We start from the raw sequence: 516,174 nt of genomic DNA on the forward strand, positions 1-516,174 counted from the left end.
AAAAAAGTTTTTTTTAATCCGAACGACAATATTTCTATTGTTAATTGTTTAAGCCTCAAAGACGTTCGAAAACTGATTTTTTATCGATGGTCACGTAACTCAAAAATAATTTATACCTAAACTGTAGAAGATAGAAATATGGTGTTGCAGACTTTTTTATAGGAAATTTAATTCTCTACAACTTTGCCTTTTACACTTTCTATGTACCTTTAACCGTATTTCCAGCGTTTTGATAAATATGCGACGGTGAGCAAAAAATTACCGCTTAGAATTATCAATTTGCGTTCCATTTTATATTTTTGCAAACGCTGCAAATACGGTTAAAGATACCAAAAAACTGTAAAAAACAAAGTTGTGGAAAATCAAATTTTCTACAAAAAAGTCCGCGACACCATATGTCTATCTTTAACGGTTTATGTATAAATTAATTCTTTAATACTTGACCACCGGCAAAATGAAGCAAATTCGTCGCTTGAGCGTTTTTAAACGACTTTGGGGCCTAAATGATTAAAGATAAGGATATGACCTAGCAGACTTTTTTGTAGCAAATTTAATTCTCTACAACTTTTTTTCTAACATTTTTCTTGTATTTGGAACCGTTCTCTCAGCGTTTTGAAAAATATGGGGCAGAGAGCAAATTGGTAATAGTTTAAAATTTTTTAAAATATAGTTTACAATAATTTTTTACATTATTCTTATGTCTTACAATCAAGAAATTAATGCTTTATCTGCCAGTATTTTTTTTGTTTGCTATGTGTTAACCGTTATACAAATAAAACCATTTTTTTAATTTATTTTCGGAAAACTTAGACGATAATGAAACAGCTGCGCTCTCTGGCGACATTAATGGAACTATCTAGGAAGGGAACGTTTCATTTGTACGTTATTTTATACCCTAACCTTTAGATATCCGTATTAAGATGGAATCAGCTCTCTTTCTAATTTTTTTTAACCCAAAGATTATAAAACAATTTACCTGAAATATATTCTTGACTTTGTACTGCCCGAAAAAATGGTATAAACATTAAATATTATTTTAGAAATTAATAACACGTTAGTTTTACTTAATCCTAATACATAATAACACAGAATGCTTACATAATTCGGACAAAAATAAATTTTACATTTTTGGAACAAATTCTTTTTTTTACACAAATTGAAGTGTGAATTACCAACTTTTTGTCACTTTTAATTTGCCCACTATAATACAGATGAGTGATTTTTAAATAGACTATTAGTTGAAAGTAAAAAAATAAAATATTTGCAGTTTGTTTTCAAGTCTTAGAAAATGTAGTAGTAAAAATGGTGGATGCGCCGGGCGAAAACTGTCCCTAAACTGGAACAAGTATCTCACGCTGTTCGAAACGTGGTCGTAGCATAGACAACTAAAAATACACCTCAGCGTGGCGGTTCCATACTGTCGATAACCGTTTAAACCTCTCCAGTCACTCGCATTTCTCGTATTTTTTCTCGGAATTGAATCGTTTGGCCTAATAATTAGGCGTAATAAATAAACTGGGTCAAAGACCCTCGTGGCTGGTCAAAAAAGCCACTTCAACCTTTGGAGAAAGTTTTGGAGCACGACTGGGCGTTTCCATCGTCACGAAGTGTGATAAATAACCGAATATTTTCGGGCCCTGTTGTACCGAAGACAATATTGAATTATGCAAGAAAATGTTAATTTTACAGTTAGCTAATGTAATATAATAGTAAAGTTCATGTGTATCACCGAACCCGAAGATAAGCGAGGACGCGAAGATGAAAGTTGCCTCAAGGTTACATCCTATTTACCTTGGAACGTCTTCACTTTCGTTTTCATGAAAACTGCTCCGAAAATGTGGGAAAATCGCGTGGCATTTCAGGCGGTTAATTATTGCAATTTGCGAAAAGAGTTCACTCATTAGTGCTTCGTTTATGATTTTGCTGCCGCAAATCGATAAATACCAACAGCTATGCTCCTATTATCCATGGCTCAATTAAGGCAAACGCGGGTCACGACCTATAAAGGTCGTCTGCTGCGGATTCGAAAATTTTTAATTAGACTATTACACAGCTTGGGAAAATTTCCAGGTTTGCTGAATTTATTAAACATTAAGTAGCGCCCGCTGGGCCACAGAAGTACAATGTACTTTCATCCACTAGCTTATTTTTGAACGAACGAATTTATTCGAAAAATTCAAAGGACATGGCCATTGAGAACGAGTTCATTCATAAAATCCGCACCAGATTTCGACACAAATGAATGTAGGTCAACAAGATCATCTTATTTGTGACGAAGTTATTTATACCTGTCAGCGATAAATTTTTGGGAATTTTGTAACTAAACTAGCACCTTAAAAACCAGTGCTAGTTCTATTTGAAATTCAAAGCTATTGGGCCGCTTTAAAAAAATTCAGCAACAAAGTAATTTTGTAGAAAAAAAATTACGTTTTTTGAACAACAAATACTTCTTGAACCAACAGTGTGATTTTTTAATGGATATTTTAGAAAATATAGAAGGCATTTAAAAAATCCAGTGCATGTTTGCTTACATTAGAAAAAACATTTTTAGGTTTATTAATTGAATTTTCAGAACAGTGTTGCATTTTTAAAGAATTTATGCAAGAACTGAGATTGCTATGTCATTCAACTGACTGAAAAAATACTTAACTGATAAAATAATGAAATTAAAAGCACTTACATATTTGCTGATTTTTTATCTATTTTCAAAGTCCTGGCAATAAAAATTGTCCATTTTCGGGGACTTTTCGTAAAAGTGGAATGTTTGCTTTGAACTTTTTAACGTGTTATTATTTTAGCAGCGTTTGCAAAGTTGCGTAATTCGGACATAGGCAACCTAAAGTGCGAGCAATTATTTATTTGTGGTACTTTCGCTAAATAAAAACGTTATTAGTGTGTATTTAAATGTTATTTCAAATAATTAATTATAGAATTGCATCGGTTTTGAACTTCGAAAATGTCAAGACTTAACGACTGCTCTTTACGTCGTTTCGTTTAATTTTTATGAACGTGACATTGAACAGCGCAATTCCTTCTTCTTTTACCAAACAGCTCATCAAGTGGCCTGTGAGCAAGATCAAGGCCAGCTCGACTTGAGCCAAAATTTGAAATTATAAGAGTTTGTGCAATCGCTAATTGTGAGTGATTTATTTGTTTATTCGAACTCGTCTTCAAAACTATTACGAGGCTACAACTCAAAAATACCAACAACTTCAGTATCAATAAATTTTTATTAGTTTCTTTGTACACAAAAAATTGCAATATTCTTAGCTAGTCTGGGTGTGGGGCTGGTAGCCGTTTTCGTCGGCGACGAACGACACTGTGTGCGTTTTTCCGTCAGGACCCTTGTAAGTGTACTCTCCACGAACCACCACTGCCTCATGGTCACTTCCTGCATTGGTCAGTTCGCCGGACTCGGAGCGCGAAATCGGATCACTGGTCTCAAAACTGCACAAAATTAAACAAAAAAAAATTTAGCCAATTTAAAACTTTACTGATGGCTAGAATAACAATACACAAAGCAAATTTCTTATTTTTAGTAAAATAATAAAAATCCAAGAATAAAATTATAGTAAGAAATAAAAACTCACTTAAATTTGTAGCCATCGACGCCGATGTTTTCGTTTTCGAAGCGCAGGATTTGGGCTTCGCCCCCTTGCTGGGGGGCGGCTGCGGCCAGGGTCAAGACACACAAAGCAATTACGACTTTCATGATTATTTAGTTTGGGTTTTGGTTTCGTTGTATTTATAGGCCAATAGTCAAAATCCCCACTGTTTGGAGCCTTCACATTTTACCTTTAGAACTTGTTAATTTTGTTTTGGAAGATTCATTTTTTGTGCAATTGCGGCGGGTTCTTCCGGTTTTATTAAGTGATAAATAAAATATAAGACACACGAGGATTCGTATTTTATCGATTTGACTCACTTTATTGTATGCTGGTAGGCGTAGACAATGTAATTTTAAGCTTAGTTTTAGTTCATATTTTAAGAAAAAAAGTAAAAAAAAAACTAAACTGTTATTCGTTAACGTAAACAAAATTTAGAAATGAAAGGTTATTTATGGCAAAATGTTAAATAAGTGTGACTAAATATAAATTATGCGACGTATTAATTAATTTCTTATAAAATATTTATTTAATTATTCAGTTTTCAAAATTGGATACTGACTCAAACATTTACAACTGTGTAAAATGTTTTTCTATGAAAATTTGTTGTTGTAAGTTGGCAACATAATTAGAAAATTGAAATTAACTATAGGGTTAATAAATAGGCTATAGCTCCTAAACGACTTTGCCTAAATCCAGATTGAATTTAGAAATGATTTGATTGTAATTATGTGTAACAATCGAAAAAAAAATAGTTATTAGAACAATATTCAAAAAGCATAGTTATAGCATAGTTTTATTAACTTTTATATGTCTTAACAACCCACTAGAAACGTTAAAAGTCCAAAAAAAGTTTATATGTTCGATTTTTTGATGTTTGATTTTTTCAATTTTCGTCGCAATTTTTGTCGATTTTGGGTACCCGGACCATTTGTTGAGCACTAGCTCCGGAACTATCAGAGATAACCCTATAAAGTTTATTATCGTTGGAAAGCTCTTTGAATTATCTATTTTTTTCAAAAAAAATTATTGTTCTCCGACTAATAGTTTTTGAGCAAATTGCAGATAAATGCAAAAATTGGTAAAATTTTAAAAAATTCATAACTAAAAAACTATTGGGAATTTGGCAATTTTTTCAATGCCAATCGATTCCCCGGATCATTTTGCATAGGTAAAGATCAAAATAGTTCCACTTTTTCAAATACTTTAGTCGTAATTGGAAAAATAAAAAAATTTAAAAAAAAGTTAACACCCCCCCCTTCAAAATGGTCAATTTTAAAAGTGTCTTAGAATCGAATAAAAATTATTCTATCTTATAGATTTTGATGTCCTCTTTACGATGAAAAAAAGAGTTTTCTCCTAGCTCGTTTAGTTTGGCCGTAATCGGCGATTGAAAATTGAAAATTTTTTTGCGAGATATCGCCTTGAGTCCTATGCCATTTTGTAGAGTTTTTTATTCCAGTTGTCCTCGATTTTTCCGTTTCTCGATAACTCTAATAGTTTCGCCGTAATTGGCGGTTGAAAATTGAAAAAAAGTGAAAATGGAAACCTTTTTTTGCGTTTTTCTCGGAAACTGTAAGACTTAGAGCAACAAACAAGAAACCATCTGATAGCGCTTAATTATCCCTATTTTTTCGATTAAACCCGGAGCCGCTCCGGGCAACGGTTCCGGCTACAGAGGCGATCAAAGTTTTTCACTAAAAAAATTCATAAAAAAAAAACTAAAATTCGTAGAGCATTGCGGTTTGTTCGATTGAATTCTACGGCTCATTTTACATATTATATCAATTTTTCACACGATTTAAAATTTTAAAATTTTTTGCCTAAATTTAGGGTAGCCATTTATCATAGTGAAAAATTTTATCCAACAAAAAATTCATAACTCAAAAACTAAAAGTCGTAGAGCAATGCGGTTTGTTCCGTTGGATTCAGCGGCTTTTTCTCTGTATTATGTCAACAATTAACGAAATCTAAAGTTATAACATTTTTTGTAAAAAATTAAGATATGTGTATCTTATAGTGAAAAATTTTATTCAACAAAAAAAAATCATAACTTGAAAACTAAAAGTCGTAGAGCATTGCGGTTTGTTCGATTGAATTCTACGGCTCATTTTACATATTATATCAATTTTTCACAAGAATAAAAATTTTAAAATTTTTTGCCTAAATTTAGGGTAGCCATTTGTCATAGTGAAAAATTTTATCCAACAAAAAAATTCATAACTCATAAACTAAAAGTCGTAGAGCAATGCGGTTTGTTCCATTGAATTCAGCGGCTCAATTTCTGTATTATACGAACTTTTCATGAGATTTAAAAATTTGATTTTTTTTGCTAAAATTTCCTGAGTAATAACACTTACCTTCAAGAAAATGAAAAAATTAATTTTTTTAAAAATTCGTTCTATCATACTTTTTCGTATTTAAATATGCCTTTACAACTCTCTAGAGTTTTTAAAAGTCCAAAAAAAGTTTATATGTTCGATTTTTTGATGTTTGATTTTTTCAATTTTCGTCGCAATTTTTGTCGATTTTGGGTACCCGGACCATTTGTTAAGCACTAGCTCCGGAACTATCAGAGATAACCCTATAAAGTTTATTATCGTTGGAAAGCTCTTTGAATTATCTATTTTTTTCAAAAAAAATTATTGTTCTCCGACTAATAGTTTTTGAGCAAATTGCAGATAAATGCAAAAATTGGTAAAATTTTAAAAAATTCATAACTAAAAAACTATTGGGAATTTGGCAATTTTTTCAATGCCAATCGATTCCCCGGATCATTTTGCATAGGTAAAGATCAAAATAGTTCCACTTTTTCAAATACATTAGTCGTAATTGGGAAAATAAAAAAATTTAAAAAAAAGTTAACACCCCCCCCTTCAAAATGGTCAATTTTAAAAGTGTCTTAGAATCGAATAAAAATTATTCTATCTTATAGATTTTGATGTCCTCTTTACGATGGAAAAAAGAGTTTTTTTCTAGCTCTTTTAGTTTGGCTGTAATCGGCGATTGAAAATTGAAAATTTTTTTGCGAGATATCGCCTTGAGTCCTATGCCATTTTGTAGAGTTTTTTATTCCGGTTGTCCTCGATTTTTCCGTTTCTCGATAACTCTAATAGTTTCGCCGTAATTGGCGGTTGAAAATTGAAAAAAAGTGAAAATGGAAACCTTTTTTTGCGTTTTTCTCGGAAACTGTAAGACTTAGAGCAACAAACAAGAAACCATCTGATAGCGCTTAATTATCCCTATTTTTTCGATTAAACCCGGAGCCGCTCCGGGCAACGGTTCCGGCTACAGAGGCGATCAAAGTTTTTCAATAAAAAAATTCATAAAAAAAAAACTAAAATTCGTAGAGCATTGCGGTTTGTTCGATTGAATTCTACGGCTTATTTTACATATTATATCAATTTTTCACACGATTTAAAATTTTGAAATTTTTTGCCTAAATTTAGGGTAGCCATTTATCATAGTGAAAAATTTTATCCAACAAAAAAATTCATAACTCAAAAACTAAAAGTCGTAGAGCAATGCGGTTTGTTCCGTTGGATTCAGCGGCTTTTTCTCTGTATTATGCCAACATTTAACGAGATCTAAAGTTATAACATTTTTTGTAAAAAATTAAGATATGTGTATCTTATAGTGAAAAATTTTATTCAACAAAAAAAAATCATAACTTGAAAACTAAAAGTCGTAGAGCATTGCGGTTTGTTCGATTGAATTCTACGGCTCATTTTACATATTATATCAATTTTTCACAAGAATTAAAATTTTAAAATTTTTTGCCTAAATTTAGGGTAGCCATTTGTCATAGTGGAAAATTTTATCCAACAAAAAAATTCATAACTCATAAACTAAAAGTCGTAGAGCAATGCGGTTTGTTCCATTGAATTCAGCGGCTCAATTTCTGTATTATACGAACTTTTCATGAGATTTAAAAATTTGATTTTTTTTGCTAAAATTTCCTCAGTAATAACACTTACCTTCAAGAAAATGAAAAAATTAATTTTTTTTAAAATTCGTTCTATCATACTTTTTCGTATTTAAATATGCCTTTACAACTCTCTAGAGTTTTTAAAAGTCCAAAAAAAGTTTATATGTTCGATTTTTTGATGTTTGATTTTTTCAATTTTCGTCGCAATTTTTGTCGATTTTGGGTACCCGGACCATTTGTTGAGCACTAGCTCCGGAACTATCAGAGATAACCCTATAAAGTTTATTATCGTTGGAAAGCTCTTTGAATTATCTATTTTTTTCAAAAAAAATTATTGTTCTCCGACTAATAGTTTTTGAGCAAATTGCAGATAAATGCAAAAATTGGTAAAATTTTAAAAAATTCATAACTAAAAAACTATTGGGAATTTGGCAATTTTTTCAATGCCAATCGATTCCCCGGATCATTTTGCATAGGTAAAGATCAAAATAGTTCCACTTTTTCAAATACTTTAGTCGTAATTGGGAAAATAAAAAAATTTAAAAAAAAGTTAACACCCCCCCCTTCAAAATGGTCAATTTTAAAAGTGTCTTAGAATCGAATAAAAATTATTCTATCTTATAGATTTTGATGTCCTCTTTACGATGGAAAAAAGAGTTTTCTCCTAGCTCGTTTAGTTTGGCCGTAATCGGCGATTGAAAATTGAAAATTTTTTTGCGAGATATCGCCTTGAGTCTTATGCCATTTTGTAGAGTTTTTTATTCCAGTTGTCCTCGATTTTTCCGTTTCTCGATAACTCTAATAGTTTCGCCGTAATTGGCGGTTGAAAATTGAAAAAAAGTGAAAATGGAAACCTTTTTTTGCGTTTTTCTCGAAAACTAAAAGACTTAGAGCAACAAACAAGAAACCATCTGATAGCGCTTAATTATCCCTATTTTTTCGATTAAACCCGGAGCCGCTCCGGGCAACGGTTCCGGCTACAGAGGCGATCAAAGTTTTTCACTAAAAAAATTCATAAAAAAAAAACTAAAATTCGTAGAGCATTGCGGTTTGTTCGATTGAATTCTACGGCTCATTTTACATATTATATCAATTTTTCACACGATTTAAAATTTTAAAATTTTTTGCCTAAATTTAGGGTAGCCATTTATCATAGTGAAAAATTTTATCCAACAAAAAAATTCATAACTCAAAAACTAAAAGTCGTAGAGCAATGCGGTTTGTTCCGTTGGATTCAGCGGCTTTTTCTCTGTATTATGCCAACATTTAACGAGATCTAAAGTTATAACATTTTTTGCAAAAAATTAAGATATGTGTATCTTATAGTGAAAAATTTTATTCAACAAAAAAAAATCATAACTTGAAAACTAAAAGTCGTAGAGCATTGCGGTTTGTTCGATTGAATTCTACGGCTCATTTTACATATTATATCAATTTTTCACACGATTTAAAATTTTAAAATTTTTTGCCTAAATTTAGGGTAGCCATTTATCATAGTGAAAAATTTTATCCAACAAAAAAATTCATAACTCAAAAACTAAAAGTCGTAGAGCAATGCGGTTTGTTCCGTTGGATTCAGCGGCTTTTTCTCTGTATTATGTCAACAATTAACGAAATCTAAAGTTATAACATTTTTTGCAAAAAATTAAGATATGTGTATCTTATAGTGAAAAATTTTATTCAACAAAAAAAAATCATAACTTGAAAACTAAAAGTCGTAGAGCATTGCGGTTTGTTCGATTGAATTCTACGGCTCATTTTACATATTATATCAATTTTTCACACGATTTAAAATTTTAAAATTTTTTGCCTAAATTTAGGGTAGCCATTTGTCATAATGGAAAATTTTATCCAACAAAAAAATTCATAACTCATAAACTAAAAGTCGTAGAGCAATGCGGTTTGTTCCATTGAATTCAGCGGCTCAATTTCTGTATTATACGAACTTTTCATGAGATTTAAAAATTTGATTTTTTTTGCTAAAATTTCCTCAGTAATAACACTTACCTTCAAGAAAATGAAAAAATTAATTTTTTTTTAAAATTCGTTCTATCATACTTTTTCGTATTTAAATATGCCTTTACAACTCTCTAGAGTTTTTAAAAGTCCAAAAAAAGTTTATATGTTCGATTTTTTGATGTTTGATTTTTTCAATTTTCGTCGCAATTTTTGTCGATTTTGGGGACCCGGACCATTTGTTGAGCACTAGCTCCGGAACTATCAGAGATAACCCTATAAAGTTTATTATCGTTGGAAAGCTCTTTGAATTATCTATTTTTTTCAAAAAAAATTATTGTTCTCCGACTAATAGTTTTTGAGCAAATTGCAGATAAATGCAAAAATTGGTAAAATTTTAAAAAATTCATAACTAAAAAACTATTGGGAATTTGGCAATTTTTTCAATGCCAATCGATTCCCCGGATCATTTTGCATAGGTAAAGATCAAAATAGTTCCACTTTTTCAAATACTTTAGTCGTAATTGGAAAAATAAAAAAATTTAAAAAAAAGTTAACACCCCCCCCTTCAAAATGGTCAATTTTAAAAGTGTCTTAGAATCAAATAAAAATTATTCTATCTTATAGATTTTGATGTCCTCTTTACGATGGAAAAAAGAGTTTTTTTCTAGCTCTTTTAGTTTGGCCGTAATCGGCGATTGAAAATTGAAAATTTTTTTGCGAGATATCGCCTTGAGTCCTATGCCATTTTGTAGAGTTTTTTATTCCGGTTGTCCTCGATTTTTCCGTTTCTCGATAACTCTAATAGTTTCGCCGTAATTGGCGGTTGAAAATTGAAAAAAAGTGAAAATGGAAACCTTTTTTTGCGTTTTTCTCGGAAACTGTAAGACTTAGAGCAACAAACAAGAAACCATCTGATAGCGCTTAATTATCCCTATTTTTTCGATTAAACCCGGAGCCGCTCCGGGCAACGGTTCCGGCTACAGAGGCGATCAAAGTTTTTCACTAAAAAAATTCATAAAAAAAAAACTAAAATTCGTAGAGCATTGCGGTTTGTTCGATTGAATTCTACGGCTCATTTTACATATTATATCAATTTTTCACACGATTTAAAATTTTAAAATTTTTTGTCTAAATTTAGGGTAGCCATTTATCATAGTGAAAAATTTTATCCAACAAAAAAATTCATAACTCAAAAACTAAAAGTCGTAGAGCAATGCGGTTTGTTCCGTTGGATTCAGCGGCTTTTTCTCTGTATTATGTCAACAATTAACGAAATCTAAAGTTATAACATTTTTTGCAAAAAATTAAGATATGTGTATCTTATAGTGAAAAATTTTATTCAACAAAAAAAAAATCATAACTTGAAAACTAAAAGTCGTAGAGCATTGCGGTTTGTTCGATTGAATTCTACGGCTCATTTTACATATTATATCAATTTTTCACAAGAATTAAAATTTTAAAATTTTTTGCCTAAATTTAGGGTAGCCATTTGTCATAGTAAAAAATTTTATCCAACAAAAAAATTCATAACTCATAAACTAAAAGTCGTAGAGCAATGCGGTTTGTTCCATTGAATTCAGCGGCTCAATTTCTGTATTATACGAACTTTTCATGAGATTTAAAAATTTGATTTTTTTTGCTAAAATTTCCTGAGTAATAACACTTACCTTCAAGAAAATGAAAAAATTAATTTTTTTAAAAATTCGTTCTATCATACTTTTTCGTATTTAAATATGCCTTTACAACTCTCTAGAGTTTTTAAAAGTCCAAAAAAAGTTTATATGTTCGATTTTTTGATGTTTGATTTTTTCAATTTTCGTCGCAATTTTTGTCGATTTTGGGTACCCGGACCATTTGTTAAGCACTAGCTCCGGAACTATCAGAGATAACCCTATAAAGTGTATTATCGTTGGAAAGCTCTTTGAATTATCTATTTTTTTCAAAAAAAATTATTGTTCTCCGACTAATAGTTTTTGAGCAAATTGCAGATAAATGCAAAAATTGGTAAAATTTTAAAAAATTCATAACTAAAAAACTATTGGGAATTTGGCAATTTTTTCAATGCCAATCGATTCCCCGGATCATTTTGCATAGGTAAAGATCAAAATAGTTCCACTTTTTCAAATACTTTAGTCGTAATTGGAAAAATAAAAAAATTTAAAAAAAAGTTAACACCCCCCCCCTTCAAAATGGTCAATTTTAAAAGTGTCTTAGAATCGAATAAAAATTATTCTATCTTATAGATTTTGATGTCCTCTTTACGATGGAAAAAAGAGTTTTTTTCTAGCTCTTTTAGTTTGGCTGTAATCGGCGATTGAAAATTGAAAATTTTTTTGCGAGATATCGCCTTGAGTTCTATGCCATTTTGTAGAGTTTTTTATTCCGGTTGTCCTCGATTTTTCCGTTTCTCGATAACTCTAATAGTTTCGCCGTAATTGGCGGTTGAAAATTGAAAAAAAGTGAAAATGGAAACCTTTTTTTGCGTTTTTCTCGAAAACTGTAAGACTTAGAGCAACAAACAAGAAACCATCTGATAGCGCTTAATTATCCCTATTTTTTCGATTAAACCCGGAGCCGCTCCGGGCAACGGTTCCGGCTACAGAGGCGATCAAAGTTTTTCACTAAAAAAATTCATAAAAAAAAAACTAAAAGTCGTAGAGCATTGCGGTTTGTTCGATTGAATTCTACGGCTCATTTTACATATTATATCAATTTTTCACACGATTTAAAATTTTAAAATTTTTTGCCTAAATTTAGGGTAGCCATTTATCATAGTGAAAAATTTTATCCAACAAAAAAATTCATAACTCAAAAACTAAAAGTCGTAGAGCAATGCGGTTTATTCCGTTGGATTCAGCGGTTTTTTCTCTGTATTATGCCAACAATTAACGAAATCTAAAGTTATAACATTTTTTGCAAAAAATTAAGATATGTGTATCTTATAGTGAAAAATTTTATTCAACAAAAAAAAATCATAACTTGAAAACTAAAAGTCGTAGAGCATTGCGGTTTGTTCGATTGAATTCTGCGGCTCATTTTACATATTATATCAATTTTTCACAAGAATTAAAATTTTAAAATTTTTTGCCTAAATTTAGGGTAGCCATTTGTCATAGTGGAAAATTTTATCCAACAAAAAAATTCATAACTCAAAAACTAAAAGTCGTAGAGCAATGCGGTTTGTTCCATTGAATTCAGCGGCTCAATTTCTGTATTATACGAACTTTTCATGAGATTTAAAAATTTGATTTTTTTTGCTAAAATTTCCTCAGTAATAACACTTACCTTCAAGAAAATGAAAAAATTAATTTTTTTTAAAATTCGTTCTATCATACTTTTTCGTATTTAAATATGGCTTTACAACTCTCTAGAGTTTTTAAAAGTCCAAAAAAAGTTTATATGTTCGATTTTTTGATGTTTGATTTTTTCAATTTTCGTCGCAATTTTTGTCGATTTTGGGTACCCGGACCATTTGTTGAGCACTAGCTCCGGAACTATCAGAGATAACCCTATAAAGTTTATTATCGTTGGAAAGCTCTTTGAATTATCTATTTTTTTCAAAAAAAATTATTGTTCTCCGACTAATAGTTTTTGAGCAAATTGCAGATAAATGCAAAAATTGGTAAAATTTTAAAAAATTCATAACTAAAAAACTATTGGGAATTTGGCAATTTTTTCAATGTCAATCGATTCCCCGGATCATTTTGCATAAGTAAAGATCAAAATAGTTCCACTTTTTCAAATACTTTAGTCGTAATTGGGAAAATAAAAAAATTTAAAAAAAAGTTAACACCCCCCCCTTCAAAATGGTCAATTTTAAAAGTGTCTTAGAATCGAATAAAAATTATTCTATCTTATAGATTTTGATGTCCTCTTTACGATGGAAAAAAGAGTTTTCTCCTAGCTCGTTTAGTTTGGCTGTAATCGGCGATTGAAAATTGAAAATTTTTTTGCGAGATATCGCCTTGAGTCCTATGCCATTTTGTAGAGTTTTTTATTCCGGTTGTCCTCGATTTTTCCGTTTCTCGATAACTCTAATAGTTTCGCCGTAATTGGCGGTTGAAAATTGAAAAAAAGTGAAAATGGAAACCTTTTTTTGCGTTTTTCTCGAAAACTAAAAGACTTAGAGAAACAAACAAAAAACCATCTGATAGCGCTTAATTTTCTCTATTTTTTCGATTAAACCCGGAGCCGCTCCGGGAAACGGTTCCGGCTACAGAGGCAATCAAAGTTTTGCACTAAAAAAATTCATTAAAAAAAAACTAAAAGTCGTAGAGCATTGCGGTTTGTTCGATTGAATTCTACGGCTCATTTTACATATTATATCAATTTTTCACAAAAATTAAGATTTTAAAATTTTTTGCCTAAATTTAGGGTAGCCATTTGTCAGTGAAAAATTTTATCCAACAAAAAAATTCATAACTCATAAACTAAAAGTCGTAGAGCAATGCGGTTTGTTCCATTGAATTCAGCGGCTCAATTTCTGTATTATACGAACTTTTCATGAGATTTAAAAATTTGATTTTTTTTTGCTAAAATTTCCTCAGTAATACACTTACCTTCAAGAAAATGAAAAAATTATTATTTTTTTAAATTCGTTCTATCATACTTTTTCGTATTTAAATATGCCTTTACAACTCTCTAGAGTTTTTAAAAGTCCAAAAAAAGTTTATATGTTCGATTTTTTGATGTTTGATTTTTTCAATTTTCGTCGCAATTTTTGTCGATTTTGGGTACCCGGAACATTTGTTGAGCACTAGCTCCGGAACTATCAGAGATAACCCCATAAAGTTTATTATCGTTGGAAAGTTCTTTGAATTATCTGTTTTTTTCAAAAAAAAATATTGTTCTCCGACTAATAGTTTTTGAGCAAACTGCAGATAAATGCAAAAATTAGTAAAATTTTAAAAAATTTATAACTAAAAAACTGTTGGGAATTTGGCAATTTTTTCGATGCCAATCGATTCCCCGGATTATTTTGTATAGGTGAGTATTAAAATAGTTTCCGTCTTATTTTTATTGTTGAAAATAATTCATTCCCAATGGCAAAAAATTGTTTTTCAATTTGTTTACTCTCCACAATTACATAGCCAGAGGATCACCAATTAAATGTAAATTTTCTCGCCATTAATCGCGGTTTTTTTTCATGACGCACGTGTCTAAATTATCTCACAAAAACACGCAAAATCAAGAGAAAAATGCAACAATTTTGCAAAATTTTATTTATTGATAGATTACTAATTGTGTCATTAACCTTTCTCCGTTGAGATTTGATGTGTCATTGTTTGGATTACGCATTTTTCGCCTCAAACTAATATTGCAACAGACGAATGACATTTACATGCACATGCAACACCTCTCGGGCATTTAGCCCATCACTGGTAGCATCCTCAAGTGGGTTAAGTACCAATAAAACACCAAGTATAGGTCAGTTATGTATTTAAGACTTGTTGGACAACAACACAAATCCAGTCCGCTTGAGCTTATTTCCGGGCAGTCTTGGCACTGGGTCTGTACCCATTTTCGTCGGCCACGAAGCTGACGGAATGGGTCTTCCCATCTGGGCCCACATAGCTGTACTCTCCCTTGACGATGATCGCCTCGTTCTCGCTCCCAGCGTTGGTCAATTCGCCGGTTTCCTGCCGTGTGATGGGATCACTAGTCTCGTAACTAAACGGGCCACAATTTTTTATTAAAATAGTTGGAAAAAAAGCGCTCAAAACCTGAATTTGTATCCGTCGACGCCAATGTTTTCGTTCTCGAATTTGAGGATCTGGGCGTCGCGTCCCTGCTGGGGGGCGGCGCTGGCGGCGGCGGCCAGGACGACAATCACACTGATAACTTTCATGGTTTGTACTGATATGGGCACAGTGGCTGTGATTTATATAGTTTGTATAAAAAGCTGCGAAAAAGCCCCGCCACTATTAGAGGAGTAGAGGCATCCTTCACATTTCACCTTTTGTTAATTTCTAAAGATTCGTTGCGTTTTTGTGCAACAGCGAAATTAGTGGCGAATGCGCGTTATGTCATGCGATGGATGGTATTAATGAGGCGACTGATAACCGGAGGTTTTTTGACGAGTAAATAGCAAGAGTTGAGCTGAGCTCTTGTCGAATTTAATTGATGGGCTTGCGAAAGACGGGAGTTGAAGCGGGTGATTAATTGGTGGCTATTTGGAATTAATCATTATTACAAAGTGGTACAAAGTCAAAATGTCAAGAGGAAAAATTGAAATAGGAGCTGATCTATTCCTTGAGCTACAATCGATAAAAATTGCTAATTTTTTGTTAAATAAAAGGCCTTCTTCTTTCTTTAAGTTCACACTTAAACTTCACACTGTACAAACTTTGTCTTCTGGCATAAATTTTTCTGAAATAAATTTAGTAAAACTTGAGTAATGAAAAAAATTATAAAGATTACCTACAATAAAAAAATTAAATCCAAAACTTTTCAATTTTGGAATCAAAATCACTTTTTTATACGATTGCTTTTAGCTTTGTTTTTGTAATTTTTTTATTTGTAATATTACCATAGGGTATCTTCATTCACTTTCGAATATTCGACATGGAATACGGTAACAAATATGCGTGATAATGCCTGTTAGTTTATTGCGGAACCAACCGTAGACTTTCAAAATATAATAAGGGTATTTTTAATAGTATATAATTTTTTCAGAGCCCACATCCTAGTATTTCTCAAAAGTTTTTTTGCTAAATAAACACCTTTATAAATAAATAAACTTCCAATTAGAGTTTTTGACAGACATACCAACAACTCTTCCTTTTAGGTAGAAATAAAGCGATCAGTATAAAATATTGAATGATCAATTGATAAATAAATAATTAATTTTTGCACAGTAAAAAATTTAAATAATACCTAGCTTGCACAGTATTTTATTACATTATTTTCAAAAATAAATCACCCCTAAAAGAATATAAAGAGTTTTTATCTAATTTGGTGCATTTTCGAGTTTTGTAAAAGAATCCTGCAAAGCAAGAGATTTTGTTGAAAAACGAAATGTTCGAGTTTGAACACGAATTAATTGCGAGATCAATCTTTATCAAAAATAAGTCAATTCCCAATTTATCCACGATTTTTGAACCCAAGTGTGATAGAAAACTTGAAATTTTCTTAGAAAACAGCCAACTTCCAGTTGGTTTGGCCGACATTTACAAAATAATCAGACGACAACTTTTTGCTCAGTTTTAATCGCTGAACGATTGGTCTGTTTTACAGCTGGGAGTGCAATCTCCCACCTCATATCCAATGACAAACGCTTCAATCGGCTTGCAATTTTTTGTGCACCAGATAAACAAGTAGGAGGTGATTTTTATATTTTCATTGGTCAATTACTTATTCCTGGGACAAATGAGTCAACAGTGAAACCAGTAATAGGGCTGGTCTTTCTCACAGAACAGGATTTTGCTTTAGGTGCGAATAAAATGGTCGATTCTGCTTAGTTTTCAAAATAATTTGTTTTTTTTTAATTTATTACACAAAAACCTAGAATCTTAGATAAGTAGAACATCCGCATAACTAATTAAAATTTACACTGTCGACTTGGAAAAATTAATAATTATAATAATAATAATTAAATAAATAAATTTTTAAGATCAAAATTAACAATTGGCAAACACTGCAATTTTGACACTTCTACAAAATTAATTTTTTTGTTCCAAATTCAAAGATGATATAAAAATTTTGTAAGATACAAAATTTGTTAACTATTAAAAAATAGTCTAATATAGCAACTGAAAAACTGTAAATACTATAGAACTGGAAATCAGAAACACTAATAAATTAAAATATTAGATTCTGCATACAAAACCAATATAATGAGAGACTGAAAAACTAAAAAACTTAAAAACTGTAATACAAAAAAACTAAAAAGCAGTAAGATTGAAATTCTGTGAAACCGCTAAGATTCTTTAAAGTATTTTTATTCAGAACCATTCGTGTTTTGGTTTTCTTAATTATTTCGAAAAGTCAACCCCTTCCCATATTTTATATACCAGATTTCCTCAAGATTTTCTCTGATTTAGGCATAATTTCCTCTGATTTTCTGTAATTTTGCCAAAAATTTTCGTTATTTGTTAAAATTATTTTACGTAATTTTCTCTGATTTTTTTCAATATTGTAGACCGATTTTCTCTACTTCTCGATTTTTTTTGATTAAGAATTTGTCAATTCAAGTTTTTCAAACAACTTGTTAAGAATCACATTAATTTCGAAGTCTCTGAAAAACCCGTTTGTTAAAAACTTCTTCTGTACACAGTATTCAGTTCGCTCCCGGATTTTTCCGAAAACGAACTAAAACTGATAAAATAGCGACCAGTCACTGAAAAATTTGTATTTTTGTGTTGATGACGTTCGATAAAAGAAAGGTATATTGAATAAAACAAGTAAGTTATGTTGTCGAACATGAAACTTTATTCCATATTATTATTACAAATTACATTTTTAGCGTAATCTACGATTATTAAAAGTTGCTGTACTACAAGATGTAATTAAAATCAGAGTCGAAAGTCCTAATCCGGTGCGTGTCCATTTCCAGATTTCCCAACCAAAAAATTTTCAAATCATGACGAAAGCTCAGCCTAAAAAAATAATTCCAACAAAATTTAATCGAAAGAGTCTCGTGTGACACTGACCACTTCCATCGTTGACAACTTGCCACTTAACTGTAGCACCAAAGACAAAGTATTTATATCATCAAATATCCTCTTCGCAAACCTGCCCCCACCTCTTATCACATTAATTATTTCCTCTAACGGACGACCAGTCGACCTTTGCAAATCCATCACACTGGTCCTCTAGCCCCGGGTGAAAGGTTATCCAAACCCACCCTGCCAAAAGGCCAAGGCCGGCGACGCAATAAAACAATACGAAATAAATAACCAATACGTGTATATTTATAAAATTCTTTGCAAATATAGTTGAATGTCAACAGTACTTATAAATAGTTGAGTTGCTGTACAAAATCCTAACTAAACTATCGTTGGTGGTGGGAAGCCGGACTCAGTTTTGCGGAATGTGCGCCCCCTGGGGCTGGAAGCCGTTCTCGTCGGCGATGTAGGTGACAGTGTAAGTGACGCCGTCAGGACCCACGTAGCTAAACTGCCCCCTTACGACCAAAGTCTCGTCCTCGCGGCCCTCGTTCTTCACCTCGCCTTGCTCGTCCGAAGACAGCCCGTTGCTCGTCTCGTAACTAGTCATTAATAGGAGATTATTTAACAAGTGGGGAAAGTGGTGTTTTACTATTGAGCGAAAACAGGTTGATTAATTAATTTTTTAACCACTTTTCTTACAAGTTGAATATGATCTTTAATGGAATTTTAGAATCTTTGACAAACAGGATCTCCAGGACCTTTCAACACTTGGGTATAATTTACATTTTGCCTTCTTTTTTTAAATTTAACGTACTAGTTTGCAATGACTGTGCGCTTGTGTCAAGATTACATTTGTTGAGTTGGGTCAAAAATGATGATATCTGTGACTTTTTCGCGCACTGAAATATTTCAAAATGCCGTTTCTTAGCAAAATGCTATTTTGCAGAATGGGAAAGCACTAGATAATTTAAATTATTTTTTCTTATTTTCAGGCGTTTTAGCATATATTATTGTTCAGCAAAAAATCAGAAGCAAAAATTTAGTCAAAAATATGCCGAAAAATTGTAAAATTAAGTCGAAGAAAATTGTATTTTTGCTTTTTTTAACAGCTTAAGAGACATTTTGTTAAAACAGAACGATAAGTTACTATCCTTTAATTTAAAAAATGCAATATTCTTTCTTTTTCAACCATTATTTAACCAGAAACGCGACTATTTTGAAGAATATCGTGCAAAATAAGTCTAGAAGTCAGCAACTTTATATGCGACTTAATATGAAAAGTGTTTTTTTTTTCATTTTAGAAGTGAGGCGAAGCCAAGATAAAAATAGATCAGAAATAAGAAAACTTAGTTTTCCTGACAAATAAAACAGAAGATTTTGCAAAATTCGGTGAGAAATTTGCTATAACAATTAAAATTTAAATGTGAAAAAATGCAATTTTTCCTAAGTCAGTTAAGATTAAAATTGTACATAAAATTTTATAAATCTTCGCAAAAATTAGCCAAAATAATTACTAAATTTAAAAATCAAAAAGTAAATTCTTTTGATTTTTGGCAAAGTTTGGTATATTTTTATTCAAAAACGCAGTTGTTTATTAAAATTTCACAAGCCGTTAAGAAAAATTTAGTGAAATTATTAAAAAAATTAAGCAATGTTTACATTTTAGACTGATTATCGAGATAACAACGCAAATTGTTTGCAAAATTTTGCTGAAACGGCCTAAAAAATCAATAAATTGTTGTATCCAAAATTATATAACTTAGTATTTTATTGTTTTATTACCACGTTTTTTTAATTCAAAAACGCATTTACTTAAAATTAACAAAAATTTTGTCAAAAATTACCAAAAAAAAAACTTAGAATCAAGTCGAAAATGGTATTATTTTTGACTGGAATTGTTTTTGAAAAAAATCCTAATAAGGATCGTTATATTTTTTGTTTTCGATTCAAACTTTCTTTCTTTTATTATTACTAAAAAATTCAAAATTTCAATAAATCGGTCGAGTTTTTCTTTTACTGTGTTTGAAAGGTAAACTGTTAAAAATTTTGCAGTTTTGTTTAAATTAGAATAACAAGTCCTCAAGTGGTAAGTTTCTCTGTTTTTATCTCTTCAGTAATTCGCCTAACTGCCTGTCTTCTTTTTTATAATATTAAAAAATAGAAAATTTTCACATTTTTTTCTTTCAAAATCTAGGCTAGTAGCAGTTTTCCAAGCTTGTCGTTAGGTCAGAATCTCTTCCTTTTTATAACATACTTTTTGCTGAAATTTTAGAAGTTCCCAAGAAATAAAAATAAAGGAGAAAAACCACAGAAAAAGCGACTCTAAATTTGCTTTCATCTAAGTTAAAGGAAAAATAGTAAAACTTTTGAACAATTCTGTGAATAAAGAAACAATTTAAGACGATAGGTATTAGTTAAAAAGTTATGTTGGTAAAATATTTTTTTTGAATTCTACATAATAAAATAACTATTTTCTTTTAAGGGTACAAAAATAGTTTATTATTAATTATATTATCCGTGCCGTATGTATAATTTTATAGCGTGAAATTTTAATATTGAATTTTAATATTTAATAAAACTGAATGTTGTAAAAATCTAACGCAAAAAATGACCGCAAAAAGGTCATTTCAGAAACTAAATTGAATAATCACTTGCAATTAACTTTTAATTTTCGAATAAAATTTAATTTACTTATCGATAAAATATTATTTCATCTAGTCTTTACTTCATGGTAAAACGATATTTTATCGTCTAGAGAAAAATAAATGAAGAATGAATTTTTTGTCGTTTTCAATTTATAGTCAATGAAAACAATAGTGCATGGAATAATTTTGTATCGTACACGACGATAAAATTCGCCATTATCTTCTCAATCGATTCAGCTAAGATAAAATAAACTTTTATCGCCTTATATAACAAATAAATATTTCTTTTAATAACAATAACCTGTATCTGTATCCGCCGACGCCGATGTTGTCGACATCCGCGCGCACAATTTGCGCGTCGGCGTCGCGTCCTTGCGGAGCGGCGAGAGCGACGGCCAAGATGGCGGCAAAGATGGCGATCTGCAAGCAAAAATTAGCACAGTGTATTACAACACAAGGGCGCAAACTGACCACTTTCATTTCGATGACTTAATTGGGGATGTACTGTGCAAGAGTGTTTTTATATAGATCTGGCCGAAAATCCCCTCTTCTGGTGTCATCCTTCACATTATTTTTTTTAACGGCCAGTTCACCTTTACGGACTAGTTTGGAGATTTTTATGCAACGTTTTTCGGACGGATGTCTCTATTTGGGTGGAATTCTCATGACTTGCCAGGAATTCAAACCGATGAATAATTAGCGAATTGTTGGACGAAGAAGCGCGGTTAACCTTTGGCGGTTTATGTAATTCGCGGTGAAATTGGGAATTAAGACGTTGGGTTCACCTTGAATTGCGTTTAATTAAATTCGTCAAATGCTCGACGTGCGTGTGAAATTATTTGTTTCCTATCTGGTGATAATTAAATAATGTTGGATTATTTGCGTCATCGCCAATTCATTTCAGATGAGATTTACTTTCATCTCTTGACGTAACGAATCAGATGATATCATATTGTCGTTTGTGAATCATTAATTAATTGTTAGTAATTTAATAATAGACGAATTCGAGCCGAGAGATGGGTTGTGACTCCTACCGTTTGAATATTCATGCAAGCTTGTGTAATACGAGTAAAGGTAAATCAACTTCAACTGGTAACATTTTTATAATCTATGCAATGTTATTAGCTCATAGTTCTCGTGGCATGTCGCAGCTTTGTGTGGTGCATAATTGAACCTATACACGGTGATCAAACGTTACGGTCGGCCCCAAGAATTTTTTTTTGATATTTGATAATTGGAAAATTTTTGACAATTCTCTAAACTCTACTTTCAAGGCTTTCAGGGCGAGACTATCATACATATTTTCATGTTGTTTAAACATTTAACCAGTTTTTCCTTTAATAGCAATTTTTTCAATAGTAACTCGTCGCCAAATGATTATTTTTTTTGTGAAAATAACAAAAAGCTATTCTTTGTTATTGGTCAAAAATTTACAATTTTAACTACAGGTGTTCTCTATTCGAGACGTAATCAAAAGCAAATTTCGTCGGTTTTTATATATTTTTTTAAACTTTTAATTTGCAAGAAAAAAAAATCATATTTTTAACTTTTCTAAGCGCTGTATTTCATCAACACTATTAGGATTGTTGGCATAAAATCAGCAAAAAAATTATAAATAGTACAGAGATGGCAAAGCTGATTCGAGTTGTTTAAAACTTAGCAGTAAATTAAAATTTAATCTATTTATAAAATTAACCCAATCTGGGTAAAATAAAAAATTGAAATAGGCTAGTTTTGGTTTAATTAAACCATCTCGTACAAAACAGAAGTTGGAAAAAATGTTAAAAAAAAAATTTTAACTTCATTAAAAATTAAAAAGTCGAAATGCTAAGGCGTAACTGAAATTAATTATTAGTGAAATTATTTAGAATTCGGGAGCTAATGCTGGATGAACCCAAACTGATCAGAATTAGATATTCAGTTGAAAGAAATGAAATAAAAAAAACAGTTTAGATAGGTATGTAGGTAGACGTTTTTTTATATAATTGATAAATTTTGCTTCTGTGTTCAACAATGTTATTTAATAAAAAAATTAAAAACAGTTAAAAGAAGTTTCATAATTTAGCGTGATAATTATTATTTTGAAAATCAATAATTTTATTGTTATTTGGCTAAGATTTGATCATTTTCTGTCCACTTATCGCATCTTCATCACCCATGCCAACATCCACTCCAGGTCTCACTTCTGCCTTCGTTTCTATTTTTTAAAATATCCTCAATTTTTAAGCGACAGCAAGAACGAGTTTTTTTTTTACAATTTTTTTTCGCCTTTGTTTCAATTTTTGGAAATATTTAGCAAGAACGAGATTTTTTTTACAATACCGAAAGTATATTTTAAATTTTATTTCGCTGAAAATGTTTTTTGAAGCAATTTTTTCATCATTCAACTCAAGGATAATGCAATTTCTCCTCAATCCGTTGTTGTTTCAAAGCGATGATTTTTTTTCTGAAAAATGTAAAACATAAGGAGTTACGAGTAATAGTTTTCAAGCTATTGGCGGATATCCGTATTCCGAGTAACCTGATTTTATGACAAACAAGAAAATTTATTTCGCCCCTGTAAAATGTTTTCACCCACGACCTATAGTTTTCTAGTTATGTAAAAACTATAAATGTCTCTCCAACTGAAACAATTTATAACTCGGGTCAATTCCGGGTATTTGCCATTTGATAACGCATGTTCCAATTTTTTATTTTTTTCTTCAAAGAAATAGAAAATTTATTGTTTGACACCCGATTATCACTGTAAAATTATTAAATAAACAACATATGATCATAATTATTTCACATCGTTACTCCGAGTAGTTTTTTCTCGGTACCAATCACCTAAACTTAATAGGAAATTATACCGAAGTAAATATTAATCAAAGATAAAATTCACTCATACTAATGCGAGAAAATTAACTGTTTCAAACCTGGGATTTTTGTTAAAAAAAAAACAACATTTTTTGTCAAATATTTTATTTCCTTCTGGAATCCAAATAGCCCGAGAGCCAGGGACTCGTACCATCATCGCCGACATTTCCACATTGGTGACCTTGTCTAGCATCTGAAAATTATTGTTATTGGTTGTAAATGTGACGGATGTTACATAAAATCGGCGAGAAAGTCCGATTAAAGCGGCCACTTCTGTTGGTCAGAAATATTCAAAAAATGGATAAATTCTCGTACAATTGAGGCGCCAGATATGTAAAACAGATCCGTTACCTTATTATTAACTTTTCAAGTTCCCATCTCCCCGCAATTACCATCATTATGCATCGCCAGGACACGATATTCAACAAATGTTAGATGATCATTGTAGGTTACATTTTTCCAACTTGCACAATACACAACGCTTCAGAAAATTTATCTTTTCGATAGATCTAATAATAGAGAGGTAGTGATGTATCGCCCGTGTTGAAACACGTCGTGGCCACATTTTGAAAACCTTTGACAAAGAGATGAAAAAAAAAGTTGCATAATTGGGATTCTAGTGAAATTATCAGTGCGATATGGTAAAATAGGAACGTAACTTTCCCTTACTAATGTCATCGCATAAAATTATAAAAGCTTGCACAACGGTGTAGTAAAACTCGTCGTTATTAAAATATCGTTTATTTACATTTTTCGTACATAAATAGAAGCGGCCAATTTTCACTTTTATAAAAACCTCCAAATGGCCGGGCTCACTAGTCTAGGGTGCTTTCGGGAGATGCGCCCCCTGGGGCTGGAAGCCGTTCTCGTCCGCTATGTAGGTCACAGTGTAGGTCACCCCGTCCAGCCCCACGAAGGAGAACTGCCCCCTGACCACGATGGCCTCGTTTTCCGTGCCGGCGTTCTGCAGCTGCCCCTGCTCCTGGGCGGAGGTGCCGTCACTGGTCTCATACCTGTCCGAAAAATTAAAATTTTTGGAAAATAAAAAAAAACACTCACAGATAGTTGTATCCGTCGATGCCGATGTTGTCGCTCTCGTACTTGGTGATGACGGCGTCTTTGGAGTCGCGCTGGGGGGCGGCGAAGGCGCACGCCGCCACAAGTGAAACGAAGAGCAATAATTTCATGATGAGTTAGTGACCACAATAGAGAACGAGATGAAGGTTTGCGCTTTTATACGAGAGTATCCCTGTACTGCCCAGACGCTATTTACCATCGCCTGCGTGTCTTCGCTGACATTTACCACCACCTTTACCATCATTATTTTGGCATTGTGATCTCAAAGTTCAGTTCGACAAAGAGGTGAAGATTGACCCAGAGTGCCGGCGGCCAGAGATGGGTCGGTTTGACGGTTTCGGAGGAATTTCGGTGATCTTTTCACCGGGGGAGATTTATGAGGAGGGCACAGCCGTGGGCACGATCAACGAGCGGATTATATGGGATTGTGGCTAATTTTTGAAAAATCTTTCTTTTGCCTCTTATTGATTTTTGATAAATTTCGAGAAGATTTAAAGAATGACCTCAACTTTCCCACGAAGCGCACGAGAAACAAATAGTTTTATCGTCGTAATACATTGGGCAATTTCCCCAAATTTCATCGAGATCGGTGACTTTGTTCGTGTATAATGTACATTCAAATAGGTTCCGTCAGCTAATTAAAAAAAGAGCCGTACTTTTGAATTTAAAGTAACCCGAATAATTATAACACAAGTCTGCAAAAAATAACCATTTTTTTCTCATTATTATGCCTAATTATTATAAATTTATTGTTTCTAATACCAAAATAAATTATGTTTAACACATTTTTTTTGTAACAGATTCGTTGATTTTACTTAAAATTGTAAATTTAATGATTTTTTTTTCATGTTTATCGATACTACGCTAAAATTTTCGGTAAAAAAATCTAAGTGAGAGTCAAAAAACATGAATTTTTGGAAAGACATATTGCTTGTTTCATATTTTTGTAAGAAGAAAAAAATTCTCGAATGTTTTTCTGGTAGTTCTCAGCTTTTTTATCTTGTCATTAACTGAAATTATTTTTGTAACTACGTAGAGTTACGATTCAAATGGATTAAAAAATTAATAAATATTGATAAATTAAAAAATATAAATTGATAGATAATAGTAAAAAAAATTGAAAGCAGATTTAAATTCAACACGTTTAAATCTTCATATTTCTATTTATTTTATTTAAAAGAAAATTTTATTGCACACCTGTGTTATTAATAACAAGGAAATTGTTTTTCGTTTCGTTTTTGTTATTAAGAATTTTTCATTTCCTCATTTTCTAAACCTTAGAAGTCTTTTAACGACTAAAAAAATAAATTTTTAGAAAATTGCAGAACAAGATATTCAAGGTGAATCTGCGAACTAATACTAATAGTCATAAAGAAATCAGCATTTCATTCATTAAGTAGGTATTACTTTATACTTTTTCATAATTTTTCTAAATTTTTTTATTATAACAATAAATATTAATTAATTAAAATTACTATTAATAATAATAGTAATATAATGTTTTATAAAAAAAGACAATTGTTGCAGCTAGCCCCAGAATTATATTTGCTTGAAGTTTTAATTTTTGTTGAATTAATATTTTTTAAGATTAAGCACCAATTTTCTTTCATATTTTTTACATCTTTTTTTTGCATTCTTGCATCGTTCTTTCCTTTAGAATAATATAAAAAATATTTTTCTTCAGCGACTTAATTAACTATTTCAATTAAAAATAATTATAGAAAAATTAAGAAAAAAATCACAGCCATATTTTCCTATAAAGTATTTACGAGTAGCAAACGCTTATTTCTGTGTGATTTATTAATTTTAGAGACACAGAAAAAATAGTCTATTTTTTTAATAAACTCACCTTGTATGTCTTGATAATACATGTCTACAGCTGATTTTATTAACTCCTTAAGAGATGTTCCAAGAGTTAAATACGCAAACATTTCATCAATTAATAAAATCGTAGATTTTTTCTGACCAAATAACTCAAAATAATTGCTTTTTGCTTGTTTGAGCAATATTCTAAAACGCTGAAAAACGGGAAAACAATGTTATTATTGACTCAATGGAACCTAACCACCTCAGAAAATTTTGCCAAAGAAATAAGTTTCTAGCTCAAAAACGCGTATACATTGATGTTGACTTTTGGCAATTTTTTTTGAGTAATTTTAGACAAAACTTCATAAAATGAATGATTAAAAAAACTTGCATATACTCTGGAGAAACGACAAAAAAACACTATTTACGAATCAGTTTTGGGCTAATTTTTGGGCATAGTGTCCACTTTTTACGAAGTAATTACTTTTCTGGGTGAAAAATATACAAACAAAATGCTAAAATAAATAAATATTTCCATATTCATCCAAATTTTGCCCGAATTGCGCCAATTTTTGGTGATTTTTTTTGTCATCTTTGGTGAAATTTTAGAAAAAACAAGTAGTTTTTAGATCTAAAACATTCTTGAATGATCAAAAAAGCGCAAAGTATGGCCATTTCCGATTCAACTTGGCGATTTTTCGTCAACTTTGTTGAAGTTGAATGAATAATTTAATAAAACGCAAAAAAAAAGAAAAGAACACACGCAAAAATTGTTTAAAAATACATACACCATTTTATTTTTGCGCAAAGTTTTAGTTATTTCTTGATGAAATTTTACTAAATTATGTCCAGAAACCCACGCAAAATGTAAACTATGTTTTTCATAGTATTACATACTCGTAGTTAGATTAACTAAAATAATTAACAAAACTAGTAGATTTTGTGAAACTGTGTTTGCTTTGTTGTACAAATTTTAAATATTTGAAATTAATTAGTGGTTTTGTAAAGAAAATTCTTTGCACACGAACAGGTTTCTTGAATGAAAATGAAATAAGTATCAGCGTTTATCTCCTAAATTATTTTCTGTCTTGTCCGAAACAAAAATATTTGTCTTGCAATGCCATAACCAGTCGTCTTAAATCTTCCTCCAAGCCGGATGGAAGACCTTCGATGGACAAATTCAAGAAGTCGGCCTTGCTTCTTTTTCTTTTTTCCCAATCGACTCCTATATTTAAACTGGATCGAAATTCCTCCATACAAAACCATGCATACATTCCTAACTCTCGCATTACTTTTCCACGTCATTGCGTGTCTGCCACCCCAAATCATCCACCAGACGCAGCACCTCACCAACGGCTACAGTTTCGAGTAAGTCCACTATTACATTATTCACACAAAAAAGGAAATAAAAATCGTAAAAATGTTAATCGATTCATCCATCAGTCAAGGTCGCTTTGAAGATGAGTCGGTTTCGAAACACTCGTGTTGAAAAAAAGGTGCGGTATTTTTTAGGTATGAGGCTGAGGATGGGTCCAAGCGACGGGAAATTGGCACGTTTACGTATCGAGAAAATGACACTCAACCGGTGCTGTTTGTGAGAGGGATGTATTCGTATTTTGTGGACGGAAGGGAGTTTATTGTGCATTATGAAGCGGGACAAAAAGGGACAAGGACTAGGGGAGACATCGTTCCGAAAAAAATTAATTACGCCCAAAGTAAAAATAAAATTGTTTAATTAATTTCGTATTAGTACAGAGTTGTAACAAATGTAGGTGTTAAGTTAATAAACGATCAGTATTTTGTTTCGCCGTTTTATTGCTTTATTCCCAAAAGCGCCAAGTAAGTATGTTACCCCAAATGCAGCTATCGCTTTATCTGGTTGCCTACCATAATAAATATTTATAAATTTATGTAGAGAATTAGATGAATAACACCGGCTTTTTTTAAAACAGTAAAAGTAGCGCCTTATTAGAGACGATTTCCCCAAAAAAATTGTGTGACACCAAATTTATTATAGTGTAATTTATTGTCAAAATAAAAATAAAATTGGGAATTGTTAATCAAAAACCACCTTTTTTATGAAATTTTGCTCAAACAGATAGAGAAATAATCTATAAAAGTCAAAAATTATATCACATTTGTCCTTTGTGGCCTTTTATTAATTTGTCTTTTGCCAAAAATTTATTTCGGATGAATTCCTTAGAACAGACAAAAAAACACATGCAAGTCATAATTGACATTATATTGGCCTTCCTGGACTAAATTAGGTCAAGACTGATATTTTTTTGGGTGACTTAAAACACACAAAAAAATTACCAAATTTAAAATTACCTAGTTCCAAAGTTATTATTTTGCGACATTTCCCTTTAATATGCGGGTAAATTGTTTCGCTAATTTTCATGAATTATTTATTTTTATAAAATAAAAAAAAATCGTTCTAAAATCAGAAAAAAAATCATAAAGTATGTAAAGTATTTCACATAAATCGACACTAAATAAATAAACTACAACAGACTATAAAATAATAAAGAAAGTGTTGAAAATGTCATTTTAGAATCGTTCGACATTTTTATCTTGTTTTATTTTATTTTAAGTTTTTTTTATTTTATTTTAATTTATGTTATGGCGTTTGTAGTGTCGTAATTGTTTAAAGCTGATGATGGCATTTTTATGCCGAAACGTTCTTAAGTTACAATATATTGTGAAATTGTGTTTTTTTTTATAAAAATTAGAACCTGATAGCCAAACGTTTCATTAATAATTTCATACAAAAGGTCCAAAAATTAATCTGGTTTTTATATTATTTTTTCCATTACTACAATCAAAACTACAACGAAAAATTTTCATTTCAGCTCGAAAATGATGTTACAGTCATCTATTTTGTTAAAAGCTTGGTTTAAAGCTAGTCTTGTGATTGAAAAACTAATATTTTTGCAAAATTTATCTAAAAGTGCAAAAATTTTGAAGATAATTACCTCAAAATTATTTTTTTCATGCATTTATTAAAACTGTGCGAAATTTCTTTCAAATAACGAAAATAATTTTTTAATGCTCTTCATATGCACTTATTAAAATTGTGCGAAAATTTTTTCAAATATCGCGATTAAAACTTGCTCAAAGACACGATGTTTCGTTGGATTAGCTCGTCTTACGAATACAAAGAAGATTTTTTTTTGTAAAATTTGCCTCAAAAAATCGAAAAAACATTGCTAGGTCATTGTTTTTGCTTTTTCAAAATGCATTTTTTTTTATTTTAAAAATTTTAAAATCAAAAACACAAATTTTGCACACATCATGATATTATTTTAGCCTTTTTTTATCTTGCTTTTGAATAAGAAAACACACTGACGTTCTCTTGATTTTTTGCAACAATTCTAGTCCGCTTCATAAGTGAAAGAGTACCATACTGAAAATTCTTCACCCTATGTTACAGCTAACTTTTATATTAGCGAAAAAATCACTTGCATAATAGTTTTAATTGTTGATCTTTTCCTTCCTGTTCTCATTCAACGACCACGCAAGTGTTGACATTTTCAATTGTTAAATTACCATTCTGTCTTAATTAGCAAAAGTGCCATAAAAGTGATGTCTATATTTTTTCCCAATTTACCCATAAAGTCACTAATCAAGAAATGAAGAAACTACCTTTTGGAAAATAATAAAGAAACTATTTTATTCGACGTGAAACGTTGCCAAACTCTGCCATTTGAAGGATGAATAAATATATATCACTGGAAATTTAGTACACAAAAAATTTGCATAAAATCTGACTCCACCTTTCGACAATTTTATGATAATTGGAGAGATTTCTGAAATCTTAATTCCCGACAGTGGGGTTAACAAATATATAAAAAGTTTCAATCACTTCCATCGCCAGTCCATCCAAAATGTATCAAAAATCAGTAAGTAACTCACACTCAAAACAACCCTAAACCCAAATTTAGCTACTTTTCAGTGCCCTCATCACACTTGGGGCCACCCTGGACGACCCCCGTCTGGCCAAAGTGCTCGACTACCAATCAGAACGCACCTCAGTGGGTCATTACTTTTTCCGGTAAACAATTTTTTGTGAAAATAAAACACAAAATAATATTTTTCCAAAGTTTCGAAAGCAGCGACGGAATAATCCGGGAAGAGGAGGGCACCCTCCTCGACGAGAACAACCCGGAGTCTCCGGTCATCGTCAAAGGCTCGTACTCGTACCCGGACCCGACCGGAAAGCTCTACACCGTGCGCTACATCGCCGACGAAAACGGCTTCCACCCGGAAGTGCCAACTCCGGTCAATTCTCCGGTTTTAATCACCGGCCCGCGCCCCCAAGTCCAGTTCATCCCGTCGACGCCGCGGCCCCGGATTCGCCCGGAAATCACGACCCCCACCCGGATCCAAATTCCGATCGAGTCCACGACCCAGAAGACCTACAGCGACCTTGACGATAATAAACTGCAGGAGTCCATAGTGGGGCTGCTGTCAAACGGACGAGGCTTTGCTGCCAACTAGCAAATTGTTGACTGATTTTGTTGTTACTTAGAGAGTTTATTTTTTAATAAAATGAGATTGATTTGATGGCTTTTGTAATATGCAGTCAATGGATGAGTGACGGGTGTGTGGGCGGCACTTGATGGGTTCCGGGGGCACGGGGGCACATTCTTGCAATTGCATTTTTTCGTAAATCGGGTTTTGCTGTGACATTACTCGAAGGAAAAGCGAATTTTCAGTAATTTATTAATCCACCATTTGTAGAAAGTAAGAATAAATTTGCAAAATTTGGACGCGAATCCGATTTTGTTTCTTCTGAATAAACAACAGCTATAAAATCGTTGTACTTCACCTTTTATCGGCAAGAATGTGGAAAAATTTATTTGCTAATGGAGGATAAACATTGTCGACTATAAATTGGTGTATTATTTCGCAACGTTTGAAGACGCTTTACAAAGGTAGTTTAGGCAAAGGTCAAGACATGTTTAAATCTCGTCAATAGCTCCTTTTTAATTTCTTTCGTTGTGAAACGGCAATTAAGTAATAATATTTATCAGATTTATATAACCTGATGAAGATGCTAAATATGGGAACAATAAATAAGAATTTTTATGTAATGTGGACGTGCTATGCAAATGGGTCATTGGTATTTTTTCGAAAATAGGTAACATAATTCATGGTAATTCGTCTTTAAGCGGTTTACAAACATTTATAATATTTGTAACAAAAGTGAAGGGAAAAATTTTCTACGCTCGTTCTCCTCAAAGGGTTAATGAGATTAAGAAAGATTAAGGTTAAATCTTCCTATGGCAAAAAATTATCTACCACGTTGCCATTCTACAAAATTAATGTGAAATACAAGAAAATTACTTTTTCTTTTTTTGCCGCGAAATAATCCCACCAATTTTCAGGAAGATACAAATAACTCTTCCCTAATAATTTGTTTTCTACTTTAAATATTTTGATACAAGGCTAATAATTAACCTCTTTCTTATAAAAACTCGCTTAGCAAAAAGTTCAAAATATGTACATTGCTTAAAACAATGTAAAAAAACATTCGAATACTGAATTTAATAAAAAAAACATTCGAATACTGAATTTAAAAAATTTCAAACTTTTACCACCTGGTACACTTTTGCAAATTTTGCAAATATGGTCTAAGATTAAAAAAAAGGGTAAAAGACAAAATTATTAACAATTGAATTTAATTCTGTGGAACTTTTTAAAAATATGAGTTTAATTTTGATTTTTTTAAACGTTCCTGCTTTTTTACAAGCACTTAGTAAATTAGCTGATTGTTGAAGGTAATTAAAAATAATTTTAATCACGAAACGCCTTTACTTTTACTCAACTGCATTAAATTTTTGGCTCAATAAAGTCAAGTTATTTTGTATTTTGTTGCGTATTCCAGCATTTAGTTTCAAAAATATATTTATAAAATAATATTTCTTGCACAATATTACAAAAAAAAAAAACAGAAAGCTATTTTTGACTGCTCCAAATTGGTATTATGTAATTTACTTTGTACCTACCTCAGTAGAAAAACATGATAATTATTAATTAGTGAATTAATCCTCAATTAATGACCAATAAATGATGAATTGAGCTTTGATATCAGAAATCAATTAAATCAATTAATCATTAATTGAGAATTAATTAATTCCCTAATTACCATGTCTTTCTACTTACCTCAAAAACTTCGTCTGAAGTTCGCTTTAGTACAAAATATTACCTATATGTGAACTATAGGAAAACATTTCTTTATTTCCTTAAGTAAGCTTTTGCCTTCGTTCGTGAAATAAAGCCTTCGACTCTCGGAAAAAAAATTTTGTTAAACAAATTACTATTTTCTTAACCTTAACTGAGTTGTTTTAATAAATTCTTAACTTACCATGCAAAATTTAAAAATCGTTATACTACCTCAGTTACCTTGAATAAAATTAAACAAAAAGAAAAATGGCTCAATTTTAAATATTTTTTAAAAATTCACCAGACTATTATTATTCATCATAAGCTTTAGGTACTCATGCTATTTTATTTAGAAAGGTTTGAAAAAACAAGTAACGTATTCCTAAAAAAACGTTTAGAACAAAATAAATAACATTACAAGTATCATAACATATCAGTTTGTTTTATTCTGTCCAATATTAAATATAAAAATTGCAAGAAAATTTCAAATGAATAGCACAGAGGAATCTTAATAAAGACCAAGTACGTCCCTTCCCCTGAGAAAATAAAAAATTGTGTGTAGTTATTTTTTAACTGTAATAAGTGCTGCTAAAAGTTCCTTAAGAACACTTGTTGAAAAGAATAAAACAAAATATTTTTCAACTTTTTTATTGCCAAGAATTGAAGAATTACAGGCAAAGTTTTACAAAAAAAATTCGAAAATTTAGGAAAAAATTGTTCAGAATTTAATTACGTACGACGCATTAAAGCAAAATTAAAATATACATGTCACATGTCATACATACTCTCAAAGTTCGTATACGAAAATTTTTTCACAACCAAGTTTTACAATAATCAAAGTGAACAATTTGGATGATTCAAGTAAAATATTTGTTTACAATCATCACTTGCGTCTGATTTCCTATCACGTTTGTAATTTCTGCGGTAAAACTCGCCGAGAAAATGATCGTAATAAAGTCAAAGGTTGCAAAAAATTGCGACCAAACCATCGAAAAAATGAGCCTAATCACACAAAAGTCCTGTTCCTTATTAGCGACCTGAACTAGATTTTCATTGATGACAGCCAAAAAAACGCATTGTTTACGCTTTCAGAGGGGGCCGACGTGGGGATGTCTTCAGCTCGCATCACTATCGCTATATAAAGAACGTCATTACGCAGGTAATTTAATCCATAATTTCTTCTCATCATCATCATCATGAAGACGGTGAGTGCTCGCACTGTGCCACTAAACCACTAATCCAACCCTCGCAAAACTAACCCCCATCACATAATTACATAACAGTGAAGCAAGTTTTACGTAACGTGTTTAGCTCATCATGTGTGCCATCCTTGGCATTGCGACAGCGCGGCCCCAAAACCCCCAAGACGCCTACATCACCCGCTACGACAACGACAACGCCGGCCTGGGCGGCTACTCCTTCGGGTAAATAACAGCACTTAAAACAGCAGTGAAAACTGCTTTTCTGCATCTGCCCTCTAACTCGAGTTATTTCGATTTAAAGTTGTCATTAAGACCAAACAATTTTTGATTTTATAAGTGAAAAAAAAGTAAAATGCAGTTCAATTTTCCAGTGTGGAGACAAGCGACGGCTTCCGGCACGACCAGACGGGGGAGATCGTGAACCCGGGGGCTGAAGACGAGTCTCTTGTCGTCAGGGGGTCGTATTCGTACGTGGGCCCCGATGGGGTCGTCTACACTGTGGAGTACATCGCCGACGAGAACGGTTATCAGCCTGCGGGCGCACACATCCCCCAGTCAGCGGGGGTGCGAAAACTGGGCATTCCGGCGGCGGCGCAAGCGTCGCTAATCGGGGGCGGTTTGGGGTGATTAGACTGAGAATAAATGCTTTGTACATAAAGCGTGTTTTATTTGATTTTCCGCGTTCCTCTGGTGTCAATTATCGCGCCAAACATCATCAAATGCGAAGTTTATTCTGATGTGTGAGGTTGTGTAACGGGTGACCTATGGCCCAGCTTTCGATTTTCAATCGGACGTTATTGGAGTCGTGTCTTATTTTTTGTGTGGACTATTACCCTCTTAAATCACGAAAGAGCGAGTTATCTAAGTGCGCTTAACTACCTTTTAAATTGTGTAATCGAAATGTGGAAAATCCGTGTTTGGGTTTAAGAAAAAAACTAATTACTGACCTTTACCTAATTCCACTTAATCATATCAGATTTATCCAAGGACGGGAGATTGCTTAGAGAATTATGCATTTAACTCTAATCTTTTTATTATAATCGGATAAATAGTTATAATAAAACAATTCTATTAATTTATTGTTAACACGAAAAGGGTCACGAGTCGGGACGGGTCAGATTTCGCTCAAGTGACACTTTTTCGAATGTTTGAAAATTTCCATCGAAATTATGATTGTGTGCGTTTTTTCTAAACTAATAACAGTAATGAGGACACCAATGCAAGAATTAGTCAATCCCGAATGCTTGTTAAATTATTATGAAAACTAATATTGCGTATGTTTTTATGTAATTAAAAGACGATTTAAATTGATTTTTCGAGAAAAAATCCAATTTTTGCTAAGTGGGCCATTATTAGAAAGTCAAATTAGCGAAATATGATCGCTACCACAAAGAGAGATTTGATGAATCAGTTGAAGTTGCAGAATATTAATTTTTAAATAATTTTTCGAAACCAAAAATTTTTATACGATTGCATTGATCTATAAGCATTGTCAGTTTGTCTTGATATAAACTATTATTAGGTACTCAAACGATGAGAAAGTAAACGTGCTCCAAGTTAAACCTACTAATTTTAATTCAACGGTATATTTTTCGTTGCAACGAAAAAAATTTCAAAAATGCACTACGATTCGCTCACACTGTATTTGTACGTCAGTTAGTAATCAGTAATCACTAATCAGTGAGGCCTCTTATGTAACTTGATTGAAAGGATGTTAAAATTTAACACAGGTTAAAATAGCAGATCTAGAAATTTTATTGGTAATTGATGTAGCAACAAGGCTTAACAGCCTTTAAATTTTAACAATTTTATTAGAAAGAGCTTCATTAGTAGTTTAATTTGAGATCGTTCGGCAAATTCTTCCTTTCTAAAGAAGCACACAGAAGCACTGAAAAAACATGTCAGTTTTTAATTTACGTTAAATTTTATGCATAGAATAGCAAATCTTTATGTACTGAACGAGTTAAATATTTTTAATTAAAACATTAAAAAAACACAAAATAATGCCCAAAGTTCAGTAAATTTGAGCAAAAAATTACATCATTATAATTTTTTTACAGATTTTTTAACACTTTGGCATGTTTTTTATCTACAAACACAAACAATTATTCTCAAAAATAAACTGGAAAATAAGTAAACAATCAGAAACGCTGTCCTTTTTTTAACTTTCATTACTTGACTCTTAATTTTTTTAATACTTTTGTTTTTATCGTAAAATAAAGAAAACATCAATTGTTAAAGAGTTTAACTTTATGAGTTGCGAGTTTTTTAGTGTGTATGCGTAAGGGAATAGGGAGTAGTGTAGTGAATAATCAAAAGAAATAAAAATCAGTGAACGCTGAATAGATTGGCAGATGATATAATAATTAAATTAATTCAGAACTTAATCCCAAATAGGAAAAGTAAATCTCGGCAGAATACAAACAACCAGAAAAAAGCGTGGCAAAAATGCTAATTCGAATCCCGGTAGAGATTTTTCTTACGTGATCAGATCGTATTTGTGTGAAACATGAAGTAACAAATAACTGCGATGTGAAAACAATAAAAATGATCTGTTGTACGATTCGAAAACTAATTCAAATAGATTGCAACAGTGTGATGTAATTTCAATGAAGAAGCTGCATTTACCGTCAAAGAAAATGTTAAACCACCAAATGTGAGAATGAGTGAGTGGTATATTATGTAAAGTGTAGTTGTAAAATCACATAATACCCATTCATCACGAAATTTTTTGTTTGTCAGCTGCGTTTATTATTTATGAAGTGCCTCATAATTACGGACTTCACTATTCGAATTGCGCGCTTTTATGATTCGAAGCAATAGGAATCGAAAAGTGAGAATTCGGACAAATGACACAACTCTAACCTCAAATTTCGCAAAAAACGAAAGATAGAAAAAAATGATTTCGGCACGTTTTTCACACAAATTCTTCAAACGAATCAACCTCAATAAATTCTACTCATCTTCTGTAACCAGTTTTTATAATTTATCGCAACTTTAACGACACAACCTATTCAAGGTTCCTAAATTTCCTCGGCGAATTTTCTCAGGAATTCAACCAACCGGTCAGATACACTTAGGCAATTACCTCGGGGCTATAGCACAATGGGTTAAACTCCAAGAAAATAACGAGGATATGATTTTAAGTATTGTAGATTTGCATTCTATCACTTTGCCACAAGACCCCAAAACCTTGTCTAAGAATATACTAGAAATGGCAGCCACGTTATTAGCTTGTGGGATAGACCCTTCCAAGGTTATTTTATTCCAACAATCGATGGTACCTGCCCACACACACCTGTCTTGGTGCTTGGGGTGCATTTGCACAATGCCTAGGTATAAAGCCGTTGAAAAAAATTCTTTCCCACTTAATTGCCACCTCTAGACTTGCACATCTACCAGCCTATAAAGAAAAGTCGGCAAACCTGAAAGACATCCCTTTGGGCCTCTTCGTTTACCCGGTTTTACAAGCGGCTGATATTTTAGCTTACAAGTAAGACAGTTGGTATAATTAGGGACAATTTTTTCATTGACTTAGGGCCACCCATGTGCCTGTTGGCGAAGACCAAGCCCAGCACATCCAACTCACCCAAGACCTAGCCAGAATGTTTAACAACCGCTTTGGGGAGACATTCCCCACCCCTCACTGTATTTTCCCCGGAAGCGACTTCGCAAGACTGCGGAGTCTCAGAGACCCCGCCAAAAAAATGTCAAAGTCGGACCCCGACCCCAAGAGCAGAATTTGTCTAATTGACCCACCTGACGAAATTGTGAAAAAAATCAAAAAATCGGTCACCGACTTCACGTCAGAGGTGACCTACGACCCGGAAAATAGGCCAGGGGTCGCAAACTTAATCAGCATTCATTCGTTCGTGACCGGAAAAACTGTATCACAGATTTGTGACGAAGCCAAAAATTTAAATACTGGACAGTAATACGGTCAATTTTTTAAGGAATTGTCTAACGATTTTTTGCAGATATAAGCTGCAAGTTGCCGATGCGGTGGTGAGTCATGTCGCCCCCATACAGAAAAAAATCAGCGATTTGTTGCATAACCAAGACTTTTTGCTACAAGTGCTTGAAAGTGGCGCTGAAAAAGCGACCGAGATATCAGAGGCAACGCTTCAGGAAGTTAAGGATAAGTTAGGGTTGCAATTTAAGCGCAAAACTGTACATAAACATAAACTGAATTTATAAAAAACTTTTGCAATCACCGATTGTATGATTACATTTTGTTCCTATTACCTAAAAGCCAGCTTCCTTGATTAACGCGCGTTTTTCGTTGCCTGTTACCACAGTTACAAAGTAAACTAGTGCCTTTTTGTTTAAAAAACACCACTAATAACAAATAACCATAGTAACTGTCTACTTGTAGTACGGTTTCCTTATGGATTTAAAAAACTGGATCATTAATTGTAGAAGCTGTGTTACATCAAAAATGAAAACAGTAAATTATACACTGAGACAGAGTAATCAAAAGTGTAATTTTTCAATTTACAGAGATAGGGTATAGAACCAAGCGTTCTGTGCCTACAATATGTACCAGTGGTGTTCCAAGTTTTGTGGTCGAAGCAACAATAAATATTTCTAGTCGAATAAAAAAGTACATAATTAATTACGCTAATTTTTATGGTATAGCTGAGACAATTTTGGATTTTTTTTAAGTTATTATATCAAAGTTTCAAATGACGGCGCAATTAATTCTCTTAGACTATCAACAAACTTGATTTTTCGTCTTATTTTAAATCAAATGTTTAAAACAATTGCGTTTTTTATATTTTTACTTTAAATTATCAAATTAGTTTTTGTCACAGTACACAATTTAGACACAAAACGTTGTGTCCATACTTTTGTAAGGGAATTTTTAGGATCTTACTTTTTTTGGTCAGACAAAAACAGATCAAAAACTTCCGCTTTAACAAATTTAATCTGACCATTCAGAATAAAATTAGTAACTTTTTTATCGAAAACAAACTCGGGTAAATTCCCGAAGTCCTCAAATGTAACTACAACATTACTTGTCCCCAATTCGTCATAATTAAATTGTTTGTAATTATCTTGTTTTAAAATTTCTATTGGTTTTTCGGAATCGGTTGTGAATTTCTCTAGCGTATCAATGGCCTTACTTTGCAACAACTGAACTAACTCATCTTTATCAATATCTTCATCTTTAATGTCGACTGACTCTTGATCATACCTATTCAAAATAACTGAACAGCTCCTAATATTCGTCAAATCAACAGTGTCCACTTTTTTCGCTTTGCGCCCCCTTTTCGGGGGGACACCTTGCACCTCTCCCTCGCTGTCTCGTTCCACCTTGGGCTCAATCAATTCATGGACCTCCTCCTCGATTTCATCCTTAGGGACCACCATGTCATAATTCCCCCTCTTCCCTTTTTTTCCCTTGACATTCTCCTGGAACTCTTCGCTCTCGTCGCTCAAATCGCTCCACTCGGAATCAGTTTCCTTATTCCGGCGGCGTTTCTTGGAAGCCCCCTTTCGCTTGATGAACTTCTTGTTGCCTTCAGGGTGGTTTGCGATCAAGGCGCTCAGCTGCGAGATGCTCAGCAAGTCCTGTTTTTTCGTCGGATCGTCTTTAGGGCCCCCTTTCTTGCTGAAGATGTCCCGCAGGGCCATGTACTGCTGCAAATGCCAGTCGAGCTGTGTCTCGAAATCTTTGATTATGAGACGCGTGTTTTCGAGACATCGTTTCGTGTTCTCCACCTCGATTTGGGAGAAGTAGGCGACGTCCTCGCAATCGCTGTCTTCCTGGACCCCGTTTTTGATGAACTCTTTGGGGATTATCGGGTGGTCCTCCAGGAACACGTCTTCCGGTTCTGTCTTTATTGCGGGGGTGTCGAGAAAGCCGTTGATAGAACTTTCTGCCATTTTTTGTTTTTTTTTTGGGAAATTATCTGCAAAAAATGACACAAATCGTAACATAACCTTACATAACAAAGCTTGTAATTTTTTCCGAGTCTGAGGTTAAGATGCTTCTAAATATTACAAATACAGGTTTTTTAAACGATTATTGTATTTATTTACCTTAAATCCAGCGTTTACATAAACTTTTTATCTTATTATTTATAAACACGACGCCATTTTCGTTTTTTGATAAATGACAGTTTTTGGTGTTTTTTAGGGTGATTTCAAATGCCAACACATGCTTTTTCGTTTAAAAAAGCGCTCCAATTTTTTTTCAAAAAAATTAATTGTATTGATAATTCACACAACTTTATTTGATGCAAAAAGTTACATTGTACTTGCAGGGGTGATAACGCATCGAGGGCCTTTGTTTGCGTTTCGTTGAGAATTTCTTCCCCAAAACGTTGCGTGGGAATCCCGCATGGTCCTTGGAGCAATTCTTTAGTCTTTGCGGTCCTCTTTGTAGCGTTATAGGTGTATTTCGACGCGTGCTACCCTCATAGTCACCCCTCGTGGTCCACCGACTGTAGCCCTAATCTCATCATAACTTATTGACATATGGTGGTCATGGTGGTAGCTATCCATGGTTTATGCCATATCTCGCCTTACCATCAAAAATTTTAAGTGATATTACAATACGAGAAATTTACATAATTAGGGAAAAAATCCAGAGTGGTTTATAGAGGCCACTCGATGCTGGATGTGATAAAAGCGGGGTTTTATATGAATTTGGAGCGCTTTTTTTGTAGCGATTTATTTCTGTTGTGACGAGACGCGTTGGTGTCTCACGTCCTGTTGTATTTTTGCACCCGACAGGCGGCTAATAAGGAAATAGGTTATTACAATTTAATTGACATGGGAGTGATCTTATGTGGCGTATTTCGGGATGTATGGAGTGTAAAAAATAAATGTTAAATCATGGTAAACTTTTATTTAAAAAATTAGAACAACTTAACGAAGGACGACTTAACGAATAAATAACATAAATATGATTTCCCAGTTACGTCATACGAGTACTCTTTTTTCTAGTTACCCTCATTAGGGCAATACATATACAGTGTGATTTTTAAACAGACCTTTTAGTAAAGAGGATTTGTATGTTAATGTGTGTTTAATAACAAATTAAAAAATTATGCATTTTTTATTTAGAATGTTCCTGATTAGTGACTAGTATCTAATTATTAATAATTACTGATTAAGTAAAAAAATAAATAAGCTGTCATTACTTATTTTTATTCCAATAAATACAATAAAAAATATGAAAATGGTATCTTTTTATTTTGTTCTCCTTTTTTTCCTAATTTATTTATAATTTCCCAAAACATTCAGTTTTAAAACGGATTAATTAGGTAAGTATAAAAGTATTTATGTTTCAAATCGACAAACATAATCAAAAATACGTACACTGACAATTTTTTCTAAAGAATAAAACTGACAAAAATAAATTTCTCCGGTCGATTTGATTTTTTTTGTTATTACGGCGAGATTATTGTTTGTTTCTAAATCAACTAATAGAATGAAAATTACAATGTTAATTTCCTCTAGAGAATTACTGCCAGTCGATATGGGTGTAGGTACTAATTCTTTGCTTTCTGGTCACAATACACTGGACAGTATTTTAAAAATTGGTTTAAATGTTTTTCTATTGTATTTTGCAAAATTATCCATTTTCAATCGTCGGATAAACATTAGATAAGTTATTCGTGGAACAATAATACGACAGTTATACAATTGTAACAATGCATTTTTCAAAATTTTCGAAAAAACATAGCGTATAATACAATGTGTTCAAAAATAAATATTTTTTTAGATTCGAGTTTTTTTTGCATTATTTTGACTAACCTGTCACTTTGACAGCATCCACAATTTAAATTAAGCGGAACATTACGTTTAAATTTTATATGTGATTTGATTTGAACCATTTCTAAACAGTGTGTACTTTAAAAAATCTTAAAACAATTTATGTGTAAAATAAAAATACTGCCTAATATACTCTTTTAATTTAAAATAAAAAAATTGAAGAAGAAAACATTACTGTTCTATTACAATATGTAGTTATCTTTATCTATTTTAAAACAATGTTATTTTATTTTTATGGTGTGTTTAATTACCCATTCTTTGCAATATGTAACGTCTCAGCAGTGTTTCATTGGGTTTTTGAATTTTTTTCCATTACATTTTACGTTAGTTCCAGTTTCTCTATCACCTAATTATTTTTTATTACTTTGAATTAGCCAAAAATTATTTAAAATTAATTAAAAAAATAAAAGAAAAAGCAGTCTAAATGAGTTTAAATACGAGACTTTTTACACAACGCACTCGCATTTATATTCACGAAGTCAGTCCTTTGTGAAATCACGGTGAAGCAATCAAACCACAATGGACTATAAAACAAATACTGCAGTTAAAATCAGCACAGTACTATCTCAAACTGTATTAAAAAATTACAAATATGCTTGTTCTGTTTGTAATAATAAACCAAAATTTTGAACTAACGTACATAGTTTAAAAAAAACACTAATTTTATTATCAAATTTTTATTACTTAAGAAGAACAATTTCAAAAACCAAAAAATAAATAAAAAAAAAATTTTCAATGACATCAAAAATTATGCGGCGAAAAAATACAAAATATATTTGCTCTTTTTTACATTTGTTCGACCCTTTTAATCGTTTTTTTAATTTCCAATTAAATTTTGGGCACTTGTGTCCAGACCGAAATTTTCCGGCGACTGTACGCTCGAATTCGATCAAGTGTGGGCATTTCCTCTCCCATAATTCCTATTATTTTTTGTTTGAACTATCCCAACGGTTGCGTGTCCCGCATGTATGACACTGTCGGTACATGTGACCCCTACGCCACCAGCAATTGAGCGAGTTAAAGTAAATTAAATCTAATGGATCCTTAATTGAGTGCAATTGACGAGATGATACAGCCTCGCAACAAGTGTCTGCAACACAAGATTCCATCGAAAATATCACACACATTTTTCCTTAATTATTTCCACTCGATTTAATTTAAACAAAACAATCGGCGAAACCAAAATCCACTTCTAACACTTGCGTCGTTTCACACAATCCTTGATGATGCGACGACGACGACGAAACTTGTTGAATCGGTTTTTGATGACGTTTGATGCACTTGCTTGTGCACTGGTTCGACTTTCGTATCACTGTATACACTAGCGTAAGGGCACCCTCCGGCCAAGACAACCCTCTCGAATAAGAGTCTCCATTGGACTGGTGAACATTTACTGTGTGAAATGTTTTAATAGCAACAATTGGACAATATTGAGTTGGATTGCATTAAGGAATCTGGGCTGTTAAACTAATATACTAATAGCTGCACTAATAGCTATTGTCGCTAATAGGCAAAAATTGGGTAAATTGATAAATTCACTTATGGGTGATTGAGGCAAATGCGTGCGCTTAACGCTTAAGCCTTACACTCTTAAAATGCACAACGAAAATGCGCGGTTTTTACAAGCACATGCACAAAAATTTAAAAAAAAATCAGTTTTTTTTGACCAAAAAATTTTTTCTTAACTTGGCCAGATTATGAAAAATTAGAACACTAAGAAGACCAAAAACTTTGTTTAGAATCCTATTTTTTTGTTCTCTGGTCTTGACAATTTTTAATTTTAAATCTGAGAATTTATAGAACCCAATTATAGAACAAGGCACAATTTATTAAAAATAAATTTGATATTAATTTGGTTTGACGCCAAAAAAATTAAGCTTATGTACAGGCGACCTTATTTTTTTGGTATAATTAAGGCGGTGTCGTACAAGATTTTGCTTTTTTCTTTTAACGTGAAAAAGCTTACGCTTTCTACTGTATGTCTGTGACTAACTACCTTTCAATTAAATTTCTGATCAAAGTGGTCTGTGATTACTTAATTAACATTAATATTAGATGATATAAGGCAGAATAATATAATATAATATAATAATAATATGCAGAACAAGGAAAAGGAAACAAAGAGAAACACTGCTTAACTTTTGGTAATGATTTTTTTATTATTACTCAAAGTTTAAAATTAACATTGGGTATGTACTTGCATACCTACATAAAAATACAAAAATCTGATCTTTTGTCAATTTTACTTGACATCCAAATAGAAATAAATAAATAAAAATAATATCCTGATTTCATAAAAAAATCAGCCAATCATGTGCGCACTATTTGACATCATAATATGACTGTTGCTGAATCAAAATCCTTTTCAGTTGTCTGTCTCTCCATCTTTTTCGTTTTTGACTGTCTCAGGTTTATTAATATTAATTATTCTAAGAATTTAAAAATATATCAAAATATTTTTGCTTTATCTCAAATTTTCACTTCTTTCTTAACAAATATTGTCAGCGCCAGCTAAAAGCAATTAATTTGACATGTCCAGAGAAATACACAAACTACAAGAAATTTTGTAATAATAGACAAAAAATCATCGTGAGCCCAAATTGTGCTATTCCGTGTCATTAAGTTCATCTTTTAAATTAAAAAAAATTAATGACCAGACCAGAAACTCATTGTTTTAGATATAGGTTGTTATTTCCTGGTAATTTACATTATGTTTGAGTAATTTAATCTAAAATTTTATAAAAACTGACCAAAAAATCGTTGATTTGAGTCAAGATTTCGACTGATTTGTTGCCTTGTTGCTTAAAAATTACTGAGTTCAAACGATTTTGTAAAAAAAGCTAGCAACAAGATCAATTATGAAATTTCAGCCAAAGTTGCGAATGATGTAATTTACTATTTTTCAGCGCCAAAGACACACCAAATCAAAAAAAATTAAGGAAAAGACCAAATTATGGTATTTTAGACGAGATAACAAGTGATTTAGTTAGTTTTTGAGCCGAGAAATTACATAGTTTAAGAGGTTTTGCCAAAATAAACCAACAAAAAATCAATTATAAAATTTCAGTCAAAATTCTGAACGATATAAGTGACCATTTTTCTGTCAGTTACTCACCAAATTAAAAAATAATAAGCGAATATATCAAATAAAATCATCGTTTTAAGTTTGAATTCCAAGCAATTTATTCAGTCACTGCAATGAAATTTTGAAAAAACTTGTAAAAAATAATCATTGTAGACGTAAATAATGTTATTTTAGTCAAGTTTTCGAGTGATTTAGTTTGCTTTTGTGCCAAAAAAGCCCGAAAAATTCATTCTTTTAACCTTTATGCTAATTATAAAATCAGCCAAAATTGCAAAGAATTATTAATTAACTTACTTTTGAGCCACAGACTCATTTCAACGCGAAAAACAAAAAAAAATCTTCGATTTAGGTCAGCAAATTTCAAGCGATTCTATCGTGTTTTAAGTTATTTTTATCAGAAAATCGTAGTTTTGAACCCAAATTATGATATTTTTGTCAATATAACAAGTGATTTAGTTGGTTTTTGAGCCGAGAAATTACATAGTTTAAGAAGTTTTACCAAAACAAGCCAACAAAAATTAATTATGAAATTTCAGTCAAAGTTCAGACTGATGTAACTGACCATTTTTCAGACAGTTACTCACCAAGTTAAAAAATCATGATGGAAAAGACCAAATAAAATGAGTTAGTTTTGTCAGAAAATCGTAGTTTTGGACCCAAATTATGACATTTTTGTCAAGATAACAAGTGATTTAGTTGGTTTTTGAATCATGAAATTACTAAAATTAAGAGATTTTGCCAAAACAAGCCAGCACAAATAATTAAGAAAATACAGCCAAAAAAGGATTCATTTAAAAATAAAGATAAAAAGTTCTCTTCATAAAATTTAATTGCAACAGGTTAAAAGTAAACTATTTCTTCCAATTTTTAACAATTTAGCACATTTTTTGAGCCAGAATCAAAAGTAATTTTAATTTAAAACCAGATAATAAACAATGTTATAAATTCAGCTTTCAGAAATGTTTACCTAAATAGATATAAAAAAAATGATTCAATAGAAACGATCTATCAAATACCTATAAGTTTAATAGATTTTCCAATAAAACAAATCTAAAAATCAATATTTCAAATCCAAATTGGACAAAAAATGAACAATAACTCCCTCTGTAAAAAACAGATTAATGTGGATAAATATCTTAAACTACCCACATTCCACATCCAAATAAATATATAAAGAAAAATTAATTTAGGAGAAAAGACACGACCAAAGTTGTTTTATTTATGTTTTTTTTCATCATTTTTTATAACAAAGATTTTAGATATAGTTAAATTTGGAGAGTTTTATAACCATTTTAGTATAAAAAAAAAAGTATAAACAAGGCACGTCTTGCAATTTTTGAACCAATCATGTGTGGCTCTTTGGAATCCTAGTCTTTTAAGCACAGTTGCTTCAAGACCCCTTTCAGTCGCGTCAAGACCATCCAGTCCTCCTGAATATCCCGAATCCTCCCGATTTTCCCACAAGCAGCCCTATCGGGCCTTGTCCACGTGACCGCATCGCCCGTATTGGTCCCTCGACTCCTCCTTCCACACCAATGGCGTTGCGACGAACCCCCGGATTGGCCGCCAAAAGCGTCCTTAATTCAGCTCGTTAAATATAAATTGGATAAAGTAATAATGTCAGAAGTCAGTTTGTCCAGAACTGTGTAGCCAATTTGGTTCATTAAGCAATTGCCAATCAAGATTAAGTGATTGTTTTGATTTTCGAGAGTTAATTGGGAAAATGGAAGGTGCCCCTTTCGACGAATCATTTGATTACAACAACCAGCCCTTGCCAAGTCTCAACTCCACGCTTTTGCAAAACAAAAACCAGGAGAATTTGAACGTGCATTCGATACAAGTGATGTTGGGGTTGCAACAGCAACACGATATGTTTGGAAACATGGGCTCGCCCATGGAATATAAAGGGTCGCCGCAGAAGTTGGATGGTTCGCCCATGCACCAGGAGCTGGGGATGTTCCAAGGGATGGAAGGCGGTGGGCAGAAGCGCAAGGAGGAGGTTTTGCTGCAGTCGCAGAGCTTGAGCTCCACGGAGATTGGGAATACGACCACCACGCAAAAGAAGAATGAGAAGAAAAAGGGGGATAACAACGGGGTCAAGAAGAAAAAGACAAGGTAGGGTGTGCTAGAATTGTCCCTTCTTTTGTATCTACTGTTAAAAATCTTTAAAAAAATGTGTTGATACTAAAGATACTAGAAATAATTTAAATTTAAAAAAGCCCTGGCATGTAAACTTAAAAATTAATAAAATAGTAAAATTGTACCTACTTATTCCCACTTGATTATTGTGGCAGATAAAACTTGGATAGCGTGTACGACAATATTTTTTATTGAAAAATATATCTCAGAAGTAATGTAAATTAAAAATCAAGTACTTGAAATTTTCCTTTAAAAAAATAAAATTTTAACTTTCCCGAAATTATTTTTTTTAAAAACACGACTAAAATTACAGAATCAAATTATTCAAGAAATTCTGCGTGAACTGAATCAGAAAAAACTAACTACAGTGTTATGTCGTCGGAAGTAACTAAAAGTGGATGAAAACTAATTAACTAAACCTCAAATAAACGGGTTAGGCTAAGCTGTTACTTAGACTACATTAAATTTTTTATTCTCTTCAAAATGTTACTCGAAAATCCCATTATTCTCGTCATAACTGCAAGTAGAAAAAATAATTCGAAAGGCCAAAAACATTTAAAAAATAAGTTATTATAATTTATTTCTATGCATACTGGAGAATAAGATATCGTATTATCATTCTGAAGTAAAAATGATTACAGATCAAAATAATAATCTACGTAATTCTGCGTTAAAACTTATTTAAAAGAAACTCACAAAATTGTATTAAAATAAAATAGTTAAAATACCTTTGATATTTTTAATAAAAAATTTGAGTTTGGTGGTTGAGAAGGAAAAAACATAAATTTGACTTCTTTTCATTTTTTATTTTTAAATAGATTAGATTTTAAAAATCAGTGGTTTGTAATTATTTATAAAAATTAAACTGACAAGAAAGGGTTTTCTAATAAAATAATAATTAAAACCATGTCAACATTTTACCAAAAACTTTTACCAACATTTGATTGCCTGAAATAAAAAAATAGAGAAACAAAGCATACGTTATAAAAAAGAGCTAAAAAACATTTTAATATCTTATGGAATGTCCAGAAAAACTTTAAAAAATTCATGGGGGTTGTTCCTTAGAACAAGAAAAAAAAATAAAAAAAAATCCCTTCGGAATTAAGATCGTTTATTTTTTCATAAACGAAAATGACTTTTTTTAGATAATCACCCTCTGAACATTAAAAAATTATTTTCGTATTTTTTCTTACTTGGTCATATAACTCTAACAGCCATAGAAACAAATTTTACGGAAAAAAATCAGTGATTAGAGCCAATAGAATAACTAGCTGAAACGAATTTTTTATTTTTAAGCTGATAATGGGCTATAATACTTCTTAAAGTTAATCGTTGAGAAAAAAAAACTACAAAATCTAACCTCTAACTGTCAGCCAAAATCTTCATGAAAATTATATAAAATAGTAAAACAATGTCATTTTAAAATAAAGGTTTTTTGACTTAAGTTTTTCATAATTTTTCAAAATATGATATTTTCGAATTAAAAAATCAACTTACATGCCTGGGAAATTCCAAAACAGTGATTTAATTAACTTAATTCCGTGTAATTTGATAAAATTTGGTAAAAAATTAGAATAACAAATTGTTATAAAACTCTTAAAAAAATTTTTGTTTGACCAAATTATTGTTTATTGACTTCATTTGGTGACTTATAAACTGATTTATAAAAAATATTTGCATTTTAGGCTAATTCAAGTAATTAGGGCTTGTAATGTAATGTTGAAAATTGTGTTAAAATTGTCAAAAACAATCATTTGCATATTTTTTAGGTAGGAAGTAGGAATAAGTACCTAAAATGTGACGTAAACACAAACAAGAGAAATTATAAGATAACACGTAAACGATATAAAATGATGCACAAAAAGATAAGCACGTAAAGACGCTAAATTGTAAACGTAAGGCCAGAACTTCATAAAAATATAAATACCGTTCAATCAACGTGATTATCGAGTAAATCTAAGAAAAAGGACGCAAACATAAACAGCGTAACATCACATAAAACGTAAACGTAAACCGTAAGATGACATTCTTCTTAAAATAAAAAATATTTGAAGCCAAATAGCTCATTTTGAGAAAGAACTAGTTCGAACTGAAAAAAAAAACTTTATTTTTTTAAAAGTCGTAATAGAAAATATTAGCAACTTTCTGTCTTTTTACAATATTTAAAAAAAAATTAATTTAAACATGCAATATTTCGTTAACAGTTAAGTGAATAGGCGTGGTATTGTATATAATTCACAATTTTTTTTAATCAAAAATTCCTTTTTTTAATTCCTGTCATTATAAGGGAAAAATTACCAAAAAATTAGGGAAGATACCTTTCTAACGTACAGTCAGGCGTGTAAAATAAATACAAAAAATTTTTTTTAATTAGAAATTCCGATTTTCATTACTTCGTTAATTTTATTATTGTAAAATAAGATAGTATAAGAGTAAAAAAGCAATATTTCGATATGTTGAAACTTTAATTAAAAAAATGAGAATTGTTGAACTGGACACGATAATATCCAAAAATCCAAAAATTTGGAATTATAAAATAATTTGTAGTATTATAGTATTATGGAACAGGCTCCTGCTTGCCTGTGCGCCCGTTTTTTTGTAATCAATTTTCCTTGGAGAAAAAATATTTAAAAAAAAACAAAAATAAAAAAAAATTCGATTTGTTATAAATAAACTCAATTTTTTTATTTAAACAATTTCGATTATGACAGATTTAGAATTACTAATTTCGCTCAATTCCTAATACCACGTAGACACAATTTCCCCTATTCACGAAAATGTTTCTTTTCAATTAGTTCCGTGAATCCGTGAATAATAAAATTCCACACCCCATCGGCCAGCAGCGTCCCAGATGACGCCCCCACGCCCTCACCTGTCTAACCACCCTTCGTTTCCAGGACCACATTCACCGCCTTCCAGCTCGAGGAGCTGGAACGTGCCTTCGAGCGCGCCCCATACCCCGACGTGTTCGCCCGCGAGGAGTTGGCCCTCAAGCTCAGCCTCAGCGAGTCGCGGGTGCAGGTCTGGTTCCAGAACCGGCGCGCCAAGTGGCGCAAACGCGAGCCCCCACGCAAGACCGGCTACATCAGCTCCAACACCCCCAGCTCCACCATCTCCACCAACTTCAACACCACCATCCCCTTCACCCAGACCAACACCCTCAACTCCTCCGCCCCCGTGGACACGTGGAGCTACCAGTCGACGTACGACCTGGGGCCGCACCTCAACCTCCTCAACTCCTCCTCCACCCCGTACTCGAACTTCGGCTCGCCGCAAAACGGCTATTCGTACGTTTTGAATTCGCACGATTCGCAGCTGTTTGGCGCGCCGATGCGCGCGCACGAGTACACGCCGCCGCTGGCCAATCAGAGCCCGCCGCTCGGGCGGGAGTACTCCATGCTTCAAACTCATTCGCCGACGGGGGACAGCGACTCGATTGGCGCCAAAATCGAATATGTGAATCACACGTTGAATGCGTCGCCGGAACGGTACGCGAACATGTCGCCGAAGTACGAGCCGAGTTACCACGAGGATGGACGAATGAAAGAGGTGAAGAATGAACACGGGAATCAGACTTATGTGACCTTGCCCCCTTTTCTGAATTAGCCAAAATTGTAAAGAGACGGTTTTTTTAGAGTTTTGTACAGATTTTTGTGTTCCTTTTTGAAATTTTGGCTAAGGCAGGATAGTTATGTTGTACCTCACGTGTGTGCCATTTTTATCCATTTCTAGACGTATTCTCGTTGTAATCTTGCCATTGAGTATTTTTATATTTACAATAAAAATGACAAACAATTTATTCGTTTTTTACGGAGAAACCTGACATCATTGTGTTTTGTTTTATTGACTTATTGTTGATTGTTTGGTTTTCTTCGAACAATACTTGTTACTGTTTTCTTAACTGAAGATAATTAAAAACCACAGATTGTGTTAAAATGCTTTTAAAGGTTGTTCAAATTTTCAGAAAAACGATATGGAAAATCCGGTTCAAATATCACAAAAATTACAATTAGAAGCATAAAAAAATAATGATGAAATAAAATCAAGACATTACACTTTGCTCCTTATCACGTCTTTTCTAAATAAAAAAGCCTCCATGACTTTGCGATTCTAATTCGAAAGTTCAGTCATTTATTTATTTTAAAAAATCCCCCTTATTGAAAATCAACTTATTTGAACAAACTACGTACCTGAAAAAATCGTAGTTTTTGGTTAAAAAAGAGCCACAGTTGAAGCAAAAAAAACATTAAAATTGTGCAAGCTGAAGCGAGTTATAAGCAAGCGAATACAAAAAATTAAGGTATTTCGACAAAATCAGTTCAAATTTTTGTTTTGTTTTGTTCATAAGCAAAGAAAAAAGTTTTTCCAAAAAAATATTTCGTAAATTTCGTTGTCAGCAAAAATAAGATAAAAATCATGAAAAATCTAAGAACTTTACCAAAAGTAGCGCAAAATACGGCATTTATTTTTATTTTTAGTCTCGTTTTTAGTTTATTTTTGAGGCTTCTTTGATTAACAAAGACTAAAACCGCCTAGAAAAAATCAATAAATTACCTTCCTAAATTAAAGTAAGATAAGTTTTCCATTTTTTTATTGTTATATTTGTCTCTTATTTGTTTTAAGCAGCATCTCCAACAAATCCTCTATCATTTTAAAGAACATTTCTCAAAGCTATCGGGGTTGCGTGGTAGGCGTTAGTTTAGGGACGCGTCAGTTTTATTTTGGGTGACTGTACATGGGTAGGGGATTCACAGGAGAACGCAGCATTGAAGTAGAGCTCACAAACACAGAAAACTCGCTGACTGTGCTATTTTCTTCACTCTGCAATCCAGAAATTCCAAAAATATGCAAATTCCCTCTGAACTTGGCTCAGCGAGTGAAAAAAACCCAGATGGTGGGAAGGCACATCTCCGCTTGCATGCCTTGATAGTTGTATGCACAAACAGTGTTGAAAGGTTTATACACAAGCATGTTTTGTTGTGATTCATCATGCGTCTCAATATAAACCTGTTCAGGTGTATTCACTGTCAGTTTGCAATAACAATTTGCTGTGAGAGGTGTGTTTAACACTTTGGAACACATCGTCGAACTGCCAGCTTATCCGAACCAAATGGTGAGTTAACAACCATCGCAACCGTAAAATTTAGCTGAGTTGGTGAACACAGTCAAGTAAACACACAATAGAGCGCAAAATGAGGCCAGAATATTAATTATTATTGAAACGTGGCTGTTATTTTGAAAAATGTTTTTCCGTGATGTGCAGCAAAATGATGTCATAGTAGTAATTTCCAAGCGCTAACTGTTTCTGTAATTAACTCGAAAAATTCCGATCTATTTTGCGTCAAATTAGACGAAAAATACGTTCAACGAGCATCCGCTTCGCAATTTATCGGCTAATCTGCGGCAACATCCGTCTAATTAACGCGAAACAAAAAAACAAACTAGAACGCCTAATTCCCAAATTTGCTTTCACATTGTTTCGCACCCACGAAAGAAAGTTGCGAAAAACAGGAGTCCCCGTTACATAAGCCCACAGGATCCAAAAGTCAGGGCGCCACCCCGTTTCCCGGAATTTCCGGACCTTGGCATGCCTAGGCCCGGTTTTCCCCCAATGAGAGTACAATTGTTAAGGCCCCACGTCACTGGTAATTCAGAGACGAGTCGAGAAAGTGTTTTCATTGTAGGTCATACTTGAACTTTCTCCGCTGCCCCAGTGTTGCTCGAGTCGTGTTTGAAAACAGTTCTGTTGTAGCAAACATGAAGATAACCTTTGCCTCGTTCCTCCTTGTCTTGCTCTCGAAATACTCGCACCAGCAATGCCTGTCCCAGGAAGACGATAACAAGTCCAGAAACCCCCTCGGGAGGGAGAGGCTCTACACAGGGCAGCAGGAGTTCTCCCTGGCCCTTCTGCAGGCCATCAACCAGTTGATGCCCCACGAGAACCTCTTTTTCTCGCCCTATTCCACCTACCATGCCCTGCTGATCGCCTATTTCCTGGCAGGCGGGCAAACCGAGAGCTACCTCAAGAAAATCCTCAGACTCGAGCCCTCGCAGGTAAATAAACTGAACGTTTGGTTTGAAGCGCGATTTATGTCCGAATTGTAGAATAAACCAGATTTTTATCAAGCGTATAAACTGGATAAGCTGCAAACACTCACGGCTAATCGCAAGAGCTCGCACCAGTTTACGAACGCTAATAAAATTTATGTAGCGGATCAGATTGATGTAAGGTCGTGTATCGAGTCATTGTTCAAAGATGAGTTGGAGAAAATTTCGTTTAAAAATGACCCACAAGCCGCCAGGAATTTGATTAATACGTGGGTGGAGGAACATACGGAGAAGATGATCAAGGATTTGCTGCCACCTGGAAGTATTGACCAAAGCAGCACGCTGGTGCTGGTCAATGCGGCGTATTTTAACGGCACGTGGGAAAATAAGTTCAATCCGAATGAAACTAGGCCTGAGATTTTTTATGTGAGTCCTTCGAAGCAGATCATGGTCGATATGATGCATGTTGAGGGGACCTTCAACCACGGTAAGGACTCGTGTCTTATTGAATGAGTATTTAAATGAAATAAAAAAACAGCAAAATAATAAAATAGACAGATTAATATCAGTTGCGACTGTATTATACCGAGATTTAAAATTCTAAAGTTTTTTGCTTAAAACTTTAATGGTTAAGGGCACTTATCTTCATAAAAATGAAGAAAAATTTTTTTTAACTCGCTCTAGCAAAGCTTTGTGGACTTTTATATACCTTTACAACCCACTCGAGTTATTAAAAGTCTAAAAAAGTCCATATGTTCGATTTTTTGATGTTTGATTTTTACAATTTTTGTTGCGATTTTGGTCGATTCCGGGTGTCCGGAACATTTATCGAGCAATAACTCCGGAACTATTAGAGATAACCCCATGAAGTGAATTATCGTTGGAAAGCTATTTTCATTATCTATCTTTTTCAAAAAAGACCTTTGTTCTCCGGCTAATTGTTTTCGAGAAAATTGCAAATAAAACCAAAAAAGGTAAAATTTAAAAAAATTCATAACTAAAAAACTGTTGGGAATTTGGCAAATTTCTCGATACCAATCGATTCCCCGGATCATTTTGCATAGGTATGGATGAAAATAGTTCTACTTTTTAGAATAGTTTAGCCGTAAATAAGAAAATAAAAAAAGTTAACAAAACGGTTCCGGCTACAGAGGCGATCAAAGTTTTTCACTAAAAAAATTCATAACTCAGAAACTAAAAGTCGTAGAGCAATGCGGTTTGTTCCATTGAATTCAGCGGCTCAATTTCTGTATTATACGAACTTTTCATGAGATTTAAAAATTTGATTTTTTTTTGCTAAAATTTCCTGAGTAATAACACTTACCTTCAAGAAAATGAAAAAATTATTTTTTTTAAATTCGTTCTATTATACTTTTTCGTATTTATATATGCCTTTACAACTCTGTAGAGTTGTTAAAAGTCCAAAAAAAGTCCATATGTTTGATTTTTTGATGTTTGATTTTTTCAATTTTTGTCGATTTTGGGTACCTGGAACATTTGTTGAGCAATAGCTCCGGAACTATCAGAGATAACTCAATAAAGTTTATTATCGTTGGAAAGCTCTTTGAATTATCTATTTTTTTCAAAAAAAAATATTTTTCTCCGACTAATAGTTTTTGAGCAAATTGCAGAAAAATGCAAAAATTGGTAAAATTTAAAAAAATTCATAACTAAAAAACTATTGGGAATTTGGCAATTTTTTCGATGCCAGTCGATTCCCCGGATCATTTTGCATAGGTGCGGATCAAAACAGTTCCACTTTTTCAAATAGTTTAGTCGTAGTTGGGAAAATAAAAAAAATTAAAAAAAAGTTAACACCCCCCCCCTTCAAAATGGTTAATTTTAAAAGTATCTCAGAATCAAATGAGACTTATTCTATCTTATAGATTTTGATGTGCTCTTTACGATGGAAAAACGAGTTTTCTCCAAGCTCTTTTAGTTTGGCCGTAATCGGCGATTGAAAATTGAAAAAATTTTTGCGAGATATTGCCTTGACTCCTATGCCATTTTGTAGAATTTTTTATTCCGGTTGTCCTCGATTTTTGCGTTTCTCGATAACTCTAATAGTTTCGCCGTAATTGGCAGTTGAAAATTGAAAAAAAGGGAAAATGGAAACCTTTTTTTGCGTTTTTCTCGGAAACTGTAAGACTTAGAGCAACGAACAAAAAACCATCTGATAGCGCTTAATTTTCTGTATTTTTTCGATTAAACCCGGAGCCGCTCCGGGCAACGGTTCCGGCTACAGAGGCGATTAAAGTTTTACATAATAAAAATTTATTAAAAAAAAACTAAAAGTCGTAGAGCAATGCGGTTTGTTCCATTGAATTCTACGGCTCATTTTACATATTATATCAATTTTTCACAAGAATTAAAAATTTAAAATTTTTTGGCTAAATTTAGGGTAGCCATTTGTCATAGTGGAAAATTTTATCCAACAAAAAAATTCATAACTCAAAAACTAAAAGTCGTAGAGCAATGCGGTTTGTTCCATTGAATTCAGCGGCTCATTTTCTGTATTATACCAACTTTCAACGAGATCTGACACTTTAAAATTTTTTGCTAAAATTTAACATAGGCAATTGCTATAGTGTAAAATTTTATTCAACAAAAAAATTCATAGGAACATGATTAATGAAACAAAAAATGAGTAAAGCATTACATTCCCTACAAAAAATCAGGGAGAGCTTTAACACGTCTGTTGTAGACGTTTCCGAGAGCTTGGAAGCGCACATTCTGGAGATGCCGTACACCGGCAACAACATCAGCATGTACATCCTTCTGCCCCCCTTCACCAAAGAAGACGCCATCGACAACACGCTGAAAAAGCTCACTTTGGAGAAGTTCCAAAGCATCGTCAACAGCGGCAGCTTGACCTCAAAGACCGTCCAAGTCTCCTTCCCCAAGTTCTCCCTCGAACACACCGTGGAGCTAGTCCCGGTAAGTTGGCCTGGAGCCCCGCCCTCGCTTACTCCACTAACATTTAGATCCTTGAATCGTTGGGTGTGGGCAATCTCTTCAAAAAAGACGCAGATTTCTCAAAACTCTCCTCTAACCCCGAGGTCTCAGTCGGTCGAGGCATCCACAAAGCAAGAATCGTAATAAACGAGCAGGGGGCTCACGCCGCCGCCGCCACCGCTTTATTCACTTGGCGCATGATGGGCGACGACGACGACAACCCCATCGAATTCAAATGCAACCGCCCTTTCGTCTTTCTTATTTACAACAAAAACACGCACACTATCCTCTTCACGGGAGTGTTCAATAGACCCGAATAGCACTTTACTAATACCCTGTACTTCTGTATATAGTCGCAATAAAGCTTTACGTAATGTTTTGGGGGTTATTCTAGGTGTTAGAGAAAATGGGGGTTGGAGATCTGTTCCAAAACGGGGCCGATTTCACCACTTTCACGAAGAGCAAAGTCGAGCTCGGCAACGCCTTGCACAAGGCGAGGATTGAGTGCAACGAGGAGGGCACCAAGGCTGCCGCCGCCACTGTGCTCTTCAGTTTCAGGTCGAGCAGACCGGCTGAACCGGCACAGTTCCACTGCAATCATCCTTTTATTTATGTTATTTACGATAAAGTCGCTAAAGCCGTTTTGTTCACCGGGGTCTTCCGGAGACCCGTCTAAGACTTTGTTTTGTTTTTGTGATTGTTATTATTTATTGTCTAAGCACTGTTCTTATCTAATATTCATTTCGGGCCGCATTACGTGAAATAAAGACTTTTTAACACTAACATCTTTTATTTCTAATTAGGGGCATCCATTTATTACGAAATTCCTCGCAATTTGAATAATTAATTGACCGTTCAATGCTAATTAATAAACGTCAGAGGTTGCGATGGCAAAAAAATTAATAATTTCGTTTTTATGATTTATCTCAAATTACGACCAAAGCAAGCATTAAAAATTACACGAATACCTCTCAGACTTATTTTAGGCGCCAAGTTATCAATTATCATTGATAATGAACAATAATAGCTATACTACAAATTTTCCTACGCTTCACTAGTGGAAACAATACATTAATAATAAAAAATTGTGCCCACGTGTTGATAAAGTAAAAATCAAAACAATGGGTAGTTTGCAATCACCTAATTAATTATCATAGCCAGTGGCGTATTTAGGTCCAGATTGCCGATTCTTTCTGACAATATTTTCTTTAAAAAAATGAACAAAACAGAAAATAAGGAAAAGTTTTTACGTACTTTTACCTTTTGCCGCATTATTTTCTTATTTCTGTCAGTTTTATGCTCCGCTTTACGTTTATACGTCTATGTGTTCTCCCAATCCCTTATTTTTGTTTACGTGTTGTTTCCTTACCTTTTCTACACTTTTTTTTATGGAAAAATTGTTACACCTGATCCGGGTTCGAACCCCCGACCTCCCCGTCGTAAGTGGCGCTTATACCACTGGGCCACGAGGCCCCAGGTACTGACCGTGTTTTGCAGATATTTTAATACACACTTTTTAAATAAATCAACATTACAAACTATATAATTACAATAATTCACCTAAAACGCAAATACATTCAGTTCAAAAGTCGGCGAATTAGCTCGAGAAAACATTTTTTTCCACTTTTTTTCAATTTAATTCTCTAATTTTTCACCAGATTGCATCAAAAGATACCGGGCGTATAAGTTGATTCTACAATTTTAAAATTGTTTTTTCCCTTTTTTGTGACTTTCAGCACGTTTTTGACCGAAAATGGACATAATTTCTTCAAAAATCACCAAATTTGTGTATTTTCTAGTCAAAAATAGTGGACGTGTGCAAATCCTACTGGATTCGCAGTGGCCATGATTTTTATTAACAATGTTTTTCGGGACTTTACTAAACAAACTCGGTTAACTAAAAATTTTTAGAGATAAATTTAATATTTTTGTTTCATTTTTTTTATAATCTAAGGATTCAACGTAAAGTTTGAAGTTATGTTTCACCTTTATTTTCATCTCTTTTTCTCTCAAAACAAAAAGTATTTTCCCTTTTATTAACATGTGCTCTTACGTTTACAATTTGCCGCCTTTACGTACTTTTACCTTTTGCCGCATTATTTTCTTATTTCTGTCAGTTTTATGCTCCTTTACGTTTATACGTCTATGTGTTTTCTCATTCTCTTATTTTTCTTTACGTGTTGTTTCACTTACCTTTTCGACATTTTTTTTCATAGAAAAATTGTTACCCTGATCCGGGTTCGAACACCCGACCTCCCCCGTCGTAAGTGGCGCTAATACCACTGGGCCACGAGGCCCCAGGCACTGATCGTGTTTTGCAGATATTTTAACGCAAACTTTTTAAATAAATCAACAATACAAACCATACAGTATGGTCCACGTTTAATAATGAGTCTGATAAACTTTTCAGGCTCATTAATAACATTAGTTGTTATTTTTTAAATTAAAACTATTTTTGCCGCCAAAAAATTCAGCCGCTGCAATATTTTCAAAATTGAATGTGGAGCTGCAAGCCTGACACCACTGCTGCGTTGCGGGTTGCCTAAACGCCGTCATTTTGTGAATAACAACATTAAAAAGTCGCATGATAAGGGTTCATTAATCATTTTATCGCCTCGCAATGACCGTTTTTTCACGGTTTGTTGCTTTAATTCCCACTTGTGGTATTTTTAATGACAATAACGTCAAAGTCCCGTCCGGAATAGTGAACTGGATCATACGATTCGACGTCAGCGGTCACGTGACGTATGGCGCCTCTTGCAGTCCGACGCGTCCGAATTTGAAAAATCAATAAAAACAGATAAATGCCGATTCCGTGTGTAAAAGTAGCGCTAAAAGTGTGAAAGAATCGCTTTGGTGCCGGAAATCGCGTCAAATTTCGCTTTGTGCGACTGTTGTAACCGGTGGTGCGATTTGACTCATGTCGCGTTGGAATCTCGCTGCTGCTACTTAAATAAGTTCACGTAGCTTCGAGAAGTTATTCCGCGTCGAAATTCGAGAGTAGAAGGTGCGAAAAATACCGGAAAAAGCTCGCGAAAGTACCGCTGTGTCAACAATCGAGTGACCTAGTGATGCTGTTTTGTCTTTGATTTTTGACGTTTGCCAAATTTTGCTACGTGTCAAAAATTTCCGCTTTTTGGCATTTTTTGTGCACAGTTCGATGTTGGGTAAGGAGGTGTCCTTGGGGACACGTTTTGCATAAGTCTGGTGCTTTTTGCATCCTTCATGGGATGAGAGAATGCGGGGAAAACCAGCCGAGGTGGGGCACTATTGAGGTTATGTTTCGTTGCAGATTTACATGAATCAGCCACACAAAATTTAATTATGTCGAGGAAACGGACCAGAAGTCGGTCGGAAGACAATGTCACCACCAACCACGTACAAAATCTGACCAACGTAAGTACGGAGTTTGCAGGTATTTTAAGGTTAGGCCGATTGTGACCCCGACTATAAATACCCCAAATTTATATTTGGAGCGGTAATCAACTAATCACTGAAATTCTTATCATCTATTGAAAGGCTTATGCGTTAGGTAACTTTCGGAGGAGTGTCCTTATCTCCCCAAAATTACTATTTCGTGATAAAAACTGTTCCATGCACGTAGGTAGCATAAACAATGTCAATTATTTATGTCGCCTCTTTAATAATGAGCGATTACACAACAGTCGCTGTAATTTACAACAATTTCGCTTGATTTGACTCATTTTTTATTTAATTATTAAATTATTCCTTGTTGGATTATTTATCTCAAACCGGAAGCGTTCCTCAATGTTATTGTAATTAAATTTGCGATTTCTATTGGTCAAAAGTGGGCAAATGATTATGATTACAATAGAATTTTCGGACCTTGACAAATCAGCTGATATGCAGCTAATGCATTATCTAACAATTTTCTCAATATCTCTGTGTGGTTTTAAATTCTAAAGTCCCACACACGCTTTGATTTTTATGTTACTCTGATAAGGAAATTTGATTGCGAAACGAGGAAAACGAGGAATTTATTCTTTCCACTTATTTACTTCATAAAGATTATCTTTTTTCCTTACCCTCGATTCGAGAGAAAATATTGAATTAAAGTTCAGCCGGTTTATCTCTGATGTGTTTTTAAAAATAAATTCCTGTAATTTGTTGTGATGAATCAATAGGGTAAAAGCTAAAAATAACACTTACTATCTGCTGGTAATAAAATTTGACTCGTTTTTGATTTGGTTTATTTCTGAAAAGGTGCTACAAATTAATCTGGCGAAATACCGGTAAAATCCTGACGATAATGCGGAAACTTGTTGACTTGCGTTATTTTCCTGAGATAGCGTTTAAATTGGATTTGTTTAGTAAATAATACGCCGAATTATTCAAACCAAAACAAGTGCGTTAGATATGAATTGTTGAATGATTTCGGTGAGGAATTCCATTTGGTTAATCGTCTCGATTTGTGAAATATGTGTCATTAAATCGCAAGGTTACTTTCACGAAATTACAGTTCGCATGTTGGAGTAGTAAAAGAATGTAGGTTACTAAGATAGTCAAAGTTACGATTTTTTAAGTGCACTTATTAGTTTGTCTATTGCTGTAGACTACAAATAACAAAATTAATTTTAAGTAATTCTGATCCATTATTAATTAAAGAAAAAAGAAACTCAAACACCTAATTAAAATATTATTTTTATTAAAAGCGCATCAATTCAGGTCTAATATCCTTCCTTTTTATTTTAATGTTAGTGTAATAAACTTTCTTAAAAATAATGAAAATAACTTTTGTAGGTCTCTCAGCCTTGAAAAAATGGCAATAGAGTGAAAGAGAAATATGTTAAAGCATTGTTTTTCGTTTAATGGTCGTTTACTTTTTGATAAACTTGATTTCAGTTCTTGTAAATAATTAAAATGATTATTTCAAAGTTATTTTTTGCTTTGTTTGAGTCACTCTAACGTAAACTTGTCGATGCAATTAGTGGAAAAATTCGAGGACCTTTAATGATTCGCACGGCCTCTAATAAATTACTTATTGTGGTTCCAGTCAACAATAAGGAAAAACGGTTTTATGATGAGCTTATCGATTCCAGAAAGTTCAATTTCATGGAAAATTAGATTTATTTCACCACCAAGGGGTAAATGAATGTATTTTTGGACACGAGGAAACGAGTTAAAATTCGCCGCATGACTTGCGTTTTCTAAAATTCTGTTGTAATTCTGAAGAAAGCTAATTAGACACGCGAACTAATTAGTTGATTTGATTTTGCGAGTTTTTCTTCAGGTGGTGTGGGCACCGTCTGTAATCGTGTTTAAAAGCTACTTAAAACAGTACGAAAACTGTAAGTACTAAGTAGCACACATCTCGTAGAGTTAGAAATTTCGCGTTTGTTTTTTCGTGCAATTTGACTGCACAGTTTTAATTTGTAGGCGTTCTGCACAGCAGCACCTTTTAGCGAAGACCCAGAACCGACAAAAATTCGCGATGAATGCGATTATAGCGTTAAAATAACACTCGAAATGGCAAAAAGTGGCAACGTCCCACGCCCTGTTCGAGTCTACGCCGATGGAGCGTTCGATCTCTTCCATCAAGGGCATGCCAAAGTGCTCATGCAGGCCAAACAGGCCTTTCCGAACGTTTATCTCATTGTTGGAGGTACGAAACGACGACAATCGCCGGCTATATTCAGCCAAATAAGCCTTTAAATCGAAATGTTGCGCTTGTGGAATATTTCATGTTTGGTCAAAAAAATTTTTTGTTTCAATGAAAGTTGATACATTTTCTAGTAAATAAAAAAAACTTCAAAATTCACTATTGTTTGTGTATTAACTTCATTTTATCTCGACTATGTAGCGGTCTGTCTTTTAAAATAAAAAAATTTGGTCATATCTCGAAAATTTTATTTTTTTTTAGTCTTCTTTTATCAAAACTCAGCCTAGTGGAACAACGTTAAAATCCGCATTCATTCATAAATTAAAAAAAAAGAAGTTTCTAGCTTCATCCAGAAGGAATATACGAGGATGTAAACTCAAATTTGGCCATTTAATTTTTTTTCAAACTGAAGGCAATTTCAAATCCAAAAACGACCTTCGGATTAATTCAGAAGAACATTTTACAAAGCAAGGTGTTTCTGATGGTTCTTACATTTAACTCGGAAACACTGTTAATTTGTATAATACCAAAAAAGTCAAGAGAACATTTTTATGTAAAATTGTATTTTTGTTTAATTTTTTTTCTAGCTCTAACCGATTTTGAGTAATCTTTAAAAACCACTTTATTATTTTATCTTTGGCTAACCGTTTTTAATACTTCACAGTAATTTATATTCACAACGTTTCGTTTTAAAAGCTTATTTAACTGGACTGTTAAGCACGCGTCCAATTTCAATTTTTTTTAGTTTCAAATGACAAAATGCTCCACGAATTAAAAGGCAGGACTGTGATGACCGAAGACGAAAGGTACAACGCTGTCAGACACTGTAGATACGTTGATGAGGTTTTGCGGGACGCCCCCTGGGAATACACCGATGAATTTCTCGAAAAAAATAAGATTGATTTCGTGGCCCATGACGATATACCGTACGAATCCGAAAATACTGACGATACATACGGGGAGTTGAAAAAACGGGGAATGTTTCTCGCGACCGAACGAACCGAAGGTGTGTCAACGTCCGATATTGTTGCAAGGATCGTCAGAGATTATGACATTTATGTGAGAAGGAATTTAGCGCGGGGGTACTCAGCTAAGGATCTGAACGTCGGTTATATTAAAGAGAAAACTCTGAAGTTGCAAAATAAGATGGACGAGTTGAAGGACAGGGGCAAGAATTTGATCGATACGATCGGGGAAAGAACCGATGATATAATAATGAAGTGGAAGGACGAGTCCAGAGAGGTTATTGATAGTTTCCTGGAGTATTTTTTCAAGAGGCCGATGCGGATTTGGAAGGAGTCCAAAGGCAAGTTTTTGCGGGCGTTGACGCCTCCGGGAACCCCCTGTTCGGGGACCGACGACGAAGACGACTCTAGTCCCCCGCGCAAGCTGCGGCGCGTGTTTTAATTGTAGCACTTTTTATACTTGATTTTTTATTGTACTTATTGTTGGTTTGTTGTATTAATTTTAATAAACGTTAAGTAATACATGGCGGGTTTTATTGGCCAAGCAATTGTTGAATTAATCCACGACTATAAGTACGGTCGTACCGTAGTCGAACCTATCGAGTGTGTGATCGAGACGGTGCCTCAATGCCAAGGAAATTAAAAAAGGTCACAAATTGTTATCGCGGTTCAGATAAATTCGAATTAGTCGGCGCGTTCTATTTATGTCGATGGAAGAATTCGGATTGTGAAATCGGATTTTTTCTATTACAGTCGATCTGTAGACCGGCACCGTTCAGCGATGAGCCGGAAGCGATACGAATCCGAGAATTGTGCGATTACTTGCAAAGGATCACCTACGAAATGGCGTACAGTGGGAAGGCGCCGAGGCCGGTGCGGGTTTACGCCGATGGAATCTACGACCTGTTTCACCAAGGACACGCCAGGCAACTTCTGCAAGCCAAAAATGTGTTCCCCAATGTCTACCTCATCGTGGGAGGTAATTATCATGTTGTTGTAAACGTGGGGTGAGAAAAAACAAGGTTGGGAACACGCTGTAGTAAAATTTGAATTTTTATCAAGCCTAGACGCGATTGGACAATTTTGGTGGCGCGATGGAATTGTCGGTTGTCTGAAGCTTTTTAAATATGCAACCAGTTATTTTTACTTTTATCTTATTTGTCTACAAAACGAATTATTTACTGACTTTTTTTCTCATTGTAATAACGTGTTTACATATTTTAAAGTTGAAGTAATTTTTTTAAGTAAAATTGAAAGAAAACTAAATAAAATCAGAGTATAAGCAAGAAGAAAATCTCAAATTAGAATGATTCGACAATTTTTGTAAAAAAAGCACTAACAAATTTTGAACAAACAAAAATATCATGAGCTAGAGACATTTAAAATTTATTAGGTATCCATTTGATTTTGGGGCTTAATTATTAATTATGTAATTAACAAGTCGGATTTAATTAAAAAATTGTTAAAATTATTGAAATTATTCAAAACGCCGTTAATATAAAATTTGTTTTTAACTTATTCGTTCATTTGTATTTTTTTATTATTCTAATTAAAAATATGTTTACTTTTTTCTTAAGTTGTTTTTTTGTTAAATATAATTTAAAAAACATGAATTACGTGTGTGAGTGTAATTAGATTTTATTAGAATTATGAGATTTTTATAAAATCTGGGTTATACCCATGGAACCATGGAAAAATTAATTGATAAAAAGAGAAATTACTTTATATGAGTAATACAATAGCGTAAATAAAGCGAAGATTACATCATTTTGTGTTGTGACTCGTGATTTTTTTTAAATAATTGTGTTTCCTGCTGAACACGCCTTAAAAGGAACAAATACTGTCGTTTTTTATTTTTTCTAGCACAAAAACGTGTTTAATAGCTCGAAAAAGACATAAATAAAACCATTTTTGACACAGATTGCCGATTTTTTGAGTTATTATTGAGGAAATTTTGCGAAATAATTGAGTTACTGGTTGAAAAACACGAATGCACGTCTGACAAAAGAAAAAATTATGTAACGTTTATATTTCATTTAGTGATTTCTAGTTCCGTTTAAATACATTCTCGTGAAACAATTCAGTTTACTTCAAAAAACGTTCGCAAAAAATTACGTATAAAAGGCAAAAATAAAACCATGTTCGAAGTATTTGATTGAAAAAGCTGGTTGGAAAAAGGCGTAAATAACATAATTTTCGATAGAATAGTGATTTTTCGATTTATTTTCGACGAAATTACAGACAATAATAATCATTTCAAAATGAAGAATGTGATTACATAACTTTCGAAAAATGGAAAATAGTGCCTTTTTTGACTAAGTTTATGACTTTTGATTCCCGATTTAGGGCTAAAACGAAATTTTATCTTCAAAACGTGCTCAGACCTTAGAAAAAGGCAGAATGTTACGATTTTTTTTCTCAACATTTCTCAAAATAAATACAATGATGGCTAAAGAACACGTTTGCTTTAACACGCCCAAAAAAAAGGAAAATTATTGTAATTATTGTAATAAGTGATTCTTGTTCCGGTTTAAATCTCGTGAAAAAAACTGAGTTTTCTAGCTCAAGAAACGTGTTAACTACTCGATAAAAAATAGTATATCCATTTTTCACCAAATATAGAGATTTCTATTACATATTTATTATTTCTTTCTAACGAAATTTTGAAAAAAATGAGTGTTTCGACACAATTTAGTAATTTTCATTTTGTACGAAAATTCTGAATGAAAAATGTATTAATAAAATAATAATAATATCATCCCAGTTTTGGGGCAAACCTAAATTTTTATCTTCAAAACGTGCTTAAACGCTCGAAAAAAATAAAAAATTACGCGATTTCCGACTCAATTTTATGATTTATGGCTTATTTTGACCAAACTTTGAATAAAAATTTAACACTTTTCTAAATAAAAGATGTACTATTGTAATAAAATGGTAGAATACTGAATAGACTTGAATAGACACAATTTATTCATTTTTCACCCGAGATTAGTGGAATTCTGCAAAGAGTGTTTTTTCAATCGACCGTAAACGCTCGTTAAAGGTTAAATTTCAAGTTATAGTTTCTGCATCCACTTATTATTCCAAAATTTACGATTACAAGTACATGGCAGCTGGAAAACCAGTTATTATTGGAACTGTGTTTTTGGTCACTTTTATCGTTAATTTTGAAATAAATTTGTATTTTGTTTGATTAGTCAGTGGTCCAAAGACCAGTTTCTAGAATGTGAAAACGATTGTATTTCAGTGTGCAACGACAAGCTGACGCACAGCCAAAAGGGGCGCACTGTGATGAACGAGGCGGAGCGCTACGAAGCGGTGCGCCACTGCCGCTACGTGGACGAAGTGGTCCGAGACGCCCCGTGGGAGGTGGACGAGGCGTACATGCTGAAGCACAAGATCGATTTCATCGCCCACGACGACCTGCCCTACGGCACCGACGACAGCAACGACATCTACGCCCCTTGGAAAGCCAAGGGAATGTTTGTAGCGACGGAGCGAACGGAAGGCGTCTCCACGTCCGACATCGTCGCTCGGATAGTCCGAGACTACGATATCTACGTGCGGAGGAACCTGGCAAGGGGCTACTCGGCCAAAGACCTCAACATTTCCTATCTTAGTGAGAAGAAGATCCGCCTCCAGAACAAGATGCACGAGTTGAAGGACAAGGGCCGGAGGGTGATCGACACGATCGGGGAGCGGAAGGACGACATGATCGCCAAGTGGGAGGAAAAGTCGCGGGAGTTTATCGAGAATTTCCTCCTACTGTTCGGGAGGGAAAGACTGACGAATATTTGGAACGAGTCCAAAGGGAAGATTATGAATGCGCTGAGCCCTCCCAGCTCGCCCCTCCCGCCGGCCTCCCCCACGAACGGGGAGTGCGACTTCGGCGAGGAGGGGATTCCCCCGAGGAAAAACGCCCGGTATGAGTCACCGGGGTCGTCTTCGTCAGCTAGGACCAAGTATCTGAATGAGGATTATAGTGACGAGGACGAGTTTTTCCCGGTGGAAAACGGGGTGAAAGAGTAATTTATTGGGTTGTTTATATTGTGCAAATTTTGTGTAAATGTACCACGATTTAAATTATATTATTATTTATTTATGTGTTATTTATTGTTTGTGTCATTTTTTGTCGTGGTGTGCGTCACCGTCCATTCAATTGCGACAAAAAATTACCATGTGGTTATTGCGACAAGTAATTATAATTAGAATCATGAGGCCCGCTTTTTTGCATTGAAAACAAACTTATGAAGTCTTTGCCAAATAATATTCACACTGTAATTTTATTTAGCTGTATTTATTTTGTACGTATATTAGCGTTGAGTATTAATTTTCAAGTGATAAGAGTAGGGTTAATATTTTCTCCACAAGTGTGATTACGACATGTATTGCAGAACTGATAACAGCTTTATTATCTGTTAATAAGTAAATGTCATAAACTAGACCTGGATGTGATCTACAAATATGATCCTATTTTTGTAGACTATTTACAAGCACCTTGTTTTGTAGTATTCTAGTGATAACAAGAAAACAACTAAGCCAAAGCTGTGTTAGAAAAATCAAAATTATGCTCTGGCATAACTTAGCACGTTTGAACATTGGTTGCGAATTTTTGTATACACCAAAGCTAAAGCAATCGAAATTGGTTTTTGTTGATACATAACTTTATGTAATGATTAATGAAGTGTATTCGCCAAGTCTGTATGTATATTTTATCAATAAAGTTTTTTGGTTACCTATTTGCCTAACTGGAAGTACCCACTTAATTCTGACCTCGACTTACACGCCACAATTACTCAAAACATGATATGCAAAAGCAGTACTTTGAGGTAAGCATTTATTCATGAGACTAAAGTTTTCACTATTTTTTTTTTGAAATTTTTAATTTGGCAAACTGAACCAAGTTTTTGGATTTGACCTTGACACAAATGCACACAATTCTAATAAGGCAATGCCTTACATATCGATTAATTAGGTTTAGAATGATTAATGCTTTTTATTAATTAAGTTATTTTGTAAGGCAAACAATGGCACCATTATCACGCGCAGTGCAAAACACAAAAATTACAATTCTCATTCCTCCTTATCACAGTAATTCGCGATAAGCAAGTATTTATCCCAGAACGTAACATATTTGTGCACAAATGTAAAAACATCATTAATTGCCATTACCACCAGCAGTGGCAATTTTTTATTTTTATTACACAATAAGGACACCCCGGCGATAAACCCAAACCGCGTCACGTGCTTTTTATCGCACAAAACTCACCGAAATAAATATTCAGACACGCCACTGTCCGGTGCACATCTTCGGCATTCCTGGCCGCGCTGTCACTCAAACCTAACCCAAAAATACGCGGCCTTGTCTCAATTTCGCACTTTTTGCTCGTAAAAAGCCGAAAAATCAATGGTGGGTGGCGGTAGTGGCATCTCCAAGAGAGATTGGCGACCTTTCGTGTACGGCGGCCTCGCATCTTGTGTTGCAGAATTCGGTAAGTCACCCAAACCTAACCTAAAAAATATGACCGATGGGCACCTTCAGGGACGTTCCCTATCGACACCTCCAAGACAAGGCTGCAGATTCAGGGCCAAACGTTGGACAAGAACCATGCCACGCTCAAGTACCGGGGCATGGTGGACTGTCTGCTGAAAATAGGGAAGCACGAGGGCTTCGCGGGGCTGTATTCTGGGTAATTCCCCGAGGTTTAAAAAAAATGAGAGGAAAATTGATGTTTTGTAGTATTTGGCCGGCGGTGCTGCGACAAGCCACTTACGGGACTATTAAGTTCGGTACTTACTACTCTCTTAAGCAGATTATTGTTGAGTATAATGGCAGGGAGAGTGTCACTGTTAATTTGTGCTGTGCTGTGATAGCGGGGGCGGTGTCGAGCGCCATCGCCACCCCTACTGATGTTATCAAAGTTCGGATGCAAGTGCAGGGGATTCAAGCCAATGTGGGCCTGATTGACTGCTTCAAGGACGTTTACACTCACGAAGGAATCTCAGGGTTGTGGAAAGTGAGTTTCCGAAATTTTCTGTTTCTGTACCTTGTATTTTAATAATTTTTTTAAGGGGGTCAGTCCCACCGCTCAAAGAGCTGCAGTGATTGCCGCAGTTGAGTTGCCAGTATACGACTTTTGCAAAAGTCGGCTAATTAACACATTCGGTGATAATATTGCAAATCATTTTGTGTAAGTGGAAATTTTTAGCTTGATTGCAATAATTACAAGAAAATGTTTCAGTTCTAGTCTTTTCGCCAGTTTAGGAAGCGCGATAGCTTCAACTCCTATAGATGTAGTGAGAGTAAGTCTTTGTCACGTTAAATGAGTTTTTGGCTAATTTTTGCCAATTTCCAGACCAGGTTAATGAACCAAAGAAAATTAAAAACAGGTGGTCTCTTACCCGCCCATATTTATACAAGCACTGCTAATTGTTTCTACCAGACATTCAAAAACGAAGGTTTTTGGGCATTTTACAAAGGATTCGTCCCAACGTTGTTTAGGATGGGGCCTTGGAATATAATCTTCTTCATAACTTACGAGCAGTTGAAGAAATTGTATTGAAACAAATCAGCATTTCTTTTAAGTATTAAGACTAAGGGCATTATTTATTTTTAACTGTACAAATGCACGCTACAAAAGTATTTCGAATAAATAATTGCAATCAGTTGTGTTTTTTATTCCCTGTCTGATGCGGAAACGCGAGGAACTTGCCGCGATGACTGAATGTGTAAAACGAAGGAATGTTGCGGAATGTCTCCCAAGACTTGTTTTCCAGCTCGGCTGAGGCTTTTATTTCCTTGAAATCGCCCGCAACGTTCATTACTCCGTACATGATAACAAAAAGGCTAATTAAAGCCTGGATTATAATCTGAAAGTTGCGCAATGTAACAATATTGTCTGAAACACGTTAATTACGTACATCAAGCGGCAAGTGCGTAAAATCCAGCTCATTTAAACGCAAATACGAACGATCTAAAAAACAGTTTGAGGTTACGTCGATTTTGTTAAAATACTCACGTTGGGCTGCCGAATACGCCGAGTGGAACAGTGATAAAAACCCAATACTTAGAACAAAACGGTGCAAAAAGGTCGCTGGCATTTTTAATTATTTAATTTTTATTGAATAAAATGGTCAAGACTTGACTAGGTTTTTTACACCTTGTTACGTTGGCACTGCTATCGTGAATTATTGATAACTTGACGTTATATTTAACATTTGGGCACGAAAAACTATCGTTTTAGTCAAAATTTTCGTATTGTAGTTGATGCATAATTCATAAATTTGATAATCGAGCCGTTTGGCACACTTTACGGCCAAAACTTTAAATTTAGCGCGTGGTCTAATCCCCCAAGTCACTCAAACGTCAAAGTGAAGAAAAACAAAGAACGCACTTAATTTGCCAAAACAGTTAAAGATCGCAGTTTAATTCAGTTGGTGCATCATGGGGGCTGTCTTAGGCCTGTGCTCAGCTGCCCAGGTATGTCTCTGCTGTTTTATGAAGTGCCCCCCTACTGATCGATTGTAGCTGGCCTGCTGCTGCGGGAGCACTGCTTGCTCCCTATGCTGCTCAGCATGTCCCTCTTGTCGCAACTCGACGTCGTCCCGGATCATGTACGCTCTGATGCTGCTCCTGGGGACTATAACCGCCTGCATTATGCTAGCCCCCGGTTTGCAGGACCTCCTGCGAAAAGTGCCGTTTTGTACAAACAGCACGAACAACTATCTCCCGAATTCCGTCTCGATTAATTGCGACCATGCCGTGGGCTATCTTGCAGTTTACCGAATTTGTTTCGTTTTAACTTGTTTCTTTGTCCTAATGGCCGTCATGATGATTCGGGTGAAGTCGTCCCGCGACCCGAGAAGTGGCATCCAGAACGGGTAAGTCCCGGGAGTTGTTTCACGGCCGGTGGTGAATCTTGGTTTTAGTTTTTGGGGGCTGAAGTATTTGCTGGTCATTGGTGGGATAATCGGGGCGTTTTTCATCCCCGAAGGGTCGTTTGGGGAGACTTGGATGTATTTTGGGATGATTGGGGGCTTTCTGTTTATTTTGATTCAGTTGATTTTGATTATTGATTTTGCGCATTCGTGGGCCGAGGCTTGGGTCGGTAATTACGAGGAGACCGAATCCAAGGGGTGGTACTTTGCCCTCCTTGCGATCACGTTCCTTAATTACGCCTTGACCATCACTGGAATCGTTCTCCTGTTTGTGTTTTTCACAAAAGTAAGTATTTCGACCACGCACTGGACACGAGAACTGTTAATTTTTCCAGTCTGATGGTTGTGACCTGAACAAATTCTTTATTTCCTTCAATTTGATTTTGTCGGTTATTGTAAGTGCGATATCGATTTTGCCGGCGGTTCAGGATAAGTTGCCACGGTCAGGTCTTCTCCAGTCGTCAGTTGTCTCGCTTTATGTAACTTATTTGACTTGGTCAGCAGTTGCAAATTCGCCAGGTAATTGAATTGTTTTTTTTATACTTGAAAAATATTTTTTTTGGGTTAGAATCTAGTTGCAATCCTGGTCTTTTGGGTATTGTGGGTGCTGGTAGTACGAAAAAAGACAATGAGATGACTTTTGATGGTGAGGGAATCGTCGGTTTGATCGTTTGGATGTGTTGCGTATTGTATTCCTCTCTACGTTCTGCCAGCCAATCGTCAAAAATTACAATGTCAGAGAATATGCTGGTTAAAGACAACGGAGCCGGTAAGTTAGGAACTAACAAAAAATTTTCTTTTTTTTTTCATAGCATTATGTAGTGCTTTGTTTTTGCTTGTACCACGAAATAAAGTAAGGTAGGGGTGACCACTTGCTCTTGTGGTCATATAATGAATATAAAAAAAAATCTATAATGTTTAAATAGGTCTGACACCTCTTACATGTTTTTATTCTTTCGAAAATATTTACAGCTTTTTTTACATATTTTAGACTACGCGCGTTCGTGTCCCGTCCGTAATCAATTATTTATAACAATTTTGAGAAAGTTTTAATTAATATGATCACCTTAACTATTACTATATTTTTAAGACAAGTCATTTTTAAAATAAAAGTTGATACAATTATGTCCCGTCCGTAATCATAGAATGGCCATAAAATTAAAGGGCACATCAAAAATAAGAATGTCGATAAATCGCTATTAAAACATGTAAACTAGTCTTGACCACACAAAAAAAAATAAAAAATGATTCACCCTGAAGTAAATTTGAATATGTCGCATGCGTAAGTGGGCAACCCTATTTTATTCCTCAACTAATACTTTTCTGATTTTTGTGCAGTTAGGGGCAGCGGCTCGGACAACCTCGTTGAAAACGAAGGTACGACATTTACGTTTGTGGCTAGTTGAGTAAAACAGACACCATAATGCTATGTTTTGTTGCCGGTTTTATGTCTTGCTTTTTTTAACTTGCTTGCTTCTTTTCTTTTTTTATTTAACTGTGGAGGTTTTTGTATTGAAGGCTATATCCCTATCGCAGGTAGAGATGACGGGGACGGGGGTGAAAAGGGCGAGAAGAAGGTGTGGGATAACGAGGAAGAATCGGTTGCTTATTCGTGGAGTTTCTTCCACATTATGTTCGCTTTAGCCACACTGTATGTCATGATGACTCTGACCAACTGGTACAAGTGAGTTTCTTTGCGGTTTCGTGAGTCCGGATTTGGATGAGTCGTGTTTTAGGCCAAACTCCAGCTTGAGTAAAGCCAACTCGGCTTCAATGTGGATCAAGATGATTTCGAGCTGGTTGTGTGTGATCTTATATGGGTGGACTCTGGTCGCTCCCATCGTCTTACGAGACCGCGAATTTAATTAATCCTTGTATTTGATGATTCTTTCTTGTGATATTAAGCGAGTTTGATTTTCTATAATTAATTACACATATTTAGCTAGTGTTGAGATCGTAGAAACTTGTATTTATGAAATATCGTATCTTTGTATAGTCTTTTTTAAATATATGTTTTGTGTTCAACCCATTATTGTACCTCCTAATTATCCCGATATCGCGCTCATTGATGTCATAGCCGAGCAAATAATTTGTAAAAACATGGTGATTCCCCAACGCTCGGTGTAAAAGCCTGCCGGTTACACAATCCGTGTCAGTTGCTTAAAAAATTTCGCCAACGATGGTTGTGTCATTGCCATTGAAATACATCGGGAACAACATGACTCTGACTCTTGCCGGAAGCAAGAGAGAGTTTTTAATTGTTGGAAACAACTGTGATATTAAAATTAAAAACAATTCGAAGGGAATTAAAATCGTTGGGAATAATTCCAAAGTTGAAGTTGCCAGTGGTGGAGGGAGCGTTATTTACGTCGGAAATAAGGGAAGTGTTTCTTTGGACGGGAGCATAGAAGAGGCTGTGGTGACGTATGTGGGGAATAACGGAACTTTATCGTCAAAAAACGGAGTTCGCAGATGTGGAAAGTTGTGATGTGAAGTGCGAACGCTATTTATTTATTTGTAAATGAATAGGTATTTTTTATTCAGACATTAATGTAACAATTAAATTAATTTGCCGCTCCGTTGTCCCCTTGAGACCCACTCCCTTCAGATTTTTCCTCCGCTGAAACCTTCGACATTTCCTCGCTGGGTGCCGACACAACCGAGCTCCGATCAGTCACTTGTGACCCTTTAACTGAACTTTGCACCGACTCCCTTTTACTCGAAACGGTCGAGACGCTCTTTTTCTGCTCAATTGAAGTGCTTTTGACGGACTCATTCGACTCTCGTTCCATGGAACCCAGCGTTGAGGACGACCTAGCAGGGAACGGTACTGGGGGCGGTACCATGCTGGTCTTGGCCGTCATCATCCCAGATGACTGTTCCATGGGTCTGAGCGTAAACAACGACCCAAAAACGATGTGTTGCACAACCGGAAACTTGCTCAAAACTTCCGCTTTGTACATTTTAATTAGGCCCCCGTTGATTTTCGTCCAGGAGGACACTCCGCTTATGCTCCAAAGCTGGTTCGAGTGCTCGGCAAAAGGGCCGCTTTTTACTGAGTTTATGTACTGGATGCAAGTGAGGAACATGAAGTCCTCTCCATACTGGTTTAAAATTTGCGGCACCAAAAAACCCGACGGTTCAATGATCGGATGGGCTAAACAAACATAGTGGAAAAAACTTGGATGGAAATTGCGTTAATCTTAATTTTTTTAACTTAAATTTGGCCCAAATTTTTCCGAAGCGTTTTGTAAACCGAGAGTTTTTTTGTTTACTTACCAAACAGCTGCGAGCTGCCCCAAATAAACGGCACAAACTGGTAGTCGTCCAGACTCCAAACGCCGTGACTTCCGGCGGGCTCCATCCGGTAGGTCTTTTGTAATTTCCGCGCCAAGTCCAAATACCGCGTAAAAATGGCACAGCCAGTGGCTGTCTTATCATGTTGTTTCAAAAACCCGATTTTATACAAACAGCACAGGAACATAATGAATGAAATTTCGTGCCCCGTCCCGTAGTCAATCCGTGTGGAATTCCCGAACGATTCCACCAAATATGAAACGATCTCGGGGACGGCGGCATTTAATTCAGTCGGGAGCACATCCTGGAGCAAGACAAGCGACTCCTGGAAAACGCCCGTCAGAATAGAAACAAACGCGAATTTGTGGACCCACATCTCGCAGTTTCTGGTACCAGGTCCTGAACGCCACGTTTCCGAACCTTTGGGGCTGTTGTACAGCGGGCGTTTCGTCGATTTTCGTGTCAAGCTTGTTCAACAACTCGATCACTTTCTGGACTTCCTCGGAGGCGTTTTCGCTCCCGCGCGAATTGCTTTTGCCTTTAACTGCCTCGTTTATGGCCAGAATGAACCCCAAAAATTCCTATGGAATGAGAGTGTTAGATGAGGTCACGCCTAGAGGGAATTGTACAAAATAGGCCTCGGATTTCTCCCAGATTTTCATATCAGCCGGTGTTTTGATCAGTTTTGTGGGGACTTCGAAGACGTGGTCGGACCCCACTGGAACAAGCCGGTGAAAAAGGGGGAAAGAACGATGGGGAAATACCTGTGGTGGCAACGGAGGCCGCCGAGCGGCCCCGCGGGGCCGCAGGCCCGATACCCACCGCGAAAGACTCGGACATAATTGTTCTATTCATTTTATTTGTTTAATAAACACAAATCATAACCTTTCAATGATAAAAATGGCACGTCAAAGTGACAACTGACAGTTCTTCTAACCTAACAAATTATATTTTTTTGAAAAGTGTTTTATACATTGTTTTTCACTGAGCCAAAAGTATGCAAGGGCCTAAACCAGTTCAATTGTCCAAGTCCATCCTGGACATGAAGTTTATGAAACGTACGAAGGAAAGGGTGCTCAAGGAGCAGGAAGATGCCGAGGGCAAAGCCATGTATTCCAATGAAATCACCGACGAAATGAAGAAAAGCGGGACCATTGTATTCACAGAAACGAGTATCTTTAACTGCCGAAATTTAATCGAAGGGCGCTTATCATTTGGTGGCATGAATCCGGAAATAGAGAAACTGATGTCTAACGATTACACTAGGAAGAAACAAGAGGTGGAAAAACGCAAAGAAACCGACGTTAGTGACGCCCAAATGGCTCAGGAATACTCCACTCTAGTTAACACAATGGCAAATAAATTCAGCGGGAAGAAAAACAGAAATAAGCGGAAGTTTATAAAGCCATCTGAAGACTTCTAGTTAACCTAGTTTCGTATTTTGATTACATTGTATAAACTTTTTTTTGAATAAATTGAAGCCTGATATCTTATTTGTGCCAATTTTGTATTTTTAGCTCGCAAATCACCCTTTTAACGGCTGGTTTTGAGCGTAATTATGCGTAAATTGCGACTCATAACAACGTTATCAGCCGATAATTTTGTGTTTACTTGGTTATCTGTTTCTGATTCATTAAAAAAATGCATAGACAAAGCAAGCACGTGCCAAAATTTGCACAAGCTTTCAAACTTCCCGCTTTAGCGCTTGCGCAGATCTGTCGTCCTTTCTTATCAAATCTGTGCTCGTGTTGAATTGGTGAGTCCAATAATCAATTTTTTCCCCAATAGTAAACAAATTTAAATATAAAGTCCACATTTTCCGAGTTCGCATTTGAGATTTTTATGCCGCGAAATCAGTACATAAACACTGACTGACGTAGTTTGAAATATCGCTGAGAGGTTATATAAGATTCTAATTTTAATTTATTCACTCTGAGAAGGTTTTTGCGAGTTCACAAGAGAATCAGTCAAGGTAATGAAGGTCGTGGCACGTTTTTCAAACCATAATTTTAAGTTTGGTAATAGTGAAATATTTCTTTGCTTGCAGGCGATTGGGGCTGTCTGAAATGCAATTATCACACGCACGGTTCCTCGCCCTACGTCTGACCATAGCACAGGTAAGAATTGTTCCCCAAATCGATTTTTTTATTTTAAATTATGTATTTTCAAAATTGCACAAAATTCGATAGTTGGCCATGATTCACACTTGTCCATTTTCAAATTACAGCCCCATTTTTTTTAATTATTAACTTTTGAAACAATTAGTGCGACTACGGCGTGTTGTATTTATTTACCAAACAACTATTTAATAAATAAATTAAAATTTGTGCTTTTTCCTGCAAATCGGGTGAAATGTCGGTTTGTCCCAGCCAACTTGTTAATCTATTTTGGCGCCCAGTTTGAACTTTTTCGAGATTATTTCATTGTGTAATTAATTGGCTGATTACGCACAACGTCTGGCTTTTTTACACTATGAATGGGCGCTCAAAGTCCGATGTGAAGAATTTACAATTGTGATAACACGAATTTTTCCCGTGTTATGAGTAATTATTCTACAAATTTTCCTGTTATGTGGTCTTGACCTATCTCGTTTATTTTAAGCGCCTTAATAAAACAGTGCGGACTTTGCCAATTTTAATTAAAAATAACCACAATACGTTCGAAATAAACAAGTCTAAATATAAAATGTGCTCTGTTGCCAGTAAAATGCGTTGCGATTTGCAATTTTATTGTTTTCAGAATGTCCCCGTTGCGCGCCGACAGACTGATAAGTTAGTATTTCCGACAGCATTTCTCTTAGCTTCCCTCGGAGTCGGAGTCTCAACTTTCAGCTTGAAGCAACTTTTGGCCAGCCCTAGACGCCGTTAAGATGAATGAAACTGCCTGATTTTTCCCTTTCTACGCAACAAATGATTGGACATAGTTTTTCGAGCATTTAAATCATGTGCAAATACCAGATGATACCAATTTACACCTTCAAAAGATACTATTTTAAATTCATTTTCACCATAAACTTGCCAGCAGTCGTGAGCTGAATGTTTTTTTATTTAATTTTTTTACATTCGTGTCGCCAACTTGTCGAAAAAAAATGGTTTTAAATTGAGATTCGTTCGTATAGGTGTGCATCTTCCATCATGTCTCAATGTTTATTGTGCAATTATTTGCATGCATAGTTTGTAGTTATGATTAGGGCGAGTCTGTGAATATAATTCTAGTAAATGTGTTAATTTGTGATTTGTTACCCTCCAAGCAGATATTACTAGACTGTTTTGCTGATAAAAATGATTTATTAAATAGATTAAAACAGTTCAATTTAATGTGAAATAATGACATTGGCCCAAGACCAAAATCACTATTCCCACAAACATGAAAAACAAACACAGATATCGGCCAGTTATTGGGATTGAGAATAGTTTAGCCCTCAACTTTAGACTGGCTGTGTACAAGAGGATCGAGTCGAGGTCGTGACGTGGAGTGTCCTGGTGGACGAAAGGCCGCGTCCGCACTTCTTGGCCGGCGTTGCGTAAAATGTCGCACTCGTTCGACAAGCGGGAAGCCTTGAAAATAGTTAGTTTTACGCTTTGTCTGCAGATAAAAACTCATTCGCAATATAAACATTGCTTTTTCCTACAAGCCATTTAATTGAATTATTTAAAATAATTCCCGAAAAAGTGAAGCAAAAATTCATAAAATTCGAATTATTACTACTGGCAAAAATTTCTCAAATAATAAATAAATTTGGTGAAAGTTCTATGCCCCCTAAATAATTTCCATAGTGTTTATCATGCAAAAAAAATTCACTGCAGTTCATTTTAGAAAAATCATTTGTGAAATGGGCATACCTGTACAAAGGGGGCCAACGCCAGCAAAAGCCACAAAATCACATTGAGGGTGCTAATCCCCCCAATGGGGACCGTCTCCTTATCGACATTATCGTAATCAAAAAACCACAAAATGCCCGAAGTGGCACACGCTAAATTAATAAACGTGAAAATGCACACCGAAGGCGCCAGTTCATTATTGACGAAACGTAACATTTTCTTAAACGTTTCAATGTGCTAAAATGGGGCGTTAAACCTGCTTTAAATTTTCATCAACTTTACTCTGATCCACTCCAAGGGTTGGACTGGTTGTTGGAGGAGTTTCTCTTGCAAACATTGCAAGTACGTGGTTAAGAGTTGCGTTTGCAGACAGTAGTTTGAAATAATGGAGGCCTGGACCACATCATGCCATAAAATACACACAACTAGCAGGATTTTGAGCCCCACTGTGACGCCCTCTGGCCTTGAAACCTGGATTAGGTGGCCGTAGGTGTCGGTTTACTTACATGTTTTCCAGCCATTTGAAATTGATAGTGCCGTTGGCCATCATGCACACGATTGTGATAAGGGATAAGGTCATCCAGATTCCAGTCAAGGTGACGAAGGTCCATAGCGTCCGCACGAGTTTCCTTTGGCTGCTTTGTCCGTTACTGGAGAGGAAAACTCGCTCCATTAAAACAGGCAATTGGTCGTCGTCTGAGTGTCTGATGACCAAAACGGCATGAACGTAGCCAATCAAATGTAAAACACTTGGGATAATAAACGAGAATAAAAGAGGGGCATGGCATATTTGTTCGTAAATTTGTTTCACGTCCTCGATCTGGACCAAGTACGGGTTGTTGACGAGCTTGTAACAGAAGCCCCTATCCCGGCGAAAGCAGGCCATATATTGCAGCAAATAGCCCAGGATTAATAAAACAATCAATTGAACGGTGTAGACAGAGTTGACGAACTGGAAACAGAAACATGACTCGAGTTGGTTGGAAATTAGGGGCCGCAAGCCCACGACGCTCAAAACTCTGAGATAGGGGTTTAAAATCTTGCTCTTGCAGTAGTTGAGCACTGCAGTAACACTGGACTGGCGGCTCTGCTCGGCAAAGGGATAGTCGCGACGTTCCTGCAAAAATGCGTAGCATTTTGCTGGCTTTATTGTCAAGTTACCAAGCTCGCCGATAGACACGATTCTTCGGCCATTTTCTGCTCATTTTCCCGCACCTCCGGACCTGTAAACACGACGGTGTGAGCCATTTTGGGGAACTTATCAGCGAGTGCGAAAAAATTACAAAAAGCATCATACGTACGAGCAAAACATATTGCACGAAAAAATCACCACTAGACGACTAGTGTTTACGTTAAATAATCGGTTGGAAAATAAGTGAGAATTAATCGCTGCGCCCGATAACCTTTTCGGTTAATAACATCTTGGTAACAGAAAATATTTTTATTTGAGAAGTTGGTTTACAGTTTTTTGCGGGAAAATGGGTTCCTGCGGCCGGGGACGGGCCGACTCAGGCGTTTGCGCTCCTGCATGTGTTTCTTGTTCTTCAAGTCGGAGACTTTGCGCTTTTTGTGGGTGGAGAACGTCATTTCGCGGCTTCCGACTGAGCCTAAGAGGCGGACCGAGGAGGTTTCGCTCTTGACTCGTTCCTCCAGGGGGGCCTTGTTAATTTTCTTCCTGAGGCTGTGTATCCCCTTGTATTCTTCGCCTTGTCTCAGTTCGAACATTTGGGGTTGTGCCTTCATTTCTTCGTAGTCTTCCTGGCGTTGTTTCAGTCTGTGCTCCCGGTTGATAATTCTATGTTGCTGTTTGATTTCTTTAGTCAAGGTTTCGTCTTCCGAACTCTCCTCTTCGTAATCGTCGGACGATTCTTCCGAACTGTTCTTGCCTTCTAGTTCTTCATCGATGGGTTCAAAATCTTCGCTCTGGATCTTCTTTAGCATTTCTTTCTTCTTTGATTTGTCCAGCCGTGACAAGACCGGGTTTAGTAACCGGAATTCATCGGCGTTTTTGTCAACTTCAAAGTCGGGGTTTTCGAAGAGGGCCTTAAACCTCGTGTCTTCAAGAAGATTGGCGTTTTCTTTCTTCTTCTTGTCTTTCACTTGGTCGTTCATTAGTTTAAGTGCGAGGTCTTTGTTGACTTTTGGTAATTTATTGACCTGGACCCGATTCACCCTTTCTTTCTCGATCGTTTCCCGAATTTTCTTTTTGCGGTATTCCTCAAACTCGAACGGATTTGCGACCGATTTGGCCTTTTTGTACAGCCTGACATCCATGAAATAGCTAACAACAAACATTTAATCATCGAATAGGACGAAAAAATCTTCCAAATACCCGTGCATGTAAGCCCTTAGCAAATTCGTCCCAATTAAATGATCCAACCCGAGATTCTCCAGCTCTTGTTTCGTAACAAATTTGTAATCATCGTAGATGTTTTCAGAGTTTGATTCCTCCAATTCCTCCGTGAGTGAGTCAAGAAAACTGGCCCAACGTGGGGCTGGGCCTAAACTAGGGATGTAATACGTCTGAATTTTTGTGTTTTCGTTGGCAATGAAAAAGAGACCGGTTTTCGGGACCACACACAAATTATTAAACTCGGTTGAGGCCTCGATTGACGTAAATAATTTCCCCTAGAAAAAATTATCAGAAAAGAAAAAAGTTAATTGAGACTAACATTATTTTTGTCCCAGATTTTCAAAACTGAACTGTCCATTGAAAAAATTAGGTCTTGCTGGTGGTGGAACTCTACGTCCTTGATAGGCAGTCCATACATGTGGTCTTTAATACAGAAGGGTTTGTTTGATCGAATATCGTAAAGTAATACTTGTCCAGTGGCTGTCCCCACCCCCATTGTGAGGGCCCCGTCAAACGCAAGGGCACTAACAGACGGGAAACCTTCCAGTCTAAAATTACAATCTATTACTTTTGTGATTTCACGGAAAAATTACTTAAGTGTGTTAAAAAAAAACATTTTATAAAACGAAATTTCAACTTGTTTAAGTGCAAAAAAATTTTTTTTATTCATTTTCGAGTTATTTCCTAAATCGTTTACATTAGTTACCTGTAAACGATCTGACCTCTGAAAAATTCAGCAATCAGATCGAATTTTTTTAGCCTGTTTACTCGATTCAGTTCGTTTTTTAAAGCACATATTCGTAAAACACACCGATCAGAAAAACAAACAAATAATTGATAATATTTTGACCAATAATAATTTTAAAATCACAACACTTGAACTTACTCTTTATTTTCGGTGACGCAGTTAAAGGCGCAGTCAAGCGTCCCCACCAAGCCCTTGCTCCTGGGGTCCCACGCCTCGACGCGGCCCTCTTGTGTGCCACAGACTAGTAAATTGTGGACGGGGTTAATTGCACACTTATTAATGGCAGAGGCAGTGCTTGTGTAAGGCGTCATGAACTGGCCCCTTTCTAAATTAAGTCTGTAAATGTCTGAACTGGCCCCCACTACGAATAGGTCGCAGCTGGGGTAGTGATAGCGCATATCGCGGCCAAATTTGGGGATCCTGAGGCGGTAATAGCGCCCATGTGCGGCATGAAATTCAATGTACCTGTCACATTGTAAAAAAACCAACTGCAATTTAGTACATAAGTGATTAAGTCATGGGCGCGATGGAACGTTACTTTGCTGTAATCGTCGCTCAAAATCTCAAACGTTACGGCTTCCGAATCGAAGCAGCGCTCGAATTTGAGCGAGAGGTTGTTAACGTCGAAGCATTTAATCCGGGGCTTGTAAATGCCAGTTGCCAGGACGTATTGTCCGTCTTTTGAGACCTTCACAGTCGTGCTAAGGCCCGGCATGTCGAAGTCCTGGATAAGCTCGATTCTTCGCCGAATGTCCACATCTTTCTTGAGCAAAGCCCGGCGTTTGCGTTCCGAAAGCCACTAAAACACCACATAGAGGGGGCCTCCAGAATTTTGCCTTACCTCTGGCAGTGACTTGCCGGCGCTCAAATTATAAATTTTCACGTTATTCGGGTCGGAAACTTGCATTTTGGTTAGTCCCTGACATGTGTTTTTGTGGGGTTATGTCAATTGTCAGTGTCAAAACTGGGCTTATGGGCATGCGTCAGTGTGACATTTGACAAGTCATCGCCATTTTTGAAATCAGTTTGAGTTTGTCAGTGGAAGGTTTTGTTGCTTTTTTGCGCAAAAATGCCGAGTCAAGAAGTCACCACGACCAAAGTTGTGGTCCACCCTTTGGTTTTGCTGAGTGTGGTCGACCACTTCAACCGCATGGGCAAGATCGGGAACCAGAAACGTGTCGTGGGGGTGCTCCTGGGGTGCTGGCGGGCCAAAGGCGTCCTCGACGTTTCCAACAGTTTTGCAGGTTACAATTCGACTTTTGGTTCCCTTTTATTGAAAATAATTTCTCTATAGTGCCGTTTGACGAGGACGATAAAGACAAGTCGGTGTGGTTTTTGGACCACGATTACTTGGAAAACATGTACGGAATGTTCAAAAAAGTCAACGCCCGGGAACGGGTCGTGGGCTGGTACCACACGGGCCCCAAACTGCACCAGAATGACATTGCCATTAATGAATTAATTAGGCGCTATTGCCCCAATTCAGTCTTGGTGATTATCGATGCCAAACCCAAGGATTTGGGGCTGCCGACGGAGGCGTACCAGGCCGTGGAGGAGGTGCACGATGATGGGTCCCCCACGAGCAAGACTTTCGAGCACGTGCCGAGCGAAATAGGGGCTGAGGAGGCCGAGGAAGTGGGCGTGGAGCACCTCCTGAGGGATATTAAAGACACCACAGTTGGCACCCTTTCACAGAGGATTACGAATCAGTTGTTGGGCTTGAAGGGGCTGCATTTGCAATTGAGGGACATACGGAACTACTTGATGCAAGTCAGTGAAGAGAAGTTGCCGATTAATCACCAAATTATTTACCAGCTGCAAGATATTTTTAACTTGTTGCCGGATATTAGTCAAGATACGTTTAATAAGGCGTTTTATGTTAAAAATAACGATCAGATGTTGGTCGTTTACTTAGCGGCGATGGTGCGCTCCATTATCGCCTTACACAACCTTATCAATAACAAACTTACGAATAAAGATGCAGAAGAAGGGAAAAAAGAAGAGAACAAAAAAGACAGTAAGGATAGTAAAGACAAGGATAAGGAAAAAGAGAAGGACGCGAAGAAAGACGAAAAGAAAAAATAAGGCGTGTCTCCAGAGTAATTTTATTTAACACAATTTATAACTAAGTTTAGCTCAGTTTGTATTAATAAATTTTTTAAAAATATTTACAAGGTTTTTTATTTGTGAACCCCCACAATTTTCCAAAACCCAAAGCTAAGACGGTCTTCTTTATTACTAAGAACTGACTGATTTTCCAATCTAATTTAATGCTCCTTAAACTGGCCCTTAGTCAGCTTTAGAAATAATCAAAAACAATAATTCTACACAAATCTAGAGAGGAATTTTGAAAAGACAGCGACCAGAATTTGAAGACTAGGAAAAATAGGTATAGAAATAAAGGGATTTTAAAAGTAGAAAAGATAGTAAAGACAAAGATAAGGAAAAAAATTATCTCCAGATTAATTTTATTTAACACAATTTATACTAAGTTTAGCTCAGTTTGTATCAATAATTTTTAAAAAAATATTTACAAGTTTTTTTATTTACAACAAATTAACGCCCACAATTAAGACCAAAACAATTTTCCAAAATCCAAATTTAAGACAGTCCCCTTTACTGCTAAGAACCGACTGACTGACGCCAACAAACGGCTCCAAGTTAGTTTTATTATAATTAGCAAAATACCAACTCGTGTCGGTCGTACTTTGCACATCCGCAATTTTCTCAATATTATCGTCTAGGGGTTGCACAATTTCGGCAAAACTCGGGTTTGATAAAAGGGGCGCGCTCCCGGAAACGTGCGGTGACGGAACTTTGGTGATTGTGGGTCTTCCGGCAGGCCTGAACTCCGGTTGTTGCCCACCCGGAGCCAAAAGCGCCGACAGGGGCGTCGCCACCTTCTTCACTTCATCTTTAGGGGTGGAAACAGTTTCGATCAATTCAGTCGTCGATAATTCGGTAGTTTCGACAACCTCCATAATTTTGGTCTCGGGAGTCGTACTCGTGATTTTTTCTACAACTTCTTCCCGGACCGGGGGCGTTTCAAGCGTCGTGGACGACACCATGGAAGTGTTGGTCGTGATTTCCTCAATTTTTGCGAAAATTTGAGTCTTTTGTTCCGTCACAATCGAGACATTGTGCATGATGGGAGGGGCTGTTGTGGTTGTGGGGGGTGGCAGTGTGGTAACATTGTCAATTTTTGGACTGGCTTCAGTGGGAAAAACGGTGCTGAAAGTTATATTCGTGGCTTGTGGTTGTTGCAAGTTGGGGTTTGGGATCGGTTTAAAGCCCCCTTCTCCCGGCAGTAGGGGGACAAAGCCCCCGGTTTGAATTTCGGGCAAATTTGGTAAGCCCAGCCCCCCACGTGCCCCACTCCGGGGTGGTTTATTCACAATTGCCATTTTCCGCTCCATTGTCATTTTATTATCGTCCATTCGGCCTGTGCCCCCTCCCAGCAAGTTTTTCAAATTGAGGGCTGGGAGTGGGACCCCGAAAAAGGTAAAACCGGAAGTGCTAGGCGAGTTCGTGACTTCTTTCGGGATGTCCGGCCGGGATTTATTTTGAGGGGCTGCGTAGAGGGTCGGGGTGTCTCCGGGGATGTAGTGGGGCGATTGGGTAACGTTTTCGACCAAATTCTGCTGGGTTTCATTGTAAGGGTAGTCGATGTATTCATCGTAAAAGTACTCGGACTCTTCAGGGGACGGTGCCAAGTGGTTTTTCTGTTCTTTCGAGATGTTTGATTTGAGGTTCATCCAAGGGGAGAAGATTTGAGAGGTTCCGAAAGTGTTGGGGGCTGTTAATAGTTCGGATTCGCATCCTGGGGCTACTAGTTCGGCGTTGCGGTCTTCGGGGAGACACTCTTGACGGGATAAACGCAGCTCCCGGAGGAGGGACCCGTCTATGCAACGGGGGCCCATCGAGGAACCCTCCTGCAACCAGGCCTGCAGCCAGAGCAGGTTGCAACCGCACGATAAGGGGTTCCCTTAAAAAACACATTTTTTATTCTCGCTATTATTGTATCAATTTATTACGAAATAAATTAATAAAAACTAAGTAAAATTTTTGTCTTATTAAAGCCACTAACCTGGTGAATAACCAGATTTGCTAAATTCTAAGAATATTTGAGAATTTTTAAACCCGCTTGGGTTCAAAAGAAAAAATTTTACAGAAAATTTCTATTTCGAAAATTTTGCTGTGAATAGTAATTACTGTGGGACAATATCCATTTTAAAATAATCAGTCAACTTGAAGGATAGTTAGAAAAAATCTACATAAAACTGAGAAGAATTTTGAAAAGACAGAGACTAGAGTCGAAAAGGAATTTGGACTGGTATAGAAAAAACAGTGTCAATGAAATAAAGTGGAGCACAGCTCGGAAAAAAATGTAAAAAAGCATACGGAGAAGAATTTGTCAAATAATTAAATTAAAGGTGGGTTATTAAAAAATATTTGGACAATAGTCCAGAGTCCACATTTTAGATTTAGAACCGCCTTTAGAAAAAAAATTAGAGAGAACTTATAAAAAAAAATCTAGATAAAAGAAGAATACAGAACAATCTCAAAGGATAATCTGGAATAACTTTTAATTAATACGTGCCAAATTGTTATTTTTGCCTTCTTTAAGCGTTTAAACTTGTTTTCTAGTTTGAGTATTTGGGTTAATAAATAAATAGAAAAATTAGAAAAGACTGTAAAAGTTTGTTCCTTACTGTAGGTAATAAACATGTTACATTGCCGGATTATTTTTTCTTTTAATCACCGAAAAATTCCTAATTCTGGCATTTCTACCGACTTTTTTTAGCAAAAAACGTCATTATCTTGCTCCAGAATTTTTTTAAAAAGTAAGCCAAGTTGCAAGATTTTGAATACTTCGAAAATGATGTTATCTATAACTTTTCCAACTTAAAGCACGTTTTTTAAATAGAATTTAGGCCTTTTTTGCTAGATTTTACTAAAATAGACAGAGAAGTTACTAAACTAATAGTCCCGTTCTATTTATTTAATTTAATTTAACTCTACTAGTGTTCGAAAAAAAATGCCAAACCTAGCCAAAAAAGAAAAAAATTGACGGAAAAGTATGTAATTTTATATAACTTTTTTAAGTCAGTAGACTAAGAGCACGGGTTTTTGTAAGTTTTTACCAAAACAAACCCAAAAACTTCTATGCAGTTACGCTCATAATTACACAATTTGTCTCTTTGTCGGACGTTTTCGCTCTGTCTTTTTTAATCTGATAACGCAGTCATTATAGAAAAATTTGTAAAAAAAGACAAGATGAAAAAGTCAAAGTTTTGTCTTTTTCGATCTTCTAAATGCGTTTTTTGATTTATGTGTTTATTTAATTTTCGCTCTTCTACTTGATTACTGCGTTCTTGAACTGGAACTCTTTATTATTTTGTTTTTTTTAAATTAAAAAATTAAAAAAAAAATTCGTGAGGGAAAAATGATAATTATAAGGACATTGTGGGTGAAAATCCATTTTTAAAATTAGTCAGCTATAATCAATTCTATACACAAAACTAAACAAGAATTGTGGAAAGACAGAGAGTAGAATCAAAATTTGTTGACAGTAGAAAAACACAGGTGTAGAAAAATTGTCAATAAAATAATTTTGAGTAGAACCCAAAAAAATTGTTAAAAAGCATTTGGATAAAATCTAAACACGGATTAATAAAATAATCTAGAGAAATGTCTATTAGAAATTTTTTTTTAAACGAAACTAGAAAAAAATTAGGAATTAATTCCTTACCGTCCAAATCGAGCACAGCGATATTACTCCTCAACTTCATCACGGCGCTCTCCGGCAGCGACACCATCTTATTATTCCTCAAATTGAGCACCCTAAGCCTGGGCATCCCATCAAAGGGCGCCCCATGCACTGCACAAATATTATTATCATTCATCCTCAACTCCACCAACCACTCCATCTTCTCCAAACTCGCGCTCCCAATCCTCGCAATATGATTACCACTCACATCCAACATCTCCAAAGACTTGAGACTCCTCAAGCCCGCATCATCCAACGCACCCAAATGGTTATGACTCAAATTCAACAAAACCAAATGCGGGACGAGATGGAACGCCTTACTATCAATAACCCGGATCTGGTTCTCCTGCAGCTCGGCCACTTGCAACCCCGGCAGCTTACTAAACGCAAAATTCGGCACCTCCCTCAACTTATTCCTACTGACTTTGAGCGTCTTCAGCAGCGGCAAGGCCCGCACTGCGTTCGGCTCGATCACTTCGATCTCGTTCCGCTCCAAATTGAGCAACCGCAAGTGCTGCAAGTTATCAAAAACGCCCATTTTCAAATCCTGGATGAAATTATTAGCCAGGCGCAGCTCACTCAAGGAGGCTAGACTGCGCAAAATCTCGGGATTGAGGAATTTGAGGCGGTTCCCGGTCAAGTCAAGCACTTGTAAATTTTTCATACCAAACAAATTCGGCGGCAGATGGACCAGGAAGTTGTTAGAAGCGTCCAAAACGTGCAGTTTTTTCGTACGATTCAGCACACCTGGGGCTACTTCGGACAATTTGTTCCTACTAACGTCCAGTTTTCTCAACCCTTGACTGTCTTTAAACAAGTCAGGTGGGAGGTAATCCAGCCGGTTGTTCCTCAAATTGAGCTCCTTCAAGTCCTCCATTTGGGAGAGGGAGTTGCGGTGGACCTGGACCAGGTTATTAGTGTCCAGGTCTAGTACTTCCAGACGGGATAATCCAGCCAAGGAGTGTTCCTCCAAATTTTGCACGGCGTTTCTCCCAATGAACAGGCGGCGCAATTGTGGGAGCGATTTGAGCGAGTTTGGAGGAATTTGAGGAACGCGATTGTGCGAAATATCCAGCATTCGTAGTGAGGGTAGGTCCAGGTCAAGGGATGGGGGTATGGGTATGTGACTAATTTCATTATGCGACATGTGGATGTATTCCAGTCCTCTTGGAAGGTTTGGCACGAACTCGACCAAATAATTGTGGCTAACATCCAGTTCGTATAAACTCAATAAGGGCCTGAACGTGGCCGGGTGCAGCGTTGCAAGGGCGTTCCGCGATAAATTGATGTGTTCAAGGGCTTGCGTTGGCATAAATGACGAAGGGTCGACGAAACTCAGCTCGTTTTGACTCAAATCAATTTTCCGCAACGACGGTAAATTCATCAGGAGTTGCGGTCCCAACTTCCTGTAGAAATTCCCGGATAGGTCCAGGCCCTTCAAAGCCGGGAGATTCCACAGTGGTCCCGGCAAAACATCCGAGAGGGAATTGTTCCGTAGCCTCAACTCCCTCAAAGCTGGCATTGCCATAAACGCCTCAGGATCAATCAAACTAATTTTATTGTAATCCAAGTGGAGGCGCTCCAGGGTTGGGTGCCCCCGTATGGCCCCGAATGGGATCGCCTCCAGGTTGTTGTAACTCAAGTCTAGGAAAATTAGTCTTGGGAGCGCGTCCAGGAGTGATCTGAGCTCCCCCACGTGGCTGATGTCGTTGTCTACGAGCCACAGCTCCTCCAAGCCACTCCCGGAGTGTTGGAGGAAGCTCTCCGGGTGCACCCGCCTGACCATGTTCCTGTTGAGGTCCAAACTCCTCAATTGAGGGACGCGGTGAAACGCCCCGTATTGTAACTCGCTGATGTGGTTATTGGACAGGTAGAGTTTTTTGAGGGAGGTGAAGTCAACGAACGCTGCTTCTGATATTTTGTCGATGTAGTTGTGGTCCAGGCGGAGGATTTCTAGCTGGGGTAGGTCCCTAGTCCCCCGACCCACCATGGCCACGTCCACGATCTTGTTCCCGACCAGCGATAGCTCCTTGAGGGTTGGTAACCGGGTAATGGCTCTGGGGTGCATCCAGTCGACCCCACAGTACGAGATATTTAAAAGGGCCAGTTTGGGCAAGTCCTGGAAAATGTTGGCTTCGAGTCGCGTCAACCTGGGGGCGTTGGTGATGTGTACGGCGTCCAGAACCGGCAAATCCTTGAAGTGTCTGGACGTCAACTCCAGGAGCGACAGTGACTCCACCTGGACGTACTTCAATTTCGGCAAATTTGCAAAAACCGGTAACCGTTTCATTAAATTAGTCTGGATGGTGACGGCCTCCAGACGCCCCAACTGTCTTAGAGAGTCGTCCGGAAGGCTCCGCAAATGCGGCTCGACCAGGAACAGCTCCATCAGCACATTCTCCAGGCCTGCCAGCCAGTCGCTCGAGACCCTCTCCAGGCCGTTGTGGCGCAGCATCAGTCTCATTATTTTCAAAGGGACGAAAGTGCGGCCGGAGAGCGAAGGGAGGTAGTTATTCTCGAGGATGAGTTCGTCGATTGGGTCGTGCATGACCTGGCCGATGGCCTTGAGGCCGTCGAGCACGCTGGGGAGGTCACTGTGCGAGCACCTGGGGCAGGGGATTAGAGAGAGAGGTGGATTTGGGGCATGTTACCATATTTGTGTTTCGGGTCCTTTGTCTTTGCATCTGCACGGCAGGATGAGCTCCTGTGGGGGGCACTTTTCCGCCGAAACAATCGTCAGGAAAAGGAGAAACCACCGTGGAAAATTCATTTCGTCACATTTTTCCCTCCTAAAAATCGGGTTTTGTATTAGGGGAAGTAGCGATTTGATCGCTCTCGATTCTGCTCTAGTGGAACGTGCAGGGACGGATTCGGATTTTAGGGGCCCTGAAAACTGTGGGTTCTCAGAGTTAGGCACTTAATTAAAGTAACGAACATTTTAACGAAAAAATTGTGGGAAATTACGAGTATAAAGATAAAATAAAATCAAAAATTTAATAGAACGCAATTCTTATTAAATACACTTTTATTGTTTTTTAGCTCAAGGGACTCGTTTATCATACTTTTTATTTTTTTATAACGTTTTTCATCCACAGACAGGTATTTATAATTGTTGAAAATAAGCTGAAACTTTATTAAATTAATTAAAAAATTATGTTAAACTTGTTTTTCCTTTATAGTTAAGTCTATTTATAACTATCTGGTTAATAAACTCCAAGTGGTATCGCAACTGGTTCTATTTTTTCTGTTTTAGTTGTATATTGGCGTTTGATTTAGCTCATTTTGAAAGAAATTTTGTCAAAAACAGTCCAAAAAAAAATGTGTTATTTCTGCTTTTTAAACCTTTAAACTTATTTTTTGATGAAGATGTTTTTTTGCCTGTTTCACTCAATAAATTTGTTAGTAAACTGAAATTTATTTATTTTGCAAAATTATTTCGAAACATGCCAAAAAAATTGCAAACTTAAATTGAAACTGATGTCATTTTGTTTTGTAACTTTCGATTTTTTTAAAGGAATTTTGCTAAAAACAGACCAATAACAAGAATTTTTGCCAAAAATAATGTTATAAGACTCTCAAACTGAAAGTCTATAAAACGGTGTTTTCTTAAAACTTGTTTTTTTTAAAGATTCGCTAAAACTGACCAAAAAATGTACTAATTGAGTTAATACTTATATAAATTTATTAATTTTTCGAGTTAAGTTTTCCCTTACATTTTATTTTTTTACTCCTACCTTCTTTTTTTAAATGTTTTAAATTATATAGTAATTGTATATTACAATAGATCTAGATATTTTCTTTTATAATTTTTAATGAAAAACTGTCAAGGTCAAATTAATAGAGTATTTTTCTTCGTAATTTATAATGTTTTGCACAAGTGTTATATGTTCTTATTTTTTATCATTTTTTTTCATTTTTCTTCCTATTTTTATGTGTATTGTTTGTAATATATTGTAATTGGAAAAACCACCTGTCCATTTATTTACTTTTTTCCACTAGGTATAGGCTTTTATTATATTATTATTATTATTATTATTATTATTATTATTATTATTATTATTATTATTATTACACCCAAAATTTTAAATTTCGTTAAAAACAACTCAAGAAAGAAAAAAATCAGTCTGAATTTGCGTAATTTTTGAATTTTTTTAGCTTTTAAACGCGTTTTCTCATTGTTGATTTCATGTTATTTTCGCTCGTTTCACTCAATTATTTTTTTTTAAACTGGAAACTCATGGATTTTGCAGCGCAGTGCTCTGAAAAATTACAAAAATAAATTGATGTTTGCTTTGGAGAGACGTTTTCGAGAGAAATTTTGAAAATCTGGTGAAAAAAATGGTTTGTTCTTTTATTGTTCCAAAATTATGCTAAAACAGATTTGTAAAAAGCAAGCAGAAAAAGTACGAAATTAGTGAGAATATGGTGTTATTTTTGACTTTTTCGAACTTATAAATGCGTTTTTTCATTAATGAATTATTATTTTCGCCTGTTTCACTCGATTAGTCGTGCTTGAACTGTAAATTCATTTTGACTTTAACTTTTGCAAACTGAGAAGCTGTACATAAGCTGATTTTTTAACTCCTAACACAGTATGAAACGGAAAATTTTAGTAAAAATAAGCCGAAAACACTTTTAGTAATGCGGTCTTTTGGCGCCCAAAGATTTTGGATTGTTAAAAACTGGAACAAATGTTCTCATTTTCTGGCAAGTGGAGTGTAAGGGTTGTCTTGCCCAATTTCGCATTGTTCAGTCGTTTAGTTCCAGCAAAGCGATCAATCAAAGCATTTGCGAAATGCGATTGCCTAAAACTGTCACAAGAGATTTTCTTGTCCTTGTAACCTTGTCGCATATGACGTGCTGGTCTCAATTACGCGAACGGTACCTAAATACGGTGTTTACGGCTTATGATTTATGTGACACGAGCCTTTTTGCATGTTTAGATTCGGAAAAACGATCTTATTTTCTCAAGAAACCCACATACATATAATGCTTCCGGTCAAAGCCAAGTCAAGCTTGAAATTTAGGCTCATCACAAACGCATTGTTTTGGTTTTGCAAGGACGTGTTAGATCATTTGGACTTTCGCGAAGAGTTTTATCCTTGAAAGAGAAAAAATTGAGATCTATATGTGAACGCTCGCAGAATAATAGGGAAAGTGCTCGGGCGGAATCACCAAGTGTGAACAATAATTAAAATTTGAAATTTTGTTAAGTGCATTGTTTATTTGAACAATCGAGAGTCACGAGCCACGGTTTAAAGACCGGCGCCAACTTTTTCATTTTTTTTTAATAAAATTGTCCCAATTTTTGGTTTTGTGCAAAAACTGAAATCATACTTTAGAGCTCGCAGACACTACAACTTTTGGTGAAACACCAAGTCACAAACTCCGCTCTCAGGCACAGCAACTAGAAACAAACTGAGCAGTTCTACATGAGACTGGAATTATTTTGAGTGGCGGCTTTACACTCCGATAATCACCTATCGTAGAAGAGTAGAAATGTGTAGAACAATCTTTTCCGCACATATAAGTACAACAGAAGCATTATTAACTTTATTCTGTGTTACAACATTCAAAACAATAATGGATTGAGATCGCAAAATAAATTAGGAGAAACTGGGATTGTATTTCGTAATTATTTTGATTGTCCATTGACAAATTCTTAAAATTTGATTTCATTAAACTTGAAAGAAAGTTTCATTCGCTTTCGACTCAATTTATTTCCGCATTTTTGTTAGAGAATCAAAAATGCAATAATATACAGAGTGAAGAGTCACTTTATTGTTAACGGAGGCTAAAAGTAATATTTTTACAGTATCTCAAAAAAAATCAAGAAATGGAATTAAAAATGAAAAAACAATTTAATAAAATAAAAAAATACTAACAACTAAACATATTGGGCTCTATCTTTTTGTTCCTGACATATTTTATAAATGGCAGTTGTTTATTATATATTTTTTTGTATAATTAGCATATGAATATGAATAAACACAAAAAATAAACAAAAAACCTCTTATAAAATAAAGCAAGAACGAAGAACTCTGTGTATTACTCTCTATAAGTTTTATAGTTTTCAGTTTTATTTTTTTTATTTAAATTTTTTTGGTTTATTTTTTTTAATTTTTATTATCTAAAATATTAAAGTGTCAGTTGTCATTTAAAAAAATAAAAATAACGTCATTACTCGAAAACAAATGACGTCAGAAATGTCATTATGGTGTCAAAATGAATTATTTAAAAAAATAAAATCTACTTGTTCGAAGATTTTTTTGAAAAATAACTTGTCTTTGATGTGAATTTGGTGCGTTATTTTTGGTTCAGTCCATTTAGGTTCAGTCTGTATTTGTTGTATTACAGGAATTAAAGAAAAAAAATATCGTCTACCAAATAATTGCTCAGCAGTGTTTTTTTTTGGACAGTTGCTGATTTATTATTCGGTGTTACTTGAGTCTTTGTTACAGAAATAGTGGAATGTTTATGCAGTCAGTAAAACATGATCCGCAGGATTATTTCAAATATAATCATTTTTAACGGGCTTTTAAAATAGGGGTTAATAAAAAATCTACTATTTTTTAAACCATTTATTCAATATCTTCCTTTAAATAATAGACCCACGAAATTTCAGGCTCGTTACAATAAATGGTCATTTTTCCCGTTATGGGATACTTGGGTGTCTCCTGGGTCCTCTGTGTTATCAAATTAACAGCAACTTTCATCGTCTTTTTCGCCACAATTATTTCACTTTTCAGTTTAACTCTGAAATCCTTCGGTTCGGCCCGAAAATAAAACATTTTCTCCACCGAAAATGGGTTTTTGAAAGTGATTGAGACAGGGTTTACGTAAGTCAAAAGATAAGGTCCTTGAGGCTTTGGGGCGCAACTTTCACCAATTAATGGATAACTGAAACAAATTGCACATCTCACGCAAAAAAATAGTTTAAAACGCACATAAAGTCCCCCAACTCGTTCGATTTCAGGAGCAATTGGCTTTGGAACTTCCCGATTTGGTTCGGTTCAAAGTTAATTACGAGACTTCGGTCATCTGCCACTTTATCCAAGGAAAAAACAGGATTATCAAACTGGAACCAATCAATTAATTATGATTTAAGTTTAAAGAAAACTGCACTTGGAAGTGGGAGCCTCTCGTTGCCACAACTTCAATCTTTTGTGTTATTTTCTGTCCCAGACAAGTCTTGAAAATTGTGGCGGGTTCAGGCACTGGAGCATGAACCGACAAAATTAAATTGTAAGAATACGTCCCTAGTTCTTTGCTCGTGGCTTCGAAAGAAGTCTGCGTTTGTTCTTCACGTACAGGTTTGTAGCTCAGTTCGAGATAATACTACAATTGTGTTTGAAAAACTACCAAAAATTTGAAAATTTGTACCACAGAGTGGGGTTCCAAAGTGACTGTTTTTTCAAACGATATGTTTTCTTTGGGGCACGTCATGTGATACACCACCGGAACATTGACCGGATTTTCCAATTTGATCAATTTACTGACCGGAATGCGGGCACAAGTCGACAGTTCGATCGAATCTAAGTGCTTGTTGGGGAGAACTTTTAGCGCGATTTCGTAGAAGAGATACTCCAGCGTGGCTTTGTTAGTGAAAGTGACTTTCAAATTTAGTTCTCCCTCATTTATTGGAGTGATGCTCCAATCGTACGGTCGTGTACCGTTCGGGGGAACGTCTATTAGGGCGTTGCCTCCAATCGAGAACAAATTCTTGGGGGTGATTCGACCAGTCATCACTGTCGAAACATGAAACTGTTGCTTGACCAGTAACCAATTGGTAACTGGAAGTTGCTCAATATGCGGCACTTTGCAGACGATTTCACGCCTTATTTGTCCCGCAGGAAGCGGGGGATTGGTTTTTCCCTTGAGATTGTAAGTCACTATTAACCCATCAGGCATTGGGAGCGAAAGTAACGCCTGAAATTTAGTTTCAAATTTTCGTAAAAACTTAAAAAATAATACGTTATGCTCGTGCAAAGTCATAGGAGAGTAGACAATTTCGCATTTATCGTCGTGTTTGGCCGGAATCCGGATGATTTCCGACGTTTTAAAACAATTATCCCCAGAAATGTTAGGCTGGATTTCCCACACTTGATTCGTCCTGAAATTTCGGATTAATTTTCACCCCAAAAAAAATCGAATTTTTACGGATTTGAAATCGCGAAACTTTTAGTATCGGAGAGCCGAACTGGGCAAGCAAATAAAATCGTAGCTTTCGGGGGCGGTAGATTGATACAAGACCCCGAAACGGCCAACTCTAGTTGCTTATCGATGTTTGAAATGTGGCAAATTAGCTGGAATTTTTTTATTGATTGTTGTGGACATTGGGCGGGTTTACCTTTGATTTGATCCAACATTTGACGGTTTTCGGTTTGAAAAAAACGCTGAAAATTAGGTTCGTGCCCGCCAGGATGAAACCCTTCTTTGGGGTAATGGAAAAGTTCTCTTCTTTTTTATCCAACAACCAGTTGAACCTACAGATTTATTATTTTTTCGTTCTGTTATGATCAAAAAAAATACTTCAAGTTGATATCGCCCGTGTTTTTCAAAACGACGTTCATCATGCGTTCAAAATTGACAACAACGTTACCAAAGGTCAGGTGTTGTCTATCTAGGGAGATTTCCGGGGCCACGGCATCGCCCCGAACTATGCAAAAGGCGTCGATGTAGCTCTGACTCCGGTAGTAAATCTACGAAATATTTTCGGAATTTTTTCAATCAGAAATGTTTGTACTTTTTCAACAAAAGGTTGGACACGTTCTTTCGGACTGAACGTAATTGTGAATTCGGTTGTTTTTTGAGGACCCAGCTTGATGTATTTTTGAGGACTAACGGTCATGTAGTCAATGCCTTGCTTTTCGATTTTTTGAGGTGTTCTACAATAAAAATCCATAACTTAACGAAACAGGTGGCACAACAATTACGTTTCCTCTGGGATTGTTTTAGCGGACTTTTTCGATTTTTTGCTACTTTTGCTACTTTTACTCTTCTTTGTTTTTTTACTTTTCTTCGATTTCTTACTCTTCTTGCTAGTTTTTGTTTTGACGCTTGCTTTCTTACTCTTCTTCGAACTTTTGGTTGATTTACTCCCTTTCTTTTTCTTGCTACCTTTACTCCCTTTTTTGCTCCCTTTCTTACTCCCCTTTTTACTCCCTTTTTTACTCCCCTTTTTACTCCCCTTTTTACTCCCTTTCTTACGTTTCTTCGCCTCCTCTTTGGGCATTTCCAGACTCTCATCCGGCGTTTCCTTGGCCGCTTTCTTGGGCAAGCGGTCCCAAAAATCAAACAAAACATTGACTGGACACTCACTCTCGTTTAAAACTCGCACCGTTTTTGTGCAAGTTTTACCAACGAGAACCGACCCAAAATCGACAAATTTATCAGTTTGGTTGATAAAAGCCAATTTCAGGGGCACAGCTTTGCCCATAATATTCACATGGGTCTTTTTACCATTCACATAGAACGGTAATTCAATATTATGGTCCCCTAATATAAGGGGATGGAAATAAATTGTGACGAGTTTTTCCTCTCTAGGACCGACTTCTCCAGACTCAAAATTTGTGGATAAATGGACCGAATGTTTGCCTTTCTCAAAACTAGAACCCACGTTTTGTGAAAATAATTACTCACAAGGGGATTGTTACGTCATGGGCCAAACATTAAGATTCAAAAATTTGAGAACGGTTTTGTAATATTTAGTTGGCGATTTTTGCAGCAAACAGGGACCAAAGTCATATTCGGTAAATGATAGTTTGAAGGGGGGTTTCCCGGCACTTCCGTTCAATTGGAGACAGTACGAGGGACCATAAGCGATCTATGATTATGACTTGAGTGTTCTTTATTTTGTAAAACTTACCCTCAAGACGATTTTATGCGGTTTCATGCTAGTTTTAATCAAAGGAATGATCGTCATTTCAGTCTTCAGTGTTTCACCAGCCGGTAGAACTTCACCGTTTGTCTCGAAAATTATATCAAAAAGACCTGCAATTTTTTGAATATGTGGCGCCCAATACCACTCAAATGCCGTTTTTCCAATGTTTATTATCGTAAAAGGAACTTTGTATTTTTGGTGGGGGATCATCTAAATTTTTCGTTAAACTCTGGCTACTTTGTAGTTGAAAACTTACAGCTCCCATATTTATAACATTGATTTTTCCCGAATTGAGATGCATTTCCTTGCCGTTCTGGTCCACGTACGAGATCGAAGCTTCGACTTCGTAAACCTGGCACGAAATACTCACCTCAAGCGGATTTTTGATCCTTTCAACAAAAACCTTAAAGTCGAAGTTGACCAAACCTTGCCTTTTTGGCTTGAGGGAAAACCTGGGACAACCCCGTCTAAGTGTTTTTTAAGGCACTATTTTACCTTATGGGGAGTTGCTCTCGGGGGGCCAGGACCCCACTCAGGGGCTCCACAACCAGGCCTTCCGTCAGCATCGAAAATTTCCCAAACTTGAACCAATATTTCTCGTTCTCGTCATTTTTCAATAGGAGACTTTTGTGTACATCGACCCCCACCAAAGTGGGGGCTAGGGCTAGGTGGTTTTGGTCGAAATAAATCCTGGGTTCGCGTGCAAACCCAACGAGGAGGAAAGTGACCCGAATGTTGTGCAGCGGAATTGCAAAAAAATAAAACTCCTCGAAAGTGCCACACTCTTGCGGGATGAAACTAAAAACCATTTCGACGGCTTTGCCTTTGGAGACGACGCCGTTCTGGGTGTGGCAGTGGAAGCAGGAGAGGTGGGGGTTGACAGCGTGGCCAAGGGTCCACGTGTAGAAGAAAGCTTCCTTGGTTGGGTTTTTCAGCAGGAATTTTCTGCAAAATTTTGGTCAGAATTTTGCAAATTTTGCAACAAAACGTGCTTTGTGCAAATAATTCCCAAACCGACCGATTCAAACTCTACAACTTTTGTGTTTTCGTCGAGGAGGTCGTTGCACATTTTTCGCCCTCGGCGTTTTTCCACCACGTAGTTGCTTTCGTCCAGTTCGAAGCAGTAAACTGGGAGGATGCTGCGAGCTTTGACTTCGATTTCGATGTCTTTGGCTTTCGGTTCTTTATTTTCGATGCAACTTTTGAGTTGGATCACGTAATCGAAGACGTCAACGGGGGCGAAAGTTACAGTAAAAGTGTGTTTTGACTCGGGTTTAATTGTGGTTTTTTCGGGGCTTATTGTGAAAGGTAAAGAGTGAAATTCGTTCCAGGAGTCACCACTTCGGTTCGATTTCAAGCTCTCACAGCTGAATAAAGTCGAAGCTGAGGAAGCGCGAGCTTTGTCTTCGTGCATGAAATGCTCTAAAGTGGGATAATAACAATATGCAGGCCCAAAAATTTGAAAAAATCCATTATTGTTCTTTAAATGTTGGAAAATTTATTATTTTTATTTACAAAAGCCGTAGATACTAAACCCCTGACTCTCCTAAAATAATTTGTCTGAACTTACAAATACAAACCTATTTTTTTTTTAAATAAACATCTTATATTTTTTTTGCGCGTTTTTTTCGCTTAATTGATTCTTTTTGACGAAAGCATGCTTTTTTAAGTTTATTGGTTTATTACATAAAGACTAAGAATCTTGGAAAAGTGGGACTTTCACCACTTTAAAAAAGAATGTTTAGACTTTAAGGGTATAATTTTTTTAACTCTCTGTAATTAAAAAAAATTAAAAAATTAAAAGGTTTGTTAAAAGTTAAGTAACTTAAAAATTTTAAATGGAACACCTTATATTTTTTATTTTTGGATCTAAAAGACCTTTAAATTGTCTGTCTAAAAACGTTAACAGTAAGTGTACTGTCTTATTGATAACTCATAAGATATTTAACTTTAAGCATTAAAAAAAATATTAACTATTGTTTCAGTGCTATATTTTTCAATTTTCAGCTAATAAAAGCTTTAATGTTAGCCTTAGGCAATTGTGGGTAATAATGTACATTGTTGCTGAAATTAACTTTTAAAGTCGTATATTTTTTTAATTATTCACTTTAAGACTTTGAAATTTTATGTTTTTAGATTACAATCTAAAAAATAGGACGTTCCAGGGTTAACTTTTTCAAGTTAATCAACTTTTAACAAGCTTCTTAATTTTTTTAAGTTCCTAATTGCACTGCGCTTAACAACTGGTACAGATTTAAGTTTGAACTTTTCTCTTTAAAGTCGTGGAATTCCTTGGAATTTCTAGGGTTCCTAGTTTTTTTGTAATATTTTTTAAGTGTGTTTTCTTAGAAAAATCAAATTTTTAAAAACTAACCAAAATCGACTTTTAATACAAGTTTAGATCAAAATTATCAGTAATAAAACGTACGTCAAAAAATGCAACAAAATTTAGAATGCTTTATTTCAAAGTTTGTACTATAGCTAATTTCTGAAACAGCCTACAGAGTAATAAATAAGAATACAGCTAAATATTTTTTTTATTAAAATGTATTTTTTTAATTTAAAGGTGTTATTTTAACAATTATTATTAACTTTTACTTATTTTTGGTCAAAGTTCAGGTGGCAGGTTAGGTAAAGACAAATTTTCAAAGCTAAGAAAATTTAATTACTTTGATATTTTTTTTAAAGTAAGAAATGCATGTTACTTTACAGAACTCAGAAAAAATGTTCTTCTGGGGTATATAAAAACATTAAATTTGATCTTCAAGCTAGCCTTGTATCTTTAGAACAAATGGAGATAAAAATTTGTTAACGATCTGAGATTATAGAATTGAAGTACTTTAAGCATACGCCAAATTTCAATAAGTTTTGATTAATATTTTTTATAATTTTTAACTTTATCTGAAAATAATTTTGGGTGATACTGAAGGCTAATATTTACGGTTTTTGTATAAAAAAATATTTTGTAATAATTTAAAAGGACTTTTTCAACTCGCTGGGACAGCTTGTACGGAAAAAAATTAGACAAACCTTTGCCAAATAAAGGCGTCGGCTGTCGTTTTGTGATCGGCGGCAGAAAATTCACCTCCGAGTCGTCAAAACTCCCCGAATTGATTCGTTTCGGAACATCATGCATCGACAAATCCCACACAAGTGTAAAAGCCACTTTACTCACATTTTCGACAACAAAATCAACCGAACTTTTCTAAAACTATCAATAAAAAATTTACCCCAACAATTTTCAAACACACATTCAGGAGAAACGTATCAGGAATTTGAATTTCATTAACATCGCATAAAAATTCAGCAAAATCTGCGACCACACTGACGAAAAGTGCAATGTTTTGGAACGAATTTGGCACAACCCTTATTTCGGGTTCTCGCTTTTCTTCAATTTTTTTGGCACTGATCGCATTGTCATCATTTGTGGCTGACACTGAACCTTCTCGGCTTTCACTGGCCGATGGTTCGCTCTTGTTGTCAAAAATGTGGTCACTTTGGACCGTTTCTGGACACCAAACTACCAAATTCTGGCGGTCGTCCCACGATAAAAGGGCCGTTTGTGGTTCCGAATATTCAATCTTGTAAACTCGGCACTCGATTCGTGACTCGTTCAATTCGACTGGATTTTTGGAAAGGAACACAGCTAGGATTTGTTTGTTGGTTTTGGGCCTGATATGGCCCACAGCTGGGGAGAAAATCACTTCGCTGAAAGTGGGGAATTCGAATTTGTAGGTAAAATAATCGGAATTGTTCCGGATCAAGAAACATGTTTTTTCGATGGTGTTAAGTGGGACGTGACCGAACTGTAGGGAGTAGCCCAGGGCTGGAATTGTTTCCAGGGACACAATCGATGAGCTCCTGGAGTAGCTCCTAAGCCCATCCAGAGTCACATCCTTATAGTACCCATCACAGAAAACATGAATCTAGAATTAGAATTAGAAATGGGAAAAAAATCGAGCTTTGTTTACAGTTTTTGTCTCAAAAGGGTTATTAACAGTGTGAATCTTAACTTCCGGTTTACAAGTCCCGACTTTCGAAGGCTCGAACTTGAGCCGAAATTTCGCCACTTGTTGGCACTCCAAATTGACCAAATTTGTGTGTCGCATCGGCGCTAAACAATAAATAAAGAACAGGCCTTTACTTATATTTTTTTAAGTATATGCCTTTAAGTAAATGTTAATAGGGTAAAGTGCACAGTTATAAAAAAAATCAAAAATTATAGTACTTCTGAATGAAAAAATAAAGCCACTAACAATACAGACACCAACAACAATACACCGTAAGAAAAATTTTCTCAGCAATACACAATTGCTTAGCCTATGCAAAAACTCCTGAGAGAAAGGAAAAGATATAAGGCCAAGGATATTATTTGTCATTTCATTGAAAATATATTGCACGATATTAGAAAAAAAAAAGAAAGACCAACAAGAGAAAACACTAATTGAAAAAGAAAATGGAAAGAGAACACGAGAGGAAACCAAACACGATTTAATATAATTATGCCAATGAAGAAGAAATAGAAGCCGAAAATAACAAAACTTACCAAGAAAAAGAGAAATAATGTAAAAAGGACTCGAATACAAAGAGGAAAAATGATAAATGATTAGAGTGATCGTGATCGAAATGATTTATATGACGTAAATTATTAATTAAGCATTAGATTACATTTGAAACTTTGTTGAAAACTAAACAAGAAATAACTTTGATTTTACTTCTAATTCCTCAACAAAAAAATTCGTAACTCAAAAACTAATAGTTTTAGAGCAAAACGGTTTGTTCCAGTGAATTTCGCGACTCATTCTACGTGTTTTACCGGATTTTTACAAAATTTAAACTTTTGATTTTTTTTTGCAAAATAGTAGATAACGTTTACTTTGAAAAATTAAAAAAAAAATTAAACTTGTTCTAATAAAGTTTTATGGACTTTTCTATGCCTTTTCGGCCCTCTCAAGTTGATAAAAGTACAATAAAGTCTATAAGTTTGACTTTTTGATTTGATTTCTTCAATTTTTGTCGATTTTCGGATGCAAATCCTGGTCCAATAACTGTAGTTCCTGTGTCTAATAACTATAATTTTTAACTCAATAAATAAAAATGCTGAAGAAACACATTAAATGCAATTCAATACCTTTCAATCTTTAGTTTAAATCACGCAATTATATACTCGTAGGTATATCTTTATTCTCACGGTGGTAATGATTTTTTGTTGAAATTTTTCCTTAACTGTCTAGTAATTCTACTTATAATAATTTTTGAAAATCTCATTTTTTCACCAAAAAATTAAACACTTACTCCCGGCCTCCCACAAGTTCAGACGAGGCAAAGTTTCCTCACCCGGAACCAAACTCAACTGGTCGTCATCATCGAAACACACTTCAACTATCGCTTTACACGAAATAACTCCAACATTTTTGAAAATCAAACTCCGGTAGCAGCTTTCGCCGACCAAAGTTGGGACGAAATTCATGGCATAAAATCCGGTTTCGTCCGGTTCCGGGTCCAAAAGCGCCACTTCCGGGACACACGCCTCACCCACCACCTCAATCACCAAACGATCGACGATGTTAAAACCGCGACTTTCGAAAGTTAGCACCGAACGGTGCTCCTAAAACCTTCCTTTCGATGTGAATTTTTTTCACCCGGACTTCTTACATCGAGCGAATTCGGGGTGAAAACAATCAAAACGTTCGCCGTCTGATACGGATCAATGGAGAACGACTCCGGAGTGACCGTAAATATGTGACCAGATTGGTTGAACCTGGCAGTAACAAGGGCTGAAACGTGGCCAATGTTCTGAATGCGGATTCTTGTGGTTTCAGTCGTGTTGACACAAACTTTGCTAAAGTAGAGCTTTTTCTCCGATTTGGAGAAAATCACCCGGTTGTCGGTCTAAAATCTGGTTTACTGGAGTCTCAAACTTTACGTTTTAGTTGGATTTTACGTTTCCGGAGAGAAGAAAATCGTCGATTTTTTCCACAACGTATTGCTCTTTGAAAATCGTGGATAAATCGTCGAAATTGATTTTGGGTTCGCACGCAATTACGTGGACTTTGAGTAACTTTCCGTGACGATCGCTGGGTGATGGTTCACTCACTGAAACCAGAATCGTTTCTTCGTATTCTCTGGCTTCGGTTGGTTTCGAGTGAACTTCAATGATTGCCTCCTCGTTCGGGTCTACAACCCCTGTGGACGAGGTCAGGGAGAAAATCCCAAATTTTAGCGTCGTTTTCTTTACTTTTTTCCTAAGAATAGGGAACTAACAAAGTAATATCACAAAAGTCGCTTACTTTTTATCTTTTTTCTTGCTAGATTTCGATTTTTTGCTAGATTTTGATTTTTTGCTCGACTTTGATTTTTTGCTAGACTTTGATTTCTTGCTTGATTTTGATTTTTTGCTAGACTTCGATTTTTTACTCGACTTTGATTTTTTACTAGACTTTGATTTCTTGCTACTTTTCTTCGACTTTGTGCTCTTGGTGCTCTTGGAACCACTTTTCGATTTTTTACCTTTTTTGCCTTTCCTCTTCTTCTTTTCGGCTTTTTCGTGCAAACTTTTGATCGTATAATTAAAATCAAACTTGCCCTTGTTCAAAATCTGAAAAGTGTGTATTCTCTCCGAACCCACCGTTTGGTACCCGAAATAAATTTCGGGGTACGGACACATGATAAATTTCGAGAGGAAAACTTTGGCTGAAACGTAAATATCGAAAGTTTTCAGAAGGACTTGATGAAATGGGTCGATGAGGGAACATTTGAACACGGCTAGTTTTTCCAAGGTCATAACTTTTTTCGGGGTAAAAATAATCTCAGCCTCAAATGGCACATTTGATAAGAGTTTGCCTTCCACAGGGTGAATCTCGAAGCATTTCCGCTCGCTTTCTTGTTCTTTATTATCGTCAATAATTTTATTAAATGCGCAGAGGATTTCGTATCGGCCTTTATTCATAATTTTGAAGTGGATTTTGTGGGACTTTCCCCCTTTTATTTCGCCATAATTAAGCTCATTGTCGTAGCTAAAGTCAAGCGCTGTGGTTTCAGCCGAAACCATTACATCAGTACAGTAAACTAAACGAGACAAATTGTCGTAAATCTACAATTGAGCGGTCGAGTTGTTGCCATTTGGTCGCAAACAAACCACTCACATTGACCTGGAAGCTGGAACAGTGGACTTCCATCTCCTTGGCTGTAAATTCAACAGTCGAGGTTCGAAACGAAAACGGGGGAATTTTCCCACCAAAATTACAAATTTTGAAATTTTCCAAAACTTTGTGACAATTCACAAAATACCAAGTCACCTCAACTGGCGTATTATTCGTGATGATTATATCCTTAGTCAAGGAAATTTCAAGCGTGACTCTTTCAAACAGCACGTGTTTTGGGTTTACATCAATTGCAATCTCGCAGCCGAAACACGACAGATTGATTTTGGCTATTTGTGGATTATTTTTAATCGACAAAACGAGGAAATCCTCGTAGATTTTTTCCTCAAGCGGTGCCGCAATCATTTCCAACTCTCTCCGGTCCTTCGGTTCGATTATATGCGAGTCAGGTTTGTGCAAAAACGCCGGAGAATCGTTTTGGATGGAAAATTGGACGTCGGCAGGAATCCGACTAACATTGTTCAGGGAGAAGAAAGTGCGCGCTTCAAATGAACTACCGAACATTTTATGATTAGATTTGAAAAAATGCAAACCTGTTGGTTGCCGCATTGGGCAGCAGGATTCCCCCAAACTCGTACGTGTTTGTACTTTTGACGAAAACGCAGTGTTGGTATTTGTTGCGTTCAGTTCGGTACTCCACCACTTTTCCGAAAAGAAAATACGGGTCGGTGTCGATCCGCGGGATGTCACAGACGGCAATACAAGTGATTGAAAATTTCACCGGCCAGCCTATGACACCGATTTCGAACGTGTGTTTGTAATTCCCGACTGATTTTGGCAGAAAACTGATACGGTATTTCCTGCTTTGGCCGGCCTGTAGTACAGCCCTGGAAGTGAAAACTTCTAAAAACAGTGTCAAAATGTGTCTGACATGCAAAAACACCTCCTTTTTCGCGGGAAGTTTCGTTCATAGTCAGCAAACTTCGGAGTCTACTTGACTTGCGTTTTTTACCGCTTAGACTACCCTTAGAGCCCCATTTTTTAGTCCCTTCACTCTCAGACCCACCGTCGCCCTTAAACAGCAATTAAGGGTTGTTTTTGCAATTATTTTTTTTACCCCGGCCGTTTCCTCATAGTCAATAATACGGAAAACTTCGGTTTTCCGCACTGACCGTACTTTGGGTTTGGGCAAAACCGACTGCATTAGGGAATTTTCCCTAAATTCGTAAATAAGCTGTTTTTCATGTGCCACCTCTTCGTTTACAGTCGTTCTCATAAAAACCGGTACGAGATCTTCAAATTTCTCATTTTGTAAAGCACGGTTTATCAACCAACAGGGAATGCCAACGTCATCACTTGGTGTTTTGCTAAGATTGCTTCGTTGTGAGCTGTCCGAAGTTAGTAAACTTCGGGCCGAATGTTTGGTTTTCTTCTTTTTGGTTTGCTTTTCCACTTTGGCGAACGGCTTGACCACGTGGCCGTTCTTCACATCCCAAAACTCCAAAGTGTGCAAAATTTCGTGTAGCGTGTTCTCGAAAGTGTCAAGCGTGGCTTTAACTTCCAGTTGTTCTTTTGTCAGCTTTCCTGAAATTGATTTTCAAATTTTTATTGTCAAGTTCTGGTCGTTACTTTTTTTGCGTTCTTTGGACGATTTGCGCGACGATTTACGCGATTTTTTGGACGAAGTTTTGCTTTTCTTCGAGGAGCGTTTGCTTTTCTTTGATTTTTTCGATGATTTGGACGATTTTTTCGTCTTGGTTGATTTACTCGAAGCTTTACTCGACCCATTCTTACTACCAGTCTTTTTTTCTTTTTCTTTGATCCGTGTCTTAGATTTTTTCTTTTTGTCTTCGTCTGTGACCAAAACTTGGCTTTGGGCTTTGAGCTTTGCCAACTTGCGTGCTTTGATCATTTCTCGTCGTTTAATTATTTCGTCTTTCCGTTGCTTTATATAATTGTGGTAAATGTCAGGATGTTCAATTTTGACTTTTTCAAATTCTTCAGGGTCCATATCGTCCAAGCTTAACATAATTTGGCTCAAAACCTTGACAAGACTCTCTTTTTTCTCCTTCGCTTTCTCATTTTCCAGCTCTAGATATTCGTTGAAAGTGCAGGAAAAAATCACGAAAAAAACCGCGTCCACATTTTTGGCCATATGTAAGACACAGTTTAAGGCCACTAAAGTTTTCCGCAAAAATTTGCTAGATAGACTTTCGAGAACTAAACCTGACGTAAATTTTGCCAAACTCTCCTCCAAAATGTGGCAAAACACTTGTTCAGAGATTTTCAACAAAGTGTCAGTAACGACTTGTTTCTTCTTTTTGCTTTTGGCACTTCCACTTTTTGAAGACTTTTTTGACGAGGATTTTTTCGATTTGCTACTTTTGCTAGTGCTCTTTTTGGAGCTTTTGGCGGTACTTTTACTACTCTTGCTCGATTTTTTGCTACTTTTACTCGATTTTTTGCTACTTTTATTTGATTTTTTGCTACTTTTGTTCGATTTTTTGCTACTTTTGCTCGACTTTTTCGAGCTTTTGCCCGAGCCTTTCTTCTTTTTTTCTTTTTTGGGTTTCTTTGGTTTCTTTCTTTTCTTACGACCTTCTAACAAAATTGAGACTTTGCGCAAAATAAAATCATAACCGTCTTCATTTAGAGGGCTTTCAAGCTCCTCATCTGTTGCAACGTCAGCGAAAGCTTCGTTGATTATTTCATTGACTTGCTTTGCAGCGTCGGTTGAATTAGAAAGAAGACCTTCAATGATAAGTCGATCGAGTGAATAGACCGGTAATTGCAACCGTTTTCCGGTCTCATGAGCCGACCTGACATAGTCTGCAAAAAAATTGTATTTTTTTTCTCAAACACAAATAAACAACAGAATAAAAATAGAATAAAATAGAATAAAATAGAATAAAATAGAATAAAATAAAATAAAATAGAGTAAAATAGAATAAAATAAAATAAAATAGAGTAAAATAGAATAAAAGTAAAATAAAAATAAAAAGTACTTGAAAGTGGAGCTCCGTGAAACACAATCAAAAATCCTTTAGCGGGAGGATCCTCGTGTTGTTTCTCCCGATCAGCGACGATTTTCGGCTCAGTGTCGTGTCTTTGGAGGCGACTTTCCCGCTTTGTTCGTTTAGACAAATCTTAAAACAGCAAGTAAAAACAAATTATGATACAATTATTAAACCTACTTGCAACCGAAGCTTCAGCTTTCGGCGTAGTTTCCCTGAAACAAATCTTTAGAAAACTAAAATTTGTTGAAAAAAATACCAAGTTTCGGACGAAGCTCGACTTCTGCTTCTCCTTCTCATCCAGTTTTTTTCTTTGGATATTTTAATTTCGGGTTCGTGTAGTAAATTGTAATTGGTGCCAAACATGGGGGGCAGAGCCTCCCCGGGGGCTCGGTAGTCGAAATAGACTTTACTCAAACCATTACTGAGGATAAAGGAGCGAACTAGGGCTTCCTCCTGGAAAATTTTTCTACACCAGAATTGGTACAAATCTAATTGACTACGGGGGACTATAAGTTAGGAGACGAAACGAAACACAAAATCGCGGGATTTTCTGAACTCAAAAAAATTGTACGGCAACTAATTCACTAATTATTTGGGAAAAAAATGAGATGACTGAAAGAAATTGCCGACTGAAATTTTTATAAGAAATACGAGAAAAAAATATTTGAAATTTACGCTTCGTCAAGATACAAAAAAAATGTTGGGAAGAAATTTGTAGAAAATGAAAGTTTCTTTAAAAAAGTCTGAAGACCATACTTTTACAGTTTATAGTTTTGGCCCTAAAAATGTTCAAAGACGCTGAAGTGACAGTTTCATTTTACCGATACCAAGTAACAGAAAGTTAATTTATACCTAAACTGTAGAAGATAGAAATATGGTGTCGCTGCCATTTTTATAGGAAATTTAATTCTCTACAACTTTATCCCTTACACTTTTTTTGTACTTTCAACCGTATTCCCAGCGTTTTAATAAATATGCGACGGTGCGCAAAGAATTAACGCTTAGAATTGTTAATTTACATTCCACCTTATATTTTTGCGAATGCTACGAATACGTTTGAAGATACAAAAAAAGTGTAAAGGACAAAGTTGTAGAGAATTAAATTTTCTACAAAAAAGTCCGCGACACCATATTTATATCTTTAACGGTTTTTGTATAAATTAACTTTTCAATACTTGACCACCGGCAAAATGAAGCAAATACGTCGCATGAGCGTCTTTGAGGGTCTTTGGGGCCTAAATGGTTGAAGATAGAAATATGGTCTTGCAGATTTTTTTGTAGGAAATTTAATTCTCTACAACTTTCTTCCTAACATTTTTCTTGCATCTGTAACCGTATTCGCAGCGTTTTGAAAAATATGGGGCAGAGTACAAATTGGTAATAGTTTGATTTTTTTTAATTTAGCTTAGGATAATTTTTTTGCATTATGTTTATGTCCTACTATTGAAAATTTATTGCTCTACCTGCTATGTGTTAACCGTTATACAAATACAACCATTTTTTCAAAAACGGTAATAGAGCTGGGCTCTCTGGCGACATTAACGGAACTACCAAGGGTGGGAACGTTTTATTTGTACGTCGTTTCAACTCCTAACCCTTAGATATCCGTAACTCTCACGTATCAAAGTCCGGAAAGAAGAATTCGACCGGAAATTTCGATGCATTTTTCACAGTCACATATTTGTGATTATCATTCGAGTAAGGAATGTTCGGGTCAAAAATAATTTTTTCGTCAAAAATTTCTAAATACGGCTCCATTCCGATCCCTTTTAACTGTACCAAAGTCTCCCTAAAATTGCCTTCAACCATAATTTTGAGTTCCGCATTTATGAATTCATCATAATGCGGTTCGAAATAAATCCGGAGATAGAATTTTTCTCCCGGTTCGAGCGAACCTCCCTGTACCAAAAGAAAGAACGAAGTTTTGGATTTTTTGATCGTTTCTTCGATAACCGCAGTCCAATTACTAGTCAAATGACCGCTAAAATTTAAAATAAGCAACCGGACTCGCCACTTAACCAACTACTAAACTTGTTAATAATATTGATGGTCTTGCGGGAACAATCCCCGCACCTAATCGACCCAAAATCAACTTCCTCGTCCGAAACTTCAACAGTTGGGGTCGCAACCAACACCGCCAACTGGATGGGAATCCGCGGCCCGTTCCTCAAATCAACGTAAATAAATTCGGTGATTTTCGTATTCAGTTCTGGATACGTCTCAACCGTTGGATGGAACGAGAAATGTATTTCTGAGACACGATTTTTCTCAATCATGTGTTTGGCAAAATGTGAGTCGAATCCGTTTTTGGCAAACGTGGCCGACGGTTGTGTCTTCAAAACTGTCCTTCCAGGACCGTAATTAACATAATTCAAAGTGTAGAGCGTCGTCGTGTTAATCTGCACACACCCCATGTCGTAAACATACGGACAAACAATAAAATTCGGAATGGGCCAGAATTTTTCGCCCGTGACCAGCTTCCCGAGGATGCTTTGCTCGTCCAAAAGCTGGTACTTGGCCCAGATCCGTTCAATGGAAAGCTCGATTTCCATGGTACAAGGGTAGAAATCATCAACGAGCGAGATTATGACCCAGCCTTCATCCTCCAGGATGTTTCTATCAGCTTGTGGTAGATAATCATCAGCGCATTCGCACTTGTGACTGGCGTTTTCCAACTCTGCGATTGCCGAATACGTGATAAAGGGCTCAATTTTGTCTAAATCCGGGCGTGGTAAAGTGAAGTAAATCTGTGGGTAAACCCCAAAGCCACAAACTGTGACACTTGCCGGCTCCAAATAGTCCACTTGGACGTTAAAACTCGTCTCAAAACGGCCAACAGAGCCCGGGAAACATTTCAAAGTGAGCGGAAAAGTCTCGCCGGGCGGTACGGTGGCACTTTCCGGTTCAATGGTCAACCAACCGGACGGTAAACTCGCCCCGGAGACGGTAAAAGTGAACTTTCCTTCCCCATCATTGACCAAACCCGCCTCGTTTTCGCCCGCTTCATAAAAGTACAATTTACCCAAATCGACGAAATTATCTTTGAGAAAATAGGAGATTTGTTTGGATTTTCCGGTCAAAACAACCGGTTCGTTTGCTCCTCCGACAATGTGACAATGCACCGTTGCGCTAACTTCGCTATTATCCTCCGGAGTGAACCGGAAATAAATTATAATAAACTCATCCGGTTCTAAGCACCCTTCGTGCGGAATGATGCTAAAAATCCGGGAGAATTTTGACTGGATTTTGGTACGTGGTAGAAACCGGAGGAACGTTTTTTTCGACTCGTCCTCCGGGAGGTCCTCTAAAAGGGAGTAAAGCATGTCCCGGAGTTTACTATCAATGAAGCACGTGTCGGTGCTTTGGTGCGACTCTTGGCTAGGTGTAATTATGGGCGGGTTGTCACTTCCGGGGAGGTGGACTCTGGAAATTTCCGGGGTTGAAGGAATGACAGTGTTTTCGAATTTCCGTTCGTAGATATCTTCAAGGAACACCCATTTGAAGATGACTGGGAGGGGGCTGGTGTTTTTTAGGACCACTGCACGGTAGGTGGAGGAGCCAAGTGGGACGCAGCCGAAATCGACGTTTCGGGGGTTGATTGAGAGGGTGGGGTAGTTGGTGACGCCACGGACGGGGATTTTATCCTAGTTTTTATATTTTTTTAAGTTGTTAAAATTGGGGTTAAATTTATTACGACTTTCGGGTGGTCTCGATAATTTATGAAGAAATAGTCGCTCCAGGACATGCAACGTTTGGGGTGGGGTGGGGGTTGAAATTCGACGAAAACTTTACGGTGGGATAAATGGTTCAATTTTAGGTATAAGTGGCCAATGGCTTTGTCATCCATAACGATGTAGAATGGGGGTGGGAGGACTAGGTCTATGTCGAGGGTTAAACCAGACTCGTTGCTGATCTGGATTTTGTCTAAAAAGTTAACAATAATCTTTGGTGTTATTATTATTTCAGTTGGAAAAGTCCATTATTGAGTTCAAATTATAGAACACTTTCGACGTAATTTTGTCGTTATTTATTTTCTCTTTAACTTTGTGTATAATAAAATTGACTGGCTTGTACTTCTGCAAAAACTTAATTTCTTGGTGCCCACACATAATGCTCGTCATAACTAGAAACTTTCTTAGAACGTAATCTTAAAACCCGAAATAAATTTCTTTTGTTAAAAATAAAAATATTTGACTCCCATTTTATTTTTCCTAAATTTTCTAAAGTCCTACAGTCGTGTTAAACCTTTCTAATTTGAAGTAAGATTTTTTAAATTTTTTAAATTAAAATCATTACATCCAATTTTTTAATTTCAGAGTTTCTTAATTTTACATCTAAATATTTGTTGTTTCTCAGGCGTCCAGTGTTTCAGCTTTTTAGTTTCTTTATAATCCCATAGTATTTTATAATATTAATTTTCCCAATTTTTTAGTTTTTTTGTGGCTCTTATATCTTACCTTATTAATGTCCTTACTATGCCGCTTCATAGTTTTTTAATTATTACTCTTTACAAAATTACAAAATTTTACTCTTACGTACTGGATTTTTTTGTATTCCAGTTTTTAAGTTTTTTAGCTTTTCAGTCTTTTGGCGTATTGATTTTTTATTCAAAATGTAATGTTTTAATTTATTATTGTTTCTCTTTGTCAGTTCTAAAGTTTCCTCAGTGTCTCAGTTTTTCAGATGCTTGGTTTTTCAGAATTTCAGGCTCCTTATTTTTTAGTTTTTTTGTGTTTATAGTTTCTCAGCCGTAGAGTTCCATTGTCAGTGTTTGCACTTTTAATTTTTGAAAATATACACACTCTAATTCTATATTTGTTGTGTAAACGTCCTACTTTTCTAGAATTCTTAGCTTTGTTTAATAAATAAAAAAAGTGTGTCTTTGTTAAAAATGATCAAATTATTTAAAAAATTAAGCAGAATCGACCATTTTATTTGCATTTAAGGCGAAATCCTGTTCTGTGAAAAAGACTGGCCCCGGACCGGTTCTGGTGTCTTATTTGTCGCAGGAATGAGTAAATGACCAATAAAAATATAAAAATCACCTCCTACTTGTTTATCTGGTGCACAAAAAATTGCAAGGCGATTGAAGCGTTTGTCATTGGGTATGGGAGGGGTATTGCACTCCCAACTGTAAAACAGACCAATCATAAGGCATTCACAAGTGAACAAAAAACTGTTGTTTGATTATTTTGTAAATGTCGGCCAAACCATCAGGAATTTCGCTGTTTTCTATGAAAACTTTTTGTTTTCTATCACATTTGGGTTCAAAAATCGTGGATAAATTGTGGAGCGATTGGTTTTGGATAAAAATTGATTCTCGTAATGAGTTCGTGTTCAAACTCAAACACTTCGCACGTTTTTCAGCAAAAACTCAACTGTTTCGCAAGATTTCCTCACAAAACTTAAAAGTGTACCAAATTAGGTCAAAAATCTTTAATCTTTTTAGTCATTAACTTGGGCTTTTGAAATTTATGAGTTTTGTTTTTATTTAGACAATTTAATAATCTTTGAGAATGAAAAACAAAATATTGGGTGTTTTTTTAACTTTTTCATGTTGAAGAAGGTTTAAGTTTAAACTGTTTGTTTTAAAGAGATGAAAGTCCCACTTTTCTACGATTCTTAGTTTTTGTGCAGTATTTAAAAAAAAATCGTATTTTTGTCAAAAAATCTAATTATTTTAAAAGCTAAGCAGAGTCGGCTAATAGAAGTTTAGACCAAAGTCATCTGTATTCAAAGCTACATCCAAAAATGCAATTTTAATGTGTTCTATTAAACAAACATAAATTTGTAACGTCGTAGCTCATTTTAGGTGATTAATTAAATTAATTAATAATTATTTAATGTCAATAATGGACTTTACTAACTCGCTGGTACAAACCTCTTAAATTGCAAATAACGCGATCCGACGTCACATCCAAACTAAAATTAAGCTCAGATTTACTGAGCACCACATTAGGATCGACAAACTTGGCAATAACATCAAACGAAAAAATGATATGTTTCTGATGCGACTTCTCGATAACAGCATGACAATAAAAATGTTCACAAACGTATCCTTGCTCCTTCCTCGACCCCGACACCTTAATCTCCACAAACTCGTTCGTCATTAAATGAAAATAATTGGGCGTGATTTTAAACCACGAACTTAAACTAATTTAGACATTACTACAAACCACCAAAAAACCAAACTTATTACAAACCCGGCCGACGAGTTTGTGCTTTGCTTCGCAATTTTCAAATCATCGCTCCTCGAAAACCACAATTTGTGCCAACGGGAACCCTCATTCCGCAACACTATAGGAAATGAGAATTTTTTGTGGGTGAGAAGCGTGCCCAAGTCCAGTTTGGGCTCCAGTTTCGGGGCGCAACTAATACTGGTGCCTTCGCCAAAAGCTGACAATTCTACAGTCATTTCTTGGCCGTTGACCACTTCGGCGATCAGTTCTTGCGTGTGTTTGCCTGGGTTTTTCAAGTGGACGGAGATTTCGAAAGTTTCTTTGCTGTTTGGACGAATCACCTTGACGTCCTCTTTCAGGCTGAAGGCATTGTGTCCGGACTGGAATTTTTATTTTAAAAATCTGTCTTGGATTTCGGTGACGTACGAAAGAGAAATTGATCATTGCCACAATTGGTGTATCGTTCACGATTTCAATTTCTTGCGTTACTTCCTCAAGCAAAGTCACTTTTCCGAAATTGAGGCTTGGGGGAATGAAGCAAATCGCTGGGCCTTGGCCGTTGCAAATGATTTTGCATAAGCTGGTCGGGCCTTTGCCAAAAATATTGAAACTAGAACCATTTTTTTGAAATTTTATAATCAAAAATAGCGAGTCAAATTAGACAATAATAAAGCGAGCGGTGGAAAAAATTCCTAGAGAGTTGAAATTTTTTTTGAAGCTTTTTTTTTGACTTGGGTAGGTCGAGGTGGGAGAAAGAGTTGAAGATGACATTTTTTGGTATTTTTGGTATATCTCAGAAACGATCACTCCTATCATTTTACCACAATTAAAGCTTATAAAATTTTTATAAGCGTGTTGTAGGGCTGGAAAGAAATATTTATTAAAAAAATTGTACTTCAAAAGAAATGTCTTGTGATTTGAAAAACTGACAATATATTGAATTTATTGGGTCCAACAGTTCATTAGAGGAGAAAAGAGGAGAGATGAGGGTCACTGAAGTCTTCAGAGTCGTCATTATATGCTGCATTTTCGTCTTTATCTCAAAAATTGAAAACTGAATAGCAGTCTTGTTCAGTAAAATATTAATAGATAGATAATTTAATATAGATTTTTTAAATAAAACTTGAGTACAACAGTTCATTCTATCAAATCTTCTGAGTCATTTGCAGAAGTATTTTTCTCCCTTATACTACTTCTATATAAATACTTACAATATACTAATGTTTAATAAATGCAGTGTAATGTAGACTCCAAACTTCAAAAGCTAGTAGCTCGCTTACACTTAGTCCTACGAAAAAATTGCATATGACAATTTTGTAGTAAATTTTATAAGCTTTAATTTTGGTAAGATTATAAAAATTGATAGGAGTGATCGTTTCCGAAATATAAACAAAAAACAAAAAATGGCACCTTTCACCCCTTTTCCCTCCTCGAACTCGCCTCCTACTTTCGGAGATTTTTGATATACAAGGTGTTCCTTTTTTATTATTACAAATTTAAACAGGTGATATTCAATTTTAAAACAAAAGTTTCCTGTATTAACATTTATCGAAAAATACCCCTGAAAGGGTTGCTTCTATTAGTGAGTTTTTCTCAATAATTCAAACACCATTACAGATAAAATTACAAAATTTGGTGCAGTTAATACTTTTTATACGTTATTCTGTATAACAGCCTGTATATCTACCCAGGTGTAACGTTTAAAAAAAAATTTCTTAGAAATTTTTTCCATCGATTTATCTAATTTGACTGGGCTAGAAGTTCGTTTGGTTACACTAAGGGAATTTCTTGTGTTCCTAGCAGGGGCGTTTGTATTTTCAGCTTGATTTTGACTTCGCCCCAAGGCGGTATGTAGTTTTTGGGCACCGTGACTTCAACAATCAACCCTTCGTCTTTCTGGAAACAGACGGTTTGGTTCTTGGTGTACAAGAAATTAATTCCGTCAACACCACCCGACTTTAGCCTGAAATGACAAGGCAAGTCACTTTTATTCTTGAGCGTTATTACCCTGTCATAGATATAATTAATAAAGCAAAACTTTATATCGACCAAAGGCGGCACACAAACAATATCGGCCACCCGACAGTCATATTTCAAAGGCACCGAAATACAATAATTCTTCGAGCCCCACATATGCACCACGAATTCAGTCTTGAGTTGTCTCCTGGTGTTTGGCAAAAGACTCAACTGGAACCTTCAGCTGAAATTCAGTTAATTTTTTCTTATTATTACTGTTCCAACGACGCTCGAGTTAGGTTCCACGACCCCATCCAGTGGCTGAAAGCGAAACTCCTGGGGGAAAAGCGGGAACAAGGACTCTTGCGAGTAGGAACCGCAATCGATGGGCGGCTGGTACCCATCACCGCTGATTTCGATGTGGTACTGGATGGGCACCGGCGATGTGTTCCGAAGCACCACTTCGAGCGACTTCCGGTACCCCAGGGCCACGACCCCGAAATCAATTTCGTCAAGGTCTAGGCTTAAAAGCGGGGCCACAACGTTGCCGCTGGAATTTGTCAATTTTTTGACCCAACTAACTTTACAAAACAATTTTTACGTCATTATGAAATGGACGGTTTCTTGCGATTCGTTAACGAGGAACTCGACTTTTTCCACGAACTTTCCCTCCTCCCCCGGCGTGAAGGAGACGGTGAAGGCGGCGTAGTGGTCCGCATTGACGTGCAGGGTGTCCGGAATGCACCTAATTCTGCCCCCGAACTCGAGTTTCTTGTCAATGTAGCTAAGGGAGCCCGGAATGTGGCCCGTGTTTGCGACGATGATTTCGTAGTCGTGGACCGAACGCAGGAAGATGTTGTTGGCGTCAAGGTGCGCCACATTCAGTCTGAATTCGGGCCCCAAGCCCGTCCCTTGCAATTTCAATTCGAGTCGTTCTTCAATTCCCGAAATCTCCAAATAGGCCACGTCTTCGAACGGCTCGCAACGACTGGGCGAGAAAATCACAGTGAATTCCACAACACCGTTCAGGCCCAGGTCGCCGCTCTGAAATATACTTTGAGCAAAGTGGGGCTAAATAAACTGGGAAAAACCGGTGGGATTATCGTAAAATTTGAACTCTGGTAGAGAAACTCCTCCTCTTGGACTTCCTCGATCTGGTCGTTCAAGATGCGGTCGTAGACCAACGCATGTCCCTCATCATCTATGATTTTCCTGCGAGTTAGGGGCACGTTTTTGAGTGTTTCGCAGTCACGGACTTGCTCAAACACGTATTTGAGTTGTGCCAAGCGCTCCTTTTCCAAATCGCAACTCTTGTATTTCTTCCATTTGAAAAAACCTAACCCGACGGCGTGGTACTCCAGTGGTACCACAACGAAGCGTTGCAGCCCCACGAAGGTGTCCTCAAAATTGATGGAATTGTTTTCAAAGACAATCGTTGACGGAACGGCGTTGCATTCGACCCCGATTTTCAACACCACATCGTCACATTTTGCCACAATCTCGCCTTTTTCCACCCCTTGAAGCTGGGTTTTTTGCTTGATTTTGACGAAAATTTTCTCGTCGGGGGCCAGACACCCCTTTCGGGGGCACACCCAGCACCCCGCGCTTGGAATCAAATTAAATGTGCCCCCCTCAAAGCCACGGTTGTGCAAGACTATGGTTTTTTCAGCCGTTACTTTTATGGGGACGTTTGGGAGGGTAATAACGTCGGGGAAATCGATCAAATGTCTCGGACGGAACGCTGAAAATTTAGTAATCGTCAATTAGGCCTTAATTATTTAGTACCGAACCGAAAATTGGAATTGTGAATTGTTCCTCTTCCGTTATAAAATTAATTTCGTGCTCGTAGTCTTTGAATTCATCAGAAACGAACGTGATTGTTAATTGGTAGGTCATGCCGGGAGCTACTTTGGTCCAGACGACTTTCGAAGGGTGCGAGAGTTTGAAATGAATGGTGGGTTCAAAGCGAATTTGCACGCATCTGGAAGACTAAATCCTGTGTTATTTTAAACTGAGTGTTACGTTTGTACTTGTTCTTTATTTTGGAGGGTTAAGTTAGCACTGTAGCTTTTCCCAAGCTGGAAATTCTGGAAGATTATTAAATCGGGGGTTGCTAGAAAGGGGCTAGATTGGGGCAAAAGCCTGTTTTTGCGGGTTTTTGAGAGACTTTCAAGGCGTTCGTCCAGACTCATTTTCATTTCGTTTAAATATTCAGACGGGAGGAACTACAAGTAGGGAATTAAGGGGGCGGTTTTGTGGCCTTGGGGACGTACTGGAGCCTCCGGTTTGTTTAAAATGAGGCGCAAAACGCGCATCAAGTTGCTACTATGGGGCTCACAAATAAGGTGTGACTCCATTTTTTGAATAAAATATTCTGACGTGTAGGACTTGTCAAATAAAACAATAAAATGGTTTTAGCGATATATTGATAATAAACTAATACACAATTATTTTTTCTTGCTTTTTTCTTTATTATTATTAGCTAAGACTTCTCCAGGAGCGGGGTAAGGTCTTTGCTGGTAGAGGACTCCAGAAGCCGTATTATCAGCCCTTGTTTTATTGCTCTCCAGGCCGTCACTCCACGTCCCTTGGGGGATGTCCGAATAAGCCGCTGGGTCCATGGGGTCTATGATATCCTCCCTTCGTTTCTTCCTCCCGTGTCTGTCCTCCTTCCTGTGCCTCCTGTCATCCCTATCCCGGTCCCTGTCCCTCCGATCCGAATGTTTATGACCCCTGTCATCATCATCCGAGTCATTATCGTCCGATCCCTTATCAGACTTGTCATTTTCCGCGGCTAGAACCCGTTTCTCGCGAAGTTTCGCCGCACTTAAGGTCTTCACTGATTTAGGGTGTCTTGGAGGCAGCCACGAAACCAAGTCATTTTCCATGTTCCAGTAGTAGTAACGCCCCCTGTAACACACATTTTTTGTCATAAATTTCCAACTTTTGGCCCACAAAACCTACAATCCCTTGTCAAAGACCTCAGTCCAACTGTTGGGCAAGGGGTATTTGAAGAGGAGTTTTTGCATGTTTCGCATGTAACGGGGGTCGGGGGTCAGAACACCCTTCCAGTGCGTCTCACACCAGTAGGTGCATTCGTGGAAAATGTTGCTTTTGTTGGGGCAGGTGGACCAACCTTTGAAGTTGCGTTTTTTCGTCTGATCGTCCGATTTTTTGCCTAAAATTTGTTAAATTGGTTGGGGGTAGGGTTTTAATAGTGGCTTACCAGCCAACAGCCCCCTTTTTGCCAAACGGGCCGCTAGAGCCGAAGGGAGAGGCATTTTAGCGATTTGTTTGGTAAATATAGCCTCAATGTTACATAACCTCAACTGTCGAGGGTGACAGCACAGGGCCGGATTCGGATTTTTTATCCTTAGCACAGTGGCGTATTTAGGTCCATTGCTGCCCCGGGCTACAATTTTTTGTTTAAAAAAAAAACAGTATTTGTTACGTCACCACACATGATAACTGGATGTTTTAAGCCCTCCTTTATTTAATATAAAGAAATAAAAAATCACCCTGTATTTATTTAAAAACTTTATGTTTGTCAAAAAACGTAGACAATTTTTATTTTCTTTTTATAATGAAAGTACTACGTTATCGCTGACTTTTTTCAAAGACATGTGTGCTACTCGGGCTTTTTTTACGATTATTCATCGTGAAAAAAAATTAAAAACAATTAAAGACTTAAGAAGTAAAAAAAATACGACGAAAACTAAAAGTTTGATCAACTGATTTACTATTATATTATTTATGATTCTAAAAATTGTTGGTCCGTACTTGGGATCTTTTAGGGAGGGGCTTGGTAAAATAAAAAACAAATGAAACTTTGATCATACTTGTATCTAGTGAACATAAATTACAAAATTAATAGTAGGACTGTCTGTAATGCAACATAATGTACATAATGTCAGCTACAAAATAAAATAGTTTTTAAAAAATAACCCTACTGTTGTTAGGATGGTTTAAATTGTTCTATGTACAGGACAGATTACGCAATAACTTAAACTAGAATGAGGTGCGATGCAAATTTCCTTCCTTACTCTACAACAGAATTGTTTGAGATCTGACATGATGGTGAACCAAGAATATTGCAGAAAGAAATCACAATTTTCCCATTAAAACTGTAATAAAATAAAATCTATGAAAACAAGAAGAGCGCTGATCAACTTCACCGCCCACAAGTCGGTAAATTGACTCTGAAGAAGGCATTAAGCTCGATGAGACTGGCCAAGATAAGAAAAATGGCGTACATCAACAAACATATCCGACCCACTCTCTTATCTAGTCGGAATTTATTTACGGCAAACACCAGGTATAGCAAGAGCAGCGACGACAAAAGGGAGATGGCGCTGTACTCAATTCCCGCCGAATTTATCCCCACCTAAAACCAATCTTGTAAAATTAATAATTAAAAACTGAACACCGACCCAATGTTTTCCTGCAATTGTCGGCATAAACGTGGCTTTGATGAACCAAGGAAGGCCCAAACAAAGCAAAATGTCGAAGGTGTTGGACCCGATCGAGTTGCTTATGCCCATCGAGCCGTGACCTTGAAATGGTAAAATTATCCCGGTGGTAAAACTGGCCTTTACTTACCCTGCTTGGCCACAATTACGCTCGAAACGGCCTCGGGAATGCTGGTTCCGGCGGCCAAAAAAGTGATTCCCATGACGGAATCTGGGATTTTTAGAGTGTCCCCTGTAAAAATAAATCATACTTTAATCCTAGTTTAATTCTTTTTGAATTTTACCGATAATTGTAATCATCCAAGCCACAACGTACGACAAGGACCCGATCCAGATAATACACATGATGAAGGTCAAAGGGAACCATTTCTTAAATCTGGGTTTCTCGCAGTCGGGAATTGTGAACAGGAATATTAGATGGATGGGCCAGGTGATGACCCATGTGAATTGGGTGAATTTGCTTCGTCCAGCCGGCCATTTCCACAAACTGTGCGGCTCGTCTTCGACCATATTCGTGGGTTCGGTCTTTTTCGCTTCTTCGGTTTCCGCTTCCGGTACTTTGAGGGAACCGTTGAGGTGCGATGGTACCACTACCACGTTCTCCGTGTTGTGATTATCGCTGATGTCTTTAATTTCTTTGTTGGGTTGGAGCGGTAAGTGGGCCTCAGCCGCCTCTGGGAACAGAAATTTAGAACCGATCTCTAACCCTAGCCTGGAGCCTAAAGTGCTGGCAAGGACACTCACCTATAGACTGGGGGGTGGAGTCGTGCGGGGGCTGTGCGGATTTGAAACCACCTAAAAGTGGTGCATTTTCGTGGAGAACTAACTTTGAAGGAGATTGCAAGGGTAAAGTGTGGTACTCACCTCTGGCACACCTTTGAATGGACTTGTCGAAATACATTATAAGGATGTAGACTGTGTAGAGCAGTACCAGGGTTAAAGCTTCGTACCATTCCACCCTTTCGTCATGAATTATACAGATGAGGATGGAAACTGTGATGCCATAAGCTAGACAGTCCCTGGTCAGGGGCCACCAGTCCAAAGGAACCACTTTTACGCCACACTATTAAAATAAATTCGAATTATTATTTTTTGGGAATTTTGTGTTATTTAATTTACCAATCCTGCGCCGATGCCACAGCACGCCGCGACGGCCAGAATGTTAAAAACGGCCGATCCGACAATGGTACCAACGCCAATGTCGCCCTCGGTGATGAAGGTACCGATGACGTTGACGAAAAGCTCAGGAGCAGAAGTCGCAGCTGCCATAAACGTCGCTCCTGCGACGTCCGCTGACATATTTAGAGCTACGATTAACTTATTTTAATAAAAATACAATATTATTGATATGGCGGTACCATGGCATATTTTTTCTACTGCCGGTACAAAAAATTTATCACAGACTACGGCCAAGGCGACGAAGAGGTAGAGGGATACGACGACATGTACAACCACGGCCCCATCTTGTCTTTCCTTTTCGGTGAAAAAATCGCGAGGAAAATCATCGATGGCGGGTGGAGTACAATTAAGTCCTGCGGAAGGAGGGCGAATTAATTTAACTTGAAGCGAGAATCGGATGAGATGGATTTGTTTTTCATAAATAAGTGGCTTTGTTTTGTATTTTTCTTGCGTTAGAGAAGCGCAGAGAAAATAAAACTTTCTCCATTTTGTTGGAGTCTCCAGGTTTTTTTTTTGATTTACGTACAAACGTAGCAATTTTGCAGGAAAGTCGGTAACGCCTGCTGACTGCGCCAATTATTATAACCGACCACAAGACGATTTTTTATTGAATTAACTTCACGCAAAACTGTAAAGAAACTACATAATTCTGTTAATATCATTGTAGTACATAAAGGATATTTCATGCCTTCCTTTTGTCACAAAAAAATGTGCTTCATTAATCAATTCTTAAAGTGATCGGAAAAGAAAAAGAAAAAAATCGGTAGCGAGTGCCATTGGTCTAAAGCTAGAGTCCTTTCCTTCTTTAGTGTTCCTTTGTCTTTGTGATTACTGTAAAAGTCTAATAGTGTTTATTATTTATAAATTATTTTTGAAGATTTACATAATATAAAAAAATTACCGGAGTTTGAAATACAGAATACAGAATGAATTAAAAGCAAGGCACAAAATTCTTGTGTCTTATATGGATTTTAAACTCTTTGTACGAATTACTGATGGCTTTTTAAAAAATTTAAAGAAAAATACACATTTTTTGATTATATTAAATTAGCGGTTCACCGTCTCCTTGCTTTAATTAAAGTGAGATTAATTAGTGGGAAGGCAGACAAGCTTATTTTTGGTATATAATGTATATATTGTCCAGAAAAAGCTTCAAAAAAGGTGGAGAAATGTCGAAAGTAAACTATATACGAAAAATAATTTTGTCTCCCTTCCCAATATTTTTTTTTATTATTTACTAGAAAAATACAAAAATGTACAATAAAAAACAGAAGACAATATTAAAAAATAAAATAAAACGAACGACATCATTTTTAAAATAATGTCAAAATGTATAATTTACAAAAATGCAGTTTTTTGGATTTTTTTTGAAAAATATTCCGTAACAAAGATATTAATTTTATGCTTTACTTTTGATATGCGAAAAAGTACTGGTAATTTGTTGAGAAGCTCGACTTTTTTTAACAAATTTTCCTTTCTTTCTCTTTAATGCATTTTCGGAAAACGATCCGAACTAACTTTTCTCTAAAACTGAACATAGATTAATCCAATTAATAATGTTAAGTGTGTGTGTGATGTTCAGTAAAATGGAAACCTCAGTATATAAATGGTTTTATTCAACCTTGTCCAATCTGATTAAGACCGAGTATTTTTTCTTAAGGTGGGGCTATTAATTTTTTTTATATTTTAACAACTAATATAAGCACAGAATTCAGGGTTTGCTATTACATACATAATTTTTTTTTACGATTGTAAATTTTTTAGATTTTCTTCAATAATCTCTTACAAAATGTAAATACTAGACTGTCCTAAAATATGGTGTACATTTGGATTTTTGTGTATTTTTTTGTCCGAATTTAGTTTTACAGTTTTAACTAATACTCGGTAAATTAAACACAATTGCGAACAAATTTAATAAAATAATTGATAAAATAATACAATGATAAAATTATTATACAAACACAATTATATTATAGCGTTAATTATTAATAAGTAATCATAGAAAACAATTTCTCATTCATTTTCAAAAGAGAACTACTATTACATAACATTAATAGGTCGCAGAAAAAATTATTATTATATCTTATGTCATTTTTAATCATAAATTATTTAAATAATGCTTTGTGTGGAAAATACGTAATAAATGTTACTGGCTAAAGCCGGTGACTTTTATGTTTTAAAAATCAAAATTAATTACCTAATTCTATTTACCAGTTTAAAACCACGTAGGAAAATAATCAACAAATAATAAATAAACAGAAACTAAATATTTGGATTTACAACATCATTTATTATCTTGGACCCAGCATCAGCATGGTGATTTTTTTGCCAAATCGACAAAAACGCCTAAAAATTACTGAGTTTATGTCCAAAAATCAAACTAAATCTAAATAATATGTCTATAAGAAAGCGAGTATGTGACTTATTTTTTTGAAAAAAAAAAATAATTTGATTTGCTTCGTGGGTTAGGTTTAACAAATGATTAGTCAATTTTGTTAAAAGTATTGAAGTGCATTCTTGGTGTCGCAGTTTTGGCGGCGTTAAAAACGGTGTTAAAATTTAATAGTTTAATGTAATATTTCAAGGTTTACGACGGTAAATTGGTCACGCAACTCGAAATGAGTGAATTTCGTGTGGAAAAAGTCCAAATCCGGCGTGGAGGTACCACCACCGGTTGTAATAATGTGTTAATTGAATTTAACTCGTGACTCCTTGAGTGCAAGTTCAACTCTATTGAGAGGTCATAACATCGCCGTAATCAGAGTATAGAAAATATCGTCTGCTTGTACAATGCCAAAAGCTAAAACTAATCTAATAAAGCGCTTAAAACTCCCCGAAACTGTTTGTAAATACCGTGTGCTGGCCGATTATCTAATTTACGTGGCAAGTTACGATATTTTTGATGTTGTAAACCGACGTAAATTGCGAGCCAACAATAGCCGGACGCTCCTATTTGTTTACCACCGAGTTCCTGCAATAATCCGGACAATAGAAAAAAACTAATACGTCATCAATAAAGCGTCCAAGCCCATTAGGAAAATCGGTCTTTGAAGGCGTTCGCTCGAGGAAACGGGGACTAATCCCTCCACTTACCCATTTCGAAGACAGGCAAACTGATGGCATTAGAGACCCAATTACACTAAACAGGACGAATCCACGGATCGTTCAAGACTCGATGAAAAGTGGAAAAGTCGCGACGTACACTCTTTGTACCGCAAAATCAATGCAAACTGCATTTGCGAAGCGATTTGGGCCAAAGTGAAAGGAAATTGTTGGGAAAATCGCGCCAAAGTCGCGTTTTTTTCAGCGAGTGTTGTAAGGAAGGTTTTGGGTCACTGGTGGCTAGTTGGACTGTTGGTGCAACACGAGAACAACTCGCGGTAAATCCCAAGCGGCGAAAAAGTTGCACAATTATGCACTTGAGCGATGACAATAATTTTTCATTGGAATTAATTGGTGGCAATTTGGTTTCAAGTCTCAGATAGATAGATATCTAGTGATTCTATGCCACAAAACGTTCGAGAAAAAATGGATTTATTTACAGACAGAGAAGAACAAAATAGACTAAAATACTAAATAAATGTGTACTTAGTCCTTGTGAGAAACTATAATATTATAAACTGTAATTATAAGCGTACAAGAGAAAGAAGAGATGTTTACGATTAAGTGAGAGTGTAAGTGATGGAGACTTTTACGATTGTCCTTGCGAAGTCAGCTTGGTTAGCGAGGCACATTGGAAACTATTAATATATGTTCAAAAAAAATTTATCCACCAAAGGAACAAAGTTTTCTGAAAACAGCAAAATCATAAGAAGAAAAAAAAATGAACTTTTTTATTACAGCAAACAGCACAGCAAGTTATTGAAGTTATATAATACTTTTAACAAAACAAAAATTGATAACTTAGTCATTTAATAAAAATACTTTTACAAATTGCCCATTTTTTTTTTCATAAATTAATTGCTAAATTAAAAATTATGTCAGGGTAAAAATGTAAAAGAGTGGTTTTAATAAAAGAAACTGATAAAGCTCTACTCTACTGTATTTTTTTTATTAAATGTCCCCCTTTACTAAAACTTAATATCCACGAAATTCCTCGTTTAAAATATTTCTGAAAAATTCCTCAACAATTCTATTCCTTAATCTTTGACAAAAAATCAGTAGATTATCAAAATCGACCATTATTAATTTTTAGACTGTCCTATACTTTTTGTTCGAAATAAATAATTTATTGTTACTGTCCTTTTTTTTCCTTTTATACAGAGTCCGGTAAAAGCATAGAACCAAACGTTTTTTGCCTAAACTATCTATTATACGAAAAAAAATCCAAGTTTGTTAAAGAATACAATTGTTCAAAAGTTCTTTTATATTTCTTTTATACAGTACTAAGTCACAAAACCACAAATACGAAATAAATCAAAGTGAAATTTTTTATCAGAACGTGATGGAAGTTAAAATAATTAATTTATCAATTATCTTCGTAACTGTCAGTAAAGATGGAATTTAATACTGTTTTTTACCAGAAATTATACATAACTTTGTACAGACTCAATTTTCAAAAAAATTGGAGTACATTTTTTTTGAAGTGCAGAAATACTATATGAAAAAAAATCCAAGTCCGTTCAAAATGTAGTAGTTTTTTTTGAAGAATATAGTTCTTTAAACTTTAATCATTTATTAAAAAAAAACAATATTGTTTGCTTTAAAAACAAAATTATGTATTATTAAATTAATTTCTATTAAATATACAAAAATTTCCATTACTCGAAAAATAAAAAGAATTCCAAAGAAAATATTTTTTGAAAAGTAATCACATTTTCAACAAACTTGAGAATATACTATTTATAATATATAACATATTACATATTATATATTATAATTATAATGTAGACACAAAATGATCGGTTCCATATTTTTGCCGAACTCTGTATAACAATTTTGATAAATTATTCTTTATGTTATGTCTAGAGTTCGGACTTTATAGCAGAAAAACGACAGAAATAAGCGCTAAAATAAGCTTAAAATTTAACCAGAATATGCATAAAACTGAAAATATTACTCTAAAATCATATCCAAAATTTTTTTCAAGAAAATTTCAGTGCTATTCAAAACAAAATGTATTTATCAAATGTTTAACAAAAACAAACCTCAATGAAAAACAAACTTATTAGTACATACATCACAAGTAATAAAAAAAAATCATGATTAAATTATCGTAATTCTATTTACTTTTAGAGTTATTAAAACATTTTTAATGACGATTTTCTCGGTAAAAAATTTTGTTTTAAATTGACATCTAATTCAAAAATATTGCTTTTTAAAACTAAATTATTAAAGTTGCATTTCAAACTCATATTACGCCAATATTTGAAAATTCATTCGTCAAATTTTTGCCTCGACGTCTTAAAACGATGAAAGTTTATTACTTTGAATAATTACAAATTTTTAAAACTATTAGTTAATATTAAACCAAAAAAACTACAAAAATTACAATAAAAATACTTGAAATACTAACTCCAGTTATTTTTGAACTTGTTTTTGATTTGGTATTAATTTTTTATGTTATACATAATTTTATTTTTTCAAAAACTGTTACCACTTTTAATTAAAGTTCTGAACCTAAGTTTCAAGTGTTTTTAGTGGTAGTTTTCCTTTGGAAAAAAAAGTTTAGTTTAACTCAGGCAGATAAAATTTTCGTAAAATGGTAATTGAAAAAACATGACTAACTATACAAAAAATAAAACGGATAGAAAAGAACTGATTTTAAATTTGGATTGTCCTTAATAAAATGAACAGGAAAATATTAGTAACAACACTAAAGGCCACAAAATCCACTTTCAGAGCTTGCTTTTCTTTTCAAAATCCTCTCACTAATAATTAAGAATGTGTTTAATTTAGCGTTAAGTCCACCCTGTTTGACTTAAAGGAGGGAAAAAAGTGAGAAATAAGTAAGTTTTCAACAAGAATTTGTGCACTGTCTGTGATTCTTCACAGTTCTTTCATCTTTCGTAAGTTCACTCGATCTCTGTTTTAACAAGTTGGATAAAAAAATCCTTTAATTCTTCATGCAATTGTGTTATATCCTTTGTTTTGTCATGCATCTAGTCGTTGGAATAAATTTGAAAGCTATATCACCACTGCTTGTTTAATTATCTCCGTTGTATCAACTTATCCGTTAATTGGTGTGTTCCTTTCCGGCTGGTTCCCGAAGTCGTGGCATGGAAATAAAAGACGCAGGCAAGCTCTTGTAAGTAGTCCGTCAATCATCCACTTAGCAGTTGGAATTTTAAACGAGTTCTAATTCAGTTCACTGTTCACGAACGCAATACCGCGCCGAAATCATCACCATTTTGGCACTGGTATCGCAAGGGTGGCGTGTGGTGGTGTCGTGGGTGGATGAAGGGTGAGTATTTACCTGATGCCAACGTTTCGAAGTCCATGTTGTTCCTGCTGCGACTCTTCACTCACTGATTTGACCCCCGCCCCTCTTATTACACTACTGCTGGTGACAATCATCTGCTCGACTGGACTCTAATATTGGGCACTTGCTAATGTCACTGCTGTTGTTGTATTGTACTCCAACTGGCTTATTGTCGATGCTCCGATTACATCGTAAACAACCGACCTATCTGCATTTACGATGATTTAAACGGAGGTTGGACCGCAAACGCTCTTCTTTCATCAATGGACATTCTTCTCCCAAACCAGCGTCCACCAAGTTTCTTCATCGACAAATTAAACGAATATAATTAAAGGAATTGATGCAATTATCAGTTATATCCTTTCAAATGCTCCCTCTGATTTTCTCCAAACGTACTCGTTTTCAAAAACTACTACTCCTGTTTCAATGGTAGTTCAGAATGTATCAACTGCTTACGAACTACTTACTGAAGTATTTTTTTCATTCCTTTTTGATTTACAGAAGAATAATCAGAAGTTTTTAAAGTTCTGAAGACAATATAACAGAACTGTGTTTCCTGTGCTACTGAAGTTTCTTACATTGCGCAATGTTTTTTCTATTTTAAAATGCAAGTTCTTTTGCAAAACTGTTATTACTTCTTAAAGTTTGGTCATACATTTCTAATCCATTCTCCTCTTACATTTTGAAATCTTTGAAAAAAAAACAATAGTGTTTCAAAAGAACACATAGAAATGATAACGTATAGATCAAATTATTGGAACGTAAATAAACTTTAGTGAGTAGAATTAAATTAGTTGCAAAATTGATAAGATTTTGTGTCTGAGGTCAAAACCTATAAACACGAAAAAATGGTCTTCAAGCTTTTCTAACCAAGATATCAAGCCATCTTCTTGATTTTATTGATTTGGAATAAAAAATATATCTCGTTCATTGAATGTTTTTTTATTCCAGATTGTCTAGATATCCGGATTAGCGAGACTCTATTACAAATAGGAAAGGAAGAATTATTAAAGTTCCAAAAAAATAAAATTTTCTTTTCTTCATTAGCGAAAATAGAGTCCATTGAGCATTAGAGTTGCTAAATGCAAATTTGAAATAGTTATAGTTTTGGAAATTTTGTTTGGTCATTTTGATCGTATTTATTAGCATTTTTTTGTTAAATAAAACGACCAAAAGTGTTAGTATTTTATGGTGTCATCACTGGAGAAAGGATTTTCAGGAAGTTAAAAACTGTATTTAGGTGTCAAAAAAGGTAAAAATCTGGTAATTTAGGATACTTTTTTATTCATTCTTAGTACATAAAAAATAAAACATAATTGTTATTGCACTAAATTTCGTTACAAAAACAAATAACACAAACTACGTTTTGTCAAAAACTTAAAATTATCCATTACACAAAAATTATGGAATTGCAAATTAAGAACAGTAAGGAAAACTAATTTAATAATAAGACAGTAAAGCAACAAAAAACTGAAAAATTTAGGAAAAGAATATGAAATCTGGAAAATTAAGAAACTTAAAAGCCGAAATACTGGGAATAAACTTAAAAACTGTGTGTTTGAAGCACTAAGAAACTATGAGACTGAAAAAGACTGAGAAGCCTGAGATCATTAAATAAATAAGAAGTTTGTTAAATATTGAAAAAGTTGGTTAAATGGAAAATAGAAAATCCAATTTTTTGTTTTTGCTTTCCAAAGATCATTAAATTGTCTAAATAAAAACATAACTCATACATTTCAAATGCCCAAGTTAATAACTAAAAAGATATAAAATTTTTTTACCTAATTTGGTACATTTTTGAGTTTTGTGAGGAAATCTTGCGAAACAATTGAGTTTTTGCTGAAAAACTTGCGAAATTTTTTGAGCTTGAAAACGAACTAATCGCAAGAATCAATTTTTTTTTTAATTTTTAAAAAGGAATTGATAAAATTATCATTTAATTCCTTTCAAAAGCTCCCTCTGATTTTCTCGAAACGTACTCGTCTTCAAAAACTACTACTCCTGTTTCAATGGTAATCCAGAATGTATCAACTGTAGTTCAGAAAACTTCACTACCAACTGCTTACTTGAAATATTTTTCTCATTCTTTTTTGATTTACAGAGGAATAGTAAGAAGTTTTTAAAATTCTGAAGACAATATAACAGAATTGTGTTCCCTGTGTTACTGAAGTCTCTTATATCGTGCATTTTTTTTTCTACTTTGAAATACAAATTCTTTTGCTAAACTGTTATTACTTTTTAAAGTTCTTTCATTTTTTTCTTTTTTCCTAATTCCTTGTACACTTTGACTTCATTTTGAAAAAAAAAAAACAAAAGTGTTTCGAAATAACACATAGAAATGATAAAGTACAGATCAAATTTTTGGAAAGTAAACAAACTTTAGTGAGCAGAATTAAGTTTGTTGCAAAATTGATAAGATTTTGTGTCTGAGACCAACACTTATAAACACAAAAAAATGGTCTTCAAGCTCTTCTAATCATAATATTAAGCCATCTAACTTCTTCTTGACTTTATCGATTTGGGAAAAAAAGTATCATCTTGTTGATTGAATTTTTTTGAGGGTCGTTTATTTCGGATTAACTAGAAAGAGTTCAAAAAAAATTCACTTTCAGTTTCTTCATTAGAGAAAATAGAGAGTATACTTTGAGCATTAGAGTTGCTAAATGCCGATTTGAAACTGTTTTCATTTGAGGGATTTTATAAAAATTGTAGTTGAAGTTTTGGAAATTTTGTTTGGTCATTTTGATCGTCTTTATTAGCATTTTTTTGTTAAATAAAACGACCAAAAGTGTTGTAGTTCATGGTGTCATCACTGGAGACAGGATTATCAGGAAGTTAAAAACTGTATTTAGGTGTGAAAAAAGGTAAAAATCTGATAATGTAGGATACTTTTTTTATTAATTCATACTACAGAAAAAATAAAACATACTTTTTATTGCAATAAATTCCGTTACAAAAACAAATAACACAAACTATGTTTAACTTTTAACTTAGAACTATTTATTACACAAAAATTATGGAACTGCAAATTAAGAACATTAAGAAATGAAAAACTGAATTTATAAGACAGAAAAGTAATGAAAATTGAAAAATTTGTGACATGAATATGAAATATGAAAAATTAGGAAATAAAAAAGCTGAAATACTTAGAATAAACTTAAAATTGTATGATTGAAACACTGAGAAACTATGAAGATGAAAGACTGGAAGCCTGAGAACATTAAAAAAATAAGAAGTTTGTTAAAATTTCAAAAATTTGAAAAAATAAAATGGAACACCCAATTTTTTGTTTGTGCTTCTCTAAGATCATTAAACAGTTTAGATAAAATCATAAGTCATAAAATTCAAATGTCCAAATTAATAACTTAAAAGATATAAAAAATTTTGACCTAATTTCTGTGTTTTGTGAGGAAATCTTGCGAAACAATTGAGTTTTTGCTGAAAACTTGCGAAATTTTTTGAGTCTAAACACGAACTAATTGCTAGAATCAATTTTTTTTTAAATAAATGATCACCAATTTATCCACGATTTTTGAACCCAAATGTAATAGAAAACTTAAAATTGTCGTAGAAAACTGCGGAATTTTCGGTGGTTTGGCCGACATTTACAAAATAATCATACAACAGTTTTTTGCTCACTTGTGAATGCCTTATGATTGGTCCGTTTTACAGTCGGGAGTCCACTCTCCCTCCCATATCCAATGACAAACGCTTCAATCGACTTGCAATTTTTTGTGCACCAGATTATCAAGTAGGAGGTGATTTTTATTGGTCAGTTACTCATTCCTGGGATAAATGAGACAGAGATCTCGCCTTAGATGTGAATAAATAGTCGATCTTAGTTTTTGGAATAATTTGATTTTTTGACGAAAACACACTTTTTTAATTTTTACGCAAAGAGAAAAGTAGGACTTTCACACAATTAAAAATTATTAATTATTAATTAAAATCCGGTCTTTATAGTCATCACGTCATCACATAGGTACCTACTGATTTTGTAGCAAAACGTGATTATAAAAAATACAACCAAACAGGGTTTCAAAAGCTTCTGCAACATTACTTTTACTGTATTAAGGAGAAGCCCCGATAAAAAACTCAAACACATCTTCCTCCACATTTTTCATTTCAGATCAGATGTCACAATTCCTCCAGTAATTAACAAACACCATTCACTTGCCTCAAACTGATTTCTGGTGTTAGTTCAAAGAATTTCACGCTTTTACACTCGATTATTACTTGTTTGTCGATTTTGTAAGCTCGCCGAGCGTCGAATTACTCATCTCCCGTTCAAAGAACACAGTAAGACCTCGCCTGATCGCGGATTCCGCCGCTAATCTCTTCATATTTATAACAAATTGAAGAAAGTGCGTTTCAATTTTAGCCTTATCTCGAGCACTATTTTTTTGTTGTGCTCTTCGCCTTCCGAGATTATTTCTGTTTTCTGTAATAAATAACTTTTCCACTATTGATAGGTTTGTAGGTATAATCTCGCCTGATAAGACTATACTCGAGTATTTATTGGATCACGACACTAATAGAGAGTTTACTTACTTTTGTCGCGTAGATCGAATCGCTTCGAATTAATCTAATCAGTGTCGTGTGTGATTTCCAAATAATAATAAAGTGTTCCATTCGAAAGGTTAACACAACCACAGCGAAAATTATTTTGTACAATTTACAGTGTCTTCACTACATTAGTTATATGATTATTTGATATTAATTTTTTGGAAAAAATATGGGCATGTTGCTTAGGACTAGAAAAGTTGCCCTAGGGCTTAAAGTGATCTGTATCGTCTCAGTGACAGCTACTTACGCCGTTCTGGGAGCTGTTTCCCGGAAGCACAGGACGGAAGAAGACTCAGAGTTTGGTAAAAATATTTTCGAATTTTTAGCAATAACATTGCAAGAATTTTGATAACAGCAGACGCTTAATTGGGCTGACCTTTGCAAAGTTATCGTTTCAGGGTCCCATCGCTCCAAATTCGCAATACCTTCGTCTAATTACTTAATTAAAAAATTAATTTCCACCTCCTGCTGTTCCGAAAGCGGCAAAAATTTTATGGCTGTTTTATGGCGCTGTTTCTGGTGACCCACGAAGATAAGGCGCTCAATTAAATACCTCCCATGAGCGTTCAAAAAATATTCTTATCAGACGTTTTAATATTTTTTCAATAAATAAAATTTTAATTTTATCATTTGTGGACGCGAGCACTCCAGATTTGTACGTGATTGCCGATAAATCGGTTGACTTTCGATTATATTGTCTAGGTGGAAAAATAGTGTCAATTATTTGTTGAAATGTTACACAATTTTGGTTTGTTGACAATGGGGCGGATACAAAACTTTGGAAAAATACCGCGTCAAGGAGAAAATAACAATCGCGAGGTTACTAAGGTTAATGGAAAGTTACAGGAACTTAAAAATAGCCAGGCGGCCGATAAGGACTCAAAGCCTAATCAAATAAATAAAAAACTGAAGAAGTGAACCATTTCAAAGTGATTGATATAAATAAAAATAAGAATTGCTACAGAACGTCTAATTCCGACTAACTATCATTTCAAAAATTCAAAGGACGAAAGCATTATTTTGTAACCAAAATGGGGTCAAGTGCTAACACATTACAAAATTTTTTGAACATCGTCGAAATATTTACTCAGTTGCCAAAACCTAATCGTATATTTTTAGTAAAACTCTTAAAAACATGAAAAAATATTGTTAACACATGCCGAAAAACGTCGAAAATTACCTTTTTTAGAATTAAAAACATACTTATTTTGGAAAATTTTCTTCTAAAATATGCCGAAACATTTTCAACCAAGATCGAAAATGATGTTATTTTTACGACAAAATCTTCATAATGTTGCTAAAAAGTTGCTTTTATTATTGTTTACCACGTTTTTCAGCAAAAAAAGGAACTCGTCTTATTTTGCAATAATCCGTCAAAAGTTCATTGCATTATATTTGAATTGGCTGGCTTTAGGCTTGTTTACATGATTTCATTAAATACCATCACCTATATCATTTATTTTTTGACATTTTTTAAAACCAAAAAACTTTCCATCTTTCCAGCTGGTTTATTTTTCATGACAGCCAGTGGGAAATGCTACTAAATATCAGTACAAAATTATATTCTCTTCCATTTAGTGAAAAAAAAAATTGTGGCATTTTCTTTAGAAATTTTGAGTTACGGTTGTAAAGCTCTCAAATTTAACTTTAAATTTTTTAACTTTGTTGACTTTTTTAATTTTTTTTAATTGCTCAGATTCGTGTTCAAAATATTTAAAAATGATAGTTTCCGATTTTTGAAGTGAAAGAGCAAATCTAAAAATTTTCAAAAAATATTCTGAAAACTGCTAAAGTATAGACAAAGTTGATGAAAAGTTCCTGAGAATAACACGGTAATCTAAAAATGCTGTAAAATTGTTTTTAGGCGCAAAAAATGCATTTTTACTTTATGGCTGAAATAATGATTAGTTCAAGGCATTTTTTTTCAAATTCTGAAATGTGCGATTGTCTGTAATCAAATTAAAAGTAATAAAACTTTCTACATTTATTTTCTAATTATATTGCTGTTGTCTTTAATTTGGAGTATTTTAATTTTTTCAGCATCAGAAACAAACTTCTTTCGCGTAGTTAAATTTGTGTTAAGGTCAAAAATGAGAAATTTATAAATCTATCTAGTTCTTAACTAACAAGAAAGTCAGTTTTTTGTAAAATTTTGTCAATTAGTTAGAAATTGTTATTATTTTGATCTCTTCCAAGTTATTTAAGCAATAAAATCAGTTTTTTGTGAAATTACATCGAAAATTACGTGGTCTTGAGCTAAAAACTTTCTTATTTTGGAAATTTTTTGATGGCAATGCGATTTTTTGACATAGTTTAGCTAGAATTGTCCAAACATTTTAAGTGAATAAAGTCGAAATAACTATTTTGACCTTGTTAGGTTTATCTTGTTTCTAATCAAGTTACTTTTTTTTGCAAAAATTTTGTCACATTAAATTTTGTTAAACTCCTTTTTAAACGTCTTTTAACTTTATCCCGAGAATAATAAATTTAATAAAATATATTACTACAACAATTGTAGTACTATACTGAATATTGAAAAATCCAGTCTTTAGACAAGAAAGAAATTATTTTACGATGTCATAGTTACAAATAATAAATGAATGGGTTTTGGAAAGGAATTAAAAATAAAGCGAACACAAAGAAATACTTTAGCAAAATTTTATTAATAAATTACTGGATATGAAGACAGATTTTTTGCTCTTAGAAAATGTGCCGACTGGCCGCCACTTGCTCGGCCTCATCCCCCCCTTCAACTGCACCCCCGCCGCCATCAACGAGTTCCCAGCCGACGGTTTCAGCCGCCTCCAGCGGCAAAACGGCTGGATCGTCCTGCACGTCCTGCTGGCCTGCTACTTATTCATCCTTCTAGCTGTCGTCTGTGACGATTATTTCGTCCCTGCCATTAAAAAATTCTGTGATAGTGAGTCCCCACTTTAACTGCGACCCTCTTTCTAATCCTCATTCCAGGCTTAAACATGCGAGAAGACGTCGCCGGAGCCACTTTCATGGCCATGGCCAGTTCTAGTCCAGAGTTATTCATCAACTGCGTCGGCACCTTCGTCACTCAGGGCGATATCGGCGTCGGTGCCATCGTGGGCTCAGCAGTATTTAATGTTCTGGCCGTTCCTGCATGTTGTGGCCTTTTTGCCAACATGGTGAGTTCTGCAGGAGATGAGGCAAAGAGTTGGGGAAATAGCGGGGAATTTTCAGGTGATTTATTTGGACTGGTGGCCGATCAGTCGCGATAGTATGATGTATGGCATTTCGGTCATTCTTCTCATTTGTTTTCTCCAAGATGGGAAAATTTATTTGTACGAAGCCTTCGCACTGATTCTAGTTTATGCTATTTATATTTTGAGTAAGTCACATTGGCAAAAAAGGAACATCTAGTGAAGGTCAATACGGACGGGCTAAAAGTATCCGAAATTACAGAAAAATCTTATTTCAAATTAATACAAAAACACAAAAATGTTGACAATCGTTCTCTTTTATTTATTATTATTTATGATATTTATTAAAATAATGGTGCAATGATGTTACCAAAATTCACCTCGAAATATACTGAAAATATTTAAAGATCGTGTTGTTTCCTGCTGAAAAAAATGTTGAAAAAAATGAAATCACTCATACGAGTTTTTTTTTGACAATTCGAAACTTTTCGGCTTACTATTAACAAAATACCTTAAAACGTTTTCGTTTCTGGTTGAACAATAAATTAAAATGTTCGGAAAAAAAATTCCAAGCGATTTCAAGTTTCGGATATGGCGCTCAATTAAGGTAGGTATCTAAATTTTGACCAACTTGCGCGATTTTTTTGAGTAATTTTTGACAAAATTTTGAAGGCTGATTGGATTCTCAAATCTAAAAATGTGCATCAACGCATGAGAAACTCCAAAATAACACTATTTTAAATTTTGCGATTTTTGACGAACGTGTTTACGTTTCCAAAAAAAAAGTCAGTAAGAGCGTTAAATTAATTTCATTTTTGACCAACTTTCTAATTACCTTCTAGGTCTGTTTAGCAAAATATCACCAAAAAACTATCAGTAAATTAATCCCAAAAACGTTCATAAACGCTCAAATAACGGAAACATGATTGCTTTGTTTTCATAATTTTTTGCAAATATTTTCCAAAAATATAAATATAATAGCGAATAATATAATTTTCGGCTCAAATTATTAATTTTTTGGTTGATTTTAGTCAAAACAATCTTTCATAATTTAATAAATTTACCTCTAATTATTCACCTTTTTGTATTTTAAAATATTTGACTTTTTGTATCGTGGATTAGTTTTTTTTTTATTTATTTAAAGCTAGACCTAAACTTTCTTTACGACGTAATTCATCTTCTCCTTCTGATTCGTTGTGCAAGTTTATACTTTTACTTCATTGAAATTTTATAAATAAATACTTTGAGTAAAAACTTTATGTCTCGAAGCTTTTATTAACTTAAAGCTCCTACTAGTCTAGCTGTAGGACGGGTTCTACTTGCTCTCAAAATTTTTGGAAAGCTACAATTATTTTTAAATAAATAATTTTAAATAAATAAATAAATAAATAAATAAAATACAATAAAATGTTCCTATGTTTTTTTCTATTCGTTGCTCTTTGTCTTGATTTTTCTGGCCTTTACCACTTTTATTTTATTTTTGTCTTTGTTTTTCTTTTTGTTTTCGTCTTTTTTTTTGACTTCTTCAACTTCCTATTCGTGTTTTAATAGTAGAGGTGATCTTATTTCACTTTCTTTTCGAGAAAAACTATTTCAAAAAAACGGTTCTGCTCTTTGTTGCTCATTTAATTGTCTTTTCTGATTTCTTTTCAAATCAATCAGTTTCTGTTATTTAATTTAAAGTTTAACTACAAGACTACGAGTTTATTTATCTCTTAAGAGATAAAGCTTTCGTTAACTTAAGGACACTTCCTATTTTCTTTCACAATTTCTGATAACTTTTTTTGGGGAAACTATTATCCACATTTTTTCTAAATAAACGGAAAAACTTTCGACTTTTAATTTTATTTCTTCTTGATCCTTTTCCTATTTTAATATTTCTCTCTGACAGGGAGAAGAAATTTTTGTCTTTGTTTTTTTTCTTGTTTTTTTTTGCTTTTACCTATTTTCTTTTTTCATCTTCCTATTTTTGTTTTTCGACTTTTTATTTTCATTTCTTTTGCTTTCTGTCCTTGTCTACTCCGCGCAAAGCTTTCATTTTTAGAGTATTCCGCTAGAATTAATAAATCACTTATTTAATTTATAACTTAATCATTATTTATTTTTTTTGCTTGTCGTTTTCTTTTGTAGAAGACTCTGAGTGTGGAATAAGTGGTGGCAGTAAACGTCAAGGCAACGAGATAAAAACAGAAGAGCATTTAAAAAACCTTCAATACTTCCTTTATTTATAACTACAGATTTGTTTAAATATAGAATTATGAAATATGCTACTGTTTACTTGTACTTAGGTACGAGAATACTTGTAAAAAAATACTTTTAGCCCACCCGTTATGACTTCCATAAATATTAAAAAGCAAGACTTTCTGCTTTATTTAAACCGTCTGTAGCATTAACCGTATTTTCCAGTAATGTTTTTCAACAGTCCTTTGATGCGATTGGCAAACTCATTAGTGAGCAAATGCCGTCGCAAGGGCCACTACGTGGAGATCATCGCCGAAACGACTCCCTTGCTGACCAGAGGGGAGGAGAAAAGCGGCGTCAGCGAAATTCTCGAGACCGAGTTCACTCTAAAAGACTGCGAAGATCTGGGTACGTCTATAAATACTTTACGATTTGTTTGTGTTTATTAAAATTCGATTGAATCGTAATGAAGGTCACTGATTAATTTTTAATCGCCTTCGTTATAAATTCCAGAGGAATCGACCAAAATCTGGGAATGGCCCAGCGACCAGTCGAGGAGAGGCCAATTCTGGTGGGTCCTGACCTGGCCCATATCCTTTCTCTTGTACCTCACCACCCCCGATTGCCGCAAGTACCCCCGGCTTTTCGTCGTCACCTTCATCATGTGCATTTTTTGGATCGGGGTCACTTCTTATATAATTTCCTGGCTGATAACAGTCATTGGTAATTTTTTTTTGTTAGTTAAACAAAGTTTTGAAATTTTTATTAGGTGATACGTTGGATATTCCCGACTCTGTGATGGGTCTCACGTTCCTTGCGGCAGGGATGAGTGTGCCTGAGGCCGTTTCCAGCGTAATAGTCACAAATCAAGGTGAAATAACGTACAATCACTTCTCCAAACTTATGAATATTTCAGGGTATGGATCGATGGGGCTGAGCAGTTCGATCGCGTCCAATACTTTCGATATTTTGCTATGTCTCGGATTGCCTTGGTTTATCAAAACGGGGTATTACCCGAAATCGCCGAAAAAACGCTACATTAAAATCAACTCGGCTGGGCTCAGCTACAGCGCGATTTCGCTACTTTCCACCCTTGTGCTGTTTTACCTTAGTGTGGCTTTTAATAAATTCAGGTGAACTCGTTCAATTTTTACATTATGTATTATTGTAATAATTTATTTCAGACTGAACTGGAAAGTGGGCCTGAGTTGTCTTCTGATGTACATTGCGTTCCTCACGCTTGCATCCCTTATCGAACTGAACACTTTCTTCCCGGTGAACTTACCCACATGTGATCGATGAGAAAACAGCGCTTTAGTATTAGCCATCGACTGATTATTCGTAGAAATGAAATATTTTACCTTTGTTTACTACTTTTTTTGAAATAAATATTTGAAAAGTTTGTTTGTTTTTTTACCCAACGAACAATAAATAAAACCGTCTTTGTGGAAAAAGAAAATGTTTTTTGCTTTGGGTTTAAATTGCAATATTTGACCCGAATTGTTGTGAAAAAGTGGACAATTTGCATGATAAAGAGAAATGCAAAAAATATAAAATGCGTTTATTTTGTATCAAGGTCAGTGATAGTGCTGCAATAACGCACAATTGACAAACTAAAATACCGTAATACAAGTTGCATATTGTTTGTTATCATTCAAAACAAAATAAAAAACTGCTTACAATAATTATTAAATTTAAGCATCTGTACTGTTTGTCACTGTAAGTAATTTATTATTAATATTTTTGGTTTAAATACGTAATAAATCTATTGTTAAATTTGCACGATTTTAAATTGACCCTAATGTTGCTTTTGATTTGGTAATTATTCTATCAACAGGTCTCGAATTTTAACTGTCGGTTACAAAAATTTCGCAAAAGTTGATTTAAAAAATTTTGGAAAACTAAATTACGAAGAATAAAAAAATCAGTGCCAAGTCAGGTTCCTCCAATATTATTGTAAAAAAAATATTAAAAATTATTTAAAAAAAATAGAACACAACAAGTTACAATGATAATAATTTATTACTCCATTTAACGAAAAAACATCAATTTTTTTAAATATAGCTGAGTGTAGGTACATATGACAAAGTTTATTATTGATTTTTGAAATAAATAATAAAAAAAATTTGAAAAAAATTTTTTGAGATATTCTGAAGACCTGGTAAATTTGATTAAACGTTCTGTTGTTTTACATCTAATACTTTTATTGATCAATTTGATCAGTTTTTGAAAAAAATATTTTGACAAATATATACGTCTTCACTGCTGGAAAAAAACAAACTGAAAACAGTAATGGTTTTTGAATATTTAAGCAAAAAAAACACATAAATTTAATTCCTTGTTAAAAGTTAACTACGCGAATGGACCAATCACATTTATTCAATTTGGTCACGTGATGAATTAATCACGCATTTAATTGCGAATTAAATTAATGACGTTCCTATAAACCGGTCCTTAAACTTTTATTATTGTAGCTTTGAATATAAATAATTAGAGGATTTTATTCATAACGTTTAGAAATCTCAACATCTACACTACACTGAGAAACATCTACAAGAAAAAAAATTGCCAAAAGAGAAAGACAGCTAATAAAAATGTCAGAACTAGTTAATGAAAAACATAAAAAAGGAATTTATTGTCTGTGTGATGGTGTTTGTCGATAAACTTGATGAAAAAACTGATTTCTATGGTTGTTTAAGTTGTTTTCGTTGATGGAATGCAAAAATTAAGTAACACAGCACCCAAAAATTAAAAAAAAAACAAAGACCATTTTACTTGTAATCAAAAATGAAAGAGCTACGAGTAGTTTTCATCCTACTTTAGTTAATTATTTCTGAGACATTCTTTATTACATATAATAATACGTATAAACATTTAAATATTACCGGAAAGATACAATTAATTAACACGTTATTTATTCGTGTAAAAAATTCCAATTCTGAAAACGTGAATAAGTAAATATTTTTTCACAAAATTTTTGATTATACCCCCGATTATAACATAATTAGACGCACTTAAGTAGAAATTGATTAAAATGTTTAGTGATTTGTTTTGTTAGTTTTTAGGTAGATATAAATTTAATTATTTAAGCAGATAACAGCTTTTCATTAATTTACAAGAGGTTTCAGAAAAATTTAATTAATTTTTCATTTTTTATGGAACAAAATCTTGAAAATCTTGAAATTTTCTTCCCACTTTTTGGAAGCAGCGACGCAATTTTTCACAACAGGCCAGGTGTTTGAATAAATTAGACAAAACACACCAAAAATATGTATTTATTTAAAAATTAACATTTTTTCATTGACACGTTGTTCGCAAATATTGGACTACGTCCCACCCAAAACCACTCAAACGTCCCGAAAACTCTTACAATATGTATGGATGTAGGTACAAAATACCTAAACATATTTTTCCTGCTATCAGCATTTGTAGCATAGCAGTTTTTCCACTTATTGGAAACTTTATTAGAATTTCTAATTACTGTCTGATAAAGAGTTAGTCATAGCATTTTCAATAATTACACAAAATAACCTTGCAAAATATAGTTTCATCGTTCTGTTATATGCTATAATATTTCCATCAGTCCGTGAGTATTTTTTCCAATTTTTGCGTTTTGATTCGTCAGACTGTAGGAATTCTTGGCCAAACAAACGATTAAATTTTTGTTCTTTCCTTTATCTGAACGATCTCGGAGTGGGGAGATTTACAATTATCAGTTATCAAATCGCAACAATAATCTTAAACGTTAGTCTAATTGTTCCTAGTGTCACAACACGATAAAAAATTCAAGTGAGCGGACCCCAAGATGCTTCTCCACTTCTCACGGTCAGTTCTTCACCCTTGCTGCTTCAACCCTTCCCACCCCTCAAAGCCCAATCCCTCACACATTATCACCGAGCTTCTTATCAACTGCCATAAATCGAGTTCGTTTCGTTGACACATGTCTGGATCGGAATTGCACTGCATTCCGTAATTTCCCCTTTATTTGCTCGGCCAATTTGAGCGTTTGCGCCAAGTGGATTAGCGAATGCGAAGGATCTCGATTGTTGTTGTGATTTTTCGTCGAAGAAAATTGAATGGAACGGTATCAAAGAGATAATAACAGCCGTGTAAACACTTTTAACTAGCACTGACCTGTATTGGTTTTAATTGGATCAATGCGATTTTGAGATGTGCTTTCAGGTCGCGCCAGGAAAAATGAGCAGTTTCGCCAATCCGCCGAAGAAAATTCATCGCAACAGTGGCAGCTGACGATAAATTCGAGTGATGAAGACTTTTATCTACGCGATAATCCTAGTATTTTGCTTAGGGATTGCGGCAACAAACGGTGAGTAAACAGCCTAAGCCCGACTTTTCGAAAAATGGAAACACGGATGTTTGCCAGTCGTAAAATGCAAAAACAATGTCTTGGAGAACTAAGCCCAAGGTCGGCTTGCCAGATTTGTGGAAAACACAGATATGTCCGCTTAGAGTGTAAATAATAAATGAGCCAGGGATGGAATTATTATTGATTCTTGTCAGAACATCGCAAGTTTTTCACCACGGCAGTTGTGCTAATTGTCCCTTTGCAGACACTCAGACGAAGAAGCGTCACAGAAGGTACATAATTTTGGCACGGCCGACAGTCAACGGCACTGAGCAATGTGCCAGCTCTTCGGAGGATTTCCCCTCAATGTTCACCGAAACTCAGGTGGAAAAAGGCGGAATTATCCTTGTCTTCTGTATCGGAATCTACTGCTTTACTCTTCTGGCGATCATCTGCGATAACTATTTTCTACCCTGTGTGGAGAAAATCTGCGAGGCACTTAATTTATCTCATGTAAGTAGTTTAATTTGGGTTAATGTCAAGATTAGATTAACAATGAATGGAATAGTTGGGCCTAATTTTGCAACAGTGTTTATTTTGTCTGATTAGAAACAAATAGCTCACGGGAGGCGTTTATTTATTCACGACAATTAATCGATTCAATTTATTCAAACAAGTTTTCTTTTTATCGGCTCGTTACTTCATAAATCATGAAATCATCTGAGCAGATAACGCGATTTGTTATCAGATATTAGAAAAATTTATAGTTTTATTTTGATATTAAAAGATCGGAGATTATTTAAAAAGTTGAATGCTTCATGACCTTTCTGAAGAATCAAGATACGTACGTAAATGGAAAGTAGATGGATCTGGAAATCAACATTATCTAAATCTAGATACGATCACGTACTCCACGTTTCTTAGATTTATTTCAAAGTCCGGAATACGCACTCATAACTTTGTAACTGCCTAAATCTGGATACCTACAAATTTAAATTCGCACAGCGGATTGGTTTCGATAAAGTTACACCTGTCCAAGGAATTGAATAGAACAACCTCAGCTAGTTCAAGACGTTTCAATTCTTGAGTGAAAATAACAGAAGACTTGCTGAATTTTCAAGGCTTTGGATAAAAAAACTACAAAGCTTTAAGTGCAAACGATTCATTAACTTGGTGTTTTGGTTTTATTTTACGCAGCGAAACGCAAAAAAATCTTTGGAAAAAGTTTTCCGAAGTAAATATTTCGTTCTGTTTTAAAGTAAGAATTCTGAAATTAAAATAATACATTTGAGACGTTTTCATTTAATTTCGTTTGATTAAATAAACGAATAATGCTGCCGACTTTTAAGCAACAATCTCCTGTCTTCCAATGATAAAAAAATAACACAGTTACTACTAAGTGACCAAGTTTAATAATGTCTACACAATCAACCTTTGGATTTTTTTATTTTTGTTTTTTTGCTAAATTTTTAGGAAAATCGATCCCCAGATCTATTCACTTTACACTAAAATTTAATTTAATTATTGAGAGTTGTGTTTAACTGACTTTTAAAACCGACCAAAAAAATTACAACCTAAGTTAGCTGTAGGGTTTCTGGTCGAGAACTCGTGGAAAATCTGGCCTTATTCGCGACCAAAAAAGTGTCTAGAAGTCAATGGAAAATTATTGGTTTTTCTCGTTTTCTGAAGACTTTGGAAATTTTATTTTTTGTTTAATTAGCAAATTTATGTTTTTTAGTAATAGATTCAACGTCAGCTAGTTCAAAATAATAGAAAGCTAGCTGAATTTTCAAGGCTTTGGATAAAAAAACTACAAAGCTTTAAGTGCAAACGATTCTTTAACTTGGTGTTTTGGTTTTATTTTACGCAGTGAAACGCAAAAAACATTTGGAAAAAGTTTTCCGAAGTAAATATTTCGTTCTGTTTTAAAGTAAGAATTCTGAAATTAAAATAATAATAAGTTTGAGACGTTTTCATTTAATTTCGTTTGATTAAATAAACGAATAATGTTGCCGACTTTCAAGCAACAATCTCCTGTCTTCCACTAATAAAAAATAACACAATTACTACTAAGTCACCAAGTTTAATACTGTGTACACAATCAACCTCTGGATTTTTTTATTTTTGTTTTTTTGCTAAATTTTTAGAAAAATCTATCTTCAGACCTATCCATTTTACACTAAAATTTAATTTAATTATTGAGAGTTGTGTTTAACTGACTTTTAAAACCGACCAAAAAAATTACAACTTGAGTTAGCTGTAGGGTTTCTGGTCGAGAACTCGTGGAAAATCTGGCCTTATTCGCGACCAAAAAAGTGTCTAGAAATCAACAGAAAATTAATGGTTTTTCTCGTTTTCTGAAAACATTGAAAATTTTATTTTTTGTTTAATTATCAAATTTATGTTTTTTAGTAATAGATTCAACGTCAGCTACTTCAAAATGTATCAATTTTTGAATGAAAATAATAGAAAACTAGCTAGAATTTTCAAGGCTTTGAATAAAAAAAAAAGAAATCTTTGTAGAGTAAACGAGTATTATTTAAACTGATGTTTTGTTGATTCTAAATTTACACAGCAAAACCTAAAAAAACATTTGAAATAAGTTTTGCAAATTAAAAATTTTGTTCAGTTTAAGAATTCTGAAAGTAAAATAATAAAAAGTTTGAGACGTTTTCAGTAAGTAAAAGTTTTAATTTGATTTCATTAAATAAACGAATTATTTGCTGACTTTGAAGCAACAATCTCCTGTCTTCGAATGAATAAAAGAGTACCACAACTACAAAGTGACCAACTCTTCAACAAATTGAAAATGAGGACATTAATAATAATAATAATAATAATAATAATAATAATAATAATAATAATAATAATTCCTGGTCAAAAATTCCTGAAAAATCTGGCCTTTTTCTCGGCCGAACAAAAGTGTAAAAAAGGGAGAAATCGGTGGAAAATATCTGGAAACTTTAGAAATTAAGTTTTTTGTTATATTAGAAATTTGTTGCATTTAGGCATTAGAAATTTCTCAAAAATTCATCGAAAATTTTCGGCAATTTTTGTTCGAGAAATTTAAAGTCAAAAAATTAAAAATTTGTATTAAAATCTGAACAAATTAGGATATGCACATAAATCAGGACGAAATTGTAAAAACCCGGTCCTGGATAAATCAGGACGATAAATTGATTATTAATTTTGGTATTTATTTTGGTTTCAATAAATTTTTAGATATCATTAGTTATTTTATTCAGTTATAATCTCGATTTTTTAATGGTAATTCATCCAAAAACATCTTTTTAATTTTTTTGTGAAATTTTTTGTTAGTCCTCCATCCCTCTTATTACATGCCATTCTGGAATATTTTTACTCGTGCACTTCGTACACTGCTTGTAAAAATATTTGTGTATTTGTCATGCACTCTGGATATAACTATTGATTAATACTGTATTATTATAAGCCAGAGCTTTGAAAAAATACAAAGAACAACAAAAATATTTGTAATAAAGAAACAAATTTTAGGTTTAGTTTGTTATATTTTATTTTTAAATTCCTCCAACTCCATCAGGATTTTTTTCACAAAAACTAATATAATAAAGATGATCAACAGCCAAGAATTTTCTGTCAACTAGACAACAAAAATTGTGATCGTAAAAATTTTTGTGAATAACATTTTTTTTCAAAGACTATCAAAATCATTTTACTCGTAACACAAAATTAGAATCTCAATCAATTACTCCAAGATTTTTGAATTATTTTACAAAAATCTTAGTTATGATTGACTAAATAATTGGATTAACAATAATTTGGTTTTTTGCTATACAGCGTACAAATTTAAAAAAATATACAAAATAATGTTCAATGTTTAAAAGATTATGAACAAAACTTTGAAACAATTATAATGTAAACGGCGCTCCTGTTTCTAAGCAGACCTCTTTTGATATTATTATTGCAAGCTGAATGCTCCGGTAAATATTTGAAATAGTTCATCATATTAGAAGTGGAGGAATTTCTCCACATACATAGTTAGGCACTTTACCTAAATAAACCATCATCAAAATTGTTGAAAACGTATTTATTTAATAAAAAAGAAATCAGATTAGATTCAGATCGCAATCAAATTGTGACCCAAAATATATTTTTAGTTTATTGTTATTTGAACAGGAAATCAATATTTCCCAACATAAATTAATTAATTGCTTAAAGTTTGATTTAATTGTGTCGACCCTTGTAAAATTTAATCACACTTTGTAATGTTATCGCGAAACAAACACTTGTTTGTCAAATTGACTCAACCATTTACCACTTATCCGCCCATAAATAATTCATCGATACTTTAGGACGTGGCAGCGGCAACCTTCATGTCCGTGGCCACCTCAACACCCGAACTATTCGTCAACATAATCGGCACTTTTATCACGGAATCGGACATCGGCATCGGCACCGTGGTCGGATCCTCCCTTTTCAATACTCTCGGAGTTGCGTCCCTTGGAAGCTTGGCCGCTTCGACTGTACTGTAACTAATCGCTGCCCAATTCCCAGTTCATGGTGATTTTTCAGCCGGTGCAACTTCACTGGTGGCCCATCAGTCGCGATGTTATCATTTACATCTTGTCGATCCTCCTGCTGGTGGGCATCACATGGGATGGGTATATTTATTGGTACGAAGGGCTGGTTCTGTTCCTCGTTTACTTTATCTACTTCACGGTGATGTTTCAAAATGTGAGGATATCGAACTTTGTGCTGCGACTGATTAAGCGGGGCAATAAAGTCAGCGATTGCGAGAAAGGGGCTGCGGCGACGCCGAGAAGGATGAGCATTGCCGTGGTCTCGTCCTATGGCTCCTATGCCGAGGAGCAGATTAATAAGTACACGGAGACGAAGAATATTGCGGAGACGGCGACTGAAGAAGGTAAATATTGGGTTCGGGGAAAGAATTACAGGACATGCTCCACAAGCTAATGAAAATAAAATAAATACAGAATAAAAAGTACCAACAGAAGTAAACTATTCAAAACAATTTTCACGTGAATGTTACGTAATTAAAATTTGTAAATATCTATTATCTATTTCGTAAAATTAACACGTATTGTTCATTATGTTTATGTACAAGCGATAATTGTCATTGTCTCGTGATTTTAAATTATTTTTAGAATCAAGTTTAGCAATGTTGATATGTTTTTAATTATTGTTTCTTCCGGATTTGATTGCTTAAATGAATGTTTTATTTCAATAATGCTATCGTCTTCTGTTTGGGGAAAAATCGTATTTTGAAATTAATAAACCGTCTTAAACAAACACCCTCCTTGGTTTAACTGCAATATTATACAAAAAATAAAATTAAAAGCTACAATTTTTGGTCTTTACGTAATTCAAATGTGTACCTAAAAATTATATTGAATAATTATAATAATAATAATAATAATAATAATAATAATAATAATAATAATAATAATAATAATAATATTAATAAAACAAGGAATAAGTTGAAAAAAAACTACATTCACAACAAAATGCTTGCAAAAATTGTGAATTGTTTTGAAAGGCTGTTTCAGAAATTCTACATGAATCCATCCTCAGACCCAGGTAGGTACTTATTCAGAAACAGCGGTCAACAATTCAACAATACATACAAAAACTTTAAAATAAGTGTAACAACATGCACTAAAAAAATAATAAATAAAATAATATAAATAAAAAAATTAAAAACAAAAAACTGCTGACAAAAACCTTTCCTTGCTGTACTGGGAGCGTCTGAAAAAAGAAAATTTGAAACTGAATTTTTAAGAAAAGTAATAAACAAAATAGTTTCTTTACAATTGGATTTTGTGTCTAAATTGAATCACAGGTCATTTTGTACCTTATTTTAAATATTTGTGATCGAGTTTAAACGGGATAAAAACTCAAGTATTTAGTTTTCTATAAAAAAAAATATGTTTAACCCGCACGAAAAAAATATTGTAACTTTCTGAGGGTTTTAGCAACAATGTCCTAAATATAAAATTGAAAAAAAAATTGTGTCATTTAAAAATAGCATTGAAAGAAAACTCATTTATTTGTCATTTTATTTTTTTATTAAAAAATGGTACATAATTTTTTATAAATTTTATGGAGTCTTGTGTATGAATAACTTATGATAGTGTAGGTAAATTAAAATAAATAAAAACTTTAAAATTATTAAGCTGTTTAAAATTTAGAACTATACTCTAAGCGAAATAAGAACTGTATGATAATTCTGACTTTTTTTAGTTTCGCTTTGAAAACTGAATCATTTCTCAATAAGTGTAAGTTTAATATTTGTACACTTTCAAAAAAGGAAACAAAAGTAAAATTTCTAATTACCCCTTAATTTCCATAACTTTTCTAAAGTCTGAAGAAGTTGCCTTTCTGTAGTTTTTTGCACAAAATTCCTTGGAAAGTTGGTTTCATTAACCCAGAGTAAGAACTAATTTGGAGCAAGTTTGCCTTTTTTACAAACAATTTGTCGCAACTTTAACAGTATTGAACATTTGATTGATTGATTTTTAATTGTAAAGGTAATAAAATCAATAAAAATGCAATTTTCTCGAAATACTTTCTGACTGAAAACCACACATTTGGTGTCAGTTGTTTAGAATAATAATAAATAAAATAAAAATAAATAAATAAATTAGAATGCAACAAATTTTTCCCACATATTGCAATCTTTACCAAAATTTAAAACCACCAATCCTGTGAAATGTTTTTTTTATATTTAATTTATTAATTGTATGTTTATTTTTCTTTTTTAATAATAAAATGAACGTTTCTTGTTTTTTTTTTTGAAATTGTGGAACCTTTTCCTTAAATGGAACTAAATAGAAAATTATTTGAATTATCAATAAGGTTACGGAATTTTAAAATTAAATATAGAATGTTTAGAAAAAGTAATTTTTTTGATATGAAATAGAGCACATTTCAAATTTCTCGGACTATTTCTTGAGTAGTAGTAAAATATCCATTTGAGTTAGAAAAGTTTGTGTGACAAGAAACTAATTGAGCCTTTTTTCACTAGATATGACTCTTCAAAAAAAACTTTGAGTTAAATTTTTGGAACTGCAGATTAAGTTTATTTGGCGAAAATAGTGGACCTTGCAATCTTAAACCTGTTGTATCTTATAAATAGAGTATAAAAAAATAACAAACTAGAAATTTAACAATAAAAATAAAAGAGGAACAATTACGACGACTAATGCAAAAAATTAAAATTAAAAAAAATATTTAAAAGTAAAAATTGTTTTTTTATTATTGTTTAGCTGACCACTCTAAACTTGTCCAACACTTTTGAGTCACCGGGTATATCAATAATCATTAATTTTGTAAAAAATACAACAAGAACTTAAAAGTATTGTAGTATTTAGTAATAAGTTTATGTTTTTTTATTTAAATTTGTCGGAAACAATTTTCCTTTTTTTGAAAAAGTGTTCGCAGGTGTTGAATTTTCCGTAAATTGTTTCAATGTTTCAGGAGTGGTGAGAAAAGCAGTTTTCACTGATTTCAGTGTCCAGGCGTTTACAATACCTTTGATTGAAAGTTAAAATATCGTGTTCACCCAAATGTTTATTATCGTTCAACTTTCATGCACTTACGAATGTGCTTATAAACAGATGGAAACACGTGCATACTGCAGAAATTAATTCAATACGTTTTACGTAAAATTGCGCAAATTCGACTAAAAGGAGTGAGAAATGAAAGGGAAAATTACATTGATTTATAGATTTCTGAAAAAAAACTGGGAAAACAAAAAATAAAGCGGTATTAACACACACGTTTTTGCCCTTTATTTGGATCAATACCACTTTAAAACCCCGCATTTAAAAATTTGGTTGCCCGCAGAAAGCTTCTCGCTGTTCCGAATGCCCAAAGGTTCCATCTGGAAAAAGGCCTTCTTCTACTACTCCTGGCCGATAAAATTCATCCTTTTCTGCACCGTCCCGGACCCTATGCGCTACCCGAAACTTTTCCCCGTCACCTTCATCCTGTGCATTTTCTGGATCGGCTCAAACTCGTACATAGTATCCTGGATGATCGCGATTATAGGTATTTATATCCGTTTGAACCGAAAATAATTTTATTACATCCTATCTCTTATTTATTACAGGCAATATGTTTAAAATACCGGATGCGGTGTTGGGTTTAACTTTCCTGGCAGCCGGCGGTTGTCTTCCCGAGGCGATTTCGATCACGATCATGTCGCGGAGAGGTGGGAAAAACAGAACTTGAGAATTACGATCGATTTTTAATTTATTACAGGTGAGGGATCAATGGGCGTGTCGAATTCGCTGGGCGCCAACACTATGAACATCCTGCTTTCGCTGGGAATGCCCTGGTTCCTGAAGACCATCGTTATGGGGACGGACGAGCAGGCGTTCATACGAATCAGTTCAGGGTCTTTAGAATTCACAATTTCGGCCTTGATTCCAGTCGCGATCATCCTCTACCTCACTTTCTACTTCAACAAATTTCAGATGTGCCGGAAAGTCGGTTTTATTCTCATCTCGGTGTACACGGTCTGTATCATTTTGGCGATTTTGGGCGAGATGGTGTTTTCCGATTCGGGAACTTGTCCGACTTCTAGCTAGGAAAACGTTGTAAATAAATTATTTTAAGTGTAACTTGTTGATTCTAATAAATTTTTATACGAAGATTTGTTGCGTTTGATTGGAGATAATTAGGTGCGAGACGGGTAATAAATTGGGTTCGTTCAGGAGTGAAACGTAAAAATCGGTAAATCCCCGATTTAACACGCGTGGACGCACAAGGTTAGTGATCAATGAAGACGTCGTAAATAACTCGAGCGGTGGTTTTTATCACTGATTTGGGAAAACAACAAATACGAAAACTTATTTCATCTCGGACACAGTGGAGATATTTCGATAACGCGTTGCGTCAGATATTTTTAAAACAGTTAAGATTTCGGAATAATAAATTCATTGGAGGAAGACGGTTTGTGTATAAAGTGGTTCGTGAGTCACTGATACACATTTTTACTGTTTTATAATAGCTGTGTGTAAATGGTGGTATTGCTGGACTAAAACCGAAAAACTAAGAATAAAGTGTCTCAAGATGGTCTATAGCAGGAGCTTAGAATTTCCACATTTTTTGTTTGGAAAAGTTGAAGCATGTTAAGCTGAAATTTGCTCTCAAAACCAGACTTTTGATCAGATCTTGTCTTATGGATTCTGGAATTCTAAAGTTCTGTTTCCGAAACCCAAACAGCCGCAAAACTGGACTAAAGGAGAATTAAAAAAATGGTTAAAATATTCCATTTTTACATTCTTTTATTGTTGCAATTTTCGCGAAACTTTTTTTACAACAAAAAAAAATTTGTATGAAACTACGACAGTCTCTACAAAGCTCGGTCTTTTAAAATTTCAAATATAACAACACTTTTCAAACATCGAATTTCAAGTGAACAATCATGCATTATTTTTTATCTCTTTCAGAAGACGAACTGCTACTTTTAATTACGTTTCGTTCGTTAACGTTGATATGCAAATTTTTATATAATTTAAATGAAGAATTAATAAAGAAAATTGTGACTTTAAACTTAAAGGAGCATTAATTTTTAAAAGTACAATTATGTTCTTAAATTAAAATGAAGAATTAAATTTGTTTATCGTTTATTACTGTAATTGTCCTGTTTTTTTATTAAACCGATTGTACAAACATTATGTGTTAAAATGAGTTTTTGAATTCTACCTACTTCCAAATAAAACTCAAATAAAATTGTTATTAGGTCTCAACTTCTCTTTAGAAATTCTAAAATATGAGTGCAGGCTTTGCAAAATGTTTGTCAAAAATTTCCTTAAGTTTTTCATTTTCTAACTGTGAAATTAAAAGTTTTCTACTAATCTTATGTAAATTTATAGACTCGTTGTTTCCGCAACAAAAACAGTGCATTTTATTAAAGAAATTCATCAGAAATCAACGTTTTTAAACCAGAAATTTAATTTTTTTGATAGAAATCCTAAAAATTTATAACAAATTTCTGTATTAATTATTTTGCACACAACCATAGATTCGTACTCAAAATCGATAATTCTGGCGTATTCCTGTTCATTATTATTAAAATTTCTCACTTTTTAACCCAGAATTTTGGTTCTAATTAAATTTGCAAAAAATAAAAAAACCTCGACAATAATGTTTAAAATCACGGATTCAAAAGCAACAAGAAACTACTACAGTTTACTTAATATTTTTTTATTGCAAAAATAAATCATTACTGTTTCTCCCCAACATTTTTCTCCTTTATTTATTTATTCATTTGACTTCTTTTCTTTAAACTTTTTCTAATTTTTCTGGTTTATTTTTAAAACAGCTATTTTTTTATTTTGCTCTTCTTCATTTCTGAAACGATTTCTTCGGCTTAGCTTTTCCTCGTCTCTTGCCTCTATCAGAACATTTCTTCTTTTTATTCATTTGGTATCATTTCCTTAAACTTGTTCTAATTTTATTGGTTTATTTTTTTAACGTCAATTTTTTTCCAATTTTCTCTTATTGATTTCTTGGACTTTGTTCTTCCTTTTTTTTGCTTTTATCAAAACATTTCTTCTTTTTATTCATTTGACATCATTTCCTTAAACTTTTTCTAATTTTATTGGTTAATTTTTTTAACGGCTATTGTTTCCAATTTTTTCTTCTTGATTTCTTTGTCTTTGCTTCTCCTCTTTTTTGTCTCCATCAAAACATTTCTTCTTTTTATTCATTTGACTTCTTTTCGTTAAACTTTTTCTATTTTTTTGGTTTATTTTTTTAACTGCTATTATTTCAGTGTTTCTCCTCTTGATTTCAGAAACAATTTCTTCCACTTTGCTCTCCCTCTTTTCTTACTTTTCTTAATCAAAACAATTTCAGCCATTACCAGTAAGACTCCTTTTTGAAGGACAGTGGAGCCGTAGTTTTATTTTTGCGTCCTTAAGTACAGACTACAGATCTTTGATTTTTGTTTTTACTTTGTGTAAAAAAACAATAATGTGTTGAAACAATAAATAAATACAGAGCATGTAATCAATAATTATTATGATTAAATATACTCATCACCAATAATTCAATAGCTGAAAGCTCCCATTTTCACCCTTTACAAAAACTAAAACATATTTTAAAATAATTTTATTGTGAATAATTTGTAAAAAAATATACAAAGGAATTAAAATGATTTTGTTTTAATAAAAAAAATCGTGTATGTAACCCCCACGTGTCCTCTTCCTTAATTACCTAATTTTCTTCGACAATAACTTCCCCCATACAACGAATAAAACTGCCTTAATTAAACAAAGCTATTCCGACGCATGTTGCCTTTATAATCAACTAATAAAACCCATACTTTATCTATCCGCTTCTTAGTATTCTCGCTAATCACGTTATAAAAGAGTGATAAAAGGTAATTCACCTCCAATTAGCTAATTTGCTAGTTTATCCGGCTTTAACGAAAAGTCTCGTAAATCGTACTCACATTAACCCAATTTCGATAATAATTCGAAACAATTTCTGAGCCAGAAAGTGCGCAAATTGCACTTATAGCCCGATTAATCTGAAATCGTCTGTCACTTGCAGTCATCGCAAAAAACCGAATTATTATGCGTCGGCTGGGAATTAATCAAATTAGGAGCTGCCACCAGCCTCAGCCTAGTTAATTAGCGAAAGCTCAGGTCTAAGATTACCACCATGACGCAAGTTGCGGCAAAAAGTGTCCATAAAGCGATCAAAGCTCGCCGAAAATCGCACTTATCACCGTTTTGTTTGCAAAACGGCCGGTTATTATGTTTATTTCAGGCGAAAATCTCGCGATAATTGCGAAAGCTCGGCCCGAAACTGAAAGTGAGCGTTTCGCGCGCAGAGCTTTCGGAAACATCACAGTTTAGATCGAAACGCGCTCCTAACATCATCCCATTGTAATCGCACGCAAATATTTGCGAGCAAATATAGTAAAAGTCGCGTTAATTGTTTTGATTAGCGGCGGCATGCATTCAAGTGACTGCACCTGAACGCGAAACAGGGATAAATCGCCGGTAAGTGATGGCCAGAGTAAATGTTGTGACTAAAAATCGTGCGATTGTGTAAATCTGGACAGTGTTCAAGTTAAATAAACCATCGACAAGGTGCGAATTTACGAGGCGACTTTCTAATCGAAGCAGCGCTTTTGTGTCTCGTAAAAGCATTGTTTACTTTTTAATCCGGTTTATAGTCGGGGTTTAATCGCAGCTGGTTTTATTTGCGTCACAAATTTTTAATCCCGCCGTTGCAACAATTTGAATTAATGTCCACCATTTATTACCAGAGTTTGGATAAGTCGTGCTAAATTTAAATAAGAATTTCATAATAAAACATCACGGCTGAAATGCAGGGTTTATGACTCTTGATTCAATTAAATAAATACCGCTTTTTATGTCGCGGATCGAACTGAGAATAACTTAAATTTCCAATTAAGCACGTCTTTGTGAAACCGTCAGAAAGTAGCAAGTTTTTCCTATTTTGCGGCACAAAAGTTTGGATTTATTATTCTCGCAAGAGCTACTTTTCACAAGTAATGCGAAAATACGGTTGACAATATCTGAGACACGTCAATAACTTTGCAAATTAAAATTCTAATTGGACACATAACACTTCATAAAAATTTTTGACGCAATACTTTTATGGCAATTTCGGCGCAAAATTGACACTCCACTTAATTGCTGGCACTAAAAGTTATCAAGGGCCGCTGAACGTCACGTTTTATTGATAACACTAGTTTACAATGTTACAACAATAGGTATGGGGGAATAATCAAGTCAACTTTGGTACTGAAGTCGGAAAAAATTCGAACGGCAAGCTTTTTAAATATTCGTTAGAAAGTATTAGTATTTGACAATTTTTGCAACATCATAAATGTTACAGAGTGCCTATTTTTTTGTACAATGTGTTTTTAAATGATTGTCATCTAGTCGCCTGTGAATTTCCCATGTAAAATCAGAGATGCTGCTGTAGAATTAATGACAGGCATTTGACATTTATTGGCAGAGCGGCACAAATTTTTTACATGTAAACCAGTTTCAAAGCTAACTAGATGAGAATCATTTAATAACACATTGTACTATCATTGAAAATTTTTGGATTTGCACCTGTCACTTAAAAATTTAGAAATTTTGAAAACATATTTGGAGAATTAAAAGTGAAAGTCTATATCTGTTCTCCAATAAACCCAAAAATTTTAAGGTTAAGTTTGGAAAACTTCAAGTACCCACCATAACTTAATTTTTTCAAACTTCATTGAGCATAGATCTTAATTAGCATTTCCTATACCTATCAGTGATAATTTTTAAGTTATATTGTTTTTTTTTGACATTGAAAAAAATTTTGTACTAACCACAGCTATCTTTGTATAGTTTGCCTTGAAAACATTTCTGATTAAACAAACGACAAAATCTGTTGACAATTGTGTTGTCCATCCTGTGAAAACTAGATAAATTAATTAAATGTTGATTTCAAAAACTTTAATTTTCGCATTTTTTCTATCGTTTCCATGGCAACCTATGAAAAAATATATAAAAAAATAAAAAGCTATAAAACATAAGTATAGGAAAGCTAATACTGATCGATGCAGAATTAAATTCTATACGGTTTCGTAAAATAAAACATGGCATTTTATTTGAAAAAATTGAGTTATGATGTTTAAAGTTCTGAAAACTTAACTTTAAACATTTGGAGTTTTTTTAGAAAACTGAAAACACCAAAGGAAAGATCCAGGCTTCCTCTTTCAAATGAGCTTGAAAATATTTTCAAATGTTAAAAAATGGCAGAGTTATCGATTTTTGAACTGGAAAGCGCAAATTCAAAAAAAAAACTCGAAATATTTCGTAAATTGCTAAATTTAGGCATAGGGAAAGCTTATAAAAACTACCTTAAAATAACTCCAGTAATCCAAAAATGCATTAAAAAATATAGCTTTCCATTTAAAATAAGAAAGTTGATGGCGACTTCCGGTATAACCGGAAGTGTCACCATCTTGAAAACATTTTCATTGAGCAGGACCTAAGAGATTATGGTTGTATACAAATTTTCACACGACTATCTCCACTAGAACTACCAATATTTTTAATGTGGGGTTGAGACGGAACGCCCTGTATGCAGTCACCGCTTGAAAATCGTGAAACTTGTGAACTAATTTAAAAGCAGGACGTGGGAAAAGCCAGTTTGTTTTTATCCATTTTCGGCCAAAGCTGAGCTTTTAATATATAGATATCATCAATCATTTTGTAAACAAGCGTGTCTATATAAAAATTCGAGTAAACTTCCATGAAAAACATGGCAATAGACTGCGGCAAATAAATTTTAAAAATGCAAAGGGAGAAACCGTATCGGCGTATGTATGCCAGACACGCAATGTGTGTAACAATTTGCATCAAGCCGCGTCAGCAATTCCAAATATCGGATTTTAATTCGATAATGAATGCAATTCAGCCGAAATGATTTTGCAAAAACAAGCCGGGCCATAAAGTTGTATTTTAATAAGGCGCGAAAATAAACAATTTCGGCTATTTTTATTCCGAATTTATTATTTTTTGATTAATTTCTTGCGCCGTAAATTATTATTAAAATAGACTGAAAGGATTGTATTTGAAATTTAAATCAGGCCTTGCTGGTAAACAGCGATAAGCCACCGGAGGGCGAACTTGACTCGAATGCATACACCCATCGGCAGGATGTTTCAAACCATTTTATTACGAATTTAAATCTTGACGGCTTTGCGGCAACAAATGAAAGTATTATCCGGCCGACACAAAGAAGGGTGAAATAAGCACACAATTTTAAAACCTATTTTTATTTCCGCCACTGCACAAAAATAACTAAGTTACTCCAAAGGCCTGGAGGTGTGTCTGCTAGAGCCGGGCGTTTCCATCTGATTCATTTTATCGAGTCTGAGGAACGATCCAGCGCTTTGTAGGAAACTTCGGGCCATACTTGGCGACCGTGAAGACGAGGACGATTCGGGCACTTCGGGTTTGGCCCGTTTTTTCGTCTTCCGGACGTCTAGTGCGAACAAAAGCTCGACTTTGAGGGCTTGCATGTACGAAATCTGCAAAAACGTGTGATTTTGGCGCAAGTTAAATGACGGCAATTACGTGTTCATCGACTGAAACGCTCCGAACGTTCCACAGAAATTCCAAAACTGCCACAATGTATGCCAGAGCTACTCCCACTCCCAAGACTATAAAGACACCACCGACGTTCTGTAGGGCCAGTTTGTTGGCGTCTTGGTCCTCAGATTCTTTCTGGAATTATTTTTCGAGATGATTTTAAACACTACGTTGCAAAAAACTCCTTTTTTTGTGATAATTTTTTTTAAATAAATCGTGAATTATACTATAACTCTAAATTAAACAACTGCGTTCTAAAACTTTAAAAATCATAAAAAAAATGTAACTTGACGTTTGTCCATGCCAAATAAATGCCAGTTTAAATTAATTTAATATAGGAAGGGTCAGTATTAGGAACTGGTTTATTGAGGCGTCATTTTCACTTTCTTTGACTGTACGTAAAGATACGATTTCAAAGGATTAAAGCGTAAATGCAATAACGAAACACACAAAAAATAGTTTTAGGAAAAAAAATATTAATAAAAACCTGAGTGATAGAACACTATACAGCGTGCTCAAAAACTGGCGCACCAACTCAATGGTGTGTGGTAGAGAAGTGGTTACATATAAAGGTAAAAATAGTAAAAAAATTCTTCGTATTAAAGTTATTGATAAATAACAAATTTTAGGTAAATGATATGTGGCAACGTTGTCTAACAGTCATGATCGCAATAGAATTTGAGCAACAATAAAAATAAATTATTTTTGAAACGGTTTCCTAGGAAATAATTCCCAGTGTTGGCACATCTACACATTGTGATTTTATGGATGACTTTTAATTTTTTTAAATTAAAAAAACTGTTAAAATCTGATAGTAAATTTAAAAATAATTATTTATCGTTTTGTTACGGAACGATTACCTGGTATGAAACATAAAAACATAAAAAAATAATAAAAACTTAAGAAGTTAACACAATAAGTTTGTAGCTCCAGATTTTTGAAAATATAACTTTAGGAATTTTTTCAACATTTTTCCCGTAATCTGCACTTGCTTCTCAATAACGTACCACTGAGTTGGTGCGCCAGTTTTTGGGCACCCTGTATTTATATTTATATTTATATTTATATTTATATTTATATTTATATTTATATTTATATTTATATTTATATATATATATTTATACTTATATTTATATTTATATTTATATTTATACAGCGTGCTCAAAAACTGGCGCACCACTGGTGTGTGGTAGAGAAGTGGTTACATATAATGGTAAAAATAGTAAAAAAAGTCATGATCGCAATAGAATTTGAGCAACAATAAAAATAAATTATTTTTGAAACGGTTTCCTAGGAAATAATTCCCAGTGTTGGCACATCTACACATTGTGATTTTTTGGATAAATTTTAATTTTTTTAAATTAAAAGAACTGCTAAAATCTGATAGTAAATTTTAAAATAATTATTCATCGTTTTGTTACGGAACGATTACCTGGTATGAAACAAAAAATATAAAAAAATAATGAAAACCAAAAAAGTTAACACAATAAGCTTGTAGCTCCAGATTTTTTAAAATATAACTTTATGAATTTTTTCAACATTTTTCCCGTAATCTGCACTTGCTTCTCAATAACGTACCACTGAGTTGGTGCGCCAGTTTTTGGGCACCCTGTATTTATATTTATATTTATATTTATATTTATATTTATATTTATATTTATATTTATATTTATATTTATATTTATATTTATATTTATATTTATATTTATATTTATATTTATATTTATATTTATACATATATTTATATTTATTTACCGGACAGAGGGGGTCTTTGCGTTCCTCCTTCCACCACTTGTCCTTCAGTCTGTTGATCTCGCCCTGTTCTTGCAATCTGAGCAAAGCTTCGTTAATGCGACTCCGGTGCGGATAATCCAAGGGCATTGCGATTCCATATCCCTTGCTGTCTAGCCAGTTCCCAACTTGTTTCAAGTCGCATTTGGTCTGGATTTGGTACTCAAGCGTTGAGGATTCCATCAGAAAGGCATAAAGTCGGTTTTTCTCGTTCTGGACTCGAGCAACTCCAGCGTCGTTACTTTGCTCAAAAACGGACGGTTTGGCTTGTTCCATGGCAGTCCACATGCGCTGATAGAGCGAATAGTTTGACTCCCTGAAAAAACCTTGCGTGGAACCACCGTCCAGAGTCCCGTATTTTATTTTAGTTTGTTTGGCTAAGTCCTCGGCACTGTTTATCTCCGATTGGCTCCGCTCGTTTGTCAAAAATGCAGCCAGGTTTGCCATGTAGGAGTTGGTCACGATTATGGTGAAAAACCACCACATTGAGGCGGCCAGTCGAGGTGCCATGCCCCTTTAAGATAAATTTAATCCGAGCTTTAATTAAAGAAAAATTAAATTTTACTTTGGGAGAATGTCACAGCCTTGGTTCATTATTGAGCCAAGAGTGAGCCAAAGACAGTTCTTCATGTCCCAGATGTTTTCAAGCTCTTCTGGTTCTTGTTCGCAGGGGTGCGGGTTTTCCCAGTCTTGGGGCGAAATCCTTAAAAAATTCTCAAAATAAACCCCAATTATTTATTTCTCTCAAATGATAAGATTTTATGTTAGAATAGTTGGTTAACACATGGGAAATAAAACAATTTTCAAGTTCGTCGAGACGTTTCGACACTTTGAGAAAATTAATTGATTAATTTAACATTTTTGAATTCGATACTCATTTATTAAAAATGTCTATAATCCAGAAAAATAAGCTGAAATTTGTGGTATTTTAATTTTTGTGTAAAATTTTATCAAAAATAAACCAATAAAATTTTGTCTTGTTATTTGTTTTCAAGCAGAAAAATCAGAAAATTAGAACGAAATTGATTTAATTTAGCTCACTTTGCTCGATTTGAACTAGAAAATAATTGTACTAAAATTTTTCAAAACAAATAAATAAATTCACTCAGTTTATTTACTAGAAAAGACCGAAAAAGCTTTAAGTCTAGCATTACACAATTTTTGTATTTTTCTCGTCTTTTGCCACATTTTTCAAACAATTATTTCACAAAATTTCGTTGAAAATAAGCCGTAAAAACATTAAAATAAATCGAAAATTCTTTTTTCGATAGTTTTGGTACATTTTTTGAAAATAAAAGTAAACGTTTTCAATTTGTTTCGTTAACAATGATTGGAAAATCTTATTTGATTTCTTTCACTCGATTTAGTGCGTTTTTGAACGAATTTTTTTCCAAAAAAAAAGCCAAAAAATGTGTTATTTTTATATTTTTCAAGAGGTGTTTGAAGATATATTCTTAGTTTCTTGTGAGAAACTAAGTGACAAATACTTAAATTTTGCCGAACAAAATATTTTTTCTCTTTTCCAAATGTTTTAACGTGGTTTATACAAGAAAATAGATTATCTTTCAAAACTTTGTAAAGAACAAATCGAAATTTCATCAAGTTGAAGTTCGAAAATTGCGATTATTCTGCGTTTTCAGAAATTTTAGATACGTTTAACTTAAAGTTTTTTAGAACAATTTCGCTACAAGTAGGTGAAAATTGATTTTTTCAACCAACTTTTAACCAGAGCATTGAACATTTTTAAACATGTTTCAGAGCTAAAAATTCTTAAGATTTCGCTAGAAATGACCGAAAAATCATACATTCAAAGCCAAAATAATTTTATTTTTGCCTTTTTGAGCATGTTTTCCAATGAAAAATGCCATTATTTCAAAAAATATTGTGTTAAAAACAAACCGAAAGCCACCCAATTATAATAAAATGGGGGTTATTTTAACCTTTTCGAGTCTTGTAGAGGTAAAAAAAAATTTTTTTGGGAAAACTGTGCCAAAAATTCGATAAGATCTAACCGAATTAGATCGAAACCATCTTATCTTTTTAGATCGAGACCGAATTATTTGGCAAGAATTTGTCAAAACACACCTAAAAATGACGAAATAAATGTAAACCAATTGATGTTAGGTTGTTTCTCAGGATTTAGCTCGTGTTTGAGCGAAATTTTATTACAATAAGCTAAAAACCATAACATTTTGTCGAAAACCAAGCTCTATTTCTAAGTAAATTTTTTTATTAAGTTTAGAGATGTCACTAAAACACACCAAAAATTACCAAATAAAATCAATTATTGCATAATTTGTGTCTTTTTTTGAGCGCTTCGCACGTTCTTCACCTAGAAATGCAAGTTTTCGCTCGTTTCATCAAAAATAAAAGTTGGTTAGTACAAGTGACAAGTTTAAAACTGCAGTTTTTCTGTTTTTTGAGTGATAAACTCACTAAAGTTTATTCTTTTAAAAAATTTCGCTAAAACTGGTTGAGAAAAAATCGCAAAAGTCAAAAAAAAATTTTATTTCGATAAATTTAGGTCGGTTTTGATCGTATTTTGTACTTGTATTTCTAAAATCATGTGAAAGCAAAATAAAATGAAATTCATGTTACGTACTTTACCTTCACCAGATTTAGTTAGTTTTTGTTTTGAGCACAGTTTTATCAAAGAAGAGTGAACAATGCCAAAAGTTTGTCAAAGAAGAAATTTTTCAAATTTTCAAACATGATTTGTCCCAAAATATAAATAATAAAAAATAATTTGTACGACTTATTGGTACATTTTTAATGAAGAGACGTAATTATTTTGCAAAAATCGTTAAAAGTAAGCCAAAAAATCCGTCGAACAACTTATTAGGACTTTATTAACAAACATCTCCCACTGGCCAATGTAGAAAAACAAACCTCGAAATGAAAAACAATACGACGGTTAAGGCAAGGTACAGGGTGGCTGAATACATCCACAATTTCAGTGAGAAAGGGTCCAAAAAGGCGTACATGTCCGCCTCTTTAGCTTCCGCTTTCCTGTACAAAATACTGATCCCCAAACGCATGAAAGGTGTGCTAAAATCAACAACTTCCCTCCGATCTGGGGTGATGGTCAGGTCACAAATGGCCAATTCGGCCCTCTGGAATTATTTTAATTAAATTATCACAACATCCGAAATTATTACTCGGTCTAAAATCTCGCGAATTAGGCCGTTCCAGGATTTGGTCGTCTTGTCATAGGCCCCTCGTTGCCCACTCTTGAGCACTTCAAACCTAAATTTGATATTGAGATCTTTGGCCAGTAAGGCTATCAAGTCCATTGAAAAACCCTCGTAGCGGTTGTTGCCTTCCAGGAGATCAGTCTCCGACTTTTGCTCCTTCACCATGAGGTAAGGTGGGCCAATTCTAGTAATAATTTTTTTGTAAAATTTGGAAAATCAGTGCAAGGTAACTACATTGAAGCAACCGTGACAATTCCTTCGCTCCATTTCCTCTCCAGTTCCTTATTCCGATCCTCCTCGCTTTTCAAAAATTGCAAAACTTCGGGGTCTGAAGGGTTCCATTTGGCCACAACGTCGTCTCGATTGCCCTCGACCACGAAAATGCTAAAATTCGTCCTACGGCCTAAATTATCGAAACTTATAGGGGCCGTTGTGCTGTATAAACCATCCGTGTCGTGAGTGTACTGGTTATACAAAAATAAATTGAGAACACAGTTGGTTAAGTGTTTTCAAATACCGCTTTAATAAATGAAGCAATGTCGAAACCAGGCGTCCATTTATCCACATTTTCACAGCTCAATTTCGTCGGCTTTACTGATTTTCCTGTGGCATGCAGGTCGGTGATACATTTTAAAAACATGTGGACGGCGTCGTGCATCAAAGCCGTCTCGGTCTATAAATAAAAATTTGAATAGTTTTCGCTCGGCTTTAAAGGTGCATTACGAGGGCGGAGATCTAGCTATTGTAAAATCTGTATTTCTTGTAGTGCTGATGAGTAAAAGAAGTAAAATTTCTACAGTTAACAAAAATTACTTTAATACAATCATTTACGAAACATGACTAAAAGTAACATTTGTTCTCCTACCGACTGCGCCAATTAGACTAAAGTTTTACAGCACGGTTCTCAAAACTCAATTCTTTGAACAAATTATGTAAAGAATTACTTGGAGTAACTATCTGGCATTGGTAGTTGATCAAAATTTTTACTATATATTGGGAAAAGTATGAAATTTCCTCATTATAGGACTATACATAGTGAATAAATATGATTTATATCTGAAAATTCTTTTAGTGCAACCAAAAATTCATCATATTTTTTTAACAGTCGTAAAAGACTGTGACTCATAAAGAATTCTCTTATTTTCTCAAAAAATATCACCACAATATAATATTTCAAAAGACTGAAAAACCTTGGTTGATGACTTTTGGAAAACCTCCAAATTACGTTAAATAAATAAAATATTTTCAAATATCATTTCATGTTATGATTTTCCTGACTTTTGCACAAAAGAAAGCTTATCAAAAAAACCTGTAATAATAAACCTTTTTAATTTTATTTCAGTAAAGTTTTTCAGAAAAGGTTAATTTCAGATATAAAATTTAAGTCATTTTGGTCTAAAATTTAAAATGACAAAATATCACAGAAAATCAAAACTTTCTTGGTAGGAAATTGTTTGAAATGCATTTTTCAAGTAAAATATTATCTGTTTTAAAACAATAAAAACGCCAACGTCGCATTTTCTCTCAAAATATGCTGTGATAAATTATTCATGCACTTCAAAAAAATAATAGTTAATGTGATTTACACTTTCAATGAGAGATCTAACCATTGATAAATATTTTTACATTTTTATCAACTTTATTTAAAAAAATAATAATAACATTAAAAAATATTAAATTTAGTTCTGAATCGGTCGTATACGATATTTTTCGAGTTAAAATTCGAGAAAAGAAAAGAATCACTTTCAAAATTATAAACAACATACAAGGTGGGCCTCTTAAAAATATTTTTTACTTTACCTATCTTAAAAATTAATAAGTAATCATACAGAAATTAATATGCATGTAATTGTTTTTAAAATGTTTCAACGATTCTTCACCATTAAAATTAATTGATAATTAATAATTAATTATTATTCACGAATCCAAAGAATGTAATTTCAAGTGTCATTCTTTAAATAAATGAAGCCTAACTGATGTTTTGAACAAACAATTCGTAAGACTAGTCCCAATATTATGTTTATTTCAATTTTTTTTGTTGAATAAATTAATAATAATTAATTAATAAATAATAATTAATAATTAAATTTTTGAAATATTTTTGAAATTTGTTTGAAACTTTTACATTTATTTTAAAAAATCTTAAAAACCAAATTGTACGGAGCGTCAAAACTACAATCTGTCTCTCTAGTAGGCAGTTGTTAAACAAAAATTTTCAATTACCATAAAAACCGATAACAAATTTGAAGAAGACAGAACCAAGATTATCAAAAGAACCTTGAACTGTAAAATAAAGTGAGTATAATATTAGTTAGGTCTTTAATAATTTTATTATTTTCTTAGAATATCTTCTCGCTACAATTTTTTTTGTCTGATTTTGTGTATAGCGATTTTCATGTTTTTTTTTTCAAAAATACATTTTTATTATTATTAAATTAGTATTTTGGACCCAAAGGAATTACTCAAAATTTCTAAAATCTGAAGTTTTCGACAAGCACTATTTAGATTTCTGCAAATGTAATCTATTTATATAACAACCAGTGCAGTAAACTATTGATAAATCGAAACTTTGGAATTACAGTAAAATTTTATTGTTTTCACGACAAAAAATTAAAGTTTTCAACTTTTGAAAGATAGGAAACGTTCACATCTTCTGAAGAAGAGTCTTATTTTAATTTTCCGCCCACGGAAAATTCCTTGTGTATGTACCTTGACGGAGTATGGATCCAAATTAACCCCAGGAATATTCATTTTCTTCACATAATTATTCCAGTTACTGATCGCGTACTGAAAATTATCACTTGCCGGATCAAAAATCCGAACCGTTGTGATGTTTGCCGTGGTATTCAAAAGTTTGAAATCCACCGTATGCGCATCCTAAACCCAAATCTAAGTCAAACAAACCAACCCTGATCGCCTAATTACCAAAGAAGTTAGAAAGTAACTAAAGTGCGGCTCTAACAACTTCAATTCTTTGGCTTGCCGCAGAATTGTGACAATATTCTCCGTTTTGCAGTCAAGTATAATTCGATACTCGCTCTTATTTTGGATTTGCTTTAACGCCGACCTGAAACCTCGTCTAAGACTAACAAGCAGTGCCAGGAATCGCCTTGCCTATAGTCAGGCCCCGGCCCCAGCTCTTTGAGCATCAAAGAGTTGTATTTGTTGCCGCCGTTGTAATCCTGCGTTTTAAGAACATCCTGGAGCGGGATTAAATTCTCCGCCGATTCGTAAAACACGACAACGCTTCTCCATTGCAGGTTCCTGACTATGGCCCCAAGTCCTTGGAAGAGTAACTTGGGGAGCGGGTACACGTTGACTAGCATGTCCGTGTAGGTGGCCGAAGGCCTCCAGGCCACTTGAACGGCGGGAATATTCAAATTGTCACTGACCGATTCAATTATTGGTGCTATTTTTGCCGAAGTGGCGCAGAAAACGCCGCCTACTTTGCCCGCTTCGGCGGTTTCGCACACTGGAATGTTTTCTCAAAAATGGAACAATTTGCCCAAAATCTTACAAAACTTGCTGTTCTCGAAACTATCGCTCGTGTTGACCACAGTGGACAAGGGGTTGAAGCGAATCGAGTTTTTCATGATGTTGAGATTGGAAATCGCCGTCTGGAAGGCGATTTCTGACAAGCCATTTTTCTCGTCGAAGAAACCGACTAGGACAACATGACTCGTTTTTTGCGCTGTTGTGGTCACTCACCCACGTCCACGGTCAGGGGCTCGTCCTGCGCCAGGGAAAGGTAGTTGTAGAAGGCGAAAAACACCCACCAGATCACATTTTGGTAGACGATTTTCATGATCTTAGGCTTTCGAGCGACTAAAGTGTCATAATTAGCGAGACGCGGTTATGCTCCTAATTCTAAAATAAAGTTGAATTGGTGCCAGTTTTCGTGGTTGGCACATATGCTGGTCAATGGAATGCTCATTTCCGCTCTTAATTAGAAAAATCGATCGAGATTTTGCAAGGAGTGGTTGAATTAATCTGGGAATATGTATGAAGAGGCGCTTAAAATACATCAAAATCGGCTGACGTCACAAAAAGCACGATATATCACTCGTGGGCATATTTATGACAATCGTATTGATTTATTCGGGAGAAAAAATTTCGCCCAGTTCCAAGTTCATCAATTTAGGGGCAGGGAGTTAGGTTACAGAATTATCACCTGGGATATTCGAGGAGGGTTAGTCTCTACAACAAAAGATGATTCTGAAAATAAATCTAACTTTAATTTTAACAAAACTTGATCGACTCTAGCACCAGATGTGAGTGAAAAACAGTGTCTATTTCTACCAGAAAATAAACTTTCAGTTCAATAAAGTTGAATAGGAACAAGTCTAAAGATTAATTACAGTGGAACCTCTATAAATCGAAGTATGAGACATTGAAGCTTACTTGACAATTATAAGATTAACAAACTAAAAAAAATCAGTTAAACTAACGAAATACATAAATACGCATAAAATAAGTAGTTCAAAATCAGCTCAAAAGTCGTTTAATTAAAGTAAAAAATACAAAACACAAAACAGAAAATTTGGCCAAAAAACATTTTAGCACTCTAATTTTTTATCAAATTTTAACAAAATAGACTTATTTAAAAGGTAAAGAAGACAATGTTTTGGAATTATTATTTTCCAAGCTTGTAAGGCGATTTTTCTGAAAAAATTAAGCCCACTAATCTCATTTTTTAAATGACATTGTTTTACCGTATTTATTCATTTTCAGATCGAAATTTTTGACGAATTTCATTATAAATCTTCTAAAAAATCAACAAATTTGTGTATTTTTTATCAAAAGTATTCAAACTATCATAGTTAAATTTGCGACATTTTTCATACAATCAAGTTCACCATTATACTATTTTTTAACTTCTCCAAAGTTCCATTGCATTTTTCCGTCAGAAACTCCTATTTTGCAAAATTCAAAATAAAAAAATACCAAATTGAGTCAATAAAGACAATTTTTGTTTTTTTTTAATAATTTCAGCACTTTTTCAGTCAATTTTGCAAAATTTTGTCCAAAATTTAGTGAATTTTGGGCCGGTTTATAGAAAGCTTCATTAAATTTTAATTCGTTGTTACAAGTTAACAACGCGAATAGACCATTAAAATTGATTCAATTTGGTCACATGATCACTTAATTGAGGATTAAAATAAAGACGCTTCTATAAAAAAAATAAAACCTCCAAAAACCTATACTTTATAGTAGACTTTACAGTCCTAAAGCATTATTGAAAATTTTAGACCATTTAGACCAAATCGAGAAAAGAGATAGAAATTTGAAAATATTTTGTTTAGCTACTCTCTAAAAAATAAAAGTTTTTTTCATCACTTCTTGTTTGGAATGAAATAGTGAAGTCATTTAGCTCTAAATTTCATCATAAACCTTCTAAAAAATCACCAAATTTGTGGATTTTTTGTCAAAAAGAATTAAAAAATATCTAAACTATCGTCAAATTTTTTTCACGCATTTTTGTACAAAAACTACTAAATTAAATTCATCTTTATACGATTTTTTAACTTTTTCAAACTTCAATCAATTGCATTTTTCCGTCAGAATCCCAACACTTTAGTTGCAGAAACAAACAGGCAGAGTTCAGACAAACTTTACAAAGTGAAGAAAAAGACATCAAGTGAATAAAGCAAAAATATAAGAAAAAAAATTAACATTACAAAGAAGTACAAAATAATCAGTAGATTCTCAAAATTTAAAATCAAAAAATACCAAATTGCGTCTTTAGTGACAATTTTCTCCCTTTTCAAGTCGTTTCAGCACTTTTTCAGCGGGAAACACCAATGTTTTGCTAATTTTTCGTCCAAATTTTAATAAATTGTTGTTCATTTTTAAGTTCACTTATTTCTCAAAATTTTGTCAATAAAAAACGTCAAAAAATCTTAATATACACTTTCCCAAAGCAACAAATTTTTGACTGTTTTAAAGATTCAAAAACAAATTCCATATTTAATGGCCCATTTTATATTAGATGATTGAATTAGAATTTTTTTTTGGAAATTTTTGACCATAAAGACTAAATCGAGGACAAAATTTTGTTCTAAAATATTGTAAAAAGAAAAAAATTTGCAAATATTTTGTATTACAACTCTCTAAAAATTTCTTTTTTCAGTTCTTTTTTGGAATGAAATATCAAGTCATTTGGCACTAAATATTTTTTTAATTTAAGAATAAACTTATGTTACACTCTTACGTTTACGTTCTTTAGTGTTTTCGACCTTAACTCTTAATGCATTATTTTCTTATTTCTGCCGGTTTTTAATTTTTTCCCGCTTTTATGTTCTTCAATTTTTGTGTTTAAACGTCTCCGGGTTTACGTTAGCATATAACTAATAATTCATTTAACTCTGACGAGGAATTGAAGTTGTTTGAAATGGTCAATTTCTTGTTTACACTTTTCGGTAATTGGTAAATTTGATATCTCGTAGGTGCCAACACTCCTTTAAAATAAACATCCGGCCTTAATGACCCGTTTCTATGAAGGCTGAAAAATCACTATTGAAGCAAATTGCTTTCCATCACGTCGATTCAACATCACTTGTAATTTTTCAGGACTTGACATGAATTTTAATCAACACGTGACAAAACGAAATAATTCAGATTTTAATTAAATTACACGGTTTTTGGCGCTTCCTTCGACATGACATGACGTTGCTTTATTATCCTCTATTTATAAACAAATCCGGGATTGGGTTTCGCTCAGAAATAATTTGATGGTGCAAGGATAATTGCATAAGGATTAAGCGCATTTGAGTAGTCTTGCAAAAAACTGTTCATTGAGTAAAATTAATAAATTGGCGTGGTTTATTTTAGGTTTTGATTTATTTATCCACTCGTTGGTAGGAAAATATTTACTCTGTGGGTTGATTCGGGAAGACAAGCCGTCGCAGTGTACTTATTTTTAATCCCGAATTTAATCTCGTAAACTTTAAACAAATTGGAGGTAAAGTAAACAATATTTCATAGTTAAGTGCTCCTGTCGTGCTGATCCTTCCATCAGCGGCCGCTCTGCACGAATCGGCGAAATTTTTTCTTGACACAATCGCATATTAAATATAACTTCCGAGATTCATGTGGAAGTTTGCCCTGAATACGTCTCCAGGATAATACATCTTGCTCATTTGTTGCAGGACTTTTCGGTCAACAATGGACGTTACAAATGGGACTAATTGTGGTGGAAAATACACCAGACCTGGTATGTTTACTTTAGCTAATGGTGTTTATAAAAGCCGACATCCGAAACCGAAATTTCTTTCGAGAAATGTCGACAATTTTCCAAAAAAAATGAACAAAATTGTGGAAACAAACGGCAATTAAAAAAATCGGGGAAGCGGAAATTATCCTTCAATTTGATCTATTCAGCTGGACGCAGGATGCGAGACGTGTTAGTTAAAAGCTCTCTTTATTAATTCGCGACGCTCCGATTGAAAATCATTATTTGCAAATCGGGAAATAAACGGCCGTAATTACCGGTTCAAACTCAATTACTGCATTTTTTAGAAAATCAAATTCATTTAGTAGAGAGATATGGAGAAGTTCATGTGCAATCGAGTCATGGGCTAAGCGAAATAAACATGGTCAGTTTACATATTAGGATTGCTTACTATATGTTTTTTTTTAATTTTGTAAACATCTCACGTAAGATTTGAACTGTCTATTTGAATGCTCGTGTTTAGATACGACTTCAAATTATTTCAAAATAAAATAGCATATCCAAAAATTGAAAAAAAATCCTAAGTATTTTAAGACGAGCTGATGAATACTTTTAGAAAAAAATTCCATGAATTGTCAAAATTTGAATTGATTTTTAATTGAACAAATAAACATTAACACCATATACATTTGACCAAAAAACTGGTAATTGCAGCCTTGAAAACGTTCTTATTTATTATTTATTAAGAGTTTCGTTTGGAGAAATTGAGTTATGGACTAAAACTTCTCCAAACATAACTTTTTGTTAGTTTTTTTTTTAAATTGTAAAACATTGAAAGAAAGATCTAAACCATCACTAAATAAGTACGATTTTAAATAATTTAAAAACGGAATATCTAGCAGTTTTCGAAGAGAAAGATGTAAATTCGAAATTTTAAAAGAAATCTAAATACATATTTTGAAGCAACCTCATGAAGATTATAATAAAATAACTCAAGTACATAAGAAGAAAAAAAACAATTTTTATTGAGTTGAAGTTGTACACAAAATTTAAAATAGAAAAATATAAAGACCATACATTTGAGCTCAAAAAACCTTGTTCCATTGAAAATGTCCTTATTTACATAACATTTGCTAAAAAATTTTGTTTGGATAAATTAAATTATAGACGTGAATTAATCCAAACGTAACGTTGAATTTTTTGATCTAAACTGTCTTTTCAGACGCTTAAATATGTTTTAAACTACTGCCAAATGAAATAGTTAGCGATTTTTGAAAAAGTTGCAAATTTCTCTCAGATGCCTTAATAAAGTTTCAAAATAAAATATATGAAAAATAAATAAAATAAAAATAAATAAATAAAGTAAATCTGAAGATTTTCAAAAAAAATCGAAACGAGCTAATGAAAACTTATAAATTATCTAACTCGAGTAATCTAATGAGTTATGGACTTTTGTTTCATCGTAATAACTAGATTTAGCTAGGATTTTTGGGAGGTTAAAAAGTAGGTGTTAAAAAAGGCTGTGAAAAAATGGAAATTAGGTATAAATTTTGGTAATTTAGAATGAATTTTTTATTAATTCGTAGAGCAGGACAAATAAAACATAATTTTTTAAGCAAAAATTTTATTACAAAAACAAACAAAACGAAATAGAAACTTAAATTTTAAAATTCTCTACTGCACAAAGAAGATGCAAAAAAGTAAATTAATCGTTGAATATAAATATAAAAAAATAAAAATTGACATTTTAAGTAATTAACTTTAACGCTGAAAAACTAAAAAGCTAAAACACAAACAGTATAAAAAACAAGGAAATTTAAATTCAGTAGAATTAAGTGAGAAACTGAGAAAACTATTTAGAAACAGAAAAAAGAAACACTAATTATTGTAAAGTAAAAGATTGAAAAGCTAAAAAACAAAAAAACAGTGAGAATGGAATTCTCTAGAATTGATTGACTGAAAGAGTGTGAAATTAAAAAACTATAAAACTGTAAAACAAAAACAATAAAAATTTGGAAAACTGAAATTATACGAGTGTAAAACCACAAAAAATTTAGAAAATGAATATAAAATATGAGGGAACTAAGAATCTAGAACTTAAAACTGGGTAATCGAACAACTAAAAAAATAAGAAACTGAAACATTAAAAGCCTAAGTAACAAAAATCTCTTGATGAAAAATTAAAAAACTAATAAATTAAAGAATCTGATTATTACTATTTTATAGTGAATACTAAAGAAATTAAAAAATACTTTATTTTAGGAAGATTAAACACAAGCAACATATAAAAAAATATTTAGAATAATGTCAATTCATGAATTTAACAATAATTATTAATATTAAAATTAAAAATATTATTAATATAATATAATTATTATATATTAAATTTAACAAAACAAACTTATTTCAAGTTTAAGGAAAGCCTTTAAGAACTGCGAGTTAATTAGGGAAGTTTTCTCATTATAACGTTTTTTAATTTTTAAAAAAACAAAGGACGCCTAAATACGACTTCAAATTATTTCAAAATAAAAGAGTTATAGGTCTAAAAAAATTATAAATCCAAAAACTTGCAAAAAAATTTAAAATCAAAAATTTCAAAACAGGATAATAAAAACTCCCTTACAATAAGGATAATTAAGTCAAGAATTCCAAAAACGCAGTTTTGTTTTTTTGCATCTTTGGACTCTCTTATTAGGTTATTGTCCGGAGATTTTCGACGAGATGCTGTGCTGGCCGGAGACCCTCGGGGGCACCACCGTGAACCAGTCCTGTCCGAAAAAAATGGGATACGACTCTCGCCGTTTCGCCTACAAAGACTGCCTCGAAAACGGCTCCTGGTTCAAGCACCCGAAATCCGGCAAAATCTGGACCAACTACACCACCTGTGTCGACCACGAGGACTTAGCTGTAAGCCCCCATCGGAACTTTTTCCATTCATAACCGCCACTCTCTTCCAGTTCCGAACTCACATAAATCACCTGTTCGTCATCGGCTATTCGATTTCATTGGCGGCGCTCGTCATCTCGCTCGCCATTTTCTTCACGTTCCGGTGAGTTTTGGACTTTCCCAAAATCTCGCTAAAAACAATGCTTCAGGACGCTGAAATGCACCCGCATCCGCATCCACATCCAGCTGTTTATCTCGTTCGCCCTCAACAACCTCATGTGGATCATCTGGTACAAAGAAGTCGTCCCTAATCCTTTCGTCACCATCCGCAATGAGGTAAGTTGGGATTAAGGCGCAAGTAAACTTGGCTTAAGCCCGGGATTTGCGAAATTAATATTCATGACTTGACAAATAGTTGGGAGGAATTTGCTGTTCGCTGAGGCGCTTTTTCAACTCTCTTGCAGCTCTGGTGTCAGGCTCTTCATCTCGTTGTACATTACTTAATGTTGGCGAATTACATGTGGATGTTCTGCGAGGGCTTGCATCTGCATCTTGCTCTAGTTGTTGTCTTTGTGAGAGATGCGGAAACGATGAAGTGGTTTTTCGCGCTGGGATGGGGCGCCCCTTTCATCATCGTCCTCATTTACAGCGTTGTGAGGATATTCATCTTAAAGGACAACTACATGTAAGCGAAATTAATTGCAACCAGGTGTTAACCCAATTGTGAGCACTAAATGCATTACTTTTAATAAAATTTGAATTCGTGGCTGAACTCACTTTTTCTTTTTTCTAATTAATTGTGAGGCACTATAAGTTCAAAAAAATATAAAAAAATCATCAAGTCAGATTTAAGGATCATATAATTGATTAAAAAATTAAAACTTTTACTCATTTTTTTTGTAAGTTTTTCTAATAGTCCAACACTAATCTCCTAACATGATTTTATCCCAGAACCTTTATTTGTCGACTTTTAGAACCTTCAGATCTGGACAAAAACGTTTGCCCTGTCAGAAAACGCCTAATTCTGGCCAAAAACATCGATTTAGCTAAGAAACGAAAAAATTTTGATAGAACAAACGGAAAAAGCTCTAGCTTAAAACAACGGTTAATGTATTAATTTAGTAGAAATCAATTTAGTTTGAATAACTTCTTGCTTACAAATAAAATAATTTTTTTTTCTGACCGGAAACATCGATTTACAGATGACTCTATTAATTGTGGAGTTATTGCTATAGATAATTATAAAAAAATGTTGAAGTATTCACACACTCACTTTTCAAACCTTGATTACGGCAAAACTATTTGAAAAAGTACAATTAGCTTAATGTAAAAATATTCAAAAAAATTTATTGGCGTCGAGAAAAGTGCAAAATTTTTAATGATTTTTTAGTTATACATTTTTGCTTTAGTTTGCAATTTTCGCGCAAAGTCGGAAAACATGGATTTTCTTGAAAAAAAAATAGACTAACAAAAAAAAACACTGTAATGTAAGTACCTCTGCATTACGAATATTTTTCCAACCAATTATCATTTTTATTTTATGTAAATATTTGAATCCAGACTTTTTTATACAGTTTCTAACAGAGTCTAATTTTTTCACAATTCTTGGAGTACTTTAAGAAAATATATATACTTTATTTACGAGTTCAATAGCTTCAACAGGTGATAGAGTTATTGTTTCTAATTTTATTATGCGCTATTTACTAAGATTTCAAAGTGAGAAAGTTAAGTAAGTCATCTGAGAAGTAAAAAAATTAAAAATGTAAAAATTGACGTGACTATAACGCAGAAAAACTTAAAAAAAAGTTCGCTCTGTTTATCAAGAAATTCTGATTTAGAAAAAAACAACTCATTTTGAATAATGACTTGCCTAAAAACACGCTAAAATACTGAAAACGGATTATTCTGTCCGGAAACATCAATTTACAGACGATTCTATTAGTTGCGGAGTTATTGATCGATGTATATCAAAAAATGTGGAAGTATTCACTCAGTCACTTTTCAAACATCAATTACGGCAAAACCATTTGAAAAAATACAACTATTTTAATTATTTTAATGCAGGGCAATAAAAAACTGTCTACAAAATCTATTGGGATTAAGAAAAGTGCAAAATTCTCAATAGTTTTTAAATTATAAATTTTATTTCAATTTTTGCTTGAGTTTGCAGTTTTCTTGCGATTTATTAATCTGAAAACAGATTTTTTTGAGAAAAAAATATTTTCTCAAAAACTACTAATTGGAGATCATTGATGTTTTTTGAGAAAAAGTGATTGAGAAATGAGTTTTCCAATAATAATGCATAATAGGGTTATTGCCTAAAACCAGTTAAAATACTTACACACTCAAATTCAAACGTTAATTGCGGCAAAACTATTTAAAAACAAAAAATTTGTTTACTGTAAACCAATGCAGAACGATCTGGGGCATCGACTGATGTTAAGAAACTTTTAACTAATTTTTGAATTTGTTTGCAATTTACTCAAAAAGTATTAATCGGAAAACAATGACATTTTGAAAAAAACAAATTCCTGTTATAATTTATTCAAGTAAGAGAGAAAATAATCTTTCGTAGAAAAAACTCAAGCATGTATAATAAAAATAATAATTCCATTATTTGTGAACTAGTGTTATCCATGCTTTGCTTTACTGATCTTCTTTGACCTTCGATTTTGAATAATAATTTTCAATTAACAAAGCTTGAAACAAATTCAACACGATTAGAAAATGAATTAATGCCGAGCTGATTTTGATTTACCCGAAAATTTTATCTGTCTGAGTTATTGTTCGTTTTTCGCTCAGTTAATTAATTGTAAACTTTTTTCCCGGAACATTATTTCCCGACAATCGAATAAACGCAGGGGATCATTTGACGGGATAATTTTTTGCCTTAATCTCCCTTCAGCCATAATAGACTGGATTTGTATTTGAAGTTTTTACTGGTTGTGAAAAACTTGGCCGATCAATCTCTCCGAGATCGCTCATTAATTATTATTGACAATCAAATATTTATTTTTTATTTTGTTTGACGACTTGCGGGAACTTTGTACAAAGTGCTGAATGCACGTCCGAAATTAGGAAACTCTCGAACACATTGTTTACGACAGATGTGACCAAACTTGGGTCTATTTCTGACCACAATGTGATCCGTTTCTTTGGCCGTGTGCACAGCTATGATTTATTAATGTGGATTCAAGAGACAATTAATTGCAACGTCTCGCTCTAATAATTGTAATAACAGTGATTCATCACAGCGCTGGAATTAATAATGGTATCATTCACCAACTCCTACAGGCGATTACGTTATTTTATCATAATTCTCCCCTTGACAATAATGTTTAGATTTACCGAAAAAAATCGCAAATAAAGTCGTTAAATGCAGAGGAAGCCATTAACGATTTGCATAACGACCTGCACAAGATTCGCCGAAACTGTTTCAGGACATGCAAATTATTAATGCCACTAAACATAAATAAGCGATCGATAAAAGCCAAAAATGTAAGTTTATGATTGCAATTTCGTGATTTATGGACATTGGACCGCGCTATCTGAAAGGAAACAACAATCAATCATGGCCTAGTTATGGCTCGAATCAACTCGCATTTAAATCTATTTTTCAGGTGCTGGATGGCCGACAGCTACTACAGCTCCTGGATCCTCACAGCCCCCGTCTGCATCTCCCTGCTTGTGTCTCTCAGTAAGTAAAAACCGCTTTGAATCAGCCGAACCCATTCATTACGAAATTAATGCTCCGATGATTGTCTTAACGGGATAATTCCTTTGATGTTCGCCCGGCGCATCCACCATTTCGCGTCAAGTTCGGGTGTGATGTATTGGCTAAAACAGGTTTAAAACTGCTACATCATGTCGTACGGTGGTCCCAATTCGCAAAAGTGATTTTCAGGCACACTTTGCAATTTTTTTCCAGTATTTCTGATCAACGTGCTGCGAGTTATTTTGACCATTATGCATCCGAATTCGGCCAATCCGGCTCCCATGGGACTGAGACGGGCTGCCAGAGCTGCACTTATTCTCATTCCGCTCTTCGGGCTCCAGCACATTCTGATACCGTTTAGACCGGATATGTACGACCCCTACGAGCATCTGTATCAGTACGTCACTGTCGTCGTTGTCACATTGCAAGTGAGTAACGATTCATAATGCGTTTGTACATTTTCGCAAAATATTTCAAAAAAATATATTAATACCAGGTAATTTAACTACACAGTTACCGAAAGTATTAATATTAATATCAAAGTGTTAAACAAGCGAAATCAACATTTTCAGTCGCCTCAAGTATCTAAAAGTTACGTTTTGTGCTAAAATTTTATCTTGCAATAAACATCCAATCATTTGTAACGCGAATTAATTAATAATTCTTACTTAAGGCTCTAGACCCTCTGGGAGCTGGCGCATACGTTTTACGTGTAAACTGTTTTCACTGTTTTTAGCCGCAAATTTAGACTTGAAGAGTTTCTTGACATTTGCAGTGTTTCTTTATAAGTAAATGTAGGTCGATGAGTCATTTTTGATTGAAATAAATGCCTAGATATTTTTTTATTAAATAAAATGTCTGTTAATGAAGTTGATACGAATTTTTGATAACGGTGCATTGTATTGAGTATTTAAAAAAACCATTTTATAGGAAATTTAAAAATACAGACTTGAGATATTTTAGATTTTTGTTAACTGTTCTTAATTGTTAGATATAAAGCAAAAATTAAATTGTAAGTAGGCAACTTTTAATGCATCCTTCTTCGAATGCGTAGCTAGCTGGAAGAAGATTTATGACGGGTTTAGGACGCACCGCTGGAGGTAACCACCATTGGGGTGACCCACAAGATAATAATTTTATTGCATTTGTTCAAAACAGAGAAATGTATCGGCACAAATAGGAATTTTAGCGATTTCTCTATTAGTGGTATAAAATTAAAGCACATGATTTCGGAATTAATTTTTTTAACAAAATAATTAGGTACCTATAGATTTGCATTACGTTTTTTTTGTAGACACTGCTATCAACGTATCTTATGAGATTTTGAAATACGAGTAATCACGCTCGCTATTTTTTTGAATACTTTTAACAATAAAATTATTCCTGTTTTAAAAAAAATATAAAAAAAGATGATTAAAACTTTGGTTGTACTTAGCTTCGTTCTGCACAGGTTTTGTGATAGAACTACTGAGCTCCCTCACCACGACAAGGTGTCAACCCACTGAGGAAGTTTTTTTTTACTTTTATTGTTCAAATTAAAAATTATAATTATTATTAAAATGCTTATCATCATATTATGTATTTATGTAAAAATCTCTAAAACTAAACTTGAAATATTATTTACAAATCCTTTTTTATTATGCTGCGTAATGGTAAATTGCGACTATGTCTTGAATCAATTATTTCTGGTAACATGCCATTCATATAAAAATTTTCAAGACAATCTATCATTCTTCCGTTCCAATATTTACTATCGTCTTTCTCAATAATACAATATTTTAAATCTGTAGAGGTGTACACTATAAAATAACAAGTTTGGCGATTAGTAATGTGGAGCTGACCTTGTACTTGATACATGTAATTATCTTTTTCTTTTAAAACTATTTTACTATCATCTTGAGAATCTATTTCTAAGTATTTAATCAATTTTTGTTCTATGGCAGTTTTAATATTTGTGTTTCTTGCGCTAAATGGACATTTAATTTCAACAATAGCATTTGAACCCACTAACCCATCTGGTGTTGCACCTAAAAATTTTTTTTCTTTATCAACAAAAAAGCCGCATGAATCTACCTTTATACCTGTGATCTGTTCAAACTTCTCCTTTGCTTTCTCTTCATTATCAATTCCCCACTGTAGTGGTTCGGGTAATTTTTTAAATTTAGATAATCCCACACGATACAAGACATCTTTTACAGCATTCGCTGTATTGGTCGTACATTTCATATTAATAATTCTTCCGAAATTACTAGCCGTTAATCTATTATTTCTTTCTTTATCCCACTGCTCATTATTACGTTGACCAATTGTTAACAAAGGAATTTTTAAAATATCGCAAGCAGCCAAATCATTCAAGAACTCATTTTTTATTTTGTCATATGTTTCTGTTGGCATGTCTATTATGTCATTAGTCGCACCATAATCCGAATCTGCACTTTGAATACGAATTTTTCTTTTATTTAATTTTGTAGCTTGAAGTTCTTTGGTTTTTAATAAGCAATTTGAAAATTTTGTGGTGTAAATGCCACTATTCCCTGATATTTTCTCCATAATTTTAAATACAAATTTGTTTTTGTTATTTACATTTACGGCTGCCGCAAAGCATCTTCCATGATAAGAACCGCGTTCTGAAAAATTTATTCTTTTAGCCCCAACAAGTTTGTTAACTACTGAATTAAATGACTCAACAGAATTATTATCGACATAGTTCGGATTCCGGTCTACCATAAAAAAAATCATTTAAACCCAGCTTTTTCAGTGAAGCTCAAATCTTCAAAGTGTTGAAAAAAAATTATGATGCCTTTTTATTTTATCATAAAATAACTTTATTTTACGTTATGCTGCTTCCTTGTATGTTTTTTTACTACACTGTCTGATAGTATTGTTCTTGGCTTCTAGTGTAATTTCCTCAAAAGTCCCTTCTTTTGAAACGTTTGAAAGGAGAAGAATAACAATGTTTTAAAACACTTGTTGTCCATGATTTAAGCTAATTAGTTGGTATTCTGTATGTCAAAGGATTTTGTCGTAATAAATACTAGAAAAATGAGTTAAACCCACTTTTAGACAAAGTTTGATTTAACTGAAAAATTTTAAAGCTGAAATTTTTAAACAAGCACGATTATTTGTTCTCTAAGTTCCTGATTAAAGGTCTTTCACTACTTTTACATTTGCAAGTTTACATAAAAAAATTCTGAAGCCCTCTTATTAGTCTTTAATTTTAAAATAACACATTTACGTTATGCTGTTCGTTGTAGTTTTCTTATAGACATTTTGTGATTTTGTTTAATTCTTTTGACTAAGATCTGCAAGTATTTTGTTTTTTTTTTCTTCTAAGATTCAGAGTTCTTTAAAAACAATTTGAAGATGTTCATGATTTCAGCAAGTATTTTAATAGATTTTGTCAAAGTAAGTTAAAAAGTTCAATTTCGAGCGATTTACCTTATTTTTCAACCAGGAACGTACTGATATTGTAAGAGTTTGTCAAAAAAAGCTTCAAAAAGTTACCGAACAAATTCTGAGTTACGTTTTCTCAGCCTATTCTGAGCGATTTAACTCTTTTTTAAATCAGAAGCTAACTCATAGTTTCAACAGATTTTGTAAAAACTCATTGATTTTGCAATTGGGCTTTATTTTAAGAAAGAAATAAAACAGATTTTTTAGAAAGTAGCCGAAAAGTTGAATTTGCAAGCTTCAGCTTGTCTTTAAATAATAAACCCACTAATTTTATAAAATTTTGTTGAAAGAATAAGTTTAAGAACTTACCAAACTTAACATTATCTTAGCTAATTTCAAGTGATTTAGCACGTTTTTTTAGTGAAAAACTCGTTGGCTTTAAGAAATTTTGTCGAAACAAGTCGAAAAGTTTAATTCTAAACCACTTAGCTTGTTTTTCAACCAGAAACCTACTGATTTTGTAAACAAACTCCAAAAAGTCACCATAAGAATTCTTAGTTACGTCGTTTTTTCATCCCTTCCTGACAAATCTAGCTCTTTTTTAACTCAGAAATTAACTAATTATTCGTCAAAACGAGTCAAAAAGTTTAATTTCGAACATTTTGAACTAATTTTGAAACATAAACTTACTGATTTTACAAGATTTTTTCGAAAATGGCGTATTAAAAAGTCATCACACTAGATCAGAATTACTTTATTTCAGCCATTTCTGACCAATTTAGCTTTATTTTGGGTAACAAACAAAACAACAAGACAAAATAAAGTTTAATTTCCACGCTTGTTTTTGAACCAGAAACTGCCTGATATTTTATTAAAGGAAGCTTAAAATTTCAGTCAATTGTGAGCGATTTAACACTAAACTCATTTACTTTAACAAATTTCGTCGAAACAAGCTTAAAAGTTTAATTTTGAGCAATTTAGCTTATTTTTCAACCAAAAATACATGGATTTTGTAGAAAAATATTTAAATCACTGTACGAGTTCTATACAAGTTATTTTAGCCAGTTCTGGTCGATTTAGCTTCATTTTGAGTAAGAAACTACCTTTTAGTAGATTTCTACAAAAATCAAAACAAGTCAAAAAGTCCAATTTTGAAGCGAATTACTTTGTTTTTGAACCAGAAACTCGGTGAATGTGTGATATTGTGTCGAAATAAATTTAAACAATCTCTACATTCTCAGTCAATTCTCAGTATTTTAGCTTTTTTTAGAGTCATAAACTCATTTAATTTACCAAATTTTGTCGCAAAATAGATTTTTTTGAGTCTTAGACCCAACAGTTTTGTTGAAATACGATGAAATAATTAAGAAAAAAACATAAACGTATATATTATTTATTTTTATTTACTTATAAAAAATTCAGTTTTCTGCGTGCTTCAGTCTTTCTGGAGCCAGAACTCGACTTATTCAAGAAAAATCGCCGACTTGCGAGTAATTCACAAAGTTATTTTGACGCGACGTTAATGTTTTTTCGCTCTCGAAAAAAAGCCGTTTTTATTCCAGGTTTATTAAGAATTTACAGAGTTTAAAATATTTGTTTTATTTCTCGCTTCGCCTTCGTAATTTATCAAAACCTGTCGTTAATTACAACTCTCCCGGGCGCCCTATTAAGACCCAAATAAACGAAAAACTGAAATTGGATTGTCCTGTCTCCTAAAAAACATCTCGCGATAACGCTCCTTGCAAACTTCGCCACTTAAACTGGCTCGAAGTCAAGTTGATTTACAACTTAATAGAAAAATATCTTTTGCAGGGTTTATGCGTATCGTGTCTGTTCTGCTTCGCCAACCAGGACGTCCATCAGGCCATTCGGGGTTTTATGCACCGTAAGGTTTACCGGACGACTCGCTGGAGCAACTACCATTACACCGGAGCCGCGGACAGCGCCGGGGTTTACGTGGTTAATGGCAGCAGCCACTGCAACAATGTGGGGCTATTATCACTGAAAAGGAAATCGACAACCACTGTCAAACTGTAAAAATGGGGGAGATTTGGGGCCGATTCCTCGGATTGAGAGGGCGGTTTTTTACGTTTATTTCAATGTGCTGTTGCATTGCTGTGGTTTATGGGCCGTTCGGCGTAAAACTTGTTTGCCTGCGCCCACGGATGCGGACGTTGCTGAAAATTTTAGTACTTGATGGAGGAAAAAGCGGCTAACGGCCGCACTCAGAATATCACGTTTTCTACTGTTCAGTATTACTTGTACATAAGTTAGTTTGTGTAATGTTAGCCACCTAAAATAATTATCCATGTACCTAGTAGGTAATAACTTTGAAAGGGAGCACATGATACGCTTACACCCTGAGTCATTGTCATTCGTGTCGTTCGACCTAAATGTAATATGAATAAAATAAAACCCTGACAAGCAAAAGTGCGTTTCAATCCAGTAATTAAAAATTCATTTTCAATTCGACTGAACCGTTTCAAACAAACGAACAAATCCCTTTTTTGCGACAGTCGTATTTGGGTTTTTTTGTGATCCGATTTTCCGAAGACGATTATTAAATTCTCTCTTTTCTGGAGATTTTACGCTCTTCAATATCAAGGGATGTCAATTTATCGGAAAAATCTGATGATTTTATCAGTTGCCGACAATTACTACGAGCTTGTTTTCCGACGGCAAATACAATCAAGTCAATCACAATAAACACGAGTCTTCTATTTTTACAAGCCAACGTATAATTTGGAAATTGCACGAAATAATGTCATTGAGGACGGAAATAAGCCATTAATTTTTATTTCGTTTAAAATAACTGAATTCTCGTTTCGCGAAATTGACTAACACATTTGTGGACATTTTTAACGGGGATGAAAGCCACAAAAACTGCAATAAAATGGGATTATTTAAATAAGATACACATCGATAAAAAATACCGAAACAGCTGCTAATATTCCGAGAAACTAGAGCGACCCAGAATAAATCAGACAATATTTCCCTGTTGAGTAAAAGTAATTTTTGGATATTACGAAGAAAATAGAAGCAAAATCTTTGATCTCGGATGTAATTTACACAAAAATAATAATTGTTATTGTCTTGGTATTTTACCAAAAAAAAAAATTGACGGTGAATCTTAAAGTATTATAAAGTAGTAATGTAACAATAATGTGGTCACTTCCGAGGAATTTATTCGATCTTAAAAAAAATGTTTAACATGATACATATTTAGAGGTTGAAGTTTTGTCAAAATTTAGACATTTTTTCAGGTTTTCAGGTCAAGTCCTAGATTGTTTTAATTTTTTTGGTTCGAGTTTATTATTCAATTTTTCACAATTTTAAATACCAAATAAAATGGACGTTTGCTACTGTAAATACTTTATATTTTCTTCTATGATGACTGATTTTTTTCAGAATTTTTATACAACTTCTTATAATTAAAATTAATTAAGTAAGTCACCGAAACAAAAACGTTTATTATTTTTCTTGACAAAAAGTGACTTTCGTAAAGGACAAATGTTGTTTGTGCACAAAATGCATAAAAAACGCAGCTAAATCTAGAAAAAAAATAAGTTTGTTCGATACAACATTTGTTTAATTTAATAAATATTTAAAAATTGAAGTTTTGTCAAAATTTGAACATTTTTTCAGGTCGAATCCTAGGCCGTTTTATTTTTTTTATTCGAGTTTATTATTCAATATTTCAGAATTTTAATATCATTTAAACACATTTTTTTTCTTAAATAATTTTTTTCTAATTTTTTTACAATTTCTTATAATTAAAATTATTTAATTAAGACAAAATGCATAAAAAAATTATCGCTAGACCCAAAAAAAAAGTTTGTTCGTTGTATCACTCAAATTCTAATTCGCTATTAATTTGACAAGTCATTCGGATTAGTTTAATTAGTAATTAATTAATTAGTTAATTTACTCGCAATTTATAGTTTGATAAGAATTAAAAATGTGAGCTACACAACAAAAATAAACTATATTTTTATTTGTTAATTTTTGAACCAACGACAAAAGTATTTTTGGACAAAACTGCATTAAGGTACCAAACGTAATAAAAAAGTATAATAGTAATAATAAAAAAACTTTTCAATGACTTATTCCTCATTAATTTTAATTGTAGAGAACTGAGGAATAAAAACAGAAAAAAATCAGAGAACTTAAGAAAATCAAGAAAAATCATTTTAAAAAATTAGAGAATATCTTGAAAAAATTAAAGGAAATCAGGGAAATCATTCTTTAAATCAGAGTAAATCTAGAGGAAATCTGGTGCACGACATTTAAACTGCGGTTTATTCCTCATACTGTATAAAAAATGAAGTATTTAAAAGAAAACACTCATCATTTCTTTGTGATTATTAATTTTCGATATTTCTACAGTAAAAATATAATACATTTGGGAGACTCTATACATGTTATTCTGTTAAAATTGTTAAAAACGAAAGCAAATAAACTGAGAAAACTACTTTTCAAAATCACGAAATATCAGAAACGAAAAACCTTCTTTTGACCAAAAATTAAAAATTCAAAAATGTAAAAATTTTACCTTGAGTCAAGTTTTTTATTTTCTAGATTTTCGATTTTTCAGGTAGGTATATTCTATTCTAAACTTAGAACTTAATTTCTCATTAGTAGCAATTTTAAATTTTTAGCAGCTTCAGCTTTTACTGCGCAAAACCCCCAATTCATTTTTTGAGTAAAATAAAGATACGGAATAAAAATACAGAAACTGTGTTGAAATTAAAAGCCAAGTCTATAATTTTTTACGGAGAAAATCCGGTTCATCGACTGCAAACCCTCGCAGTTTTCCTTCAAATAAAACACTTTGTATAATCTCGGCATAAAATAAATTTTTATGGCACACGCACCCCGCTTGCTATTTTCTCAAAACAGCAGTTTTTGCCGACAAATGCGCGTTTTCGCATGCACTCGACCATAAACGCAACCGTTTGTGGTTCCGAAGCCTTGGAATTAATTACCAACTCCAGCAATGTAATTTGGCGATTTCCCGGAATAAGAAAGCATCAATAACAATCAATAACAACAATAAAATCACGTGCTCGGATTTTTTAAGCCGAGATAATGTATGCAAATTATCGGGGTTTAGCAACACATAAATATTCAAAACGACTGAATGAATGAATGAATGAAGCAGTTTCCAAAGCGAGGCACCATGTACAAAACTCGGGTGATTTACGTCTTGTTTGCTTTGTGTCTCGTCGAGATTTTTGTAAGTAGAGTAGTTGCGAAAAGTTCAAAGTTGTGATGATGCATTTAGGCGATTGAAATGGACGACGACATGAAGGAGCTTATCAACAATTTGCACAACACGTGCACGGGGGAGACTGGGGCCACGGACGGTAAGCAACAAATAAAAACTTCTTTTGTGATAAAACTGAAAGAACGCTTTAAGACCAAATTGAAAATGCGCGAAAGGGGAATTTCGCCGAAGATGACAGTTTCAAGTGCTACTTCAAGTGCGTTTTTGACCAAATGGGTTGTGTAAGTAAACTAATTTTTTCGAACGTTTCTATAAAGTGTGACACAGATGACCGACGATGGAAAAGTGGACAGCGAGGCCGTTATTGCAGTGATGCCCCCAGAACTGGCCGACAAAATTGCCAGTACGGTCAGAGGCTGCACTGAAGGTAAATTTTCCCCTCTTGTTTCAATCACCAAACTTACTATTTTTCCCAAAACAGTTGGAGCAAATCCTTGTGAGACTGCCTGGTTAGCCAATAAATGTTACCAAAAGTCAAATCCAGACGTAAGCAAAGTTTCGTCAAACGTACGAAGTGACTAACTTATTTTTTTCAGATGTATTTCGTTCCTTAATGACAACGCGGGCTTACGACAACAAATCTAGATTTAGTTAACTTTATTGAGTGACACCATTTAGTTGTTAATAAATTGTAGTTAACTGTTACCGAATTTCTGTTTTTCCTGCCACCAAACAAACAAAATTCGCAAACTGACTTATAAATCACAATCACAAAGACAAACACTTCACAAAAGGCACAATTCGAACAATGAAAGCGTTGTTAGCCGAACTGAGCTAATTTCACGTGCAACTACTGCTTTGATTCATAGTCATTTTATGATGGTGATGATTTTTAAGCGTTAGGATTTTATTCATTAACATCATTATTGAAATTAATTGTTGAACTATGAACAAATTCATGACAAAAAATATTTGTTATTTTGATAATAAATTATCAGTTTTTGAAAGCATCATGTTTTTTTTAATAACAACCATCACTTTAGACCTTTATTAATAATTTGTTTGTGATATGGAAATAAAGGATATTCCCATAATCATTATGAGCAAGTTAATTCAGATCTAGTCATATCAGAAATTATACGAAATTTATTTAATATATTAAGAGAAATCATTTTTATTTATTATTTTTTTATTGCCTCTTTCTAATTTGAGCTTTGAAGCTTTCACTGTTGGTTACATAATCAAACTCAGATTCTGACGCTTATTCAGTGAATCTTCGTATAATACTTGAAAATACGTTCAGTTTTACGATTTCTTCCTTAAACTCGACGTCAACAGCAACATATTTTATAGAAAGAAGCTTTTTTAGAAGATGGCAGAAGAAGTAAATTTAAATGGACCATAAAATGGTGGAAAATGTGTAAAAAACAATTTTTAACTAAAAATAAATATAACAAAAAGGATAACTGCTTTTACTTTTGATTCATTTTATTTAATAATAATAATAATAATAATAATAATAATAATAATAATAATAATAATAATAATAATAATAATAACAAAAATAATAATAATAATAATATATTGTCTTTATTTGAATTGTGATGTACAGTCACCCAAAATAAAAATGCCGCGTCCATAAACGGACGCCTACCGTGCATTTTTCAATCTGCTAGGTACTTATTTACAAGATTTGATCAGAAAAAATTTCTAAAATCCACAAAACAAGTGAAAATTATTAATGTTTTGACAAAACACGCCTCAAAATTACAAAAATAAAATAAAACTTTGCGTGTTTCGCTCGATTTAGTTTGTTTTTGGGCAAAATTTCGTCGAGAATAGTTTTAAAAATTGACAAAAAAGTGGAAAAAGGAGTTATTCTTACTTTTTCAAGCTTTGTAAACACGTTTTTGAATTTATTGTCTAAATAAACTGAGCTGAAAAACCACAAAAACTAAGACTTAAGAAAAAAATAATTTTCAAATTTTAATCCCACATTAATTTATTTAATCAACCGTTTAAGCTAAATTTTGCTATCTCTCATTTTTTCTCTAATAAAGACTACTACTATGCTATTATTAATTAATTAAATTTGCAAAAAAAAAATTATTTGACCTCTTCTTAAACCGAAAAGAGAAATTAGACCAAACATAACATTTTTTTATGTTTCTTACGTTATTACGTTTTATTAGTATCAATTATTTTAAAAGATGATAAACGAAACTACTGGGGAAGCGAAGTCCAGCAATTGCTATTTAAACTAAATCCCCTTAAATAATGCTAAATAAATAAACAGAAAAGTAAATAATAAGTAGATAAATAATGAATAAATTAAATGAAATTTCCACTATCAAGCTGTAATGCGAGCGAGTTATAGGTTAAAAGTTGCACGTAAAAAACACAAAAACCCATAAAAACCTCGTTTTTCTGTTTAATTTTTTACCAACTGAACTACATACGTTGAAAAATGCAAACTTTACACCCCGTTACAAAATTATTATTATTAAATACACCCCTAAATAAAATTGTTCAAGTTATCTCCAAAGATTTATCGAGCTTCGATCCGGTGTTTACATTCTAGCGACCTTTCTTCATCAGGTAAACAGAAAAGATCCAGTCTTTGGATATCGCATTACTCGAAACATGATCAGATTATAGTAAAAAAGATGTTTTCTTTGACGAAACACTTGTATAAGCAATTTTTCCGTGTATGCAAGCGGAAAAAGACGTAAATCCGGCCTGAAAATCCTTGAAACTTGTACAACGAATCGATCCAAATAAAAAAATTTAATGTAATAATACAGTAAACAGCATTAAAAATAATTTTCTGTCCCTCCAAAATTTTTTTTTTTTTTAACCACAAACCAGACACCTACCAAAGGTTTGGTTACTTCAACAAAAAATTCTTTGTTTTAAGACACATATTTACCAAAAAAAAGCCGAAAATCGTAAAATCGATTTATTGTTAAAAATATAACCCAAATATGTAAAAATGTCAAACAAAAATTTTACGACAAAAAAAAACGCTCCTGCAATTTTTGTAGTTTTTCCGTTGGAGAAAGAAAGCCTAAAGCTAAATAAGAAAATGTTACGTCTTAATGAAAAATGATAAGGGATTTGGATTCTCCGCACGATTTGTGTGAGAAATCGTCGGTTCTCAAAAAATCTAATGCCCAGAATGCCAAAAATAATCATCCATTCCGAATTTCACCCGAAAATCAATCCTTAATCAAAAGTTTCCGCTCATAAAACGTTACAAATCAGAATTTTTAATAGTTTTAATTACTTATGTGAGAATCAAGATCATCCGAGCACTTCTCATTTTTTCAAACAATGTAATTGCTAATGAGTGCATTTCCACCTCGGGAAAATGGTAATAGCACGTTTGTCTTGTCCTTTTTAATTACAAACTGACAAGAGGAAACGAAAGGACATAAATATCCGTGGAAATCTCTGCCGCATTCAAAATGTCTCCATTGCTCTTAATATTCATTTCGTGCTTATTTCCGCGCGTTTTCGTGAGTACAATTTAGCTTATTTGCGCCCTTACTTCACTCAATCCTCAGGGCATTTCCGAGGAGATGCAAGAACTGGCCAACACCCTGCATGCCACATGCGTGGACGAGACCGGAGTGTCCGAAGGTGATAAAAAACCATCCCTTATTATAAATCACCATTATGTTTCACAGACGCGATAGAAAGTGCCCGGAAGGGGAACTTCGCCCCCGACGACAAACTCAAGTGCTATATGAAGTGTATAATGGAGCAAATGGCTTGCGTATACACAGTTGTTTAGTTTTATTTCTAATTTGAGTGAAAAATTGGTTGTAGATCGATGACGAGGGCATTATCGATGTTGAGGCCACAATTGCCGTTTTGCCGGAGGAGTATCAGGCGAAAGCCGAACCGATTGTGAGAAAATGTGGCACGAAAAGTTGGTAGAAATTTTGTTAAAAGCAATTAATTTGATTCCGGATTTCAGTCGGGGCGAACGCGTGCGATAATGCCTTTCTGACGAACAAATGCTGGTATGAGGAGGATCCGGAGGTGAGTTTGCAACTCAATTAGCATTCTGGCAGTTGCCGAATGAATTTTTGTTGCAGGATTACTTTCTAGTGTGACAGGTTGGAAAATAAAGGGCTTGCCCAGGATTCGATTTTTTATTTGTTCCAAAAAACACATGTACACATTAAAATACAATTATAAAACTAACTTAAAAAAAATACAAGACAAAGTCACGAATTTACAAATGCAAGCAAAATGTACTTTTTCGCCTAGAAGGGAAGGAGTTTCAAATAATCATTGAATCAACGTGCAGGTTTTATTTATCAGTAATAAACAGTTTAGGGTCATTAGATCAACACGTAGTCCTGAAAAAAATATATTAAAAATTGCGCCCCCTGATTTTTGACCTTTTACCGCGGGACTTGTCTCCAAGTAGCACTTGTGGGTCAACCAGGCGCTTTCGCAAGGGTTGGCCCCCACTGAAATTTCCTGTAATTTTTTCTGAAAAAAAAATCTTTTACTTACTTTTGGCCCCACAAGACCTAATCACGGGGGTTGTTTTAGCTTTCATGTCTTCAGGGAGGAGGGCTATAGTGGCTTCAACGTCCACAACACCATCGTCACTAATCTACAAAATTAATTATAACCACTGTTTTGAAAAAATAAAAACTTACACAACCAGTTTCAGTCAATAGACATTTGATGTAACATTTGAGTTTCTCGTCATCGATCATTACTTTATCCGAATTAACCTTGTTGATCAAATCTAATTAAAATAAATCGTAATTAATTTGGTTTTAATTAATTAGTTGTCACACCTTCCGAAACTCCAGTTTCTGCAACGCATGTTGAATGCAGTTGGTTTACCAGTTCTTGCATTTCTTCAGAAATGCCCTGACACCACATAATTATACGTACGGTTATAATTAATAATTACTTACGAGAACTGGGGGGGCAAAAAAATATAAAAGAAGCACGATGTAATATCTGATCATCTTCAGTTGTTACCGGTATGTGAATGAGGTTTTGCCTTTTATAGAATTGTGTTATTTAAACTTCCCGAAATAATTAATGGGTGGTTCCTTAATAAATAATTTCGGCAATTGAAACACCGTAAATTTACAAATTGCGCAAAAATCCTTGAAAGTATATGTAAATAGCAATTAATTCACTTAAAATAATTTTGGTTTTTAGGCTACGCTTCAAAAACTTGACTTCACATCTACCTAAACCTAAAGAATTAAAAATCATTAAAAATTTTTTTTTATTGTTTAAAAAAATCAAAAATCAATCACTCCTCACAGAATTACTAAAATGAGTCACGAACACAAAGTGTGTAATTGACTATGTAATTAATTATTGATGTATTGTTACTTGATTATTTTTTTGATTTGTTTGTACAAAATCACACAGAAATCAGCGTTTGTATAATTGTTTTTCTCTACAGGATGATTCAAAAGTCTTGAAACATCCCATTGTTAGTGATAAACTGATAATTGATAAGAAGAAACATCCAACTGATAAACTAGAAGCTCCTATGACGTATTTTTGCACAAAACACCATTTAAGCATCATTTAAGCAACATGATATTAGAAATTCTAGAATTCCTATTAATTAATACATATTTTGATCCATTTTAAATTTTATTATCTGAATACATAAAAAAAAACGTTACGTTGTATTTTGTCACTTTGTTAGGTGTGATAAACATTAATTTGAATAGAAAATATTATTAAAATTAACGTTTTCTTCAAATTATTGTTGAAACAGAAAGATAGTGTCAAGCAGTCATGGCCGAGCGGTTAAGGCGTCTGACTAGAAATCAGATTCCCTCTGGGAGCGTAGGTTCGAATCCTACTGACTGCGGTTCACTTGTTTTATTTTTCCACGCATTAATTATTTATTTATGAAACATTATTTACTATTCTAATTACAAATCGATTAGAATCAACCTGTCGTTGCCCACCCTGTTAAATTATAATGAATAAATCAGTCATAACCGGTTGGAAAATCGAACAAAATGCCGCAAAAGCATTTCTCATTCTGGGCCATGCTAAAATATGAAGGGAAACAGTTTTGTTTAAATACGGCCCTGCATGGTTACCGGTTTATTGTTCTCCCTAAACGAATATTACTCGAACGGTAATTATACAATTATTGCGATTTTTTTTAAATCAATAATAGGGTTTTTTGGACGACTATTGTCACGATTTCGCTGATTTCGGCCGTGGTTTTGTTGCTACTGGCTTGGATTAACTTCCAAGAGAACCCGACTTTGCTGGTCACAGACTCGACTCATTATCCGATTTGGAATTACCCATTTCCTGCAGTGACCATCTGCAGCTTTAATAAAATTTTAAAACGCCGGGCTGTGGCTTTAGCCGAAGAATTGTGAGTTCCCAACACACAATTTTAATTTATTGTTAAAAATACTGCACTAAGGGACAAAGCATACTGTATCACGACAGAGGAACTGGCAAATGATCTCCGAATCGTGTTTCAATTGATTTACAATAACAACAAAAACATCCCCCAGAGGAATTACTCCCGGCTTCAGGACATTCTAGATTACAACGAGTACCCAATTGAGGACGTGATGAAATACCTCGCTCCCAAATGCAGCGAACTCTTGCAGCGGTGCAAGTGGAAAGGCGAGGAAAAACGGTGCGAAAGCCTCTTCGAACCGATCAAAACCACCGAAGGCTACTGCTGCGCCTTCAACTACTACGCCCTCAAAAACCACACTTTCGGGGGGTGAGTCAGAACCATAAACTCAATCCCAGCCTCAACTGTACAGAGCTTTAGCTAACAAAATCCCCGCGTACCCCCGACGAGTCTCAGCTTGCGGCTACTTGACGGCCCTCGAGGTCCTGGTCAATAGCTACCCTGCCGATTACTTCGGCACCCAAATCGCCGCAATCGGGCACAGAGTGCTCATCCACAACTCGTACGTGTACCCCGACTGGGGCATCCAGAACCTCCTGACGGAGAAGGGGATCATCAACTTGATCGGGGTCACCCCCTCGAAGACATACTCCACTGAGAGCATTCGGGGGATAGATGTCTCCAAGAGGAAGTGTCTCTTCAATAATGAATCGCAGCTCCACAATTTCGTTCATTATAATTTCCAAAATTGCATAATCGAGTGCAGGATGAATCTGAGTCGGCAGTATTGTGGTTGTATCCCGTTTTATTACCAACACGAAACCGGGACCTACCCCAAAACGCGCACTTGCAATTTGAGGGACGTTCAGTGCTTGACCGACCACAGAAGTATGAATTTTTCGAAAAAAAAAAAACACAAAAAGAACACCAAAAAATTACCTAAAAAGAATAAAATAACGTCTCAGAATAACAAATTTCACGCAGACCCCTTGATAACATTGTTAACATAATCTACTCAATTTATTGAGTAGATGCGACCTGAAAACTCTGGCACTTGGGTGATGGCATTACCACCATACGCATATTTATATTTTTTATTTATTGACTAAAATACTCTAGTCTTCTTTCCATTTTAAGTTATTATTCAGCGGCTCATTTTCTGTATTAAACGAACTTTTCATGAGATTTAAAAATTTGATTTTTTTGCTAAAATTTCCTGAGTTATATATATATAACACTTACCTTCAAGAAAATGAAAAAATAATTTTTTTAAAAATTCGTTCTATCAGAGATAACCCCTTGAAGAACCCAGAATCGAATAAAACTTATCCTATCTTATAGATTTTGATGTGCTCTTTACGATGGAAAAAAGAGTTTTTTCCTAGCTCTTCTAGTTTGGCCGTAATCGGCGATTGAAAATTGAAAATTTTTTTGCGAGATATCGCCTTGAGTCCTATGCCATTTTGTAGAGTTTTTTATTCCGGTTGTCCTCGATTTTTCCGTTTCTCGATAACTCTAATACTTTCGCCGTAATTGGCGGTTGAAAATTGAAAAAAAGTGAAAATGGAAACCTTTTTTTGCGTTTTTCTCGGAAACTGTAAGACTTAGAGCAACGAACAAAAAACCATCTGATAGCGCTTAATTTTCTCTATTTTTTCGATTAAACCCGGAGCCGCTCCGGGCAACGGTTCCGGCTACAGAGGCGATCAAAGTTTTTCATTAAAAAAATTCATAAAAAAATAACTAAAAGTCGTAGAGCATTGCGGTTTGTTCGATTGAATTCTACGGCTCATTTTACATATTATGTCAATTTTTCACAAGAATTAAAATTTTAAAATTTTTTGCCCAAATTTAGGGTAGCCATTTGTCATAGTGGAAAATTTTATCCAATAAAAAAATTCATAACTCAAAAACTAAAAGTCGTAGAGCAATGCGGTTTGTTCCTTTGGATTCAGCGGCTCATTTTCTGTGTAATACAAACATTTCATGAGATTTAAAAATTTAATTTTTTTTTGCTAAAATTTCCTGAGTGATAACACTTACGTTCAAGAAAATGAAAAAAATATTTTTTTTAAAATTCGTTCTATCATATTTTTTCGGATTTATATATGCTTTTTACAACTCTTTAGAGTTGTTAATAGTCCAAAAAAAGCTTATATGTTCGATTTTTTGATGTTTGATTTTTCAATTTTTGTCGCAATTTTTGTCGATTTTGGGTACCTGGAACATTTGTTGAGCAATAGCTCCGGAACTATCAGAGACAACCCCATGAAGTTTATTATCGTTGGAAAGCTCTTTGAATTATGTATTTTTTTCAAAAAAAATTATTGTTCTCCGACTAATAGTTTTTGAGCAAATTGCAGATAAATGCAAAAATTGGTAAAATTTTAAAAAATTCATACCTAAAAAACAATTGGGAATTTGGCAATTTTTTCGATGCCAATCGATTCCCCAGATCATTTTGCATAGGTAAGAATCAAAACAGTTCCACTTTTTCAAATAGTTTAGTCGTAATTGGAAAAATAAAAAAAAATTAAAAAAAATTAACACCCCCCCCCTACAAAATGGTCAATTTTAAAAGTGTCTCAGAATCGAATAAAACTTATCCTATCTTATAGATTTTGATGTGCTCTTTACGATGGAAAAAAGAGTTTTTTCCTAGCTCTTCTAGTTTGGCCGTAATCGGCGATTAAAAATTGAAAATTTTTTTGCGAGATATCGCCTTGAGTCCTATGCCATTTTGTAAAGTTTTTTATTCCGGTTGTCCTCGATTTTTCCGTTTCTCGATAACTCTAATAGTTTCGCCGTAATTGGCGGTTAAAAATTGAAAAAAAGTGAAAATGGAAACCTTTTTTTGCGTTTTTCTCGAAAACTGTAAGACTTAGAGCAACGAACAAAAAACCATCTGATAGCGCTTAATTTTCTCTATTTTTTCGATTAAACCCAGAGCCGCTCCGGGCAACCGTTCCGGCTACAGAGGCGATCAAAGTTTTTCACTAAAAAAATTCATAAAAAAATAACTAAAAGTCGTAGAGCATTGCGGTTTGTTCGATTGAATTCTACGGCTCATTTTACATATTATATCAATTTTTCACAAGAATTAAAATTTTAAAATTTTTTGCCCAAATTTAGGGTAGCCATTTGTCATAGTGGAAAATTTTATCCAACAAAAAAATTCATAACTCAAAAACTAAAAGTCGTAGAGCAATGCGGTTTGTTCCATTGAATTCAGCGGCTCATTTTCTGTATAATACAAACATTTCATGAGATTTAAAAATTTCATTTTTTTTTGCTAAAATTTCCTGAGTGATAACACTTACGTTCAAGAAAATGAAAAAAATATTTATTTTTAAATTCGTTCTATCATACTTTTTCGGATTTATATATGCTTTTTACAACTCTCTAGAGTTGTTAAAAGTCCAAAAAAGTCCATACGTTCGATTTTTTGATGGTTGATTTTTCAAATTTTTGTCGCGATTTTGGTGGATTTTGGGTACCCGGAACATTTGTTGAGCAATAGCTCCGGAACTATCACAGATAACCGCATGAAGTTTATTATCGTTGGAAAGCTCTTTGAATTATCTATTTTTTTCAAAAAAAATAATTGTTCTCCGACTAATAGTTTTCGAGCAAATTGCAGATAAATGCAAAAATTGGTAAAATTTTAAAAAATTCATAACTAAAAAACTATTGGGAATTTGGCAATTTTTTCGATGCCAATCGATTCCCCAGATCATTTTGCATAGGTAGGAATCAAAACAGTTCCACTTTTTCAAATAGTTTAGTCGTAATTGGGAAAATAAAAAAAAATTAAAAAAAATTAACACCCCCCCCCTACAAAATGGTCAATTTTAAAAGTGTCTCAGAATCGAATAAAACTTATCCTATCTTATAGATTTTGAAGTGCTCTTTACGATGAAAAAAAGAGTTTTTTCCTAGCTCTTCTAGTTTCGCCGTAATTGGCGGTTGAAAATTGAAAAAAAGTGAAAATGGAAACCTTTTTTTGCGTTTTTCTCGGAAATTGTAAGACCTAGAGCAACAAACAAAAAACCATCTGATAGCGCTTAATTTTCTCTATTTTTTCGATTAAACCCGGAGCCGCTCCGGGCAACGGTTCCGGCTACAGAGGCGATCAAAGTTTTTCATTAAAAAAATTCATAAAAAAATAACTAAAAGTCGTAGAGCATTGCGGTTTGTTCGATTGAATTCTACGGCTCATTTTACATATTATATCAATTTTTCACAAGAATTAAAATTTTAAAATTTTTTGCCCAAATTTAGGGTAGCCATTTGTCATAGTGGAAAATTTTATCCAACAAAAAAATTCATAACTCAAAAACTAAAAGTCGTAGAGCAATGCGGTTTGTTCCATTGAATTCAGCGGCTCATTTTCTGTATAATACAAACATTTCATGAGATTTAAAAATTTCATTTTTTTTTGCTAAAATTTCCTGAGTGATAACACTTACTCAAAAAATGAAAAAATTATTTTTTTTTAAATTCGTTCTATCATACTTTTTCGTATTTATATATGCCTTTACAACTCTCTAGAGTTGTTAATAGTCCAAAAAAAGTTTATATGTTCGATTTTTTGATGTTTGATTTTTCAATTTTCGTCGCAATTTTTGTCGATTTTGGGTACCCGGAACATTTGTTGAGCAATAGCTCCGGAACTATCAGAGACAACCCCATGAAATTTATTATCGTTGGAAAGCTCTTTGAATTATCTATTTTTTTCAAAAAAAATTATTGTTCTCCGACTAATAGTTTTTGAGCAAATTGCAGATAAATGCAAAAATTGGTAAAATTTTAAAAAATTCACAACTAAAAAACTATTGGAAATTTGGCAATTTTTTCGATGCCAATCGATTCCCCAGATCATTTTGCATAGGTGAGAATCAAAACAGTTCCACTTTTTCAAATAGTTTAGTCGTAATTGGAAAAATAAAAAAAAATTAAAAAAAATTAACACCCCCCCCCTTCAAAATGGTCAATTTTAAAAGTGTCTCAGAATCGAATAAAACTTATCTTATCTTATAGATTTTGATGTGCTCTTTACGATGGAAAAAAGAGTTTTTTCCTAGCTCTTCTAGTTTGGCCGTAATCGGCGATTGAAAATTGAAAATTTTTTTGCGAGATATCGCCTTGAGTCCTATGCCATTTTGTAGAGTTTTTTATGCCGGTTGTCCTCGATTTTTCCGTTTCTCGATAACTCTAATAGTTTCGCCGTAATTGGCGGTTGAAAATTGAAAAAAAGTGAAAATGGAAACCTTTTTTTGCGTTTTTCTCGGAAATTGTAAGACCTAGAGCAACAAACAAAAAACCATCTGATAGCGCTTAATTTTCTCTATTTTTTCGATTAAACCCGGAGCCGCTCCGGGCAACGGTTCCGGCTACAGAGGCGATCAAAGTTTTTCATTAAAAAAATTCATAAAAAAATAACTAAAAGTCGTAGAGCATTGCGGTTTGTTCGATTGAATTCTACGGCTCATTTTACATATTATATCAATTTTTCACAAGAATTAAAATTTTAAAATTTTTTGCCCAAATTTAGGGTAGCCATTTGTCATAGTGGAAAATTTTATCCAACAAAAAAATTCATAACTCAAAAACTAAAAGTCGTAGAGCACTGCGGTTTGTTCCATTGAATTCAGCGGCTCATTTTCTGTATAATACAAACATTTCATGAGATTTATAAATTTAATTTTTTTTTGCTAAAATTTCCTGAGTGATAACACTTACCTTCAAGAAAATGAAAAAAATATTTTTTTTTAAATTCGTTCTATCATACTTTTTCGTATTTATATATGCCTTTACAACTCTCTAGAGTTGTTAATAGTCCAAAAAAAGCTTATATGTTCGATTTTTTGATGTTTGATTTTTCAATTTTTGTCGCAATTTTTGTCGATTTTGGGTACCCGGAACATTTGTTGAGCAATAGCTCCGGAACTATCATAGATAACCCCATGAAGTTTATTATCGTTGGAAAGCCCTTTGAATTATCTGTTTTTTTGAAAAAAAATTATTGTTCTCCGACTAATAGTTTTTGAGCAAATTGCAGATAAATGCAAAAATTGGTAAAATTTTAAAAAATTCATAACTAAAAAACTATTGGGAATTTGGCAATTTTTTCGATGCCAATCGATTCCCCAGATCATTTTGCATAGGTAAGAATCAAAACAGTTCCACTTTTTCAAATAGTTTAGTCGTAATTGGAAAAATAAAAAAAAATTAAAAAAAATTAACACCCCCCCCTACAAAATGGTCAATTTTAAAAGTGTCTCAGAATCGAATAAAACTTATCCTATTTTATAGATTTTGATGTGCTCTTTACGATGGAAAAAAGAGTTTTTTCCTAGCTCTTCTAGTTTGGCCGTAATCGGCGATTGAAAATTGAAAATTTTTTTGCGAGATATCGCCTTGAGTCCTATGCCATTTTGTAGAGTTTTTTATGCCGGTTGTCCTCGATTTTTCCGTTTCTCGATAACTCTAATAGTTTCGCCGTAATTGGCGGTTGAAAATTGAAAAAAAGTGAAAATGGAAACCTTTTTTTGCGTTTTTCTCGGAAACTGTAAGACTTAGAGCAACGAACAAAAAACCATCTGATAGCGCTTAATTTTCTCTATTTTTTCGATTAAACCCGGAGCCGCTCCGGGCAACGGTTCCGGCTACAGAGGCGATCAAAGTTTTTCATTAAAAAAATTCATAAAAAAATAACTAAAAGTCGTAGAGCATTGCGGTTTGTTCGATTGAATTCTACGGCTCATTTTACATATTATATCAATTTTTCACAAGAATTAAAATTTTAAAATTTTTTGCCCAAATTTAGGGTAGCCATTTGTCATAGTGGAAAATTTTATCCAACAAAAAAATTCATAACTCAAAAACTAAAAGTCGTAGAGCACTGCGGTTTGTTCCATTGAATTCAGCGGCTCATTTTCTGTATAATACAAACATTTCATGAGATTTATAAATTTAATTTTTTTTTGCTAAAATTTCCTGAGTGATAACACTTACCTTCAAGAAAATGAAAAAAATATTTTTTTTTAAATTCGTTCTATCATACTTTTTCGTATTTATATATGCCTTTACAACTCTCTAGAGTTGTTAATAGTCCAAAAAAAGCTTATATGTTCGATTTTTTGATGTTTGATTTTTCAATTTTTGTCGCAATTTTTGTCGATTTTGGGTACCCGGAACATTTGTTGAGCAATAGCTCCGGAACTATCATAGATAACCCCATGAAGTTTATTATCGTTGGAAAGCCCTTTGAATTATCTGTTTTTTTGAAAAAAAATTATTGTTCTCCGACTAATAGTTTTTGAGCAAATTGCAGATAAATGCAAAAATTGGTAAAATTTTAAAAAATTCATAACTAAAAAACTATTGGGAATTTGGCAATTTTTTCGATGCCAATCGATTCCCCAGATCATTTTGCATAGGTAAGAATCAAAACAGTTCCACTTTTTCAAATAGTTTAGTCGTAATTGGAAAAATAAAAAAAAATTAAAAAAAATTAACACCCCCCCCTACAAAATGGTCAATTTTAAAAGTGTCTCAGAATCGAATAAAACTTATCCTATTTTATAGATTTTGATGTGCTCTTTACGATGGAAAAAAGAGTTTTTTCCTAGCTCTTCTAGTTTGGCCGTAATCGGCGATTGAAAATTGAAAATTTTTTTGCGAGATATCGCCTTGAGTCCTATGCCATTTTGTAGAGTTTTTTATGCCGGTTGTCCTCAATTTTTCCGTTTCTCGATAACTCTAATAGTTTCGCCGTAATTGGCGGTTGAAAATTGAAAAAAAGTGAAAATGGAAACCTTTTTTTGCGTTTTTCTCGGAAACTGTAAGACTTAGAGCAACGAACAAAAAACCATCTGATAGCGCTTAATTTTCTCTATTTTTTCGATTAAACCCGGAGCCGCTCCGGGCAACGGTTCCGGCTACAGAGGCGATCAAAGTTTTTCACTAAAAAAATTCATAAAAAAATAACTAAAAGTCGTAGAGCATTGCGGTTTGTTCGATTGAATTCTACGGCTCATTTTACATATTATATCAATTTTTCACAAGAATTAAAATTTTAAAATTTTTTGCCCAAATTTAGGGTAGCCATTTGTCATAGTGGAAAATTTTATCCAACAAAAAAATTCATAACTCAGAAACTAAAAGTCGTAGAGCACTGCGGTTTGTTCCATTGAATTCAGCGGCTCATTTTCTGTATAATACAAACATTTCATGAGATTTAAAAATTTAATTTTTTTTTGCTAAAATTTCCTGAGTGATAACACTTACTCAAAAAATGAAAAAATTATTTTTTTTTAAATTCGTTCTATCATACTTTTTCGTATTTATATATGCCTTTACAACTCTCTAGAGTTGTTAATAGTCCAAAAAAAGTTTATATGTTCGATTTTTTGATGTTTGATTTTTCAATTTTCGTCGCAATTTTTGTCGATTTTGGGTACCCGGAACATTTGTTGAGCAATAGCTCCGGAACTATCAGAGACAACCCCATGAAGTTTATTATCGTTGGAAAGCTCTTTGAATTATCTATTTTTTTCAAAAAAAATTATTGTTCCCCGACTAATAGTTTTTGAGCAAATTGCAGATAAATGCAAAAATTGGTAAAATTTTAAAAAATTCATAACTAAAAAACTATTGGGAATTTGGCAATTTTTTCGATGCCAATCGATTTCCCAGATCATTTTGCATAGGTGAGAATCAAAACAGTTCCACTTTTTCAAATAGTTTAGTCGTAATTGGAAAAATAAAAAAAAATTAAAAAAAATTAACACCCCCCCCTTCAAAATGGTCAATTTTAAAAGTGTCTCAGAATCGAATAAAACTTATCTTATCTTATAGATTTTGATGTGCTCTTTACGATGGAAAAAAGAGTTTTTTCCTAGCTCTTCTAGTTTGGCCGTAATCGGCGATTGAAAATTGAAAATTTTTTTGCGAGATATCGCCTTGAGTCCTATGCCATTTTGTAGAGTTTTTTATGCCGGTTGTCCTCGATTTTTCCGTTTCTCGATAACTCTAATAGTTTCGCCGTAATTGGCGGTTGAAAATTGAAAAAAAGTGAAAATGGAAACCTTTTTTTGTGTTTTTCTCGGAAACTGTAAGACTTAGAGCAACGAACAAAAAACCATCTGATAGCGCTTAATTTTCTCTATTTTTTCGATTAAACCCGGAGCCGCTCCGGGCAACCGTTCCGGCTACAGAGGCGATCAAAGTTTTTCACTAAAAAAATTCATAAAAAAATAACTAAAAGTCGTAGAGCATTGCGGTTTGTTCGATTGAATTCTACGGCTCATTTTACATATTATATCAATTTTTCACAAGAATTAAAATTTTAAAATTTTTTGCCCAAATTTAGGGTAGCCATTTGTCATAGTGGAAAATTTTATCCAACAAAAAAATTCATAACTCAAAAACTAAAAGTCGTAGAGCAATGCGGTTTGTTCCATTGAATTCAGCGGCTCATTTTCTGTATAATACAAACATTTCATGAGATTTAAAAATTTAATTTTTTTTTGCTAAAATTTCCTGAGTGATAACACTTACTCAAAAAATGAAAAAATTATTTTTTTTTAAATTCGTTCTATCATACTTTTTCGTATTTATATATGCCTTTACAACTCTCTAGAGTTGTTAATAGTCCAAAAAAAGTTTATATGTTCGATTTTTTGATGTTTGATTTTTCAATTTTCGTCGCAATTTTTGTCGATTTTGGGTACCCGGAACATTTGTTGAGCAATAGCTCCGGAACTATCAGAGACAACCCCATGAAGTTTATTATCGTTGGAAAGCTCTTTGAATTATCTATTTTTTTCAAAAAAAATTATTGTTCTCCGACTAACAGTTTTTGAGCAAATTGCAGATAAATGCAAAAATTGGTAAAATTTTAAAAAATTCATAACTAAAAAACTATTGGGAATTTGGCAATTTTTTCGATGCCAATCGATTCCCCAGATCATTTTGCATAGGTGAGAATCAAAACAGTTCCACTTTTTCAAATAGTTTAGTCGTAATTGGAAAAATAAAAAAAAATTAAAAAAAGTTAACACCCCCCCCTACAAAATGGTCAATTTTAAAAGTGTCTCAGAATCGAATAAAACTTATCCTATTTTATAGATTTTGATGTGCTCTTTACGATGGAAAAAAGAGTTTTTTCCTAGCTCTTCTAGTTTGGCCGTAATCGGCGATTGAAAATTGAAAATTTTTTTGCGAGATATCGCCTTGAGTCCTATGCCATTTTGTAGAGTTTTTTATGCCGGTTGTCCTCGATTATTCCGTTTCTCGATAACTCTAATAGTTTCGCCGTAATTGGCGGTTGAAAATTGAAAAAAGTGAAAATGGAAACCTTTTTTTGCGTTTTTCTCGGAAATTGTAAGACCTAGAGCAACAAACAAAAAACCATCTGATAGCGCTTAATTTTCTCTATTTTTTCGATTAAACCCGGAGCCGCTCCGGGCAACGGTTCCGGCTACAGAGGCGATCAAAGTTTTTCACTAAAAAAATTCATAAAAAAATAACTAAAAGTCGTAGAGCATTGCGGTTTGTTCGATTGAATTCTACGGCTCATTTTACATATTATGTCAATTTTTCACAAGAATTAAAATTTTAAAATTTTTTGCCCAAATTTAGGGTAGCCATTTGTCATAGTGGAAAATTTTATCCAACAAAAAAATTCATAACTCAAAAACTAAAAGTCGTAGAGCAATGCGGTTTGTTCCATTGAATTCAGCGGCTCATTTTCTGTATAATACAAACATTTCATGAGATTTAAAAATTTAATTTTTTTTTGCTAAAATTTCCTGAGTGATAACACTTACTCAAGAAAATGAAAAAATTATTTTTTTTTAAATTCGTTCTATCATACTTTTTCGTATTTATATATGCCTTTATAACTCTCTAGAGTTGTTAAAAGTCCAAAAAAGTCCATACGTTCGATTTTTTGATGGTTGATTTTTCAAATTTTTGTCGCGATTTTGGTGGATTTTGGGTACCCGGAACATTTGTTGAGCAATAGCTCCGGAACTATCACAGATAACCGCATGAAGTTTATTATCGTTGGAAAGCTCTTTGAATTATCTATTTTTTTCAAAAAAAAATATTGTTCTCCGACTAATAGTTTTTGAGCAAATTGCAGATAAATGCAAAAATTGGTAAAATTTTAAAAAATTCATAACTAAAAAACTATTGGGAATTTGGCAATTTTTTCGATGCCAATCGATTCCCCAGATCATTTTGCATAGGTAAGGATCAAAACAGTTCCACTTTTTCAAATAGTTTAGTCGTAATTGGGATAATAAAAAAAATTAAAAAAAAATTAACACCCCCCCCTTCAAAATGGTCAATTTTAAAAGTGTCTTAGAATCGAATAAAAATTATCCTATCTTATAGATTTTGATGTCCTCTTTACGATGGAAAAAAGAGTTTTTTTCTAGCTCTTTTAGTTTGGCCGTAATCGGCGATTGAAAATTTAAAATTTTTTTGCGAGATATCGCCTTGAGTCCTATGCCATTTTGTAGAGTTTTTTATTCCGATTGTTCCCGATTTTTCCGTTTCTCGATAACTCTAATAGTTTCGCCGTAATTGGCGGTTGAAAATTGAAAAAAAGTGAAAATGGAAACCTTTTTTTGCGTTTTTCTCGGAAATTGTAAGATCTAGAGCAACAAACAAAAAACCATCTGATAGCGCTTAATTTTCTCTATTTTTTCGATTAAACCCGGAGCCGCTCCGGGCAACGGTTCCGGCTACAGAGGCGATCAAAGTTTTTCATTAAAAAAATTCATAAAAAAATAACTAAAAGTCGTAGAGCATTGCGGTTTGTTCGATTGAATTCTACGGCTCATTTTACATATTATATCAATTTTTCACAAGAATTAAAATTTTAAAATTTTTTGCCCAAATTTAGGGTAGCCATTTGTCATAGTGGAAAATTTTATCCAACAAAAAAATTCATAACTCAAAAACTAAAAGTCGTAGAGCAATGCGGTTTGTTCCATTGAATTCAGCGGCTCATTTTCTGTATAATACAAACATTTCATGAGATTTAAAAATTTCATTTTTTTTGCTAAAATTCCTGAGTTTACACTTACCTTCAAGAAAATAAAAAATTATTTTTTTTTAAATTCGTTGTATCATACTTTTTCGGATTTATATATGCTTTTATAACTCTCTAGAGTTGTTAAAAGTCCAAAAAAGTCCATACGTTCGATTTTTTGATGTTTGATTTTTCAAATTTTTGTCGCGATTTTGGTGGATTTTGGGTACCCGGAACATTTGTTGAGCAATAGCTCCGGAAGTATCAGAGATAACCCCATGAAGTTTATTATCGTTGGAAAGCTCTTTGAAGTATCTATTTAAAAAAAAAAATTATTGTTCTCCGACTAATAGTTTTTGAGCAAATTGCAGATAAATGCAAAAATTGGTAAAATTTTAAAAAATTCATAACTAAAAAACTATTGGGAATTTGGCAATTTTTTCGATGCCAATCGATTCCCCAGATCATTTTGCATAGGTAACGATCAAAACAGTTCCACTGTTCCACCAAGAATGGTAGATAGGTAATACCCATTCATTTTAAAGACAGCTTAAAGTGAGCTTTTTTTAACGCGAACAGTGTGAAAGCTGTGCCTTTTGCAGAGCTGCTGATGAGTTCAGTGCCGGGGTACGACTTTTCCCGCATTGGACCCGACCACAAATGGGGCACCGAGCAGCAAATTTGCCGAAAATGCCTCCCGGACTGCGATTACGTCGAATATGCGGGCGAAGCCTCGTCTGGAGTCTTCACAAGGGAGTATTCCAGCAATCAACTGAATTTATAGTAAGTGCGACACGCGCTAGCGTGCCTTTTCAATTAGAGTTTCAGCGGGGGAATAGTAATTAAGGATCAAAGCGTAGTCCGGGTTTATTTCAACGATTTGGTGGCAACGAAAAACAGGAGAGACGTTATTTTCAGCTGGCACACGCTCCTCGGTGCGTCTAAGTGCCATTTCGCGTGTCAGTTTAACTCTTTGTGTTTTCTTTTCCAGCGTTTTATGGCGGCTTGTTGGGGCTTTTCACCGGATTCAGTTTTGTTTCGGCCATAGAACTGGTTTATTTCTTCACAATACGGTTGCTTATCGATGTGAGACAAAAGAATGAGATTGCGAGGAAAAAAAAGGAGCGCTTCGTGCAGGTTAAGCCCCACAGTGACGAAATTCTCAACCCGAAACATCTACCCACGAATTATAACAGATTCAATCTGAGGCGAAGGAGCAACTCGAACTCGTAGAAATTTTTTTTTTAATTTATTATTTATATTTATTTAAAAATTCAGCAAAGAAGTCACGAACTATCAGTCCGTATTTCTAACTTAAGGCACTGTAAAAAAATTTTTTTGGCTTGCCTTGTCCTCACTGTTACATAAATACAGCAATATTCTCAAAACTTAGGCGGGCTAGGAACTGGGTATTTAGGTATCCATCTGATATAGAACGCAAAAAAAACAATAAAACGCTTTACCAACTCGTTTAGTTTCCAAAAACGTAAAAAACAATTTCTGAAACTTTCTGACATTGCTAATCAGGACAGAAAAAATAAATAAATAATACTCCAATAAAGCAAAAACGTGGCCCTCTTCAACGAAATATCAGTGCTGCCATCTATCCGTGTAGCGTCACAAAACCCCTTCTTAATGCTTATTGTTGAGGTGTTTTTTCAAATTGCCCTTCCAGGCCGTGCTGAAACTACAGTGGGGGCACTTGTAGGGCAATTCGCCCCCCGTGTGTGTAAAAGTATGCGCCTCAAGCCCTCTCCTATCGGTAAAACTAGCCTCGCACAAATTACACTTATAGCACCTAGTTGCGTGTCCACACTCATCATCATCACACTCTGTGCATTTTTCGGGCAAATGTCTCGTCTCCTTATGCTGTTTTAAATACGACTTGGTCAAATAGCCTTTGCCACACTCGTCACACTTATGTGGAAGCTCTTTTCCCGTATGTGTGATCATGTGTAACTTTAACTGGTATTTTTCCGCAAACGGTTTGTTGCAGATTTGGCACAAATGTGGCGATTTGCCCTTGTGAGTGAATAAGTGTCGGTCCAAGGCCCGTTTACGCAAAGTGGTGTAGGTGCAAAAATCACACTTGTATTCTTTCACGCTCAACATGTTTTTGTCGTGTTTTTGTTTGTGGGTGTTAAGTAAGTCTAATCTGTAGGCTTTGTATTCGCATAAGTCGCACGTGTAGCTGCGTTTTAACGAACTGTTATCGCTTTTAGATCTGCAAACAAGTGGCATAATACGAAAATAATTTATGGTGTGTGTATAAAGTTTACTTTTTTGTACCACTTGAATGACTCCTCTTACGTGATTTTCCTAACTCTGGGTTTTCCGGTTTTATCACTGTGTTGTTTAGGTAACTGCCTTGTAATTGCAAATGCCACATAAGAAATAAAAAATATGTTATACAAACCTGCTGTCTTGCACCGAAGTTAAATAACCTTCCGGTACTTTAAAATCGCCCAAGTCCTTGCTTCCCGCCAGATTGTGCGTTATAATGTTTCTCAAACTAATTTTTTTGCCCAGTTTAATGTCGTACTGTTGCAAGTAATCGTAAATGCGTTCCTCTGTCTTCAAGCAAGTGTCTTTGAAAAGGTAAGCCCGTCTCAAGGAGTCGGAACATTGAACGCACATCACTACTTCACCCTCGAATAAGTCCAGGTCCTAGAATTCGTTCTGTGGTCGATTTTTGTACCAAAAGCCACAAATAACCTACCATTTCGGGCATAAATAACTCCAACATGTCTTTGATCGTCATTTGATTTGTCTCGACCAAATTGTAAATCTGGACACAATTCGTGGAGGAAAGATTGGTTTTGAGGCAAGTTCTACAAATTAACTGCTCCATTTTATTAACTCTGGCAATTGAAAAAAAAACTCGGGAGAACTGTGCACAAGAACGAATTTGAAATCAAATGACACTCATGTTAACGCAACCGAATGTGCATACGGTGCGTAATCAAAATTGTAATACCAGTGTCTTGTATTACGTAAGCGCGTAAATAAAGTACATTTTTATTTGATAATTAACTGTTTTTTGTTGCAATTTTGTTTCAATTTTAATTTTACCGCTTGGAGCACTATTAATTGAATGGGGAAATTCTTCTTTCTGGGTTTGTGATCGTGTTTTGGACGCACACTGCGAAAATGGCGGACGTTTCTGTTTTGGAAAGTGGGATTGATATTTCCAAATTAAAGGTAAATAATGAATCCCAAATAGTTTTAATAAATTCCTTTAATCCCTATCTATAATCTTGTTACACCGTCTTGTTGTTTTTTGTAATTTACACATTTACGTTTGTGGTTATGTTTTTGTGTACACTTGCAGGTTCCAGATTTGAAACGGGAACTCAAAAGCCGGGGCTTGAACACGTCCGGGAACAAAACTGACTTGATCGAGCGACTACAATCGGCTCTCAAAGCCAACGAGAGGACCAGTAACGAGTCAGTTGACGATCTTGACGAAGACTTGCTTAACGTAATGGGGTCACAAGTGTTTACTTTTTCGGTTTGTGACTTTGGTTTTGTAGGAAGACGACGATGACGTACATTTAGAGACCACGGAATCCGTGATAAGTGATATCGACACTGCCCTGAACGACTCTCTCGCGCCCAAAGGGCAAAAACGCAAATCGGACGAAAACGGTACAAAACAGGAGAAAACGGCTCCGAAAAAAGTCGTTCTCAACCGCAACACGCCACTCATTGAGAACACGCGAATTTCCACTGAGAGTAAGGAAGGCTCGGTCAAGTCTAACGGCTCAACTGAGGAAAAACGGGTAGTCAAACTATCGGGCCTTTCAGCGAAAGAAGTGAGTTGTTTGGTCGCGTTTTTCACAAATTAGCTATTTTTTGTAGCGACTGGAAATGCGGGCGAAAAAGTTCGATGTGTCTCTGAGCAATGAGGCGAAAAAAGTTGCAAGGGCTGAACGATTCGGGACCGCAAATCCAACAAATTCGGCACAAACTAAAGTGGCACGTTGATTATTGATTGATTAATTGTATTGTTTTATTAATTTATAATTTCAGAACACGAGTATCGACGTGCTTAAGCAAAGGGCGGAGAGGTTTGGAGGGTCCGTCTCTACAGCCATGGTGAGCTTGGACCAACAGCAGAGGCTGGAAAAGCGGAAGGAGAGATTCGGGATTGTTACGCCAGAGGACAAGGCCAAACAGCGTCTCGAAAGATTTAAACAGCCTGTGAAATAAACGTTTTAATTTGTATTATAGAATTTTCTTTGATTTACTGTATTTACTTTTTAATAAATTTTTCATCCACAAGTGTTTGTTTGTCTTAAACCCAAGTCAGGGAATCGAAACAAAATAATAAAAAAATTTACCGAGTTCGCTATTTTTCAAACAATTTATTTTTAATAAAATAAATAAATATCTGTGAAGTCAATTTTTCACCGAACTATAATATTTAACAATTATTGCGTAATTTTTACACAAAACAAACTCACATAAGCATCGTTTGTTTAGAAGTATATATTAAAAAAAATAGACCACGCTCCACTTCTCTAGTGTTTCCAATAAACGTACGAACTTATCAATTCCACTTATTGCATCCACAACAAACCGATAAGACACCAAATAACCTTTCACCCCCAAACAGCCTCCAGTAGCTTCTAAACTTTGTTCAGAGTAACAAACAAACCAAAATGTTACCCAAGTCTTCAATATTTTTATTATTTTGTATTAAAATTTACGTTTCTGGCCAAGGTGAGTCAAAAAAACGCACTTTGGCTCTAATATTTGTCCCAAGCAATTGGCACAGAATGCACTACTCCGGACCAAAAACCCGGATCTTGCACCAACATTGACGACTGTCCCTTCCTTCTCAATCTTCTCATGAACCACAACTCAAACAACACGGTTCGAACTTACCTAAGGGCTGCCGTTTGCGAATATTCGGGGCGCAACCCTGTGGTGTGTTGCCCCAAACAGGCCACAAGTACAAATACATCATCAAAATTACCCAAAAGTCCAGCCTGTGGCTTTAGCAACAACACGATCCCGAGAGTGGTCAATGGAGTGCCAGCAAAACTGGGTAAATAGGGAACGCGGTTCAAGGTTGATTTAAAAATAAATCAAAAAATAAGTGTGATAAGGAGTGAACACTTCGGCGAATTGTTCTAGGGGAATTTCCCTGGATTGTCGCGCTGGGGTACAGGAACTCAAAGAACCCGGACATGCCCAAGTGGCTGTGTGGGGGCTCCCTGATCACTAAAAAACACGTCCTGACGGCCGCGCACTGCGTACACAATCGGAGAGATTTGTAAAATCTTAATTTCAGTTTGAATACTTGAATAATTTACTAATCGTATTTAGATATATTGCTCGTTTGGGCGACCTGGACTTATACTCAGACGATGATGGGGCTACCCCTTCAACTATAGTTCTGGCTAAAGCGAAAATTCACCCCGATTACAACCCCGCCAGATTTACCAACGACATTGCAATTCTCACATTAAAAGAAACAGTGAATAATCGTAAGCCATTGAAAAAATTCTGCTTTATTTTTATTGTGTTTATTTAACCAGCTACCGTATGGCCCGTTTGTTTGCCAACCATCGACCCGTACCGCTCCATGTCTTACCTCAACTTTCAACCGACTTTGGCCGGCTGGGGCTCCATTTCATTTAGTACGTTTTTTTTTATATTTACTAATTTTTAGTATTATTTTTAGATGGCCCTTCCAGCTCAACGTTGCAACAAATTTTCGTCCCCGTGTTAAATCAGCAACAATGCGAACGGGCCTTTTCCAGAGTCGCCACAATCGATAATAAAATTATTTGTGCTGGTTCTTTGAACGGTGATAAAGACGCCTGTGGTGGAGATTCTGGGGGGCCCCTAATGAACGAAATCAACGAAGGGTCAAATTTTCGCATTTACCAAATTGGCATTGTTTCGTACGGCTTCCGGTGCGCCGAACCCGGCTATCCGGGGGTTTACACAAGAGTCACGGCTTTCGTGGACTGGATTGAGAAGAATTTAGATTAAGTTGTAATTGTATTGATTGTGGAAATAAAAAATGAACTGAAATAATTATCGTTTATTACTCAAGTCGCAACTCAAGTACTCCTTTATGAGTCAAACAAAAAAAATCATTCGAATTAAAATTCGCGCTTTGGTAATAAAACGAAAAACTCTTCTAGTCATCTCTTTCTCTCGCGATCTCCGTCCTTTTCTATTGACAACTGACAACACGGTAGGTTTTGTAGAAACTTAATTCAACAATATCTCAATATATTTAAGCAATTTTTGTCCATCCGGGGCTTCAATCCCCCAAAAACCACCCCCTTGTCCACCCTGCACAATCCCTTATCAACATTTTAGCGTATTTTGTCCCCGTTACTGAGGTTATGTGAATGGTAACATGTCTTATTTTTCAGTCTGAACCGCGATGGGGCGTGTAATTCGTGCACAGCGTAAAGGTGCGGGTTCCGTCTTTAAGTCCCACACCAACCGGCGGAAGGGGGCTCCTAAACTGCGCTATTTGGACTTCTCTGAACGTCATGGTTACATCAAGGGAGTCGTTAAAGACATTATCCACGACCCGGGTCGTGGAGCCCCCTTAGCTGTTGTACATTTCAGGGACCCTTACAAGTTCCAGACTAGAAAAGAGTTGTTCATTGCGCCTGAAGGCATGTACACGGGACAGTTTGTGTATTGTGGAAAGAAAGCAAACCTCCAAATTGGTGAGTGTTGGTTGACTGTCTTATTGGTTTTGTGGGTTCAAGTGATGATTTCTAGTCTAGTCTGATTAAGATGTGACGATTTATTTACTAGAGGCTCTTTCTGAGTGTTTATTTGTTTTAAAGTTAACTTTATTTTGGGTTTTGGTTTTTTGAGTTACTGTTTTTAGGTAATGTTCTGCCAATTGGATCAATGCCTGAAGGTACTATTGTTTGTAATCTTGAAGAGAAGACAGGCGATCGTGGCCGTTTGGCCCGCGCTTCTGGTAATTACGCCACTGTTATTGCCCACAATCACGATACGAAGAAAACAAGGGTAAAACTACCCTCAGGGGCTAAGAAAGTCGTTCCGTCAAACAACAGGGCCATGGTTGGTTAGTATCAAAAAGTTTAACTATTTTTTTTAATGTCGTGATGATTTCTATTATCCATGACTCATGATTACCACATAGAGGCTCTTTCTGACGACTGTTCTTATTAATTTTTTCAGTTATTCAAAATAACTGTTCAGTTTTACAAAATAATCATTTCAGGAATCGTTGCCGGTGGTGGCCGTATCGACAAGCCCATCTTGAAGGCAGGTCGCGCTTATCACAAATACAAGGTCAAGCGTAACTGCTGGCCTAAAGTACGTGGTGTTGCCATGAACCCAGTTGAGCATCCCCACGGTGGTGGTAATCACCAGCACATTGGTAAAGCTTCAACCGTCAAGAGAGGAACATCAGCTGGTCGTAAAGTCGGTCTTATTGCTGCTCGCAGGACGGGTCTTATCAGGGGAGGCAAAGTCGAGTCCAAGAAGGACGATTAGATTAAGTGACAGCCCCCCGTATGTTTCATATTTGATTGTATTGACATTTTGTGGAATATATGGATGGCTGAGAGGTTTTTTACTTCATTTCGTCTGTTTTTTTGCCCTTCCTCCCTTGTCCCTTATAATTTGAACGTAGAAATTCAAAAATAAGCAAGGTATCAAACACAAATCAAGACAAAAAAAGTTCCTAACATGTATTTTTAAGCGCACTTGCAGCGTCTTGAAAAATACAGAACGAAATGCAAATTTTAATTCTAAGACCAAGACGGTATAACGCTCGAAGTACTATATTTTTGGGTTCCGAAAATCGTGCGAGTTTGTATTGTCTCGTCTCCTAAGCCATAGTCCTCCGTAGTAACAATTCAGCAAAAATTAATCTCAACTCCCTCCTGAGCCCCGTTCAGAGTGGGCCAATAGAAAGGGTCTCGCTTGACGTTCCGTCTGTCAGTTCGGATTTTGGCGCGAACGTCATTGTGGAAATTAATCGTGTCGTCTCTTTTCGTGCGAGCCGTTTGGCATTTGCAGACGTCAAGTCCGCTCATTTTCGGCGTTTGTGAAGCGTGTCTTTTTGTTCGAAATTGTAAAAATCGTCGTTGCTTTTCATTAGAAAGTCTTTGTTGAGCGAGCATCCGCCATCAGGATCCGAGACCGGGCTTGCGCAGCAGTGTCGTGCGGAATCGCGAATGAACGCCTCTTGTGAATCTGCCAAAGACGCTTTTCATAAGTTTTAGATTAGAGGTTTTTGAAGCTAAAAACTTCTACCACTCGTCTTGATTAGTAGTAATATGAGTAATGCACCCAACCAAAATGGATCAGGTCTAGAGCAGCAGGTAAGTGGGCAGTACTAGGTTATAAGCGGCCGTTTACCACGTTTCTATGACCCGGAAGCCTTTGACAATGGAGGTCGTGTAGACTTCCACTATCGATCGGCGAGCGGCGGTCTCGGACCTGGTGACTCGTCGAGTCCGCGGCTTTTCCCAACGAATCGATCAATTTTAAGACTAACAATTTTCTCCCTTTGGTCTAGTTTGCTGGTCTGGACTTGCAGAGTCGCGCACCCAGCGGCCGTTACGTGCCCCCGCACTTGCGTAACAAACAGAGTTCAGCCGAAAGTAGCTACGATAGAGATAGAGGCGAATCCAGAGGCGGAAGCGGAAGAAGCAACTACAGCAGTAGAGGCGGCGGAAGAGATAACCGCGCAGGAGACTACTCCAGCTTCAACACTAGGCTAGTATTACGCATTAACATAACCTAGAAACGGGCGCAACAGCCAGAAAACGGACCTTTTTATACAGTTATGACCCCGTTTTCGCCGCAATCCTTTCATTTTTCGCTAATCCGTAACCTAAGAATTTGTAACGTGATCGCCAGGTCTAGTTGGCGGGCTGTCACGTGGCCAGAGTTGCCCGCAATTTTTAAATTTCACATTCTTTCCTTCGAAAATTTCCTAAATGTCAGAACACTGACTTGAGTCATGGCACATCCATAAATGTTTTGATTAAACGGTTTTTTTCAGTGATAAGTTCTTACGATGAATGAAGCAATAAATGCGAATTTTGCGCTATGAATTATTTGTTTAGTCTACAAAAATTCTAAGAAATTGTTTACGTTTTGATGTGGCCTTAATAGACAATAAATGGCTTGATTAATTATTTAACGTCATTGATAATGCTACGGCGTAATTAATAAAATCTTGAACAATTTGCTATGAATTACTGTCCTATCAAAAATGTATGACACGAATTCATTTGAATTGGCAGAAGAGTAGGCTATGATAGTGTGTACTTCTCATTTCAGTTGTTCGTAGAAAATGGCGATCACGCATTGGCGTTTTTTGAAATAAAATAGAGCACAAATTGATAGTTTCTGTATTATCATCTGAGAGTCGATAATTTTTTCTGAAATATTTTTTTTAACTAAATTGAAATTACTCTTACAGTATGAAATTTATTTTGTATTATAATTTTGAGCTAGTTTTACGAAATTATTTTACGTACTGTCTGCTGCAACCACTTCTTTATATTTTTGTAGAACAACTAAAATCATGTTGTACATTATGTAATATGCAAATGTTTTCAGAATGAAAGGTTTTTTGCGATCTAACGGCCGGATTTTAGTAGTAATTAGTATTAGTATTGAAACAAATAAGTTTCTATTTTCGAAACGAGGTGACGAAATAGGCCAATTACGAGTAGCTATTATCGATTACTTTTTTTTATGAGTGAAGTGGGCGACATTACCGAAACTCAATTCAGCATTTATCGATTTGTATCAAAATACCCAAGCTATTTACGTCTCATCAATTGTTATTACATTATTTTATTCTGTTTGACCCATCAGTTTTACCAATATTTATATTACTTTCTCTATTCGAAAATATGTGTGTTTGCTCACTTTCGCATTCGAAAATGTCACATAAAAATTATGCAAACACGTAAAAAATTCACCCATTGCGTCACTTAAAAATACCCCTGGAATTATTTTAACGCGCTCCGTTTCATTTATGCACGTAATTACGTTATTATTCATGAGTGTTGCTAAAGAGAAAAACCCCGTAGTCACGCAATCTTAAATTTACCACCACTCTTGAGCGGTAGTACAGCAAATTTTCGAATTGAATTAATCTTCAAAACATTGTTTGAGCCTTTTTTCACAAAATTAAGCTCTTCAAAGTTTTTTGACTTTAATTACCAGAAACGACAGCTTCTTGCAACATTAAACAGATACTTGTTGAAAAAATCTTGATCACAAAATATTTAACACAAACTTGCAAAAAGCACAGTCTGAGTCAATTATTTTGAAATTTTCTTGTTAACTATCATGGAACCACTCGACTCCATGCAGTTTTGCTTGGAAGAGGTTCGGGTTAAGGAGGTTTGACTGTATTACAGTTTCGTGGTGTTATTTTTCCAGGAATCGCCGTGACAATTTCCAGAATGGCGAGACCTTTGAGCGAGAGGAGTGGGGTCGAGGTGGCGGCGGCGGCGGCGGCGGTCGCCAACAGGAGCGGGAGCGTGACTTGCCCCGTAATGATCGGTGGCAGGAACCAGAGAAGCCTCGCGAAGGAGGCGGCGGTCGTTGGAGCGACAACCGCAACGAGAATCGCGGAGGCGGTGGTGGAGGCGGCGGCGGAGGCGGTCGTTGGAACGACAACCGAGACCGTCACAACGAGAACGATTGGACCGTTCCGATGCCGAGAGACGAACGTCTCGAACAGGAGCTCTTCGGCACGGGCAATACGGGCATCAACTTCAGCAAGTATGAAGATATACCTGTTGAAGCAACCGGGGACAAAGTCCCGCGCCACATTACATCTGTAAGTTGCCACACATTGTGGTGTTTAGTTTCGTTTTGTAATTGTTGCGTTGTTGGACAGTTTGAGGAAGTACAGTTGACTGAGATCATACGGAACAACATAAACTTAGCACGTTATGATACTCCGACTCCAGTACAAAAATACGCAATTCCGATAATTGTGGGCAAGCGAGATGTGATGGCTTGCGCCCAGACTGGGTCTGGGAAGACTGCAGCGTTTCTAGTGCCGATTTTGAACCAAATGTACGAACATGGACCCCCGAATATTACTCACGGACGCAGCAGAAGGAAGCAGTACCCCCTTGGGCTGGTATTGGCACCGACAAGAGAACTCGCCACCCAGATCTACGACGAGAGCAAGAAGTTCGCCTACAGGTCGCGCGTACGCCCCTGCGTTGTGTAAGTCGATAAAACAGTTTTCTTCATTTAAATTAGGTTAGGTTTATCTTTATTTAAAAAAACATGATTTTATCGTGCTATTTGTTGTAAAGATTGATAGTTTGGTTGTTTTGAGCCACCAATACGCACTTTTCTTCGAAACTGAAAAAAATTAACCAAAAATTTCGTTGTGTTTGACTTGGCATTGGTTGTTCCAGTTATGGGGGCGCTCATATTGGCGACCAGATGCGCGATTTGGACCGCGGCTGCCACCTCCTGGTGGCCACCCCCGGCCGCCTCCTCGACATGATCGACCGCGGCCGCATCGGCCTTGACTACTGTCGTTACTTGGTCCTTGACGAAGCCGATCGTATGCTCGACATGGGTTTCGAGTTGCAAATTCGTCGAATCGTCGAGAAAGAAACGATGCCGAAGACCGGCGAGCGTCAAACCCTCATGTTTTCGGCGACTTTCCCCTCGCCAATTCAAATGCTCGCACGCGATTTTCTCGACAATTACATTTTCCTTGCTGTGGGTCGTGTCGGCTCCACCTCCGAGAACATCACCCAGAAGGTGGTTTGGGTCGAAGAGCACGACAAGCGATCGTTCCTCCTTGATCTTCTCAATGCGGCCGAAATGAGCCAACCGTCGGCCGAAAGCTTGACTCTTGTTTTCGTTGAAACGAAAAAAGGGGCCGACTCTTTGGAGGAGTTCCTCCACTTTGAGGGTTATCCCGTGACGTCGATTCACGGCGATCGGAGTCAAAGAGAGCGTGAGGATGCTTTGAGGCAATTCCGTTCGGGGAATACCCCGATTTTGGTGGCAACAGCCGTGGCGGCGAGAGGGTTGGATATCCCCCATGTCAAACATGTTATCAATTTTGATTTGCCTTCGGATATCGAAGAGTACGTTCATAGAATTGGGCGTACGGGAAGAATGGGTAATTTGGGCTTGGCAACGTCGTTCTTCAATGATAGAAACAGGAATTTGGCGAGTGGTTTATTGGATTTGTTGATTGAGGCCAAGCAGGAGTACCCGAGTTGGTTGGAGGGCGTAGCAGCCGACGGGCGAATGCCCAGTTCGGGACGCAGAGGCGGGAAGAGCCGGTATGGAGGTGGGGGAGGAAGCAGTTTTGGGGGAAGAGATTATAGGCAACAGTCCGGGGGGATGTCCCGAAATCAGAGATCTGGAGGCGGTGGAGGATATGGAAATAACGGGTTCGGAAACAATGGAGGTGCGTAAACAATTAAAAAGTTACATTGTTTTTATTTGAATTTTTATCTTGTTATATTATTTAAAAAAAAAAACGGTTTGAAATGTTATTTTGTAATTTTGTTTCAGGTGGCCACTACGGCGGCCTCGACCGCGGCGGCAATTTCGGCGGTAACTACAACTCGAACTCGAACTCCAACAGTCGCGACGACTGGTGGGAGAATTAGACGAAGTAAATCAAGTTTTTTCTTTCAAATAGACTCCTTTCATTACAATAGCGATTTCCTCCCCCAACCCCGACCATCCAGGCCTTCACAACTGATTTCTCCAAGCCGCGCGTGTGTAATTAATTAGCAGGGCATTACACGAAGTTTCCCACTTGTTTTATTTCTTTTCTCTTGTATTATTTCAAATTCGAATCGCCGTTACTCAGCCTGGATCGATGTAATAATCCACCTCACCGACACACATTATATTGCATAAATCGATTAATTACCGTAGATAATTCTAGTTACAGCTAGAGATTTAAGAAACAAAAAACATTTCCGCAATTATAGTTTGTACTCTGGCATAAGCGAGTGTGTGGTTTTGTTTTTCTGTGTGCAAATGGGTGTGTAAATTTTGCTATCCCAGTTACGATAGCATAAACTGCGACTTTAAGTATTGATGAGCCAAAAATTCGTTTCACTTATTTATTCAAACGAACTAACTCGACTAAGGCGTTCTAGTCTGCGCGACATGACCGAATTGGGGGGTTCACGGCTCAAAATAGCGTTGCAGTTACAGCTATTTGAGGCGCTAAGAGTATTCTTCTTGTGACTGTGATATTTACCGATCGTTTTAATGATACGTAGTTTTATGGTTGGCACAACTGATTTGTCAGCAGTCGCACCGACAATGCGAATAAATCTTAGCGTATGAACAATAACTTATTAAATAATTAATAGTACTAGGACTAAAAGGTTTGACTTGTTAGAGTGGGCACATGTTTCGTGCCTCCATACCTAACCTGTTTTTTTTCTCTCAAATTTCGGTTTCAGCTTGCACTCCCTGTGATACGGTTAGAAAATCGGTGCCTATTCTAACAGAATGTGATGCACATTCTTATTGTTGAACTGTTTTTAACGTGAGGAGCTGTGACTGCAACTGTGCGTCACTTTCGGAACACTCACTGTCTTGAGTGGCTCGGAAGTTTGTTATTAGTTGGTAATTTTAACACGAAGAAAGGGATGGCAAAATGCTCCGTTACTCTCATCTCATGTGTGTCGAGAGTATTTATAACTTATTTTAATGCATTTACAAGTTGTTCTGGTAGAAAGTGCCGTTTGGCATTATTGATGATAAATAAAAGATATTTCAAACTCCAATTGCCGTTTCATTTCCCCCAACCAAGGATAAGCCTTATCGAGGCTTTTATAATTAAAATAAATAAGTGTAGTCAGTTCTACTTAGCAACCCAATGACTTAATACACCTTTCAGGTGAGTTATTTTCGCAAAAAATCGCACAATGGGCGTTTAAGGCACAAAATGCCGATTTTCACGGTGGAGGTAATAAGGATGCGTCGGCCTTGCCCGCCTCTCCCCTACGAACAAGGCGGGGGTTCCCCGCGGACCGATAATTAAGATTCAATTAAGTTTTTATCTGTCGGTCTCGGATAAATTTACGACCGCAGGAGCGGCCGCCATTTTCTAAAAAGAGCAGGGAATGTCGGGTTCGGATTGGTTGATGAGACATTTCGGGCGTGCATGTTTCATGTAAATTTATGTCTGAGAAGAGTGCTAACAGCGAGTTTTAATCAGATTGGCTTTATTTCAAGCAATTTGCATCTGGCGAGGCTAATTAAGACGTTAAATGTTAAGTTGTAAAATAACAGTTGGGAAAAAAGCCCGATTTACGAGACGGGTTTATAGAAATCGGAGACTTGACGAAATTTATGCGCTTTATATTTAATTATGGGAATTAAATGCTAATAAGGCGCATAATGAGGCGTTTTACCTCTCAGTGGCTCAAAAATTTCGACTGAAGCCGAAAAAAATCGGCTTTGTTCTCCTTGCCTTGAGATGGAATCGTTGAAATTGGAATTGTTAATTGTGAAGAGCATAGTTCCCGGGCTGGCAAGGACAGGGAAAAAATTTATTTGCTGTGTAAACGTAAAAATGTGGAAAACAAATTCTTGCTTAATTGTGGGTAAATTAAAGTGGGAATTTATTAATAGAACTTTATCGCGCGTTATAACATGTGTGTTTACATTTCTGCGTTTTAATGAAGAGTTCATCAGCATATTGTTTATGCAGGTAACAAATGACGTTAAAAGGGTAAATTGTAATTAATGCCGGCAGTCATAACACTCTATCTTCCTTATTTATTAATGAAATTTAATGGGGATTTTATCGTATAAAATAGCTGTAAAACATGGTGATTATAACTAAACCGAGTAGTTCCAAGCCGTTTTTGACAGGATATTAATGAAAGGTCACATATTTCAGATAGTTTTCAGTATAATTTATTTTCTAAATGGTGCCTATTAGGTACTAGTTTGAAATTAAAATTTCGAAAAATTGCATTTTACATTGAAGGTGATAAGATATCCGAGAATATTATTTTTATCAAACATTACCTAAATAAGCAGCACTTATTGCAGGGGGAAAAATAAATTTACAAGGAATTATGATTTCTAAACTGTTGCAATTGCATACAACGAAGGCCGAACGTATTAAAATGTAGATTAAAATGTAAAATTGTAATTTTTAGTTGTTTTGCTCTAGTCAACAAATTAAAAATAATAATTTTAAAAAAGGTGCAGAAGGCCGTATTACGTCAAATGGTTGTTATCTAAAGGATAAATTGTGTATAATTTTTTTGAAAGATTTTTCTAAATTTTTGGTGTAAACTCGAGAATAAAGTTATAAGAAAAAGAACATTTACTTACATACTAACCCCCTTTTCAATTTTTCGTAAAAAATTTGGACAAATCCTCTTTGACGAGTTCTTGATAAACTAGTGCAAACTTATTGCGAAAATTTATTCTAATTAAATATTACCGTTTTAAACTTTATTATTTGACTTTTCAGCTTGTTTAATTAAATATAATAATCACCGTTTGCATATAAATGTTAAAGAACTAATAAAGCCTACTCTAATTATAAATTGAAATGATCACATCGTAAAAAATTGTAGTACACTAAAGTTAATTTTTTCTCGAGGTTATTTAGTATAATTACCTTTGAGAAGTTGAAAAAAAATTAATTCTTTTCCCATCTTTTTCATTCAAGTATGATTGAGAGAATGTATCATCCCAGATGTTCTAAAAAGCACTGAACTGACGTTTACTTCGATTTATTGGTTTGTACCAAAGTAATTTTCTGTAAAGAAAGAAAGTAGTCTAGGAGAAAAATTGATATACCTACCTACCTAAGTCTTAAGTTATACAGTTGAATATTTGTTGATATATTTCTACTTTTGTAATGGGCAATTAAGTTTTAAAAGAGAAGATATTCGAATTAAAAACTTGAAAAAATGTTAAAAAATACCTATTAGAGTTGATTATTTTATTTAGGTAAGAAAAAATGCAAATCTATACCTAATAAAGGTTTTTCTAGAAGATATTGTGTTTTTTAAATAATTACCGTTTGTTCCAATGTATTGTGACTAAACTAAGAATTAAGAAGTCATTTTTAATGACTTGAAAAAGTGCCGTTTTTTTTAGTAAATTACATATTAAAAAAAATTGGTGGTTTAACATTTATTATTACTAGTCTCACAAATCAAAAAATTATATTTTCCTGCATTTGAAATGGAACACATAATGGGAATTTAACAACTAACAATTTTTATTTTTGTTAAAAAGAAGAAACAAACAAATGACCAATTCCCAAGGATTTCTAATTCCAGAACATCAGGAAAACTGGAATAAATCGCATTCTAATTATAAGAAAATGTCAATTGTTTAGATTCACTTACAAGTTAATCGGACCTTCAAAAAAATAATTCTCGTAACGTCAGCATGATATAAACAAACCTCTTGTATAGCTAAACTTTTCACAAAATCACAAAACCTAATTCAAAATTTATTCAACACACAATTGATGTTTAATTCGATGATAAGAATAAATATAACATTTTTACCACTAAGCGAAATACAAAAAGAAATAGAAAAATTGTGAATATTTCGACTACAAATTTTTTTTAAATTACTGTTTTTTAGACAATTCCGATCGAATTAGATAGTTTTTGAGCCAAATATTTACTTATTTCAGGACATTTTACTGTGTTACTGTGTCCTAGGCTGTTGTATCGTACTTATAAAGTGTAAATCAAAATTATATTTTGTTTAGATTCAGCATTAGTTGGTATATCGATAATAATTGATTTTAACCCTATTTTTCAAATACTTGAGCAGTTAACCATAAATTCTTTCAGAACATTTTTATTCCGATTAAAATGCAATTAATTTAAAATTTTAAAGAAATTTTTCGCATCCTAATATGAATTCTTGAATGCTGCTTGAAATGGACATATTATTATTTGTTGTTCTGAAACAAAATATTAATTTGCTTCAAGAAAATCGGCGTTATTTTGATTTAGGGAATTTCTTGCATAATATTCAATAAAAAAATGTTGTAGTAAAACAATTGGTTATATTTTCGACTCTCGTCGGTCCACAAATGAGAAGTTTCATACTGTGGATGCATAATTACTGTTTCAAATTGACAACCATTTTTTTTAAATAGGCTTGTTTTACATTCAAACTAAAATACAGATTTGGATTGTTGGTGTTTTCCTGACGAGACGAGATTTTTCTAAAAGACATTTTTAGTCTATTTTCTTTTATATAACTATAATTTTATTAAAAAAATGTTTGCAATAGGTAAATATTTACTCATATTTAGTGGGACAATGTGCTTCAACAGTCTTTGATTCAGGTTTAGCTCTTTGCTAGAAATTAATTGTTAAATCGTTCGTATTTTGCTCGGTATTTTGCTTTACTATTTTGAAAAAATTAGCCCAGAATTCAACAGAAAGACGCTTGAATTAATTGAAATTGCAATGAATGTCGAGTATATAAAGAGGCATGAAGTGTTTAAAGACGAAGATTTGCAAATAAACTTTATTAGGAATTATTTTACGATTTTACTAAAGAATTATCGAGATCAGAACAATCCAAAAATTTACGTGAAAGAATGTGAAACTAAGTTATCTCCAGTTTTCGAAGATATTAAAAAAGTTGACAACTATTACGCATTTAAACCTTTACAAAAAAAATCCCAATTTTTCAACGCCTTTTTTCAAGAGATTAAATTTAAAAGCTTTTATAATTATATCTAAGAGAAAATAAATATTATTAAAATAATAATGAATTGACAAAAAAATGTGTGTTATTCTCTTTATCGTCCTCAATCTATTTGAAATTTGAAAGCTAATTCTTCCTACCAAGGGATGTATTTTTTCCTGAAGAAAATAGGCTGTTCTCCGGTATCATACATGAGTGATTTTTTCGACGGCTTCCTCAGAAAATATCGTTTTCCACCTTCAATATTTTATGAAAATATGTTATTTTCGTCCAATGGAGGAACATGAGTAAGGATAATACTTTCCTCCCGATGACGAAAATAAAGTACTTTCTTGGGATATTTGGAGGACGAAAATCGATATTTTCCGGTGAGGCCTTCGAAAAAAGTATTATCACCTTCTTTACTCTTTAGGAAAAGTAGATAAGCTGAAAGGACGAGTGTAGAAGGACTTTGAAGGATCTTCAGTTGTTTCAAGAAATATACTCGTTACTCGTTATTTGTTGTTATTATCTATTATTTCGTAGTATTATTTATGTAACAAACCAACCAAAATTACAGCACACTATACAGGGTGATTCACTTTTTCGGCTCATTTCTCAACTTCCTGTCATAAATGAGTTCCATGATGGTACAACCTAAAGTCTAAATAACCAATTTTCCCGAGGTGTCGCTAAGTAAATTGACCAAATTGAACAAACTAACCAAGCAGAAAACCCACTTTGGTAACAATCCCTTTACACGCACATCTCGTCCAACCCTCGTGCCCTGCGGTCCCGGCATCGGGGCCCATCACCATCCATATCGCCGGCTCCATGCTCGTTAGCTGTACATATTTACGAGACGTTTAACATTCATGTGTATAGACAGTAACAAGAGGGATAATTAATGAATGCAAGGCCGCGCTCCGCCTATGGGTTGTCCCATATGGATACCGTCCCATCTCGTACCTCGCAACACCCGACCACAGTAACTTCCCCGCTTTATTGACTGACGGTGTAGCTCGGTGGAGCTGCACGTTTCGACACCTGCTACTCTAATACATAAACTAAAGTGATAATTACACACGACGAGACGGACAAATTATACGCTGTGTTCCGAAAATAAACGGCACGCGTGTGTGCGCCGCAGTGATGATAAATGCACGGGTGATGTGAAAGTGGACCATGGGAGGACGCTTCCCACCGCCGGACGCATGGGGCTGTAAGTCGACAAGGAAACTAAACTCACAAAACACTAGTTTTCACACTGTATTATTGCCGATTTCAAAAATTAACTGAAAAAACCGAAAATACCAATGCCATGTGAGTTTCCTTGATGGTTGACTCACACCTGTATCTAATCTCAACTGTTAGCACACATGTTTCCGAAACACACTGTATTAGTCAAAGGTGTCTATAATTTTGAATTTTGAAATTGAATAGATTTGTAGGAATTATATTTAATTCCAATATGTTCGCTAGCCTTTACAAAAGAATCACACTGTATAAAATGCATTAACATCTAATCGTCGAAAGGACGACTGCGTCAAAAATTGGAAAAAAGACAGTGAGTAACAATTAACTTCTGATTGTTACATAAATTTTCATTAACATTAAAAAAATCTAAGTTAACTTAAGAGTTAACTTTAACCAGAAATTTATATTTAACTCGCCATTAAAATAACGGGGCTTTAGACGTTAATTTAATCCTGAATTAAATTTAATTCTCAATTAAATGCCTGATCACGTGACCAAATTGGACCAATCAGATGCTTTCATTCATGAAATTATGTTTTAAGTTAAATTAAATTTTAATTCAGTCTTTTATAGACCGGCCCTAAGTCTATTTTAAATATTCTTTTGTAAATTAAACAATTAAGACATCATGTACAGCTTTATAAGTATACAGGGTAATTCATATAAAATATCGAACCTTACAAAAATAAAAAATATTTTATTAACGAGTACATGTAGAATGTATTTTTTCTTGGATTTACTTTTCCATAACGCGTGACATTTTTAAGTGAATTAAATAAATTTAAAAAAAATATTTGAATGTTATTCAACAGTTGTAGGATGAAATATTGTATCATAGTACAGTGCGACCAAAAATCCTTTAGATCAACTCTTGCTGTGGAATTTAGATTGACAGATTTTTATTGTCTTTGATAGATTATTCTTTTATTCTGTTGAAGTGTCAAACGCGCTACTTGCGATTTTCTCCAACGTTCAGAAAAGTTCACAGCAAGAGTTGATCTAAAGACTTTTAGAACGTACAGTAGTAAAATAATTAAATTAAATTAAACTGACTGATAAATTAGGTAAATAAATTATGATATGCAAAATATGGTAATTGAAGTACTCATTACCTACTATTTATTGATTAAAAAACAAAGAAATATATTTTTATTATAAATTTGCTTTATTAGTCTTATTATGTTAAAAGTCTATTAAAAGTTTAAAAAACTAATAATCGCACAGAATTCAGCGTTTGCTATCAAATTCTTTGTATTTTTCTCTAGACCTATGTAGTTTTCCAATTTTTTTCTACAATTTCTCATAAATAAAATTAATTAATTAATGAATTGGTTTTTGAGATATAATAAAAAAGTAGACTCACTCTGTAGATACAGAGTGAATAAAAAATAACACATCAAATCTAAAAAAAAATCTCGAACAGGTTTATTTTATTTTTTTAATGGTACCTTTTGACATTATAGTGACATTTATGACAACCAACATTTTTGTTCACAGTTATTTTCTGGTAATAAAAAAATACAATGAAAAAAATTGATAAGTAATTAAACATTATATGGGCTTTATATATATTTTTTGATTTATTTTATAAGCTGCAATTATTTTTTTTATATTTTTTTCGTATAATTAGCGTCTAAATACTTGATATGACAAGACCTACCTATACACAAAAAACAAACAAAAAATAACTATTCCTTATAAAATAAAGCAAAAACAAAAAGATAAAGCTCTTTATGTAATATTCTCAAAAACTTTTCTTTTTTTTGAATTTTTTGACTTTTTTTTTAATTCTTTCAAACCTACCAAAAAGATCATTCAATAAAAAATGTCAGTAATTAAAAAAAATAAAAGTAACGTCAATTACTCAGAAACGAATGACATTAGGAATGTCATTTTGATGTCAGTTGAAAAAATTAAATCAATGTGTTTGAGGACTTTTGTGAAAAATGACTCATAACAAAGATTTAAATTTTGTGCGTTACTTGGTAAATACTTGGTTTATTGTTTAATTAAAATGTGTACAGCGCTGAAATTAAAATGCGGTGATTTTCTGAAAAGTCGGAATTAAAAAATCTCGCTTTTAAGCTAGACAATAGAGCCATAATTTAATTTCCCCTGAAAATTTTCTTTTAAAAAAAGTTGGATTTAGGGCAGCATTTAAATAATGAGATGCCCTTGTCTTTGCACTCGCTTGACTGTCCAATAACACCGGCTGAAAATTCTAAGACATGTAAAGCCTGTTTGGAAACAAATTAGATTTTAAATGAGTCGAAATTATCCAAATATCTGTAATAAATAAGCGCAAACTCGCAATAAAAGTCAAATTGTGGAAACATTCGGTAATTATTCACCCTGTAAATAAAATTTATAGATTATAAAATAAGACAGTGTGTACAATCGCAGCGACTTACATAATGTCTGAAAAAAATATGTACACAATCAAATATATATCTGAAAATTATGTAAATCGCGTCATGAATATAAATAGTGTGGAGCCTGCCTTTTCTCGAAAATATTTTCCAAAATTGAATCTTTTAATTAAATCTTTATTTATTTGTTTATGTAATAAAGCGCGGATTAATTAAAACGTCCCCGGTGACAGTTTTATCGCCCCTAACCTTGAACATTTCGAAAATCCGTCCATCCACTGGCTGATAACTCAATCGGCCTAGACAGTTAGGCTCGTAAAATAAATCAAAAAAGTCTGCGTTCGTTTAACATTTATTACACTCGGTACAGTTTAGCATAAATACATAATGATTAAGTGTACGCGTTTATTTAAATTTCGCAAGCTATATATTATAATAGCGTCGAGCGCGATAAGGGCACTACTTACGGCCTATCGCGGGGTAATTATGTTTAATTAGAGCTGTTACACTGTTTGTTTTGATAATTTTTTCGAACCGACTGCCTCTAAGTACACGGGCATAGCGAACACTTTGCCGGGCTCGTCGTTAGAAATGCAATTATTAAAACAAGTGCACATGCTTAGAATAATGCATTATGCATCGAGGCAACAAAGTACGTGGAAAAAATCAACACTAAAATTTAATGAGCTGGAATAAAAGTTTCATTTAGTGCCGGGGTAATAAACGGCTTCCTTAATTAGATGGCAAAAAGACAGTAATTTAATTAGAAATGCTTCCGCCACGATCGACGATAATCTCACTTTGGACGTTTTTCCGAAAGCAATATTGGATTTGCATCTATTTCCAACAAACTTTTTTCGAATAATTAATTAATTAATTGGAAATACCTACATACACTTTTTTCTGCTCTAAATTATTATACAGACTGAACCAAAAGTAACGCACAAAATACATATCTTTGTTGTGTCATTTTCAAAAAAAACAGGTCGATTTTATTTGACGTCATAGTGATATTTATAATGTCATTCGTTTTTAAGTTGTGACGCTATTTTAATTTTTTTAATGACAACTAACATTTTTATTCACTGTTTTAGATAGTACACACCTTTATCTTTCAGGTAATAATAAAAAATAAATAAAAATAAAATTAAATATTAAGAAAATAAATTAAGTTAAATAATAAAAAAATTGACAATTAAACATAATGGGCTTTATCTTTTTGTTTTTGATTTATTCTATAAACGGCAATTGTTTTTTGTTTTTTTTTGTATAATTAACACTCAATATGACATCTAAACACAAAAATCCTTATAAAATAAAGCAAGGACGAAAAGCTCTTTGTGTAATACACTCATTAACTTTTATACATTTTTTATTTTATTTTATTTTTTAATTTGTTTCTACTTATCAAAAAGATAAAAATGTGGACTATCTAAAAGACTAATCAAAAATGTCAGTTGTCATTAAAAAAGAATAAAAGTGACGTCAATGCTCAAAAACGAATGACGTTAGAAATGTCATTATGGTGTCAAAATGCCCAAAAAAATAAAATCTACTAGTTCGGGAATTTTTTTGGAAAAATGATTCATAACAAAGATATGAATTTACTTTTGGTTCAGTCTCTTTTGGAAAATGCACATTTCTGGAGCACACTGTATAAAGAATTAATTAATTAATTCAACTACTTGTTTGTTATTTAGCAAATAAGCGATTAATAATTTCGGCAATTAACGGGCCGTGACATCAAAATATTTAGCTTATTAATTACTCTTCATTAACAGGCTTGTTCGTTAACTAAATTAATAACAATAATTAATTATTATACAAATAAAAATCATGTCAGTCACGTCGTTAATTAATAAAAAAAATGAATTCTCTAGACCACACAAAATCTTTTTTTTTTTCAAATAATTCTTTTAGAGCAAAGTAAAAAACTGGACAAGCGAGCATTATTGCGAACATCCTGTATAATTTAAGAAAAACTGAAAATAAACGTACTTACGTATTTGCAGGAAATTAATTAAAACATTTCAAAATTCATACTTACACAAAAATTATTTTTAAGTGTTTATTTATTTTCAAGGTGTTTCAGAAATGAGTTACAACACAAACATGTGTTTTTTTAAAGGGACTCCATATACAGGGTGTTTTCAGAATTAAGCATAAGCTCTTTGATAACAATTAAAGTATGGAAGTAGAAAAAAAATAAATGGAACACTGTGTATTATTATCTCCCAGTTTTAAAAATTGCAAAAATTAATGTTAGTAGGCACTGGTGTAACAAATGAGTCCGATTTCAGCTGTCACTTGATCCAAATAAGCGTGTTAATTAATTACATTTCTCACTCGAGTGGTTGAATTTTTCTACACAAGTCTTTAATCCATCACCAGCTTCTTAAAACGTCCCCAATTAATTAAAATAATCAACCGACAAAAATACCTACTCAGCAAATTACATCAAATAACGATAATTGTGTTAGACTGGGAGATAAGGCAGCTCGACAGCTCCCGAAATCACTCATTTTCCACCTGGAAACTAAAAAAGTGTATAATTAGCGTATCGCAAATATGCAAATGTCCTTTAGTCCCCGTATGATTACAATTTCAAATTTTTGTTTAATTACGTTAATCTTATCGTAAATTGCGAAAAAATTCGTCTGCTTCGAAAATAGGTTTATGACATAACTTTTTACTTTCCAGGTAACTAATAAATGCACCGAGACCTCTTATCAAAGGAAGCCATTTCGACTGCACTCGTATTTTTTATCTAGTGACTCATGGATAGTGAGTGTGTCGAAATGGACCTAAGCACGAGGCAGAGAGACCCCCAGGATAACGCCAAGATGAGGGTCGCCAAGTCGGTCTTCTCCATCAGGAGTCTAGTTGACCTCGGCGACGCTGCCGACGCCCCCGACGACGACGCCCCAAAAGGTAATCTCCCTCAGTGCTGCCAACTCATTCTTAATGTTGAAACTATTGAGCAAAACCTTATTCGCAAGTACCATGCCTTTAATTTAATCTCGAATAAAAAAACATCTTCGGGTTCTTTTTTAACCAATTATACCTACCTTAGAATAAATATAATGGATTATCGTCTATCAGATAATTACTATATAATCCAAAAACTTATTATTGTAGGCTCTGCCCAAGGCTCTATCATTAAACAAACGATTTGAAAAATTAAAATTTTCTTGCTTTTGCTTTGTCTATGTTCTACAGAACCGAATCGAGGATGAAGCAAATAAGCCCGGAAAAGGGCGCCCAATTGATGAATAATAAAATAATACTTTAATAATGTTGAAGAAACAAACTTAAAAATAAATCTTAAAAATTTGTAATTTGTTACAATTATAGCAACAGGCAATATGATGTAATGCAAGTAATGCATTTTCTTTTCAAAATGACAATTTATGAAGTAGATAATTTTGAAAATTACAAAAAGAGAAATTGCTTTATGATTAGGTAACCGTTATTATGTAAATACAGGGTGAATAAAAATTATAAAACCATAATTGTTTTTTATTAAACTTATCTGTACAATTTTATTTGTACATACTTTTAGTCCTTACAGTAGTTAACATAACTATTACTATTATTAAAAAAAAATGTTTAAGTTGATTTACTGTAAAAAAATAAAGTAAGTAATTGTATAACTCAAAATCCAAAATTATCTTGCCAAAAACTAAGTTCTTGACTCAATTATTAATTCAATTATTAAGTAAATTAGTAAGTTAATGCAACTGAGTTTAGTGATTTTTTTGTCCGATTTTAGAGAAATCATATTTCTTAATTTGATAATAAATAATAAATAAATAATAAAAAATAAATCAACATTATAAGAAACACAGGTTTATTAAGATGTTTACAAAAATTTTAAACCCAAATCTTAAAATAAAAACCGTAAAGAAAAACCTAGTTTTTTTGGGTTACACCGCGTTAATTTGGAAATTCTTGTTTTGTCGACGTTTCGCCCGTTCTTGTAAGGGACATCTTCAGGACAATGGAAAAAAAAAAGATGAAAAAAAGGAAGGAAATATGGCACATTAACGTGTTAACCACGCCAGAGATGGAACCAAATAATGGTTTTAACTAGGAAAAAAACACGTTTATTCTAAAAGTATTTTTATTTTTCAAAAAAATTACACTTCTTGTTACACAGCAAAACTTTTGAAATAATAATTTAGTAATTCTAATATTAATGTTATGTAAATATCATTGTTTTTTTTTTGCACAAAATGAAAAGTTATCTTAGAAATCTTCCTCAGTGATCAAAAGAGTTAAAAATCAAATAGAACCTATTTGGAACAATAACGCCTGAATTTTGTGACAGATTTGTTAAAAATGTGCCGTCATTAAAACCAAAAGATGTCACAAATTATAAAAATTGTTTAAACAATCAATTGTCAAATATTAGTCCTGTTTTTTTAAATTTTATTTTAAATATCTAATGCTTTAAAGTAGTTTTCAAATAGGTCATAAGTCACAAAACAATCGTATTTCGTCAAATTATACTTGTTTTTTTAAATAAAGATTCACTAGGTTGACTAGTGCCTTAAACATCGGGATCATTAAAAAAGATGTTTTTTCATATTTTTTACTTGTAGCACCTTAAAATTTTAGTGTTAATTTTAAAATAAATTTTGGGCACCAGTTTGAATGAGAAATAGTTTTTAGATGCCTTTTGCCGAAAAAAGTGCATAACGAGGCAACTGTTTGACATCCTGTTTATGAATTTTGCCCGCTAACGGTGCAAGCCCCAGTTTCGAGCATGACAGCGTTTTGATCCGGCGCTTTTTGCAATCAAGTGTGCGCTGCTTGATAGTGTCGCAATTTCACGGCCAACTCCGGCAGGACCGTCTTGCGTATAATTTTGCCATTTATTACGTTAACGTAATTGAATTCGTTTAGTACTGATTGTAACAAGAGTTGGTCGAAGTTTTGATGAAATTAATGTTCACAATTAGACTAGACACGCATTTCAGTCACGAGAAACAGCTATTCTCCAGTTGGTTATACTCACAATGTTCGGTAAACATAATAAACTTAACTAACTACCTCTGTTCCCATTAGATATGCATTTCAAACGCGAATAAAACTTTATTGGTGAGTTGGCTTGCTACATAACTGCGATCGATTCTGGTTTCAATCACGATTAACAAATTACCAGACTGGCGGACTTTCATTTTCCGTTAGCTTGTGGGACTGACACGAACGGCTGATGCTCCGCGCAGAAATGCACCACTCTCCCTTACTTGCACGTTTAATTATTTCGAAAATTACTTTGTTGCCTTTTTAGCATTCTAATTGCGGGCTAATTGTGGTTTTATGATTATTTTATTTTCCAACCGATAGATAGGTATTGACGTAACGAAGGCGAAATTAATTTTATCGTCTTGCCCTTGCACGAATACGAAATAAATCCATTTGATTAAAATAAATTTTTATTAATTGCCGCTCGCCTAATTGCATTGTAAATTCCACAATTTAGCATTTTAATGAACAGGATTACATGAATCAGCGTTCTGCGCGTAATTAATTACGATTTTTCTAAAGGGCAAGCCCGGATTTTCCCCGTGAGAACACGTTTTGCCAACACTTCCAATTCGTTTCGAAACGGAAAAACTAATCATCTTCAATCCGACAATTAATTAATTTGAATAAACCGTGAGCATGCAATTTACTGACGGTAACTGTTCTTGGCATTTTTATTGAAAAAACCACAAACGGTTAAGACCGGATCTAGCTTTTTCCCGCGCTTGAGTATCATAAATTTATGACCGGACTCTAATTAATTGCTAATTACTTATTAATTAGGATAATGTGGCGTGAACAAATTCGGGCAAAGTTAACCCAATTTGTGACCTCAGCACAACAAGCGCTCGACGATAATGTGTTTTAGAATTATTGCAATTATTACCTGCGACATTTATGCATTCGTTATTTCGATAAGAAATAATTTTCAAACACATATTTATTGCTAAATTGAAAGCTGCATAAGCAGATAACGTCCATTGCACAATAGACGCACATATTGTATGCAATTATATTATTTTTAGTATTCCGCGTGACATAAATATTGATAATAAATTTGCTTCTTTTTATTTACTTTAAATAGGCATAGAGAGTGGTTTATCGTGGTTTGGTGGCCGATAGAGGGCGCTTTTCCCGAACCTCACTCCTGTGACTTAGCAACAACGTGTAATTATCTGTTTAGATTTTGTTATTTTTTATCAAGACCTCCTACGCTCTCGCACTGGGTGCGTGTCAGGCGCAAAGCAAGATGGCGTCCCTTTGTTGTCCCTCGCCGACTGCGATCGTAAACTAATTGACGTAATGCCTGAAGCAACGTTCCTTATTCTTGATTAGAATTTACGATCGGCGTTTAATGCGTATACTTCGAATTAAGTTTATTATGATTTTAATATCGAGTGGGCCATGCTAATTCCTTCATCTCGCTTAATTAGGTTTATGCGCGAGTTAATTACGATTTATGCGTTTCGGTTTCCGCGATCTTTTCGTCGTTTGAAAAACGTTTTAATTAGGCGTTTTATTGATCTCCTGTTGGCGAGGGAGCTTGTTCGAAGGCGTGAGCCATACAAAGTACACAAAGCGCCAACTAACAAGCTGTTATATTGCTTTATTGTTGGATTCCTCGTTTTATTTTACAAGTTGGTTACTTTAATTGGCCGTATAAAGTCATTATGGGATGATTAACATTGATTAGGCCTTTGTTAAAAATTATTTGATGAGCGCGCCAATATTTTATGCGCCGGGGTTTGATGACGAGAGCTTTTATTGGATTTAAGGTCGATGAAACGCTCAGGGAAAAGCCACAGACTGAACTCTGATCCCATACTAATTAAAGAATTAATAGCGAAATGTTTGAAAAAGCATCTTCCTACACAGCATCATAATAGGGTGAAGTCGGGAGAGATGGGTCAACTTAATTAAATTGCTTAACTATCTACAATGTGTTTCATGCAATTTTACAAGCCGTGTGTCTGTAAAATTCAAAATTAAAACATATTTAGCTTTACGTCATTTTTTTGCTAAAATTTCCTGAGTAATACACTTATCTTCAAGAAAGTGAAAAAATTATTTTTTTTTAAAACTCGTTCTATCATAGTTTTTCGGGCTTATATATGCCTTTACAACCCTCTAGAGTTGTTAAAAGTCCAAAAAAAGTTCATTTGTTCGATTTTTTGATGTTTGATTTTTCCAATTTTTGCCGCGATTTTGGTCGATTCCGGGTGTACGGAACATTTATCGAGCAATAACTCCGGAACTATTAGAGATAACCCCATGAAGTGTATTATCGTTGGAAAGCTCTTTGAATTATCTATCTTTTTCAAAAAAAATTATTGTTTTCCGACTAATAGTTTTTGAGCAAATTGCAGATAAATGCAAAAATTGGTAAAATTTTAAAAAATTCATAACTAAAAAACTATTGGGAATTTGGCAATTTTTTCGATGCCAATCGATTCCCCGGATCACTTTGCATAGGTGAGGATCAAAACAGTTCCACTTTTTCGAATAGTTTAGTCGTAATTGGGAAAATAAAAAAAATTAAAAAAAAGTTAACACCCCCCCCTTCAAAATGGTCAATTTTAAAAGTGTCTCAGAATCGAATAAAACTTATCCCATTTTATAGATTTTGATGTGCTCTTTACGATGGAAAAAAGAGTTTTCTCCTAGCTCTTTTAGTTTGGCCGTAATCGGCGATTGAAAATTGAAAAATTTTTTGCGAGATATCGCCTTGAGTCCTACGCCATTTTGTAGAATTTTTTTCTCCGGTTGTCCTCGATTTTTCCGTTTCTCGATAACTCTAATAGTTTCGCCGTAATTGGCGGTTGAAAATTGAAAAAAAGTGAAAATGGAAACATTTTTTTGCGTTTTTCTCGGAAACTGTAAGACTTAGAGCAACAAACGAAAAACCATCTGATAGCGCTTAATTTTCTCTATTTTTTCGATTAAACCCGGACCCGCTCCGGGCAACGGTTCCGGCTACAGAGGCGATCAAAGTTTTTCACTAAAAAAATTCATTAAAAAAAAACTAAAAGTCGTAGAGCATTGTGGTTTGTTCGATTGAATTCTATGGCTCATTTTACATACTATATCAATTTTTCACAAGAATTAAATTTTTGCCCAAATTTAGGGTAGCCATTTGTCATAGTGGAAAATTTTATCCAACAAAAAAATTCATAACTCAAAAACTAAAAGTCGTAGAGCAATGCGGTTTGTTCCATTGAATTCAGCGGCTCATTTTCTGTATTATACGAACTTTTCACGAGATTTAAAAATTTGATTTTTTTTGCTTAAATTTCCTGAGTACACTTAACTTCAGGAAAATGAAAAAATTATTTTTTTTTAAATTCGTTCTATCCTACTTTTTCGTACTTATATATGCCTTTACAATTCTTTAGAGTTGTTAAAAGTCCAAAAAGAGTTCATATGTTCGATTTTTTGATGTTTGATTTTTTAAATTTTTGTCGCAATTTTTGTCGATTTTGGGTACCCGGAACATTTGTTGAGCAATAGCTCTGGAACTTAGAGAGATAACCCCATGAAGTGTATTATCGTTGGAAAGCTCTTTTAATTATCTATCTTTTTTAAAAAAGACTTTTGTTTTCCGACTAATAGTTTTCGAGAAAATTGCGAATAAATGCAAAAATAAGTATAATTTTAAAAAATTTATAACTAAAAAACTATTGGGAATTTGGCAGTTTTGTCGATGCCAATCGATTGCCCGGATCATTTTGCATAGGTATGGGTTAAAACTGTTTCACTTTATCGAATAGTATCGCCCTAATTGAGAAAATAATAGAAACTAAAAAATTTGTCTAAACATAGGTAAATATTGCATGCGACGCCAGTCGATGTTCTGGATCATTTTACATCGGTTTACATTAAAATATGTTTTGAAATAGTTTTGCCGTAACTGACAAAAGAAAAAAAAAGCAAAATTTTTGAACATAAAAATCGATTTCCTCCGTCCGAAGCCACGTTTGGCTAATTGTTTCGATTTTCCGCACATGTGTCTTAATCACATTTTTTAATCGGCTTCAATTTGCATGGAAACTGTAGTCGATTTCCCCCTTGCACGCAAAACAGCTGTAAAATGATACTATTTGTGAAACAATAAATTACGTTAAATATAAAACAATTAAATTCAACGTCGACCTAATAAAACACAGAAAACACTTAAATGAAAAAAATTACCATCGACATTTGTTAGATACCGACACAGGAAATAATAAAGAATAAACATACATGGCGCTAATTAATTTCGCTACCATCATCCGACCGTTGGGCAAATGAAGCGATCACTTTTTGTACTTTTACGTTGAGACAGACCCTTAGGAAGGCGATTTCAAGACCGCTAGCGAAATTGGCTTTGAAAACAGTTTTTTGCCCGTTGTTTGTAGAGTGTGATTAATCTATCCTGAAATTATTTCATCAGGCGTAAACGGCCCCCAATTAATTATTCCCTGTATTGGTAATAGAAAACGGCGGCTTTTTGCTATTTACAATTTCATGGTCCTAATCGGGTCGAGATGATCAGGCACATCCGAAGATTAGAACTAGAAGCGGGCGCAGGTGCAATTTTGCGAAAATTCGGAAGTCGTAACGAAGTGTTGAAAATTTCGGAAATGAACGCCGGCCGGACGGCTGGCGGAGAGGTCGTTGCAAGTCCGAAAAACCGTGTTGATTTAGTTCATTGATTTGTCGCGTTAAAAATTGATTGTTTTAGCGGTGAAATTCGATTTGCTTCAAATGTAACGAGGCATTGTCAATGAGTACTTAAGTAAATAATGCGGGAAAAAAGTCCAGAAGCCGGTTCATGGTTGGCTTTGATCGGTAATGAACTTGTGGCGATGCCAGGCGGAACGCTGTCGAGAAAAACTCTTTAATTAGAGAAGGTTTTGTCAAAAAGTTATGCTACGATGAATTCGTATTGTGTTTCCATTATTGCTTTTAAATGCTGAAATGTGCCAGTTGTTCCGTGTAATGTCACATTACGTTTAATTGATATTTTGCATCGGAAATTATTCATCTCGATACATCCACCTTCATTTCACAATTCAATTCGCAAAGTGGTTTTTTATAACGACAGACAAAGGAAAGCCACTCAGCAGCACGGCTCAAGAATTTCTCATTTATTCAACCGATATTGCCATATTTTCAACGCATTTGTGCTAAAAATAGCCTCAAGTGTAACAGTTCGAAAAAATTGGTTTTCATAAAACCATTACACCGAATAGCCAGTATCCGGGTTGTTCTTCGTTAAAACAATTCAACTTTTATATTAAAGTTTAAATAAAAAGATTAAGAAAAATTAACATATTTTGTACATTTCTTTTACTTTTACTCCTCCTATACTCTGAAAGTTTTTGCTTCAGAGTTATTAGCTAATAACAATGTTAGTAAAATATACAAAAAAAGTTTTTGGTTGATGATATTTTCTTTTTGACATAGAGTCTTAATTTAAAAAATTCTATTTAAAATCAGTCTTAAGTAGGGACAAGAATTTAAAAAAAAAACGTTTATTTGAAATTCGCTCTAGCAATTTTTTAGCACTTTTCTATGTCTTTAGAATTCTCTTGAGTTGGTAAAGTACAAGAAAATGTCAATTGGTCCGATTTTAAAAGGTTTGATTTCCTGAGTAATACACTTACCTTCAAGAAAGTGAAAAAATTTTTTTTTTTAAATTCGTTCTATCATACTTTTTCGTATTTATATATGCCTTTACAACTCTCTAGAGTTGTTAAAAGTCCAAAAAGAGTTCATATGTTCGATTTTTTTATGTTTGATTTTTTCAATTTTCGTCGCAATTTTTGTCGATTTTGGGTACCCGGAACATTTGTTGAGCAATAGCTCCGGAACTATCAGAGATAACCCCATGAAGTTTATTATCGTTGGAAAGCTCTTTGAATTATCTATTTTTTTCGAAAAAAATTATTGTTCTCTGACTAATAGTTTGTGAGCAAATTGCAGATAAATGCAAAAATTTGTAAAATTTTAAAAAATTCATAACTAAAAAACTATTAGGAATTTGGCAATTTTTCCGACGCCAATCGATTCCCCGGATCATTTTGCATAGGTGTGGATCAAAACAGTTCCTCTTTTTCAAATAGTTTAGTCGTAATTGGGAAAATAAAAAAAATTAAAAAAAAGTTCAAAATGGTCAATTTTAAAAGTGTCTCAGAATCAAATAAAACTTATCCTATCCTATAGATTTTGATGTGCTCTTTACGATGGAAAAAAGAGTTTTTTCCTAGCTCTTTTAGTTTGGCCGTAATCGGCGATTGAAAATTGAAAAATTTTTTGCGAGATATCGTCTTGAGTTCTATGCCTTTTTGTAGAGTTTTTTATTCCGGTTGTCCTCGATTTTTCCGTTTCTCGATAACTCTAATGGTTTCGCCGTAATTGGCGGTTGAAAATTGAAAAAAAGTGAAAATGGAAAACTTTTTTTGCGTTTTTCTCGGAAACTGTAAGACTTAGAGCAACGAACAAAAAATCATCTGATAGCGTATAATTTTCTCTATTTTTTTGATTAAACCCGGAGCCGCTCCGGGCAACGGTTCCGGCTGCAGAGGCGATCAAAGTTTTTCACTAAAAAAATTCATAAAAAAAAACCTAAAAGTCGTAGAGCATTGCGGTTTGTTCGATTGAATTCTACGGCTCATTTTACATATTATATCAATTTTTCACAAGAATTAAAAATTTAAAATTTTTTGCCTAAATTTAGGGTACCCATTTGTCATAGTGGAAAATTTTATTCAACAAAAAAATTCATAACTCAAAAACTAAAAGTCGTAGAGCAATGCGGTTTGTTCTATTGAATTCAGCGGCTCATTTTCTGTGTTATACCAACTTTTAACGAGATTTAAAATTTTAAAGTTTTTAGCTAAAAATTAAGATAGGCATTTTCTATAGTGGAAAATGTTATTCGACAAAAAAATTCATAACACAAAAACTAAAAGTCGTAGAGCAATGCGGTTTGTTCTATTGAATTCAGCGGCTCATTTTCTGTGTTATACCAACTTTTAACGAGATTTAAAATTTTAAAGTTTTTAGCTAAAAATTAAGATAGGCATTTTCTATAGTGGAAAATGTTATTCGACAAAAAAATTCATAACACAAAAACTAAAAGTCGTAGAGCAATGCGGTTTGTTCCATTGAATTCAGCGGCTCATTTTCTGTATTGTACGAACTTTTCACGAGATTTAAAAATTTGATTTTTTTTCTTAAAATTTCCTGAGTAATAACACACCTTCAAGAAATTGAAAAAATTATTTTTTTTTAACTTCGTTCTATCATATTTTTTCGTATTTATATCTTCCTTTACAACTCTCTAGAGTTGTTAAAAGTCTAAAAAAAGTCCATACGTTCGATTTTTTGATGTTTGATTTTTCCAATATTTTTCCCGATTTTGGTCGATTTTGGGTACCTGGAACATTTGTTGAGCAATAGCTCCGGAACTATCAGAGAAAACCCCATGAAGTTTATTATTGTTGGAAAGCTCTTTGAATTATCTATTTTTTTCAAAAAAAAATATTGTTCTCCGACTAATAGTTTTTGAGCAAATTGCAGATAAATGCAAAAATTGGTTAAATTTTAAAAAATTTATAACTAAAAAACTATTGCGAATTTGGCAATTTTTTCGATGCCAATCGATTCCCCGGATCATTTTGCATAAGTGGGGATCAAAACAGTTCCACTTTTTTAAATAGTTTAGTCGTAATTGGGAAAATAAAAAAAATTTAAAAAAAGTGTCTAAAAATCGATCATGTATTTATGAGTTCCGGATCTTATCTAAATGATGAAAATGAAACGAAACGGAACTTAAGAAAGGGCATTATAGTACCTAGATATAGTTTTTGATTTGTTTGTGCGACCTTATTCAATTAGGCCCGCACAAAACCCAGTCGAAAGGTGGGACCCATTACAAAATCAATTTATTCCATCTCTGATGTGTATTCCTCTCCCCATAATAACCTCTCGTCAAGTGCTAGTTAAATTTGTTGAACGTCTAAAGAAATGGACGCAACGTGACCATCGAGATCGACTTTTGATTGGCTAAACTGTGCGTAATGAGCGGTTCTATCCGGCCACACTATACATTAGCCTAATCTCCTCTAATATACCTTAAGTGCGGCGTTTATCTAACTCCGAATCCCGTCTCGAATTAAAAACCATTTTTCGTTTCGACAAATTGCCGGGATCGGATTCTTCGAGACTCGATTATGTGTATATGAAAACGCAGGTGGGAATCATGGCGCCCACACTCACATCATTTCTTTTTTCTACCACGGCTATTAACTCAATCACATCACGAACAAATTTATTTCGACTCTCATCCAGAAGGTAAACACGGACACATATGGCTCGAAATTGCGCGAGCCGGCCCTGACTCATGCAATCACAGCTATAATCTTCACGTACATTACTTGTGAATTTCGTGATTGCTTCCCACAATTGTTGATCACCTTTGCCACCGACTCGGAAAAATTGCGGGGGAAAATGAGTGAGTACGGGCCTGGTAATTAATTTTTCGATTGTCGAAAAGCCTAATTGAAATATGGGTACGAAGGCGCCACGGGTCCTGATTTGAAATGCAAATTTATTCAGAGGTAACCATTTGTTATTTGGGCGCTTTGCCCGAAAAAAGCTTTATTGAGACATGCTCGTGTGTGGTGGAAAAGCTCTTAGTGGCATCGAATCGAGTCCTAGTTGTAATAAGATTACGATAGTCGCGTGCCTCCTTATCAGTCCAGTCTGGCCACCACAAAGATACGTCTATTAGTGTGAGTGGGATGGCAACGTCATTTTTACAACCGAACAAAGGGATAAAACTTCTGATTTATGTCTTACATTAACATAAAATGATTTTTTCGGAGAGATCGGCTCCGGCCAATCACGCGCTAATCAGTTATTTGCTTTTCGGGTTTTATGCTTTTAAAATTTTATTGCTTTATTTTGTTTAGATAAATTCATAATTTAATCCGTTTTTGGAGACGGCCAGGTGGTTTTGCGGGTTCGCTTGATTTATGGCGATGGACCTTAATTAAGAATATGGATGGTTATTATTAAAAGCACTCGGATTTGGGAGTGTTGAAATATTTTTTGATAAGAGTTTGGATTCATCTCTCTAAACCCTAAGTAGGTACAGTTTTTTTTAAAGATATAGGTATTATTGAAATTACTTATTTGGTAAATTAATAAAAATTAGTAAATTCCCCCATAAAGTGGTGAAAGTTCAACTTTTCTGATTACGGACGGGACACAAATGCGCCTAGTAAAAATTGAGCCTAAATAAATAAAAAAAGTCTGTGAATACTTTTACTATTTACTCAGCACATTATGAAAACTGGTAATATAAAGAAAGTGTATGACAAAAATAATAAATAGTGACATGTACAGACGGGACATAAAAAATTATCAATTTTATCAGATCAAGAAAGTGACTTATATATGTTTTTATAGAATTCTAGAGTTGTTAAAAGCCCAAAAAAAATTTATATGTTCGATTTTTTGATGTTTGTTTTTCCAATTTTTGTCGCGATTTTGGTCGATTTCGCGTGTCCGGAACATTTATCGAGCAATAACTCCGGAACTATTAGAGATAACCTCATGAAGTGTATTATCGTTGGAAAGCTCTTTGAATTATCTATTTTTCTCAAAAAAAAATTATTGTTCTCCGACTAATAGTTTTTGAGCAAATTGCAGATAAATGCAAAAATTGGTAAAATTTTTAAAAATTCATAACTAAAAAACTATTAGGAATTTGGCAATTTTTTCGATGCTAGTCGATTCTCCGGATCATTTTGCATAGGTAAGTATCAAAACAGTTCCACTTTTTCGAAAATTTTAGTCGTAATTGGGAAAATTAAAAAAATTAAAAAAAAGTTAACACCCCCCCCTATAAAATGGTCAATTTTAAAAGTGTCTCAGAATCGAATAAAATTTATCCTATCTTATATATTTTGATGTGCTCTTTACGATGGAAAAAAGAGTTTTCTTCTAGCTCTTTTAGTTTGGCCGTAATCGGCGATTGAAAATTTAAAAATTTTTTGCGAGATATCGCTTTGAGTCCTATGCCATTTTGTAGAGTTTTTTATTCCGGTTGTCCTCGATTTTTCCGTTTCTCGATAACTCTAATAGTTTCGCCGTAATTGGCGGTTGAAAATTGAAAAAAAATGAAAATGGAAACCGTTTTTTGCGTTTTTCTCGGAAACTGTAAGACTTAGAGCAACGAACAAAAAACCATCTGATAGCGCTTAATTTTCTCTATTTTTGCGATTAAACCCGGAGCCGCTCCGGGCAACGGTTCCGGCTACAGCGGCGATCAACGTTTTTCACTAAAAAAATTCATAAAAAAATAACTAAAAGTCGTAGAGCATTGCGGTTTGTTCGATTGAATTCTACGGCTCGTTTTACATATTATATCAATTTTTCACAAGAATTAAAAATTCAAAATTTTTTGCCTAAATTTAGGGTAGCCATTTGTCATGGTGGAAAATTTTATCCAACAAAAAAATTCATAACTCAAAAACTAAAAGTCGTTGCGCAATGCGGTTTGTTCCCTTGGATTCAGCGATTCATTTTCTGTATTATACGAACTTTTCATGAGATTTAAAAATTTTATTTTTTTTTGCTAAAATTTCTAGAGTAATAACACTTACCTTCAAGAAAGTGAAAAAATTATTTTTTTTAAACTCGTTCTATCATAATTTTTCGGACTTATATATGCTTTTCCAACCCTGTAGAGTTGTTAAAAGTTCAAAAAAAGTCCATATATGTTCAATTTTTTGATGTTGGATTTTTTCAATTTTCGTCGCAATTTTTGTCGATTTTGGGTACCCGGAACAATTGTTGAGCAATATCTCCGGAACTATCAGAGATAACCCCATGAAGTGGAAAGCTCTTTATATTATCTATCTTTTTCAAAAAAAATCATTGTTCTCCGACTAATAGTTTTCGAGAAAATTGCAAATAAAAGCAAAAATATGTAAAATTTTAAAAAATTCATAACTAAAAAACTGTTGGGAATTTGGCAAATTTTTTGATGCCAATCAATTCCCCAGATCATTTTGCATAACCAAGGATTAAAATAGTTGCACTTTTTCGAATCGTTGTGCCGTAATTGAAACAATAAAAAAGTGAAAAATTTACAACGGTTCAGAGGCATTTTAAAATTTTTCTCAATAAAAAACCAAATGTCCTAGAGCAAAACGAATTGTTTCAGTGAATTTTGCGGTTCATTCTGCATTTTGTATCAGCTTTTCACAAGATTGCAAACAAAAGCCAAAAATAGTTTAAATGAAAAAAAAATCGTAACTTAAGAATATTTAGTTTTTTTCAAATATTTTTTTTAAAAAGCGTTTATGTTTCAACAACTTGAAGAGCTTTTCTGGTGGTAAAGTTCTGTTCAGTTCTTAATAACACAACGGTTTTCCGAGCTATATTTTACGTTAACTCCTCAGCGATTGGAAATTAATGAATTCTTCAAGCTTGGAAATCCGACATGATAAATTAAGGAGTTAATAAAAAATGTAAAACATTAGAAAAACAATTAAGCGCCGAAGTGAAACCCACTCAAGGCAGCACATTAGGCGTTCTAAGGCTCGGCTGAAAGAGCAATTAAAGCGATCCGAACATCCATAAAATCTCGGTTTGACACGTCGTAATAAGATTAGAAAAATTTTGACGTCGTGTAAATTTCCCCCAAAACCGCGGCCAAACTCCCGTTCGCTCGTAAAATCCTCGAGTTATCGTCATAGAAAAATTGAAAACTAAGCCGCCGTAAAAGCCCCATAAAAATCATCATCAGCTGTCATTAAATGATTAGGCTAGAGAGCGTCGATAAGATAGCGCCCTCGCGACTCCTAAATCAAATTAGCAGGAATTTATGTTAATTCCTGCGGTTCGGCTAATGCACAAATCACGATAAAGGAACACGAACCGTCAATAAAAATATTAAAGTCCCGATTATAATTAAGCGAAATGTGTCGAGTAACGGACGCTCCATCAAAGACACATCTAGGCTTTTTAGCGACGAGTTGATGAGGCTTTGTGCGATTATACTTCCTCGCCGACCGTTTTTAATGGGGGAATAATCGTGGGAGAACGGATTTGTGCTCGTTTATAGTGCTTTTTAATCGGATCTAAATCAAATGTTTGCATGTCGAAGGGAAATCCAACGGAACTATACCATCGAAAAAGCGAAATCGACGACGGACGGGGAAAGAAGACTCGATGCCGCGTTTAAGTACCTCGGAAAATGGGAAATATAATAAAATTAACAATGTCTGCCGGGATTGCATGCCGCACGCTACACGCGCTTGCTTAAAACTTAATAAAATTTGTACTTCGGACGAGGGCTGCATCGATCTAACGGCTCAAACACAAATGCAAATGCAAATTTTAAACCAAAAAAACTGGAAATATTTTGAGAAAATCGCAAATTTTGAAAAAAAATGTATTTGCACTTTTTTACTCAACGAGCCAAAGCGAGTGGCTTCTATTTATATTGTCTCATGCAGAATTCTAATTTGCTTTCATACGTTTTACATTTTCCTAGTCACGTTTTTTCAAAAAAAATATACCTACAGGGTACCATTTGAAAATAATAAGGTCACATGACAGTCATCATTTTGACAAATGTTATATACAGGATGTTTCACAGACTTTACGAGGCTTGCGTCTAATGTTCGCACCCAAATGTACAAAAATGCACATTTAATTATTTGATTTTTGGAAACACATGACAGTAGTCGTCATTGATTGTCTTAAATTTTTGTTTTTTTTTTTTTCGAAACAATTATCATATGTTTGATCAAGAGACGGCATGAATATGATTCTAATCTATTTATCTAACACTAACTTAAGTAAAAACGTTGTAATTTTTCGAAGGGGTGAACAGAGAAAACTATTCAATTTTTCAAAATTTGTAATCGAGTTCGTACTGGAATATGTATTGTTGGTGGCATTTTACCCTGTATACCCTGTATACTTACAGGAAATGGCTTAGCAATATTTCGTATGTGAATTTGCCATGATCAGACGAGTTAAAAACCCTTATATCATTTTTCTAAAAAGTGCGTACTTTCTTCAGAAATTTTTAGTAACCCACCTGTTGAGAGCCACTGTGTGGCTTATGGAAGTTTATGAGTAGTTATTTTTTTCCTTAAATAAAATAGAGATGGTAGCGTATGGACGATTTTAGAATTTTTCAAAATCGTGGCTAACATGTTCCTTTGTGAGGGAGGTTCGAATCCCGATCCAGGCGAAAAAGTTTTTGTGTTTTTTTTCGTAAAATTTAATAACAAAACACAAATGTTAATAGAAGAATAACTTAGTGGACCAAGAAGTGAATTTTCTTCTGCTGTTTTGGCAATTATATTAAAATTTACGCTAATTTTTGTAATTCTAGTTCAGCGGTTCTCAAAATTTCCTAACACACTGTATATACCGAGGTATACATTATTTTCGGCAAAAAAATTATTGGTGACTAAAAAAATCTGGATCAATCGGAGTTGTTGGCACAACGTTGCAACAATGTGTGGTTCGAATGCCGGCAATAACCCCATAGATCTTCATTTGTATCGTTGTGTTTCTTTCGTTGTTTTTACGACGCTTATTAATATTAAATTTTATTACGTAAGGTTTTATAAAATGTGCGTTCTGACGTTTCAATCTGGATTCATATTCAGTCACTTGCTGTTTTATCTTTCTTATTTCACCCATCTTATGTGAAACGAGCCGTATTTAACGATATCTGCCGGCACTAACGCCATGTTTACTTATATGGGCTCCCGCGGCTTCAAATATTTTATAACTCCGAGACGTGCTCACTTTATGTCAATCTTTTAGCCATTATCGATGTGAAATTGTTGCTATATATGCTAAGGACGTTTTCTATAAATATGTGCTCGATCGTAACGCATTGATCGGAATTATTATTTTCATAGTTTTCTTGACCTCGAAATGTCCCTAATGCAATTTTCGATTACTACTTATTTGACGTTTTACCAATTTCGCCGCGACTTGCTGAGAGCAATTATAATTAGACCCATCGCTCGGTCTATTTACATGAATTTTATTAAATGAGCGGCTGTTAGGACGATGGGAATTTCGTATAATGGCACTCAAACGATGCGAAAGCTCTTTTCAATTTAATCTCGCAAAAATGTACCACATTCATTATGCGCTAACTGCTCATTTCAAGGATCCGACAAAATCTAGTTAAAAAATCAACTAAATATGAATTAACAAGATTAAGAGGAAATAGTTTGAACAGATACTGAAGTTAAAAAAACAATAACACAGAACAAAAATAGAATAATTGTGGCACTCCTTCGTCGTGCTCCAAAACCATTCGTGCACCATATGGCGTCTTATAAAACTTGTGTAATAATATACAATTTTGTTCTGCTAACAATAATAGAACAAATTTTTGATGCCCATTTTTTGCATGTATCTTGTGTTAAAAAATGTGAAAATTTTAAAAATAAAGTTTTGCTTTTGTGGAATTATTGTTGGCTGCGGTTATTTCTCTCGCTTATTGTGAACTACATTCCATGGGGTATGTATTTATTAAAATTCTCTCGCTTTTCTCGGAACTGTTTGCATTCCTCTCCTCTTTGTTTCCCTCTATTCCCAAAATCCATTCGCTCCGCGCTAATCCATTTCACGTATCGGCCATCAATAACAGAAATCTAATATGTAAACAGGTTGTGCACACATCTTAAGTGCCAGCAAGCGTCCAAACCGAGCCACAATCTCATCAACCCACTTCTCTCGCATTAGTTTCATTGCCCGACTGTAAAAATGACACAGGTCGGTAGTTAGTGGTTTTTTCCCCAAACCGCATTGCGCACGCGTTACTTGGAATATTTCTTCTTATTACTGGCTATATTGATTGAACACGAAGAAATTACGCCGTGGTATGGATAACGTTTATTGTTTTTCTTGTTGCGTTTTTGTGATGATCGTCGATATCCTCGGTTGCGGTCGATGCTTTTTCATTTGAACGCGATGCATATGATTTATCTTTCAAATTACCTGCACGGGCTCCACTGGTCTGCCTAATTATCCTTTCATCCTCTCATGCACCAGCTTGGTCAACGGGAAAAAAAACGCTAGTTTTTCTCGCGTTGCGATTTTGCGACCGTCCTGACTGACTGACACCCACACCGGATGTTCGAATGGCTTTTAATCGGGGACCCAACCGCAAGCATCCAGCCGGTGTCGTGCGGTAATTAAAGACCACCCCGTGATGCTGGAATTGGTGTGTTCCTGTTGTCGTTGCGTTGAGTTTTTGATTGATTATTTCGCGCTCAATATGGTAGTCAGTGGACGGTTGCTGCTTGTCGGCAATTTCCAGTTTGATTGATAAATAATGATTGATTGTGGGCGATGGGAATAGCGATCCTTGACGGATGGGCTTGCTGGGTAATGCGATGATTAACAAGAGCTAAGAGGCGGAATGTGGTGGCGTTACGAAGCAGTTATTAGACGAAGGAGATGATTGTTCCAAAGTTGGAACTATTTAGAATCTACACATTTTAAGCAAAATGCTTTATTCCAAACATAATTTTTGATTCATACAGGACCGTGTTTTAGTTTTTATTTTATTTTAGTAGGTGCAGAAAATGTAACTCTGCAACGATCTGTATTAACATTCCCTATACTGTGGTAGTTTTCAAGTTATGTTGGTTTTCTCTGTCAACATCTTGCTTTCCTTTCCGATAACTTTGACTTTTTACGTTTCCATCTCTAGTAGCACTGTTTTACTGAGTTATCTTTCGGTTATATAACGTTTTATAACCGCAATACACAAATCTAACCATTGGTTATGTTAGACTCAGCTTATATAACCGTTCCCTAACCATGGTTATGTTTAGCGTCTATAACCATGATTATATTACGATTAGATAACCGTTATGTTTCTTAAGCAAAATGGCCCAACCTAGATTCAGGTTATATATCAGTGTTTTAACCATGGTTATGTCTAGCGTAACAGCTAAGGTTATGTGACGGTTATATAACTGCTATGTGTGTAATGCAATATAGCGTATTCTAGATTCAGTTTATATATCGGTGATCTAAGCATTGTTATTATTGTTATTATTGCAGTTATATTTATAATAACAATTACAAAACAAAATAAGTGATCTAAGAAATTTTTGGTTATATGGTGGAAAATTACTAGTTTGTTTGTCGTAAAATGCATTCAACAGTGTGTTTTGCTTTTTCTTTACTTCTACGTGTTGCAAACACGTAAATCGTCATCTATATTTATTGTTTATCATGTAAGTAGAGTACAATTTAAATTTATATTTCATTGAAAGCTTTCCTAAATGTATTTTAGTTTTGACCACAAAAAATGAATTTGTCAAAACCAAAGCAAATTATTCTAAGAATGAATGTTCTCTCACTTTTTACCTGTCGACCCTTTAATCCTTCAATGTTAAGCTGGGTTCGAAGAATTTGTCTAAAGTTGAGAAAACAATGAAGAAAACAATAAACAATACGTTTTTGAAAGTAGTAATACTTTAGTTCCTGATAACTGTAATTCGTTTACAGTTTGACAAACTAACAACTCTTGTTCTTTGGAGGAAAGAGATAACACTGACTACGTTAGAAGTTTTGCCCTAAGATGGCATTTCACTTTTCCTATTACTCTTACAGCATCTTCGGTCTTAACATAAGTAGTTCTATGTTAGTTCTGGTCAGCGAACATTTTCTTGTAGAAGTCATTCCTACAAGATCTTTTGGAATTTTTTAACAAAACACTGAACAATATTTGTTGTCCATCCAAACAGGCTGGATAGAAGCACTAATTTATTTATTCTATATATTTATAATTTTAATTTGTATATTAAAATATACTATGAGTTTATTTAAATAAACTTTAGGCAAAAGTTATATAAGGGCAATATAACTAAGCGAAATGTAAAGGAAATTACATAATCAAAATATAACCACGCGTAGATAAAGGTTAGATAAAGACACATATCCCCAATATAACCGAGATATAAGAGGAGTTATATAACCACAACATAACCGCCCGTAGATAACGGTTAGATAAAGTGGTTAGCTAACGGTAAGCTTATAAAAGCGTCACATTTGGGAATTCTCGGTTATATTGGAAGGTTTTATCTCGGTTATAAAAGTATGCTACTAGGGATGGCAACCAATACGAAAAGTGCTGTAGCTAATGAATTTTTCAATGTCAACAAAAAGTTTGTATAACTTGAAAACTTGAAAACTTGAAAAATTTGTTTGCTATTTTTTTTCTTAAAAATATGAAAACAGCAAAGAAAAGATCTAAACTTTTTTTTTTACAGAGGATTTCAAAATTTTCACTTTTGATATTTTAAATAAAAAACTACGATTTAATTGAAATTTGGTTTACTTGAGTTATTCCAAGAGAGCTTTTTCACTCTACCCAATAAGCGAATGAATGTAGACAGTAGGTAGGTAAAACTATTTGAACTTATTGAACTCGTATTTTGGTATTTGAAAAAGAATAAAGGTTAGATTTTTACTAATGCGTTGTTTTGTGATAAAAAATCAGTAAAAACCGTCCGTTTGCCTCAATAAAATAATAATCAAGTAAAATAAAAAAAAACAAATAAACGTAGTAAACGTAGAAAAATTTGTATAATAATTTTTTGCTGGAAATCGTTATTTGGGCATCATTTAGTATTTTTATATTTGTTGATAATAATATTCTTAAATAATTAATTTTAATTACGAGTACAAGGACGGGAAGAAAAATTCGTAAAAAATACACATACCCAGAGAAAGACACTAACTATTTAAGAGCAAACGCAGTATCAACTGATAAGTGTAATTAGTACTTTTAGCTGTAATTTGTAATAAAAGTTTAGAAATAAACCACATTTAATTCACCCTGTCTTTTTCTTGCGACAAATTATGACATCGGTTTCTAATTATGTAATTAGGAAAAGTAAGATCCTTTGGTGTAATATTAACATTGTAATAACTTCTAAAGACGTAGGGGTTGGTATTGCCAGAGTTGATTAAAATACGTTTTTTTTATAATTTTAGTGCACTGTAGTTTATCCTGTTACTAAACCATTCGCAAAAGAACTGAATTATATATTATTTCAATTATTCTCAATTCATGCAGCACTCTTTACGCTCGTGCTGTAAAAAATTACTCATGTAGAAAATTGCATATTTCTCGAACCCTACCAAGTTTTTATATTTAAAAAGTTCCGTTTTATACACTTTATAAGCCCGGTGAAAAAGCGGCGTCATTTACATCATTCCTATCTTCCTAATGAAGCCACAAGGCCCAAAATTTATGCCTTTGTCGTGGATTTTTCATGTTGGAAGCACCGGTGGCGCACTCCTTATTTAATTACTCAACTCGTGGTAACAAACCCTCGGTGGCAGTTAGTAAACGAGCGATTTTCGTGTCGACCGTGGTCCGATAAGATCTAGCGGCCGGTCTTCATCCACTGTACTAACAAACGACCGCGCCATGTTACAACACAATCTAATAGCTCTTATATTAACATCATTAGCTTTCATTGTCGACGAAAATCCGCATTACTGGCAAACAACAAGCCTTAATGAAATTTTACGGCCAATTAACATATCAGAATTGTGGGAAAGAACCGACTCGGGCTGCAAACAATCAATTTTTCCGAATTTGAATTCTCGGTAAACAAAAGTCTCGATTCGTTCCATTGACTCAAGAATATGTATTTTTCACGGGCCATTGTGGATTTCGGCGAAGAATAGTAGCGGTGGAAAAAAGGTAAAGTCATGCTAATGCTATTAGGTCCCTTATTACTTCATAATGCCACTATGCATAGCCACATTGTCTATGGACAAAGGCGGCCACGGGGTGGGGAATTATTAGGCTTTTGTGGCACAACAATGAAACGAGACTTATATTTCGACGTTTCACAATTCCCGAGCTGTATTTACATTAGATGTGGAGCTAATTCGATAGTTAATCATAATCGGGTCGGATTTGGGAAAATAATTCAGGGTTAATGGTACGATTTAATCGACGATGTTTCCACAAATGGAGCGATTCGTATCTCTCGTTACGGACGTTTTAGCTTCATTATTAATGGAAATTCGTAATGAGATGATGAAATTTTATTTTTTACGCTACATTACGTCTCATTATTTGCTTTATCGACTTTTATATCGCATTACAAAAGTTTTATTATGATTATACCCTCACAGGAAATTAAATAATAATTAGCGACCTGAGGGACGCCCTGTAGAAAGACATATAACTCATATGTTACTGCATGACCAAAAATCTGGGGGAAAAAATTAGACGCTAGGTGATAACATATTGACATAATTTTAAAATTTGCATGATAATTTTATAATACAGGGTGACCCAGGGGAGCGTAATCGATCTATAACTTTTTTATTATTTAAAATATTGCGATTCTGTTTTTATTATCTTATACAGGGTGCTCAAAAACTGGCGCACCAACTCAGTGGTACGTTATTGAGAAGCAAGTGAACCAAAGTTATATTTTTTAAATGGAACACCCCATATATTTTTGCATATTTGGAATCTACGCAAAAAAATAATGTAACTTTATATGAACAATTATGGGTCTATCTCTTTTCGTTACGGAATTATTCAACTTTTCGTTATAGAAAAGACCAATTTTTGAAAAATCGCTGCAAAGTCGCCTATGAATATTTTCCGGAAAATTTGCAACAGAAAAACTCAGAATATTTTGTAGTTTTAGGAAATCGCCGACTTTTACCTGAAACACGGAAATAATATACAGGATGTGTCAAAACGCAAAAAGTTGAATAACCCATTTTTTTCAAATAGAACACTATGTATTTCTTTACACGTGTCTATAGCATTTTTTATAAGCTTTTTAATGATATGCGGTTTGTATAGCAAATTTACAATATTTCTTAGTGTTCAAAAAAAAAAAGATTTTTTATTTATTTTATTATTAATTCTTGATGAGTGAAATTCATTTTTATATTAGGTAATAATTAGATTACTTGTGTAATTAGTCACATTAATACATGTCAAAAAATTAATTACCATTTGACAATCAGATTATAGGCTAACAAATTTCTTGTAATAAAATATATTTTTTTGAAAAATTTCGAAAAATATTTTAAATTTCCTATGCAAGTTCTATACCGTTAGAAAGCTTATCAAAAATGCTATCGACACAATTAATAAAATACAGGGTGTTCCATTTGTAAAAAATGAGTATTCAACTTTTTCCGTTTTGGCACACCCTGTATATTAACTGCGTGCTTTAACTAAAAGTTGTCTATTTACTAAAACTACAAAGTATTCTAAATTTTTCTGTTCCAAATTAATTGAAAAATATTCATAAGCGAGTTTGCAGTAATTTTTAAAAATCGGTCTTTTTTATAACGAAAAGTTGAATAATTCTGTAACGAAAACAGATAGACGCATAATAGTTTATATAAACTTACAGTATTTTTTGGCGTAGATTCCAATTACGTAAAAATATATAGGGTGTTTCATTTAAAAAAATATAACTTTGCTTCACCACTCTGTACACAACACCCTGTGCATAATAAAAATATTTTTAGTTTGTGGACTTTAAGTCGGTCAATTGGGTAATAAAAAAAGAATGGTAATATTCAAAGAGCAAGAAAGTTATAGACCGAGTACACACCGCTGGGTCACCCTGTATATAGGGTGTTTAGTGAAGTTGTTGGCTCTTTTCTGGATGCCGTCGACAAGCGTCATGGTTGCCTTGTCCGGGTGAACGTTCGCCATCTTTCTTTGTTCTTGTTTAATTACTCACATTTGAGAGGATAATTAGTCGTGTTCTTCCGCACGTGAGAAATCACCATAATTCTGTTTAAATCGTCGCTTTGTTGTAATTTAAATAATGACTCGGAGCAAATTAGGTAAAATTTTTTCCCGGAGCGTGAAATCGCCGAAATTTGGCCATCATGTATGGCGGCTGTTAATAGGAAGAGTCAACTGGATTTTTTGGGCCCGAGTCCATCTCCTAATCCATGACTAATTCGTCTGTAATTCTGTTTATAAAACCGATTTTTAATGTGAAATGAAGCGGACAGTACGTGCTACCAACATCCGCTTTTTTCCCCAAAAGAAATCTATTTAATTCAATAGTGGACCGAGAAAAAGACAAAGTATTAACCGTTTGCGGGGGCAAAAAGTAAATTGACTAAAACAGCCAACGGAGGAAATTTCATTACCGAAAAAACTAATTAAGAAAGGCGTTTAACAAAATAACGACTTTATTTGCGCCAACAGGACCGGGGTTTTTACGTCCGCGTTCAGAGAAAAGCAAAACGACCGAAACTTTTTCCGAGATTAGATCGAGCCTCTGGACCAGAAATGTAAATCAGGATAATTGCTTTTTCGAATATAGATTCAATTTAATTCCCTCGATAATGAGATTTGGAGAAAATAAATAACTTATTATCTTTGTAAATATGGGCTAATGGACGCTGGGATGGGCTGGAACGGTAGCAGTTTGAAGAGAGTTTGTTTTCATTTGGCTCCCACTGAGAGGCTTTTCAAATGGAAATTGTTGCGTCGAATTCTGGCCATGGGTACAAAGGACTTTCATCAGCTTCTGATTCTGTTAGACAAACACCGTGAAATTTTTTAATTAAAAAGACATGAGACCGCTTATCGATTCTAAAAACCACTCCGAAAGATTTTAATTGCCTTCCAAATTAATTACTGCTTGGTAACAATTAGAAATCAAGAAATTGTCTGCAGTTTCTAATAATAAAGGCGCTCCAAATTGAATTATTAAAAAATGCTTATACTTCTTAAAACTAGTTGCAACAAGAAAATGTAGAACAATTAGTAGAACAAATAAGATTCCGTGTATTTTGTTTTTTTTTATAAGTTTAACTTTCATTTTTTGGTGCTGTCAACTTAATTCCACAATCATAGCCCACTTTGTTTCAATATTTAAGTTAGATAAAAGTACACATGAATTATTCAGAAAATTTTATCAATAAATAAATACCAAGTGATTATTTGAATTAAAAACTACAAACCTGACTAAGTTTAATTAATGCAAACATAATTTCTCAAAGTCAGATTATAAACAATTTAGAAGAATAGAAATTTTTTAGGAGATAAGTTCCAACACTATTTTCTAATCAACTTGTAATTTTCTTCGTATTTTTGATAATATTTCTCTAAATATTCATGTCTGGTTAACCAAACAGCCCAAAAATCGCACAGAAGGCAAGAACTGTATGATTTCTGGCATGGTTTGGTGATTTTTTTGGCTCAATTTGATAAAATCTTTTGATAAAACTGAGTTTTTAGCTCAGAAAGGCACAGATAACGCACTTTTCAAACTAATTTTGGCTTATTTTTGACAAATTTTTACAAGAAATTGCATTGCTGTACAAGAATAGCTCGAAAAATGCAAAAAGTAATATCGTTTTTTTACCATGTATTGAGTTTTTTGGTTTTTAACTAATCTCACAAAAAACTTGTTTAGAGTTTTGACATTCGAAGTGGCAAAATTAACATCATTTTTAACCAAATTGCGAGATTTTTTGGAAATTCTACTAAATCATTGCCAAAACATATTATTAAAGAAGCAAGCAAAAATTGCGGCTTTTTAGATATAGTTCAGTAATTTTCCATTCACACTTTTGTGGATATCTTACAGAAAACTGAGTTGTTAGATAAGATAACGTAGTATATTTAGTGCAAGAAGTCAACAGAAATCATGGAATAATACATTACAAGAATAAGATATTTTATTTATTTATCAGAAAATAAATAAACCTTATAAATCGGCAGGAATAACACTATTTCTAACACAACTGGAAGGAAGTTTTCTATTTCTACAATATTTCTCAAAATATTTTATTTCTGGTTAAACAAACAGAGTACAAATGGCACAGAAGGCAAGGACATTGTGATTTTTGACACGATTTGGTGATTTTTTGGCACAGTTTAATAAACGCATATTTTTTTAACATAATTTTGGTTAATTTTTGACATAAAAAATGCTGTGCAAATATAGCTCGAAGAATGCAAAAAGTTTTCTTAATTAATTTCACAAAAAATTGCTTAGAGCTTAGACACTGAAAAAGTCAAAAATAACATAATTTTTAAACAAATTTTGAGATTTTACGACTTATTTTTGAGGAGATTTCACAAAGTAATTCTAAAACATTAGGGAAGCAAGCAAAAATTGTGTTTTTTTATCTTGTTCGGTAATTTTTCGGTCAAATTTTATCTAGATCTTACAAAAATATGAGTTGTTAATTTAGGAACGTGCATAACTGCATACACCTTTAAAAAAGCAAAAATAACATTAATTTTTAAATAATTTGGTGATTTTTTGGATTATTTTAAACTAAATTTTATGAAATAATTAAAATGAAAGACTCTCTGAAAAGGTATGAAAATATTTATAAGTACCCACGTTAGGCTTGTACATATTTCTATAAATCAACATGTGGGTGCAACGAAAAAATTATAAAATACCTGGTTTCTGAAAAGAAATAAAGAATTTTTGGAATATTAAATAAAAAAGCCAGCTTCAGTCACTTCCTTGTCCTGGAACAAACCGTTGAAATGAGCTTTTTGTTATATTTTACCATAATTTAAAAATTTAACTGGTGGTGTCAGTTCCTCATTATCCCTGTTACCATTTATTATTTTTTCCAAAAGACCCATTCTGCATTATTGTGCCTCAAAGAAAGAATTAATTTCACATTTAAACCCATTTTTCCATTCATTACTCATTGTAGCGGCCGATAAAAAGCCGCTACAATGCAAAATGAATCATCCAATTACGAAAAAAATCCGTTTAGTAAAAACTGTCCCATTTTCGAGCCCAATTACTCGCCCCGCCCATCCATCAACCCCTAATTACCCTAATCGCTTTGTTAATTCCTAAAACAAACCCATCAACCGTCATAAATTCCCCCAATCAAGCAACCCATAAAAATTCCAGCCGCTCAATAATTTCAAAGCAATTAGAAAACGTACACAAATAATTAGCTACCAACCATATTAGTATTTTCATAATCAAGCGTTTCCATTATTTTAATCATGACACTTCGCCCCGCCTCTCGCTCCCGATTGGCCACAGGCCCCCAACATGACTCGGCCTCGGCCTCCCATTGGCCACGCTTGATTAAAACACTCAGGTTAGGTTCCCTGCACCAAAGAGAGAACAGTTGCTTGCAGGTAGTAGGCTTAGAGACACTGTATGTTTCGTGTGGCAATTGTTTGAGTTTTTTGTTTTTATTTTTCGGTTGTTTTTTCGCATTGTTACAACGGCCCTGGGTGAGTACGATTTTGGCCCAATTGAACGCACGCCACTGGAGTTTGATCGATCGGGGGTGGGGGGTGCTTAATCAAGCGAGAAAATAAAAATCAAGCTGGCGGTGCGCCTACTACGACCGCGCTAATATTTTTTGAAAAAAATTAATAAAAAATAATCGCAGGGAGGGAATAAGTGAGTTTTGTTTGCCGTCGGATCTTGGCTCGCTCACAAAATAAAACAAAGGAGCGGTAATTCCGGCAATGTCGACTTGATTCATGTTTTAATTAAAGGAGGCCGTGGTATTTTCGCCGTTCGAGTCGCGAGAATTCGTTTTTTCGACTTTAGTTGGAATGAAATTGTCATTTCCATTCTTGGGATTGTTGGGGCTTTTTTCTGGGTGTATTGTTCATCGTACAATTTAATTTTATTATTTCCAGTCGTAAATTGATTCGTTTAATTGCGCGGAGTAAAAACTTAATTAAGTAAACTTTGTTTATGATTATGATGCGTGTTTATTGCACAGTTAAATACACAAAGTTGGTAATTAAACTTTGAATTGAGTTGCTGATGGGGTTTTGTAGGGGGTCACAAAGTTCAAATGCTCAAATAAATCTTTCTCTTTATTCGGGACTTCCTCGGGTCTAATTAATGTTTGTTTTACTTACCCACATGATGGGGATATTTCATAAATTTAAGTTTATGATAAATGACATGTGATGACACGTGTGTGATAAAAGTAATAAGTTTTACAACCATTTCTATATTTAGATAACTGGCGTTTAGCATAAAATTTGAATTGAAAATTATGTGGATTAATTAATTGTGACAATGAACTATAAAACCGTTAGTGTACTGGATTTTCACTTTCGTCCATCATGCGAATTCATTTTCCAGTGTCACATTTGGAAAAATGTGACAAATATACAACAGTATACACTTACAATTCATTAAATACGTATTTAATTCGAATTTTATTCTTAATTTTTAAACTCACTATTTCTAAGACTAAACATTTTCTAGAGACTTTTGACTTTATTTCGAAAGTGGTAATTCCAATTTTTGTGCTAGCTGGAAGTTAAAATATTCACTGTAGATGGATTCTCCCTGTGGTCGAAATTTCCCGGGCCTACCCTAAGTAAAAGAATAATATTTTTAAATGTACATAGATATCTACTCTAAAAAGATTTTTGCTTAGACTTTTTTGAGATAATTAAAAAACTATTTTTTGATTAGATAGATTTATTATTGGTTCTTTTAAAAAAAGACCTTATGTATGGTCTAAGATCTGTCTATTTCTCAACTATTTTGAATCCAAGGAATTAAAAAATTCCGAGATGTACTCTACAGATTTTAATAAAATTTTTACTGTGTACCTTACTTCATAAGCAGACAGTAATTTTTAGAACTAGAAGTTTTAGTAATTTTTTTTTCCAAAAAAAACTGCCACTTTGTCAGAAAATAAGAAAAATCCGTCCGCTTTTTTAACTGTTGACCTTTCCTTAGATATTTTTTTTATTTTTCAGACAATGCTGATATTATGGGTAATGGTTTTAAAAAGAAAGTATACCATGTAAAAAGTAGGTATAGGTAAACATTACTTCATTTGAAAAAAGTTTTAAAAAGCCCAACAAATGAAAATCAGGACTATATGGAGGAATAAGTTCCAGATTCTTGAAGTTTATTTTTTGGAAAATTTTAAACATTTAGGGAGCGTTAAGATAAGTGAATTTTCTGATTTCATTTATTTCATTCAGTTTAGGACTTCAGCTTATTCTGTGGCCGAAAACTAACTTAGCTAGGTATAACAATTTTTTTTGAGAAAGTTAATGTTTCTTCGACAACCTTTTGTGGAATTAAACACTCGGAGTACTTTATAACTATTAAAATCTAATTATTTTAGTATTAGATAATTCTAAAAAACTTTTGACTTTGCCTCCGCTTGTTAATAAAGACAAATACAATAAAAATTGTAGACAATACAAAAAATTTACGAATTTAATTCACTTCATCTACCAAGGGAATTTGATTTTATAAACAGAGTAAATTTTAACGCATTTTTCTTTGACCTTAACTTCTTTTAAGTTTTGGTGGTTTGTTTTACTTAATAAACCGAAATTCAAAATATTATGCATGTGAGACTGGTGTTCCTTGGTCCATGAAATATCCTTTTTCTAAATTATTGCCAGAATGTTGTGCAAAAATGGGTAATTTGTAAATGTCAGCTTTTTATTGAATTATGTTTTTGTTATGCATACAGATAGTTATCAACTAAATTACATAGAAAATTATATTCTATTCATGTCCAACTGAGATACACTTTATGTTATTGTTTTTTAAGAAGGTCAAGGGGAAAAGTATTAAATCAAATTAGACATTTTATTGTCATTTGGTTTTATGGATAATAAAAACCCCACAACTATTAATATGAAAATTTATCGTTTATTTTTAGAACCGCTCTGTCAAAACTGTTAATAAAGATTCATAAATTCAGAAAATTGAATCGAATTTCTAAGCCTTTCCACGCTTGTCGGATAAGTGTCGCCTTTCTACCCTCACACCTTTATCCCCGTCAAATTATTTTGATAAAACTCTCGTATTTTCTGAATGGATGGAACCCAATAGGATTAAGTCTTTGCCCGACTCCGACCAAAAAAACCGAAACGTTTCAATTATTCCGTCTTGCGAAGTGGATTTTCACGGCAAGTTGCGTGCACCGGAAGCCCCGGAAAAGCTCCATCCGGTGGACACCCCGATCATCGATCATCAGTCATCGCCCGAAATCTCTATAACGGCTCGCCGAGTCAAGCAGGCTTCGATTTCCGGGAATCACGGCTGCCTCGACTCCTAATGTTATTTATGGGTTATATTAAGGCCGTTTTAAGATAGCAGTGCCATTAAAATTTTTCACTTTCTGCGATTGGCCTCGTGACGTTCCGAGAACGCCGCCGATTATCTTTTGTTTCTTCTCTTCTCCATGTGTGTGTGTATTTTTTCCGGTCGTGTCCTTGTGTTATGATCTAACGCTCTTGTTTTATTGTCGGTTAATGGAAGCCTGGTGTTATCAAAGTGGCTATGACTTGGCTAATTGTTTTTTTGGATAAAGGACTAGAGGAGCGACTGACGGGCGACCGACGCGCCACAGGTGATAACAAGGAAGTGCTTCGAACACATTCTTACGACGTGACGTCACGCATTTGTCGTGCTCACGCCGGAATTCCGACAAGCAGGCCATTAGAAAATTAGAAGGAAAAAAACAACGATAGAGCTTCTGGGTAGCGCGATGGACAAGACGAGCTATTAAAATTGTAAAAAAACAACTCTGAGTGATTTTTTCACAGGAGACTTCAACGCGACACCAAGCGACGAACCCACTTTTTAATTCCAAATCTCTAAGTAGGGAAATTATTATTGATACAATTGACAAGGAGTCACATAATCATGATAATGCATATTTCTGGTGTTTCGTTGTGTTTTTGTGCCGATTTCGGGCAAAATTGTTGGAGACTTCAACGCCAGGCGACGAACCCAGGAGTGAAAAGGTCGCTCTAATTCGTCTATTGGTGAATTTGAGGCGTTCGGCGCCGCTGGCGCAATTAGTCCCCGTTCCCTGATAAAGCTCCATTAGCGTTGTCCGGCGTAGATTAGCTTAAGTGGAGGTCTGGTCGTTCCGGGCCCGAATTATCCCGATACGGATCTGCGTGGCTTGAATTCGGGGAATCGTCAGAAATTTCATTTCTTGAATAATTAAAAGTTAATTTCACGGTGTGGTTGAGGTCGTGACAGGCGAAGAGCAAGCAGTTTGTTCAATTAAATCATTAAGTAAATGGGAATTTTCACGGTGCGCACAAGGACGAAAATTCGGAAGTAATTTGCCTAATTTCCCATTGTTCGCGTTGACATTTGACATTAGTGGAGTCGAGCGTGTGTGAATGACGTTTCGACGCCCACTGGGAGCTTTTCGAAAGTGCTCGCAATGCGTTTTCGAAAGGAGCCGGTTTCGTAATTAATCGGAGTGACTGGAACAAGCCTTACACATTAACAACTTGTTAAAGGAGATAAGGACGCGAGGCTCCGGGGGCGGCATTCCTGTGAGCTGTTACAACCAGTTAATGCGACGCGGGAATACCGAGAAAATTGCACCGAAACTGCCTTTCAAAACAAGGGCTTATAACACACACAAAAAAAAAACATTTTTTCAGAAACTGTTAACTCTGAGCAAGATTCTTGTACCTTTGGCTGAAAAATCATTCCACTTTCTGAGCTTTTTAATACCTGAAAGTATGTGTAAAATACAAACTAAAACATTTTTGAGACATCAACAGGCAAAAAACTCAGATATGTATAAACCCAAAAATCCCAGTTTTGTGACTTTAACATTTAAAAATTTAGTTTCTGCTGCTTTTAGGCTTTCTGAGTCTATTAAAGAATGCTTTACATTTCAAGAACGACTTATTTCAAGTTAGCAAATGTATATTTAAAACTCAAAAAGATTCGTTGAGTTAAAATTTCGTGGCTCCTGGCGGTCACTTTTTTTACTTTTTGAACACACTTTACATAGAAACACCAGTGGCACTTGAAAAAAATTAAAAAATTACGTCTTACTTATTAATCTTATTACACTTTATAACTTTGGAATCACTTTCACCTGAATATTAACGAATTTTTCACGGTTTTTTGTATTTAATTGAAAGTAAATTTTAATTGCAGTAGTCAAAGTTGAATTTTAAATTAAATGTAATCAGTTTAATTCCAAGTACATATTTCAATTTTTAGGGCACTATCAGTTATTTAAACATTTAAAAAAATAATTGCTCCTAGAAATAACTTACAGAAATAGAAGACAACCTTTCGGGAATACGTAAAAAATTGTGCCATAAGAATACAATGTCTAAAGAACATTTTTAAGAGAAGTTAACTGTAAAACTGAGAATTTTTTCCACTAAAAAATTATTCTGCAAAAATAATATAAAAAGAAAAGCCTGATAGATTAAAAGAAGCTTGAATATGTTTTTTGACTTTTCGGGCTAAAAAAAATATTAATTTTTTTATTCTCTTTCCTGAAAAACATCAGGATACTAAAAATAAATAATAAATAAAATAAATAAAAATAATAAATAACTGTTTTTTAAACATATATTAATGAGATAAAATGAAAACTTTTGGAGATTTCAACAGTAAATCAAACACTGTAACTCAAGTGTCCTGAAATCTGAAAAACAATTGTGGAACTCTTCAAAAATCAATTACACTCAAATGAACTACTTTTCAGATGCCTCGACAAGATTTATTTGTGGGTGGCGCCCAACTCTCTAAAATTGCCCAACATATTAGAAATCCAATTCTTCCGCGAAGCTTTTACCCTGAAACGTGTATTTTGTGAGGTGTTATCAAATTTAGTGGAAATGTCAAATGGTTGTTTTATTGACATTTCAGGTCCACGTGTTTTTAATTAGCGAAAATTCTGCACAAGTTTGCAAATTTCAACCTCAAACTAGATAATAGAACAAGATTTTAATATAACAATAATTTTTCTTGTCAGCATTTGCATGTTTCTGTCAATAGATCAAATTGATTTGTGTTGTTGGAGGAAATTAATGATTCAATTATGAATGCTAATGCCCGGCCTAATGGGAAATTCAGCCCACAACTAAAAGAAACCTTCGTTTCTCCTGCATGTCAGCTTTGTATCAACAAATTGCGTTTGTTTCAATTAAAGTAATTAATAAATTAATTAATATTTTTAATTAAGGTAATGGACATCACATTCCGGATTTTCCACGCCGTATAAATAAGTTTGTAATTAAATTTGATTAGTTGTAATGACGCGGCTTTGCGTAATATGGTCGGAAAAAAATGTTTTTTAAACAATTTAACATTATTATTATTGCATTAGCGTTGTATTTATTTCGGTCAGTCGGATTGCAGTTCCGACAATAAAAGCGCAATCAGCGCTTCTCGGAAAAGCTCGCTGACCGCAAAATCTCTAAGAAATCGTCACAAAGCGCTTAATTGCCGTATTAATCGAAGACATGTTTTATCTCGTGTTTAAATTAACCTCGCGTTAATTTGCATCTATAATGTTAAAGGTAAATTAATTTGACGGCATTAATGTAAATGAGAAGTTGCGCCTTCGGCCACGACAACGTAACGAGATTTCATATGGTTTTACACAATGGATTGAATTTAATTGAATCGGTCGGCTTTTTACGCTCAACGAGAATTAAATCGCTCAGCCGAGACCGAGTCTATCGGACGGTTTTAATATTTATGTTGTGTCTTCTTTCGCTGCGAGAAACTACATCAGGAAGAGCTTTTTTATGCCTACACAGGAAACCGTTCTAGGCTAAATCACTGTCACGAGTTCGGGTTTTGCGGTCCAACGAGTAAATTATTCAATGCTCGGCTTCCCACTACGACAATTTTCTCTCTGCTGAACTGACACGATAACAAACTTGCGAAACGCTGCAATTTTCGGAGACTTCAACGCCGGGCCAAGCGACGAACCCACAAAAATACATCAAGTGGCGTCTTTATTTGACATCTAAACATACAAAAAATCGCAACATTTACCTGAACACTGCTTTGATATTTCTGCAAATTGTAATTAAACATGACAGCCCTGACAATTTTTTTGAAGAGACCAATAATTAAATAATTATGTTTCTAATATGTACTATCATTAATATTCCCATTGAATATAACCTACAGTGATTTTTAAATTTGTAAGGTTAGCTAAAAGTTGACTTTCAGAACCAAATAAACAAAAAGAAATGATTCCAGTTTAATATAGCGTTAACTTCCGAGCAACACAAGATAATTTTCTTGTAGAAATAAACTCTCCTAAACTTTTTTCAGGGTTAGGCTTTTTTCTGAATCTTTCTTTGAATGTTTTTAGTAAAAATTCAAGAGATTGCAACAAATGGGAACCCATAATCACATAATTTAAAAAATATTTACCAAAAAAACGCAAAATTTTGGGAGACTTTAACACCGGAGCAAGCGACAAACCCACAAAAAATACATCAAGTAGCTCTTAATTTACCAGCAAAATTTAACAAAAAATGGCAATTTTTGCTACTTCTTACAAAAACAAGACCCTCGTAAACTTATTTTAGAATTATGGGCTTTTTTCTGAAATTTATTTTGAATGTTTTCAGTAAAAATTCGAAAGACTTTAACAAGCGACGAACCCCATATATTATGCCTAATTAAAAAAATACTAAAAAAGAGTAAAAAGCACTGAGAACACGTAGAGTTTACAAGTTTGTGTTAAGTTCTTTTATTAGCTGAAATTTTGGAGATTTCAACAAAAAGAAGTAATAAAGAACGAACTCTCAAAACCTAAAATCGCTTAAAAATAAAAAAATATTTATAGTTATCTAGTACACTGTTGAAAGCTCCAAAGCCTATCTATATTTATATTTCAATTTTTGTATCAAAGGCGTCTTATTAAGTTTGGTTTTGGTGAAAATAGTGGAGACTTCAACAACAAGCGACGAACCCAAGACATGTAACCACCTGCTTTATAAGGCTTATTTTGGTTTGGCGAAAACTGTGTGAAAACAATTATAGTTTCCCGGTGTTTGTTGATCAAACAAGTGACGTTCGTTGCAATTACATTAATTTAAATAATTATCATTTGCTACATAAATTGGCGACTTTGGTATTGTAATAACAGGTAGCTAATTACTAATTAACAATTTTTATTTATTGGGCAATTAAGGCTAATCAAATTTAATGACGATTCACTTAAAAACGGAACAAAAAGCAAAAATCGATTAAAAGTCTAACAAGTTTGGTGATTTCGATGCGAGGTAAAGTGCGGTTGGTGTTCATTTGTCACTTGTCATATTATCAAATTATCTGTCGTAAATTACGTCCCCGAGATTACGTCTAGGATTAATACGTCAAAGGCCACTTTGTTTTATCTCTTACTCATAGGAAAATTTCAATAAAAATAGCCATGGTATGCTAACGGTCGCGCTAACTGTAATTATCTGTCATTATTTAATAATTTAATTAAGTTTTTTTGGTTCACTGTGTACTCCAGACCAGTTAATTAACTCTCTCGGAAGTGTCGATTTTTCGTATTGTCGGGCATTAATTAGAAATAAATGGAGCAAAACCGAGTAACAGTGTGTTAGGGGGGAATTTAGAAGAACCGCCGCCTAGCTTGTAAATCATGTAAACGATTAGCGTCCTAGTGTAATTACATTAACGTCTTGTGTTTTTCTTTGGCGTCCGTTATAGATTTTTATAGCACTCTAAATTGACAGAAAAACAAGAATCCCGCAGTGTCGGCCCAACATTTCGCCGGGCATTATTTAGTCGGATGCGTGATCGTAGAAGGCAGGTGTCAGATAAACTAGTCCGGCTTGATCAACTTTTTAAAGCACAGATCTCTTCATAAAATACGACTTTAATTTAACTTAAACGGGGTTTGTGCATAATTCAACTTTTATGACCGGAATATATGAAGGGTTTATTGCGGGCCTTGCATGACTCGCCGTAATTCCGAATTAGGCGATAAATTTTAATTAATTTTATCGATTGATGCGTGCTGTTTTTCGCCAAAAGAATACTCGGTTAATTGACGCGAGAATTACGTGCCATTACTGACGCACTTCCTCGGAACGCTGATAGCGTAATTACACTAATTAAAAAGCCTACTGCTTACCCGCATTGACGATTCCACCACCGTTCGGGTTACGCGCCTACTGACCCCAAGGCATTCAAGTCTCCAACTATTTCACGCAAAACGCAAAGCAAACGGCAAAAAAAAACAGAAAAATCCATCATACAGACATGTTACAAACGTTTTAGCTCTTAGTTATTTACCAGAACACTAGGAAATCTGGAGACTTCAACGATAAGCGACGAACCCAGAATGATTCAACTTTGAATATTTATGAAACTTAACATTTTTTAACTATTTTATGGGCTAGTTGCAGGTTACTAGGTTGCGAATATTTAGTATTTTTACTTTTATGTGCTTTGCGTCGGCTAATTTTGTAAAAAATCTGGGGACTTCAAGAACAAGCGACGAACCCAATTTTTTTTTTTTTGAATATTATGAAACAGAAGACTCTCTAGCTATGTCCGTAGGCCGATTACAAGTCACAAAGCTGTGTGTGATATGATTTTGAGTTTTTTGTGCATTGTTTTGGCTGATTTTGTAAAAAATCTGGAGACTTTAACGACAAGCGACGAACCTGAAATAATTCAATTCTGAATATTATGAAGCAGAAAACTTTTTAGCCATTATCATAGGCTGGTAGCAGGTTACTAGGTTGCATGTGTTAACTATTTTTACTTTGAAGTGCTTTGTGTCGGTTGATTGCGTGAAAATTTGGAGACTTCAACAACAAGCGACGAACCCAAATTTTTACAACTACACGTATTTATTTAATATTGCAAGGTCTCGCTGACTAAGTTCAAAAATAGATATGTGATCCGACCAGTCAAAAACTCTACCCATTGAAGTGTTTTTATTTCGTGAAAAAAGCTCAAACATTGTGTGCCATACTCAATTAACACTGTTAACAGCACCTAAGAGATGTTCCAAGACTTATGAATCAACTTCTAAACTGTTTGTTTATTAATATGTTGACGTAATATTAGCAAATCTGACATTTGTGCGCTTTGTGGTCATTGATTTTATTAAAACAGCTGGAGACTTCAACAACAGGCGACGAACCCAAAAATTTTCAAATTCGATTATTATGAAGTAAAACACCTCCTGGTCATTTATTAAAAATAATTTGCACGTTTCTAACGTGTGTGAAACGTACATTTCGTAATTTTGTTTTTTGTGTGCCTTGTGTTGGGTTTAGTAAAAAAACAAAAACTTGGCGGCAAGCGACGAACCCACAATTCCTGAAATTCCTCAATTTTCGCGTAATTGGAGTTTATTGCGCCGTACCGCCTACTTGATCTTTATAGTCAATTAATTCCGTTAACATTCGTCCGTAATGAACTCATAAAACTGGTTCACTTATTGAGATGTGACAACAGTGCGCATTCGGAGTAAATAAACTAATTGTCGAATGCCTGTCCGCATCAAGTTTTTCATCGACATTGTGCGCATTATTCCGGGTATCAAGTCGTCCTTTTGTCCGTTGGTTGGTTCTTTGTAAAAAAGTTAATTACATAAATAGGCATAATCCCGCTCTAATCCCACCGGTTTTAATCCTGTTGCAGAACCTGTCGCGTCCGATAGGAACCCCGAAGTGATGGGAGTCTCTGAAGAGGTCACGCCGAACGCCGGAGTCGAGCCGCGGCCTCCGGGCCCGGACAACAGCGACGGCAGCGACCCGGAGCCCGACGAGTTCGCCCCCAAGAGGAAGCAGCGCCGCTACAGGACCACCTTCACCAGCTACCAGCTGGAGGAGCTGGAAAAAGCCTTCTCAAGGACGCACTACCCGGACGTGTTCACCAGGTGAGCGGGAAATGAAGAAATTAGATCGCGTGTTTGGTAATTTCCCCGAAATTAACTAACGGTAATTGGGGTAATCGGCGGTGGGCATCGCGCACGAAATCGATTATTTACCATTTAATGGGAATCCCATGGTCGGACGGAAACGCTCGCTTGGGAGCAGTCCGACCGGAACAGCGGACAGGTGCTTAGGGTTAGTGGCTTCAGGGCGACGATTTATCGATGTTGAGAGAATGAAAACGTCGCCGAAGAGATAAGCTCGGGTGTCCGTCGCGGGCGGCATTCCTAAATGTCTGCAATTTGTCGATACAAATAAAGGTACGGCCGAGGACATTCCGGACGGGTAGTGGAGACGTAAAAAATCATCTGCTCTATTGGAAGCGATCCACGCAACGGTTGATGGGTTTTTTTGGGCCCTCATTAGTGATACTTTATAAATTCTGAACAATTCATCAAAAAACTGCCACTATTTTTATTATCAATGTCTCTATTGTTGCAGAGAGGAACTTGCTATGAAGATAGGGCTAACAGAAGCAAGAATACAGGTAAACATTTTATTTTATCTCCTTATTATTTGATCGGTAATACATTTTAACATTGTTTTTTCGAAAATCGTGGGTTCGTCGCTTACTGTTTAAGTCTCCAACATTTACACACAAACACTTTGTAAACGTTGTTTTTAGAGCACGTAATGTAATAAATGTTATCTACAGTTTATAGTTTTTAAAGCTTTACATTTAAATAGGACTTGGGAAAACGTTTTCATGCAGAAATCTTGGAGACTTCAACAACAAGCGACGAACCCTCAATCCGCCTAAATCATTGTTTGGCGGCATAAATAACTTTTGTAAATGCAAAAACGCTTAAATTTAGATAAAAACGGTGTTTGTTTTGTTTTTTGAACAATTAATAGGCCATAAAACTTTTATGTGTGTCAGATTTTCTAAAAACATTAAAGTTTACAACACTAAACTTTATTGTCTAATAAACAATCAGCAAGTAGGCGGTTATTAAATGTATTAATTTTAAAAGGAAACGGCAAAAAATTAATCGTACTTATAGTGTGTCACTCCAAATTATAAAATTCCTTGCATATAAATCACTCAAGCGTTCTGATTGATTTTTTCCCTCAAAAAAATCGCTTAAATACAGTTACTTTCATTCAATTACGAACAGTTATTATAAATATTCATCGACCATGACCTTGACCACCACAACAATCCTGCAACAAAGTGGGCATTGTCGCAGCCAAAACGCCCGGAAAAGAAATTGCTAGAAATCGAATTCCTAGAAACGCAAGCTTTTAATTTAATCATCGTCGTCCATAAATCTTAATGGAGTTGCAATTTCCGACCATCGTCCAACATTGTTGATTTAAGTTAATTTAATTTCCTTTTCGAGTCGTGCTTTCCGATCAATTATCGTAATTATGGTCGTAATTGAGCGGCGGTCGCTTTTTGCAAAAATGAGCGTGTTATTATAAATTTACATGACCTTAGTTTAATTATTCGAATTATTTTTCGTTGTGTAACGAGGTGGTGCCGCTCTTCGCACTCGGAGATCGCCGCGCGATGAAAAAAATCTAATTGCTTTGTTTATCGTTTCAACGTTTTTTGTACTGTTATTTAATTAAATATGAGTAATCGAATTAAGTAAATTGCCGCGAACCGTTAAAGCTAACTTCTGGTTTGAAATTATTTACATGGAATAATCTGCATTCAATCAATCTGGATTGGTTGCATGCTGCATGTATTAATTGGGTAATTAAGTCGGGAATTTTAATCAAAATTATTTATAGGGTCATTAAAACGCGTCTCTCTCCGCGGACGACTGTGGGAATGCCTTTTTGCAATGCGTTTGAAATCGATGCGAATTTACACTAATTTTCACTAATTTTTCCAAACTTAAATTTCAATATTTTCTTATATCATCTTTTACTATATTTTTTTCTTTACTGTTTTTTATTTTTTTTTGTACTGTTTTTGTATATTTCTTTTTTATCTGTTTTTTTTTCGTTTTTGTGATATTTTTTCAATCAATTAACACTTTTTATTCAAGTCTTGACTTGGTTCAAAGAGATACAATGGTTAAGAGTGATGTATACAGGGTGTCCAATCCTGACTTTTAAATCATTGAAAAATTATTTTTTTACTTTTCACGTTTCGACTTTCAATGTTCAAAGTAAATATCTTTTGAGTAATCGTAAGAGAGACTTAACTGTTAATGTTTTTAGAGAGCTAATTTAAAGATCTTTTAGGTGCAAAAATAAAAAATGGGGTGTTCCATTTAAAAATTTTATATTATTTAACTTGCAACAAACCTATTCATTTTTTTATCTTTTTGATCGCAGTAGGCTAAAATATATTCTTTAAGTTTGAACTTTTTTCTTGAAAGTTATGAAAGTTCTACTTTTCTAGGATTTTTGATTTTTATGGAATAATTAAAAAAGCGTGTTTTTATAAAATACTTTTATTTCAATCAAAAAAAAAAACTATACAAACCCGATTAATAATAATTTAGCTTTAAATTATCAGTGTTAAAAGCTGCATCCAAAATTACAAAAAATACAGAGTGTTCTATTTTAAAAAAATCGTAGAGGGAGAAACTTGAGGAAGGGAATATACAGTCAATGCGCAGGTCTGAAGCTGTTTCAACAAAACAAAGTAATGTCACGTAATAGTGTTAATTATTAGCATTAACGGTTAGTATTTTTAATGAAGTGTATTTTGACAATGGTCAACTGCAAACTTTGCAAGTGCCCCCAAAATAAAAATATGTTGACTACACCACTGGTTTGAAATTTCAAGTGGGGAAGAAAGCACCTTGAAAATGGTCTCCACAAGTTTCTCCCTCCATGAAAAAAATATCATTTTGTATTGTAGCTAATTTCGGAATCACCCTGTATACTCGAAAATAATCTTGGATCAAGGGATTTTGGATCAAGTATCTATGGCTGCTGTAAAAAAAGATAAATTTTCTAACATTCAATGGTGAATAATGGACTTTGTCAAATCGTTGGGACACCCTGTACATTAAAATAAAAATGTTTCTTAACCAAACTATGTTGATTTTCTCAAGTTTTATTGCAGTATTTATTTACAAGGCGTGATTAAAGCATAAATCATTTTTCCTGTCAGAGTAAATTAATCAAGTTATAAATATAAAAAATCTTGAAATTAATTGGTCTAAAAATGTGTAAATTGTACAAATTACAACCTAATTGACCTTTAGTTGCGAGTGTTATGACGAAACAGCCTTTCCTTGGGAGGTGTGAATTACCTAATTTTTGGCCATAAAGCTAATAAAAACTGGCATTTTATGGCATGTTTGAGGAACTAGTTAATTGACCGGAAATTCGGGAATCGATTGATGTTCTGAGGTGGCTGGTGTGTTAATGATGTTACTTGCGATGAATCACAGAAATTTGCACACAATGAAGTCGTCCGCACGTCAAAAACAATGAATCGTACTAAGTTATAACCTTCAGAAAGCAAGCACAATTCTTGTGAAATAGAGACATGTAATTTATTTAATTAAGCCTAATCGCTCAAGTCCGTGACTGTAGTACACTCGGTGTCCGAAAAAAGTCGACAAAAAATCCGGCTGAAATGAGTCGCTTCCTCCGGTACTGTGTCATTTCGACGCAACAGGTGTCCGGCCCTCTCGCTCCCTCCCATCAGCCTAATAATACCTTCATCCTTGCCCAATTCCCATAAACAATGAGAAAAGGCACCAACTTATCATTAGCATTCGGCGAAAAAACAACCACCCGCGATTGAATTCTCGCTCGTTTTGTGTGCGTGCGAGCGAGATGAACTAATGAGAAATAATTGCGCCCGAGCGAGGGAAATAAATGGATATCAATTACTCGGGCGTTTAGGTACGCAATTGTCTTCCGTAAATCGAATTAGCGGCATTGAATGAGATTTGGGAGAAAAACGAGGCAATTACGAGAAGACGATATCATTAGCGCAGGTAGCTATTGTTGACTTTTTTCCAATTTATCGGCGTGCTGCGATCTTTGTCAGTTTTATAAATGTACAATGGCCGAGCGTGAAATCCGGCAATCGCTTGAAAATAAGCTGTTCCATAACTCATTATAAATTTGTTTTGTTGAATTTCGTTCGCTGCGAAGCGAGTCACGCACCGGCGGACTTCAGCACAAGAAAAAACACATTTTACGCCGGAGGTGTGACAGAAACCTACTTTTCGGGAGACGAGCCCGAGAAATTGCACAAATGGCCGATTCCGACCAAAAAATTAATGGTTTCCAACAATTTTCTTCGAAAATTTGATTCAATAAGCCAAGACCAAACAATTTTAATTTGAAGCAGGGGTGGGGAAGAAGCTTTCAAAATTTATAGAGAAATAGTAAATTCCTCACTAAAAACATTCAGAACGCACAAACTAAAAGCACTAGAATTTCCACCAGTGAATTCTGCGGTTCATTTTACGTATTATTAATTTAGATTTTTGAATTTTTTTGGATAAAATTTGAGTAGCCATTCATAGAGAAATACAAATTTTTTTACTAATTCATAATTTGAAAACTTAAGACTTTAGAGAAAAATGGTTTATTCAGGGATTATAATGTCTCATTTTACCTATTATATCACTGGAACAAACTATTTTTTTCTAAATCCTTTAGTCTTTAAATTATGATTTTTTTTAATTACAGAATTTAATTTTTTCCCTAATATAAGGGTAGCCATTTAAATAAAGTAATACTAAATTTTTCACTAAAAAAATTATAACTCAAAAACTAATAGTCCTAGAGAAAAATGGTTTGTCCCCCCGGTGAACTCTACGGCTCATTTTACGTATTATAGCAGTTTTTGACAAAAAAATTAAATTCTGAAAATTTTTGTCTAAAATTGGGCTAGCCATTAATAGAGAATTGCTAAATTCTTCACTAAAAAAATCATAACTCGAAAACTAAAAGCCCTAGGGGAAAACGGTTTGTTTGAGTGAATTTTTGAGCTTATTTTAGGTTTTATACTGCTTAGTTTTTCACCCACATTAAAATTTTTAAATTTATTGCATAAAAATTAGTAATTAGTTGCACAACCCTATCGTACTTTTGAAAGTTTACTCGATTAAAAATGATAATAATGAGCTCAAATCCGTTTTTGTGAATTTTTTCAAAAACTGTAAGAGATACTAGATGTAGAAGATGTTGATAAAAGTTTCCATTGAAAAAAAGAGGGTCATTCTAATTGAAAATCTGTGATATAATCATTTTTGATCATCATTTTCTAAAAATCATAGTGGCCTTACAATTTGACAGTTGACAATTTTGAAAATTTTATGAGACTTTTCGAATCCTTGGTTATGTAATGCAAAAAAAACTATTTACTAATTGGTTCAAAAGCTGTGATGATTTGAATAAAAATTTCATAGAAACTATTTTTTCATTCGAACACACTGTATCAGCCAAATTTTAAAGCCGACAATAGTACTTATTATTAGTATGTATAGTACAAAGAAGAAGTAAACACGCTCATGGTGTTACAATGTACAAATATCACAATAAGAGGGTTGTAACACGTATTTTTTCTACAATTTTTTATATGGAAAATTTGTATTTTTTATTAAATTCCTATCGGGATTGTCTAGTAATTTTAAGTTAAATAAATTATGTTGTAGTGGCTGATCAAAAAATTTTTACAGATTCATAAGTTTTTTCCCTTTGTAGCAAGTTTTTTTCTATTTTTTAAAATGATAAGAATTCGCGATATTACCAGGACCGGGAAATTGTTCTCCGAAAAATAAAAACAGGACCATCAGGCTAGTCAGAGCTGGTAACATAATAACGTCATAAAAAATTACAAAAACAGTGCTATAAAATTATACTAAATTTATTTCAACCCTCTCAAAAAAAACTTACAGGGGCACTAATTAACAACAGATGGGAAGTAAAGGAATTATAATTTTTTTAGTTATAAAATACCGTAGCAGCAATAACCTTTTAGTATTTATTTCTTCAACAGCTTTAATTTCGCTTTACTAAGGTTGCGGAAAAGAATTGGATTAATTAGTCGTTTTAGAAATGAAATAAATTCGACTGTCACTCCGTCCACTAATTGTTTCGCTTTCTCCCCCGCGTTTAATTAAAACCCAATACCAATTACTTTTTTCCCCACTAATTATTTTTGGATTTTTTCACAAAATTCGTGTTCCGGCTTGAATTTAAATAACGTTTTTCCATCTCGATCCCAATTCCGTATCGAATAATCGTCAATCGAGTGATTTTTAACGCAATGAACTTGAAATTTGGCCTGACTTTCAATAAGAAACGTTCCATTGGCTGCCCCACGATGTCTTTAAATTAACTTAAATTAAGTTGTTACATAAACGTGAGATTCTCATTTTCAAGGTTTCCGGAATCGATTTTCCGGAAAAAACCGCCTCTTTTTCTCTCTAATCTTTTTGTTGTTTTATCACCGACTTCAAAGGAACGGTTTTAATTAAATCTCAATAATTATGCACTTATTATCCTCATTAATTCCAATAAAATAAATCTTGCGCTTTTAAAAATACCAACACACGGATAATTTCCAACTTCCCATTAGAAATTGAGGCAATTAACACGTACACGTATACAGAGTGAGGCCGAAACAGGGGTCGCGAAAACCCAGCCGCACCGTGCAATTAATTACGTTTTACGGCGCAATAAAATTAATTAGTAATAAAAGCTCAATTATGGAACAAAGTATTTATCGACTATTAAGTTTAATGAGCGTTTGTTGACATCCCTGTAATGCGAGTGAAGAGCAGGGGCGGGTCCGGGGACCACCAACCGGGCCCGAAATTAGCTCAATGCCGTCCTGCTGTTCCGCCACCCGTCGCTCCTATTACCACAAACTAACATATTGTTTCAAAAACCGGCGGGCCCTTTGTGTCTGAACTAATCAATTTTTTTTAATTGAATTTAATCCAAGCCAAGTGCACGCATAAATCTCGCATTTATGCAATCGCTGCAGCCGTAATTGAATTAGTCATTTCCGTTGCGTATCTAAGGCCCGCTTCACACGTTTTACAAGTCACCGGTGCTTAATTACGTCTCGTCGATTTATTCTCTTTAACTACTGGTTATTCCCCGGTATGACAGCTAATAAAACCGATCCGCATTGTCGGGTTATAATTAGTTATTAAAGGCCATTACGGCCGAAAACAAGGCGAAAAAAGAACGCGCGAGACACCGATTCTACAAATCACGCTCTAAATAAGATGATGCTCGGGAGATAAAAGTATAATGCCCTGGCCGATCGACCAATCACAATAACGTTGCGTAGCCGGCAGCCAATTAATCGATATCGATGGATCGTTGCTATCGTTGACTGGATTCGATTAAGATGACTTATACAACGAGAAATGTGCATTGTCACGCTCTCGGCGTTAACCAGTAGTACTACCTGTAATTACCAGAGGATTACCTGACGAGAAACAACCCAACTTTTTCAACCCACAGACACTCTGGGCAGAAATACGAACTTGGATCATTTAGATTTCTAGGCTGTTATTTTCCCTCTTTGTCTGGTAAACGTGTGTTGCTATTCACGCATCTCTGTCTAACACATCACAGGAGAAACCTTTTCTCTTATTATTATTTGTGAATCGTCAAATCGAAAAATAGGCTTTCAAATGCGTAAGTGTCGGTCAAAAACCACATTTTTTTGGTTTCTTGATGATCTCTTATTGTTCATTAAAACAAAGTACAAAGTAATTTTTTTTAACTTTTGATACAAGGTGATTTTTTAAAAATAAACTACCCAAAATACGTCAGAAAATAATTTTTTGTAATACTTTTGTAATAATTTTCTGAGATATTCAGGGTGGCTCGTTTTTAAAAAACCACCCTGTATAGCTAAAATTTTGTGTTCGGTCCAAGTCGATCATTATGTTATAAATTTTGACAATAAACTGTCAATTTTTTGTTAAAATTTTCAAAAGTTTACTCAATACAAAATTAAAATAATGAAGCTAAAATCTGTTTTTTTACGATTATTTCAAAAACTTAAAAGATAGATAAGAAGATGCTGATAATAAGGGCCATAAAAATCGATGTTCTTTTTACTGCCTTTCAAAAACCAGGTCACTCCATTCGAAAAATCTGTGATATAATCATTTTTTGCTCAGGTCAGGTCAGGTCAAATTTTCAAAAAATCATAGTGGCCATGCAAACTGACAGTACACAATTTTAAAAATTTTAGAAGTTTCTTCAAACTTTTGGCTATACATTGCAAAAAAAAATTATTGACTTATCATAAAGGGTTCAAAAGCTGTGGTGATTTGAATAAAACTCCTACAAATAAAAATTTGACAAAAAAAATGACATACGTCAAAAACTATGTCAGATAAGTACTAACAACTAGAGTACATCTTTCTCAGTTTCTCAAAAAAGCTAATTCAAAAAAGAAAAAAAAAGGTGGTTACTATTCGATATTTCAAAGTTGTACAAAGCTCAGCCATTTTAAAAATAATTTAGTTAAACCCAAAATGGTCGATATTAAAGCTATACTCACTATAGACTAATACTACATGGTGTTGAGAAAAAATAAGGTTACAAAAGTATGGACACTGTCCAAGAGTTAACCCGAAAAAAACTGGTTAAATCCTTCCAATTTTTTGATCAAGTTGACCGTCAAATTAACCCGGGTTAAAGCAATACGTAGCGAAAAATAAAAAGTAACCACAGTTTTTTGTTTAACCCTTTATTATTTATTAATTCTAGAACACCCAATTTTTATAAGTTAACAAAACATGTATGAAAACCATAATTTCTAGGATATAAAATAACCAACGCTTTAGCTAGTTTTTCACTTTAGTAATCAGCATAAACTAAATTAGGCAAAAGAATGAAACCAAGCGTTTTTTGCCAAAGCTACATATTTATTAAAAAAAATCAATTACAAATTAAAATTAATTAAAAAAAATAAAAAAAATAATTATTCCAATAACACATTACGTTTTAAAAAAATTAAAAGAAGTGAGCAATAACCTGAAAACTGAGAATAAACCGAAAAAAGCAAGCGCCATAACTGAAATTAAAAATAACATACTGAGTAAATTACTATCAGACACATTGGTAAGAACCTAATTGACTAATCAAAATTTTCTTTAGACTGAAAAATAGTGGCGGTATAAATTTTTAGAGGACTGTTTTCTCAAACCTAAAATTCGGCGTTATTTTTTTCTATTTTTTTGTATACCTGACTACCTGAGAAACATAATAATTTCAGAACCGAACGATTTTCTTGACAAAACAACGACTGGAGTAGTTGCAAGTATTAATTTTGTGTAATAATAACAAAACCCTGTACAATTTTCTGTTAATTGATTAAGGAGGAATAAACACATTTTGATTCAGACGGATAAAGTGGGTGAAATAAGGCGGCCTTCCGTGCGGTTTTCCGGAAAGGCGGGCGATAAACATCCGTCCAGAGCAGTAAATCGTTAAAATATCTCATTTATAACTCTATAACGCTACATAATAAATTGCGCAAGCCGGACTTTAATGGTACTAATTAAGCCCGTGCATTTTTAGCGTATCGCATACGACTAGAAATCGCCGTACAATATAACGCGGTAATTACATTATCATTATTATTGCTCTCCGTTTGATTCAAATGTAAATTTGACCCGGAAAAAGCAATAAAAGCGCGTTTTTTCCCGGACTGCTTCTAGGTGTTCCAGTAATCCAGTAGCCGTTTCCGGGCAAATGTGATCAAATTAAAAGCTCGTTAGCCCTCAGCGACATCATCGGAAAAAAGTCCTACTTAACGCCAGCCGCTCGTTATATTTATTTTATCGAAGGTGGGTGTTGTAAAAACAGCAGGTCGAGAATCTCACGCACGCTATGCGTTCTTGGAAAAGCGTCTTGGATTGGCCGTTGACATGCCACACTTATCGACTGAGCCAAGAGGAAAATTTTTGTCGAAAAAATTCAGAAATCGCTGGGTGAACAACCGCTCCTTAATTAATGCTGAAATTGAGGGAGCGGCCCGTAATGGACAGTATGAGGTCTTGTAATTGCTGTGGTCGCTCATTCATGAACAATTCGCCTAGCTAATAATTTAATAATAAATAATAACACGTTATAAAGAGCCCGCATAAACACTTTACGCTCCACCTGGACGTTTTAATCAGTCGTTTCCTTCCAATTACGAAAAGTCGGCAGGAAAATGGGCAGGAGAGGTCAGGCCTTCTGCGGGTTGGGGTTATTTACATTTTTCACTTCATATTAATATTAAATTCAAACACTTAATTTTTACTTTTTGTGTTTTAGGCGCGTTAATGTTTCGATTTTTATTAATTTAATTTAATTTCCCACTAAACAGGCTTTGATAAGCTCTCAAAGACATTAAAATTTTGGAGACTAAAATTACAGGTTAAGCGACGAACCCACATGTTATTTCTGATCAAAGTGGCCTATGACATTGAATTTTATATTTTTTTTGTAATTAAAAATAAAGCTTTCGTTTTAAAATAACAAAAACAAAAATCTATATAAAGAAATAAAAAATATCAAAAAAAATAATAATGACAAAAAAGAAAAGAAAAGAAAGAGAAAAAAATACACTTTAAAAAACGTTTTTGCTTGAATGAGTATTTGCCATTAATTGCAACAAATAAGATATCAGAACCATGTCAAATAAAAATAATGCAATTACCGATAAAGTAAACAACCATTATAAAGTAACAAATATTGCAATAAATTTCTTTAACATGATGTTTCATTACCTGACCGGTTTTATTTTTAAATAAAGTTGTCATTAACATTTATTGGTTGTAATTGTTTTATCAAAATAATTAGTATTTTTCTAAATAAGTATCACTAATTAAAATAATTACCAAGTCCCTATAAATCAAAGTCGACTGTTCACTGTCCACTCGAATTAACTTTTTCCGATAATAATTACCAACCATAATCAACAAAACTCCTAAAACACAGGGGCGGAACCAAATAACACCCACTCAAAAAAATCTTTATTCAGAATTAAATTTGGATTAAGCGAATATCCAGTTAAATGAACGACAAAAAATTAGTTTAAGTGAACATTTCTTGTATTTATTATGCTTGTCTATGCTTTTATAATTAGTGATAGTAAATTTTACACCATTTTTCATTATAGATATGAAGAGATATGAATTTATAAGAAACATAGAAAGTGGCATAAAAAACAGAGAAACGCAGAAAAATTACAGACAAGTTCAAATATGATAGAACATATTAAACAAAAGTAAGAATGACATCACAAGTCAAAAACGAATTACATAATAAATTTCCCTATAATGTCAAAATGTAACATAAAAAAAATTTTTTTGAAAAATATGGGGGATGGTTTTTTGTTCAATTTTTTTAATAAAGTCAAAACTTCTAAATAACTGGACCCTTGATTTACCTTAGACTTAAGGTAAAAATTGAAAGAGCAGTCATTTTTTAACAATTTAAAGATATGTATTTGTGCGTTACTTTTGGTCCCCCTGTAGTTCACATAATCCAACTTAACTAATTATTTTTTCCAGGTCTGGTTCCAGAACCGACGGGCCAAATGGCGCAAGCAGGAGAAAGTGGGCCCTCAGGGCCACCCCTACAACCCCTACTTATCCCCTGGCGGCGGGGGCCCTGCCCCCTCGGTGGTCGCCCCCTCCCTGCCCAACCCCTTCAACCTGCCCTTTGGGCTCCGGAAGCCCTTCGACTCGCTCAGCTTCCGGTACCCCCCACACGTGCTCCCTAGCTATCTTCCGTCGCCCCCCGGCTACCACCGCGGGGGGCCCGCCCTGCTGCCCCCCTCGGTGAGTCTCTACCCCTCTGCCAGCTCCTTCCAAACCCTTCTGGCGAACATTTCGGCGGCGCAGAGGCCCAAACTGCCGGCGCAGGAGTTCACCACTTCGCCCCCCTTGTCTCCGGGGGGCTCGGCAGTGACTCCCCCTGATGTGGACCGCCGGAGCTCCAGCATCGCCTCCTTGAGGCTCAAAGCTCGCGAGCACGAGTTGAGACTGGAAATGTTGAGGCAAAACGGCGATTTGATAAGTTGAGAGGGTGCAATAGTGATACACGAAGCCATTTTGTTGTTTTGAGTATTAGAAAAGCCGGCCTACTTGATACGTACTTTTGTAAATAAATTATCATTTTGTTGCAGATTGTAATAATCGTAGTGTAAGTTTTTTTCTATTTTTAAGTAGATAGTATTTATTGAAATTTAATTGTGAGATGACGTAACGAATCCGTCCTAATGTATCATGTACGTACTTAAAAAAATCAATAAAAATGTTTTATAAGAGCCTTTTATTTTTTTGACTGAGCAAATAAGCGGGAATAAATTTTAATTAACAATTTCGCAGTGTATGCAATAATTCATGGTGTTATAACATTTTCTCATTACCACCATGTTATTATATTAATACAAGATAAGAATAATTAAAATCATAAATGCTTGTAATTATAGTTGGTGCTCGCTTCGTTATGTTGGTGAGCCTGATCTTCATTTGATAACAGGATATTAATTGAGAGCACTATTTTATGGGAGCAGGAACGCCTCTGCATTCCAGGGGCGTAGCCGAGAAAAACTGCCCAAGGCCTGATGGCTCACACTTTCATCAAATTTTAACATTTATTAAAAACTTAATCATTTTTTTCCAACCAACAAAAACACAAATAGTGGAATGAGGATTAATTTGAGAAAAAAAAAAGTCAAAATTAGGATTTTTTGTAATTTTATTTTTTTAATAACAACCGACATTTTTGTTAATAATAAAAAATTACCTAATTTAGAAATTGGAAAATAAAATAAAATAAAAATTGACAGTTAAACATAATGGGCTTTATATTATCCATAAATTTATTTGTTTTATAATTAGCTTTAAAAACACTTATTATATGACAACTAAACACAAAAAAATAAACAAAAAGCAATTATCCTTTACAAAATAAAGCAAGTACGAAAGATAAAGCTCTTTGTGTAATACCCTCAACAACTTTTATAAGTTTTTTATTTTATTTTTTTAATTTTTTTTTACTTTTTCGATTTTTTTAATACTTACTAGAAACATAAAAATGTGTACTATCTATAACACTAGTCAAAAATGTCACTGACATTTAAAATAAATTAAAATAAAATAAAAATACTGCAAAAAAAGATGACTGCAGGAAATCAGATATTTAAGGCTTTTTCACTTTTTAATTTAAATGTGTTAAATTAATAAAAAAGTAGATACACTTTTCTGGAAAATGCTTATAAAAAATACAAAAGATTAAATAAAAACAACCACTTCAATTAATAAAATAGAACAAGAACAGAAAACTAAAGCTCAATTCTCAATTATTTTTTTATTTTTTTTTATTTTATTTCGTTTATTTTTTTTGTTTTTTTATATCTACTGATCAGAAAAAAAAGAATGGATATATCTAGTGTCAAAAACAGTCAACAAAAATTGTCTAATTTTTTATTTATATATTGTTATATTATTACATAGCATTGTTATTATTACATGACCCATACCAAAGATATAAATAAATTTTGTGGGTTACTTTTCGTTTAAACAGTTTATTTAACTGTAGCTATATAGCTCTACTATCCTACTATCGTTAATATGGTTTTGAAGTCATCATCAATGGTTAACTATTGTTAACGAAAAAAGTCAAATAAAAAAATAGGTTTATCTAAAATGGAATAACAATAATAAATGTAAGAACAAGGAAAAGAAAACTATGAAATGAAACATATCATTTATTGCATTTATTAATTTCAAATTCGTGGAGACTTTAACGTCGGATCAAGAAACGAACCCAAATAGCTTGACTGTTGTTTGCACGATTCTTGTCAAAATAGCCAAAAAACTTAACTGTTTCTTTAATTAGTGGGCAAGCTCTTTTACACTTAGTGTTCTCCCAGCAAAGGCCACATTTCAAAACCCCTCTCACTTGCCACAAACCCAATCGTGCATAATACCAGCCTTGCCCGTCAAAAATCCCATCAATCCCCAAAAGCCCGCACCTAATTACGCAACTGCGGTCGCCTTTAATTACTTTCGACAAGGCTTTTCGTAATTCAATTAAATCCCCAATACTTCATCTTGAGCGTCCTTGAAGGGCGCGACTGTTCCGCTCGACAAAACTCCTGCTCTCGGCTAAATTATAAATAATCTAATTACGATCTATGATCACAAAGTGGCGGTTTAGTAATCAGAAACTCAGACGGTAGCGGTACATATAACTTGTACACTTAAATTGTGTTTTAATAAAATTTCGTGTGGTTTTTTGGACACGTCGGAGACGGACGTCTCTGTCACGGTTGGGGCAAACGGAGACGGTAGTCGTGACGTGACGGTAATTACAGTATGCATGTAATTTAATTTCATCAGGGTCGGACTGGGAGGGGCCCACTGACAGTCTGATTATAGGGCAGGGCCGGACTGCTCCGGGCACATCGCCCCTCTCTCTCTTCCTTAACAATAATTGTAATGATAATAATTCGGAAAAATCAGAGTCGAGGTGGATTGGGTCCGTGGGGCCACCTTTTTTGTACACCTGTTAACTAGATCCTAATACGTTTCTCATTATTTATTAAATTAAAAATATCCATCACCGGCAACTCGATTATTCCATGATTAATTTAGTCCGTGGGCCTGTTCTGATGAGTTCAGGTTTTAAACGGGCATTAATTTTAATTAGATAATTGCTTAAAGGCGATCCCGGAGCACCAGGTACATGTTCGCTTCTGACAGCCAGTGAAATATAGTAGGCTGCGAGCTTTAGCTCATCTAAATGCTGATCGCCGCGTCCTTATCTTGTGAATTTTAGTACCGCCGAAAAAAATACAAGACGCGAAGTGCGGAGACGTAGAGTGACATGCCAGCTGGGTGGCCTAGAAATTTTTATTTTATCGGTATGTGTCGATATGTAATAACTTTGGCCGACAAAGTTATTTGGGTAATTTGATTACATGATTGTTTAGAAATGACCAAGCAAAATTTCTGATTTAATGGACAAGGTAGAAAAGAGAGGAAAAAATTTTGGAGCGAAATGTGTTATGACGTGGCCGGCTTGTTGACAAGGTTCTTTCTTTGTTCGGGGATTTTTAGAAATAAGCAATTAGAGGAGCCGTTTCGAAAATAATTAATTGGGTTTTGATTGGCTGAAAATGGAAGATTTCGCTTTATTTCAAGGAAAACCACACTCTTATTCTTACTGAAAAGAAGCGATCACAAACATGCACTTCAAAAAAATTCAAGAAATTATAAAATAGTGTTTATTATTTAGATAATTAGCTAAAAAAAAAGAAAAACACTAAACACAAAAAAAAAGAAATAGCAATGTTTAGTAAAAACGAGATCCAGTTAGAGAAGGTTAACAAAAGTAACAATAAGTAAAAAAAACACGAATAAAAATTAATAACTATTAAGGCCTGTTATTTCAATAGTTAGTTAACTTTAGGTTAACTAACTCTTAGTCAACTTAAACTTTTATAGTTAAATAATGACGAGTATTTCAATTACTACCTTAGGTCTGAGCTAGAAAAAGTTAACACAAGAAACAGGTTATTTCAAAGTTTCAAGTTTTTTGACTTTAATCTGAAGGTTATATTTAACTAGAAATTAACTCGACATTGAAATAATGAGCCTCAGAAACTACACTGACTTAGAAATAAAGTAGAAGGCGAATTATAAAGCAGCCAAAATAATAAATCGCAAAAAACTTAATTAAGAGTAACAGGTTTTGTAAAAAATAAAAAGACAAAGTGAAACCACTAATAGTGTTGTAGGTACTACAAAAAACATCAAATAAATCTGCACCCCTATAATTATTACATTACTTTAGTAACTGCAAAGAAAAAACAATATAATTAGAAAAGGAATAAGTAAACAAAATAAGACAAAAATGGATGAAAGGACTAAAGAATGAAACTCAGAAAGATGGAGTTAAAAGTTTATTGCAATGAATATAACCGGGACGTTCTTGCATTATCAAAAAACTCAAATAATAATGTAGAAAATTTCTAGGTAATTATTATTAAACGTGTATTATCCCATATGACTGTAAAAACTGCAAATGTTTAAAACTCGTTCTAGCAAAATTTTATAGACTTTTCTATAACTTTACAGTCCAGTCGTGTTGTTCAAAAACAAAAAGTCAAAAGGTTTGTTTTCTTTAAATTTGATTTTTCAATTTTTGCGAGATTTTTGTCAATTTTTGGTACTTGGAACATTTATCGAGCAATAACTCCGAAACTATTAGAGATAACCCTATGAAGTTTATTATCGTTGGAAAGCTCTTTTCCTTATCTGTCTTTTCCAAAAAAGATCATTGTTCTCCGACTAATAGTTTTCGAGAAAATTACAGATAAAAGCAAAAATTGGTAAAATTTTAAAAAATTCATAACTAAAAAACTATTGTGAATTTGGCAATTTTCTCAACGCCAGTCGATTCTCCGATTTTACAAACGTTAGAGCTTAAATAGTATCAGTTTTTTGAATAATTTTGCCATAATTGCAAAAAAAAATTGAAAAATTTGTCAACCAATTTTTGTAGGATTTATGTCGATTTTCGGTAGGTACCCAGAACGTTTATCGAGCAATAACTCCGGAGATTTTAGAGATAACCCTATGAAGTTTATTATCGTTGAAAAGGTCTTTTCACTATCTGTCTTTTCCAAAAAAGATCATTTTTCTCCGACTAATGGTTTTCGAAAAAATTGCAGATAAACGCAAAAATAGGTAAATTTTAAAAAAATTTATAACTAAAAAACTTTTGTAAATTTGACGATTTTCTCAACACCAGTTGATTTTACGGATTATTTTACAAAGGTTAGAGTCAAAATAGTTTCACTTTTTCGAATAATTTTGCCATAATTGAGAAAAAAAAATAAAAAATTTGTCAATTTCCAATTTTTGCAGAATTTATGTCGATTTTCGGTAGGTACCCAGAACGTTTATCGAACAATAACTTCGGAGCTTTTATAGATAACTCTATAAAGTTTATTATTGTTGGAAAACTCTTTTCATTATCTGTTTTTTTTCCAAAAAAAAATCATTGTTCTCCAACTAATGGTTTTCGAGAAAATGATAGATGAAAGCAAAGAATAGGTAAAATTTTTTAAAATTTAAAACCAAAAACTATTGCGAATTTGGCGATTTTCTCAACGCCAATCGATTCTCCCAATCATGTTGCAAACGTTAAATTCTAAATAGTTTCACTTTTTCGAATAGTTTTGCCATAATTGAGAAAAAAAAATTGAAAAATTTGAAACATTGAAATTTTAGAATTTCTTGCCTAAAATTTTACTTAGTAATTACACTCAAGGTCTTGGTTCAACTCGCTTTTTTAATTCCGCGTATTTTTGTGAAAATTTGTTCACAAACTAGCCACAAAATTGGAAAAATTTTTGAACAATCTACAATCCTCTCTACACGAATAATGAGTGCGAAAAAAAAAAGAAAAATATATAAAGTAGATTGTAAAATACTTAGGAAGAGAGAAAGAAAAAAATAATATAGTCAGAGGCAGAGAACTTAAAAATTAGACAATAAATCTGGAAATATAGAGCGGGTAAAGCCGGAAATCAAAGTCAAAGTCTTTATAGGTAATTTTTTATTATTATTTTTTTTTTAATTTACAAAGTAATAACGATAAAAGCCAATAAACTAAACTGAAATTTCATCCAGCTTGAGCATGAACGTTCGTTGCTAGTTAGGTACAGTTGATTTAATTTTTTTTATTTAATTTTCGAATTCGATTTTATGATTTCCTTGTCAAAGATGATGTATACTCCCGGATTGTTTTCAGCGAAGCAGCCACTGTGTAATTTGCAAACGCCGATCATTTACATCCTTAACCCAATTAGCCTCTGATATATGCCCAGTTTTTTTTCTCCTCTCTCGTCTCCACACGATGATTATGCCATTTAAAGGTTAATTACTTTCTAAATGGACTCTCCTCTTTCGCCAACATTAATTACCAGCTTTTGTCTGATCATCCTACCACCATTTTTGGACACTCACAAATTACAAAATTTCATTCGAATCAAGCAACCAGGGTGGCATTCACAATTAATTTTAATCTAGGCGTATATTGTTGGACACGATTGATGGAAGAATTAACACCTGACGGCTTTCCAACCGATTGGCATAATTGCCGCACTATTCGTAAATAATTCGAAAAAAGCCACAGAATGCCGTCGTATTTCCGTAATGGTAAAACAAGTTTGGTAATTGTGAGCCTCAATATGGCCGGATCGGCATTACAGGTGATATGATTAACGCGAACTCGCTGAATATCTGTGATGGATTCCGCTCCATATCTAATTAAATCAACTCAAATAAGACCAGCACAATAAATAATTGCATTTTTTGTGTGCACGTTCGTTTGTCGGCACTTGGGTGCTTTTGGGTCAAAACCCCGCATTCCCGGCGATAATTTATGCGAAATCGGTTTTTCGAAAGTTCGTCTCCCGGCGCGCGTTGCCGTTTGCGTGCCCAGCACGGCGAAGAGCACGACCATTTAAAAGCATTGGACAGTGAACAGCAGGTATCGTGCTAGTCCCGATGTTTTACACCTACAGAACAATAAAATCCACTTCAATAAAACTGGCAGAGTGACGATATAATAGCCCCGCATGACATAACCTACATAGGCCCAGGACCAAGGAAGATCCTCTAATTAAGTGCTACGAGCTCTGCCAATATTTATAGACACGGCGTAATTGAAAATGCCCCGAGTTGTACAAACGAATTGGCGATAATGGCGCCGGGAGGGGAAATCACAGTTCGATAATGGCCGCGGGAGAGGAAATCATAAAAACCTATTTAATTTCCATAAGATATTCGCCCGGCGCCAGTTTCTAATAAACAATGCACTATATCTTCGTTTTGGGGCCCGGTTAGCTATAAATTCATTCCGATCATTACATTTACTGTCGACATTAAAACAAATTTGTAAACAGTCAGGCCGGTAAATAACATCCAATAACCGGCGGGCAGGGTGGCTTATTAGCATAGCTGGCGTGGGTTGGCCGTGGTGGGGGTGTTTCCCCTCCGGGCGCCATCACACGCGCCCTCTAGTTTTTATACCGGTCGTATAAAAGCGAATTTGTCGTAAATAACGGGTCACAATAGCCGTGCGGTGGAAACAAAGCGGGATGTCGTGCTGGGCCCTCCTCAAAATTTAATTTTGTTTATGCTTTCATAACAATAAAATGCGGGGTTGTGTGACAGCTATGGGTTTTTATCGCCGGATTCGGCGTTTAAGGGTTTTTTTCGTCGTGTCGTGTGTTTGTTTAATGAAATTGGAGTCGGAATTTATCGACTGCGCGAGATTTCGCTCTAGTCGTGGGGAAATAAATCTGGCGATGATGGTTAATTTATTGCTAGCTTCGAATAGGAAATTTAATTAAAAAGTCGGATGGGCGATCAATAGGATTCCTAATAAGCGAGCTATGGGAGGATCGAGGAGGCTAGGAATGGAGGCTGTCTCGGCTAGTTAGTGGGGTTTCATTAGCGGCTGATAAATGGAGCCGCCGGAATTAGTGCAATTGTTCGATGGTTGGCTGTTGTTTTCCAGACAAATGACCGAAGGAGCCTTTCATGGGAGAGAATCGCTGCCAATCGTGATGTATGGAAGCACTGAGTCAATGCCACAAATTAGATTTGTTGGTTTCGGTAATTAGGCTTTTGTTGGGAAAGCTTCTGTGAAAAAAATTCGAGAAAAGTCGAGCAAACAACAAAGCTTTTTTCAAATGAAATGATTGATGGGGCTGGCTACAGGTGCAGCCGGTTTAAAATGCAACGATTTGAAAATGAGCTATTATAAGAGACAGATGATACGGTGTGTATAATTTAATTTAAAAATTTGAAATGGTAACATAATTGTGAGACAAGACAAGTATGTGTGCCTTCCCCTCCCGTCACCATTATCCGAATTAATGGCCCCGAGAGGGGAAATCATCAGTCAATTCCCACTTCCGCCAGGAAAATCCGCCGACTTCTAGATAAACGAATCAACTTGACAGTTCTATTTATTAACAGTTTAAACTAACACCATTAACTTGCTCTTGATCAAATTAAATCAAGTCTCCATTACCGCCTAAATTTTTTGTGAAATAAAATAAGGTTCAGTCCTTATCATACAAATCTGAGCAACTATTTAAAACTGTGTGATTTTCTCTTTTGCTGTCGGTTTTGTATCTTATTATAACTAACGCTTTGTTTGATCCTGTAACGGAAACGTTATTCTTAAGATATTTCCATCACCAGAAGCAATCGCCGTAAGTATTTATTTTTTAAATTCCGATCAAAGGAAATCCGTAAATTCGTGTAAAACAGAGTTTAATATTTTTTTATTTTTATACAAAATTCGCTACAGGACTACACACTAAAAATTATAAAAGAGATTTTTTTTTCATTTTTTTTTCAATTTTCAATAACTTCTTATTGCATTGAGAAGATATGACAAAACAAAAAAAATAATTAGATCACTAACTAGTAATTGTCGGTTTATCATTTTTTTGCAGTCATAGACTCTTTTGATAAGCTTTGTGTTCTGTAAAACCAAGAAAATCACTGACACTTTTTGAAAAAATTAAGTTTGGTTTGTAGTGATTTTGAGAAAACGAAATATTAAGCCGTCTTCAAAATATTTAAGATTAAAAAAAATGGATTTGCACCTTTTACTTCATGGATTAGTAATTCTGATACTTTTAGAATTCCTTGAAATCGTATTTGGACAATCAAAAAAGGAAATTTGTATTTTTTCTTCAGTGTGTTCAAAACTTGAAACAAAAAGTTTACTAACTCCAAAATCTTAACATTATTATTGGGCAAGTGTTACAAGCTATAAGTCATTTTTTTCAACTAGAATGCCTCAATTTTTCTTTTATTAGGTTTAATTCAACAGAAATGTTATAAAAAATGTTAATACAGATCAATGCAGAATTGAATTCTCTACCATTTAGTGAAATAAAAATTGTGGCCTTTAATTTAAAAATTTTCAGATATGAGCGTTTGAACTTCTGCGAACTTAATCTTAAAAATTTGGGGTTTGTTAACTTTTTTAGAAATTTGGAAACACTAAACTAAAAATCTAAACCTTCTCTTTTAAATAAGCCAAAAATTATAAGCAAAAAAAATAGCAAAGTTATTAATTTTTGAAGTCAGAGATACAATTCAAAAAATTTTCAAAAAACCCTAAATACTTCGACAACCACTAAATTAAGGTAAAGGAAAAGCTGATAAAACTGTCTTAATAAGTATTGCCTTTTTGTTAACTTTATTCAAAAACATTTTTCTGTATTGTGTACTACTCAGGATTTTCCTACCGTTTTTCCATACCTAACAAACCTTAGCCTTAGGATTTTTGTGATCTAGAAAGAAAGCCCTGGAAAAAAATTGTTGATGCCTTGAGGGGAGGCATTGCATAAGTTGCAACATTTTTCTAATTTGAATTTTTATTAGATCCTTTGGCTGGCTTTTACGACAGTTCCATCTAGTGGCCGTTGTAAATCATAGGAAGCGAAGGTACTAAATCACGCGTTGGCGGTTTGTTTACCCTTTTAGACAAGTTTATAGGTTGCGTATGAATTATAGCACGTCTGCCTCAACTTTGTTATATTTTTATTGCAACAAAGTAAATATTTTTAGCTTTAATTAAAACAAATTAAGCGGGCCTGCGGCTGTTTCTATGATTGTAATTAGCGGGGAAAACTGGCAAAAAGCGGTACAAAGGATAATTTATCGTAATTAATTTTATTTATCGGCTCGCGAACTTGCTCTTTTTGGAACACCTGTATAATGATGTCGGTGAGGGTAATGCGGCTCGCAGCGGGTGTCCATAGGGCACAATTAGGACCGATCGGGCAATTAACCGGCCGGAATGAATAATGGCGCACCCTTGACTGAGTAAGCCGCCTCCTCCGGTACCTTATTAAGGCGAATTATGTGAGAATAACACAAGGATAAACAATGTTACATTTCGCCGATAAATGTAGAAGCACTTAGCCGTAATCTTAATGCTGATGGCCGCTGAATGCAAATTTTTTGCGTCTAGGAAAATCGCGCAATTAGCGAGCACCCGAAAAAATTCGCTCGAATAAATATCGCGCGTGACAGGGCGAGAGTGCCAATAAAAGTGTCACGATTTTGCCACATAATCATTCTGTGTATTAGTTTATTCATTCGAGTCGCTGTTCCGCCCAACTGCTGGGGAGCAAGCGGCCGTTTCATTAATATATTGTCATATTATTGAAAAGACCCATACGTTTGCGTTATGAATGGCTAATGTTGGATAATGACAATCCATAAAATGTCCCCGGCTTGATCAACGGCTCTTAAAATCGCATTGGTAATGACTTTATTATTTAAATCATTAAATCTTAATTCGCTTGCAGGAATTACAAATTCACAACGTAATTAACAAAACAAACTCTGATTATTTATCACCGAACACACCCTGCAACCCAAATACCGCGATTTCCTTCGAAAAAGTGGAACATTACAAGAAACAATTAAAAAAAAATAAAAATTACTCTTTTTTTACCTATTATCTAAATTAACCAATAAATGTTTTTTTTTTTTGAAGAAATGTCGTAGGCACTTTGTATGCCTCAAAAAATAATTTACAGGAAAGTTATAATAAAGGAAATAAATCCGGCCTCTGTTTATTGTACTCGTAGAAGTGATACGCCACTGATATTTTGCGGAAATATTGGCTTCCCCTCCCGGCGCCATAAAGCCCACCCCCACCTTCGCTAGCTGAATGGCCTCGCGAGGGGAAGCATTAATTATCCCGCGCTTAATTTCGTCGCGAGCAAAACAACGCCGACTCCAAACAATAAAATTTAACATCTCCTATAAAGAATGTTCAGTGTCGGGTTGTGCGGCGGCGCGTCTTAACATATTCAAATTTAAAACAATTTGTTGTAGAATTTCATAAATTTTTATGGAGACGAGTTATGTCCCTACTTACCATTAGGTGCAATAACAGGACGTTATAACCTCGCACGAATGAACATTACGAAAACAATTTCAATAAATTAGCGAAATTAAATAGAAATATTTCAGTTATTTTTATCGGCCGGTGGGCGGGAATTAATTCACCACAAACGAGAAATTATCACGTTTATCGCAAGCTTGCGGTCGCCCGTAAATCACATTATTTAATGTGATTGATACTGAGGGTGTTTGGGCCGAAACGTCGCGCTCGGCGCAGTTATTAATTTCGAGTTTTGTATGCGCTGTCAGAGCGATGGCTCTAGTAATTTAACGCTTGTTGAATCTGTACAAATTGAAATTTATAACATTAATTAAAGTCATTAATAATTCCATACATATTACTTAAAACACATCAGCCTGGCTTAAGTGGATTAAGAATCGCCCGGAGACATTTCCGCCGTTACTAAAATGCAAATTTCTCGCATAATTCGCTGCAAAAATAATATTCTAATCCTTCGGCCCTCAGCGACATCTGTCGGAGGAGCGCCGCCCGCGCGCGATGGGGGCACGGACTACGAAATATGCACGAGCGTTACTTTGGCATTTTAATAGACAGATACCTATTTAAGACTTTAATTAATGTTGTTACATGATAAACTAAACATCGGTGGGCGTGGCGGGCCGTGATTGAGCTGGGAAAAACAATTCCCGGGATATAAGACGCCCGTGGGCCCGTTCTAACGTCATATTAATTAAGCGCGTATGCATTTTTGATTAATTTTCGGGGCCAGGGACGGGCTGGCCGATGAACAGCGACACTTTTGAGCTTTTTCATTATTGGGAAAGCCGGAGGCGATGCGTTCCGTGATTCTTCCGGTGGACTGATGGCGTGTCATTCATCATGAGAGATGCTGGGTGCCGGCTAATTGGCTCGGTTTAGTTGCGTCATGTGCAATTATCTAGGGTGGTCTTGCTTTGAGTAATTTACTCAAAAATTCAAATATGTTGATTTTAATTAACGGAAGGAGAGGTTTTGCCCGGATTTCAACGGAAAATTCTCTAATTGCAGGCGATCGCAAAGAGAATGTTTTAATTGAAACTGTAAAAGCACAGCAGGTTTTACCTCCAAATTTTCTTATTTTCATCAAAGTTTAAAAAATTGCTTCTACCTACTACACACCTGAAGCAGTTGTGAGAGAAGAAAATCAAAATTTGTGCTAAATTATCTACTGTACTGTTACTTCAAAAACTGGTTTACGTATTTAAACGAAATTAAATAACGAAATTTGAACTCATGTTTGCATTTCTTTCTTTAGGGAAATTATTTTGATATTTTTATCTTTATTTCTTGTTATTTATGTTTCACTTACCTACTTTATTTTATTTTAAACACTTTGCGTTTTGACAAGAAATAAGGCTCAAGGCTCAAGGAAGAACTAAATCGCTCAAAATTGACAGAATTTGTTGAGCTTTTTCGACAGAAGCTCGCAAAATAAGTGAGTTTTTGTTTCAAAATACAAGCTAAAAATTGTTTAAAATATATCGTGATTTACTCATTGTTTGGCAAATTTTCGGTACAGAAATCTTTAGAAATTGGAAAACATTAAAAAAAAATACTTTAGGGCTCAGCTGGCTCGAAGTCTGCAATCTTTTTTTCTTTAATTAATAAATAAACTAATAAATTATTTTTTGAAATAGAGGTATAGGTGTGTTTCTGACTCAAGGAAGAAAATCTCGTAAAATAAGTGAGTTTTTGTTTCCAAAACGAGCTCAAAATGGTTTGAAATAACGTAATTTACACTGTGGAAAAATCTTTTCAAATAGGAAGAAAACATCAAAAAAATAATAAAAAATATTTTGAGTCGAAAGCTTTTAAGCAAAAAATAAAAAGCTAATTGCTGCTGTTAGACAAAAGGTTGAAAACTTAGCTCGTCTGCAGCCCATTTTTTTTTAATATTAAAAAATAGATTAGTGAGTTTACGAACTTGAAATAACATAATTTAAATCTAAGTGGGCTATTTTTACAGATTTTTTAAGAAAATTTATTAAAATAGGTAGGTAAGTTTTTGGTTCAAAAAAGAACTAAATCACTCAAAATTGGCTGAAGTATACATAGTTTGATAATTTTTTGAGCTTGTTTTGAAAAAAACTCGCAAAGCTCAAAATTGTTTGAAATATCGTAATTTACCTACTCGTTATTTAGCCGAAAAATCTTCGAAAACATCGAAAAAACACATACAAAACGCTTTAAGACAAAAAGTTTTAAACAAATAAGAAGCTAATTGATGCTGTTGCTAATTGTTACAGAAAAGTTGAGAACTCAGCTAGCTCTAAGTCTGTAGGATTTTTTTTCTATAGGAAAATTAAATAGTAAAAATGAATGTAGTCTACTTATGAACTATCAACTAAGTCGCTTGAAATTAGTTTTAATAACAATTTAAATCCAATTAAGCAATTATTATTGATTTTTTAAGAAAGTTTCTTAAAACTAGTGAGTTTTTGGTTTAAAAAAACGCCCTAAATTCACCCGGAAATGGTAAAAAATTGCCTAAATGTCGCTGGTTAACTAATAATAGCTTGTGATGCATCTTTCTAGTTTAATTTTTTGAAGCAAAAGCATTTTAAATTTAAATCCAATTAAGCGATTATTATTGATTTTTTACGAAAGTTTTTTAAAACAAGTGAGTTTTTGGTTTAAAAAAACGCCCTAAATTCACCTGGAAATGGTAAAAAATTGCCTCAATGTCGCTGGTTAACTTAATAATAGCTTGTGCTGCATCTTTCTAGTTTAATTTTTTTAAGCAAAAGCGTTTTTTGCCCGCTTTTGAGAAGAAAATTGGCCAGAATCGAAATTCCTTTGAGCCTTTTCCGTGCAAACAATCCCGATCATAACAACGTTACCGTCATCTTGCGAGCCACAAACAGTCGTTGTACGTCTGACAAGCATTAAATCGCAAGATTCCTCAAGAAATGACTCTTTTAAAGCGAAAACTCGTTAATAAAGATTGAATGGATTGAAAAGAAGACGCGTTTTGTGTAAAGGATAAATTAGACGCGTTATAGTGTTAAATTAGGATATCCACATATGGCTTAAACTTTCTCTATAGATTATTGTAGTGGCTTGAGTTACGACTAGAATTATCAACATAATGAAATCTAAGCATGACTATAGCAGCTCCTGCAACCACAATACGCCTCAAGGAGCCTGACAGTCGAATTACAATAAAAAGTCAATTATTTTCGATTAGTAGCAATTGTAATTATGTATCTAATTACAAATACTAGCGTCCGCTAGTAGAAGGGAGCGGCAAATTGGCATGAACTGGTGTCAACCGCTTGGCTGAGATGGTGGCAGAAGGTACAATTTGGTAATTATGATTGGAAATTGCATTGTAGCTGCCGGCTGGGTTTGACAGTGATTCTCGTATTATGAGAATCATTATGGATGATTACCAGTTTACACACTTTTAGCTACGATCCATTTACGCCGCAGAGCGAAAAACTTTGCTATCTTAATTAAAATATTCAAATTGCACGTTCCTGCATTACCGATTAAGTCGGACGTGTCGGCGCGGGAAATTCGAATGGCGGTAGTTGTGTCCAATTAGCCAAATGACCGGGTACGGTGTAGAAGATGGTAAAGTGCTCATTAAAATCTCCTAAATGAATATTACCAAACTGCAAAAACACGGCAAAATTGGGCCTATTTTCATAATTGCAATGCCAATATTCATTATACAGTTCTTGCAACTGCCATTATGCTATTACCGCAAATTGTTCCAGTCGAGTTTTTAAGGTGGCACAATGTAATGTTTAGCGATTTTTTCGAAATTGCGACGTCGGTTAGTTTTTCTCATTAGCGATATGAAATTTTGTTCAATTACGTTTAAGCCAGAACGCGGCGGTTTTTCGAATGAGCGCACTTTTTTCCAGGCTGCCGTTCGATGAGATAGAGATGTTGATGCCTCAGCACGGCCGTAATTGACCTTAAATTGCTTTAATGGACGTCGTTTAAGACGATATGGTGTGTTTTACGGGACGCTTTTAATGGCGAAAATTCCTTTTTTTCAGGGAAGTTCGTACGGTATAGCACATTACGCGTACCTTAATTCGCACGAAACAATCAAAAACTACGTGTCTAATGCTCGAAAAATCACACAATGACCATTCGGAGCCGGCGAATTCATTACACGGACGTGTAATTGACGCGTAATTTCGACATTAGCCTCGATTACGGCTTCGCGAAATTTACTACCAGATAGAAACCGCAATATTTAACACCTGTCACTCTCGCACGCTGGCGCAGAAAAAAATAATTACAGACGCGCTGTACCTCAAATTTTAATGCAAAAATACCAAAGTTAAGATGAATAGATAACCAAACTACACACGACTCTAAAAAAATGCGCAAATGTTCGAAATTTTAGTAAAAAAATCCCCCTCTTCTTATGAAAATACGGGGTGACTCAAGAGTGCATAATCGGTCTATAACTTTTTTTATACTTGAAATATTGCCATGGCGTTCTAATTATCCGATAGATCGATTAAAGTCAACAAACGAAAAATAATTTTATCATACACAGAGTGTTGTATACGTGCTGGTAAACCAGTTATATTTTTTAAATAGAACACCCTAGATATTTTTGCTTATGGAACTATCTCTCTTCGCTTCAGAGTTATTCAACTTTTCGTTATAAAAAAAACAATTTTTGAAAAATCACAGCAAAGCCGCCTATGCAAACCCTATACCATTAGAAAGCTTATGCAAAATACTATCGATACGTCTAAAAAATTCATGGTGTTCCATTTGAAAAAAAAATGAGTTATTTAACTTTTTGTGTTTTGGCACACTCTGTACATTATCTACGTGTTTCACGTAAAAGTCGACTATTTGCTAAAACTGCAAGGTATTCTGAGTTTTTCTGTGGCAAATTCGTCGGAAAATGTTCATTAGCGACTTCGTAGTGATTATTCAAAAATTGGTCTTTTTTATAACAAAAAGTTGAATAATTCCGAAACGAAAAAAGATAGACTTGAAATAATTTATACAAAGTTACATTATTTTTTTGTGTAGAATCTAATTATGTAAAAATATATAAAATGTGCCATTAAAAAAATAATAAACTTTCCTTCACCACTCTGTATACAACACCCTGAGTAATCAAAATATTTTTAGTTTGTGTACTTTAAGTCGATCTATTGTAGAATAAAAACAGCATAGCAATATTTTAAGTAGCAAAAAATTTATAGACCGATTACACACCCCGAGGACACCCTGTATAGGCATACTTAGCTATCGACAAAACATCTAAGTAAAATTAAAAATAAAAGCCTAAATATTTTCAGTACTGATTCTGATATTAGATATTTCTGTTCCATTTCATTAATATTTTTCTAAATGTCCTCACAAATACAATACGTTCAAAAAGTCTTTAGATCAACTCTTGCTGTGAAATTTTGAACGTATGTTAATTTCTTAGGATTACTACATACGAAAATGTGAAAGTAGCGCGTTTGACACTTCAATAGAATAAAACTATAATCTAGCAAAGACAATAAAAATCTGTCAATCTAAATTCCACAGCACTAGTTGATCTAAAGACTTTTTGAACGCACTGTATCTCAAAATAATAATTATATAGATTAGAATTTTACGAAACGACTTTCTTAGTTTTGACGAAAATAAGAAAAAAAACTAATCTTAAACGTGATGGTTTCTTAAAATAGTAAGATTTCCAAAAAAGACAAGGAAAATGAGAAAAAAAAATTTCCAAGTAATTCAACGATTAATAAAAAACATAAGAATAATTGGGCACCCACCTTCTATAATCTTGATGACTTTTTTATTTTGTTTTTTTTTTCTAATAGTCATTTGGGCCATAAGTTCAAGGTAAAAGTAATAATTTATTAACGAAAAATACACATTTATATAATACATACATACCATCTGGTATCTGATCAATATAACAGAAAATGTATGCAGAGGCTCTACCTGAATTGGTCACAACTGTATAAAAATAATTTTGAAATTGTAATTATATAATAAACCGTTTATGTAAAGATTTTTTTTAAAACATGCTCTTAGAAATAATCTAGTTTTATAAAAAATAAGCGCCACATCAATTGTCTTGGAAAAAAACATAACTAAACTTGAGCTGATGTACCTAATAAACTCCACCACACGAAATAAATTGCTAGAAAAAGCGTAATTCTTGAAAAAAATTCTATACAGTTATTAAATCTTCTTACAGCGCTTCCCATAGTTATCTCATTTGTTTAATTATGATGATTTCCTGGCTTTAACTCCATACTTTCTAATCCTTACCAAACAAGCTGAAATTACTTTCCACAATAACCCTTGTAAAGGTAAATAAAAATTAATTAAAAATTCCCCTCGCCAAACCGGCCAGTGCGATCGCAATCGCCCAAGAATTCCGGCCTAATCCCTCACCCTATCCATAAATTAAATTAAGTCAATTAAAACCAAAAATTCGTAATCCCGCATTTATCGGACAGGTGTAACCATATTAAGCGGATTAAACCATTAATCCTTCCGTCACAAACAAACATTTTTGTAAAACAAGTCCCAATTTAACAGTTTGAAGACTTCATCGGCCTCTAATTGCCTCCGAATGACACAGCAGCCACATGCTGACCCGAGAGCCCTAGTGGCGCCACGAAGACTTTTTTCCCTTTCCATAGAAAAATGTGCAGGGCATGTAATTAACCTCTCTTGTTTGAACACCTTATCTCTACCTTTGACCCCCACAAGCGCTCAAATACAAGCGACAAGAGCCCAAGTCACTTCCAACATGGACACACAAAAGATACAACTGGTGAGCAAAAAGTCGCTTTTTAACCGAATTTTATTCCTCTTTCTAGTTGAGATCGTATTCGAGGATTACGATCATCTCGACGTCGTATAACGACGGCTTTTCTTCCGCCTCCGGGCTTGAGAAATTCCTCCCCAGGACCTCGACCCCCGATCCCGACAAGTACTTCCTGGTGGACAACAAGGACTGCTTCGACTCGTACGAAATCTTCAGACATGTCCTTGAAAATCCGCCCAAGAAGGTGAGAGTGCGGGGAATGAAAAACGTCCCGTTTGACTTCATTTCCGGGCATTTGGTCGACTTCAACAATTCGAGGAGAATCGCGACGTTTCACCGGAAACTGAAAACGTTTTTCAGGAAGTGTTTCAAGATTTTGGCGCGGAAAAAGTGCGACTATGCGTGCCCTATGACGTGCGAGTGCCAGAAAATCAAGAGCTTTCTCAACAAAACCCAGGCTCTTGACGATGATTCACTCGAGGATTGACCATAGAAATTAATTTCGTTTTAATTGTGTTTGTGAAAAAATTCCGTATCTGCGATCTTAATGTGCGCCCAAATTTACATAAAACGTGTAATTCGACTTAAATAAATTCGATTTATCTTTACATCTTCATCCGTATTTGCACATGGTTTAATTTAATTATGTCGGAGAAAAAACGCGAGATTTTATCGCTTTAAACATAACATTGCCATGAAATGTCTAATTTTAAAGAGATTGTTCACTGATTGTGCATAATGACCATTGTTTGAAAAAGTTGAGACGTCATTAGCGATATCAGGGCTTCAATATTTATTCGTAAAATAAATATTTAACTGTGATTACTCGTCTTTTCCGACCCTCGACCCGAAATTTTAAGGTTTCTTCAACTTTCTCTCCAGAAAAACAACCCCCTCCCTATTCCAGAAAAGAAAGTTGATAAATTGCCTCCCTAACTCCAAGAGTTCATTTATCGCAAGTCAGCCAAAATGGCCCTCCAGAGAAGTTCTTCCCCAATCAGAACCTCCACACAATTTTCGAATTGTGACCCTGACTGTGACGAGTACAAAACTTTTGTGGAGAATCACCAAAATCCCAAAAACCTGGACAAAGTTATGAAAATTCGAGGAGGAAACAGAAGAGCCCTTCGAGGAGTTATCGCAGGAAATCTCCAGTCATTGTATGACTGCTTCAATTCGAGACGAAACTTTGTTGTTGGAGTATCTTTTGCAACACCAAACACGCATTGACTGTATAATTGTTTGTAATTGTTGCAATAATAAAATGTTTATTATGTTTTTTCGAGTTTTATTTATTCTGATTCAAATAAAATGCTTTCCCCAAAAGAAACTTAAAAAACGATAAATTGGAGAAAAATTCATTCGTGAATTTGTTTTGCTTGTGCCAAGCTTTTGCTTGTGTCTGTCTATATTTTAAATGGATTTTTCCGAAGATTTTTTTTGTTTATTACGGATTACAGAAATTTTGCCACAAATGTTGAAAACGGTTAAAATAATGAGGTGCCTTTTGATGGGATTATGACCGAGAATTTTAAGCTAGATTATCCCAAAACTTATTTTTACTGTTTCATAAGTGAAATAGTATCAAAAATTTCTATGGAAAATTATTCAAAAGATAAGAAATTCTGCCCTCTCAGTAACTACCCCCTGTTGTGTGTCCCAACTTTCACTTAATAATCCAACCCCCGGCAAGGGTAGGGATGGGACAAGGGGTAAATAAAACAACTCTTAACTTCACTTTCACTTTATTGTCAAATTAACAACAATGTAAGTACAACGTCCCGGTTTTTTTGCATTGTAACTCATATCTTTTTTAATTGTTATAGAATTTTCACCACCATGTCGTTCCCGAGAACTTCGTCTCCAGTCCCCGAGGAGGAAAGGATCACAGTTTCATCGTCTTGTGAATGTTACAGCAGGTATCACAAATTCGTGATAAATCTGCACTCTTCACCCAATTGGAGAAAAATTCGCATTCGTGGCACTAGACGAGAATTCAAAGAAATCATCAGTGGACATTTAATTCCAAACAACCCAAATTTGGAACGCTTTGACGCTTTCGTTAACGGACTTATTGCCAGATTTGAACAAGCGGAGTTGAAGAACACAAATTCCTTCGAGGGGGTTACGCAATTTTAATTTTTTTGACTGCTTATGCCTTTTATTTTATTACGCAAAGTTGTACAGGTTGTAAATAAAAGTCGTTTTATGAGAAATGGTATTTTTATTGATAGTTAATCTGTACACAATATATTATTTGGTGGACGTATTAGTAATGTCCATATCAGAGCCTCCATCGTCGTCCGGGGGCAAAATATTACTACAGGTTCCATCCATTGGAACAGTGTCTGAACCCAAGCTTTCGGTTAGTAGTCTTTTTACAGCGATTTCTTTCAACAAGGCCTTCGCAACTTCTTTCGCCTGAAAAATTAAATAGGTGAATTACAGGCGCCCCCATAAATAAAGAGTTTTGTGAAATCTTTACGATAATTGTGATAGCGATCTTCAAAATTCGGCGCCACGTGTTACAATGGCGCCAACAAACACAAAAATCCCTATACCGACACCATTTAGTAAAATATGCAGGTTTAACATAAAAATACAAACATGAGTGTCATGGATTTTCATAAAATATGCTACAAAACAACGTTTCCTAACTAGAAGAAGGTCAGCAAAACATTAAAATTCGGAAAATTCAGAATAGAAGGGTTAAAATGACAGGGATTTTTGTTTTTTCGTACGCCAGTGTGGCGATACTTGACACTTCGCCGCGTTCAGAAAATTTCAATTTCATTGCAAAAACCGCTAAAAAGGTAAGAAAAAGGTAAGAAAAACGTTAAAAACCTTCTCATTCTCCAGGCACTTGTTGGCGTAAATCTTTGCTTGGTCCAAATCTCCCCTCTTTAAAAAATAATTCGCTAGATATTGGAGAGCGCTGTAGAACTCAGTTTGGTCTTCATTGAACCGTCCCTTGTTCTCATCGTCACGCAAGCAAAACTCTGTAAACGCGGCAGCGGCGTTATCTTCGTCTTTTAATTTATCGTAAAGCCTTAAATTAGCAATTTGCGATTTATTAATAATTAATTTCCTACAACTGTTACTTTGCGAGTTTGATCAAAGCTTGGCCTTCAATGTCCCCAACTTTGCACGCCTTGTAGTAACACTTGAGGGCATTTTCGGTCTTTTCTAACTTTTCGTAGGTCTCGCCAAGGGCGATAATCATGCGACTGTCGTTGGGTTTTAATTGTTGGGCTTGCTTGTAATAGTAGAGGCAATAGAAGTACATTTTGAGGATCTCGTAGGTTTGGCCGAGGCCGTACCAAGCCCGGTAATCCCGATTATTAATTTCTGTAATTAAATGTTTTAAAAATTTAAATTGAGGTGTAAGAAATCACCAATTGCGTGTCTGTAGCTCTGAATCGCCGCATTTGTGTTTTTCATTTCCATGTACTCGTGCCCCATTAGCGTCCACGCTGACAAAAACTGGGGATTGAGCTTCAAAGCCCTGCGAAAGTACAGTACAGCCTTGGCATGATCTGACCTCAGACTGTAGTAATTCCCTGTAAAAAAATCGTAACTACACTAAAATTTTTTTACAGGATTTGTACCAATCACGCAACACGTCTCCACCCTGTACTTGTCAATCAGCACCACCTTGTGCGCCAAATCGGCCAACTCAGTCTTCATTTCTTGCACGTACAAAAGATTCGAGTAAGTATCCAAATTATCTAGTCTGTAAGGATCCACACTTAAAATCTCCTTAAACAAGTCAATCGCGTGGAATAGTTCTGCAACAATGTCGGAATATTTAAAAGACCTGGAACTGTACCAGGAACAAAAAAACCCGCCTGCTGTACCCCAACCCCCGGCCAAGAAATTCCAGCCAAAACCTGACCCAATTTTACTCAAACTGCACCCTGACCCCCACCCCCTATCCGCCGAAGAGCAGGTTTTTTTCGTTAAATTGACAGAGGGGGCTTTCGGGTTCAACGAGCACGTCCGCAACGAAACCTTGCAAACTTTAGCGCGCGACTTCCACGTCAAATTTCTAGCCCCTTATCTTAGCCAGTTTATAAATGATGCGATTTGTGTGAATATCGCCTTCCCCGACTTGTCTCTTTTGATTTATTCGGTGCGAGTGGTCAAAAGCCTGATGGCCAACCCCCACGTTAACATTAAGGAGCACCTCCATTTGCTGCTCCCGGCCGTCATTTCCTGTGTCGTTTCGCGGAAAATTAGCAAATACAGCTATGACAACCACTGGACTTTGAGGGACTTTTCGGCGCAAGTTGTGGCAACTATTTGTTGCACGCACAGTAACAGCATCAACCAGATGAAAACGCGCGTGATTAAGGTTTACTTGCGGGCGGTGCAAGACCCCCGGAAGCCCCTCACTACGGTGTATGGGGGCCTCAAAGGCCTGAGTTGTTTCGGGGAGGAGACAGTCAGGACTTGCCTTGTGCCCCTTATCCCGGTTTTGAGCCGTCGCGTTTGCATGGTTTTGGAAAAAACGGTTTACTTGGGGGACCCCAGTCACGAGACGAAGCAAATCAAGCGAATCACTGACTTGGTTCTGGCGGTTGTGGGGCCCGTTTTGCTCCAATGCAAAAACGTGAATGACGGGGGAGTGTCTTACGTTAAGGAGTTTGGCTATTTGGGGTACACGTTGTACAACCATGTCAAGCATTTGGAGAAAATCGAAGCCGAGCGAAAGAACCATTTCAATGTTTACCTCCTTTGTCGATAATTGTTATTATTACCTCGCCGGTTGTGGTGGCCGATTGCGATCTGGGCCATTAGATAGGTGCTGTTTTTGAGCCCTTGTGAGTACAGTTCGAAATAAATTTGTAAAGCTTCGTCGTTGTTCAGTTGCTCGAGGTATGCGTGTGCCAGGAAGAAGTGTTTCATCCAGTGGTCGGGAAGCTGGACTGAGAAAATCTTGCTTTTGTCGGGAATTATTTTACCGAGTTCGTACCAAGAGCACCACAAGAGGGGCTCCAGATTCACCGACTTGACAAAAACGGTGATTGCCAACGAAATCATGTCCAGTTGCTTCAGAATAATCCCGTACAAGTACAAGCAGAACCCGTCCAATTTATTCTCGTAATAGTCGCTTTTTAATTCCCGACATAATTCGGTCAAGTCGCCGTTTTCCGAGGGATCGGGTGGACAATTCGTGTCGGTCATACTGTCTAATTTTTTCTTCTGAATTGAGAAATACCGGGCGTAGAGGTACAAAAAACGTGTCTTGGGTTTGGTGCACTTTTTCAGGAAATGGGCACACCGGTCGTACTCTTTCAAGTCAAAGTAGCTCTTCGCCATGAAATATGCTTCCAATTCGCCCTCGCAATCATCTTTAAACTGAACATTTTCCTCGGGAGTGGATTTTATGTACGCTAGGGAGTAGTGAAGTTCGGATAACCACTTTGCACTGTGATTTAGACCCCGTTGTGAGCATGCAACAATCCCGTGCAGCAAGTCTTGCTTGATTTGGGGCAAATCTAGCTTGATTTCATCCATCTATCGCGAAAAAACACTTTACACAAATTAAAAATTCAAATTTTCGAGGTTAGGTGAGGTTAGGTCAGTTAGATCCGCTTGACTTCGATTCACAATGCGCATGCGTACTAATATCGGTGAAGTTAGCACCAAAAATGATAAACATTACAGTCGACCAGACAATTGCTGCGCGCATGGAGCTAGCACCATTTTCCCACCATTCCGTTTTCTACAGCCAAGTTCACTCCAGGAAAATTATCAAAATAATCGTAAATCATTATAAAAATATCAATAAGCTGTTGCGCTGTTTTGCATATCACATTTGTGGAACATCTCCTGACCATTCATTTAATTTCTTCATTTTTTATTCTCATATTCAAGCAATGCAAACTGATTTTTTTTCACCCCCTTTATACACTGCAATTTCCTTTATTTTTGCAGGAAATTAAGCCCTTTGATAGGGTCTTCGACTGTAACAAAATCATGTTCGGACAAACACGCCTTGGGACCTTAACGAATTTTTTTAATTTTTATAAAATTTCTCGATTTTGCAAACTGCGTTAAAAAATTCGTATTTAAGGATTGCTCTAATTAGTCGCATTAATAACAAATTTGTCCAGCAAGAACCACGTGGAGGTTTAGAGCATTCTTGCCAGGAAAAAAGGAAATAAGGATGAGGTAAACAATGATTATTGGAAAATCAAAGGGAATAAAGGAATTATTGGGTTCTGAAATAAAAAAAATACAACACAAATATTATACAATAGCTTCTGCGTTGACTACTGTTTGTAGCAAGGCATTAAAAATAAATTAGAAACAAAACCAGTAAAAAATCTTTATTTGCATAAAAGTTACAACAAGCGACTTTTATCAATATTACACAAAATAAAGAATTTAATTTAATTCAAATCAAATTCAATACCTCAGTAAATAAATGCACCTACCTTCATATCGCTTCCACGTTGGCTACCGTTTGTAGCATTAAAAAAAAATAATAAAAATGAAACCAAAAATAAATGTTTATTTGCATTAAATTTTGAGCAAGCCACTTTCATTCATTGAAATTAAAGGCAAAATTATTACGTGGCAATAAATTGTTTGAGTGTTTGATTTTATTTTAGTTACTGTATTCAAAATGAGTCACTCAAACTATGACTTTTCAACACCGTATTTAGAGCCGGTGTACACAACATTTTAATCGCAATTAAATTTTAACGAATTATTGGTTTGTGAAATAAATAAATAAATACGACACAACAATAAAATGGACGTACCTGTGTTTCGCTTCCACGTTGGCTACCGTTTGTAGCATAAAAAATAATAATAATAAAAAAGAAACCAAAAAAAATGTTTCTTTGCATTAAATTTAGAGCAAGCCACTTTCATTCATTGAAATTAAAGAGAAAATTATTACGTGGCAATAAATTGTTTGAGTGTTTGATTTTGTTTATAGTTACTGTATTTAAAATGAGTCACTCAAACTATGACTTTTCAACACCGTATTTAGAGCCGGTGTACACAACATTTTAATCGCAATTAAATTTTAACGAATTATTGGTTTGTGAAATAAATAAATAAATACGACACAACAATAAAATGGACGTACCTGTGTTTCGCTTCCACGTTGGCTACCGTTTGTAGCATAAAAAATAATAATAATAAAAAAGAAACCAAAAAAAAAATGTTTCTTTGCATTAAATTTAGAGCAAGCCACTTTCATTCATTGAAATTAAAGAGAAAATTATTACGTGGCAATAAATTGTTTGAGTGTTTGATTTTATTTTAGTTACTGTATTTAAAATGAGTCACTCAAACTATGACTTTTCAACACCGTATTTAGAGCCGGTGTACACAACATTTTAATCGCAATTAAATTTTAACGAATTATTGGTTTGTGAAATAAATAAATAAATACGACACAACAATAAAATGGACGTACCTGTGTTTCGCTTCCACGTTGGCTACCGTTTGTAGCATAAAAAATAATAATAATAAAAAAGAAACCAAAAAAAAATGTTTCTTTGCATTAAATTTAGAGCAAGCCACTTTCATTCATTGAAATTAAAGAGAAAATTATTACGTGGCAATAAATTGTTTGAGTGTTTGATTTTGTTTATAGTTACTGTATTTAAAATGAGTCACTCAAACTATGACTTTTCAACACCGTATTTAGAGCCGGTGTACACAACATTTTAATCGCAATTAAATTTTAACGAATTATTGGTTTGTGAAATAAATAAATAAATACGACACAACAATAAAATGGACGTACCTGTGTTTCGCTTCCACGTTGGCTACCGTTTGTAGCATAAAATAATAATAATAAAAATGAAACCAAAAAAAAAATGTTTCTTTGCATTAAATTTAGAGCAAGCCACTTTCATTCATTGAAATTAAAGAGAAAATTATTACGTGGCAATAAATTGTTTGAGTGTTTGATTTTGTTTATAGTTACTGTATTTAAAATGAGTCACTCAAACTATGACTTTTCAACACCGTATTTAGAGCCGGTGTACACAACATTTTAATCGCAATTAAATTTTAACGAATTATTGGTTTGTGAAATAAATAAATAAATACGACACAACAATAAAATGGACGTACCTGTGTTTCGCTTCCACGTTGGCTACCGTTTGTAGCATAAAATAATAATAATAAAAATGAAACCAAAAAAAAAATGTTTCTTTGCATTAAATTTAGAGCAAGCCACTTTCATTCATTGAAATTAAAGAGAAAATTATTACGTGGCAATAAATTGTTTGAGTGTTTGATTTTGTTTATAGTTACTGTATTTAAAATGAGTCACTCAAACTATGACTTTTCAACACCGTATTTAGAGCCGGTGTACACAACATTTTAATCGCAATTAAATTTTAACGAATTATTGGTTTGTGAAATAAATAAATAAATACGACACAACAATAAAATGGACGTACCTGTGTTTCGCTTCCACGTTGGCTACCGTTTGTAGCATAAAAAATAATAATAATAATAAAAAAGAAACCAAAAAAAAATGTTTCTTTGCATTAAATTTAGAGCAAGCCACTTTCATTCATTGAAATTAAAGAGAAAATTATTACGTGGCAATAAATTGTTTGAGTGTTTGATTTTGTTTATAGTTACTGTATTTAAAATGAGTCACTCAAACTATGACTTTTCAACACCGTATTTAGAGCCGGTGTACACAACATTTTAATCGCAATTAAATTTTAACGAATTATTGGTTTGTGAAATAAATAAATAAATACGACACAACAATAAAATGGACGTACCTGTGTTTCGCTTCCACGTTGGCTACCGTTTGTAGCATAAAAAATAATAATAATAATAAAAAAGAAACCAAAAAAAAATGTTTCTTTGCATTAAATTTAGAGCAAGCCACTTTCATTCATTGAAATTAAAGAGAAAATTATTACGTGGCAATAAATTGTTTGAGTGTTTGATTTTGTTTATAGTTACTGTATTTAAAATGAGTCACTCAAACTATGACTTTTCAACACCGTATTTAGAGCCGGTGTACACAACATTTTAATCGCAATTAAATTTTAACGAATTATTGGTTTGTGAAATAAATAAATAAATACGACACAACAATAAAATGGACGTACCTGTGTTTCGCTTCCACGTTGGCTACCGTTTGTAGCATAAAAAATAATAATAATAAAAAAGAAACTAAAAAAAAATGTTTCTTTGCATTAAATTTAGAGCAAGCCACTTTCATTCATTGAAATTAAAGAGAAAATTATTACGTGGCAATAAATTGTTTGAGTGTTTGATTTTGTTTATAGTTACTGTATTTAAAATGAGTCACTCAAACCATGACTTTTCAACACCGCATTTAAAGATTTTAATTGCAATTAAATTTTATGAAATTATTGGTTTGTGAAATAAATAAATACGACACAGCAATAAAATACACCTACCTTCATATCGCTTCCACGTTGGCTACCGTTTGTAGCATTAAAAAAAATTAAAAACAACACCAATGAAAAAATCTTTATTTGCATGAAAATTACAAGCGACATAATTTTACGGCTGTAAAAAACAATCAACAATGTTATATTTAAGGATTGCTCTAATTGGTCAAATTAGTCAATAACTAATTAAAAATTAAAAATTAGTCAATAACTAATTTGTCCAGCAAGAACCACGTGGAGGTTTAGAGCATTCTTGCCAGGAAAAAAGGATATAAGGATGAGGTAAACAATGATTATTTGAAAATGAAGGGAATAAAGGAATTATTGGTTTGTGAAATGAAAAAAATGTACACAAAAATCAAACCTTTTTCACTTGTCGTTAAATAAATGCTCTTACCTTTTGTACTGCATCTGCTACCATTTGTAGCAAAACCTAAAAAATAAATTAAAAACACAACCAACAAAAAAATTAATTTGTAGGAAAGTTACAACAAGCATCTTTAATAAATATTATACAGAATAAAGGATACACAATACGGTATAATATATGGCACACAAGCTATTAAATTCAACACATCACAAGATAAAACGCAAAAAAATGCACCTACCTTCATATGGCTTCTGCGTTGGCTACTGTTTGTAGCAAGACATTTAAAAAATTAAAACAACACCAATAAAAATCTTTATTTGCATGAAAGTTACAACAAGCAACGTTTGTCAATATTAAACAAAATAAAAAATACACAATACGTTTCAATATGTGGCAATTCAAATTCAAATCAAATTCAATACCTCAGTAAATAAATGCACCTACCTTCATATCGCTTCCACGTTGGCTACCGTTTGTAGCATAAAAAATAATAATAATAAAAAAGAAACCAAAAAAAAATGTTTCTTTGCATTAAATTTAGAGCAAGCCACTTTCATTCATTGAAATTAAAGAGAAAATTATTACGTGGCAATAAATTGTTTGAGTGTTTGATTTTATTTTAGTTACTGTATTTAAAATGAGTCACTCAAACCATGACTTTTCAACACCGTATTTAGAGCCGGTGTACACAACATTTTAATCGCAATTAAATTTTAACGAATTATTGGTTTGTGAAATAAATAAATAAATAAATACGACACAACAATAAAATGGACGTACCTGTGTTTCGCTTCCACGTTGGCTACCGTTTGTAGCATAAAAAATAATAATAATAAAAAAGAAACCAAAAAAAAATGTTTCTTTGCATTAAATTTAGAGCAAGCCACTTTCATTCATTGAAATTAAAGAGAAAATTATTACGTGGCAATAAATTGTTTGAGTGTTTGATTTTGTTTATAGTTACTGTATTTAAAATGAGTCACTCAAACCATGACTTTTCAACACCGTATTTAGAGCCGGTGTACACAACATTTTAATCGCAATTAAATTTTAACGAATTATTGGTTTGTGAAATAAATAAATAAATACGACACAACAATAAAATGGACGTACCTGTGTTTCGCTTCCACGTTGGCTACCGTTTGTAGCATAAAAAATAATAATAATAAAAAAGAAACTAAAAAAAATGTTTCTTTGCATTAAATTTAGAGCAAGCCACTTTCATTCATTGAAATTAAAGAGAAAATTATTACGTGGCAATAAATTGTTTGAGTGTTTGATTTTGTTTATAGTTACTGTATTTAAAATGAGTCACTCAAACTATGACTTTTCAACACCGTATTTAGAGCCGGTGTACACAACATTTTAATCGCAATTAAATTTTAACGAATTATTGGTTTGTGAAATAAATAAATAAATACGACACAACAATAAAATGGACGTACCTGTGTTTCGCTTCCACGTTGGCTACCGTTTGTAGCATAAAAAATAATAATAATAAAAAAGAAACCAAAAAAAAATGTTTCTTTGCATTAAATTTAGAGCAAGGCACTTTCATTCATTGAAATTAAAGAGAAAGTTATTACGTGGCAATAAATTGTTTGAGTGTTTGATTTTGTTTATAGTTACTGTATTTAAAATGAGTCACTCAAACCATGACTTTTCAACACCGTATTTAGAGCCGGTGTACACAACATTTTAATCGCAATTAAATTTTAACGAATTATTGGTTTGTGAAATAAATAAATAAATAAATACGACACAACAATAAAATGGACGTACCTGTGTTTCGCTTCCACGTTGGCTACCGTTTGTAGCATAAAAAATAATAATAATAATAAAAAAGAAACCAAAAAAAAATGTTTCTTTGCATTAAATTTAGAGCAAGCCACTTTCATTCATTGAAATTAAAGAGAAAATTATTACGTGGCAATAAATTGTTTGAGTGTTTGATTTTGTTTATAGTTACTGTATTTAAAATGAGTCACTCAAACCATGACTTTTCAACACCGTATTTAGAGCCGGTGTACACAACATTTTAATCGCAATTAAATTTTAACGAATTATTGGTTTGTGAAATAAATAAATAAATAAATAAATACGACACAACAATAAAATGGACGTACCTGTGTTTCGCTTCCACGTTGGCTACCGTTTGTAGCATAAAAAATAATAATAATAATAAAAAAGAAACCAAAAAAAAATGTTTCTTTGCATTAAATTTAGAGCAAGCCACTTTCATTCATTGAAATTAAAGAGAAAATTATTACGTGGCAATAAATTGTTTGAGTGTTTGATTTTGTTTATAGTTACTGTATTTAAAATGAGTCACTCAAACTATGACTTTTCAACACCGTATTTAGAGCCGGTGTACACAACATTTTAATCGCAATTAAATTTTAACGAATTATTGGTTTGTGAAATAAATAAATAAATACGACACAACAATAAAATGGACGTACCTGTGTTTCGCTTCCACGTTGGCTACCGTTTGTAGCATAAAAAATAATAATAATAAAAAAGAAACTAAAAAAAATGTTTCTTTGCATTAAATTTAGAGCAAGCCACTTTCATTCATTGAAATTAAAGAGAAAATTATTACGTGGCAATAAATTGTTTGAGTGTTTGATTTTGTTTATAGTTACTGTATTTAAAATGAGTCACTCAAACTATGACTTTTCAACACCGTATTTAGAGCCGGTGTACACAACATTTTAATCGCAATTAAATTTTAACGAATTATTGGTTTGTGAAATAAATAAATAAATAAATAAATAAATACGACACAACAATAAAATGGACGTACCTGTGTTTCGCTTCCACGTTGGCTACCGTTTGTAGCATAAAAAATAATAATAATAATAAAAAAGAAACCAAAAAAAAATGTTTCTTTGCATTAAATTTAGAGCAAGCCACTTTCATTCATTGAAATTAAAGAGAAAATTATTACGTGGCAATAAATTGTTTGAGTGTTTGATTTTGTTTATAGTTACTGTATTTAAAATGAGTCACTCAAACCATGACTTTTCAACACCGTATTTAGAGCCGGTGTACACAACATTTTAATCGCAATTAAATTTTAACGAATTATTGGTTTGTGAAATAAATAAATAAATAAATAAATACGACACAACAATAAAATGGACGTACCTGTGTTTCGCTTCCACGTTGGCTACCGTTTGTAGCATAAAAAATAATAATAATAATAAAAAAGAAACCAAAAAAAAATGTTTCTTTGCATTAAATTTAGAGCAAGCCACTTTCATTCATTGAAATTAAAGAGAAAATTATTACGTGGCAATAAATTGTTTGAGTGTTTGATTTTGTTTATAGTTACTGTATTTAAAATGAGTCACTCAAACTATGACTTTTCAACACCGTATTTAGAGCCGGTGTACACAACATTTTAATCGCAATTAAATTTTAACGAATTATTGGTTTGTGAAATAAATAAATAAATAAATAAATAAATACGACACAACAATAAAATGGACGTACCTGTGTTTCGCTTCCACGTTGGCTACCGTTTGTAGCATAAAAAATAATAATAATAATAATAAAAAAGAAACCAAAAAAAAATGTTTCTTTGCATTAAATTTAGAGCAAGCCACTTTCATTCATTGAAATTAAAGAGAAAATTATTACGTGGCAATAAATTGTTTGAGTGTTTGATTTTGTTTATAGTTACTGTATTTAAAATGAGTCACTCAAACTATGACTTTTCAACACCGTATTTAGAGCCGGTGTACACAACATTTTAATCGCAATTAAATTTTAACGAATTATTGGTTTGTGAAATAAATAAATAAATACGACACAACAATAAAATGGACGTACCTGTGTTTCGCTTCCACGTTGGCTACCGTTTGTAGCATAAAAAATAATAATAATAAAAAAGAAACTAAAAAAAATGTTTCTTTGCATTAAATTTAGAGCAAGCCACTTTCATTCATTGAAATTAAAGAGAAAATTATTACGTGGCAATAAATTGTTTGAGTGTTTGATTTTGTTTATAGTTACTGTATTTAAAATGAGTCACTCAAACTATGACTTTTCAACACCGTATTTAGAGCCGGTGTACACAACATTTTAATCGCAATTAAATTTTAACGAATTATTGGTTTGTGAAATAAATAAATAAATAAATAAATAAATACGACACAACAATAAAATGGACGTACCTGTGTTTCGCTTCCACGTTGGCTACCGTTTGTAGCATAAAAAATAATAATAATAATAAAAAAGAAACCAAAAAAAAATGTTTCTTTGCATTAAATTTAGAGCAAGCCACTTTCATTCATTGAAATTAAAGAGAAAATTATTACGTGGCAATAAATTGTTTGAGTGTTTGATTTTGTTTATAGTTACTGTATTTAAAATGAGTCACTCAAACCATGACTTTTCAACACCGTATTTAGAGCCGGTGTACACAACATTTTAATCGCAATTAAATTTTAACGAATTATTGGTTTGTGAAATAAATAAATAAATAAATAAATACGACACAACAATAAAATGGACGTACCTGTGTTTCGCTTCCACGTTGGCTACCGTTTGTAGCATAAAAAATAATAATAATAATAAAAAAGAAACCAAAAAAAAATGTTTCTTTGCATTAAATTTAGAGCAAGCCACTTTCATTCATTGAAATTAAAGAGAAAATTATTACGTGGCAATAAATTGTTTGAGTGTTTGATTTTGTTTATAGTTACTGTATTTAAAATGAGTCACTCAAACTATGACTTTTCAACACCGTATTTAGAGCCGGTGTACACAACATTTTAATCGCAATTAAATTTTAACGAATTATTGGTTTGTGAAATAAATAAATAAATAAATACGACACAACAATAAAATGGACGTACCTGTGTTTCGCTTCCACGTTGGCTACCGTTTGTAGCATAAAAAATAATAATAATAAAAAAGAAACCAAAAAAAAAATGTTTCTTTGCATTAAATTTAGAGCAAGCCACTTTCATTCATTGAAATTAAAGAGAAAATTATTACGTGGCAATAAATTGTTTGAGTGTTTGATTTTATTTTAGTTACTGTATTTAAAATGAGTCACTCAAACCATGACTTTTCAACACCGTATTTAGAGCCGGTGTACACAACATTTTAATCGCAATTAAATTTTAACGAATTATTGGTTTGTGAAATAAATAAATAAATACGACACAACAATAAAATGGACGTACCTGTGTTTCGCTTCCACGTTGGCTACCGTTTGTAGCATAAAAAATAATAATAATAAAAAAGAAACCAAAAAAAAATGTTTCTTTGCATTAAATTTAGAGCAAGCCACTTTCATTCATTGAAATTAAAGAGAAAATTATTACGTGGCAATAAATTGTTTGAGTGTTTGATTTTGTTTATAGTTACTGTATTTAAAATGAGTCACTCAAACCATGACTTTTCAACACCGCATTTAAAGATTTTAATTGCAATTAAATTTTATGAAATTATTGGTTTGTGAAATAAATAAATACGACACAGCAATAAAATACACCTACCTTCATATCGCTTCCACGTTGGCTACCGTTTGTAGCATTAAAAAAAATTAAAAACAACACCAATGAAAAAATCTTTATTTGCATGAAAATTACAAGCGACATAATTTTACGGCTGTAAAAAACAATCAACAATGTTATATTTAAGGATTGCTCTAATTGGTCAAATTAGTCAATAACTAATTAAAAATTAAAAATTAGTCAATAACTAATTTGTCCAGCAAGAACCACGTGGAGGTTTAGAGCATTCTTGCCAGGAAAAAAGGATATAAGGATGAGGTAAACAATGATTATTTGAAAATGAAGGGAATAAAGGAATTATTGGTTTGTGAAATGAAAAAAATGTACACAAAAATCAAACCTTTTTCACTTGTCGTTAAATAAATGCTCTTACCTTTTGTACTGCATCTGCTACCATTTGTAGCAAAACCTAAAAAATAAATTAAAAACACAACCAACAAAAAAATTAATTTGTAGGAAAGTTACAACAAGCATCTTTAATAAATATTATACAGAATAAAGGATACACAATACGGTATAATATATGGCACACAAGCTATTAAATTCAACACATCACAAGATAAAACGCAAAAAAATGCACCTACCTTCATATGGCTTCTGCGTTGGCTACTGTTTGTAGCAAGACATTTAAAAAATTAAAACAACACCAATAAAAATCTTTATTTGCATGAAAGTTACAACAAGCAACGTTTGTCAATATTAAACAAAATAAAAAATACACAATACGTTTCAATATGTGGCAATTCAAATTCAAATCAAATTCAATACCTCAGTAAATAAATGCACCTACCTTCATATCGCTTCCACGTTGGCTACCGTTTGTAGCATAAAAAATAATAATAATAAAAAAGAAACCAAAAAAAAATGTTTCTTTGCATTAAATTTAGAGCAAGCCACTTTCATTCATTGAAATTAAAGAGAAAATTATTACGTGGCAATAAATTGTTTGAGTGTTTGATTTTGTTTATAGTTACTGTATTTAAAATGAGTCACTCAAACTATGACTTTTCAACACCGTATTTAGAGCCGGTGTACACAACATTTTAATCGCAATTAAATTTTAACGAATTATTGGTTTGTGAAATAAATAAATAAATAAATAAATACGACACAACAATAAAATGGACGTACCTGTGTTTCGCTTCCACGTTGGCTACCGTTTGTAGCATAAAAAATAATAATAATAATAAAAAAGAAACCAAAAAAAAATGTTTCTTTGCATTAAATTTAGAGCAAGCCACTTTCATTCATTGAAATTAAAGAGAAAATTATTACGTGGCAATAAATTGTTTGAGTGTTTGATTTTGTTTATAGTTACTGTATTTAAAATGAGTCACTCAAACCATGACTTTTCAACACCGTATTTAGAGCCGGTGTACACAACATTTTAATCGCAATTAAATTTTAACGAATTATTGGTTTGTGAAATAAATAAATAAATAAATAAATACGACACAACAATAAAATGGACGTACCTGTGTTTCGCTTCCACGTTGGCTACCGTTTGTAGCATAAAAAATAATAATAATAAAAAAGAAACTAAAAAAAAATGTTTCTTTGCATTAAATTTAGAGCAAGCCACTTTCATTCATTGAAATTAAAGAGAAAATTATTACGTGGCAATAAATTGTTTGAGTGTTTGATTTTATTTTAGTTACTGTATTTAAAATGAGTCACTCAAACCATGACTTTTCAACACCGTATTTAGAGCCGGTGTACACAACATTTTAATCGCAATTAAATTTTAACGAATTATTGGTTTGTGAAATAAATAAATAAATAAATAAATAAATACGACACAACAATAAAATGGACGTACCTGTGTTTCGCTTCCACGTTGGCTACCGTTTGTAGCATAAAAAATAATAATAATAAAAAAGAAACTAAAAAAAAATGTTTCTTTGCATTAAATTTAGAGCAAGCCACTTTCATTCATTGAAATTAAAGAGAAAATTATTACGTGGCAATAAATTGTTTGAGTGTTTGATTTTGTTTATAGTTACTGTATTTAAAATGAGTCACTCAAACCATGACTTTTCAACACCGTATTTAGAGCCGGTGTACACAACATTTTAATCGCAATTAAATTTTAACGAATTATTGGTTTGTGAAATAAATAAATAAATAAATAAATACGACACAACAATAAAATGGACGTACCTGTGTTTCGCTTCCACGTTGGCTACCGTTTGTAGCATAAAAAATAATAATAATAAAAAAGAAACTAAAAAAAAATGTTTCTTTGCATTAAATTTAGAGCAAGCCACTTTCATTCATTGAAATTAAAGAGAAAATTATTACGTGGCAATAAATTGTTTGAGTGTTTGATTTTATTTTAGTTACTGTATTTAAAATGAGTCACTCAAACCATGACTTTTCAACACCGTATTTAGAGCCGGTGTACACAACATTTTAATCGCAATTAAATTTTAACGAATTATTGGTTTGTGAAATAAATAAATAAATAAATAAATAAATACGACACAACAATAAAATGGACGTACCTGTGTTTCGCTTCCACGTTGGCTACCGTTTGTAGCATAAAAAATAATAATAATAATAAAAAAGAAACCAAAAAAAAATGTTTCTTTGCATTAAATTTAGAGCAAGCCACTTTCATTCATTGAAATTAAAGAGAAAATTATTACGTGGCAATAAATTGTTTGAGTGTTTGATTTTGTTTATAGTTACTGTATTTAAAATGAGTCACTCAAACTATGACTTTTCAACACCGTATTTAGAGCCGGTGTACACAACATTTTAATCGCAATTAAATTTTAACGAATTATTGGTTTGTGAAATAAATAAATAAATACGACACAACAATAAAATGGACGTACCTGTGTTTCGCTTCCACGTTGGCTACCGTTTGTAGCATAAAAAATAATAATAATAAAAAAGAAACTAAAAAAAAATGTTTCTTTGCATTAAATTTAGAGCAAGCCACTTTCATTCATTGAAATTAAAGAGAAAATTATTACGTGGCAATAAATTGTTTGAGTGTTTGATTTTATTTTAGTTACTGTATTTAAAATGAGTCACTCAAACCATGACTTTTCAACACCGTATTTAGAGCCGGTGTACACAACATTTTAATCGCAATTAAATTTTAACGAATTATTGGTTTGTGAAATAAATAAATAAATAAATAAATACGACACAACAATAAAATGGACGTACCTGTGTTTCGCTTCCACGTTGGCTACCGTTTGTAGCATAAAAAATAATAATAATAATAAAAAAGAAACCAAAAAAAAATGTTTCTTTGCATTAAATTTAGAGCAAGCCACTTTCATTCATTGAAATTAAAGAGAAAATTATTACGTGGCAATAAATTGTTTGAGTGTTTGATTTTGTTTATAGTTACTGTATTTAAAATGAGTCACTCAAACTATGACTTTTCAACACCGTATTTAGAGCCGGTGTACACAACATTTTAATCGCAATTAAATTTTAACGAATTATTGGTTTGTGAAATAAATAAATAAATACGACACAACAATAAAATGGACGTACCTGTGTTTCGCTTCCACGTTGGCTACCGTTTGTAGCATAAAAAATAATAATAATAATAAAAAAGAAACCAAAAAAAAATGTTTCTTTGCATTAAATTTAGAGCAAGCCACTTTCATTCATTGAAATTAAAGAGAAAATTATTACGTGGCAATAAATTGTTTGAGTGTTTGATTTTGTTTATAGTTACTGTATTTAAAATGAGTCACTCAAACTATGACTTTTCAACACCGTATTTAGAGCCGGTGTACACAACATTTTAATCGCAATTAAATTTTAACGAATTATTGGTTTGTGAAATAAATAAATAAATACGACACAACAATAAAATGGACGTACCTGTGTTTCGCTTCCACGTTGGCTACCGTTTGTAGCATAAAATAATAATAATAAAAATGAAACCAAAAAAAAAATGTTTCTTTGCATTAAATTTAGAGCAAGCCACTTTCATTCATTGAAATTAAAGAGAAAATTATTACGTGGCAATAAATTGTTTGAGTGTTTGATTTTATTTTAGTTACTGTATTTAAAATGAGTCACTCAAACCATGACTTTTCAACACCGTATTTAGAGCCGGTGTACACAACATTTTAATCGCAATTAAATTTTAACGAATTATTGGTTTGTGAAATAAATAAATAAATAAATACGACACAACAATAAAATGGACGTACCTGTGTTTCGCTTCCACGTTGGCTACCGTTTGTAGCATAAAATAATAATAATAAAAATGAAACTAAAAAAAAATGTTTCTTTGCATTAAATTTAGAGCAAGCCACTTTCATTCATTGAAATTAAAGAGAAAATTATTACGTGGCAATAAATTGTTTGAGTGTTTGATTTTATTTTAGTTACTGTATTTAAAATGAGTCACTCAAACCATGACTTTTCAACACCGTATTTAGAGCCGGTGTACACAACATTTTAATCGCAATTAAATTTTAACGAATTATTGGTTTGTGAAATAAATAAATAAATACGACACAACAATAAAATGGACGTACCTGTGTTTCGCTTCCACGTTGGCTACCGTTTGTAGCATAAAAAATAATAATAATAATAAAAAAGAAACCAAAAAAAAATGTTTCTTTGCATTAAATTTAGAGCAAGCCACTTTCATTCATTGAAATTAAAGAGAAAATTATTACGTGGCAATAAATTGTTTGAGTGTTTGATTTTATTTTAGTTACTGTATTTAAAATGAGTCACTCAAACCATGACTTTTCAACACCGTATTTAGAGCCGGTGTACACAACATTTTAATCGCAATTAAATTTTAACGAATTATTGGTTTGTGAAATAAATAAATAAATAAATAAATAAATACGACACAACAATAAAATGGACGTACCTGTGTTTCGCTTCCACGTTGGCTACCGTTTGTAGCATAAAAAATAATAATAATAAAAAAGAAACCAAAAAAAAAATGTTTCTTTGCATTAAATTTAGAGCAAGCCACTTTCATTCATTGAAATTAAAGAGAAAATTATTACGTGGCAATAAATTGTTTGAGTGTTTGATTTTGTTTATAGTTACTGTATTTAAAATGAGTCACTCAAACTATGACTTTTCAACACCGTATTTAGAGCCGGTGTACACAACATTTTAATCGCAATTAAATTTTAACGAATTATTGGTTTGTGAAATAAATAAATAAATACGACACAACAATAAAATGGACGTACCTGTGTTTCGCTTCCACGTTGGCTACCGTTTGTAGCATAAAAAATAATAATAATAAAAAAGAAACCAAAAAAAAATGTTTCTTTGCATTAAATTTAGAGCAAGCCACTTTCATTCATTGAAATTAAAGAGAAAATTATTACGTGGCAATAAATTGTTTGAGTGTTTGATTTTATTTTAGTTACTGTATTTAAAATGAGTCACTCAAACCATGACTTTTCAACACCGTATTTAGAGCCGGTGTACACAACATTTTAATCGCAATTAAATTTTAACGAATTATTGGTTTGTGAAATAAATAAATAAATAAATAAATACGACACAACAATAAAATGGACGTACCTGTGTTTCGCTTCCACGTTGGCTACCGTTTGTAGCATAAAATAATAATAATAAAAATTAAACCAAAAAAAAAATGTTTCTTTGCATTAAATTTAGAGCAAGCCACTTTCATTCATTGAAATTAAAGAGAAAATTATTACGTGGCAATAAATTGTTTGAGTGTTTGATTTTATTTTAGTTACTGTATTTAAAATGAGTCACTCAAACCATGACTTTTCAACACCGTATTTAGAGCCGGTGTACACAACATTTTAATCGCAATTAAATTTTAACGAATTATTGGTTTGTGAAATAAATAAATAAATAAATAAATACGACACAACAATAAAATGGACGTACCTGTGTTTCGCTTCCACGTTGGCTACCGTTTGTAGCATAAAATAATAATAATAAAAATTAAACCAAAAAAAAATGTTTCTTTGCATTAAATTTAGAGCAAGCCACTTTCATTCATTGAAATTAAAGAGAAAATTATTACGTGGCAATAAATTGTTTGAGTGTTTGATTTTATTTTAGTTACTGTATTTAAAATGAGTCACTCAAACCATGACTTTTCAACACCGTATTTAGAGCCGGTGTACACAACATTTTAATCGCAATTAAATTTTAACGAATTATTGGTTTGTGAAATAAATAAATAAATAAATACGACACAACAATAAAATGGACGTACCTGTGTTTCGCTTCCACGTTGGCTACCGTTTGTAGCATAAAAAATAATAATAATAAAAAAGAAACCAAAAAAAAATGTTTCTTTGCATTAAATTTAGAGCAAGCCACTTTCATTCATTGAAATTAAAGAGAAAATTATTACGTGGCAATAAATTGTTTGAGTGTTTGATTTTGTTTATAGTTACTGTATTTAAAATGAGTCACTCAAACCATGACTTTTCAACACCGCATTTAAAGATTTTAATTGCAATTAAATTTTATGAAATTATTGGTTTGTGAAATAAATAAATACGACACAGCAATAAAATACACCTACCTTCATATCGCTTCCACGTTGGCTACCGTTTGTAGCATTAAAAAAAATTAAAAACAACACCAATGAAAAAATCTTTATTTGCATGAAAATTACAAGCGACATAATTTTACGGCTGTAAAAAACAATCAACAATGTTATATTTAAGGATTGCTCTAATTGGTCAAATTAGTCAATAACTAATTAAAAATTAAAAATTAGTCAATAACTAATTTGTCCAGCAAGAACCACGTGGAGGTTTAGAGCATTCTTGCCAGGAAAAAAGGATATAAGGATGAGGTAAACAATGATTATTTGAAAATGAAGGGAATAAAGGAATTATTGGTTTGTGAAATGAAAAAAATGTACACAAAAATCAAACCTTTTTCACTTGTCGTTAAATAAATGCTCTTACCTTTTGTACTGCATCTGCTACCATTTGTAGCAAAACCTAAAAAATAAATTAAAAACACAACCAACAAAAAAATTAATTTGTAGGAAAGTTACAACAAGCATCTTTAATAAATATTATACAGAATAAAGGATACACAATACGGTATAATATATGGCACACAAGCTATTAAATTCAACACATCACAAGATAAAACGCAAAAAAATGCACCTACCTTCATATGGCTTCTGCGTTGGCTACTGTTTGTAGCAAGACATTTAAAAAATTAAAACAACACCAATAAAAATCTTTATTTGCATGAAAGTTACAACAAGCAACGTTTGTCAATATTAAACAAAATAAAAAATACACAATACGTTTCAATATGTGGCAATTCAAATTCAAATCAAATTCAATACCTCAGTAAATAAATGCACCTACCTTCATATCGCTTCCACGTTGGCTACCGTTTGTAGCATAAAAAATAATAATAATAAAAAAGAAACCAAAAAAAAATGTTTCTTTGCATTAAATTTAGAGCAAGCCACTTTCATTCATTGAAATTAAAGAGAAAATTATTACGTGGCAATAAATTATTTGAGTGTTTGATTTTGTTTATAGTTACTGTATTTAAAATGAGTCACTCAAACTATGACTTTTCAACACCGTATTTAGAGCCGGTGTACACAACATTTTAATCGCAATTAAATTTTAACGAATTATTGGTTTGTGAAATAAATAAATAAATACGACACAACAATAAAATGGACGTACCTGTGTTTCGCTTCCACGTTGGCTACCGTTTGTAGCATAAAAAATAATAATAATAATAAAAAAGAAACCAAAAAAAAATGTTTCTTTGCATTAAATTTAGAGCAAGCCACTTTCATTCATTGAAATTAAAGAGAAAATTATTACGTGGCAATAAATTGTTTGAGTGTTTGATTTTATTTTAGTTACTGTATTTAAAATGAGTCACTCAAACCATGACTTTTCAACACCGTATTTAGAGCCGGTGTACACAACATTTTAATCGCAATTAAATTTTAACGAATTATTGGTTTGTGAAATAAATAAATAAATACGACACAACAATAAAATGGACGTACCTGTGTTTCGCTTCCACGTTGGCTACCGTTTGTAGCATAAAAAATAATAATAATAAAAAAGAAACCAAAAAAAAATGTTTCTTTGCATTAAATTTAGAGCAAGCCACTTTCATTCATTGAAATTAAAGAGAAAATTATTACGTGGCAATAAATTGTTTGAGTGTTTGATTTTATTTTAGTTACTGTATTTAAAATGAGTCACTCAAACCATGACTTTTCAACACCGTATTTAGAGCCGGTGTACACAACATTTTAATCGCAATTAAATTTTAACGAATTATTGGTTTGTGAAATAAATAAATAAATACGACACAACAATAAAATGGACGTACCTGTGTTTCGCTTCCACGTTGGCTACCGTTTGTAGCATAAAAAATAATAATAATAAAAAAGAAACCAAAAAAAAATGTTTCTTTGCATTAAATTTAGAGCAAGCCACTTTCATTCATTGAAATTAAAGAGAAAATTATTACGTGGCAATAAATTGTTTGAGTGTTTGATTTTATTTTAGTTACTGTATTTAAAATGAGTCACTCAAACCATGACTTTTCAACACCGTATTTAGAGCCGGTGTACACAACATTTTAATCGCAATTAAATTTTAACGAATTATTGGTTTGTGAAATAAATAAATAAATACGACACAACAATAAAATGGACGTACCTGTGTTTCGCTTCCACGTTGGCTACCGTTTGTAGCATAAAAAATAATAATAATAAAAAAGAAACCAAAAAAAAATGTTTCTTTGCATTAAATTTAGAGCAAGCCACTTTCATTCATTGAAATTAAAGAGAAAATTATTACGTGGCAATAAATTGTTTGAGTGTTTGATTTTATTTTAGTTACTGTATTTAAAATGAGTCACTCAAACCATGACTTTTCAACACCGTATTTAGAGCCGGTGTACACAACATTTTAATCGCAATTAAATTTTAACGAATTATTGGTTTGTGAAATAAATAAATAAATAAATACGACACAACAATAAAATGGACGTACCTGTGTTTCGCTTCCACGTTGGCTACCGTTTGTAGCATAAAATAATAATAATAAAAATGAAACTAAAAAAAAATGTTTCTTTGCATTAAATTTAGAGCAAGCCACTTTCATTCATTGAAATTAAAGAGAAAATTATTACGTGGCAATAAATTGTTTGAGTGTTTGATTTTATTTTAGTTACTGTATTTAAAATGAGTCACTCAAACCATGACTTTTCAACACCGTATTTAGAGCCGGTGTACACAACATTTTAATCGCAATTAAATTTTAACGAATTATTGGTTTGTGAAATAAATAAATAAATACGACACAACAATAAAATGGACGTACCTGTGTTTCGCTTCCACGTTGGCTACCGTTTGTAGCATAAAAAATAATAATAATAAAAAAGAAACCAAAAAAAAATGTTTCTTTGCATTAAATTTAGAGCAAGCCACTTTCATTCATTGAAATTAAAGAGAAAATTATTACGTGGCAATAAATTGTTTGAGTGTTTGATTTTATTTTAGTTACTGTATTTAAAATGAGTCACTCAAACCATGACTTTTCAACACCGTATTTAGAGCCGGTGTACACAACATTTTAATCGCAATTAAATTTTAACGAATTATTGGTTTGTGAAATAAATAAATAAATACGACACAACAATAAAATGGACGTACCTGTGTTTCGCTTCCACGTTGGCTACCGTTTGTAGCATAAAAAATAATAATAATAAAAAAGAAACCAAAAAAAAATGTTTCTTTGCATTAAATTTAGAGCAAGCCACTTTCATTCATTGAAATTAAAGAGAAAATTATTACGTGGCAATAAATTGTTTGAGTGTTTGATTTTATTTTAGTTACTGTATTTAAAATGAGTCACTCAAACCATGACTTTTCAACACCGTATTTAGAGCCGGTGTACACAACATTTTAATCGCAATTAAATTTTAACGAATTATTGGTTTGTGAAATAAATAAATAAATAAATACGACACAACAATAAAATGGACGTACCTGTGTTTCGCTTCCACGTTGGCTACCGTTTGTAGCATAAAATAATAATAATAAAAATGAAACTAAAAAAAAATGTTTCTTTGCATTAAATTTAGAGCAAGCCACTTTCATTCATTGAAATTAAAGAGAAAATTATTACGTGGCAATAAATTGTTTGAGTGTTTGATTTTATTTTAGTTACTGTATTTAAAATGAGTCACTCAAACCATGACTTTTCAACACCGTATTTAGAGCCGGTGTACACAACATTTTAATCGCAATTAAATTTTAACGAATTATTGGTTTGTGAAATAAATAAATAAATAAATAAATAAATACGACACAACAATAAAATGGACGTACCTGTGTTTCGCTTCCACGTTGGCTACCGTTTGTAGCATAAAAAATAATAATAATAATAAAAAAGAAACCAAAAAAAAATGTTTCTTTGCATTAAATTTAGAGCAAGCCACTTTCATTCATTGAAATTAAAGAGAAAATTATTACGTGGCAATAAATTGTTTGAGTGTTTGATTTTATTTTAGTTACTGTATTTAAAATGAGTCACTCAAACCATGACTTTTCAACACCGTATTTAGAGCCGGTGTACACAACATTTTAATCGCAATTAAATTTTAACGAATTATTGGTTTGTGAAATAAATAAATAAATACGACACAACAATAAAATGGACGTACCTGTGTTTCGCTTCCACGTTGGCTACCGTTTGTAGCATAAAAAATAATAATAATAAAAAAGAAACCAAAAAAAAATGTTTCTTTGCATTAAATTTAGAGCAAGCCACTTTCATTCATTGAAATTAAAGAGAAAATTATTACGTGGCAATAAATTGTTTGAGTGTTTGATTTTATTTTAGTTACTGTATTTAAAATGAGTCACTCAAACCATGACTTTTCAACACCGTATTTAGAGCCGGTGTACACAACATTTTAATCGCAATTAAATTTTAACGAATTATTGGTTTGTGAAATAAATAAATAAATACGACACAACAATAAAATGGACGTACCTGTGTTTCGCTTCCACGTTGGCTACCGTTTGTAGCATAAAAAATAATAATAATAATAAAAAAGAAACCAAAAAAAAATGTTTCTTTGCATTAAATTTAGAGCAAGCCACTTTCATTCATTGAAATTAAAGAGAAAATTATTACGTGGCAATAAATTGTTTGAGTGTTTGATTTTATTTTAGTTACTGTATTTAAAATGAGTCACTCAAACCATGACTTTTCAACACCGTATTTAGAGCCGGTGTACACAACATTTTAATCGCAATTAAATTTTAACGAATTATTGGTTTGTGAAATAAATAAATAAATACGACACAACAATAAAATGGACGTACCTGTGTTTCGCTTCCACGTTGGCTACCGTTTGTAGCATAAAAAATAATAATAATAAAAAAGAAACCAAAAAAAAATGTTTCTTTGCATTAAATTTAGAGCAAGCCACTTTCATTCATTGAAATTAAAGAGAAAATTATTACGTGGCAATAAATTGTTTGAGTGTTTGATTTTGTTTATAGTTACTGTATTTAAAATGAGTCACTCAAACCATGACTTTTCAACACCGCATTTAAAGATTTTAATTGCAATTAAATTTTATGAAATTATTGGTTTGTGAAATAAATAAATACGACACAGCAATAAAATACACCTACCTTCATATCGCTTCCACGTTGGCTACCGTTTGTAGCATTAAAAAAAATTAAAAACAACACCAATGAAAAAATCTTTATTTGCATGAAAATTACAAGCGACATAATTTTACGGCTGTAAAAAACAATCAACAATGTTATATTTAAGGATTGCTCTAATTGGTCAAATTAGTCAATAACTAATTAAAAATTAAAAATTAGTCAATAACTAATTTGTCCAGCAAGAACCACGTGGAGGTTTAGAGCATTCTTGCCAGGAAAAAAGGATATAAGGATGAGGTAAACAATGATTATTTGAAAATGAAGGGAATAAAGGAATTATTGGTTTGTGAAATGAAAAAAATGTACACAAAAATCAAACCTTTTTCACTTGTCGTTAAATAAATGCTCTTACCTTTTGTACTGCATCTGCTACCATTTGTAGCAAAACCTAAAAAATAAATTAAAAACACAACCAACAAAAAAATTAATTTGTAGGAAAGTTACAACAAGCATCTTTAATAAATATTATACAGAATAAAGGATACACAATACGGTATAATATATGGCACACAAGCTATTAAATTCAACACATCACAAGATAAAACGCAAAAAAATGCACCTACCTTCATATGGCTTCTGCGTTGGCTACTGTTTGTAGCAAGACATTTAAAAAATTAAAACAACACCAATAAAAATCTTTATTTGCATGAAAGTTACAACAAGCAACGTTTGTCAATATTAAACAAAATAAAAAATACACAATACGTTTCAATATGTGGCAATTCAAATTCAAATCAAATTCAATACCTCAGTAAATAAATGCACCTACCTTCATATCGCTTCCACGTTGGCTACCGTTTGTAGCATAAAAAATAATAATAATAAAAAAGAAACCAAAAAAAAATGTTTCTTTGCATTAAATTTAGAGCAAGCCACTTTCATTCATTGAAATTAAAGAGAAAATTATTACGTGGCAATAAATTGTTTGAGTGTTTGATTTTATTTTAGTTACTGTATTTAAAATGAGTCACTCAAACCATGACTTTTCAACACCGTATTTAGAGCCGGTGTACACAACATTTTAATCGCAATTAAATTTTAACGAATTATTGGTTTGTGAAATAAATAAATAAATACGACACAACAATAAAATGGACGTACCTGTGTTTCGCTTCCACGTTGGCTACCGTTTGTAGCATAAAAAATAATAATAATAAAAAAGAAACCAAAAAAAAAATGTTTCTTTGCATTAAATTTAGAGCAAGCCACTTTCATTCATTGAAATTAAAGAGAAAATTATTACGTGGCAATAAATTGTTTGAGTGTTTGATTTTGTTTATAGTTACTGTATTTAAAATGAGTCACTCAAACTATGACTTTTCAACACCGTATTTAGAGCCGGTGTACACAACATTTTAATCGCAATTAAATTTTAACGAATTATTGGTTTGTGAAATAAATAAATAAATACGACACAACAATAAAATGGACGTACCTGTGTTTCGCTTCCACGTTGGCTACCGTTTGTAGCATAAAAAATAATAATAATAAAAAAGAAACCAAAAAAAAAATGTTTCTTTGCATTAAATTTAGAGCAAGCCACTTTCATTCATTGAAATTAAAGAGAAAATTATTACGTGGCAATAAATTGTTTGAGTGTTTGATTTTGTTTATAGTTACTGTATTTAAAATGAGTCACTCAAACTATGACTTTTCAACACCGTATTTAGAGCCGGTGTACACAACATTTTAATCGCAATTAAATTTTAACGAATTATTGGTTTGTGAAATAAACAAATAAATAAATACGACACAACAATAAAATGGACGTACCTGTGTTTCGCTTCCACGTTGGCTACCGTTTGTAGCATAAAAAATAATAATAATAAAAAAGAAACCAAAAAAAAAATGTTTCTTTGCATTAAATTTAGAGCAAGCCACTTTCATTCATTGAAATTAAAGAGAAAATTATTACGTGGCAATAAATTGTTTGAGTGTTTGATTTTGTTTATAGTTACTGTATTTAAAATGAGTCACTCAAACTATGACTTTTCAACACCGTATTTAGAGCCGGTGTACACAACATTTTAATCGCAATTAAATTTTAACGAATTATTGGTTTGTGAAATAAACAAATAAATAAATACGACACAACAATAAAATGGACGTACCTGTGTTTCGCTTCCACGTTGGCTACCGTTTGTAGCATAAAAAATAATAATAATAAAAAAGAAACCAAAAAAAAAATGTTTCTTTGCATTAAATTTAGAGCAAGCCACTTTCATTCATTGAAATTAAAGAGAAAATTATTACGTGGCAATAAATTGTTTGAGTGTTTGATTTTGTTTATAGTTACTGTATTTAAAATGAGTCACTCAAACTATGACTTTTCAACACCGTATTTAGAGCCGGTGTACACAACATTTTAATCGCAATTAAATTTTAACGAATTATTGGTTTGTGAAATAAATAAATAAATACGACACAACAATAAAATGGACGTACCTGTGTTTCGCTTCCACGTTGGCTACCGTTTGTAGCATAAAAAATAATAATAATAAAAAAGAAACCAAAAAAAAAATGTTTCTTTGCATTAAATTTAGAGCAAGCCACTTTCATTCATTGAAATTAAAGAGAAAATTATTACGTGGCAATAAATTGTTTGAGTGTTTGATTTTGTTTATAGTTACTGTATTTAAAATGAGTCACTCAAACTATGACTTTTCAACACCGTATTTAGAGCCGGTGTACACAACATTTTAATCGCAATTAAATTTTAACGAATTATTGGTTTGTGAAATAAACAAATAAATAAATACGACACAACAATAAAATGGACGTACCTGTGTTTCGCTTCCACGTTGGCTACCGTTTGTAGCATAAAAAATAATAATAATAAAAAAGAAACCAAAAAAAAAATGTTTCTTTGCATTAAATTTAGAGCAAGCCACTTTCATTCATTGAAATTAAAGAGAAAATTATTACGTGGCAATAAATTGTTTGAGTGTTTGATTTTATTTTAGTTACTGTATTTAAAATGAGTCACTCAAACCATGACTTTTCAACACCGTATTTAGAGCCGGTGTACACAACATTTTAATCGCAATTAAATTTTAACGAATTATTGGTTTGTGAAATAAATAAATAAATACGACACAACAATAAAATGGACGTACCTGTGTTTCGCTTCCACGTTGGCTACCGTTTGTAGCATAAAAAATAATAATAATAAAAAAGAAACCAAAAAAAAATGTTTCTTTGCATTAAATTTAGAGCAAGCCACTTTCATTCATTGAAATTAAAGAGAAAATTATTACGTGGCAATAAATTGTTTGAGTGTTTGATTTTGTTTATAGTTACTGTATTTAAAATGAGTCACTCAAACCATGACTTTTCAACACCGCATTTAAAGATTTTAATTGCAATTAAATTTTATGAAATTATTGGTTTGTGAAATAAATAAATACGACACAGCAATAAAATACACCTACCTTCATATCGCTTCCACGTTGGCTACCGTTTGTAGCATTAAAAAAAATTAAAAACAACACCAATGAAAAAATCTTTATTTGCATGAAAATTACAAGCGACATAATTTTACGGCTGTAAAAAACAATCAACAATGTTATATTTAAGGATTGCTCTAATTGGTCAAATTAGTCAATAACTAATTAAAAATTAAAAATTAGTCAATAACTAATTTGTCCAGCAAGAACCACGTGGAGGTTTAGAGCATTCTTGCCAGGAAAAAAGGATATAAGGATGAGGTAAACAATGATTATTTGAAAATGAAGGGAATAAAGGAATTATTGGTTTGTGAAATGAAAAAAATGTAGACAAAAATCAAACCTTTTTCACTTGTCGTTAAATAAATGCTCTTACCTTTTGTACTGCATCTGCTACCATTTGTAGCAAAACCTAAAAAATAAATTAAAAACACAACCAACAAAAAAATTAATTTGTAGGAAAGTTACAACAAGCATCTTTAATAAATATTATACAGAATAAAGGATACACAATACGGTATAATATATGGCACACAAGCTATTAAATTCAACACATCACAAGATAAAACGCAAAAAAATGCACCTACCTTCATATGGCTTCTGCGTTGGCTACTGTTTGTAGCAAGACATTTAAAAAATTAAAACAACACCAATAAAAATCTTTATTTGCATGAAAGTTACAACAAGCAACGTTTGTCAATATTAAACAAAATAAAAAATACACAATACGTTTCAATATGTGGCAATTCAAATTCAAATCAAATTCAATTCCTCAGTAAATAAATGCACCTACCTTCATATCGCTTCCACGTTGGCTACCGTTTGTAGCATAAAAAATAATAATAATAAAAAAGAAACCAAAAAAAAATGTTTCTTTGCATTAAATTTAGAGCAAGCCACTTTCATTCATTGAAATTAAAGAGAAAATTATTACGTGGCAATAAATTGTTTGAGTGTTTGATTTTATTTTAGTTACTGTATTTAAAATGAGTCACTCAAACCATGACTTTTCAACACCGTATTTAGAGCCGGTGTACACAACATTTTAATCGCAATTAAATTTTAACGAATTATTGGTTTGTGAAATAAATAAATAAATAAATAAATACGACACAACAATAAAATGGACGTACCTGTGTTTCGCTTCCACGTTGGCTACCGTTTGTAGCATAAAATAATAATAATAAAAATTAAACCAAAAAAAAAATGTTTCTTTGCATTAAATTTAGAGCAAGCCACTTTCATTCATTGAAATTAAAGAGAAAATTATTACGTGGCAATAAATTGTTTGAGTGTTTGATTTTATTTTAGTTACTGTATTTAAAATGAGTCACTCAAACCATGACTTTTCAACACCGTATTTAGAGCCGGTGTACACAACATTTTAATCGCAATTAAATTTTAACGAATTATTGGTTTGTGAAATAAATAAATAAATAAATAAATACGACACAACAATAAAATGGACGTACCTGTGTTTCGCTTCCACGTTGGCTACCGTTTGTAGCATAAAAAATAATAATAATAAAAAAGAAACCAAAAAAAAATGTTTCTTTGCATTAAATTTAGAGCAAGCCACTTTCATTCATTGAAATTAAAGAGAAAATTATTACGTGGCAATAAATTGTTTGAGTGTTTGATTTTATTTTAGTTACTGTATTTAAAATGAGTCACTCAAACCATGACTTTTCAACACCGTATTTAGAGCCGGTGTACACAACATTTTAATCGCAATTAAATTTTAACGAATTATTGGTTTGTGAAATAAATAAATAAATAAATAAATACGACACAACAATAAAATGGACGTACCTGTGTTTCGCTTCCACGTTGGCTACCGTTTGTAGCATAAAATAATAATAATAAAAATTAAACCAAAAAAAAAATGTTTCTTTGCATTAAATTTAGAGCAAGCCACTTTCATTCATTGAAATTAAAGAGAAAATTATTACGTGGCAATAAATTGTTTGAGTGTTTGATTTTATTTTAGTTACTGTATTTAAAATGAGTCACTCAAACCATGACTTTTCAACACCGTATTTAGAGCCGGTGTACACAACATTTTAATCGCAATTAAATTTTAACGAATTATTGGTTTGTGAAATAAATAAATAAATACGACACAACAATAAAATGGACGTACCTATGTTTCGCTTCCACGTTGGCTACCGTTTGTAGCATAAAAAATAATAATAATAAAAAAGAAACCAAAAAAAATGTTTCTTTGCATTAAATTTAGAGCAAGCCACTTTCATTCATTGAAATTAAAGAGAAAATTATTACGTGGCAATAAATTGTTTGAGTGTTTGATTTTATTTTAGTTACTGTATTTAAAATGAGTCACTCAAACCATGACTTTTCAACACCGTATTTAGAGCCGGTGTACACAACATTTTAATCGCAATTAAATTTTAACGAATTATTGGTTTGTGAAATAAATAAATAAATAAATAAATACGACACAACAATAAAATGGACGTACCTGTGTTTCGCTTCCACGTTGGCTACCGTTTGTAGCATAAAAAATAATAATAATAAAAAAGAAACCAAAAAAAAATGTTTCTTTGCATTAAATTTAGAGCAAGCCACTTTCATTCATTGAAATTAAAGAGAAAATTATTACGTGGCAATAAATTGTTTGAGTGTTTGATTTTATTTTAGTTACTGTATTTAAAATGAGTCACTCAAACCATGACTTTTCAACACCGTATTTAGAGCCGGTGTACACAACATTTTAATCGCAATTAAATTTTAACGAATTATTGGTTTGTGAAATAAATAAATAAATACGACACAACAATAAAATGGACGTACCTGTGTTTCGCTTCCACGTTGGCTACCGTTTGTAGCATAAAATAATAATAATAAAAATTAAACCAAAAAAAAAATGTTTCTTTGCATTAAATTTAGAGCAAGCCACTTTCATTCATTGAAATTAAAGAGAAAATTATTACGTGGCAATAAATTGTTTGAGTGTTTGATTTTATTTTAGTTACTGTATTTAAAATGAGTCACTCAAACCATGACTTTTCAACACCGTATTTAGAGCCGGTGTACACAACATTTTAATCGCAATTAAATTTTAACGAATTATTGGTTTGTGAAATAAATAAATAAATAAATAAATACGACACAACAATAAAATGGACGTACCTGTGTTTCGCTTCCACGTTGGCTACCGTTTGTAGCATAAAATAATAATAATAAAAATTAAACCAAAAAAAAAATGTTTCTTTGCATTAAATTTAGAGCAAGCCACTTTCATTCATTGAAATTAAAGAGAAAATTATTACGTGGCAATAAATTGTTTGAGTGTTTGATTTTATTTTAGTTACTGTATTTAAAATGAGTCACTCAAACCATGACTTTTCAACACCGTATTTAGAGCCGGTGTACACAACATTTTAATCGCAATTAAATTTTAACGAATTATTGGTTTGTGAAATAAATAAATAAATAAATAAATACGACACAACAATAAAATGGACGTACCTGTGTTTCGCTTCCACGTTGGCTACCGTTTGTAGCATAAAATAATAATAATAAAAATTAAACCAAAAAAAAAATGTTTCTTTGCATTAAATTTAGAGCAAGCCACTTTCATTCATTGAAATTAAAGAGAAAATTATTACGTGGCAATAAATTGTTTGAGTGTTTGATTTTATTTTAGTTACTGTATTTAAAATGAGTCACTCAAACCATGACTTTTCAACACCGTATTTAGAGCCGGTGTACACAACATTTTAATCGCAATTAAATTTTAACGAATTATTGGTTTGTGAAATAAATAAATAAATAAATAAATAAATACGACACAACAATAAAATGGACGTACCTGTGTTTCGCTTCCACGTTGGCTACCGTTTGTAGCATAAAATAATAATAATAAAAATGAAACCAAAAAAAAAATGTTTCTTTGCATTAAATTTAGAGCAAGCCACTTTCATTCATTGAAATTAAAGAGAAAATTATTACGTGGCAATAAATTGTTTGAGTGTTTGATTTTGTTTATAGTTACTGTATTTAAAATGAGTCACTCAAACTATCACTTTTCAACACCGCATTTAAAGATTTTAATTGCAATTAAATTTTATGAAATTATTGGTTTGTGAAATAAATAAATACGACACAGCAATAAAATACACCTACCTTCATATCGCTTCCACGTTGGCTACCGTTTGTAGCATTAAAAAAAATTAAAAACAACACCAATGAAAAAATCTTTATTTGCATGAAAATTACAAGCGACATAATTTTACGGCTGTAAAAAACAATCAACAATGTTATATTTAAGGATTGCTCTAATTGGTCAAATTAGTCAATAACTAATTAAAAATTAAAAATTAGTCAATAACTAATTTGTCCAGCAAGAACCACGTGGAGGTTTAGAGCATTCTTGCCAGGAAAAAAGGATATAAGGATGAGGTAAACAATGATTATTTGAAAATGAAGGGAATAAAGGAATTATTGGTTTGTGAAATGAAAAAAATGTACACAAAAATCAAACCTTTTTCACTTGTCGTTAAATAAATGCTCTTACCTTTTGTACTGCATCTGCTACCATTTGTAGCAAAACCTAAAAAATAAATTAAAAACACAACCAACAAAAAAATTAATTTGTAGGAAAGTTACAACAAGCATCTTTAATAAATATTATACAGAATAAAGGATACACAATACGGTATAATATATGGCACACAAGCTATTAAATTCAACACATCACAAGATAAAACGCAAAAAAATGCACCTACCTTCATATGGCTTCTGCGTTGGCTACTGTTTGTAGCAAGACATTTAAAAAATTAAAACAACACCAATAAAAATCTTTATTTGCATGAAAGTTACAACAAGCAACGTTTGTCAATATTAAACAAAATAAAAAATACACAATACGTTTCAATATGTGGCAATTCAAATTCAAATCAAATTCAATACCTCAGTAAATAAATGCACCTACCTTCATATCGCTTCCACGTTGGCTACCGTTTGTAGCATAAAAAATAATAATAATAAAAAAGAAACCAAAAAAAAATGTTTCTTTGCATTAAATTTAGAGCAAGCCACTTTCATTCATTGAAATTAAAGAGAAAATTATTACGTGGCAATAAATTGTTTGAGTGTTTGATTTTGTTTATAGTTACTGTATTTAAAATGAGTCACTCAAACTATGACTTTTCAACACCGTATTTAGAGCCGGTGTACACAACATTTTAATCGCAATTAAATTTTAACGAATTATTGGTTTGTGAAATAAATAAATAAATACGACACAACAATAAAATGGACGTACCTGTGTTTCGCTTCCACGTTGGCTACCGTTTGTAGCATAAAAAATAATAATAATAATAAAAAAGAAACCAAAAAAAAATGTTTCTTTGCATTAAATTTAGAGCAAGCCACTTTCATTCATTGAAATTAAAGAGAAAATTATTACGTGGCAATAAATTGTTTGAGTGTTTGATTTTGTTTATAGTTACTGTATTTAAAATGAGTCACTCAAACTATGACTTTTCAACACCGTATTTAGAGCCGGTGTACACAACATTTTAATCGCAATTAAATTTTAACGAATTATTGGTTTGTGAAATAAATAAATAAATACGACACAACAATAAAATGGACGTACCTGTGTTTCGCTTCCACGTTGGCTACCGTTTGTAGCATAAAATAATAATAATAAAAATGAAACCAAAAAAAAAATGTTTCTTTGCATTAAATTTAGAGCAAGCCACTTTCATTCATTGAAATTAAAGAGAAAATTATTACGTGGCAATAAATTGTTTGAGTGTTTGATTTTATTTTAGTTACTGTATTTAAAATGAGTCACTCAAACCATGACTTTTCAACACCGTATTTAGAGCCGGTGTACACAACATTTTAATCGCAATTAAATTTTAACGAATTATTGGTTTGTGAAATAAATAAATAAATAAATACGACACAACAATAAAATGGACGTACCTGTGTTTCGCTTCCACGTTGGCTACCGTTTGTAGCATAAAATAATAATAATAAAAATGAAACTAAAAAAAAATGTTTCTTTGCATTAAATTTAGAGCAAGCCACTTTCATTCATTGAAATTAAAGAGAAAATTATTACGTGGCAATAAATTGTTTGAGTGTTTGATTTTATTTTAGTTACTGTATTTAAAATGAGTCACTCAAACCATGACTTTTCAACACCGTATTTAGAGCCGGTGTACACAACATTTTAATCGCAATTAAATTTTAACGAATTATTGGTTTGTGAAATAAATAAATAAATACGACACAACAATAAAATGGACGTACCTGTGTTTCGCTTCCACGTTGGCTACCGTTTGTAGCATAAAAAATAATAATAATAATAAAAAAGAAACCAAAAAAAAATGTTTCTTTGCATTAAATTTAGAGCAAGCCACTTTCATTCATTGAAATTAAAGAGAAAATTATTACGTGGCAATAAATTGTTTGAGTGTTTGATTTTATTTTAGTTACTGTATTTAAAATGAGTCACTCAAACCATGACTTTTCAACACCGTATTTAGAGCCGGTGTACACAACATTTTAATCGCAATTAAATTTTAACGAATTATTGGTTTGTGAAATAAATAAATAAATACGACACAACAATAAAATGGACGTACCTGTGTTTCGCTTCCACGTTGGCTACCGTTTGTAGCATAAAAAATAATAATAATAATAAAAAAGAAACCAAAAAAAAATGTTTCTTTGCATTAAATTTAGAGCAAGCCACTTTCATTCATTGAAATTAAAGAGAAAATTATTACGTGGCAATAAATTGTTTGAGTGTTTGATTTTGTTTATAGTTACTGTATTTAAAATGAGTCACTCAAACTATGACTTTTCAACACCGTATTTAGAGCCGGTGTACACAACATTTTAATCGCAATTAAATTTTAACGAATTATTGGTTTGTGAAATAAATAAATAAATACGACACAACAATAAAATGGACGTACCTGTGTTTCGCTTCCACGTTGGCTACCGTTTGTAGCATAAAAAATAATAATAATAAAAAAGAAACCAAAAAAAAAATGTTTCTTTGCATTAAATTTAGAGCAAGCCACTTTCATTCATTGAAATTAAAGAGAAAATTATTACGTGGCAATAAATTGTTTGAGTGTTTGATTTTGTTTATAGTTACTGTATTTAAAATGAGTCACTCAAACTATGACTTTTCAACACCGTATTTAGAGCCGGTGTACACAACATTTTAATCGCAATTAAATTTTAACGAATTATTGGTTTGTGAAATAAATAAATAAATACGACACAACAATAAAATGGACGTACCTGTGTTTCGCTTCCACGTTGGCTACCGTTTGTAGCATAAAAAATAATAATAATAATAAAAAAGAAACTAAAAAAAATGTTTCTTTGCATTAAATTTAGAGCAAGCCACTTTCATTCATTGAAATTAAAGAGAAAATTATTACGTGGCAATAAATTGTTTGAGTGTTTGATTTTGTTTATAGTTACTGTATTTAAAATGAGTCACTCAAACTATGACTTTTCAACACCGTATTTAGAGCCGGTGTACACAACATTTTAATCGCAATTAAATTTTAACGAATTATTGGTTTGTGAAATAAATAAATAAATACGACACAACAATAAAATGGACGTACCTGTGTTTCGCTTCCACGTTGGCTACCGTTTGTAGCATAAAAAATAATAATAATAATAAAAAAGAAACCAAAAAAAAATGTTTCTTTGCATTAAATTTAGAGCAAGCCACTTTCATTCATTGAAATTAAAGAGAAAATTATTACGTGGCAATAAATTGTTTGAGTGTTTGATTTTGTTTATAGTTACTGTATTTAAAATGAGTCACTCAAACTATGACTTTTCAACACCGTATTTAGAGCCGGTGTACACAACATTTTAATCGCAATTAAATTTTAACGAATTATTGGTTTGTGAAATAAATAAATAAATACGACACAACAATAAAATGGACGTACCTGTGTTTCGCTTCCACGTTGGCTACCGTTTGTAGCATAAAAAATAATAATAATAAAAAAGAAACTAAAAAAAAATGTTTCTTTGCATTAAATTTAGAGCAAGCCACTTTCATTCATTGAAATTAAAGAGAAAATTATTACGTGGCAATAAATTGTTTGAGTGTTTGATTTTGTTTATAGTTACTGTATTTAAAATGAGTCACTCAAACCATGACTTTTCAACACCGCATTTAAAGATTTTAATTGCAATTAAATTTTATGAAATTATTGGTTTGTGAAATAAATAAATACGACACAGCAATAAAATACACCTACCTTCATATCGCTTCCACGTTGGCTACCGTTTGTAGCATTAAAAAAAATTAAAAACAACACCAATGAAAAAATCTTTATTTGCATGAAAATTACAAGCGACATAATTTTACGGCTGTAAAAAACAATCAACAATGTTATATTTAAGGATTGCTCTAATTGGTCAAATTAGTCAATAACTAATTAAAAATTAAAAATTAGTCAATAACTAATTTGTCCAGCAAGAACCACGTGGAGGTTTAGAGCATTCTTGCCAGGAAAAAAGGATATAAGGATGAGGTAAACAATGATTATTTGAAAATGAAGGGAATAAAGGAATTATTGGTTTGTGAAATGAAAAAAATGTACACAAAAATCAAACCTTTTTCACTTGTCGTTAAATAAATGCTCTTACCTTTTGTACTGCATCTGCTACCATTTGTAGCAAAACCTAAAAAATAAATTAAAAACACAACCAACAAAAAAATTAATTTGTAGGAAAGTTACAACAAGCATCTTTAATAAATATTATACAGAATAAAGGATACACAATACGGTATAATATATGGCACACAAGCTATTAAATTCAACACATCACAAGATAAAACGCAAAAAAATGCACCTACCTTCATATGGCTTCTGCGTTGGCTACTGTTTGTAGCAAGACATTTAAAAAATTAAAACAACACCAATAAAAATCTTTATTTGCATGAAAGTTACAACAAGCAACGTTTGTCAATATTAAACAAAATAAAAAATACACAATACGTTTCAATATGTGGCAATTCAAATTCAAATCAAATTCAATACCTCAGTAAATAAATGCACCTACCTTCATATCGCTTCCACGTTGGCTACCGTTTGTAGCATAAAAAATAATAATAATAAAAAAGAAACCAAAAAAAAATGTTTCTTTGCATTAAATTTAGAGCAAGCCACTTTCATTCATTGAAATTAAAGAGAAAATTATTACGTGGCAATAAATTGTTTGAGTGTTTGATTTTATTTTAGTTACTGTATTTAAAATGAGTCACTCAAACCATGACTTTTCAACACCGTATTTAGAGCCGGTGTACACAACATTTTAATCGCAATTAAATTTTAACGAATTATTGGTTTGTGAAATAAATAAATAAATACGACACAACAATAAAATGGACGTACCTGTGTTTCGCTTCCACGTTGGCTACCGTTTGTAGCATAAAATAATAATAATAAAAATTAAACCAAAAAAAAAATGTTTCTTTGCATTAAATTTAGAGCAAGCCACTTTCATTCATTGAAATTAAAGAGAAAATTATTACGTGGCAATAAATTGTTTGAGTGTTTGATTTTATTTTAGTTACTGTATTTAAAATGAGTCACTCAAACCATGACTTTTCAACACCGTATTTAGAGCCGGTGTACACAACATTTTAATCGCAATTAAATTTTAACGAATTATTGGTTTGTGAAATAAATAAATAAATAAATAAATACGACACAACAATAAAATGGACGTACCTGTGTTTCGCTTCCACGTTGGCTACCGTTTGTAGCATAAAAAATAATAATAATAAAAAAGAAACCAAAAAAAAATGTTTCTTTGCATTAAATTTAGAGCAAGCCATTTTCATTCATTGAAATTAAAGAGAAAATTATTACGTGGCAATAAATTGTTTGAGTGTTTGATTTTATTTTAGTTACTGTATTTAAAATGAGTCACTCAAACCATGACTTTTCAACACCGTATTTAGAGCCGGTGTACACAACATTTTAATCGCAATTAAATTTTAACGAATTATTGGTTTGTGAAATAAATAAATAAATAAATAAATACGACACAACAATAAAATGGACGTACCTGTGTTTCGCTTCCACGTTGGCTACCGTTTGTAGCATAAAAAATAATAATAATAATAAAAAAGAAACCAAAAAAAAATGTTTCTTTGCATTAAATTTAGAGCAAGCCACTTTCATTCATTGAAATTAAAGAGAAAAATTATTACGTGGCAATAAATTGTTTGAGTGTTTGATTTTGTTTATAGTTACTGTATTTAAAATGAGTCACTCAAACTATGACTTTTCAACACCGTATTTAGAGCCGGTGTACACAACATTTTAATCGCAATTAAATTTTAACGAATTATTGGTTTGTGAAATAAATAAATAAATAAATAAATAAATACGACACAACAATAAAATGGACGTACCTGTGTTTCGCTTCCACGTTGGCTACCGTTTGTAGCATAAAAAATAATAATAATAATAAAAAAGAAACCAAAAAAAAATGTTTCTTTGCATTAAATTTAGAGCAAGCCACTTTCATTCATTGAAATTAAAGAGAAAAATTATTACGTGGCAATAAATTGTTTGAGTGTTTGATTTTGTTTATAGTTACTGTATTTAAAATGAGTCACTCAAACTATGACTTTTCAACACCGTATTTAGAGCCGGTGTACACAACATTTTAATCGCAATTAAATTTTAACGAATTATTGGTTTGTGAAATAAATAAATAAATACGACACAACAATAAAATGGACGTACCTGTGTTTCGCTTCCACGTTGGCTACCGTTTGTAGCATAAAAAATAATAATAATAATAAAAAAGAAACCAAAAAAAAATGTTTCTTTGCATTAAATTTAGAGCAAGCCACTTTCATTCATTGAAATTAAAGAGAAAAATTATTACGTGGCAATAAATTGTTTGAGTGTTTGATTTTGTTTATAGTTACTGTATTTAAAATGAGTCACTCAAACTATGACTTTTCAACACCGTATTTAGAGCCGGTGTACACAACATTTTAATCGCAATTAAATTTTAACGAATTATTGGTTTGTGAAATAAATAAATAAATACGACACAACAATAAAATGGACGTACCTGTGTTTCGCTTCCACGTTGGCTACCGTTTGTAGCATAAAATAATAATAATAAAAATGAAACTAAAAAAAAATGTTTCTTTGCATTAAATTTAGAGCAAGCCACTTTCATTCATTGAAATTAAAGAGAAAATTATTACGTGGCAATAAATTGTTTGAGTGTTTGATTTTATTTTAGTTACTGTATTTAAAATGAGTCACTCAAACCATGACTTTTCAACACCGTATTTAGAGCCGGTGTACACAACATTTTAATCGCAATTAAATTTTAACGAATTATTGGTTTGTGAAATAAATAAATAAATAAATAAATAAATACGACACAACAATAAAATGGACGTACCTGTGTTTCGCTTCCACGTTGGCTACCGTTTGTAGCATAAAAAATAATAATAATAATAAAAAAGAAACCAAAAAAAAATGTTTCTTTGCATTAAATTTAGAGCAAGCCACTTTCATTCATTGAAATTAAAGAGAAAATTATTACGTGGCAATAAATTGTTTGAGTGTTTGATTTTATTTTAGTTACTGTATTTAAAATGAGTCACTCAAACCATGACTTTTCAACACCGTATTTAGAGCCGGTGTACACAACATTTTAATCGCAATTAAATTTTAACGAATTATTGGTTTGTGAAATAAATAAATAAATACGACACAACAATAAAATGGACGTACCTGTGTTTCGCTTCCACGTTGGCTACCGTTTGTAGCATAAAAAATAATAATAATAAAAAAGAAACCAAAAAAAAATGTTTCTTTGCATTAAATTTAGAGCAAGCCATTTTCATTCATTGAAATTAAAGAGAAAATTATTACGTGGCAATAAATTGTTTGAGTGTTTGATTTTATTTTAGTTACTGTATTTAAAATGAGTCACTCAAACCATGACTTTTCAACACCGTATTTAGAGCCGGTGTACACAACATTTTAATCGCAATTAAATTTTAACGAATTATTGGTTTGTGAAATAAATAAATAAATAAATAAATACGACACAACAATAAAATGGACGTACCTGTGTTTCGCTTCCACGTTGGCTACCGTTTGTAGCATAAAAAATAATAATAATAATAAAAAAGAAACCAAAAAAAAATGTTTCTTTGCATTAAATTTAGAGCAAGCCACTTTCATTCATTGAAATTAAAGAGAAAAATTATTACGTGGCAATAAATTGTTTGAGTGTTTGATTTTGTTTATAGTTACTGTATTTAAAATGAGTCACTCAAACTATGACTTTTCAACACCGTATTTAGAGCCGGTGTACACAACATTTTAATCGCAATTAAATTTTAACGAATTATTGGTTTGTGAAATAAATAAATAAATACGACACAACAATAAAATGGACGTACCTGTGTTTCGCTTCCACGTTGGCTACCGTTTGTAGCATAAAAAATAATAATAATAATAAAAAAGAAACCAAAAAAAAATGTTTCTTTGCATTAAATTTAGAGCAAGCCACTTTCATTCATTGAAATTAAAGAGAAAAATTATTACGTGGCAATAAATTGTTTGAGTGTTTGATTTTGTTTATAGTTACTGTATTTAAAATGAGTCACTCAAACTATGACTTTTCAACACCGTATTTAGAGCCGGTGTACACAACATTTTAATCGCAATTAAATTTTAACGAATTATTGGTTTGTGAAATAAATAAATAAATACGACACAACAATAAAATGGACGTACCTGTGTTTCGCTTCCACGTTGGCTACCGTTTGTAGCATAAAATAATAATAATAAAAATTAAACCAAAAAAAAATGTTTCTTTGCATTAAATTTAGAGCAAGCCACTTTCATTCATTGAAATTAAAGAGAAAAATTATTACGTGGCAATAAATTGTTTGAGTGTTTGATTTTGTTTATAGTTACTGTATTTAAAATGAGTCACTCAAACTATGACTTTTCAACACCGTATTTAGAGCCGGTGTACACAACATTTTAATCGCAATTAAATTTTAACGAATTATTGGTTTGTGAAATAAATAAATAAATACGACACAACAATAAAATGGACGTACCTGTGTTTCGCTTCCACGTTGGCTACCGTTTGTAGCATAAAATAATAATAATAAAAATTAAACCAAAAAAAAATGTTTCTTTGCATTAAATTTAGAGCAAGCCACTTTCATTCATTGAAATTAAAGAGAAAATTATTACGTGGCAATAAATTGTTTGAGTGTTTGATTTTATTTTAGTTACTGTATTTAAAATGAGTCACTCAAACCATGACTTTTCAACACCGTATTTAGAGCCGGTGTACACAACATTTTAATCGCAATTAAATTTTAACGAATTATTGGTTTGTGAAATAAATAAATAAATAAATAAATACGACACAACAATAAAATGGACGTACCTGTGTTTCGCTTCCACGTTGGCTACCGTTTGTAGCATAAAAAATAATAATAATAATAAAAAAGAAACCAAAAAAAAATGTTTCTTTGCATTAAATTTAGAGCAAGCCACTTTCATTCATTGAAATTAAAGAGAAAAATTATTACGTGGCAATAAATTGTTTGAGTGTTTGATTTTGTTTATAGTTACTGTATTTAAAATGAGTCACTCAAACTATGACTTTTCAACACCGTATTTAGAGCCGGTGTACACAACATTTTAATCGCAATTAAATTTTAACGAATTATTGGTTTGTGAAATAAATAAATAAATAAATAAATAAATACGACACAACAATAAAATGGACGTACCTGTGTTTCGCTTCCACGTTGGCTACCGTTTGTAGCATAAAAAATAATAATAATAATAAAAAAGAAACCAAAAAAAAATGTTTCTTTGCATTAAATTTAGAGCAAGCCACTTTCATTCATTGAAATTAAAGAGAAAAATTATTACGTGGCAATAAATTGTTTGAGTGTTTGATTTTGTTTATAGTTACTGTATTTAAAATGAGTCACTCAAACTATGACTTTTCAACACCGTATTTAGAGCCGGTGTACACAACATTTTAATCGCAATTAAATTTTAACGAATTATTGGTTTGTGAAATAAATAAATAAATACGACACAACAATAAAATGGACGTACCTGTGTTTCGCTTCCACGTTGGCTACCGTTTGTAGCATAAAAAATAATAATAATAATAAAAAAGAAACCAAAAAAAAATGTTTCTTTGCATTAAATTTAGAGCAAGCCACTTTCATTCATTGAAATTAAAGAGAAAAATTATTACGTGGCAATAAATTGTTTGAGTGTTTGATTTTGTTTATAGTTACTGTATTTAAAATGAGTCACTCAAACTATGACTTTTCAACACCGTATTTAGAGCCGGTGTACACAACATTTTAATCGCAATTAAATTTTAACGAATTATTGGTTTGTGAAATAAATAAATAAATACGACACAACAATAAAATGGACGTACCTGTGTTTCGCTTCCACGTTGGCTACCGTTTGTAGCATAAAAAATAATAATAATAATAAAAAAGAAACCAAAAAAAAATGTTTCTTTGCATTAAATTTAGAGCAAGCCACTTTCATTCATTGAAATTAAAGAGAAAAATTATTACGTGGCAATAAATTGTTTGAGTGTTTGATTTTGTTTATAGTTACTGTATTTAAAATGAGTCACTCAAACCATGACTTTTCAACACCGCATTTAAAGATTTTAATTGCAATTAAATTTTATGAAATTATTGGTTTGTGAAATAAATAAATACGACACAGCAATAAAATACACCTACCTTCATATCGCTTCCACGTTGGCTACCGTTTGTAGCATTAAAAAAAATTAAAAACAACACCAATGAAAAAATCTTTATTTGCATGAAAATTACAAGCGACATAATTTTACGGCTGTAAAAAACAATCAACAATGTTATATTTAAGGATTGCTCTAATTGGTCAAATTAGTCAATAACTAATTAAAAATTAAAAATTAGTCAATAACTAATTTGTCCAGCAAGAACCACGTGGAGGTTTAGAGCATTCTTGCCAGGAAAAAAGGATATAAGGATGAGGTAAACAATGATTATTTGAAAATGAAGGGAATAAAGGAATTATTGGTTTGTGAAATGAAAAAAATGTACACAAAAATCAAACCTTTTTCACTTGTCGTTAAATAAATGCTCTTACCTTTTGTACTGCATCTGCTACCATTTGTAGCAAAACCTAAAAAATAAATTAAAAACACAACCAACAAAAAAATTAATTTGTAGGAAAGTTACAACAAGCATCTTTAATAAATATTATACAGAATAAAGGATACACAATACGGTATAATATATGGCACACAAGCTATTAAATTCAACACATCACAAGATAAAACGCAAAAAAATGCACCTACCTTCATATGGCTTCTGCGTTGGCTACTGTTTGTAGCAAGACATTTAAAAAATTAAAACAACACCAATAAAAATCTTTATTTGCATGAAAGTTACAACAAGCAACGTTTGTCAATATTAAACAAAATAAAAAATACACAATACGTTTCAATATGTGGCAATTCAAATTCAAATCAAATTCAATACCTCAGTAAATAAATGCACCTACCTTCATATCGCTTCCACGTTGGCTACCGTTTGTAGCATAAAAAATAATAATAATAAAAAAGAAACCAAAAAAAAATGTTTCTTTGCATTAAATTTAGAGCAAGCCACTTTCATTCATTGAAATTAAAGAGAAAATTATTACGTGGCAATAAATTGTTTGAGTGTTTGATTTTATTTTAGTTACTGTATTTAAAATGAGTCACTCAAACCATGACTTTTCAACACCGTATTTAGAGCCGGTGTACACAACATTTTAATCGCAATTAAATTTTAACGAATTATTGGTTTGTGAAATAAATAAATAAATACGACACAACAATAAAATGGACGTACCTGTGTTTCGCTTCCACGTTGGCTACCGTTTGTAGCATAAAAAATAATAATAATAAAAAAGAAACCAAAAAAAAATGTTTCTTTGCATTAAATTTAGAGCAAGCCATTTTCATTCATTGAAATTAAAGAGAAAATTATTACGTGGCAATAAATTGTTTGAGTGTTTGATTTTATTTTAGTTACTGTATTTAAAATGAGTCACTCAAACCATGACTTTTCAACACCGTATTTAGAGCCGGTGTACACAACATTTTAATCGCAATTAAATTTTAACGAATTATTGGTTTGTGAAATAAATAAATAAATAAATAAATACGACACAACAATAAAATGGACGTACCTGTGTTTCGCTTCCACGTTGGCTACCGTTTGTAGCATAAAAAATAATAATAATAATAAAAAAGAAACCAAAAAAAAATGTTTCTTTGCATTAAATTTAGAGCAAGCCACTTTCATTCATTGAAATTAAAGAGAAAAATTATTACGTGGCAATAAATTGTTTGAGTGTTTGATTTTGTTTATAGTTACTGTATTTAAAATGAGTCACTCAAACTATGACTTTTCAACACCGTATTTAGAGCCGGTGTACACAACATTTTAATCGCAATTAAATTTTAACGAATTATTGGTTTGTGAAATAAATAAATAAATAAATAAATAAATACGACACAACAATAAAATGGACGTACCTGTGTTTCGCTTCCACGTTGGCTACCGTTTGTAGCATAAAAAATAATAATAATAATAAAAAAGAAACCAAAAAAAAATGTTTCTTTGCATTAAATTTAGAGCAAGCCACTTTCATTCATTGAAATTAAAGAGAAAAATTATTACGTGGCAATAAATTGTTTGAGTGTTTGATTTTGTTTATAGTTACTGTATTTAAAATGAGTCACTCAAACTATGACTTTTCAACACCGTATTTAGAGCCGGTGTACACAACATTTTAATCGCAATTAAATTTTAACGAATTATTGGTTTGTGAAATAAATAAATAAATACGACACAACAATAAAATGGACGTACCTGTGTTTCGCTTCCACGTTGGCTACCGTTTGTAGCATAAAAAATAATAATAATAATAAAAAAGAAACCAAAAAAAAATGTTTCTTTGCATTAAATTTAGAGCAAGCCACTTTCATTCATTGAAATTAAAGAGAAAAATTATTACGTGGCAATAAATTGTTTGAGTGTTTGATTTTGTTTATAGTTACTGTATTTAAAATGAGTCACTCAAACTATGACTTTTCAACACCGTATTTAGAGCCGGTGTACACAACATTTTAATCGCAATTAAATTTTAACGAATTATTGGTTTGTGAAATAAATAAATAAATACGACACAACAATAAAATGGACGTACCTGTGTTTCGCTTCCACGTTGGCTACCGTTTGTAGCATAAAAAATAATAATAATAATAAAAAAGAAACCAAAAAAAAATGTTTCTTTGCATTAAATTTAGAGCAAGCCACTTTCATTCATTGAAATTAAAGAGAAAAATTATTACGTGGCAATAAATTGTTTGAGTGTTTGATTTTGTTTATAGTTACTGTATTTAAAATGAGTCACTCAAACCATGACTTTTCAACACCGCATTTAAAGATTTTAATTGCAATTAAATTTTATGAAATTATTGGTTTGTGAAATAAATAAATACGACACAGCAATAAAATACACCTACCTTCATATCGCTTCCACGTTGGCTACCGTTTGTAGCATTAAAAAAAATTAAAAACAACACCAATGAAAAAATCTTTATTTGCATGAAAATTACAAGCGACATAATTTTACGGCTGTAAAAAACAATCAACAATGTTATATTTAAGGATTGCTCTAATTGGTCAAATTAGTCAATAACTAATTAAAAATTAAAAATTAGTCAATAACTAATTTGTCCAGCAAGAACCACGTGGAGGTTTAGAGCATTCTTGCCAGGAAAAAAGGATATAAGGATGAGGTAAACAATGATTATTTGAAAATGAAGGGAATAAAGGAATTATTGGTTTGTGAAATGAAAAAAATGTACACAAAAATCAAACCTTTTTCACTTGTCGTTAAATAAATGCTCTTACCTTTTGTACTGCATCTGCTACCATTTGTAGCAAAACCTAAAAAATAAATTAAAAACACAACCAACAAAAAAATTAATTTGTAGGAAAGTTACAACAAGCATCTTTAATAAATATTATACAGAATAAAGGATACACAATACGGTATAATATATGGCACACAAGCTATTAAATTCAACACATCACAAGATAAAACGCAAAAAAATGCACCTACCTTCATATGGCTTCTGCGTTGGCTACTGTTTGTAGCAAGACATTTAAAAAATTAAAACAACACCAATAAAAATCTTTATTTGCATGAAAGTTACAACAAGCAACGTTTGTCAATATTAAACAAAATAAAAAATACACAATACGTTTCAATATGTGGCAATTCAAATTCAAATCAAATTCAATACCTCAGTAAATAAATGCACCTACCTTCATATCGCTTCCACGTTGGCTACCGTTTGTAGCATAAAAAATAATAATAATAAAAAAGAAACCAAAAAAAAATGTTTCTTTGCATTAAATTTAGAGCAAGCCACTTTCATTCATTGAAATTAAAGAGAAAATTATTACGTGGCAATAAATTGTTTGAGTGTTTGATTTTATTTTAGTTACTGTATTTAAAATGAGTCACTCAAACCATGACTTTTCAACACCGTATTTAGAGCCGGTGTACACAACATTTTAATCGCAATTAAATTTTAACGAATTATTGGTTTGTGAAATAAATAAATAAATACGACACAACAATAAAATGGACGTACCTGTGTTTCGCTTCCACGTTGGCTACCGTTTGTAGCATAAAATAATAATAATAAAAATTAAACCAAAAAAAAAATGTTTCTTTGCATTAAATTTAGAGCAAGCCACTTTCATTCATTGAAATTAAAGAGAAAATTATTACGTGGCAATAAATTGTTTGAGTGTTTGATTTTATTTTAGTTACTGTATTTAAAATGAGTCACTCAAACCATGACTTTTCAACACCGTATTTAGAGCCGGTGTACACAACATTTTAATCGCAATTAAATTTTAACGAATTATTGGTTTGTGAAATAAATAAATAAATACGACACAACAATAAAATGGACGTACCTGTGTTTCGCTTCCACGTTGGCTACCGTTTGTAGCATAAAATAATAATAATAAAAATTAAACCAAAAAAAAAATGTTTCTTTGCATTAAATTTAGAGCAAGCCACTTTCATTCATTGAAATTAAAGAGAAAATTATTACGTGGCAATAAATTGTTTGAGTGTTTGATTTTATTTTAGTTACTGTATTTAAAATGAGTCACTCAAACCATGACTTTTCAACACCGTATTTAGAGCCGGTGTACACAACATTTTAATCGCAATTAAATTTTAACGAATTATTGGTTTGTGAAATAAATAAATAAATAAATAAATGCGACACAACAATAAAATGGACGTACCTGTGTTTCGCTTCCACGTTGGCTACCGTTTGTAGCATAAAAAATAATAATAATAAAAAAGAAACCAAAAAAAAATGTTTCTTTGCATTAAATTTAGAGCAAGCCATTTTCATTCATTGAAATTAAAGAGAAAATTATTACGTGGCAATAAATTGTTTGAGTGTTTGATTTTATTTTAGTTACTGTATTTAAAATGAGTCACTCAAACCATGACTTTTCAACACCGTATTTAGAGCCGGTGTACACAACATTTTAATCGCAATTAAATTTTAACGAATTATTGGTTTGTGAAATAAATAAATAAATACGACACAACAATAAAATGGACGTACCTGTGTTTCGCTTCCACGTTGGCTACCGTTTGTAGCATAAAATAATAATAATAAAAATTAAACCAAAAAAAAAATGTTTCTTTGCATTAAATTTAGAGCAAGCCACTTTCATTCATTGAAATTAAAGAGAAAATTATTACGTGGCAATAAATTGTTTGAGTGTTTGATTTTATTTTAGTTACTGTATTTAAAATGAGTCACTCAAACCATGACTTTTCAACACCGTATTTAGAGCCGGTGTACACAACATTTTAATCGCAATTAAATTTTAACGAATTATTGGTTTGTGAAATAAATAAATAAATAAATAAATACGACACAACAATAAAATGGACGTACCTGTGTTTCGCTTCCACGTTGGCTACCGTTTGTAGCATAAAAAATAATAATAATAAAAAAGAAACCAAAAAAAAATGTTTCTTTGCATTAAATTTAGAGCAAGCCACTTTCATTCATTGAAATTAAAGAGAAAATTATTACGTGGCAATAAATTGTTTGAGTGTTTGATTTTATTTTAGTTACTGTATTTAAAATGAGTCACTCAAACCATGACTTTTCAACACCGTATTTAGAGCCGGTGTACACAACATTTCGCAATTAAATTTTAACGAATTATTGGTTTGTGAAATAAATAAATAAATACGACACAACAATAAAATGGACGTACCTGTGTTTCGCTTCCACGTTGGCTACCGTTTGTAGCATAAAATAATAATAATAAAAATTAAACCAAAAAAAAAATGTTTCTTTGCATTAAATTTAGAGCAAGCCACTTTCATTCATTGAAATTAAAGAGAAAATTATTACGTGGCAATAAATTGTTTGAGTGTTTGATTTTATTTTAGTTACTGTATTTAAAATGAGTCACTCAAACCATGACTTTTCAACACCGTATTTAGAGCCGGTGTACACAACATTTTAATCGCAATTAAATTTTAACGAATTATTGGTTTGTGAAATAAATAAATAAATACGACACAACAATAAAATGGACGTACCTGTGTTTCGCTTCCACGTTGGCTACCGTTTGTAGCATAAAATAATAATAATAAAAATTAAACCAAAAAAAAAATGTTTCTTTGCATTAAATTTAGAGCAAGCCACTTTCATTCATTGAAATTAAAGAGAAAATTATTACGTGGCAATAAATTGTTTGAGTGTTTGATTTTATTTTAGTTACTGTATTTAAAATGAGTCACTCAAACCATGACTTTTCAACACCGTATTTAGAGCCGGTGTACACAACATTTTAATCGCAATTAAATTTTAACGAATTATTGGTTTGTGAAATAAATAAATAAATAAATAAATACGACACAACAATAAAATGGACGTACCTGTGTTTCGCTTCCACGTTGGCTACCGTTTGTAGCATAAAAAATAATAATAATAAAAAAGAAACCAAAAAAAAATGTTTCTTTGCATTAAATTTAGAGCAAGCCATTTTCATTCATTGAAATTAAAGAGAAAATTATTACGTGGCAATAAATTGTTTGAGTGTTTGATTTTATTTTAGTTACTGTATTTAAAATGAGTCACTCAAACCATGACTTTTCAACACCGTATTTAGAGCCGGTGTACACAACATTTTAATCGCAATTAAATATTAACGAATTATTGGTTTGTGAAATAAATAAATAAATACGACACAACAATAAAATGGACGTACCTGTGTTTCGCTTCCACGTTGGCTACCGTTTGTAGCATAAAATAATAATAATAAAAATTAAACCAAAAAAAAAATGTTTCTTTGCATTAAATTTAGAGCAAGCCATTTTCATTCATTGAAATTAAAGAGAAAATTATTACGTGGCAATAAATTGTTTGAGTGTTTGATTTTATTTTAGTTACTGTATTTAAAATGAGTCACTCAAACCATGACTTTTCAACACCGTATTTAGAGCCGGTGTACACAACATTTTAATCGCAATTAAATTTTAACGAATTATTGGTTTGTGAAATAAATAAATAAATACGACACAACAATAAAATGGACGTACCTGTGTTTCGCTTCCACGTTGGCTACCGTTTGTAGCATAAAATAATAATAATAAAAATTAAACCAAAAAAAAAATGTTTCTTTGCATTAAATTTAGAGCAAGCCACTTTCATTCATTGAAATTAAAGAGAAAATTATTACGTGGCAATAAATTGTTTGAGTGTTTGATTTTATTTTAGTTACTGTATTTAAAATGAGTCACTCAAACCATGACTTTTCAACACCGTATTTAGAGCCGGTGTACACAACATTTTAATCGCAATTAAATTTTAACGAATTATTGGTTTGTGAAATAAATAAATAAATAAATAAATACGACACAACAATAAAATGGACGTACCTGTGTTTCGCTTCCACGTTGGCTACCGTTTGTAGCATAAAAAATAATAATAATAAAAAAGAAACCAAAAAAAAATGTTTCTTTGCATTAAATTTAGAGCAAGCCACTTTCATTCATTGAAATTAAAGAGAAAATTATTACGTGGCAATAAATTGTTTGAGTGTTTGATTTTATTTTAGTTACTGTATTTAAAATGAGTCACTCAAACCATGACTTTTCAACACCGTATTTAGAGCCGGTGTACACAACATTTCGCAATTAAATTTTAACGAATTATTGGTTTGTGAAATAAATAAATAAATACGACACAACAATAAAATGGACGTACCTGTGTTTCGCTTCCACGTTGGCTACCGTTTGTAGCATAAAATAATAATAATAAAAATTAAACCAAAAAAAAAATGTTTCTTTGCATTAAATTTAGAGCAAGCCACTTTCATTCATTGAAATTAAAGAGAAAATTATTACGTGGCAATAAATTGTTTGAGTGTTTGATTTTATTTTAGTTACTGTATTTAAAATGAGTCACTCAAACCATGACTTTTCAACACCGTATTTAGAGCCGGTGTACACAACATTTTAATCGCAATTAAATTTTAACGAATTATTGGTTTGTGAAATAAATAAATAAATACGACACAACAATAAAATGGACGTACCTGTGTTTCGCTTCCACGTTGGCTACCGTTTGTAGCATAAAATAATAATAATAAAAATTAAACCAAAAAAAAATGTTTCTTTGCATTAAATTTAGAGCAAGCCACTTTCATTCATTGAAATTAAAGAGAAAATTATTACGTGGCAATAAATTGTTTGAGTGTTTGATTTTATTTTAGTTACTGTATTTAAAATGAGTCACTCAAACCATGACTTTTCAACACCGTATTTAGAGCCGGTGTACACAACATTTTAATCGCAATTAAATTTTAACGAATTATTGGTTTGTGAAATAAATAAATAAATACGACACAACAATAAAATGGACGTACCTGTGTTTCGCTTCCACGTTGGCTACCGTTTGTAGCATAAAATAATAATAATAAAAATTAAACCAAAAAAAAAATGTTTCTTTGCATTAAATTTAGAGCAAGCCACTTTCATTCATTGAAATTAAAGAGAAAATTATTACGTGGCAATAAATTGTTTGAGTGTTTGATTTTATTTTAGTTACTGTATTTAAAATGAGTCACTCAAACCATGACTTTTCAACACCGTATTTAGAGCCGGTGTACACAACATTTTAATCGCAATTAAATTTTAACGAATTATTGGTTTGTGAAATAAATAAATAAATAAATAAATACGACACAACAATAAAATGGACGTACCTGTGTTTCGCTTCCACGTTGGCTACCGTTTGTAGCATAAAATAATAATAATAAAAATTAAACCAAAAAAAAATGTTTCTTTGCATTAAATTTAGAGCAAGCCACTTTCATTCATTGAAATTAAAGAGAAAATTATTACGTGGCAATAAATTGTTTGAGTGTTTGATTTTATTTTAGTTACTGTATTTAAAATGAGTCACTCAAACCATGACTTTTCAACACCGTATTTAGAGCCGGTGTACACAACATTTTAATCGCAATTAAATTTTAACGAATTATTGGTTTGTGAAATAAATAAATAAATAAATAAATAAATACGACACAACAATAAAATGGACGTACCTGTGTTTCGCTTCCACGTTGGCTACCGTTTGTAGCATAAAATAATAATAATAAAAATGAAACCAAAAAAAAAATGTTTCTTTGCATTAAATTTAGAGCAAGCCACTTTCATTCATTGAAATTAAAGAGAAAATTATTACGTGGCAATAAATTGTTTGAGTGTTTGATTTTGTTTATAGTTACTGTATTTAAAATGAGTCACTCAAACTATGACTTTTCAACACCGTATTTAGAGCCGGTGTACACAACATTTTAATCGCAATTAAATTTTAACGAATTATTGGTTTGTGAAATAAATAAATAAATAAATACGACACAACAATAAAATGGACGTACCTGTGTTTCGCTTCCACGTTGGCTACCGTTTGTAGCATAAAAAATAATAATAATAAAAAAGAAACCAAAAAAAAATGTTTCTTTGCATTAAATTTAGAGCAAGCCACTTTCATTCATTGAAATTAAAGAGAAAATTATTACGTGGCAATAAATTGTTTGAGTGTTTGATTTTGTTTATAGTTACTGTATTTAAAATGAGTCACTCAAACTATCACTTTTCAACACCGCATTTAAAGATTTTAATTGCAATTAAATTTTATGAAATTATTGGTTTGTGAAATAAATAAATACGACACAGCAATAAAATACACCTACCTTCATATCGCTTCCACGTTGACTACCGTTTGTAGCATTAAAAAAAATTAAAAACAACACCAATGAAAAAATCTTTATTTGCATGAAAATTACAAGCGACATAATTTTACGGCTGTAAAAAACAATCAACAATGTTATATTTAAGGATTGCTCTAATTGGTCAAATTAGTCAATAACTAATTAAAAATTAAAAATTAGTCAATAACTAATTTGTCCAGCAAGAACCACGTGGAGGTTTAGAGCATTCTTGCCAGGAAAAAAGGATATAAGGATGAGGTAAACAATGATTATTTGAAAATGAAGGGAATAAAGGAATTATTGGTTTGTGAAATGAAAAAAATGTACACAAAAATCAAACCTTTTTCACTTGTCGTTAAATAAATGCTCTTACCTTTTGTACTGCATCTGCTACCATTTGTAGCAAAACCTAAAAAATAAATTAAAAACACAACCAACAAAAAAATTAATTTGTAGGAAAGTTACAACAAGCATCTTTAATAAATATTATACAGAATAAAGGATACACAATACGGTATAATATATGGCACACAAGCTATTAAATTCAACACATCACAAGATAAAACGCAAAAAAATGCACCTACCTTCATATGGCTTCTGCGTTGGCTACTGTTTGTAGCAAGACATTTAAAAAATTAAAACAACACCAATAAAAATCTTTATTTGCATGAAAGTTACAACAAGCAACGTTTGTCAATATTAAACAAAATAAAAAATACACAATACGTTTCAATATGTGGCAATTCAAATTCAAATCAAATTCAATACCTCAGTAAATAAATGCACCTACCTTCATATCGCTTCCACGTTGGCTACCGTTTGTAGTATAAAAAATAATAATAATAAAAAAGAAACCAAAAAAAAATGTTTCTTTGCATTAAATTTAGAGCAAGCCACTTTCATTCATTGAAATTAAAGAGAAAATTATTACGTGGCAATAAATTGTTTGAGTGTTTGATTTTGTTTATAGTTACTGTATTTAAAATGAGTCACTCAAACTATGACTTTTCAACTCCGTATTTAGAGCCGGTGTACACAACATTTTAATCGCAATTGAATTTTAACGAATTATTGGTTTGTGAAATAAATAAATAAATACGACACAACAATAAAATGGACGTACCTGTGTTTCGCTTCCACGTTGGCTACCGTTTGTAGCATAAAAAAATAATAAAAATGAAACCAAAAATAAATGTTTATTTGCATTAAATTTTGAGCAAGCCACTTTCATTCATTGAAATTAAAGACAAAATTATTACGTGGCAATAAATTATTTGAGTGTTTTATTTTATTTGCAGTTACTGAATTTAAAATGTGTCACTCAAACTATGACTTTTCAACACCGCATTTAAAAAATTAAAACGCACTTCTGCTACCGTTTGTAGCAAGACAATGAAAATAAATTAACCGCAAATGAAAAAAAAAAATGCACTGACCTTTGTCTTCTGTTCCGATGCCATCTTCTTCTTAAACGGACCTACTGCAATAAAAGAAACAATGAAATTAGAACAATGTGCCCTTAAATTACTAATTGGAAATATCACAAATTTGATTTAATTTTCTAAAAATAAATCATTGCAAACTTACCCTTTAATCCGGATTGTTTCCTCCTTAAGTCCATTCCATTGGCACTAACACACCGCGATCACCAAATTTAAAATTTAAACCGAATAATTTAGATTTGTTTGAGCACACGTCCGTTCGCGGCAACGGCAAGTAACCAACTGAATAAATTAACCGAAACGGCACAATACACAATAATTTAAATAAACCGCCTCACCTCGCTTCGCCTCGCCTCCTGCTCCCGCTCCCGATCTGACCCGTGCCGCTGCTCGCTGTCGACTGAAGCGCTCTCGCCTACTGCGTCGCACACCTAACCTCGGGACACGTCACGGATGTGACGTCATTTGACGTGTAAAACAGTTCATCACCAGAAACATACAAACACATAATTTATCAAATTTAGAAACATTCATACACAGAATTATTCAAAATAGAACAGTATTAACCTAGAAAAATTAATTATGACAAATTTATTTGTCTATAAACGTCTAAAATTATAAAAGTTTCGCAAAAATGCTTTTATTTAAACAGAAACTGGCAATGTGAAATTTTCATGCGAAAATTAGTGGTACCGCATTGCGTATAGCCACAAATTGTTTGTTTGGTTTGTTTTGTTGAAAATTCGGTATGTTCGAAAAATAGGGTTATGTTGATACCTGGAAATGTCAAAATTTACGTTTTTATAAATTGTGTCTCTATTTCTGCCCTTTCAGGGCGTTATGATAGGATATTTAGGGCCGAAATCTCTACCTTTATTATGTACTATTGCCAGATAGAGACAAAAGTTTAGAAAGTAGGGTTAAGGTTATTATGCTCTCTTCTGAAGTGTTAAATTTTAACTTGAATGGATTTTGTGTGCTTTTCTGCACTTTTAGAGCGTTATTAATTATTATTGAATATGTTTAAGGGCAGATAAATCTACCTTGAGTCAACGACATAAACTTCAGTGAAATTTATTGAAAAATGAACTTATCGTGTCAAACTTTTCATGAAAAAGGGTGTTTAATCCTTTATAAAGGGCGTGTTAACGTGTGTTGTTAAGTTTACCACGTAATAAATCATAAGGTATAACTTTTCTATAAAAGCATTTTGCAAAATTCTTATTCATTATTTTCCTCATTTCCTTTGTGCAAACAAGCCGGTTATGTGAAATTTTGGTGCGAAAATTAGTGGTATCGCCACAAATTGTGTTAGTTTTAAGTCTCCATAAAATTCGGTTGTAAAAGTAGGGTTATGTTATCAGCTGAAACGTAAAAATTTTAACATTTATGGATTTTGTGTCCGTTTCTGCTCTTTTAGAGTGTTATTAACTATTATTGAATATGTTATGGGTAGATAAATCTACCTTTGAGTCAACGACATAAACTTTAGTGTGATTTATTGAAATGTATATAGGGCAAAAATGAACTTTTCGTGTTAAACATTTTGATGAAAAAGGGCGTTTAATCGTTTATAAAGGGCGTGTTTTAAGGTGTGTTAAGTTTACCACATAATAAAACATAAAGTACAACTTTTCTATAAAAGCATTTTGCAAAACTCATTCATTATTTTCACTATTTTCCTCCTGTCCTTTGTAATAGAATCACATTAGAATTGTCAGGTCAGATCAGGTCACCACTTTTGATGCTGTCTTCACCGACATTGCGTACTAACCATAGACGGCGCAATTAAATTTTTATCAAGGGGGTAATTAAATAAAATGTCAGGTTATTGGGAATCAATATTATTTTATTTAAGTCAGAAACGATTAACAAACCATTTCTGTATCGCATTGTGGCGATTGACCTTCTTCTGAAGCTGCAAAATCCCATACATGAGCGCCTCAGCGGTTGGGGGACACCCCGGGACGTAAATATCGACCGGAATAATCCGGTTACAGCCCCTATTGAACCGTTAATTCGTAATTTAGTTTCCTATAAGCATACCTGACCACGGAATAGGAATAGTGATAATACCCGCCCCCATTGGCACAACTGCCCATTGAAATGACCCATCTGGGTTCGGGCATTTGATCGTAGACTTTTCTCAAACTTGCCGCCATTTTATTGGTGACGGTTCCCGCCACAATTATGACTTCCGTTTGGCGGGGCGAAGCCCTAAAAACGACGCCGTACCGGTCCATGTCGTATCGCGGGGCTGCAATGTGCATCATTTCGATAGCACAGCATGCCAAACCGAAGGTAAGGGGCCACATTGAGGTTTTCCGGCCCCAGTTCAGCAAATCGTCCAGACGGGCTAACACCCATTCGGTTTGGTTTTTAGGGCGGAAGGGCGAGTACGGACGGCGTTCGGGACAGGTGGACTCGCACCTGATGGGGTGGAAAAACTTGTTTCTAAATAGCTGGAATGGAAGTCTTTTAAATTGTGACATGACGTTTTTGGAAAATGCGCCCATTTTCAAAACGTGTGGGGAATTGTGGTGTGTGATTGGTGGCAGTGTTTAGTTTTAGTGTGTGAGAGAGAGATTCGATAGCGGCGATGGTGGTGTGGAGAGAGATGGAGACAACTGTCTAAATCCAATCGTGTCCATTATGTTGGCCAATGACCGATTATAGTAAGCATTTTTTTGCGTTTTGTCGAGTGTGCAAATCCCTCGTTTCGAGTCTTCACCAAAAACCGTGCTTTATTGTTAAGAAGTGATCCATGCATCGAGTTTGGTGTCATTCCGTACCAATACCACCAAAAAAACCCGAGGAACTTGTTACCGCATCTCGCTAGCAACATTCGAATCGCTCCATCTCCGTCTGTCGCCCGGCGACTGTGATACAAAGCTGTGGTGACGTGTGCGTAATTCACTCGAAGCGCAGTCGGTGTAGTGTATTTTTTATTATTAAGATTGGCGAACATAACCTCAATTAGGCAGAGAGAGGACGCGTGTTTGAATAATTTACCATTTGGCGACGCAAATACGGCCATCCGACTTAACAGCTCGAGATGATTTTGTACAGTTGGGTAAGTGGGCGCTTGATTGTTGGCGGGGGTGGTTTTGACCGGGCGATTCCAGGGCGCGAACAGCTACGGCCAGCTGGGCTTGGGACACAAGTCCGACGAGGAGGTGTCTCCCAAAGAGGTGAACCTCGGCGACACCGACCTGGTGGCCGATAATATCGTTGCCATAGCCGGCGGCGCGGGCCACACTTTAATTTTAGACAAAAATGGGTTCGTCTATTGTTGCGGGTGGAACTCCAAGGGCCAGTTGGGCACCAGCGATGATACTCTGAAAATCACCCAGATTGAAATTCTGAAAGGCTTTCGGATAGTTCAGATTTCATGCGGCTGGGATTTCAGCGCCGCGGTGTCCGAATGCGGCAAGCAGTTTGTCTGGGGGAACAACTCCTACACCCAGCTGGGGCTCTCTAAAAGCATCACCTGCACGGGGATCCCGTCGCGGCTGCAGGTGTCCCAGAAGCTGGCCACTGGCTTCAAACAGGTAAGGTTCCACAGGGTTAGGGTGACCAGATTTGTCTTAATAATAATAATAAATATCCCACCATTCTAATAAAAGAAAACCCAAAAATCGTTTACTTATGCAAGGTCCGGCGACCTTACCGCGCGTCCAAGACAATCGCGACTTTTAATTCTAATGCTTCTAGTCTTTTTTTAATTCTTGTCTTTGTAAGTAAAAAATTACCCAAAGATTAGTCAGGCAAGTATAATGCAAAAAAATCGTGATTTCTTATCTACGTAAATAAAAATAAACGGAACAGATAAACAAAAAATCAATATCTCGTAATTCTCGGTCACTTAACATCTCTTAAAGTACGAAAGAAAACAGTGAAACATATACATTGGTACGAAAGTCGCCAAACGGTGACTTTTATTGGAGCAGGATTTTCTCAAAAAGAAGTCAATAGTTACAAGAGCTTGACGACGTTACAGCAAAAAACAGTAAATGCCGAAGACCGACTTTTACGCATTATTTAAAAAAAAACGTTTTTGTTCTGCAAAAAAATTAAAAAATGACCGTCAGCATGCTACAGATACCATTGGCCCTTTTTTAACGGTAGCTCTGCTAGAATTTGCTCGAATACAATTTCACGATTTGCAGATAAGTCCAAATCCTGTTTTTATATCAATAATCGTCCTCTAAAGATATGGAGAAGACTTTTTTCATTTGATAACTTTCAATGGCTATCTTAAGAAATAGAGATGAAACCATATTTCGTATTTGCGAACGATTTGCTGCTCTACTTGGTCCACAATTTATTTTAATACATGTTAAGTAATAACCTGATAACGTTGAAAAAATATGAAATTTCAGTTTTTATTCCTTAAATTTGCGCCGAAGTGATCAACAAAATTTGATAGTAACAATAGTTACAAAATTTATTTTGCTGTAAAAATCAATTTTTGTCCGGGCAAAATTTTGTGTCTGGTCACCCTCACAGGGTAGTCTAAACGGGGGCAATGTGTGTGCAGGTCAGCTGCGGGCTGCGCCACTCAGCGATGCTCAACAAGGACGGTGGTCTTCTAGTCGCAGGCACGGGCAGCAAGGGCCAGCTGGGCCTTGGCGATAACTTTGATGACAACAACTACCTGAGTATATCCAAAGTTCCGGACTTAGAGGACATAGTGAGCATAGCGAGTGGCCAGCACCACACCGTGGTCCTGAAGGAGGACGGCACCGTGTACAGCTGGGGCGAGAACAAGTACGGGCAGTTGGGCATTGACCCCAACATCTCGAACAGTTTCGTCCCGATGGAGATCCTCCATGACGCCAATCTCGGCTCCGTGTACGCGGGCTGGACACACACGGCGGCCCTCTCCAAGTCGGGCGAGGTCTTCACCTGGGGGCGCAACAGCTACGGCCAGTTGGGGGCCCAGAGGGAGGTCACCTACAAGCCGGAGAAGATCCCCGGACTTAAGGACGTCACACAGTTGAGCGTCGGCTCCGAACATAATCTAGCCGTTACCAAAGATGGGAAATTGTTCGTTTGGGGGTGGAATGAGCACGGGAGCTGCGGAACCGGTGATAAAACCGACGTCTGCAAGCCCACGCAGATTTTCGCTAATAGAAAAGTCAAGGCGGCTTTTGCTTGTACCGGTAGTTCTTTCGCTGTTGTCGAATAGCAATAATTAATTCTCTTTTTGATGTGCATAAGTATTTTTATAAAGAATTATTATTAATTGAATTATTGTATTCCGTATTTTTATAATAAAAATGTGTTGCATGATTCCATGACGGCGTTTTATTTAGCCATGTTGGCACAACCGTTTGTTTGTGAGTGGTTGCCCTTAGAAACGCAAATAAAAACAATTCAACAATAATGTTGAACACGTTCCGGGCGCGGAATAATTGGTAAATATTTATTACTTTACAATTTTTCAAGATAAATATTTGTGCAAATTTGTTTTGAAGCGCAATTTATCGTAATAATCAGTTTAAATTCTCCTTAAGTCAGCTAGACAAAGACAGTCAATTGGTTCACAATTAGTTTGACTGAGACGAGTTGAGTAATCGGAAGTCAAAGTACTTGAATTTGATATCAAAAACACTAAACAAACGTACCAAAATAACTTTATCTCGTTTATCTTAAATTGAGATTGCAATTTTACAAGAAAATCGGCTTGGGAGGTTATTTATTCATTAATCCTCGGTAGTATAGTGGTCAGTATCCCCGCCTGTCACGCGGGAGACCGGGGTTCGATTCCCCGCCGGGGAGACTTTTTTTTCATTTTTTCTTTATTGAATTTAGCGAACAGGAGGCTAAATTCGTCCAAGACCGTATTGTCTCAGTCGAGCGAACAATCGGTGAATTATGCCACGTTTTCGGGCAGTATTCCCGGAAAGCGGCCCGTCTGAGAGACAAAGGGGACGAAATTGCCAAAGTCACGCTCGAACACGCTGAAGCGGAACAACTAAACCGATCTCTAAGCCTAGCTTTGGAGAATTTTGCCGACTGTATCTCGCTTTTGAGTTCTTACGGCGACCTCAGAGTCCAGAATTTGGACAGTAAAGTGATTAAAGAGTTTGCACGCTATGAGGACATTTGTAAACATGCCAAAGACGAAGTTAAGCAAATTTACAACGCTAGGGAGAAAGAAATTGCGAGGAAAAGACAGCTGGATCGGATTAAAGAACGCAATCCGAGGAATAGGCAACAAATTGTTAGGGAAATCATTTCAGAATTTGTAATAAGTGAGAAATTGTAGATCCAAGCTGAGACCGAGTTAGTAAAGGCGAGTGCCGAGTTTTCGAAGACTTTGCGTAACTTGGAGGAAAAAAGCACGGAGTTTGAGAGACAAAAACTGCACGATGTTAAGTCGATTTTGCTCGACTTTGTTGCGATAGAAATGGGGTACCACGCCCGGGCTCTGGAGGTCTTGACCAATGCCTACAAAGCTGTGAATTCGATGGACGAAGAGGCCGACTTACAGGTAAGTAAACTCGCTTAAATAAAAAAATAAACCAATACGTTGGACAGGACTTTCAAAAAACTAGTGGAAAGGTGGAGGCGGTAATAATTGACTCGGGTTTTTTATTTTATTTCTTGTTTTTTAAAATTGCAGGAGTTTAAAAAGTCGCTGCGGCGCCCGGACAGTTCACGCAACGTGGGTTCGCGCAGTCTTTTTCGCTCTAGCAATTCGCTGGGTTCCCTCAAGGGTCTTTTTACCCCCAATAACAAAAAACCAGAGGGGATTCCCAGAAAAGCGTCCAAAAGTGAGGAAACGCTCGACTCCATGAAACGGAGCATTTCCGACACTGAGGACAGCCTCAGCGACAGTGCGAACGTCTCTGAGAATGTTTCCGACACTGAGGAGCCCTCGTCCCCCATCAGACCGCGGAAGCCGCGCAAATGAAACATTCGCATGCTTAGTTCTAATTTATTAATAAAACGGTTCAATGGTACATTAATTAATTTAGGACTTAAACAACTATCAATTCAGTGGTACTCGAGTTTTACTTATCCGCCCCCTCAACTCCCGCTTGAGTCATCAGATCGCCGATATTTTTCTCCAAATCGTCGATCCGGTTGCCCATTTCATCTATTCTGGTTAAAATTTGATCGGACATGTTTTGAAATTTGTCTTGGATGGTTTGCAACAGCCCCTGAACCTGTTTTTTGATAGAATTGTAAAATTTTGACGTGTGAGGTTATGACAACTTACGTATTGGGTTAATTCTTGGACATTTTTCGGGTCGTTGGTGTTTGTGGCGGTGAAGGATTCACAGTCGTTGTTCATTTCGACTTTATCGTCCACCATACTGAGGAAAATGCTAGATTTTGCTCAAATAAAACGGAAAATGTTTAATCGAAAAACGTCACTCTTTGTACCAGGCGCGGTGGGGATGTTGACTGATTTTTTTGAGTTTGCGTGTGTAGACTGTTGATTTTTATTATGCACGCAGGGGTAACAAGGGGGACATGCACCCCAACGGGGCTGAACGAACACAAGGAAATTTAAAAAGTGAAAAAAGAGTATCAAAACCGGTGAAATGGATTAGATACTTTTAAAAATTTAAAGAATAGAAATTGGCAGAGTTTATTCATATTGGATTTCTCGATGATTTTTCTTTCAAAAAATATTTAAAAAAATCGAAAAAAGTAAATGTGGGACGGTTATGCCATTACCATTAAAACCAAAGTAACTAAACATATAAAAAGTCCCTAAAAATATTTTTATCTTTGCATTTTTTTGTGTCCATTATTTACATATTTGTACTTTAAAATAATGTCTTCAGACAGTTCCGAAGACGAAGACTTGGATAAATTACGCGAAGCCGCCGACAGCCAGCTGTTAAATAACGCCTTATACAACAAAACCGAACGTAAGCTGAAAGTGAGGTTACATCACTATTTTAATTTAAATTATTAGCGAAATTGGAGGAACCCCCGAACACGAAACCACAGTCATTACGCCGTAGCAAGGACGAGGACGAGCAATTTAATCTGTTCCGTGTATCCCCAGAATTCCAAAATTACGTCGCCAAGCATTTGTCTCAAATCCTCGATAAATTGTTAAAAGAAAGACTCGAAACGAAAAACTACGAAAATTACGTGAAACCAAAACGACGGAAAAGTGGGATCAAATTACTTCGTGATTCAGTGCATTGCATAAGTGTAAAAACAAGAGACGTTGCGCCACAGGTGAAAAAAAGGCAAGTTGAGGAGGACGAAAGCGACAACGAGGCTAAATTTCGAGCTGTGGCCGTAAGTGCTGACGATATTTTAAGCAAAAAAGACACAAAACACTGGTCTACACGTAGCAAAGCGCCCGTTTATGCCTATTACAAAACGCAGCAAGGCCTTATCCTTAAATAAATAAAGTTTCGTTCATTTTTTAATGTATTTTACCGTTCAATTCCACTTTTTTGTTGAAATAAATTCAAAAAAAAATTTTTCTTGGTTGGTAGCGCTGACCATTAACCTCAACCTTCGAAAGCTAACCTCAAAACCGTGCCAATGAGTTTTCCTCGCCTAATTCGCTTATTTTAGTGTTAAAAACTCCACAATGTTCGCATTTTTTACGTTATTTTTAACCGCGGCCACCGTAACGTATTGTGATAACTTTTCCAGTATTAACCTCCCCGATTCTCACTTACCATATTACTTCACTAACTTTCCCAAAATCAGGGAAAAGTGCGACAAAGACCCACAATGCCCTTACAAAACCTCTCTAAACAGCCCCAAATGCTGGGGCTACGAATACAACTGTCTGGAATCGGAGCGCTTTTCAGCGCCCCGATGCCCAGGCGACCACAAAGGCTGGGTCAAGTCCAAGTCCGACCAAATTAACACTTTTTACACCCAAGCCGATTTCGGCTTTGTTAAGCAACAATTGCGCGAGATGAAACTGCTCTGTGAGCCCCTTTTCGCCGACGATAGTTCTCTCGAGTGTTCGGAACATTTGCGCTTTTGTCGGGGGCGCAACCTCATGATCAACTTCACCGATTTGCGGACGCGCGAGGACCCAATCAGGTACAAAATGGACGTTTTAAAAGACGGCCAAATTGGGGGCTACTGCGACTTTAAACAAGCGGCACTGGAGGAGCAGACGGACCACTTGAGCCCCTTGCAGAGCTGGGCCCCCGAAATGAGGTACTTCGCTAGGCTTGCGCGTAGGCCGATAGTCGAAGGCGATTGCGATGTAGTGATAGAGAAACCCACGTTTATTATGAAAATTGACGCTAGTACGTGGCCGTAAAATTGGGGCCCGATTTTGACGCAAGTTTTGCTTTTAGCGGTGAATATGTACCACCATTTCTGCGATTTTCTCAATCTTTATGCTTCAATACATTTGAATTCGACCCAATGGGACGCTTTCTCGACCGATGTTCACGTGTTGATTTGGGAGACTTACACGTACAGGTCGGCGTTCGGGGACACCTGGGAGGCTTTCACCGATCATCCCGTTTGGGATTTGAAGACTTTTAGGGGCGAAACCGTGTGTTTTAAGAACGTGGTGTTCCCCCTTTTGCCTCGCATGATTTTCGGGCTGTATTACAACACCCCGATTATCTACGGGTGTGAGAACAGCGGCCTGTTTCAAGCCTTCTCCCAACATATTTTACACCGACTCAAAATCCCCTTTCACCCTCGGAACAATAGGAAAATTAGAATTACGCTTCTTGCCCGCGATACGAAATATCGCAGGATTTTGAACGAGGACGAACTTGTTGAAGCCTTGGCGAAAAATCATGACTATGAAGTGCAAAAAGTTGTCTACAATAAGGACGTTCCGTTCAAGAAACAGTTAGAGATTACGCGGAATTCCGATGTTTTAATTGGGGTACATGGGGCTGGCTTGACGCATTTATTGTTTTTACCGGACTGGGCGGCTGTTTTTGAATTGTAATTCGTTTGAGTTGGGTGGAAATTAGTGTAATTGAGGGGTTTTAGGTACAACTGTGAAGATGCGAACTGTTATTTCGATCTGGCAAGGTTAAGGGGGCTCAAGTATGTCACGTGGGAGAAACTGGATAAACTAAAGTCACAGGAGGATGTAAGAATTTAATTTACTTAATTATAATTCGAATTATAACGACGCTAATGCTTTCAATTAAATTTACAATTGATTACAAAGAGTTACAAATAATTCAATGTCGCCAATTTATTTTAAAAATTAATTAGAAATTTAATTTAGACATCTTTGAATCACGGGCGACGACTACAATTTTTATATGCGATTTTTATTGAAAAAAAAAAATTAGCAAAAAGAGTTTATTGAAAGTTACGACTCAACGAAAATACATTCAACCCAGTGCCAAAAAATTATTTGAGACCAAATATAGAATTTTTTAATTTCTAACGACACATTTTTTATTCATATTGGTTTATTACAAGAGTGGATTTTTCTTCAACTCATTTTTTCATTAAAATTAAATTGTAAAACAATTTTTAGGGAACTCATGATGGTGGGGCTCACGCCAAATTCGCCAATTACTCTTTCGACGTAAAAGAGTTTTTACGATTAGTTGCAAAGGCAGCAAAACACGTTGAAAACCATCCCGATTTTAAAAATTTAATTTCCAAACTTGATAATGAAATGGACCATGACGAACTGTAATTTATTACAAACTTTGACTAATTGTTACTAATGAGATTAACTGTTTTTTTACTAAATTATTTATTTGTACGTAAAAATGTGAGATAAATAAAATACTTGAAAGTCGATTAGAGTTTTAATTTGATTTGTTTTGTAAAAAGGACACATACAATTGCGCAGTTGACCAACATATAAACGGTAATAATTCCTAAACTAACAACAGACGAAACTTGAAGTGTATCACATAAAACGTTGACTAGGCCGGTTAATAAATTACTGACCAGGAAAAAAACTAAACCGTTGTAGTTAATAGCTTGAAAAATGAGCGGTAGTTGGAGGTTGACATGTAGCTTATTCCTGAAAGTATCTTCTAAAATTTTCGCAAAAATATAGTAAAGTCCAGTCATGAAAATCCCAATAAAAAGAACCCAAAAACAGTAGGCCGAGTTTGCCAATTTCCGGGAAATCCCACAATACTTTTGCCAGATTTGTGACAAAAACAGCATCAAAGTGGCCAAAAAAACAAACTTGATCACGGTTTTCTTAACCCCTTCCCCCCCTTTTTTCAAACCGACGAAGTAACTAAAATTGGCCGAAAACATGTACAAGGAGACGTACCCAAAACACGAGATGATCCCCTCTCTATTAGCGGTCAAAAAATTGCTACGTTTGTGATCATCCATAACGAAATTTTTCAAGCCACCCTGTAGCAAAGACTCGTGCGATAGCAACAACAAAGTCGCATTGATAAAAATATATTTGACTTCAATCACGCTAAAAACGAGCGAAACTACGATTTTGATCACCGCCAGCGATATGAAAAAATTCCAGTGGACCCCATATTCAGTCACCGGGACGTGATAACCCAGCAGTTTTGTTCCAAAAAAGCGCCCCACGCCCAGTACCAATAGCGGTACAGCCCCCTTGAGCGACCTCCCCAGGTCGGTCCGGCCCGCATCCACGATCCCGTTGGAGAAAATGAACAGCCCCACGCCCACATCCATGAGACTGTACCCGTACGTCTTGGTTTTGGCAAACCGGCGCGGGAAAATTAAAAAATCAACGGCCAGAATCGCAATCACTGAAATTATGTTGATGGTGGAGCGGCTGTTAGTGATGTAGTCGTGGGTTAGGGGGGCTTGTGGTGGTTTGGCGGAGAGGGGCTTGGAGCCCCGCAGCCACAAAATCAGCGATAGGGTGATGATGAGAAATGTGGAGAGGAGTTCGAAAGTGTAGTCCGATAATACTGTCACGTTTAAAATAATGGGGAGGACTAGAGTGAGGAATTCTATGGTGAATTGGAGGGGGAGGTTTTTGGGGCGGGTTTGGAGCAGGGTCACGATTATTGTGGTGATGGTGGTGTAGAAAAGGCTCGGGAGGATTACGCCGATTATTTCGTAGGGGGTGGTCCCCGTGGAATGCATCAGGTGGTCCCTTTGGGACTTGGACATCTTGACCGGTCAAAAATCTGGAAAAAATTATACTTGTTGGTTAAACTGGGGCAGTTGAGCTACCTGTACTAGTCATAGCCCTGTAGCAATTGCACAAAATAAATTATAAACAATTTATTGATTTTTCGGGACATAACCACAATTCGCTCAGTGATTTTTGTGTTTAGGTGTTGGTACCTAATTCAAGTTTTACGGCTAATAAAAGGCGAATTTGGCAATTTCATACTTTATTTAGCTTGGGATTGAATAAAACGGCACAAATTGGTCGATTCGTCCTCAGTTGTTCGAGTTTTTGTCGTCACTGTCCAGACTGTAGGTCTCCGGTAGGGTTTTTGATTTTTTGCAGTGTCGCCTCAAAAATTTCGAAATTCTTCCCGCCAAGCTGGGCCTGCGACTGTTCGAAGTTTTGCTCTCCAAACTGAGCGTGTTTTCCGAAAGCGTTTCGGTTTTAATACTGGCCGTGTTTTCGTGTGGTTCCTCCTGCTTGTTGTAGTAGGGGTCCCACGAAGACAGGGGTACGAGGTACTCGTCGTTTTGTTGCACTAAGGTCGCCAGGTTGACCATGGAGGGGCTTTCGCCCAGGTGGGAGCCGTCCCCCGGGATGGCGATGTCGTGCATGTCCCATTTGCTGGGTCTGCGCTTGAACGAGAGCCCATCGCACCGCACTCGCACTATTGTTATCTCCGAATCGGTGGGCTTGATGTCGGAGGGGCTGAAATAATCGCCCTCGCTTATTAACATGTTGGGCTCTTCGAATCGTATGAATTTGTCGCTGGTGGTAGCCGCACTGGAGTAGGCATATCTATAATTTATGGGAGTCGACTGTTTAGAGACGTTGTATTGACCCAACTTTTTACGAGCGTCGATTATGTCGTCGATTTGTTTGTAGTTTTCGAACGAGTTCAGCATTTTTACGTGGAATTTTGCATTGAGGTGTCATTTGAGTGACTTTTGAGACGGGTTTGGCACGTTTTTATTTAGCAACGGGGAAAAATCCAAATCCAAAAGCCCAATTTTTGGACCCACCTCTCTCAACATAAAAACCAATCAATAACATCAGAATAAAAAAAATAATTTAAAAATACAAAAATTATTTTTTACAGCAATTACTACAAATTCTTTTGCTCCTTGTACACAATGCAGTCAGTAATTATACCACTTTTACTTAAACTTAGAACTTGAACACTTTGAACTCATAATTAGTTATTGTGTAATAAAATTTTATTATAAATAAAACGTAACGATGACTTAAGTGGTCATATTCCAGAGCTTTGGGCGTTTCTACTGTTATAGTGTTCACAGTTTTAGAAGTAAAGTTGTAATTTTTGTTGTTAAAAAAAAACAGTTTATGGTCATAAAAAATTGCCCTTCTTGTGGGTTTTGATCGCGAATACTAATCAAAAATCAAAAACTCTAATTTAAACACTGATGGTCCCCATTCGATGATTTTGTCTTAATAGCAATTACGGTAATGTTTATTGCGCCTTCTGTTCTTACTTATTTTGCCCAATACATCATTCAGGATAAAAGAGGTAGTTAATGGAAGTTAACGATGTTTACATTTTTTGCTGTCATTTGATCGGTGCTTATGTTAATCACATGCGAGGATTATTATTTAACTCATAATTACACGTGCAGCGAGTCAGTGGACCTATAATACACCAGGGGATTCACGTAAAATTAAGCGCCTCAGACACATGAAATTATTTATAATTATTAATTAATATCGACAATGTATTGTGTGTTGCATTTTCTTTTTGAAAGGCTCGTGGTTTTACGTTAAACGACCTGGTGGTATATAGGGTGAGCCAAGTATATTTTTTATTTTTTTCGAAGCATCTAAAAATACTAAGTAATTCTATTAAGGGTAATGAAAGTTTGCAAACGCTGGCTTGAGTAAACACCATGATTTAGCTTTGGAGTGATTGACATCATCATGACACGCGAAAAATCACTTATCATAATTAAACCGAAATGACTGTTTACTGAATTGGCTTTTATTCATTATTAAAGTGTCATTGTTTTTTTTTGTATGATATTTTTTGGACTTAATTTTTTTGTTTCTAAATCCTACAGAATTGAAAAATAAAGTATATATGTTCTGCTGCTGGATTAAGACACGAAATCGCTTAAAAATAAAATTATGCTCTATAATATAGCTAGGTTCCTTATAATATACTACCGGGGGACTTAAAGAAATATTGGAAAGATTTAATTATTTATTTTATTTTTTATTTTAGAACTTTCGAAATAAAGTGTATAAATTACCTTCTAAATGTATTACAGTGGAACTTTAGTAGTCCGGTGATTCACATAATTTTAACCCTGTGGTTTTATCTGCTGTTTTTGTTATATTTTTTTTAATGATTGTTTAATTTCTGAATTATTTATTGCTTATTTAAAGTAGTTTGACCTAAAAACCATGGCATTATCACATTGGCAAGCTGCAGAAAACAAGAGGGTGGCCAAAAATGTTAGAATTGACGGCGCCATCTGTTCAAAATTCTTTGAAACGACATTTAGTTGCCTTTCGAAGAGGGGATGAAGTATAGAATTCAATGAACTCCTATGACATAATTAGTTCACTTCGCACCGTCGAGTAGTGCACTTGAACTCAACTACTTTCTAGCGCTCTCCATATTGACCTACATCTACAAAAATCACTTTCTAATTCTCAAAATAACCTAAGATTTTTGACCAAGTAATTGCTACGCAACGTACACGGAATAATTGGGTGAGTTTGACTGAAAATGTTGGATGAATGTGAGGTTACGTAATGTTTTCAGAGAAAATGCCTTGCCCATTTCTAACAAGACTAAGCCAAAACTACGTTAAAAATTATGGGACCCTTTTGCTTAAAATGTACGGGAACCAGTGTCCCGTGGTGTCAAGCACCATGAGCACAATTGCCGGAGAAGACGTAAAAAGTCAAGGTAGAAAATATTCACGTTCTTAGCAAAAAAATCAAATTTCGAGTAGTTTTAGACACCCAAAAATCAAACACCCCGTGTCCATTCTTGAAGGAAGTCAACAATGTTATTAAAGAGGTAAAAAACGACGACACCATTGAAATGAAGAGTGATGTAGATTGTGAGTTTGTGAACATATTGAAGGCGGAAGTAATTGGTTTTTTCTAGCAGTATTTCCATATGACAGTTTTTTCCACCAACAAATAATGAAGAAAAAAAAGGAGCACAGCTACCGTGTTTTCAAAAAAGTCAACAGGCTAGCAGGCCCTGGACAGTTTCCAAGTGCTTTGGAGTACTCATGGGGCGAAAAACCCATCACGGTTTGGTGCTCGAACGACTATTTGGGAATGTCTTGCCATCCCAAGGTTAAGGAGGCTGTGAGGTATGTCAAACTTTCCTTCAATTAAAATTCCGTTATTTGGAAATTCAGTTGGCACACCTGAAAAATGAAATTTTCACAGCCTACTCGATCTGAAATCATAATTCCCTGTTTATTATCACTATCAGTTATGATAAATAGTTATACATTAATGGTTACATAATGTAAAAAATACTTATCAGCATGACAAAGTTGAGTTTGACATTTTAATTGCGCTATAACGGTGACAAGTCAAACTGCTGTATCGAATAGTTTATTAGCATTGACAAAGTCCAGTCACGTTTGATTTACGTCAACAAGGTCAAAGTTGTTAGCATTTGGGCTTTTTATTTTACTGTTAGGTTGCGACTTGTAATTACTTTTTATTTTATATTAACCTTTCAATTAGGTAACAAGATAAATATATCGATTAGTAGTGCGCTTATAGAATGGCTGATTCGAGGCCAAATATTTGCACCGTGGTCCAAGATTTATACAAATCTAGTTTTTACCAGCGAAAATGTCAACTTTCACTAAATTTACGGTTGCCTAATGGTTGAAAATTTGTGTATTTAAATTTCAATAATTATTCAAATTGGAAAACTACCTCAAGCAGTTTTACTTTCTTCTCTTCGTTTTTTCGAGAATTTTTTCTGTTAATTTGCGACTACTATTATTATACTGTTTTTGTTTGTAAAAGACTACACTTCTGTTATTTAACAAGTTCTCGTTGAAAATTTTCCTGAAATAAAACTCAAAGTATTTTTTTTCCATTGGGTTTTACCAAAGCGGTTTAAGTATTAATTTCATCTCGGATATCATCTTATACATGTTTGTGTTTCTACCTGGACTGCGCAATAATAGGCGGGGATTTCCGATTAATTGTACACAATTTATTATTTTATGATAATAAATAATATCCCACACCTTCAACATCGTTTTAATTATCTTCTTAACAATGTTAAGAATTCAACGTTTTTGAAAATGCACTCATACCAGTGTCAATGCTCGTAAATTAATTTTTATTTTAATATTTATAAAACTCTTAGTCAAAAATTCGTTTAAAATAATTTTTTTTGGTCATAAGGTTTTAATTCACCGAAATTTTAGGGAAGCTCTTGATAAGTACGGCACAGGGGCTGGTGGTACTAGAAATATTTCGGGAAATTCAACATTGCACGAAAAGCTGGAAGGCATTCTTGCACAACTGCACCAAAAAGAGAGAGCTCTGCTCTTTACTTCTTGTTTCGTTGCAAATGACTCTACTCTTTTCACCTTGGCTAAAACACTGCCAGGTATTTGGGTCGAAAATTTAAGCGAAAATTTTGGTAATGAATCAATTTTAGGATGTCATATTTTTTCCGACGCCGGAAACCATGCTTCAATGATTCAAGGCATAAGAAACAGCCAAGTACCAAAACACATTTTCAAGCACAATGATCCCGCACACTTGGAAGATCTGCTGAAGACTGTTAATAAAAATATTCCGAAAATAGTTGCATTTGAAACCGTTCATTCAATGTCAGGGGCTGTTTGTCCCTTGGAAGTAATTACGAATATTGGATTCGTTTCTTTATTTATTTATTCATTGATTTTAGGAACTTTGCGACGTTGCTCACAAATATGGGGCGTTAACTTTTATTGATGAAGTCCACGCAGTTGGACTTTATGGTGAACATGGAGCTGGAATTGGCGAACGTGACGGAAAGCTCCATAAAATGGACATAATCTCGGGTACTTTGGGCAAAGCCTTCGGAAACGTTGGTGGCTATATCGGTTAGTATATTTACAATACATGAATATTTCACGAGTAGAATACAACTTTTTTTCTATATTAGGACAAAAGAGTTGATAAAGAAATAGTTAAACATCTACAATAAATAAATATGTTGATTATTTTTTCAGCTTCGTCTGCGACTCTGGTCGATATGATCAGGTCTTACGCTGCTGGTTTCATCTTCACCACTTCGTTACCACCCACTGTGCTGTCGGGTGCTTACAAAGCAATCCAGATCCTGGCCTCAGATGAGGGTAGAGAACTGCGAAGACGTCACCAGGATAATGTAAAATATTTAAGAGGCAATTTATTGAATAACGGATTCCCCGTGGAACATACGCCTAGTCATATCATCCCGATTAAAATCGGAGACCCGGTGCAGTGTGGAGCCGTTTGTGACACTTTGTTGAAAGAAAAAGGTCACTACATACAAGCTATCAACTACCCCACTGTTGCCAGAGGGCAAGAAAAACTGAGATTGGCGCCGACCCCTCATCATACTAAAGAGATGATGGATACGCTTGTTGGCGATCTTAAAGAAGTGTGGCAAACTTTAAATTTGCCGTTTACCGGACTTCAGTGCGGAAAGGTGTGTTGATGATTCAAATTAAAATATAATTATTTATCGTATTATTTCTTCCAGAACTGTCCCTACTGTCAAAAGCCGCTTCTATTTGACTACTTTGAATCCAGATCAAGACTTGAACAAGGTTGTGGGAAGGATCTTAACTGTACTATTCCAAACTGTCCACAGTTGGTTGGTGTTGTGTAAAAAAACTGGAGATTATTTTTATGGAAGTTAAAGGTGTTGGTACATTTTATTCTCAAGTTATGGAAGATGTTAAAAATGTATTGTCAATTTATGGAACTATTATACTAGATAAGCAAATATAAAAAGTTGAAAGATGCATTTGTTTTTATTTTACACCCCAGTTACATGGAACCTCTTTAAAATTCAACCAAAAGCGTCCTTTAGTGGTTCTGCGATTAAGTAGAAAATTTAAGTACTAAAAAGAAAAAGAATCACGATAAAAGCTTACTGCGCCTTTGTCTTGCCCCCTTCACTCAAGATAAAAGAATTAATTAACGGAAGTTAACGATGTTTACATTTTTTTGCTATCACTTGACCCTTAGTTATGCCAATTGCATGTGAAGATTATGAATTAACTCATAATTATACGAGAGGCGAGTCGAAAACGCCGAATTATTCATGCCCCCTTCACTTTGTGAAAGTGCGCCGCCTCTGGTTATTACTCCTTGACCCGTTTTTGACAATTGTCAGCTGTCAAGTGTCATTATTGAGGTTATAATCAAAAATTTCGTACTTTTCCGCTTTGTAAATGTAAATCCACATAAAGCATCGAAAAAACAGTGATTCCAATCACGATGGAGGCCCCGGACTGCGAGACGAGCAGCCTAGACGAGGAAACATCCTCTCTGCTCAATAACGGATCATCGGGTGATTGTGAAAAGGGCTCCCAGTTGAATGATTTTGACGATAACGAAGACACCCGGTCGGAATTAAAATTTGATCGAGGTAAAGTAGCGCTTTAGTTATTGCCGGGCTTCACCTCCCCTCATCACAGATCTGGAAACGGACGCGGAACGCAAAAAACGCGCCTTGATTGAGGAAGCTCTGAGTAACAATAATTCGACGTTGAAAACGTACCAAGAGCTGGCAATTGACGAGTTTGGGCTAGTCGGCGACGACTTGCGGTGCAAAGTGTGGCCGCTGTTGCTCGAACTGGACCCCAATAATTTGGAAAAGACCCCGCTTTTGGAGGAGCTGTCCAGTCATAGTGAGTACGAGCAAGTTGTCCTGGACGTGAACCGCTCCCTCAAGCGGTTCCCCCCTGGCATTCCATACAAGCAGCGGCTGGCGTTGCAAGACCAGCTCACTGTCTTGATATTGAGGGTGATCATCAAGTACCCCCATCTGCGGTACTACCAGGGCTACCATGACGTCGCCATCACGTTTTTGCTGGTGGTGGGCGAAGCCCTGGGCTTCAGCATCATGGAGCGCCTCAGCACCGACCATCTGCGCGAGTGCATGGAGCCCACTATGGAGAAGACTTCATATAGACTGACCTACATCTACCCCCTTCTGAGCCGGGTCGACCCCCAGCTGTACGAGTTCATGGACAGGTAACGTTGCCACAGGGTGTCACTTTACTGTCTTCGGTTTCCCTCTAACCATGTAACTAAACTATCAGCTAGTGTAATAATTTCTGTTAGGTTAAGCTCCATAATCTTCGTTTGGAGCTACTTTCCAATATTTCTTTACTTCCAAAATTTCCACTCAAAAAAATCAAATCCCTGTTTCAACTTCAGGGCAACGGTCGGGACGATGTTCGCCCTGCCGTGGTTCCTGACCTGGTTCGGGCACTCGCTCAACCAGTACAAGGACGTGGTGCGGCTGTACGACTTCTTCTTGGCGACTCCGCCCCTGATGCCCCTTTACGTGGCGGCGGCCCTGGTGGTGGAGCGCCGTGAGGAGGTGTTCGAGCAGGGCTGTGACATGGCCAGCATCCACTGCCTCCTCTCGCAAATCCCCGACAATTTGGATTTTGAGGCGATCTTGAGGCGGGCGCTCACCTACTACAAGAACCATCCTCCGCACAAGCTGGAGGGCGACGTGAAGAAGCGGGTGAAGAAAGAGTACGTATACTTGAGCTTTTTTAGGAAGTTGTACTGTTTGCTTAAAAGCTTGTTCACTCTTCGCTTTTACTGGCTCTTGATTTCTTCTCTGCTGTTCCGTAGTAATAAGATGAAAAATGTGTAGTGTAGTTGTAAAAGTTGTTGAAATAAATGCGTTTGCACTAATCGATTTCCTGTCTTCCAAGTCCTAGCTTTGTGTGTGCGTGATAATTAGTACATGAATGGTTTATTTTAAGAGCTGAGCAGCGGAAGAAAGAAGAAATGAGGGTGAGGAAAAGGCTAAACAGGAATAACACCCTTTGGGTGAGGTTTAGTAACAGGATGCCCACGTGGTTGCTTTTCAATTACCGAAGTCGGTATGGATTGCTGTTCGCCACAGCGACGGTTTTGCTGGGATATTATGCATATTATCTGAAAACCACGAATGCTTCACACAGTTTTTTCGGGTAAAGAAATCCCCAAAATACCACAATCCGATTAAACTATTGTTTTTTGCAGTATTTTTAATACATGACATTTAATTACAGTGGGACCCATAAAGACGATGATGCATAACAGGTTTTATACGAGCTTCTAGTTTATTTATTTATTATTTTTAAAGTCAGTAATCGTTCCAACTGTTGTTTATCACAAATGTATACATAAAGTTTATTCAACCACGAAATGATCGCTACCAAGGTCATAACTACTGTACACTTCTTGTAAATAAGAGGCTTCTAGGGATTGTTACTTTTTCAGCAAATCTATGATGTACATACTACAGATGAGGAGGCAAATATACCGAAATAAAATGGATGAGATTCTAGCATATGCCAAAAATTATTATCAGTGTGATATTTATTTTCAATTCCAGTTGTTTATTTTTATATACGGTGCGTTCGGACGTCCGCTTTTTATGTTGTGTTATAGGAGAAAATACAGGCAGTATTTTTATATTTTGTTATGTGAATGTAAGTGTAATTAAGTGCAATCTTTTGTATTAGTTTAAGGTGTATAAAGAGGTCAATAAAGTTTTTACTAAAAAAGTTGCGTTTTTCTGATGCCTGATAGTGTGTTATCAACGTTGAAGGTCAGAGGTACAGAAGGCGTTACTGTGTTCGGATCAGTAGGGCTCAGTTTTTAGCATACATTTCAAATTTAAACGCTGTAAAATAAATTGTTTGAAACAATTCAGTCGTAAAAGTAAGGGGAAATTACATATTATTATTTTTAAGCATTGATAAAAATTGCGTACAAACGCAAAAAGCCATATTTTTTTTATTTATCGCTTTTAGGTATAATTAGCCTCCAGGTGGGGTATTCGCTATTCTATTCTGAAGGCTAATATTTAAGCATTTTCATTTTTTGTACCTGGCAGTGTTTCAATAAGACGCAAAATGTTAAAACTCGTTATGTTTTTACTCTTGGCATTTTTGCCTTTAATGTGGTTTGCAAGTGAGGGTAAGAATTTCGATTTTTGAAAAACTGAAATGACATGATTTTACCACAGACACTGTGACTGATCCTGCCCCGGTTACGTTTCCTGAGGATTTAGAAAATATGGCTCCAGAAGCACCATAATTTAATAAAACTCGAAACAACTCTCAATCTTTTTTATTGTTATTTCCAATATACATATCACAAAATACAAAACATAAATAAAACACTCAAAATCAGGAAGAGAAGGGAAGTAACAGCGTTAAAATTTCGGTAATTTCTAAATCACACGTCGTTAATGAGATTGGCAATGTAGCTCAGAACGTCCTTATTGTTGAGAATTTGCATATGATCGACTTTGGGAAGCTGCTTCGAGTAGACTTTTTGTTTCTGGAGGCTCTCCCAGTGGAGACACCCTTCAAGCGACCTCCGGTTCACAGTCCCGTCCCCGTCCCCATTGATCAAAGTGGGGTACCCATCCAACCACGTCCCTGGCTTGTAAAACAACCTAAACAACCAATCACGATCGAGCACAACAGCGCCACCTACCGTTCAACCGTATCAACCCCGACCCCGTACAAGCAGTGCACCTCAACCCCTGGCGGCCGGTAATCCAGCTGATACTTCTCAGTGTCTTTGCGCATTTCCCACCCGTTGGGGAAATTAATCGCTTGGAAAAACTCCTCCAGGTTATTCAAACTGAAATTTTTCCGACTGGTTTGCACCAAGACTTCGTCCGGCTTCCAGAAGAGCTTGGAGGGGAGGAGCCACGCCAGGCTGGGGGAGGTGATCTGCTCCTCCCGCATGACGCTCTCCCGCAAAACGTACGACCCCAAATCGTCCCCTTCAATTTCCAATTAACTCATTTTTTTTTAATTTAAAAATTAAAATTACCAATCGCGTAGACTTTGACCGCTTTCATGGAGCCCCCCCAGGCCCCACTTAGCGTAACCAAAGACCTGATGTACTTGTCTTTCCAGTCTTGCGTTTGCTGGTTCAGGAAAAACAAAGACATGGGGCCCCCCATCGAATGTGCAATGATAATGACCGGCTGATTGTTATTTTCCGTGTACGTTTGTTCAATTAGGGCCTTGAGATCGGTAAAAAACTGTTGGTTTTCGTCTGAAAAAAACATTTTTTTGGGGTTGTTGGGGTGAATGTGAGACACTCACTGGGCGCTTTGCGGAAGTCGTAAGGTGCCCCTTTCATGGTTTTGTTGCGCTCGTGGCCGAGACTGACCAAGGTCTTGGCAATGCTGTTGAAATACGCACCTGCAGAGGCATGGCTGGGGTCCAGCCACTCCACAGTCTCGGTGCCCCCAAAGCCGGGGATCCTGATCTCGACCCCGTCGTTATTGCGCGTTGTTCGAGTGGCGTTATCATAGATCAGTTTAATATTGTCAATCCAGCAGTCGATGACTAGGGGCACCAGCAGCTCCATGTTGAGCCATATGTTGAAAAAATCCGACGTTGTCTTTTCACAAATGTAATGCACTGAGGCTGATTTGTTGAGTTTGGCTTCGACTTGAGAGCCCCCATCGCCTGGGATTAACACAACGGGGTTTAAACCGCCTCTGGCTACCGCCAAAATTACGAAAAAACTACAGATTTTGAGGTTATATGAGGCTGACATCGTCGAATTTTTGCTTTCACGGTTAATTTTGGCGTGACTGGGAAGATAATAATTAAATTCACTCACTCAGGTCGGTTCGCTGGGACGAGTTAAATCGACCATGATATTTTCTTATTGAAAAACACTGATATTTTGGATACAATTGACAATTAATGACCACAGATGATTTTGACGTTTGTTACCAGTGGCGGCGGATTGTTTATTTACTGAACAAAGACAAAAAGAGCCGTTTTATGCAAAATAAACAGAAATGAAACGATTTTTTGGAGGTATGCTGACGCGGGTTACACATCACACCATCCCAATCACAAGTGAATCTTTTTTTGAACTTTGAACGGGTCACAAACCAGTGGCGTAACACCTTCTAACACATTGGACGCAAACGTTTAAAAGAGGCTTAAATTCCGTTCAAATTCGTACTTTTAGAAAATCCTGAAAAATCTGAAAAAATACCTGGAGACGACCAAATGACGTGACATAAAAAAGTGAAACACAAACGAAAAAATTAATTATTTTTACTGATAAAAAGTACACTGCTCTTATTGACGCAAAATTTGTCTTTTGCGCGCACTTGAAACAACACGTTTATCTATTTTTATCAAAATGTTTACATTTTAATTGCCTAATTCTTCAGATTATATTACCATTAGCGTCCCTAATGGGTATAATAGACATGTTCAAGATTGTTTGTTTTATTTTGATTTGTATTGTCGAATATAAGTCCTTTTTTAAAGGAAATTTAATTCTCTACAAACTTCTTTCTAACATTTCTCTGTATCCTTAACTGTATTCGCAGCGTTTTAAAAAATACAGAACAAAGTACAAATTTTAAATTTCAAATAATTTTTGTCGTGTGTTTTTTATAAAAATTTTAATCTTTAGTTTTTTTTTGCCTGTTAAGAGGGACAAAGTCTACATTTTTCCATTTTTTCCAAGTAATTAGAAAATTAGAAACAATGCTCTGGCAACCAATAATACACCTGGACATTTGGCTAGCCTATATTAACTCCTTGTAATATTGCGGTGACTCCCCCATTTGTGCTCTTTATCCGCGTTAACCGTGTCATTAATTACCCGTTCTCTTCCGCATTACCACCATCTCACTTCTTTAATCCCCCGTCCCATAAATAACAATCAGCGCACACGTGCTCGTCAATCGTCTAAATCCGATTTCGATCAATCCTCGGAATTCTTTATCATCATATTCCGTCTCGAGCGAGTATTTCATGACGCAACATCGCCTCCGATCTGACTTTAAGATGAAAGCTCTATTTATTCCTCTTCCATATATTTACAAGCTAATCTCCCAGACATAAGATTAAAACCGTTCCACGTTATTGTTCAACCGAACGAGTTTTCTTCCGGAATTTCGGAAATTTCGGCACGTGGGGCTCGGTTAGCAATTAGTCGAGGCAATTGTGATGAGACCACGGCAATTTCTGCTGCACCTTGATATAATACGGTGATGGACACGGTTCAAGAGCTGCGTCTTATTTAACGCTACTTGAAGATGTCCAATAGACAAAAGCGCGCAGAAACACAATAAGAAGAGTTGACAGGGGGGCAACGGAGCAGAAACAATGCGTAAATCGAACCTCCATCGCGGCCAAAGGGCCACGAAAAACTCAAACCAAACTCAAATTTGAATTGCGTATGCAACCAACCATACTCCATTTTTTTAAATAATTTTGTAAAACTGTTTTTCTTGCAGTTTTTAGTTGAAATTACTGTTACTTTCGTGCTTTGTGGTGGAAATAAAGTGTTGTCGTTTTCCCAAGTGTCCGCTTTGTTGGAACCCTGGTTCCGAGTTTAATCAAAATTTAATGTGTATAATTGCGTCATGCAGATAACACTCCTTGAAATAATAACAGAGTGCGTCTGATTCGGATATTGTAATTCCCGATGATTAATATTATCCAGTTAGCTTCTCATGTGTGGCGATTCTTTATCAAGCACTTATTAAATTATATCTTGTCTCCGGGCCCCATTTAGATGTTGCGATTGTGCAAGAACTTAAATCGGGTCCGTTCCCACTCGAAAACAGCGCTGAAATCCGTCACGCTTCCCTTATTTCCATTCAGCGGTCCAAAGGTGCGAAAATCTCGTTCTGCGACACTTTTTTCAGGTGTTTGGGCGTAAAACCCGCATTTTTTAAATTCTTCGCTGAGTGTATATTGTGTGGGTAACAATGCGTCCGATTTTGTTTTGTTCAACAACGACAAGTGCGGCCATTCAATTGTTAAATGATGTTTCCTTAGGTCTTGGTGTGAGTTTAAACGAGCTTTCGGCGGAGCTTGTGAAAACATGCGACAATGAACGAGAGATTTACAAAACTGTTTGACCCAGTGCTGGGCTTAATCCGGGTCTGGGCTTAATAACAGTGATTAGAGCGATAACAGGAGAAATTTGTGCGTGATGCACTGAGATATAAGCGCTTTTGACTGCTTGACGGCTTAATTCCGTTTTTACATAAGTTCGGGAATAATTGGGAAAATTGGCCGCAATTGTTGTTTTGGCCAAAAATCGTGGTTTGAGCGGGAAGTTTCTTCGTGGCTCGGTTTTACGCCGCTCATTAAAGTCATCTCTCGTATTTTATTGTGCGAGCCATCCAAGCACAAAATAATAACGGAGCTCGTGTCTAATAAACACTCAATATGCCCATTATGGGTACTAATTAACCTGAGAAAAGTCATTTGTTAAAAATCGTCTTTCTCACGTACGTTACGTAACGAGTCAATCACATATCAGGTCCAATTAAATGAATAAAGTTAGAGTGTCATACAGCAACAACAAGCTCGGTAATCACCCGGTTCCATACAATTGATCTTCTAGTGATTGCTTACAATCGCTCGAAATGTATCGATTTTTTGGAACTAGTTACGTAATTTTTCGCGCAACGAGTATCAATAGGAAACGTAATTGATTCGAAAATGAAAGCTCACGATGACGAAGTGTGGTATTTTTGTGGTTCGGTAAACGGAACTAGGAGAGCACTAAAACATTAATGGCTCGAATAATTAATCGCATTTTGCTTCGGAAAAGTTCTCTATCTATAACGGAAACGTCCCCCGTGATGTACAGTAGCGACAAATCTAATTTAACGTCATTATCCGTGCGCAAGCCAACGTCCGAGATAATACACTCCATTTGTCTCCTCTTAAGACCGGATTAACTGTTTAATTATCCTACAGATATGTGTAGTCGGGGCAGTGGCTAGCGATTTTCAAACGAGTTGGAATTGGATATAGAGTGGAGAGTCGCGGATTGGACGGAATGACAGAAATGTAAGGACGATCATGTTGTACCACCTGCAGGTTCAATAGTAGCGCGTAGCATTACATCCTGGTTACATTATTACAGTTTAGTTACGGTTATGGCTACAAGAGTGGCCGTGTTTGGATCTGACGGGCCATCGTGATAGGGTTTGAATGATAGGCGCTGATAAGCGCGCTGCTACTGGAAGCAAATAGATGGAAAAACTAGATGCAAATCGCCACGTACTCAACAACTCGAAATTTTTTGAAACTTTTTAAATAAATCAACATTACAAACTATATAATTGCAATAATTCACCTAAAACGCAAATATATTCAGTTTAAAAGTCGGCGAATTAGCTCGAGAAAACATTTTCTTGCACTTTTTTTCAATTTGATTCTCTAATTTTTCACCAGATTTCATCAAAATATACCGGGCATATAAGTTGATTCTACAATTTTAAAATTGCTTTTATCTTTTTTGTGACTTTCAGCACGTTTTTGAACGAAAATAGACATAATTTCTCTAAAGGTCACCAAAGTTGTGAATTTTCTAGTCAAAAATAGTAGACGTGTGTAAATCCTACTGGATTCGCAGTGGTCATGATTTTTATTAACTATGTTTTTCGGGACTTTACTAAACAAACTCAGTTAACTAAAAATTTTTGAAATAAATTAAATATTTTCGTTTAATTTTTTTATAATTTAAGAAGTAAGTCATCTAAAGATTCAACGCTAAAGTTTGAAGTTATGCTTCACCTTTACATTTATCTTTTTTTCTCTCAAAACAAAAAGTATTTTCTCTTTATTAGGATTTGCTCTTACGTTTACAATTTTTACCTTTTGCCGCATTATTTTCATATTTCTGTCAGTTTTATGCTCCGCTTTACGTTTATACGTCTATGTGTTCTCTAAGTCTCTTATTTTTGTTTACGTGTTGTTTCCTTACCTTTTCTACACTTTTTTTCATAGAAAAATTCTTGCTCTGATCCGGGTTCGAACCCCCGACCTCCACCGTTGTAAGTGGCGCTTATACCACTAGGCCACGAGGCCCCAGGTACTGACCGTGTTTTGCAGATATTTTAACACAAACTTTTTAAATAAATCAACATTACAAACTATATAATTGCACCAAATTCACCTAAAACGCAAATATATTCAGTTCAAAAGTCGGCGAATTAGCTCGAGAAAACATTTTCTTGCACTTTTTTTCAATTTGATTCTCTAATTTTTCACCAGATTTCATCAAAATATACCGGGCATATAAGTTGATTCTACAATTTTAAAATTGTTTTTATCTATTTTGTGACTTTCAGCACGTTTTTGAACGAAAATAGACATAATTTCTCTAAAAATCACCAAATTTGTGTATTTTCTAGTCAAAAATAGTGGACATGCGTAAATCCTACCGGATTCGCAATGGCCATGATTTTTATTAACAATGTTTTTCGGTACTTTACTTAACAAACTCAGTTAACTGAAAATTTTTAGAGATAAATTAAATATTTTTGTTTAATTTTTTTATAATTTAAGAAGTAAGTCATCTAAAGATTCAACGCTAAAGTTTGAAGTTATGTTTCACCTTTACATTTATCTTTTTTTCTCTCAAAACAAAAAGTATTTTCTCTTTATTAGGATTTGCTCTAACGTTTACAATTTTTACCTTTTGCCGCATTATTTTCATATTTCTGTCAGTTTTATGCTCCGCTTTACGTTTATACGTCTATGTGTTCTCTAAGTCTCTTATTTTTGTTTACGTGTTGTTTCCTTACCTTTTCTACACTTTTTTTCATAGAAAAATTCTTGCTCTGATCCGGGTTCGAACCCCCGACCTCCACCGTTGTAAGTGGCGCTTATACCACTGGGCCATGAGGCCCCAAGTACTGACCGTGTTTTGCAGATATTTTAACACAAACTTTTTAAATAAATCAACATTACAAACTATATAATTGCAATAATTCACCTAAAACGCAAATATATTCAGTTCAAAAGTCGGCGAATTAGCTCGAGAAAACATTTTCTTGCACTTTTTTTCAATTTGATTCTTTAATTTTTCACCAGATTTCATCAAAAGATACCGGGCGTATAAGTTGATTCTACAATTTTAAAATTGCTTTTACCTTTTTTGTGACTTTCAGCACGTTTTTGACCAAAAATAGACACAATTTCTCCAAATATCACCAAGTTTGTGTATTATCTAGTCAAAAATAGTGGGCGTATGCAAATTCTACTGGATTTGCAGTGGCCATGATTTTTATTAACAATGTTTTTCGGGACTTTACTAAACAAACTCAGTTAACTAAAAATTTTTAGAGATAAATTAAATATTTTCGTTTATGTTTTTTTATAATTTAAGAAGTATGTCATCTAAGGATTCAGCTAAACTTTGAAGTTATATTTCACCTTTACGTTCATCTTTTTTTCTCTTAAAACAAAAAGTATTTTTTCTTTATTAGGATTTGCTCTTACGTTTACAATTTGGCGCCTTTATGTACTTTTACCTTTTGCCGCATTATTTTCTTATTTCTCTCAGTTTTATGCTCCGCTTTACGTTTATACGTCTATTTGTTCTCTCAGTCTCTTATTTTTATTTACGTGTTGTTTTACTTACCTTCTGTACACTTTTTTTCTCTGAAAAATTTTTACACCTGATCCGGGTTCGAACCCCCGACCTCCACCGCCGAAAGTGGCGCTTATACCACTGGGCCATGAGGCCCCAGGTGCTGACCGTGTTTTGCAGATATTTTAACACAAACTTTTTAAATAAATCAACATTACAAACTATATAATTGCAATAATTCAACTAAAACACAAATACATTCAGTTCAAAAGTGGGTGAATTAGCTCGAGAATGTTATTGTAGAAATGTTGAGTTTACAAATACGAATTTAAATAAGGGCTGTAATTTTTACAGTAAAAGAGCAATAATATAGTAACAGAAGCTAGAGAATGGCACCATTAATTGGGTGCATTAAGTTAAAAATGTTAAGTACAGTTACCACAACTTCTCATTAAAAATATTGAAGAAAGTGAATAAAGGCGATTCAAAAACGGTGTTTCGCCCACTCTCCCAAATTTACGACTTCCGCTTCGAAGAGATTCACCTTTTCATCGCATCAAATCCGTGTTTAGTCCCCGGCCCGCTTCCTCGTTGAATATTAATAGCTTTGGTATAAAATAGCTCCGGATAATATCAGACGATCAGAGTGAATCCAATTTATCAATTGCTTTATCAATTCAACAGTGGCCATTTATAATTCGTCTGGAATTAGAATGGTATGTCTGTCCATGCAAAGCTCATTTGCATATCGTGATTTCAGAGGCTAATTTACAAATTACAATGGTAAAAGTTGTTAAAACACCGGTTGGTTTTTATTGGTCGAGGAACGAACGTCGATGGTCTAATTGGCGGCGATTTGTCAAGTGGACACCGGGCTTTTTAGTTCTCTTTATTTCTTCTATCTAACAATTCGCTTCTCGAGAAAGTCCGTCCGATGGCAATCTCTGGATCACTTCTCGCTAATTGTAGGTTCGGAACGGCATCATTTGCAGTCACGAAATCGTATAATTCCGCGATTTAAATTAATTCCTTTTGTTGTTCGGAGCGCGTCCGTTAGATCCGCGGTCCCACACTCGATTTTTGCCCAAATAGGTGGCGTGATTAATCAAATCCACCTGACACCGATACACCGATTTCAGTCACGAAACTCGATCGTTGCTTTGAACAGATATCAAAATCGGATCGGTTGATTTATGGGCACAAAGTGTCCGAATATCACCTCGCCGGATTATCCCGCTCTAGATCGGGAGTGCTGCTGCATGGGTGGCCGCTACCACTTGCCCAAGACAAAGGTGTAGGTGGACAGTTTCATCATAATTTGCAAATCAATAACGTTACTCTAACGTTCGCATTATCAGAGCGATTTATCATCAAAGAATAGGTCACCCATGATGGATTGCGCTCAAAGTCGCCGTTCGTTCGCCGAAGCTAAGCCGAAATTGGGCTGATGGACACGGGACGGTTCCAAATGTCGTGAACTTTTCCTTTACAGTTGCCTAATGCCAGACAAAAGTTCTTATTAAGATAGAATCACGAGCATTCTGACAAAAGCCGTTAGACAAAATAAGAGCACAAGCGGACGGATTGAGCAGCTTATTTTAATTGACATTTACTCCCACGTTCGCCAAATCTAATGGAGAAGCAGAAGCCAAATTTGCCATTTTTTTGCAAAATCCTGAACCTTTTTTAATGTTTAATTGTTGCACAACTCGTGGAACATTCAACGAAGAATTAACTATTTTTTTCTTCATTTTTTTAAGACAAGGCTATTCCTATTTCATTACGTTAAGGTAAGTACAGTCACGATCAAAAAGAATGACAGCCCTACCAACCGGGCAACAAAGAAGTGAGTTTGCTATGAAAAGTTGGAAAATAATGAAGAAAGTTTGGTTTAGACAAATCGTGACGAGGCAAAATTTTTGACGATATTTTCCGAACGGTTAGTCGTAGCAACTTGATTCTTGCAAATTTGGATTTCGCCGGTTATTTTACGTTAGAAACTTCTAATTCTAAAGGAATTGAGAAGTTGAAAAATAATGAAGAAAATTGGGTTTAGACAAATTGTGACGAGGCTAAATTTTTGACGATATTTTCGGAACGGTTAATCGTAGCGACTTGATTCCTGCAAATTTGGATTCCGCCAGTCATTTTATGTTAGAAACTCTTAATTCTAAGGGAACAACTATGGGAAGTTGGAAAATAATGAAGAAAATTTGATTTAGACAAATTGTGACGAGGCTAAATTTTTGACGATATTTTCGGAACAGTTAGTCGTAGCGATTTGATTCTTACAAATTTGGATTTTGCCGGTCATTCTACGTTAGAAACTTTTAATTCTAAAGGAATAACTGTGAGAAGTTGAAAAATAATAAAGAAAATTGGGTTTAGACAAATTGTGACGAGGCTAAATTTTTGACGATATTTTTCGAACGGTTAGTCGTAGCGACTTGATTCTTGCAAATTTGGATTTCGCTGGTCATTCTACGTTGGAAACTCTCTATTCTAAAGGAATAACTTTGAAAAGTTGGAAAATAATGAAGAAAATTTGGTTTAGACAAATTGTGACGAGGCTAAATTTTTGACGATATTTTCCGAACGGTTAGTCGTAGCGACTTGATTCTTGCAAATTTGGATTTCGCTGGTCATTCTACGTTGGAAACTCTCTATTCTAAAGGAATAACTGTGAAAAGTTGGAAAATAATGAAGAAAATTTGGTTTAGACAAATTGTGACGAGGCTAAATTTTTGACGATATTTTCCGAACGGTTAGTCTTAGCGACTTGATTCTTGCAAATTTGGATTTCTCCGATTATTCTACGTTAGAGACAGTTAATTCTAAGGGAATAACTTTGAAATATTGAAAAATAATGAAGAAAATCTTGTTTAGACAAATTGTGACGAGGCTAAATTTTTGACGATATTTTCGGAAGGGTTAGTCAAAGCGACTTTATTCTTGCAAATTCGAATTTCTCCGATCATTCTACGTTAGAAACTTTTAATTCTAAAGGAATAACTGTGAGAAGTTGAAAAATAATAAAGAAAATTGGGTTTAGACAAATTGTGACGAGGCTAAATTTTTGACGATATTTTTCGAACGGTTAGTCGTAGCGACTTGATTCTTGCAAATTTGGATTTCGCTGGTCATTCTACGTTGGAAACTCTCTATTCTAAAGGAATAACTTTGAAAAGTTGGAAAATAATGAAGAAAATTTGGTTTAGACAAATTGTGACGAGGCTAAATTTTTGACGATATTTTCCGAACGGTTAGTCGTAGCGACTTGATTCTTGCAAATTTGGATTTCGCTGGTCATTCTACGTTGGAAACTCTCTATTCTAAAGGAATAACTTTGAAAAGTTGGAAAATAATGAAGAAAATTTGGTTTAGACAAATTGTGACGAGGCTAAATTTTTGACGATATTTTCCGAACGGTTAGTCGTAGCGACTTGATTCTTGCAAATTTGGATTTCGCTGGTCATTCTACGTTGGAAACTCTCTATTCTAAAGGAATAACTGTGAAAAGTTGGAAAATAATGAAGAAAATTTGGTTTAGACAAATTGTGACGAGGCTAAATTTTTGACGATATTTTCCGAACGGTTAGTCTTAGCGACTTGATTCTTGCAAATTTGGATTTCTCCGATTATTCTACGTTAGAGACAGTTAATTCTAAGGGAATAACTTTGAAATATTGAAAAATAATGAAGAAAATCTTGTTTAGACAAATTGTGACGAGGCTAAATTTTTGACGATATTTTCGGAAGGGTTAGTCAAAGCGACTTTATTCTTGCAAATTCGAATTTCTCCGATCATTCTACGTTAGAAACAGTTAATTCTAAGGGAATAACTTTGAAAAATTGAAAAATAATGAAGAAAATTTGGTTTAGACAAATTGTGACGACGCTAAATTTTTGACGATATTTTCCGAACGGTTAGTCGTAGCGACTTGATTCGTCCAAATTTTGATTTTGCCGGTTATTCTACGTTGGAAACTCTCTATTCTAAAGGAATAACTTTGAAAAATTGGAAAATAATGAAGAAAATTTGGTTTAGACAAATTGTGACGAGGCTAATTTTTTGACGATATTTTCCGTACGGTTAGTCGTAGCGACTTGATTCTTGCAAATTTGGATTTCGCCGGTCACTATGAAAACCATGAAAAGTTGGAAAATAATGAAGAAAGTTTGAAGAAAAACCGAAAAAAAATGGTTATTGGGCCAGAAGTCGTTGGTACTTTACTGGCCCTGCATAAGGCGTTGGTGTGGTGGCTCTCATGCGCTCGTAAATTTCCCTCGCCATAAATTGCCGCGACACGGACATATTACCATTTTAATTTTTCAGTTTATATGGAAAGTAATGTCCGCATTAAGCACAATCATGACATTTCCGAGTAAATTGGGTTACGATTTACAGATATGGCTAGGCGGTTTATTGTATCAGCATCGTTTCTGTAAAAAATCGCTGTATATGGGCACGTGTGTGAGCCTCGCCCAGTATATTTTTTCTTAATTACTCCGGGATGATACGCACGATGAGTGCGCCATGTGGCACATGCCACCGCCAGATGACATACCGCTTATCAGATCGATGGGGGGCGGCCCGCATGCCACCCCTGCGAATCTGCATTTCAAATTCAAGATGGACAGTTAGCTTTTACGAGAGCCAGCGAGGTTGTAAACTTTCGAACGGAGATTTCGCGTAAAAGAGCCATTAAAACGCGACGGGCTTAAATGGCAAAAATACAATAAAACGAAGAACAATGAGAGACTGCCGGCGGACTCGTGAGATTATGTCAGCGGATGAAATTTCAGAATATCAGCGCTTGAAAAGCTTAATTGAAAACGAACAACTTGAATTATTGCGCCGATTCGGTGTTGCTCGTTTATCAGAGACCACGGCGATTCAGCGAAAACGAATGAGATGCTATCGCCAAAAAAACAATACTGGAAAATATTACCTCTGATGGTGATTTACTTTGTAAAGTTTTATGAAACACACAGTGTTCCACAGATTGCTTAAAGCGGTTTTTATTTAATAATTTGGTGTATGGGGATTAAGGGTTTTAATTTAGGGTAGCTATTTGTCATAGTGGAAAATTTTATCCAACAAAAAAATTCATAACTCAAAAACTAAAAGTCGTAGAGCAATGCGGTTTGTTCCTTTGGATTCAGCGGCTTTTTCTCTGTATTATTCCAACATTTAACGAGATCTAAAGTTATAACATTTTTTACAAAAAATTAAGATAGGTATTTCTTATAGTGAAAAATTTTATTCAACAAAAAAAATCATAACTTGAAAACTAAAAGTCTTAGAGCAATGCGGTTTGTTCCATTGAATTCAGCGGCTCATTTTTTGTATTATACGAACTTTTCATGAGATTTACAAATTTGATTTTTTTTTGCTAAAATTTCCTAAGTAATAATACACTTACCTTAAAGAAAATGAAAAAATTATTTTTTTTTAAATTCGTTCTATCATACTTTTTTGTATTTATATATGCTTTTGCAACTCTCTAGAGTTGTTAAAAGTCCAAAAAAAGTTTATATGTTCGATTTTTTGATGTTTGATTTTTTCACTTTTCGACGCAATTTTTGCCATTTTGGGTACCCGGAACATTTGTTGAGCAATAGCTCCGGAACTATCAAAGATAACCCCATGAAGTTTATTATCGTTAGAAAGCTCTTTGAATTATCTATTTTTTTCAAAAAAAATTATTGTTCTCCGACTAATAGTTTTTGAGCAAATTGCAGATAAATGCAAAAATTGGTAAAATTTTAAAAAATTCATAACTAAAAAACTATTGGGAATTTGGCAATTTTTTCGATGCCAATCGATTTCCCGGATCATTTTGCATAGACGAGGATCAAAATAGTTCCACTTTTTCAAATAGTTTAGTCGTAATTGGAAAAATTAAAAAAATTGAAAAAAAGTTAACACCCCCCCCTACAAAATGGTCAGTTTTAAAAGTGTCTCAGAATCAAATAAAACTTATCCTATCTTATAGATTTTGATGTGTTCTTTACGATGGAAAAAAGAGTTTTCTCCTAGCTCTTTTAGTTTGGCCGTAATCGGCGATTGAAAATTGAAAAATTTTTTGCGAGATATCGCCTTGAGTCCTATACCATTTTGTAGAGTTTTTTATTCCGGTTGTCCTCGATTTTTCCGTTTCTCGATAACTCTAATAGTTTCGCCGTAATTGGCGGTTGAAAATTGAAAAAATGTGAAAATGGAAACCTTTTTTTGCGTTTTTTTCGGAAACTGTAAGACTTAGAGCAACGAACAAAAAACCATCTAATAGCACTTAATTTTCTCTATTTTTTCGATTAAACCCGGAGCCGCTCCGGGCAACGGTTCCGGCTACAGAGGCGATCAAAATTTTTCACTAAAAAAATTCATAAAAAAATAACTAATAGTCGTAGAGCATTGCGGTTTGTTCGATTGAATTCTACGGCTCATTTTACATATTATATCAATTTTTCACAAGAATTAAAATTTTAAAATTTTTTGCCTAAATTTAGGGTAGCTATTTGTCATAGTGGAAAATTTTATCCAACAAAAAAATTCATAACTCAAAAACTAAAAGTCGTAGAGCAATGCGGTTTGTTCCATTGGATTCAGCGGCTTTTTCTCTGTATTATTCCAACATTTAACGAGATCTAAAGTTATAACATTTTTTGCAAAAAATTAAGATAGGTATTTCTTATAGTGGAAAATTTTATTCAACAAAAAAATCATAACTTGAAAACTAAAAGTCTTAGAGCAATGCGGTTTGTTCCATTGAATTCAGCGGCTCATTTTCTGTATTATACGAACTTTTCATGAGATTTACAAATTTGATTTTTTTTTGCTAAAATTTCCTAAGTAATAATACACTTACCTTAAAGAAAATGAAAAAATTATTTTTTTTTAAATTCGTTCTATCATACTTTTTTGTATTTATATATGCCTTTGCAACTCTCTAGAGTTGTTAAAAGTCCAAAAAAAGTTTATATGTTCGATTTTTTGATGTTTGATTTTTTCACTTTTCGACGCAATTTTTGCCATTTTGGGTACCCGGAACATTTGTTGAGCAATAGCTCCGGAACTATCAAAGATAACCCTATGAAGTTTATTATCGTTGGAAAGCTCTTTAAATTATCTATTTTTTTCAAAAAAAATTATTGTTCTCCGACTAATAGTTTTTGAGCAAATTGCAGATAAATGCAAAAATTGGTAAAATTTTAAAAAATTCATAACTAAAAAACTATTGGGAATTTGGCAATTTTTTCGATGCCAATCGATTCCCCGGATCATTTTGCATAAACGAGGATCAAAAGAGTTCATTTTTTTCATATAGTTTAGTCGTAATTGGAAAAATTAAAAAAATTGAAAAAAAGTTAACACCCCCCCCTACAAAATGGTCAGTTTTAAAAGTGTCTCAGAATCAAATAAAATATATCCTATCTTATAGATTTTGATGTGCTCTTTACGATGGAAAAAAGAGTTTTCTCCTAGCTCTTTTAGTTTGGCCGTAATCAGCGATTGAAAATTGAAAAATTTTTTGCGAGATATCGCCTTGAGTCCTATGCCATTTTGTAGAGTGTTTTATTCCGGTTGTCCTCGATTTTTTCGTTTCTCGATAACTCTAATAGTTTCGCCGTAATTGGCGGTTGAAAATTGAAAAAAAGTGAAAATGGAAACCTTTTTTTGTGTTTTTCTCGGAAACTGTAAGACTTTGAGCAACGAACAAAAAACCATCTGATAGCGGTTAATTTTCTCTATTTTCTCGATTAAACCCGGAGCCGCTCCGGGCAACGGTTCCGGCTACAGAGGCGATCAAAGTTTTTCACTAAAAAAATTCATAAAAAAAAACTAAAAGTCGTAGAGCATTGCGGTTTGTTCGATTGAATTCTACGGCTCATTTTACATATTATATCAATTTTTCACAAAAATTAAAAATTTAAAATTTTTTGCCTAAATTTAGTGTAGCCATTTGTCATAGTGGAAAATTTTATCCAACAAAAAAATTCATAACTCAAAAACTAAAAGTCGTTGAGCAATGCGGTTTGTTCCATCGAATTCAGCGGCTCATTTTACGTATAAAACCAACTTTCAACGAGATCTAAACTTTTAAAGTTTTTTGCTAAAAATTAAAATAAGCAATATCTATAGTGGAAAATTTTATTAAACAAAAAAATTCATAACTCGAAAACTAAAAGTCGTAGAGCAATGCGGGTTGTTCCATTGAATTCAGCAGCTCATTTTCTGTATTATACCAATTTTTCACGAGATTTAAAAATTTGATTTTTTTTGCTTCAAGAAAGTAAAAAAATATATTTTTTTAAAATTCGCTCTATCATACTTTTTCGTACTTATATATGCCTCTATAACCCTCTAGAGTTGTTAAAAGTCCAAAAAAAGTTCATATGTTCAATTTTTTAATGTTTGATTTTCTTTTCGTACATTTGTAATTTGTCAACAAAGTTAATATTACTATTATTAAACTACCAGGAAATGCTATTATGACGAGAATAGGTACTTAATTGGAATTAGAAAAAAAAAATTATTACATCTTTTAATTTTTTGGGTGAATAATTTTATTAAAAACCACTTTCTGCATTAAAAAAGTTTAGATGTGGGCCAAAGCTTTAGGCCCGATTTTCGAGTGCGGAGCAGTTCCACGTTGTCCCAATTGCACTCAAGTTCAATAATGTGGAACAAGAGCAAGTCCATTGTGTTGCGCACTAAACGTTCGCAATTAGTCGCTCGCAAGTTGGAATGTTACATGCGATGTTATCAGCCGCTGGCACGCTCGAAATTTTCGGCCACATCTGACAATACCGTCGGTTTTTCTGTCAATTAATCACCGAAACGTGGCAATACTCGGGCTATGTCGCACTAACCCACTTACCGGACAGTGATAGATCGGCTATTTAGACCACGAAAAAATTAGTAGACAACCATCGAATATCTCAAACTTGGAGTGGTCCAACCCCGATCTAAACTGAGCGGTGGCTCTGCTCGAGCAGCCCACCAGACGAATTATCCTCGTCCAAGACGGTGGTCCGGACTAGAACTAGCCCATATCGTGTCCGTAATGAGTCCCTGTCATTTTTATGGCCCGCGCTTCACTTGTTTCGTTTCTCCGGCTTTTGTTTCCACCGGTGACCCGGTCAATCGTCGTGACCTTTCCGCCGGTTCAGGTGCGTCCACTTTTGATTGATGGACACCGTGTGACAGGTCCGTACCGACTCGCAATTACGGTAATCGGGTCGGTAATGGTGTCGATAAGGATCGCATTTGAATAAATTAAAAGTGATTTGAATAAATCGGTTCGCGCTGCTTAGAGTCTTATCAGCTGGCAGTGACAAAGTTTTGGGACGATTTTTCAAGATCAGAGTGTGTGGGCTATGTATATCAGCACCTACCCACCGGCTACATACTTTCACTATCTTTGGATATTGATTGATTTGACAAGAAAAAATGTTAACAACAGCGAGAGGTGGAAGACTAATGGCACTTGGCGGAAAACGGAGCGATTTTTATCGCCAACAATGCAAATATTACACCAGGCGCCGGACACGCCCATCGCACCATTAAAGCACTCCCTGCCTTACTATTTTACTCGACCACGAAAATAATGCATCTTTATCCAAAATTGCAATATCCTGCTCAAAACTACAATAAAAAATCCATTTTGCATTTTGTGAACTATTTTCACCAAATGCATGTAGGTACAGTCGAACAAAGTGAAAATGACCCGTTCCTGCTAAACGCAAGTAGGCAAACAGTGATTGCAAACAAGACGTAGTTTTATTAAGATATTTTTTAGCAGCCAGTTTACAGAAAGAAAAATTAAAATTTAAACAAAACATCCCGTATAATAATACTGCCGTGCTAAGCAAGAACGTCGTAACTGATTTTATATGAATCTTGAGTTATGTCTTGTTTTCTACATTTTCAGAGTGCACTATTATTTTAAATGCTAGTAACATGGAATATTGAAGTCAACCTAACAATTTATTTGTAAAAAGGAAATATGTATGCAATTGTATCCATTATTTTGCCAAATCGCTGTTATTCCACATACGACGCTTAATTTTTTTATTTATTTTTTTAATTAAGTAAAAGTAACTAAGTAAAAAAGTCGTAACTACAAAAATATTTATTAACGGCTTTAAACAAATGAAATAATACGTAACAACAGGAGATTTATAAAAAAATAAATAAAGAAATTACACCTAGCGTACGATACTTTTGAAATAAAAGCAAATTTTGCCAAAAAATCAATCGGTTTTCTGGTAGAATATTTTTAAATTTTTTTAAGAGTTCCTGTTTTCTTTCTGTATCTATGCCATTTGTTGTGTGTTTTTGAGTGGGTTTTTTGAATATGATGTTATTGATGTTAGGAAATTTAACTCTATAAAGTCACTATCAAAACTGCATCTATATTTCATGTTTTTTTTTCCTCGTTTTTCCACGTTAACCATGTCGCTTAGGTAAGGTCGATTAATAATTTTGGTCAATTTGTACTGTGAACTGTAGTCTTGCCATTTAAAAAAGTTTTCAATTTTCATTTGTTTAATTTTAGTTCTTGTACCCGTCCTTCCAACCGAATTGACAAAATCGTCAAAGTCATACACTTTTTTTTGTTTTTTTAATTATAATTCGACTTTGTAATCAACCAAACTTGGTGGTACCTAATGTTTTTGATTAATTTTAGAAAATATACAATTTTTGATTCATTAATGAGTGGGTTTCATATACATTTTATAGTTACGACTTTCTTGCTAAGTAATATTGCACAAACCCCACATACGTCAATTTTATTTACGTATTTCGTCTTATTAATTTCTGGATAATATCTATTAAAGTTATTTAGAATCAAAGTTATTGCACTATTGATCTCAGATTTTGTGTTATCTCAAATTTGACAAAAAAGTCAGTTACGACGTTCTTGCTTAGCACGGCAGAATAAGTGTTCAATAGTTGTTCTGGTCAGATCGCATATGTGTGGCAATTGTCACAAAAAACGTATGTCTCTCACAAAACAATGACAGATGACAGCTGTCAGTGTCAGGCCAAAAATTCACACGTTCAGCTGAGCTTGCAAAGTAAATTCTTGAACGTCTGCATACAATTATCATGATTTTCAATGTGATTTGTATCAAAAACTCCTAAATGCAAAAATAAGACAACATTTAAATAGTTGACAGCAAACCTTATGAACTTATCACGCAACCTACGTTCATGCTGGAAAGAGAAAACCACAGCAAACCACGACCAGAACAATTATTGAACACTTGTCACTATAAAATAGTACAAAAATCCCAAGGTCTGATAAATAAAGGATATACAGGCTGTTTCGTCTAAACCTTACATTAAAAGTATTGAAAGTTCTAATAAAGATATTAATTGAAAGTCAGTACTCAGCTATGATCCCTTGCGTTCAGCCCAGTGAAAATATTTTCAAGGTGGCGGCACTTCCGGCCATACCGAAAGTCGCTAACAACTTTCTTATTTTAAATGGAAAGCTATATTTTTTAATGAGTTTTTGAATTATTAGAGTTTTTCCATCTAAAATAAAAAAGTTGATAGAGACTTCCGGTATAACCGGAAGTGTCACCATCTTGAAAATATTTTCATTGAGCAGATTATGGTCGTATACAAATTTTCAGATGACTGTCATTATTAGAACTACCAATAATGTGGGGTTTAGACGGAACACCTTGTAGATACAGACCTTTCAAAGTAACTTTATCAAGTTGACTATGGAATTTAAATTTAAAACAGTAGGAATGTAAAGAATTTTAGAAAAGTTCGAATCAGTAGTCGCTGTGGTTTTATTGTTTTTTAATATAAGAAAAACAGATTTAAATGGAAATTAAAACGATTTTCTCTTTAGCGAGCGATTTCTGGCATTGTAGCTTTGGAAGAGTGTTCAAATCGTCAGCCAATCGATCAGTCTTGATCTCGACGTCGGCATTTGTTATCGTTCCTGGTCGTGGTAAATATGGAAAATAAAAATTTAACTACCAAATAAGTTTGGTCAATCAGAGCGTTGTGTGTACCCGTTCGGGTCAGATGTTCTCACAAGATAAAAACCGATAAAGCATCGTATTGAATAGGCAATATATGCTGCTGCCATATTAGCTCAAATACATCGTTTCGCTCTTAGGCTAAGTCTTCCTCCGGTGATAGATGCGGAATCGTCCACAATTCCGGTTATCCACCTCTCGATTAGCATAACGCTGTTGGTATTGCACCCAAATATCTTAATTGCGGGATTCCAGTCAATAAAAGTGACGTTTTAAGCGGATATAGTCGTTGTATAACGGCCGATTTGCATACTAATTCCGGGCCAAAGTCAAGGAAATCGGCATTTTTCCACTAATTCGCCGGTTGCGAGGCAATTAAAACCGAGAAGAGTTGGCATTTGTCACGATGGTGACTTGTCAGAGACGGTAGCGGCCTAAGCTTGCTAGATACATATCTGCTCTCATATTAATGACTCTGCAGATAGCACTTCTGTGTTCCGAAGAGTGTGCCATCCATTTGGCGCGGCTTATCTATCTCTGGTATTATGTTTATTATTGTTAATGCCGGCGACACACTCGCCGGACCACTCGAATTCGACACGGACTCTTACGCCATTATACACAAACACGTGCAAGGAATCTTAATTAACGAGAATTACTAATTACTTCACTCAAAAGCGTAATTAACCTCCTTGTACAAACTGATTTATTCTCACATAGCGCACTCTTTGTGAATATTACGCTATTAATCTAAACGAGATCATTAACGATTCGACACAAAAAGGCAAAGGCAAATTTCGACGCCGATTCGGGAAAAGGTCACGCGAACTGGGATTGACGGACTACGATCAAATTCACACACTTTGACAGCTAATTAATACAACACAATTAAAAATTGAGATGCGAAAATTACTTGCCACTAATCTCGCGCGGTATTAGGTGGCGAAAGCCGTTAAATTTCATAAATCATTATAGTTTTTTAAAAATATCTGATTTTTTTTATACTAAAGCGCGATTGTGTCATAGTTTGAGCGTCTAATTGGTTAAATTTGGTCACATGATCAATTAATCTGACGTTTGATTGCAGTTAACTGAATGACGCTTCGATAAATCGGCCTTCTTAGACCAGTTAGGCAGAAGTAGGTAGATATTGGAGCGTACCTATTATGATTTTTTTCGCTAAATCAGGCCGAAAATATGCTAAATGGTGTTGGTAATTAGTGTAATTACATTATTTTGCATTTTTCCAGCGTCTTGCTAAAGTTTCCAATAGAAAACGCGATTGCATAGCGAAATTTTAGCAAAAAAATGTAAAAAAAAATATTTTTTTCTCAAAAGTTTGTTAAACCGAGATAAATTGGGTCAAAAATAAAATTATTTGGCGGTTTTGCATTGGAAATGCATAATAATTAAGTTCGTCAAATATAGGCCAAAAATCGTCAAGTTGCGGTGCTTTTTTCGGGCGTTTATGCACTTTTTCATCTAAAACTCAATTATTTCGCAAGATATCTTTAAAACCAGAACGAACTGAGCAATTTAAATGCCAGATTTATCGTTAGAAAACTTTTATTGGTTCCATAATTTTTACAAAAACATCAATCACATCATTCCTTTACAACTAAAAGTTCAACTAAATTATTTTAAAAATAGCTGAGCTGCCGACTTTGGAACATTAAATAATAACCACCTGTGTGGTTTTTCACTTTACTTTCTCAGGCTGAGTCAAATTTACTCAAGTAGTTGGTAATATCTGTCAAAGTTTTTGAAAAATATATTTTTTTTGTTAGAATTTTTATTTGCAGGGGTTTATTTAAAATATCACAGCACTTGAACCCTTTGCTATATATTAAGTAAATAATTTTGTTTAATTCGATAACCGAAAATTTAAAAGAGCCTTCTGAAATTTTTAAAATTCTCAACTGTCAAAATTCAAGGCTAGTATGATTATTTCTAAATAGTTATTATGTTACAAAAAAACGGCTATAACTCAGTTTTTTTCAACATTTATGGTAGCTTTTATCAACACGTCCTATCTCTTGCCTAATATTTTTGAAATATGTAATTACAAAAAACTGATTTTATTTTGTAAATCATCGTTAATCAAGTAGGCGTTGCAAAATGATCAACAATTATTAAACTTCAACATTTTATTTAGTTTTTTGCTGGTTTATTGTCTGATAAGCCTTAAAACAATACTATTTCATATGGTTTATTATAACTTAATAAATTTAGAAAAGTAACTCAGTCAGTCAGTTGGATTTTGAACTTTTTGAATGAAAATGGTGGGCAGTTTTTTTAATTAATGTAATTTAAATTTTTGTAATGTTTTTCCGTTTTTACAGTAAATTACTGTTTCATAACATAAATGATAAATATATTTTTAATTTTTTATCAGTCTCTAACAGTTTTTTGAATTAAGAAAAATAAGATATATCAAAAAATCAAACTTTGTAGAAATTTTAAAATAAAACTTTGATTTTTGTTGTTTTTTTTTTAATTTAAAATACTCGTACCTACAGGTTCTAAATATTTTTCTGCCGGCATATAAAAATGTCTTTGAAGTGCAAATAACTATTTTATTAATTTTGTTTTTTTTTGGTGCTGAATCATATCTGAGACATTTCCAATTAACTCGTTCGCCATTTCGGCGCATTTTCGGCATTCAGCCCCTCAAAAACGCATTAAAGCATCCCCGATAACACGTTCCCTTTTCCATTAGCGGCCCATATGTTGGTCCTAAAATTTTTATCATCCCACATAGCACCCGAGACGACATTTCGAAAGCCGGCCCAAATTCGTTAAAAATAATAAATGGTTCTAATTTCTCATAGATTACCGCCACCAGTATGTTACCCAGTCACCGATATTTATGACGTATCATTTAATTAGGCACCCCCGTAATTGGTTAGGCTAATTTATGACGTCACGTCACGTGCTTTACACGAGCCTGGCCATCTGTGATCCAATTTGCGGTGCCGTCAGCTGGGTCACCGCGTGCTTTATTGTTTTCGGTATACCTGCGTTTTAATTGGCCAACACCTGTCACATGCTCTCTTGTGCCAAAAACAAAGTGCCGATAAGTTTTTCAGCGATAAATTTCTTCGGCGGGTTCAAAGTGATCGGCTCGTGTGTGGTGCCCCCATCAAGAGCGCTTGGCGCCACAAGGCCACCGATACTCACCCCCGCAAAAACAAGTGCAAACCTGTTCCACCGGCGGCGCTGTCAATTATATTTATGTTGGCATTTTTTTCCACGATATTTATTTCGTCGTTTTTGAGGCGTTCGAGTTATTTAGTAAGCCATTCCAGACGCCATTAATGGACGACGGGTTTTTCACCGATTGCGCCGCAGGTGTGCCAACATTGACACTTTTACGATACGGCACAATAGATCAGGTAGCAGGCCGGAGATGGGAAAATCTCTATTTGAGGACTGTTTTGACAGAAGGAGCTTTCGCGGTTTGAGGGAAGTGCTTGGATTATTACCGTTGCCCGATATGCTCGATAGACAATTAACGATTATATCGCAAAACGATACCACTTTCATGTTTATGGTGACTGAAATATGAAGCAATTTCGTGAGATTAAAAAAATGCGATTGCAATTACGGCGATGGCCGTGAAACGATTCAAAAATTATGTCTTATGCTTTACTAACTGGATCAGAAAGATGAGGATGGTGATAGTAGTAATGGTATTGTCTGGGATGGACTATTAGTGCTGCGGAATTTACTACCCAAAAAGAATTATTTTACAAAAATGTTTCTGCCATTTCTTCTAATACTACCTCCAAAAAGACAATAAAAATCAATAAAACAAAACAAAAAAACAACTAAGTTTTGTTTTTTGCTCAGAAACAACCAACTCGCTCGAAAGAGTCTGAAGTAACACAGGTTTTCCCTGACTGCTAGTTGAAAAGATAACTGAAGTATGTACAGGGTGGTGCAACTCAAAACCGTATCTCGCTATCGTCTTTTGTTTTCGACTTATAAACAAAAGTTCACATTTTAGGGAAGTTAAAAAAAATATACAGAGTTATACAAATTATGGAACCAAGCGTTTTATGCCTAAACTATGTATTTTACACAAAAACCAATTAATACATCATCAACTTTAAACAAAAAAATTCAAAAATAAAATTTTTCGAAATTTTTTCAAATTGCACCTTACTATAGCAATTTTTTTGGTAAAAGATCACGGTTAAAAAATTACTTCTAATTCTATAATTTTGTTTTTGAAGCAATGTTTTTTTTAATAAATTATTAAATTTGCGTTCTGAATTCAACAAGTTCGAAAAACCTTCGTAATGAGTTCGAAACGCAATTTTAATCATTTATTTGAAAAAAAAACACGGGTTTAAAAATAAAATTATTGAATTAGAAGTCATTTTTAGAGTATAATTTTTTACCAAAGAAATTGCAGTAGCAGGAAAACTTAAAGGAATTTCGAAAAATGTTATTCTTAAAAAATGATCACGTTTTTAACGTACTTGACGATGTACTAATGTTTTTTTTATAAGGTACATACTTTGTATGTTTCTTGTAAAACAATAAAGACGTTGTAAGACACTTTTTTACGAAGAATATTGTCAACCATTTTTTCAAACTATTTATTTGGTTGCAATAATATAAAGTTTTTGTAACGAAAATAATAATTTTTGAAATGCTTTATTTTTTCTGATTTGATGCAACTCATTATTTTTAAATATAAAGAAAATATAATGTTTTGTTTTTTTATAAAAGGTTCTAAAAAAATTTGGTATTTTTAATGAAAACTATGAATAATTTACAAAGTGTGTTAAAATGATTCTCATCTAGTTAACTTTGAAATTGAATCACATGTAAAAAATTATGCCGCTGTACTATAAAGGTTTGAAGATGATATAGATGTCTGAAAGCCTGTCAGTAGTTCTATAAAGTGGCATTTCTAATTTTACATGAAAAATTAGGGGACTAGATGAATATCATTTTAACACACCTTGTATTACTCAACAAAGATTTAGAATTTAATGTCTTATATACTAATTAATGCAAAAACAGCACAGTAAATTATTATTATTTTAACAAAAAAATTGTGGTGGGTGCCGTTTGAAAAAAAATTAATAACTCGAAAACTACATGGAATTTTGAAAAAAATATGATCACATTTTCAAAGTACTGGATGATGTACTGATTAAGGTACATATTTTAGGCACAAAACCCTTGGTTCCATACTTTTGCGCAACGTTGTATGTATTTTTTTATTTTATAAATACATATATTTTTATCAAAAGTATAGATAAGAAAATGAAATTGTATTTATATATTTTTTGGATTAAAAAATAAGTTTTTCGAAAAATCACAGCCACCTATAATGTAAATAAATAAAATTATTGAGAACATCATTAAATTCCGCGTAAAAAAGTGACTGTACGATGTTTGTTTCAAATGTATTTCTTTTATATTTAATAAGAAAGTTATGAATTTGTTTTATGTACAGGATGGTGTATTTTGGAATAGTGAGTGCCACATAATTAAACTCGTTTTTTGGGAAAAATTTTTGTGAAAACCGTATTCCGCTATCGTCTTTGGTTTTCAACTTATAAACAGAAGTTGAAAAATTGATATTTTAGCGAAAGTTCCAAAAATTCATATTTTTCTAAACCTACATCTGTAAAATGCTGTTTTTGCTGTGCCTTTACCGTTCTTTAATTTTGCATCTAGGTAAAGTGTGGTAATAACGTGTTCGTTTTCTTGTTGAAAAAATGTAAATCTGCTCCCGTATTATTAATTATCCCCATCAGTTGTCCCGCGGCACATTCCTCGCAAGCTCTCAGAAAAAGCACCTCGGCAATCCGCGCCTCGATCTACCACCCACATCTCCGGTACTTAAGAGCAAATAACAAAACAACAAGTGAACTATCTCAGGTGCTCGTATTCTCTCTCAAGAGAAAATAAGTAGAAAAATGGTCTCGGCTAAGGCCGCTATTGTCCCGCTCAGTTTCGGGTTACGTACAAGGTTGGCCATTGTGCCTGTTCTTATTTAAAAACATCATGTGAACTCGGTGAATGTCTTTTGTTATCAATGGACGCCATTCACTTGTTAAACACTTGCTGGTCACAGACTCTTTTGTCCGCAATGTTTTTACCGAGAATTTCAAAAAATATCGATCATATCGACCGTGGGTGCAGGTAGACGGTGGCCTGCTCTGCTCACTTTCGTTTTCCACCCGAGAGATGTATTAAACGGACAAATTCATTTTCCGAGCCGATGGATAATCCAATTTGGACACGGGCGGCGAGCTTTGACAAGATTATACCCAGGAAATTGCAAAAAATAAGCTTAAGCAGCAAACTCAAAAATTCAGTTTCTACTGCAAATAGGTCACTAAGACCTAATCCGTTATGAAGAGGAAGAGTTTTTCAAGCTCCTTATTCATCCACTGTTAATGATAGGTAACCAGAGATGACCACAAACACTGAAACTTCCTGCTCTCCCATTTTCAATTAAAAACACCAGTTAATTCATGTACGGACAAAAATTAATTCCGAATTACATGGACACCTGTCCTTCATACAGTATGGCCACAATTATAATTAAGGAACATCAGCAATATGGTCGACATGCGTGGCTGATACCGGAAATACATGCGCTCCTAGGAGAATTGAGCTTCCGCATCTGTATGTAGGGAAGCTTTCGAACTTTGTATTCTTATTTCTGTTTATTTTTAAACCTGGATTTTAATCATAAGATCCACAATATTGTCAGAATATGCTCGTGCAAAAATACTAATAGAATATCTAATTTTTGGCTTACGTACAGAGTGTCTATTAAAAGAATATTTTTACTGCAACTTCAAAACTAATCGTTGCACAGAATTTTATTATTAAATACTTTTTATTTTTCTCTTTGACTATGAATTTTTTACAATTCTTTATAATTAAAAATAATTAGGTAATTAATAAATTAATTCATTACTACTAAGTAGCTGCAAAAATTGTTATTTTTTGTGTCATTTGAGAACAAGCGATGCCTAAATGTTGTTTTGTGATAAAAATTCTGAAAAAATTTACATAAATAAACATTTAACCTGCAATTAAATGCGTGATTAACTGATCACGTGACCCAACTGAAGCAGTCTGGTTGGTCCATTCGCGTTGTTAACTTTAACAACGAATTAAATTTTAACAGAGCTTTCGATAAACCGGCCCAAAGTATTTAGTAGCAAAGGCTGAACTCGGTGGAATTACATAGTGAAAGATATTTTTAGCAGATTCACCCTGTATATGGTTCTCTAATGAAAAGTAATCACTAAACTAATAGCAATCAAACATCTGGTTAACTATTTACGTGACCAAATTCATTATCTAATCTCCAATTAACTTTTAACAGCGAATTAAATTTTAATTCAGCCTTCTAGAAACCGGCTCTCGTTTTTTTAAATCACTCTGGAAATTATTCATTATTTTTATCAGCAAATTGTATTCGCTTCATGCTCCATCAATTTTTGGGAAATAAAAAAATTACGCCAAATGAAAAGTTTTTTCTTTTTGCCAAATTCGTTTAATCAACTTACTGGCGGTGTAACAGTTAACCAATCTGATTTAGCAATCCCTCGGCTCGTCCGTACTACTTAACCGTCTAACTATGCATTCTTAAAGTCAAATCAAATCATCATTAAACGCAATTACAGTGTTGGAGTGAACGCTTCATTACACATTTGATATACAAACGTACGTAGAAGCAGCAGAAAAATAAACAACGTTGCGGCATCTGATTACCAACATGCAAAACTGGCGTTCATCCTCGCGGATAATCGAATGAATGGCGGAAACGGCGACGAAAAATCGCTGGCAAAAATCCACTTTTCTATCGCTGTGTGGTCTGATACCGTTAGAAGTGCGTGAATTTACTTACACCTGATTACGCAGATTAATCCAAATCGCCACATATTCACCTGTGGCCGTTTGTTTCACGACCGTTGAGGAATGCATACGGGTTTCAGCTGGACCCGCATCTCAAGCTGCCTCCAAAGCCAAGCTAAGAATTTGTTGATCGCACCCTTGAAGGACCTGTCCCTTTAACTAAAATATTTACGCGAATTCCCTTGACTTACTGATATTTTAATATTTTTGCAATACAGGCTGTATCAGAAATACGTGTCTCAATTTTAACAGGTAACTCGACGAATAAAACATCTCTTCTCATATTTGTAATTTTTCAATAAAAAATTTACTTAAAATTTGGAAAAAATAACTGAACCCGCCTGTACCCGCCTATGGATACAAAAATATAATAGTCAAACTATTTTCGTCGTTATAGACACGAACAATTTAAACAATTTAAAATAACAATAAAAATTGTTGCTATGAATACAAATTAATTATTAATTAATTTGCTGCATGTGTTTTTCTTAAGCACACTATGTACCGTTATTTTTAGTGTGTGATCTGTAAACAACATCAAGTCGTTTATAAATAGAGTCCGAATAATTAAAAAAATAAAATAAAAGGAAATAGAAACATAAACAAACAACAAAAATATAAAGTAGAAAAAATAGTATATTACACTCGTTTCATAAGATTTAGTTGTGGCACGAATGGTTTTAGAGCCCGACAAAGGAGTGCTCCAATAGAATGTCTTATAAAACTCGTATAATAATATACTATTTTTTCATTTAGTTGATGATGGAATCCCTTGTTCCAATGTTTTCTAGTTGCCGAATATTGTAACCTCCATCAAATAAAAATTAGATTAATAATAAAGTCTTTTGTTCTTTTTTGAATAAATGGGTAAAGTTATGTTTTAATTTTTTTAACACCCAATAAAAACCCAAATTCTTCAAATAATGCAGTAATAATTGGGATGATCGTAATATTTTTGGTCACTAGATTTGACAAAAATTACATTAATTTTTGGAAATTACAAGAATCATTTCGACAAAACGGCACAGTGCGTTAGAATTCCAGAATATATGAACAACTATTTTCGGGTATTTGAAATTTTCGTACATGATTTTTTTTTTAACAAATGAATTTTGCGTTTATTTCATAACATTTTTTGTTATTTTTAAATTTAAAGGTTTTCGACTCTATGTGGAAAAAATTGTCGCTTATACCTAATAGAATTTATTAACCGTAAGCTTAAATCTCAATTTTCTTGATTCAATGCCCAAATACCAATTCTCATGAATATAAGTTCAAAAATGAAAGATTCTGATACATATTTCACCCTTTTTGGAAGTGAAATTTTTAAAAATATTAAAATAATAAAATATAAACATATTTTTTTTTTATTTTTACCGAAACCCCAAAAAACAATATTCATAAATATAAGTCCCAAAATGACGGAATTTTATATTTAATTAATTTAGATGTGGAATTTCCAAGTCTTAAAATACCACATTCTACCTCCTTAGATACTGATTTTCAAAAAATTCCCCCTTACAGGATCCCTATATGTTCTAATTTAAGAAACGATGTTTCCAATTTCAAGGATGTTTTACTCGAATCTTAGTTTTTCTAAATGAAATAAGGCATTTGGCCTTACTTAGGACTAGTATCTTAGAAAAAATAAAGAGTGTAACTCGCGGCAACCAGAGGGAATAGTTGCCTTTGGGCTTGGAAAAGCGGACCGCGTTGTCGCGAGTGTCCCATTTTTGCATTTTCCTGGGTTACGTCGCCCGGAACGCTGATGGGGTGGTGCGATAGGACAGCACGCGCTCCGGCACATGTCGCCGTTCCGGGCAGCGCCTACTTTCCCAAGCATGAAAAGCCGTTAGAAAGGAGTCAGCACTTGGAGAAAAACGCGAAAGCTCGTCAAGTTGACCATATCGCCCCTCGCACGTGCAAGTGACACCTGACACGCGCCCACCTTCCAGGGGCGTAACGCTGTGTGGGCCGGCGAAATGGTCCGGCGCCACTGATGCCAAAATATCAGGCGTTCATTAAAAAAAAAACTCGCAGCATGCGTTGAATTTTTTACGTATTTCTTAGCTAGTGCCTATGGTACAAATTTGGCATTGTATTGTTGGTTGCCTATTAAACCAGAACCTGACATTTTTTCGTTCCCGCCAGTTTCTACCAAAACGAGCTTGGTTTTTGTGTGATTTTCGTGGTTGTTGTTTCTGTTTTCCGAACATAGACCGAATATACCGAATAAACCGAATAAAAAAACAGTATTTTTCAATACTAAATTTCGTGTTTTCTTGATTTGTAATCATGGTGTATACCAGTGAACAAAAAGCCTTTTTGTTGGAAAGTTATTTCCGAAATGGAGAGAAAGTGAACGGTGTTTGGAAATATTCAATTCAACCGTGCCTGGAGGAATTTCGAGAAGCTTTTTCTGAGGTTATCGTCTATGAAGAATTTAAAAACTCTTTTCACTGAAATGTGAGCTTGTCTCGTGGAACTGCGTCCACCTCGCGTACAACAGAACATTTTCATGAAGCTGTGGAAGAACCTCTTCATCCAGAAAAATAGGTGTTTGGGCGGCTATCAGCAAAAGAAGAATTGTCGGTCCAATTTTGTTTCAAGGTTGAGTGTTTTTTCGTAATGTTAGAGTTAAAACTACAGTTTGATGTAGTTTTCAGGAACACTAACTGCAGTACGTTATCGCGAAGAAATTCTTACGCCTTTTATCGAAGAACTTCACGATGAAGAATTACGAGATGGTTTGTTTCAACAAGATGGTGCAACAGCGCAGTGCACAGCAGAAACTTCAGACTTTCTGAGAACGTTTTTTGATGACAGAATAATTAGCAGGAATACAGCAAATGATTATCCCCCAAGATCATGTGATTTAACGCCTTGCGACTTTTATCTTTGGCCACGCATTAAAAATTCAATTTTTGTTACACCAATTCCAACTATTGATGAATTAAGACGACGCATTCAACAGAAATTAATGAAATTAACGAAAATCCACTTGAACTGACTAATGGGTTAAACAGTGTTCGAAGGCGTTGTGTTATGTGTGTTGAGCAACAAGGAAGACATTTCCAACAGTTTTTATAGTTAATAAATAAATATTTTTACGAAAATGTGTTATTTTTTAATTGTCAAAAAGTAAGGTTATGAAATCTTTCAATTTGACAAGTAAATGCACGAATTAATCATAGACATACAAAACAATTGTTTTTTAATTTCAAAGCACTCTAGAGTTTTTTTTTAAATGAACGCTTGATAGCACGACAATGGATAATTGGCTTGATGGGACGTGTGTGTGTAGCGAATGAATTATTCAAAGGCAGTAAGATAAGGATATGCTGACATTACACATTTAAATACGTATTTTAGAAACTATTCCAGGTATTGTCTCGCGCTTAATGGCGGAAAACAAGTCCGTCTGTGTCACAACAACGTATTTTACATATGTCTGGCTATTATGGATGTATTTATTCCGTTACTACTGGCGTTTTCCAGGACTTGACGTGAAAGTGAAAAAGTCCGGCTTGTTGCGCGATTGGGCTTGAAAAGTTACCATAAAAGAGTCACCACAGGCAAACAGTAAACAGTTTTAACTGCCATTTTATTATTACAGTCATTACGGATCCTAGTAACAAAACTAGTCGTTACCAATGCTAAGGCTCGTAAATTCGTAATATGTTTATTAAGTTGGTAGGAGCATCAGAAGCTGTATTTAAATTTTATTACATTGTAGATTAGCGTCAGTGCTACCAGCTTTTTGTGTGCAGTCGTTCTATTTTTTCCCTCAAAGAATGCGTCCCACATTCTTCTCATTACGCTCACGTTGTTATAACCATTTATATCAAGCTCTTAAGTGGTTCCGACACCCGCTATAAATTCATCGAAATCCGGTGGGGTGCAAGTTGTTATTTTGGTACATCCTGTATTGAAAAAACCCCAAGTTAACCCTACACACACCTGTCTTGGTGGTAATGGTGCGCTACTAGAACAGACCTATTGCATTACTCCGGGCCTGCGAAAGCGCCCAACCGAAACGCAGGACCTGTTCCGTTTCCGGGCAGAAACTGGCGCAAACAATAAAAACATTGCTCCAATATTTTACCAATAAAACTGTGACTAATTAAAAATAACAATAAAAATCTGTTTTTAATAGAAATTGTTTTTGAAAAAACTTTGGACCATTTGAGTCTTTGTATAAAAAACTGTTGATTTCGAATGATTTCTTGCTTAAAAAGAAAAAAAATTTATAGGGAAGGCTGAAAACAGCTTATTTAGTCCTATTTAGGACGATTCCTTGCCTAAAAAGAGACTGAGAACGCCTTATTCTAGCTCGAAATAACGGTTTATGCACCAGTTTAGATAAAACTATTGATTTTGAATAATTTTGAACAATTTTAAAAACAAGAAAACTCTTAGACAATTGTCTTAAAATGGCTTATTTTGGAGAAAAATTTAATTTTGGATATTTTTTTTGCTTAACAAAGTGACTGCGTTTAATGCATTTAATAATAACTTCAAGAAAAATTCATTTCTTTATTAATTTTTTTTTTGGAAAGAAGACTATGTTTTTTTCTAATTCCGACTAACTGTTAAAACAACGTAATAGTTCCAGAAATCCACAATAATTTGATTACAATTTTTATTGGCTTTGGTGTCTAGATATAAATAAGATATGGCCAGATGACAGGGGTTAAATAAATAAACTTTTGTTTATTTTTTGTATTGTAGAAAATTTTACAGACATTGGCAACTTAAAAAATAATATGATATGAAATAATAATTATAAAAAAAATTATTACAGATATAAGTAGAGAAAAACATTTCTTTAGCTGCTCTCGAATTCAAGTTACTTCGATTTATAGTTGAGATAATTTATAAGCGGCTAAAGGGCAGTTCGTTAAATGTGAAAAATTCTGTCAGGTGCTTCTGTGAAGTACAAGACAAAATTTTAAATAGAAAGAGGTTTAATTTTTTATTTATTTTGTAAGAACATTTTGTAAAGATAATTTTTGAAGCATTTATTTTATTTATTTCTCATCGCAGGAAATTTTGAAAAGGATCTACTGAAGATTAATTAATTAATTAATTAATTTCCATTAAAATATAGGTAAAAAGGTACAGTAAATTATCTATTAATGTTAGAAAAGTAATATTTTCTCCAAAAACCGCAGATACTAACCCCCTGCCTTACCTGAAATTATTTTTAAATATACAGGATGTTACGGAAATGTGCTACAATGCATACTTATGTTTTTGTAATGTAACTTTTTTGATTCTGAAAATAAATTTAAATGAGGTGAGCTTAGAGAAAAAAACATTACTTTTCTAACATTTAAAGACAATAATGGACTTTACTTACACGCTAAGACACCTTGTATATGGTAATGATTTGCTTCAAAAGAATAGGAAAACGTAGGAAAGTAAAAAAAAAGATTTACTTAAAGTTTTTGGTGGTGAGTAAAAATTTTCGAGGGTGTTTAAAGGGCATAAAAAACAGCTGAAAACATTATAATTTACTAAAATATGCGTAATTTTTTGGAAAAATTCCTTTTTTCAGACTAAGTATTTGAAAAAAAAACTGGCAAGTTGCAGACACTATACAGAAATAAAAAACTAGTCTGGGCTACAAAATGTGGAATTGGTTCAGCAAAGCAATATAAATTGTGTTGTTTAAAGCCTGATTTGTTTATTTTTTGAAATAGAAACGCGGTAGAGCTCCGTTTCGCAACCTGTTGCTCCGACTCCATAATCCCGTGTCATTAACTCCCAGATTTATTGCCCTTTCTATCCCCATAATTAACAAATCTCGATACCGTTAAATCACGCTGCAATTCGCTTCCGTTAAATCACAGTCGGCGGTGAAATCGCAACCACCCCCCACCCTCACACGTGAAACCGTCTCAAATTACAAATTACCAAATGTGCCATCGCTTACAATTAATCTTGCGGTAAACGCTAATTAATTAATATTTCCCTCGACGACTTGATATCCGAGACCACCTATTCATAGCTCACTAGATCTGGTCCGGTCTCAGCGTCGCCCGCTGCGATATTTATGAAGATCTTCTAGTTTTCAGAGCGATGGACGATTTATGGAGTAATTTTCGATTTTTAATTACGGGTCCAGAGGGAGCCACGAATTTCTTAATTTGCCCTCGCATGATTTACAACTCGTTTTCCTGCAACAAGTTGGGCCATAAAAGTTTAAGAGTTTGTGGAAAATTGCGTCGACCCCGATCCAGGGCGGAAGGAAGTGCTGCTTGACCGAGAACGCAAGCTGCAAGGAATAGGAAGCGAAAGCTGCACCTTGCGCCGTTTCGGTCATTGCACGACCTAATGTCCAGGTCTGTGCATATTTCGTGTTTAATTTGGTACGTGCCCTGCGACGGAGGGCAACGAGTAGTCGTGAGTAGCAGCAAATTAAATTGAAGAGATACCGTTGCTCGTTTGCGAATTAGCGACGAAAGTCGGAAGGATTTATGAGGTTGTGACAGACGTGACAGCAGGATTTTTCCGCAGTTTTTCAACGGCAATTTGGCGGGGCTGTGTTTGTATCAATCAGGGCACCTGCGATGGACAGTCACCTGTTTCCTACCGAAACACCCACCAGGGGCTGTAATGACAAATTTAGAAATAATTGCCGCGGAAAGGCAGAAAATGAGCGAGTTTGAAAGAGAAAGCGATAGGCATTTCTATACAAATTCTGTCAATTTCGATGATTTTTTTCTTCGTACTGAAATTTTTACAAAATGTTTTTCTAGTCAAAAATAGTGGACGTGCGTAAATCCTACTGGATTCGCAGTGGTCATGGTTTTTATTAACTATGTTTTTCGGGACTTTACTAAACAAACTCAGTTAACTAAAAATTTTTGAAATAAATTAAATATTTTCGTTTAATTTTTTTATAATTTAAGAAGTAAGTCATCTAAAGATTCAACGCTAAAGTTTGAAGTTATGTTTCACCTTTACATTTATCTTTTTTTCTCTCAGAACAAAAAGTATTTTCTCTTTATTAGGATTTGCTCTTACGTTTACAATTTTTACCTTTTGCCGCATTATTTTCATATTTCTGTCAGTTTTATGCTCCGCTTTACGTTTATACGTCTATGTGTTCTCTAAGTCTCTTATTTTTGTTTACGTGTTGTTTCCTTACCTTTTCTACACTTTTTTTCATAGAAAAATTCTTGCTCTGATCCGGGTTCGAACCCCCGACCTCCACCGTTGAAAGTGGCGCTTATACCACTGGGCCACGAGGCCCCATTTACTGACCGTGTTTTGCAGATATTTTAACACAAACTTTTTAAATAAATCAACATTACAAACTATATAATTGCAATAATTCACCTAAAAGGCAAATATATTCAGTTCAAAAGTCGGCGAATATGCTCGAGAAAATATTTTCTTCCACTTTTTTTCAATTTAATTCTCTAATTTTTACCAGATTTCATCAAAAGTTACCGGGCGTATAAGTTGATTCTACAATTTTAAAATTGTTTTTACCTTTTTTGTGACTTTCAACACGTTTTTGAACGAAAATAGGCATAATTTCTCTAAAAGTCACCAAATTTGTGTGTTTTCTAGTCAAAAATAGTGGACGTGTTCAAATCCTACTGGATTCGCAGTGGCTATGATTTTTATTAACAATGTTTTTCGGGACTCTACTAAACAAACTCAGTTAACTAAAAATTTTTAGAGATAAATTAAATATTTTCGTTTATTTTTTTATAATTTAGGAAGTCATCTAAAGATTCAACTAAAGTTTGAAGTTATGTTTCACCTTTACGTTCATCTTTTTTTCTCTCAAAACAAAAGGAATTTTCTCTTTATTACGTTTACAATTTGGCGCCTTTACGTACTTTTGCCGCTTTATTTTCTTATTTTTGTCAGTTTTATGCTCCGCTTTACGTTTATACGTCTATGTATTCTCTCAGTCTCTTATTTTTCTTTACTTGTTGTTTCCTTACCTTTTCTACACTTTTTTTCATAGAAAAATTCTTGCTCTGATCCGGGTTCGAACCCCCGACCTCCACCGTTGAAAGTGGCGCTTATACCACTGGGCCACGAGGCCCCAGGTACTGACCGTGTTTTGCAGATATTTTAACACAAACTTTTTAAATAAATCAACATTACAAACTATATAATTGCAATAATTCACCTAAAAGGCAAATATATTCAGTTCAAAAGACGGCGAATTAGCTCGAAAAAACATTTTCTTCCACTTTTTTTCAATCTAATTCTCTAATTTTTCACCAGATTCCATCAAAAGATACTGGGCGTATAAGTTCATTCTACAATTTTTTTTGCGACTTTCAACACGTTTAAATAAGTTAAATCAGATATTATATTTTTGAGAGTTAATGTGTGTATCGGAAACATAATTGAAATTTGAACATTAACGCGGTATTTCCGTTGCAAATTAACTTTTGCGGTTAAAAGTTTAATTATGTTTTACAATGTATAGTTACCAGCACTTGACTGGTTCGCAGAAATTCAAAAAATTACTTTTTTATTTTCCTTTTAATTATTAGGGGTGATTATAAGATATAAAGATGCTTCTGAATCGAAATCAGGACCTGTGTTGTGATTACTTTTAAATGTGATCGTGACAATACTTAAACAAATGTTAAGAAACTGTAGAAAATATGGTCAAATACTGGTTCCAACAGCAATATTTCGTAATATCATTTGAAGAAGAGAACGACTGTTTCTGGAAGGTCATTAATAAACTATAAAATTAAATAAAAACTACATTTATTTCAGTATGTGTGTAGGAGTGTAGGTAATAAAAGGTGTGCAAATGTAAACTTTGAATATGTTTCAATTAAATATTGTTTTTCCTGGCGATGCGTCTAAAAATAGTCCCAGTGCAAGCACCTCTCGTCCAGTAGCGTACGTGCGGTGGGCGCCCGCTACGCCACTGCGAGTGGTCGGACTGCATTCCGCGATTCACTTGTTCTGCGGTGTGACGTACGATATAGTTGATGGTATCGCGCGTGCTTTACTTACGGACTCACATGCCACGCTAATAGAACTAGATGGAGATTATAGATATTTCAGACTGGTCGCTCCTCTCGCCTCGTCCTTATATTATTAAATAAGCATTTTTAGATCTATTAAGATCCCAACTCCTCAAAGGATAACTGGTCATCGACCACTTTTCCCAATAATTGTCTCGTAAACTCGCACCAGAAAAACTCTGATGGAGACATCAACGTCCGATCGAGGCACGAACTCGCGACTTATTCTGAATTATTAGACAATTAGTCGCGATTGATGCGCGCAAATCCGGCCTTCGACGCGATTTATTTTGAAAACTTTCACGGAAATTGATAACCCGCCCACTCGATGCAATAAAAATAAATTATCGGTAAAGCGAGTGTTAATAGAGGTGTTTAACAAACTACAGTTATGACAATTAATTTAACCTTTCGGCTGAATTGATATTTTTGGTGGAAATAAGCGGGCCTGTCGCCTTCTCGCTTTCAGTTTGGATAAATATGGGCGACAGGTTGAATATACGTTGGTGTGTCATTACAGGGGTCAGAGGTCGGCGAAAACAAATACTTTGTGATTTTTCACCTTCGCTGACAAATCGAACGAGCGGACTTATGTAATCGACCTGCATTACAATTATCTGGTCTCCTTTCATAATTTCACTTCTTAGCAGGGATGCTGCGCTTTCCTGCAATTGTATAACAACTGTATATTTAACGAAATCTGCGCAATTTTGACTCGGCCCCTCCCTCGCGCCGCCTCTAATCGATCGAGTTTAAGTGCTGTCACGGCCTGAAAGCTGTTGGCGACCTTGTGTTGTTTTATCTCACGAAACGTAAAAAATGATGGGTGTGATAAGCACTTAATGATGAAAGGATTGTTTGGACGCATCTGATACCGTTGACATTCATCTAGATAGCGCCGCTGCACCGTTACTTTTTAATAGTAAATTCGATCTATTGCGACTATTTAGGCACTTATATCTTAATCTCGGAAATTAGTCACGTTTCGGTGTCGTCCGATAAATTTACATAGCGCTAGCGCGGCTCCCGGGCCACAAATCAAGCCAACTCTCGGAGACTTCAACGCCGGGTCAGACGACGAAAGCGGCCTGGGAAAGCACGGTGCTTTACCTACCCCGAAAGGAAGCACCTGTTAGCCATCTGTAAACTTGTTACCTCGTTCTGTCAATATTCCCACAGATTCATGGAAAAAAACAAGGGCTGGCTGCCACTGCGGCGGACGTAAATTCATTACGGATGTGTGCGTGCTGAACAAAGGATCGCCTACGCGAATTTGCCAACACAAAGACTGGCTTTTCATGTCATAAATAAATTGGCACTATATTGGTCTACTAACTAGCTAATGTTACAATAGTGCAACCTGTATATTTACAACTCGCCATAAACAAACGTGTCTACATGCAAACATTTGTTTCGGATTTGTTTTCGAGCCACAAAGGGCAGAGGTCGGACGCTGCGTGCGTAGCGGGTGCATTTGGTAGCAAGTAAATCTTGCAGACTTATCGAATTTTGGGAAAAGGGCGCTTCGACCCAACGATCAAGAAACAGAATATCAATTAGTACCTACTTTAAAAAATATAAAAACAAAAGTTAGAAAAAGTAACAGAAAACTGTAAAATTGTCTTTATTACGCACATACTTCAAAATTAGGGTTCATTTTTTTAAATAAACAAACTCTTTCTATTCTTATTTTAACATTTTTTTATGTACCTATAGGTAGATTAATTAAATCTTAATAAACTATGACAAGTTTGTAGTTTTTTTGACTTTCCAAGACACGGAAGAAATGAAATACGTACTAATAATCTAATAATTAATTCCGGCTAGAACAAGCCGCTTTCAGCCACTTCTCAAAGAGTTTTCTCATTTTTAAGAAAAATGAATTGTTTTCTTCCAAACTTGTGCATAAACTGTTCTTCTGAGCAAGAATAAAGCGTTTCAATTTGTTTTGTAAAAGTTTTCTTATTTCCAAGTAAAGAATCGTCCGAAACAGGCCGTTTTCATCCAAACTATAACAGTTTCCGACTAAAATGAGCCGTTTTCAGCAACTTCTGAAATGATTAATAAAAAACTACCTTGCGATTTTTTAAAATTTTGATCTAGTTATCCATGACAGTTTCGCCAGCCGTGAAACGAATTGCGTAAATAATTTCAGCATCGTTTTATCTCTCAATATGTCTAAAATGTTCACTGAAGAACATAAAAAAATTATTGGAAGGGTTTTTACCCAATGAACATGGAGCTAACGTAATTATCATGGACAACTAGATCAAAATTTTAGGAAATCGCATAAGTAAAAGTATGTTGTATTTTTTTATTAATTGTTGTAATTTTTTGAGTCGGTAGCTGTTTTCTGCATGATCCATTAGATTTAACGTGTCTAGTAAATGAAAAAGTGTCCGCTCCGCCCCTGACGTCCGTAAAAGCACACACGCACCGTCAGAAGAGGCTAAGAATGGAAGAAGTTTCACAATGGAGTACAATGCGGCCGAGAAAATTCCGAGATCAGGGCACATGTTAGGCTGCGATTGTTAGCAAAAGGCCGCGTCACGATCCGCTCATTACGTTTAGATGTTTTAATTACTGAGCGAGTAATTGATTGTCAGTTGGTGCAAGGCGCTGGGCGCGTGCCCATAGTACACACATGACGCCTTTACCCAAAATAATGGACACCCACGGCGGAATCGCAGTTTGTTTATGCCGTCGACAAGCAGCGCTAAATCGTCGCCGGTTGTAACATAACTATCCAGAACCACGCAATTAAACACTAGAAATAATTAACTTACTACATCTTACATCAGCGGGTATGTAGGGATAAATAATCGCGCGTCGTGGTGTGGGAGCCGCGCACCGACCCGATCTGAATCCGCTCGGATTTTCGCAAAAATCGGCCAATCATCGTGACCTTTCAGCTCTGCGGCTCGGCGTTTTAATTTCGCTGGATAATTAGTGAGTCGCTTCTATTGCGCTGACGTAGAAAGTGAGTCGGTAATGCACTCCGGATTATTATGATTTCGATCAAAGTGATGCAATTTCGCGGCTTTGTCGGCGGTTTACGGCCGCGTCACGCGTCCTTTTGGCGGTTCAAAGGTTGGTGTAAATATCTGCGGGGAGCGAATTCTATTGAGACATCAGCTTGTTTATGATATTGTTGATTTTTTATTGACGATGCTGATCGAACGCTCGTCCTATACTTATAAGGACTGAATCGGGGAAAAACGCGCTGCAGGTTTCTGCACTTTTTACTCTTTTTATATTCCAACGAGACATCAACAAACAATCGCGAGGAGAGTCATTTGTTCCGTCAGCTTCATGCGCAATTTGTTCAGCAATCCGTTCGGATATGAAGGAAAAAAGGTCAGAGGGCAACGGCAGGGGAGATAGACACGACGGAACGGAGGCACCCTGCGACCAGCAACCGACAGTTTTTCTCTTTGCGAAAAATGCACGACTCTGCAATAGCAAGACTAAAAACTGCACCTGCAATTTTTTTTGTTTTAACTTTCCTAAATCTCTTCGGATTAGAGTTTTTGGAATATGTTTAATTGTATTAAATCAATTTTCCAAAAGTGTTTTGTTGAATAAATAATCAAATAAATACCTACATCGTGACTAGAAAAAACTATGAAAATCTTAGTGACTTAGACTTAGAACTGTCTTTATTTATCATTGGCATAAGTATGACAAGAGCAATGATTTAATTGTTTATAAAAATCAAGAGTAGATACAGGCTGCTCAAAAACTGGAGCACCAACTCAGTGATACGTTGTTGAGAAGCATGTGTAGATCACGGAAAAAATCTTGAAAAAATTCCTAAAGTCATATTTTAAAAAATATGGAGCTACAAAATTATTTTGTAAACTTCTTCAGTTTTCATTATTTTTTAATGGTTCTATGTTTCACACTAAGTAATCGTCCACTAATACAACAATGAATAATTATTTTTAAATTTCCTATCAGACTTTGGCAGATGTTTTAATAAAAAAAATAAAATTCATCAAAAAAATCACAATTTGTAGATGTGTCAACACTGGGAATTATTTCCTAGGAAACCGTTTCAAAAATAATTTATTTTTATTGTTGATCAAATTCTATTGCGATCACGACTGTTAGACAACGTTGCTACATATCATTTAATTAAAATTCGTTATTTCTCAATAACTTTAATACAATGAATTTTTTTACAATTTTTACCTTTATATGTAAGCAATTCTCTACCACACTCCAATGAGTTGGGGCGTCGGTTTTTGAGCACCCGGTATATAAAAGAAACAATATACTGCCGTGCTAAGCAAGAACGTCGTAACTGACTTTTTTGTCAAATTTGGGATAACACAAAATCTGAGATCAATAGTGCAATAACTTTGATTCTAAATAACTTTAATAGATATTATCCAGAAATTAATAAGACGAAATACGTAAATAAAATTGACGTATGTGGGGTTTGTGCAATATTACTTAGCAAGAAAGTCGTAACTATAAAATGTATATGAAACCCACTCATTAATGAATCAAAAATTGTATATTTTCTAAAATTAATCAAAAACATTAGGTACCACCAAGTTTGGTTGATTACCAAGTCGAATTACAATTAAAAAAACAAAAAAAAATGTATGACTTTGACGATTTTGTCAATTCGGTTGGAAGGACGGGTACAAGAACTAAAATTAAACAAATGAAAATTGAAAACTTTTTTAAATAGCAAGACTACAGTTCACAGTACAAATTGGCCAAAATTATTAATCGACCTTACCTAAGCGACATGGTTAACGTTACGTTTGAACGAGGAAAAAAAACATGAAATATAGATGCAGTTTTGATAGCGACTTTATAGAGTTAAATTTCCTAACATCAATAACATCATATTCAAAAAACCCACTCAAAAACACACAACAAATGGCATAGATACAGAAAGAAAACAGGAACTCTTAAAAAAATTTAAAAATATTCTACCAGAAAACCGATTGATTTTTGGCAAAATTTGCTTTTATTTCGAAAGTATCGTACGCTAGGTGTAATTTCTTGGGTACATTTTTTTATAAATTTCCTGTTGTTACGTATTATTTCATTTGTTTAAAGCCGTTAATAAATATTTTTGTAGTTACGACTTTTTTACTTAGTTACTTTCACTTAATTAAAAAAATAAATAAAAAAATTAAACGTCGTATGTGGAATAACAGCGATTTGGCAAAATAATGGATACAATTGCATACATATTTCCTTTTTACAAATAAATTGTTAGGTTGACTTCAATATTCCATGTTACTAGCATTTAAAATAACAGTGCACTCTGAAAATGTAGAAAACAAAACATAACTCAAGTTTCATATAAAATCAGTTACGACGTTCTTGCTTAGCACGGCAGTATAGGTCCCAGGATGGAACCTTGTGGGGCACCGTATTTAGTATTATCAGACGAGAAACCTCCCATTGTGACTATCTGTTAATAAATTTTCAAAAATAGTTTAGGAAACATTTACTTGTCGCAAAGCATTTTAACTAGTGGCGTTGTTTTTTATGTAATTTAAATACTCAAAAATTATCGGGTCCTGGAAAAAAGTGGGTCTTTCATGATGTTGACTTCAAAATTCAAAATACAGTCTTTTTGAACAAAAAATAACTAAAGAGTAGTACTTATACTAATAGTATCTACTCATGAGAAGAAAGCTATCTAATAACTTCTGTCACAATTAAGGTCGTTGTTTGTTGTGAGCTGTACCCAGCAGGTTTTTTGTTTTAATCCTAGTCCCCTGTCACATGGAAGCACCCACGGGTCGCTTTTTGCAAAAGCTTTTCAGTGCCGTTATTTGGCGTCGTTAGTGTCGGCACCAGGCATTGTTTTTCAGTGTGTCCATGTAAAATTCCGCGAAGTGCCGCTCCTGATGTTGGCGCTGACCTCTTTACCTAGCTGTCAGAAAAATCTCGTCCTACAATACCGGCTCAGATGTTGTCTATTGTTATTACATTGTTCGAATCTAACATATTTATTTGCTTTATGTGTCCGTGGTCTCTTTGATATTCCCACATACCACGCGGATGTGCTACAAATTGATATTGATTTATGACGCGTTGTACTTAAATGAATTTTAAATGGCAACCGCGGATTTCTTAGGTGAATTGGCGTGTCGGTTAAGGGTCAACGGGTGGAGTAAGGCCATAATGACGACATTTCCGCATATCACAGACGCATAAATCAATTTATTCCACACGGGAAGGGGTCACCGCCGTGGGAATTTTAATTGTTTTCGGAAAAATTTTCGGATGTTGTTGTGCGGTAACGGACTCGTCAAACAGGACGCAAGAAATTTCTCTAGTAAGCGTGTGATTTAATTAATTGTAAATTAGCGTTGTTTATGCTGATGCGGTGTAAGGCGCGTGTTTTAGACGATTTATCGGCATTTTAATTTAATTAGAGGCTTGTTTTTGTGTTAGCGCCGTGTCGGGGCTTAACTTATATTGTCGTACTTATGCATAATTAGCTAGGTTCATGGCAAGAGAGCGGAAAGATGCTAATCGCGCCGAGGTTTCCAGATCGAAAAATCGCGCCAAATGCTGCAAAAATTCTTACGCAACGCTTCACCGCCAAGGCAAGAATAACACAATTACGTAATTCAAAAAACAAATACACCGAAAAAATTACACATTTGTACATTGTATCCATCTTTGGCATTTTTACAGGGAGTTTTATGTAACAAAAATTAGTACATAGTAAATAGTATTCCACACTTAATAAGTATCTTTTATTATGCAAATCAACTTTTTGGTAAACAGAATGGGGAATTACATTTTTTATTTAAAAATACATAAAAAAGTATTATTACGAAGCTTGTACCTTATGTAGGTAATGGAGATTTCGCACAAGCGTAATGAGTGACATTTCAACAATTTCCTATAACAACTGTAGGTGTAGACAGAGGAATCTCCGTAATGCTACCTCTTCAGACTAGTTCAGACTACGTTCAGACTTATTTATTTAACATTTTATTAGCGTCTAATATGTATCAAGGTAGTCATATGTTTGATAAATGAATAATGATCATGAAACACGTGAAAAGGGAATAACAAAAAAGGGGAAAGAAAAAAAGACATTTTCCGAAGGTGATTTGAATGCAGAAAAAGTTATTTCAATTTCCCCACAACGTGTCTGAACAGAGAGAACGAGAGAATTTCAGAATTCTGAGAAATCAGATAAATAAAAAAAAACAGAAATTATCAAGGTTCTTGACATCAAGACATCAAATATCCAAAAATAGTCAAATCAAAAACACATCTTTTTTTGCCTTGACGAAACACTGGTCTGCTCCCTGACATGCCAGTTGTAAATACTGGCTAGTTTTTCCAGGAATATACAGGGTGACCCAGCAGTGTATAATCGATCTATAACTTTTTTTCTTTTGAAATATTACCATTCTATTTTTATTATCCGATAGATCGACTGAAAACCCACAAACTAAAAACATTTTTATTATACACAAGGTGTTGTATACTTTGGTGAACCAAAGTTATATTTTTTTAAATGGAACACCCTATATATTTTTGCATAATTAAATTCTACGCAAAAAGTAATGTAACTTTTTATAAACTATTATGAGTCTATCATTTTCGTTTCGGAATTATTCAACTTTTCGTTATAAAAAAGACCAATTTTTGAAAAATCACTACAAAGTCGCTTATGAATATTTTCCGATAAATTTGTAACAGAAAAACTTAGAATACCTTGTAGTTTTAGGAAATAGACGACTTCTAGTTAAAGCACGCAGATAATATACAGGGTGTGTCAAAACGCAAAAATTGAATAACTCATTTTTTCAAATGGAACACCCTGTATTTTATTAAATGTATCGATAGCATTTTTGATAAGCTTTCTAACGGTATAAGGTTTGCATAGCGAATTTGAAATATTTTTCGAGATTTTTCAAAAAAATATATTTTATTACATGAAAATTTGTTAGCCTAGAATAGATAGTCAAATGGTAATTAATTTTTTGATATGTACTAATGTGACTAATTACATTAGTAATCTAATTATTACCTGATACATACATAAATTTCACTCATCAAGAATTATTAATAAAATAAATAAAAAATATATTTTTTTTCTATTTTCTATAAAAACTCTATATCAATAGAAAGCTTATGAAAAAGGCTATCGATACGTATAAAGAAATACATGGTGTCCCATTTAAAAAAATGAGTTATTCAACTTTTTGCGTTTGGCACACCCTGTACATTATTTCCGTGTTTCAAGTAAAGCCTATTGGCGAAATTAAAAAAAAAATAATTTAGAAATTTTGATTTAAAAAACCCAATTTCCAAAATTTGTTCCTGAATACCTATTTTTTCAAAGTAGGATTGTTTTTGATATTTTAAATTTTAAATAGTTAATACAAGAATTATTGAGGGCTAAATATTTCGGGATATTGAGTGATCGTGAGAATTTCTGAACACGATCATTTTTTTGGTTAGCTAACAGTACACGTGTAGTTGAAATCCGTCAATAATTCGGCTAAAACCGGAGCAACAATGTTGCATTGACCAATCGCTCCCAAAATCACCCGCTCTATTCTTACTGCTGTCATCGGTGCCAATTAGAAAGTTATCAAAATCCAAAGACTATTATTACAGTTTCTCAACTATCATGTCTTTAATTAGGCCATAATTCCCCAACAATTAAGCGTCCGAATTTCAGCGATGTGCTTATTGCCAATTTGTGTATTCTAATTGATATAATAGCAAGCTGTCGAAGTTTAATGACAGCTCTTCGGTACTCAGTTTACCATAACTCTCACTTTACAGCTATTTTATGTACCATTGTGTGGCATAATTAGGCGAGTTAATGTTGCGAAAAGAACATTAGGCATTTTTCGAGCACTTGGATGCGTGTTGTGGGTGATGATTAGAAAGCGTTTTCTTCCGGCGTCCAGGGCCGAGGTTGCAGGTCATATTTTCAGCCTACGACCGAATTTTCAGTCAGGTGTGATTGAGATGCCACAGATTCGGACGTGGAGGTGGCGAGATTTATGGTGCTAATATCAAAAGTTGGAAATTTGTTGTAAACATTTAAACAAGGCGCGCTCTAATGCCAATAACACCACCCACAGCGACCGAAAAATTCGTTTACATAACACGAGGAATCCCTAATTGTTGGACGATCCATCAATCAGAGCGAGATAATTGACCATCGCTGGACCAGAAGGTTGAATTTATTTAATGTTTTTTTGGGTGTGAATTTCTCGCGACACCCCGAAGATGGCCGTATTGTGGCCCCGGTGAGTGATTGCCCATTGTGGCGCCCACACGCGCTGCGACTTGACCCGACCTGCCCCCATGGCAGGTGAACGCATCCAAAGGTGAAAGACACCACGCCACCAAAACAAACTTTCACGGAAAAGCGGCGCCACAGTTTTCGCGACAAGTTGTTACACAAAATTTTGCTCACACTTCATTCACTGCACGAGGCCGTGAACTTATGCAAATGCGATTCTATTCATAAAATCGGGAAATTTGAATCTAAAAAAGGCAGCACGAATACAAAAGAATTAATAAAGGCGACTTTAAACATATTTATGTTCACACGTAGGCATCGCGGGCCTAATCAAAACACCATTATTTAACAGAGTTATGGCTTTCGAAACGACCGAATTACGAATGGGACGAGAGAAATTGGACCATTTGATGGGTTAGAGAAGAGGTTAAGACAAGGGGTCACTTCGAGATTATCGTGCTTTTTACGGCTTATTTATGGACTTTTTTACTTCCTCATTCTTTGCCCGTTCTGCGAGATCTTCTCTGTTTTCTACTAATTAAAAATGTTAAAACGACTGGGCTTTACACATGATTAAATTATGTAGAAGTGTTAACGGAGCATTCAAGAATTTTTTAAAAACACAATTTACGATTTTCGGTTTTACAAAATTTACATTATATTATAAAATGAGTTTGCGAAAATCTATGGATACCGTTAAAGTTTTTCAAAACGGTTTAGCAAAGACTTAAAATTTGGAAAATAAATTTCTATCGTCATTTATTTTGAAAATACAAAGCTAACTTGATTTTTTTTAAATGGGACAAAAGGTCAAATTTAATGATTTTTAAAAGAGTTTTTTTTCTATTCAGTAATGTACAGTCATGATGAAAAAGATTTGCTGTGGTTTTAAAAGTGTCATTCTTTTTCATCGTGACTGTGCATAATACCCACCCACATTTAGTTTTATTAAAAGGTAAAAAATATAAATTCATATATTTAATTCTGAATTTATAGAAAAGTAAAACTGAGGTAGCTTTGAAAATACTGTTATTAGCAATTTGTCACTTGTATATTAGCCAAAAATAGCCAACATCTTTTGTAGCACAAAAATTATGTATTTAATATTTAATTTTTTTAATTTTTTTAATCAAAACATGTTCTTTTTCAGTTGAAAGTATTATTTTAACAATTATTTTTAAATTTTACTTATTTGTTGATCAATGTTTTAACAGCAAAAAGCTGAAGATAGGTAAAGACAACAATTCCAAGGTTAACAAAATTTTATTAGTTCGATTTTTTTAAGTTTCAATTAAATTAACGTATGCAAGGAGTACTCAAAAAAATTTTCATTTAAAAATATAAATTTTGACTTTTGTTTATCAAAAAATAATCAAGTTAGCCTTGTACTTAAAGAACAAATGGATATAAAAATTTAAATAAGTTTTGATGAACAGTTTTTATAATATTTATAATATTTAACTGTATTCATACTTTTTAGCAACCCTGTATAATAGTAGCACAGAATTCAGCGCTTGCTTTTAAATTCTGTATATTTTTCCCGAAGTACCTTTGTAAATTTTTTCAGAATTTTTCTACAATTTCTTATGTTAGGGATCGCTGAAAATTTTTATAGTAGCTAGAAATTTTATAGATATACTACTGTACATTTTAAACAAGTCAATACGCTAAGAAACTGAAAAGCTAGAATAAATGAATATATAAAAAAACAGCGAGATTGAAATTCTATAGAACAAATAAAAGTGACTGAAAGAGTGAGAAATTAAAAAACTATAGAACTACATATAGGAACATTAAGAAATTAGTGAACTGAAGTTATTATCATAAGATAATAAAGCCACGAAAATTTAAACAAAAATAGAAGATGAATATAGAAACTAAAAAACTAGAAAACTGAACTATGAAAATGAAAAACTGTAAGCTGAGAATAAAAAAATCTCTAGATGTAAAATTGAACAACTACGAGGAGACTAAAAAAAATAGCTTAGTAGGCCTTGATTTATATTTTTTTGAAAATCCAAATTTGGTAAGTTTGAAGTCAAACTGGTGAAATGAGAATAACAAAACAAAAGTTAAATAAAGAAAACTCTGAATTTTTTTCCCCTCCACAAGAAAAAAATAGATTTAAAATTTTGTTTAGTTTTCGGCAAAAATTGAACTCTAAGGAAATATTCAATAAATGAAAAATTGCGTTTTTGGTGAACATTAGGTACAGAAGATTCTAAACCAGTTATTTTTCACTGGAGAATAAACCCCACAAATTTTTTTTTGACGTATGAAAGAAATATGTCTTTTGTGAAGGCTAAGATTGACGAAAACTCAAGTATGAGACAGCAAATGATGATAGCTGACAACTTGGTGTTAAATGCCAAAGCAGTTTCAAGAATTTTAAAAAAGATTCTGGGATAAATGAATATCGCGAATTCATTTTGCTCTTTTTTTGTCAAAAATGTAAATAAGGCAGATCTAGCACACATTTAATAAAATCGGAAGAGGTGATAATGCTTGATTTTAAAACTATGATCCTAAAACCTGAAACTAAGCAGCAGTCGATGGTCTGAAGTGCCATTTATTTCGTTTTTTAAAACAAAAAATGCGGGTTAGGAAAGTTTTCCACCATTTTTTTGGCCACATTTTGTGCTGTCTTTCACGTTTTGAGTTGACAGCTTGAAATAAAACAGTTTGTTCTGAATCAGTCCGTCTTTGCTTGGAGCGCCCTTCGACCTCTTGTGTCATCGGAAGCGCAAATGCTGCCAGCCTCCACGTGACTATCTCTCGCAAGAAGCACTTCTCGCCTATTACCGGCATAATAGTGGGTTTCGCTAATTGCATTCTTCCCTGCAAGAGAGCGACGTTTCAAGGAGTTGGAATAAAATCGCCCGTCAATCTCCACCACTAATCCACGAAACGTGCCCTCCACGACTCAAAAAACGCGGTCGTGTTCGTCGGCTTTGCATTTCATAATCCCGTCAAAAAATTAAGGAAGAGGAAGTGCAAAAAACTCCATTGGGTTTTTTTCGCAACAGGGTCGCGTTTCCTGCGAGGGAGAGGCATCTGGAGGGTGACGGAAGTGCCGGTGGTGCACACGTGCGCGAAACATTCTACCTGTCATTTACCGCAAGGCCGGCCCACGACGCGATACGCTCATTACGGCCCACATGTGCCGTAAGAAGATTACAAGATTTGAAAATAGGAGAAGAAACGCGAAAATGGACGGCGCGGAACGGCTTTGACGGGATTTGATTTGAGGGAATGGGGACGGGGCTGCCACCGTGACTAAGTCCCATACGGACGGTGTTGGGAAATATCACCACTGTTGTGAAAGTTGCGAATTGATAAGATAAAAATTTTAAAGCAAATGTCTTTAGCTTTCTAGCTTATTATTTAACAAAATTCTATTGTTCTGTTCTACACTGTGCTATTATGCAAGATGTGATTGTTACGGTTTTTTATTTTCAAAATTTTTGTTTCTTGCAAGAAACCGTCGCAGGACGCTCAAAAATTATCAAAAACGACGAAAACTGACCAAAACATTGCCCAAAAACTTGAATATTGCTTACAGAACCTTATAACTTGACTTTAAATTACAAATTTGTTTTCTCAGAACATTAAATTAAAATAAATCGAAAAAAAGAGAATAGTGTATTAAAACATAAACATTTTTGATTTATTTTTATTAACTCTATTAAATAAAATTAGTCAAGTTTTAATAAATAAAATAATAGATCTTTTTGTTTGCTATAACTCCCTATTAAAGGGTATAAAAAATGGCGTCAATAAGTAAAAACAGGAATAATGTTGTTCATAAGCGAAGATTTCATTCCTTATTATTATTGTTATAACAATAAACCTTTATTTAGGGTACTAAGCCTTTATATTTACATATTTACAACAAGATTTAACAATTTGGTACAATTTTTACAGAAGGTTTAAACAAAACACAGGAACAATTTGTAAAAAAAATATATCATTACAATAAAGATTACATGATTAGTGAATGTTATTAAAGGGAGAATGCAAAGAAAAATAAGATGTAGAAGTAATAATATAAAAGAAGAAGACTTTACGTACAGAATTTTAAGAATATCAGAAGATAATAAAATTATTGGGAACATTAGATTCAAAACAAATGAAATGGTACATTTTTCTAATTTCCAACAATGCTGAACCCAAATTGCTTAAAATGTGACTGTAATTTTTTACAACTTTCGACTGAACTTCCGATTTTATAAAGTTAAAAAATTTCTGCTGTACAGTTTCAGTTCTCTCGATGTATGTTTTATAGAAAGGTGACCATAGAATGCAACCGTATACCTACTTCAATCTACGTATAAAGCGAACAAGTGTAACAAAGTTTTCTGTGTTGAATTTTTTTTTTAATCTTTCCTATATCTCTTAATGCAGCTAAGAACTTTATTAGCTTTTACGATAACATTTTCATAGTGATAATATAGTTATTTATGCTAAGTTATCCAAAAGCACCAAGACCTCATACTACAGAAGTTGTTGGAAATACTTTAGAACTAACAGTTTTTAACTAGGAGTTGAGGGTATGGTCCGTATCTTTAGCTACAACTGTTAATTTTCGTAATTATTTTTCTGTGAATTAGTGGGTTTTTTGGCTGAAATTTTGTCGCTGAGATTCAGTTTAACATAGAATTCTTTTCTTATACAGAAACATTAATATACAGAAATCTGTTATACACTCAATGTGTGCTCGATTTCACTCCAAAAAATCTTATATCAGCTGACGTATTTTGTTTAGAAAACAGTTTATCATCATGGGATAAATATGTAATGAATATTTTATAAGCAATTATTTAAATCATCAGAAGAAACAGTGCTTACTTAATTTGTTATGTAGTGTTCTAAATCAAATGTGAAAACTTTTTTTAAATCAATAGATTGGAATGTGATGGAATTTCTAAGTAGTTAGTGCCTGACAATGTAATAAAAAGTACGCTCAGACACTCAGCTGTCCATTTTTTTTTGTTTTATTTAAACAAAAATTTGACAAAAGTCTGAAATAACTCAACAAAGTAGTTCTAAGAATACGTTATAACTAGCAAAGTTTTAGTCTCAACACAATTTTCTAACACCATACATTGAACAGTTGTGATTTGGTCTGATTTTAAAAGTATACAGTTTTGTAAATCTTCAGAATTTGAAAACAAGCGTTTTTTGATTTTGCTGATAAGTAAATAAGAATAACTTCTACACTATCGGCTTTTTTAGATAGCATTCGACTTTCAAGAATGTTTCACATATGTAAAGATATTTTTGTAATTTTCGCCGTAGTCTGGCCAAAAATTTTTAAATAAAAGAAAAAATTACTGATTAAGTATTAAGACTTTCCAAAATTACTTCAATAGCTTGGCCAGAATCCTGACCTGACCTGACCTGGGCGGAATCGCCTAAAGAAAGTAAGAATCAAAAAATATTTTCTAAATCTAAAGGCCTTATACTCGAAAGAACGATTGAACAACAGAATGAATTGTGTTTAAGCAACTGCTCAAAAACTACTAATCCTGTTGACTTTTTTTTATTTTGTACAATAGTTTTGTCAAATCATATGAAGAAAAATCTTAGCCTACACGAGTTGGTTTTAATATGTCTGTAAAAATAAAAATATAAAAGTTCATTTCCCTCGCGTCCGCGTCCCCGTGTCGTGGCGTGCACTTCACTCGGCACCAACTCAACCTCGCCGTTAAAAAAGCTGGTCGAAAGCTCTTCGAAAGTGAGACCCGCTGTGAAGAATATCAGTCCGTCACGCGAATTGTGGCGTTTGTTGGGGAAAGTTCGCATTCCGCTCTCACCTACACTCGAATTTTCGAAAAAACCCGCTCTGTTCGCAAGAAGCCACGCAAATAAATCCTCGCCGGCGATCAGATACCGTCTGAAATTTGTTGCTTGTAAACATTATCTCGTGCCGATAATATCATCGGCTTAAATTGCTGTTCTGCCTATTTAAATCTATTCAATTAAGTTTAAGAGTCCGGTTTAACCAGATTAGAAATCTACCGGCACACAATCGAATTTTCCTCCCGATCGGCGATCGCGTCAATATTTTGACGCGCGCGCCGGGAAAACGATTCCAGTGTGGAGATAGCACAGGACAGGATGCGAGACCCACGTAAATTCCGCTGTGGGTGTTGTGTGTGATTTAAACAAATCGGATTGAGGAGGTGTGGGGCTCCACCTGATCGCATCCTTACCTCCAGATCAACGGCCGACCGCCCGTCGGTGCCGCGGCTACGAGTAGTTGCGGCTACTCTCTCTACCTGTCAACCACAACACTACGAGCTCATTAGCAATAGTTCACGCTGCAAACGCCGACCCGATACATAAACCACCACAAACCAGAAACACACCAAAACGAACAACACGAACACGATAGACTTCAACGCAACACACTAACGCGAACCTCCAACGTATTTCCAAAAGCTTCCAAAATTTACTCCACGAGCACAAGATTTGATTCAAAATCGTCTAAAATCCTCAAAAAACTATGTAAAAAGTGGTGGTGTTTTCACAAGTAGAATTAAACTGATGTTATATCTACACTTTGCGCGTTTCATTCGGTTTCTCTTGTTTTTGGGCAAAATTTCGGCAGGAATTAGCTGAAAAATGACGAAATTCGGTCGAAAGTGAAGCTTTTTCAAGCTTATAAACACGTTTTTAAATTTATTACCTAAATAAACCGAGCTAATAAACCACAAAACTGAAACCCAAAAAAAAACCACTTGGCAGAAACATTATTTCGTAAAATTTATCAAAAATAAGGCAATAAAAAAACCGTGTAAAAATTTAATCATTAATTCCAAACGAAATCCTAAACCCATTCCAATCTATTTTGCATAAACCGGATAAGCGAGACTTGGTCTTCTCACATTTTTTTCTCTAATAAAGGCTTTATTATTATTATTACTATTATTATTTGCATAAAATTAAAAAAAATATTTACTTGAACTTGAAACGAAAAAAGAAGTTAGACCGAAAATAATATTTTTTTTGGCAAATATTTTTGTTTTGTTTAAATTACTTGAATTTAATTGGGTGGAGTCAGCTCGAAAACCAATCTGAGTCATGCCCTTTGAATGTGTTCAACCAATAAAAAGGCAGAGATAAAGTATAGACAAAAAATTTCGAAGCGAATGTATTGGTCGATCACCGCAAGCTGATTTCAAGATGGTTTTGAGGACTAGGCTGTTTTAATATTTCATGCAATAAAAGTATTTTGGTTCAATTTACATTTATTTTTTGTCTAAAGGAGAGAAACAAGTGATTTGTTTTTTCCTTATAAACGCATTTTGTTCGTATTTGAACCTGGAATTCATTTATATTTTGAAAGATCTTGTCAAAACATGCCCAAAAATCACAAGATAACATAAAACTGTTGTTACTTTGCTTGTTTCATTAGATCTCGTTTATTTTTGAACGAAACTTTGTCATGAAAAGGCTGAAAAAAAGTTTGGTGGAAAAGTGTGTTATCTTGCCTTTTTGTACATTTGTAATTTGGCAACAAAGTTATTATTATTATTATTATTATTATTATTATTATTATTATTATTATTATTATTATTATTATTATTATTATTATTATTATTATTATTATTATTATTATTATTATTATTATTTGCCAAGAAACTAAAAAAATATTTACTTGACCTTTTTGTTTTCTTGACAAATATTTTTGTTTTGTTTAAATTACTTGAATTTAATTGGGTGGAGTTAGCTTGAAAGCCAATCTGAGTCATGCCCTTTCAATGTGTTCAACCAATAAAAAGGCAGAGATAAAGTATGGACAAAAAATTTCGAAGCGAATGTATTGGTCGATCACCGCAAGGTGATTTCAAGATGGTTTTGAGGGCTAGGCTGCTTTAATATTTCATGCAATAAAAGTATTTTGGTTCAATTTACATTTATTTTTTGTCTAAAGGAGAGAAACAAGTGATTTGTTTTTTACTTATAATCGCATTTTGTTCGTTTTTGAACCTAGAATTCATTTATTATTATTATTATTATTATTATTATTATTATTATTATTATTATTATTATTATTATTATTATTATTATTATTATTATTATTATTATTATTATTATCATTATCATTTTCACGTTTTTTAACACATTTACGTGTTTCTTGCTTGACTAAATCGTACTGGGCCTCTTGGCAAAACGCACAAATATGTAAAAACCTTAAACCTTAAACTCAATTCTAACTGAAAATTTTTGGGCTACTTATTAGTTAGCGTAATTTTAAAGGAGTGTATGTTTTCTATAAATCGTGCAAAAAAGGCCCATTAAGGCGTAAAATGTAAAAGTAAAGGTTAAGAGTGCAAAATGATTAATTTCCTTTATGATTAAATGGTATGGTTTTCCACAATAAGGCGGGTAATTAAAAAATAGCTTGGCTTGTTTGAGTGTTGGATATGCTGCTTGAAACTAATAAATATATCTGTAAAGGTCAACGAAGATGTAATTAAGGTTGGGCGTGTAACATTTTCAGGTTGGTGTAATTATGTTTGCTATTTAATAAAGTAGGGAATAATTTAATAAGCCACTGTTGGTTCAGGTTTGTATTTTAAGGCTCGTGGTGTAAAAAGATAAGTATGTGATGTAAACCAGCAGTAAAAAATAAGAATAAATCACTGGTGAGTGCAAGACATATGCTGTTTGGCAGTTAACTTCGACAGCTCCATAAATTCAGCAATTCTGTCGTGCAATAATCCAAAGCGACTCTCGTCTATATTTGGTAAAATTGTGTATTAAATATAAAATTACACACACCTGCAGTCGATAAAACAGGCTCGATTTTTGTGAATCGGCATTTTTCGTGGCTTTTTCCCTTTGTCTAATTACGGTCTTATATGGCTTTCGTCGCGTTCGATTTAACCGGAATAATATAAAAGGAGTTCAGGTGTGTATTCAGCAATGGTAAAGCGGCCTTATTTGCAAGTGGGCGTTTTAGGAAACAGGTTGCTGCAGTACCATATGTGTCCGCGCAATTAATACGAAACCGAAGAAAAATCCTTGCGCATGGTTTATTCATGAGGAAAATGAGTCACGAGCTGCCCACGTTTCGAGCCCATCCATCTCATCGTCAGACTGTAAACACTATCGGCGAATTTAGAGCACTCCTGACCGCCTCTCTGATTTATTTTTACGAGCTTTGCGCCTCTAGCATACGAAATAATTATCGACACGTTGGGCTGAGTTATCTCCTGACTAATTGGAGGATTTGCACGGCCGTTTTTCATCCTGAAATTTTGCAACAAGCCGCCGGTTATTTATAGACCTCGTTCGAATTCGGGAATTCAACGGGGGCGACAAGGATTTCCGTTAAGTACCGATTTCGGGCCACATTCCTCAAGATAACAATGCTAACAACAAGAATGGGAGGTTTAATGACATACACCGATCTGATATGTGGCGATCATGACCTCACTCTGTATCGATGTTCACCTCAAATGTCGCCGTTTTTATCACTTTTTTCGACCGGAGCCTCCGGTGACTGGCTCCGGTACTATTCCGAACATCGGTTTCTTATTTCGGTTGATTGGATCTATTATGTTCTGAAAGGCAGGAAATGAAAGCCGCGTAGGTAAACAGATACACATCGATATTACATAAATTAATATTCCGCACTTTTGCTCATTTTACATCGCTAACCCACTATTACGCTTCAGCTCACTCATTCCTACACGTACAACCTTAAATTTACATCTGCAACCTTAAACTATTTCCAGTTTTTCACCCAACCTAATATAACTTCAAATCTGCAGTTTTATAACGCTTTACATTTGCAACCTTAAAATTACATTTGCAACCTTAAGAGTCTTCTGACACTGTCAGTTGTTGTAGGTGGTTTCTTTAACTATTTCCAGTATATATCAGTCAAAATATACAATTTTCCGGCGCTCTACATTTGTAACCTTAAGATTACACCTGCAACCTTGGGTGTTTTCTGGCCGTTTCAGTTGGTGTAGGTTTTCCGAAAACGGCTTTTTAAGTGAATTACATCCGCAGCTTTAACCAGACTCGCGCTTAATTGCCCGATGTTTCACCGTCAACCTTAATTTGTCGTTTGTCCGTCGTGTAGCGCCTAAAATCCTGTCCGTGTTCCGCGATGTCATCCCGATAACGCGAATGTGGATCAAGACGTTGTCGATTAATGTATGTCGTCAAGGACAAGGTCGTTTGTCGCATTTGGTCGTCGAAAGTGGGTAAGACGTGTCGAATTTGTCAGTTGTAACCTTTCAACAGTACCAAGTAGGACCATTTGTTTGAGTTTTTCGGGTCAGTTTGAACAATAAACTCGTCCTACGCAAACGGCAAAACCTCGCAATAAATAAAAGAACGGATTAAACATATAATTCAAAGCGGAGGTCAGAAGGTCGCAAAGGCCGCAGGTCGTAAAATGGTGCTTAATACGGTTATAAATCGGATGTTCGCGTAAACATTTCTTCTTTGTTCGCGGGATTCCGCCGGAGAAAGTTCAAGGGATGTTTATGCAATCGCCCCGAGATTTTCGACGGTGCCCTTATTCGCGATCGTGACCTCCAATGAATATTCCGAGAGATCGCCAATGTTTACATAACAATAACACGGAGATATTCAATTTAAATGACTGCTCCGTCTGCTCTCAAATCGCGCTCTTTCGGCCTTTTCAGACCAACTGCTGGCTCATTTTACATTCGCCAGTGACAACTTGACGGAAATGCTGAATTTTTAATTAAATCCATGAGTTTTGACCCTCACGATGCAATTAATCGCATCGCAATCTCGAAACTCAAAAAAGTCATAACAAAATGTAATTGGATTTGGAGCTGTTTACATTTTAAACCCAACCACGACTTGCAGATTCGGAGGTTTTTAAGCTTAGGTAAATCACTCAAATAACCTAGCTTGGTGCTTTTTTAAGATTATTTTGACAAAAACACACTGTTTGGAATAACGTGATTTAATCCTAATCCTGCGAGTTTTCCATCTTTTGAAATAAATAGATTCAAACATAAGAAATTGATTTACTTGCGGGTTAAGGTTTCATGTGTGAAAATTTACATTGCAAACCTTTAAAAAAAGTTGGTTTTGTACCTTTTTACATTTCAAACCTTAAGGCACATTGGGTATTTTGATAAAGACGTGAGCCCGTGTAGAGTTTTCCTTCTTTCGAAATTGAATTGATTGACTATGCGGGTTAAGGTTCTGTGTGTAAAAATTTACATTACAACTTTTAGAAAAGGGTTGGGTTTATAACCAAGTTTAAGGTTCATTGTGTAAAAATTTACAATGCAGACCTTTAAAAAAGAGTTGGGTTTGTTCCACTCTACATTTCGAACCTTAAGGTACTATTGGGCATTTTGATAAAAACTGAAAATTTCACGCAGCATAAGTGCGTGTTGAGTTTTCCTTCTTTTGAAATAGACGGATTAAAATAGAATTGATTGACTATGCGGGTTAAGGTTCTGTGTGTAAAAATTTACTTTGCAAACTTTTATAAAAAGATTAGGTTTGTACCTAAGTTTATGTTTCTATCTGTAAAATTTACATTGTAGAGCTTTGAAAAGGGTTGGGTTTGTACCAGTTTACACTTTAAACCTTAAGGCACCTTTGGTATTTTGAAAAAAACTGGAAATTTCGCGCAGCGTGAGTCCGTGTGGAGGCGCTCAGGCCCCGTTTGACAAATTCAATTAATCGCCGTGTAATCTCGTGATTAAAATGTCGTGGGGGGCCGCGAGGAACGGTATGTGTATTCTTATTTCACTAATTAATTAAAGCGAGTACGGTTGACATCCAACATATTTTTAATGAAACATTTTAACCACAATACAGTTATACGGCGATTAAAGCAATATGTAAATCCTGATCAAAATAAATGAAATTGCCAAGTGAATTATCATTAACAATGCACGAAAAGAACGAGTCTTGGTTACAGGCGGACAGCACATGCCGTATGATTGAGTTAACACGTGTACTCTTACTCTTTAGTTTATGGTCGCCGTCGATTTGTTACAAGTCCCGTTTTTCAGTCGGTATTTATTTGTTTGCTAGCTTTCTAGCGTAATTTAAGCTGTGAAACACCGAACTTTTCAAGGTGTAGCAAAGCTCGAAAATCCATTTTACGGTTCGCCAGTCCCCCGCGCTCGTAAACCGGAATTCTCCGTCACATAACGCCTTTGAAAGCGCTCCATCCGATGAATAATGCAGAAATAAACCGATTATTCGCCTCGTGCTTTACTTATCGCAAAGTTATAGTTTAAATGAGGCTCGCATTGCGATTGAAATAATCCTTTAACGGTGGAAATCGCAAGAAATGTCAACTATTCACGCTCATCTCGGAGTGGAAAAAATTCCTACAACTATGCAGGATGGGATCGCATCCAATAAAGACCTTGCCGAATCTTCACAGCTGATACAGATGAGACACCGGAAACGGAGACAGGATGATTGACGGGCACATAACCTGCTCCACAATTTCGACCTGTTGCGTCCTTTAAATCTCAGACGAGATTTCCGGCCCTCTGTGTTTGCATAAAGGGCCGGCCCAGCTCGCGAATTCGGCCTTTGTGCCGGAGCTGCTCGTGCGACGAAAAGCTCTTCTCTTTGTGGAATAATCTCTTTTAAAGCAATTAGGCTATGAAATAATCCGAATTCAAATTTTATTTTTTTTCAAAAGATCAAGCTCTCACATTTCGTTTGAAATTCTTTCAGCGTAGGCGCGTCCTGCAATTTCCTATTAATTCCGAGATTGTTTCTCTGCCGATTGCCCGAAAAGGTTAACCTGCCGCTTATCTCATCAAATTAAGTTGATTAAGTTAATTTAATTGCACTTTCTTCGGCGACAGTAGGCCGCGATGGTAATCTGGTCCTTTCCGTGCTAAGATTCCCCGTCAAGAGCGATTATTGTCGAGTTTAACAAATAAATTATGTGCGGGTTGTAGGCGTCTTCGTGCGTGACCTTGAGCGATGTCCGTTCACCTACCCGTCAATTTTCACTTGTTAATTGCACGAATCGTCCGTAACAGCCGAAAGCCAGAGTGAATTATCGAATCAGGTTAATAAAGCGCGACCGTTTAAATTTGAATCAAGTCGGTTTAATCTAAGTTTAATCGCACCTCAGGTGTGTCTTTTGTTTTTCTTCTTCCAGTTTGATGGTTTCATACACTTGTCATAATGTTTTCAGCGTGAAGGATTCGTTTTATGGGCCATTGTGATCCCGCCGATACCGTCAATCAAAAGCTAAGGCCATTAGCGCTTTCGTCGGCTTGTAATTACGCGGTATCGCACCACCGAGGGAGCTTTCGCGATCCAAAGCCACTTCCGGCGAGCTTTGTGATTTAGCCAAGCGGAAGTGACTTGAATGTCGCCTGGAGACGGCGTAATTCTGACCTCTCCATTCAGCTAGTGTTTGAACGAGGCGGAATAAAGGCACGGCTGTGTGTTTGAAGAGCGTTTTCCCACGTTTTTTGTTCTCTCGATTATTTTCGATTTTGGGTTATGATAGTCACGGCACAGCTTCGCTTTTCAGCGTTTTATGTTGCAAATAGGAACGACCTCACCTTTCCGAATGAGAAACCGAGAATGGAATTAATTGAGTGCTCGGATGGTTTAGGAGAGACGTGTGGTAGCTGATGGCAATTGCGAAATTGTAAAATACATTTTCAATAGCGTGTAACTTATCGGGCACTTGTTATTCCTGTGTTCCTCGGGAGGCTGCTCTCTGCTAGATATCATCGACCCATGTTACGGCTGCTGGAATATATTTCACAAGGCGAGAACGAAAATCGTACGTTACCGACAACGCAATTTATTTTTACGCCAAACTGATACCAGCACACGTACAAATCTTACTGAGCCTTGAATTATTCAATATTGGCGAGCTTTATCGGCGCTTTACGTCCACAATGAAACGCTAAACACTCCAAATGCTGAGATACCGTCAAACCCCCGCAAACTAAACGATTTTTTCTTTAAATTGCAAATTTATTTGTTCGCCAAAATTGTGCAAAATGTGCGCTGACTTTTCCTTTCCCCGTTTTGAAATTCCGGAACTGTCGCTTCGGGTGACGTATTCGGCGTGACCTTTCTTGAGCTCCACTGACTCCGGTTTTATAATAGAGTCCTAAACGCATTTTATTGGACTTTCTTCGCTTAGATAACCTCCGAATGTCTGAAAAGGCCAACTTCCCTCTCGAATCTATGCAAATCCTTTCCCATGTCCCCATAATTCGAATTTTTCGGCCCGAAATCGGGCGTCACGTTACATAATTTGGGTTTTTCATTGAGTGTTACACTTAATATTTGCCGCACGATTAAATTTTGTTTTGGTCGTTCGCACGGTCTAACTGTTCTTTTAGAAAAGTTCAGCGAGTCCTTGCACCTGTCGATTTTCGCCGGCGAAAGGTTAAGTTCGCCGGTTATCTGTAATTGGGATCAAAGTGGGAGACACGGAGTGTCTGGAAAAGCCGCTAATAGAATTCCTGCCGGAAAGATTAAGGTTAATATAATCAGTTCTTGATATTATGGATATCAAACGGCCGGTTTGCATACTTGTTAACTAGAGAATTACTTATTTTAAGCACTTTTTCCCGCCTTAATGGCTCTATTAGTATTGTAGTTTGCATTTATATGAGGCTTACAGCTGCAGGAGTTGCCTCATTAAAGCAGTGATTTGTTTGCTGGCGCGTAAACGCGCCAGCAAAAATTTCACGTTGCCCGGCAGGAAGTGTGAACGGCGCCCGGCGAATTTTCCCACCAAAGGAAACCCGAATTCCGAGCCGCGAAAAGCCGTAATTAGATAAAGAATGAGGAAATAATCCCGACTTGATGAATAGAGAGACCACTCCTTGTCTAGTGTCCGGAGTGCACTTTCTTTGTGTGTCTGTTGCCAACAACGCAGTCTGACTGCGACTGTAATTTAAATGGTTATTAAAATTAAGAATGAAGATATTCATTATTTATTCAAACAGAAAACGAATGTAATTGCTTCGTCGTGTAAGACAACAACTGAATTAAGCAAAGCTTTAAATCATCCCGAGCGTGGGCCGAGCTTTTCAATTTTATTATTCTAACGAGCTTCGAAAGCTCCCTCGCCTCCAATGCCATCTTTGCGATTTCGTGCACACGTGGGTGTAACCCACTTAAGACGTGAAACTGAGACCAAATAGAAAGTGCTACCTCGACAATAACACAACAAAACGCGCGTTGCAACAACAAAAAGAAAAACACACCACAAAGAAATTCGGCTACGTCGCCAAATCACCAAAGACTTTCTTGCTTTTATCCAGAAACGAAGGCGTAAAGCAGAATTTTTCTAAAAATGCCTCAAAGAACCGAGCGCAACAAGATATTATTTCAGGTTATTAAAATTATTTCCTTTGTATCTCGTTTCATTTTTTGCTGCATACGAGCAAAATACGGCTTTGAAATCAGTTTTGGACGATTTAGGATGTTTTTGACTCAGAAAATCATTTATATTGCAAAATTTTGTCGCAATGAGCTAAAGAATTACCAAACTACAGAGTGTCTCACCCAACACTTTCCAGCTTAATATCTCAGTTATTTGTCAACGGATTGTTATGAAATTTAGAAGGCGTATATTTTGGGAGGTAGTTCTTGAATTAGGAGCAAAAAAATTACCTCAAGTTAAAAATTTTGAAACACGTTTTTTTAATTTAAAATTAAGCCAAATTACTATTGGATCATGAAACCCCTAAAAATAGATGGCCACACAAAAAAATAACCAAATCTCTCGGCTCATCCAAGGAAAAAAATTGTTGTTAAAAGTTGTTGAAAACTTGATCCAAATTTTGGAAGTATTTGAGCAGTCACTTTTTGAAACAACTGATGAAGTATTGCTAAGCAACATTTTGTACACCACTGAAAAAATTGTCAAAAGTGTCAAAAGTAAAACTGTATTAATTTGGTAAAATTATTTGAAATAAGAGTGGCAGAAATTTCCGTGTTGTTGAAAAAGGAAACAATATTCGCCCATGTGAAGTATCGTTGAACTTCTTGGCAAATGTTATTTAAATGAAACCTTCATAAAATGTAAAATTTAAAGAATCGGCAATAATTTGAAGACACAGAAAGCGCACGTGAACTAAATAGAGTAAGGACGAAACACGTCACTGAAAACTAAGAATAGTTGGCGCTGTAATTCAAGCATTTGAAGATCATCTAGTCAGCAGTGTACAAAATATTTCCAAACTTCTGAAGTGTCTAGAATTTTTCAGTTGTTGATCAGTCTTTAATTTAGTACTTTTGAAAAAATTATAGCATCCAGTACAGCAAGGAAGTTTTTTCTTACAGAATTTTTATTTGCTATTTTATTTTTTTTATTATTTACTATTTATTTATTTACTATAATTATTTTATGTACTATAATTTGTTTAATATGTCTTAAATAATTTAACATTTAAAAAAGGCATGTAAAAATTACATTTTATTATTATATATTAAAATTTTTTGAATTGTTACATTAATTTTAATCTTTACCTTTTAAAATATCTGGATTTTAAATTTGATAAAAATCCGTCGACAAATATCTGAGATATCAGGATCGAAACTTTTAGGTGAGACACTCTGTATGATTATTTTTATTTTTTTTATTACATATTCTAGGAGCCACGGTCTATAAACAAGGATTGAGTGATTTGTATGAGACTTGATTGAAAGGGCTTGAACTGCTTCTTTTTAATAAATAATTCATTCCTGTGGCTCTTTCATATTCAAGCAGTTGCGTGTGTGTATCCCCTCGGATTTTTTGTTTCAAAGTGTGAAAAAACCCCTGAAAAAGCTTGTCCAGTGTCGGTTATTTCCGATTCCCATGAGATCCTCCCCATTTCCCATGGTTCACGCCCTGCCCCAGCATCCCCATGGTACCTGCTCCAGATTCTCAACCTGATCGTAACTCAACCGCCACTGGATCTCTAGAGAAAGTCAAAACTCGCACCGACCGGATATCACCTGCTTAAGAGGGGCTTGTCTTTGTCTATCGAAGCAAATCGCAAGTCATTCTTTCTCTAATGCAATCAAAATTTAATTAAGCAATTCATTATGTCGTTCTATTGATTTAATTTTTTTTCAATCGGGAGCTCCTTCCAGTCACGACTTGTTGCGCAACGGCACCCTCGAAGCGCACCCGGAGGCCACCTCTCCGAAATGACTTTCGTATGAGGCGCTTTTGTGCGAATCCAGCGGCTGTAACAAATGGCCAGGACATTCGTCGAGAGCCATTTGATATTTACACTTGGGTGCAATCAACCCTTTTACTTTGTCATTTTCTAAACGAGAAATTATGAACAGTGGAGTGTTTTTGCGCTCGCAGTGTTGGCGAGGCCAGAAAGGCCGTTCGGGTCGTGAACCCACCAGGTGCAAAAGCGCCACAGGTAAGAGCCTCTCAGGTTTCAGTCCACTTCCCGTAAGAACCTGTGCACTTCCTTCCCGTGCACAAGCAACAATTTCACCCTTAAATCTCGTCGCCGAGTTGCATTATTCCGTGCTCTACCTGCCGGACAAAGGCCCATGGGAATCGTTACAAATCCACGGTTACACACCCTTTAGCCAAATGAAGTATTCTGTCGCTGACAGGTGGCGTGTGGGTTAATTGCCTCCATTGAGGTCAGAAGAAGTCTTCAAAATTGACAAAAGTGCGCCGTATATCGGAAGACGTGTCGCAGCTCGTAACGGTACCAGCGGGTTCGGGGGTCATCTCGACCGGCGACACCGGCTGATGGCTCTAGTTATCGCACCACCGATCGGCCCCCAGGCCCGCCACTGCGATCAGACAAGCCTGCCAGCTTTGTATTTCTGCTTTTCAACTGCTTTATGTGGAGATGCTTGACCTCGGGGTGCGATGCCTTAAATCGTGAACCACAACCAGCGCTCAAACCAATTTTACACTCAACAAAATACCACATAAAACAAGAAAACGAAAAAGCAGAATCGGCCCAAAATACTTGTACATTTTTTGATTCCCCAGTTATTAAAAATCGAGCGATCCGGATGCGCTCCAGTTACTCGAATTTACAGAAAATAGTCTTAACTTTACCTCCGGACAAAATCGTTACTGAAAAAGTTACACGAAGTCACGGACTGGCTTCGAAAAAGTTTGGCTTTTTTATTGGATAGAGTAGAAATAACGTCACATAAAACTTTTTGGGAAAACCTGTGACTTTCACTGTAACTTACTGTTAGTGCTCTATCCCTTTACAATGCACCTATTCTTAGGAAAAAAAATTACAGTTTCATTCTGCTTGTTTTAACAGTCCTAAGGCTTAACTGCACCGGTGTGGCTTAAAATATAAGCTCTGCTTAAGTATGTTAATTGAATCGCACCGCCGTAAATAACTGCTGCTTAAAACTGTCAAAACCTTGATTTTAAACATTAAATAGCGCTTAACATCAAAAAAGCAATTTAAATGCTCAATTTTAAAGAAATAAAATTTACTACACCTTCGGTATAGTAAAAAGATTTCTTTAGCTGTCGTTTAGAAATTGAGAAAACTTTGGTAGTACTTGTAATTGAATATCGTCAAAAATAGAGATGAAGGCGAAAAAGAACTTAGATTGGATGATGGTATGGCTGATAAAGTTGAGATAAAGACAAAATGTGTATAAATTTCACCAGTGCCACATATTACCGAAGTTATTGATTTCGAATTAATAATTATTGTGTTAAATCTAAAATTTAAAAACTTTAAATTTTTTATTAAATAATATTATTGAACACAGAAGTAAATACTTATTAACTAAATAAACGTAGATAGTAGCTGAACTGATTTTTCAGTTAAAGTCAACTAAAATCTTTCAATGATACATTTAATTCCATAGACTTTTCCGTCTATTTGAATTTTTCCAGTTCTTACAATTAGCTTGAACTTTAAATATGTAATTATTTTTTTAATGTTGTGAGGACTTTTAGCAATCTTCTATCAAACTGTTTTTTTTTAGATAATTTTGTATTGGATTGTTTCAAATCTGTTGGCTTACAGTGCTTGTAGATTATCCAAGTTCCAACTAGACTTATTGAAAATGTTGCGATGCTTTTCGGTAGTAGCTCAAGATGAAAATTCTTGGACAATGCTTTTCGTCTTCGAAACCAAAAGTTCTTTACTTTTTTTATTGAAATTATTATTTGGTGTTTTTTTTGTCTCAAATTATTATATTCGTTAGCAATTCCGTCTACACCTTACACCGTCTTAATTTTTCAAAATTTTGCAATTACTTAGGTATTACGTACTTAATACGTAGCTACTAAAATATCTAAAGAGCGGCTCTCTAATTTGTTAAAAAAATCTTTATTGTTTTTGTGTCTTTAATTTTTAAGGTCTTATAAGCACATCAAGTTTTTCACAGAATGATTTTTGTTTAACAAAGTAATATACAGTAAAAATCACTCTTAGTCTTTTTTTTAACAAAAATTTTTCATTCTTTTAACTTTGTACAGCAATTTTTTTCATTCTGAACATCTCAAAAGTGGCTTACTATTTCTCTAATTAATTTTTTTTGTTGGATCTTTAGAATCTTCATAATCTTATTTTTCAAAAACACCAAACTTAATTTTTGGGAAGACAATGAGCTTTCTGTTCTCTTGTTGAACTAAAATCTTTAGTTTATAGTTTAGAACAGTCTCTGAGGATCAGTTCTCAAGCAAAAATTTCAATTTTCAGACTTCTGTGTTTAAGATCTTGTCACCATTAGAGCCTACAGCTTGAATGGTGGGTCTAGATTTTTACAAGTTTTCTGTTCTTATTTCTCTTGAGAATATTTTACTGATTCCAACCATTGTTTCTCTGTTTTATCCTCGGTTTTATTCTTCGTCTAATCTTATACCAAGTGACTGGTTAAATTTAGAATTAGAGTAAACATTTTTTTTGTATGTCAGTGCCACAATGCTGATCATCATAATAAGAAAATCAAAGAACCAAATTTTGAATATTAATGTGTTTAATTTGAATAATTTTCTTTAAGAACCAAATGGAAAAAAGCCTCGTACTTTAATTATAAATTAAAAATAAATCTCATAATTTGTAATGTAGACTCCAGAATTTTGCCCGGAAAATTTTAACGACCATAAAAGTAACCGAATTTTGCACGTGAGAATAAAGTAAAATAAAAAAAATTGGAGAATTAATTATTAAAATGCATTTATTTATTTACGTTGTAATTACAATTGCGTGTAATATTCTTCAGGTGAGATTTTTCGTTTCCTGATTGTGACGATTTCGTGGTCTCCCCACAATTATACGATCCTTTGGTAATTTCAAAATTGCTTGGTAAATTTTTCCGCTTTTCTATTTATGCCATTAGCTTCGCCCATTGTTCCCTTGCATGTCGGCATTTAATATCAAAGCCTCGCTTATGCATTGAATTGAATCGTTGAATTGAAAATTACAAATAAACGAGTGTCCGCCTCTCCCGATTTCGGTTCTTTTCGAGTGGTGGAACACCGGCCCACGGCTGGGTGCCGTGTAATGGATTCATTACAAGACCTTTCAACACCTCTCGGAATATCAAGTACCGATCATTAAAATATTTTCTCAATCGAACAGATTTGCATAAGCCCCACTGTTCCAATGAGTCGACGGCTTTTTAGACGAAATCGGATACTCTTTTCCGGATATCTCAAGCCTGTCATTATGTATTTAGTAGGCGAAGTGGGCCGGTGAATTCATCGGGGGTTCACCGAAGGGGCGGCGAGCAAGATTTGACTGGGGCGCTGGATTTTCGGGGCAAAAACTGGGCCTGCAGCCGTTTCCGTTGGGACGCTTAATTATTAAGCAAACAGATTGTGTTTGATTAGAGCGGAAAAAATCGAAATGAAAGGAAAAAATGGCTAAATCAGCGGTACGGTTTCCTTGTCCTTCTTTCCCCTTTATAATTTTCGAATCGAAACGAAGGAAATGAACAATTACAAGTTCATTACGAGTTGCGAATTCTCTCAAATTGCAAAGTCTCTGTTTGCGTTTTTATCTCCGGGACCGCTCGCGGCTCCTTTCAGCGATGTTATAATTCCATAATTAAATCTTTTCAAGGCGTTTGCAATTATCCTCCTCTAACCTTACCCAACCAATCTCAAAATGTTTAATTTAAATGAAGTTAAAACTAGGATAGCCGCCGTAATTTAACGCTCTGAAATTACAGTATTTTGAATGAATTAGATATTAACTTTAATGAACGCCAATGCACTCGTGATTGCCTTTGGCTCGTAAAAGAATTACTTAGCTACCATTAATTCTCTTCATCTTGCAAAATATGGCACGATTTTCAGCCGAACAAGTCCGCTCATCCTCACGTCCGATCCTTGCGTCTCTCTCATCCTCGATAAGGCCGATCAATCGGCGCGAAAAAGCGCCTTAAATACGCTAAATACGAAATAATGCTCTGTAGGTGGCTGAATAAAGCGATTAGCCATAAATACGAGACGCTAATCCCGAGGCATGTTCCATAGCGAATCGAGACTTTACGCGAAAAATCCACCACTTTTGAGGCTCTTGAAATCGTATTCGCGGCACCTGCAGGGCTGCCACCACATGCACCTGTCGCAAGGTCACTCGATAGGAATGTCTAGCAGGTGAATTCTCGCATTATTTAACGTTTGCCCGAAAGCACGCGAAAAATCCAGCAGGATCTCGCGGCGCCACGCCTCCGCCATTGTTCGCGTAATTGACTCGATTTGAATTTTATCGGCTTGGCCAAAAATATCTCACTCTTTGCTCAAATATTGGCTGAAAGCTTGGTGTACTTTTCTTGATTTTTTGCTTATTGTAAGGAGAAGCGTGTCTTTTGATGATGGAAGTAGGACGATTGAGTGGACATGCTGATTTGTTGGGCGCGCTGTGACATTTTTATCGTGTTCGAGATAAAAAATAGGCGCATGTGGATTATTTGTGGCGTTGATATGCACGTTAGTGCGGGACAAATGTCAGAAATTTCACTAAAACATGACTCTTTTTAAATTTAAATGTCACAAACAATTTTTCACGGGTCTAACGGATTGTGCCTTTCACTGGGTTCCAACTGTGTCGTAAAAATTCGTAGCGAATTTATGAATTTGTAATTATTATTGTAAACTAGCTATTGTCAAAAGTGCACTCAAGACCTTTGAAAGTCTAATAAATACGGCTTCTTGTTTTTTTTTTGTTAGGACATTACATATTTTTTTATTTATTTCAGTAAAATTACTGTAATGTTTAGGTACTTGTTTTTATATAGACAAGTAAGAAATTATAGTTTTATAAATGTTGCGTAACATCATTCAGTTTTTTATAGACAAGTACTATAAAAATAAATCTTAAAAGGTGCGAAAATATTTCAAAATAATAATTCAGATTTTTTTGTATTCATGTTCTACAATAGATTAATAACAAATTATTGAGACTAAGTCAGATCAGGTCAGGTCAGGTCAGGTAAAAAGTAAATCTTAAAAGCTGCAAAAAATTTCAAAATGATAACTCAGGTTTTTTTGAATTATGTTCTACAATAGATTAATAACAAATTATTGAGACTAAGTCAGGTCAGGTCAGGTCAGGTCAGGTCAGGCAAAAAGTAAAACTTTAGAGCTGCAAAAAAATTTCAAAACTCAAATTTTTTGTATTATTTTTGTATTTTGTATTATTTTTGTGCTATTATGTATTAGTCACAAATTCTTGAAACTACTCGTAGGTCTGATAAAATTTCTGACTTTTTTTTTCAGCTAAGTGTTTGTTCAGCTGTGAGAAAGTCGTATTATAATTATAACAAAAAATTGGTTTATACCCCACCATATGCACGTAAAATACTGAGCGATTTAAAAAGATAAAAATATATTTAGTTGTAAAAAATAGGAATTTGATATTCAAAGCTGGTAATTAGAATTGTACTTCATTCATTAACTCTTACAGTAAGAAATTATGAAATTATTTTTGTTGTAATAAATTTCATTACAAAAATAAACACGTCAAAACAGAAAACAAAATACGAAACTTAAAAAGAAAAGCTATTAACAAATCAATCTGATACAATGCAGATAAAATAAAATTTATTATTCTAAAACTTTATGCCGATATTTCAGTTTACGATTAAATCAAAATAATTCTGGTTACTGATTTATTTTCTGGCTTGGCGTCGTTCAGTGTTGATTATCATTTAAAAACTTGACCAAAAAAATATGTCGGTGGGATACCAATTTTAACTTATATTAACTTATATTCGTGCGCTAACCTAATTTTTTTCGAGTTATTTTCTGCGACCCTCTTTTGATGATATTCTAACAAAAAATAAACTTTTTGGAACATTTCTGGATAGAGCTGTATAAGGATAGTCCCAAATTTTTCGGAATCCAGCTACTGTTATGTACAATATTAACCCCAAATGAAATAAAAAAAAATGAAACAAAAACCAGTTTAAAAAATGTGTTATAAGTTTGTTGCTGGATAATGTTTTTTATTTTATTAGGGAATATAAAGACTAGGAGTACAGTTGCCTAAAATAAAAATGACATCCTTATAAATGAACGCCTATTTTGATCCCTCGACATTTTTTTAATTAAATTTATCACGTTTTAACTTAATGAAAAATCTTAACCTTAACCAAAAAATTAATTTGTTCGACAAAAATAGCAAAACATGTTTTTTTATTCAGATTACCATTTGGAATTAATAAACAAGATTGAAAATTAATTAATTTTTTAAACAATCTTTTGAGCAATTATTAGGAATTTTTGCAAAATAATGTATAAGTGTATAAGATAACAAAAATTATCCAGTGTTCGATCGAAAAAAACTTGGTTTGAACAACACTTTTGAAAAACAAAATGGAAAGAATCGTTTCTGGGGGCGTCATTTTCATTTTTGGTGTCTGTACCTACTTAGTTTTCTACCTTTTTATATCTTATATTTTTCATGTTTCATATTTATTTATGTATATATGTTTTTGTTGATGTGTCCTGCTAAATGTACTTATTATTATTATTATTATTATTATTATTATTATTATTATTATTATTATTATTATTATTATTATTATTATTATTATTATTATTATTATTATTATTATTATTATTATTATTATTATTATTATTATTTACGTGTATTTTGGTGGCTTTCTAGTACTTATTATGTACGAAACACGAGTACAGTGGATGTCTATTGTATTTTTATTAATAATAAAAAACAAAAAAAAAGATTCCTGCTTTTCTTTAGCACTCCGTGATTCCAGAAAACTTGAGAATTTAACCCAATATCTACTAATAAAGCAATTTCCAGTTCTGAAATGCGCACTCAAAGATAAATTTTGGATGATTTAACGGCGTTTAGATAATTTAAAAATTTAAGAAAAGAACAAATTGTGTCAAATATTAAAAAAAAATACATTTCCTAATATTTCCAAAAAATAAGTAAGGATAAATACGACAAGATGACAAAGGCGCCGGAATCTATGAAAAAAGGATATGTGTTCCTAAAACCAAGGTTTCAAAAGTTTTGAACTGAAGTTTTTGGGAAGCTGTGTATTTGGGCAATATTGAGCGAATATTTCGGTTGTGGGGCGACGTGGGTGTTTGGTTAATCTCGAGGATGGTGGAAACGCACCCACCGCCTCGCCACAGGAAACATCCAATTAATAAAGCTGGTCGTGAAACAGGTGTTTACATCTGTTCGGCTCGTCGTTGGCAACAATGATCTCGCGATGGGAACATCGAAATCCGGAATAGAATTTCAATATCGTGTCCCGAGGCGGTCATCGAATTACCTCGTCGACTAAATAAAGCGTTTGTTTCGCATGAAGCAGCGCTGAATGAAACGCAACCCGGCGCCATTTTCGAGGCAAGGTCGGTGGCAGCTGCACCTGTTCGCCTCAGTTTAATTAAATCGGTGGGACTTTTGCTTTCATTCCGGTTTCGGATCCGAAATTGCGGCCCGAAAAGGCGCACTTGCCGTGAAATCGTGCACGGCCATATGGCGCGCAGGTTGCAGCCGATATGGAGCACCGGGTGGATGACCGGCGAGGAGGGTGTCCTCGGCGGGCCACTTTTCGTGAATTACGCCGCTGGAAATTGAATTCTTTGTGCGGGGGACAATGAGGGTCACGCCGTTTTGACCCCGAGATGCACGATTTAAATGCGAAAAATTTACAGCCTACGGTTAGCAAAAACAGATATAAATTATTGCCGGCTTTTTGAAGAATTATGGCACCCGCGACGGTATATCTTACCTAAATCACGACGGACTTTCGCGGATTTTTTTTGCATTCCGCCCGATGCTGGGATATTAAAATGTCACGGATTTGCGCAAGGAGGAAAATTCAGCGCCGCAATTTCTGTATAATACGAGATTTAAAATTTTGAATTTTTTTGCTTGAAATTTTAATGGTCAAGGCAAATACCTTCATAAAAATGAAAAAAAATAAATTGTAAACTCACTCTAGCAAAGTTTTATGAACTTTTAGATGTCTTAGTAACCCACTTTTAGTGTGTCCGTAAACCGAAAATTTAAAAATTTTTTGCAAGATACCGCCTTTTTGTAGAGTTTTCTATTCCAGTTCATAAAAAAAACTAAAAGTCGTGGAGCAATGCGGTTTGTTTTATTAAATTCTACGACTCATTTTACATGTTATATCAATTTTTCACAAGAATTAAAAATTTAAAAATTTTTGCCTAAATTTAGGAAAGCCATTTGTCATAGTGGAAAATTTTATTCAACAAAAAAATTCATAACTCAAAAACTAAAAGTCGTAGAGCAATGCGGTTTGTTTTATTGAATTCAGCTGCTCATTTTCAGTATTATACCAACATCTAACGAAATTCAAAATTTTAAAGATTTTTGCTAAAAATTAAGATAAGCATTTTCTATAGTAAAAAATTTTATTCAACAAAAAAATTCACAACTCAAAAACTAATAGTCATAGAGCAATGCGGTTGGTTTCAGCAAATTTATTGATTTATTTTACGTGTTATGTCGCCATTTTTACAACAATAGTTGAGTTAAGAACTTATTTAAAAGCTTATTTTTATACGAAGAAAAATGGTGGATGCGCCAAATTATTTATTTAAAAAATCATAACTCAAAAACTAAAAGTCGTAGAGCAATGCGGTTTGTTCCATTGAATTCAGCGGCTCATTTTCTGTATTATACGAACCTTTCACGAGATTTAAAAATTTGATTTTTTTTGCTAAAATTTCCTGAGTAATATAACACTTACCTTCAAGAAAGTGAAAACATATTTTTTTTTTAAATTCGTTCTATCATACTTTTTCGAATTTATATATGCCTTTACAACTCTTTAGAGTTGTTAAAAGTTCAAAAAAGTCCATATGTTCGATTTTCTGATGTTTGATTTTTTCAATTTTCGTCGCAATTTTTGTCGATTTTGGGTACTCGTAACATTTGTTGAGCAATAGCTCCGGAACTATCAGAGGTAACTCCATGAAGTGTATTATCGTTGGAAAGCTCTTTAAATTAACTATTTTTTTTAAAACAAATTATTGTTCTCCGACTAATAGTTTTTGAGCAAATTGCAGATAAATTCAAAAATTGGTAAAATTTTAAAAAATTCATAAATAAAAAACTATTGGGAATTTGGCAATTTTTTCGATGCCAATCGATTCCCCGGATCATTTTGCATAGGTAGGGATCAAAACAGTTCCGCTTTTTCAAATAGTTTAGTCGTAATTGGAAAAATAAAAAAAATTAAAAAAAAGTTAACACCCCCCCTTCAAAATGGTCAATTTTAAAAGTGTCTCAGAATCAAATAAAGCTTATCCTATTTTATAGATTTTGATGTGCTCTTTACGATGGGAAAAAGAGTTTTCTCCTAGCTCTTTTAGTTTGGCCGTAATCGGCGATTGAAAATTGAAAAATTTTCTGCGAGATATCGCTTTGAGTCCTATGCCATTTTGTAGAGTTTTTTATTCCGGTTGTCCCCGATTTTTCCGTTTCTCGATAACTCTAATAGTTTCGCCGTAATTGGCGGTTGAAAATTGAAAAAAAGTAAAAATGGAAACCTTTTTTTGCGTTTTTCTCGGAAACTGTAAGACTTAGAGCAACGAACAAAAAACCATCTGATAGCGCTTAAGTTTCTATATTTTTTCGATTAAACCCGGAGCCGCTCCGGGCAACGGTTCCGGCTACAGAGGCGGTCAAAGTTTTTCACTAAAAAAATTCATAAAAAAATAACTAAAAGTAGTAGAGCATTGCGGTTTGTTCGATTGAATTCTACGGCTCATTTTACATATTATATCAATTTTTTACAAGAATTAAAATTTTAAAATTTTTTGCCTAAATTTAGGGTAGCTATTTGTCATAGTGGAAAATTTTATCCAACAAAAAAATTCATAACTCAAAAACTAAAAGTCGTAGAGCAATGCGGTTTGTTCTATTGGATTCAGCGGCTCATTTTCTGTATTATACGAACATTTAACGAGATCTAAAGTTATAACGTTTTTTGCAAAAAATTAAGATAGGTATTTCTTATAGTGAAAAATTTTATTCAACAAAAAAAATCATAACTTGAAAACTAAAAGTCGTAGAGCAATGCGGTTTGTTCCATTGAATTCAGCGGCTCATTTTCTGTATTATACGAACTTTTCATGAGATTTAAAAAATTTGATTTTTTTTTTTGCTAAAATTTCCTGAGTAATAAATACACTTACCTTAAAGAAAATGAAAAAATTATTTTTTTTTTAAATTCGTTCTATCATACTTTTTCGTATTTATATATGCCTTTACAACTCTCTAGAGTTGTTAAAAGTCCGAAAAAAGTCCATATGTTCGATTTTTTGATGTTTGATTTTTCCAATTTTCGTCGCAATTTTTGTCGATTTTGCGTACCCGGAACATTTGTTGAGCAATAGCTCCGGAACTATCAGAGATAACCCCATGAAGTGTATTATTGTTGAAAAGCTCTTTGAATTATCTATTTTTTTCAAAAAAAATTATTGTTCTCCGACTAATAGTTTTTGAGCAAATTGCAGATAAATTCAAAAATTGGTAAAATTTTAAAAAAATCATAACTAAAAAACTATTGGGAATTTGGCAATTTTTTCGATGCCAATCGATTCCCCGGATCATTTTGCATAGGTTAGGATCAAAACAGTTCCACTTTTTCGAATAGTTTAGTCGTAATTGGGAAAATAAAAAAAATTAAAAAAATGGTCAATTTTAAAAGTGTCTCAGAATCAAATAAAACTTTAAATTTTCATTAGGGATGCCGTCGCAAACTCGCGACAATTTCTCCAATCCTTTGCAAACTTTCCCATTGTGCAGGTGACCCGGAGCGCTCGTGCGCCAGGGCGCTGCAACTCTTCCTGTCCGTCTAATAGATGATGCAGCATTAGAGGAGCTCGTTTTGTCTCTTCTAAATGAGATCATGTTGCAATAAGCGATGTATCAGCGCGCTCGGAGCGCATTTGGGCCATCAGTACTATTAATCAGGTGTATGGTGCAGTTTTGCACTCGTCTACCCATGTTACACGTGATCGATGGGGCCATTACCTGGGACAAGGCTCTTCATGCCGACATTATCACACCGCCAACTCGATTTAACGCCATATTTGCCCAACGCTAATCGCTACGTGGGAACTCGCCGGGTTTTCCGGCAATCGACACGATCTCCGCTCGTGGGCAAATCCAAATTCGAAAACGGAAAATTTGCAAAAATTTATTCACCCCATGTGTTGGCCAACTGTCGTGGCATCTTTTGTCCTGCACACGTTTTCCTGCCTTATCTGCATCTCGGCCCTGGCGAAGGCCAAGGGTATGGACCGGCACGCAACTATTTGCATACACTTATCATTTTTCGAAAGGTTATTAAACTTGAAAATATCAGTGTTTAGTTAAAAAATACAAACACCGTCTCGTAGGATACTGAATATTTTTTATTTAATCAAAGAATTTTATATTTGATTAACCGCAGGTTCAGGGTCGTGGTGCGCCGCACCTTTCCATCGAATTTCCACCACTGGTAAATGTTTGTCGTCGGAATAAATAAATGCAATTTATTGTGAGCAGTGCGGCGCCGATTGATCGTTTCGCGAGAATGCGAGGGTGAAAAGAATAATGAACTTGATGGAAATTGTGGGCTTTTAAATTGCGGGAAATTGTATTGACTTAACCTTTATCTATACAAGTGGGAGCAGCAAAATAAATGGTTTATCGAATTTTATTAGTGATCTGGTGTGAGAAAAAGACCTGAATGTACACACCTGCACCCTGCGACGAGATAAGAGCTTTAAATGTAACGGTAACTTATTTAAACAAATTGCGATGCAAACAAAATATTATTACGATTCAGTTGCGAAAAAATCGGAAGTCAACTTTGGAAATGTTAAGGAGGAGATAAGAGTGGTGAAGAAGATAATTTATGTGGGTCAAATTGAGCTTGGTCATGTCTAGTCAAATAGGTATATCCTACTTTGATTAGGTACATTTATTTTATTATTTTATTTGTTCAACTACGAAGTGCATTTTCACCTAACCAAAATTCCCATAGTGGGTACTTGAGATAAGATAACCTCTTCTGAAAATTTTTCGGTCCCTGCCCCTTTAATTCTTTTTCCTTGTTTTATTTTTAGTTTTTCAATTGATTTTTTTCAACGTTTTCACTTTCAGGGCGTCAAAAATAGCTGACTGACGTTTAAGTTAAGATTGCTTTTCGTGCCGTGACTTGAATAATTGACTCGAATTGAATAAAATTTGAAAGGAAAAAGTGTGGGAATAGATTTAGAATGATATTAAGGTTAGTTATCAGTGGACATTTATACTAACAAAAAATGAACCTAAAACTTTTGATTACACATTGACGATTCTGTGTGATTAACTGATTATAATACAGACTGAACCAAAAGTAATGCACAAAATGTACATTTTGTTTATCAAAAAAAATCTTTGAACAGGTCGATTTTATTTTTTAAATGTCCTTTCTGTTAATAAAAAAAATTAAAATTAAAAATTAAAAAAACCAAAAAAATTGTATTGACAATTAACCATAGAGAGCTTTATTGTTTTGTACTTGACTTGTTCTATAAGCGGCACTTTTTTATATATTTCTGTGTATAATTATTACTTAGCATAAAAAGACATGAAAAATATGACACCTAAACAGAAAAAAAATAACAAAAAAAACAATCATCCCTTATAAAATGAATCATCAAGAATCAAAAGATGAAGCTTTTTGTACAATGTGTTTTTAAATGATTCTCATCTAGTTAACTTTGAAATTGGTTGACATGTAAAAAATGTGCCGCTCTGTTTAATTGAGTTCTCTGTCAATAAATGTCAAAACTGTGAGTTGTGACATTTATAAATTGTCAATTGATTTCTTTTAAAAATTTCGGTAAAGTCCAACAAAATTTTTACACTGAGCAAAAAATACTTTTATTGTTGAAGCTTATTTCTGAACTGAAGACTTAATAAATGGAGAATAGTAATATTTGGTGTCTAAGTGCCTGTCATTAATTCTATAAAGCGGCAATTCTGATTTTGCATGGGAAATTCACAGACGACTAGATGAGAATCATTTAAAAACACATTGTATAACATCTTCTGTAACTTTTATAACTTTTTCAATTTATTTCATACTTACCAGAAAGGTAAAAATGCGTGTTGTCTAAAATCCTTATAAAAAATGTCAGTCGTTATTTAAAAAAATTAAAAATGACGATATAAAAAATAAAATCGACCGGTTTGATATTAAAAAAAATATGGCATTTTGCTCAGAATTCAAATTTTTTCCGTTCTTTATTTCTACATTTGTGATCTCTTTTTTATTTTTCAGTAGTTTGTCTTTTTTTATTTGTACTCGGCGTGAAAAGGTTTCTGGAGTTTATTATGTTCTCTCTAATTATTATTTAGAAGCATTTTATTTGTCCAGGTTTTGTGCTCTCGCTAAAGGTCGTTTTAGTGTCGAAAATAAACCAGATTAGGTAATAATTATGAAATAATCGTGTAATTAGCAGCACAGGTGGAAGGCAAGCGTTCAAAGCCCGTAGATACGAATATAGTAAATCCTCGTTTGCATTAATGGCTGTGGCAGCATTAAGGATGATGGTATGGCCGTAATAATGACTGGCATGACTCACGTTAGTCCATTATAACTCCACACCGTCTACTATCCTGATGTTTATGTGATTATATTTGAATATATAAATTGATTTAGACTTGTATGGGCAGTGTGACCAATTATAAATATGATAGGAGTTATTTACCGGTAGAGCCTTTTCTCTTGTTCCGGTGTAAACATTGTGAAAGGTTTCGCTCGTAAATCGAATGTAAATATTGGCAAACACCCGGAGTGTTCCAGTTGCGTCCCGGACCATCAATCAGCGGCCCATCAGCACGTGATAATTAATCGAACGGGACCGCGGAGAATTAATGGTGGCTCTCGAAGAGACAATACATCAGGCCGATAGCATCTAAGTCGATTTATGCACAATTCATGATTTTTTCCGAGCATTTGAATTGTTAATTCGGGTGCGGGGTCAACGCTTGCTGCCCCGAGCCCGATATTCCACAAAAGGCCGTACAAACGACGAGTTAATAAGTCATAAGCGCAAAGCCGATAAATCTCGGTAAAAGCGCAAATAGCGAAATAGCGACACGGTTATAAGTCAGAATAACTCGCCGAACATTCCTATACATATTAATGAGGCGATTGAATCGATGAAGTTGTAATCATATGCAGATATCGTCTGACACTCTGCAATGTTTATATCACTTTGGATCAAAGACTCCGCAACGCGTCACGCACTTCTTCCTCGTCGTTGACTACAGTGTTTTTAGTCCACCTGCGAGGTCGCGCGACCTCAAGACCTTTATTGTGTCACTCAGCCGCGTTTTCGGGAAGTATGAAAATATTGATGCAATTCCATTGTATGTAAATGGCGATCGCGCACCCATCCGATAGGCATCGGACACGATATGCACCACCAGGACGACGAGCTGCACCGGCTAGGTGCAGCCAGTGCGAGCTTATTGACGGCTTTTGCCACTTTTATCCCATTTCCCAAACGAGAAAAACAACATTGTACAACCAAATAACAACAAGATTAAAATGAAAACAAATGAAAAAAAATCAAGCTCAAATAATAAATAAGATCATGTGCAAATAATCCTAGGGACAATTAAATGTTTGGACGAATACATTTTTGAAAAAAAGACACGCCAAGCTAGTAAATGTTTAAAAAAAACAAGTATAAATTGACGAAATATGTTCGTTTAATTTATAATCTGTTTAATATCTACTTTTAAGCACTTGATTTCTATCTATACCTACATATAAAATTACTTGTCCTGGCTGACTGACTGATCTATTAACGCACAGCCTGAATGGCTAGAAAAAGAAACTTTAAATTTTTACAGTAGGCATCCACTAAAAAAGTATTTTTGGAAAATCATCTTTCAGAAAGTGGCAAAATTGCGCAATATCTCGCAAAAAAATTAGATTAGAAAAATAGGGACACTACCCATGAGTATGATTAACCCTGAAAAAAGTTGGTAACCCGACGCATTTCCTTCGGTAAAGATTTTAAACTTGGTTAAATCATAGCCAAACATTGAAATACGTCTAACCAGGAAATAAATTGGTAACCAAAATATTTTTGGTTTAACCGTCAACTGAAATACCGGGCGTAAGAGAATTACACAACGGAATAGAGAAATATTAAAGTTATTTCCATGAAAATTGGTAGATACATGGGCTTTAGGTGTAAAGTGAAGAAACACGGTTTCAGGATTTTTGAAAAATTAACCCATAAGGCTAAGGGCGTTAAAATTTAAATAAAAAAGAATTGAGTTTAAGTTTTTTACATAGTTGTGCGTTTTGCCAAGAGGCCCAGTACGATTGAGTCAAACAATAAACACAAAAATGTGTTGAAAAACGTGAAAATGATAATAATAATAATAATAATAATAATAATAATAATAATAATAATAATAATAATAACTTTGTTGCCAAATTACAGATGTACGAAAAGAAAAGATAACACACTTTTCCACCAAAATTTTTTCAGCCTATTCTTGACGAAGTTTCGTTCAAAAATAAACGAGATCTAGTGAAACAAGCAAAGTAACAACAGTTTTATTTTATCTTGTGATTTTTGGGCATGTTTTAACAAGATCTTTCAAAATATAAATGAATTCCAGGTTCAAAAACGAACAAAATGCGTTTATAAGTAAAAAACAAATCACTTGTTTCTTCCCTTTAGACAAAAAATAAACATAAATTGAACCAAAATACTTTTATTGCATGAAATATTAAAACAGCCTAGTCCTCAAAACCATCTTGAAATCAGCTTGCGGTGATCGACCAATACATTCGCTTCGAAATTTTTTGTCCATACTTTATCTCTCCCTTTTTATTGGTTGAACACATTGAAAGGGCATGACTCAGATTGGCTTTCGAGTTGACTCCACCCAAGTAAATTCAAGTAATTTAAACAAAACAAAAATATTTGACAAAATAAAATATTTTTGGTCTAACTTCTTTCTTCGGTTCAAGTTCAAGTAAATAATTTTTTTTTTATTTTTTTGCAAATAATGATAATAATAATAATAATAATAATAATAATAATAATAATAATAATAATAATAATAATAATAATAATAATAATAATAGTAATAATACGTTAAAATACAATTTTAAAAATTCTATCTATGAAAATTGGTATTTGAGCTTTCTGTAAAAAATAAAGAAACATGTGTTTCAGGATTTTTGGAAATTACTCCCAGAAAAGGGGTTAAATACTATAGAAGTATGTAAAAATGAGCAAAACTAAGTCAAGTTCATTTTGGATGACGGTTTTGAAGCTCACAATTAAATTATGTGTTCCTACTTTTTATTACTAGTTTTGTTTTATTTTTTGTTTTTCAAAATAGCTGTGGTCAAAAAAAAAACAGGAATAATATCAGCCAACTAATATTTTGGTCAAAAAATCTCCTTTGGCTTTAATGACGATTTTTTAACGAATCTGTGACAAAATTCTGGCAATTTATTGTTCCAAATATGTTCTGTTTTATTTTTCAAATCTTTCAATAAACTCCGAGCAAAATTACTAAGACAATTTTTTATTTTGTGCAAAAAAACACAGTGATATTCAAATCTGGGATATTTGCTAGCCAAGATACAACATTAATTACCAAGTCAATATTTCAAAAATTTTGTGATTTATTTTTAAATCTTTCAATGGCCCCTGAGCAAGATTTCTAAGATATTTTTTTATTTTGTGCCAAAAAAAAACATACGATAATCAAATCTGGGCTATTTGCTGGTCAAGACACAAGATTAATGTCAGAATTACCACATCAATATTTGACAAAAATTTTAATGTGATAAGAAGCATAATTTGTGACTTAATTTTTAGTCAGTGGTAAAAAACATCTTTCCAAAATATATTTGATGGTGTTTACTGTCTTGCCTGTGAACTCAAATTCCCCCAAACCTTTGTATTTTTTAAACAGTTTTTATGAAAGCTCTGTTTGTTTCTTGTTATTTGTTTTCGAGAATTTCAAAATTTCCAAGGCATATCTACATCAAATTAAGCTTCACCATTGACTTTTCTGCAGTATTTGTATGTCCACTACTTATAAATCTCCCTTTTTTTTGAGCGGCATTGAGTGTTTTTTTGTTCCACAGAATTTCCTCTAGAGCACTCCAAAAGAATTATTTTGCCTTTGTTGGCATTGGCACCTCTTTAACTACTTTAATAATTTAAATGGTAAAAGCTCATTTTGGTGTTAAATTTGTTCTCATTTATACATTTAGTTGCCAAGCCAAGTAGGTAAATTTAATTGAGAATCAGCCAAAAATTTACAAAAAACACTTAAAATTATGATAAAGTGTTGTTTCAAAAACACCAGTTTGAAAAATAAAAATACGAGATTTAGTTAGGGACTGAGGGTTTTTACCAAGAGCAGTTTTGACAGCACGGCGATTTAAATTTATGCCCGCCGTTGACAAACCTGGAAACTCAGCGTTGAAAACCATCAATTTCCCATTTTTAGCGCTATATCTGCGGGCATGTGCACCATGCCATAAACGTCCAACTTGTAAAAATTCCCCAAGTCAGAGATTTACGGCCGCATCGATCCGTTTTGTGGAGGTTGTCGGATTTTATCGTCACCGAGCGTCCGATCACTTCATATTTCGTGTGGGTTAATCTCCAGATTATCATCGTAAAAATAATCGAAAAAGAATCCTGTTTAAAGCGAGCCCATTGTCTCGGCCCGACTTCCTCGAGATGATTCAGCACTTTGTTTAATATTTTTGGAAAAAACGTCGGAATAATTGTGATTGCACACCTCCTACACGCTTTTTCCGTTGCAACTTAATCACATTAATTGGTCCGTTTTGAGCGAATCTAAGATAAAGGTCCGCTTTGTGTCTAGGAGTTCGTGACCTCGTGTGTGGCGCATGTTTTATTAATGATCTGTGCACTCATTGTTGGTAGTTAGCCAACAATTTGCTAAAAATGCTCAGCTGAAATGGCCCGCCGTAGAAGGGCGTGCAGCCCTGACCTCGCGAATTATTATTATTTGCTAATGAGGCGTGGGCAGAGGCTCTGAAGACACTTGTGCTGGCGATTTCAGGGCTTTCGGGAAAAATGCCATGAATAATGCAATGGGAAAGGATTGATTAGGATGACTCAGGAGATTTGCATTGTGGGCTCGCAGGTGAATTTCCACCGGCTTTTGGACGCGATTTGACGGCGTGGGAATGGGCTATAACGGCTTAATTGGGACTTGCCACAGATGGCCAAATCTCAAGCAAAACGCTCGTGAAGTTATTTTCGTTTGGAGAAATCAGCTCCAGCGAATCCTTTAAATGCGGCAATAAGGAAACGCACCTCCATTGTAAAATTGTTATTTACCGGTCTTAAAGTCAAAACACGATAAATCAGCTGGGGCATATAAGGCAATCTTCCTGAAATTGTGAACAGACAGAGCTCGAAATAAATTATCGCCGAACAGCGGCTGTGATTGCTCTTAAGCAGTGTGAAGATTATAAAAATGAAATAATTGTGCGGCGTGCTTTTGTTTGATTTCTTCCGGATCGGCCTAATTAATGCAGTGTTTTTCGATCGAGTTGAAAGCTCGCACAATCGTCCATTGTTGTTATTGTTCCACACACAGTGTTCATTTACAAGAATGACTGTGAGATATTGCTTTTTCAAAATTTTACTACCATTTTCTAATTCCACCTGCCTACAATAATGTAAATCCGTCGTGACTCATCGCAATCAATCTTTTGCATTTTGCATTATTCATAATTGACCTTTTTAATGCGCGAATATCTGAATACGCGATTAAGGTTTCTCAAAATTTACAGTTGGAGATATTTGAACGGCGATACGAGATTCGTGACTTTGGACGATAATTTGCGAGCGATTTGATTTTATCAGGGCCATTATTCTAAATAGGCAAACACCCAAATTGAGATAAGTCTGATGGCTCTGTTTCAGGATTTTCAGGTTCACACGATAAATTTTTTCGTGGTGATTCTCTGACACATCAACGAGTTGAAAAAACCACGAGGAAAACTGCGAATTACCGGTGTTTACCTTCTTGTATCACTCAAATTTTGAAAATAAACAATTCGCTAATCACTTAATGTACTCACTTGTCCCAAGTGTCATGAATCATCGACTTTTAACTTGATGTGTAAATTAAACATTGATTGGCAGTTCTTGCGATTCTATCGCTCAAAAAACCGAAACAGGTTTGACTCAGTTTCCCACAAAAGGAGGTTTTGGAAAGACAGACTTGGACTGAATTATTCCACACAGTGCTTTATCACAATATTGTCACAAGCAATGCTTTTGAAATTTAGTCGGTCAGGAACCCAAGTTCTCTGAGTCTGAATAGGTTCTCTTTTATTTCGCAAACATTTTGCCAAAATTACCTTAATTTCGAGCAACATTGCTCGCAGTTTAATTCGTTAATTATTTCAAAAATTAATTCGGCGATTTTAAGAGTTTCCACCGTAAAAATTCTTGAAATAAGTGGGTTTCTAAGTGGATAGACAAACAAGTAAATAAAAAATAAATACAGTATAGCCCAGTTTTCCGAATATCGGCGTGAATTCCACCGGAAATCAGCAGTCTTTCTAATCAATCTTCAATACATTGTCTTGCATGTTCTAAGAGTTTATTTTTATTTAATACCTATTTTTTTTAATTCATAGATAAAAAAAAACGTTTAGCTTTACGAACCATAAATAAATAAATAAATTTGTTTTCAGAATCCCTAAAGTGTTTTTTTCGAGTTTTTTTTTAAACTCGGCAAAATCAAAATTTCCCTGGTTAAAAAGCCTTTGTTATTGCAAAAAGTAAAATATTATAGTTTTAGATACTTGTTCATAAAAAAAAATCAAATGGAAACTTACTTGCCCAAAGGTATAATCAATTACGTTATGATTTTATTATAATTAAATTCCTAGACGTAATTCCAGTAATTCGTTTGCAGTTTCAAAATAATTTAAACATAAAATTGAACTATTTCACGGATTAGTAGCTGGAAAATTGTTACACAAGACATCAGGATCTTGGAATTGTTTGCCAAACTTGAATGAATAATACAGCTAACACAACATTTATTGTTCCTTGCTGTAATTTTTATCGACTTCCCTTAATAAAACGGTTACGGTGTCAAACGAATCAATGTATCTTACCTTATCTGCACCCAAATAAATATTTTATAATTTAAAATAAACACAATAAAATAGTTGCAATATTTTTTTTTAATAAAAAAGCGTACTTTTGTGGATGTGTTTTATTAAATAATAGTATAAAATCTGCAATATAGGTTCAATAAGACTAAGTAAGGCACTATACAATGGCATAAGAATAACGTATTGACTAGAGTATAGAACGCGACTCATCCGAGCCGTCTGTGTATTTACAAAAATATATTAAATTTCTTAACTTACTATATACATGGTAGGAATTACTTTGTACATAACATTTCCAAACTGTCAGTCTTCGAAAAAGGCACTATTTACGAAAATACTGTCAAAAAAAGGAACCTCAAGTCCTGACAGAACTAGTACATCTTCTCCTGGTGCACGCCGCTGCAGCCGCCTTCCGCATGCTTCGTCAGCAGACTCATCCTCGAGAAGGTTTTACTGCAGGTGGGACACGAATACTTCTTCACATCGGAATGTGTCTGAAGATGCGCTCTCAAGTTGGACCGGTCGGCAAACGCCCGATTACAATAAGTGCAAGAGAAGGGTTTCTCGCCCGTGTGCGTCCTAATGTGCCCTTGGAGCAGCCACGGCCTGGAGAAGGCCTTCCCGCAGATGGTGCACTTGCAGGGCAACGTGTGGGTCCTGATGTGCATCTTGAGGGCGCCCAAAGAAACGTAAACTTTCTCACAGAATTTGCAACTGAAGGACTTCTTCGGGCCTTCACCGGCAGCGCAGTGGAACTGACGGTGCTTGGAAAGCCCGGAGAAAGTGGAGTAGCTTTTGCCACAGTCGGGGCACTGGTGGCGCACACCCTGGCGGCGCTTCTCCGACAGGTCCTCGGGGGTGGTGTTGGGGGGCGGCGAAGTCGTCCAAGAACTGGGGCTCAGGGAGGCTTGGTCGAGCTGATAAGGGCGCAAGGCTAGGGGCTGCAGGGGCTGCTGGACGTGGTGGTGCGGCGGCGAGAGCGAGCTTTCGCTGTACGTGGGGCTCATCCCCATGTAGTCCACGAAGGGGTGGTACACTGGAGGGTACAAAGGGGCGACGCTGCGGTGCCAGGTCTGGGGGGCGTATTCCTGGTATGGCAAGATCTCGGTTTTCGGGGGGTAGTAGTGAGGGGACGGCGAGCGCATTGGGGGCGATGGGGGCGGCGAGGTTTTCACTGACGAGTTCGGGGAGACCGGAGATAGGGAGGAAGGCGAGACTGAGGCCAGACGGCCGGTCCGGGACAAATCTTCCGGTTTCGTGCTGAGATTTTCCGGTTCGTCTGTAAGAACAAGCGGGTTAGCAAAAAAACTTTCGTGTGAATTCCGGGTGCAGTACCAGGGATGTCCTCCAGCATTTGCACGGGTCGTTTCTTGAGCGGGCAATGCGAGTAGTTTTTGGCCATGATGGTTCCGGGCATATCCAACATCACTTCACAATAATCCAAGCGAGTCACTGGCACAACACATGAACATTCGAGCGAGTTTGAGTCGATTCTGAGCAAAGCTCGAGTTTTACCTGTCTAATAACCGTTCCCCCACTCCGGGCAAAACAGCTGTATCCACGTGCCGTTCGGCCAATCGCAGCGCGGGCCGTTCCGGACGCCCAATCGACACTCACTTGTCTCCGGGAGGAAGGGGAAGCAGGTGTGCTACTGAATGCGTCTTTGGAGTATTGTTAGCGGCGATTTCTCGATTGTTTTTTTGCAAAATTGCGATTTCGTCATTGATTTTGCAACGTACGCGGTGATTTCAACGGTGGAGCGGGACACGTGCCCGGAGTCCACCGGATTTTGGCACTTGCCGGACTCTAAGTACACAAACACACCTTGCAGCTTCGATATCGATATCCGGCCCTTTATTTGCCCAAATAACAATAAAGCTCTATACCAGAAGAAAATTATTTATTTAAATAAATCCGGTGGGAATCGCTTGCAACTGAATTCTCAGAATCGGACGTAATTACGAGTTAAATTACCGGCTATCGAATGTCAAGGCACCCTCTTTGAGAGGAATTCGAACACCTTTCGGCGACAGATGCGATTTCCGAACAATTATATCAGTTATATTTCCCAAAGTTTACATCTGGTCGCCAGAACTCGATGACGTGCGCTTGAATTTTTAGCAAAGACGTGACTTGAGAAAAGCCGTTGGGACATGTAGGTTCGCTGCATAATTTCCGACAAGTTTTATTATTCTCACAGATGGATCAAGTGCCGAATTTTTCCCACGAAACTGCATTTTGGACGTTTACAATCAGGAAGTCATAGTCGGATTTCAAGCAATTACGATGCTTGTAATTAATTTGAATTTATAATGGAACGGCGTAATTAGTGACGCGTCATTTTCTGATATTTTAGCCTGAATGCGATTAACGGTGCACTCTGAGTGATTGAATTAATTTATTGCACAATTAGGAATTATCCCATTTGATCGACAAGTTATGTGCATGGAATATAAGAAACCGACTACCGATACTGCGTAGGCGGTTGCACTAAATTATTACAGAATGAATTAAAAAAAGCAAAAACCTGCAGCTTAACCCGCTTGTTTCACGTTGTCAATTATCCTGAAAATTTTTATTAAAATCAGTTGATCCGTTTCGCACAAACGCAATTTTCATTTTTTGGGGGTGGAAAATGGAAACAAAAATATTTTCTTCCCTCGGCAGGAGATATTTGGTGAGGCCTAAAGAACTTAACGAAAGCTAAATCATGCGTAGTAATTTTTCTAAAACCAAATTTTGGCTATCACTAGATCGTGGACTGATATATGATGATCAAGTTCGAGTAGATTACATGTAATGTTGAGTACTTCCGTGTTGTTTTGCCCAAATTCGGTTTGAGTGGCTCTCCAAAGTGGCGATAGAAATGAGTTTGAGCATTTCCTATTTGCGCTCGATTTGCGTAATCCGGAGTTACGATTTGTTTGTTTAATTTGACGTGTTTATCGCAGGCTTATTTCAGGTCACCAGGCGTAGTTTTGGCCCTAAGTATGGCGCGATTTATAATTTATTAAAAAAAATGCCCGTAAAGAGTGTAAGGGTCCGTGGTTTATTTGAATGTGGAGCACCTGGCAGCGAAACCAGGTCGGCAAGTTAGAGCACACCTGGTTGAGGCACCCTTGATTTAATAAGTAGTTTTTTATTCGCCGAGACGCAGCGAGATAAAATTTGTCACGGACTCGAATGACCTTTTTCGCCGAAGAGCAAACACTTTGGCCGTTTTCGGACGTTTGTTTATCGGCCGCTAATGGCTGCGACAACAAACGAGAAAAATCGCCAATAAACGTTTTAAATGCGGATCACGATTGATTTCTACAGGGTGAAAGACAGCTCCATTAGTTGGAGGACTTGAAGGAGATTAGCGCCGAGTCGACGAGATACTATTATTGCACCGATTGACATTTGCCAAGACGTAATTGTTTTCATATTTGAAATGTACGACCGGCTACAATAATCGTAAATAATTATTATCGCTTGTCCAGGGGTTTTAGTTTGCGTAATTGGTGCAAATGCTGAATGCTAATGCAAAAAACGGGCATTTAAATTACAAAAGCGAAGTGGAAATGGAAATTACGATTGGGTTTCTTTATGCGAGAGATACAGACACACGGGCACCCATAAATGACAACTTCAAGCCACTATAAAATCAAAATAAACGAGAATTGCCTGCCATGCCGCAGAGAGGCTCCAACGGGCCCCGCGTCTCTATAAACCAGGAGAACTATAAAATTAATTCGATATACATATTTATTCATCAAAAAACATAACAACGATCAAATTACAGAAAATTCTCAGTGCTACATAACAAATTCAAAATTTTTGAAAATAATACCTATTCAAGATTCCAGGATAACAAACGTGTATTGTAAAAAAATCTCAAAAATCCATAGATTTCTTAGGACAAAAAGGATAGTAATTATTAAATAAAACAATTAGCGACAAATTTTTGAACATCAGTTGGGAAAAAATAAAATTTTCGAAACTAATCGTTTATTGAGCTTCTTCTGAAACAATATTGACCAACGTCAATTTACCGTTTATTTACCCAAAACTTGAAAGATAATCCAGCGACCCGTTTCAAGGTCCCAGTTCAGTTAGACATCATAACCGCCACTCTTATCAGTTCAAAATAAAAACACTTGGGTGAAAACGTGCCAATCCTGAATCAATTGCATTTTTCTCGTGATTCACTTGTCCGTCCGAACAAACATGTCCATCAAAATGCGATTAGTTATCGCTGCAAAACAACGGTTATCTGGAGATTTGGGCAGATGTCCAAGTTGTCTAGGAGCCACCCTCCCATGCTATATTTGGCCACTTAGGGGCGGCGAAACAAAGTAAACATCTCGAGCACGCTCCAAGACTGTGGAACACACCCACGCACGTGCGAAGAGCGTTTATTTTGGGCATTTTGCGCAATTTGAGAAACCCGATGGATTTTCCTCCACACCTTATTAGAAAATGAATGAGGAAAATTTGCTTCGATTTTTTTGGGTCACTTAAATCCAATTTGGAGCAGTTAGGGTTGGCTCGTATGTCATTGCAGCTTGACTGTTATTATTATTGTTATCGGGTTGTTGTTCGTTACGTTGGCAAAGCTGGTTTTGAATGGGTTTGCGCCCTTCTAACCTGCTCCAGCCGAACGTGATGGACCATTTGAGATGAGCATGGACCGGAACAGACATCCGGTTATGACGCACACCTCTACTTACCACTCCTTAAGATGGCGGATTAGAATTATTATATAGGCAAAACACGTGCATTACGCGGTTATTGTGCTACTTGTTATGCTTGAAGGGCGCATTCAAAAGGACATAATAATTTACATTTACAAGTCGGTACAGGAGGCGATTCGCGCTTTGATGGCGTTGTAAATCTCCTAAATGGTTCATGGTTTTTGATGAAAGAAGACGACGCGAGGAGGAAGTTCATGCCCAGCGTTTAAACGCCTCGTTATTCATAAACAATCGACGATGACTCACGATAATTAATACTAATAAATACCGAGAAAACACCTTCAATGTGCAATCATCGACCCGCTAACACATGCTCGAAGATCAACAGCTGCCATTAGGACGTGGATGGCGTGACCCCAAACCTAGGCCAACACGGCACCCACCGACTCCAAATAAACCCAACGCAAATGCAACACAATGCAAAAAAATCACGAACATTTGCGAAAAAAGAGAATGAACAAGACACAATGTCAATATGTACAGTGAAATCTCCGAATAACGGACACCTCTCCACAACGGACAATTTAAGATTCCTCGTCGGTGTCCGTTGTTGAGGGGTTTTACTGTATTTAAAGACGTCATTAACCCAATCTTTGCCAGCTTTGTCAAAGTTGAAATGGAACTTAAAGATAGTGTGATGAAAAGCAAAAGCAAATTGGTTTTGACATCAACACAAAAAAATTACGAAATTTTGAACAATGTAATCAACTTATTTAATTTAGCTAATATAGCTTCCGACGCTTCTCCTTCAACTCTAGAACCTTCTGATTTTTCCATAACTTCTTCAGCAACTTCTGGAAGTGTCCTCATTCGTGTTTTCTAAATTGATGTTTGTTGTGCTATTTTGTTTTCAAGTTTTAATGTTTTATATTTTTCTTTTTCTGTGGTAAGATTTTTACGCTTTTCGAATTTCTTTTTATTTGTATTTTCCAAATGGTTTTTTTTTGCGTACACTTCAGTTTTTGTTGAATAATCCCGATTATTTATGGTAGTATTTTCAAAATATCTCTGTTATTCTGTTACGTTCATAGAATATTAGCAACAGTTATAACATCGCTCAACAGAGTGGTCTAATTTGTTTCTAACTGCCTCTGTTAAAATAAGGGTAACAGTGTTCCCATTTGTTTGAATTTGTAATTTTCGGGATAATGGAAGTCAATTTTGACGTATGGCTTACTAATTGATTCAAATATTGTACTCAAAAACCTAGAAGTTTTAATAAAATTATCATTTCGAGATTAGTGTCGCAAAAAGTTCCATGAAAATGTAAAAAAAAACGCGAATGCAAAAGATGAGTGCAGATCAGGGCGAAAAATATCTTTGTTTATTGAAAAATTTTTGTTTTGGGATCATTTTTGTAAGATCTTGTGTCGAAATGAGAATCCAAATTATTTCATTATGGGCTGGAGAGAACTTATTACCAAAATTATAGGAAGAATGACTATTTGGAAGAAAGAAAATGATTACTGAAAGACAAAAAATATATTTTAAAGTAAGTAACAGAAAAATTTCACGGAATAATGTAACCAAAATAAAGAGAGTACAGTGCTAAACATGACGATTATCAAGTGGTCTTGATTGCCACAGATTACCTCTGCAATATTATAGTTTAAAGAGTTGTTTTTTCTGAGATTGATCATTTCTTTCAAAATCTAAAGGTAAAATTATTAGTTTATGGCGAGATTTTTGCCGCTACAGAGAATGTTACTGTAGAAATGTTTACGGAATATGAATTTAAAATTTTACAATAATAGAGCAATAACATAGTGACAGAAGTTAGGAAATAGCACCATTAGTCTTTTTACTATTAGTTAAAGACTTTTTGTCTCATAATACTACTGAAATCCTTGGAATAAACCTCAGCTTTGCCCATTTGGCAGTCATCTCGATTGATCTTTAATGCCACCTCGCAGTCATTACCTCGAACCTCTTTCATCGTAATCACAAGCTTGTGGTGTTGCAAACCGTATTGCACAAATCGCTGCAGCACAATAGACCAAAGCATCGTTTAATCCAAACTGGTGAAACGTAGCGATCACTATACTTAGGTCAAAATCTCGTAGCTTGTGATAATTAATCCGGCAATTATAATCTTGACATTCTAAATTAATTTCGGGTTTTGTAAGCTTTCCGTGGGCCGTAATTGATTGATATAATTCGATTTAATTTACTTAATAACACGGCATCGCCGCATGAATGGTTCATTGTTCATTATGTACGAAATGTTAATACAGCTTTATTATTTTAATACTTTCACTTTATCTTTGTACGCGTTTGATAAAAGGCGATTTTTGTGTGTCTGGCCAAACACCGAGAGGATTTACAGCCGGTAAATGAATGGCCAACGACAGGTAAACCACGAGGAATTCTCCAAATGCACCTGCCACTGCTCGCAACCCTTTCAAAAGTGAAATTGGAAATTTTCACCGTTTATGATGATTGCGAAACTATCTGTTAGAAGGAATACCGAATTGAGTGGCGTGCTCGCAATAGGAAAGGTATTCCGTATTATCAGCCATATTTATTATTTTCACTTAAAGTGTAAGAGAGTTTAACGAGCGGACAGCCGCTGAACCAACATAAGTATTCCATTATATCATAGGGAACAGGTGCTATTATAAAAATTCGGCCCACGCATGGTTCCGATCCACTGCTTCGGCTTACACCGAGACACGGCCAAGCACCGCGGTGTCAATGCGATATTAATTAGAGACGTTTATACCGAGCGCTTTCAGTGCCACTTTCAGGAATATTTTCACCATTTTACTGCCGCGTTTCAGCAGGAATTTTAACTACTGTGCGCTCATCGACGGAAATGCAACAAGTCGCCGCCTATTTAATTTTTTTTAAGTATTTTATTAAATTGTCTGTTATTATTAGGCTGCTTTTAATTTACTCTACCTGACGTGTATTTTAATTTTAGGGTGTCTAGGTTTACGAACTTCAGAAAAAAAAACGAAAGGAGGTGGAGGGCGAGAAATAAGGTTCTTAAATGTCTTTATTTTTGAGCTTTAAAGCTCGTATTTTGTGAGATTTCGAGACGCGATAGCGAATCGTCAGGTAGTGCATGTCAAGTGACACCTTGCCTGTCGATTCGTGTTTTATCTCGCTTTTCGTCGAAATCGCAGCAACTTTTCCCTGACAAACCGTTTAGACTTTAATAGTCCCAGTATCGGCCCACAAATCTGCGACAACTTCTCCCATTGTTGCCTACTTCTTCATTTGTTTCAGGGGGCAGCTGCGCCCCCCTATGACGTCCAGACCCGGCCATATCGCCCCATCTGTCGCTAATTAAACCCCAACAATTCGTTTCTTGCGTGATTGTTCTTAAAAAAATCAAATCTCCGACATTGTTTTCTAATCGCCGGGCGTGCCACCTGGCGGGAGTTATAGTCATTGCGTAACCGCGACACTTATCTCTTCATCGTTTTAAATGGACTGTCCACTTTTTGCACGGGAAATTTTCCTCGAGATTGATAAACTGATAAAGCGGCTGCTTTCTCTTGTGTGTGTTTAATTTTTTCCCAGCCATTCACCTCCGAGCCCTTTCGATCAATCTTTGGGAAGAGGCTGAAAGCTCATCCTGTGTTTGAATCAAGAGGAACATGCGCGATCACGCACAGAAATCCTCACAAAACATTGCGCTCGACGAACATACGTGATTAAATCTATGGAAATTCTTCGATGCTTAAAAAATACGGCCGGCCTCGAGGAATGCTTTTGTCCTAACTCGAGACACCTTCAAGACGGAGGAATTAATTACGTTCACGTGAGGACGGCGAAACAATGACATTTTTGGGGCAATTTCGACAGTTTCCAGTGTTGTAACGAGCCAAGTGGAAAATTCACTGATTTATGGGACGCACAAACGACAAAAATTTGCTCAATGGACTAATTTATGCCGATACAAAGGAAAGTTCAGTTGTCTAATGTGGTGCGAGTCAAAGAGATACATCGTTTATCAAAATTAATTGAACACTAGCAGCGTTATGAACAGAAATTGGAAGCGGAAAGGTTACACGCATTCATGGAGACATGCAAATAAAACCATTACAAAATACTTGTGATTGTTTATCTAAATTTTCGACAGTTATCGTGATAATTTCTGTACATCGCTGTAATCAGGCAATTAATTGAATCACCATCTAAATATTTATTTATTTATTAAACCATATAGATGTAAAAATTGGTAAAAACCTAATCAAAAATGGTTGAATCATTTTGGCTACCGGACTAGGACTTACGGAAAAAACCCTCGCTAAGTCTTAAGGCAACAGCTAAAATTTGCAAATCAGATTTTGAGGTCTAAGTATAATAACTAATAAGTTTATCGATAGTAATAAAAAATGATAAGTAAATTAGTCGTTTTGCTCCATAAATTAAAAAAAAAAATTCTACACATGAAAGAAAAAAATTGCTGGGCATTGAGTGCCGGTAAGCGGCGCTTTCCTCCCTCGTGCGAAAAGGCGGCGTTCGCGAGTGAAATTGCCATGCCAACTAGCTTTTGTTCGCTTACTAACCGTTCCATAATCACCTTTCTCCACGCACGTGCGGGAGTGTTGCCACCTTTGTAAAAATAGCCATAGTTTGGGGCAATATCGAACTCGAACAAGGTTACAAGCATTTTTACGAATTCTTCGGTTGCGCAACAATACAATTAATTACCTTGTAAAGAGGCGATTTTGCCTTGAGGAGTCGAAATAAATAAGGACTACCTTAGGGCCACGTTCAAATATCACACAGCAACCTTTTATTTGTTCTTACAACTCAATAATTCTTGAACCGTTGTGAAAACTCCAAATCGGTTTCCTTGTGTACCGTTTTATGCTAATGGGACGAAAGCTTGTTAAGCGTGGCCGGGCATAAGCGGGCCCGATGACCCAGCTGGGAGCTTCTGTGTTTACTCCGGAAGTGACCACAGCAGGAAAGAGCTTCCGCTCGAGGAGGACTCGCATCCCGCTTGACTGGATTTGCATCTGAATATTGACCAATAAAAAACGGATTTGTTAATTGGAGCGGACGGTTTAACTAACCGATTATCATAAATTCGCCGTAAAAATGAAGCCTCAAAGTGGGCTAAGCCCACATGCACCTGACACCAGCCGAAAATCACTTAACCGGTAATTAACTTTTAAAGTTAGACAAAGCTCGCCATAAAGGAGATTTACGAGACTCCCTACGGTTCAACAAACCGATAAATAAAAAAACAGTTAAGCACAACAATTAAAATGGTTACACCTCCAATTAAACCGAATTTGCGTTTGCACTAATCTTTATGCAAATCGAAAAACAAACAACACTTGTTCCGCTAGATTAATAATGTTGTATTTATGCAAATGAATTTTTTCTCCGGTGACTTACATATGCCAAAGATTCGAAACGGTTGTAGGAAAAAGTTCACAATTAGACATACTTTTATCGTAATTAAGTGTTCTCACTGATCGCAGTTCCGGAATCCTGTTTCTGCCACTATTGGCCTTCTAGTAAACGAGATTTTTAATTGAATTCAAATAGCACACGGTAACCTTAATATATTATAACATAATAATTGTGTAAGCTTGAGACGTGTAATTTGTTCGTAATTTCTACCTATTAGAAATTTAAAAGAGGTTGGGTGTCCAACAGGGCGCTCATTTTCTTGTTACTTTTGTTCCGCGCTTAACTAGCTAATCACTGTTTTGGAATAGCCGATGCCAATCTTATTTTTAACTGCCAGAAATTGTAGGACAGGTTCAGATAATTGAAATCGTTTCGGACCATGGCGGAGAAACACCAAACGGTATATCCTAGGTCAAAGCTATAAAGTCATTAACCAATTCAGAAACGAGCTGCAATGACAACTCGGGCTTAAACTGCTAAAAATCACACACCTCGAATTTGTTACCCAACCCTTAACACCCAAAATGTTTTTTTATTGCAGAAATTTTTCCTAACTTCTCAGGAGACGAAAGTACAGTGTGTGTTTAAATGATTCTCATCTAGTCGTCTGTGAATTTCCCATGTACATTCATTTTAATGCATTTTTTTAAATTAATTGACAATTTGTAAATTCTACAACTGACAGTTTTGACATTTATTGACAATTCAATTGAGCAATTTTTTACATGTAAAATAGGTGAGAATCATTTAAAAACACTTTGTATAACGAAAAAAAAATTTTAAATTCATTGCGATAGTTTTTGGCGTTTGGCTATCAGTGGGATCTCATTGTCACTCGGTTTCGCAATCCCGTTAGGTAAAAATGGTCTCGTTGGCTCATTAATTATGAAAACAAACGTCTCGGTGCGACTTTCTCGCCTAATTCGTCTCGGCGGGCACGAGCCGGCGCAATTAGTCCACAATTAGACTTAATAAAAATGCTTGCAGATGATGGATGGTGGAGATGATAGAAAGATAAACGTTTTTTGGTCGTTGCGGTCTGAGTTGCGGTCGAATGTGTGGCCGCTTTAAATTAGACCTCGTCGAGCAGCCATGAAGTGGAACGGTATTGTTTGCCGCAGTCTGGCCATACCACCGACTTCTAAATAGCTAAACTATTGTTTTATTATCGAAATTTATTGTATTAAACGATACATTGTGTTTCGATTAATGGCTTTCAATTGGATATTAAATATTTATGCGCGTGGGCTCCGCTTGTGTATTATATAATTGTGTTGATGTCTGACGCATATATTATAATCCTGGCGTGTCCGCTGTCCTTGCACGTTCAAAATTAGCGTTTATTAGTGTTATTGCACACAAATTGGATAATTCTATCTGTCACACGGGTGATATATGCCGGCTTTTCCGCCACTACGCTCGCTTAATCGGGGCGAAAAATGCACCACAAACGCCACTTTGTTTACCTTTTTTTGATGATTACTAAGTTCCCACACTTGCCTTTATTTGCGTTATTATGCGTCCACAAATGTAATTTTATAGCAAACAAGTTCTATTTACCAGAGTGCATACAGACGTCCCCTTTCGATTAAGAAATCGGAATTCTCTTTCCGATCGTAATTAATTAGGCGCTAATGCTATGTTGGAAATGATATACTCACGAGATAATTTGAAAATTAATGGATAATTGAAGTGGATTTGAATTTCACACCTCGACTTTAGCCAGACGATTGCTACTTTTGTGCTGGATAATAAATTAGATTACTTATTATTCTGATTGCTAATAAGGGAAAAATCGCAAATCAAAGCTGTTATTTGCGTACTGTTACATAAATTTACGCCACAATTAGAAGCAAATCACAGGTTTGCATAATGTTGATATCTCTGTTGGTTTAGGATAACTCACAAAGCACACATTTTCTGATTCAGTCCTAGACACACTCACATTCGTGTGGTTCAATTTATAATATAATAATAATTATTATTAAATTAACAAATAAAACTATCCAAGAGATTTTCACTTTTTTTCTCCTTTAGGATAGTCTGTAAATTAAAAAATGTTCTTGTTCTTCCCTTGTTATTGTCAAGACAAGATCAAGAAATTCTATTTTCTTTGCCAAAGCATTTAGATTTAAATTATTCATCTTCTTATTAGTCGTCATAATTATTTTTGTAAATCTCGAGGTGAATGTTCTATTTCTAGCTCTATTTCTGATGCATTAGTTATTAGTTATTCTGCATTTATGACGCAAATCTATAATTATTAGGTATCAATTTTGACGATGATGGTCTTTGTATGACTCTGCTTTCACACATTTTGACTCAATATTTACAAATACTGATAATGTTCGGGGGTTTGCCCGTTTCTTGTTTTAGTTTTCAAATTTTGGTGACATATATCTTAGGACATCATATCTCACACTTGAACTTTTTTGCTCATTTAATTAAATGAGTCGTTTGCGTTTGGTGTTCCTGGTACGCGCAGCCTCCGCGATTTTACCAATTTACAATGGTGATTGTGGAAAAAATGCTAGTTTAGTACCAGTAGTCCCATTAGTGCGTTTAATTGGGTACTAAACCATTATAAACAGTGGAGCTAATCTAAGATTGAGATAAATCTTGTCGCTATTGGATTTCAGTAGCCGTATCGTATCAAATTAATAATTTCAGCACCACTCAAAACTGATAATCTCCCACGTCCGGCCCAAACCCAGTCCTAATCACGTCCAGACAATCGCACATCTCCCATTACGTCCCAAACCTGCGTTTAATTGGAAATCTGATCTAGCGCATGTAGGTGTCCACCCAGTAATCCACTTGTCGTTCGACATTCCAAAAGTGCAACATTTCCAGCGTTTTATTGCAAAATTCAGCCGCCACATAATTCATCATTTGGCCTCCCACAGCCCCGATGAAGACGTCATTTACTGGCAACGTTATTGAGCAATTGTGCAACGGTTTTGTTTAGGAAAATCCGCCACGTGCAGATGGGCGATTGTTCCCGGATGCATCCTGTAACGGTCATCAGGGACGCGTGCCGACGCACGAAACGCCCGCCCTTATTCCCGACTCCCTAAGGGCCATTATGGCCTCAGTGCGAGGGAGCAGGTGGGAGCTGGCGCGAGCCACAATAGCACCCCTGCATATACCGGGAGAGACACAACCGGGACCAAGGGCGCAAAAAGTGTTTTCGGTCGCCGTCCTGTATCATCGATGAAATTCTTCCAAGGGTCGCTCAACAAAACACTATAACCTGTGCCATTCAGGCCGAACAAAGCGCGATTTCTTATAAAGGAGCCAAGAAAGCGGCATCTACAGGACACCTTATATTGTGTTGGTTTTCCTTTCAAAAACATCACCAACTGCATTCATTCACCCCGAAATCGTTCATTGAACATTCGCAGACAAGCAAATCGTAAATTATTCCGAGTGACAGGGAGGGATTCGCGATGCTGGAATTTTTCGGTCGGGGAAATTCGGCACCTGCTCCCCGGAGTATCGTCTAACAAAATGTTTTGTCTGAAGCTGTTTTGTCTACGGAATTTTCTCCGTTTCTCAGCGCTTGTTATGATGCAAATGGGTGAACCCCTTTTAACGACCAGTGTTTTAATCTGCATCGGATCAAAGGACAAAGACCCGCATTACTCCGAGGGTCTACCTCGCACTGTGAAATTAATAAATCTAAATATTGTGGTGGATTAATGAGGAAAAAAGTGTGTACACACCGTGAGAAGGTTTGCTCGATTTAAAATGCTAACTCGAATATAAATTATCGAATTTTTCGGTCTCGGACTTTTCTTACTACCATTATGGGCAATTTGCTGTGTAATAGGTCGCGGCCTGTGGCGTTCTAGATGTATCAATGTATTAGTTTATCAAAGTGCAATTATAATCGTAAATTATAACATGTCGATGGTTTTAGAAGATACCATCGACTAGAAGTCTGGCCTGTTTGACCATTAATTCTTGAAATTATCTCGCGAGGATATCGGTGCTGGCGATTGCTCCATTTACTAACACTATGCGACCAATTGATTTCGGCCTAATTGCTTATTTGGAACCGACACAGAAGGATTCCTAACATTCCAACTGAGCACAATCGTTTTTGAAAGTTATGTAAGTAGGTTGGTCTACATTGATTTTTTTACTTTTTTTGTTTTTGTTATTCAAAAATTAAATCATTTTACGGAAAACAATTTATTTATTTCTGATTCTGATTCCCATTCGACGGCACTTCAGAATAGTGTTTCATCAAAACAAGAAACAAGGATCTAACACCACAATTCAAAAATTCAAGAAAGAGTTCTTGAGTATTATTTCTTTCTTGATTTTCGTGAAACACTTCTTCAGAAAGAACAACTGGAGATTTTTGGAATTATTTGGAAAAGTCTTAACTGTAATTTTTTAGAATTGCAAATTTCTTTTCATTTTAATTTGAGAATTTCTTTCTTAGACTTCGTGTTAGCTTTGTTGTGGTGTGAATTAATTGGGTTGTGTAATCAGTGAAATTGCCCCTTGACCTCGTCCGAATCGGCTAACAAGAAGTCGGTTCCCATTTCCCCGAAATGACTTCTCATTCAAATGAGCCTCCTACACCCGCTTGTCTCGCTCATTATGAAACGGCCAAAATTGGGCCAAAGACAATGGAACATAAACCATTAGATTTATTCATTATCCATTGAAAATATTCATTAGCAAGTTACATCTCCCAATAAATTTGGGAATGGGTTCCCCAGCCCCTGTCAAGGTGTTCGAGTTCCTTAAGGAGCGACTTGCACAATAGACTTGACGTTATTTCAGTTCATTCGAAATTACCTGCTAGAGACGAAGGGCATGTGCCATAGCGACAGATGCGTGATATATGGTACACATGGCGAAATCCCTTCAGAGGTCCCCAACCGGTAGCCCGCGAGGGCAGGTAGGGCAGATGCAGTAGCGCACCTTTCGAATTAATACGTTTTCCCGGTAAAAATTTGTTTGCCGGAATTATCTGGTGCAGTATCGTCTGGCCCCGATAGGGATGCATCTTATTTATAGATCGGATTCTAAATATAAACAGAGGGATGAGTCAAGTGTGATAAATGCTTCTCGGAGCCCTGGTCGGAGCAAACAGCAACAAGGTCGGGTTTTCTTGCGCTCTTATCACCGTCCAAATAAATCGACAGGACTCCTCAATCCAAACACGATATCATTCCCACCTGTGGCCACACAACCGCCTCTCTGTGTCACTCTCCCATCTTGAGTCGGCACAGCTGTCGGCTAAAGGGGTTATCAGGCCGAAAATGAATAAGCGATTGTATTAATGCGGCGCAAGACATGATTAATCTTGCACCGACATTAAACAATACCATAAAGAGGCAGTTCGGCTACACCCCCTTCCTCGCCGGACACGTGCAAGAATACGCGTGGCCCCACGTGTGGCGATGACGCCTCCAAGAGCACGCATCTGCCACTGTTTAAACACTCATCATTTTCTCAAATCTCAGGTGCCGCAAACCGTTAATTCAGGAAGTCGCCAGATTATATTTCGCTTCATACAAAATGCCAGCTTTTCAGCGCTTGACAGTGATTATCTAAAGAAAAATTTATTTTCGACTTGGCAAATCAGAACGACAGGTAAAGTTCATTCTTTGCGTGCCTTTGTTCGGCCTTTGTGCACAGGTATGTTGCTGGCTTATAGCCGCAGGACTGGCGTTTATTGCGAGCAACCACCAGCCAGAAATAATTGGGAATTGCAACGATTCCAAGGGCTTTTTTACGGGCTGACAGTGACGGCGGGTTCGGAGGAACTGTTGCTTGCCCAAACAAATTTACGAAACTTTTCAAACGGAATAAAACGAAATACCGTGAGGGGAACTGAATCGATTTTGAAATAAAATCAATATTTGTTCAAGACGCTACAATTTAGAAAAAAACTCTACTGAACATTTTTCAAAATAACTTTACTCGCAAAATTGGCACATTCTGTATTTTCGTCAATATTTATAAATACTACCATGTGAATTTAGGCCTTTTCTTTTTTTTCAATTTTTATGAGAAGGCCGATGTGAAAATTAATCAAGCATGATTTTTTAAGTTCGTGAGCTTGTTCTTGGGTCAAATAGCACAATATCGAGCCCGTTTCAGAAGAAAAACACTTGGCTTGGTTGTTTTCCTAGTAAATTTGTTTTGTTGTTCCAGCCCACCAGAATGAGCCATAATCAGATTTTATTGATATAATTTTCTAATCGTCCACTTGTGTTCCAATTACGGCATCCCGACCGCTACTTCTTTAAACTTTTCGAACAAAACCTCAACCACCGAACGGTACCTCATTGTCCACACCGTTAAACAAAATATGAAATAGGTCAGCGCTAATTTACAAGAACGCCGCCGGAGAACATTACGTGAAATATTCAAAGTTTAATTACGTGTAAAGAGCTCCACTATTGACCTAATAAGAGCATAATGCATCGATTTACAAATATAATGCAACACGAACACGGGCAATAGCAAGTGCTTTATCTTGCAATGACAAGACAGTATTGGTGCGTGGGCCGCGGTGCACTTTTTTCAGCACTTTTCCCGATTTTCGCACACACTCGAGTCACGAACGATTCAATGACGATCCGATTTCGTCATTCGATTCCGATATTGTTCGGTGAAATTTACAGTAGAACAAAAGTGAATTATGTCATTGTTGTAACCGCCTGATCTTTAAGGCATTGTTGGAATTTCGCAACGGTAGAGCTCTGAATTATGACGATGCTTATCGATGTGCGATTGTTCGAGATGCAAATGGCGGCCGGAAGTAGGGCACGTGCAAGGGTGCCCGGATTGGGTTACTTGGGTTCCGGGTTCCACATCCAGAAAATCAAAGCCACTTTTAGATTTTATTTCACACACTATGATATCAAATTTTGCTTAAAAATATTAAAAAATCTAAACGTTTTTAAAGAAATTTCTGTTCAGAAAATTGAAAAGAACAGGCAGAACTGAGTCAATTTAAAATACTACTTTGAAATTGAAATTAAAATTTTTGTCATAGTATTTGGAGTTGTTTTTGGCTTGTGGAGCCGTTACTTCCGTTCGATTTGTAAAATTTGATTTCGCGTCCCTTTGTCCGATCCCTGATCCAGGCCGGCAGCTGGGACAGGTGATGCGTACGGACCTGCACCCAGCATAATGCACGCGGTTATGTCAAAAGGGCATGTGCTCGTAACGGACTTTTCGATGGGACAGCTTTTGTCCTGTGTGCAGACTCCGATTTGATTCGTCTACCTGTGATGGTATCGTCGCGAATAAAATGCTGTGGTAAAATCCGTTGGTGGCGATTGTTTTATGGTTTAGGGTTGTCGACCGACGGCCGAGGCGTTCCGCGACTTGTCTTCTTATCAGATTCGGCGGTCACTTCTTGCTCTAGTTCCACTCATGTGTCAACAGGAATGCGGGGGGCGAAGGCACATGTGAGCCAGCTGTGTAGGAGCTAATCGATTGACGCGTGGCCCTCGTCGATACCGCACTTTTGCTCAAAGCCCGGCCGGTAAGCCACCCGCAGGTGTGCAGCACAGGGCCGGAGACAAACGGGCACAAAATGGGCCTCCAGCCACAAACAGGACCTGAGCCTTTTTTGATTTTAAATTAAAAAAAAAATAAAAATAAATAAATATAAAAAAATAAAAAATATAAAAATATAGATATTTAATACTCAAAGACTCAAACGCTGAAAAGATAATTTGACATTGATATAGTGTCCCAGAGAGTTGGTAAAGTATGGGTTAACGAGTAAAACCATGGAAAATGGAATGAAGTTTTTCGGCATATTATCTTCTTGTAGACTCTAATTTTATTTATTTACACACTTATGACTGAATTTTTAGTCATCATAGCATAAATAACAAAGGGAAGAAGCTCATTCCCATACGCAAGCAGTAGTGAAATGACCCATACGAAAATATAAATTTGTCCGTTAATGTTATGGTTGGAAAATAATACAATTTACCGCATGAGAATTAAATTATCACTAAATTATCTGTTAATCTTATATTTGAACAGACTTTCAACAAAATAACCTCAGACTTATATGAGTTAAAATTAAAATGACAATGTAAAGACACTACAAAATAAAAAAATAATAATTTATGCAAAATAATAAATATTAAAATTTTAATTATTTTACTGTAATAAAAGACAAACAAGTGCCTTATTTCTTTTTATGACTACTGAAGCAATAGTTGATTTTTTTATTTTTTAAGTTAAATATCTTTTAAATAATTAGTAATAGACACTGTTAGGTAATGTTTTTGGAAAAACGATGTAAAAGCATTTTAGACGCAAAAATAAAACTTCCTAGATATACAGTAATACCTCCGAATAACGGACACCTCTTCACAACGGACAATTTTGTAGGAACCTAACAAAACCTATATTAAAATTTTCATCTCCCATTAGCGGACACCTCTCCACAACGGACAATAAAAGGTTTCCCATCGGTATCCATTAAAAAATTAAATTATCCAACTTTTAAGAGACTGTTTCATTTTTTTGCTTATCGACTTTAACTTTTCAAAAAATATTAAAGTTTTAAGCTCAGCTGGTCAAAATTACAAAGGTGTGCGTACTGTGCACACTATTGAAAGGCCTATCAGAAGATAATTTGTCCTAATATTACTCTATTTGGGCAAATTATCTTCTGAGAGGCCTTTCAATAGTGTGTACAGATCTACGACCTGTTCACATATTCATATATAAATTTATATTCATGGTGGTGTAAATGACAAAAAAAAGCTCATCCCTACACGCAAACATTTGTGATTTGGTCTATACTTTCTTTTCTTTAGCCTGACTTAATTTTTTTTTTCATTATCCTTGGTTTTGCGTAGGTATTGCATTTTTTTAAATTGTGTTTTCGGCAGAAAAAATATTTCAAAATCGCGATCAATAAAAGTGTTGCCTAAAAAAAGTAAGAGCTTCATCTAAAAATGCAAAAAATTATAAGCATGTATACCAGGTCTGACAAAAAAATCGCGACTTCTTAAAATATTTTACACCTGTAGCAGTTTTGTGAAACACTAACTGTTAATTTAACTATAAAATTTTTATACTAATAAGTCCCTACCTGCTAACGGATCGAACCCTGGTATTAAAATTACAAATTTTTACTTGGTTGCTTAAATAATCGGTCTTTTCTATTCAAAGCGAAACCAGTCGCGAGATTAATTAGAAAATGGGATAATGTGCCAACAGACTAGCCGATTTTTTAAACTCTTTATTTACAGTTTTGCACTAAATTGACAAAAACTGATGCCTGCATTAAAAATGCTAACGAAATCTTTTACAATCACACCCCAAATTACAGTTTATATACGAGGCCAGAAGTGGCAGTTTATAAAAATCTAAATCTTTCCGCTAATTTTGCAAAGAATTTATTATCTGAAGTGAATACGCGTGTATAAAATTTAAAATGAAACTTTTTGGGCAAAAACTACTTTTGTAAATCAAAAATTAGCAAAAAAATTAGAGGAGATTTTTTTCTACGGTACAGTCAAACTTGTAAAACGCAAAGACGTCGGACTGATGCAAGGAGTTCTGTATCACTAATCATAAATTTATTTAAATATTTATTTATTTAAATAATTATTAAATACTCAATAAAGAACTACTACCTATGTATTTTGCTGGGATTTTTTCGAAAAGGACTTTTACTTTTTTAAGTAAATACATATTAACAACGAGGGTGGGTTTAGATAAATTTGTCCGTTTAGGTATGTTTTAATAAAATTCAACGATGTTTCTATTGTGTTTCTTCTTGGGAAAATAAGATGCTTACTATTTGTTTTAAGAAAAAAAACTTACTCTAGAAGATTATGCAATTTTTCTAAATTTTTCAAGGGAGTAGTAATATTTTACAGTCATAGGTCTGTAGAAAGCTTTATGTCTGTGCATATTTGTTCGCGTTTGGATTCGCTGCTCTCGCTTTGGTGGTCAAATTTCGTGCAGTTATTCTTTCTCCTTGAACAGTACAATAGCGTAATATTTGCGATTTTTCGCATTGGGAGGCATTTAATTATCCCGGCTCATAGCCCGTGATTATCTCCGTTGAACTTTCCAAGATTTCATAATTCCCCGCTGTATGAGTTCTTACAGTAAATCACCATTGTCACTGGAATGATAAAGGCAACCGTTGCCCAACCGCCGTCTCGGGCGCCATTCTTCGCTCGATTTTCCGCAAAAAAGCGTCGGCCGTTAGTAAAATTGCTTCATTTCGTGCGATTGTTAAGTGGGACGCCGCTTGTAATTCTCTTCACACTCGCTGATTTTATTATCCGCGCTCAGTGCCACTCCATTTTTCCATCAGCGTCCACTTCCTCGTACATTCGCTCAGCTGAGTTTCAGATAAACGGCCGCTAATTTATTAAGTACGATTCGGCTTTATCTCGCAGCATTAGCCAACTTCCATAACTAGTCTACAGCGAGCGTTTATCGGCGATGCGTTCGCGTGGGTGCAGCCGCACTTGGTTGCGATTTTCATGCATTTTCTGCATTTCGCCGCTGATTTATCGGCAACGCGCGGACAAATAACGTGCATAATGTTCCATCTACCGTATAATTGATTATAATTTATAATACGTCGGCGCTGCGCCGCGGGACGCCGCCCACGGCGCAAATACGTCGGAACCGCGCCGGCCATAAATTTCCGGGGAAAAACGCGAGCGCGCGTATTGTGACGCCTCCTTATCGCGGGGTGGTTTTATTGACAATTTACGAGCTTGTTGCCGCAAACATAATCTTAAATCACTCGGAATTTGATTCGCGTGTTTATATACAGTTTGGAGATTGCGACGAGTAGCCACAGAACTCATCGTTAAAGGCGGGGAAAAATTATAAAGCTTTACAGATTTGTACTTAGGAATCGACACTTTGGCACAAAAGTACCGCAGGCCAAGTTAGGCGTACCGTTAATGACCAAATTAAAAGATTCGTTTCACCGGAGCAGCTAATGCGAGTTTAATGGCGAAATAAAACGACCTGTCTTAATTACAAACGATTCCTGACGGGTTTATTAAAACTACGAAAATAGAAGGGGGTCGAAGAAAAACCATTTTCTCGTTTACTATTTGAAAAGCGGGAGAATGTTGCATCACCGATTATTAAAACCACAACAATGATGGGGGAAAGCGGAGGGGTGGAAAAAACATTCACTCATTAACTACTAATAAAAGTAATAAGAGAAAAACATGGAAATATTGCACCATCAGGTTCAACCGCTTTATTAGATTAATGGTCTGTCCCCTCGAGAGGGTGGTTTTACGACAGCTCTTTCAGAGGGTGAAAAACAAGATCAGAAAAAGCCCACATAATTTTTTTTTAAGATATAGAACTGACAGATTTTTCAAACGTGACAAATGTTTAAATATTTTTTTTCTTTTTTTTTTATTAACATAATCATTTTTTATAACTTTAAAGTACACTTTAATACTTTATTTATTTCATTTATTGCAATATTATAGGTAAGACGAAAAAATAAAGTGGCAACTTTATGTTCTACTTAAATTTTCCGATATTCCCAGAGCGACTTTTTTTAGTTTTGTCTTAGTTTTTTTTATTCTAATTGTTATATCTAGTTGTTATATATTTAAGTAACCAAAGCTACCCAACAAAAAAAAATAAAGTACAGATTCTGCACAATACAATACAATCGGAAATATAACTAATAATAATAGAACAAAAATTAATTAAAGATGTAAATCTTTAACATGTTACAGTGAAAACTCTGTAAGTCGAACGGATTGGCACTTGCTAATAAAAATCACTGTAATTTACCTCGATATCTCGAACTTTTATAAGTCTGACTTTTATAAGTCGAATTTGTTTTTGAGTCGAACAGATTTCAGGTCCTCCTGAAAACCTCTATTCTTTGTGCATGTGCGCTGAACTAATTTTTTCAGTTTGTCACTAATTTTTAATTTGAGGTTTTGTGGACGTTTTGGACGTTTTTTGAAAAAATTTAGGAAAATAAATGAGTTTCTAGCTTAACAGTAAACAATTTTGGACGAAATCATTTGTGTTTCAGGCTGAAAAAGTGCTGAAAAACGAAAAAAAAAATGTTTTGAACCAATTTGTATTTTTTGATTTTGAGTTTTGCGAAATAGGTTTTTCGGTCCAAAAAATGCAATGAAGCTTAGGAAAAGTTAAAAAATAGTACAATGTGGAGTTAATTTAGTAGTTTTTGTGCAAAAATTCTTGAAAAACGGCGCAAATTTGACGATAGGTTGGCTTTTTTTTAATTATTTTTGACTAAATTATACAAATTTGATGATTTTTTAGATGATCTATGAAAAGATTCAGCGAAAACTTTGAGTTTTTGAGTCAACTGAAAACGATAAATCAATATTTTGAAATCTACGTTTTTAGACTTTTTTCAAAATTTTTCGAAATATGGTACTAATTTCGAACTGAAAAATCATCTTACATGCTTGTAAAGTTCCAGAACATTGTCTTATTTACCGTAATTTATTGCTTTTTACTGAAATTTGGTGAAAATTTGCAGTTTCAAAACGAAAAAAGTTCTAAAACACACATTTTTTCAACTTAATTTGCTGTTTTATATTTTTCGACTTAATTTGGCGGCTTTTGGACTCATTTGTGCAAAATATTTGCGTTTTACGATAATTAAAGTTATAGTTTGTAATGTTAATTTAATTCATAAATTTATCCTAAAATATGCGCAAAAGACATCCCTGGCCAGGGCTTAGTGGTCTAGTGGTAGAAGCACTATTTTCAACGCGGGGAGGCGAGGGTTCAAGCCTGGATCAGGTCTGACAATTTTTCTATAAAAAAAAGAAAAAAAAAGTAAAATATCACGTAAACACAAGAACACATAAGATGTAAATAATGCTAAAATAATGGTAAGTAAAGATAAGTAAGCGTATACGTAAATGCAATCAACGTGATTATCGAGTAAATATAGAAAGAACGTAAGCGTAAGAGCATAACATAACTCAAAACGTAAAAGTAAACCGTAAGGAGACATCCTTCTTAATTTAAAGAATATTAGTCCACAAGTACAAGGACGAACTACACTGTCAATTGAACATTAATTAATTAAAAATGGGTTTGAATGTTAGATTAATATGGAGAATGTATACATACAATCTATTTAAGCGTTACGTTTTATTTTCTCATTTTACGTGAATCACCTGGTACTTCAACAATCAGTTCTAAAGAAACATCAGGATGTTTTAATTTTTAATTCTGGGTCAATATTTTGTATCGTTAAAAACAGATAGTACTGATATTAGGAATATACTCAGTGTTTGAAACGATTTCGTTCTAGTATTTCTTCTGTCGCTCTAGGTTCAGTTATCTCAGTGAAGAAATGATAGTGTTCATATCCTATCCAGTCCACAGCATAAGATAAACGCCCGTGGCGTTTCGCAGCGCCGCATGATTACTCATTAGCGATTAACTGATTAGAATTTAGTACTACTGCCGGTCGAGAGATCCATATAGCAAAGAGCTCCCGGCCACGTCCACTTTTTATTGGGCAAGAATTTTTCAAGCGTGTGATTGTAGCTCATAAATAAACACTCAACACCGACAAAAGAAAGTCGTATCCGGGTACACACTGTAACAAGTGCAACAAATTTTTTAATCATGCAAATTAACCGCTCGCTAATTTATTAGTCCACCGACAGGTTCATAGCTACAATCAACTCTAAATCGATTTAAACGCAAAAATCGCAGCCCAGTTCGGCGTACCGTTAGACCAGGATTCGCTTAAGAGACTTAAAATAGTCTGAACATAAATAGTAAATTGCTGATTAATGGATTTAATTTAATTTTCAATTACTTGCAGAAGCTGCGCTTTTATGCCTTAATACTCATTAAACCGAGATTAAAAACGATCGCGTTTCTGCAAAACAAACACGAGCAAATCGAGCGACGTTTAACCACCCTGATTTGTACAATTCCCGCGCCACGAGCAATTTATGAATTATAAACAAAACCGAGCTGGCAATTAGCCACCGTTTCTCGGATTTTATTGGCGTTTTTGTGGCAATTTGCGCGAGAAATGCGCGAGTTACGAGCGAATGTCTTAATTGGGCGGCGGAATTTTTCGCACTATCGCGGGAAAATCGTGGAGGAGAAGACGTGGAGTGACGGGGGCCTGGGGGCAAGGTGCGGCACGGCGATGTGACAGCAGCCAACGCCCCCGCGGCAACCTGTTCTCGCCAAAGATCACAAGCTATAAAACTGGAGAAATTTGCCAAGTGCTCCAAACACCACCATTTTACGACAAGTTTATCAATCAGTTATCAATAATCGGAACAGTTTGACATTAAAAATAAGCAAAATTTTGGAATCTTCTTTGGTGGTGCTTTGTCTTTGATGAGCAAAAAAAATTTCAAACTTCAATGTTTCGACCAAATTAGCAGATCATTTTATGAATACTGAGGTAAAATATTTTTTTCGAAAAAAAACGTGAAAATATTAAGGTAGTTCTGTTTTGAGACAATTCAGTGATTTTTTTCCTTTGAAAAAACCTGCTAAAACGTGTAAAAAGAATAGGAATATTGTATTTTTCAACTTTTTTTGGTGACTTTTTGTTTCTTTTCTAAAAATTTACTTTATAAACGTATTTAAAGCTTTGAAAAAACCAAAATAACACAATTTTTGGCTTAATTTTGTGGATTTTCAGCTTATTTTTGAAGAGATTTTGTTCAAAAGGCAAGCAGAATCAAGCAAAAAATTTTTGTGATTTTACAGAATTCTCTCAAGAAATTTAAAAAACCTAATGTAATTTCATATTTTTTAGTCTTGTTTTTTTGTTTCAAAAACATGCTTAAACTCTCGGAAAAGGAAAAAAAAATACGAAGTTTAGCTCAATTTGGTGAATTTTTGGCTTAATTTAACATAGTTCCACAAAAAAATAAGAATTCAGTTTAAAAACGTGTCTGAAGGCTCCAAAAAGCTAAAAATGACACAATTTTGTAATTTTTTGGCTTATATTTGACTATATTTTGTTAAAAAGACAAGCTAAATCTAGTGAAAAATTCGATTTATTCTTGTGATTTTTAAGTTTAATTTCAGAATTTTACAGTTTACAGAATTGATGTTTCTGTATCACCTTCTTAAGATTAAAAAACTTGTATTATATTAAGGTTTGTTATAACCGAACTCCACTGTATTTACAAATTATTATTATTATTATTATTATTATTATCATTATTATTATATATTAATATATTATTATATACAATCTGTTAAGAAATGGTTGTTCATCAAGTTGACTATGGAAATCAAGTTCAATTGTTCAATGTGCCGCTTTGTCCAAATGACTATTGTAGTTTCTCTGTTAAATAAATCTTTGAATTAGTTTTTTACTCAGTTTTTTGCATTTTTTGGTAAAGTTGTTTCAAATGTAGTGTTTGTCTGGATTTGTGTTTTATATTTCCATGATTTTTGTTGTTGTGTATTCTTTCATTTTTAAATTCGAAGCCCTTTTGCATTATTTTGACGAATCTGTCACTTTGACGGCAATCACAATTTAAATTAAGCGGCTCATTATGTTCAAATTTCATAGGTGACTTGATGAACAACCATTTTTGAATTATATTATTATTATTATTTGCAAAAAATAAAAAATATATTTACTTGAACTTGAACCGAAAAGAGAAGTTATACCAAAAATAATATTTTTTTGTCAAATATTTTTGTTTTGTTTAAATTACTTGAATTTAATTGGGTGGAGTCAGCTTGAAAGCCAATCTGAGTCATGCCCTTTCAATGTGTTCAACCAATAAAAAGGCAGAGATAAAGTATAGACAAAAAATTTCGAAGCGAATGTATTGGTCGATCACCGCAAGCTGATTTCAAGATGGTTTTGAGGACTAGGCTGTTTTAATATTTCATGCAATAAAAGTATTTTGGTTCAATTTACATTTATTTTTTGTCTAAAGGAGAGAAACAAGTGATTTGTTTTTTCCTTATAAACGCATTTTGTTCCTTTTTGAACCTGGAATTCAATTATATTTTGAAAGATTATGTCAAAACATCCCATAAATCACAAGATAAAATGAAACTGTTGTTACTTTGCTTGTTTCACTAGATCTCGTTTATTTCAAATCTTCGTCAAGAAAAGGCTGAAAAAAAGTTTGGTGGAAAAGTGTGTTATCTTACCTTTTCGTACATTTGCAATATGACAACAAAATTTATTATTATTATTATTATTATTATTATTATTATTATTATTATTATTATTATTATTATTATTATATTTTAAGATTTTTGTCTAGTCTTGTCGAGTCCGGCCCTGAATTTAGTGTCGTTTTAATTGTCAAGGCCTTGATGAGGAGTAAAATCCCGCGATTTGCTGCCTACGACAAGCCATTAATTCACTTTTCGTTTATATCATTCGCTGCTCTAACACATTAATTTGTTCGTAATTTAGTGTGGCCATTCAGCCCACAAACTGGGCATGTTTTGTAATTTAATAGAGTCAGTGTTTATACGATTCGGCCTGTTGGTGGTCTCGACGATCAGAAGCGACAAACGAGCCTGGATTTCACCTGTTAAATCTGTCTTAAGATTTTAGTTTAATTTTATAGCCGAGAAATAAAACCAAACTTGGATGTTTGACGCGAAAGCTGAAGAAATTCAATTTCTCACACAGAAATAATTAAACAAAATTACTTCTAAAAAATCGCTCTGATTTCTCCGGTCGCGACCTCGCCCACCACAATCACCCGAAATGAAGCTGTTTACATTAACCCGCGTATCCTTCGAATAAATCTGCGTCAAAAATCACAAAACGAAACAATTAAGGCACGATTTTGCAATTAAGACGACGTCTCGACAAATAAAATCGTTTCAAAATCCACGACTCATTCGCTGGCCAATTAAAACAGCGAAACGGCCATAAATTAGGATTTGTAAAAATGCAATTATGTGGCAAATGTGCCAAGGAGGTTCTCGAGGATAATTGTGTCTAACTAATCCATTTGTCGTAAAAATGGATCGGTTTTTCGGATTGGGCAAGAAGACGCTCTAATGGAGCCGTTTGGTTTGGGCAATCGCTCCGTAATTAATGTCTCTATAATTAGAGAGCAATTAAATGATAGAGAGCAGCGCAATGGCACAATTGGTTTTGCGTAATGCGATAAATTAGGGTGCAGGGCCGGCTCGGCCCGAGTCGATGTCATCGCTCGCTCAGTGATATATTAGAGAAATTGGATGTAGGTGTGCTGGAATCTTATTATGGTACGGACCAGAACAACCTGCTGCTTTATATCTCGGATTTAGTACATTGTTAATCATAAATCTTCGATTATTAAAGCCTTTCGAAACTTTATAGACGGCTATCTACTGCAGATAAAATTATTAGTTATAAATCAGATTGTTTTCTTTACGAATTGATCAAGTGGAAACGCGTCCAGCGCTAACGCGCTAATAATCCGCTTCTTGGAGGCTTTCGAAAGATCGCCGAGGGTCAACGTGTCAAAAATCGAGAAAAATCGTGCGCCAGAGTCATTCAAGTGTCAGGACACACGCCATTTGTCTCCTTTAAATTGATTTTAAAACCGCACACATCGTTTGTCTCGTGTCAGACCGATGATATTTATAATTCCGAATCGGACGCTGCATTGTTCGGAACCTACTTTCGACCACAACGCGAATTTCTCCACGGCTACCAATTGGCAATTTGCGCACGTTTGCCGTCAAACGCACACGATTTGAAAACGAGCATTGTGCTGGCGTCTCTAAACACACACCAATTACCGCAATTATTTCAATAGCAATCATTACAACTGGTACAACACAAGCATTAATTTATTAGCATGCGAAGGAGCCGTGATTAATGCCGCTTTTTACCAATGTGTGAAAGGTAATCAAAGCTGACTTTTATTTTCCCAGGCGAGAAGTGTTATTATTTACACATTAAACGGATACAAAATTGTCCTATCGATTACACAATTCGAGCTGGGTGGAGCGAATAAATGAGGTCTGCTAACACGAAATAAAAAACCATTTCGAACTAGAAATGAGTGAAAAATGGGTTTTTGGATAACCACGAAAAGTTCGTCTTTTCTCTTTGCTACAGGTTTCGGCCATTAGTTACTTGAACATCTTCAGGCTTACGTTAAACTACAACTCTTTTTTCTATTCACTTTCTTTTTTGTGGTGAATAGGAAAAAGAGTGTCCTAAAACCAAAAAAAGCCCACTCTTCATAATGTTATCAAGTCTGCTCTTTAAGAACTTTATAACACTGGTAAAGAGTCTTATAAAACCTGATGATGTTAGAGTATCGGAATTGAAAACAGATTTTATGAAAACTGTATTTAATAAAGACAAAAGTATAGATAATTTGGTTTTAAAATATATGTTTCAATAAGGAATATATTTCTCGAAGCACAAAACTGTATTTATTTCTTAAGTATTTATACGGATTTTTCTTTTAGAAAATGTTAAAACACAATAACATGGTGGAAAATTTCCAAATGACGGCCAGTTTTCTGATAAAATTTAATAAGAAACTTCTAAAATTTTAACGCCCTTCATATATACCAAAGTTACACAGTTCATAAAAGTTGATATGCTCCGTTGTAAGTTTAGAAATGTTCGAGAAATTAGATAACTTTGGTCCTTTAAACTCTTAAAATTTTTATTCAAAATTGATTGATTTTTTGTACCTATTTGTACATACTATTTTCTAGACGCATTAATGTTTTTTTTAAATTGATTTTAGTACATTTTTAAGTGATAACACTAGGTTTTACTGTTGACAAAAGCAAAAAAAAAAATTATCACCAAATTTAACGATCAAAAAGTGCATATTTTTTAATTTTAAGTCAAAAAGCAGTAACATATGACTGCTGAATGTAAAAAACTATATCTTTTTTTATTATTTATAAAAATACCTTTTAACTCTCAAAAGTCAATACGTTTTTGGTAAGTATATATTTGACTTCTGTAAAAATCCTCTACAGGGTGAGTCAGTAGTGGGTTATTTTGGACATTTTTTAGTTATGTAACCAATAATACTGATTCCAGCTGACTAGATCGGTAATCCTTAAAAAATTTCAAAATTAATCCACGATTACATGGTTCTAAGTATTGTCAAGTGTGTCTTGACATTTTGCTAAAATTTCGTTACGAACTATGTTGATGTTGATTCAATTAATGTTTTTAAAAATCAAACAAATTATTCAAGTGGGATGTGCAATTAGTATTTTTGGTTGCATCTTAGGACATGTCTCCCTGTATAAAACATTTTAGGCTAAAGATAAAGCACATTATCTTAATAAAACTATAAATATTTATATAAAAAAAAACATTTAGTCTTACGACTAGACAAGCTGTATAATTTTAAGAGTTTTAAAGCTTGCTATAAGAGTAGCAATCTATTTAAACTTTGTCATCTGTAGCACCATTTGGTTTTGCTGTAGCAACGTTTTCTTTGAACACCAAAAATTTTTACAACAGATAATGGTGTTTAAGATAAGCAACCCTCACAATAAAATATTTTTAAAATTTGTCTTTATTCACTTACCATTTAATTTAATTCCATGTTTATACTTAAAATAACTGTTTGGTTTAGGACACGTTTTTCAATAAGAAATAGGTAAAATTGTAAGCGACCAACCATCATAATGTTTAAAAAAAATGTGGACTATTTTTTTATTTACATATTAGTTACGTATTAGTAAGTGATCCCTCATAAACATTGTTTTATAAAAATACAAACTAATTTTTTTAAATATTTTTCTGCGTCAATACCCAATGCTTTGGCCCTTTGATCTGCCCCTTGCCCGGAAAATAAGTGGCCAGGTTGTAAAAACGCGCTTATTATGTCCCCTGTCATGTAGAATTTAATCGATGATTGTTCGTTTAGTGTGTCACTGGTGTTAGAAGAGTGTTCTCGGTTGCTCCGCACTGGTACGATATTCCACAGCCCATTAACCTGAACAATGGTGAGTTCTTGTGACAGTCGAGGGCGTGTCTGATTGATATCGACAATGAGGCGATGGCTCGACCTGCTTCCTCCATCATATTCTAATCAGGAAGGACCTCCGACAATCGCTCGCGAAATTAATCCCATCTAATTGGACCCAATTCACTGCGATCAATAGTCAGCCAATTTAGATTTTTCGATTAAATCCGTGACGCGAATCAGAAATCCTGCAAGCGGCTTGTAGGTGGAAAATTTTGATTTAGGGCCCCTCTATATGGATATCGTGTTTACTTTCCGGGAATCTTCCGGGCGCCTTCAGCGCTCGTAAATTTCTTTTGCAATAATAATTATTCAAAAGGCAATTTTCTCGGATTATATAACATAGGAGGCCATGGACGCCTACTAGATCGACGTTTTGCTTTTGTTTCAAGGCGAGGGAGGGCCGGAACCTTCGTCTCCACCAAAGAAGTGCCAATTGACATTAATTAAAATCAAGTGATTTATAATACTTGATTCTAATTTGTTTTTAATGATACACGGCGGCGTGATTTATGGGATTTTTTGGGAGGCGACCTTCGGAATGAGGATGTTGCCGGACTTTTTCAAGTGTGGCAAGTTGACACAACACTGAAGCCCGGATTTTCGCTAGTGGAAATATTTACACTTGACATTTTTCCGTGAAAGGTCAACACGACTCGACGGTGCAAGAAATACGCTCGCCGAGTTTAAAAATCAACTCGAACATATAAATTATAATATTATAATTACCGTTTCGCTATCTAGAAACGTATCTAGAGACTTACATGTGGATTTAAGGCGAGAACACTCCAGGGCAATGGAAACATCTACATCATGGCCGAAAAGGAGGAAGAACTTCCATCAAAAATATCAACAACCAAAAAACCAGACCCAAAATAGAAGTCTTTATGGTGCAGGAAGTGGCATTTGCAATTTGCATAGCAAAACAAAATAAAACAATAATTAAAGCATTTTTAAGAGGGAAATACTGTAATTGGCTGGCAATACCAGTAATCAAAGATTTGTTTCAGTCGTGTTGTGTGTTTTTTAACACACGATTATTTCTTGTCAATCACGTTTGCTCGTTTTAAATGTTTTGTAGTTCAAGAATAATGAAATAAATTAAATAAAAGGAATTCTGTTATTTATTTTCTGTAAATAATCATTAAATAATACAGAGCCGCACTTTTTCGTAAAATGGAACAAGTTGAAGTCTCGGTTGAAGTTTTAAAATTAATTGTACTGATTATTTCGAAAAATCACAAAACTTGTCACTGAGTGTTATCTACTGGATGATTCAAAAGTCTCAGACTACTCTTGGGTAGTGATAAAAGACTTCATGCTGGGTTAAAAGTTCCTATAACAAAAAATTATTTGAGTGGAGTCAGAATTTGAGTTTAAGATAACTTTCTTCTTGAATTAAAAAATAATTTGAAGCCAAATGACTGGACAATTTCTCTCAAAGAAAAAACTGACTTGACTTGAAACTTGAACTAAAAAAATAAAACTTTTATTTTATTTTTTATTATTTTTATATATATATTTAATTTATATATTTATTTTATTTTTTTATTAAAAAATAAAACTTTTATTTTATTTTTTATGGAATAGCAACATAAGATATTAGCAAATCTCTTAAATCATTTTACAAAATTTTCTAAAAAAAATCTATGTTTCTTTAGGTATTTTGTGAATTTTATCGATTTTATTTAGTATCTTTTAATTGTCAAATAAAACAATCTCAGTTAAAACACACACGTAGGTATAAGGTTTTTTTAACATTACAGCGGTTGATATAACTTTATACGTTGAAATTTACAACGTTGTTATTTGGTTATATAATTACGTTTCTTTAACGTTTATGTTACGAAGATTAAAAACCATATTTATTCTCTTGACCAATTTTTAACGTTTAAAGAACATCTTAACTTAAAGCTTTATTAACGTAAAAAACGTAAAAAAACATTAACGTTATTAATAAGCCTGTTTTAAACGTATAATTAACGTTTCAAAAAAATTGATAATAACGTTAATATTACCTTTTCATTGTTATTTTAATATCGTGAAATAAAATATAAATAAATAAACCTCACTACTTAATTGTATAGGAAACGCAGAATATACAGGGTGTCTTAGCTAAGACTGTCGAGCTTAATATCTCAGTTATTTGCCAACGGATTGTTATGAAATTTAGAATGCACATCTTTTAGGAGGTGGTCTTTCAGTTAGGAGCAAAAAAATGACCTCAAGTTAAAAAATGTAATTTTTAAACACATTTCTTTTAATCAAAGTTAAGCCAAATTACCATTGGATCATTAAACCCCGAAAAATAAATGGCCACACCAAAACTTAACCAAATCGATGGGCTGATCCAAAGAAAAAAACGTATTTTTGACAATCTTTATAAATATAAAAAATAAAAACCGATATAAAAATTTTTAAAAAAATCAGAAAAAAGCAGTTAAAAGCAGTCTATTTCAAATAATATCGATTTTTAACTCTTAGCTCGACTTTTATATGGGTTTTATTTTCTAGATATTTTTGAATAAATAGTTGTAAAGTCATTTGAACAATTTATTATACAAAACTATGATTAACAATTTGTTAGATAAGAGTTTTGTTGGCCGAAGAGCGGTTTACGTCGAATTTTCCCACTTCAGCTGTTATTTTCGAAATAATCGCATTGTGTTTGTCTAATCTTGTTTCAGGTTAGCTTTAGTAATATTTATATCCAGGCTGAAACCTTGCCGCGATATCTCAGCCCGCCTTCGCTCCTCTGCGCTCGCTCGAATCTCCGCCGCAATGGCAATCGCGATTTTTGCCTCGTTGTCGATACCAATGTCTTACATCGTTCTCTCACAAACTCCTCGTTTTCCATATTAATTAATACAAAGTAAACATGCGACCACCATCGCCGATCCCATAATTTATGCAAAACACAAGCAGAGCATTACCGGTTCGACTCGCACTGTCTGTATTTCATAATTTATCGTACCGAAAACATTGTTAATAGAGCGCGTTGACCATATAAATCCCCGTTTTTCCGATTAGTTCAGTCATTTGCGATTTTGCGAAATTCTACCGGCACTTATATTTTTGCCAAGTGTGACGTTTAGGCGTACTAGAATGACGCAACATTTCTGTCGAGATGCTATCTTAATCTGTTTTACGGCAGCAACAATGGATATCTAAACTGAATTTTTACAAGGGTTTCAACTCGTCCAAGTCGGCCAATAATTGTCGAGGAATTTATGGAACGGGCAACCTGCTGCTTTTCTTCGATTTATAGCGAATAATTGATAACGGTTGCGTGATAAACTAGACAACGTGACTGCGCATTTTTGCCGGACTGCACTTTTAGCGGGCTTTTTGCCTGGAATCCACCACTGATAGCCGATTGACATCCACCGCATATTTGATGATAAATCCACTAAAGGCTCGTTTATGAAACATCGTGACTTTGTAAGACGGCAGACTGGCATAATGGAGGAAAGTGTTGTGCTTTTATTGTTAATAACTGTCATTAGTGGCGTTACGGCAATGGTAAAATAACAATTACAGTTAATAGGACGGTAGTGTTGTGTTCTGCCCTCGCTTGATTTATACTTTGATACGATATTTTACACGGCAACTTGTCGCTTTCTTTCGCATTATTCGCAAGCTGTTATAAATCACGGATAAAGAATGTGGAGAACAACACTCCACGATTAATATGGAATTAAAGATAAGAGATCGGACTCGATGTCGTGCCGTTGTCGAGCTGGAAAGCCAACCCGATTTGTCATCCGACGCGTGGACAAACGCTCGGACACTATTTGGGACAACAGAATTAATTTACGAAAAACACATTCGCGGTTTAAAAAAGTGGCAGTAAATTTACACCACAATTACAACCCAGAGCCAGTAAATTTTACAAAAACGTACGAGCGAATATGTATCTGTAGTTTAACATTCGCAGTAATTGATATGAAAATTTACATGTTTTTTAATGTCACAAAACTAACGTAAAAACATTTAAAAATTTACAACACTTATTAGAAGATTTTGTAAAATCACAAGGGTCATGTAAATTTACATTATACTTGTAAATGAATGAGAACCAATGAAAACTTTTGTAAAAATCACGTGGGTTTGTATTTTTTTGTTGATTAGAAGTCAACTAGTCAACAATGTTCAAAAATTCAGAACTTAACACTGATCTGTTAGTAACATAAGACTACAAATTTTGGTAAAAATAGAATGGGTAAGTTTTTTTACGATAAGCTGTCTATATTTTAGCAATATGTTTAAGTGTTGCATCTATTATCTGTTATCTGTTATTAATCCTATTAATACACAAATTCTTTTAGGGCCTACATTAGAAACTTTTTTTCTAATATAGCTAGAGCTTTAAGACTTTGTATGCAAACTAAATCAACCATTCTGATTTTAACAAAATTATTTTCAAAATGGCTGACAAAATTTGTCGCCAATTTTAAAATTTTAAATAATAACCAACTATTTTTATTAAATTTTTGAATTCGCCTCTTGAAACTGAATAAAGTGAACCTTACTTGTTAGTATTTATCTGCCATAGTTTATGACGTATGTCAATTTTTTGCAAGGTCTACTTGATTAACTATAAAAATAACGAAATAAAATCCGTTTTCTGTGATTTTTTTCAAAAATTGTAAGAGATAAGTGGACATATTGATAAAAATCATCATAAATATTGATGTTCTATCGATTGCCGTTAAGAAAATAAGGTCGTTCCAATTAAAAAAACTGAGTTATATCAGTTTTTTCATAACCATTTTGAAAAAATCAAATGAGCCATGAATTTTGACATTTGACAATTTTGAAAATTCAAGAAGACTCTTCGAACCTTCGGTTATCGAATGCAAAAAACATATTCACTTATTCCAAAATGTTCAAGGGCTGTGATATCTTAGATAATCCCTTGTAAATTAAAATTGTAACAAAAAAATTGACATATGTCAAAAACTATGGCAGTTATTAAGTGCTCACAACTTGAGTAAATTTTACTGAGCTTGAAAACGTGAATTCAAAAATGTAAAAAAAATGAGTGGTTATTATTTCAAATTTCAAATTTGGTGCCAAGTTTTCGTAATTTCGAAAGCTCAGCCATTTAATAAAAATAAATAAAAATAAAATAATTATAGTTATTTATTTAATAAGTTTGAGTGTAAATCGGACGCTTTATTTCACGAGTGGATTTTTAAACCACGAGTGAAAACGAGGCAAAATAAATGAACCGATTTACACAAAAACGAGTTGAATACAACATTTTATTCTTTGAAATAGACTCAGCAAGGATTAAAATTGCTTTAAATTTGTTAAAAATAATCTGACGTTTCGTACTGAGAAATGCCAAACAGTTGTCAAAACTTCCTTACACAGGAGAAAAACCGTAAATTTTGACAGTGTCGAAGAATAAAATAATTTATTTGAACTCAGAACAGTCGATTTGGATCGAGTACAAAATTTTAAAGCTCTAGTTATATTAGGAGTTAAAAAGTTTCTAATGTAGGTTTAAAAGGAATAACCCTGTATTATAATTTCACAATAAAACTTTAAAAAAACAGTTTTTCATTCACATTTTGAGCAAACTGCTACTGAAACCAGTGTTAAATTTTCAAAAATTGCCGAAGCCTCCCTCTCAAGTAGCAATTTCCCACGATTCAGCACCCATCTATTCATTACAAACTAATACAATTTATCTTCCTGCTTCCTGGTCCACCCTTGGCCCAAACAATGACCACCACCCCATTGCACAACAAGTAATGCACTTGTGTCTTTGGTGCGTTCCCACGAGCCACCCTCAAGCCGCCCTTTGCCACCCTCCACTTGATCTTCGTCCCTCAGTGGAATTCATCAATTTTGTTTTAGTACGGCTAATCGAGCGTGGATTAATTTAATAAATAAAACATGTAAATGGGGCGATGTGCAGCATCCCTCGGGATGGTCACACGCGACCCCTGCCATTCCCACGGGTGCGTAACTGTAGCATACTGCCGCTGTCACTCGATGGGTTTTAATTGGGGTAATGGAACGATTTTTTTCGGGCCCACGTGTGGGTGCTTTAATCGAATTTGTACCGGATGCTGGTTAGATGAGAACGCTCAGGTGTCATAGTCCATTTTTGTTTAGTAATTGGAGAATCATTAGTGAGGGTGGATGGTGATGTCATCGCACGTGGGTGGACCGATCGGGATTATTTATCGCTTTCTCTAGGCTGGAAAGAGTGATTTTTTAATAAATTACAACTTCATTGGCGATTCGAGACGATTTATCAAATGTAAAGGAGTGTGCTTGGAGAATTAGCAACCGGTGACCTACGCCCAGCGATGGTAGTAGCAGGGTTGTGATTTATGCGCTGTGGCAACATCTCAATTTGATATTTAAAAATCGATCAGGCCACTAAATCTCAAATTTCTCTTTTCAGCGCTTGTGGATATTGTTATTTAAATCGATTTTCCGACCACACAAAATTATCTGAATGCCAAACGTTACTCCGTTACGTAAAAGCAGAGACGGATCTTGAACTAAAGCTGATTAAAAGTTCCTATGATAAAAAATTGTTTGAGCCATCACGGGTCAGAGAATAAGTTTAAAATAACTTTCATTTGAATTAAAAAATAATTTGGAGCCAAATGACTGGACTATTTCTCTCAAAGAAAAAATTGACTTGACTTGAAACTTGAACTGAAAAAATAAAACTTTTATTTTATTTTTTATGGAGTAGCTATATAAGATATTAGCAAATCTCTTAAATAATTTTACAAAATTTTTCAAGAAAAATGTATGTTTCTTTATGTATTTTGTGAAACACACACGTAGGTATAACGTTTTTTAAACGTTACAGCGGTTGAAATAACATTATACGTTGAAATTTACAACGTTGTTATTTGGTTGTATGATTACGTTTCCATTTAACGTTTATGTTACGTAGTTTAAAAACCATATATATATATATATATATATATATATATATATATATATATATATATCCTTTTTACCAATTTTTAACGTTTAAAGAACATCTTAACTTAAAGCTTTATTTACGCAAAAAACGTAATTAATAAACGTTTTTAGTAACGTCTGTTTTAAACGTTTAATTAACGTTTCAAAAAAACTGAATTTAGTTTTATGGCACAGGCTAACGTTAATATTACCTTTTCAACGTTATGTTAATATCGTGAAACAAAATATAAATAAACCTCACTACTTAAATGAATAGAAAACGCAGAACATACAGGGTGTCTCAGCTAAGACTTTCGAGCTTAATATCTCAGTTATTTGCCAACGGATTGTTACGAAATTTAGAATGCACATATTTTAGGAGGTGGTCTTTCAGTTAAGAGCCTCAAGTTAACCTCAAGTTAAAAAAATGTAATTTTTAAACACATTTATTTTAATTAAAGTGAAGCCAAATTACCATTAGATTATTAAACCCAGAAAAATAGATGGCCACACAAAAAATTAACTAAATCAGTCGGCTGATCCAAAGAAAAAAACGTATTTTTGACAATCCCTATAAATATAAAAAATAAAAACCAAAATAAAAAAATTTAAAAATCAAAAAAAGCAGTCTATTTAAAATAAAATAGTTGTAAAGTCATTTGAACAGTTTATTGCGCCACATGATGTCGAAGACACATTTTTGTACATTTTACGTGACTATGATTAACAGTTTATTAAATAAGAGTTTTGTTGGCCGAAGAGTTCAGCTATTATTTTCTGAATGCCAAACGTTACTCCGTTACGTAAAAGGCAGAGACGGGTCTTGACAATTATTGGGAGTGTAGAGTTGATTTTTAAACCCTTGAAAAATGTACTATACAATTTTACAAAAATTAGTATCACCTTCAGTACAATGAAAAACTAATTTGCGTAAGCTCTCCCTTAAATACGTAAAAAATTAATGTTATAATATGAGGTTACATCCCTAGTAATAGACGTTGTTCTAACTAAATTTTGAAAGTATGGGATAAGAGGAAGTATAAAATTTTCGTATCAGAAGTGTCAAAACTGCAGTGGGATTTTTAGTTTTTGTGTAATACAATTTTAAAAATGTACCAAATTGGGCCAAAAATCTTTAATTTTTTTAGTTATTAGTTTATTTAGTTATTGAATGAAATTCTTGCGGAAAAATAATGTTTTTGATATGATTTTATTCAAATTGAAATATAAATAGAGTGGGCACCAATGATATTGGCATCTCTCCCCTATGCGTTAGTGCCACCGTTGTGAAATACTGGAACCTGCAGTGGGACATCCCGGGGCGCCGATCTCGTCCGGGTGCGGTTGTTTTATAGCCCCAGCCTCCCACAAGCGCTTCTATTTCCATCTCCGATTATCTCCCAAAGCATCAAAATCATAAAAGCGCAATTCATGCGAGGTGTGTGTGCACATAATTAAATCTCTATTGACAAATAGAGTTGCAAAATAGCGCACACACTGAACTTGCACGTCGAAGCAAACAAACAATCGAACGAAAGTTTCAAATATCTGCAACGTAACGTGTAATTAACGGCACAAAAGCGCCGCGGATTGTATAGAGACAACACATCAGGAAGACGCAGAAAAATCGGCTGCGATTTGTGCAAGCGATGTAATTTCGACGTTGCGAAATTGGATCGCTAATGAAATGACGTTTAACATTTGACCCATCGGATTGGAAATTAACATTTAAGCCGGCCGTGAGATTAAATTAATTCCATATGGGACGAGCTGCTCCCTGATTCCGATCGTAAATCACAAAAATTAATCGCAACTAATTCAATTAGGCGAGGCGGAACGCCCACCCCGCCGAATTTTTGTTTTTTCAAAAACTTTGCTAAAATAATCATCTGCACACTCGGGCAGATGCTGTCAATAATGAAGACACGGTTTCGGCCACCCCTTCGTCATCCCATAATTTAAAACACGTGTCTGGGCCGCTGATAGGGGAAAAGTGCGTGTTCTCACCTGTCTGTGAGCGCCCACACATGGCACGCAAGTCGCACGCGTCTTTCGTTAAATGCACTCACACGAGCTTTTATAACCAATTACTTCTTGTCAATATACGGCGGCGAGTGTTTGTGACAAGCTTGTTTGTTTCCATCCAGGTAATAAACGATAGATGGACGTGTCACCGACAGATTTATCGCCGAATTAAAATCAACAACAAATGGATTGCGCCTCGTAATACACGCGAAATATCGGCACATTGCCGTTTGTCCGCAACTATCGCGCGAAAGTTCGCCGAAAATAAAACGAAAAATCGCCAAAAATCGCAACAAATCGCGGAATTTTACTTCTCATCAAGGCCTGGACAACAAAAACGTCAGAAAATTCAGGGCCGGACTCGGCAAGACAAGACAAAAATCTTAAAATATAATAATAATAATAATAATAATAACTTTGTTGCCAAATTACAAATGTACGAAAAGGTAAGATAACACACTTTTCCACCAAACTTTTTTTCAGGCTTTTCTTGACGAAGTTTTGTTCAAAAATAAACGAGATCTAGTGAAATAAGCAAAGTAACAACAGTTTTATTTTATCTTGTGATTTTTGGGCATGTTTTGACAAGATCTTACAAAATATAAATGAATTCCAGGTTCAAAAACGAACAAAATGCGTTTATAAGGAAAAAACAAATCACTTGTTTCTCTCCTTTAGACAAAAAATAAATGTAAATTGAACCAAAATACTTTTATTGCATGAAATATTAAAACAGCCTAGTCCTCAAAACCATCTTGAAATCAGCTTGCGGTGATCGACCAATACATTCGCTTCGAAATTTTTTGTCTATACTTTATCTCTGCCTTTTTATTGGTTGAACACATTGAAAGGGCATGACTCAGATTGGCTTTCGAGCTGACTCCACCCAATTAAATTCAAGCAATTTAAACAAAACAAAAATATTTGACAAAAAAATATTATTTATGGTTTAACTTCTCTTTTCGGTTCAAGTTCAAGTAAATATATTTTTTATTTTTTTGCAAATAATAATAATAATAATAATAATATAGTTCAGAAATGGTTGTTCATCAAGTCACCTATGAAATTTGAACATAATGAGCCGCTTAATTTAAATTGTGATTGCCGTCAAAGTGACAGATTCGTCAAAATAGTGCAAAAGAGCTTCGAATCTAAAAATGAAAAAATACACAACAACAAAAATCATGGAAATATAAAACACAAATCCAGACAAACACTAGATTTGAAACAACTTTACCAAAAAAATGCAAAAAACTGAGTAAAAAGCTAATTCAAAGATTTATTTAGCAGAGAAACTACAATAGTCATTTGGACAAAGCGGCAACTTGATGAACAACCATTTTGTAACACATTGTAATCACATTAATAATAATAATAATAATAATAATAATAATAATAATAATAATAATAATAATAAATGCCATCATTCCACAATACAAATAAAAGAGATATAAAAAATTGTTGATTTTTAAAAAAAATATGTTAATAATTTTTAATTACAATAATTTTGATTCCCATACTTATGTAAACTTTAAAATATAAAAAAATACATTAAATTTTGGATGCCAAATAATTGGAATTACAAAATAAAAAAACTAAGTACGTACTATATTATTTATAAAAATATCAAATCTAGATGAGTAGAAAACGATAAAAAGACGTGTAATATGTTCTAAAAAAACATCAAAACTTTGTAGAATCCCGTTGTATTTCCAAAGCTTTAAAAAATGTGTATGTATTTTAAAATTTTCAGTTGTGTAATTTCTCTTTATCTATCGACATTTAAAATGAATATCAGCTTCTTTGAAATCTTAGTGATTATATACTAACTACTTAACTTATTTGTTATTCATGACACTAATAGAATAGAATAGAATAGAATAAAACTTTATTCAAAAAATACTCCACAATGGCACAGAATAAGTCAAAAATATAAAATAATACAGGGAAATAAATAATTAAAATAAAATAATACATTTAAAAATTAAATCTTATAAAACTGAAGATATAAAACTTAATATTACATAAATTATTTGAAAAACACATCAAAAATATTTATAAAACATATAGTACAGGTTGATTTATCACAGCATGTCGATGGTTTCATTTTAAAATTCAGTTAAAGAGTAAAAACATTTGCTTAATAAATAAATCTTGAGACGTCAAACGTGTTAAGACAATAAGAGTGAAATATTTTCGGAAAATGGTTGAATATTCTTATTATTTCATTTTTAGCGCTTTTATGTACTATTTTTAATTTTGTTTGATCTTTAATTAGCAGATGTTTGTTGCGTGTTGGGTAGGAATTACCGTTCTTCGAAAAAACTTGGATTTTTTTAAATAAATACAGCACATTCAAAAATATAGATAGACGTCACAGTCATAATGTTGTAGTTTTTAAAAAACTACAAGATGTTTGTGATACTAGCTCAAACATTGTTCTTAAACATCTTTTTTGCAACACTAGTAATCAGAAACAGGTCTAAGAATTTCAAATTTCTGAAGGATTTCTGATTCCTCATAGGGCTTTTCCGATAAAAACACAAAAGGAAAATATGGTTAAGTCTTGTAATTGAAGAAATTTCTTGAATCGAAATCTCCCTTTATTTGCTTGGAACAGCTTCCAAGCTCACAGCTGGGGAGATGCACTTGTGTCTTGTAAAAACTGTTAATAAACGATGGACTTTTTTACTACTTTCTGCGAGCTCACGTAATCCCTAGATTGCTTAAATCCTTGTAGGTGCAAAGATTTGTTTGTCTTTTTTCTAAAGGATTTGAGACACTGTTGGTTTAGGGGAGGAGGAATAACGGAATAAAAAACGTGTCACAATTGTTACGTTTTATTCAATTACAAGAAGGTCGTGTAATTTGTACAAATTGCGCAAAAAGTGCGCCAGCAAAAAGCGCAGATTCTTAGGCAGGCACCTGTCGTGAACCCGCTCATCGTGTTCTGCGATGAAATAGATACCGCAGCGGTGAAATCGTGACCAAGAGGACGTTAGTGGCCGTACGCTGCCGTTGGAGAACAAGCGTTGCAGCCATGGCTGGATGGTACCACCACACTAATGCTCTAATTAGTACCAGGAATCGTAGTCGCGATTCACAATCGAACTCTCTTCTGTCCTCCAGCATAAAGCGGATATCTCGATAATAAAAGCAGCTGCAAATAGATTCCTTATCGGTACTGTTTGTTTTCGCTCCGAGAGCGAGCACCGACCACAGCTACTACAAATTGACTCTCCGACAGACCATTAGCTGCGATCCTCTCTGTCTCGACTTATCTGCGACGAGATAATCGGCTCTTAATTGTACACTTCGATTTGTAATCAATGAGAGAACTGAGGAAATGGTACCACCGCATGAACGTAATGTACCATTTCCTATAATTTCCAGCAGAGTGATTACCGATGGGTGGTCGTGCATCATGAAAATACTACAAGACAAGGGAAAGTATTGACGATCTAGAAATGTGAAAGCGAGAGATTTTATCAATCGATGACCACCCCAATTCCCACAAGACGCAAATTAAACATCTGACATACGCTCAAAGCCAACACGACGGTGTTTGCCCGGCTCCCATTACACCCCTACAACCCCACATGTCCCCGAAACAAAAACTGCTAATTCGCCGTTTCAATTCCATTTCCATAACAATAAACAAGTGATAGTGTTTTCACGTCGTGTAGTCACGACTCGGGATCCAAGTAGCCGTTGGCCACCGCATGCTTGTTGTTATAAATAAGGCTTTGTTCTATGCGCGATTTTTCTTCCAACTTATTACTTTTCATCGGAAAACCTGATCGAAGATTGATCGGTTGTGATTTTCTAAGGTGTGTTTTCTGCGTGATCGTGGACTCACCCACACTTGCCGGCTACTTGGATGATTTAATCTACGAGTTGGCCAACTACGCTATATTATCAAATATAATTAATGGCGGAATTACGCGCAACGATTAAGAAAGCGCGCTGAAACGCCATAATTGGCCATTTCTTAATTCGGTCATGTCAAATATTAGACGCTAAAACGTGATAAATGTCGCGAGATGGAGCAATCGGACAGCTACGCCCAGCACGCTCCAGGCGGCCTCTACCGCCAAACCGCCAACTACGGCACCACGAGCCTTAAACCCCGGCGAATAAAAAAATTAAACTTGCATCATTAGGACTATAAACAATGCACATAAAATGCCCATACTCCGAATAATATACACTATTTTTTCTCCAAACGTATAGAATTAAACAACATAGATCATTTAGGAAAAAGTACATCCGCGTAAAATCTTAGTTCCTGGTCTAAATATTACCAGCATGACAGCCAGTCAAATCTCAAAATGTCATTCTTATGGAGGAAAAAAATAGTACAATGTGTTTTTAAATTATTCCCATCTGTGTCTGTGAATTTCCGCTTTATACAATTAATAACAGACATTTAGACACCAAATATTACCATTCTCTATTTATTAAATCTCCAATTCGGAAATAAGCTTTGACAATAAAAGTGTTCTCTTGTACAGTGTAATAATTTAGTTGCATTTAAAATAAAAAAAAGGAATTCATTGACAATTTGTGAATTTCACAACTGACAGTTTTGACATTTATTGACGGGGAATTCAAATGAGTAGAGCGGCACAAATCTTTTTCCATCTAAACCAATTTCAAAGTTAACTAGATGAGAATCATTTAAAAACATATTGTACATACTCCATTATCTAGATTAGGTGTAATATGGACTGGACTTATTCCTGTTTATCGAAAATTCGGTAAATACGAAATTTTTTATTTAAAAAAGTAAGTTCTACCACAGGTTCTACTCATTAGAAAATTGAAAAATTTTGGTTTCTAACGCTTTTAGCAATAGGTATATCTTTCCATCACCTTTTATTTCACCTGTTAAACAACTTCATTTGCTGTGTCAACTGGTTGTTTTACAAGTAATTTAATAAAGTTTTATAGAAAAAAAAGTCATTGCTGATTTAATAAATGTTACATAATGCGCTGAAAATGGTTCTAGTTGTTTTGGTAAGAAAATTTACCAGCAAATCATTTGGATTTTAGACGATTAATGTTGGTTTCATGGTGTTTGTGCGTTTGACGGCTTTGACTCGTGAACTTTATAAAAAACTGGTGTACTGTTCAAAAACGGTACAGCGCAGTCTTTGGGTCAGCTCCTAGCCTTGACCATAAATAGGTTGCGATGGTCGTAATTTCGTGCATCGTTTTGGGTGTTTTAAAGCATCACACATCGATAAAATCAGTTTAAATTAATATCCTCGGCGAATTAAGCGTGATCAAAGAGAATGTGTGAAAAGTTAAGGACCATTAATCATAATTACAATAATTCCACACTCACTTTCAAGCAAAACGTGAAATTATAGCTCATTACGTTCTTAAATATTAAAATATGTTGATACATCATAGTTGAAGCGCACGTCGCTCCGGGGCCTTATTCAAATGAGAGTAAGCAGGCGCCTGAGAACGCGCCTTAATCCAGTTGCTTCGATTAATTTCAACACAGAATGGACAATAGAAGAAGTTCAAGGTGTCGCTCTAGTGTTAGGTGGATCGAGAAGAGAGCAAACAAATCAAAGTGCCAACTTATCGGACAGATTTCAGTCCCATGGAAATAAAGTGGTATCAAGAACCCCGATTTGCATATTCTAAATGTCAAAAGATGTAAATTCTGCAACAAATCGCTCCTAATGGTGTTGAATAAAATATAAACGTCTTTCAACGACACGATTTCGGAGCATTATGATCGCATTCCGGGCCCCGGACCACCCCCGACTTTAAATGATCTCTCTAATTCGTCGCGATTTTTCCATCAAGGGGTAAAATTGAGTCATCGTCTGGTCGCAGGGCGCCACTAACGCGGCTGGAAGTCCGTCTTGCCCGTGTCCGAGTTAATCACGAGCCGAAAAGCCACCTCACAACGTATCATTACGGGCCAAATTGCCATTAGTTATTTCAGACAGTTTGGTAACTATATTGGGCAAGTGCGAACTATTTTGGCGGCTCGTTCATCCTTCTGGCAACCCTTTATTTCACATAATTGTTTAATTGCACGCTACTGAGGCCCAGCGCTATTTATGGCAGCAGGCAACCGAAATTACCACCGTTCCAATTTTGGGCCAAATTAATTTTTCACCAAATGCGCACCCAGCGATTTATCGGTTAATTGAAAGGCATAATTATATGAAATGCCCCCAAAAATGCCTTTTTACCAATGTGTATCGGTGGAATAATTAACCCTAAGTCTGATACTGAAGTCGAAAAAAAATTAACATATCAAGTTTTTTAAATATTTATTACAAAGTATCATGTTTGACAATTTTTGCAACATCAAAAATGTTACAGACTGCTCTTTTTTGTACTATCAGGGTCAGTTTATCCTAATGTAGACTAGTAGTAACCAAATAACATATTTTTATCCCAACAACCTTAATACCTCTCTTCATTAAGACTTGATGGAAACATTCACAATATTCATCGCTTAAGTTTTCCAGGTTTTGTTAAGTTAGATTGTTTTTTTTGCACTGATTAGTGTCACTTTCTCTTATTATAATCAGCAGAAATAGCCTAACATATTTTTCTCCCGAAAACCTTGATATACGTCTTTTCATAAGACTTTAAATCTTGAAGAAAACGTTTACCATTTGATTTGATTTCCCAGGTTTTATTAGGGTAATTTTACCACTAACAAAACAAAAGTTATGTGGGCCTACTAATCTACAATCACTTGAGGATATTTTAAAGCAAATAAAATGAATTAGTTTATCAAAAAGTGCGTACTTTCTTCAGAAATTTTTATTAACCCACCTGTTGAGAGCCACTGTGTGTCTTATGGTACTTTGTTGTAGTTATTATTATTATTTTTTTCATTAAATAAAATGGATATAGTGGCGCGTGGGCGTTTTGAAAATTTTTCAAAATTGTGGCTAACATGTTCAACTGTGTGGGAGGTTCGAATCCCGGTCATGGCAAAAAAAAATTGTTTTTTTTTTCGTAAAATTTAATAACAAAACAAATTAAAATAGACGAATAACGTAGTGTTAAGTTAATTTACCTCTGCTCTTTAGTCGATAATATAAAAATCTACGCTAATTTTTATAATACTAGTTCAGCGGTTCTCAAAATTTGGGACTTTTCCAAGAAAATTTTTTAGAAATTCCATTTTGTTTTCAAATTATTTAAAAATTTTTTTTTCAAATGGCACCCTATTGCGGTTTTTTTTGGTTAAAGATTATGCTTTAAAAATAACTTCTACTTTAAAATGACTGATCTTAAACCAGTGGTGTTTCCCAAATAAATTATTGTCGTTGCGTTCCGAGCTCATTGCGAAGGATTTTCGAACATGGCCGAAGTGGTTGTATTCATGAATGTTTCTATTTGCAAAAAATTTGACCAATCAAATTTTTATTATTAATGATTAAAAACATCCAAGGATACAACCATTTCGGACAAATTCGAAAAATCTTTGTAAAGAATTTGGACCGCAACTTTAATAATTTATTTAAAAAAAACTACTGGCTTAAAATAAATTTTAATAAAGCAGAAGTTATTTTAGTGCATAATCTTTTGCCAAAAAAATCGTTGCAGGAGGGTGACATTTGGTAAAAAAAATATTATCTCTAAAACCAAAATGATTTTTAAATTTTTCCTGAAAAAAGATCACATTTTTAAAGTAGTTTTTTTGTAAGGTACTTAGCTTAGACACAAAACGCTTGGTTTCATACTTTTGCCGAAAACTGTATATTTTAGTTATCAGCGAGTAAGCAGAAAACAAAATCAGTATAAATTATCTCTTGGTAAATAAAATTGTAAACTAGAGTTATAGAAAAGGTGAGGATAATTTTTTAACACTGTGAGTTTTGTAGTACAACATTATTTATGTTGTAGTAGCTACTATAGTTTTCAGAAAAGCATCTGTAATCTGCAACCTATTATTTATTTTTTTTAATAAACGAAAAAAATCAATTTGAAAAAATATTTATTTTATTTTAAGTTGCGAGTAACTCTAAGAAAATATAAAACTTAAAAACCAATACAAAGTAAGCAGTTTTAACAGTCAGATTGCGTGGAACAAAGAAGAAGAATGTGAAATATTGAAAAAGCAATAATAGAAAAATTCCTCGGGCCGATCAATCACAAGGTGCGTCTCCGCGTCTGTGCCCTCGATCAATTTATCTCCCATTTGTTTAACCTCGAGCTGCCGATTTGAAAAAATGCCCCCCACCCTATAATTTAATCAAACCTAATGGTAGTCCCTTAATAGAATTCACTGTGTTTTTTGTACGTTACCGAAATTAGATATTAATTCGAAACTATGTAGGAGGGCCCTGGTAATTGTGGCCAGCTGGTTTTTTGAAGCCATCGGCAAGCAGCCCCTGACCAGCCCGTGCCGTTATTACCGTCAAAATTTACGACGAACTAACGAGGAGGTGCGATACTCTGCTCATTATTTACACATTCGTAAAAATTTAACGATTCGCTCCATTTATAAAGACATTACTTTGTACTGCGGTGCTTCAGTCGTGGGAATCCGAGCGCTAGGAAATGCGAAGTGCGGCGAAAGCACGCACGGATACGTTTAGAGTAATTATCGGTTGCAAATGATAACAGCGGGTGGTGAAGTTGACGGATGGCAGCAGTGGAAGAGGAATGCGTAGGTGGCGTAATATAGGAGCTTGCGACTTGTACCGGTTGCGCTTTTTTCCAAAAAGGGAGAAAAATGGGAGTGAACACTTGTGATCATTTGTATAGATTTCTCGTTAGTGGATGCCATTAGCGAATGTCACTTGAGTTTGTTTCTTATTTCTCTTAAAGACGCTTAAATAATAAATCAGCTCCAATCAGTGTCTGTTATTGTAATTGTAATGTCGCAAACACAAAGCTAATGAACTGTGCATTAAATGAATAATTAATTAACGCGAGATAACACCCAATGGCCGACAAAGCGCCTCTAATGCACGGACATTTCCATTTGCAAAGTCCCAATTAGTACCCAGATGCTATCGCGGATTAATTACATTTGGCAACCACGTGACAAGAAATCCAAAAAGACCCAGCCCATCAATATGGTAATGCTGCGGCTTCACACCTAGCCCCGGTCTATCAATCCTAATAACCGGCTAGATAGTAGATAAAAGCCTCAAATTGGCTATCAGACAGGTGAAAATTGCGAAGGGCTTTGTGGGGCGGTTCATCGAAAATTCATAACCGTTAAATCGATGTTTTAAAACTATTACCACGTGCTGATGGAAGAATCGCTCGGTGAGATATCGCGCCGAAATAAATCCCGATTCACATAACTGCTTTCGGTGATAAGATCGGGGTTATTTTTAGGGGTCACCGGTGATTATATTTCGCATTATATATTAGCCGGGGTTTAATTATACGCTTAACGCCGGGCCAATATTTCCAAATTCTTATCTGATCGATCGACGAGAGATTCTCGGACGTCTTCGACACGTGACAACATATCAATAACCAGAGATAATCGAATGATGCTTATCGACGATTATAAAGCCTGCTGGCTGACGAGCACCGACAAGATTTTACTAAATATTTACAGCAAACAAAGAAACTATACGTTGACAACTTTTACCTGTTACTTACGATTTTATGATGTTTGATTTTTTCAATTTTTGGCGAGGTTTTGGTCGATTTTCGATACCTCCGGAACGAGTAGATGTAACCCTATTAAGATAGGTAGGAAAGCTTTAATCTATCATTATCTATCTCCAAAAAAATTCATGACTCAAAAACTAAAAGCCGTAGAGCAATGCGGTTTGTTTCGTTGAATTCAGCGGCTCATTTTCTGTATTAAACCAACTTTTAACGTGATTTAAACTTTTAAAGTTTTTTGCTAAAAATTAAGATAGACAATATATATAGTAGAAAATTTTATTCAACAAAAAAAATTCATAACTCAAAAACTAAAAATCGTAGAAGAATGCGGTTTGTTCCATTAAATTCAGCGGCTCATTTTCAGTGTGATACCAGCTTTTAACGGGATTTAAAATTTTAACGTTTTTTTTTTTAAATTAAGATAGGCATTTTCTATAGTGAAAAATTTTATTCAACATAAAAATCCATAACTCAAAAACTAAAAGTCTTAGAGCAATGCGGTTTGTTCCATTGAATTTAGCGGCTCATTTTCTGTGTTAAACCAACTTTTAACAAGATTTAAACTTTTAAAGTTTTTTGCTAAAAATTAAGATAGGCAATATCTATAGTGGAAAATTTTATTCAACAAAAAAATTTCATAACTCAAAAACTAAAACTAGTAGAGGAATGCGGTTTATTCCATTAAATTCAGCGGCTCATTTTTTGTATGATACCAGCTTTTAACGAGATTTAAACTTTTAAAGTTTATTGCTAAAAATTAAGATAGGCGATAACTAAAGTGGAAAATTTTATTCAACAAAAAAAATCATAACTCAAAAACTAAAAGTCATAGAGCAATGCGGTTGGTTTCAGCAGATTTCTCGATTTATTTTACATGTTATGTCGCCATTTTTACAACAATAGTTGACTTAAGAACTTATTTAAAGCCTTATTTTTATACGAAGAAAAATGGTGGATGCGCCAAATTATTTATTTAAAAAATCATAACTCAAAAACTAAAAGTCGTACAGCAATGCGGTTTGTTCCATTAAATTCAGCGGCTTATTTTCTGTATGATACCAGCTTTTAACGATATTTAAAATTTTAAAGCTTTTTTTTTAATTAAGATTTTATTTTCTATAGTGGAAAATTTTATTCAACAAAAAAATTTATAACTCAAAAACTAAAAGCCGTAGAGCAATGCGGTTTGTTCTATTAAATTCAGCGGCCCATTTTCTGTTTTATATCAACTTTTAACGAGATTTAAAGTTTTAAAATTTTTTGCTAAAAATTCCTTCAAGACAGTGAAAAAAATATTTTTTTTAAAACTCGTTCTATCATAGTTTTTCGTACTTATATATGCCTTTACAACCCTCTAGAGTTGTTAAAAATCCAAAAAAAGTCCATATGTTCGATTTTTTGATGTTTGATTTTTCCAATTTTTGTCGCGATTTTGATCGATTCCGCGTGTCCGGAACATTTAACGAGCAATAACTCCGGAACTGTTAGAGATAACCCCATAAAGTGTATTATCTTTGGAAAGCTCTTTTAATTATCTATCTTTTTTAAAAAGACCTTTGATGTCCGACTAATAGTTTTCGAGAAAATTTCAAATAAATAGAAAAATAGGTAGAATTTTAAAAAATTCATAACTAAAAAACTATTGGGAATTTGGCAGTTTTCTCAATGCCAATCGATTCTCCGGATTATTTCACAGAGACTCGGACTACAATAGATCCAAATTTTCGAATAGTTTTGCCGTAATTAAGAAAAAAAAATTGTTGATACATTACTCAACAAAAAAAATCGTAACTCGAAAACTAAAAATCGTTGGGCAAAACGATTTGCTTCAGCAAATAATTATTTTTTTCGTTGTTTGTTAGAAGCGTCAGTTCTAGGAAATGAAATAAAAAAACGGACTGGGGCAATTTTCTGATGTAATTTTAGAAAGTCCCAAACGGTGCTGCTAACCACGTTATCATAGCATTTAGCCGCAGTTAGCTTTATTTATGATTAGTGGAAGAAATCGGTGTTCGTCTGTAATTTATACCCCGTAATTAAATAAGAGGTGAAAAATCATGTCCGATTTCACACCTGCTTCGGAAATATGCGTTCTAACCATCAATTTACAATAAAAGTCGAGTCATCGCCTTCTGTTTAGACATGGAGCGATATCATTAAACACACATCCCGGTGTGCTTTCATTTCTTTGAAAAATTGGGCCTCTGACACGTGTAATGGGAAAAGGGAGAGACACTGGCCTCAAGTGGCAGCAATCACCAATTATACCATCTTCAAGACCAGCGGTGTTTTCGGCCACACCCACGCGGCTTTGTCATTCAATAATCCTTGGATTTTCGGAAAAAAGCGCACATTCCTGCAACTCCGACAACAAAAATCCGAAATAAACCGTAAATCGACCTGTTAATCCCGGCCGTAGATATAAATAATATGCACTGAAAACGTCAATTATAATCGGTGATAAATCTCGGGTAAACCACGTAACCAGTCAACAATAAAATATGAAGTGGAGGACGCGAACACGATCCTTGCAGTGACCCTTAAACGCTTCTTTGTCGAATTACGAAAATAACTTGGGCAATCGTTATCATAACCTCGATTGCTTTCCTCTATAATTGTCGTTCGTTAGGCGCTGATTGGGGAGCGGCAAGTCCCTCTTTTCTTCTTCGCACATCAACGCACAATGCACCGATTTCACACCGACTATGTCTCAATTATGCACTTTTTGATACGCCATTGTTGGATCAACGGCTCATTGTCTTTGGAGTGGGCCAATCCGGCCAAACGGAATGTTTTTTCAATGTTTCGACGATGACCAGAGCGCAATTTGCACCACACCACAGCCTTTGTACCAAATGTCAGACCAAATTTGCTCGGCGTTTCGCAGAATCGCCGCCCAGCATTGACACACATTCAGCAATCAGACAAATCTGCACACGTTTAGACAGCGATTGAAAAACAAATCTAGCTCCACAATTATATCATAACAATAAATCAGTAGAGACCGGCTTTTAGAAAACTTTCCTAACACGCAGTTTTTAAAATATTTTTTTAAAACTCGATAAAATTTATTTGGATAAAAATGGAAATTAATTTTTTTCGTTTCTCAGGCTTTCAGTATTTCAGCTTTTTAGTTTCTTAATTTTCCCTTATTATTATTATTTTCCTTAATTTTTCATATGTTATCTTATTCTTACTTTGCAGATTCATAGTTTTTTAATGATCACTCTTTTACTCACCTAGTATATTGTTTTTTTTATTCAAACTCTAGTGTTTCGATTTATTAATATTTCTTTTTTCCAGTTTAATAATTTTTTAAATTTCTTATATTTTCAGTCGCTTAGTTCTTGAGAATTTCAGTCTCGATATTCTATATTAAATTATTTTTAATTTTAATAAAATAAAAAAATGTATTTGCGTAGAAGTGTCAAAATTGCAGTGTTCGCCAACTGTTAATTTTGATTTTAAAAATTTATTTATACAGGCTGGTCCACAAGTAATAATGAGTTTGAAAAATTTTTTGAAGCAACCAATATTACATTTCATAGATTACGAGGATAGTAAAATATTTGGTTTCATTTAATTAAACATTGTATAGTTTGTAATTTATTTATTTATTTATTTATTTAGAAAGTTTGTGTTAAAATATCTGCAAAAGACGCTCAGTACCTGGGGCCCTGGTGGCCCAGTGGTATAAGCGCCACTTTCGGCGGGGGAGGTCGGGTGTTCGCACCCGGATCACGGCAACAATTTTTCTGAGAAAAAAAGTGTAGAAAAGGTAAGTGAAACAACAAGTAAGCAAAAATAAGAGAGTGAGAGAAGACACAGACGTATAAACGTAAAGCGGAGCATAAAACTGAGAGAAATAAGAAAATAATGAGGCAAAAATGTAAAAGTACGTAAAAGCACCAAATTGTAAACGTATTTTTTGTTTTGAGAGATAAAGAGATGAACGTAAAAGTGAAATATAACTTTAAACTTTAGTTGACTTATACTCCCGGTATCTTTTGATGGAATCTGGTGAAAAATTGAAATTGAAATTAAATTGAAAAAAGTGGAAAAAAATGCTTTCTCGAGCTAATTCGCCGACTTTTGAACTGAAAGTATTTGCGTTTTAGGTGAATTATTGCAATTATATAGTTTGTAATGTTGATTTATTTAAAAAGTTTGTGTTAAAATATCTGCAAAACACGATCAGTACCTGGGGCCTCGTGGCCCAGTGGTATAAGCGCCACTTACGACGGGGGAGGTCGGGGGTTCGAACCCGGATCAGGTGTAAAAATTTTTCTGTGAAAAAAAGTGTAAAAAAGGTAAGTGAAACAACAAATAAGCAAAAATAAGAGATTGGGAGAAGGCATAGACGTATAAACGTAAAGCGGAGCATAAAACTGACAGAAATAAGAAAATAAGAAATAAAAAAAAAGGTAAAAGTACGTAAAAGAGCTAAATTGTAAACGTAATCCTAATCAAGGTAAAAAATACTTTTTGTCTTGAGAGAAAAAGAGATGAACGTAAAGGTAAAACATAAGTTCAAACTTTAGGTTTGACACTAGGTTTGACTTTTTAAATTAATGTTGAAGTGAGGTATTTTAGTATCCACATTTTCTATGAAATGTAATGTTGATTGCTTCAAAATTTTTTCAGCTTCATTATTACTCGTGGACTATTCTGTATTAATTATTATAACAGTGATTATTAATTTTTCCAAACCGACTGTGTAGATTTTAATTAGTTCTGTGAAATTCCTATTTCTCTAGAATTCTCATTATTTGTGTAATAAATTAAAAAAGTGTGTTTTTGTAAAAAAATCAAATTATTTCAAAAACTAAGCAGAATCGACCATTTTATTCGCATCTATGAATGCGAAATGCCGTTCTGTAAGAAAGACCAGCCCTTTAACCGGTTTCACTGTTGTCTCATTTGGCCCAGGAATACGTAATTGACCAATAAAAATATAAAAATCACCTCCTACTTGTTTATCTGATGCACAAAAAATTGCAAGGCGATTGAAGCGTTTGTCATTGGATATGGGAGGGAGATTGCACTCCCAACTGTATAACACACCAATCATACGGCGTTCAAAACCGAACAAAAAGTTGATTGATTATTATTTTGTAAATGTCGGCCAAACCATTTGGAATTTTGCTGTTTTCTAAGAGCATTTCAAGTTTTACACTTGGGTTCAAAAATCGTGGATAAATTATAGATCGTCTTGTTTTTGGTAAAGATTGATTCTCGCAATTAGTTCGTGTTCAAACTCGAACTTTTCGCAAGCTTTTCAGCAAAAATCTTTATATTTTTTTAGTTATTGGTTTATTTAGTTATTGTTATATTATTCAGTGAGCTCATTTTGTAGGTTGAGATGAATTCTTACTGAAAAACGAACTAATTTTACAGCAAATTTAGAACAATATTTAGGTTCAACAAGTTCCTAAAAATCCGGTCTCCATAAATCACCGATCTTTATTTTTTTATTATTCCTCGACTGCCCAATTCTTCATTACTTCTTGTTTTTGTCTCTTTGCTTGCGAATTTCTCGGGAATTTATTGCGATTCCGCCCTTTCGCCTCGCCCAGATGGCCATCAGTATCTCATGGCTTTTGACCTTGGCGCAGGTCGAAAATTTGGTGACGAGTGTTTTACTGGGTGTGTTATCTCGTCCGATCGCTCTTTCATCGGCTTTTAAATAAACCGCTGGCTGATTTTAATTACAGGGTGGCCGAGATAACGAATGGCTTATTGAATTCACCGTTAATTCGAATCGCGCGCCGCTTTTGGGGCCGATAAAGCAGAGCTCTGCGTTTGGGCACTATCTAAAATAGGATCGGATGGGAACTAGAAGTGGGCGGTTCTCATTTCAATACGACATGACGCCGAGTTAATCTTCGTTATTGACTTGGTTTTAATTGATTTTTTCCCATCGGCTGCAAGATGTGTTTTCGAAAAAAGGCCGACAGCGAAAAGACATTTGCTGGCCGGTGTTGGTCGTTGTCGTGTTGTGACAGACACGTCCGAGAGGAAGATTGTGTAAATCTCACGAGGAGAGGAACACATTTCTCGGACTTGGAACGATGTTTATCGGACTTTTTTCACTTTAATCCAATTCCTCTACAGTTAGATTTTTTTGGACGGATCGGGTACAACGCTAATGTGGTGAGACAGGTGATATGTGATGATATCGAGCTGATATCGCAATGTAATTAATTTAAAAAACACTGTGTCATGTCCGTTATAGCGCCGTAAGGATTGCTGGTTATTAATTAAATGGACAAATTATCTTCAAACAACATCCGTTACCTTATCTTGCTCCCAACAAAAGGGTGGTCCTGACTCTCTCATTTCGAAACATTTATTTCAAGTCTCCAAGTTCTTTTTTCAGACATGTTATTTTATGCAATTTCCTCATTAAAAAAAATATAAAAAGACGGTTTATTCTAACAAATTCTACTGTTCATTCCAAGTATTATTACTAGGTATTCTTAAAATTTAAAATTTGAAGTTATTTGCCAAAAATTTTAGTGGGAATACACTTAGGTATCTCCAAAAAATAAAAAAAATGTTTCAAATTCGTCGCTTTAGCAAAGTTTTTCGTATTTATATATGCATTTACAACTCTCTAGAGTTGTTAAAAGTCCAAAAAAAGTCCATATGTTCGATTTTTTGATGTTTGATTTTTTCAATTTTCGTCGCAATTTTTGTCGATTTTGAGTACCCGGAACATTTGTTGAGCAATAGCTCCGGAACTATTAGAGATAACCCCATGAAGTGTATTATCGTTGGAAAGCTCTTTGAATTATCTATTTTTTTCAAAAAAAATTATTGTTCTCCGACTAATAGTTTTTGAGCAAATTGCAGATAAATGCAAAAAATGGTAAAATTTTAAAAAATTCATAACTAAAAAATTATTAGGAATTTGGCAATTTTTTCGATGCCAATCGATTCCCCGGATCATTTTGCATAGGTGAGGATCCAAACAATTCCACTTTTTCGAATAGTTTAGTCGTAATTGGAAAAATAAAAAAAATAAAAAAGTTAACACCCCCCCCCCTACAAAATGGTCAATTCTAAAAGTGTCTCAGAATCAAATAAAACTTATCCTATCTTATAGATTTTGATGTGCTCTTTACGACGGAAAAAAGAGTTTTCTCCTAGCTCTTTTAGTTTGGCCGTAATCGGCGATTGAAAATTGAAAATTTTTTTGCGAGATATCGCCTTGAGTTCTATGCCATTTTGTAGAGTTTTTTATTCCGGTTGTCCCCGATTTTTCCGTTTCTCGATAACTCTGATAGTTTCGCCGTAATTGGCGGTTGAAAATTGAAAAAAAGTGAAAATGGAAACCTTTTTTTGCGTTTTTCTCGGAAACTGTAAGACTTAGAGCAACGAACAAAAAACCATCTGATAGCGCTTAATTTTATCTATTTTTTCGATTAAACCCGGAGCCGCTCCGGGCAACGGTTCCGGCTACAGAGGCGATCAAAGTTTTTCACTAAAAAAATTCATAAAAAAATAACTGAAAGTCGTAGAGCATTGCGGTTTGTTCGATTGAATTCTACGGCTCATTTTTTATATTATATCAGTTTTTCACAAGAATTAAAAATTTAAAATTTTTTGCCTAAATTTAAGGTAGCCATTTGTCATAGTAGAACATTTTTTTCAACAAAAAACTTTATAACTCAAAAACTAAAAGTCGTAGAGCAATGCGGTTTGTTTCGTTGAATTCAGCGGCTCACACTCTGTGTTAAACCAACTTTTAACGAGATGTAAACTTTTAAAGTTTTTTGCTAAAAATTAAGATAGGCATTTTCTATAGTGGAAAATCTTATTTAACAAAAAAATTCATAAGTTAAAAATTAAAAATCGTAGAGCAATGCGGTTTGTTCCATTGAATTCAGCGGCTTATATTCTGTATAATACCAGATTTCAAGGAGTTTTAAAATTTAAAGTTTTTTGCTAAAAATTCCTGAGTAATAATACATTTACCTAAAAAAAAAAAAAAAAAAAACTCACTCTAACAGAGTTTTATGGACTTTTATATGTCTTTACAACTCACTCGAGTTGTGACAAGTCCAAAAAAAGTCCATATGTTCGATTTTTTTATGCTTGATTTTTCAATTTTCGAGATTTAGGTCGATTTTTGGTACTTACCCGTAACATTTATCGGGGAATAACTCCGGAACTATAAGACGTAACCCACTGAGTTTAAATTCGTTAGAAAGCTCTTTGAATTATCTATCTTTTTCAAAAAAACGCATTGTCCTAATGCTAACAGTTTTCGAGAAAATTCAAGTTTAATTGTTAATAAATACGTAAATAAATAAAAAGTGAAATGTCTATGGTGGCATTCCGTTTGGCTCGGTAAAAAATGTTTCATGTTACAACTTGTGAATATATTTATTAAACAAACGAAGGCATTTTTACAAACTTTCTCTGTTTGGCCTTGGCGTTGAGTTATGTAAAATTTTGCGTTCGATAAGCTTCACCTCAGGAATTCCTCCTGCTGTTCGCAGGAGCGAGCGCGCTAAGGTCAAGGCGCCTCCGCCAATTGCGATCCCTTAAATCCCGCAAAGAAAATCGCGATAAAAATGCAGGAAACAGAATCCAGTGATCAACCACGCCCGTGGCGCCGCCAAACCCAACAGGTGGGTACACCAGCGTCTACCTAGTCCTGCCCATGACTGGACGCACAGACACAGACGACGACAACACCGACTCTGTATGTCTTTATTGCCTCGTCTCATATAGCACGCGAGTCTCGTGTTCGCATTGTCCACTTTGTATTTTTATCTCTCGATCTTACATAACGACATTTCTAATCCGATAATCCAGAGCCTGATTCGACGAAAAGCTCGAAATTTACAGCGCGATAATGGCGAATTTACAAGCGACACACTTGATTGGAGTGGCGTTTTTCGCCGCTTTGTCGCTCGCCACTAATGTATTCATTCATATTTATTTAAATGTTAAATTTCCGGGAACTTAATGCGAGTCGACTCGGAATATATGAATTGTAATTGATTTAAATGATGAATGAACCATGGCATAATTTGGCGACGGCGCCAACGCAACGTTTTTAAATGTCCAACAACTCGTGGAAGTTCCTACATGTTGTGTCTGCTGTGCGCTGCGCTGCTTGCCTGGGACAAGGTCCGCGAGGTCTTACCTTATTTCGCACAAACTAGTGATTCATTACGCATTGTTGCGACCAGCGATGGATGTTTATTTCGTTATGCTAATGCCCACGGGGGTGGCTAACACATGGCACGGCAACGAGACCATCGCTCCCATACAACCAACCGCAAGCAAATAAAAATACACCAGCACACGACAAGCCATCCACTCTGATCCGCCACAGCACTTTGCTCAAACACTGGATCAATCAAAGCAGAAAATAAGATCGACAAACCTAATTTGCATTTGTAAACTAGAGAAACTAGGAGCTATTGTAATTTTCGTGATATTCCTACCATTTTGAAACCATTTTTCTAATTTGTAGTTCGTCTAGTTTTAATTTTTTAATTGTTAACTTTAGATACTTTTTTTGCAATCACACTTCTACATTTGTTGCTCTAATTTCTATAGTTGGTTAGAATTTCTAAATTTACCAATACCTCCTCTTTTTTCTTTTCTTTTCTTTTCTTTCTTCTTTTTGAATTATGATTTATTGAATTTTACTTTACGTTCCTAATGTCGTCAAGTGTTTTTTCTTCATAAAGAATCTATATCGGGCCGTTTAGAACACTTTGTTTTTTTTACATTTTGCCCTGTTTTTAAAGTATAGTGAAAAATTTTATTCAACAAAAAAATTCATAACTAAAAAACTAAAAGTCGTAGAGCAATGCGGTTTGTTCCATTGAATTCAGCGGCTCATTTTCTGTATTACACGAACTTTTCATGAGATTTAAAAATTTGATTTTTTTGCTCAAATTTCCTGTGTAATAAATAACACTTACCTTCAAGAAAATGAAAAAATTATTTTTTTTTAAATTCATTCTATCATACTTTTTCGTATTTATATATGCCTTTACAACTCTCTAGAGTTGTTAAAAGTCCAAAAAAAGTTTATATGTTCGATTTTTTGATGTTTGATTTTTTCACTTTTCGTCGCAATTTTTGTCATTTTGGGTACCCGGAACATTTGTTGACCAATAGCTCCGGAACTATCAGAGATAACCCCATGAAGTTTATTATCGTTGGAAAGCTCTTTGAATTATCTATTTTTTTCAAAAAAAATTATTGTTCTCCGACTAATAGTTTTTGAGCAAATTGCAGATAAATGCAAAAATTGGTAAAATTTTAAAAAATTCATAACTAAAAAACTATTAGGAATTTGGCAATTTTTTCGATGCCAATCGATTCCCCGGATCATTTTGCATTGGTGAGGATCAAAACAGTTCCACTTTTTCGAATAGTTTAGTCGTAATTGGGAAAATAAAAAAAATTCAAAAAAAGTTAACACCCCCCCCTACAAAATGGTCAATTTTAAAAGTGTCTCAGAATCGAATAAAACTTATTTCATCTTATAGATTTTGATGTGCTCCTTACGATGAAAAAAAGAGTTTTCTCCTAGCTCTTCTAGTTTGGCCGTAATCGGCGATTGAAAATTGAAAATTTTTTTGCGAGATATCGCCTTGAGTCCAATGCCATTTTGTAGAGTTTTTTATTCCGGTTGTCCTCGATTTTTCCGTTTCTCGATAACTCTAATAGTTTCGCCGTAATTGGCGGTTGAAAATTGAAAAAAAGTGAAAATGGAAACCTTTTTTTGCGTTTTTCTCGGAAACTGTAAGACTCAGAGCAACGAACAAAAAACCATCTGATAGCGCTTAATTTTCTCTATTTTTTCGATTAAACCCGGAGCCGCTCCGGGCAACGGTTCCGGCTACAGAGGCGATCAAAGTTTTTCAATAAAAAAATTCATAAAAAAATAACTAAAAGTCGTAGAGCAATGCGGTTTGTTCCATTGAATTCAGCGGCTCATTTTACATATAATATCAATTTTTCACAAGAATTAAAATTTTAAAATTTTTTGCCTAAATTTAGGGCAGCTATTTGTCATAGTGGAAAATTTTATCCAACAAAAAAATTCATAACTCAAAAACTAACAGTCGTAGAGCAATGCGGTTTGTTCCATTGGATTCAGCGGCTTTTTCTCTGTATTATACCAACATTTAACGAGATCTAAAGTTATAACATTTTTTGCAAAAAATTAAAATAGGTATTTCTTATAGTGAAAAATTTTATTGAACAAAAAAAATCATAACTTGAAAACTAAAAGTCGTAGAGCAATGCGGTTTGTTCCATTGAATTCAGCGGCTCATTTTACATATCATATCAATTTTTCACAAGAATTAAAATTTTAAAATTTTTTGCCTAAATTTAGGATAGCTATTTGTCATAGTGGAAAATTTTATCCAACATAAAAATTCATAACTCAAAAACTAACAGTCGTAGAGCAATGCGGTTTGTTCCATTGGATTCAGCGGCTTTTTCTCTGTATTATACCAACATTTAATGAGATCAAAAGTTATAACATTTTTTGCAAAAAATTAAGATAGGTATTTCTTATAGTGAAAAATTTTATTCAATAAAAAAAAATCATAACTTGAAAACTAAAAGTCGTAGAGCAATGCGGTTTGTTCCATTGAATTCAGCGGCTCATTTTCTGTATTATAACAACTTTTCATGAGATTTAAAAATTTGATTTTTTTACTAAAATTTCCTGTGTAAATAACTCTTACCTTCAAGAAAATGAAAAAATTATTTTTTTTTTAAATTCGTTCTATCATACTTTTTCGTATTTATATATGCCTTTACAACTCTCTAGAGTTGTTAAAAGTCCAAAAAAAGTTTTTATGTTCGATTTTTTGATGTTTGATTTTTTCAATTTTCGTCGCAATTTTTGTCGATTTTGGGTACCCGGAACATTTGATGAGCAATAGCTCCGGAACTATCAGAGATAACTCCATGAAGTGTATTATCGTTGGAAAGCTCTTTGAATTATCTATTTTTTTCAAAAAAAATTATTGTTCTCCGACTAATAGTTTTTGAGCAAATTGCAGATAAATGCAAAAATTGGTAAAATTTTAAAAAATTCATAACTAAAAAACTATTGGGAATTTGGCAATTTTTTCGATGCCAATCGATTCCCCGGATCATTTTGCATAGGTGGGGATCAAAACAGTTCCACTTTTTCAAATAGTTTAGTCGTAATTGGGAAAATTAAAAAAATTTAAAAAAAGTTAACACCCCCCCCTGCAAAATGGTCAGTTTTAAAAGTGTCTCAGAATCAAATAAAACTTATCCTATCTTATAGATTTTGATGTGCTCTTTACGATGAAAAAAAGAGTTTTCTCCTAGCTCTTCTAGTTTGGCCGTAATCGGCGATTGAAAATTGAAAATTTTTTTGCGAGATATCGCCTTGAGTCCAATGCCATTTTGTAGAGTTTTTTATTCCGGTTGTCCTCGATTTTTCCGTTTCTCGATAACTCTAATAGTTTCGCCGTAATTGGCGGTTGAAAATTGAAAAAAAGTGAAAATGGAAACCTTTTTTTGCGTTTTTCTCGGAAACTGTAAGACTCAGAGCAACGAACAAAAAACCATCTGATAGCGCTTAATTTTCTCTATTTTTTCGATTAAACCCGGAGCCGCTCCGGGCAACGGTTCCGGCTACAGAGGCGATCAAAGTTTTTCAATAAAAAAATTCATAAAAAAATAACTAAAAGTCGTAGAGCAATGCGGTTTGTTCCATTGAATTCAGCGGCTCATTTTACATATAATATCAATTTTTCACAAGAATTAAAATTTTAAAATTTTTTGCCTAAATTTAGGGCAGCTATTTGTCATAGTGGAAAATTTTATCCAACAAAAAAATTCATAACTCAAAAACTAACAGTCGTAGAGCAATGCGGTTTGTTCCATTGGATTCAGCGGCTTTTTCTCTGTATTATACCAACATTTAACGAGATCTAAAGTTATAACATTTTTTGCAAAAAATTAAGATAGGTATTTCTTATAGTGAAAAATTTTATTGAACAAAAAAAATCATAACTTGAAAACTAAAAGTCGTAGAGCAATGCGGTTTGTTCCATTGAATTCAGCGGCTCATTTTACATATCATATCAATTTTTCACAAGAATTAAAATTTTAAAATTTTTTGCCTAAATTTAGGATAGCTATTTGTCATAGTGGAAAATTTTATCCAACATAAAAATTCATAACTCAAAAACTAACAGTCGTAGAGCAATGCGGTTTGTTCCATTGGATTCAGCGGCTTTTTCTCTGTATTATACCAACATTTAATGAGATCAAAAGTTATAACATTTTTTGCAAAAAATTAAGATAGGTATTTCTTATAGTGAAAAATTTTATTCAATAAAAAAAAATCATAACTTGAAAACTAAAAGTCGTAGAGCAATGCGGTTTGTTCCATTGAATTCAGCGGCTCATTTTCTGTATTATAACAACTTTTCATGAGATTTAAAAATTTGATTTTTTTACTAAAATTTCCTGTGTAAATAACTCTTACCTTCAAGAAAATGAAAAAATTATTTTTTTTTTAAATTCGTTCTATCATACTTTTTCGTATTTATATATGCCTTTACAACTCTCTAGAGTTGTTAAAAGTCCAAAAAAAGTTTTTATGTTCGATTTTTTGATGTTTGATTTTTTCAATTTTCGTCGCAATTTTTGTCGATTTTGGGTACCCGGAACATTTGATGAGCAATAGCTCCGGAACTATCAGAGATAACTCCATGAAGTGTATTATCGTTGGAAAGCTCTTTGAATTATCTATTTTTTTCAAAAAAAATTATTGTTCTCCGACTAATAGTTTTTGAGCAAATTGCAGATAAATGCAAAAATTGGTAAAATTTTAAAAAATTCATAACTAAAAAACTATTGGGAATTTGGCAATTTTTTCGATGCCAATCGATTCCCCGGATCATTTTGCATAGGTGGGGATCAAAACAGTTCCACTTTTTCAAATAGTTTAGTCGTAATTGGGAAAATTAAAAAAATTTAAAAAAAGTTAAC

The 516,174-nt window shown here is 34.2% G+C and overlaps 49 protein-coding genes, 1 long non-coding RNA gene and 2 other non-coding genes across 74 annotated transcripts; 30 read left to right on the top strand and 22 right to left on the bottom strand.

Moving 5' to 3' along the window:
- Window positions 1-3,211: 3,211 nt before the first annotated feature.
- LOC659176 (endocuticle structural glycoprotein SgAbd-5) lies at window positions 3,212-3,746 on the bottom strand. Its single transcript, XM_965503.5, has 2 exons — window positions 3,591-3,746; window positions 3,212-3,447 (listed from the first exon to the last, which is right to left on the bottom strand). Exons 1-2 carry the CDS (start codon window positions 3,710-3,712, stop codon window positions 3,267-3,269), a joined length of 303 nt encoding a protein of 100 aa, XP_970596.1. The 5' UTR covers window positions 3,713-3,746; the 3' UTR covers window positions 3,212-3,266.
- An 11,168-nt stretch (window positions 3,747-14,914) lies between these two features.
- Window positions 14,915-15,458, bottom strand: LOC659093 (endocuticle structural glycoprotein SgAbd-5). The gene is made up of 2 exons (XM_965425.4): window positions 15,216-15,458; window positions 14,915-15,162 (listed from the first exon to the last, which is right to left on the bottom strand). Exons 1-2 carry the CDS (start codon window positions 15,338-15,340, stop codon window positions 14,976-14,978), a joined length of 312 nt encoding a protein of 103 aa, XP_970518.1. The 5' UTR covers window positions 15,341-15,458; the 3' UTR covers window positions 14,915-14,975.
- Window positions 15,459-18,382: 2,924 nt separating this feature from the next.
- LOC659012 (flexible cuticle protein 12) lies at window positions 18,383-21,339 on the bottom strand. The gene is made up of 3 exons (XM_965352.5): window positions 21,218-21,339; window positions 21,048-21,166; window positions 18,383-18,700 (listed from the first exon to the last, which is right to left on the bottom strand). Exons 1-3 carry the CDS (start codon window positions 21,224-21,226, stop codon window positions 18,511-18,513), a joined length of 318 nt encoding a protein of 105 aa, XP_970445.1. The 5' UTR covers window positions 21,227-21,339; the 3' UTR covers window positions 18,383-18,510.
- Window positions 21,340-24,327: 2,988 nt separating this feature from the next.
- LOC658941 (flexible cuticle protein 12) lies at window positions 24,328-24,826 on the bottom strand. The gene is made up of 2 exons (XM_965288.4): window positions 24,662-24,826; window positions 24,328-24,615 (listed from the first exon to the last, which is right to left on the bottom strand). Exons 1-2 carry the CDS (start codon window positions 24,787-24,789, stop codon window positions 24,423-24,425), a joined length of 321 nt encoding a protein of 106 aa, XP_970381.1. The 5' UTR covers window positions 24,790-24,826; the 3' UTR covers window positions 24,328-24,422.
- A 5,478-nt stretch (window positions 24,827-30,304) lies between these two features.
- On the top strand, window positions 30,305-31,051 carry LOC103312133 (larval cuticle protein 16/17). The gene is made up of 3 exons (XM_008195728.3): window positions 30,305-30,387; window positions 30,430-30,539; window positions 30,589-31,051. Exons 1-3 carry the CDS (start codon window positions 30,373-30,375, stop codon window positions 30,983-30,985), a joined length of 522 nt encoding a protein of 173 aa, XP_008193950.1. The 5' UTR covers window positions 30,305-30,372; the 3' UTR covers window positions 30,986-31,051.
- Window positions 31,052-33,796: 2,745 nt separating this feature from the next.
- LOC658728 (flexible cuticle protein 12) lies at window positions 33,797-34,513 on the top strand. Its single transcript, XM_008195714.3, has 3 exons — window positions 33,797-33,858; window positions 33,965-34,077; window positions 34,227-34,513. Exons 1-3 carry the CDS (start codon window positions 33,850-33,852, stop codon window positions 34,480-34,482), a joined length of 378 nt encoding a protein of 125 aa, XP_008193936.1. The 5' UTR covers window positions 33,797-33,849; the 3' UTR covers window positions 34,483-34,513.
- A 2,158-nt stretch (window positions 34,514-36,671) lies between these two features.
- TrpRS-m (Tryptophanyl-tRNA synthetase, mitochondrial) lies at window positions 36,672-38,068 on the top strand. The gene is made up of 5 exons (XM_965030.4): window positions 36,672-36,823; window positions 36,875-37,191; window positions 37,241-37,348; window positions 37,394-37,786; window positions 37,833-38,068. Exons 1-5 carry the CDS (start codon window positions 36,755-36,757, stop codon window positions 38,050-38,052), a joined length of 1,107 nt encoding a protein of 368 aa, XP_970123.1. The 5' UTR covers window positions 36,672-36,754; the 3' UTR covers window positions 38,053-38,068.
- Window positions 38,025-40,059, bottom strand: LOC100141973 (uncharacterized). The gene is made up of 2 exons (XM_001809468.4): window positions 39,901-40,059; window positions 38,025-39,770 (listed from the first exon to the last, which is right to left on the bottom strand). Exon 2 carries the CDS (start codon window positions 39,742-39,744, stop codon window positions 38,728-38,730), a length of 1,017 nt encoding a protein of 338 aa, XP_001809520.1. The 5' UTR covers window positions 39,745-39,770; window positions 39,901-40,059; the 3' UTR covers window positions 38,025-38,727.
- Window positions 40,060-46,167: 6,108 nt separating this feature from the next.
- repo (reversed polarity) lies at window positions 46,168-50,661 on the top strand. The gene is made up of 2 exons (XM_964816.4): window positions 46,168-46,840; window positions 49,762-50,661. The coding sequence occupies exons 1-2, from the start codon at window positions 46,449-46,451 to the stop codon at window positions 50,468-50,470; spliced, it is 1,101 nt and encodes a 366-aa protein (XP_969909.1). The 5' UTR covers window positions 46,168-46,448; the 3' UTR covers window positions 50,471-50,661.
- Window positions 50,662-51,797: 1,136 nt separating this feature from the next.
- On the top strand, window positions 51,798-56,650 carry LOC658356 (serine protease inhibitor 88Ea). 2 transcript variants are annotated; one of them, XM_964753.5, is made up of 5 exons: window positions 51,798-51,977; window positions 52,617-52,918; window positions 52,970-53,399; window positions 55,617-55,849; window positions 56,262-56,650. In XM_964753.5, exons 2-5 carry the CDS (start codon window positions 52,622-52,624, stop codon window positions 56,541-56,543), a joined length of 1,242 nt encoding a protein of 413 aa, XP_969846.1. In that variant the 5' UTR covers window positions 51,798-51,977; window positions 52,617-52,621; the 3' UTR covers window positions 56,544-56,650. The 2 variants fall into 2 exon arrangements, with proteins under 2 accessions (XP_969846.1, XP_008193934.1); XM_008195712.3 differs by having other exon boundaries at window positions 51,799-51,977; window positions 55,897-56,650.
- A 1,929-nt stretch (window positions 56,651-58,579) lies between these two features.
- On the top strand, window positions 58,580-67,187 carry LOC658283 (choline-phosphate cytidylyltransferase A). Of its 3 annotated transcripts, none has more exons than XM_008195711.3 (4): window positions 58,580-59,034; window positions 59,160-59,263; window positions 63,206-63,431; window positions 65,700-67,187. In XM_008195711.3, exons 1-4 carry the CDS (start codon window positions 59,028-59,030, stop codon window positions 66,479-66,481), a joined length of 1,119 nt encoding a protein of 372 aa, XP_008193933.1. In that variant the 5' UTR covers window positions 58,580-59,027; the 3' UTR covers window positions 66,482-67,187. The 3 variants fall into 3 exon arrangements, with proteins under 3 accessions (XP_008193933.1, XP_969778.3, XP_015835759.1); XM_964685.4 differs by lacking the exons at window positions 63,206-63,431; window positions 65,700-67,187 and adding exons at window positions 61,265-61,490; window positions 62,233-62,974 and having other exon boundaries at window positions 58,582-59,034; XM_015980273.2 differs by lacking the exons at window positions 58,580-59,034; window positions 59,160-59,263 and adding an exon at window positions 62,972-63,100.
- A 355-nt stretch (window positions 67,188-67,542) lies between these two features.
- On the top strand, window positions 67,543-69,118 carry Bmcp (bmcp). Its single transcript, XM_964535.5, has 6 exons — window positions 67,543-67,944; window positions 67,995-68,142; window positions 68,193-68,469; window positions 68,525-68,643; window positions 68,695-68,755; window positions 68,809-69,118. The coding sequence occupies exons 1-6, from the start codon at window positions 67,860-67,862 to the stop codon at window positions 69,013-69,015; spliced, it is 897 nt and encodes a 298-aa protein (XP_969628.1). The 5' UTR covers window positions 67,543-67,859; the 3' UTR covers window positions 69,016-69,118.
- EMC5 (ER membrane protein complex subunit 5) lies at window positions 69,028-69,690 on the bottom strand. The gene is made up of 3 exons (XM_964457.5): window positions 69,472-69,690; window positions 69,374-69,426; window positions 69,028-69,322 (listed from the first exon to the last, which is right to left on the bottom strand). Exons 1-3 carry the CDS (start codon window positions 69,551-69,553, stop codon window positions 69,116-69,118), a joined length of 342 nt encoding a protein of 113 aa, XP_969550.1. The 5' UTR covers window positions 69,554-69,690; the 3' UTR covers window positions 69,028-69,115.
- A 52-nt stretch (window positions 69,691-69,742) lies between these two features.
- Window positions 69,743-72,415, top strand: Serinc (Serine incorporator). 4 transcript variants are annotated; one of them, XM_008195706.3, is made up of 8 exons: window positions 69,743-69,932; window positions 69,981-70,333; window positions 70,382-70,676; window positions 70,726-70,909; window positions 70,959-71,159; window positions 71,729-71,767; window positions 71,909-72,074; window positions 72,127-72,415. In XM_008195706.3, the coding sequence occupies exons 1-8, from the start codon at window positions 69,897-69,899 to the stop codon at window positions 72,257-72,259; spliced, it is 1,407 nt and encodes a 468-aa protein (XP_008193928.1). In that variant the 5' UTR covers window positions 69,743-69,896; the 3' UTR covers window positions 72,260-72,415. The 4 variants fall into 4 exon arrangements, with proteins under 4 accessions (XP_008193928.1, XP_008193929.1, XP_008193930.1 ...); XM_008195707.3 differs by having other exon boundaries at window positions 71,927-72,074; XM_008195708.3 differs by lacking the exon at window positions 71,729-71,767.
- Window positions 72,416-72,900: 485 nt separating this feature from the next.
- On the bottom strand, window positions 72,901-75,150 carry Ptpa (Phosphotyrosyl phosphatase activator). The gene is made up of 5 exons (XM_964312.4): window positions 74,452-75,150; window positions 74,317-74,405; window positions 74,062-74,268; window positions 73,670-74,012; window positions 72,901-73,547 (listed from the first exon to the last, which is right to left on the bottom strand). Exons 1-5 carry the CDS (start codon window positions 74,540-74,542, stop codon window positions 72,955-72,957), a joined length of 1,323 nt encoding a protein of 440 aa, XP_969405.2. The 5' UTR covers window positions 74,543-75,150; the 3' UTR covers window positions 72,901-72,954.
- Window positions 74,685-75,110, top strand: Mpp6 (M-phase phosphoprotein 6). Its single transcript, XM_964241.4, has one exon. The coding sequence runs from the start codon at window positions 74,685-74,687 to the stop codon at window positions 75,108-75,110; it is 426 nt and encodes a 141-aa protein (XP_969334.1).
- A 1,804-nt stretch (window positions 75,151-76,954) lies between the features above and the next one.
- Window positions 76,955-78,946, bottom strand: GrlHz (Gustatory receptor-like Holozoa). 3 transcript variants are annotated; one of them, XM_008195704.3, is made up of 6 exons: window positions 78,810-78,946; window positions 78,670-78,731; window positions 78,015-78,625; window positions 77,791-77,971; window positions 77,530-77,745; window positions 76,955-77,244 (listed from the first exon to the last, which is right to left on the bottom strand). In XM_008195704.3, the coding sequence occupies exons 2-6, from the start codon at window positions 78,700-78,702 to the stop codon at window positions 76,996-76,998; spliced, it is 1,290 nt and encodes a 429-aa protein (XP_008193926.1). In that variant the 5' UTR covers window positions 78,703-78,731; window positions 78,810-78,946; the 3' UTR covers window positions 76,955-76,995. The 3 variants fall into 3 exon arrangements, with proteins under 3 accessions (XP_008193926.1, XP_015835758.1, XP_064212873.1); XM_015980272.2 differs by having other exon boundaries at window positions 78,792-78,925; XM_064356803.1 differs by lacking the exon at window positions 78,810-78,946 and having other exon boundaries at window positions 78,670-78,801.
- LOC657571 (protein artichoke) lies at window positions 78,935-91,802 on the bottom strand. Its single transcript, XM_008195702.3, has 13 exons — window positions 91,717-91,802; window positions 89,031-89,272; window positions 86,362-88,985; window positions 83,160-84,594; window positions 82,086-82,262; window positions 81,960-82,037; window positions 81,699-81,865; window positions 81,451-81,551; window positions 81,148-81,408; window positions 80,748-81,097; window positions 80,181-80,409; window positions 79,841-80,136; window positions 78,935-79,789 (listed from the first exon to the last, which is right to left on the bottom strand). The coding sequence occupies exons 2-13, from the start codon at window positions 89,147-89,149 to the stop codon at window positions 78,967-78,969; spliced, it is 6,660 nt and encodes a 2,219-aa protein (XP_008193924.2). The 5' UTR covers window positions 89,150-89,272; window positions 91,717-91,802; the 3' UTR covers window positions 78,935-78,966.
- On the top strand, window positions 81,597-82,776 carry Rpn8 (Regulatory particle non-ATPase 8). Its single transcript, XM_963950.4, has 2 exons — window positions 81,597-81,853; window positions 81,904-82,776. The coding sequence occupies exons 1-2, from the start codon at window positions 81,679-81,681 to the stop codon at window positions 82,692-82,694; spliced, it is 966 nt and encodes a 321-aa protein (XP_969043.1). The 5' UTR covers window positions 81,597-81,678; the 3' UTR covers window positions 82,695-82,776.
- A 1,143-nt stretch (window positions 91,803-92,945) lies between the features above and the next one.
- LOC657413 (hydrocephalus-inducing protein-like) lies at window positions 92,946-116,913 on the bottom strand. The gene is made up of 43 exons (XM_064356799.1): window positions 116,791-116,913; window positions 116,548-116,742; window positions 116,308-116,506; window positions 115,609-116,258; window positions 115,119-115,561; window positions 114,794-115,067; window positions 114,336-114,748; window positions 112,988-113,171; window positions 112,586-112,941; window positions 112,264-112,535; window positions 110,077-110,306; window positions 108,414-110,026; window positions 108,001-108,363; window positions 106,639-106,848; window positions 106,560-106,594; window positions 106,371-106,511; window positions 104,995-106,194; window positions 104,483-104,949; window positions 104,309-104,438; window positions 103,959-104,268; window positions 103,408-103,918; window positions 102,553-103,355; window positions 102,207-102,507; window positions 101,918-102,154; window positions 101,558-101,870; window positions 100,234-100,376; window positions 99,514-100,188; window positions 99,293-99,467; window positions 97,255-97,684; window positions 96,758-97,207; window positions 96,519-96,714; window positions 96,248-96,472; window positions 96,036-96,205; window positions 95,316-95,987; window positions 95,126-95,267; window positions 94,912-95,081; window positions 94,730-94,865; window positions 94,540-94,685; window positions 94,354-94,492; window positions 93,763-94,308; window positions 93,505-93,717; window positions 93,327-93,457; window positions 92,946-93,279 (listed from the first exon to the last, which is right to left on the bottom strand). Exons 1-43 carry the CDS (start codon window positions 116,872-116,874, stop codon window positions 92,961-92,963), a joined length of 15,012 nt encoding a protein of 5,003 aa, XP_064212869.1. The 5' UTR covers window positions 116,875-116,913; the 3' UTR covers window positions 92,946-92,960.
- Window positions 116,914-116,925: 12 nt separating this feature from the next.
- Window positions 116,926-117,900, bottom strand: PQBP1 (Poly-glutamine tract binding protein 1). The gene is made up of 3 exons (XM_008195701.3): window positions 117,744-117,900; window positions 117,482-117,695; window positions 116,926-117,427 (listed from the first exon to the last, which is right to left on the bottom strand). Exons 1-3 carry the CDS (start codon window positions 117,796-117,798, stop codon window positions 116,965-116,967), a joined length of 732 nt encoding a protein of 243 aa, XP_008193923.1. The 5' UTR covers window positions 117,799-117,900; the 3' UTR covers window positions 116,926-116,964.
- Window positions 117,901-118,341: 441 nt separating this feature from the next.
- On the bottom strand, window positions 118,342-126,732 carry zyd (zydeco). Of its 3 annotated transcripts, none has more exons than XM_963731.5 (9): window positions 126,581-126,732; window positions 120,345-120,518; window positions 120,106-120,293; window positions 119,851-120,049; window positions 119,731-119,781; window positions 119,271-119,660; window positions 119,117-119,218; window positions 118,948-119,069; window positions 118,342-118,901 (listed from the first exon to the last, which is right to left on the bottom strand). In XM_963731.5, the coding sequence occupies exons 1-9, from the start codon at window positions 126,603-126,605 to the stop codon at window positions 118,689-118,691; spliced, it is 1,464 nt and encodes a 487-aa protein (XP_968824.2). In that variant the 5' UTR covers window positions 126,606-126,732; the 3' UTR covers window positions 118,342-118,688. The 3 variants fall into 3 exon arrangements, with proteins under 3 accessions (XP_968824.2, XP_008193921.1, XP_008193922.1); XM_008195699.3 differs by lacking the exon at window positions 126,581-126,732 and adding an exon at window positions 123,259-123,398; XM_008195700.3 differs by lacking the exon at window positions 119,731-119,781.
- A 4,413-nt stretch (window positions 126,733-131,145) lies between these two features.
- On the top strand, window positions 131,146-137,905 carry LOC657188 (sodium/potassium/calcium exchanger 4). The gene is made up of 9 exons (XM_963659.4): window positions 131,146-131,454; window positions 133,857-134,072; window positions 134,120-134,307; window positions 134,363-134,510; window positions 136,729-136,911; window positions 137,017-137,226; window positions 137,273-137,374; window positions 137,420-137,636; window positions 137,688-137,905. The coding sequence occupies exons 1-9, from the start codon at window positions 131,322-131,324 to the stop codon at window positions 137,803-137,805; spliced, it is 1,515 nt and encodes a 504-aa protein (XP_968752.1). The 5' UTR covers window positions 131,146-131,321; the 3' UTR covers window positions 137,806-137,905.
- Window positions 137,906-140,144: 2,239 nt separating this feature from the next.
- Window positions 140,145-149,465, top strand: LOC657106 (sodium/potassium/calcium exchanger 4). Its single transcript, XM_963586.5, has 8 exons — window positions 140,145-140,328; window positions 140,686-140,830; window positions 141,075-141,322; window positions 145,141-145,311; window positions 145,361-145,712; window positions 148,655-148,858; window positions 148,920-149,021; window positions 149,072-149,465. The coding sequence occupies exons 2-8, from the start codon at window positions 140,770-140,772 to the stop codon at window positions 149,398-149,400; spliced, it is 1,467 nt and encodes a 488-aa protein (XP_968679.1). The 5' UTR covers window positions 140,145-140,328; window positions 140,686-140,769; the 3' UTR covers window positions 149,401-149,465.
- A 3,213-nt stretch (window positions 149,466-152,678) lies between these two features.
- On the top strand, window positions 152,679-180,514 carry LOC656939 (calcitonin gene-related peptide type 1 receptor). 3 transcript variants are annotated; one of them, XM_015980605.2, is made up of 9 exons: window positions 152,679-152,919; window positions 168,068-168,132; window positions 170,786-170,997; window positions 171,048-171,139; window positions 171,186-171,312; window positions 171,441-171,661; window positions 174,597-174,673; window positions 174,905-175,119; window positions 179,897-180,514. In XM_015980605.2, the coding sequence occupies exons 2-9, from the start codon at window positions 168,084-168,086 to the stop codon at window positions 180,119-180,121; spliced, it is 1,218 nt and encodes a 405-aa protein (XP_015836091.1). In that variant the 5' UTR covers window positions 152,679-152,919; window positions 168,068-168,083; the 3' UTR covers window positions 180,122-180,514. The 3 variants fall into 3 exon arrangements, with proteins under 3 accessions (XP_015836091.1, XP_008193920.1, XP_015836090.1); XM_008195698.3 differs by having other exon boundaries at window positions 152,679-152,829; XM_015980604.2 differs by lacking the exon at window positions 152,679-152,919 and adding an exon at window positions 167,791-167,880.
- Window positions 155,603-473,640, bottom strand: LOC657024 (glutamate receptor ionotropic, kainate 2). The gene is made up of 14 exons (XM_008195697.3): window positions 473,634-473,640; window positions 164,628-164,746; window positions 164,437-164,583; window positions 164,034-164,391; window positions 163,845-163,986; window positions 163,629-163,796; window positions 161,437-161,592; window positions 161,154-161,383; window positions 160,884-161,103; window positions 160,615-160,838; window positions 158,291-158,428; window positions 157,690-158,239; window positions 155,920-156,069; window positions 155,603-155,873 (listed from the first exon to the last, which is right to left on the bottom strand). The coding sequence occupies exons 1-14, from the start codon at window positions 473,636-473,638 to the stop codon at window positions 155,649-155,651; spliced, it is 2,832 nt and encodes a 943-aa protein (XP_008193919.2). The 5' UTR covers window positions 473,639-473,640; the 3' UTR covers window positions 155,603-155,648.
- LOC656853 (uncharacterized) lies at window positions 183,163-187,462 on the top strand. The gene is made up of 11 exons (XM_015980361.2): window positions 183,163-183,320; window positions 183,369-183,450; window positions 183,504-183,592; window positions 183,639-183,738; window positions 183,793-183,857; window positions 186,749-186,829; window positions 186,878-186,953; window positions 187,001-187,089; window positions 187,143-187,245; window positions 187,294-187,358; window positions 187,415-187,462. Exons 1-11 carry the CDS (start codon window positions 183,237-183,239, stop codon window positions 187,430-187,432), a joined length of 852 nt encoding a protein of 283 aa, XP_015835847.2. The 5' UTR covers window positions 183,163-183,236; the 3' UTR covers window positions 187,433-187,462.
- LOC656765 (general odorant-binding protein 69a) lies at window positions 187,458-188,527 on the bottom strand. 2 transcript variants are annotated; one of them, XM_015980359.2, is made up of 6 exons: window positions 188,258-188,527; window positions 188,135-188,210; window positions 187,991-188,082; window positions 187,842-187,944; window positions 187,731-187,795; window positions 187,458-187,681 (listed from the first exon to the last, which is right to left on the bottom strand). In XM_015980359.2, the coding sequence occupies exons 1-6, from the start codon at window positions 188,309-188,311 to the stop codon at window positions 187,664-187,666; spliced, it is 408 nt and encodes a 135-aa protein (XP_015835845.1). In that variant the 5' UTR covers window positions 188,312-188,527; the 3' UTR covers window positions 187,458-187,663. The 2 variants fall into 2 exon arrangements, with proteins under 2 accessions (XP_015835845.1, XP_008193918.1); XM_008195696.3 differs by having other exon boundaries at window positions 187,458-187,795; window positions 188,258-188,497.
- On the top strand, window positions 189,102-189,183 carry TRNAS-AGA (transfer RNA serine (anticodon AGA)). Its single transcript has one exon. It is a non-coding gene; the product is annotated as a tRNA-Ser (tRNA).
- LOC656686 (sodium channel protein Nach) lies at window positions 189,338-204,615 on the top strand. Its single transcript, XM_015980331.2, has 7 exons — window positions 189,338-189,459; window positions 189,502-189,708; window positions 189,760-190,071; window positions 190,115-190,590; window positions 202,354-202,534; window positions 202,580-202,686; window positions 202,743-204,615. Exons 1-7 carry the CDS (start codon window positions 189,338-189,340, stop codon window positions 202,982-202,984), a joined length of 1,647 nt encoding a protein of 548 aa, XP_015835817.1. The 3' UTR covers window positions 202,985-204,615.
- Window positions 203,207-204,610, bottom strand: LOC103313166 (zinc finger protein 99). The gene is made up of 4 exons (XM_008195695.3): window positions 204,471-204,610; window positions 204,168-204,418; window positions 204,031-204,114; window positions 203,207-203,975 (listed from the first exon to the last, which is right to left on the bottom strand). The coding sequence occupies exons 1-4, from the start codon at window positions 204,600-204,602 to the stop codon at window positions 203,384-203,386; spliced, it is 1,059 nt and encodes a 352-aa protein (XP_008193917.1). The 5' UTR covers window positions 204,603-204,610; the 3' UTR covers window positions 203,207-203,383.
- On the top strand, window positions 204,887-206,035 carry Sarnp (SAP domain containing ribonucleoprotein). The gene is made up of 5 exons (NM_001160250.1): window positions 204,887-204,952; window positions 205,083-205,232; window positions 205,285-205,566; window positions 205,613-205,729; window positions 205,784-206,035. The coding sequence occupies exons 1-5, from the start codon at window positions 204,902-204,904 to the stop codon at window positions 205,961-205,963; spliced, it is 780 nt and encodes a 259-aa protein (NP_001153722.1). The 5' UTR covers window positions 204,887-204,901; the 3' UTR covers window positions 205,964-206,035.
- Window positions 206,318-207,803, top strand: LOC103313165 (venom protease). Of its 2 annotated transcripts, none has more exons than XM_008195694.3 (6): window positions 206,318-206,476; window positions 206,520-206,804; window positions 206,894-207,032; window positions 207,086-207,246; window positions 207,298-207,399; window positions 207,444-207,803. In XM_008195694.3, the coding sequence occupies exons 1-6, from the start codon at window positions 206,416-206,418 to the stop codon at window positions 207,755-207,757; spliced, it is 1,062 nt and encodes a 353-aa protein (XP_008193916.1). In that variant the 5' UTR covers window positions 206,318-206,415; the 3' UTR covers window positions 207,758-207,803. The 2 variants fall into 2 exon arrangements, with proteins under 2 accessions (XP_008193916.1, XP_015835833.1); XM_015980347.2 differs by having other exon boundaries at window positions 206,351-206,476; window positions 206,532-206,804.
- RpL8 (Ribosomal protein L8) lies at window positions 207,845-209,347 on the top strand. Of its 2 annotated transcripts, none has more exons than XM_962890.4 (4): window positions 207,845-207,965; window positions 208,150-208,455; window positions 208,623-208,826; window positions 208,986-209,347. In XM_962890.4, exons 2-4 carry the CDS (start codon window positions 208,161-208,163, stop codon window positions 209,258-209,260), a joined length of 774 nt encoding a protein of 257 aa, XP_967983.1. In that variant the 5' UTR covers window positions 207,845-207,965; window positions 208,150-208,160; the 3' UTR covers window positions 209,261-209,347. The 2 variants fall into 2 exon arrangements, with proteins under 2 accessions (XP_967983.1, XP_008193915.1); XM_008195693.3 differs by lacking the exon at window positions 207,845-207,965 and adding an exon at window positions 208,070-208,094.
- bel (belle) lies at window positions 209,935-214,395 on the top strand. The gene is made up of 6 exons (NM_001160249.1): window positions 209,935-210,093; window positions 210,291-210,490; window positions 212,177-212,579; window positions 212,640-212,977; window positions 213,175-214,190; window positions 214,298-214,395. The coding sequence occupies exons 1-6, from the start codon at window positions 210,049-210,051 to the stop codon at window positions 214,393-214,395; spliced, it is 2,100 nt and encodes a 699-aa protein (NP_001153721.1). The 5' UTR covers window positions 209,935-210,048.
- Al (aristaless) lies at window positions 215,630-275,096 on the top strand. 5 transcript variants are annotated; one of them, XM_064356519.1, is made up of 5 exons: window positions 215,630-215,648; window positions 225,766-225,996; window positions 262,575-262,812; window positions 263,309-263,354; window positions 274,339-275,096. In XM_064356519.1, exons 2-5 carry the CDS (start codon window positions 225,843-225,845, stop codon window positions 274,849-274,851), a joined length of 951 nt encoding a protein of 316 aa, XP_064212589.1. In that variant the 5' UTR covers window positions 215,630-215,648; window positions 225,766-225,842; the 3' UTR covers window positions 274,852-275,096. The 5 variants fall into 5 exon arrangements, with proteins under 5 accessions (XP_064212589.1, XP_008193910.1, NP_001107838.1 ...); XM_008195688.3 differs by lacking the exon at window positions 215,630-215,648 and adding an exon at window positions 220,198-220,661; NM_001114366.1 differs by lacking the exon at window positions 215,630-215,648 and having other exon boundaries at window positions 225,864-225,996; window positions 274,339-274,851.
- Window positions 292,179-293,387, top strand: LOC103313164 (uncharacterized). The gene is made up of 2 exons (XM_008195692.3): window positions 292,179-292,571; window positions 292,618-293,387. The coding sequence occupies exons 1-2, from the start codon at window positions 292,368-292,370 to the stop codon at window positions 293,050-293,052; spliced, it is 639 nt and encodes a 212-aa protein (XP_008193914.3). The 5' UTR covers window positions 292,179-292,367; the 3' UTR covers window positions 293,053-293,387.
- Cdc23 (Cell division cycle 23) lies at window positions 294,770-298,191 on the bottom strand. The gene is made up of 6 exons (XM_962420.5): window positions 297,326-298,191; window positions 296,174-296,353; window positions 295,961-296,125; window positions 295,667-295,913; window positions 295,410-295,614; window positions 294,770-294,986 (listed from the first exon to the last, which is right to left on the bottom strand). The coding sequence occupies exons 1-6, from the start codon at window positions 298,083-298,085 to the stop codon at window positions 294,819-294,821; spliced, it is 1,725 nt and encodes a 574-aa protein (XP_967513.1). The 5' UTR covers window positions 298,086-298,191; the 3' UTR covers window positions 294,770-294,818.
- LOC135266315 (transcription initiation factor TFIID subunit 6-like) lies at window positions 295,349-297,422 on the top strand. The gene is made up of 3 exons (XM_064356795.1): window positions 295,349-295,378; window positions 296,165-296,276; window positions 296,335-297,422. The coding sequence occupies exon 3, from the start codon at window positions 296,362-296,364 to the stop codon at window positions 297,310-297,312; it is 951 nt and encodes a 316-aa protein (XP_064212865.1). The 5' UTR covers window positions 295,349-295,378; window positions 296,165-296,276; window positions 296,335-296,361; the 3' UTR covers window positions 297,313-297,422.
- LOC135266340 (NADH-quinone oxidoreductase subunit B 2-like) lies at window positions 350,766-351,453 on the bottom strand. The gene is made up of 2 exons (XM_064356881.1): window positions 350,984-351,453; window positions 350,766-350,940 (listed from the first exon to the last, which is right to left on the bottom strand). Exons 1-2 carry the CDS (start codon window positions 351,451-351,453, stop codon window positions 350,796-350,798), a joined length of 615 nt encoding a protein of 204 aa, XP_064212951.1. The 3' UTR covers window positions 350,766-350,795.
- On the top strand, window positions 351,557-354,237 carry LOC655683 (uncharacterized protein). The gene is made up of 3 exons (XM_962244.5): window positions 351,557-352,010; window positions 352,063-352,488; window positions 353,478-354,237. The coding sequence occupies exons 1-3, from the start codon at window positions 351,993-351,995 to the stop codon at window positions 354,126-354,128; spliced, it is 1,095 nt and encodes a 364-aa protein (XP_967337.1). The 5' UTR covers window positions 351,557-351,992; the 3' UTR covers window positions 354,129-354,237.
- Window positions 354,242-355,945, top strand: Fam92. Of its 2 annotated transcripts, XM_008195141.3 has the most exons (5): window positions 354,242-354,357; window positions 354,755-355,166; window positions 355,212-355,436; window positions 355,484-355,516; window positions 355,569-355,945. In XM_008195141.3, the coding sequence occupies exons 1-5, from the start codon at window positions 354,326-354,328 to the stop codon at window positions 355,857-355,859; spliced, it is 993 nt and encodes a 330-aa protein (XP_008193363.1). In that variant the 5' UTR covers window positions 354,242-354,325; the 3' UTR covers window positions 355,860-355,945. The 2 variants fall into 2 exon arrangements, with proteins under 2 accessions (XP_008193363.1, XP_967258.1); XM_962165.4 differs by lacking the exon at window positions 355,484-355,516.
- Window positions 354,650-354,721, top strand: TRNAD-GUC (transfer RNA aspartic acid (anticodon GUC)). The gene has a single exon. It is a non-coding gene; the product is annotated as a tRNA-Asp (tRNA).
- LOC655527 (uncharacterized protein) lies at window positions 355,870-356,382 on the bottom strand. The gene is made up of 2 exons (XM_962080.4): window positions 356,169-356,382; window positions 355,870-356,115 (listed from the first exon to the last, which is right to left on the bottom strand). Exons 1-2 carry the CDS (start codon window positions 356,262-356,264, stop codon window positions 355,960-355,962), a joined length of 252 nt encoding a protein of 83 aa, XP_967173.1. The 5' UTR covers window positions 356,265-356,382; the 3' UTR covers window positions 355,870-355,959.
- Eogt (EGF-domain O-GlcNAc transferase) lies at window positions 357,348-363,731 on the top strand. Its single transcript, XM_961903.4, has 4 exons — window positions 357,348-358,191; window positions 358,243-358,852; window positions 358,901-359,003; window positions 359,403-363,731. The coding sequence occupies exons 1-4, from the start codon at window positions 357,513-357,515 to the stop codon at window positions 359,565-359,567; spliced, it is 1,557 nt and encodes a 518-aa protein (XP_966996.1). The 5' UTR covers window positions 357,348-357,512; the 3' UTR covers window positions 359,568-363,731.
- On the bottom strand, window positions 359,669-360,997 carry LOC107397980 (uncharacterized). The gene has a single exon (XM_015980339.2). It carries the CDS (start codon window positions 360,995-360,997, stop codon window positions 359,675-359,677), a length of 1,323 nt encoding a protein of 440 aa, XP_015835825.1. The 3' UTR covers window positions 359,669-359,674.
- On the bottom strand, window positions 361,208-361,964 carry LOC135266341 (uncharacterized). The gene is made up of 2 exons (XM_064356882.1): window positions 361,848-361,964; window positions 361,208-361,799 (listed from the first exon to the last, which is right to left on the bottom strand). The coding sequence occupies exons 1-2, from the start codon at window positions 361,904-361,906 to the stop codon at window positions 361,274-361,276; spliced, it is 585 nt and encodes a 194-aa protein (XP_064212952.1). The 5' UTR covers window positions 361,907-361,964; the 3' UTR covers window positions 361,208-361,273.
- Alas (Aminolevulinate synthase) lies at window positions 363,575-367,009 on the top strand. Of its 2 annotated transcripts, none has more exons than XM_015980333.2 (9): window positions 363,575-363,731; window positions 363,784-363,930; window positions 363,977-364,087; window positions 364,135-364,348; window positions 365,435-365,619; window positions 365,671-365,870; window positions 365,923-366,100; window positions 366,230-366,690; window positions 366,745-367,009. In XM_015980333.2, exons 2-9 carry the CDS (start codon window positions 363,789-363,791, stop codon window positions 366,871-366,873), a joined length of 1,620 nt encoding a protein of 539 aa, XP_015835819.1. In that variant the 5' UTR covers window positions 363,575-363,731; window positions 363,784-363,788; the 3' UTR covers window positions 366,874-367,009. The 2 variants fall into 2 exon arrangements, with proteins under 2 accessions (XP_015835819.1, XP_966729.2); XM_961636.4 differs by having other exon boundaries at window positions 363,576-363,731; window positions 364,138-364,348.
- LOC655058 (TBC1 domain family member 20) lies at window positions 367,275-370,346 on the top strand. 2 transcript variants are annotated; one of them, XM_008195139.3, is made up of 7 exons: window positions 367,275-367,638; window positions 367,688-368,246; window positions 368,433-368,759; window positions 368,996-369,205; window positions 369,287-369,941; window positions 370,034-370,199; window positions 370,249-370,346. In XM_008195139.3, exons 1-5 carry the CDS (start codon window positions 367,488-367,490, stop codon window positions 369,312-369,314), a joined length of 1,275 nt encoding a protein of 424 aa, XP_008193361.1. In that variant the 5' UTR covers window positions 367,275-367,487; the 3' UTR covers window positions 369,315-369,941; window positions 370,034-370,199; window positions 370,249-370,346. The 2 variants fall into 2 exon arrangements, with proteins under 2 accessions (XP_008193361.1, XP_966645.3); XM_961552.5 differs by having other exon boundaries at window positions 367,277-367,638; window positions 369,258-369,941.
- Window positions 370,338-372,239, bottom strand: LOC654991 (phospholipase A2 group XV). Its single transcript, XM_015980341.2, has 4 exons — window positions 371,348-372,239; window positions 371,070-371,297; window positions 370,725-371,019; window positions 370,338-370,683 (listed from the first exon to the last, which is right to left on the bottom strand). The coding sequence occupies exons 1-4, from the start codon at window positions 371,805-371,807 to the stop codon at window positions 370,461-370,463; spliced, it is 1,206 nt and encodes a 401-aa protein (XP_015835827.1). The 5' UTR covers window positions 371,808-372,239; the 3' UTR covers window positions 370,338-370,460.
- Window positions 399,546-400,653, top strand: LOC103312913 (uncharacterized). The gene is made up of 2 exons (XR_511433.3): window positions 399,546-400,145; window positions 400,195-400,653. It is a non-coding gene; the product is annotated as an uncharacterized LOC103312913 (long non-coding RNA).
- On the bottom strand, window positions 453,587-454,978 carry LOC654928 (escargot). Its single transcript, XM_961369.4, has 2 exons — window positions 454,800-454,978; window positions 453,587-454,743 (listed from the first exon to the last, which is right to left on the bottom strand). Exons 1-2 carry the CDS (start codon window positions 454,888-454,890, stop codon window positions 453,836-453,838), a joined length of 999 nt encoding a protein of 332 aa, XP_966462.1. The 5' UTR covers window positions 454,891-454,978; the 3' UTR covers window positions 453,587-453,835.
- Window positions 473,641-516,174: the final 42,534 nt, after the last annotated feature.

The sequence above is a fragment of the Tribolium castaneum genome, chromosome 5, assembly GCF_031307605.1.
Source record: "Tribolium castaneum strain GA2 chromosome 5, icTriCast1.1, whole genome shotgun sequence".
NCBI lineage: Eukaryota > Metazoa > Arthropoda > Insecta > Coleoptera > Tenebrionidae > Tribolium > Tribolium castaneum.

Coding starts and splice junctions, on each gene's coding strand:
- LOC659176 (XM_965503.5), bottom strand. CDS start 3,712: ATGAAAGTCGTAATTGCTTTGTGTGTCTTGACCCTGGCCGCAGCCGCC. Junction 3,448..3,590: donor GTCGATGGCTACAAATTTAA/GTGAGTTTTTAT, acceptor AATTTTGTGCAG/TTTTGAGACCAGTGATCCGA.
- LOC659093 (XM_965425.4), bottom strand. CDS start 15,340: ATGAAAGTTATCAGTGTGATTGTCGTCCTGGCCGCCGCCGCCAGCGCC. Junction 15,163..15,215: donor GTCGACGGATACAAATTCAG/GTTTTGAGCGCT, acceptor TGGCCCGTTTAG/TTACGAGACTAGTGATCCCA.
- LOC659012 (XM_965352.5), bottom strand. Junction 18,701..21,047: donor GTCGGCGGATACAGATACAG/GTTATTGTTATT, acceptor ATTAATGACTAG/TTACGAGACGAGCAACGGGC.
- LOC658941 (XM_965288.4), bottom strand. CDS start 24,789: ATGAAATTATTGCTCTTCGTTTCACTTGTGGCGGCGTGCGCCTTCGCC. Junction 24,616..24,661: donor ATCGACGGATACAACTATCT/GTGAGTGTTTTT, acceptor TTTTTCGGACAG/GTATGAGACCAGTGACGGCA.
- LOC103312133 (XM_008195728.3), top strand. Junction 30,540..30,588: donor GTGGGTCATTACTTTTTCCG/GTAAACAATTTT, acceptor ATTTTTCCAAAG/TTTCGAAAGCAGCGACGGAA.
- LOC658728 (XM_008195714.3), top strand. Junction 34,078..34,226: donor CTGGGCGGCTACTCCTTCGG/GTAAATAACAGC, acceptor TCAATTTTCCAG/TGTGGAGACAAGCGACGGCT.
- TrpRS-m (XM_965030.4), top strand. CDS start 36,755: ATGATTTCGGCACGTTTTTCACACAAATTCTTCAAACGAATCAACCTC. Junction 37,192..37,240: donor TGCATTTGCACAATGCCTAG/GTATAAAGCCGT, acceptor TGCCACCTCTAG/ACTTGCACATCTACCAGCCT. Junction 37,349..37,393: donor GCTGATATTTTAGCTTACAA/GTAAGACAGTTG, acceptor TCATTGACTTAG/GGCCACCCATGTGCCTGTTG.
- LOC100141973 (XM_001809468.4), bottom strand. CDS start 39,744: ATGGCAGAAAGTTCTATCAACGGCTTTCTCGACACCCCCGCAATAAAG.
- repo (XM_964816.4), top strand. CDS start 46,449: ATGGAAGGTGCCCCTTTCGACGAATCATTTGATTACAACAACCAGCCC. Junction 46,841..49,761: donor GTCAAGAAGAAAAAGACAAG/GTAGGGTGTGCT, acceptor CTTCGTTTCCAG/GACCACATTCACCGCCTTCC.
- LOC658356 (XM_008195712.3), top strand. CDS start 52,622: ATGAAGATAACCTTTGCCTCGTTCCTCCTTGTCTTGCTCTCGAAATAC. Junction 52,919..52,969: donor TCAGACTCGAGCCCTCGCAG/GTAAATAAACTG, acceptor TCCGAATTGTAG/AATAAACCAGATTTTTATCA. Junction 53,400..55,616: donor TGAGGGGACCTTCAACCACG/GTAAGGACTCGT, acceptor CGTCTGTTGTAG/ACGTTTCCGAGAGCTTGGAA.
- LOC658283 (XM_008195711.3), top strand. Junction 59,264..63,205: donor ACGTACAAAATCTGACCAAC/GTAAGTACGGAG, acceptor TTTCTATTACAG/TCGATCTGTAGACCGGCACC. Junction 63,432..65,699: donor TGTCTACCTCATCGTGGGAG/GTAATTATCATG, acceptor ATTGTATTTCAG/TGTGCAACGACAAGCTGACG.
- Bmcp (XM_964535.5), top strand. CDS start 67,860: ATGGTGGGTGGCGGTAGTGGCATCTCCAAGAGAGATTGGCGACCTTTC. Junction 68,470..68,524: donor GAATCTCAGGGTTGTGGAAA/GTGAGTTTCCGA, acceptor AATTTTTTTAAG/GGGGTCAGTCCCACCGCTCA. Junction 68,644..68,694: donor AATATTGCAAATCATTTTGT/GTAAGTGGAAAT, acceptor AAAATGTTTCAG/TTCTAGTCTTTTCGCCAGTT.
- EMC5 (XM_964457.5), bottom strand. CDS start 69,553: ATGCCAGCGACCTTTTTGCACCGTTTTGTTCTAAGTATTGGGTTTTTA. Junction 69,427..69,471: donor GGCGTATTCGGCAGCCCAAC/GTGAGTATTTTA, acceptor ACTGTTTTTTAG/ATCGTTCGTATTTGCGTTTA. Junction 69,323..69,373: donor TTACGCACTTGCCGCTTGAT/GTACGTAATTAA, acceptor CGCAACTTTCAG/ATTATAATCCAGGCTTTAAT.
- Serinc (XM_008195706.3), top strand. CDS start 69,897: ATGGGGGCTGTCTTAGGCCTGTGCTCAGCTGCCCAG. Junction 71,160..71,728: donor GGTTAAAGACAACGGAGCCG/GTAAGTTAGGAA, acceptor ATTTTTGTGCAG/TTAGGGGCAGCGGCTCGGAC. Junction 72,075..72,126: donor ACTCTGACCAACTGGTACAA/GTGAGTTTCTTT, acceptor GTCGTGTTTTAG/GCCAAACTCCAGCTTGAGTA.
- Ptpa (XM_964312.4), bottom strand. CDS start 74,542: ATGAATAGAACAATTATGTCCGAGTCTTTCGCGGTGGGTATCGGGCCT. Junction 74,269..74,316: donor AGAAATCCGAGGCCTATTTT/GTACAATTCCCT, acceptor CTCATTCCATAG/GAATTTTTGGGGTTCATTCT. Junction 73,548..73,669: donor GGGCAGCTCGCAGCTGTTTG/GTAAGTAAACAA, acceptor ATGTTTGTTTAG/CCCATCCGATCATTGAACCG.
- Mpp6 (XM_964241.4), top strand. CDS start 74,685: ATGCAAGGGCCTAAACCAGTTCAATTGTCCAAGTCCATCCTGGACATG.
- GrlHz (XM_064356803.1), bottom strand. CDS start 78,756: ATGGCTCACACCGTCGTGTTTACAGGTCCGGAGGTGCGGGAAAATGAG. Junction 78,626..78,669: donor CGTGTCTATCGGCGAGCTTG/GTAACTTGACAA, acceptor GCATTTTTGCAG/GAACGTCGCGACTATCCCTT. Junction 77,746..77,790: donor AACCCTTGGAGTGGATCAGA/GTAAAGTTGATG, acceptor GCCCCATTTTAG/CACATTGAAACGTTTAAGAA.
- Rpn8 (XM_963950.4), top strand. CDS start 81,679: ATGCCGAGTCAAGAAGTCACCACGACCAAAGTTGTGGTCCACCCTTTG. Junction 81,854..81,903: donor CGTTTCCAACAGTTTTGCAG/GTTACAATTCGA, acceptor ATTTCTCTATAG/TGCCGTTTGACGAGGACGAT.
- LOC657571 (XM_008195702.3), bottom strand. CDS start 89,149: ATGAATTTTCCACGGTGGTTTCTCCTTTTCCTGACGATTGTTTCGGCG. Junction 84,595..86,361: donor CGCTGTGCTCGATTTGGACG/GTAAGGAATTAA, acceptor GTGTTTTTTAAG/GGAACCCCTTATCGTGCGGT. Junction 79,790..79,840: donor CTAAGGGCTTACATGCACGG/GTATTTGGAAGA, acceptor GTTTGTTGTTAG/CTATTTCATGGATGTCAGGC.
- LOC657413 (XM_064356799.1), bottom strand. CDS start 116,874: ATGGAGTCACACCTTATTTGTGAGCCCCATAGTAGCAACTTGATGCGC. Junction 108,364..108,413: donor ACCATCAATATTATTAACAA/GTTTAGTAGTTG, acceptor TTTAAATTTTAG/CGGTCATTTGACTAGTAATT. Junction 100,189..100,233: donor ACCCTTTTGAGACAAAAACT/GTAAACAAAGCT, acceptor TTCTAATTCTAG/ATTCATGTTTTCTGTGATGG.
- PQBP1 (XM_008195701.3), bottom strand. CDS start 117,798: ATGCCTCTCCCTTCGGCTCTAGCGGCCCGTTTGGCAAAAAGGGGGCTG. Junction 117,696..117,743: donor AAAAAGGGGGCTGTTGGCTG/GTAAGCCACTAT, acceptor AACAAATTTTAG/GCAAAAAATCGGACGATCAG. Junction 117,428..117,481: donor GAGGTCTTTGACAAGGGATT/GTAGGTTTTGTG, acceptor TGTGTGTTACAG/GGGGCGTTACTACTACTGGA.
- zyd (XM_963731.5), bottom strand. CDS start 126,605: ATGGACTTCGAAACGTTGGCATCAG. Junction 120,050..120,105: donor GTGGCATCGGCGCAGGATTG/GTAAATTAAATA, acceptor TTATTTTAATAG/TGTGGCGTAAAAGTGGTTCC. Junction 119,661..119,730: donor CTCCACCCCCCAGTCTATAG/GTGAGTGTCCTT, acceptor TTCTGTTCCCAG/AGGCGGCTGAGGCCCACTTA.
- LOC657188 (XM_963659.4), top strand. CDS start 131,322: ATGGGCATGTTGCTTAGGACTAGAAAAGTTGCCCTAGGGCTTAAAGTG. Junction 136,912..137,016: donor AAAAGACTGCGAAGATCTGG/GTACGTCTATAA, acceptor TATAAATTCCAG/AGGAATCGACCAAAATCTGG. Junction 137,375..137,419: donor CGTAATAGTCACAAATCAAG/GTGAAATAACGT, acceptor TGAATATTTCAG/GGTATGGATCGATGGGGCTG.
- LOC657106 (XM_963586.5), top strand. CDS start 140,770: ATGAAGACTTTTATCTACGCGATAATCCTAGTATTTTGCTTAGGGATT. Junction 141,323..145,140: donor AGGCACTTAATTTATCTCAT/GTAAGTAGTTTA, acceptor TCGATACTTTAG/GACGTGGCAGCGGCAACCTT. Junction 149,022..149,071: donor CACGATCATGTCGCGGAGAG/GTGGGAAAAACA, acceptor AATTTATTACAG/GTGAGGGATCAATGGGCGTG.
- LOC656939 (XM_015980605.2), top strand. CDS start 168,084: ATGGACGTTACAAATGGGACTAATTGTGGTGGAAAATACACCAGACCT. Junction 171,313..171,440: donor TCGTCACCATCCGCAATGAG/GTAAGTTGGGAT, acceptor ACTCTCTTGCAG/CTCTGGTGTCAGGCTCTTCA. Junction 171,662..174,596: donor ATCTTAAAGGACAACTACAT/GTAAGCGAAATT, acceptor TCTATTTTTCAG/GTGCTGGATGGCCGACAGCT.
- LOC656853 (XM_015980361.2), top strand. CDS start 183,237: ATGAAGCAGTTTCCAAAGCGAGGCACCATGTACAAAACTCGGGTGATT. Junction 183,451..183,503: donor GGAGACTGGGGCCACGGACG/GTAAGCAACAAA, acceptor GAACGCTTTAAG/ACCAAATTGAAAATGCGCGA. Junction 183,858..186,748: donor ACCAAAAGTCAAATCCAGAC/GTAAGCAAAGTT, acceptor GAAAGGACATAA/ATATCCGTGGAAATCTCTGC.
- LOC656765 (XM_008195696.3), bottom strand. CDS start 188,311: ATGATCAGATATTACATCGTGCTTCTTTTATATTTTTTTGCCCCCCCA. Junction 188,083..188,134: donor AGAAACTGGAGTTTCGGAAG/GTGTGACAACTA, acceptor TATTTTAATTAG/ATTTGATCAACAAGGTTAAT. Junction 187,945..187,990: donor TATTGACTGAAACTGGTTGT/GTAAGTTTTTAT, acceptor TTAATTTTGTAG/ATTAGTGACGATGGTGTTGT.
- LOC656686 (XM_015980331.2), top strand. CDS start 189,338: ATGCCGCAAAAGCATTTCTCATTCTGGGCCATGCTAAAATATGAAGGG. Junction 190,072..190,114: donor AAAAACCACACTTTCGGGGG/GTGAGTCAGAAC, acceptor TCAACTGTACAG/AGCTTTAGCTAACAAAATCC. Junction 202,535..202,579: donor AGCAATCAACTGAATTTATA/GTAAGTGCGACA, acceptor TTAGAGTTTCAG/CGGGGGAATAGTAATTAAGG.
- LOC103313166 (XM_008195695.3), bottom strand. CDS start 204,602: ATGGAGCAGTTAATTTGTAGAACTTGCCTCAAAACCAATCTTTCCTCC. Junction 204,115..204,167: donor ACTTCGGTGCAAGACAGCAG/GTTTGTATAACA, acceptor ATTACAAGGCAG/TTACCTAAACAACACAGTGA. Junction 203,976..204,030: donor CATTCAAGTGGTACAAAAAA/GTAAACTTTATA, acceptor ACTTGTTTGCAG/ATCTAAAAGCGATAACAGTT.
- Sarnp (NM_001160250.1), top strand. CDS start 204,902: ATGGCGGACGTTTCTGTTTTGGAAAGTGGGATTGATATTTCCAAATTA. Junction 205,567..205,612: donor CGGGCCTTTCAGCGAAAGAA/GTGAGTTGTTTG, acceptor TATTTTTTGTAG/CGACTGGAAATGCGGGCGAA. Junction 205,730..205,783: donor ATTCGGCACAAACTAAAGTG/GCACGTTGATTA, acceptor TTATAATTTCAG/AACACGAGTATCGACGTGCT.
- LOC103313165 (XM_008195694.3), top strand. CDS start 206,416: ATGTTACCCAAGTCTTCAATATTTTTATTATTTTGTATTAAAATTTAC. Junction 206,805..206,893: donor TGGAGTGCCAGCAAAACTGG/GTAAATAGGGAA, acceptor GAATTGTTCTAG/GGGAATTTCCCTGGATTGTC. Junction 207,247..207,297: donor AAAAGAAACAGTGAATAATC/GTAAGCCATTGA, acceptor TTATTTAACCAG/CTACCGTATGGCCCGTTTGT.
- RpL8 (XM_962890.4), top strand. CDS start 208,161: ATGGGGCGTGTAATTCGTGCACAGCGTAAAGGTGCGGGTTCCGTCTTT. Junction 208,456..208,622: donor GAAAGCAAACCTCCAAATTG/GTGAGTGTTGGT, acceptor TACTGTTTTTAG/GTAATGTTCTGCCAATTGGA. Junction 208,827..208,985: donor AAACAACAGGGCCATGGTTG/GTTAGTATCAAA, acceptor TAATCATTTCAG/GAATCGTTGCCGGTGGTGGC.
- bel (NM_001160249.1), top strand. CDS start 210,049: ATGAGTAATGCACCCAACCAAAATGGATCAGGTCTAGAGCAGCAG. Junction 212,580..212,639: donor TCCCGCGCCACATTACATCT/GTAAGTTGCCAC, acceptor GTTGTTGGACAG/TTTGAGGAAGTACAGTTGAC. Junction 212,978..213,174: donor CGCGTACGCCCCTGCGTTGT/GTAAGTCGATAA, acceptor TGGTTGTTCCAG/TTATGGGGGCGCTCATATTG.
- Al (XM_064356519.1), top strand. CDS start 225,843: ATGGATAGTGAGTGTGTCGAAATGGACCTAAGCACGAGGCAGAGAGAC. Junction 225,997..262,574: donor CGACGACGACGCCCCAAAAG/GTAATCTCCCTC, acceptor ATCCTGTTGCAG/AACCTGTCGCGTCCGATAGG. Junction 263,355..274,338: donor TAACAGAAGCAAGAATACAG/GTAAACATTTTA, acceptor TATTTTTTCCAG/GTCTGGTTCCAGAACCGACG.
- LOC103313164 (XM_008195692.3), top strand. CDS start 292,368: ATGACACAGCAGCCACATGCTGACCCGAGAGCCCTAGTGGCGCCACGA. Junction 292,572..292,617: donor ACACACAAAAGATACAACTG/GTGAGCAAAAAG, acceptor TCCTCTTTCTAG/TTGAGATCGTATTCGAGGAT.
- LOC135266315 (XM_064356795.1), top strand. CDS start 296,362: ATGTCGGAATATTTAAAAGACCTGGAACTGTACCAGGAACAAAAAAAC.
- Cdc23 (XM_962420.5), bottom strand. CDS start 298,085: ATGGATGAAATCAAGCTAGATTTGCCCCAAATCAAGCAAGACTTGCTG. Junction 296,354..297,325: donor CGGCCACCACAACCGGCGAG/GTAATAATAACA, acceptor ACATTGTTGCAG/AACTATTCCACGCGATTGAC. Junction 295,615..295,666: donor GCTTTGATCAAACTCGCAAA/GTAACAGTTGTA, acceptor TGCTAATTTAAG/GCTTTACGATAAATTAAAAG.
- LOC135266340 (XM_064356881.1), bottom strand. CDS start 351,453: ATGGGCGCATTTTCCAAAAACGTCATGTCACAATTTAAAAGACTTCCA. Junction 350,941..350,983: donor TATTCCTATTCCGTGGTCAG/GTATGCTTATAG, acceptor ACGGTTCAATAG/GGGCTGTAACCGGATTATTC.
- LOC655683 (XM_962244.5), top strand. Junction 352,489..353,477: donor TGGCCACTGGCTTCAAACAG/GTAAGGTTCCAC, acceptor ATGTGTGTGCAG/GTCAGCTGCGGGCTGCGCCA.
- Fam92 (XM_008195141.3), top strand. CDS start 354,326: ATGTTGAACACGTTCCGGGCGCGGAATAATTG. Junction 354,358..354,754: donor TTCCGGGCGCGGAATAATTG/GTAAATATTTAT, acceptor TATTGAATTTAG/CGAACAGGAGGCTAAATTCG. Junction 355,167..355,211: donor CGAGGAATAGGCAACAAATT/GTTAGGGAAATC, acceptor GAGAAATTGTAG/ATCCAAGCTGAGACCGAGTT.
- LOC655527 (XM_962080.4), bottom strand. CDS start 356,264: ATGGTGGACGATAAAGTCGAAATGAACAACGACTGTGAATCCTTCACC. Junction 356,116..356,168: donor TCCAAGAATTAACCCAATAC/GTAAGTTGTCAT, acceptor ATCAAAAAACAG/GTTCAGGGGCTGTTGCAAAC.
- Eogt (XM_961903.4), top strand. CDS start 357,513: ATGTTCGCATTTTTTACGTTATTTTTAACCGCGGCCACCGTAACGTAT. Junction 358,853..358,900: donor TGGGCGGCTGTTTTTGAATT/GTAATTCGTTTG, acceptor GAGGGGTTTTAG/GTACAACTGTGAAGATGCGA. Junction 359,004..359,402: donor AACTAAAGTCACAGGAGGAT/GTAAGAATTTAA, acceptor AACAATTTTTAG/GGAACTCATGATGGTGGGGC.
- LOC107397980 (XM_015980339.2), bottom strand. CDS start 360,997: ATGTCCAAGTCCCAAAGGGACCACCTGATGCATTCCACGGGGACCACC.
- LOC135266341 (XM_064356882.1), bottom strand. CDS start 361,906: ATGCTGAACTCGTTCGAAAACTACAAACAAATCGACGACATAATCGAC. Junction 361,800..361,847: donor ATAATCGACGCTCGTAAAAA/GTTGGGTCAATA, acceptor CATAAATTATAG/ATATGCCTACTCCAGTGCGG.
- Alas (XM_015980333.2), top strand. CDS start 363,789: ATGCCTTGCCCATTTCTAACAAGACTAAGCCAAAACTACGTTAAAAAT. Junction 364,088..364,134: donor AATGAAGAGTGATGTAGATT/GTGAGTTTGTGA, acceptor GGTTTTTTCTAG/CAGTATTTCCATATGACAGT. Junction 365,620..365,670: donor CTTGGCTAAAACACTGCCAG/GTATTTGGGTCG, acceptor AATCAATTTTAG/GATGTCATATTTTTTCCGAC.
- LOC655058 (XM_008195139.3), top strand. CDS start 367,488: ATGGAGGCCCCGGACTGCGAGACGAGCAGCCTAGACGAGGAAACATCC. Junction 368,247..368,432: donor CTGTACGAGTTCATGGACAG/GTAACGTTGCCA, acceptor TTTCAACTTCAG/GGCAACGGTCGGGACGATGT. Junction 369,206..369,286: donor GCTTCACACAGTTTTTTCGG/GTAAAGAAATCC, acceptor ATTTAATTACAG/TGGGACCCATAAAGACGATG.
- LOC654991 (XM_015980341.2), bottom strand. CDS start 371,807: ATGTCAGCCTCATATAACCTCAAAATCTGTAGTTTTTTCGTAATTTTG. Junction 371,020..371,069: donor GGTCAAAGTCTACGCGATTG/GTAATTTTAATT, acceptor TGGAAATTGAAG/GGGACGATTTGGGGTCGTAC. Junction 370,684..370,724: donor GGGGTTGATACGGTTGAACG/GTAGGTGGCGCT, acceptor TTGGTTGTTTAG/GTTGTTTTACAAGCCAGGGA.
- LOC654928 (XM_961369.4), bottom strand. CDS start 454,890: ATGTTGGATATGCCCGGAACCATCATGGCCAAAAACTACTCGCATTGC. Junction 454,744..454,799: donor AATGCTGGAGGACATCCCTG/GTACTGCACCCG, acceptor TTGTTCTTACAG/ACGAACCGGAAAATCTCAGC.
- LOC657024 (XM_008195697.3), bottom strand. Junction 156,070..157,689: donor GCAAAGACCCCCTCTGTCCG/GTAAATAAATAT, acceptor AAATAATTCCAG/AAAGAATCTGAGGACCAAGA. Junction 155,874..155,919: donor GCGTTTCAGTCGATGAACAC/GTAATTGCCGTC, acceptor ACGTTTTTGCAG/ATTTCGTACATGCAAGCCCT.